The sequence below is a fragment of the Leopardus geoffroyi genome, chromosome B2 (genome assembly GCF_018350155.1).
Source record: "Leopardus geoffroyi isolate Oge1 chromosome B2, O.geoffroyi_Oge1_pat1.0, whole genome shotgun sequence".
Taxonomy (NCBI): domain Eukaryota; kingdom Metazoa; phylum Chordata; class Mammalia; order Carnivora; family Felidae; genus Leopardus; species Leopardus geoffroyi.
In genome coordinates, this window is record NC_059332.1 from 36,805,005 (window position 1) to 37,292,399 (window position 487,395).

Here is a 487,395-nt window from a genome sequence, read left to right on the forward strand (position 1 = left end):
CCATGTAGTACTCCATTGTGTATATAAACCACAATTTCTTTATCCATTCATCAGTTGATGGACATTTAGGCTCTTTCCATAATTTGGCTATTGTTGAGAGTGCTGCTATAAACATTGGGGTACAAGTGTCCCTATGCATCAGTACTCCTGTATCCCTTGGGTAAATTCCTAGCAGTGCTATTGCTGGGTCATAGGGTAGGTCTATTTTTAATTTTCTGAGGAACCTCCACACTGCTTTCCAGAGTGGCTGCACCAATTTGCATTCCCACCAACAGTGCAAGAGGGTTCCCGTTTCTCCACATCCTCGCCAGCATCTATAGTCTCCTGATTTGTTCATTTTGGCCACTCTGACTGGCGTGAGGTGATATCTGAGTGTGGTTTTGATTTGTATTTCCCTGATAAGGAGCGACGTTGAGCATCTTTTCATGTGCCTGTTGGCCATCTGGATGTCTTCTTTAGAGAAGTGTCTATTCATGTTTTCTGCCCATTTCTTCACTGGGTTATTTGTTTTTCGGGTGTGGAGTTTGGTGAGCTCTTTATACATTTTGGATACTAGCCCTTTATCTGATATGTCATTTGCAAATATCTTTTTGCAACCATTCCGTTGGTTGCCTTTTAGTTTTGTTGGTTGTTTCCTTTGCTGTCATCCTGCCCCATTCTAAGAGGGCACAGAGAGTGAGTGTATTTTGTAACCATCAAAACACTAATTCTCAAAGTGGTGTACCCCAGCTAACAACTCTCTCAATTTGCAGATTAAAAAGGTACTGGGGTGGGGACACCGGCCTGGCAGTAGGTGGAGTGTGCGACTCGATCTTGAGGCTGTGAGTTTGAGCCCCATGTTGGATGTAGAGACTACTTAAAAATAAAATCTAAAAAAAAAAAGTACTGGGTGGATTTCTTCAAAAATGTCTTCCCATTTTTTCCCCTTTAAACTTTGGAGCCTGTAGAAGATAAGCAACAGCATGTGACACAGGACATCGGACTCTGCCCCAAACAGCAGTGTGCTTTTCTTCCGTGGGCATCTGTTGGGTTCTAAACAGATCACCCATGAGCACCTCCTCCTCAGGGGTGTGGGCAGGACCAGGGGCAAACCACTGACCTTGAGCAGCTGCGTGGGGAAACCCCAGCAGGTGAGCCAATGGCACCAGGGTTTTAGGCTGTTGGGGTGGCACACCCTAGCTGGGGTGGGCCATTTGATGGAAACAGAAGGAGACATCTTAACAATGCTGCAGATGCCAGCCAGGCCCAGGAGACAGCACTCGCTGGTTAGGTGCCCCAGATCCCGCGGGGCAGGGATGACACAGACTCAGGAGGGACGTGGTGGCCTGGCTACTCCTGACAGCTGGGCTGACTGGAACCAGGCATTGACTTACCTCTGCTGCACCTGATGATGCCTTGAGGCCACAGGAAGAGCACCCAGAAGCCCCCCAGCCTCCCCGGCAGTGGATCACTGGTGTGGAAATGCAGGATGCAAGACCGGTGCTGCTCCCTGTAAACCTGACCAGGTGGAAGGCCTGAACACGGAGGAGCCAGGGCCCCCGGACAAAGGAATTTGTCATCTTGGAGCCTGTTGTGATCAGGAAAGGTCCTGCCTGGCATTAACCAAGGATCAAAGCCAAACGGGTTTAAAAAGCAAGAGGAAAGTGATTTCATGGCCAGAGAATATTACTGGGAAAAGAGTTTACAAAGGATGTGACGTAAAATTGTGTCGGAATCCCACTAAGGAAAAAAAGAGCCAGGGCCTCTGTGGAACCATGCCGTCTCCAAGTCTGGAGCATCGTAGACCAACATGTGTCTCCTGTTCTCACCAGAGGCCCCGCCCAGGTAGGGTCTGTTACCCTATCCCCCCAAAACCCCTATGTTCCCATCAGGTTCTCCTGCTTGGCTTTCCCCTTGTGGCTGTTCAAGGTCAATGTTTGCCCCCAGCCCCGCCCACCAACCCCCAGAGGATCACACCCCTGAGGGAGAGGTGCTCAAGATGCTCTGGGCTCAAGTTTCCAAAGGGCACCGAGAGGCATCTCCAAGGAGAGCATCAGATCGGGGAGCTGAGGCCTGGGGACTATGTGCCTATGAAGTACAGCTCAGAACTATGTCTGGAGCAAGAGAAATGCAGACCGGGCCACCGCATTAGGCCAACAGGTAATCACAACAGCTGGCATCTATGACACACCTACTTGGAGCCAGGTGCTGTCCCAGGAGACTGTCACACACTGATGTCACCCTCCCCAGTTGTATGGAATGTCACTCTCGGCTGGGAGAGGTGAGGTGACGGCGATTGTCTGCCTGAGGTCCCGGCTGCTTCTCTCCAGAACAACAGCAGCTGCTGGACACTGCGTGGGGCCCCAGCAGGAGGACCCAGCATATCCCCTTCTGTCCCCATGCTTTATGCAGAACGTGCCAGCAGAGCCATGACCACTTGAAGACTCTCTGTGTGTGTCATTCTGAATGCCCTCCGTTTGTGGTGTATCTTGTTCTGTGTGTCAAGGTCAAATCAAGCTCATGGTTTTAGGCAATCCCTCTGTTGCTGATCTTTCACCATTTCCTGAGTTTCTCAAATCTCCTCCTGGTTTTCCACTCTGGTTATTTTTATTTTCAAACTCTGTATCTTTTTGGTCATTGCTTGTGATTTAGAGGAAGGGGGAGGCAGTGTGTGCTCATTTTACCTTATTGCACACGCTAAATTTTAGTCAAGACAGCCAGATTGTACTCCAAATAGCAGTCTGCCATCTTGAATTCAAAGTCCAGGATCTTTAAAATTTAAATAGATGAGACCTGTAGAATATACTGGAAGCTTTGCAGTCCCAGACAGGTGAAGGGACAGAAAATGTGTAGCCACTTCAAAAGGGTTCATCCTAACAAGCCCTGGGCAAGTGTGTCCTGGGTGCAGATATTGTAAGATAACCACTGGTCACTGGTGGAAAAATATTGTCAGCGGAAGAAGAACTAAGACTGTCAGAGGCAGGCAAATGCTGTGCTTGAAGTCTGATGCCAGTCCTTAGTGAAATGAAGGAAGAGTGTATTAGGTAAACATTGAGAAAGGAAAGTGGGGACCCCAGGTGCCCACACATGAGTTCATAGCCTGAGGCACTGTCTCAGAAGTGGTCAGTTCCAGAAAAGAAGCCCAGAGAACCAGATAACATCAGAATCAGGCACCCCACCCCCAAATTCCATCAGTCCTCAGCCCTCTTCTTTTCTTGAACCCTCAGGGGATTTGACACACCGATCTGCCCTCACTTGGGCTATCACCACCAGGTGTTCAGACACAGGGTCTCCTGGTCCCTCAGCACCTTTGCTGCTCCTTCTCACCTCCTCAGGCTCTATCCACTGGGAGCTCTAGGGCTCAGCTCAGGACCCGTCTCTTCCCTGCTTGGTGATCTTGTCCCAGTTACCTGAACACTGGTGGTGACACCTTTCTCCCCAGCTGACACCTCAGCCCTTGGCTCGGGGCTCAGGTTCCCAGGGGTTCACACATCTAGTTCAGTGTTCCTCCAAGCCAGGGTGGGTTGTCAGCACTGTAGCAATGGATGCTTGAGAATGCAGATCCTTGGGCCATGACAGCCCTGGAGTCCAGACCTGTAGGTCGCAGGTGTGGTCGTGGACACGTTATCAAGTTCCCGGGAGATTGATCTGTGCTGTGGTCTGAGGACTGCTTCTAGTACTCATCTCAAACTTCTAGAAAAAAACCCGACGCTCTTTCCTGGTACAACCATGACAGACTTTCCACACCACTCTCAGAGAAAACAGAAACCCAACACCCTGAGCTAAACTGAAATTAACAGGGCCATCCTGACATGTTCTGGTTCCCATAACAATACAGTCTTGAATATTTCCTGCAAACCAATACTGAGTTAAAGCAGTAATATCCCTAACTTCTGCTGAGCTGATGTACCAAGGTAAATTGTGACCTTGAGGACTAGGGATAAGTGAGAAGTAGCTCCTTTTCTGTCACAGACAGATGAGTATGAACTTGAGCACCTTGTAAAGTTTGTATGGTTTTCCTTAAACGCGTGTTGGGTTTGTGTTTGTTGAGCAGGTCCTTGAGAAGTTCAGCTTCCTTGCCTTCTTCTGGACAAACCCAGCATGTCCCAAGCAGGCTCCCCCCATCCCTGGTTCTGTGAAGGCCACCCCACTTGGAGTCTACCTTGACTCTGTGGCGTCTCTCACCGCACCCACCTACAAATCCTGTCACCCTGCCTGCCCCAGCCCCTGAAGCTCAGCGGGCCCAGACAGCACCCCCTCTCCCCAGGTTTCTACAACAGCCCTCACCCCTACTGCTCTGTCCCTTCTCCCTACAGGAATTCTCCAGTCAGGAAGCCAGTGAGCCTGTTAAAGTGTGAGTCAGACCAGGGCCCTCCTCTGCTCAGAAACTTCCACCGGCTCCACGACTTAGAGAAGAACCCAATGTTCTCTAAGGATCCCGGGGCCCTCCCCTGCCCACTGGACCTGTCACACTGGGCCTCACGTCCCACCCCTGCCTCTCACTAGTCCCCACCACACCAACCATGCTGCAAGGCAGGGCCCTCCCTTTTGCTCTCTCTTCTCCTGGAAAGACCCCCCCCCCCCCACTTCCCTGGGCCTCAGTCTTTGTCCCTTGTCGCCAGGTCTTTGAAAGCTTCTCTGGTTTCTACCTGGGCAACCACTTCTAGCCCTCTCCTTCACATGAGCACACAGGCGTGAGCCACATTTACACTCGTGTATGTTGTCTCTTGTCTGTCACCTTCCTCTGGAATGTAAGTGCCATGAAGGCAGGCCATTGGCCTGTTTTGTCCTCTTTGATCGTTGCTACATACCCAGCACTTAGAAAACAACCTGAGCTGCCTTTCAGCTGGAACCGCCATCTTCCAGTAATTCACCAAAATGACCAACACAAAGGAAAAGAGGAGAGGTACTCGCTATATATTCTCTAGGCCTTTTAGAAAACATGGAGTTGTTCCTTTAAGAACATACACATGAATCTACAAGAAAGGTGATGTTGTGGACATCAAGGGAATGGGCACTGTTCAAAAAGGAATGCCCCACAAATGTTACCCAGGCAAAACTGGAAGAGTCTGCAATGTTACCCAGCATGCTGTTGGCATTATTGTAAACAAACAAGGGCAAGATTCTTGCCAAGAGAATTCATGTATATGTTGAGCACGTTAAGCAAAGAGATGAGACAGCTTCCTGAAGCATGTGAAGGAAAATGATCAGAAAAAGAAGGAAGCCAAGGAGAAAGGTACTTGGGTTCAACTGAAGCACCAGCCTGCGCCACCCAGAGAAGCACACTTTGTGAGAACCAGTGGAAAGGAGCCTGAGCTGGAAACCCATTCCCTATGAATTCATAGCATGATAAATGTAAAAAAAAAAATAAAAGACTTTTCAAGACTGTAAAAATGTTTCTTTTAATTGAGTACCAGCTTGGTATCTTCTCTCCCGAAGAAGTATTTAAAGCAAACTTTAACTGTGTCCAAATTCATTGGGTGATGGCTTTATTCAAATTTTGTGGGTTTTGAGGCACCCGGATGACTCAGTTAAGCATCTGACTTTGGCTCAGGTCATGATCTTGCAGTCCATGAGTTTGAGCCCCGAGTCAGGCTCTGTGCTGACAGCTCAGAGCCTGGAGCCTGCTTTGGATTCTGTGTCTCCCTCTCTCTCTCCCCTCCTCTGCTCGTGCTCTGTCACTGTCTCAAAAATAAACATTAAAAAAATATGTGGTGGGTTTTTTTTTTTTTTTTGCTGAAAGATGTGGAGTGGTTTATTGTACAATATACTCAATTTATTAGGAACTGCCAGATAGTACTTACAAAATATTTAATCGTAGTTTGAAAATAGTCCCTCTAAATCACTAAGAAAAAAGAATTTTAAAAAACAGATGAAAGGTTATCTGTTGCGATTGCATTTAAGCACAGAAAGTTGAGTACTTGTAATTGTATCAGGTCTTTTTTCTTTTTTTAACATTTATTTATTTTTGAGAGACAGAGACAGAGCATGAGTGGGGAAGGGGCAGAGAGAGAAGGAGACACATTATCAGAAGCAGGCTCCAGGCTCTGAGCTGTCAGCACAGAGCCCGAGGTGGGGCTCGGGGCTCAGGGCTCGAACTCACAAACTGTGAGATCATGACCTGAGCGGAAGTCAGATGCTCCATTGACTGAGCCACCCAGGCAGCCCTGTATCAGGTCTTAAATAGCTATGTTTTAAGGATAAAGAACTTCCTTTTGAAGCGTATTACTTAAAAAGATTGTTTAAGCACTCCGGTTCCTACTAAATTGTTTTCCCTGTCATTTCCTGTTAAGTGTTTTTCTATATGGTGTTAGGAAAAATTTATTTATTGGAAATGCTCTTTGTTGGCCTAGGTCCTTTGCACTTGCCTTTGCGGAGACTACCTACACTTTCTAAAGTTGGTGAATTTCTGATTGTCCTTTGTTCACCTTGCATGTCATATGTGAACCTTCCCTGATGCATTTTTTTTTTTAACGTTTATTCATTTTTGAGACAGAGCATGAATGGGGGAAGGTCAGAGAGAGAGGGAGACACAGAATCTGAAACAGGCTCCAGGCTCTGAGCTGTCAGCACAGAGCACGACGCGGGGCTCGAACTCACGGACCGCGAGATCATGACCCGAGCCGAAGTCCGACGCCCAACCGACTGAGCCCCTCCCTGATGCATTTTAAGGAGAGAAATGAAACTGTTTGGAATCAAAGGAGAAAGTCTGGTTTGGGATGATAGAATTAAATCCCTTATATCTGTTACCACGGGAAAAAACAAAAACGACTTGAGCTTGGTGGTGTTCACAGGCTGAGGGGACTGGGGGAGCAGCTGCTTGGTGAACCCCAATGCTCTCTGGGGGGGTTTGTCTTGTTCAATACATCAAGGGATTGTTGGAAATGCTGTCAGTGCTAGACGATCAAAAACTAGGAGGGTTCACTCACATGATGGTGCCTAAATCAAGTTTAAAAATGGTCTTGACAGTAAGTTCCAGTGCTCAGCTAAAACCACCGGATGGAAGTTGGCAAAGAGAAACGTCAAGTCCGGAGTTTAGGTTCAGAAAAGAAACTACATTAGCAGTAGCACAGCTGCCCGATTCAAGTGAAAAGGGCTCAGTGTGAGCCCAAGGTGAGACGTGGCCAAGTGCAGGCTTGTGTTCTGCACGTGGAGTCAGGACTCCGCCTCCACGCATGGAGTCAGGGCCCACTGCCTCCTGTGGAGTTAGGTCTTCTGGCGCTTGGAGTCACACCCCCGCCCCAGCGTGTGGAGTCTAGGCCCCGCCCCCTGGCACGTGGAGTGAGGGCCCCGCCCTCTGGTGCTTGGCGTCAGGGCTCCCAGGTGCATGGAGTCTTAGCCCTGCCTCCGCACATGGAGTCTCGAGTCTCGCCGGGTCCCCACGCATGGAGTCTAGGCCCCGCCCCCAGGCGCGTGGAGTTAGGCCAGGCAGGCAGCAACGGAGCTGCAGGAACGGCACCCTCACTTGCAGGCGTCATGCGGGGGCCACATGCAAGGACAAGGCGCTGAGTGAGAGCGAGCTGAGGGTCGAGACACCCACAGGGGAGCACCTGTGAGCCGGTCGTACAGGAGAAGAGAGAAAAGGATGGCAGCCGGACTGACCAGGGCCGCAGAAACGACGAGGGAACCAGGCCTGGGCTCAAGGTGATGGAATTTTCTCTCCACCAGAACTGGCATGGAACAGGCACTGCATGGGCTGAGAGGGCTCACAGGGGCCTGGAAAGGGTCGTCCCTGCTCAGAGAAAGCTCCAGGCAGTGTGGTCACAGGGCGAGTCCTGGAACTGCATGTAGGGGCCCCACCCAAGCGGACAGCGCTGACTCGGCTGACTCCGGAGATGTCTGTCCCCTCCCTCCCAGAGGCATGGAAAACAAGGGGGAGGGGGGGCCCTGGGGCTGGCAGAGGCGCTGAGGGGAGAGGGACGAGGGAAGACAGACACAGGCAGCCGTCACTTTATTTTTAAGAGGAAACGCACAGCAGCAGGCTCACAGACAGGACCTTCCGGGTGTTTTGAACTCATACATTTGGTATATTGGCTAACTTAGGTTGCTCTGCAAAATGAGGAAGAGGCTGCATCCTGTTCACAAATTAATGCTTATTCTAAACAGCAACCTGCCCTTTGGGCTTCTTTAGAACTTTGGACGGAGCTCCTGGAGTCCTCCATAGATGGCTGAGAAGGGCTGTTCCCACCCCAGGTCCAGCGTGAGCCCCCCCACATCCCGGAGGCCTGGGAAGGGGGGTGGGGGCAGCGCCCACCAACCTCTGCAGCCCAGAAACCCGAAGGGGGTGGAGGGTCACGGTGTCTGGTAAATTCAGGGTATACACAAGTTTGGCAAGAGTAGCTCAGAGGTCAAGCCGCATGCCAGCCCCAGAACATCACCCTCTCCACAGTCCCCTGGAAGCTGAGCCCCAGGCCCACCGCACCTCTGGCCTTTCCAGGTGCTGGGCTGGGGTGGCCTCAGGACCTTAGTTTCAGGGAGGTTTCTGTTCCTCAGAGTCACTCAGGAAGGGAGCCCCGAGAACTGAGCTGCCCTCCAGGAGAGTGAGTCCAGGAGAGGCGGCGCCCCAGGGCTGTGGTCAGTAGGCTCTGTGCCCTGCTGTCCTTGCCTATAAGCTTCTCAGATCTCACGGTCAGTGCGTGGTGCCGTGGATGGGGTTGTGGGCAGCTGAAAGCGAGACCCGACTGCTTGGGACAGGTCTCAGAGGGAGCACCATCAGGCCCCAGGGGAAGGAGATGTGGATGGGGACTAACCCTGACCCCGGGGCTGGAAGCATCCGTGGGAGGACCAGCCTGCCCCTGCCCCCTGAACAGCAAGCAGAGGCCACTGCCCCCAGCGATGTGTGTGTCCGTCTGGGTCAGGTGCCCTGTCTTGGGCCACAAACCCCGGGGCTCATGTGACAGGATGGGACTATTTGGTGATGGATGGGTGGACAGAAGCGTTGCCAGTGTTCCCAGGGCATCCATGGAAACCCAAGCCCCAGAGCCTAGATCCCCATCCTAAAAGCCTCTCAGACCTGCTGTTCGGGGTAGTGCTGCCCCACCCTCATTCTGTACAGAGCTGGGGCCTCCCTCCCACCTCTAGATGGGATGGAGCCGCTCTCCGCAGGTTCTCAAAGTTGGCATTCTTCAGCTGTCCCAGCCCAGTGACAGTGACAGCTGAGCAGGAGACAAAAGCAGAGACAGGTGTAGGCTGCTGCCTCCTCTGCCTCCCCCTGCTCCCCCCTCTCAGGGCTATAAATACTCAGGATGCAAATGGTAAATGCTCTAGATGTTCATTATAAATTATAGGTGGATGATTGTGAATCTTTAGGCCATGAGGCCCCTTGGGGGAATATTTCAGTTCTTTTAAAAGAAAAAGAAGAAACTAACCTGATGGTCTAGGAGGGCCCCTTCATAGCCTGGCTTCTGTCTGGGAGAGGCCAGGGTATGGGGAAGGATGACTGGGGGTGGGGCAGGGGGCACTACTGCCCCTCAGTGAGTCAATCACAGAGGAAACGAATAACCTGGCTCAGATCAAGGGTGACTCTGAGCCAGACGAGAGGGAGGGCACCTTTGTCCCTACTGTTAGGTTGGAATGTTATTCCATGAGCATTATTACTTTACTGATATATTTTTTGTAATTGGAGCATGCGAGCCGAGAGAGGGGTGGAGGGAGAGAAAATCCCAAGCAGGCTCCATGCTCTGCGCAGAGGCGGATGCTCAACCCACTGAGCCACCCGGGTGCCCCTTTAATGTTTTTTAACCATTTAAGAGACCAGTGATATTCAAAAAGTGTGTGTTGTCGGGGTGGGCCGGGGAGCTCTTCTATACTTGTTCCACACTCCTGCCACGGAGACAGGTTCTGCCCGCATCCTTCCGGCAGGAAGTCCTGCCTAAGGGATGTGGGGGTGTGTGGTGGGGGAGCTCGCAGTCATCTGAACAGACCCTGTCTGCAGAGGCAGGAGGCACAGGGCCCTGCCAGCCAGTCTGATGGAAACCAGCAGAATCACCATGTCCTTTCCCACGACACTGCACAGGGGTCAGGCCGAGGCATATGGGAAGCTGGTCCTATCCTCCAATCCAACCCTTCTCCATGTATGCTCTCCTACCACTGGGGCTTCTAGAATCCTGTTCAGTAATTGGGGGTGACCGGTCACCTTCCAGGAGGAGAAAGAGTCCCAGTTGTCCTGCATGGTGTCTAAACCATTCCCTTCTCCTTTTCCAGAAACTCCTGAGCAAACACCAGGCACTGGGATGACTTCTAATTTAATATTATAATAATAAAACCCACGGTGGTACAGAACCATGAGCTGCATTTTAAATTCCTAGGGCCACTAATGAGCACTGAACTCCTGCTGGAGCTGTTGTCAGGACAAACACACAGAATCGATGGCTGTGGCCGCAAAAATAAATGGAGCATGGCCTACGCCCGCCGCAGCCATCACCAGCGACGGCCACCCTGACCTCGCAGCATCCAGAGGAACCGACCACCTGCACAGAAGGCAGGATTAAAAGGTAACACCGAAATGCAAACGCTAATGAGGAGAAACTCCTGGAAGAAGGAGAAGTTTAATTTTCTTTTCCTCTTTTCACACCGTTCTTCCCTGTCCAAAGGGAGGTTCTTGTTCGAAGCCTGCGGTGGGGCATGTCTGCTCCCTCTATTACCCAGTGGCCCTGGCACACACCATGCTCTCCTTTTTATTGCAGATGATACCTTACTTTGTTTTCTTTTCCAAGTCTCTATCTAGAAAGAATAAGTGATTACAATTTTGTTATCTTCTAAAAAAAAAAAAAAAGGTGAAGTTGATGGTTCAGATCCATCTGCACAGCGATTTGACAATTGCGGTGACAGTATAACTACAGAGCAATTTTTTGCACAATTGAGAACTCTTTTTTTTGGCCAAGGAATCAGTCTAACAAACACATCCCACTCTTGCTGAAAATAATTTCTTTTCCCAACTCTTCTAGGAATAAAACACTTTTAATGTATTTGTCAGGAATCGACACTTCATTTAATAAGATTTAAAAAGTGACAATTTAAAGAGCAATTGAGAAGAGTCCCACATTCATCACGGCTCATGGTTCTAACTAAAATCAGAAGAAGAAAACCAGAAAAAGCACTGAGACCATGAGAAAACAAGCATCTGTGTCTGGGTGGGAGTGCGCACGCGTCCTACTATTACAGCTGGTTCGGGTCCCAAGTGCTCGGCAGCAATCCCACCTTTCAGACCGCCTTGACCAGGCTGCCAGCCCCACTGGGACACGCCCCGCCTGGCCTGCTGTCACCCCGGCTGGCCCTCCCAGGAGCCACCAGAAGGTGAAGGCCATCCCCCCCCCCCCCCAAAGCCCCAGTGCGGTTTTTTACTCTCCTGAAAAACATGATCTAAGATGACGAGCAGGGGGTTCTGGCAGTGTTCTGTTTCCTGACCTGGGCAGTGGTTGCACAGTTTCTAACTGAGAAGCATCCCAGTAAAGGGCCAGGGACCACAAGCACCCCTCTGTCTGTCTCCCCTGGGGGCCAGGCCTCACCTGGCCTCTCCTCAAACCAAACACCACCGGGGCTGCATCCTCACAGGGGTGGGGGAGCCACAGCCCCTCATCGGCCCTGGCCCCCTCATCGCTGGGCCGTTTCCCTCCTCATACTTCACGGCGGAGTTAGCCTCCACTGCCTGTTGGGTTGAGGACTCTCTGGGCATCTGGGAATCCTTCCAGCTGCGTGCCAGGCTGTCTTATCTGCTCTCCCATTCAGCTCCCTTAGTCTGTTTAAGCTTTGGGCCATTTTGGTCTAGTTGGCTGCAGGGAGAAGTCCTCCGTAGGGCCAGCCAGGGCCCTGAATACCAGTCAACTGGGGACCTCTTCTCGGCTGCCCACTCACCCCTCATTCCCCGGAGATCTGTGCTTCACCCGGCATCTGTCTGGTGCCACACACCTCCACCGGGCTCTGCAGGCCCCATCCAGAAGGCCCTGGCCCAGCCAGCAGAAGGAGCCCCTCCCTGCTCCCGGATCAGAAGGCCCATCACGGGAGACGGAGCCCACTGGCCTGGTAACGGGAGGTAGACCAGAGCAGCTTCTGAGCTCTGTGTCTGCCTGGGGTCCCGAGAAGGCTTCCCTGCAGGCAAGGCCTCCAGTCGGCACCAGGAGACGGCGTGGCCAGCTGATGGCTTGCAGAGATGTCTTCAGAACCACCCCACCCCTCCCGCCCACTGTCGTGTGTGATCGGCATGGCTTCATCTTCCCCTTCTTCCCTTACTGGATCAAAGTCCGTTCTCTCAAGACCTCACAGCGACGTGTGGAAGGTGGGAACACCGATGGAAATCTGTGGGAGAGAGGAGGAGACAGCAAGCCGCTGGCTGGGCAAGGCCCAGATGTGGGTCTGGTGCTAAAGCCTCATGGTCTGTGCCTTTTTGGACGGGACGGTGAGCTGCCAGACCAGCTTGGTTACCTGTGCCTGGGATGTCGACATGTACCTCGTGGGGCAGTGGGGCTGCACGGTCTGGACATAGAGGGTTGGAACCTTCCAGGTCCTCGCCAGCCCGCTCCCCTCTTCCCAGGTCAGCAGTGCCAGCCCCCGAGCCCAGGGACTCCTCTCTGGACAGGAGACTTCAAAGTTGACAAGGAACCCTCTGGATACTTTCCAAACATTGGAACTCAGCCCTTGCTGACTTATCGGGCTCCTCTGTTCTCGCTGGGCAGGACTGCACCGCTGACGGAAGTGCCGAGTGGACAGGAATTCTCCAGGCTAATTGGCAACCACGTGCTGAATGCTGACAAAGGCAGCGGCCAAGTCACAGAGGGCAGCCACCCACGGCAAGCGGGAGGCACTGCCATCTGTTACGGGAGCCTCCCTCCCCTTGCGAGCTGCCTGGCACCCCTCAGGGGTGCCGTTCACCCCACACAGTGGGGAAGGGGTCAAATGCGTGGGCTGAGGGCAGAGGGGGACCTGGAGCCCCCTGTGGCACGAGCAGGGACGCTGGCCCTATGGTTTCTCCTTCCCGCCAACGTTCAAACAGAAAGCCCACCTAACTTAACTGTTTAATCATGCAGTTTGATGACCCCATGTTCCCATGTCAATAGATCACTCAAAACGAAGGTATACTGGGGAAAGCATTTAGTCAGGCCAGTGGTTCTGTGTACGCCCACAACAGATACCTTTCAGACACCAGAGAAGAGCCCCCATGAAAGCCCATCTTCCTCCAAGTGGGGTCACAGGGTGTGCAGAGGACCTGGGTGTGCATCTGGGGGACCAGAGGACCACGGTGCCCAGCCTGACCGAGCTTCCCGTGGAGTTGAGTGTGACAGAGCCCTCGGGTGAGCTCCGGAGATGAGTGAAAATCAAAAGGCAGTCTGATCAAGTTCCACGGGGTAGTTAGTGCTAGACTGGAAATTACTGAGTGAGAGACATGACAGAGCCAGATGAAGCGACGGCAGTCAGAGAAGATGGTCTCGAGGAGGATGAGGAGAAAAGCTTCTTAGAACGGCTTTTCCTTCCAATCCCCAGTTGAATCGTGTGGTCTGGAGGTGAAACACAGCAACCCCCGAACTGCAAAGGCCCAGTTTTGTGTTCCAGACACCGACGGGCAGGAGGACTGCCCTCCCCCAGGCTCAGCTAACCTGTGGTGACTGGAGGGAGGGTTCCACCCAACTGGAAGCCGCTACAGACTTATATATATACATTTACATACGTGTGAACATTAAATTAGCGGGTGGCATAAGAACTAGTTCCTTGTCAGCCTCCCAAGCTTAGAGGCGAGGTACGTTTCAGGAATGACAGGTGAGTCACTCAGGAACTCGAGTGACCATTAACTCCAGTGTCCTCGCACTGATTTGGTGTGTGTTTTCTTGAACTTCCTCAAAGGATTTTCCTGGTCAGACCGGGTGCCGTGATGAGCCGAGTCTCAGCCTCGCACAGGCCGTGTGCACAGTATCTCTGCTTCACCCCAGGCTTAACCGTTCAAAACCAAGGAAAGAAAATTACAGCATCAAAAGGGATTAAAACAAGTGATTTGCTGTTTGAGCATTTCAAAAAGAACTGGAACACCTATGATTCAGCAAGTGGATGCTAACTAAGAAATAAAAAATCATTTAGTTGTCAGGGCGATGTGTTCCATGAAAGTAAACACTCTACAGAAACCCATTTCCTACAGGGAGCCTCCAGGTAATAAAGGCCTAACATATTCTCCTCCGCTTGAGTGCTGGCGGGCCATTGCTGTATTCTGACACGGGCCTGTCTACCGCTTCCTCCTGTCCCCTTTGCCCGGGTTAGATTAGAGAGGTAGGGTGTTAATGGTGGGCTTGATGAAGATTGAAGACCCATTTTCTCCCCCTTGAGACCAGCCTGATTTGAACAAATTGAGGAGAACAAAGCAGCCCCTTTCTGTCCTTGGGAGAAAGCCTGTTCTGTGTCCATTTTTGCAGCCAGGTCTGCTCCTCCCCAGAGGGGGAGAGGGGCAGTCCACAGAGATCCCTCCTGGGAGGACACCGGTTCTTGCCGCTGCCCCTGGGGCCCACCCACATCACTCCACATCTGTGCCCCGGTTACTGGTGCTGCCGGTTGGGAGAGCGGGAGACGGAGCCTGGGCTGGAAGGCAGTGAGCTGCCACCGGGGGCCTGCAGGGCGTGGGGGTCGAGCGGCGGCCCCACCAGGCTGGGGTCCCCCGTCCCCGACTCCTCACTGTTGTCCTCCTTCTGGCTGCTCTGCTGCTCTGGACACTCAAAGTGGACACAGTGGAACACCTGCAGAGAGAGAGCAAAGGCCGGTGAGCGACGGCCATTGTCCAGCCTCCGGAGGCTGCCGATGTCCTGCCCGCCGCCCCTGCGCAGACCTGGGACAGCGACTAACAGGTGACACATGGTTCAGTCAGGTGGGGTGAAAGTACATGGGCCGAGGGTCTAAAAGGTACAGCCAGCACGACATGGATTCCTATAGACTGTTCTCACCAGATGACTCCATTTTTGGTTACCTTCATCATATGAGCTCTTCTTTTTAAATTAATTAATCCTTGCATTTGGCAGCAGGGTTAAAAGTCAACAGGGGTTGACTGGTGACAGCGCAAAACTGTAGTAAAACCCCCTGCATTGTACACTATAAATGGGTGAGTTGTATGGCAAGTGAATTATATTTCAATAAAGTTGCCCTTAAAAATAAAAAGCCAGCAGGGTGTCACCCTGGGGGAGGAGCAGCTTATCTCCAAGGGTCCAAGTGAGTCCCTCCCTCTCATGCTCTTCCTGTGCCCTCAGGAAGGGAACAGCTCCTGACGTGTAATTATCTGCTGGGCAGCATTGCTGGGGAAGGGGCTTCACCCTGACGTGGTTTGGGCCAACCTAGAATGAACACCCTCACGTGGATTCTGGACTTCAAGCTGTTATTACAAAGCTGTAATCATCAAGGCAGTATGATACTGGCACAAAAACAGACACACACATCAACAAAACAGAATAGGAACCCAGAAATGAACCCGCAACTAGATGGTCAATTAATCTTTGATGAAGCAGGAAAGATCATCCAATAGAAAAAAGACAATCTCTTCAACAAATGGTGTTAGGAAAACTGGACAGTTGGGGCACCTAGGTGGCTCAGTTGGTTAAGCATCTGACTTCGCTCCAGTCATGATCTTGAGGTTTGTGAGTTTGAGCCCTGCGTCTGGCTCTGTGCTGACAGCTAAGAGCCTGGAGCCTGGTTCAGATTCTGTGTTTCCCTCTCTCTTTGCTCCTTCCCTGTTCACTCTTGGTCTCTCTCTCAAAAATAAACATTAAAATAAAATTAAAAAAAAAAAAAAGGAAACTGGACAGCAACATGCAGAATGAGATTGGACCACTTTCTTACACCATACACACACACAAAATTCAAAATGAATGAAAGACCTAAATGTGAGACCAGAAACCATCAAAATCCTAGAGGAGAACACAGGCAGCAATCTCTTTGACCTTGGCCACAGCAACTTCTTACTAGACACGTTGCCAGAGTCAAGGGAAACAAAAGTAAAAATGAACTATTGGGACTTCATCAAGATAAGAAGCCTCTGCACAGCAAAGGAAACAATCAACAGAACTAAAAGGCAGCCTATGGAATGGGAAAAGATATTTGTAAATGACATATCAGATAAAGGGTTAGTATCAAATATCTATAAGGAACTTACCAAACTCAACACCCAAAAAACAGATAACCCAGTTAAGAAATGGGCAGAAGACATAGATACTTTTCCAAAGAAAACATCCAGATGGCTAACAGACAAATGAAAAGATGCTCAACATCACTCATCATCAGGGAAATACAAACCAAAACCACAATGAAATACCACCTCATATCTGTCAGAATGGCTAGAATCAACAACACAAGAAATAATAGGTGCTTGTGAGGATGAGAAAGGGGAACCCTCTTGCACTGTTGGTGGGAATGCAAACTGGTGTGGCCATTCTGAAGAACAGTATGGAGGTTCCTCAAAAAACTAAAAATAGAACTACACTATGATCCAGCAATTGCAGTATTAGGTATTTACCCAAAGGATACAAAAATACAGATTCGAAGGGACATATGCACCCCAATGTTTATAGCAGTATTATCAACAATAGCCAAACTATGGAGACAGCCCAAATGTCCACTGACTGATGAATGGATAAAGGTGTGGTATATATACAATGGAATATTACTCAGCCATCAAAAAGAATGAAATCTTGCCATTTGCAATGATGTGGATGGAACTAGGTGTATTATGCTAAGGGAAATAAGTCAGAGAAAGATAAATAGCATATGATTTCACTTATATGTGGAATTTAAGAAACAAAACAGATGAACACATGGGAAAGGGGGGGGGGAAAGAGGAGAGAGGGAAACACATCACAAGAGACTCTTAACGATAGAGAACACACTGTGGGTTGATGGAGGGAGGGAGGTAGGGGGTGGGCTAGATGGGTGACGAGTACTAAGGAGGGCACTTGTGATGAGCACTGGGTGTTGTAAGTGATGAATCGCCTGAAACCAATATTTCATTGTATGTGAACTAAGATATAGATTTTAAAAAAAAGGAAAAGAAACCCTCACATGGAAGAGCCGGCCACCCCCAGGAGCCAGGAAAAGCTTGCTACCTGGAAGCATGACCGAGTTCTGTACTCAGTGTTGGGCCAACTATTATGTGAACAGGGCACAGCACAGAGCTCAGCAAATAAGGGGGAGGCATGGCCGACCCTGAGAATACACAGCATGGGGTGTGTGTGTGTGTGTGTGTGTGAGAGAGCCTAACATACCCGCTGTGAAACAGAAGGTGTGTGAGCTGGGGGTATAGTGACAGGGGACAGTCAGGAACTCTGTCAGAGGTGGGCCTTTGGGGAAGCTGACCTACGCCCTCCCCTGCGCACACGGAAGTTCCTTTCTTCACTAACAACCATATCCTTCTGGGGTTCTAGCCCCCTGGGGCCTGCCCTGAACTCTTGAAGGGGAGGAATCACATCCTCTGCAGTGGTGGTCTCTGGTGTGGGGTACACAAATTCACTTTCCAAGGAGCAAGCTGGCAGTTCTGAGGGAATCCGTTTCCAGGTCCTCAATATCTGTATTTTCCAACACTAAGAACATGACTGAATTCACAACACCCTTCCCCACCTCATAGAAGGAAAGCACAGCCCCCTCACCTGCCCTCAGCAAGGGGCCCTGACACCTCCTGGCCCCTCTGAGGGTGAAGACCCACTCAAGTGTATTCGTGCCTCATGTAATTTTTTAAATGTAATTGGGATTTTTCCAGAACTAAAACATTTTCAAGATACACTGGCTAAGGCCCATGAGTAAAAGTTTTGCACAATGACTTTCAGATTTGGTATGCCTTATTTGATGAATTGGTTAAAATCATGTCACCAAATATTTATTCCTAGTAATTGGTCATCTTCCATCTTATAAAATGTTTATTTTTTAACCTCATATTTATAAAAATAATTGTATTTAAACTTAGTATCTCACTTCTCAACCTTAAATGTTCAAAGGATTACTTTTTTCCAAAGTTCTTTTATGGGATAAGTGAACAAAATGTTTGAAGGCCATGACTGCTGTACTTAGGAGACTTGAAGGGGAAGGGGAAAAAAAAAAAGTTAGGGAGGGTGGCAAACCATAAGCGACTCTTAAATACTGAGAATAAACTGAGAGTTGATGGGGGGAGGGAGGGAGGGTAGGGTAGGTGATGGATATTGGAGGGCACCGGTTGGGATGAGCACTGGGTGTTGTATGGAAACCAATTTGACAATAGATTTCATATTAAAAAAAAAAAAAAAAAAAAAAAAAAGCTAATAGGCATGGCCTGGAGGGAAGGAGAGGGCATCTGGGGTTAGAAGTGTTCCAGGCAAGGGGAATAACACAGGGGAGGAAAGGGCCCAGTGATGTCGGAGGAAAAGATCCGAGTCAGCAGGGCTGGCGAGGTCTCTGGGGCAGGAACACCCCACGACATGCTCATCCCATGTCCCACAGAGCTGGGCCTGTACATCAGATCCAACAACAAAGACTGACCTCAAAAGGACCTGTGCTGGTGATGCGCTACTGGGATATTTGAAAAGACTCATCTGGCAATGAGGGCAGGGTGGTCAGCTTGGGGCCCACACGCTGTCCTCAATAAGGGGTGAGAGCTTTGGGCGGGAGGTCAAAGAGGCCAAGGAGAGGAGTTACAGCCCATGAGATGATTAAAGAGAAACACACATTGATCTTGGTTACTTGTTAGAGGTGAAGTTCAGCAAAGTGGGACAAATCCAAGAGGGGTCCCAGACTTCTGAGATGAGCTGGCACAGGAGGCTGGAGCCCAGGCATCTGGTGGAGCCCAGGCAAGAGGGGCCACACAGGCTCACTGGGGAAACTGAGAGGTGAGGAGGGCTCTGGCAGTGGTGGATCCCAGCGAGAGGCAGGGGGGTGACGGGAGGGAGGCAATAGGAGCAGATGAAGCCTCACCTGGAATGGGGTTTAGGGGTGAGTCCCATTTTCTGAGGGGCCTGATGGCACAAGAGAGTCTTAAACAAACTGGTATGCTAGGCTGGGCTGGGACAGGAACTGAGGCTGGGGGACCGATGGGGCAGAAGCCCAGCCGCTAGACCCAAGCATCCTGGACAAACACCTCGTTCTCCCTCTCATCCCCAGGCTTCTGCTTAAAGAAGTAAGTGGTGAAATTTATAAAGTTACCACTGAACTTGGCTGCAGACGCTGAGTGTGTAACTGCTTTGTAGTGATATTCATGCGAAGGGCTGGTGGGAGCCTGGAGCCTGTGCAGACAGCGTGCAAGGCAGGCTGTGTGCCACAGGGGCATAGGGGCATGGCACACTCCCGGCCCTTCCCTGGTCACCCAGTGCTTCCTGGAGAACTGCAACCCCTGCTCCCTTGGATGGGGGTCCACCCCTTCTTTCCAGGGCCTGCTGGCTGGAGAGCAGCCATTCAACTCTGGATCTGCCCATGTTTGGTGAGTCTGCTCCTGGATGAGGGTCCATCTGTAGTGGATATGGCACTGGTATCCTGGGAGTGGGCAGGATGTGGGGCAGGGCTGCTGGTGGGCACCTGTTTCTCTCCCCAAGGGAGGAAGTGCAAGCAGAGGGTGGGGGGCGGGGGGTGGACGAGGAACCATCTCTCCTTGTCCTGGGGGCTCTATGTCCTCCACCGCTCCAGTGTGTGCATGCACATGCATCGTGCACACATACACACATGTGCATGTACACACACACACACACATACACACACGCACCCTTTTTCCTGTAGAATCAAATTCACAGAAGGCAAATGTGATATCAACTGTGAGATTATAAATTCTGTGCTTACCTTCCTGCATCACTATTTTCTCCACATTCCCACTTTAATTCATTTATCTACTGCTGTTTCAAATTTCACATCTCAAACTCTAACGTGAAGACTGAGGCCATATGTCTTCAGGTCTATCCTGTTCATTTTGGCGAAGCCGGTCTCCCTCAGAGCGAGCGGATTCCACTCCCCGAAGCTCAGGTGGCCTGCCCTTCACCATGGTGCTTCCTGGGGGCCTCATGGTGCCAGCTGCCCTCAGTACCCCCCGTGCCGCCTTTCCTCTCTTTCCTTCCTCTGCCTGTTCTAGCACATCTCTCTGCTTGGGCCCATCTGCAGGTGCTTACTGGTCAAAAGTTCAATGGGAGAGCCTTTCATGGGGATTTTAAACTGTCTAGGCCATTGGCTCTGACCTGTACCATGCAGGGCAAATTTGAACAGCTTCCTGGTAGCAGCTATCCATCTATTCCCCTCCATCAATTTATCGTTCTCACAGCCTTTCAAGTGACAAGACCATCTTTTGGTGGGTTAGCGACAGTCCTCTGGCTTTATGAACACTCCTCTTTCCAAGTAAGGAGGGGGTGGGGGGTTGGGAGGGAGGGGATGGTGCTGTTGGGCACACCTCTGCTGCCTGGAGCCCCACCCCCACCCCAGTCCCCTCTCCCAAGCCCCTCCCTGGAGCTTTTCCTAAGCCAGCAAACATCCTGTTCTCTTTCTCAGTCCGATGACCGTTCACACTCTGTCCCCAGAGCCCGCATCTCCACCCTCTGAGAGGGAAATGTTCTGAACATGCTGTACTTACTGCACCTTCCCCTTTCCAACCCTGCGCCCTTTTCCTGTCCCATCGTGCTGTTGTTTCCTGTCCCATCGTGCTGTTATTTGTGTAATCCCATCGCCTGCGTTCTCAGCCCCCATCTCCAGAGGTTATCCCTCAGGCCCCTGAGCTGATGCCAATCCCTGCACTGACTTGAGACTTATCCCCCTCCTTCTCCTCAGTGTCCTTAATTTCCGGGTGAGCTCTTGCCCCACAGGCCCCGCGAGGCTTTAGGCTCCCTACCAAAGCCCGGCCCCCTCCTGCCTCTGTCTACCCACCTTGCAACCTTGCAACTCAAGGACCAAGGTGTGGTTGCCCTTTCTCCCATGCAGCCCTTGCACAATGATAAACACGTCAGTACAAATTCTGGATTGAAAGATAAAATTTAAAAAACTCTCAGTGAGGCTGGGCGCTAACAAGCTGGTCCTTCAGAACATGCCTCTCACTTCGGAAAGGGTCCACATCAGCGATGACGCTACCATCTGCTCTGCATGGTGCTGGTGAAGCCTGGGAAGACTGTATGCAGTGGGTGCCTAATGAATGCTTGCTGGCTTGCTTCTTGTTGCCCTCATTTCCACTGTCATTCCCGCTCCTAGCCTGCATTTCTTTCTTAACTTGGGTGATGCTGACTGCACAACCGTCTTTGGCCCATTTGACCCACCTGTTTTAAAATAATAGTGCAAACGGCTGTTATTCCCAACACACCTCACAATGCTAACAGCGAATCTCCACTGGCTGTTTTGTGTTCTGCTCTGGCTATTCCTCCCTGAGAAATCATAGTCACTGCTCCCCTGCCACCAGTGGTCAGTCCTTCCACCTGAGGTAGGGCAGACCGGACGCCGTGGAAATCCCAGCTGCCTGACTGTGCTCTTGCGGCCCCGGGGTGGGCGCACATGTGACCGGACCGGGGGGATGGGGCCACCTCTGAGCTGAGCTTCAGTTTGGGACTTGGAATCCTGAGTGTCGCTGAAGGACCAATTAACTTTAACATGGGTTCCCTGAGCATCTCCGGGGAGCCGAGCAGGCTCTGCCAGATTCAAAGGCAGCACACAAGAAACAGTTAATTTTATTAAGTCACAAACTGGTGTAGTGAGGATTTTAAGTGGAAAAGGGTGTTTTACAAATGGAAAGATGGGTAAGTCTTACCCAGAGACTGGAGTCACTGAAGAGGTAAAACGTGCAGTGGGAATCAGAACAAGCAGGCAAAGGGCGGGCGGGAGTTGGGAAATGAAGGGTGCCTCTGCGTGCCAGGCGCTGAGGACAGAGCGAGCCCCACATAGGCGGCAGGTGTGGCTAGAGGAACCGGGTGAATGGGGTTTGGAGGTCAGGAGGTTTGAGTGCATTCATTCACTCCACAACACTTATGATGCACCACCTGCATGCCCACCATGCGGGTCCTGGCCCCTCAGAGGGTGCATCATCTGATGAGGACAGCAGACACCTCAGTGGACAGGCAAATGGCTCTGGGCCTACAGGGAGCCATGAGGGTGTGGTGGGGTCCCAACCGGCCCGGGGGAGTTGGAAATGCTTCCTGGGGGAGGAGATGCCAGAGCTGAGTCGGGAAGCTTGAGGCAGCCAAGCAGGAAAGGCCAGAGGAGGGAGCCCTTGGCGCAGCAGGAGAGGGGAGGCTACTGTAGCTCTAGCCTTGGGGGGGAGGATGATGATGGAGAGAGCAGGAGGGTGCAGGCTGGGTGCAGTGGGGTCATGGCCCAGGGCAGTACCATGAGGGACTGGCCAGACCTGGGTGGGGAGCAGGGGACAGGGGCTCTGGACAGAAGAGACTCTTAAAAAGGGATTAAATTTAAAATATTACAAAAGAAATATGTTTATGGTGACAACTAATAAAAGTGGTTAAAGGAGGAGGGTAGATGACAACAAACCCTTAAACACTGAAACCCCCTGATGTAGACTAGCAATTTGGGATAAACAGAAAGAGTCCTTTTTAAAGGAAGAGTAACAGAACTGGGTAACAGATGAGGTGAGACCGACACAGGAAAGAAAAGGCTCCGGGGATTCTCTGGGAGGACAGAGATGGCAGCAGCGGGTCCCAGGGGGCTCCCGGCTCAGCCAACCTCCGAGGGCCCGTCCTCATCTTCAGATCCTTTCCCTGCTTTTGTTTTTCACACTTCAACTGCCCCACTGAGCACAAACACTGACCAGGCGCTAAGCAGGGGTGCCCCTGCCTGTAGGAGTTTACTGTTCTGCAAAGGAGGCAGCAGTGTGCCCAAGGTCACATGCGTGGTGGCATTCTGCCTCAGGGCCAAGCAGCTCTGAGCCGGCTCACCCGTCTGCAGAACAGTGTGCAGGCTGGGCCGTGGTTGAGGATCCACCCACCCGCCAGCTGAACCTAACACAGTACGAAGCCAACACCCGCCACGTCCTGGGCTACGGCACCTCACCACCATTATCTCATGCAAAACTGGGGTTCCCCCCGTTGGGACCTTGGGCACCCAGAGAGGGGGCCTAACTGTTCTCAGGAGCGGGGGTGGAAGGCGAGCCTGTTGTGGGGAAACTGGCTCCTTCCTCAGGGGTCACGTTGGTCGGAAGGGGCCTGAAGCACCTCCCTCCTCCTGCCGCAGGGCCCCTGCTCTCACACGGAAACCAGGGGAGGGAGCGATGGCTCGGGGGCGCGGGGTGCCATCTGAAGTGTGCCGCCTGCCTGCCACACCCTCAGGCTGCTCTGCCCAAGTGCACCTCTGGCCTCCCTCTAGGTGGAACAGCCAGGTTCTGAGTTTCTCTTCGCTCAGAAGCTTGTGCAATTCAATTTCTTTCCTGCGAACCTTCCCAAGACTGCAATACCCCTCGGAAACGATGTGACCAAAAGTGAATGAGGCATACAGGGCAGAGTCGCACTACTGATTTATGCAAAACCATTACGACCGCCGCCGCATCATTTTCCCTTCCCCTTTTCGGCAATCATGTATCCCATTAGCCTGTTTGATTGCCGCCGCTCACAAAGGGGCACCTTCGCTGAACCAGCTTCAATGGCCTCTGGATCTATCCCTGGAGAGGAGCCGGCTAATTGGGAATGTAGTCGTGTGTATGAATCCGACACAGCCTTAGTCGCTATCCGGTGTCCTTTTTTTGGTAGCTGCTGTTTATTATCACTTTGCCTTTCCTCTCTGGGAGCCATAATTTTCGACATGTTTGAGATAGTCTGGGGTGTTCTTTTTCCCTGTGAACCCTGGAAAGGATGAGCACAAACGCTCTGGCCTCTTCTCGGTGACGGGGCTGGCTCCTCGGCTGGCCGCTGTCTGCCGCCTTTTATTACAGGGACTCCCCAAGCATGCTGTGCTCGACACATCTTCAAGGGTTTCAGAAGCAGAGAAGCCTCTACTAATTTTCCCAAGTTGCACTAAGAGTCCGCCGTGAACTGTAGCAGAAATTGGGAAAATTTAATAAATGTTGATCCGTGGCTCTACCTTGCTTTTCTGGTTTCTCCTGAGTAATTTTCACAGACTGCTTTCATGCCAACCAATACAAATAGGATTCCTGACCCAAGCTTTCAGCTTACATTTCCAAGGTGACATAACTTTATAAAATAGATACCACCTCTCAGTGATATCTGCCCATAAGTCAGACACAGAGACATGGCTTCTGAATTACGCCACCCTGAAGACTGCCGATCTTTCTTCACCCCACGCCCACTGTGCGTTCAATGAGCATTGACAGATCCTGATGCTGGTGACAACTGACATCTTTCTTACACTCACCTCAGGGGCAGAGGTCAAGAGTCCCTCTGTAGGCTGCGGGGATGTTTTACTTTTTGTTCCTTTAAAAATGAAGTCCAAGTGTCTCCGACAAAACACCCCTTTTTATAAACAAAAGTTCTGTAATTGTACATCTGAACAGCCCAAACCATTGTTTTCAGTTAAGAAACCCTCTTCAGAGGGAGATATTTCCAGATTCTGAACAATACTTTTTCAGCATTGCTTATGGATGATAGGATGCCAACATCGTTTTGCACAAATATTTAATCCTAATACATATAGGAGTACCTTTCTTGGTGACACTGCTTTTATATGGCAAGTTTTTAAACTTTCCAGTATCACCTTCCCATATTCATGTAGGCCAGAGCACCCACAGATCCCTGGAACTTCACTGCTTGGAAGGTTCCGGAAAAAGAGTCTTTCCAATACCTATCAATACAGGCAGCCCCACAATCCCCAGTTACCGTTTTTGATGTGTGCACACTCCAGAGTTCCAGGGAGAGCGATTTACTGTCTCTTCGTAATTAAGTTGGCCCTGGAGTATTAGTGGCTTCTTTTTATTTTTGAAAAACTAAGAAACAGAAACGGGAAATGTTCTAGCTCCCAGGCAGAGCCTGGCAGGTGTGACCTTACCAAGGCCCCCTTCCCACATCAAGGGAGAGTCTGTCTGTGGCCACTAGCCCCGGAAGGCTGGCACGCGTAGCCCCAGCTTTCCGGGAAAGTTCTTCACTTCCTCCAGGTGATGTGTGTCTGCTCCGCGTCGCAGCCCCAGCTGCTTGGAGATTTTGGGCCGGCTGCTAACTGCTGGCTCGGCACTAGGACGCCATTCGAGATTAGCCTCACAAGCCGGGTTATCTCCCTTCTTCGCTGCTGGGAGGCCCCACGCCTCACCCACTCAGGTTCTTTGGGCGCCGCCTCCCAGGGCAGTGGTTTGGTGCCGAGTTGGTGCGGCTGCAGCACGGCACACACAAGGACCTTGCGGATGGCAGCGTAAGTGCAATGACACACGCTCACTGCTGGGTCGTTTTCCCTCTTCCCAAGCAAGTCTTCCATAATAGGCATTTAAGAATAAAGATGCCTAGAACAGGTCTTCTTTTGTAATTATGCTACAAATTAAGTATCTTCCTGCTTTTTCTGTCTCACTGGGAAGGAGACTGGATTTAAGATCGAATTCACTCTCCTTGTTTCAAAGACAAGTGTCCTGAGAGCCAGGGAGTGAAGTGACTTGTTGGGGGGGTCACAGAGCTAGTCGGGGGGGGGGTGAGGCTGGCACCAGTGCTGGGGTCTCCTGGGCCACACTCCACGAGGCCCTCCCTCCCTTCCTTCCACCCTCTGCTCTCTCCTCCTCCGCTCGTTCCCTACTTTGCTAGCCTGCACATCAGGGTTATTTCTCAGAGCTTACTTCTAGACCCTCTCCAGCCCTTTCTTCTTAGCCCGACTTCTGAGGTACTTGACCTGGATTGCAAGCTACATGTGTACTCCTTAAATTCACATTTTTGTGTGGATGGCACCTGTAACTCCCGCTCACTGTGCCCTACAGTATCTTGTAACTAAATGCTTCCACAGACTTTCCCCCAGCCACCACAGCCCTGCCATTCTCCAAGGTCGTGGGGATGACAGCCTGGTGCAATCTTTAGCTCCCCCTCGTTCCTCAGATGCAAGTTGTCACAGGTGATTCCTGAGAGCTTATTTTCCTCAGAACACTGCACTGTAGCTATGGCCCTCAGTCTGATTTATGGAGGGGCCACTGTGTGTGGGGCACGGGGCTGGGTGCTAGGACACGAAGATACCATGACACTGCTCTCAAGAAGTGCAGTGGAGGGGCACCTGGGTGGCTCATAATTAGTATCCAACTCCGGCTCAGGTCATGATTTCACTGTTCGTGGGTTCGAGCCCCGCATCGGGCTCTCTGCTGTCAGCACAGAGCCTGCCTCAGATCCTCTGTCTCTCTCTCTCTGCTCCTCACCCCTCTCTCAAAAATAAACATTAAAAAAAAAAAAAAAAAGGACAATATAGTGCGGGACCCAGGCAAAGCCTCTATTAATTAAGCAAACTCCTAGGTGCCAGGCTGGCTTACCTGTCCCCATGCCCAGGCCCTGCTGTTCCTGTGCTTCCCTGGTCTCTGGCCCACACCTGCTCCCGCCCTTGCAAATACCACCTCCATCTTGCATATACCCCACAGGGCATCCAGGTGCCACCTGAAACCTGGCTTGTGCTCGTTATTTCTCTTCCTGAGTAGGTTTTCTTTGTGCACATCCCTTCCCCATCACTGCCACATGACGCCCCCAGATGGCCCGGTTCCTTCTCCCTGACAGAAGTGGGAGTTTGAGGGCTGACACTGCGTCTCTGTCTGTAGGTCTTCCGAGGGAGAGGCTCACTGGTCCACTTTCTCTGTATCTCTCTGCGTCTCTGCCGCTGGGATGTCTGCTTCAGTTCTGGTGCTGACCGACCGGAAGTTCTGGCCTTGAGAGCCAGCCTATGACTGCTGTGACGTGCACCTGCCTTTGGAAGCTTAGAGCACAGCCTCCGGAGGATGCTGCCGGGGAAACCCCGGGGGGACCAGAGAGGGAGTGATCAGACCTGGTGGGGGTTTCTGGGAAATAATTATCACCAGGCCAGGAAGGAGCCTTTTTCGTTTTGTTTTGTTTCTAAAGAGCCCATTTCCCTGTTTGTTTTTTTCCCTTCACTAGAGCCACATGTTGCTATGGGAACGAGGATGGCACTGGGACCCACAGCCACTCACCGGCCTGACAGAAGCCTGTAAATAAATTCTGCCTCACTCCGGGCTCCGCGCTGAGTGGTCCTGGAGGGCAGCTCAAGCAGCCACTTGCTGACACTCTGTCCTGCTGGTGCCGGCGTGCGCAGGACTCTCCTGCGGGTTGACTGCTATTCTGCCACGGCGAGCACGGAGCGCGCGGGGGAGTCTGCAATCGCCCACCCTCCGCAACCCTCCACGACACGATCTCATTCGTGTCTATGTGGTCCCCAGGGCCAGGATCATCTGACCCATTTCACGGATGAGGAAACCCCCTCCTCCGGACCCGGCCCCCGCATCCACGCACGCCAGCTGTGCTGCTTGGGCTGGCAGCCCGCACTGCCGTCTCCGCCGCGGGCTGCCCTCCACGGTGCCACGAGTTCAGGCGCCCCTCACGTGGCTGACCTCCACCAGGCGCGAGGCTGAAATCCCTCTAAGGAAGGGCCCTGCCGTGGTTTCTCTCCTAGGCACTGGCTGGCACGGGAAGTGTGCCCACAGAAGCCACTTGCTAGTCTGACTGTGCCACGGCAGAGATGGGCTCACTTCTGTGGCTTTACTATTTATTATGCATTTGTGGGAGACAGAGCAGCCTGGATGTTTTGAGAGACCAATTACCCGGATTCAGGGACACCTTGGGTGGCTCAGTCAATTAAGCGTCCGACTCTTAATCTCGGCTCAGGTCATGATCTCACGGTTTGTGAGTTTGGGCCCCGTGTCAGGCTCTGAGCTGACAGTGTGAGGCCTGCTTGGGATTCTCTCTCTCTCCCTGCCCCTCCCTCTCTGTGCATTCACGCGCTCCCTCTCTCTCTCTCAAAAACAGACTTAAAAAAAAAAAAAAAAAAAAAAAAAGACCAATTACCTGGATTCAAATCCTCACTCTGTCACTCACCAGCAGCATGACCCAGCAAGTCACTTAACATCACTCGGCTTTAGTTTCCTCATCAAATTTTCCTTTTTGCTTGAAACATTTTGGCTGTGAAAACCATGCACCAAAGAGTACATGGAAATGCAAATGCATAGCTTGTTGAATAACTATGTAATGAAAGCCACGCAAACTTTCAAGAACCCACGAACATTGCTGGTGTACCTTGGTCCCTCCACATGGCCGGCCCTTCCTGATCCAAGCCTCCCCACCCTGAGGAAGCCACAATTCTGGTTTTAATAATAATAATTCCTTTGCTTTTTTTTTTTTTTTTAAGTTTTACCACCTGTGTCCACATCTTCAAATGTGATAGGTTACTTTTACCTGTTCTTGAACTTTTAAGAACATAATCCTAATTTACGTATTCTTTTGTATCTGACTTCTTTCCCTTGGCATCCCTGTGATATTCATCATGTAGATCACAGCCCCCTGGATGACGTACTAGGCTTGGCTTATCCATCTCCCTGGACAGATGACTGGGTGGTGTCCCACTTCGGTCTGGTATGAATGAACGGTGCTGCTGTGAACATTTTCATTCTTGCCTAAGAGCTTCTTTAGAAAACACACACGAGTGTGAGATGCTTAGTCTTAGGGCAGGCATGCAGATGTTCAACTTTAGTAGATCTTACCAAACCATCCTCTTCGGCAACTACAGCAGGTCATACTCTCACAGCGCTGGATGTGAGTTGCCCACTGCTCCTCATCTTTGCCAACACTTGGTACTGAGCTAATTCACTTTTAAAAAAATATTTTATTATTATTTTTTAATATGTATTTATTTTTGAGAGAGAGAGCACGAACAGGGAAGGGCCAGAGAGAGAGGGAGACACAGAATCTGAAGCAGGCTCCAGGCTCTGAGCTGTCAGCACAGAACCCAGCGTGGGGCTCGAACCCACGAACCATGAGATCGTGACCTGAGCAGAAGTTGGATGCTTAACTGACAGCCACCCAGGTTCCCCTGAGCTACCTCATTTTTAAAAAGTGAGTGAGAGTAGAATATGACGGTTGGATAGTGTAATAAACCTAAAGGGTTTGGAATAGAGCCTGCCACACAGTAAGTGCTCAGTACACATGAGCTCCTGTTTTATAATTTATAATAAGAATAATCATTATAAGGGTCTTGAACTAGGACATGCTGAGGTATGTGGCTTATTTACCTTTCCACTTACAAAAGTGACTGGTTTAAGAAACTCTTCATTGTGACTACAGAAAGTCTGCCTTAGACCACCACAGTCTCTTGATGGTGAGAACCTGTATTACTGAACCCTTTACGTGGCTGATTGATGCACAAGGGAGACTGAACAATTCCTTCACTCGCTCAGCTCACAGGTACTCTATGCTGATGCGCACCAGGCCCATGCGAGGTGCCTGGGATACAAAGATAAATATGACACAGCCTCTTTCCTCAGCTGCACACACACAATAGGTGAAGTGGGACCCTGAGAGCAGCCTATGGACCATCAGCTCTATCCTCAGCTTCTGTTGACTTGGCAAAGGTTTGCATGTGGCTTCTTGGGAGCGGGACCCCAGTCTTTCTATATTGCAGATAGTTAGTTTTTTCTATAGTCTTTTTGAGCCCCCAGGGGCCATCTGTGCCCCTGAGCTCTCTGCCTACTGAAAAATCGCTCCAGAACATGCTCTCAAACCCGGGTTCCCATCCAGGCCATAAGAAGAAACAGGTACCACTTCTACTTCCTTTAATACACGGACAGATTTGCAGACAGCTCTCGTCTGGACCTCGTCTGGCCTCTGAGGATGGAGGCGTGTCCCTCTGTGGCCCTGCTACGATAATTAATGAAATGGAAACGAAGGGGTCCACGCGAGGTGCTGCTTTAAAAGCAGCAGGGCTCCTCCACGGTCTCCAGAGCTGAAACTGGAGATCTGCCGTGACGTTTGTGGTGTTGTTGACAAGGCCCGGGTTGCAACCGTTTCCAGACAAGAGAGCCTCAGAAAGCTGAGCAGTACCTGCCTCCTGAACACGCAGAGTTGATTAGCAGTTGAGGAAGATGGGCAACCGTGCGGGAACGACCTCACGACTGCCAGACTGGCGGCTGAGACCACCATAACGTGACTGAGGAAACAGCCCAGGAGGACCTTTCGGGCCACTGGCCCTGGGGAGAATCAGACAAATGGAAACAACTGAAGGAGAGCAGGATGAGAGGGCGGGCGTGCTAAAAGACGCGTGTCTGCCATCTAGTGCCAAGCGTGACAAGAAGACAAAGGAAACCCTGCGAGTGGGCAGAGAAGACATGCAAGAAAGGCAACCGAGGGTAAAGGGGAGAAACGCGAGCCGTGTGGGAAACACGCCAAGCACAGGGAGACTGCGGAGCAGGGGATGACAGAGCACACGCTGGTGGGGAGGGAGAGGAAGCGTAAGAAGCGAAGATAAGTGACAAGGATGATGCCAAGTACACAAGGAGCGGGAGGTCACACGAGGCAGCGGTGGAGTCTGTAAGGTAAGCGTTAGGGAAATTTATTGACAGAAGTCGTAAACGTAGCTAAAAGATGAAATGAATTCATTGCTGCGGTGCTCACAAAGGATAGATGAGAGACAGATGCCAGCAGCAGACACACACTTCCCAGAGGAAAGGGATGAAATGCTGCAGGAAATCAGAAGCGTGCCAAAACAGGTGATCAAGAAATCTGAACCTCCACAGTGGCTGAGGCTGCTGTCACCTGAGAGCCCTATCGCAGGGAAGCGGGGAAATTAACATGCAGCGGTCGCAGGCGGACCTCGAGTGCAGGAAGGCCTGGCTGGTTGGGGTGGGACGCACACCCACGCTGGGCAGGAAATCCCAGGCTGTTTCAGCTCAGAGGCCTCTGCTGTTCCAGCAGCAGCCGGGATCCGGGGTCGGGGTAGGTGCCAGCACCACAGCCGCAAGCTGCTAGTAGCCCCAGCCACTGACACACTGCGGGTCACTTTCCACCTGCCGCCAAAACAGACCGCCTGCGCCCCCCAGGAGTGTTCAAGTCAGAGGAACCTCTGAGCTGGGCCTTCCCTGCCATCCCCTGTCAGACCTTCTCCCTGGAGGGGGCAGCACCTGAAGAAAACAGTCTTCCCTGGGAGATGTGGCAGTTACCCACATTTCTCTGTTACCCACACATGCTCAAAACCAATCCCATCTACACTTCTTGAAATTAGCACAAAGCCTGTGGCTTGGTAACATTCAGTATCTAAAGGTCCTGCTTCTGACTAAATGAAGGCCACAGGTGCCATCTGGCAAACAAGTAGTGACAGGCTGAGGAAGTTCTGCCTCTCCCTATACCACCCTCAACTGTGAGACGGAGGGGCCCAGACCCCAATATCCTGATGGCAGATTTCTGGCTTCCATGGGACTAGAGATGGGCTTACCCTGGACCCCATCTCCCCGCCATCCTGGTTTCCTGACTCTGCCCCCAGCCTCCTTTCCCTGGCTGTCTGTGCCATCACGGCTCTCCTCCAGGGCTGCCTTCCCCAGGAGTCCTGCCCCACCAACCTTAGTCACCCCTCTTCCCATACTACAGCCTTGTCTCTCACACCTCCGAACATCACCACCCCAACTTAGACAAATTCCCACTGTTCTCTAAGACAGGTGATACTTTTTCCAAAACTAGTATGCTGTAGGAGAGAATGCTTTGAGAGCTGCCATATTCTTTAAAGAAAAAAATTTCTTTTGGTTAATATTTATTTTTGAGAGAGAGAGACAGAGCGCAAGGGGGTGGGGGCAGAGAATGAGACACAGAATCCGAAGCAAGGCTCCAGGCTCTGAGCTGTCAGCACAGAGCCTGACCTGGGGCTCGAACCCACGAACCATGAGATCATGACCTGAGCCGAGGTTGGACGCTCATCTGACTGAGCCACCCAGGGGCCCTGAGAGAGTGCTAGATTCTTGACACTCAGGGAGATTCAGCACTTTTGCGTCTTCTTGTGTGCTCTGAGAAAGACAGTTTGTGGGTGTTGCCTTACGATCCCATTCATTATTCATGTTATGATTTCAGATGTTTCCCAGTTGGCAACACCACATTGAGGCTTTTTTCCCTGAACAATAACTGACTCAGTCAGGCAGCCTGGCAAGTTGCTGCTCAGCCAGATGCAACAGATCATCGGTTAGTCAACCTGTACAGACGGGCTGGTGAGTGTACTCGGAGTTCCCTGCATAGACAGTTCTGGAAACTCATTGGGGAAGAGAAGGTCTTGCACTCCAACGTTAGGGTTCTGTAATGGGAAATTATTCCTCATTTGGTTACTGAAGTAGGTGACAGGTTGGGGCTGAGTGCCGGGAGACCCTCCGAGATACATCCCAGTGCTCCCTGGCCTTCTCTGACCTAGAATTCCTTCTGCTGGAATACTAGACTGCAGAGTCCCATGTAGGGATTAAAGACAGAACTGGTTTGTTTTTTGGGGATGTATTATATGAGAAGTGACTGCACATGAAAAATATTCAATTTTAGCTTGATATATTATGTGAAGATAAATTTAAATTGTTTTCCAACTTGGTAAATAAAAAACACATAACTTAATGTAAGTATAAGTGGCAAAAAAATTGGGATTTACTGGCAAAATTTAAAAAATATGCTGAGTAATGTATGGGATGGTTGAATCACTATATTGTACACTTAAAACTAATAATAACACTGTATGTTAACTTTACTGAAATTACAATTTTTTAAAAAGATTAGAAAAACAATTTAAAAAAATAGGGTATTTGGTTTGGGCCTCAAATATACATTGATTCAGATTCAAATTTACTTTTGTTACCTCACCAAAAAAAAAGTGCTTTTATGACCTGATATTTAGAGTTCTTTAATTTTGTGCCTTAACAAATATCAATTTGTTTACTTTTATAATTTTCAGGTTTGGTTAGAAATGAAGAGGTAAGAGAGAAAGTTTCAGACTACTGTTTACAAGCTCTGCTCTCTAAGAAGCACACTGTAGGCACACTGTTCTAAATGAATAAAATGCAAATGCAAATGAATAAAAAAGCAAAATGAGTACAAATTATCACAATATTTTCAGTTTTGAGAATGCGAGTTGAAGTACCAGAAACACCCTGGTATGCTCTGGAGAATTCTGATTTGACAACCACAATGCACGAACCCAGGGCCAGCTATGTAATGTGCAGGGCTCAGCACAAAATGAAAATGTAGAGCCTTCTGTTCAAAAAAGCAGGAATAAAGCTTTATGTTTTCTCCCACAGTTCGTCTCTTGACCGGACACAGGGTTTTCTTTTGCTACTTAATGTTGCAATCCCTTGGGCAAGGGGACTCCGAGGCTGGGGCAGACCCACATAGGCGCCCGGGGCCCAATCCTGTGACTCAGGTGAGAGTCACACCAGACCCTGACTCTCCCTGCAAACACGCTGGGCCTCCAGGGGGAGTGGAGCGTGGTGGGAGGCATGGGTCAGGCTAGGAGGGGGAGGCTGGGCAGGTCTAGGTACCAGGGGTCAGTGGGTGGCTGAGAACCTGTCCTGGGAAGGTGAGAGGGGGCAGAGGTGGGCCTGTGTGTAAACTGAGGCTCTCGGCCCCTGGTGAGTGCCCCACTTCCCCATGGGGCTCCCATTATGAAAACAAATTCACAGGTAAAATTGTGAAGAATTCAAGATGGTGCTGGAGAACATAAACCCCAAGCACAGAGTCCCCTTCTGGGTGTGGAGCCTCACGCAACTGCCCTGGTCACATGCCCATGAAGCCAGTCTTGTGCAGAGCTGAGAAATACCACGTTGAGGTGAAAACTACAGAATGGTTACTATTTTGATGCCTTTCATTTCCTCTTGAGTTTCAGCTTTCCTGTTCCTTATGATTCCTGTCTTTTTTTAAGTTTATTTATTTTGAGAAAGAAAGAGAGAGAGACAGAGACAGAGAGAGCATGCACACACACAAATGAGAGTGGGGGTTGGAGCAGAGAATACCTAGCAGGCTCCATGCTGAAGCATGGAGCCCGACATGGGGCTCCAACCCACTGGACTATGAGATCATGACCTGAGCCAAAACCAAGAGTTGGACGCTCAACCAACCGAGCCATTCAGGCACCCCGTGATTCCTGCCTTTAACTAGCCGTCCTTCAGAGGTTCACACTCAACACTCATGACTGTATAAAAAGCAAGGGTGTAATAAGCAGATGAAGTCAACAGAGTGGCCATTAGTGCTCACTCAACACCCAAAGAACAGAAAAGGTAAGTAATGAACTTACGGTTGACTGACACTATTCACATCTTAAATGGTGTGACTGAATCCGCAGGTGCCCCTCTGAGCTCACTGGAAATCCATATTGTTGAGGGGATGACGGTCCAGGTGTGCCTGGCTCATGTCTGGTTTACACTTGCCGTCCTAGTGTGATTATGAATCATGCCCTCCCTCACACTCAAGTGTCCTGGTTTCTCTGTTCACCAAGGGCACTGTCTTGTCTTTCCTGATCCAAGGGATCCAGTGCATTTTTCTGGGGCCATTTACATTCCCGAGAAAACAGCCTGGTGGTTTGAGGCTCAGACCCATCACCTGACTGCTGCCCTGACTGTGGGTACCCAAAATGGGGGGGAAACAACCTGCCCACTCTCCCCCCATTAAATCCAAAAATGAAGGGACGTCTACAAACAACATGATCTGCTGGGACGATCCAGACCTGGACACCAGTGGAGGAACAGGCCCACTCACAAACATTTATGTGCAGTCTGGCCCAGGACAGAATAGACAGGCAAAGAAAACCAGCAACTGTCTTCCATGGTGGTCCCGTGGGGCCGGGGTCCCTTAAACACATGTTCAGAGCACTGAGGGACCTCTGAAATAGCTGTCGTCTGGGAGGGCAGAAGACTTGAGGACAGGGTTGTTTGACCTCTCAAGGTCTCTGTGGTTGCCGATTCCATAGGGAGGCTGGTGGGAGTAAGCAAAGCCATAGGAGTTGGCTCTCATTTCCCAGTGAAGAGACATCTAGAAATGATAATGATATCCCCACTGTGCAGGAGCAGGACTTTCTTCTGTACCGAGCTGTCTGAACAACAGGCCATTAGCAGGGAGAACAAACAGTTCCACTTAACTCGGGATGTAGCATTTACCTGGACATCATGAAACAGCACAGCGTCTTTCATGAAAGGAGACCCTTACCTCATTTGCTGTGTTGTGTGTTCCCACGATTCGGATGAAGGAGGCAGGCTGTCTTTCAAAAGTTACAGATTGCCAGGACCTGTGAGAGGAAGCACAACCATTTGCCTGGTTAGACTGTACGGTTAACCCTGTCGGCAGGCAGGGGGAGCCAGGTGCTGAGGAAGGAGGGTGCCTGTCCTCTATCCTCAGGAGGCCTGTGAGGTGGCAGGGGTGGGGGGTGGGGAAGGGGAATGGGAACAGGGCTCTCCCTCATGTGTGCCTGAGGAAAGCAGTCAGTATGTAGTGTCCCTACCTTCTGTGAAGGCAACCTGGGACTCACATAAAGCTCCCCCATCAACACACACAAAGTACAGACCAAGTTCACGAGGGAACAATTGTGAGGCCGAAAAGTGATCAAGTCAGTGAGAGTTCACAAAACACATTTCCTCATCTGTGAAACGGGCCTGTTGGCTGAATGGGCGTGCGCCTGAGAGGCGTGGTGGGTTCTGGGAGGAGAGTTTTGAACCAGGGCAGGAATGTGGACTGAGCAGGGCAGGGCAAGGGGAGGGGGAGGAGGGGCTCACTCACTGCCATGAGTGCAAGTGGTGGCACCTGGGGAAGAATAGGCAGTTTCTCCACAGGCCTCCACCTCCCCCCCTTTCCTGCTTCCAAAGGCATCCCCCCAAGGGCTTACTCTCAGGACCTGCCAGTCTCTCCGCGGCTCAAAGACAGCTGCTTTAAAGCCCAGCCAGGCAGGCTCTGAAGCAACCCCGAGAGGAGGAGCTCTGCTCTTGGTTTAAGGCTCACAGCTCATCAGAATGCACTGGAGGAGAGCTCGGCACCCACGACTGTAAACTCCAATAATATTTTCTGTAATAAATGTGAGGAGTTCACAGTTGTTGCCATCCCTCCTCCGCTCACACAGTGGAGATGCCAGCTGCTGGGAAGCTGTTTCCTGTAATTGTCTAATTACCAAGCAACGCTACCAAAGAAAATATATGTATTTGTGGTTTGTTTTTTTCCCCCTTTGGTTTCAGGTGTTCCATCTTCTCTCTCACTGTGAGCCTCCCACTGAGATTGATTCACTGCTGCCCGGACACCCAGGCCCCTTCAGGTCATTAAAAAGTCGTTACCATCCTGTGTGCAAAGTCTGTGCCTCTGAAAGCAGTTTTCTGGAAACAGCGTAAGAAAAAATTATTCTCTTTGCAAAAATGCTATCATTCATATGTGAAGGTGATGCCATCTGATCATCCCCAGAGACTGCACTCTTGGCCCATGTCCTCGGTGGGGGGGGGGGGGGGTGTTTTGCTCCCAGACCCACGTGGCTCCCTTGGGGAGTCTGCTGGATGGGATGCAGCCCGTGGGCTGGGGCCAGGGCTACAGAGGGAGGCCCTGTGGGGCTTCAACCCCGGGCCTGGGCTCCCACAGGCAAACCTGTCACTTCTGAGGTGAGCTGTGTGACTGACGGACTGGCATCTTCCTCTGGCAGGTCAGAGGAAGCGAGGGGTCCACGCTGCGTGGGGCAGCAGAGGCCCATCCCTGTTCCTAAGGGAAGCACACACTGAGTCTGGGCCACTGCCTGCTTCTCAGACCAGCCCTCCAGGAAAGGGAGACAGAGCCAGGACAAGTGACAGCAGCCGCTGACAACTATTATCTTCCAATCGGTTTCAGAAAAATGACTGGAGTGGAGAGGGGCTGGGTGTGGAGGAGGTGCAGACTGTGTTCTTAGATTTCTAGCTGCATGCCTATCAAAAAAATCCTTAAGTGCTTCTGGACATAGAGGTAAAACTTGGCTCACGGTCTTCAACAACATGCTTGTGGCCCTGAGAGTGCTGGGGGATCCAAATGATGCCTCCTGAGGTCCCACCTGTCCTCCTCTCACAACAGGGCTGGGAGCCCAAGGCAGTGAAGGGAGGGAGATCTCACGGGAGTCGCCTTGGGCAGAGCCGGGCTCCCTGGGCAGCGGGCTCACGGCTTGGGCGCGTGTGCCCCCTGCCTGTGCCTGGGGAAGCAGGGCTGGCAGGGCAGCAGCCCAAGCGGGAGGGAGCATTTGTGGAGTAATAAGATCAGAAGGCCTCAATTTAATACCAATCCTCCATTACACCGCATTAATATCTAATCACATTAGAGTTCATTTTCACTAACACAGCCTGAGAGTTGCAAGATGATTTCATTTTCAGCAAAACTGGATACCGACCCTAAAACAAAATATTAGGAGGAAGGGATGCTGGTTAGGGTGAGGTAATGAGCATCGCTCCCTACCCAAGTATCAGATCCCATTTCCCCTCAACTTCTCGCAAACAACTTTAAATGCTGCTCGATGGGGACATGATAAGGTGGCCCCGGAAGTCCTTGTCACGTTGGGGCCGTGTATGCAATCACCGCGCAACTGGAGGACGGCTGCCTGAGCCGCGATCTCACAGGGCCAGGAAACTACAGCCATCACTCAGTCCACACGAGGCTCCACTGCCATATTTATTGAGCTTTACTGACAGCTGTATAAAATATCCCTCCTTGCCAAGTACCCTGAGTCCCTTCCTTAGCAGGCAGCATGCCCAGGGAGGCAACGGAGTCTTAGGGGCGCGGCACCCAGTTTGGCTCACGGCCATGACTGGGTGACGGAGGAAGTGTCTGCACAGGAGCAACGGGTGTCAAAGCACATGTGGTCTCTGCTTCGAGCACTTACACTAAAACAGAAAGCCCTACCCTGGACTGAAGTCCCAAGCTGTTACTCGCAGGAGGGGCTCTCAACCACAGAAACCACTCCCCGTCTTGAGCAGCAGGCTCAAGAACAGGCTCCCCCAGTTACAGAAGTAACCTCACCTGGAGTGCGCTCCGGAGGACCGGGGAGTGTAAATATGTATCTACACACAGATGTGTTCAGAGGGAGATCCGAAAGAGTGTTTGTCAAAATGTTGATCAGGATTTTAGCTTTGGATGAAAGAATTCCCAGAGATATTTACTATACTTTTGTACTTTTCTGCACTGTCTGAATTTGGTAGAATGTAGAGGTAAGCATTTTTGAAAAGTACCTGTCCTGCCTACTACTCAAGGTTTTAATACAGATCATGTGACATGAAGCAAGTGAATATGCCAACGCTATACTATTATGCAAGATATTTCTAGTGAGGGAACGGTGCAGGGCAAGGGGGGTGACAGTCAAGACAGGAGGCTTTGATCCTGGCCCTTCAAGAACTAGAGGTGGTACGGCACACTGGTTGACAACATGGGCTCTGGGTCAGAATCTCAGTTTTGCACTTTTACCAGCTCTGTGACCTTAGGCAAGCTGCTTAACCTCTCTGGGCTTCAGGCTCCTCATCTGTAAAATGAAGATAATAAAAATATCTAGCTTTTTTTGGTAAAGATTAAATATATTAACAAGTATAAAACATCTAGAACCATGTACTAAGTACTAAAGCACTAAAAATGGTACTGTTATTACTACTGGAGATGGTATTGTTATTACTGCTAAATTACTATTCAGCCAAAAGAGTCTGGACAGGACACACTGCTTTCCTGGGCCTCATCTGGGAGTCACCAAGTTTGTTACTATGTGATTTACTGACTACTGCAGAGGTTCCCAGGGGTACCCATGGCACCCCATCAGCACCCATTTCTTGGAGGCAGTCAAGGTGGCTGGGCTTTGGAGGAATTATGCAAGCATTTCTTGAATACACTCTTGAGCCTGGCACCTGAGTGTTCCAGGGCATCCACGCAAGACGTAGTGCTGGCCCTTATGGGCTTCCTGATCTCTCTGGGGAGATCAGCTATCCTTCTGTGAACTATGGAGAGAACAATGTCAACAGTGCATTGGTCCCAACTCACAAACTGGTGGTATTCCAACGCTTCCCTTGTAATTGGTTGTTTGAAGCTTGGAAGCAATTTTTCCAGAGAAATAAAGTTATAAATTTTGGTTGGGTTTCCAGACCCACCCATAGCATTCAATTTAACCCATAATGAGGCTGAAATACTATATATATGAAGTTAAAAAAAAAAAAAAAAGGAAGAAAATGATGTTGTTGCCATAGTGGTAATTAAACAAGCCAGAAAAACAAGAGCTCGAGAACAGTCTCTCTAAAGCTGCTGCTTGACGAAGGATTAAGTACTGTCAGGCGCATGCAATCAGGCGCCTGTGGCTGGCATACGGTAGGTGGTCTGTTTAGGAGTGAAAAAGTAGGCCAGGAGCTGTCCTCTGTCTGCAGACCACTGCGTGGTCACAAAGTGCTTCACGATCATGATCTATCACATCTGGTTGCCAGCAATCTGTCAGGTACCGAGGCAGCCAACTGCAATCCCATTTCTGAGGTGAGACACTGAGGCAGAAAGAGAGGCAATCTGTCCACATTCCAGTGCCACCAGGTGTAGAGTCAACAGAAGCCAGATTTAATGGCTGTCTGCACTCCTTCCACCCAAGGGCACAGTGAGGAACTTTCTGACCGAGAGGCTGGGGCACTGACTAATCCCTGTCGCCTGGGTCCTCGAGTTTCAGACCTCATTTATGTGCCGGTACCGTGATGCCAAGCTGGAGATCACGCGCGTGAGCGGACCGCAGGCTGACCTCTGGGTCCCTACGTGCAATGGCGGTGAACTGGTTGGAAGGGTTCAATGGGGCGACGGTGTTTGGCACACGGTGGGCGCACAGTGGCTTCCGGCTGCTGTTCTGTCTTCATACTCACACGTACGGAAGAGCGAAGAAGAGGCTCCCTAGGTGCTCCCTCTCCACACAGATCAGCGTGGAGACGTGGAGAACGCACGGGGTCGTACTGACAGGCAAGCCAGGGGACTGCATCTACAATGTGCCCCCCACCCCTACAGCTGCACACGTTACTCATGGAGACAAGCATGCTTACAAAATATTCTTAAATATTCTGGAAGGAGATAGGCTGAGTTCACGACAGTGGTTGTCTCAGAGAGAGGGTGAGGAATGGGTTTGCTGACGGGAGTACAAAGGAGGCTTCATCATTAACTGGAATGTTTTATTTCTTTGATTAAAATAAAAAAGATGAAGTGTATGTGAGAAATATTAACTACAGTCAATTCTGGGGATGAGTATGTGAGTGAATGTTATAATACTTCTTATTCTTTTCTGCATTTTAAACAGTTCTTGAAATAGAGAAAAAAAGAGGGAGAAGAAAGGCAGTGAAACAGTGCCTGTGTTTCTACGAGAAAGAATTTACCAGGGGTGGAGTTAACCAAAGTGCAAATATAAAACTTAGGGGGCTGGGTGGCGTCAGTCCCTCGGTGGGCATGTGGATTTGCCAGGTAGCGCCGCTGGCTCCGGGGACACGTGCGTCTTTGTGGGAGCAGAGGACAGGAGAGCTGCCGGCTTGGGGAGGGGTACAGCGGCCATCTGTAGGTGCCAGGCTTGTGTGAATGGCTCTGGTGACAAGGGCCACCAGAGAAAGGAAGGCAGCGGGACTCAGCTGAGATTGGCTTTCCATCCTAAGCCTCATCCTACCTTCTCTGGGGGTCCTGTAGATCCTGTACCAAGGGAAGCTGGTCTTTTAGGTTCAGGAAAATTATGTGATTCTGATGCCTATGCTATAAAGAGAATGCCAGGGTCAGAACTTTTTTGGAGCAGACCTGGTGAACACTGGGGAGATGGCCAGGGCCACACTGGCAGTTAAACATGGCAAACTGAACACACGGGTTAATCTTTGCTCCCTCCACTAAAAGGGCAGTAAGGAAATCTAATATATGCATCATATCAAATATTAAATATATGTGTTCTAACACACACGCGCGCGCGCACGCACACACCCCAAGCAGAGAAACAGTGAAGACACATTACCCTCTCTGTGTTTTCGCCTGAGAGACAATGCACAGGAAGCAAGTAGATTCACACTACAGAACCCTAGAAAAGCTCATGTCCCTGCGTCATCAGTTACCTTTGAAGGTGGGGGTTATACAGGGGACTCAACTATGAGAACTGGTTGAAAGTAGATGAAAGGAGCAAATTGACCCCGCATATCCCTTCTCCTTCCTCCTCTACAGCAGGGATGAGCCCTCGCCCACCTTGGCAGGAGACAGAGATTTCACTCTGGAGTCCTTGAACAGAGAGGGTCTACTCCAGGGGATCGAGGCACAGTAGAGGGTGGGAACCTAGGGATCTACGAAGAAGGATTTACATGAAGTGAATGTCTCAAATGGTGAGACTTCCAGTCCCCTACCCTCCTTGTCTTGGCTTTCAGGCCACCGTGATCCAGGCTTAATCCCCATGCAAGACACTGGAGGATCCCTCTGGAGACTCTAACCAGCCCAAGAGGAAAGACTGAGAGCTACTTATCCAGTTTCTTTCTTTCTGTCCCTCCAGTCTGCTTTCCATAGATATTTATTCAGCGCTTACTATGGAGTAGGCCCTATTTTAGACTCTGCCATCAAGAAGCCTACATTCTAGTAGGAGAAAGAGACAAATAAATATAGGGCTAAGTAGAGAAGTAAAGCAGTGTAAGCAGATTCAGAAGTGCACACTGCTTTTAGAGAACATATTTAAGGAGGTTCGCTCTGGTACGTGACAAGTGAGCGAAGACCTACACCAGCGGAGTAAACGGCCACGTGGATCTGGAAGAGTGTTCCGGTGAGAAGAAACAGAAGGCAGCTGCTGTGCTGGACCTGAATGAGATCGGGCAGGGAACCCCCAGTGAAACACCAAATCCCTGTCTGATAACCCAGAAGGAAGCCCGCAAACCCACCCTCACACGAAAATCTTCCAACCAGCTTTCTCATCGCCTAAGGTTTGAAGGAGAACAGCCAGTCGAGGATCACCAAAAATCCAAACATGGAAAAGAGAGACCAAAAGCACAGAGAAAAGAAAAATAATTCAGAAGATACAGTTATAATTCAGTAGACAGAATAAAACTTCAGGAATAAACCCCTATACACTGCCAGATAGATAAAAGAACTATTATACTCTTAAAAAAAATTTTTTTTTTGTAATCTTGATTTATTTTTGAGAGAGAGACAGAGTGAGAGTGGGGGAGGAACACAGAGAGAGAGAGAGAGAGAGAGGGAGACACAGAAACCAAAGCAGGCTCCAGGCTCTGAGCTGTCAGCAGAGTCCAGCGTGGGGCCTGAACTCACGAACGGTGAGATCATGACCCGAGCCGAAATCAGATGCTTAACCAACTGAGCCACTCAGATACCCCATACACTCTTGAAATAAGAATAAGATGATATGAAAGGGGATATTCAGAGAACAAGGAAATGCTCTTATCAATTGAGGCTATGAATTGAAATCAATAATCTAACGAAGCTAGCTTAAGTTGAAATTTTGTGGAACATCCAACAAGACAGCAAAGATAGAAAATAGAAGAAAAAGGATAAGAAAATGAGAGGACCAACTAAGACGTCCACTATCCAACTAGGAGGTGTCCCAGAAAAAAAGAGCAGAGAAGGTATGAGCTATAATACTGTCAAAGTAAAAAGAAATTTTCCCATATATGGAGGACATAACTTACTAAGTTAAAGAGCCCACTGAATGGTCACTCCAAAAGGTAAGAACACAAAACATATTATTGAGAAATTTCAGAAGATCTAAATGTTTCTGGACAGGGCAAAAGCAAATCAACCTAAAGATGAGGGAACCAAAATTACATGAGATTTTTCAAGAGCAACACTGGGAGTCAGGAGAAGATAGAGCTGAGCTGTTCCTTCTAAGTGTTGAGGGAGAAATTAGTCCCAGACAGAGGGCTATTCCTAGCCAAGTCACATATTTGGATAGAATAAAGAAATTTGGATTCAGGCATATAAATCTGAAAACATTTACCTCCAGGGTATTCACTAGAAACTTCTGGAAAATGTACTCCATCAATAACAAAGGATTAAACTAAGGCAAAGAAAGTTACAGGATCCAGAAAAGAGATGACCCAGGAGGATGGGAAGGGAAAGTTGAGGACGAGAGCTGAGCAGAGGCTTAAGGGGACCAACCCTGCAGGAGAGGGAAGGCAGGGCTCCAAGAGGGAAAAACCAAGAGGTGTTAGGCTGCGGGGATTTGTGTGGCTCTGACAAAAATAAGTGATATGTACCTATAAAATTAATGAATGACAGATAATATGGAAAACTAAGTAATTTTTAAAAATGTTTATTTACTTTTGAGAGAGAGAGACAGAGAGAGAGAGAGAGAGAGAGAGAGAGAGAGAGAGAGAGAACGAGCAGGGGAGGAACAGAGAGAGAGGGAGACAGAGGATCCGAAGCGGGTTCTGTGCTCTCAGCACAGAGCCAGATGTGGGGCTGGAACCCTCGAACCGTGAAATCATGACCTGAGCAGAAGTCGGAGGCCCAACCAACTGAGCCACCCAGGCGCCCCCTAAGTAATTTTTAACTCCAGGAATAACAAATTATATTACAAAGAAAGGTAATTTTAGCAAACTATGTGGCTTAGCCCAGAACAATAGTCAGTCATACTAATGCCAACGCTAAATGCTAAAAACTGATTTAACAGGAGTGAGAAGAGGGGAGAGGGAGAGAAATACGATCATGGGAGGGAAGGGTAAGGAAGCTAAATCCTTATCTTCCAAAGTAGGGAGATGATAGATAATTCTGGTAACAGTATTAAAAAGCAGCAGGATAAGCATATAGTTTAGAAACCTGAAGGTACTGACCAAAAAAAAAGGTCTATAAGACATGAACATGTTTGCCTCAAAGTCTAAAAGTCTGATCATGTGTTATGGTGGCCAAGTGGGAGGACACAGGCGCCTTCACACCCCGCTCGCTCAAGGAAGTGCCAACCAGCAACATTTTAAATGCACATACCCCTAGAGCTAGCGATTCCTCTTACATCACTTGAGCTTATGACACGTTTCCAGCCGGGGGACCCAGGAGGAAGGACTGCAGTGTAGCACTGCTTGAACGGCAAGAGAATAGAGACAACCCAAGTGCTCCTCACTGGTCAAGTGGATTATGGTACATCTCTTTCCCTATGATGAAAGACCGTGCAGCTGGAGAGGGCAAGGGAGACGGAGAAGGTGGGGGAGGGAGAGAGGAAGGCAACATTCTAGCGTCCTCCTAGGTACAGAAAAATCTGTATGAAAAAAAACCAGGAAAATACACACATTTGTTTATCTATAAACAATCGAATCTCTGGAGCAAGAGGTGGTGGGTGAGACACATTTTGCTGTCTTTAGTCCTTAATTTTTAACCATATTAAAGGCATTTGTTCTGAATGTATTATCTTTTACAAATATTAAAAGACTGCTGGGGAGGAGGAAGGCAGGCAGCTGCCTCTGGTGAGTGGGACCTGGGCTGGGGGCGGTGAAGCAGCATACCGCTGCTTTTGTTAATAAATCTTGTGCTGCTACCTTTTAGTTATTTATTTAAAAATGTTTTAATGTTTACTTATTTTTGAGAGAAAGAGAGAGAGAGCAGGGGAAGGGCAGAGAGAGGAGGACACACAGAATCTGAAGCAGGGTCCAGGCTCTGAGCTGTCAGCACAGAGCCCGACGTGGGGCTTGAACTCACAAACCGTGAGATCATGGACCTGAGCTGAAGTCAGTGCTTAACCAACTGAGCCACCCAGATGCCCCTCTACCTGACTTCTAAAACAACGTACATGTACAACTTGGATAAAAAATAAGGAAATTCAGAAGTTGAAAAATACAAGCAGAGCCAAGAAGAGGAGACAAACCTACGGTGAGGAGGCATGGAAAGGGTATGTGGGGAATAGATTTATTTACAACCTTTGGGAGCAGGGCCGGAAGGCAAACATGAACCTTCGGAGAAGATTCCTGTAAAGGAAGGGAATATTAAAGGCTGTCCCCTATCAACTGAGCTGCAGTGACATCGGAGCCCTCTCGGAGCTGTGTGGTGCTGAGACGTGACAGGTATTAAAGGCCTTGAGTGAGCCTCCAGACTAGCCTGAAGATCCCTCTGACAGTTCTTTATGAGTGCGCCTCTCATGCTGACCCCACAGCTGCCTGCCGTCCCTTCGCACGCGCTGTTTTTACTGTCTGCCTCACAGCTGCGACAGGCCCAGGATCCCACATTCATCTCTAATCAGATCTAACACCTCACTGGGGCCTGGGCATGTGAGGGACGGTGCATTTTGTACAGCACTGGGGAAGGCGAGAATTCTAGAGTTGTGACAGTCTTTAAACGGGCCCGGCGTGTCTCTCCCCTGCACATCTGGTGAGCACCTGGCACATCCAGGGAGCACCTCCCTTGCCCCAGAAGCAGAGCGACATGGTGTCCTATGCAGCAGAGAGGCAGGGTCGGCCCAGATTCTGATGGAACCCCTTCCCAAGAGCTCCCGGTCCTCAGATCGTGGACGCCAGTCTAAAGGGAAGCCTCTGTGTGGTGCAGGTCTAATCTGGCAACATGGGAGGAAATTCTTTTGTCTTCCACGATGCTTAACTGGAGTTTATGGCTGTCTCACTGCCCTGACTTCCAGGGAATTCTGGGTTCGCTCCATTTACCCTGTCTGTCTCTCCATTCAACAACTATTTACAGAAAGCCTTCTACATGCCAGGCCCAGGAAAAACACTGCTAAGTTAGTCTAACCTGACTGCAGACCTGAGGTGGCAGGAAAACAGACTGTTAGGAGCACCTGGGAGTTGTGACCATTTAGTCACATGCTGATCAGCCACATGCTTACTGAGATCAAAGGTCACACAGGGGAGGCTCCTAAGCATATTTTGCTGGTCTACTGAGTATTTTTAAAAATCCGAGTTATCTCCCACTTAAAATTCGGGAGATTTCACATAAAAATACAAACTTCTAGTTTCCTTTGAAAGCTAGAAGATCTGGCATCCTTGGGTCCTCTTTTCTGCAGAGACAACACTGGCTAGAGCTGAGGTGAACAAGACCGACTGAGGTCAGCGGGCTTCTGGTGGTCTCCATCACTCTCTGGAGCCTGGCCTGGCCTGCTGTGCTTGTTCCCATCACCCATTTGGCCCAAGGAAGTGGCCAGGTTTCCATCCCAGCCTTAGAGAGAGCTCAGACAGTGTTAAAATGGAACAAATTAAATATCAAACTCTTGAACAGGAATCGTACCACCTCCAAATTCTTTGGGAACCTAGCACCAGAATAGATACACAAATTATGTTTCATTAATTAAAAAAAAAAAAATCTGGCTCAGTTGGTGGAGCATAAGACTCTTGATCTCGGGGTTGTGAGTTCAAGCGTCAGCTTGGGTGTAAAGATTACTTAGAAGTAAAATCTTTACAAAAGACTATCTTCTTACACTGTTCTATTCTTGGCCTTGAGAACTGGTACGACTGAGGGCAGAACAGCGGATACTGATAGTCTTTAGTCACTGCTGCTTGTCTTCCCCTGGGCTACAGTCAGTAGTAGAAGCTTTTCTGTGGAGCTTCCAAACATTCCGTGCAACTCCCAGGCCGTGCCCCTGACCGATTACACTCAGAATCCCTGGGGGTGGGCTCTGCATGAGTCAGTCCCATTGAAACTCCTCAGGGCATTTCACTGTCCAGTGGGGGTGGAGCCCTTCCCCCGGCTGGGGATGAGGGTTGGGGGGCAGCCTGCTGGGACAGACACGTGTGTCCCTTCCTATTTACAGTGCAGGTGAGCTGTCCCCTACTTTCCTCCTGCCCTGGGGGTTTCTGGACCTATGTGGGCATTTCATGCTTTCTGGCCTCTTTTCTCTGGTGAATGCACTTGCATTTGCTGTTCTAACATGAACTGGTCTTGGGTTTTACCTTCCCTGCTCATAGCATAATTTTCCCTTTTAGAGGAGTTTCCTCTCAAAGGAAGGGTCAGGACCCTCCTGCCAGCTCCTCGTAAGAGCGGAGCCGGAAACTTCCTACCCTGTGGCAGCCACAGGAAGGTCTGTGTCCTGGGGATATTCGTAGAGTGTTCAAATGAGCAGTGGGGGAGCAAAGGGGAGAGGGGCCGTTTTAATACTCTGCATTGCACTCAGCCCCCCATCCCCAAGCCCCCGCTCCCACTCTGTGCCATCCACTCCCTGCCATGGAGCGCTCCTTGATTCCCCTAAGGGGATGCGGTAATTGATGATTAGCATTCCAAAGCTTGGCTTACATCCTGCTAGCCCGTCATATTTAATTACATTTTAACTATATTCGTCTTCGATAATAGCACGAACATAATTTAGATAATTATCTCTCTCTCTCTTATTCTCTGACTCTGTCTGTCTCACTTAGAGCTCCTTGCAACAAAAATCGCTTTCTCGGCTCAAACACATAAACAGACTCTGGGGCCAAGAGCTTTTCTTTCTCTCTTGCAGCAGCTGTGCTAGAAACGCAATGGTTTTGAGTATCATGCAGAAAAAAAGAAAATCTATGTGTCTTCCTGCCTCTGTATTCATGTTTGTACACAGCCGGTGGTGGGAGTTGGTGCGTGCGCGTGTGTGTGCGTGTGCACGCGCCCACGTTTGCACCTGGGCAAGAGCTTTTGTGCGGTATAGCAACAGGGGAGGCCTGGTCAATCAAATTAGTGTCTATAAAGCACCCTCGTGGTCTGGCATTTCTCTCTTCCAAGGTTTAATGGCTTCCCTCGCAAATTTAAACTCTGTTGAAACAGTTCTAAATGTCTGGGAAGTCTTTTGAAGAGATGTGTTCTTTCTAATAGGGTTTCTGTCACACTTGGATCTTATAATTAATGACCTTTACCCTTGCCTATTATCTGCCTCCTCCAAGAGCCCATCAGGTACCAGAGGAAAACTTGGGGCTCTTCCAAGGGAGAGTGGGTCTCAAGCCAATTGCTACAGTGTTAGGAGTCCCCGCAGACCTTCCCAACCACCACTGGGTCACGTGCTATCCGTGCCATCCGAGTCCCTGGCCTAATAATGCCCCTCCCCTCCCCGCTGAGAGTGAAACGTATTCTTCGGGAGCTTTGTTAGTTTTCCTGGCGAAGCCAGAGAGAGCTGAGCAATTTAGGTAGGAAGATTTTATGTTACAAAGTTCACACCTCTAAGGTTTTCGAACGCACAAGGGAATAAAAAATGGCCTCAGAAATAGCTACTATCCAAGATAATCCTGCTCAAAGTCCAGAGATCCAGAGCCTGCAAGGATGTCGACACACTACTTTACAAGATACAGTGTGGGGATGGGGAGTCCTTACCCCTAAACACTTCAGGTACTGTCCATTTCCTTGGTGTCCTCAAAGCCTCCAATAAATACAAGATTTCGTATAAAAACATTCCCCTTGTCTGATATTGAAGGATTACCCACCAGTCACTATCTTCTCCAGACAAATTCATTATTCATTTGGCTCTAGGTCCATATCAGAGACAAAAATCCTTTTTTTCCCCCATGAAGAATAAATACCACCAAGTAGTCCCCACACTGGTGACAGCCAGGCAGGAAGAGGTTGGAAAGGGGAGTGTCTGTGTAGTTAACAAACATAGGGACTCTTGCTGCCCCTTATTTGGGAGGCCAAAATTCCTACCTCACTCTGGAAATAAAGACACAGACCAGACTTCAGGAAGCCGGGCAGAGCAGTCTAGACCAACATTTTGCCACCAGTGTGTTCAGTCCACCCACTGACTCTTCTGATGTGACTAGGCCCAGTACCGGTTCATGTGCAGAAGGGAAATGAACCCTTTCAGCAACACGATGGTTCTGGCAACTGAGTAGTAACTCTCAGCCCACCAGAGAAATTAGAAACATCAATGTGGTGACCTGGGAAGTTGTGAGGTCCCGTCCTTGGTGATGTCAAAGACCAGGACAGGAGCACCCTCTCTCTATTGCATAGGTTCTGGGCCATTCACCTCGCTCAGTGATGGCAGCTGGGGAGAATGATCTAACTGGGTTTCATGTATTGTGAAGTTCCTGTCCAGGACGCATTTGGCCACTTTAGGCCAGGCCTACGGTGGGCTTGAGGGGACACACTTCTTCTCCCTCATGGCCCTGAACAGGCTCCACATACCTTGATTTGCTCCATATTGTTTAGGAGGGATGTTCCTACTTTTGATCATTTGCTGCCCAGCTCAGGTGCTTAGGAATTCTGCTGAAATCTGCCTGAAATGTAACAACCACCTGGGTCTTGGTCTCCACTGAATGGATGGAAGAGCAGCCATTGGTCATACTTTTCTGCCAGCAGGTAGCTCTAGAGGCTGGTGGGGGTGAGAGAACATTCAGTTTGCTCTTCCCCAGAGGGTCCCCTGTCCCCGGCAAGTACAATGCTCAACAGAATTATTGATTTAATGACGTGAGTGGCTCCTTTCAGCCTGCAAGGAGAGCAGGCTCGCTCTGAAAAGGCTGTTGCCTCTGAGGAGACAGCCTCCTCCTCCTTGGCTCTGTGTGACCATCCAACGCCACCTCCATTTCTCCTCCAGAAGCACGTTCCCTCGGAGATGCACGCTGGAAATGTGAGGACCATGCCTGAGCAGGAGCCAATTTTCAAATGTTAAGAATTTGGCAATTTCGTTTCCTAGTGTTTTAAATACCAAAAGGATTGAGAACACAATGAGGACTAAACAGTCCTGCATTGCAGGTTTTAAAAAAGGGCTGCTTTTATGGAAATTCACGCCAAATGCCTGTGCAGAACAAAACTCGACCCAGACCTCAGAAACCCACCACAGCACATACACCTAAGGTGAGCCAGTGGCCCTCCAGAAGGACTGCCAGGCATTCTCTGAATCAAATCTGACCAATTTCATAACTAAAATTACACTGAGCTCCTGCGGGTATTCCAGATCTGATGACATATGCCAAATTCGTTCAGCACCTAACACTGGGGAGATACTCAGTGAAAACTTAAAAATAGACTCTCCCTCTCCAGCCATTAAGGGCCTGATATTGGCAGCTGAACAGGTAAGAAATTGGGGGCATTGGGGAGAGCTTTAAAAATCTCCAGAGTACAAAAGAATGTTTCTCTATGATGAAACCTATCACTCTCTGCATGGAGCCGTCCAAGATTAGCCTAGAGCCGCTGAACGCACTGGAATCTCTGATATGAGTTCCACAATAAAAAGGTGACAAGTGTTTCTGGCAGGTCCCATAAAGGCCCTTTCTGGAATTTGCATAAATTGCCACATTCAACACAATTAAAGCTGATGTAAGGCAGTATGTAACAATCTTTCTTCTGGGACATTTTCTGTTAATAAAAAAGTGGAACTTAAAAAGATAATTTCTCTCTCTTTTCAAACACTTTCTTGATAAAAAGTCACTACCACCCCCCACCCCAGCTTAGCATCAATGGATTTCTGGGTGCGTGTGCTCTCTTGCAGGCCCCCTTGGCTCTCCTGGTTCTGAGTCACTCTCTGACCTCTTCCCTGGACTCAGGCCTACATGCTGGCAGGGAAGAACTCCGCCCTGTGACCCTACTCTGCTCGTCTTAGTGTCTTCAGCCACACCACCGTAGTGCAGGAGGGAAAGAGGCAGCTCTTGGCTCCCTGTGAGCTTATAAAACATGGTGGTCAATGCAACAGGACAGGAGACAACCAGGGCAGGTATGAAGTACCAAAATGAGGTTAAATAATTTAGGTAATTTATGACACAAAAATCAAATGCCAAGACAGGTAGGGGGATTTAGCTGGGCAAGGAGAGTGGTTGGAGGTATGGGAGGTCAGGGGTCTGTTTGGATCATTTTAATAAGCCATAGGAGCAAAATCAGGATCAAAACCATAGGTGCAAAATGCATGGGAGGCATCTCACTGTTTGTGATGAATCCTGAGTCCCCTCAGGCCAGCAACCTCACAGATTCCCTTCCTGTATTTTGTTAACCTAGACGTCATGTGTACACACAGGTGTGTGTGTTTGTGTGTGTACACATGTGTCCGGGACCAAGATCTGATGCAGTGCATCTCTAACACCTGCTTTGAATTTTGTTCATGCCCCAAGGCTAAGACATCAAACAATGACTTCTTTACTACTTCATAGTAAACAAGCAGCCATGAAACACACACAAAAATATGGTTTCCTTTCAGGTTGTGTTTTAATCTACCCCTAGTTATTTGCTGTGCTAGTCCCCTGCCCTCAGGGCTTTGCAGAGTTGAAGGCAGATGCCAAGAAGTCAAACTGCATTCAACAAGGTTAAAAGTTACCCTTGGCATGTGGAAATCTCCTGCAATAAAATACTCTAAGATGGTTGCTGAAGTTTAATCAGCTTATTTTTCTGTATTATTTCTTGGGGAGGAAGGTTTCTAGGTGAAGGGGATGGGTGAGAAAACTGACCAGTAACTCTTTCTGATTCCATTGTCAGCCTTTAAAATCAGATAGATCAGCTATTAATCTCAGAAAGCCAGCAGTGAATGTGTGCAATAAATTTGTCATCATTTTATGAATAAGCTCTCGGTCATGAGGGCTTACTGTCTGGCAATTCACCTTTTCCATGATATTTTCTATCAATTGCATTTTGGAGCAGCTTAGAAAGAATATTATTTGTGTTCCTGGAGCTCAGGACATAAAAAACCCTCAGAGTGATGGAGATGTACAGGCAGGCTTCCTGTCTGCCCCTGGGCTTGCTAAGCAAACAGTTTACCAATGCTTGAGTGAACACCACCAGGGGACAGGAATCACTCTTCTGGGTCCAGGAGAGCACTCATCTCCTCAACAGTTGCTAATGAAGGCCCTGTTAGCACTAGATGACGTTGCACACGCCCATTGGCTTTCTGTCAACGACTGCCAAATAGAGCTGTTGGTAATCACAGCTGGCAAGTTGTTTAGTCAATATTTTTGAAAAGTTCAACCAAGTGTGTGAAAGCACAGAGTAGATTTTCCTAAAGTGCGAGAGGATTTACTCTTCTCCCTGCTTCGTTGTGGCTCTGCCCCCATCAGGATCACGCTGGTGTCCTGCTGTCTAGTCCTGAAGGGCTGTGGGGTGTGAGGTGTAGAAATGGATGAAATTTCAGCTGTTCTGTCATTCAGCTTGTTTTTTTCCATCAAGTCAGCGGAATTCTAGATCTGAGACTCTGAACTAGAGATGAACACAACAACAACAACAAAACCCTAACCAACAGTGCCGTCACTAAGAACAGTTCCAGCTCTAGCTTAAAAACTGCCCCCGGGAGAAGGCCCCTCAACATCAACTTTAAAGCTTTAGGGAGGATATCAATACTTCTGCCCTTCACTCCTCATGAAGGACCGTTGCTCTATTCTACGACTAAAGATGGCAAATGTCCTTTTTGGAGCCATTTCCCCGGATTTGACAAAACATCATGAAAGAGAACCACACTGAACTTGGAAAGCAGCGGACACTGCTACATTTGTTGACTCAGAGCATATAACTGGGGATGGCTGCACCATCTTTGGTGGTGGATATGGATATCCATCTTTGTTTTCATGATTTTCGTTTTCTTCATTTTTATAATCTTTTCTGGGAATGATCATGACTCCCAACTTTGGGTCAAAATACCCTGTTAGCAGTAGACTTGGGACCAGCAAACTGGTATAGGCTCTGCCGAACTCTTCAGAGGGGTCTTGTCTCAGCCTTCTTTTTATAGTGACTGAGTCGAGTTAGGGACACTAAAATGCATCCCACAGCAATGCAGCATTTGGGAAACACAGGTTTCTGCTGAAGATCCTGGATACTGGGACTCCCAGGTCTGGGTCCCTGCATGTACAGTCGCAGGTTTATTTTCCATCTTCTTAAACTTCTCCCCCCAGTACAGGGGTGCTTAGCAGCTGATGACAGCGTCTGAAGAATTTGCCATGGCACTGAAATTCCCACTGGTTCTCATAACTGAACCAGTAAACCCTGACCTGTGCTGTAGCTGTCACTAACACCCTCATGGTCACTGAAGAATACAGGAACCACCTTCTGGAGGGAACACTGACATGCCCTAGCTCAGGGCTTCCCACAGGGAGGGAGGAGGTGTAGTCCATAAGATTCTGATGCACATTCTGATGTACTGTTCCAGGGGGTCTCAAACTCAGCAGCAGCATTTGGAGGGTATGTTAAACAGAGACTGCCAGCCCCCACCCCCAGAGTTTCTGATTCAGCAGGTCTGGGGTGGAGCCTGAGAATTTGACTTTTTTTTTTTTTTTTTCCAACGTTTATTTATTTTTGGGACAGAGAGAGACAGAGCATGAACGGGGGAGGGGCAGAGAGAGAGGGAGACACAGAATCGGAAACAGGCTCCAGGCTCCGAGCCATCAGCCCAGAGCCCGACGCGGGGCTCGAACTCACGGACCGCGAGATCGTGACCTGGCTGAAGTCGGACGCTTAACCGACTGCGCCACCCAGGCGCCCCGAGAATTTGAGTTTCTAACAGGTTCCCATTTCCCAGGTGATGCTGATGAACGGGGGACCCCACTTTGAGATCCACTGTTCTATTTTGTAACAAAGAGGACAAGCCTATGTTACACTAGGTAGAAGGCAGCAAGCTGGAAAAATCATAGGTAGTTTTAGAATAAGGCGACCAGAAAGACATAAGAAGAAAATTACGTGGTAGTGAGGACGGGGGACTGATATGGAAGTGATACTGTGGGCAGGAAGAGGGTCTGAGAGAGAAGAGAGAGAATCTGAAGCAGGCTCCATGCTGTTAGCGTGGAGCCTGATGTGGGGCTTGATTTCATGAACCGGGATATCATGACCTGAGGCGAAATTAAGGGTTAGGTGCTATGAGCCACCCAGGTGACCCAGCAGGAAGGTTTTAAATCCAGCTTTCCAAAGTACTCCACAGGTATCCTGGTCAGGTGAAGAGGTTTGCTGGCCAAGGATCACTACCCTGGGAAAGGAGCTGTGTTGGAGCAGGGTTCATCAGCCAGTAGTGACAATATCCGGGTTTTGGCCGGTTCTACCACTCACTAGCTTTATGGCCTTGGGCAAATCACTTGATCTCTGGAGTCCTTGCTGTCACACCTGGAAAATACCTATCCTGCAGGGAGTCAAAGGAAGCAGAGGCTGGGAGAGCCCTCTATAAAAGAGTTACTATAAATGTCAGAAATCCCTCTGCTGCCACACTACCTGTGTCCTTGAGGGATTTCCACCTGCTGTGGGACCCACCTGACTCTCCCTTCCCTGCAGTCCCTACCTAGTTCCATCTCCCCCCATCCTAAGTGGGAGGGGGGGGGTCTGCAGGAAGTTACTCAGCACTAAGGTGAGCCCTGCTTTGGACCCTGTTCTCAAGTAGTCGGGTCCTAGGAACTGGCTCTCACCTCATTCCTTGTTATTCAACAAGCACGTTCCAGTAATTATTCTGTACTCAAGTCCACGCCTACCCCCAGGGTCAGCAAACTTTTACTATCAAGGGCCAGAGAGTAAATATTTTAGGCCACATAGCTCCCTGTCACATACTATTCTTTATTTTTTTTTTACAACCCTTTAAAAATGTAAAAACCATTCTTAGTTTAGAGGCCATATAAAAACAGGCTGTGGGCCAAATACAGCCCTAACCCCTGCTCTGCTGAATTCCCTTCATTCCCTAAAGTCCTAAGGTCCTGCTATAACCTTTCCAGTCCAATAGTCTATTTCTGAACTCCAATATCCAAGGTGGGGTCTCTGCACCTTGCTTGGAACACTCCCTAAGTACCAGCTCCTAGGCTGTGCTGTTTCTAGAATGACCTCCTGGACCTACCAGACTTCCTCCTAGGACTGCTTATCTGGACTTTTGCCCCTTCCTATTGCAGAGATATTCTCAAATTTTCTCTTCCATCTCAGCAGGAAGTTGAACCCATGTTCAGGTTCTGACGTTCCTCATCTGGAACACCTACCACCAGTTGCCTGAGTTATAGCCTATAGGCTGAGTGTGTGTAACACGGACAGAAACTCAACATGGAGAGCTATGTGAAGCTATGATGACTGGGCAACATAACAAAGGGAACACTGGTTGTCTTAATTTTCTTTATTCTCAAATCCCAATGATCAGCAGATTGTGTATTTCTCAGGCACAAACATTTAATGACTAGTTACACAGGATATGTCATTTCTATGAAGTTTAATTTCTAGGTGGGTATGACATTTTGTCTGATAGGGGAAAACAATCAATTTGTTGAGTGTGACTTCCTACACAGTTTTTTGTGAGTGCCCCCCACCCCCCGGAGTGTGCACCAGGTTTGTTAACACTGGCAGCTACTGATGACTGACTAGCTCTTTGTGGAGGGTTTAGTGGGTAGAAGCCACACGCTCCAGTGCTGCTCAGTCTGTTCCTTCAGAGGGAGCATGAGGACATTCATTTATCACATTCTCTTCTTTAGACTAAATAGTCTCTCCTTACTGAATTAGCCACCCACGTCCAGCTTCTTAACTTTCCTCTTTCTGATTAATTCTCAGACTTGAAGCAACCTCCAATTTTGTCCTACCATGTAGGACAGTGTCGGCATCTCACATGCGACCTGACTGCAGAACAACACAGCCGCACAGCTTTGTAATTCACCAGAACGAGTGAGGCTGGGTGGTCATGACCGCACAGCTTTGTAATTCACTAGGAACAATGAGGCTGGGTGGTCATGAAGTGGGTGTGTGTTCTTACAGCAAAATGAACTCAGCAGTCACTGAAGATGAAAAAGCAGATCATGTTGGCCATTTTTGCCATACGAGCCGTCTAGAAACATTTGTTACACCTTTCCACAGATACGATGACCTAAAATACACACGCAAATGATTTCAAACCTTGCGGAAGGCATTCAGCGGTCATCTTGCAGATGCCCTCCACAAAGGTGACGATCAGACCTCTTTGGCAAATTTATTTTCAATACGGCAGATTGATGGTATTTAACATGGTAATACGGTCTATCAGATTCACGATTCATGAGCTTGACATGGCCATCTGTGGCTAAAATATCCAAATAAACAACCGTGGAAGTGAATTTGTTAAACATCAAGATAAAGGTAGAGCAGCCACTTCTTAGGCTGCAGTGTCTGCCTGCCTGGACTGCTGAAGGAGGAGGTGGGGGTGAGTGAGCAGGAGCGCAGGGTGTGTCGCGGGTGGTACGTGCGGTGAGGACAGAATGCTAGGGTGAGCACGCCCCGTCAGCACAGGCCCCCTCCACCTCGGCGCTGTGGTTCTGGGTTACTGACCTTTACCAGCCCCACTGAAGAGCAAGCTGTGTTCTCATGGCGCCAAGCTGAGCAGAGAGAACCTTTGAATGGGAGTTTACTCTTGGCTTTCTTTGAATAAGCTTCTTTGGCAGTGAGAAAAGCTTCTTACCTCCCCAAAGTAGCTTGTACTTGAAATACGGCTTCTAAGAAAGGGGTGTCACCCTATCAGCATTTTCACTGGGATTTGAAGCTACCCTTCCTGCATGGTTTGACAATATACACTTGTACTGGCCAACAAGGGATCTTTAACTCAACTCCCATAAAGTTTTACAATGTGTGATTCATTTCAGAAATGAGACCTGATAATGCAGATTTATCACGACGAGAAGCCTGCCTTTAAAATGTGATTTAATGGTGCCTATACTTATTCACTGACATCTTTATAAAACTGTTAGTGTGGAAATATATTTGTCTTTTTGAAAATAAGTCTTCCTTTTACAAGTATTGAGCAATACCAGAGCCATACATTAAAAATGCAGCAGAAAGAGTAGCGGTGGTTTAATTACGCTGAGGCAACACTGGGCTGAGCACTGCCTTCTTCAGATTCTGGCTACACCACCAGGCACGGCAACCATCTCCTCCTTTCCAGCAACCTCCACTCATGCATGTGAGTCCCCAGCTCAGGGCCGCTACTGTAACTAGAGGGTAGAGAGAGGCTCGCCAAGGTCACACAGATACAATAATGCTGTAAATAAACAAGCTACTGATTATGATTTAATGCTGCTTTTCTTCCTACCTTAACTTGGTTTATGAGCAGATCTTGATGATTTAACCTTTCAGCCAATTAGAACAGAAGGTTTGATTGACAGCAAATGAATAAATAACATTTTAGTGCAGGAGATAGAATCATCCTCCCCTATTAATCAGTCCCTCTGCCCGTGTGCAGGTAACACGATATTTATCATGCCACTCTGCTACAGTCCCTTGGGGTGTCATTTCATGGCCTACCAGTAAAAACTTCACATTTACAGCAACTGCCCCTCTATTACTGTCGATAACATCTAATTGATATGTCAAACCTCCAAGGAATGCAGTAAATTGAAACACTGCCTCCCCCAAAGAAAATAAACTGGCAAACAGGTAAGTCAGCACCTGCCTTCTTATAATCACCCAGACACCTCCCGTCCAAAAGCCTCCCACCAGGAGCTCACTGCCACCTTCTTTATTCCAGGCTCAGACACTTAACACCCCACTGTACACACACGAGGCCAAGAGCACCACCGGATTCCTGCCCACAGAACGTCAGGGAACCCTGAGCATGGCCCGAGACAAGCCAGTGCCTTTAAATCATTTTGCCAGTGAAAGCCCAGCTAGACTGTGGGCGCCACAAGCATTATGTGCTGTGCAATTTGGAAGAGAGCAGTAACAGCCCAGTAACAATACTGCAGATTTCCTCTGAAGACCAGGCAGTGCTGTCAGAGATGTGATCTCATTTACCTTCCAAATATCCCTACGCGTAGGGAGGAACTGGCATAATTACTCATTGTTCAGAAGAAATGAAAGCCAGAGAAGCTAAGAGACTGGTCTAAGCACTTATCATGAATTGGATACATCTGACACAGAAATATAAGGTTTGTCTTAAAAAACAGGACTTGTAGCTACTCAAACATAGCACTTAAGGGTAGTAATAAAAATGCTTCAAAATCACACTGATGAAGAGAGAAAGGACTAAATTAGCATTGATAACTCAATCATTTTATTGACTTGACAAAAAAACTCTGATTTTAATAATGGACAAAATGAGATGCAGAATATAATCCCAAGGAGGCACCATGAACTGAAAAGGTTCCAGCTAAAGAATATACAACACTTACCTCTGTCTCTCAAAAATAGGAACACCACATATATCAAAAGTAAATGAGACATCCATATAAAATGTTCACTTATAGCTAGACATGTTACACACACGTAAGCAGGGGGGTGGCCACACATGGTCTTTCTGGCATATTCCATTCTATCTCCTCTCACTGCTTTCTTTACCCATTCTGTACCTTTTTTTTTTTTTTTTTAATAGATCTGATGTGGTGTGAACCAGCAGAAATGAAGTTATAATCCTGAGTTTGGGAGAAGATTTGTAGATTATCACAATAAAGAATTTAAAAGGATTCTTTTTTTCTTAACTTTGTTTAACGTTTATTTTTGAGAGACAGAGAGAGACGGCAAACGAGAGAGGGAGACACAGAATCCGAAGCAGGCTCCAGGCTCTTAGCTGTCAGCACAGGGCCCTATGTGGTGCTCGAACCCACAAATTGTGAGATCATGCCCCGAGCTGAAGTTGGATGCTTAACTGACTAAGCCACCCAGGTGCCCCTAATTTAAAAGGATTCTAACAGCTGAACCCACCGAACTGTAGTGCCAGATAACCACCCTTCTAAACACGGGAAGTTGTCCTTGCATAGGCATTTGGGATTTAGATACTCAATTATCTTTCTTTTTACCCAATTCTTCCCCCATCCATAGGTCTGTCCCCACCCTGTCACACTGCTCCTGCTCAACCTTTCCATTTCAGCCAAATGTTTTCTTTTATTTCATTCTTGTTTTCTTTTTTTTTTTTTTTAAATCACTTAAACCCAGCCCCAACATCTTCCCCTAACTTGCCCAATTTCTCATCTTGCTTTGAAATCCCTGTATTGGTCGGTCTTCTTCCCATAGCCTTTTGGAGTGTCTGGGAGTTCTTTATAATTCTGAAGTATGGATAATTCAGTAGTAAGATTTATTCGAGTCTTTTGGCCTGCACAACCTCTCTTTCTATGTTGTCATTCCTCTTCTTGGATTTATCAGTCTGCCTGGCTCAGCTGGCAAGCCCCTGGCCTTCTGAGCAATATTCCTAATGTTGGATATGGTCACGAGCATACTTCTGGATGAGGGCCATCTCATAATGATGTGAAAGAAAAGGATTGTCAAAATCCAGTGTCACTGCTTGGGGGAAGACGATCCTTGGGGCAAAACCAATGTTGGATGAAAAATACTTAAAAACCTTGCGCAAAGCCTTTTAGAGATTACCAGCCAAAGTACACACAATGTACAAAGAGTAGAAATGGAGAGGCTCTGTCTACTGGAAGGTGTGAACATGGGCAAGGAAGTGCCATGAAAGAAGGGTAAACATGTAAAAAAAAAAATGCTGTGTAAGAGCAAGATCTGCGGAGAGAAAATGATCTATTACTGAGCCGAACAGTAGTATGTAGCTAATCCAGGCAGAGAGCTGACTTTTTTCCCACTTCTAATTTTCATGATTTATATATTTAATCAGAGTTATCCAAGTATCACCCATTACACACTTGTGCAGCTTAACATGGGACTTGTTTCAGAGCGTGCATTGTCAGGTGGTGCTTACATTGCTTACAAGGCTTGGTCATTCAGGATGGGATTGTAATTTCAAGGTAATAATGAAGTGTGATGCTGCAATTCCACAATTTAATTTGGGTAAACCCATAAATGTGGGTCAGAAAGTCACAGCTTAAGGTAAGTAACTTCTGATGGAATTCTTGCTGGCATGTGGTGAAATGTATGTCTTAATGAGCTTCCCTATGAGATGGGCACATATAGTCGCCATGGACAGGAAGATATGAGAGTATGCTTTCTTTGTGGATGCTCCCCAGGGCGGCCTTTGCATTTGTCCCTGCATGCTTGGTCAGAGGTCCACCTACCCAGCTCTGTGCCTCCAGAGCCTTAAAACCACCCATCTCTTCACCTCCCACAACACCAGGGACAAATGGAATGAGACAAATTGGTTAAGGAAGTTGCCATTTCTTACCCAGTGATGTGTCCCTAGAGGCTCTGAGATCCATTTGAATCAAGTCACCAGCAGCCAAATTCAGTGGTCATGGGAAGAGGTGGGATGCTCAGGATACAATGAAGAAACTAGTCCAGAAAAACTGGTGAAGGTCAAGGACCTCCCTAGTTGATACGATCTAGGAGAACAGAGGCACTCTCTGGTTCTATAGTGGCTAATGTCCTCCTGCAAAACCACTCCTTTAGTAACTCAAAAAAATATTAATATGTGCCAGGTATTATACGGGTATTGGTAATGTAGATATGAACAAAGCAGACAAGGTCCTACTTTCATGAAACTTAAAGTCTACAGCAAAGACAGAAATTAGTAAGTAAATTACAAGCAACGTAATATTATAAATTGTGACAGGTGTTATGAAGGAGAAAAACAGGGTTCTATGAGAGAGACTAACAGAGGAGGCCAACTTTACTTTGCCTGGAAATGGTCATTTAACCAGTGTGGCTCAATGGTCATTTGAGCAGCCAGGCAAAGAGCAGAGATTGGGGACTACCTTTGAGAGTCCAAAGAAGTGTCAGAGGCAATCTTGGATCTGAACGAGATTATGACTTAGTTGAAGAGATCTAGTGATGTCTTACTTTTGCACAGAGTTTTACCACTTGGAGATGACCTCCATGTACACGGATTTGAGGCAGGTATGGCACACACATAAAAAGAGACTAACAATACTGTGTTCAATGAGCGAGCACAGTCCCTTGGCTGGGATGGAATATAAGGCTAGAAGCCAGAGGCAGATTGACTTCTCTGCTTTCCAAGCATCCCAAATCCTAGGGCACAGCAGCCTGCCTTGCCCCAGGGTACTTACCTATTCCTGTTTCCTTACAAAAACACCTGCCCTGACTTGCCCTCTGCTCCACCCACAGGAATGTTAGTTAGGCTTATTCAAGTTCCTAGAAATAGGTCACCACTGGTTTTAGAGAGGGGATAGGAGTGTGAAACCCTCTCTTTGGAAAAATGCTAAAACGCCGATCCCTATCTCGGTGGTTGGATTGCACAATTCAAAGTATGGTGACTTAGAGAAGTCATGGTCTCCGGGGGTCATCCCAACAGGGGAAGGCGAGTGTTCGCCTTTTTATAGACACGGGATGCAGAGAGTCAGAACGGAAGTGCCCCTCCAAAAAGATGGAGGCGCCCTAGAGCCCCACTTCACCTGCCCCTCCTGCAACCACGAGAAGTTTGTGAGGAGAAAATGGACTATGCCAGCAACACTAGGATCATCTCTTGAACGGCATGCCTAGAGGAATCCCACAAGCCCATCACATTACCTGTCAGAGGCAGTGGATGTTACAGAGATTAGACAGATGCCTGTCAGGCAGCCAACCAGTAACATGGCAGAGGACCCACTCTCCTGGCAGTCGCACCTGCTGTGGAGCTGCCCAGCAGCCCAGCCCTTTGTGTGTATGGAGTGCGTACGGATGTGGTTGTGAGCGTGCATGGCTGTGGGGGTGTGCTTGTGGGCATGGATTCACCTCGCTTTGAAAGCCTTTAACTTGCTGGCTCCTTTGCCCTGGTGTCCTGTCATCCCGGGCAAGGGCTCTCCAGGACTTCCCAGGCTCCTCATCCACCTCACCAGCACTCCACCCATTTGAACTGGACTGCCTGCCCCCCTTTCCTGCCTTCCGAGGCCTGTGGCCTGAGAATTAAAGCTGCAGTCCCACAGGCCCCTAGGCTGGGCCCTGGCAGAACAGCTCCTTTTCATATTAAGTTGCTTTTGTAGAGGAAGAAGGGGCTGGGTCTGGGATGGCTGTCAGTCATGAGCCCTTAAATAATGCAGTGATGAAAAACAAACAAAACAAAGCAAGACAGGGCTACAGGAAGATACTTGAAAGCTTTTACAGATTTGGGACAGTGGGAGCCCCTGCTGGTGCTGCAACCTTGAGAAAGGAAAGTCAGTAAATGGGGACTGAATGGTGCACAGCAGCCAGCAAGATGGTGGAAGTTCGTAAGGGGTCTGCGAGTGTGGGTTAAGCCATGGTCGAGAAGAGTCTGGCTCAGCAGCTCTAATCGGCCCGAGAACAATACACACAACAAAAGAGTGTGAGAGAAGAAAGGTTAAGAATCTAGGGATGATGCCAAGACTTTTGACTCTGGAAAAACAAGTATTAACACTCGCAAAGCTGAGACCTGGGTCCAAGAACACTTGTCTCATGGTGCTTGCTCAGGTGTGAGTGCACATGTGTACACACACACGCATGCACACAGTCACTGAGTTACCTCCCCCAACGTAAGAGGCGTCTGAAGCCATTTGTGGTACCATGGGGATCCAATTAACCACAGCCTCTCACAAACATTAACACACTAGTTAGACATGAAAAACACTGCTGTGGCCCATCAAAGGCAAGCTATAGCTCACAGAGCAGCCCTGAATAAAACAAAGACCTAAAGACAGCAGGGTTGCTTTGGAAGCAATAGACTTTATGACCACAATTTGACCCAGGATTTTACAGCTGAGACAAGCAGAGGTTTGGGCAGCGCGAGGCTTACAACACTTCACAAGAGTGTCCTGGAGTGGCTTTCTTATCCAACGTGTACCTCCAGCCTCCCCTGTGCAGGCCACTTAACAGGGAGACCAAATGCTGTACCGCAAGGAGACGCAGAACATCATCCAGACAGACGGTCAGGTAGTTCCTTTCTTCAAGTTTTCAAAAATGCTGGGATTCTGATTTCTCTCCAAATGGACCACTGTTGGGGTCTGTGCTTTGAAGTCCTGGCTATAGGCATTAGTGCTGCCACTTGCTGTTGTTTTAAGGGTACATACTTATTCTGCACTTCCCAGCTTATATTCTGCTACCCGCTGGCTTCAAATTCCTCAGATTTCTAATCCAGAGATTCTTGAAGGAATGAACAACAAGCCTCTCAAAAATGGCTGTACAATAAAGAGCCACATGGTGAGGTTGGCTGGATGCTACAGAGCCCTAGACACGCACGGCAGTGACTGTCCTTGTCCCCGCTGCTCTGGTGGGGCAGGACAGAAGGAAAGTGGTTGATGGCACGAGGCGGACGAGACAGCAGGGCTGGCTGGCCACAGTGGCAGCCAGAGTCAGCTGGCTGAGGAAGTGGTTCGAGAGTGCTTCAGAAGTGGCCTCTGCAGAAGTCCACAACTCTGTGTCTGTGAAGAAAACGAGGGGCCACTCTGTCTTGTGCTTGCGGCTTCTCCTGCTGATGGGGCTCTGAGGGAGAGCATGATGGGAGAAGGCCGCAGTCTCTCCATGCTGAGAACTCAGGCACCAGGACACAGACTGGTGGGCAGACTTGAGAACAGTGGGTTCTGCTGCCATCTGGCACTTCTGGAACAACATGTGTGTGGCCCAGAAGAAGCCCTTCTGCCTCTGTTGGGCCCTTGGCTGTCCAGCCTGCTGACTGGTTGCCCCAGTTCTGCCCCACTGCCCTGGGGCACTAGAGCACAGAGAGAATTTTTCTTGCTCTCCCTAAAGGGCTCCCCACTCCACTTCAGCTTCTCACCCGGAATACTGCTCCTATTCTAGTGTAGATGCTCGTTAACCCTCGTCTCTAACTGCTGCTTCCCGTTTTCCTGTCTCCTGGTTCTCTTACCGCCAATTCATTCTAGTTACTGTTGTAAGCACAATCTACCTGAACGAAGCACACCTTTAGCAGTCCTCTCTTCTGCATTAGAGGAGACCAAGGTTAAACTCCCCATCACGGCATCCAGGGACTTCCACAGTCTGGTCCCAGGTTGTCCCTCCAGCCTTCTCTCCAGCTTGTTCCCTGTTGTCACACTATACTTCAGGGGCAGCCCAGGGTACATTGTTGGACAAATCCTCCTCAGCCCCGAACCAAGAAGGGGAAGTCCCTGGACCTCCCACCCCACTCTCTAGTCGTGCCAAACCATGAACACACCAAGCTATTTCACATCCCATGCCCTTGCACACGTCACTCCTGCTGCCTGAGGCACCTCCAAATACCCCTCCCCACCCTACATGGTGCCCAGCCAGCATCTACTCATCTTTCAAGATTCAGTGTAAGTGGTACCTCCACCAAGAGACCTTTCTTAACCCTTCTCAACTGGAATGGTCGCTCCCTCCGCTGTGTCCCCATTGTACTCAATGAATACTTCCATGGTGGCATCTGGAACACTCTACTGCACTTATTTATTTATGTATGTATGCATGTATGTATGTATGTATGTATCTGTCTCTCTGGACTGTAACGGAGCACCATAAGTTCAGGAGCTTAAAAAAAATTGTTAAGTGGGAGAGAGTAGATGCTCATTAAATGTGTGTTGAAGTTATGGATAAAAAATGTTAGTGCCAACTGCTGGGGTTCATAGAATTAGTCTCTTTTCCACAAGATAGCTCTACAGACATTTAAAGATCATTATCAGGGGCACCTGGCTGGCTCATTTGGTAGAGTATGTGACTCTTGATCTGGGGGTTGTATAAATTCAAGCCCCATGTTGGGCATAAAGTTTACTTAAAAAAAAAAAAGAGATCATTATTGTGACCTCACAACCCACTTCCTTGGTCTTATCATACCTGGGTCTTGTTTTATCCTTGGTTCCTTCAGTTGATACCCTGCCCACTCCCTTCCATCATGAATCAGCTTCCTGAACTCTTATCATCTAGTCATCTTCAATGTACCTCTTTAAATATGGATGCATGCGTCCTGACCAACACAGAGCACAAGAGGAAGGTCTCGTGGGTATATGGACACTATGCAGCCAGCGCAGACTAAGACTGCCTCACGTTTGTAGCAGCCTCATCCTAACAGCTCATACTGAGTTTGTGGTCAACTAAAACCACAGCTTTTTTTCACATAAACATTTCTCAAGCTTCACTGCCCCCATACTGTGCTGTACAATTGATTTTCTGAACCTAAATGGAGGGCATCACATTTATTCCCATTAAAACCCATCCTGTTGGTTTGGTGCCACATTAGAGGATGGAGAGATCATTTTAAATCTCATGTCTGCCTTCTGTCTTCTTTCAGGGCATTGATTAGAACAGTGAAATGTTGAAATGTCCAGGACTAAGGACAGAGTCAAAAGGTATATACCAGGAGCTCTTTCTCTCCTCTCTCCCATCCCTACTCTGGCTCCCCGTCCAGTCCATCAGCAGTATGTTTTCCATAGCCAACCACTTCCCATCATCCCCAGTGTCACCACCCTAGTCTGAGACCCTATCATGGCTTTTCAGGGTTATAGCACCAGCCTCCTTACTGGTCTCTCAGTTCCATATTTACCTCCCAATTCATTTCTCACACAGCCACCAGAGTGATCTTTAAAAAGTAGAAATCAGTTCATACCACTCGTTTGCCTAAGACCCTCCAACAACTCCTCATTGCTCTTAATTTTTAATTTGTTTATTATTAATGTTTATTTATTTTTGAGAGAGAGAGAGAGACAGAGCATGAACGGGGGAGAGGCAGAGAGAGAGAGAGACACACACACAGAGAATCTGAAGCAGGCTCCAGGCTCCGAGCTGTCAGCACAGAGTCCGATATGGGGCTCGAACTCACAGACCGTGAGATCACGACCTCAGCCGAAGTCGGATGCTTAACTGACTAAGCCACCCAGGCGCCCCTCCCCATTGCTCTTAGAATGAAACTTGCATTCCTTACACCAAGACCTAAAGGTCATATACGATCTGAGAGGTCCTGGCCTCTCCATCCCATCTCATACCATTCTCCGACTCCTTCCTCAAGCTTTGGCAACCCCAGCTATTTCTCTGTTCTGCACATACACCAAGTTCATTTCTTCTTTGTGACCTTAAATTTTCCCCAAATTCTCTTTCCCCAAGCCTTTGTAAGGCTGGCTTCTATATCACTGAGCTCAAATGTCACTTCGTCAGAGAGGCCTGAGCTCAAGTAGCTGCTTTTTGCCTAGCACAGCCTCATCACTATCTATTATTCTGTTTGATTTTCTTCATAGCATTTATCAGTAGCTGGAAGTTTCTTATTCATGTTATTGCCTGTTTCCCCCTGCTAAGATGTATACTTGATATAAGTAGGTATCTTGTCTACTCTTGTTCAGTGCCTAACACTTAGTGGGTGCTCAATTTATTTGTTAAATGGATGAATTAACAGTGAGAATTATGTAATCAGGAGAAACGAAATAAATTTGCTATGATTTCCCTTGTATTAATAAAAATGGTTCTTGGTTCCTTTCTTACCATTGTTGTTATCAACTTTGGTTTGTTATCAATATTTTATGATGCTATTAAAGAATCAAACAGAATTACCAGCAGTGAGTTAGGTCAGACAATAATTGGTAGTAAAAATGTATTATGTGAGATAACACAGACATGCCACTTAAAAACCATGCACTCTGAGAGACCTCTAGTATGATGTTGGTGCAGAATTAACATGTCACATGTAGCTCTGTGGTTACAGGATTAGATTGTTTTCACATCACAAGGACCATTTATGAAGGCTGTTGCTCAATCAGGTCAAGTTCATGTAAATGTCTCTAACCTGTGCATTTATATATGCTTATTCTAGTGTAACATTAGGGGCAAGAATCATTCTGATTTTAAAATTTGAATTTTATTGACTTAGAGTCCCATTACAATGTCAGACTCTATAGTAGGAACTCATACTGTTGACCTGGTATCCAACATATTAAGTGGGCTAGAAATGGGGCTGCAATGGCTCAGTGGTGGCCCAGCCACATGTGAGGAAAATAGGACCATTCTTTTTACTATGTAAGCAAGGCCCTCTGGTCTGTATTTTGCTCTCTTCTCACCCCAAAGCCCCAGAATGAAATCTCTGAATTTGCATTTGTAAATTAAAAATGCATTAGAGCAGTAATCCCTGGCCCAGCCACACAGGAGTGGGAAACAGCAGAGAAGGGAAAAGTGAATTTCTTAACCCTGCCTCTCTTCTTCCTTCTCGAAGGAATTGCAAGGACAAGGCAGAGAAAATGTAGTGGGGAGAAGTTATGTTTCTCTGCTGCGGTCTCAGTGTAGTCTCTTTCTAGGAGCTAAGAGCCCACCAACAGCAGTGTGGTCCTTCTGTGAGCCAAAGCTGCAGGGGGTCTGGAAGCTGGAATTCACGCTAACAAAACGGGGCAATATGAGGGCTTTCCTACTGTGAGGAGCTGTCCCTAGTCCCTAACATGAGTCCTTCCTGCTTCGTGCAAGGGTACTTTTAGCCCCCACCTGGGAATGCTCCACTGACTCTTTGTTCTGTTTAAAAAATAACAGCTTTAGTGTGATATAATTCACGTACCATAAAATTCACCCTTTCAAAGTGTACAATTCAATGGTTTTTAGTATATTCACGGAGTTGTGCAAACCGTCATCACAATCAATTTTAGAACAGTTTCATCTCCCCCAGAAGAAACGCCTTGCCCTTTAATGGTCATTCCCCATTCTCCCCAACACCCTTAGCCCCTGGGAGCCCATAGTCCACTTTCTGTTTCTATGATGGATTTGCCTATTCTGGACATTGCAGGTACATGGATCATATAATACACAGCTTCTTTCACGTAGCAAAATGTTTTCAAAGTTCATCCGGGTTGCAGCATGTATCAGTACTCCGTTCCTTTATTTATGGCCAAATACTATTCCATGGATGTACCACATTTGTTTATCCATTCATCAGTTAGTAGACTTTTGGAGTGTTTCCAATTTGAGGCCACTATGACTAGTGCTGCTGTGAATGGATACGCATGTCTGAGCTTTTATGTGGACATACGTTTTCACTTCTCTTGAGTGTATGCCTAGAAGGGGAGTCTCTGGGTCCCGCAGTTCCTTTTTGACGACTATGTTATCCACGAGCTCCTCAAGTTCCAGCAGTCACTTTTAAGTTCTAGATCAGGACACACATGGTCTCCTGGATCCTTCATGCACATTAGCATGTACTGAACTTGTACCAAATGGCAGGAACATGGAAGTGAACAAACCAGATTCAGTTCTGCCCTCCTTACCATGCAATTAAAATACTTTCTTCTGAACCCTTTAAATGGCTTCATCATTTAGCCAGGCCTGAAATCCTCCGCTTCCTTGCTAAGTCTGTGAGTCCAGTTTCAGGGCTGATCAAGGAAGAGCGGTTCCCACATTTAGCTGAGTTGGGGATTCTAGCTATTCCACGTTTAGTCTGGAGGGGTCGTGATGCACTTCATAGAGAACAAACACTAGGCTGGGCATAAAGGATGACCACAATTCACCAGAGAAGGGGCAGGGGTTAGGGATGGACAATAAAGACCAGCATTTGAGGTAGGGGCAATAACATATGGATGTTTCACCAAGAAGAGAAAGCACAGATCAGGTCCAGAGAACAAGTAGGGGCCCACGGCACTGAAAGCAGAGGGCGAATACAGAAGCAAGAGGAAAAGAGGTGGATGTGAAGTTTGGGGTCAGACTATAGGGTCTTGCAGAGATCCTACAGACGTCAGGCAGAGACATCTGGATTGTGGGCAAGTGGTGGTATGATAGCTCTGTTTTATAATGGCAGAGAAAGGGAAGAGAGACAGGAGGTGGAGGGAGCAGCTGAGAGTCGGTGAGAAGACAGAAGCAAACACAATCGATCTAGACAATGGAAAGAAATGAGTTGAGTATGATTAGATGTTTCTAGGTTGGGGGAATAAATGGATGTGAATCTAGAAGAAGGCATTAGCTTGTGTGGGACAGCGGGGGAGAAGGAAGTTGAGAAGAGTGGACCCTGAGGAGTCTGTGAGACGGCCCCCTCGGGGTTCTCGTTAGAGGACACTGGGGGCCATCATGTGAAGCTGGTCGTGGAGGTTTCCCCATCCCCTGCTCTCTCTGGACGTCTACAGCCCCACAGGCTGCTGCTGTCCCTTGCTGACAGAGGATGCTTTTACGGGCAGGGGTAAAACGGAGAACCCCGGTGCTAGCTCTCTTGGCTCATATCTACACGAGTGCCTCAAACGTAAAGGAAACCAATGAGATACTTCCTTCATCATCTCTCTACACCAGCCTCTGAGAGACACAAAGACAAATGAGTGGGGCTGGCATAGTCTCTGCTTCCTAACAGATCAGTCATCCGTGCATCTGGCAGGTACACTCCACCTCTCCCACCCCACCCCTTTCTCTTCCCTGAATGAGGTTTTTTTTTAACAATAATTTTTTTATTGAATGTCTGACGTGTAACTTTGTGTAAGTTTAAGGTGTACAGTGTGTTACTTTGATACATTTACATATTATCATATGATTGCCATTGTAGTGATATTTATCAGTTACATAATTATACTATAGCATTGTTGTCTATATTTATTATACTGTGCAATAGATCGCTAGGACTTATTTACTACTTGTTGCAAGTTTGTACCCATAAACACCGTCACTCTTATGCACCACCCCATCCCCTGGTTAACTGCCATTTTACTGTGTGTGTGTGTGTGTGTGTGTGTGTGTGTGTGTGTGTGTGTGCTTTACAGGTTTGGCCTTTTTAGGTGCCACATATAAATGATAAACAGTATTTATCTTTCTCCGTCTGACTTATCTTGCTTAGTATAATGTGCTCAAGGTCCATTGATGTGGTCACAAATGGCAGGATATCCTCTGTTCTCACGACTGAGTAATACACCATTATGTATACACACCACATCTTTTTTTATTCATGGAATGACAGGTTCTTAAGAAACTCAGAGACTTTTTTGTTTGTCAATCGGCTGAAAGTTTTGCCTTCCAAGGGCTTCCTAGGGAGACCTATGATGTAGAAAGTCCACTTTCCAGGGCTCAAGGAGGAGTTCAGTGAATTCTCAACCTGATTCAGGACACAGAACAATGAGTATGAATGTAGTGCTGACTCTCCCTTGTGTGCAGTGCATGCCAAAATATTTGTTGAAAGAAGCCCCTTTTATGCTTTCCAATGATTAGAGATGTAGAAGTAGCTTCAGCTAGAAGTATTTGGGAAAAACTCTTGGAGCCATCAGCACCAGTCCAACACTAGAGGCAAAGGTGGTCTTGTCTGCCCAGGCTGAGGAGAGTGCCAGAGGAGCAAATGGGAGGGGGTATGTGCTACACATGGAACCTCCCGCCTAATCCGAACCATCCCGGCAGGAAAGGAGGGTAGAAACCAGGGAACAGCCCAGAAAAGTTTTTATCATGTTCCCTAAGAAACCTGAGATAAATAAGGATTCTTAAATAGAAAGAGATAAAAGATACAAGAGAGAGGTAGCATAGCATAAAGTTCTTCCCAGAAGGTTCCTGACTGTCATTGGACTTAGAGCTGCAGTTCATTTAATGAGGCCTTTTTAAACGAGTCTCTCTGGATCACGGATTACTATCACATAAAGAGGTCAAGCTTCCTCCTAAAGCCCAGGCTTCCTCCTGCCTGCTCTAGCAAGCTCTTCCCAAGGGATGCTCCACTCATCCTGTTCCTGAATCCACCCAGTGAGGAGCTAGGCCTACAGGGTTTTTAATCCAAAATGTAGGCAGGGTGGTCACACTTCCTTAGATGGGAGACTACTTCTCTACAGACCTGTAGGAGGGCTCGGGTTTTTGATCTCCTGGACAGAGAGCAAGAATTTGGTTTGGATTAGTTTCAATCTCATTTTCCACTCTTCCGTAGTGATAACCTTTATCTAATTAATTCCCTGTAAGTCTGAAAAACCTGTGTTCCCATTCCATTAAGAAAAAATGTCCCCAAAATATAATCCCTCATCATTCATTCATAAGTTCATTCATTCATTTGCTCACGAATCATTTCTAAGCTCCTACCACATGTCAGCCTGTGTGCTGAGTTTTGGTGATTCAGAAACAAGTAAGACATAGTCCCGGACCCTCGAGGAGTATCAGACAAACCTGTAAATATATCTGAGGCCGTCTCTCCAGGACACAGTTAATTGCTGTAACCATAGCCTCAACACCAGCAGTGGGTATTTCCAGAGGAGCACAAAACCCCCTCAATCCCATTGTGTTACAGCCGGCACAGGGCTAGGCAGAGAGCAGGGGCTTGATGAAAAGCGATCCACGGCCATTGAACTATTAACGCGGCTTCACTTTGCCTGCCAAAGCCTTTCAATTCTTCCCTTTTGGCAGATAGAGTTTACCATGAAGCAATAGCCTTGCTACTAAATGACAGAGGAACACGCTCTGAGGGTGGATGACCTTTGTATTCATTTAAACAACTCAACCTTTCTCAACCAGAACAGTCATCCACCTCCACTTGTGAACCTGAATTCGGCTGCCACATTTGCATGCATAATGTACTGAAAAGCCTCCTTTATAATGTTTACTTCTATGTTTCTTCCAAATGAAATCACTGAAGGGCAAATTTGATTTTCAAATCAGTTTTAAAACATCTGCCTTCTAAAAAAGTAAGAGTAAAGAGATAAGGCTTTTAGATTAAAGGCAAGGGCTAATTATTTTAACTGATACCACGGTGTCCATGCTAAAAATACAAATGTTAAAACATTTTTAATGCATACCCACCATCTACTGGATGTTAATATTTCATTAGGAAACGGCTTCCAGTCATGAGGTGTGTACTTAGTGACTGTAGAAGGAAGAGGCGAACTTCCTGACCCTTCTTTCAACACAGAGTCATTTAACCTTGTGCTTTAGCACCTCTATTTGTTGTTCTACATGACCACGTTTCTTTCAAATGTAACTTAACTGTATATATTACAGCTTTTATCTTCAGGAAGCTCAAGGTACTTAATATATTTCATTTTATTTATTTATTTTTCACTCAACAACAAGAATATCAGAGGTTGCAGGCCTCTCTCTAGAGGTGGAGCTCCCCATAGCTGTTTGGGCCCGGTTCATGGCAACAAATGAGAGTTTCCAGGGGCTAGGGAGAGGACAGAGAAGCAGCTGGCTCTACCTCACATGTAGGAGTTTATTAAAGCTCACATATATATTTTATATGCATAGCATACATGCATGTTGGTGTCAGTACATCTGTCCAGCCAACACATATCCTAGTAGGACTTTAGAATTGTGGTATGTAAACTTTAGAAGGAACGTTAGCGATAAATCCATTGTACTTTATGCTTTACATAACTGTTTCACATTTTTGTTGATAACAATGAACTGTACTATTTTAATAAGTACAGTTCCCAGAGCCTGCACATAAGCCTTTGGTGTTTTACAGAGGTGGAGACAGAGGTACAGGGAGAGTAAAGGACTTGCCCAAGGATGCTTGGCCAGTCAGAGGCAGAACTATGGTTGAGAGCCAAGCCTCCTGATTTCTAGTCCAGGGATTTTTATTCTGCATGTGCAATTAATGGTACTGTATTGCACACTTTCCCTTTCTGGTGGAAAGACACTGGTAAGTACTTCAAGAACAAAATCCCTAATATAAAGGCTGAGATTGAAATATTTTACATTAAACCCAAACAATTTCAACACAGATTTTCATTTTTTATCCATGCGCACGTTATTTCATCCACTAGCCTGTACCCTCCTTAGGGGTGGGGCTCTGATGTCTCTACCAGCCGAGGGCCTGGGAAGCAGTAGGTGAACAGTAAACTGCTAACCCACAGGCAGCCTGCACTTCACACTCTTGGTAGTCAACTGGGGCCGCCAAGATGCAAGCACCAGCGCACTCCCATACGTTCTTGACTTTTGTGGTCAGGTGGATGCTTGCCTGGCATAGTTACAACCTCACAGAAGGTACCTCATAAAAATGGGTTGAATGAATCAATCAAGATCTGCACAGGCTTCGTGCCGGGAAAAAGGAAGCCCTGAGAAGGGGGCAGGTGGGCCTGACGGGCTGGAACATCGGCTGACATGAAGCCAAGGGCTGGCTACATTTCCCTAGCCCTAATCTTTTAGAAACAACCTTCAGGGCTGATGTACAAATGCAGCTGTGAAGGGAGAAATGATTCTGAAATCTGAGCCTGGCGAGGAGGACTCGGTTTCAGTGTGAACTTCATTTGGCCCTCAGCAGCACTGGCTGAAGCAGAACAACTGAAGTCACCAATTTCAAGGTTTAAGATAGAGAGGTCAGTAACAAGGATGAGCCTGACATGCTCACCTTAGCGGCGAGTGGCCCCAGACCTAAGGTGCACACCAGATGGAAAGGTCACTGAAGAACAACTAGAAATCAGGTAAAAAAAAAAAAAAAAAAAAGTAAATAACACAATTACAAAGATGTCTGTAACCAACACCTCCTATTTTTATCAAAATGTCTGCTTTATCCAAAGCAGACATATGTGAATATTCCTTTGACCCTTAGATCTTCCCTTTTTTGTGCCGTGGCTCTCTCTGGCAGTCTGGTGAAGGCTATGAATCCCTTTCTCAGAATGTTTTCGAATGCATACAACCAAACATGCAGGGAAACCAATGATAATGAACTACAGTGCTGTCCACAGACCCCATGGGCAAAAGGACACTGAAAGACACCTGGCAGGAGGCAAAAAGAATAAGCCTCATCACCTGACATAACTGTGCTACGTGGCATAAGACTTCAGAACCTGGACTTCAGAACTGGAGACTCTAGACCTCCTTCTACCAGAATCCTCATTTCTCAAGAAAACATGAAGTTAGATGCTCTTATTAACGGAAAGGAACGCCTCATTAAGAACGATGACATCACTCATCATCAGGGAAATACAAATCAAAACCACAATGAGATACCACCTCACAGCTGTCAGGATGGCTAACATTAACAACTCAGACAACGGCAGATGTCAGTGAGGATGTGGAGAAAGAGGATCTCTGTTGCATTGTTGGTGGGAGTGCAAGCTGGTGCAGCCACTCTGGAAAACAGTATGGGGGTTCCTCAAAAAACTAAAAATAGAACTACCCTACAACCCAGCAATTGCACTACTAGGCATTTATCCAAGGGATACAGGTGTGCTGTTTCAAAGGGACACATGTACCCCCATGTTTATAGCAGCACTATCAACAATAGCCCAAGTATGGAAAGAGCCCAAATGTCCATCGACAGATGAAAGATAAAGAAAATGTGGTGTATATATATATATACACACACACACACACACACACACACACACACACACACACACACTACTAGACAATCAAAAAGAATGAAATCTTGCCATTTGCAACTACGTGGATGGAACTGGACGGTATTATGCTAAGTGAGATTAGTCAGAGAAAGACAAAAATCATATTTCACTCAAATGAGACAAAACAGATGAACATAAGGGAAGGGAAACAAAAATACAGAAACAGGGAGGGGGACAAAGCATAAGAGACTCATAAATACGGAGAACAAACTGAGGGTTACGGGAGGGATTGTGGGAGGGGGGATGGGCTAAATGGGTAAGAGGCATGAAGGAATCTACTCCTGAAATCACTGTTGCATTATATGCTGACTAACTTGGATGTAAATTAAAAAATAAATAAATTATTTTTTTAAAAAAAGAAACAATGCTGACAGCGGTTTTTATATTGCTTTCCCCATGCCCTTTCCCCCATATCCTCCCTGGTATTTACTTTTCCTCCTCAGCTTCCCTTTCGAAGCAGAATGGATACCAGGAATTGGCAACACTCGTGCAAATTTTAGGTCTTCTCTTTGAAAATACAATTCTGTTTTTTTCCACAGCAACCTCCCCTTTACTTTACTTTTCACTGTAGTAAAATAACAAATCATCTGACTTATACATTGCTAAAAAACAACACTGGTCTGTAACATCATTTCGAACAACTTAGAAAGCTACCCCAACCTGCAAATCCAAACGTCCCACACCCTACCGAAGGCTGAGCAATAACACCCAAGTCAAAGGTAGGGCAAACCACTTCTGCTTTGAAGGAAAGACCACTGTCATCACACCTGTCTGCCAACACACAATGTTCTGTCTGTAGCGGGGGGTCTCCATGTAAAGTTCCTAAGTAAGAGGATCACAAGAGCTATAAATCCTACCTTAATTAAATCAATCTTAGTACACCCAAAGACAACACGCTAGGCTAGAAATCAAATCCCAGGAAACGACTGGAAAATGTGGGCACCGGGTAATGGTAGGGCTCCAGAGGTTTTGGCAGAAAATGGGTCGTTCTATTGGCACTTGATTAAAAATCTGCTTCCACCTGGGTCGGTACGTTTCACGGGCACGATTCAGCTCTGCATGCAGAGTAGCCGTGTCAATGGAAGGCCCCGCGGGAGGAAAAAAAGAAAAGCAGTAGCTCCCCAAACCCCAGAGCCACTGAAATGGTATATCTGGATTCGATTCTGGGAAACAAAAGAGCTGCGAGAGTATGATGTACCAAATGGATGAGAAGCACTTTTCTTTGAGCAACATTGTCACCGCTGTGGGGTCTGCAGGAAGCCAGGTCTCTGCCCAAGCACACGCTCCTCCCCACATCTCCCTGATCAGCGGTCTAACTTGGTAAAAGCGCGACTTGCTTGCTTTTTAGTTCTAATACATTGTCTTTATAAACCGCACGCTAGTTCTTGTGTAATTTCGATGAATCTTCAAGCAGACATGAAGAGCAAACAATCACTGGGCTTCAGTTTGCTTTTTAGGTGACACTTGGAAAGAATCAGCTGATAAGAGAGTCTTTTTTGATGTGTAATGTTGTTTTTGAACTAGACTACAGGCAAGTGGTCCATCTTCTCTTTTCCTCGTGATCCCACATGGAGCTCTGCACGCAGAGAGGATCAATCTATCACTCTGATGGAAAAAATGCAACCGTTTGTGCCAGAAAGGCACAATCGTCTTTAAATGTGAGGTCAGCTCAGGCAACTTCTGCACCTTAGTTGCAGCCATTCACTGACATCCTGGTGTTAGCAGGTCAGACACACCGAAGTGCCAGGCAAGAAATCCACAGGAAAGCCAGCTCTGTGACAGACAAATGGCAATGCCCAGTGATCATGAAGTACCAGGGCTCCCATCAGCATGATTCATAAGATCTCCCTGATATCACAAACTCAACAGCTGTTGGTCTTGCTTAGGCCATCTGATAGGGATGAGTGGTTACCAAGAGGCCCGCAGAAATGAACGAATGAATAGATAATGCAAGCAGCATCTCAGAAAGGGAGAAGACTGTCTGATGAAAAGGCAATCTTAATTCATTACAGGGAAACACTGAATTTTATGGTCTTCTGAGCATCAAGGGAAAGTCAGGAGATGACTTTAAACAGAGGTGGAGGGATTTCAACGTAAAGCTTGAGTCCATTTCTTTTCTGAAAGTATTTCCCAATGATTAAAAAGAAATCATAGCAAGAACCCCATCCAGTCTTGACAGTGTGTGACTCGGAAGAGAAAAGTACACAGCATAATGGCCCTCTTCCTCTCAGGGAAGAGCACCAAGTCATCTAGGGTGAATTCACTTTATACCTAAGATATAATCTCTTATAGGAAATTTAAAACAATAACTTGAGACTTGGCAGTTTTATCATCCAAGCTATTGGGCTAAGCTTCAAGCTACTAATCCCTTGAGGAAAAGCATAGCCAGGAGACAGCTAAAACGAGCTTAAGAATGTATATAGTCATTTTATTATAAATGGCTACTTTGGAACCATTTTGTTTGACTTTGACTCTTTAAAGGCAAAGATTAGCCAATACACATTTTGGACACACTTGGAAAACAACCTGTCAATCTATCTGTGAAAAGAGAGATGCCTCTGAAAATTCATGCATCATGTTGGTGAGGGTGGGGGGGCGGTTGCTGGAAAAAAAAAAAAAAAAAACAACCCACATTTTGGCTATTGCTAAAAGCCAGGCAGAAACCTCCTGTTATCAAGGATAAGTGGAAAACTACTGCTTATTATATGGTATTACACAGTTTACAGCAACTGCAAGTGCTCATTACAAACTGCACATCACACTTATCTTATCATCAGAGAGGGCAGCGAGAGCATGGGCACAGGCGTGCAACAAAACACGCTCAGTTTGCTAAGCATCCCTACGGCTGAGGTTATTGTTACCAATACAAAGGTGACAAAGAAGTGGACTGGCTGAGTTTACAGGCTGCAATCCTGCCACCTCCGGGAAGATCTGTGCTCAAAGGCACACTTGAACTTCCCTCCAGCAGGCTGAAGGGAGGAGGAGTGATCTTTATTTATCCACCGAGGCCAAGCCCACTCCCTTCTATGTAGCATGTGTGTCCAGATTTAGCATGCTGCTTGCTCCCATAAATGTTATCCCTACTGAGTCATTCAGAGAAGATTTGGTCTAGCTAAGTGTGTCAGAGTCCACAATTGCCTCTATTTACATTTAGATCAAGGCCCTTCAGTTACTGCTGGTCCTGGGCTGATTGGAAAAGCTTAAATATAATGAGCCCATAGAGGAGGAAAGTGCCCACCCAGCACAGTGCCTGACCTAGCGCAGTGGCTCGAAGGCTGTCTGCTGTTAAGTTAATGGATGGATAAACAGCAAGTTTGGGGTTAACATGGGCCCATGCTCCACAGACTGGGGGCTTTAGCAGAGCAGTGATTCAGTATTAGTTGCAAGATAATCTTAGTTAAGGAAGTGGCAAAAGGAGAAAATAGTATCTGAGAGTATCAGGTGTTCCATTTCCAAATATGAATGGTTTAGAAGAATGTGCCCTATGTTCCCTTCTCATCTCCTCAGAAATTTATAAAGTTAATTAATATTAATGTAAGAATATGATATTAATGCACTGTGAAGGTATAAATTTGAAAATCAGACAAGAAATCCAACAATGAATGCATTTGTTGATGACAGTACACACCACGTCTTACGAAACACCTATTGTGGTTCTCTGTCCCCACAGGGCAATAGAACCACTTCTCTATGTATTTGAGGCCTTCAATTAGTCTACCTGGAGGAACTACGAACAGACAGAGGCTGTATATGAGGGGCTCAATGGTGCTGTGAGAACATGGACTTTAGAATCATACCCTCCTGTTAGTTGAAACCTGTGATCCAACATTACGTTAGTGGAGGTTTGGACTTTTATTTTATTTAGGAGAAATGAATTGAGAAGATTCAGAAACGTGAAGCAAGTCCAAAGCTTCCATGAGCCTCTCCTTCCCCCCCCTCCTCTCCCCCCCCCCCCCGCCGCCCCCGGCACACCCTGGAGAAAAGTCTATACATTTCACAGCTCCAGCAGTCAGAATTTCTATTAAGCCTATGTATCTACTGCCAAGTCCTATAGAGAATTCAGTAACTCCCTAGAGAATAAGGAAGGAAAAAAGAACAATATAAGTAAGTTACCTTCATCTAATAGCAGCAGTACCAACAGGAGCTGCCCTCCTTTGCCTGAGCATCACCCCCACCTAAGGAACTTATAGTAGAGGCTCTGAGAACCAGAGATAAGGAAGCAAGGGATATTATCCAGGTTTTTTCACCAGAGAAAAATCAGGAACTCTCTGGTACAAGTTTAATGTGCAAAATGCCTGGAAGGAGAAATACAAACAAGACGACTATTCGTCACCCCCTCCAGGTCCAGACTGTGAAGCCACATTCCTGGGAGTGCAAACATTCTTTTGCTCAGTTTAGGTTTACTATGTGGGCTCTGTACTGTGGTATAAATTTGGATAAAGAGGTGAAAAGTGTATGAGCAGAAAGCACTCAGTAACTCCCTCCAAAGCAGCTGGTAAATGTGTGCAATTCCACATGATCACCAATTTGCAACTACACTTTAAAACTTTGTAAGAAATGTTTATTACTGATACTCAGTACGTAATTTACAACACCGTGGTGAAATTCGTACATTCCATTTCAAGGGCTTGTGAAAAGAAAATGTCAACTATGGGGGAAATATGCTTTATGGATCTTGGCTGAAAACAGACGAAAAACACACATGCAAGTCTCTTTTGGTAGAAGGGAATAAATAATCTAATAAATAGCCTAATGAACAGGGTAATGATTTTTTGTTTTTTGTTTGTTTTTTGGGTTTTTTTTTTTTTTTTGTAGGCAATAGGAAGGAAAAGGGAAAAAAAACAGAGACTAATAGACTCCAAACCTGGATAATTAAGCCCTAGGTGATTTGATATAGAGACTAGGCTTTTAAAACCAATTTGTAAAATCTGAATTATGATACAGCTAACAGGCTGGATACATTAATATTCTGCAGAAGAAGTAGTAATGAGAGCAAGGTAAGAGATCATGTGAAAATATATGTGGATTTCTTTGTAATCTATAGTCTTCATCAGGCCTTCTGGAAGGTGAGTCTGCTTCCGACTTGTACCTTTATGTGATTTTCAGATCTGAAGTTCACAGCTTCCTTTGGTTGGGAGATCACCTGTTTTCCCAGGTACCACGTAGACCCGCAGTAAATGACTAGGTTCAAAATACATCTTCTCAGAAAAAGTCCCTAGCTGCATGGTATATTCTGATCATGTCTATATTCTCATAGCCTTCATATGACTGTCTCTCACCATGGGCTTATTGGCTATGCAGCATTCTGGGAACAAGGGACGCAGAATCAGGAGATCTGGGTTGGAATCTGGATCCATCAGATGAGAACTTGAGGAGGCATTTGTACTCTGTACCTGTCTCAGAGTCCCATCTGTAAAATGAGAGGCTTAGACTATGATTTCCAAGGTATTTTTAGTTAAACTATTTTATGACTACAGGATCCTATTTTGTATTTTATACTTTGTGGGTGTGGGTGTGATGGTTCCTAAATATTCAGAAATTGTGGACGTCCTGTAAGTTCCTGTGGAACAGTGTCTTGTGTCTCCTAGTATTTGTCCTCACAATGTAGCTTTTATCTACCAGGGTCACTTAACAAATATTAGGCTGAATCAAAGCTGGCTGGGCTATGCATTTGATTACAGATGTAGTAACCAGAGACTACTCTGGAAAGATCTGGCCTGTACTTCCAGGGGATAGATCCCAGTGCATCTTGAAAAATGGCTAGCTCTTTTTTTTTTTTTTTAAATATGAAATTTATTGTCAAATTGGTTTCCATACAACACCCAGTGCTCATCCCAACAGGTGCCCTCCTCAATGCCCATCACCCACTTTCCCCTCTCCCTCATCCCCCATCAACCCTCAGTTTATTCTCAGTATTTAAGAGTCTCTTATGGTTTGCCTCCTTCCCTCTCTGTAACTCCCCCACCCCCTTCTCCTCCCCCCTGGTCTTCTGTTGAGTTTTTCAGGATCCACACATGAGTGAAATCATATGGTATCTTGTCTTTCTCTTCCTGACTTATTTCACTTAGCATAACACTCTCCAGTTCCATCCACGTTGCTACAAAAGGCCAGACTTCATTCTTTCTCATTGAAAAATGGCCAGCTTTTTAAAAAGCAAACTTCCTCCCAGCCTAGCCCCTTATTTTCTCCCTCCTCTGAGACAGAACCAAGAAAAAGTGAATGTTGTCCCAGCTACACAGAAACAAAGTACAGTGGGCATTCAGCAAAGGGAGCAGTTGGCTGTATTTAGGAGGAGAAAGATCAAGGAAGAACTCACAGGGCATTTTGGGCTGGGTCTTTAAGGCAACCGGGGTGGGTTAGAGACTCAAAGACCGGCCAGTGGCAATAATCAGCTGATCTAAAGCATGGACTCATTTGACAGCAGCAATTGGGTCAGACTTAAAGGAAAAATGATACCTCCAAGGAGAGAGTTGAAGAAATAAAGGTAAGAAAGTTTGGTGAGAGTCAGATAAGTATGGTCGTTATATATTTGAAATCTGAACATGAAGTCTAACAGTAGGGCAGAATAGTTGAAAACGAGATGTTTGGGAAAACTTGGTCGTGTGGAGACCGAAGGTGATCCAGGCAGAGATCTGAGGCTTTTCTCAGTTGGCCACTGGAGGAGCCTGTTCAGGGGAGGAAAGAAGTCATGGCCAGACCGATCTGGCAACAGTGTTCCAGATACCAAAACAGCAATAGATGCAGATAGAGTACAGATTGGGGGAAATCACTACAATAAGCTAGGTGAGAGGTAGAAGGTCTGAGTTAAGATGGAGGCAATGGGAACAGAAGAAAGAAGAAAGGGTGTAACAGAGAAGACATGGTTCCTGAATGGCTGTGGAGGGACAAGGAGGAGGCCAGAGTCAAAGGGTAAAAGATGCCCAGGAGAAGGGGTTTACCACCAACACAAGCAGGGACATTAAAGGACAAGAGGCTTACAGGGAAAGATGATAAGGAGCTCAGTTTTAGACAAGGTGAGTTTGAAAAGCCATTCTAGACGGGGCCAATGTTTAATGGAAAATATGAATGAAAGAGACAGCTGAAGCCAAGAGAATAAATCAGAGAGTCAAGGAAAAGTGCCCTTTTAGCTCTAAAAATTGGTTCTATGTGCATGCTGGATCCCTGAATTCACAGGAACACTTTTTCCTTTTTCTTTTTTTAAGTGTCTTTTTTTTTTTTTTTGAGACAGAGAGAGAGAGTGCATGCAGGAGTGGGGAAAGGGCAGAGAGAGGAAGAGAGAGAATCCAAAGCAGGCTCCACACTGCTAGCATGGAGCCCAACGTGGGTCAGTGTGGGGCTGGATCTCACAAACTACAAGATCACGACCTGATCTGAAATCAAGAGTCGGAAACTTGACTGAGCCACCCAGGCGTCCCTTTCCTTTTTCTTTTTTTTTTTTAACCTAGAAGAAATATAAGCCCCTTCACACTCTGGGCTAGAGCTGAGTCAGCATTAATCATGGTGAGATTACCAAGACAGCACTCCTCACTTGGACCCAGAGACAAACGAGGCAGGCCACTTTAACCAGATATGATCAAACTATACTGACTTTCCTTCCCACTGCCTTTGTTCACTGACTAACAAATAGGCTCTACTTTCTTTTTGCAGATGTGCATGCTGACTATTCATTTTTATAAATGGATTTCTATGAGGACTGCTATTCTAGTGTCACTGTGTGCTCAACTTGCTTGCCTTCACTGAGGTTATGTGACTCTGACTGGAGGCCCCTTGAGGGGCTATCTGCATTGCTTTTAACGGCAATGCCTCTCTCAGGGAAGGTCATGGTAAGGCTCGGTCATGGTAAGGGGTACCTCCGGAGCACCCGTCTGGACAGTGCTGGGACAGGACTCTCCGCAGCCATCCTGAAACCAAGGGAAGGTTTTCATTTTTCATTTTTTGCCATTCCTCTTACAGGTCCATACTTCCTTATCATTCAGAGCTCCAGGACTCCAGAGTAAGGTCTGGTTCGGTTGGACAAACTCTACCCTGGTGGGACAGGTACATGGACTGCCTTGGCAAATGGTGTGGAGTTCCCTTCTGGAGAATAAGGCCAGGTTTTTGGGATTTTTTGTTTTTTTTTTTAAACCTTTTCCTCTAAAAATCCAGAGAAGCAATTAAAACATATTAAGCTGACAAACTTGGGATTTTAAATCAATTTCCGAGGTGAAAGGGCACAGCTGGCAAACAGTCTGTAAAGCACATGGCCCCTCTGTAAAGAAAAACTTCACTCTAAGAGTGGTTAAAAATAAAGGTAATGGACTTCCAGCCAGTAACCAATCTCGAGTGATAAACTGTTACTGGGGGATCCAAGTCATTAACTTGAGGGGCAAGGATAGATGCAGAGACCAGAGCAAACTGAACCTCTGGCAAGGACTGAATCTGTGAAATAAGGCTGTGAATGAATCAATGATGGCAGATCAATAATGGATTCATACAGAGAAGTTGGGAAGACATATCCTAGTTCTACAAGGACTACATGATCAGGGTCATTGAGCACCTTTTATGCTCTCCCACAAACTCTACTTTGCTCCATGTGACAGCCTCTGAACTGGGATGGACAGACTTCCAGATTGAGCCCTGTGAAGACAACAGCTCCAGATAGTTGCAGGACAAATGAAACCAACATGTATCATGATCAGAGACAGAGTGGTAGTGCTTATCCAACCATTCATTCAGACAACAAGTGCTAGGTCCTTGCTAGGCTACCATGGGTAAGAATGAAATGGACCACATCCCTGCCCTGATGGAGCTTACATTCTAGCAGAGAGGAAAAACAGTGACCTAGTACTACGCTAAGGAATGGGTCCCTGCAAACTGCAGTATCAGCTGTGAAGGAAAATAGCTTGGTTCTACGAGACGGAATAACAAAGCACTCTGATTGAGATGGGTGGTCAGGGCAGATTTTCCTGAGAAAGTGGCCCATGGGTCAAGGACAATGGGGGTTAGCCAGTCAAAGCACAAGGTGTGGATTCCAGACAGAGGTCATGACGTGTGCAAAGGCTCTGTGGGAGGGCAGACAGCATGATGCATGGTGGGGCCTGAGAGGAAGCCAGGCTGATGTGAACACAGAGAACATAGGAAGACTGATGCAGGAAATGCCTGCAGAGGCAGGAGGGGGCCAGATTGTGTAGGTAGTCTATATCATGTGAAGAATTTGGGTCTTTATCCAGAGAGCAATGGGAAGCCAGTTAAGGGTTCATGCAGATAGAATATCAGAATTGTGCTTCAGATGTGCCACTCTGGCTATAGTAAGTAACTTGAGGGATGGTACAGAGAGACCATGGTGGGGGCAATTAGCAGAGTGGAGGACAGGACAGAGATGACTGTAGTTGGGCTAGTGTGCCCTTGATTGATTTTTGTCATTTAGAATGTAATATTAACATGAAAATCATTACCATAATGAAAGAAAAATCTTTCTGACCATGCATATTTTGTGTTCACACAGCTCATTGAGAAAGTTTTACTGAGGTATGCTTTGTTTCGTTTTGTTCTTTTTTTAAATAATAGGCACGGAAAAATTATTGTCTTCACAGAGTAACGTGGCTCCTGGGTTAAGTAAGGGAGGGAAAAGAGCTCTTAGCTTCTTCCTTCCGGTCATTTGCTATCTGAGGGGATTTCATTTCCTTCATGCTCCTTCATCAAATGTTGTGGTGTGGAGAGGCCTTCCCAGTGGTGGTCCACAGAACCTGTTGATAGCTCTAAATTCAGAACTTAGTTCACATACTTTGCATAAAAATCTACTATCCACATGGCTTCCAGCATATGGGTAAAGTTTTGCATAAAAAGTTTATGTAGAACAACAGATAAACACTTTCTCTAGATGAGTAGGTATGAGTAACTGACTCCTTACTGATGTTTTCTACTCCAGAATATTCATCTATTTCTGGTACTTTATAACTGCATAAATAACAGTTTGATTAACAAGTGTCTCCAAGTCTAATAGACAGATGCCTTCTACAAGGCAGGCTCTGACATCTTCTCATTAACACAGGGGTCTGACTAGTACCAGACTTGTCCTCCGTGTGTGTGTGTGTGCTATCTGAATTCTGTTACTTTTTTCATTTTTCATTTTTTTTTTTGCCATTTCTCTTACAAGTCCATATTTCTTTATCGTTCAAGTTCTAAGACTCGTGACAAAATTAACACCAACGCTTTTGCCCTTTAAAAAAAACACAGGAAAGAACATGACTGGCTTTTTTCATTACTGTCAAATGCTGTGTAGAAAAATGGAATTAAGTCTGAAAAGAGAAAAATAAAATCTCCATAGAGCATTTTAACAGTGACAATTACACAAGCAGAGCCCATTAATTGGCTCACTCTTCTTGAAGGAGCAAGCAAGTGTACTCCTCCAACCTCACGGGGATGGGCAGCTGGGCAGGTGAGGGTGACCGTCTGTTAGCACAGCACAGACTTGCAAGAACTAGTAATATTTCAATATAGGACCTCTGCCACAGCCAAGAGCTGCAATCCTGTCCTGGAAACTAAAACTTGACACTTAGTATGAACTTTTTCTGTCAGCGGTCTCAATGGAGGAGACATTTCCTTCTTTAAAACCCACTTTCATTCTATTGCATCACATTAGTGGTGCGAGCTCTCTACACACAACCCCCGGGGTCACATGGTTAGCTGTGACCTCCTGGAATCAGCCCAAGATTTTTGTTTTGTTAAGGGTCAGGCTAAGAAACAAAGCTGGCGGAAAGAAGGCTTTCTCAACTTTAGCACTGACAATGGCAAAGAAGATGCAGAAAATCGCAGGCAAGGTAAATAGCCTAGGTTCAAATGTCTCATTTTTCAATCTTGCTATGCTTTAGAAGAGTTTTCTGAGGCTGTAACTCTGCACCTTTAATTTATCCCATTGTCCTCAACCACTGCAGCACTCAGAAAAAGAAACATGACTCCTCTTTCTCAGGTTCCTGGTGAATAAATAGCATCAACTATGGAAACAGACCCCAGGACAGAAAGAGTTGCCCTTCGCCAGGACTAAATGACAGTATATTCAGCAAGGGGGACACACTGCTTCTCGCATATTAATATCATCATGCTGAAGCCCAGGGAGAAGGTGAGCTGACCCCACAGAGGCCTTGCCAGGTGACTGAGGCTGTCAAAGTGCTCCTCAGGGAAGGCACAGGGGAGAAACGTTTAAAGTTAAGATGCTATAGAAACTGCCTGATCCATGGGACTGCTCCAAGGTCTCAAGCAGGCCAGACCTCTATGAGAGGGGACACCCAGGTAGAAATGGACTTTTGAAGTCCTGGGGAAAGGCAAAAGGAGGAAGCACTCTCCCAGAATGGGGCTTTAAGAGGCTCACGGGAAGAGGCAGCTCAGGTGTCCTTTTCAGGAAAGCACAACTCGTGCTTGGGGTAAGTGGCTGCAAGGTTCTGAAAAGCTACTAGGATATTGCTATGGACAGCACTTACTTAATTTCTTTAATTTATTGCTGGCAGTGAATAAACCATGCACTCTGCTAGCATATGCTACTCAAATAAAGGCAAGGACAAACATCTACAAAACATTTATGGCTGCAGCAAGAAAAAAAATCTTTTCAAATACAGTCTTCTTTTTGATTGTAAAAGAAATATATGTAAATTGGTCAAAAATATAGAAAACTAGAAATACTTTACATAATCCCAGTACATAGAGGCAGCCACTAACAACATTTTGGTGTAGTTCCATCTGGCTTTCTTCTTCCATATTTCTTTTTCGACTTGTGATATAATACTCTTACAGTTCTGTACTCTGCTTTAAAAATATCTTATTATATAAGTATTTTCTTAAGTTATTAAAAACTCTTTCACAACATTTTTAATGAACACTTAGGTTGGAGATAAAAACTTATTTAAAAGGGAATCTGGATAATATATCTGGCAGGCAGACAGAGAGCTTGTGAGCAAATTCAGCTAAAAACTAGAAATCCTAGGTAGTTCTAAATTATGATCATAGAATTCTCAAGTGGAAAAAAATTCAGTATTATCAATGATTAATTCTTTATATCTGATAATTTATTTATATTTGCCAAAACGTTTGCCAAGGGCACAGTCTTGGACAGATAATGGCTGAGGTCATTAGCACTTCTACAGACAAAATTATCAGTCAATGGGCCCATGACAAAGTGAAGAAATGGTTAAAAAATGAACATGAATGAGGTCAATATGTTAAGGAGTACACGCTAGCAGGAAAAAAGACAGCTATATAACATGGGACAAGGGCAGCCAGGCACAAGGAAGGAAAGGCAAAGGATTTAGGGTCACTGGGGAGTATCAACAGCCCATGTAATAGAGCTTTAGGGAATTCAGGTTCAAGATGGATGACACTGTAGGCACACTGACCTTTCTCCCTTCCTGAAAACCAATGAGATGACATCAAAGAAATACAAAGGAAATACACTCATAAAGGTGTTGCAAACTGGAGGGAAGGACATAAGCAAATCAAAATTTTTGTGAATTTCTAGAAAATGGCAGGTGGATGAAATATTATTTATAAATCAGTGGGGATCTGGGCAGATCTCCATAATGAAGCAAACTAAGCAGGATAAATGAAAATGGTCCACATCCAGACATATCATTGTGAAATTTAACACCTCCAATAATGAGAGGATTCTAAGGCTTCTATAGGGAAAAATACATTACTACAAATAAGAAGAATCAGATTCTATCAGATTTCTCATCAGCAACATTAGATGCAAGATAGCAATAAATCCAAGCTTTCAAAATGCTGAAGGAATGGAGTTCTATACCCAAACTGTGATTCAGGCATGCAAGAATTCTAAAAATTTGCCTTCTACACACCCTTTGTTTCTGAAAACAATTCTGAATACATTTACTCTGTGCAATGCCTCTGAGAGATCTTGACTGAGACCCAACCAAGTCCTACTTGGCTTCGGATTCATGCAGGGGAGCGAACAGAAGACCATGCCACTAAAGCAGCAGCAAGCATTTCTCCTTAGTGGGAGTCCTTGTAGTGGTCTATACAACTGTACGGGAGCTATTCCTGCTGGCACACAAGAGGACAGCTCAGGTGAGTGGGCAGGGGTGGAGCCACTCTGGCTTAGAAACCCCACATTCCAAATCCAAACTATTATCTCTTGTAATAGCTCCATAAACAAAGATCCTAGAATTTTCACAAGGGACATGCCCAGTCACAAAAGTTATTGTACTCGGGAAACCCAAAGCTATAGCTTCCAACCAGATATTTACAGTCCTTCCAGGCCAGATGCAATTTATTAGGGGTAATTTTCATCATAAGCAATGTCGTCTAATAGCTGACATTCTACTTCTATCATGTTTTCAGGAGAAAAGATCTAAAAAGGTAACTGGGCCCAAGGTCAGTATCTCACTGCAAAGCAAACAGGGGTTTGTTAACCCTTTACCCACATGCTACAAGAAGAAAAAGAAATCCAAGAAAAAGTGAAACCAGCCTAGAAAGAAAAAGAATTATAAGCTATATATATATATAGGCCTAGGAAGCAGTCTGTTCAAAATTAACCAATGAACAAATAGTGTGCCCCAGAAACTTCTGTAAACAGGAAAAAAGAGGTAATTAGAAACTCCAAGAAAACAAAAAGCTGGCTAATATGAAGCTACTGATTACTTGTAGAATAATTCCGAGCACTTGTAAGAAAACCAAATCTATTTGATCTGAACACAGTACAATACAATTGTTTCAAGAGGGACACAAATTTAGTGATATAGAATAATATTTCCCTCACTATAGATCCACTGAATTATAGATCTGTAGTGAATAATGTTTACATAATCATAATATTATAATGAGGTTTTACTGGCTTTCCCTTTTCAGGACCAATTTATAGTTAACACATGGAAGATTTAACTTAAGTTAAATATAAGTTACCCAACAGAAAATAAGTATCATAAATCTTTAAAATGTCAATGTGGTGGGACAGTTAACAGAAGATGGGAAAGGGAAATGTAGGGTGGTAATTTCTTCATACATAATAGGGAGAGTAAAGAAATACTATCTACAATTGATGGATCAAAAAATAGAGGTTTAAGTATATTGTTTAATTTAATTTTTAATTTTTTAACATTTATTCATTTTTTTGAGAGACAGAGAGAGACAGGGCATGAGTGGGGGGGGGGGGGGCAGAGAGAGAGGGAGACACAGGATCTGAAGCAGGGTCCAGGCTCTGAACTGACAGCACAGAGCCCGATGTGGGGCTTGAACTCACGGATCATGAGATCATGACCTGAGCCAAAGTCAGATGACCTGAGCCAAAGTCAGATGCTTAACTGACTGAGCCCCTCAGGCGCCCCAGTATATTGTTTAATTTTAAAAGGTAAGTAATAGCAGGACTAAAGAGAAAAATATAACAAAAAATGAGAGGTAGTTAAGTTAATAAAGCTGATAAATTAATAAACAGATATAAAAATATTATTTATAGTTGAGATGTTATGAAAACTAAAAAAAAAAGTCAAAAGTACTTCTGAGCACAGATGGGAAGATAAAATTTTACTTTTCACTTCTATCTTCCTGTATTGTTTAAATTAATCTTCCATGCATGTTTTACATTTATAATAAAAAAAACTGATATAAGTGCCTTACTGTATCAAAACAGATGTAGGGCTCAACAATTTAGAAGACGGTAGAGAAAAGGAATCAAAGACTGAAGGTGACGTCTTTGGAATAAAGCTAAAAGGTACAGAATTATATTATGTGAAAAAAGAGGGGTAAAAAGTAATTTCAGAAAATCATTTGCAAAAACATGGATAAACCTTGAGGGTATTATGCTAAATGAAAAAGGTCACACAGAGAAAGACAATACTGTATGATCTTACTTAAACGAGTAATCTTAAAAACAAAAACCGAACTTATGGAAACAAAGAACAGATTGGTGGTTGCCAGAGGGGCGTGTGTGTGTGTGTGGGGGGGGGGGGGATGGGGGGATGGGTGAAGGGGATCAAAAAGCACAAACTTCCAGTTACAAGATAAGTAAGTTCTGGGAATGTAATGTACAGCATGGTGACTACAGCAAACGAAACTATTGCATATTTGAAAGTTGGTAAGAGATCTTAATAGTTCTCATCACAAGAAAAAAAACTTGTAACTATGTGAGATGGTAGTTGTGTCAAGTAAACTTATTGTGGTGATCACTTTGCTATATATCTCATTGCATTGAATACCATACACTTACACAATGTTATATATCAATTATTTCCGAAAAAGCTGGAAAACACCCAAAATCCGTCTATTCAAAAACATGGCTACCTGTGATGGTAAATAAGCCTTTATCCTAAAAGTAAAGCAAGCCAAGCTGCAGCTATAGCTGAAAGGACTCAGGGTAGCAATAAAGGAAAACGTCCTGTTCTAGGAGCATAGGGTCTTAAGGGAAGACATTTGGAGAATCTCATTTCCCAGGTCTGTCCAAAGTCTGTCATTTAATTTCCTGACATGGGTAGAGTACTATCAAGAGGCAGGGCTGTGATCTCTAAAGATCCTATAGAATTTCATTCATAACATGACTCACATACTTTATTTCAATAAAAAGCAGGCTATAATTTTTGAAGCTAGTAGAATCTTCTCAAGGACTGCTCTAGAGTATATTAGTTAAAAAGGGAAGGCTTTCCTCTTTTATCATCTGCATATCTTCTATTATATTTTTTAATACCTAACTAAAAAATGAAAGGCACAACAGATCTGGGTTATACCTATAAACATAAAATCATAACCTTTGGTTCCACTGATTCTTAGGGGGTTAACAGGCACTTGCCTTCTTACTCTTAAAATATATTATTTATTTATTAATCTCTAAAACACCTATTGCTGTAGCATATATGTGCTAACATGGAAGGTTAAAAACATAAATTATTTAAATCCACCAACAAATGGACATAAAATATAAAAAAAAGGGGGGGGGGGAAGATGTCAATGACTTAATACAAAGCTAATGGGAAGGACTTAATGAGTGAATGCCTTTTTGAATCAAACAAAAACCCATTTGAATAAATATAAAACCATTATAATATGTATCTCTGTCAGCAGTTAGTCAACCAGTTCTTGTCAAAAACTCATACTGTATAACACCTTCAGTAGGGGGACATAAAGAGATGAGGAATCTAATTTATAACACATAAAATGACAGACAAGATGGGTGATGGTAACCAGTGAGATGTGTAAAAGATGGGGAAGCAGAGGGTCTGGCCTGTGAGCTGTATACTCAATGAGCAATGGTTCTGAAAAGATAAATGGGCAGTTGTTCATGGGCCTTGAAGGCCTACCTATTGTATGGAAAGGGTTCTGGGAGCTTGGAAATAAGGTAATCACTTCATTTCCCTGTTTCCATCATCTAGCTTGGTTTAACCCTCTTTAGTAATGCTTTGAGGTACAATGGAAAGAGCCCTTCATTTTCTCTTTTAGAAAGACAGGACAATATCCCACAAGGTGTTTTATATTCAGGAAAAAATGAGACAAAATACAGGAAAGTGATGGAATACTAGTTACTGAATAATTGCTAGTTTTCTCATCCAATCGCAGAGAGGGCCACAAGATGTGTGCTCCACTGAGAAGTGGCTGCCCAGCAGAGCCATGCTTCCCAGCCCGACCAGCATCCAATGTGGTAACTGACTACTTCTCCCCAGTGGAATATAAGTGGAAGGGATGGTCACTACACCTAGGCCAAGGCCGTTCAGAAGAGCCAGGTATACCTTCTTTCTGTTCTTTCCCCATTTGCCAACCAGATGCAGATGCTGCTGCTGAGGCCCTAGGAGAGGGCAGAGCCACAAGAAGGAAGATGCCTGGGTTCTTCAGTCATGTGTGGAGAAGAGCCACCTAACAACCAGAAACACCCCTACTGACTGTTGCATGATTGAGAAATAGCTACTGTGTTAAGGCATTGGAATGTTGAAGCCACTTTTTGTCACAGCAGCAAGTGTAACCTTAACCAATGCAAACATTAAACATGCTCTAAGATAAGTACTATAATAATGACGGTAAGTGTGTCAGACATTGCATCAAACAAGCCATTATTAATGCTATTATGAAATCCTGGCCAAGTAAGTACATGAAAAGACGTTCAACATCATTAGCCACGAGGAAAATGCAAATTGAAACCACCACTTCACTCTCACTAGGATACCATGAACGAGAAGATAGACAGTGACAAGTACTGGCAAGAATGTGAAGAAATTGGAACCTTCCTGTATTGCTGGTGGGAATGCAAAATGGTGCAGCTGTTGTGGAAAAGTCTGGCAGTTCCTCAAAAACTTAAACACAGAGTTAGCATAAAACCCAGCAAGTCTACCGCTAGGAACAGATCCAAAAGGACTGAAAACGTATGTTCACACAAAATCTTGCACAGGAATGTCCCAGCAGAAATACTCATTTTAGCCAAAAAGTGCAAATAACTCAAATATTCATCCACTGATGAATGGATAAACAAAATGTGACATATATATTTCCATATGATAGAATATTATTCAGTCAGTAAAAAGGAATGGAATGCTGACACATGCTGCAACACAAAAAATAAGTTTGAAAAAAAATATGTACTAAGTGAAAACAGCTAGAGGAGATCACATACTATTTAATTCCACTTGTATGAAATGTTCAGAACGTGCAAATCCATAGAGACAGAAGGGAGCTTACTAGTGGTGAGGGGCTGTGGGAACTGCAAGGAAATGAAAAGATTGCTAATGGGTAGGAGGTGTCCTTTGGGGGGGGGATGAAAATGTTTGAAACATTAGATAGTAGGGATGACTGTACAACAGTGTGAATACACTAAAAATCACTAAATTGTGCATTTAAAAGGGTGAATTTTATGGTACGTGAATCATATTTCAATAATAAAAAAAAGAGAAATCTCAGCTATTTGCTTTACCTTGCTTCCCAGTGAATCTGGCTCTACACGAAAAGGCACTGAGCTCTTTTTAGGTAATGTTTGGGAAAAGGTATGATTCTAAGATACTGGAAACATGCTAATTTTGATCTGAGTGAGTTATATGGGTATATACACATGTAAATAATCATTCTAGTCATGATCTCAGGCCAGTCAGAACCCACATAATCCTTCCTCCTAGCTTCCCCTACAACAACGTAAGTGCAAACAGAGGCTCAATGCCATATACATTAAATGACTAGAGACCTACATATCAAGCTTTCTTTGGTTTAGGTAACAGTGTAGCTAACACTGAGATGAGATAAATACTTAAAGCTAACCTTGAGAATCATATGTGGCTGGAAAATGGAGTCCCAGAATAACTACTAAAGTGTGTATCACATCAGCAAAATTCTCGAAGGAAGAAACAAGTTCTAAAGAGGTAGTGTGCAGTGATGGGGGCAGGGACACAAGAGAGGATTGCATATGGAAATCCTTCTTTTCCCTGCTCAGGTACATGCCATTTTCTTTTTTTAATTTTTACTTATTTTATTTATTTTTAAATTATTATTATTATTATTTTTAGAGGGAGAGCAAGAGAGTGTGAGATGGGGAGAGGGGGAAAGGAGGAGGGAGGGAGGGAGGGAGAGAGAGAGAGAAAGAGAGAGAGAGAGAGGGAGAGAGAGAGAGAGAGAGATAGAAGAATACGAAGCAGGCTCCACAGGGCTTGACCCCACGACTGACCCTGGGATCGTGACCCAAGCCAAAATCAAGAGTTGGACGCTCAACCAACTGAGCCACCCTAGCACCCCTACATGTCACTTTCAAGAGTCAAGTTCAAACCACAAAATAAGGAAAGTTTGTTTGAGCATATAAATTCTCACCGAAGTACTTAATAGTCAAAATTGAAATGAAGGATCATTAGGATGTTTTCAACCTCCAAATAAGAACGTAACTTGGTCATTCCACAAATCTTCATTAGAAACTTCTGAATCCATCAGATAAGACTCTTTTAACTTGTAATAAATTCTGGGAAATGATGTAACTTACTTGCAAGAGACTTTAGTTCTGTCGGCCACCATGGTCCATTGTTGCTGGTTGGTGGAAACCTCAACGTAGTAGCTATAGCTTCGATCATCACAGTCCCAAAGTAATAACCTGAACAAAGAAAAATACGTTAAGAATGCTGTGAATGTTCTAACTGGCTGTTTCCTGAGGCTGTGGGCATGAGTGAATCCATGTCTGCCGTACCCCTCCTCCCTGCCTCCTTTGCCCCACCACACTTCCAGGACTGGAAAAAGGAAGAGAATCCCAGCAAAAGTATGGTAGGAGGAGGTGGAGTCAGTCTGAAGAAGAAGCAGTGTCTCTTTAGGAATTTATTTCACAAGTCACCCAATCTCAGGCAGCCTCTGTCAAAGCTCTTTGGTTTGGCTTATGGGTGAGAAGATGGCCCCAAATCCTCCTTCCTGATTCATCTCCAGTTGACTGGGCTGACCAAAAGTGATATCCTTGAGACTCCTGTTCATGGGGAAATCCATGCTTTCTAATTGGTAGTAACTAGTAAGTCCAATGACCTTAACTATCATGTTTCAAATTCCTTCTCATTCTTAGCAGACTTTTTGCATAGCTGTAGTATAATGATCGGAGATACAAGCAAACATATTTATTAGTAAAACTTTTTTATTATTTAGAGATTGATTATTTTGGCTCTGTTCTTCTTATCTCCTTTTGAGCCCAGATAAGAACCAAAGCATAGACTATGTAATTTAATTTACATGAAGCTCAAAAGAGACAAAATTCATCCATGGTGACAGGAATCAGAACAGTGATTACCTCTGGGAGAGGTAATGATTGGAAAGGGTATGAAGGAACCTTCCAGGATGCTGGAAATGTGAGGACTCTGACTGAGTGGTAGTTCATGGGTATACACACAGTAAATACTCATTCGCACTATATATAAAAGATTCGTGCACTCTATGTGTGTTATTCCTCAATTTAAAACCCACAATAAGAAAAAAGGATCTAAGAATTGCAATACAGGATTAGACTTCGGTCCAGCATTTTGCTTCTGACAGTGCCACAGTGGTGAGGGACGCGAGACCACTGTTTTCTATGATTTCAGCTTCCAAAGTCCTTCCCATACAGGATATCTTACCATTTTATATTTGGTCATGCATATTTGCTTCCTCCACCAGCTAGAACAGAAAGTGAGCTCCCTAAAGGCAGAGCCTATGTCTTCTTGATCTTTCTATACCCAATACTTGGCACAGTGTCTCAAAGAGCCTATACTCAATGAATGTTTATTTGTTATGACGATTATTATTATCGTAATAGTCAACATACCTTTAATGTTCATACTGTGTACCAGGCCCTGTGTTAAGTGCTCTATATAATTTATCTTATTAAATCCTTCCAAAAATCCCCTTAGCAAGCATTATTCTTCTCATCAAATTATATATATTTAATTATATATATATATCATATATATTTAATTTATATATTCCATCTAAATACAAAATATTTAATTTGAGAGAGAGAGAGAGAGTGAGCGCAAGTGAGCCTGACATGGGGCTCAATCCCATGACCTTGGGATCATGACCTGAGCTGAAATCAAGAATTGGATGCTCAACCAACTGAGCCACCCAGGCACCCCTCTCATCAAATTATAGACGGTGAAAGTAAGGCTTAACACTGTTGGGTAACGTGTCTATACTCAGTTAGTGTTGGCAGATACAGGGGGTTCATCAAACCTGGTATCCTGGCCAAAGCCCATTTCTGTCATCCTTCTGCCAAGTGCTTCTTTACTCCCAGTTTATGGACCTGGGTCCCAATTTACAACCTGCCACCTATGACTCTACAAAAGTAGTTCATATTATTTCTCCTTAATCTTGTGATTATAATCAATAAAAACCCTTGCAAAGCTCAGTTTAGTGTCACCTATAATTCTATTATTGGGGATCAGAAATGCCACTGTGTTCCTCTTTCCCCTTACCCTTTGTTCCCTATTTTCAAGTGTAATTTTGTTTGCTATCAATGACTAAACCCACACTACCTAATATTTTGGAATTCATCATTTAAGCAAAGCAGAAACAGAGTTTGCCTTAATCTACCTGAATATTCCCCTTAATTCACCTGAGTATTTAATCTCTCAAAGTACTCTGAATGAATCAGACAGGATTCTACCCTATTGTTTTTAAGTGTCTAATAATTCTGCTCTTTACCAGTTTGCCTGGTAAGAAAGTGAATCATTTCCCTCATTAGTCATTTCCTTGTATATTATTCTAGTTTCTTAGCACTTTCATGCAGTTAGCTTGTTAATTTACATTTATGTTGAGTAACTTGTAAAAGTGTAATTTTTGTTTCTATGTTTGTCTAGCTCTTGTAAAGATTATAGAAAGACTGTTGATCTTTCTCTTTTTAAAAAATTCTACTCTGAACATATGGGTTCTGTTCTTAGTGTATGTTTCATACATGTTCCGGGCTGAAATAACTTATAACTTTGCCAGAGTGGATTAAAAACAAGAAAAAAAAAAACTTTCAAATTAATTAATCATTCTCTTCACTTAACAGCCTTGGTAACAGGCTTTTTGGGAGACAATGTTGAGGTTATTTTCTCAAGGGGATTTTGGATCATTGATGCAGAGCCAGTTTTATGATAACCCCTATCCTTCTGGATAATCATGAGTTAGTGTTTCTACCAGTGTATCCAAATGAAAATAATCAAGCCTTTTGGGATAGAATGTAACTAGATTCCAAAATATTTCATGGAAAAATACTGGGATGTGGGAGATAGGATATGAAGAAGATAAAAAGGAAGACCAGTTATAAGTAAGCATCATAAATGCTCTGGTAGAAATTCTTGGGAGTAATAGGATATTAAAAGAATTTTTAAGGTTGCACATATTTTGTCCCATAGTAGCTTTTCCTATAAGCCCTCCGACTTGTTTTGAGACAAATGTTTGTTTTAAAAGGAACATCACCTGTGATTCCAGGTGTAAACTCATAGACATGGTGCAATTTTTCTTGTAACTTGTTTTCTTTCGCTTAACGACGTATTATGAATCCCTTTCTTTTGTATCTATCAAATACTCTTCCTCATCACACGTCCTGGCTTCACGGAATTTCACTGTATGGATGCCCCATAAATTATTTAATCGGTTTCTTATTAGTGGTCATTTAGGTAGGTGACAGTATTACACTGCTAGTAAAACTCTGTGATGAACGTCCTTACACTAAATCTATGACTGTTGCCTGTGATAGCTTCTGTGGGTGAAGCTGGAGCAGAGCACGTGAGGCCTGGACGCGTATTACCAAACAGCTGCACGCTTCTCCCTTTCCCCTAAACAAAAGTCTGAACCAATTTATACTCATACTACCAGCAGTGCATAAGAGACGCCTGTTTCTGTGTGTCACTGCTGATAATCATGTATTATCTTTAAAAACACTGCCGATTCGATAGACGAAATCTCTGTCATTAATTTGCAGCCTTTCACTTATCATTGAACTTGAACATTTTACCCATTTTCTACTTATATTTATCCTTTTGTTAATGACTTACACGATGCCCTCTATATTTGATGGATATTAATCTGCTGCCTATCATAGTTGGCATGCTGAAGATATTAATTTTTATTAGCTCACTCTATCGATCTTTACTTCAATAATTTCTCCTGGCCTAAATTCTTTTTTCTGAACAGCAGCCAAATGCACACACTGGTTGAGACATCTCCTTTCTATTCCTCTATTAAGAGTCCCTGAGGGCTGGAAATGGGGGGTCATGGTGACTCCTGAGTAGAGAAGGGACACTGATGGATCTCAGGTTATCAAGCCACTTACACTTTGGAATTTTTAAGATAGATTCTAATTCATGTGCCAGGATGCATATTTGCTTGGAATTTCGGCTTAGCCAGGCATGAAAATACCTTTGTTGATTCAACTGAAAAAAGCAAGCACAGTCTAAGGACACTACAGGAAAAATTGGCTCAATCTCTCTTTTTCCACAGAGAGGAATTTTGTTCTAATAAGGCACAATTGAAAAACCCACCAACTCCCTCACTTCTTTCCTTGCCAGCAAAGTCTGTTCCCACGTCTGTGCACCTGCAACAACACAGAGATACTTCTGATTTGTAATCTGCCAAGGAATGTTTGCCCGATGAGCTTGCCCAGGACAGACACACCCCCTCTGACCTTAACTGAGAAGAGTTTCTTAAACATATCCCCCTACATCTACACACCTCCACCCAGACATCAGAAGCTATTTTCAAAAGGGGCTGAATAAAGGAAGCTGCTGGCCAAGATCTATTGATGCAGATCAGGTCTGTACTCAGCTGTTGCCATGAACCCCTCTACCTAATGAGCACTGCATGAGATGCCTGGTGATATTAAACACTGTCTCCTCCATCTTCCCTCAGACTCATTGTGGAGTTTCCCTTAAAAGCAGTGAAGTGCTGGGCTTTTTGTAATTGATTAGCAGATGTGATTTTGCTTACATCTTCCATAAATGCCCTGGCTGGCTGCATACCATTGATTACCGGGGTTCGGTTTACAGCAACTAATTGCTCTCCTTGCTGGTGTTTTGATACAAAATTCAATAGTGAATATGTTTTCAAAACTCCTGTCTTTGCGGCTTGAGTCAGAAGTGACTTGAGGCAAACCCAGTGGACTGAGTTTTCCCTTCTTTAAAATAATTGCTCTCTCATCAGTCTGTGAAGAAAGTTTTCAAATTGTAGCATTCTAATTGGAGAGTCTGCATTATGCATGCGATGACAAACTATGTTGTGCTGAATGGCATTTTTTTCATCCATTTCTTAAGGGATTAATTCTGTGCCAGATTGTGAACAGTGCTGAGGTTTAAACAGTGGAGATCAACAGCCTCTCCGCTGAACTGGTATCTTTTAGGTCAGAAGCAAGTGTCTGTTTTGCCTGTTTCTAACTGTCCACTGTTCGTGGGAGACTCCACTGGAAGGCCTGGGGTCACCTCTCCTGCTGCGGCCATGTTTCCTTGCTTGGACAAAAGCAGGCAACTTGAGAGAAGAGAACTGCCAAGATATTAGTAACATAATTTATTATCAAACCCATTTCTAATCTCTTGGTCAAAATCAAGGAGAGTCTGACCTCACAGGTTTGGAGACCATTCTTTGTTAAAGATCTTGAGAAATTAAGTTCTTTAGAAATAATTTTCTTCTGTTCAACAAATATTTACTGAGTATTGACTAAGTGACATTAGGCAAGTCACTTAACTTACTTGTACTGCAGTTTCATCCCATGTGAAATTAAAGATCTAGATTCAACGGTTTCTAAGGGCTCTTCCAGTTCTAACATTTTATAATTTGCTGTGACAGAGGTAGAGGTGATGGGTTGTTTGTTTTTTAGTTTTAGTTTTTTCTTTGCATGTCTGTCCATTATACAGTAACCTCCCTCTTTGGGAACTGTTTCTAGCCTAGCCCTAAGGTGGACACAGGGGGTTCCTGAGCTTGGCTTGTGGACCTGAGTGCATGCTGGGAAGACACATGGCCCATGCTGCACCAACTGAATTTCGTTTCTCAAAAATTGAGAATTACATAAGATTCGAGCTTAATTGGTTCTGTTCACTTAAAATAAGATGATGAAAATGCAGGCCTTCTGGGGTGACTTTCTTTCATCAGAGACACAAAGAAGCAAAGAAAGTTACCTGCAATGAGAAACAAAGAAGACAGATGATGTGGCCCAGGGAGGGTTATCTGGGCTCCCAGCAGGATTCTAGTATCTGACTATAGTCCCTATGAGGGTCACCAGAGTTTCTGCCCTGGTGTTCTATGAGAAATCTCCTCATCATGTTAATAAACTTGCCATATATGGCTTAAGCCATATTTATGTGGTTTCTTTAGCTTGGAACCAAAGAGCCTAAGATAAGCTCCTAGCAGAGAGTGCATGAGCCAGAAAAGCTACTCAACTTACAGCAGAGGTTCTCATGATGAGGATGATGTGATGGCTCTAGGACCAGAGAGATAGGAGGTGAAGGACAGGGATGGTGAGGAAGCTCACTTTGAATGGAGATCTTCATTCAAGTATGAAAGAAGATTCTCGATGGAAGCTGAGAGCGGCAGGGCTGCATTGGGGTTGGAAAGGCAACCTAAGCTTTGGAGCAAGTTCTGTGGGGTCTGCAGAGCTGAGGGGGGGGGGACTTGCAGAGACAGGACACTCAGTGTAGCTGATAACTCAGGACCACCAGTGACAAGGGGGATTCAGGGCAGGGTCAGGGAAGACAAGGGTCAGTTGGAGCAGTGGCCAGTTTGAAGCTGCTGAGGAGTTAACTGGGGCCAAAGGGGGCTGACTGACTTTCAGAATAGAGAGGGACTACAGGTCGTGAAGCAAAAGAACAGATGCAGCAGACACAGAGGCGAGGGAGAAGGGTACGGAACTGTGGCCACAGAGGGAAACTTCAGTAAGCAATGGGAGCCCAGTTTTCACTCTCCTGAGTGAGGAGCCGGAAGACAAACATCATGACAGAGGCTCCACTCTAATCGCTGCTGCTGAGAGGCAGGGGGGAGCCGCAATAGCTGCCAGAAGGAATTATACTGCTTCGGAGGAAGAGTATTTTCCTGGGGGAGAAACTGGAATTTTCCCACAGATGAGAGAGACCCTCACTGTGGGCTGTCACAGGGCTCAGTCACGCAGCTTCTTCTGCAGGTGAAGAGCAAGGTCGAGCTGAGACGAGCTGCTGGAGGACCACGAGCCCAAAATGAGATTCTCAGCAGGAGACTGGAGCCAAGTAACAACGTATGATGGAAAGTGCGGGAGGCAGAGCAGGTGGTTGCCCTGCAGTTTCCAGACATGAGAACCCCCGAGGAGCGGCCACCACAGGGGCCCTACAGCCTTTCAGGGCGAAGGGGACACCCGCCTTCTTCTGACAGCAGGAGGAGGGAGACAGGCTGCTCGCCAGACGGAAGGGGATCTTGGGAGATGTGTTAGTCACAGGGCATCAGAGAGCCTACGCACTGTCTGCAACCGCGGAATTGCCCATGTCTTGGACACAGAGGGTGGTTTCTCCAACAGAGGAAGAAATAATGGCACTGGCTAACAAGATTCTCTTGCAGCTGGTGAGGGAAAAGACAGGTGCAAGCGCTCGGTCGTCTGGCATATGCAGTTTCTGCATTTAGTCACTGAAGCCCCAAGATGAAAAAAAAAGTGAGGAGATGGGGCAAAGCATACACTCGGGCTTCACCGTGCAGGCTGGTTTACTGAGAAGGGAGGGAATAAAAGAAGGGGCTTTCTCTCCTACAAATCCTACATTCCAGGTAAATTCTATGGCAGTAGAGAAATGCTGACAGAGAATATGCCCGCAGGATAGGGCTATATGGATAGCGGGACGGGACAAAACTTTCCAGGAGTTTGAGACAGTACAAAACTCCTGACTTTTAACAGCTAATTGAGACTATCATTTCACTCCCTGGCGGGATTAAGTTTTTAATTTGAAGTTTTAGGTGATAACATACAAGGCAGCATGGCTGCCTCTGCAACGTTCAACAAACACCAAGGCTGGAACGAACAGTGATAGACTAATCATAATCCCACCTCACATTCACACAGACCTCACTGGCTTCAAAATGTTTTTGCATGCATTATCACATTTGGAAAAAACCCACAACTTACAATCAGCACATTTCCTGCTTTCAATGCAAATCTATTCTTCTAAGTTACTTGGTTAATTTTCTTACAGGGGCCAAACACTGCCCAAGCAATCTTTCACAGATTTGATCAATCACTTGGCAAACCCTTTATTAATAAATAAGGTTTGGCCTAGACTTATGATCTAGATTCCATACCACACAGTCCAATTTGACAGAAATTCTTTCATTTTATGCTCTCAGTGTGGACATGTGAGAAAATCTTGTCCAGGCCAAACAGCCCTTAAGAAGAAAAGCAGTTTTCGTCTACTTTTCAAGGTGCCTCTTTCCAATACAGTCCCTTCCTGAAGCAGGACGTTGGCATCAAAACCATCGGGAGCCATTTCACATGGTCTTGTTATATTTTACAAGGTGAAGTCTCATTATGTTGTAGACCTTTTCGGCAGTGACACATTGAGCAGGGGTGCAGCTTTCACAGATCTTTCCCTGTGTTTAAATTTGGCATCATCAATGTCCCTCTCGGCAGCAAGGCCGTTTTCCTTGATCCCAGCAGCTTCCTCATCATGACACACACATAACATCAGTGACATGGGTGCAATTTGGCCCACCAACAGGGTTGGAAAAGGATTGTGCGAGAGGTAGAAACAGAGAGGCCCCACCCAGACCACAGGGCTTGGCTCCCTACATATCAAGTCCAGCTCACTTTTAGGGGCATTTGCTAGGAAAGGCTGTTGTGATTTAAAAAGGCAAAAATTGGTTTCTTCCGTTAATGGCTGAGGACAATATCCATTTGTGAGAGCATTTCTGTTCCCTGCACCCAATTCTATGAAATTATTCGAAGGGCGAGAAGGTGCTGGCATGTTTAAGAGCTCAGAGCTCACTGATCTACCAGCTGTGTGTTAGGGATCTGACTCACTGGATTTTAACTCACTTTTATGACCCCTGTAAAATAAGATGGCCCCGGTGTGAGTCTTCATCCAACAGGTAGGGGAGTAAAGTGTCACCTGGCTCCAGGTTCCCTGTATGACACCATCCAAAGGCCCCTCCTTTAACTTTCAGACCAAGTCCGGCCAAGAGGAACCATCCTGACCATGCTTTGAGAGTGCAGGGATCATGCATGGCTAATGTCTTGGTATTCCCCATGGTCCCGGGCATGTCATAAGCTCTACTGAGTTGAAGTAAAGGAGCTATGGGGAACAGGACAGGAGAGGATGATGGAGAGAAGACAGGGAACTACAGATAAATCCCCTTTCTCACAAAACCCAGGTAGCTCCATCTTTTAATGCTCCACTAAATTACTTTTCAAGCTGAAACACCGCCCTAGTCAGTCCTCCACTCCCACTCCATTTTGCAGGGTCTCACTTAAGAGATAATTTATGAAGGGGCACCTGGGTGGCTCAGTCGGTTAAGCGTCCGACTTCGGCTCAGGTCATGATCTCACAGCTCGTGAGTTCGAGCCCCGCGTCAGGCTCTGTGCTGACAGCTCAGAGCCTGGAGCCTGCTTCAGATTGTGTTTCCCTCTCTCTCTCTACCCCTACTCCACTCATGCTCTGTCTCTCTCTGCCTCAAAAATAAATAAACATTAAAAAAAAATTTTTTTTAAAAGAGAAAATTTATGAAGTACATTAATGCTCACTGCTATTTCTTCTCTTGAGCTTTTTCTCCTGCCCCTCTTCTGACCACATGCTAGTATGTGTCCACATGCACACAGCCTACAAAGCTCCAAGAAGCAGAGCCAAAGAGAAATTTAATAAGCTCCACGGCTCCTTTCTATTCCCTTAGGTCAAGTTTTCACAGGAATCTGTGTCTGTGGGAGAACTCACAATTTAGCTACAGGTAGATCTTTGTATTACCTCAACCTGGTGATAAAGGGAGAGAATGGAGAGGCAAAACAAAGGTGGGGAAGGCTTGACTCTGAATATTACAGCCGACAGAACGTTCCAGCAGGGCTGAGCAATAAGGCAAAAATCTTCCTATTCAGGCAGGTAATCTCTTTATTTTTGTTCTCAGCAAATCTTTCCCCTGGTCTCTCTTAACACAGCCAGTACTATTTTCCTATGTCTCTCTTTTTTCTACCAGCCTGACCTTTTCACCCAAATCAGATCTGGGCTTCAACCTTTGCTCCAGCTTTGAATCGGCTTCTTTTCCCCACAGGGCCCAATCTAGAAAGTCCTGGGCTCTTGACGAAAATGATTTGAAAGCACTTGCCCATCCAATACAGGCCCTCATCTGCCGTCAACTGTACCAGCTGTGTTAGCCACTGCTTGCTGCTAAGTCACTGCCCCCTCCGTCGTATTCCCAACTCTAGTATTTATCCTCCTCGGCCCTGCGCGATCAGATGCTTGTCTGCACTCTTTTCTCATACTCACCTGGTCTAAATTTCCTCCCTTTCAGTCCCTTCTCTAATGAACTTCCTTCACGAAATTCTTCTGTGAAGGCTTTCACATGAAAAAAAAACAACAAAACAAAACTAGACTCTAAAGCAGAAAAAATAAAACTGTATAAGTTGCAAGTGCTATAAAATTAAAACACTTAAGCAGATTATTCTATTTGAAGTCTGAGGTGTCTGACAAATCATAATCCTCCGTGCAGTACATGACTTACCATTAAAATAAAGACCACATTAGTGAGAATAATACTAGTGGCATCTCTACCACTACATAAAAGTGAGAATCCTAACTATGACAAGTTCTTATAAACAAAAGATAATTAATTAATTTAATATGTAACTATGTGATAAAGCTTTTGAAGAACGGCAAGAATTAAGAAAAAAAAAGCAAGATTTTATAGAATTTTTTGTAATGGCTAGAGGAAAAAATGGCTAATCATGTTTTTCAGTAGAATTCTTTTGATCACTGGCCACTCAGTACAGGTTTCTTGATCCAGGTCTTCAAAGCTGGGATGATAAGTTTTAATTCAAACGTTTTCAGCTGAACATTAATAACTCTAACTTTTCTAACTGCTAAACAGCTGTAATCAAATCAAACTCGTGTGGGTTACAGGACCAAAGGCTAAACAGGCATTTGCCATTTTTTTTTTTTTTTTTTTCTGGAATTGCCTATACTGTTTTCCCCAGGGTGGGAGGCCCGGGCAAAGGCTCCGAATTCAGAGGGGCCAAGGTGCCCCCTACTGCTGCAGGAGATGGAAGAATGCAGTTTTCTGTCTCATAAATACTCACCAGCATTGCAGAACAGCTTCCCCTCCCTCCCACATTTGTTTGGTTGAAGGACCATCAGATGGGAAAAAGACTGCCTCTTTAGAATGCATTCTGTAGGAACTACCCTTTTAGAAATAACCCTCCCGGGTGCCAACATGAATATTCACCAGAGTGTACCGAGCACAGGGGCCAGTCTCCATGCCATGGACACTAATCCTTCAAAATGTATTCCAGGCAAGCTACCAGGGTAAACTCCTGTATAGAAACTGGGCTGATGATGGATATTGGATGGCTGAAAGGAGAAAATCTGAGTGAAGGAGGCAGGGATGAATAAATCACTCATAATCTGTCGAAGGCCCTGCTGTAGCCATACCTTGCCATTGTGACTCAAACACAGCATGAGGATGCATTAGAACATTGCACTCTGTGAATTAAATGGTTTCTTTTGTTGATCTGGCTTGTGCTTCCTCACCAAGAACAACAAACATTTATCTCCCTTCTGCCCCATAACCCTCGAACCCCCTTTTTACTTTCTTTTTATTTTGGCTGATAGGATATACACACACGGACATCCTGAGAGCATAGTCCTCATACCACGCAGGCACCCAATGTATGTATGTTCATGTACATGCACGTGAACACACACACACACACACACACACACACACACACACACCTCACCTGCTATATCACTGCCCTGACTCACCTTCAGAAATGTACAGGCAGAAAAGATGAACTCTTACAAGCCAGGGAAGAAATCATACCCAAGGTAGCGAGATCTCAGATTTCTAAGTATCCTCCCACTCTGGCACCAAATCCCAATAGTCAACATTGATAATCAAGTTGAGAGGCAGGAGGAGACTGGCTAAGACAGCCTGTCTGAGTCACACGTGATACTGTTGTAACTATTGCTCTTCAGATAACCAACAATTACCTAGCCGACGATGTTTAGGTGCCAGAGGCTGAGAGACAGATCTGGGATAACTTCCAAACAGGTTGGTGCTGGCATTAGTCCAGCTCTTGGCACAGTTTGTACCCTGGAAATTGGGGCATTCAGGTGCTTGGGGGCTCCTGGTAGCTCAAAGGAAGAAGGAATGTGAGCAAGGAAGAGGAAAACAGTGTGGCCTCAAGTGGCATTCTGGGTCAAATGATCTTCTCAGTCTATTTGGAGCAGGAAAAGCTCCAGTGACTCTCCCACTGCCTCTGATGGACACAAGGACATTCCGAAGCAATACAGTATAACCAGAAGCAGTGGTGGCAGATGGGAGACAGGGGTCTCAACTCTGCCTCGGTCTTGGAACCCTATACTCGCAGATTTATAATCTGTTTAATGGGGCATGGGGTAGGAGAAGACAGGGAGATGAATTTTAATTTAGATGATTTGTGGTTCCTTTTATTTTAATCTGTTTTTTTTTCTATAATCACAAAGTAGTACACAATAAATCCTTTGGTACTTCTTAGAAAGTATCTATTAGTATTAGATATCTTTTAGTAGATACAATTAGCATCCTTTACTAATTGTAAAAAAAAAAAAAAAGGTAAACCAATATTTTAAAAAATGTTCTTTGGTAGCAGAACCCCTTCGCAGACAACATCTTAGAAGAACCTCAATCTCCATGACAGATGAAAGTAAAACTTCTCTGCCAGGGTCAGAGTTGGGGATGAAGTCTCATCGCCAGGCTTTCTCATCAGCCTCTCCTTGGGTCAGCCCCCAAGGCTCACCTCCTACACACATGGTAGGAAAAACCACTGAGTCGTGGTGTGCATGTTGACTCCCAACTAAACAGTGATATTAATATTCATGTCTCTTGATAACAGGCTTATAAGTATTATTACTCACATTGTTTGAAACTATAAAAGGCAAAGGGGCTTCCCTAATTCTTCGCTCCCACCTGTATGGACCAGAGCTGTTAGTGAGGAAAGGAACTGGATAGATTAAGCACAGGTAAACTGTGGCCCGTGGCTGCCTATTTTTGTAAATAAAGTTTTATTGGAACACAGCCATGCCCAGTCAGCAGCTGAGCAGTTGTGACAGAGACTATGGCTTACAAAGTCTAAAATAACCACTACCTGGCCCTTTCCAGAAAAAGTTTGCTGGCGCCAGGAACAGGCAGAAAACTAGAGCTGTTCTTATTGAGCAGTAAAGAGTTATGGCACCAAGGCAAGAAATAAAGGTATAGTTTAAATTTTTTTTTTTTTTCAACGTTTATTTATTTTTGGGACAGAGAGAGACAGAGCATGAACGGGGGAGGGGCAGAGAGAGAGGGAGACACAGAATCGGAAACAGGCTCCAGGCTCTGAGCCATCAGCCCAGAGCCCGACGCGGGACTCGAACTCACGGACCGCGAGATCGTGACCTGGCTGAAGTCAGACGCTTAACCGACTGCGCCACCCAGGCGCCCCAATAAAGGTATAGTTTAAACCAAGGCAGAGTTTAGCCTAGAAATGTCTAAAATCTCTTTCTTCTGTTGAAAGTGTTTCAACAGATTTTCATATAGCAAATTCCACGTGGAGTTTTTCGATTCTGCTATAGTCCTGTCTTTGTTCTGTGACAACTGTACTGACAATTCTTGGCTTGCCTTTCACCCCAAATTTCTGGTATTTCTCCTAAGGGTAAAAGAACAAGAAAGGAAACGAGACCCCCCCCCTCAAAAAAAAGCTCCCATTAAAAATAAAAGTCTGAAAACCATTCCCAAACCCTCTCTACTCCCTGAACTGATGAAGTGTCCAGGAGCCACATCCTCAAACTGAAGACATGTGCAAACACGACGGTCAGTACTGACCACCACTCTCCAGGTGGCATGGAAATAGGATAAGGCAAGGAAGTTGCAGGGGTGTTTAAAGTCAATAAGCAATATGTGCACACGGAAGTTATACAGTCGCTGATAGGGTGGTTAATGTGACAGCAGTAAAATAATGTATCAGCTATAGGGGAAGATGACACCACAGACGAAACCACACTAATTAGGCAGACAGCGTTGTTGTTTATTGGTCACCAGGAGAAAATAGATATGTATGGATCCATCCCCTTGCTATCTCTCCAGCTCTGTCTACTGTGAGTATAAAAAGCATCTTACAAGATAGCTGACCGGGGCAGTCTATGACCACAGAACAATAAAAACCGTGAAGTGTTTGGTGTGTTAACAGAGCTTTTCATTTGGAATCTTTTAATGAAACCAATTTTGAAGGGATGACTCTGTTTAACATGTTCTTCCCAAATAGTTCCAACCAATCTCCATGAATTCTCTACTTTTTCTGTGAGTCTAACATACACAGCTAAAATCTCACTATAGTGAACACAATCATGACATTTACCTGTTCAATCAAGAAGGCTGTTATCAAAAGGATATTATTTATCTGATTTACCGCCAACTCTCAGGCAATTCTCTATAGACTGTACTTATCTGTTTCTAACAGTGCTACTATAAACTTCCTAATAAAGATACTATTTGATTATAGATGCTTTATTATTTTTTTAACCTCCAGGAAGAAATGAATATAGAAGATTAGATATCAAGAAAAGATTTGAGAAAGGTTTGCATTAGGCATCAGAGGACATTAAATGGTAGATGCCTAAGGGACTTAGGAATAAAATCTTATTAGCCTAGACCACAACTACCCTTCCCCACAAGGTTCTCGTATACGCCAAAGAGAGTCCCAGCAAGTGAGAAGCAAGTGAGAAGGGATACGTGATCACTAGTGGAACTTTTGGCCCAAAACTCTTATGCAAAAGGCGTAAGACGTGGAGTACTCCCTATTCCTGAGTTGGTTATGCCTCAACAATTTCAACCAAAGCGAGCTAGGCGGCCTGCCTTGTCTCTTCTTCAACACCCAAAACTTATTCTTGGTTCTTACCACTACAATTTTAGAAAGGATCAACCCAACAATACCACCGAAACAGAGTGAGCAGGTAAGAGATCATTGGCTTCTGCTGTCAGGCACTGAACTGTCCCTGAGCTGAGGCTTACCTTACCTTACCCCAGCTGCCCTAAAAGATAAAAGAGGAAGTAAGAGTGCCCAAGGACAAAAGGATGGGTATGCTTACCATTTTGTTGTGAGGGCAGAAGAGAGAAAAGGAGTGAGGAGAAGCCTGGGAGAGGTTGGGACAAGGAGGGAAGGCAGGACATCATTCTAACAGAATTAGTCCTGGCCCATACCACTTAGGGCCCAGTGGGAGACCAGAGACACAAGAAATGATTCCATTGAACTGTGGCCCACTCTCAGTCCTATAAACTCACCAATATGATCACCATCTTTCCTGGAAAAAAACTAAATGCTTTGACCATGACCAGCATTTTGGGGAGGAGTGAAGAAATAGTGGCAGGAAAAGCAGAGGGTATTTGAGTTTCTTTTCTCAAGATCTAAAATCATAGTATTACTATCATCACCCTCTGACTGATTGTACTTCTTATTTCAAGTGTTCCAAAGCCATATGGTATTTGTCTTTCTCTGACTGACTTATTTTGGTTAGCATAACACTCTCTAGCCTGATCCACGTCATTGCAAATGGCAAGATTTCATTCTTTTTATGGCTGAGTAATATTCCATTGTGTGTGTATGTATATACAGGTATGTGTGCATGTGTGTATATACACCACATATTCGTTATCACATTCATCAGCGCGCGTGCGCACACACACACAACATATTCTTTATCCATTCATCAGCCCAAAGCCAGAAACACTCACTATAATCCTACGAAACAAAATACCACGTTCCAAGAACTCAGAGGAGGGAAAAACTGGAGGTGCTAGGGCGGCTACTGCCCAACATCCCCTTTGAAAGTCAGAGATCTTTTAATGTATCATTTTATTTAGGACAGATGGATAGGAGTCCAGATCTTTTAAAAACTTAAAAAATTATTTCGGGGCGCCTGGGTGGCACAGTCGGTTAAGCGTCCGACTTCAGCCAGGTCACGATCTCGCGGTCCGTGAGTTCGAGCCCCGCGTCGGGCTCTGGGCTGATGGCTCAGAGCCTGGAGCCTGTTTCCGATTCTGTGTCTCCCTCTCTCTCTGCCCCTCCCCCGTTCGTGCTCTGTCTCTCTCTGTCCCAAAAATAAATAAACGTTGAAAAATTATTTCTAGCAGGACTTTGACACTGCATTCGTCTGCCACTACAAAATAACACGGATATGCAGTGAAGTTCTGATGTGAGAATGTGATAGGTACAGAAGAAAAGTCAATTCTCTATAACTTGGTTAGGTAAGGAGGTGCTTTGGTTAGTTAAGTAAGTATGTCTGGTTAACAGACTCTGTATGGACTGCCGATTTTAACCAGAATTCAGATATGATAAAATATCCGAACTAGATAACTAGAGTAAAACCACACCAAATAAAATTTATTCACCTTTTGATGTATTAGAAGGTACCTGGGATCTTGCCATGCCTCTCCAATTTCATTTGGTGCATCCACTGTCATTATGGTGGTAAAACATGAAGACCAGTTACAGAAAATCAGCAACAGTTTGTAACAAAAAGTGAAATGTTTTTCAAGAGATAAACTTCATGACTAAGAAGTCAAACATATATAATGAGTAATTCTGCTTGTTTTGGATCAGAATTATCCAGTAGGCAGATAATAGGCTTTTTATTTACAGAACATTTTTGAAGCTGAGAATAATATAAAATACAATTATTATATATACTCTTTTGGATAAACCCAGAAACTACAAGCTCAAAGGGTGTCTTTAAAAAATAAATAGAAAAAAAAAAACCCTATTGAGTTGTATACTTTAAATGGGTAAATGGTATATGAATTATATCTCAATAAGGCTGTTTAAAAAAAAAAAGACCACATGAAATATGGGGATTTATAAAAATTCCAAGGTAGATGTGAAATGTCAAGTAGGAGGTAGGGTTCTGTGGCAGAACTGCTGACTGGATGAGCCAACCCCTTACCATGACCCTCAACTTCCTCTCCAACCTTGCCAGTTGACCGTGTAACATAGTTCAACCCAATAACTAAGTGGAAGTCAGCTGGGTGGAGCTTCAAATAAAGCTTTGGCTTTTCCTAATAAAAAGGTGCAGACTTGGCTGGCAGGGCTCTTTACCCTTTGCCCTTCTCCTTCCTTCTGCCTAAATGAAGATGAGGTAGTTAAAGCCTTAGCAGCCAACATCTTCCTGCGGCCAAAATGCATGTGAAAAAGACCAAGAAAATTGAAGAGCTCACGGAACTGCAGAACTAATACCAGCAACCATCCACCTGTGGACATTTTGTATGTGAGACCAAAACAAATAAGCCAAGGCAAAATAAACAAACACACACCTTTAAAAAGTCTTAATCAGATTCTCTGTTATTTGTAGCTAAATGCAGCCCAAATGCAAGCTCCTTTGGGGAAAACGAAGGCTAGCAATAAAAACAAACATAGTCAAGGCTTAGCCACAACATTTAATGAAAGTTACTGTAACTTACACCCTTAGGAAAGAAGATGGATTGAACAGAAAGTATGATGCCTTCTCTCATTTTCTTTTTAAGGCCATAGGAAGCTCTGTAGGCTTGTGCAATACACTGGAATCTTCCCAGCTAGGGTTTTAGCACTGGCTGCATTGTCACGTTCATGGTGGAGAGAAAGAGAAGGAACTCAAATTATACTTTGGTTTCTTCACCTCTTACATGGAGACAATGAAGCAACTAAAGCTTCAGAGCTACTGTAAGACATGGCAAGTAAAAGGACCATTAGCCATTTCTAAACATTAAACTGTATGGAACATCTCAACAGTCTAGACTGGTATTCAGTTACAGTAAAAGAATAATGTGGCAGGGCGGCTTATGTCATAATCATTGCAGGACATGGTTTCAGATAGCATAAGGCAAAAGGAAGAAAGAGGATCCTACTGTGAGGTCTTAAGGGGGGAAAGAAAGAAAATCCAGGGAGAAGTAAAAGCATACTCTGCCTTTATCTAGGTAACCAATACCCCCTATACTGAATCTAATACATTGTTGAAAGATGCAACACAGCAGAAAGACAAAAAAGATTCCTCAGCTGGATCTCAGCCCTTGAGTATCCAGGAAAGTTGTTGAAAATAGTCCCTGAGGGGCACCAACCAGCCTGTCATCATAATCGTTTTTCCTTGGAGAAGGATGGAGGTGGGCAGAGGGGAGAGGCAAGAAGGGGTGTTGGAAGCATTTTTTCTTGATCTCAGTCCTTCTGCTGGTTCAGAATGTTTCAATCAAATGCTTCTGTGGTTACCAGTTTACAAAGGGCTAAGCTTAAAAAGAGAGAGATACATAGTATCAGGTGCTACCAAGCAAGATGCATCAAAAGCAACTTAACAAGGTGACAAAATTGGGCTCCTAGGGGAAAAACAATCTCTGATTTAAGGGCATCCAAGGAAGTGAGGTTTTTTCAAAGGTAGATTGCTGCATTGGATTAATTCAAGGATTAACCTTAAATGTCTGTGACCCTTCATCAGCGTTAAGAATAGCTTTATTCACGTAATACTTAAAAGGTATACTTAAGCAATTTGATGTATTAAATTTGTAGTAATTTTGGGCAATTTGCTGAAAGCTCTATGCTTCTGTAAGTTCTCATGAGAAAAGCTGTATTTCTGTGCCCCTGTATGGCCTATGGGGCCAGGTCGGGGAAGCAGTGTGTAAATTATCTGCCAAAGTGAAACCACATAAAGAGTAGGTTGATGCTTTCCTTTCATCTGCTCTTCCAAGGTGAATGATTCTGGTGTTTAAAATGACTGTTTAACAAACTACTGGTGAAGTAGTATTCATTTTAGAGGGTCTTATTTTTTTTTAAGTTTTTAAATCCAGTTAATATACAGTGTTATATTAGTTTAGGGTGTACGATACAGCGATTCAACAGTTCCATACATCACTGCCTTCATCACAATAAATGGCCTCCTTAATCCCCATCACCTGTTTCACCCCCCCCCCCCCCCCGCCCATGGTAAACCAATCTTAACTCTCTAGAGTTAAGAATCTGTTTCTTGGTTTCTCTCTTTTTCCCATTGCTTATTTGTTTTGTTTCTTAAATACCACATATGAGTGAAATCATAGGGTATTTGTCTTTCTCTGACTTCTTTCACTTAGCATTATACTCTCTAGCTTCATCCATGTCATTGCAAATGGTGAGATTTCATTCTTTCTTAGAGGTGAGTAATATTCCGTTGTGTATATACACCACATCTTCTTTATCCATTCATCAATCAATGGACACTTGGCTGTTTCCATATCTTGGCTATTATAAATAATGCTGCTGTAAACATCAGTGTGCATGTATCCCTTTGAATTAGTGTAACTTGGTGTTCTTGTGTTCTTTGAGTAAACACCCAGTAGTGCGACTGCTAGATCTTATTTTTAACTTTTTAAGGAACCTCTATACTGTTTTCCACAGTGGCTGCACCAGTTTGCATTCCCACCAACAGTGCACCAGTGTTCCTTTTTCTCCACATCCTCACCAACACCTGTTGTTTTTTGCGTTATTGATTTTAGTCATTCTGATAGGTGGGAGGTAATATCTCATTGTGGTTTTGATTTGGATTTCCCTGATGGTAAGTGATGATGAACATTTTTTCATGTGCCTGTTGGCTATCGGTATGTCTTCTTTGGAGAAATGTCTGTTCATGTCTTCTGCCCATTTTTTTAATAGGGCTATTTGTTTTTTGGGTGTTGAGTTTTATAAATTCTTTATATATGTAATATGGATACCAACCTTTTATTAAATATGTCATTTGCAAATATCTTCTCCCATCCCATAGGCTGCCTTTAGTTTTGTTGATTGTTCCCTTCACTATACATAAACTATTTTGATGTAGTCCCAATACTGTATTTTTGCTTTTGTTCACCTTGCTTCAGGAGACATATCTAGAAAGAAGTTGCTACAGCCAGTGTCAGAGAGGTTACTGCCTGTGTTCTCTTGGAGGATTTTTATGGTTTTAGGCCTCACATTTAAGTCTTTAATCTATTTGGAATTTATTTTTGTATATGGTGTAAGAAAGTGGTCCAGGTTCTTTTTTTTGCATGTTGCTGTCCACTTTTCCCAACACCATTTGTTGAGGAGACTGTCCTTTCCCCAATGGATATTCTTTCCGGCTTTGTTGAAGATTAGTTAACCATATAGTTGTGGGTTCATTTTTGGTTTTTCTATTTGTTCCATTGACCTATGTGTCTATTTTTTGCCGGTATCATACTGTTTTGATTACTACAGCTTTGTAACATAACTTGAAGTCCAGAATTGTAATGCCTCCAGCTTTGCTTTTCTTTTTCAAAATTGCTTTGGCTATTCAGGGTCTTCTGTGGTCCCATAGAAATTCTAGGATTGTTTGTTCTAGCTCTATGAAAAATACTGTTGGTACTTTGATAGGGATTACGTTAAATGTATAGATTGCTGTGGGCAGTATAGACATTTTAAGAATATTTGTTCTTCTGATTCATGAGCATGAATGTCTTTCCATTTCTTTGTGTCATCTTCAATTTTTGTGTTTTACAGTTTTCAGAGTATAGGTCTTTCATCTCTTTGGTTGGGTTCATTTCTAGGTATCTTATTACTTTTGGTGCAATTGTAAATGGGATAAATTCCCTAATTTCTTTTTCTGTTGCTCCATGATTGGTGTATAGAAATGCAACAGATTGGGGCGCCTGGGTGGCGCAGTGGGTTAAGCGTCCAACTTCAGCCAGGTCACGATCTTGCGGTCCGTGAGTTCGAGCCCCGCGTCGGGCTCTGGGCTGATGGCTCAGAGCCTGGAGCCTGTTTCCGATTCTGTGTCTCCCTCTCTCTCTGCCCCTCCCCCGTTCATGCTCTGTCTCTCTGTCCCAAAATAAATAAACGTTGAAAAAAAAAAAAGTTTAAAAAAAAAAAAAAGAAATGCAACAGATTCTGTACAAAAATTTTGTATTCTGACACTTTACTGAAAGTTTATCATTTATCAGTTCTAGCAGATTTTTGGTGTGTTTTGAGTTTTCTATACACAGTATCATGTCATCTGCAAATAATGGAAGTTTTACTTCTTTACCAGTTTGGATGCCTTTTATTTCTTTTTGTTGTCTGATTGCCATGGCTAGGACTGCCAGTACTATGTTGAATAAAAGTGGTAAGAATGGACATCCTTGACTTTTTCCTGACCTTAGGGGAAAGGCTCTCAGTTTTTCCCCATTGAGGATGGTGTGAGCTGTGGGTTTTTCATAGATGGCTTTTATTATGCTGAGATATGTTCCCTCTAAACCTACTTTGTTGAAGGACTTTATCATGAATGAATGTCGTACATTGTCAAATGTTTTTTCTGCATCTATTAAAATGATCATATGGTTCATATCTTTTCTCTTATGGTTGTGATGTATCACATTGATTGATCTGTGAATACTGAACCACACTTGCAACCCAGGAATAAATCCCACTTATTGGGATGATTTCTTTTAATGTACCGTTGGGTTCAGTTTGCTAGTATTTTATTGAGGATTTTTGCATCTATGTTTATCAGAGATACTGGCCTGTAGTTCTCTTTTTTTGTGGTGTCCTTATCCAGTTTGGTATCAAGATAATGCTGGCCTCATGGATTTAATTTGGAAGTTTTCCTTCTTTTTCTTTTTTTTTGGAATAGTTTGAGAAGAATAGGTATTAACTCTTCTTAAATGTTTGGTAGAATTTGCCTGTCAAGTCATCTGGTCCCGAACTTTTGTTTGTTGGGACTTTCTCAATTACTGATTTAGCTTCTTTGCTGGTTATTTCCTATTTCTTCCTGTTTCAGTTTTGCCAGTTTATGTTTCTAGGAATTTATCTATTTCTTCTGGGTTGTCCAATTTGTTGGCATATAATGTTTCATAACATTATCTTCTAATTATTTGTATTTTTGTGGTATTGGTTATTTCTCCTCTCTCATTTATGATTTTATTTGAGTCCTTTCTCTTTTTTCTTGATAAATCTGGCTAGAAATTTTTCAATTTTATTGATATTTTCAAAGAACCAGCTCCTGGTTTCATTGATTTGTTCTATTGTTCTTTTTTTTTTTTTTTTTTTTTTTTTTTAGTTTCTTTCTTTTCCTTTTTTTTTTTAATTTTTAGAGAGAGCGTGAATGGGAGAGGGGTAGAGAGAATCTCAAGCAGGCTCCACGCTCAGCACACAGCCTGATGTAGGGCTCAATCCCACAACCCTGAGGTCATGACCTGAGCTGAAATCAAGAGTTGGACACTCAACTGACTAAGCCACTTAGGTGTCCCTTTTTTTTTTTTAAGTTTGTATATCATTTATTTCTTTTCCAGTCTTTATTATTTCCTTCCTTCTGCTGGTGTTAGGTTTTGTTTGTTGTTCTTTTTCTAGCCCTTTGAGGTGTAAAGTTAGGCTGTTTGAGATTTTTCTTGCTCCTTGAGGGTAGGCCTGTATTGCTATAAGCTTCCCTCTAAGATCCCCTTTTGCTGCATCCCAAAGGCTTTAGATGGTTGTGTCTTCTCAATGAATTACTTTTCTTAATTTTTTTTTAAAGTAGGCTCCACAACCAACATCAGGCTTGAACTCATGACCCAGAGATTAAGAGTTGCATGCTCTCTTGACTGAGTCAGCCAGGCACCCCTGGACAATTGTGTTTTCATTTTCATTTATTTCCATGTTTTTAAAATTTCTCCCTTTATTTCCTGATTGACCCATTCATTGTTTAGTAGCATGTTATTTAACCTCCATGTATCTGTGATCTATCCAGACTTTTTCTTATGGTTCTGGTTTCATAGTGTTGTAGTCAGCAAAGATGCATGGTATGACTTTGATCTTAAATTTACTGAGGCTTATTTTATGGCCTAATATATTATCTTTCCTGGAGAATTTTCTATGTGTACTTGTAAAGAATGTGTACTCTGGTACTTTAGGATGAAATGTTCTGAATATATCTGTTAAGTCCATCTGGTCCAGTGTGTCATTCAAAGCCATTGTTTCTCTGTTGATTTTCTGTTTAGATGATCTGTTCATTGATGTAAAGGGGTGTTAAAGCCCCCTACTATTATTGTACTATTATTAATTCTTTCATGTTTGTTAACTGTTTTATGTATTTGAGAGCCTCTATGTTGGGTGCATAAATACTTACAATTGTTAGATCTTGTTGGATTGTCCCCTTTATTATTATATAATGTCCTTTTTGTCTATTATTAGAGTCTTTGTTTTAAAGTCTATTTTGTCCAATGTAAGTATTGCTACTCTGGCTTTCTTTTGATATCCATTTGCATGACAGATGTTTCTCCATTTCCTTACATCTATTAAAAAAACTTTTTTTAATGTTTATTGTTTTTGAGAGTGGGAGAGAGAGAGAGCATGAGCCAGGGAGGGGCAGAGAGAGAGGGAGACACAGAATCTGAAGCATGTTCCAGGCTCTGAGCTGTCAGCACAGAACATGATGTGAGGCTCGCACCCATGAACTGTGAACTCGTGACCAGAGCCGAAGTCAGATGCTTAACCAACTGAGCCACCCAGGCACCCCTCTATTGCCTTACTTTTAATCTGTAGGTGTCATCCTAAGTCTTTTGATTGGAGCATTTAGTCCATTTACATTCAAAGTAATTACAAATATATATTTATTGCCATTTTATTACTTGTTTTGTGGTTGTTTCTGAAGATTTTCTTAGGAGTGTCTTAAAAAAATTTTTTTAATGTTTATTTATTTTTGAAGGAGAGACAGAGTGTGAGTGGGGGAGGGACAGAGAGAGTGGGAGACACAGAATCTGAAGCAGGCTCCAGGCTCCAAGCTGTCAGCACAATGCCTGATGCGGGGCTCGAACTCACAAACGGCGAGATCATGACCTGAGCTGAAGTTGGACACTCAACCAACTGAGCCACCCAGGCGCCCCTTAGAAGTGTCTTAAATAAAAATTCTGAATAATTACTAAGCATGTTTGTACATGAAATACTGGGTCAAATGGGCTGATATCGCCTATAAAAATGTCTTCTTGATGGGTTAATCTTTGAAAAGTACAAAAATTTTTCTTTTCATGTATCCAGCTATATTTTATGATGACTAGTTGTCAAGTTCTCTAATCACTCAAGAGAAATAAATGGCTGACATGTGAGGTAAATCAAACACATACACACACAGTCTCTCTCTCTCTCTCTCTCTCTCTCTCTCTCTCCTTTTTTGGGGGCATTTAACCTTTCCTGCTTTTCTGAAGAACATCCGAATTCTAGTGCCCCTCCTGTATTTTTAATATTCAACTTAGTTGCCATAGCAATACTTTCTGGTCTTGAAATACCTCTAGGATGAAACTGGCTGAGACATATTTACCTTGCCCCCAAATTCTGTTATCTGTTTCTAGGCTCGAGGATTTCTAGTCCCCTAAGCATTCACCCAGCTCAGACTCCAGTGTCTACTGGGAACCACACATACAATTTTTTATTCAACAGTTTTTCTGGGAACCAGTGTTCTGAGGTCTGAGGGTGATAAGAGAAGACTTTAGTGCAAGGCAGATAGGCTGAGAGAGAAACAATGCTTGGTAAATAAATCATGGATCAGTGAGACAAGGAAGAATTCTTTGGTTCAGGGCTGTGACAGAGATGCTCAGCATGACTGATATGAAGCAAATTTCGTAAAATATCTTTCCAATTTTGACTAGAATTATAGGCAATCTTAATCCAAGCCAGAGGAGTCATATATTTAGATGTTTGTTGTATTCCTTAAACTATAAAAAGGAAATTTCTAGCTCTCTAGGTTGCAAAGAAGGCTCTCCTGATGTAAATAGATGTACTGCTTGCCTGTGCGGCACTCAGACAGAATGAAATGGAAGCGGCATGAAACGTGTGAGGCGAGTGCCCTTACCTGTGCTAATGTGAGCACCTGACTCCGGAGCTTAATTTCAGTCATTTGCTGGAGATGCCAAATCTTTAGCAGTTTCCTCACATACACTTAGATCAGACACACTGAGCAAATATGATGTCCAATTTAGTTGATAGATAGAACTCCCTTTCGCTGCACTAACATACTATGCTGTCAGTTCAGTCAATGAGTGTTTATTGAGTACTCACAGCACAGAGTACTTGTACTAGGCACCTGGAAACCACCGCCAGGAACCCACGTCCATCTCAGTACTATAAAATCACTATCTTCAACCGGATATTAACCGTGCTCCTATGAGAGACCGAGGGCAGCACAGATGTCGAAAATACTCAAACAATTACAAAACATCTTTTGCGTCATTAGCTTCAATTCCTCTCCCCACCTTATCGACCAAGGCTTCATTTGGAACTATTAAATAGGAAAGGAAATTGAATGGTTTGTGATTCCTCTCCTTTTTCTTTTCTGTGCCTATCCTTTGGGAGGGAAGTGGATGAGCAATAGCTTGGCAGGGTGGTAAGCAGTGGGAAGAAGGGAAAATAGCAGTCGAAAAGGAGTCTCCATAATTTACAAACGGAAGAGATAATCTACAGTTGGTTGTAGCTGCACAATAATGAAAGGGCGGCTGAACTGGGCCTGGGCTTGACAGCTCCCAGAGAAAGAAAAATACACTGGGATGAATAAGGACCATAGAGGCATACCTAATTTTTTTTTTTTTTTTTTTTTTTTTTGAGATCAACTTGCTATTGCTTCATTTTCTCTATGTTTAATAACTGCAAGAGAGAAACTGATTCATGCTTTGGACATTCTGCACCACATTAACTTCTATAAGCGGTAGAACTTTTTTCCCTATTGTAAAATAAAAAGAGGCTCATCCCTACAGACTGAAGAGATCATGAATACCCACCAAGACCATACTTTGGGCTGGACCCATCTTGTCCTTACATATTATATTCATACAACATTTTCCAACTGAGGAACCTTAACTATTTTTGTGTCATTAACTCCTTAATCCTCACAGCACTCAGATTATGGGCAGTGGCATCTACATGCACGGCGTCATCTCTGGATAGCCTACCCACAATGAGGTTTGTTAGTTAAAGCATTCGGGGCGTTTTACTTACGGCATTGCACATATCAATTACAAAACAATCATTTTCGGGCAAATGTAAAAATTGTTAATTCAATTGACTATCTTATAATTAGGGTTTCCACAAAGTGCTGTCACTGATTAGCTGAAAAAGACTGAGTGACAGGCATACGTAATACACAGCATATGTGATTCTCATACCAGCCAGAAAACAATGATAAAGATATCATGAGTAGCAAGTAGAAAGATAGTAAGTCTTAAACTAAGGTGACAGAGGGACTATAAACTAAGACATTAGGTAGATTTGGTTAGTTATTATGACTTTACCCTGGTCTTTTTATGTGATCAGGCCTCTGAAGGTTTCCTGTTATTTAAATTTTAATGTTTAAAAGGGGCACGAAAATGATATAATTACTACTCAGTTACCCACACGTAAGGTACATTGCAGGCAGTTTCTCTCTTTTTCTCTCATACACAATGAATAACTCTGGCTGTGCCTGTACACCTAGCAACAACAAAGCCAAGCTTCTTTATTTCCCAGTTACACTGCCTGCTCTGGCTCTTAGGAGAGAGAAAAAGAAGAGGGAGCTGGGGAGCAAGTTTCCTGTTGAGCTGTAAGGACTGGACGCCTCTGTGGTTTCTCTTCCAGGAGTTGGCTGGATAAAGGCAGGTCAGGAGCAAGGAAGGCGCTTCTGAAGGCGTGATGGCCTCCCCACCAGACCCCTCTTCTCCTCAGCCCATAAAACTCTCCTCTCATGGTGCTAATGAAATGCAGGGATGGCTGTGTGGTGGTGGGTGGGATGGTTTTGGGAGTTGGTGACTGAATACAGAAACCAAATGGCAACAAATCTCAGGGCTGTCGCCTCTCCAAGTCACCTCCCTCGCCTTGCCTCTTGCTCTCAGCCTCCCTCACCCTGCTCTAGTCACACAGGCCTCCTCACTGCTCCTGCCACCTGGCAGACATGCTCCCTCTTGGGGCCTTGGCACTCTGTGATGCTCATCCCCCAGGTCCCCAGATGGCTTGCTCTTCCCTTTCTTCGGGCTCTGCACAGGCCTTCCCTGACCACTGCATCTAACACTGCACTGTTTCTACCTGCTAGTCCTCCCTCCTGATTGCTCCGTGGCACTTCGAAAAATCTGACATATTACAGTGTTGTTTACTGTTTATCTCCCCCTGACAAGAATGTCAGTTCTATGACAGCATCGATGTTTGTTTTCTTTATTCGATGCTCTATCCCCATGGCTGAGAACAGTGCCTGGAACACAGTAGAAGGCTCAATAAATGTTTGCTAAATGAATGAAAGAAAATGGGGGGGGGAGGAGGGATGGCCAGGGGTCATGTTTCACGATCAGCCTCTCCAGGATACCACAAGGTACTGGTACCAGACACACTAGCAGAATTAGGTTTCCGAGGACTGTGGTTAGGGGCAAGCATCGCCAGGCAAAGAAGGCGGCTCTGCCTGCCTACCTGTCTACAGCTAAATGCTCAGGAAAGGAAGAAATGATTTCTGAGGATGAAAACAGACAAACAAAAGACATCTCTATCCATAAAACACTTACATCCTCCCTTAGGAAAAAAGATCACAGTGATTAAGACAATTCATGTTTGAGTCCTTTGCCTTCCTAGTCACCGTCCACAAAGAAACCTGAATTTTTAAAGCCAATGTACCATGTGACTGGGCTTCCTTTCCTAGAGGAAGAGTTTCCAGGATTGCCAGATCTCCTATCTCCTAGACGGGGAAAGTGTTAGTTACTCAGTTCTGTAACACTCTCCCTCTGGGTGTCGATTCAGAATCATTGAGCTTTTTCAGATACAGTGACTAGGAAAGCAAGTCAGTCATCACAAGCAATAGAAGCTGTGGGTCAAATGTCACTGACTAATCATCCTGTCACTGGTCAATTACCTACCCCCACGAAGAGGTGCCACTGATCTAGTTTCCTATCAATAAATGTCTGTCTGGGCACAGCAGCAGCTGCTAACCATGGCCCGCCAAGATATCCAGCATCGTCCACAGGCATCGGTGGTTAAGAAATCCCTCTCCCTTTCTTCTTAATAATGTCACAGAAGAGGCAAATGCAGATCCTGACAACATAATGTTAGTTTCACAGAAACGTGTCTCTTTGAGTGCTCAGCCAGTTACATGGGGCTTCAATTGCATGGATTTTCTCACTGCAAAAACAATAGCTGGGCTTAAGGAAGTTTGGAGGCTGAGATACACAATTCTACCTTTGGTTGTGTTCATGCTCATTATCGCCACTCTGAGTCATGGAAAGAAAAATTAGTTCAGGGGAACCATTTTCATTCCATGTTTAAAGAAAACCAAATGGGCACTGTTTTCTCTTGCTTTAAGCCCAGTGACACCTTTTTCTGGAGTCAGATTGAATATCTCTGATTCTCTGGGTAGAGCCAGAGGTCAAGGAGGCTTTGTCACACAAAGAGCCTGTTTGTCTCACTCTGAGTTGTCACTTGGGCAGTGACCTCATGTGTTCCTGCTGGATCTAAAATTCTAGATCTCCTACTGCACCTGCTATAATTTCCCCTTCTACACATTTTCTCTGACAGGGATGCTTATTGTGAGTTGCCACAGGCTTTATATATCAGGTGAGGCTGTGAGGAGGCAGCAAGTAAATGATTATAATACAAATATAATTCCTATTGGAATGAATATATAGAGAATGAATGGGATCACTGAAGAAGGAGGTCTAGATCAGCCCAGGAGATGATGGGCAGTTAGGGTAGCATTCCCAGAGGAACAGAGTCTTGAAGGGGGAGTAAGAGCTGGGTAGAAAGGGGTGAGGAGAAGACACTAGCAATGGAACAGCACGTTCAAAGAGTTGAAGGCATAGAGGTGAGAGAGGGGTGGCATGTGCAAAACTTCAGGAAGCTGGACAGGCTAAGACGGGCTTGTGTAGGGGTGGGTGGAGAAGCACAGGACAAGGCTGTGTAGACAGAAGCACGTCAGATTGTTCTTAAATGCCTTCGTCTGAACTTTCTCCCGAAGGGGCGTGACCGCGTCAGATCTGGGGTGGGGAGTTGGCTGCAGGTGGGGAAGGAAGGGCCAGATGGAAGTCTGGAAGACCAGGCAGAGAGGAGAAACTACAAAGGTACAACTGCAGTGGGCGTGGGGAAGGGTGGAAGGCTTTGTGAGATATGTAGGAGCCAGTCCTGACAGAACTGGTTGAAGAGGAGAGGCGAGGGAGAGGAGTAAATTCAGGAAGATTGCCGTACTTTTAGCGCAGTCTACGGATAGATGGGTGGTACCACTGAATGAGCTGAGGGAAATCTCAAGGTGACTTGAGCAGGGGAAGGGAGGATAACGGAATTCCATTTCCGGCGTGTCGGTGTGAGATGCATGTGTAACATTGTTGGGGGCGGAGGTGGAGTACCAGGTAAGCGGGTAGAACACAGGGAACATGACAAGAGAGTGGGAAGAGCCACTAAGCTGCCAGGTTGCTTCCATCTTCATTGGCGAGAAGACTGGTCTTCAAATTAGAAATGGCAGAACAACCGTAAAAAAAGGGAAAATTGAAGCCCCAAATAGATGAAGTGAAAGAAAGAGAGTATCTAGTCAATTTAAATGATTCCAAGTCTCCTAGCTCCGGTGAGTTACACCCCACGCCTGCTGAAAGAAATTGCAGATGTAATCTCAGAGCCACGATTGGTAATCTTCAAGAGACTGTGAAGACTATAAGGAGTGCCAGTGACCGGAGAAGGACAACTGTTCCCCAGATTTTTAAAGTGAAGAGGAATAGATTGTAATGGGAAACATTTGGGTAAGTTTCACACCATCTATGACAAAAATTCTAGAATGGCTTATTAAATAGATGGCCTATGACTGCTTTACTTCACACCCACAGCTGAGAAAAAAGGAAGGACAGGGATGTTGTTTGCTATCTGACAGAAGTTTATTTGCACTGGTAGCTTGTCCAGACTGACTGTGGCTTCTCTTCCCCCTTCCTAAGCACAAAGTGGGTTTGTCTGGTCTGCAGTGCTTCTCTATCTGTGTGACTTGTTGCCTATGTTACGCAACCTGTATGTAGCCCTTTATGAAAAGAGGTTAACAATTTAAATGAAGAAATCCACAGTCAGAATTCTCCCAGAAATCCAGCATCACTTGTCAGCTTGCCTGGGGACTGGCAAGCTGCAGTAACCTCTGTGGTTATTAGCCTTAACATCAATAAACCTCTGCCTGTTAGAATCCTACTACCTTATTTTTTTGGTGCTACTTCTCTCTTTATATACGCTGACTTTACAATGAGAACAGAAAACAACAAGGCAAATGTGGTAGACAGTGATGGGGCAGGGGGGGAGGCAGTCCTGTCCCACCCACATCTCCATGTGGGTTATCATGTAAAATACCTTAACTACTGCTAAACATAAATATAAATATGTAACATAAATATGTATATATTAGTCTTTCAGAGGCCTTGTTAGAACCTTCATAAAAAAAGCAAAAAAGGGCAGCCTATTCAACACCCAGATGGCTCTCTTGAACTAAAGTATATTCTCTAGGGGATATCATTAGTCTCGCGTTTTAAAATTATATGAGCCTATATGTCAAACAATGTTGGGTTAAAGTTCCTTTCTTAAAAAACAAAGCAAAACAAAACAAAACAAAATGAAAACAACCACCCCAAGCCCAGATTTTTCATTAAGAAGATTTTTTTTTTTTTTAGTACCAGGTCTCATACTCGCATTTGTTTGGTTCATATGTAAAGCCATTTATTGAAGTTGAAAATTAGTTTTGATTCTACATAACCTCTCTTGAATTATCCTCTAAGCCCCTAACCAACTCAAACAGACTTAAGAAGGAAGTGAGCCAGAGGCCTGGGTGGCTCAGTCAGTTAAGCTTCCGACTCTTGATTTTGGCTCAGGTCACGATCTCAATGTTCATAGGATTGAGCCTTGCATCTGGCTCTGAGCTGACAGTGCAGAACCTGCTTGGGATTCTCTCTCTCTCTCTTTCTCTCTCTCGCTGCTCCTCCCCTTCTCATGCTCTCTCTCAAAATAAATAAATAAACATTTTTTAAAAAAGGAGGTGAGCCGTACCTAGGGAGAGCCTCTAATCTAGTCTCTCTGCAAGTCTAATCTTGGTGTATCCTCCCACCAGAAGATCCAAACAAGCACCCTGTATCTCTCTCTGTCCCCCCTTCAATATTTAGAGCACAGAACAGAAATGTATCTTCACTGAAGTTAATGGTATCATCATTGTTCTAAAACAGAATTTGCACATGTGTCTTCCATTTTAAAAGTAATGAATGAAAAGGAATCTCCTTACCGTATTGACCCGATCATGTACGGCTGTGCCAGTTGAACCACAATTGCACCACTTCCTAGCTGATGACACGTATAGCCAGAGTCCCAATCATAATTCTTGGTGTCCCCATTCAGCAAGGCATTTCGGCTCCGGCTGACTCCTTCAATCACACTGGCACAATCAGCAATTGTTGCAACATTCTCCATGGGAACTGTGAGTGCAACACAAGATTCAGCATCAAGATAAGAGAAGCCAAATATATCCTGATAGTGTGCAATGAACAAAATTAATTACAATCTCAAATCAATGATAAAAGGGAAATTAGAACATCTTGATTATCTCAAGACATGAACACACTTTCCATGCCAAATAGCTTCAAGACAAAAAGTTGAACCTAAGATTGGAACAAACCAAACAGCATGTAATAATTAACCCTGAAGTATTTTACTATAAAGAAATATGATACTGCATAAAACACAGAATGGATAAATACATTTGAAAATATTACTATAATAGGAAACTACACAGTAATTGACCTCAGTGAACTATAGCTATATACAAATAGATGAATCAAAAACCATAATGTTGCTTCATAAAAAAATGTGACTTCTAAAAAACTAAAAACTCAAAAAACAAAACACATAATGTCGAGTGAAAAAAGCGAGGCACAAGAAAAACACAGAATATGAGTTCATTTATACAGAGTTTTCTAAAAAGGCAAAACTAGAAATACACTTTGTTTAGGATGGATGTGTATATATATATATATATATATATACACACACACACACACACACACACACACACACATACATAAAACTAAAAAGGAAATCCAGGGAATTATTATATCAAACTCAGTATAATGTGTCTGGGAACGGGGAATGAAATCTTGCAGGGCGTCCTACCAGTGGGTCCAAACATTAATTGATTTCATTCCCAAGATGAAATCTTGGAGGGGCTTCAAAAGTACTGGTCTTGTTGTGTTCTTAAGCTAGGTGGTGGTGAATACACAGGCACTTGTTTTATTAGTATACTCTAAACTGTATATATTTATTGCACTTGGTAAATATAATAAATTTGTTTGGAGAAACATGATATAATAGATTGTTTTAAAATTCATAAAGCAGGAAGATGATCTAGGAAATGGTACCGATCCCTTTTCAGAATACACAGCTGCCCTCAGCCAGGATTCGTTTCCCTTTTTTGTTTGTTTACTATTATGAACATTTCAACACATAATGCTCTTCTCTTTGTTCATGAACTGCTATATTTTGAACCAGCTCTGTTTTGATTTTGAGTCTCTCTCTACTTCAAATCCATACCAATCTGCTCACTTATAAAAGTAAAGGGCTTCCACAAAATGACAGCTGTCTAAAAATGAAATATGGGGAACCTGGCTGGCTCAATTGGTGGAGCATGTGACTCTTGATCTCAGGGTTATGAGAGCCCCATGTTGGGTGTAGAGATTACTTAAAAAACTCACAAAATCTAAAATAAGAAAGGAAGGAAGGAAGGAAGGAAGGAAGGGAGAAAAGAAGGAAAGAAAGAAAGAAAGAGAAAGAGAAAGAAAAAAGAGAAAGAAAGAAAAGAAAGAAAGAAAGAGAAAGAAAAAGAAACAAAGAAAGAAAGAGAAAAAAAGAAAGAAAGAAAGAAAGAAAGAAAGAAAGAAAGAAAGAAAGAAAGAAAGAAAGAAAAGAAAGAAAGAAAGATGGATATAGATTCTCTGAGACGAGTACGATAAAAGGTCAGGGCCTTTTAAGTCCCCCTGGGACCTTTTCTGTGCATTTACTAGTGTTGGGGTTTTAATGTAATTTATTATTTAAACCAAATCTACAATTAAACCCAGCTACTTACATTCAAGGTCTGTAACTTAATTTATTTACATAATTTAAAAATAGGTTAGCAAAAAGACAATTTTTCATTAGATATATAATATACTTTTCAGTATATTACATACTCTCTGAAGAGAGAGGGTAAGCAGTAGACTACCACCATACCAAAACTTTCTACCTTTATAATGATGTAGAGTAAATAATCTTAAACATACATTCTGCACGATGCATTGCATTTATTTTCCAAAGTTGGGCATGCCTGACTTGAGTCCTCATCTTACACAGCTTCACTAATTGCTTTGTTCTCTGCAGAGGAAGCCATCCACAGATTAAAAAAGGGAGAAGGGAAAGGAGGAAGGGAGAGAGGATGGATTTTTGGTGATAAATCCCTTGACTATCAAGCTTAACTCCAAAGCAACAAGCAAAAACACTCTAAGCAACAAGAAATAACCTCTGAGTACAGTTTCCTGGCAGAGAAGGAGGGGGCTCAGAAAGAAGTTCCCTGTGACTTTGGAAAGACAAGAAAGGACTGTATTTGGAGGCTAAGTCATGGTACCTCTATCTCATGGAAAAGGGGAAGTATTGCGTGATCTGGAAGGCAGAACTTAAGGAAGTGGCAGAAGATGCACAGTAATTGAGTTGAGACATAAAATAATACTGTAGTCTGAGGCACCTGGGTGGCTCAGTCTGTTAAGCATCTGACTTTGGCTCAGGTCATGATCTCACGGTTTGTGAGTTCGAGCCCCATGTCAGGCTCTGTGCTAACAGCTCAGAGCCTGGAGCCTGCTTCGGATTCTGTGTCTCCCTCTTTCTCTGCTCCTCCCATGCTCATGCTCTGTCTCTCTCTGTCTCTCAATAATAAATAAATGTTAAAAAAATTAAAATAATACTGCAGTCATAGCTTAGGCTGCAGTAACAGCCCCCATTCTCCCTTTCCACAGCACATGTTTATTTTTTGTGTTCCCTGTGAATACACAGTATTCATACATTGTATCACACAAGGATCCAAGTGACAGAGGCTTTGTATTGCTATGGGTTTTCTCAATTACAGCAGCAATGAGAAGTGACCTGTGTCCTGGTTCTTAAGACTCTTCCTTCAAAGTAACACACGTCACCTTTGTCACATTTGGTTGACCAAGGCAAGTCACAGGACTTTACCTAACTTCAAAGGGGGTGGGAAAAGTACAACCCTGCTGTGTGCCCAGGAGAAGAAAGGGGAATGCTTGGGGAATAGTATTAACTTTTAGCACAAACACTAAACCAGGATGAAGGAACTTTCAACGGAAAGATAAATCTAGTCAATTTATGTAAAGTATATGGCATATTTCAATGCATAAACATACCAAAATGTATTTATCTAGTCTCCGCAAAGGGACATTTAGATTGTTACCACCATTTTCTTGGCGATCACAAATGTGTCTTCTTGTGTACATGGCTAAGAGTTTCTTAAAGGAATACATAAGATATTGTGCAGCTCATGGCTATGAGTTACCTTCAATTTTCCTGGATATTGCCCAAATGAGTCACCAAAGTGGTTGTAAAAATGTACACTCTCAACTCATTGCACCACATCCTTATCAGCTCTTGGTGATGTCAGTCAGATGAGTGTGACATATCTCAATGTGGTTTTAGTTTTTCATTTTTTTTGTTTGATGAAGTTGAACTTTTTTTTTTCTTTTTTCCTTTCTGTAAACTACCTATCTTATCTTTTGTCTATTTTTCTGTTGTCTTTCTAATTGATTGCAGGGTGCCAGTCTTCTGTTGGTTAATGTTTTGAGATGAAATATTCATCTTTTCCTTTAAGATTGGTACCTTTCTTGTTTATATATTCTTTCCTACCCTCATTTTATAAAGATATTTTCCTGTATTTTATTCTACAAGTTCTCAAATTTTGCTTTTCACATACTTATTTTTGGTTACCATAACACAGAAAATCTACTTTCATTTTTTACTCATAAGTTTAGCTAATTTCCCTACCACCATTTAATGAACTCTTCCTCCCACTGATTTATGAGACTTCAGTCACATACAAAGTTTTCATATATACTCATGTCTCTTCTTAAGATCTGTGCTATGTTTCACTGATTTGACTAGCCTTGTGTCTTTACCATGCTGTTTTAACTACTGGGATTTTACAGTGATCTTCAAATCTGATACAGTGAACACCCCTGTTCTCTCTCCTTCCCCCTTTTCTTTTCCTTTTTCCTCCAAATTGTCTTAGATGTTCTTGGCCCTTTTAGAAAAAATTTTCATTTTACCCACTCTTTCAAATATAGTGGCATAAAATTTTTCAGCATGCTTCCTTTTTCATTCCAAATATCTGTATTTGTACCTCTTCTTTCAGTCCTATACAGGCTTGTCTACTTATTAGCGTTTTCAAAGGACCAACTTTTGGTTTTGTTGATTCTTTATTTCCTATTTCACTAAATTCTGCTCTTCTTTTTATTATTTCTTCTTCAACTCCTTTTAAATTACTGTTTTGTTTTCCAACTACTTGAAGAGAATACTCAACTCATTAACCTTTCCTCTTTTCATACAGTCAAAACTTATTTACCCACACTTACCAATGTATTCACCATTACTGTTTTTTACATCCTCCTTTCTTCTTGGCCCACCTTCCTTCTTTCTAAGACATGTCCACTAGCATTCAGCAAAGTCTCTGTTTGAAAGTGCATTTTGCCACCACTCTTGGAAAATAGGTTAATTAATATGGAACTCTAGTTAAAAGCTGTTTTTCCCCAGCACTTTGATGATATTATTCCATAGTCTCGTGACTTTTACTGTTATGTCTGCTAAAGTCTGCTATCCCCCTAACTGTTGTAATTGTTTTTGTCTACAGTTAATTTTAAGATTTTCTTTTTGGTTTTGGTGTTTGGCAATTTAACTGAGTTGTACCTAGACGTAGGTTACATTTATCCTTCTCAGGACTGAATAAGAGCATTTATGGCTTTTATTAAGTCTGGAAAATTTTGGCCATTATTTCCCTGAATATCAATTCTCTCTCCTTTTCTGTGTTGTTGTTGCTGTTGTGCTTCTCAAATTCCTACTGGACCTCTGTTGGAAATTTTCATTCTTTCCTCCATGTTTCTCAACCTTTCTTTTATTTTTTTCCCCCTTTGTACCCCTTTCTGAAGCATTCTGGGCAATTTCTTAAAATTACTATTTGTGTTCACTAATTCTTTCGGTGTGTCTAATCTGCTGTTTAACCTGTTCACCAAGTTACTGAAATTTCACTATTAAACAAAAACTACAGTTTTAAAAATAAATGAACTAGAGCTATGTGTAACAACAAGGGTCAATCTCACAAAGAAAGTTGGTTAAGGAAAGAGCCAAATCAAAAAACAAAACAAAATACTGAGTATGATTCTACTTCTGTTGTTTAATGATACACACTTAGGTGGTGAGATCAGAAAGCAAATCTAGGGAACAGTAAACACTGAAATCAAGAAGAGAGTGGAGAAGCACGAGTGGGGGGTGGGGAGGGACACACACAGGGCTTTAGAGGTTTGGCAGTATTCTATTCAGCATAGTGGTCAGCATGTGAGTATTCCTACCCCCCAGACTTCACATATATGTTCTTTATATTCTTTTGCACATATGGAATATTGTTTGTTTTCCAAGTTTCACACATTTAAACACGGTTTTTTAAACACACAGACACATCTCAACATACACACACAGAGATAAACTGTATTAGTGAAATCTACCCCAAGTCCCAAATTTCCTTTTAAGAAACAGCTTTTGCTAGAACTCTACTGGCAACTTGATAAGCAACTGTATCTACCGGTAAGGTACAAAATCAAAAGATTACTACTTTTCTTAATTCTCACTCCTATTTTTTGATAACGAGTCAAATTAACAACATAATGACCAAATTATACTAAATGATCAAAAGAAGAGAAGAACGGGGACCTAGGCACAAACCCAGAGGATAATGACATTTTATAGGCAACCAAGATGAGACCATCATTCCAGCACTGTGCCGATTCTTAACATTCTGACCAGTATGCTGATCCCATCTAAGGGGACAACTGGAGAATTAAAATGTGAGTTTCATAAGGCAGGGGCTTTTCTTGTTCTCATTGCTCAAGTCCCAACTGCTAAGAAGCAGGGCTGGCTGAGCATACATAGTAGGTGTTAGATAAATATTTGCTGAATGAATGAATCAGAGACAGAAAAAAAAAAAAAAAGGATGCTTATGTAAGTTGTGGCGCTTAACCTTGCTTAACATAGTTCCTCACCAAAAGCTAGAAAATCTCAAAGTTACTGAATAAAGCAGGGAAAAAAAATGCTTTCTCGGTGAAAGTTTTCTTAGAAAAGTAAAGTATGATCAATTTTTGGGTCCTGACCCAAACATTAAAAAGAAAGTAAATATGGTCAGTGTGGAAGAGCTGCTGTGTAAGCATTCCACACACCTTCAACCCTCCTGACTTCTCCTTCCCTAAAAGTTTACCCCACATACAGAAAGCATGGTCGCTCATGGTAGACAAAAATATCTTCTGGCGGAGAAACCATTCTGTGGAGAGGAGGAACGTATGTGACAGTGTGGCTTTTACAAAATAGAAAAGCTCTTTTATGCCTGCAGAGAGTGCTATCTGCTTTAGTTACACTACAGGAATCCTTCCAGAAGAGGTTTGTCCTGAAAGTCACTTCTGGGCCTACTAACACAGAGACCATGTTTTCCATGTCAGCAGAAAGTAATTCTGTTATTAAGCTCCTCTTCCTAGAAACACAAACTTCGGCCTGCCTAGTTGAACGGTCTCAATAATTACTCAACGGTTTGAATAAATTTTGTGGTCTTTTTTTACTGGGAAAAATTAGAGAGTGATTCTGCCTGCAAAGCACAGAAGGTGCCATTACTGTTTTTCTTCTTCGTAGGGGCCAAGCCACCCCCCGTTTGAATGTTCATTACAATCTTTCATAATGCGTCTGATAAATTTATTAAAAACACCATCTGGATGGGACTTGGCTTTGTGCTGTATTTCCAGTCTTCCAGTTTCCTCTCTCGTCCCCCTGGAATTTCTGCCCCAATTTGTGTCACTTTGTTTACAAAACCATACTGCCAAAATCCAGCATCTTGTGTCTGTCTCTTTCTGTTTTTCCTTCACCATCCTTCGGCAGCAGGGGTGGCCAACAGCTTGCCAGTAAATTTAATTCAGGAGTAATAAATTTTTTAAAAGGCAGTATTACTTCCCTGGGACATGACCTGAGGGCCACCTGTACCAGCTCCATTTAAAGATAAGACTGACATGTTAGTTAACTGTCTCCAGAGATCACCTTTGAGAGGTGAGGGAAAAAACCCACTTGAGGCAGATTTTTAAAAATGAAAGAACATGTGGCACTTACAGAGGACCGTCATCCTCGCAAACCATACCTGTGTTAGGCTTTATTCAATGTCTCCCTGGCTGTTTTTATTACAAACTGTTTTCTTTTTTTTTTTTTTTTTTTTTTTTTAAATTTTTTTTTCAACATTTATTTATTTTTGGGACAGAGAGAGACAGAGTATGAACGGGGGAGGGGCAGAGAGAGAGGGAGACACAGAATCGGAAACAGGCTCCAGGCTCTGAGCCATCAGCCCAGAGCCCGACGCGGGGCTCGAACTCACGGACCGCGAGATCGTGACCTGGCTGAAGTCTGACGCTTAACCGACTGCGCCACCCAGGCGCCCCACAAACTGTTTTCTAATGGCACAGTGACTCATGATTCTTCTTCACTGCTAAGATTTTCACAAAGAATTTCTTTCAAAAAGACTACTAAGGTTATTAGCTTAAGATCACACCTAGATATTCCCCTACAGACCAAAACTTTTTATTTTTACTTCTTTAAGTTTATTTATTTAAACTTAAAGAGACAGTGTGCTTGTGAGTGGGGGGAGGGGCAGAGAGAGGGAGAGAGGGAATCCCAAGCAGGCTCCGTGCTACCAGAACAGAATCAGATGTGGGGCTCAATCCCACGACCGCAAGATCATGACCTGAGCCCATATCAAGAGTCGGAGGCTTAACCAGCTAAGCCACCTGGGCGCCTCCCAAAACTTTTTTATAAAAAAAAGGGGCTCACCCGAGGCTCCTACCCGCAGGCCTATACTGCAACTTTGCAGAGCATGCAAACTCCCAACCGGATTGCAATCCAACCTTTGGTCCAGTTTTTCAAAGGAGAAAATACCCGCAGCTGTTACATCTTAACAGCTGTAAAAGAACAATAGCTAATTAGAGCACAAGCCCATCATTCTTGGAAACTATCAAAAAGCTACAAAAATCTATTCTACACACTGGCACTAAGTTACATTAATTCCCGGTTTTTATCTATCAGGTTAAAAAAATCACTTTTCAATCATATGTTACATCAATCGTATCACTGAAGAAGAACCATTGATCATTCAGGGCATGCAACGTTTAGACTTTTTTCCCCAAATTTCCCCCAGTTCCCAATTCCGCGAAAAGACTGCTTCCTAACACAATTGCAAAGGATTTGGACAGGATCACCTCCCCGCACTCACAGGGGAAGCCCAGGAGAAGAAAATAGACCACGCCTTTTGAATGCTGGACCACCCCCGCCCCCCCTCACCTTCCTCTGTGTCTCTTTCCTTTTCTCTTTGCTTTTCACTCTCCTCTGTTTGAGTTAGTATGAATCTGCATGCTCCCATCATTCCCGTCTAGCTCCACTTCCGGATGTTATCAAAGTTGCCCAAATCACGCCATCTCCTGAGACTGTTAAGGGTTTTGACAGTCATGCTGGGCTCTACTTGGCCAGTGAAAGGAGGAGGTAATACCTTTCCAAAGTTCAAATGTGCCCCCCTTCCCCCTTCCCCAAACATATGCAAACTACGTAAGGCCATAGCTCCAAACACTTCAGAGGGAAGGTGAGAAATCAGAGGTGGTTATCCCCAGGGCCAAGGTGAGGTGGGTGGGGCCAGTGGATCTCAAAGGTACAAATTCACTAGGATCAGTGAATTCTCTCTCATACTGGGGCCTTTGAAGGAAAGCATGGTCCAGAACTAACTGTTTAAGAGGTTTACTCTCTTAGGTGTAGCTTGAATGCTGGAGGTTTTAGCTGTGAAAATCTTCAATGCAAAAAGACCTTAAAGAATCAAGCATCAGATGTTACACAGCAGTAACCACTGCAGTGTATCAAAGAGGGATTCACTCTGTAGGCGAGGCCTTGAAATTTAGGACAAAGGCATTTCCAGGTGTAAGAAAAAAGATATCCCAAACATCCAACTATGTGTTTGAACTAATAGGCAATATCTCATTGGGGTGACTTTTTCTTTTCTCTGGACATAATCTGTTAGAGAAAGAGCCTCTACATCTGCCCCTACATCAGGACAAGTGATTCAAGCTCATACAGGGGGAAATACCTAACATAACAAAGAGTCGCTGAAACTGGTTTTAAAATTTTTGGAAACTCTCAAAAAAATCACAAAATTATAATGTAAAAGGCATTTTTTTCTATGAGTGGTATCGTAAGTTTTACATGGATTTAGTTTTCCTTATGTCCTAAAAGATGGTGAAATCAACAGAATTATTTTTGTTCCCCACCACTGGTTAAAAGGTCTTATCAAGCCACAACAATTTTATGACTCAAGATCAGAGCTGTTACTATAGCTAGGGGGAGTATTTCTCATTCATGCTGGGCATAGAACAAAGGATGTGCAAAAGGTTTTTAAAAGCCCCACGAAAGAAGTAATGGTTTGCTCAATACTTACTTTTTAAAATTTTTTAATGTTTCTTTATTTTTGAGAGAGAGAGAGAAAAAGAGAGAGAGAGAGAGAGAGAGAGAGAGAGAGAGAGAGTGTGTGTGTGTGTGTGTGTGTGTGTGAGTGAGAGCAGGGGAGGGAGAGAGGGAGACAGAATCCGAAGCAGGTTCCAGGCTCTGAGCTGTCAGCACAGAGCCCAACACGGGGCTCAAACTCACAAATCATGAGATCATGACTTGAGCCGAAGTAGGAGGCTCAACCGACTGAGTCACCCAGGCGCCCTGCTCAATACTTTTTTGTAAGGAGATTTTTTTTTTTTTAAAGTTCCTTTAATCAAGCAGTGGCTTTCTTTTTATATAAGCTGAAGGATCTGGTTCACACTTTAACAATTTTCAATCAGAATGATTCTAGGATCATGGATGACTCTTGAGTTTTAAGATCCTGAATATTTCCTTAAAATGCATCAATAACTATAAAATTTGAGTTTTTACTCAAAGTAGTGTCAGTAGTGAGGCATCCCAAACATTAAGTGGAGCCCTGTACATTGTACAGAAAATGTCCTGATCGGATCTGTGACAAGTATGTTCCTACAACTCTGCTTTGGCAGAATCTTCCTGCCACACCTTTTGGAGGCAGACAGAAAAAGGTTGGAGATAATGCCAAATTCTCACATGTTTTAGCTCCCACAAACCATCCTGGACTGAGTTATGTGAGAAGGAAAAGACTCTCTGAGAATCTCAAGGGAGCAAGACTGGAATTTAGAAGAAACAGATAGGTAAAGGTGAGTCTCAACTTCTGAATACTGGGCTCTCAGAATTAAGACTCTGTAGTCAGACCACACAGGATGCCTGAGGGAAAAATCCTGCCTCCTGGGCACTCTCCCAGTTTTAGTCTGAGGGACCACCCAGGGCTGTGAGGGAATGGAGCAGTCCCCCTGGGTGAGGCACAAGTGATGCCTCTTCACTGATGAACTTGGGGTCCCTGGGAGAATCTGGCTACCTGGCTGCAAAGACTGACAATCAGAATCTTCCAAGTGACCAGGAACAACTCTATTCATACCTCTAAGTAGTTCTCAGGAAAGAAAAAAAAAAAAAGCCTCAGCAAAACCTACAATGTATACTACCTTCTGGAGGCCAAAGTTAATCCAGATTGAGGAAACACAATCATGCTCTATTTTCCAGCAGACTTACAGTGTGTGATGAAAAAGTCTTGTCTAAAATACAATAAAAAAGTAATTTAAAGAGAGCCTTTTGCTACTATTTTCGATTATTGTTTCAATGGTTTACACTTAGTGCTTTGGGAAATGAAACATGGGTGCAAGTATTTTTAAATGAACTTTATTATGAATATTGTCAAACCCGCCTAATAAGAAGCATCTCATTTTTGGGTTCTAGCTTTCTTCATATCATATCTACACACTTTAATTCTGAGAGGGGAAATGCTACTCTCCCCTTCCCGCCTTCAGCTCTGACATCCAATGGGCCAGGCCATGGACTGAATGCAGGCACCCAAAGAACTACCCTGAGTTCCGGGGATGGTTTCTTAGGCTATCTTGAGGAGGCCATTTAACTGCTCTGGGACTGAGTTTCTTTCCTTAGTGAATAATCCCTTCTTCTCTCTACCTTCTTATGAATATTGAGGGGCGCCTGGGTGGCGCAGTCGGTTAAGCGTCCGACTTCAGCCGGGTCATGATCTCGCGGTCCGTGAGTTCGAGCCCCGCGTCGGGCTCTGGGCTGATGGCTCAGAGCCTGGAGCCTGTTTCCGATTCTGTGTCTCCCTCTCTCTCTGCCCCTCCCCCGTTCATGCTCTGTCTCTCTCTGTCCCAAAAATAAATAAACGTTGAATATTGACAGAAAAAATTAGATGTTTACAAAAGCACCTTGAGACCAAAAAAGCACAAGACCCAGGACTGGTACTTTCTTAGCCATGAAAGAGTCAGGGTTTTGGCCATGTGGTATGGGTAGGTGGGACCAGCATTTCAGAAATCTCGGTATCATACAAGAGGGGAGACTCTTTTTCCCACAAGGTACCCTATAATTGCAAAAGGACAGGGTGCAAGGGAAGGAAGAACCAATAACAATTCTACTGACCTGCAAAAACTATTAGCACCTGCTAGTGTAATATGCAGCTGGCAGTTTCAGAATAACCAAGAAAGCAGTTCCTTCTGGTCGATATTTGCTGGGGACAGCAATTTCTGACCTACTGAATCAGATCAAGATCATCTGAGTCATTAGACCAAAGAAGCCTCTTTGTGCTAACGGTACAGTGGCTGGGGGTCTCTTTTCATTAAACTAAGGGGTCTGCCTGCAGCCTGTCTTCTAGAAGAGTCACTGCTTTGAGGTTTCATGAACTATCACAACTGAGTGAGCAAAATCAAAACACATTAAAAATATTTGCAGACACAAATGGGCATATCATTTATCAGTGAGGCAGGCAGTGGTAAATGCCGTGTGGCTGCCCCACTCTTCTTGGGGGAAGGCAGGAGGGGGCACAAGGAGAGAGGGGAGGAAGAGGGAGAGTAAAGGTTCCCTACAGTATTTAGATGGTCTTCAAATGTTCATAATTTCCTTAGGGTGTGCTCGTTGCCAGGTTGACAGATGTTGCTGGAAAAACCTGTACTATTCTGAAGAAAGGCTAACCTTTCAAGAGTGGGAGCGGGGGAGGGAGAGAGCCCACGTATTCCAGTGAAGAGATGACATTAAACCGGACAGCAAACCACCCTGAGCCTGCTGGATCTTTGAAAGGCTGTGTGATAACACTGCCAAAGAGAACTGTCCTGGGAGAAATCTCATTTCACCATGGCCTTCCCTGCCATGAGTTTAAATTAGTTTTTAAAACTAAATATTAGAATGCCCTAGACAAGTAACTGATTATTAATTATTGCTTTTTTAAACTGCCCTGACTCTGAGCGGTAACATTCCCCTAAGAGAAGTCATGGATAAGCCATTTTATACTCTCTCCTAAGCGTTTGTCCACTTTCTTTTTTCATTCTTTCTTCCTTGCTTTCCTTTATGCATAAAGAGAAATGGGTTCCTCAAAGCAAACTGCCAATGATGTTAAACAGACTTCCCAACTGGGTGCAAGCTTACATGCTTCCTCTGCTGGCTTGGCTCTTGACATTTCCTAAAGAAAGCCTCCCAACTGAAGATCAAGTATGTTGAGGGCTAATTTATGGGACAAACAGCCCCAGTCCTTTACCACAAGGTAAGAGGAAGAAAGCACGTTAGGGCTTGCCTGTTTAAGATCCTCAGTTCATCAGTCAGTGTAGTGGAATCAGCATTTGAACTGGAAAGAGCTGGGGCTGAGAAGGAGAGGGGAAAGCCCAATGTGCTGAGGCCTCACTTTTCAACATACACTACCTGTGTCCTCTTCCTGAGGGCTGTGGCTTCTTCTCCAACATCGTTTTCTGGCATTCCCAACTCTGAACCTCCTGCTCAAAAATCCACATGTTCTTTCTCGTTAATGTGACCATGAGTCATTTCTTCCTGTGCCCTGGCTACACCCAATGTTTTTTTTTTTTATCAGCTCTGATTAAGGAGTAAGTCACCTAATGTCTTCTCATGGAAGGCAGATTAACCAACCTATCCATTTAAAGATTAACAGTAATGTGCCATAAGGAAAATTATACCTCCAGCATGAAAATCTGCAGTTGGGGAACCATTTTACAGGATCACACTCATTTATATCAATTATCTTGTTTATCAAAGACAATGAAAACCAAACTGGTAGTAAAAAGGTACAGAGTGCACTGTGAGAAATAATTAGGTCTTACCCTCCCAGAGGCCGATAGCCATTTACCACTTCGCTTTGGGAGGTGATGTTTACAGTGTCTGTTTTATAACTCTCTTCACATTAACTTTCAAATGTCAAAAGCAGGCAGTTAATTGTTTATTATACAAAATGTCACAAATGTAAAATACTGAGGCATAAAATTATTATAACCGATCTACCACAAGAAATCCTGCCTTTTAGATTTTATAGCTTGTTTGTCAGTCTCTGGATCTCAGCTAAACTGCCACTATATGGACTGTGTGTGCCGGGTAGTCGCTGTCTGACGAGTAATGTTCTCTGCATGCACTGTGTCCTCAGCCAAATGAGAAATAAAAATAACATGATATAAAAATTACTATTATGGTTTAAAGTGGTACGTACTAAGAAGAATGGGAGATGTCGGAATAGTGATGTCACATGTCCCAGCTGAGACTGAGATTCAGAGAATCGTGACGCAGTTGTCCAAGTGGCTTAAGCTCACAAGAGTGAGTGTGTAACTGCTCGAGTTCTCCAAAGCCACTGGGTATGGATACCAACACCCTGTGTCTGCCCCCAGAAGCTCTTCACCATGGAATATGCACCTGCATGAGAATTTCTTCTATATCACCTGCTAAATTTGCAGAGATTGAATCTCCTCCCTCCATTACCCACAATTCCAATTTTGCAAAACCCACCCCTTCTGGCAATGTCTCTGTCTTTAGGCTCAAAGAACCCAATTTTTCTCTAGAGCCATAAAAATCAGAAAGATGGGAAGGAGAAGAGGAAAGAAGGGAGGAGGAAGGAATAAAATAAAGCAGTGTATTTCTATGGGCAAGGAAATGAGAGTCCAGGAAGTCAGTTGGGGTGAGAGTAAGGCCAAGAAAACTCCTTTATAATGTATTAGATAGAATTTATACGAAATTTTTGTGGTTACAATTTAGTAACACCGATGCATGGATGAAAATAGTTACGAGTTGGTCATGGAGCTCCTGTTTACAGCCATCCGTACACACGATGGAAAACACACCATTTTTGCATGCACGGTCGGTTAACCCTCTCTCGTATCACTGAGGTGATGAATACCTGTGAATTTGCTTGGCTAATCCACAAGACCAGTGAAACACTGGTAAGAAACCCATAGCTACCACAGCTCATCAAGTCGTCGAAGTTATAGTTAGAAAAGAACCTTGAGAACCTTTTAGTTCAAGGAATAAATAATTTATATCTTATTACAAATTGATCCAGAAAACAGAAAAGGAGGGAAAGCTGCTCAAGTCATTTTAATATAACTTTGGTTGTGAACTGACCTAGAGATGGGTCAAAAAAAGAAATTTACAGGCCCATTTTATTTAAGAAAATAGACGTAGGGGCTCCTGGCTGGCTCAGTTGAAAGAGCATGAGACTCTTGATCTTGGGGTTGTGAATTTGAGCCCAATGTTGGGCACAGAAATTACTTAAACTAACTAACTAACTAACTAACTAACTAACTAACTAACTGACTAGAAAGAAAGAAAGAAAGAAAGAAAGAAAGAAAGAAAGAAAAAAAAGAAAGAAAATAGGTATAAATATTCTAAAATAAATATTAACCAACAACAAATCCAATTACTTAGAAAATACACCATGTTCAAGTAGCAATTATCTTAGGAATGCAAGTAGGGGTCATCATCAGAGCATCTATCATTTCAATGGATTAAAGAAAAAAAAAAAGCCTCTGAGTGATTCTGAGCAAAAGGGTGTTCCAATGGGCTCACCCTGGCTGGAGTGTGAGAACAGTGGGAAGGACTAGAGAGGATGCAGGCAGAGCCAGGGGCAGAAACATTATGCAGTAATTGGAGGGATGGTGGTGGCTTGCACTGGGGGGTAGCAGCAGCAGTGGCAAGAAACTCACTAGGAATGAAAGAAGTGCAAATTGAACAACACTATGACCTGAGGGCCATCAGGTCACTGTAAGGGCAAAGAGTAGAACACCCACCTTGTATGTGGGTTAAGGGGATGGGGAGGAAAAGCGCTCTCATGCACTCCTGGTGCTGGGAATGCGAACCAGCAGCAGCCATACAGGAAGGCAATCTGGCAGCAAGGGGCAGAATGAAAGCCGTGTGCTTTAGTGCTCAAGGATCATACTTTGAATACAGGTCCCAGAGAAATCCCCATGCAGGTACAAAGGAGATAGATACAAGGACATTTGTCACAGGGCTGTTTTTGAGAGCAGGAATCTGGAGGCAACCTAGGTATCCATCACAATGGGGAATGAATGAGTAAAACAGGTAAGAGAATAACTGAACTGCCTACCTTACAAGACTGTTGAGAGGGTTAAATGATTTTATATAAGAGCTTAGATAGCGTCTGGCAAAAAGTAGGACTATGTAAGTTTGTTAATATATTTATAATTATTATGATGGAATGCTAAGTCACATTAAGAAGCAATGATACATAGGTCTTAAAAACATACTATTCCTTGAGAAAAGTATGAAAATGAATAAGATTTATAACATATGAACATTTTTGAAGATGAAAACACATACAAGACATGCCAATGCTATAGATTTTACAAATATAAGTGCATATTAAGGATATAGCCAAACATGCTCAAGATGATGTCACAGAGAAGGAGAACAGAAGCAGGGTTCAAAGCAAAGAAGAAACACAAATTTAAAAAAAGGCCTTGCTTGGAACACCGAGGATGATGTATTAATGCCCTGAGGTATATGATTAACACAATTATCTACACCCAAAGGAGGGTTATTTAAAAACAAAACAAAAAAGAAACAGATCATTCGGTTAGTTTTTTCATTTTATAGCTGAGAATTCTGAGTCTCAGAGAGATGCTGTCTTATATTACATGGCAAATCGGCAGCAGAGTGGGAACCAGAATCTGGGCTAATCTTCTGGTCCTCAGAATGCAGCACACCATTCTGTCCATCCATCCATTCAATAAACATTTATTGAGTATTGGGATTCCACGTGCTGGGAATATAGCAGTGAACAAAACAGACACGGTCCCTTCTATTATCAAACCATGTGAATAAAATGTATCATTGCAAATGAAACTAAGAGCTTCTGAAGGGAAAAAAATCCGTATCTATTAGCATCATACAAAGGTAGAGGGTCAGGTAAAACTTTTCTTAAGAAGTAACATTTAAACTGAAATTTAAAGGATCAATAGGAGGTTACCTAGATAAAGGGGGTGAGGTGTAATGGGGGGAGGGTAAGGGACATTCCGGAGAGAATGCCAAGTGCAAGGCCCCGTGGTCAGAGAATGCCCTGTCCGTTCTGGGAATGAAGAGAAGGCTTGCGGCTTGAACAGCAGAAGGCTAGATGGGAACTGGTATAAGCTGAAGCAAGTATGCGGGCTCCAGATTACACACGGGTTCACAAGCCACGGTGAAGACTGCATTTCTCTTAAGAGGAACGGGAAGGCTCTGAGTGACTCTGGGCAAAGGAGTGCTCCATGGGGGTGTGGAGAACAACGGGAAGGACTGGAGAGGATGAGGGACCCTGCTGAGTAGCCAGGCATGACAGCAGTGCTAGAGCCAGTGGTGGCTCGCGCTCGGATGGTAGTGGCCGTGGGGGCAAGAAGGGAATACATTTGACATTTGGAATGCAGCATCGATATAAGTTATTTCTATAATATAAAAATATCTCTGATGATACACGTTTTAGTGTGCTTCCACAGTTCGCTGAGGTTTTACTGAGGTGTGCTTCCAGTTTTTTATAACCAGCAACCACTGAACATTCATCAAAGGATCACTGGGAAAAAGTCTGATAATGCTCCTGGGGCAACTGGCTCCTTGGTTTTGAGCAAGAAGGAAGGAAATGGGGCTCTAAGCTCTTCCCTAAACTATCGTTTGCCACCAAAGACCATTGCTCTGTCAGCCGGCTTCGCTGGCCATTAGCAAAGCAGTAGCTGCCCAGTTAGGACGGGGGTGCAGCGTCTGCCTCCGGCAGGCACAAGGGCCGCCTGTGGTGCCTACAGTCCTGAAGTTAGAACTCAATCAATTCATCTTTAATATTTTACAGAATCATTTCCTGAAGATTCTAATTTGAACATCTAACACCTTCTGCACTTTTACATCTCACTTGAGCCCCTCATTTTTACACTCCACTTTATTGCCATTTTAGTTGATTTCAACACAGCTTCATGGAAAACAACTTCACCAACGACCATTGCCTGTCATTATGAGGGCAGGATTGAAGTAATCCCCTGCTTCAGTACTGGGTGCTTTTTATGATAATTTTACCACAGGTAATGTTGTGATTTTAAGTACATTTCTCTCTTGTAGCACTGTACCAGTTCCTGTCTTTAAAAAGCTAAGTATCGAATGCAGCTATAAAAGAAACATACCCATCTTCACAATATTAACGAGCCAATAAATTCAAAAAGATTGCTGCGTCCCGGACTGGCTCACCTACCAGGCACCCAGTATCATGCAATCACTTAATTTTACTCAAATCAGTGACACACCCAAGCCCTGTTACACTGAATTATGAGGCAGGAAAAGGCCATCAGGTTTAGAGGTCCCCTCCCAAAACATTTTATACAGCAGCCTGCTCCAACAGCTTCCAAATCCCAAGGATTTCATTTGATTCACAGAAGCACGGCCCTCGCGTTGCTATTTTAATAAATAAGGAATACTGTAAGGCCCCAAAGGCTATTGGAATTTTTCCTTCCAATTCCCTCTTCTCATTTTTAAACATCTTTCTTGAGGTATAATTGACACACAGACCATTTCACATATTTGAAATGTAGAATTTGATGAGTTAGACATATGTGCACACCCATGAAACCATTAGCATAATCAAGATAACAAACCTTTCCATCATCCTCGAAAGCTTCCTCATGCCCCTCTGTAATCCCTCCCCCAGCCCCAGAGGACTGTGAATCTGCTTTCTGTTACTATATGTGAATTTGTATGATCTAGAATTGCTTGTAAGTGGAATTATACAGTATATCTTCTTTTTTTCGTTTGTTTGGCATCTTTCATCTAGATTCTCAGGGACTCCTGGTTTACTCGACAGAATCATCATCAGGTGAATCACTATACTTCACAAAGAAATTCCCCTACCTAACCCAGAAACAGGACTTAATTTAGTGGGCTATATTTGGGAGCACGTGGGGTGCTGTGGTGCCTGGAGGGCACCGGTGCTGGCCCTATCCACCCTACCTTGTCTCTCTCTTAGGATAGGCAGTGTGGAAATAGCTTTATTTGAAAAAGAAACATTAATATTTTTTTTTTCTGATCATAAAAGTAGCACATATTCACTGAAGAAAATATGTAAATGCAGAGAATATAATTAAAAAATTAAAATTGCCTACAATCTCATCATCCAGATAACCTCGATTAACATTTTGATGTTCTTCTTATTGTCCTGTTATAACAAGGGCTGTTTTCATGAACTGTTATAGACTGAATTGTGTCCCGTACCCTGCAAATTCATAATGTGAAGGGGTAACCCCCACTAACCTAGAACGTGACTGTATTTGGAGATAGGACCTTTAAAGAGATAATCAAGATTAAATAAGGGTGGAAACCTGCTCCAACAGGACCGATGTTCTCATCAGAAGAGGAGGAGACATCAGGGATGGGAGTGCATGCTGAAAAACCCACTCGAAGACGCAGTGAGAAGACAGGTATCAGCAGGCCAAGGAGAGAGGCCTCAGGACCAACCTAACCTGCCGACACCTTGATCTTGGACTTCCAACCTCTACAATTGGGAGAAAGTAAACATCTGTTGTTTAAGCCTCCCAGGCTCTGGTATTTTTTTATGGCAGCCCTAGCAAATTAATATACGCACATGTAAAAATACATATACTATCTTTAAAATACTGGCATCAGTTTGGCTATAAAGATGGCATCCTGCTTCTACTTTATATTACGAGCATTTCCCTATGTTATGAATGATTATATAGAAATTTTGATGTGTGAACGTGCCAGAATTTATTTCATTATGCCCCTATTGTTAGACATTGCAGTCTTTCCACTTTTTTGGTTATCATAAATATGACACTGCATTATACATTCATGTGAAAGAAATGTTCTTCCTGAATATTTCCTTAGGATAAATTACTAAAGTAGTAGATTGAGGGGGTATTTTTAAGACACTTCATCTATTGCTAAACTGCCTTCAAGAAAACTTACACGTTTCTCCACAGTATGACACTGCCCATATCGTGACAGCCTCACTCATACGAAGTATTTTCATTTAAAATATTTTTGCCAACAGGATTTTGAAATGAAACTTGACAAGCTGATTTTCAAGTTCATTGGAAAAGAAAATCCGAAAGAATAGCCCAGAAAATTTAGAAAAAGAATAGCTATAAATGTGGATTTGCAATACTAGGCAGCAAAATAGATTATAAAGCTGCAGTTATTTAAATGATGTGTCACAGAATCTAGGATGGAGAGATCCAGGATACTTGCTATTTTAAATCAATGTGGGAAAGGATGAAATAATCAATAAAGGATTTCAGAACAAGTGGTCACGTATTTTATTTTTATTTATTTTTTTAAGTAGGCTGTATGCCCAACATGGGGCTTGAACTCACAACCGTGAGATCAAGAGTAACATGCTCTACTGACTGAGCCACCCAGGCGCCCCCAACTTGTCACATATTTTAGAAATAAAAGGGGAACCCCTTCCTCAGACCAAACACAGAATAAAACTTAAATGGATCGAAGAGCTAAATGCTACACACACACGTAGCAGTAAGACAGCAAGAACGAGCCACTGACAACAGTGAAAGAGGAGCACATTTTTATATTTTGGGCTGAGGATGCAGTTTTGAAGCAAGCCACAAAATCCAGAAGCAAGAAAAGAAATGACTGACAGGTATGACTAAGTCAAAATAAAAAACTTCTGCACAACAAGGACATCACAAAGTTAAAATAACAGTGTGGGAGAAGATATTTGCAACATGTATAAAAGACAAAGAATGATTATCCATAAGCTACAAATTAATAATAAAAAACACAAGCAATCAAAAAAGAAGTTGAGAAAGAACATGAAGATATAATTCATAAAAAAAGTAGAAATGGCCAATAAACATAAAGATACTCAAGTTTAGCAATAACTAGGCTAATACGTGTTAAAATGGAAATATCTTATTTCACTGTATATATTTTTGTGTTTGTGTTTTGGTGAGAAATGATTGTATTACTCATGTAAATGAAAAATTTTAAATTAAAAATACTTGCCGATAAAAGAGGACAAAAACGGTATCTTAGTTTGTATTTCTTTGATTATTAGTGAGGCCACACTCTTGTCAAGTTTATTGACAATTATGCTTTTTCTTTCCTTTTTAATAAATTGCTGTTTGTGCACATTACCTGTTGGGAATTCATTTTTTTAAAAATGAATTTATTTTATTCATTTATTTTGAGAGAGAGAGAGAGAAAAGGGACAGTGAGTGGGGAAGGGGCAGAGAGAGATTCCCAAGTAGGCTCCACGCACTGTCAGCACAGAGCCCAATGCAGGGCTCAGAGCTCACGAACCGTGAGTTCATGCTCTGGGCCGAAGTCGGACGGTTAACTGACTGAGTCACACAGGTACCCTGGGAATCCACAACTTTTTTACTCGTTTGAAAGTACTTTCTTTATGTTAAAGGTAATTACTCATTTTCATGTATGCTGCAATTATTTTTTCCCAGTTTGTCAAACACCTTTGAGCTCTATTTGTGCTTTCTGCCTTTGCTTTTGTGCCGAGGAAGTACCTCCTCAACCTTGAGCTCAGATAAATACTTATTAACAGCTCTCTGTGGTTCTTCTGGAGTAATGTTATCTAACTCTTAACAGGAAACTATTTTGGTATACAGTATGTGGGGAAAATCTCAGGTGTTTTTAGTTACCAACTGCTGCAGCATTTACTATATTACCTTTCCTTTCTCAACTCATGGGAAATGTCATTTTTATCCTGCACTATATTCTTACATATGCTAAGATCTAATTCCGAGTTGGCTTAATTTATCTACCAGTTTATTCTTGCATTTAATGCCATACTACTGCAGTATGTAGTACTAATTTTAATACCTTGTTAATACTAGAACTCTCATTTCATTTTTTTTTTTTTTTTCTGTTTTTGGGAAGGGATTTCCATGTATTTATTCTCTTGGAAAAATTCTTTTTAACTCAAAGTTTTTTGTTTTGTTTTGTTTTTTAGGCACAGTTGGGATTCTGAGTAGTTCTGCATGAAACTGGTAGATTAAGATGGGAAGAACCAACATTTTTACTGCATTAAAGTTTTCCATCCAGAAATACGTCTTTCCATTATTCAGTGTTTCTTAAAGACTTATAGTTTTAATTAGAACATGTGGATTTATTAATTTTATTCCTTGGTAGGTATTTGTTGTTTGTGAGGGGAAGAAAAGTTTAAAAATTCTGGCAGATCTTCCTGGCATGCTCCCCTCATAATCTACAGTTACGGCTCCCACCTTTGCTTTCCTGACCCTGCTCCCATCTCTAAAGGCATAAGAGGGGTTTGGAGATGGCTGATCCTTGGTCACAGGGCTAGGGATGGACTGATGTATGGCTCATGGGCTGTTACTGGGTGTTTGGCAGTTTTCAATGCTATTATGAATGGAATTTCGGAATTTCCCTCATTATATTTTCCCTGGGTTGTTTTTGTTTTTGTTTTGAGAACACTTTATTTGTATTTATTATTGTGACTGGCTACATTCCTCAGAGTTCTTGTTAGTTCTAGTAATTTTTCAGTTCATTTCCTTGGATGTCTTACTGTATCTCATCTGCAGATAATGGTATTTGGTCCCTTTTCCTCAATATTTATCACACCTATTTGTGTTCTTCCCCGGGTCCCCTCACCAGAACTTCCAGACGTACCAATGTTAAATAACAGCGGTAATCAGGGCCCCTTCATGGGCATGCAACCAGTGCTCTCAGACAGGCCCTGCACTCAGAAGCGACCCGCCATGAGTGTAACGCTCTATTGTATTGGTCTTAAAATTCTTAATAATCTTATCTCTGAATTTATGTTTTTTAAGTAAAGTTTGATGGAACTATGGAGCAAGCCTATGAATACAGGAGACACGCAACATGTGTGTCCACAGTTACCTGCTGCCCCCTGAGTACAGAATTCCAGTGAACCCACACACCATATAGGTGCTGAATGAGACTCAAAGCAAGGACGACGTAAACACACTGTGTGACTGAGTGAGTGAGGCTGCTGACAGCCTAGAGAAGCCACACTTCCCCAAGGTAGAACTTGCCTCCAAGGGAGAAAGAAGGCAACAGCGTTCCAAGAAGCACTAATGACCAAGGAACTGCATTCTGTCTTTTTTCACTCCTGTTTCCCTATTATAGCCAAATATTTATGCTGGTAGTAATAAGATAAAAAAGGAAGGGAAAGATCAGGCAACCCATAGTTCCTTTCCCCCTCAGTCCTTCCTTATTAAGGAGGCTTACCGATTAAGCCAAGGGTGGAGAGTTTTTATGGAATGTCTGTGAATTAAGAAGTGAAATAAAAAAATTCAGTTTTGTGCAGAATTTCCACTGTTCTGGTAAGAACTAAACACATACACATGAGCTACCAAATGTGAACTGTAAAATTTTGGTTCCACAATAAGATAAATGCTCTTTTATCTGCATTTAAAACCACCAATACATGGGGCGCCTGAGTGGCTCAGTTGGTTGAGCGTCCATCTTTGGCTCAGGTCATGATCTCTCGGCCAGTGAGTTCGAGCCCCAGGTCAGGCTCTGTGCTGACAGCTCAGAACCTGGAGCCTGTTTCAGATTCTGTGTCTCCCTCTCTCTCTGACCCTCCCCCATTCATACTCTGTCTCTCTCTCTGTCTGTCTCAAAAATAAATAAACGTTAAAAAAATTTTTTTTAAATAAAATAAATAAAACCACCAATACATAATATAAAGATGAATGATAAAATTTGTGCTAATAATTTAAAAGTTTATTTTTTCAGGGCATCTGGGTGGCTCAGCTGGTTAGGCGTCCGACTCCTGATTTAGGCTCAGGTCATGATGTCACAGTCATTAGCTTGAGCCCTGCACTGGGCTTCACACTGAGCATGGGGTCTGCTTAAGATTTGCGCTCTCTCTCTCTGTGTCTCTCTCCCTCCCTCCCTCCCTCTGCCCCTCTCCCCTGCTCATGCTCTCTCTCTCTCAGAAAAAGTTTAAATTTTCTTTACTTCGAATGACATTAAATGGTAAACAGAAACATCATGCCACCCCAGATGTGCCATGGCTTAGGTAGCAAAGGTGGCTCCCTCTGGGAATGAGTGTCACCAGCCCCTCCCCGTGGAGACTGCTGCGGTAGGCCATCCTCTGTTCCCCTGTAACCCTGTGCCATCGAAGGCTGTGATCCAAAATGCCAATATGTCGGAGGCGATGCAACAGGGCTTGGTGTTGAAATGGAACGTGGAGAAAGCCATTGTAGCTCATATTAAGAAGGAGTTTGACAAGAAGTAGCTCCTCTCCCCCACCTGGTAGTGCATCCTAGGGAGGAACCTGGCTAGTTATGTGACACGTGAAACCAAACACTTTAAGCCACTTCTGTCTGGGTCAGGTGGCCATTATGCTGCCCAATATGTGGGCTATGTCACACACCCAGTGACCCATCTAAAAACAAGGACCACAGCCTATTCCAAATACCAGAGACTGAAATCTTCAGCCTCGCCTTAGGGATCACCTCAATCTTTGCCCCTTTATTGTGTTCTTTTGTACAGGGCATTCTCCACATGAATCTGTTGTGGTCATAAAACAATTAGCAAAATGGCTCACATTCTATTTATTTTCTATTCCATACCTCTGCCCATGTTTTTTTCTCCTCAAAATCCATTCCTTTCAAAAAAATAAATCTGTTGTTGAAACACACACACACACACACACACACACACACACACAACACCACGCCAAGCAGAAAGATTGCAAAAGAAAGGAAAAACATTTTTTTCAAAGTGCCTTTAAAGAAGACATACAAATGGCCAATGAACATAGGAAAAGATGCTCAATATCACTAATTATCAGGGAGATGCAAATGAAAACCATAGTGTGATACCACCTTACACCTGTCAGAATGGCTAGAATAAAAAAGATAAGAAATAACAAGTGTTGGGGGCACTTGGGTGACTCAGTTAAGTGACCAACATTTGATTTCAGCTCAGGTCATCACCCCACGTTTCATGAGATCGAGCCCTATGTCGGGGCTCTGCACTGTTAAGTGAAATAAGGCAGAGAAAGACAAATACCATATTATTTCACTCATATGTGGAATTTAAGAAATAAATGAACACATGAAGAAAAAAAGGGAACAAAAACATAGACTTATGCAGAGAATGAACTCCCCTTGCCAGAGGGGAGGTGGATGGAGGGATGGGTGAAATAAGTAAGGGGATTAAGTGTAAAATTAATGTGATGAACATAGAGTAATGTGCAGAAAGAGAAAAGGGAAAAAAGTACCTTTAATAGCATTTTGCCTGTTCTTTGAACAGGGGTTCCATGTTTTCATTTTGCCTTCTGCCTTGCAAATTATATAGCTGGTCCTGGGAATTATAATGGGTATTTTTGTTTGTTTGTTTGTTTGTTTTAGGCTTTATTAGAATCACCTCTGATTAAGCCTCACTATTTATAAAGTGGGTCATTACTGAATTGTTATTGATAGTAAAATACTGGAAACACCTACATGCCTATCAAAGGGGACTGTTTAAATAAATTACAGGACCTCTATTTAATGGAATACTGCACAAATGTAAGAATCAAAAGCATGAGAAAGCTCTATGTATACTGGTAAGGGAAGATCGCCAAGAAACACGAATTGAAAAACATGTATGAGAATATGTGCTATGATTTTTAATAAAAAGGGGGAAATAAGTATATATATTTGTATTATCTATTTAAATATTAAATTAGGGGCGCCTGGGTGGCTCAGTCAGTTGAGCATCCAACTTGGGCTCAGGTCATGATCTCACGGTTTGTGAGTTCAAGCCCTGCGTTGGGCTCTGTGCTGACAGCTCAGAGCCTGGAGCCTGCTTTGGATTCTGTGTCTCCCTCTCTCTCTGCCCCTCCCCCACTTGTGCTCTGTCTCTGTCTCTCTCTCTCAAAAATAAATCAAATGTAAAAAAAAATTTTTTTTTTAATATTAAATTAAAAAACTACCTACTAGGTTTGGGGTAGAGGCCTGCACTAGGGACTAGACCAACAAAATTAGATTTTACACCCCCTTGACCACTGGAACATCCTTCATAGTAGGTGCCAGAGAAACACCCTGCCTATTTACAACGTGGCTATTCTTAATGCTAGTTTGAGGGAGAACCATGGTTTGTGAGAAAGTGATACTATTGCATAATGTTGGATTTATGCTCCATGATGTCCTATTTAAGACAACTTGTGCATGTTTATATTAACCTGGATGAACGGACACACACACACACACACACACCCCACTATACCACTCTTACAAACAAGGGGATATATTAAGTAGGATCCAAAAAAAATCAATCCTGTAAATTACAGAAGCAAATTCTGTAAAATTAGAGCAAAAAAATCTTTTTCAGGTTGTCTTTATTCTCAAACAAAACACCACCACCACCAGAAACAAAATATAGGTATAAAGGAAAATGAAACTTCCATGTGCACCAAGGACCACACACTAGACTGAGAATCCTAAATGAGTAAGTTGCTTTCTAACCATTCCTTCGCCCTCTGCCCAACGTAAGAACTGGAGCCCATTCCACTGGCGAACACAGGCTCACTAGGGAAGGAGGCAAACTGTGTTACATTCTGTGGGCATTACTGTGGGGCATTTACTTTATCTGAGTTTGTTTTTAAACTCTAAGATCCTGTAAGAAGACAGTGCTTAACCTTCTCCTCAGGAAGGTTGAGAGACCACAACTAACTTAACTCTTACTCCAACCCTTTGACCAGATGCAAGGTGGTCCACTGGAATGGGCACTGGCTTTGAAGAAGGTCAGAGATAGACAGGCCTTTGCACACACTGATCATTTTCCGTGATTTTCCCCTGACCCTCCACTTTCTGACTTTGTTCAGGGACTGACCCATTCATCACCTCCACTGGGGGCTCTTCCCTGACACCATCCCCAACTCAGGTTGGGTGCCCCCATTCCAGTGTTCCTATAGCATCTGCTGAAATCTCCCAATAGATGAACTATTTTACTGTGTTGTCACCTTCTATTTAAGTGTCTTTCTCCTCCATTAGCTCACACGATCCTCCAAGGCAGAAACTACACCTCTGTATTTTTCAATCCCCAGTGCCTAAGATATACTTGGCAGCCTCTTAATAAATGTCTGCTTAATGCCAAGTAATTTACAGTAGATAAAGAAGTTAAGCTTCACTGACAATTAGAACCAGCTTTAATATCTGGTTAGAGAAATAGGCTGGGAAAAGCATAGCCTCTTGGTCTAGACTAGTCCACACTCAGTAGTGTCATTTTAGGAAACCATATGCATTAAGGTCTTTAGGGCCCCTCTGCCACCTCCTGCAAGCTTGCTTCGATGCCACATTCTAACACGTTCACCCCCTAGTGAACTCTCCCACCCCCAAATCCCTGTTTTTGCTCCAGAGCACACTTATTATTTAAACACAGTTGCAAAGCACAGAAGTCATATTCTTAGTTCAGTGGATGCCAAAAGCCCTTCACAGCACAGATTTGTAACTGTTTATTTCCCCAGGAACTTAACAGAATTCTAAACACACTGTTACAATTTCAAAATACTTTCAGATGACAGTAGCAACTATAGACAACCTATTTCTATTTCCTGCTTCCAGCTCTTCTGAGCGCACTGAGCATCAGCCATTTTTGCTGCTATGTGAATTAGCACTTTTGTAGTGCTCTATGCTATTTATTGAATTCTTCAGGGCCCAGCTCAAAATACCATTAAAAATTTTTAATATTTATTCATTTTTTTGAGAGAGAGAGAGAGAGAGTAAATGGAGGAGGGGCAGAGAGAGAGAGGGAGACACAGAATCCGAAGCAGGTTCCAGGCTCCAAGCTGTCAGCACAGAGCCCGACGTAGGGCTCGAATCCACACACCATGAGACCCTGACCTGAGCTGAAGTCAGACGCTCAACCGACTGAGCCACCCAGGCACCCCTCAGAATACTACTACTCTTCAAGAAGCCTTCTCTTACCAGGCAAGAAAATATCTCTACTCCTTCAGAGCCCAACTAAATACTCTCAGAGTATCTCGGAGGCTAACGTTCCCCAAACCACATCTCCCAAGCTTGCCAGCTTGGTTTTTGGTGAAGTTCTGCCAGTAGAAGAAACTAGTGAGAGACCGGAAGTGGGAAGAAGAAAGGAAATGTTTCTTTCTATCTGCTTCTGGTGGCAGATGAGCACGGGCTCCCATGTTCCTGTGCAGACAACACGATTCCATGGTGGCAGTGGCGGTGGCAGTGAGTGCTCCCAGAGCTTCAGAAACAGAATTCCTGTATTTGGGTTGCCCTACATCAATTACTAACAAGAAACTAGAGCAAAAGAGCCACTGGTCCTCACGGATACGAACCGGCAGACACAGAGGTAACCCTTAAAGGCCTAAAGCTGGTAATGGAAGCTTCTTGTTCTTTGGAAGGGTTAAAGGACCTTGAATTTTGAGCCTAGGGCTCCACGCTCTAGCCTACTATCTCTTTCTTAAGCTGCGGTAGAGCCAAACATAAGGATGGAGAGGGACTTATGACAGCTTATGTTTCCCAGAAGAAGTAGGAGACCTTAAGAAGGGAAACTAGACTCATGTAATGCTAAATACCACAGTCTAATATCAGTGTAAAGTGTTTACTGCTCCCCCAAGTCTTACTAAAAGCATATTCTCTATTCATCTACAAGACTCATAAGAAGAGAAGAGCTATTTAAAAAAGAAAAAATGCAAATGGCCCTTAGACATACGAAAAGATGCTCAATTTCTCTCAAAAGAGAAACGTAGTTAAAAGCGCACGAAGACACCATTTCTCACCTAGCAAACTGGCAACAAGCCAGAAGCGTGATACTACCCTCCGCTGGCAAAGCTGTGGGGAAACAGTCATTCTCCTATACTGCCAATGAGAACGTCAAAATAGTATAATCCCTGTGGAGGTGATTTTGGCAACACCTTGCAAAATTAAACATGCATTTACCCTCTGACCACGTAATCCCCTTTCTAGGAATCTAGCCCAAGGACAGAGTCGGAAAACCAGGAAAAGACTTCTACCCAAGGCAATAGCACAATTTGTAGGGGAAGACAGAAAGCAACCCAAATGGTTCATCAACAGAGATCTAGTTGAACAAATAAACTACAGTACATCTATTCTAATGACTACCATGCAGCTAGAAAAAGGAATGCATCGTATCCTTCTATATAGCTAGTTCTGGGAGGAGTGTTAAGTACAAAAAGGCAAGCCACAGAAAGAAAGTATGAATAGCACACAGTGTGCTACCAATTATCAAAGAATATTGACGAGGATACAAAATATAAATTAAATGTAATATAACATAATAAAATATATTGGTTTATGTTTCATCATTTAAAATTGAAGGATAACCCAAAAAACTCAAGGGTTTTGAAAAGAGATCACCTATAGGAGTAGAAGGGACAGGAACAGAAGCTAGATTTCTTTAAATACAGCTTCTTTGCAGACTTCACTTTGGAACTGCGTATATAGTTTACACGGTTATAAAACAAAACAAAAAATCTTTAAAGGCAATTGCCAAACACTGAAAGCAAAATGGAGTAAATGAATCCAACTGTATACTGAAACAGTGGCATGACCACACAGAGAATTATTTTAGATGACTTTATAACACAGTAATTTTAATATATACCTCTAGTGGGATATACCCTAAGGGCCCCAAAAATAATTGCAAAAATCTTAAACTATTTTCAGTAACCATATGGTAGCAATGATACTGTAATTCTGAGGCTGTTTTGTATGTGCTGGGGACAAAGCGAATGAATTATTGTGCTGTATCACTGGTAACCAAGATTTTTAGTATGGGAAAAAGGAGCTGCAAGACGAAAGGCTAACAAAAACTTTGCGTACTGAATTTTAACTGGATGTGTCAGCATGCACTCATGATATATTTAACCTGTCAAATATATGATAAACAAATAAAGAAATGTGCACGCATTTCCTAGTTCCATCCACTGGAAAGACCCAGAAATAGTGACCATCCCAGCAGCAAGGGCTTAGACTGAGGTTTCCAAATGTCGTTTCCCACTGAAAGGAAGCAGGGCTTCTTGGAGAAATGGCTGATTCCAGATCGGGGCAGGAAATGTACAAAACGAACCCAGGATGTCATGTCCTGCCAGAAATCAAGGAATTATTAAGGACTATGGAGGTCATGTCAGAAGGACTCAGGAGCCAGTATGAAAAGGCTAAAGAAGGGGACAACTTGAATGTCAATAATAGTAACTGCAAGTGATCAAAAGGTGTTCAATTTGTTTAATCCCATAAATTGAAAATGATGTGTATTCCTCTCCCTTCCCCTGCCAACAGTCCCCACCAACAATTCTCAGTGGTCCCATGTGTAAGATGGTAGGTAACTACCTACCTGAAAATGGCAAATACACAGAAAGGGTGTGACATTTACCCTTCTTTTCCCTGGCAAATTGCATCTCAGAATTATCAAATAAGCGTCGAGGAAATTTTTCTCTTCCTAGCCACTAAATAAAGAAGGAAGGATACGATAAGAAAATAATCATTTTGCAATTGCAAATTATGAAATAATGAATCCAGGAAACAATCATGAATGAAGGGGAACAGCCAAAAGAGAGAGACAATCAAAGATTTTCTGTGTTTCTTAATAAACATATATATACTACCACCTACACAGCATTTTTACAAAAAACAAAACAAAACCAACCCCCCAGAACCTGAATCAGATTAAGTCTCTATCTAACTACTAAGTTACAAAAAATACCACAAAAAAAAAAAAAAAAATGACAATGTTACCATGGGGATTTAATCACCCAAATCTAGCTGTTAGAAACTCTACAGGACAAAAACCTATTTCTTCAACAAATAAACTAATACAGAGAAAAACAAGAGAGAAAGAGATGGACAGAAATGTGGAAGGAAACCTACAGATTTAAAGAGACTTAAGAGTCATACTGTTTATTGATAGTATGGACCTTATCTGAATTCTGATTTAAATAACCTGTAAAAGCACATAAACTCACTCTAGACTTTGATCCAATTAGGGACATCTGAACACTGACTGGATATATTTTTTTTTAATGTTTTTTTGAGAGAGAGAGAGAGAGACAGACAGACAGACAGACAGACAGAAAGAGGCAAAGAGAGAGAATCCCAAGTAGGCTCCTCACTGTCAGCGCAGAACCTGACACAGGGCTCAAACTCATGAACCGTGAGGTCATGACCTGAGCCGAAATCAAGAGGCACTCTTGAACTGTAACTTTTTATGAGTATTAAATATCCTGGAGCACCTGGGTGGCTCAGTCGGGTGAGTGTCTGACTTTTGATTTTGGTTCAGATCATGATCTCAAGATTTGTTGGTTTGAGCCCCCTGTTGGGCTCTGCACTGACAGCGTGGGGCCTGCTTGGGATTCTCTCTCTCTCTCTCTCTCTCTCTCTCTCTCTCTTTCTGCCCTCCCTCGCATGCTTGTGTGTGCACGATCTCTCTCAAAATAAATAAATAAATAGGGGCGCCTGGGTGGCTCAGTCGGTTGAGCGTCCGACTTCAGCTCAGGTCATGATCTCACAGTCTGTGAGTTTGAGCCCCGCGTCCCCCTGGAGCCTGCTTCGGATTCTGTCTCTCTCTCTCTCTCTCTCTCCGCCCCTCCTCCACTCATGCTTGCACGCTCTCTCTCTCTCTCTCAAAAAGTAAATAAAAATTAAAAATAAATAAATAAATAAATAAATAAACTTAAAAAACAATACAATAAAAAGTTACAGTTCAATTTGGGGATATTATAATGACATCGTCATTATGGGTACAAAAAAAGGGGGTCTTACTTTTTAGAGACAACATACTGAAATATTTATGGATAAGATGATAAAATGTCTGGGACTGGTGTCAAAATAATATGACAGACAGGAAGTGGGCAGCATACAGACAAAAGTAGGTTGTCTGTAAGTGAATTTAAATGCAAGATTAAATGAAAGGAAGCTTTGGCAATTATTATGAAAAAGTACAAGGACTTGGCAAATGCCATTGTGTATCACAAGGTGGAGTGCTAAGGCAAAGCAAATACCTTCTTTGGGAGGTTGAATGCTTGTAAAATAGCGGTCATATCTATTCTAATTATTCCTTCCATGCCTCACGGGTCAGAAGGTTAGAGTTCTATCAACACCTCCTAACAAAGAGGAGATGGTCATCACAGGCTGACTCTCGCAGGTGAGGATACATCCCAGCGCCATCCAGAAGCAGCCACCAAATGAGAAGGGGCTGTGGGGGCAGCAGCCGATGAGCTGGGAGAGGCTGACACCAGATCTGGTCAGTGTGGTCGAGGTCGGGCCTGTTCCCAGGGATTCCCCCACAAATCTGCACAAGTGAAGATGTGTGAGGGATGGACATGCGAGAAACTCTCCGCTGGGAAACAGGACTAAAACCACACAAAGCTTACTTTTTCCTGGCATCATGGTATGTTGTAAGAAATGATCCTAAAATCTGATTAAAAGAAAAAACCAACACAAATATGTTTAAAGTAATCTTGAGGCCTACAAGGAGAGTACTGCCCCAATGGGAGTAGCAGGAACTATGAAACAAAGATCAGGAGCTGTGAAAGAGAGAGGTTCTGAATCTTAAACCGTAAAAGGAGGGTCTGCTACCCTACTAGTCATTCATGACGATATTATGTTACTTTTTACTTTTTTCCTCCCTGAAAGCCGGGAGTGCATAGCAGTGGTTCTCAAGGAAGAAGTGTGTACTTCACAGGGCACAGGAAGGAGTAAATGGCAGGCAGCTCCATCTAAAAGTGACTCCAGATGATTCTGAAGTACACTGTGCCCCCATTGGAGAACCACTCCCTTCTTGGAGGCCCCTGGCGGGCGGCTGGCTGAGGCCTGCGTGCAGCCAAAATGCACCTGAGATCATCAATGTGGAAAGTTGGCCATTGCTATTTCAAACGCCCCTTTAAACTAAGCAGCGCTGCCATGTCAGACAAGGATAATGCAATCCCCCTGCACTCCCCTACGACTCACACCGCCTCCCTGTCTGCCCAGCATGGGGACAGCTTGAGCTGTGAGGATGGCAGGAGGAGGGCCAGGCAGGATCCCACTGCAGGCCATCCACCACCAAGTGCACGTACATACCTGCCAACCTGCCCCACTGCTCCCATTCAGTTGAGGGACGGTGACAGGCAGATGATTGCAGTGCTCTCTGCAGTCAAACTCATGAGCATCAGAGAAAAGGGCTCGAAGAAAAGTGTTTGACCAGAAACCAAACACACTTCCTGCATCTCTGCAATCTTCTTTCATCCCCTGACATGTCTGAGACCATTATGGCTTCTGATAATGCTGACTAGTTCGCTTTGGACAAAAAATGCAGACCAACGACAACATCCCTCACCACCACTGATCCTGAGTTTCATCCTGTAATGGATTCTCATGCCACACAGACCTGCTTCTTGGATAATTACCGTGTCCACAAACCTGTTTTCCTCCAATAAGAAGGGGAGACTGATTGAAGTAGAGGGTGCCTGATATGCAGCATGTTCAAGAACGCAGCGCACGGGGTCGAGATGGGTAGCCAAGTGGTGTGCACGCCAGGACTAGGAAGGTGGTTGGGTTTCTAAGATCCTTCTCAGTAAGGACACCCCTAACTACACAATCACATGCACAGTGGGGCCCACATATGACAGAACATGGGTAGCAGGTGAAAACATGTGCCCTCCTTGCAACCGTTCATCACCACAATTCCATACAGCCCACAGAATTAAAAGCCTTAACAACACCAGGAAATGTTTCAGCATTGTTGACTTTCAAATTACTTACAAGTCGCCACAATGATTAACATTTGTATTTAATATTAAAAGTTACATGCACAACAAAGGTAATACCAAATTATTTATCTTAGTTGAGCCCTAAATGTTCTCTACACATTGGAATAATTTCTACTCCTGCTACACTATTAATATTAGTCTTCCAAACATCCCTAAGTAAAGGATTACATTTAGGACACAGCAGGTATTAAGGAAATTTAGACTTAGGACCTTCCCAAGAGTTCGGAAACATTTACAAGTTACACTCATCTTTCCTGTTCTGGTCATCACCATGTTTTCAGGACGTGTGTCCGTATGTTACGTCCCAGATGGAGGGGACCTCAGAAGGAGAGAAGACGTGGATCCCTTTATAAAGGCACAGAATTCTATTTTAGAAATAGCAAGGCAAGGGCACCTGAACGTACAGAGTCCCTTTCCAAAGAAGCTGCAGTAAAGACACAGATCTGAGGCACTAGTCAGTCAAACTAGGATCTCTGCAGCACGTGTATAAAAAGCCGGGGGCATGGCTCGCGCTATCTAGGGTGCCAAGACCTGGGATGGGCTGTAAACAATGCCACGCTAAGTATTATCTAAAACAAAAACAAAACACAACAGAACACAACCAAATAGCAACTAAAAATACTCTTCTGAAAGATCAGTCAGACAGTATTTCCCACAAGATAACCTGACTTTCACAATGACAATTCAGTTACTCCGGTCTTATTTAAATTACAGGCAGGCATTTTCTGGAGGTGAGCTTGGCTAAACAGTACAAACATGGACTGATGTGTCCATGAAAAGAAGATACTCTCACAGTGAGCACAGCATTCATATCCAATTAAAGGCCAAAATACTACCATAGCCTTGGAAAGCATGAGCGTTGGATCAATATTCTACAGACTTCCTCCGTGATCCTACCTACCATTAAAAATAGAAAAGCCTTTGGTGTAAAAGGCTTTGCCTGACTGTCATAAGCATTCCTCACATAGCAAGTCTGAATGCATCACTAGAACATTATCAATTCTTAACTCCTAGTGCAATATTTATATTTTTTAAGGTTATTATTATTTTGACTACTTCTAAAAATATAAGACTTCTTCTATGTTACTCAGCCATAAGGCATTCAAATCAACCAATTTTTAGTCAAAAGCTGATTAAGAGGTGGGTTAAGATGAGTTAATGAGATAGCAAAATATTTGAAGATAAAATATCTAAGCATATATACAAAAATGTAATTGTGATACTTACCTATCAGCCCCTTCTCAAGAGTGAAGGTTTTGTTTGTAAACATACATTCAAAAGCCACAATGTGAAAAATCTTGTTCACTGTGTTGTGAGTCCCAACTATTCGAATATACCTGGGGGTAAAAAGAAAATCTGTTGAAGAAAACAAGCTTCTATCACAACCAATCCAGAGACAACAGAATAAAGTACATTTTGTACACATACAGTGTGCTAGGACTGAAGCAGACTTTGAACTTGACTTCAGACCCTCTACCTGCTCCTTAGGGCTAGCTCCAACTGAGCCTAGAAGAATTACGGCAAAACTAGGGACATACCACTTTCCAGAGAACTAAGCAGAACTTAGATTTGATTTACCTAGAAATTCAGACCAGGTGCTGTTCAAGCTCAACCCCTGAATGTCAGTATAACTGCATGTCCATGAGGCATTTACACTGGAGAATAACAAACCGCTTCTACCTTCGTCTTGTGGTTAGGAATGTGCCTGTGCACAGGTGCACAAACACTCGCAAAATCAAATGTTTTCCAACTCAAGGAAAGATTTCAGCCATTGGAGGCAAATGCATGAAATCAATATTGCCTTCTTGTGTAAAAGACAGATCCACCGAAACTGTTCACAGTTTCTTATATTTCAACACTGCTCCTAGATCCTTGCAGAAAGTTAACCCTATATACTTACGCCAGCCCCCACCCCACCCCACTTGACTGCTGGGAAGCCTTCTCCTGACCAGAGGAAGTGATCCGCAGAGGTGACCCAGCCTGCTCGGCAATCTCCCTCCTGGCCACATGGATCTGGCATCCGGACACAGTGCAGAGTTTCATGGGGCAGTCCTTGAGCATCCCGGCCTGCTCACCCTCTGCGTCTCCCTGGAGGCTTCACCTCCGACAAACAAGCATTAACCTTGGAGTGACTTGTTCCTTTCACTCTCCAAAGGGACCTGCCAGTTCACAGGTTAATGAACAGACAAACTCATTCTTCTGAGTGTCACACAAATCCCTGGGGAATGTGCCACACACTGTCTTACCGGGATTCAAAGGAAGAACCAGGAAAAATAACTAGATTAAGTGATAGCACTCTCCCAAATTATGAGCTATGCACTCTGAAGGATGGGGCATATTAAATGAACACATTTCAATTAGGCGATGACAGACCGGGCAAGGTTTTAGTAATATCCTTCCTCTGCTGTGTAAAACAACCTTCGACTTAGATGATATAATTTTACTTCTGAGTTAATCGCTGTTCACTAATTTGGTAATTCCCTTACATTTCTCATCACTCCAAGTTAACTGTATAATGTAAATGCCAATTTAAAATATTCACATTAAGGAGACTGTATTTGGGGTTTTTATCTCATAAGCTATCTTCCCTCCTGTTCCTTCAAGCATGAATCTCACAGCATTCCCAGTACACCTCATTTAGCCATCTGCTCCTTGACACGAGCTGGCCACTCATCTTCATAACCCATATGAATGCTATCTCCCGGGCATGCCCACTGCAGGGAGACACCATCCCTCCTGTGTGGAGAGTCACCACAACTGCTGCACTCATCAGAGCCCTCTGGCTAAGCAGGAGGCTGGCCCCGATCTGTTCCCTCGAGCCCTCAAGACAGATAGAGGTACTGATGTTACTGGGTTTGGGTGGGTAGGTGGGATTCGTGTAACAAAAGTTCTAAGTGGTCTGTGTAGAACAGGAATTGTGCTGTTCTCTACTGCTGGTGGTGACAGGTCTCTACGGACTTTCTGGAAGGGAAGGGGTGTGTTAAGCCTGGAACAGTGGCCTGGATCTAATTTTGTCCATTTCCTTAAACCTGCAAGAACTCAAACAGCATAGCACTTTCAGGTGCTCATGGTCATGACAGCCTGAGTGCTGCTGTCTTCAACCTTGGAGGGAATGGAGGGAATGTGGTTTGGGGAATTTGATCAGATCACTTTCCTGTTCCCTAGGTTGAGTCTCCACCAAAGGAGAGGCAGCTCTCCTAACACTGTACAAGGTAGAGGAGCCAGGAAATGACAGATAGATCAGAGCCTTCCTTGTCGGCAGTTCTTAAGGTTAAGACTCCATGCTGACCTAAGGGAATGCAGTAATGTCCCCCCCCTTCTTTTTAAAACATTACATGGTACCATGTTCTCCAACTTTAGATAAACTTAACCCTAGTGCAAATACCAAAAATAAGAGAAAATATACAACCTCTCCCTCCCTCCCTCATCTTCCAATTGTAAGACACTGCAAACAAAAGACTGTCCTGGAATACATTTTACAGCTTTAATGATGGTGCTTATGATAACAAACAAGATAATGTATATGGTTCGAAGAGCACTGAGAGATGCCTCCAGATAGAAAGTTCTATATAAATGAAGATAATGTTATCTCTGCCGCATAATCCTCAGGTCAAATTAGCAATTCGCCACTGTACATCACACTTCTTGATTAGCCTGTTACACGTAATGCTCATAACAAGTTTAATTATTCTGGTTCTACAATACTTTCAAAGTCTCCACAAAATTATAGCATAATTCACAAAAATGGCATGAAGTCCTTATTCAAATACATTTAAAAAAAAAAAAAACGGAAACCAAGTCACAAGAAAAACACCACACTCCTCTTTCTCAGCAGGATGTGGTTTAGCACAGGACTCTGTTCTTCACTAAAGGTCTGTGCTAGAAGGTGGGAAACAGGTTTCCACTAATCCCCCAACTTCAGTGACTGGCAGGGGTACCTGGAGCTCTACACTGAGAACTCAGAGGCCTGGACCCATGAGCAGTGCTTAGAGGGAGAGGGACCAGCACAGGTACCATCTCTGATGACAAGCATGTTTCTTTCATGGTGCTCACAATGGAGCATCCCTGAGGCAGAAGAGAAGTTATTACCTGCACTATTGAAAGTCCAAGGGATGGGGATAGGAGAGGGTCCAGTCTCTCTTTTTTTTTTTTTTTTTGAAAAACAAAGCCAGACTTGCTTCTGGGTCATAACACCTAAACAGGAGTGGATATCACATTTTCTCTGCCACAAAAGATTTTGAATAAGGGGCAGAGCTTAAGATTAATTCTTTCTCCTTTCGGCATCTCTCCAAAGCACAGTCAGACTCTGATTTAACCTGATAATAAGGGCAGTGGCAGCTAGTGACTTCATCAGTGTGCAGAGAGGAGCACTGCTGAAAAATCTCGCAGCCAGCCTTTGTTCTCTCAGAGATCCTCAACAGCAGCTCAGACAGTTGGAAGATAATTAAAACTTAAACAGCGCTGAGAAAGGCACATATGCAACAGATTGGCCATTTCTGAGGGGGATGAATGCTGTCCACGTGAGCCCTCATGTAACCGTCTGTTTCTAATGTGCTCCTCCCTTCCCCAGGTTAGTTGTCTCCTTGTCCCTGACGGGGGAAGGATCCCGGAACACAGTTCACAACAGGATGTTTCGAGGCAGAAGTTTTCAGGAGCTGTAATATTGTGGGTGAAAAGAGATTCTTTCTTCTTTAATGAAATGAAACCTAAAGCCTCCAAGGAGAGCACTCTAAAATTGAAAGGCACTATGGAGTTTTGAAGAGTGTGCTTTCGAGTCTAACAGGACCACAGTTGTCGCCCAGCCGCGTCACTTAATTAGTTCTGTCACTTTGGGCAAAAAACCAAAAACCAAAAACCAAAAAACAAAACGCCTTAAACCTTTTGAACTTCAGTTTTCTTCTCTATAAAATGTGGTCTGTAACACACACCTTATAAGATATTTAAATGAGGTAAGAATTTAAAGTGTTTAATGCAGCGCTCGGCATGAATCAGAAATTCGAAGAGTAGAGATCACTGGATACAAAATATCTTGGTTTGGACCCCGAGAACGCTGATTGTCTGGAAGAGTGTCCCTAGCTGTGGCTGTTAAGAAGGTTCGTCTAGGAGGAGGCAGGCCCACCCAGGGGCAGACTTCAAGAACACAGGCTGGCACTCGCTCTTCCTCTTAGGGCACCACAGCAGAGGCACTGTGGCCACAGCAGTACACATTCCAGCTGCAAATGACCTGGCCCTACGGCATTTCATTCTTCAGGCGTCTAGTCCCCAGAAAAGTCTATTTAAAATGTTCTTGACCTGAGTCAGCTTTACATGAAGAAGCAAGCCAAAAATCTTTTGCCCATATTGAGTCTAGTTACCCAAGCCCACAGAAGAGTTTCGTTTCTGTGCAAACTCTAGAAGTTTGGAGTTTTAATTCATTAAGGAAAACACATTAGCATTTCCTAACAGAGAGACATCATAATACTGTGTCCTAGTGGAATTTTGCTTTGGAGATTCACTGCATTCCCTACCAGCTCTGGGAATGTACAGATTCCTATTCCTAACCTATTGTTCTATCATTTCTTGTCAGGGTGCTACCAGATTGGATTTCTAAGTCACATACATCTTTAACATACTAAGGGAAGTACAGAAAAGTAGAAAGTATAGAAAAATAGCAACTTGTACATTCCCACTCTAAATCCTTTGGTATTCTCTAGTCTTCAGTTCTGGTGGACCACAAGCCCACCTGAGGTTACAGTTAACCTTTAACCTTTGCCTCTAGTTACAGGATCACCCACGTCTGTACTGAGTGGGTTCTGCTACCAGATAAAATTGAATTCAGTAAGAAATAGTTAAATGAGCTCTCAAGGGAACACCTGAAGCCAAAATCCATCAGAATTCTATTCTTTGGTAAACAAAGTTTTATTCTTGAGGTGAACTTCATACCCTTGGGTTAAACACAGACTCTTGAGGAAACTAGATTCAGCCTGAGACTGTAATGCAAGAAGGGCTCCTTAACATTTTGGCTCTTCCTCTGAGCTAGCCAGAGAACTCTGCTGCGGCCAGATGCAGCCATCTAGCGAGAACCTTAGCTCCACATTTGCTAGGGACTTGCAACTGTGTGGGGTTTGGATTCATCACTTCTAAGACTTCCTGTCTGACTTTTCCTTTCAAGGAGGTGCTAAGAATGTACATAAATAATTCTCTGACCCAAGAAGCAGGTAATGTCTGCAGGTCTCTCCAGTATGGTATTTTCTTCCAGTTCTGTGTACGGTGTTAGTGTTCTTATAATCAAACCGCAGACTGGAGGGGGAAGTGACTTCAGGTCTTGTTGCTAAGGCAGCAAGTGGAAAACAGTTTACTGCCGGAATGACAAAAAGCTTCTAGAAAAAGCAGGTTGCAACAGAAAAGATTTGTTACTCTTAGAAAACCTTCCCTCTGGCTGATCTGTGGAGCTATAGATTCTCCTCTACTGACTTCAGCAAAGGGCCCCAGCAGCATTTGCTTATTTGGGAGAGGAAGAATTATTGAAAGGTTAAAGAGTCTGGGTCCAGAGTTAGCCTAATCAGAGGCTACCCTCTCAGAGAGCAGCCCCCGTGCTGTCTGACCATAAGGCCTGCAGAGGGAGCGATCATGTCCCAGCACCTCCACTATCCAACTTGAAGGGCAAATGAAAGAAGTCATCTTGGCTTCCTGAGAAAATTGATGCTGTATCAAATCAAGTGTGCAGAAGGGATAAGATGGGTAAATATTACTAACACATCGTAGCCCGGTGCTACCAAAATACACAGTCATTTCAACATTAGAGATAAATATTTAAGTGTTGTTTTTTTATTTGGAAAAAAAGTGGATTTTCAACAGTAGGCCTTCTCCCCACCCCCAAATATGTAGAACTTATCCTGTCATAATAATACACGTTCAACTTATGTAATTATATTTGGAATTAATATCACAAAAAGAACTTAATTATAATATTTACATAAATCCTGTGAAAATGATATAATACATAACATTTAACTTCCTGATTGCACATTAACCAGTCAACAGTCCTTGTAGGGATACGGGATAAATCTGCTATTAATAAAGATTTAAGAAACACCTACTAGGTGCAAGAAATTGTGCTAAGCACTGTAAGGAATGGACCCAAACGACAGAACACACACCTTCATCTGAAGAAGGTTACAGTGCAGTTCAGAAGGCAAGACTAAAACACATTAGTAGTAGGGGTCAAGAGAAAAACATAAGAGCTTCTTATCTATTCATACATGGTGAAGAGGTTAGCCAACTCTTATAACACTGAATTTAGCACTATGAACTTTAAAAGTCCTCTCTGTGAACTATTTTTGCTTCAAAGACCAAAACAAAACAAACGTGGCAAAAAGAAAAATAATCCTCAGACTCTCTCTCACATACACATACACACAAATGATCACTGACTCACCTGACGAGTATTAATTCAGTATTTACTATGTGCTAGGTACTGTTGCTGCATGTTGGGATATGGGATTGAACAATACAGATAAAATCTCTTCCCCGTGGAATATTTATTTCAGGGTCAGGGGACAGACAAGAAATAAAAAAAAAAAAAAATCAAATAATTACCTACTGGTTGATATGTGATCTATTTAACATTGAACTTTATAGACAAACTTGCTAAACTGGAAGAATAAACAGTTATATAACCTCTCCCTGCAGGAATAAAAGGGTCAAATGGGAAGGCGCGACACTGAGCCTGAGAACACAGATACAGTGTAAATGAGTCTGATGTACAGACACAGTTCACCTATTACAGATATTTAGCAGGATACAGGCAAAAATCTAATTAAGTAGGCTTCTTAGGATCTGGAAAGAGGAACTGATTTGAATTTCATGCGAAGAAATGTCTTATTTATTTCATGGTTTAGTTTTCTTTTTATCTTTGCTTTTTTTCTTAGATTGTAATTTTCAGGGGATTATAAAGAGACAAAATGGGAAGTGGAAGATATAAAATGAAAAATGAATAAGGGAGACAGGGAGGGAGAGAAGGAGGGAGAAGAGAGAAGGGGGGTAAAGGGAGGGGTGGGGAGTGGAGAGGAGTGAGGGACGGAGGGGAAGAGAGAGAGAGAGGGAGAGCATGAATAGGAATAAACCAATCCCTTCTTCTGTCTCTGTTATGTGCTGATGTGAACAAATCCCCATGTGGGAATACTGTTAACCAATTTTATTACTCAATAAAACACTGAAACCAACAAAAAGTATATTTTAAGAAATACAACTAAATTACCAAAAGTTCAACATTTGCATTTTTTCATTAACTTTTCTCCTCGCCCAAGATGCTGAGGGCCGGGGAGAGGATTTCACTACTTTTATCTTTTAAATGGCTGCATTATCTTTTTCAGTTTATCCAATAGGCTGTGCATCCCCACGAATGTAGACAAATGAGTCTAATGGAATTGTGCACTAGAGAAAAAGCAGAAGAAAATTAAATTTGTTAGTTTCCCTATGAATCTGTAAGAACTCATTTGGTGACCATGACCTGTAGCAAGCCTGCTTTAGGATCATGGTGGGTAAGGAAAGGTTCTCTTTTTTTAAATCTAAGACTATGGTAGGTATATGCAATTTATTATAACTTAAAATTTTAAGGGTCGGAGGAACCCCCCCCACCCTGCCCCCGCCGCCTTTGTCCTTATAGAGTAAAAGATAAGGAGAGAAGGAAGAGAGGTAAAGAGAAGGAGAAAGAATTTGCTGCTCCCCAAAGAAAAATCCAAGAATACTTCTAAGAATGTAAATATTTGACATACTGAGAAGATAAAAATTGCTCAAGACATTCAGAATAACAGAAGTGAAAACAAAGTCAAAGTCAAGAGAATAATAAAGAGATCATGGGGGTAAGGAAATTGCAGATCTTCACTCCAGACCCTTGAGAAACCAGCAGTGCAATTAAAATAAAAGCCACCAACTTCTGAACACCTCCTATGTGCTACGCTTTGCAATGCATTATTTCCTTTAACGGAAAACCCATACCCCACACACACATACCATCAGGCTGGAGATATCAAAGACCAACAGAACCTATGCCCCCCAAAGCCTCTGAATTGTTTACATGCTATGCAAAGAAACCTGTGTTTCAGGCAGTAATAGTTCCTCAGAGAACTAAGTGAAACCCAGAAAAGTCCGACACTTGCCATATACTATCCCCAACTGCTTCGATGCTCACAGGAAATTTGAGGGGTGCTCCTTTGCCCATTGAGAAGTTCTAGACCTTTACCTAGAAAATGGATGTGGGGGAAAAGAAAAAAGTCCCAGAGGTTTACCTAGCACATTAGCTTGAGCATCAATATAACTACGTACAAACCTACCAACAAGAGGCAGAGAAATCAAAGTAAATAAAAATAAAACTACAGAAAACTTGGGAAGAATGCTCACCGCCAACACCACAAAATATGCAACTGATAGCAGAAGAGAGAAACAGAAGTCTTTTTGTCCTTGGTGCAAAAGTCAGTATGGATATGTACAATGTCCTATATCTCAGGGGTCATTAAAGCTGGAAGTGAAGGGCTGATTCCAATGGATTCAAGCTTCTGAACAGCATGAAGGATTACAAATTTCAGCACTAGACTGCTGTAAGGGATTTTGCTGCTAAAATCTGTCAGGGTGGTAGAACTCTCACACGAGCAACAGAGAAGAAACAGCAAGATGCCCCAGCTGGCACTATTGGGTGGTCTACAGAATCTGCAGCTAGAGCACGAGGTGAGCAGGCATGGGCCGGGTCCAAATCTAACAATCTGCCCAATCATTTGAAGACACTTCCCCGTACACCTTTTGTGTTAAGAGTCCTGTGTACTACTGAGGTTCAGTTTTGAAGCCTGTTCCCAGTCCATATTTCTGCTGGATTAGCAAGCAGGTTGGGAGGTGTAGTAGTCTGGCAAGGCTTTTGTTCCCCCTCCCCAAAGCTTCTTGAGTTCAACCATTCATGACTTAGACTTTACTGGTACAGTATTAGTGCTAAGCCAGTGGTCAGAAAGAAAATGTCAATCCTTACACTTGTTTCAGAAATTCAAGGAGAGGAAAACTTAGGAGAGGAACACACATCAAGTAAAATGCATACTTGGTAAGAGGGAATTTTCTAATAAACAAGAGAATTTTATAATATGACCAATGGTCATGGCTACTGTTGTGGTGTTTGGCCTCATTAAAATAAAACTGGCTTAACTATTTCTTTTTCCTCTTTTATATTTTTAAGATAAAGTTTTATACATATATAGTTTGAAAGGTCAAATCGCCTGTTTTATTATAAAAAAAAAAATACTCCTCCGTGCTCCATTTCCTCCCTTCCCTGCAGACAACTGTTTTTACCTGCTTACGTGGATTATTTTAGGATTTACTTCACATCTATAATTATCACACTTTTAATGCTACTTCTTGATTTTCTGATTTTAGGCTTTACCAACAATCTACTATCGTGGAGGGTAAGTATGTAGCTCTCCCCTCTCCACATGCACCCTTTCCCATCCCCCAATTTAGATTACATTGTAACTTCAGCTGAATCAATAGTCAGTGTTTACATTATGATTATGTAAACATTATTCATAACAAATATATGGAAGTACTTTCTTTTCCTGCACATTTTTTTCACTTACAGAGTTAAAAATAGTCTTGATTTTTGCTTTCCTTAGTTTTGTATGTGCTCAATACTAACTCACCCCCTCTCTCCCAGTTGTCCCTTATTTGAACTAAAGCTTCCCTCAAAACATTCTGACACATCAGGTATTTCTAGTTATTTCCTCTTCCTGAAGAAGTCTTCCCAGGCCTCTGGCTAGTTTCAGTCAAGTGTGGGTACCCTCTGATGTGATGCAGGTGTTATCCTGGGATAGGCCTTCCCCATCTCCTTTCATCTATCTCCTGTGCTGGACTGTCTCTGTTGTATCTCATGCTGTCTTCTTTCCTGATCTACTCGCTCATTTCAGTGGAGAGCATCTCCCAGTAGCTTGCTCAGAAATGTTATCTGGAGGGTAAAGATTTTAAGGCTTTGCTTGTCTGAACATACCTACGGCCTACCTTCATATTTGATTTTGACTGGTAATTTGCCTGGGTATAGAATTTTAAGTTGTTAGTAGTATTCCTTCAGAACTTTGAAGGTGTTATTCTACTGCCTGTCAAGCTTCTAGTTTTGCCATTGAGAAGTCATGCTGATACCTTATCTGGTTTCTCTTTTTCTTCTTTTTTAAGAAAAATTATGTCCTGCTCTGGAAGCATGTAGATTTTCTCTACATCCTTAGTATTCTGAAATTTCATGAAGATGTGCCTTAGTGTGGGTCTATTTTCTTCCCTTAGTTTCGGCACTCAGAAGGCCCTGCAATCTGGAAACCCATATACTTCAGTTTTGGTAAATTTTCTTGAATTATAGGTACTGACTGCTTCCTTAGAATTTTGTTTTAATCTCGCTCTCTTTTTTAATGTTTATTTTTGAGAGCGAGAGAGATGGAGCGTGAGCAGGGGAGGGGCAGAGAGAGAGGGAGACACATAATCCGAAGCAGGCTCCAGGCTCTGAGCTGTCAGCACAGAGCCGATGGGGGTCTCGAACTCAAGAACCCATGAGATTATGACCCGAGTCAAAGTCGGACACTTAACTGACTAAGCCACCCAGGAGCCCCGAAATCTCTCTTTACGAAGCTCTTTGTTTTGGATATTAGCAGTCTTATCTTCACCCACACTTCTATAGTTTCTCTATTTGCTACCATTTTGTCATTTTTTTCTACTTTCTGAGAGAGTTCTTCAACTTTATCATCTGTGCTAACTACCAAGTTTTTCATATCTGCTTTAATATTTTAAATTTCCAAGTATACTTATTATTCTCCAAATGTTCCTTTTTTATGGTATTTTCTTGGTCTAAGATTGCCATATTTACTCAATCTCTCTGAAGAAAACAATGATTTTTTTTTTTAATTTTTCATCTCCATGTATAGTTTTGTTTTTGTTTTTGTTTGTTTCCTGTTTCGGTCTTTATGTTTCATATTAGTTTCCTCAGATGTCTCGCTGTCAAGAAGGTTATTAGGAAGGAACCTCTGGACATACTATAGGAAATTCTGAGAATACAGTTGCCTAAATGGGTCAACTGCTAGGAAAACCTCACTTTCAGATTCTTTAGCTCTTCCCACTTGGGATAGTCAAATTACGTAGGAAGAAGTTTTTAATCGTCTGCATGGATGGTATGGGTCTGCCTGCCAGAGTTCCAGAGGCTAAGTGGTGAAAGAAGGCAAAGGGTATTTGTCTGTGTGAGTGTTGGGGCGGGGGGGGGGGTGTGCATAATTACTGTGAGGGGGGATTCTCAGCATATGCCACTTACATCTTTCTATATAGCATGGCCTTCCTCAACTGTGCATGGTATCTTTCCTGGTTCAGAGACACTGTTTTGCCCCTCATCAAAGAATAAACTTCCAAAGTCAGACAGAGAAAGACAAATACTACATGATCTCACCTACATGTGGAATGTATAAAAGCCTAACTCCTAGAACACAGTAGAATGGTGGTTGTGGGGGTTGGGGGGAGAGGGGAGGAGAGAAATGTAGAGACGTTAGTCCAGGAGTACAAACTTCCAGTATAAGATGAATAAACTCTGGAGATCTAATGTATAGCATGGTGACTGACTACAATTAACAAAATTGTATTATATACTTGAAATCTTCAAAGAGAGAGATTTTAAGTGTTCTCCCCACAAAAGAAAAGGACTTCTATGGAGTGATGGAGGTGCTAACTAACTCTACTGTGGTAATCATTTCACAATGTGTAAGTGTATCACATCATGTTACACAAAGTCAGATATCAATCACACCTCAATAAAGCTGGAGAAAGAAAAGAATACATTTCTACTTTTCCATCAGAGTGAGGGAGAAGCAAAGTTCTGTGGAGCAGGGAAGGGAATCTAGAGCTCTTAATTGCTGCATAAACACATAGTAAACCAATCTTCATTTTAGCCCTTTCCTATCTGCCTTATTCACTGTGGCTTCAAAGGTGCCTGGTTCCTCTAATTCCTAAGCCTTTGAGAATTCGGTGGCTTAGGAATGAGTTTTCTTGAGCCTATTAAATCTTTTACCACTCGTTTATCTGCTTTACAGCTCCTTCTTTTGTGTTTTTACTTCCTCTTCCCCTTTTCCTTATCCTCGTAGGTTAATAACCTAAAAAAAAAAATCCCTTTACTGTCACTTTAGTGGAGTATTGTCCTAAAAGTCATGACAATCAATATGTGTTCAATCTGCCACCATTACTGGAAACCTTAACCATCTGTCACAAGAGTATGTCCATGGCTGCGGTTATCCCTGTAAGATACCGTTTTAATCCAAGATCTCCGCCAGACTTGGGTCTGAGACCTTGGGTCTTCCAAGCTGCTATGGCCACAAGGGTACAACCTTTAAAACTGTCTGGTAGTTAGGACGATAATACGAGAGACAATAACCATTCTTCCTCATTTCCTTCCCTGTCTTTAGTCTGAGGGCTACAGCTCTGTATCCCTTCTTGTCTTGACATCACGTTGTCACCTTGTTGCCGTCCCTCCATCCCATTTCCTTGCCCCATTCCTTCTACCAGCTCTTCAAATGGCTGTCTCTGATGATTTAGCTATTTTATTTATTGGACTGGTTTTTCACTAATTAAATGTCCAAACAGGGATATGTCCAGACAGTCCCACAAATCATCAGCATTCTACAGAAAGATTCAAATCACCGAGTGATTTGGTTAGCCACAGCCTCCCTCTCTCCAGAAGAAAACGAGTGCGGGGAGAGTGTTAATTCCCACCGAATAAAAATAAAATAATTCGGCTCATCCTCACCCTGAAACAGCTGCACAGACAGCACTGGCTGCTCTGTTTATCTTGATAACTGTGGAAAAACACCGTCTCCTCCCCTTCCCACTCTCTCCAGAACAATCACCATGCTCCACATGCAGATGGGGTGATTTAGACTCTCTGGAGCACAGACAGGCCTGTCTGGTGTTCTTCCTGCACATTCGCACTGCACCCTTCCTTTGCTGCTGTCGGCACGACCCAGTTGGTTCAGATAACAGCTGCTGCAGGGGACTTGAGAGATTCAGCTGTGGGTCGCCTGGAGGCTTCCTAATGCCCCAGCTCAGCCAGCTGCATCTAAGCAGAGCCACGGGAAGCCAGTGCCAAAGTAGGAGAAAGTACATACTGTACATCCTCCTTAATCCTTGCAGTTACTGCGACCGCGGCAAGAGGAGAAGGGGAGGAAGAACAAAGAAATACCTCACAGGCGTGGGGAGCAGGGCGGCCAGGGGTTCTAAATTAGGCAAGGGGAGAGCTAGATGCAAGTGGAGGAGGAAGACATCTTTCAACAAGGGTCCATTCAATTTTACTGCTTACTCCAGGGCATCCAAGGAAATTCTCAAGTTTTTCGTTTGTTCTCATTCAACGAATCCAGACAGGATTTGAAGACAATAGGAAATGATTTCCAACTGACTGGGAGCTTTTCTTTAGGCTGAGGAAAGGAGTTAAAGCACACAAGATGACCAACCACCCAGGTTTTCCCGGGACTGCGATGGTCTTAGTACTGAAAGTCCCACGGCCCAGGGAACCACTCAGTCTCAGGCAAACCAGGATAAATGTTCACCTCATGCCACCAACAGCTACTTCCCCTTCCGGGGCTTACGTGAAGCTGCCTGCATTCATATTCCACTCAGCACCTTCCTTATCTTCCAGGGCCACTCCTGCCACACAAACACTTTTCAGCCTACATCATGCACCGTCTAACAGACAAGGGCATTAAAAGGCCATTCTGTGCTTGCCTCTCAGTGGAAAAGGGAGCTGTGCCACCCAGAGTTCTCCCTGCTTCCTTTCTGGAGTCCCTATCAGACACACAGGCCTTCTAGCCCACACAGCTGAATCAAAACGACGGTGGCACAGACTGAAACCATGGCTCGTCTCAGGGCCTGCAGAGACAGTGCACCCCTCAACAACTCTAAAATGCTGAACTCTGAAAAGAAGGAAGCCAAAAAAACTCAATTACACAGAGGCTGATAATTCAGAGTGCACATTACTCTGGCTTTCTTCTCTGCTCTCCCCTCCCTCTGGCCCCACTCATTAGGCCATTTCACTGCTCATTAGCAGGGAGGAGGAGGGGGCAAGTCGATCTAGCCGATTTTTCTTTTTATGAGCAGGTTTCTAGGGAGGGCGTTCAAACTATTGGCTCCAGAGGCTTTTCCGTGGAGACAGAGAATTGAGAATTGGGGATTGGGCACTATGTTGATTTTAATCACTTAGATTCTCTTAATTCCCCAATAGGATGAATTGTTGGTCCTCAGTTTTCATTGAAGGGCTAGCAAAAGTATAAATGTTAGACAAAAAGACAAAAAAATTACTAGTTAACCACACAGGGTCCCATCTTTTTAAAAAGATTATTTGACAAACTGGTAATGCTGCCAATTTACAAATTCATATAATTAGATGATTATATGTTGTGTTTTAAAAACTTACAGACTAGGGACACCTGGGTGGCTCAGTCGGTTGAGTATCTGACTCTTGATTTTGGCTCAGTTCATGATCTCCTGATTCATGAGGTCGGGCCCTGCGTCAGGCTCTGTGCTGATGGCATGGAGCCTGCCTGGGATCGTCTCTCTCCTTCTCTCTCTCCCCCCTACTCCTCACTCACATTCTCTCTCTCTAAATAAACAAACTTAAAAAAAAAAAAAACACCTAACAATTTACAGCCTAAATAAGAGAAGTTCCAGCTGGTTCAGATTAAATGTAAAATAGTAATTTGAGAAAGCTACCACAAGGGCAATTCAGTTCTGGTTTAATCACTTCTTAAAGCCTCAGTTTCCTCATCTGTAAAGGGAAAAATAACAGCACCTAACTTAGGGGTGAAATAATACTGGTATTAAGATTAAAAATACATGTGCCCAGCAGCCAGTACTTGACCAGGCACATAATAAGTTCAGTAATTGGTAGTTAACATGTAGTCGGTACTCAAAAATGTTAAATGAGAGGCACCTGGCTGATTCAGTTGGTAGGGCATGTGACACTTGATCTTGAATTCTTGAGTTCAAGCCTCAAGTTGGATGTAGAGCTTACTTAAAAATAAATAAATAAAAATAAAAGAGGGGAATTTTAAAAAATGTTAAATGAACACATTTAGTGTAATTTAGCATTTTTTTTTTTTTATTGAGGAACTACTATATATACTCAGCACTGTTAGGCACTAGATATAAAAACAAATATGAGTAAGTCAATTCCTCAAAAGTCTACCATTTCAGTGCAGATAGGTAATTAAAATAGATAACTAATAAATGTTATTATGCAAATTCTATATAAAATAGCATGGTGGCACCCAGGATCATCACCTAATCCAAACTGGGAAGATTAGAGGTGGCTTCCCAGATGTGATTGCTGCGTACTGAAAGATGAGTAGGTAATTCCAGGGAAAAGACGTATGGGGAAGAAAAATCCAGGGGGAAGAGCAGCACATGCAAAGTCTAAGAATGTGATACCCTGGAAGGTCAGCAAGACTGGGCAGCACAATGGGACTAGAGTCTAGCCTGTACTGGGTCAGAGCAGAAAGAGAACTGGAAGCACAGGGCCTGGCTATACAGAGAACAGCAGGATGATGGCTAGAGGGAGACTGGAGAGTCAGGAGAGGGGTCCGTTTTAATTATAAGTGGAAGTGATACAGGAAGCTTTATTTTATTTTAGTTTATTTTTTTTTGATACAGGAAGCTTTAAATGCTACAGGGGAAAAAGCTGTGAGTAGAGAGGCAGAGGTTGCTGCTTCCTAGCAGTCAAGAGGGGAGTGGGTTCTGACTTAAGGGTACCCCTTTCCACCTCTAATGAGTCAGGGTCTCACTGGGTGCCTCCACTAACCTGTTCAAGAGTTGAGGAGGTCTGGATCAGTGGTTCTCCACCCTGGCTGCCCATCAGGATCACTGGGGAGATTTAAAAATATATGGATGCCACCCTTAGAGATTCTAATTTAATAGAGACTGTACTATATAGTCAGGGGTGGGAGCCATTAGTCTAAATCATAATAAACACCTATAGTCATACATCAATAAAGACGCCCATTTCAAAAGCAAAGACTGATTAGTTTGGGATTAATCCTCCCCTGGATCACTGGACCGCTGCTCTACTTTTTCAGTGTACCTCCACTTATTTTTCTGGCTCCATTATTAGCTACCTCTATCATATGCCCTATGTTTGAATCATGGGTCATTCCTCAATGTGCTTCAGGTGTCTATGCCTTCCTCATGGAGTTTCTGCTCCCGGGCATACCCTTCTTTCCATACTTCCTTAGTGAAACCTTAACATCTCCTGTAAATCCAGTCTCACACTGTATGTAATATCCCATGATACTGATTTATCCCAAGAAGCATTAACTTCTCCCTGATTAGTGCTCACATAACTTCTATTATAGCATATCTCACATTGTATGACAGTTCAGTGTCCACTTTCGGGCCTCCCCCCATTGGATTTTGATCGTTCTGAAAACAGAGACCTCATTTTCCTTTTCAAAGCACCCAGTACGGTATCCAGTGGAGCGCAATGAATGCCCTCAAATGTTTGCTAAATGAATGAATGAATGTGGATAAACAAAAAGTGATCATTGTAAGAACTGCATTAAGGATTTAAGAATTTTTTAAGAAGGATATAGTAATTTTAAAAGATAGTTAAAATTCATCAAAGCAAATGATATTTATGTGAAATTACTTCTTAGAGGAATATAAACTATGCCCAAAGGGCAAAGGACAAAGAATTTTCCAGCAGTGTTATACCAAGTATGGAAGTAGATGCTTAGGCTTTAGTATATTGGAAGTCTCGATTAGACAGTATTTCTTTTTTCAAAGCCTTTTTTTTTTTTTTTTTTTTTTTTTATAAGGTAGCTGTATCCTGGTGGGACAGTGCACAATTGCAGGAATGAGGTGGCAGGATTTGATGAGGATAGCAGAAGAAAGGAAAAACACCAGTAAGGATTCTAAATGACAACCGTCAGCAGGTTAGAGAATTGCTTATAAATACAATAGAATTAAATAACCGTGGTATGATAGCAGAGTTGCTCAAATATCATCACAGAGGAGAGATAAAAATTCCTCTCTAGAAAGAGGATGATATTGAAATCCGGCTTTCACTCATGGGAGTGTCAGTAATAGGAAAGAGTAGCCCGGAAATGATAGAACTGAATGATTTAGGAGAAGATGAAGGTAAAAGTAAGAAAAAAAAAAAAAACCCTCAAAACTATCCTGATTATTGCTATGAGAAGGTGCATATTGCCTACTTCTATGGGATTCATCAGCATGTGCTTTTTAAAAGTTACTCTCACTCTGAGAAGTCTGCAGGTAACACCCTCCAGTTTTAGAGGCAGGATTACGCTTGCCATGAATGCTCTGGGCAAACGTACCTGGGAGAAACAGAAAGGGAGGAGATAAAATTATTTATGTCATCAGAGAAGTACAAAGAGAATATAAAATGGCTTGAGAGGTATATTACTAGGAGTAATGGAAAGAAATTAAGAAAATGGTGAAATTAGGTTGCATATCAGACATTCTCTCAGCATGATTTTTACTGCAGTGTGAAAGCATCTTTTGGAATAATAATGCTAATTTTAAATGCCCTCTTAATAAAATGCTCAGGTTGCTATAGCCTATTAGGCAGCAATTAAAACCTTGTGAGCTCTGCCACCCCTTTCTTGGGTCTGCTGCAGCCTGGCTGTCACAGGAAAGGCCTTGTGAATCTTGGGCACCATGGGGTTACGCTGGCCAGGTAAAAGATGGAAGTCCCATCACTCAAGTCATTTAAAATTGGACACAACATGAGAGAAAATGCAATGGAGCTGAGTGGGATGAACTAGAGAAGCTAATGTAGCATTAAAAAAAAAAAAATCACATTCATTGGTGCCAAGGGACATTTGGAGGACACTGTGTTTAAATTTTGGACTCATTTTGCAGGAAGAAGTGTCAACGGTCCTTGGTCTTGCAGCTGACTCTACACACAGGCCCTTCCTCCTAAAAATATTAAGCAAAGCACTGACAACCTGATCGAGAACAGTTTAAATCTTTAAATCTTCAGCTCATGAAATAATTTCCTTTTCTTCCTTCTTTGGTTCAGTGATGATGATGTCATCATGCATCTGTGGTTTGTTATTTTTATATGGACACAAAAGCAGACAGAAAATACATTAAAGTGATGTGTAATTTTCCATGCAAATGCTTTCAGACTAACAAGAGTTGTGCTTTATGATTAAGTGGAAATTGGTTATTTGCTTTAAATATTTATGATAAAATGTTTAGAATTAACATTTAAGTGGTTCAATCCACGAGATACGAAACTCTGCAATATTCCTTGGCTGACCTTGGCAACTCATGTGATACGGTACGTACGTCAACTTAGCTGTGGAAGGGTTTCATGTTAATAAGCCACCTCCACAAGTAGCAGTCAAAGTGGTTTTGTGCCTAGTTCTGCTACCAAACCCAGGCAATCTAGAGCAAATCCTTTCACCTTACTCTTTCAGCTCTCCAAACAGGGTAAGATGAAAATACTGACATATGAGTGACTGCAGAAAAACCTAGCCAAACAGGCTGATGCATGAGACAAGGTCGTGTGGCACCTGAGAGGTGATGCATTCTCCCTGCTCTAAGACTTGTCCCAGAGATTCCTCAAAACCACTGAATAAAGCCCTAGGAACACTGAATCCTATGACAACAGAAATTCCCAAGTACTTGAGGGAGACTGAACAATCCAGGCCCTGGAAGGTGTTTTCAGGACAGTGTTAAACTATAACACTTACGACATCAAGGCTAATGTCAAACGGTTTATAATGCTAACATTATAAGAAATATGGCAAGGAAAAAACAATTCAGCATGGAGTCTATGCCAGGCACTATACTGAGCACTTTACACATTTTATCTCATCAAATCTTCATAATTCATGAGGTAGACATTACTACTATCCCCATTTTCAAGATAGTAAAGTGAGGCACAATCCCATGTTTAACCAACTTGCTCAAGCTCACAAGCTGGGAAGTAAAGAGCGACGCTTTGAGCCAGGCTACACATCAAAGCTTCATTTTAAACGTTCACTAAAACTGCTTGGCCAGCACACAGCAGCTATGGTAAGTCATAGGTTCCTTTTTTATTTATTTTTTTTTATTTTAAAAAAATTTTTAAGTATTTTTTTAAACTTATTTTTTGAGAGAGACAGAGTGCGAGTTGGGGAGGAGCAGAGAGAAAGGGAGACACAGAATCTGAAGCAGGCTCCAGCCTCTGAGCTGTCAGCACAGAGCCTGACACGGGGCTTGAACTCGCAAACCATGAGATCATGACCTGAACCAAAGTCACATGCTTAACCGACTGGGCCACCTGGGCACACCACAGGTTCCTTTCTAAAAAAAAACAAAAAAAACAAAAAAAACAAAAAAAACAAAAAAACTTAAACTTGCATCTGTCCATAAGTCCCAGGCCATGGTCTTGGGGTCTAATCTCCATAGCTAAAATAGGAAGTAAAAATCTGACCCACTTACAATCATGGTATGCATACTAGTAACCGTAACAAGCTACCACAACTGGAACATAATACAATCCCTCAAGACCAAGTCAATCCGTAAGTAACACTTTTGTGTCTCCTTAATAATTTGTAGATGAATGATTAAAAAATAAATTCTGCTTTTAAAAAATGGAAGGAAAGACTGCTCACAAATTAGACAATGCTGGTTTCCAGAAGCAAGGTTCAGAAGAAACAGCAGAAAACACAGACTTTTGTTTCCAACATTAACTGGATACCTCTCACTCAAAAGGAAGAGAGAACATTGAAGACGGTTGCTTCTGTAAGGTATCTGGTTCTGTAGTGCTCGAGAGTGAGAAAAATGCCAGCTTTACTTGTTCAGAATTAAAAAAGGAGAATATGATCTGCTTCATAAGTGGATAGGCTTGATCTATCAAAAGGTAAAGAGCTTGCAAGTTAAACATTTATTAAAACCCACCGAATCTGATTTTCACTTGTCAAGAAAAGAGGTGCACAATTTTAATTTGCAAAATACGCACCCCCTTCCTCGCCTCCACCACGGCAATTAAATGCCTCCTTAAAATGAAGTGCAGGCATATTGCTCGGCAGTTTCCTCCAGCTTCTTTTCAGGGAAAATCTTTTCCTGTCTACAGATTAATTCTGACAGCTATCTGGAGTCACCAAGGAACCACTCCATTTCCCCAGCACTGGGAGTGCCAGTCAGCTGACACAAAAAGCAGGGTCTGAAAAGGAAAGCTGTCCCCAAAGCATGTCATAAAAAGCATGTATATACTGTAGACTTCATTACAGGGCACAACCAAAGAGTATGTGTAAAACAGAGGCCCGGCCTTCCCTTAACAAAACAGTATTCTTGGTTTGAGAATTAAAAACAAAAGAGGCATTTAAAATCATAATTTTGGGAGTTGCTACACATCAAAATGCTCCTAAGTAGTTTCAAGCACACAACTGTGATTGATCCCATGAAAGAAAGTGGGAAAGAATGATAAATGTAATGGTGATCTGTCTTTAGGGGCCTTTTGGAAGAATGAAAAAAAAAAAAAGGCTTTCAGTTTTATGACCATTCACTAGCAATGGGAAGAAGAATGATCTTTCTGTCTAATGATACAAGTTCAGTCTCTTCTTCTAGCATTCCCAATTTGTTGCTATTGCAGTTTTGCTGCATTTTGGTGCTTGGGTAGGAAAGGTAAGCACATAGCATGCTCTGAGCGTTCTGACTGTGGAGGCCGGAGAATAGCACCATTTTCAGTAATAAGGCTTCAAGATGAGTACAGGTTCAAAGGGCCGAGTTGTTTTCCTGAAGTGCAGTTACCCTATGAAAACCCTCACACACATATGTTTAAAAATCTGAACACTTTAGGACAAGAGTTAATGCAGATAAATGATTTCTGGCTTAATGAACCACAGTGGCCAGAAACCTGCTGATCTTGCTTTCCCCTTCCAAAACTTGCTGCTCTCAGCTCTGGCCCCAAGGGTGACCAATAATTTACATTAAAATAAAAGAATGGAAAGATGAGTGAAATTTGGTTAATTTGACCATATTTTTTCATAAGCAACTAATAAAAGAATTAAGATAAGAAACATACATAATACATTACACGGTGAAGTGACAGCCCCTTGATACTTTGTAGTGACTTAGGTTTTCTGGGACACAGAGCGTGATCTCTGACAATGACACGGCAGCAATGGCTTGCCTCTGAAATGAACTGCTGCTTTTACTTCTGAGGGAAAGAGAAGGTCCTCAAAGAGCATACCAGGTCCTCTTTGAATTCTGTAAAGCTCCTCAACATTTAGATCTAGTGTCATGGGCAGTGAGGCCTCAATAGACACTCATCGGAGGAACTTATTAGCCACAGAAGAGAAGGTAGAGAAAAGGCCCAAGGGAGTACAATTCTTGGAAGCTTCTAGCAAGTGCAGACCACAAACGGTGCTTTCTTTCTCACTTAGCAGACAGGGTTAGTAGACATCTCTATTAATGGGGAAGACTGGTTTTAAAATGTGCTCCCAACTCTAGATGTTCATAACCTTAATTATGTGCATCATCTTGAAAGAGGTTTGTACCAGAAATGGAACGAACACACACACACACACACACACACACACACACACACACACATTTCTGGAAAATGCAGTGTTTTCCCTTTATTCCTGGTCCTCTTAGTAACTGCAGCTTACTGTACTAGAACTTTTCAGAAGGTGTATACTGGGTATGTGTGTGGTGGTAGTGACAGTGATGGGTTGTAACAGATGGGGGGAAAAGGTGGGCTGACAGCAATAAACACTACAGATTCTTTTTGTTCTCGGCTTTCAGACACGGATGGTAAGGGACGCCCACTGCTTCTCTTACTCCACATCGATGTCTTGCACCCTTCCCTCATTGTCACTCTGCTAAGGAGCCTTTTAAGACATTTTCTTTCTAATCGCTCCAATGAAATTTTAACACCACAGGTACATTGCATATATGTAAATCTACACTTTATACAGTAAAAAGAACATGGGTTTTTTGTTTGTTGGTTTGTTTGTTCTTTGCCCCCTTTCAGAATGCATGCTTTACACCAAAGCTCCATAACAATTTTTTGATTCATGGACCTTTCTGAGAATCTGATGGAAGCTATAGACCCTTTCCTCCCCGCCCTCTCCCCGCCCCTAACACATCTGTACAAAATTTTATATACAATCAGAACATTTATTAGAACCTCTGGGGCCTGTCCGTGGGCCCTAGGCTAAGCATCTCTGCTCTGCATGCTCTCTTGGGGTTATCGTATTCTCATCCCTCTAACTACCATTTGAGTACTCTGGAATCCCACTTCATCTCCAAGTTTCAGACTCAGATGCTGAGGCCGAGAGAAATATCTATTTCAATGTCCCACAGATACTTTGAACTCAATTCTCCAAACCAAGCTCACGGTCTTCCACTCAAACCTACTTCTGGATTCCAACTCAGTTCCTATCACCCTGTCTCCCAGTTTCCCAGGCAGAAAAAAATTTGCATTAACTTTGATTCCTTTCTCCTCACTTCACAGTCGTCCCATCAACAAGTCTTGCTCATTGTTCTTCCTTAATGTTTCTCAAATGGGTCCCTCCCTTCTACTGCTCTGCTAGTTCAGGCCCCATCCCCACCCAGGACTCTCAAATGATGTCTCTGCCTCTACTCTGCCTCTTCTTGAGCCAATCCATTCTTCAAACTTCTGCCTAAGTAAGCTTCCAAGGATACAAAATCTGTCAGTTCTACTTAAAACCCTTTAATGACCAACTCTCTGGGGAAAAAAGATACCCAGACAAACCCATACACACATGAAGTCCCAGATTCCTAGCAGAGCCTCCAAATCACTTGCTCCTGTCTCATTTTCATGCCATTCACGCTGCACACTTGGGGCTCGGCTGTTACCAACTGCGTGCAAATTCACTCGGCACATCATGCCGCTTCACATTCCTGCCATTTCTTCTGCCTGAAACGTCCTCGGTATCTTTTTTCCCTTCTGCACCTTGTGAAGTAATTGCTCTAAAAACGTCTGTAATGCTCACGGAAGAAAGACAGGTAGGTAAGGGAGGAGGAATGACAAGAAGCATCTTAGGCAAAACTGGAGCTTTGGCCCTAGTGCCCTTCTGGTGCTGGACTGCCCTGTCCTCCTGGACATAGCTCTTTGGCTACTTGACCACGATGGGCCAATCAGTTTCTATCTCAAGGAATGTGGAATTAGGAATCAGGATCCTAGCTGGTTGGCAGGTATTTCTTGAACTGGGAAGTAATATAAATCTGAAATGAAGGCAACCATGGTTGGTCACATATTCACAGTGAAGAAGAAAGTCTGCCTGTGCATAGAAGCAGTGATGAGAGACAAAAGACTGGAGGGACAACAAAAGTAACACGAGCTCACAATCACTTTCTAGTCCCTATTCTGGTCTCAAATGAGGCCTGACCACATTTCCTTCCTGGTTCTAACGGCTATCCCGGTCTCCTGGTTGTAAATTCCCAGTTTGTTTCAGCTAGCCTGAGTATCTACTCCTTGCAACAGTTCTGTTCCTTGCAACAGAAGGGACTTGATGATGTCAGCATCGGTACAGCACTGATCCAACATGGGATCCACATCACCTTCTTTTGTTTCAGAGCCAGTGGTACTCACTCGTCCTGCCTCTTTGAAAATAATATATTACTTTCTGTGTAAATGGGAGGGCAATCATAGCAAAAGTCATAAATGTACCTCATTTAAATAAACTATCCAAGCTTTGATGCTCCAAAAAACATAAAACAGAATTGAAAACAAATGAATCTTTGCTTTGGGCTTTAAGGCTTATGAATTAAATCAGCTATTAATCAGACTTGGAAAAACACTGGCTTCTTTCCCGTAGTCGTTACTATAGAATTATTTTAAAGAATCAATAGAACTCACTAACCTATATGACTTTCTGATACTTTCACTCTCCAGTTTACTCCAGAACTTATGGCTAATTACTGTAGGTCTAAGAGAATACACACACAAGTGACAAAAGATATAAATTATTTACAGGGCTATTCATCTGCAATGGACATCCCATCAGATTCAACCTTGTAAGTGTCATAGGACCAGTTATTTTTAAATCAGATTGTATTTTATAGGAAATAATAAAGATGCTACAGCAGCACAATAAATTCACACCAACAGCGGATCTGCATTTCATGGCAACAAATGTCTCTACTCTATTAAGCAAGTACTGAAATTTGCCCTTAAGATGCCAGAGAGTCAAGGGTTCCCCTCGAGAGCTTCTGCAGACTTGCAGGTGACTGAGGCTAAGGGCCTGGTGTGGGACATTTTTTAAATCCCCCCCCCCCCCAACACCCCTGCCCAGTTTCCATGTGGGAAACGAGACTCTCTTGGATCTGAAGGGACTTGCTCTAATCTAAAAGGACCTTGTTCCTGGCATTTATTTTTCTCATCTGAAACATTTTTTCTTCTCTGCCGTGATCCATTTTGTCTCTGCAACAGAACCATGTTTATCATCCAGGACTTATCGCATTGCTCTTGCTGACTGACTGAGTGGTCAGCAAAAAAACAAGTTGATGAGTCTAGGATGTGAGCACTTGGCAGCCCCCCACTGCTTTAATGGATCTCAGCAGTATCAGTTTACTGAAAGGCGATCCAGTGCGTCTGGGACAATTTACCATTCCGTGTATTGTGCACAGATGAGACCTTCTATTTTGCTAGAGTTTAACTTTGGCTTTCTCTCCAAAAGACGGAGAAATTTACACTCTGAAAATGTTCCAATAATCAAGCAGCAATGAATAAAATCAGCCCTGAGTGATGGTGATGGATGCGAAGGCCACTCAGGATTACCAGATCATCCCTGGCCAGGGGGACTGGGGAAGACTGTAGGCCCTCCTTCTCAGGATCTCATCCCGCACATGACAGACAGGCCTGTTCTGCCCAGGGGTGTTTGTGAGACACAGACCTGTGCAGAAGCATGGGGTGAATGAGATGGATGGCTTCTCAAGGTCACTGCCATGGCCATGATTCATTAATGTCGAACAGGCTGCTGCTCTGAGCTGTGTTTTCCTAAAGCAATAGACTCTACTGTCCACCTTCTGTAAATAATAAATCTCTCAGCTTTCCAATCTTTCTGTAATCTGCACACCAGCACATTGAATATAATGTAAACAAGGTTAGCTCACAAAATAAGGCATGTACCCACAGTGAATCGAGTAAGCATGACGTGGTTGATGATCTTTCATTTCTCTGAACTGCTAGAGCAGTATCTAACCTGTGCTTGCGACTGCGAAAATAAACAAAATTTTTAAGTTATGGTGCCTTTTATGGCCTCAATGCCTGTATCTCCTTTTTATAAAATCGAAGGAAAGATTATTAGTATGTAGTTTTGGACCACGCAAATAAAACAAGAGAATTTATCCATAGGCTAACACCTCAACGTAACAACAAATCACAGCGCCTCAACGTAAAACAAGCATGTTCAGTTAGGTGTCCCACCCCTGAGAATCCCATGGGAAAAGGCAGTACATACGTTTTGCCATCGCCTAGGCCATCAGTCACATGTGTCAATAAGGAGACAAGTGTCCCTGGGCCATGAGCAACAGGATCTTACCCTTATCTTTGGCTCATTCATAACCCCAAATCTAAAATGATTAAAATTTAAATATCACCAAAATCCCTGGGAAATTGTATCTTTGTAAAAACTGCCAGTTTATTCTCTTCTCACATGGAGTCACACTCATTATTAAAAGATGCTAAGCCTAATCACAGTATGATGAGGTACACTAATTTGTCACTTCCTCAGGCTATTTCTGCAGCGGAGAGCTGGGGTTTTAGTGGGTTGGTATGGACTGACATAACCCATTTTCTAAAAATCAAACATAGCACTACAGCAGCTCGAAGAAAATCCTGCTCCATCAATCTACAGATCTTTCAAGGAAAAAAAAAAAAAAAAAGAACACTTTAAAGTATGAAGAAGCAGAACAGGATAAAACCCCTTTCATCCATATTTTCAGGAAAAACAAATTTATCATTTTCTGTGTTATATTCCCTTTTTAGGGAATACACGTTGGGCACTGTCAGCATTGAGAGCATGGCCCACCCATCTGGTGCTAGAAAGTCCTAGAAGGGCTGTTCAGACTCCCCGGCTTCGCCCTCTATACCCTCCACTCAGACCACATGAGCCTCTTTTCAGTCTTCCTTCCAACAATTTCCCCAACCTGACATGATTTCTACCCTTTTCCACCTGTGATATATCCAAATGCCTTCCCTTCCAGCCAAAAGCATCTCACACTTGCCATAAAACAAGTAGAGCAAAGGTCTATCATTCTGTGAAAACTCTAGGCTGGACTTCCTTCTCCATTTGCTTCTTTTTCCATGCCTTTCTCTACCATCCCCCCCCCTTTTTTAATATTTATTTTATTTTTGAGAGAAAGAGAGAGTGTGAGCGGGAGAGGGGGAGAGAGAGGGAGACACAGAATCCGAAGCAGCACAGAACCTGGCACAGGGCTCAAACTCATGGACTGCGAAATCATGACCTGAGTCGAAGTCGGTTGCTTAACCAACTGAGCCACCCAGGAGCCCCATCCTCTCCAGGTTTTGTATGCCTTGCATGTGTATGTGTGCACCTTTCTCTATCTTTCAGAGAATTAAGTTCTCCTATTAGCTTTTTTTTTTTTTTTCTTTTTGCAGCTTAAGGTCTGCTGGCTAACTGTGTGATGACCAGAACCAAGAACTTAGAAAAAGGGATCAAGAATAAAATGTGTCATTTGATGCTTCCCAGAATTTTCTGGACAATACTGAAAATAACCTTAAAGTCAGAAAAATTCCTGATTAAGCTTTGGATCTCATTTAGTAGGTTTTAAGTTCACTGAATATAGGAACTGTGATTAAGTCATCTTTGTATATCCCACATTATTAGTACATTATTTAAATACCCTATTTGTGTTAAAGGAAACTTATTGTGATAGTTTCCTTTTTAATGAGACCATAAAATATGCACTTTAGAAAAACATTCTGCTATATTTAGTATTGGGAGGTACACACAAACTTGTTAATATTGGTTTAATACTCAGGTTTAAAAGTTAATATCAAAATTATCAAGGTCAACATTTAACTCTGCTTCAATGCCTAGCATTTCTCTGAAATAGAAGCTTTTTATTTTTTACTTTATTTTTATTTATTTAATTTATCTTTGTATTTTTATTCATAGAGAGAGGCAGAAAGAGCACAAGCAGGGAAGAGGGGCAGAGAGAGAGAGGGGGAGGGAGAGGGAGAGGGAGAGGGAGAGGGAGAGAGAGAGAGAGAGAGAGAGAGAGAGAGAGAGAGAGAGAATCTCAAGCAGGCTCTACAATCAGTGTGGAGCCTGATGCAGGGCTCGATCTCACGACCTTGGGATCATGACCTGACTGAAATCAAGAATTGGACGCTCAACCAACTGAGCCACCCAGGCACCCCTAGAAGCTTTTTAAATATCAACACTCTAGCTACATAATAGCAAGAAGAGACAGCATAGAGATTATAGTCTGTGAACTTCAAAGCCAAGTTTATTGAAATGTCTGTATTATTACAAATACCATTATTTGAAAATTTTATAAATTATTTCAACTTACTGTTTCCTAATAAAAGAACTAGAACTGTCTCCCCAAGACTTCTCACTTTTAGCATAATCACCAGAATGAACAAACTAATTAATGAAATGTTTCAATTTAAAACAAATTATTCGAAAAAAATTTATGCATGCATGCAGATACCACCCCCCAATACACACACACACACACACACACACACACACACACACACACACGACCTACAGAGAGAACTAGCCCTGCATAGAAATCAGCATGAAATCAATACCTTTTATGTGGCCTTGAAAACACTGATAGACCTATGGATACACTTACTGTGTCTTAGAAAAGTATCACTGGCTTTCTTCCCTGACTACAGTAACAAGGAAAGTGATTCAGAGTCAGCAGCAACATTTTAGTGATCTTTGGAACACAATGTCCAAAAAACACAAGGCAGTGTCCAGCAGCAGCTGAGATGTGATAGTCATCACTCTGGAGATTTGAGGAGGGAAAAAGAGGCTTACAGTTGTCTTTCATACGTTCTTGTCTTTAAGGCAGGACTACCGAATCACTTCTCAATATTCCTTCCATCTAAGGAATTCTAAGTCCCCTGATAAAACCAGCATTGAAGGAGAAGTCAGCAGGCAAGATGTGCCAGGACTACGTAAGTACAAGGAAAGTCAGTAGAAGAAATGCTGCTGAGTTGTCCACATGAGCTCTTGCTCAGAATGCAAAGTGACTGACAGTCAGTATAATAATGAGATATAAATTTGGTTAAAATCACGTTCAACAGGAACTGTGGAAAGGCTTATTTGGACAACTGAATTGCTTGTATCCTGCTTTTCATTAGCATCAAATATTTACTGAGCAATCATAAGATGCATACTACTGTGCTAGAAGTTGGCATTAAGAAGTTTTAATGTAAGTTAGAAAGTCTGTGCTCTGAAAGTGCTTATAATCTTCAAGACGAGTTCAAGCAGTACCAGATGCTAATCACTGCATCCACTAACTGCTGAGGATGGGAAGTTGGCAAGCATCTAAAGTCAGAGAGCTGAGGCTGGGAACAACGTCTTCCAGATAACAATCCAGCACTGCTAACCATAGCATGAAGGGTTACCAGATACTTGAACTCTGGCAACAATATCAGACCTTTTCTTGCTCAGAGGAATTTAACCATTTGAATTATTGAACAGACTTCTTCAAGGGAGACAAGGTCTGTGGGAAAGGGCAAGCTGGAAGATTCAGCTATGCTTGAGTCACTAGGGGTGGACGCACACATACACATACACTGCACACTGAACAATTCTAGTTCTTTTAAGATACTGGCAGTATGTTTTGGACATCAGTTTATTACTAAAAAGTAAATTTGGACTTAGCAAAAACTTATCTAAAGTAATTAGCCTTGAGCCAACCAAAAAAAAAAAAAACAAAAAAAAAACAAAAAAAAAAAAAACAAAAAACCATGCAGAGGTAACTATAATAGGAAAATAAAGCCATGTCTGCAATCTCATGTCTCATTCAATATAACCAGAAAGCATAATACCCATATTTGGGGGCCAAAAGCTAACACCAAATTATCCCTTGCTGCTTAATGAGCATGAGAAATCACAAAGGAAAAGTTCCTTAAAAAAAAAAAGATGTTATACATAGTGAAGAGAAATTAGGGAAAGCAATGCATGTGGAAAAAAGGGGACAATTCAAGCAGAAAGACTGTAAGAGTTAAGCACATACCATTTAGCTAAGGGCTGACTAAACAGGGTCATACTCTCTACAAATAACATCTAAGAGTATTCCAAGGATGAAGAATTTTTTGGGTAATATTGGTTAGTGTGTTAGGGAAACAAGGAATTGAGGAGAAAAAGGAATTAAATTAAAGGAAAGAAAATTTATCCTCGATGTCAGAACTTTTCCACATCTATATAATATAAATACCATGTATGGAGGTTAATGTATAAAAAATACACATCTCAAATCATGCAGGTATGTGTGCAGATAGACATTTAAGTTAAACAGAATGAAGGCTGTAACAAAATTATTCTAAACCTAGAAACAAGAGCTGTGTTAACTCTCTGATAAAAGGGAAATCATTATGTAAATCATTAACCACTAAGAAACCTCCTAACACCCTGCAATGTACATCAAATTTTATTGCAATTGTGTACAAAGAAAATTGGAGACAAGCTGATGTATTCTAATATCATTCATTTTACCTAGCCTACGCACTCTGGGTACTCAATAGCTCTGTATGCTTATTACCTTATATTTGTCCTTCTTGGAGCGGTTATAATCATAAAAAGCTATCCAGTACCTTGAATGGACTGGATAATTAGAATTACAATGACTGCCATCGGAATATACTGTGTGTCATAATTTCCTTTAAGTGCATTATCCTACTGGTGACACCTACCCTCCCAGCATGCCTTGTATTAAAGGCTGCTTTCCAAGGCACAGAGTTAAGTTTTTTGAGCAAAGTTAGGCTTATCTCAACCAATTTCTTGAGTTGATGGATGAGGTCTCGAATATTTCATCAGGTTCACTTACTTGAACCTACTATATTTCTTTTATAACTGTCTTGTTTGGTTCAGAAAGTACATAAATTTTTGGTTGAACTTGTTATAAGTGTATTTTGATATGTATATAAATGAAAAGTAAACACTTTACATAATGATTTCTTACTTCTTTGTAGAAGATGCATTTGAGAATGTAACTATATACTGCTGCCTAATATATTCTTCTCAGAAGAAACCATGTCAGGCACAGCAAGGAAGCTACTCTGGGGCTAAGACTAGTATTTCCATCAGAAACAATTACTCAGAGCAGAATGAAATCATCTTCTCTATTTAGGGATGAAGGAACAGACATTATTTATCATGGCACCTTTTAAGAATATCAGAAACCAGTGAGGGTGTACAACTGTTAACAGCTGAGGCCAAAGCAATCCTACCGTCTAGAGGTTAAATCTTATTCCTCATCTTTAGACAGTAGGATTGCTTTGGCAAGATGAGGAATAAGATTTAACCTCTACTTTGAGTTTCTGTTTCTCAGTTTACTGTGTATTTCATTCTTGGATTCGTAAAAATCAAGAACACACATATGTGTACAGACACACACACACACACACACACACACATTTTCTTTTAGATTTATCCAGAACTATTTCTCATTTTAACAATTCTGGACTTTCCTAGGAACTTCCACTTACAATATTTGAGAATGTGGAGGTTCCTCTTTATTTTTTTATAATCATGTTTACCTAACACATTAATTTTCCACATAGTACTTTTTCCATTTTCATAGAATTACTATTTTTTCTAATCTATGAAATGTTGTATAATCAATAGGGAGGTATAAGGAAGAAACATAGTAAGTTCTTTTTTAAGAAAGAAATCTTTAGATTCCTTCTTGAAAAATTCTTTTAGGGGCACCTGGGTGGCTCAGATAGTCAAGCATCTGACTCTTGATTTTAGCTCAGGGCATGATCTCATGGTTCATGGGTTTGAGCCTTGTGTTGGCCTCTGTGCTCGCAGTGCAGAGCCTGCTTAGGATTCCTTCCCCCTTCCCCCTCTCTGCCCCTGCCCCACTCATGCACCCCTCCCCCCAGAATAAACAAACATTAAAAAAAATCTTTTAAAAGATATAGGCAGGGTTTCCATTTCCAGCAACTAGCTGACTATATATGCAGAGAAACCCCTCCCCAAGAAGAATATCTAAAAATAATGGATAAAACATATTTTTAAAAATCTTTTAAACGTATGGTTAAGTTGGCAGTAAAGCACAGGAAATAACTGGAGGCAAGAATCTTTGAAAAAGAACCTTTCACAGGAATGAGCAAGTCTTACAGCTGGTGTTTGCCCTCTGGTTAGGTGGCCAAACGAGGACATTTTTGAGTACGGGTAATTAAGCTGTAACAAACTCAAACTTTTCCAGGCACACCAGGATATATGTCACCATACCTTGAAGTCTTTTGCTGATCCTTGGTAGCAGTTTGGATTTTAACAGGCCACATGTGTACATGGGAGAAGGTGACAAAGCCTAGGGGCTGCATAGAGTGAGATGTTGACCCAGAGACCCCCCCCCCCACCCAAACAAAGCCCTGACTCACAAAGGGTGATACCAGAATAGTGGTTATGTTAAAAAAAGAAAAGAAAATTAAAAAATGAAAGAAATTTGTCTTACAGAAGAAGACAGCCATATTTAACTGGAACTTGACTCTCTCATATATGTGAAAAGAAAAAAAAGGGGGCAAAAAGAATTCCTTTGAAAATTCCAAAGCACAAATTCACTCTCATTCAGGTTTCAGGACAGAATCCATACTTAACAGAGTAGCATTAAGAAACCCTGAAATTAGGGGCACCTGGGTGGCGCAGTTGGTTAAGCGTCCGACTTCAGCCAGGTCACGATCTCGCGGTCCGGGAGTTCGAGCCCCGCGTCGGGCTCTGGGCTGATGGCTCAGAGCCTGGAGCCTGTTTCCGATTCTTTGTCTCCCTCTCTCTCTGCCCCTCCCCCGTTCATGCTCTGTCTCTCTCTGTCCCAAAAATAAAAAATAAACGTTGAAAAAAAAATTAAAAAAGAAACCCTGAAATTAAAAATTAAGTTTCAAATAATTCTTGTTGGTAGTCTGCCCTTAGGTACTATAGAGAAGCTAACCAAGTCATCCATGGAGGAACACACAGGCAGGTCTCAAATAATAATTCCCATAAAAAAAATTCCAAGGAATATGAACAAACAATAAAAACAATCACTAAAACAAGTGGAAAGAAGCCTCATGAATGAGAGTCAACAGAAACAACAAACACCATAATCAGAATGGTATAAACTGTACAGACTAGAATCATCAGATTTAGAATATAGAACGTGCTTAATATATTTAAAGGGGAGACAAAGTATGATAATGCAACATAAGACTATCAAAGTTGAAAAGGCATATTTAAAGAACACCACACAGTACTTAGATTTAAAGATATATAATTTAATTTTTTTTAACATTTATTCATTTTTGAAAGACAGAGAGAGACAGAGTGCGAATGGGGAAGGGGCAGAGAGAGAGGGAGACGCAGAATTTGAAGCAGGCTCCGGGCTCCGAGCAGTCAGCAAGGAGCCCGACACGGGGCTCGAACTCATAGACCGCAAGATCATGACTTGAGCCGAAGTCGGCCGCCCAACCGACTGAGCCACCCAGGTGCCCCAAAGATATATAATTTAACGGGGTGCCTGGGTGGCTCAGTCAGTTAAACGACCAACTTCAGCTCAGGTCATGATCTCACAGTCTGTGAGTTCGAGCCCTGCATCGGGCTCTGTGCTGACAGCTCAGAGCCTGGAGCCTGCTTCAGATTCTGTGTCTCCCTCTCTCTCTGCCCCTCCCCTGCTCATGGTCTGTCTCTCTTTGTCTCAAAAATAAATAAAAACATTAAAAATTTTTTAAAATATATAATTTAAATTACTATCTAATGAATAAGTCAACCAGAAAAATGAAAGACAGTTGGAGAAAATAATAAGTTAGAGCTAAACAAGTTACACAGAATGCTGTGTAGAGACACAAAGAAATGGAAAATATGAAAGACTAAGAAATATGAAGAATAGAGTGAGGAAGCCTAAAATACATCTAGTCTAATCAAGATTCTAGGAAGAATATAAAGAATGAGAGAGAGGCAATATTCAATGAGATATCAGAACAGCATTTTGTACTGAAAAATACTAATACTCAGAAAAAGAAATCCCAAAGAACCCCAATCTGGATAAAGAGAAATCCATACCTAAACACTAGAGAAACTGAAGAACATTAAAACCAAAACGTAGATCTGAAAAGCAGCCAGGAAAAAGGAGAGATTATGTGCACAGGCTGATTAGACCCTGAGACTGACATCTGACTTCTGGATAGCAACAATGGAAGACAGTGTAATAATATCAAAGAGTTATAGAGAAAGCTAGCATTGACCAAAAGTTCAATCCTGAAATCCCTTAAAACTCCAATAAAAAGATTTTTTAAAAAGTCAAAGCCAAAGGACAGGAAGAAAAGGAGAAAAGATAATAACAAAATTTCGAAGGCTGGGAACTGGCATAGCAGGCCAGTTCTCCACAGATTCCTAGTTAGTAGTGGGGGAAGATAACAATCAGTCTTTATTATGCTACAGAATCCTGAAAAGTCTCAGAAACCAGCAGTCCTTGATACTTCGGGAACTAGGGGTAAAGGAGAGGTGAGACAGAGTGAAAGCTATTAACTGTTAAGCACTTAACTGCCTAGATCCCTCGCCACTCCATGCCACTGGGTAAGACTTTGTCCTCGCAAAAAACTTGATGGTAAACGCTTCAGAGAGGATAAAACAGGCTTTGGACTAGAAGTTGGCCTAGGCAGTTGAAGACATGGGCATCTTACTGAAATCAAGTGATTAAGTGACCATACTTACTGAGTTATGCTGAGATACCCAACCCTCTTTCCCTATTCAGCAACTGGAACAATGTCAGCTGGACCTTTCCTCTCTAGGCAGATGTTTCTCCTCTGAGGAATCTGACTAGCTTATGGGAGAAAATCCTAAAATATTGGCACCTGGAATTACACAACAAATGGCTTACCAATGGCTCTCAATATTGGCTGCTTATTAGCATCATTTTGGAAGCTCTGAAAAAATAGTGGTGCCTCGGTTCCACTCCCAAGAGTGTCTTGGGGGAGGGAAGGTGTGGGGAGATGGCCAACAGTTGAGATTTTAAAAAAATCTCTCTAGGTGATTCTAAGGTTCAGCCATGGTTAAGAACCACTACCTTACAGTGAAACTCAAAAACATATTCAAAGCTTCCAATCAGTTTTTTGTCTTCTGTTAGTAATAAGAGGGAAATCAAGGGTTACTTAAGAGGACATATGAGAAAGTCTTCTAAAACAGGAGAAAGAGGAAAATAAAAACAGGGAAAAAAACCACCACAACTTGGAGGAAACAGAAACTCTAAAAACAACAACAACCTTAAGGAGCAAAATTGAGCTCTTGAAAATTAAAAGCAGAATAGCAGAAATTTTAAAAATCAAAATAAAAGTCAGAAATTAACATGTGGAAATATCACAGAATATATAGCTGAAAAACAAAAACAAACTTTAGAAAAAGGTAAGTAAGAGAGAAAAGATAAGAAAATTGGAAGACCAATCCAGGAAGGCCAACATTCAAATAATGGAAACTTCAGAAAGAGACATCCAAAAAAAATTGATAGGAGAAAATTCAAGGATGTAGACTTTCATACTGAAAGGGCTAAGAACAATGATTAAAATGAACTAGCGCAAGCATATCCCTGAAACTTTGTAACATCAGACATAGAGAAAGGCTTAGAAAATTCCAGAGAGAGAAAAACAAAGAAACAGAAAACCAGGGATCAGATTTCTCAAGAACACTGAAGCCAGAAAGCAACAGGAAATGCCTTTAAACTTCTGAAGGAAAATAATTTATCCCAAATCATGGAATATAGGAAACAAGATCTATCAAAGAAGAGAATCAAGGGGTATCTCCAGGATGATGGTGAAGGGAGATGACCACTATGACCATCGCAGAGGGTAAGCAATCTGAATGACGGGAGCAGTGTAACTCAAAAGGCAGGAATACTGAAGCTCTCATCACCACACCTGTGGCCACTGGACACTTTGCAGTCTGATGCAACTTCTGGAGTATGTGCTCTACTAAAGCAAGGGAGTGAAATAAAAAATGGAAGGTAGGAAATCAAAGAAACAGAGAATACAACTCAGGAGAAAGGCAGAGAATTCTGTGGATAGCTGCACAGAAGAGCCCCGGAATAACAGGTGCTTATAAGGCTGAGATAGCAACCAGAGGAGAATAGAGGTCTCCAGGAAGGATATCTATCAGGAACAAAAATGGAATTGATAGGGAGTGCTCAAAGAAAATTTTATTTAGAGGCTATTAGAACATGTGAAAAAAATCATGAGTAGCTACTAAAACCTAACTTTAGGGGGCACCTGAGTGGCGCAATCTGTTAAACTTCCAACTCTTGATCTTGGCTCAGGTCATGATCTCACAGTTCAGTTCGTTAGTTCAAGCCCCGCATCAGGCTGTGTGTTGACAGTACAGAGCCTGCTTGGGATTCTGTCTCTCATTCTCTCTTCCCCTCCCCCACTTGTGTTCTCTCTCTCTCTCCCTCTCAAAATAAATATATAAATAAAAAAAATTTTTTAACTAATTTTAGGGGAAAAAAATCAGAAGGGAAACAATTATATATGCTTGGGTGCGAATAATATTTGCATGACAACAAAATAAACAAAGTAAAGTAAAAAAACGCTTTAACTGCAAATTGTAATAAAGCTACACTGGGAGACCGGGGGGGGGGGGGGGGGGGGGGGGGGGGGCAATAGCACAGGAGACATGGCAGTGTAAGGGAGCCAAATCTTTATCAATAACCATCATAATAACTCCTTATTGAGTGAATAGAAAATGGCTACAATTGATTAATCAAAAGAATTAATGCATCACTAGAAAATTATAGGTATGTGTAAATGCCTGGGGAAAAAGCTGGAGTCATCACTTTTAGAGATGGAGTCTGTACTGAATAAGGATGGGTGAGTGTGGCAACAGCTATATTTGTATATATGCTTTTAACTGCTATTCAACTTTTTAATCCATATGCATATATTACTTTGATAAAAAGAAAAAGAACACAATCACAAACATATACCAAAATTAAAATATTTTCTTTTTTTTTTTTTTCAACGTTTTTTTATTTATTTTTGGGACAGAGAGAGACAGAGCATGAATGGGGAAGAGGCAGAGAGAGAGGGAGACGTAGAATCGGAAACAGGCTCCAGGCTCTGAGCCATCAGCCCAGAGCCCGACGCGGGGCTCGAACTCACGGACCGCGAGATCGTGACCTGGCTGAAGTCGGATGCCTAACCGACTGCGCCACCCAGGCGCCCCAAAATATTTTCAAAAATAAAGGTGAAATAAAGACAGAATTTTCAGAATTTCAAAATGAAGAATCTTCAAAGGACAAGCATTAATTACCAATAGGTTCTTTTTTTTTTTTTGTAATATGAAATTTATTGTCAAATTGGTTTCCATACAACACCCAGTGCTCATCCAAACAGGTGCCCTTCTCAATGCCCCATCACCCACTTTCCCCTCCTTCCTTCCTCCCATCAACCCTCAGTTTATTCTCAGTTTTTAAGAGTCTCTTACGGTTTGCCTCCCTCCCTCTCTTTTTTTTTCCTTCCCCTCCCCATGGTCTTCTGTTAAGTTTCTCAGGATCCACATAAGAGTGAAAACATACGGTATCTGTCTTTCTCTGTATGACTTATTTCACTTAGCATAACACTCTCCAGTTCCATCCACGTTGCTACAAAAGGCCATATTTCGTTCTTTCTCATTGCCAAGTAGTATGCCACTGCTTGTGTGTGTGTATACACACACACACACACACACACACACACATATACACACACACGTATATATACACACATATATATGTACACACATATATATGTGTGTGCATATATATATGTGTATATGTATATATATATACACACACACACACCACAACTTCTTTATCTATTCATCAGTTGATGGACATTTAGGCACTTTCCATAATTTGGCTATTGTTGAAAGTGCTGCTATAAACTTTGGGTACAAGTGCCCCTATGCATCAGCACTACTGTATCCCTTGGGTGAATTCCTAGCAGTGCTATTGCTGGGTCATAGGGTAGATCTATTTTTAATTTTCTGAGGAAACTCCACACTGTTTTCCAGAGTGGCTGCACTAGTTTGCATTCCTACCAACAGTGCAAGAGGGTTCCCGTTTCTCCACATCCCTGCCAGCATCTATAGTCTCCTGATTTGTTCATTTTAGCCACTCTGACTGGTGTGAATTACCAATAGGTTCTTACTTAAATTTTTAGTGACATATTTCAGAAAGAAGGAAGATGATCCTGCAGGGAAGATCTGAGATGCAAGAAAGAATAGTGTGTCAAGAATATGAAATATTTGTGGATAATGCTAAACACATATAGACCAGGTAAAACAATAATAATATGTCACATTGGTGGGGTTAAAAATATCAAGGTATACACAAAATTCTGGGTGGGGGTCGGGGGAACAGCATTTGGTCAGATAAGGGATAATGGGAGATAAATGCCTTCTTTTTGTTTTTAAATTTTTAAATGCTTTATTTATTTTTGAAAGAGCATAAGCAGGGGAGGGGCAGAGAGAGAGGGAGACAGAGGATTCAAAGCAGGCTCCGTGAGGAAAGCAGCCCAATGTGGGGCTTAAACTCACAAACTGTGAGATTATGACCTGAGCCAAAGTTGGACGCTCAACCAACTGAGCCACCCAGGTGCCCCAGAAGATAAATGTCTTCTAAGATCCGGATGAAATCTAAATAGAGGGTAAAAACATAGATTTATTTCCCAAAATCTAGTATAGCCACTAAAGTGGAAACAGAATATGTAACTTCCAAACTAGAAGGGGGAGAAAACAGAATGAAGAAAAAATAACAAAAAAATCAACATAAAAGAATACAAGTAAGGATAAAAGAAGAAATTTATTTTTTTGTAAAATAAGAAATTTAAAGGAAAAAAACTGGACAAATAGAAAGCAAAATATTATATCATAGAAACATACTGAAAATACAGATGACCCTTGAATAATGTGGAGATTAGGGGCACTGACCCCTTTCCTCCCGTCCATGCATTTGAAAATCCACATATAACTTTTGATTCCCTAAAAATTTAACTACTAAGATCCTACTGTTTACCAGAAGCCTTACTGATAACATAATCAGTTACAGACTTTGCATGTTCTGTGTATTATCTACTATATTCTTACAATAAAGTAAGCTACAGAAAATGTTATTAGGAAAATCATAAGGAAAAAAGAATACATTGAGAGAACCATACTGTGTGTGTGTGTGTGTGTGTGTGTCTGTGTGCGTGTGTGTATAAAACAATCCATGTGTAAGTTCCAAAAAAATCCACATGTACTTCAAACCCATGTTGTTCAAGGGCCCAATTTATTAGGAATCACAATCAATATACATAGACTAATTCTGTAGTTTGAAAGACAAGAAAGCCAAACTCAAGAAAAAACAATATGAAAATAACACTAAAACTCATGGGGGGCTGTCACTGAAAATGGTGGTATATAAGAAGCTCCAGGACTCCAGTTCTTTACAAAATCAACTCATGAGCTGGCAGAAACTGTCAGAATCAACTTTTGCAGGATTCTGGAGTCTAGTCAAAAACTGAGAACCATCAGAAGAAGGCTAGGTGAAGAAAAGCAGCTGCTTGCAGGAAAAGAGTACTTGTGAACCTTAAAGTGCCGACTTACCATCCTTCGTCCCTCGCCCCTCGCACCTCACACCTCAGGGCAGTGGCTGTGAAGAGAGCAGCTGCATTCCTGGTGCAGGTCTCCAGTGCCAGAGGGAACAATATGGACCTTATTTCCAAAGAATTGTGCTTGTGGGTTTCGATCTATCTGGTGGTGCCCTTAAGGACTGGTGTGAGGAGTTACCTTTCTTTTGCTCAACGTGTAACATTCCCAGGGCTCAGCTGGCTTTCTGAGTGGCTATATACCAAAAGCACTTAAGTACAATTACTGGCTGAGCAGCCTGGCCAAGGGACAACAATGGGCACAAATGATAGACTGAGAAGCCTGAGAAAGAAGACGACAGAAAAGGAGACACGTGGGGGATTGAAAAGCTCCTGCACAAGGGGGGACAGAGAAATCCACAGGCATTCCAAGGGCCGGGTACATGCTCAAAAAGGCCTGAGAAACCCTTAAGCTTTTCACTCCTGGCTGGCCTGCAAGCTGTGTGCAAGCAGGAAGTAAAGGCTAAATAAAGCAGAGTTGTAGACAGGTTGGTTAAGCACCGAAGCAGTTCCTCAACACAGAACCAATCTGGGAGAGGTTTTTCTTTTTCTTTCCTTGGCTCCAAGTGTTTAAGGAAATTGTCAAAACACTAGGTCAAAACACTGTGCAACAGAACACAGACCTCAAAAGCTGCACATACCAAAAAATACTTTTTTTTTAAAGTAATTTAAAAAAGTCATTAGCTGTTAAATAATAGCAACCCATAACTAGCAGCAACAACAAACCCTGGGAAGGGGGGGGATTTTCAGAGTTGTCACATTATTATCATATTCAGAATGTTCAAGTTTCAGGAAAAAATTACAAGACATGCCAAGAAAAAGGAAAGTATGGTCCATAAATGGGGGTGGGGGGAGAAATTAATACAAACTATCCAAGAGGAAGCCAAGAAGATACTAGATTTACTAGACAAAGACTTTAAAACTTGTAGGCCATAGATTATGTGCACCATGGTGGGAAATCTATAGTTTAAAATGCTTACATTAGAAAATAAGACTGAAAATTACTGAATTACATATTGAATCAACTTGTTATTAATTGTTAAAGTTATTAGAAAAACAACAGCAATAGAAAATGGAAGAGATAATAAAGATAAGAACAGAAAACACTGAAACAGGAAACAATGATATAATGTAGAGAATCAGAAAAACCAAAATCTGTTCTTGGAAAAGGTTAACTGTAATAAGATGGACCAGAAATAACAGTAAAAAGGGATAAATAAACAATAGCAGGCATAAGAAAGAGAACATAATTACAGATGCTACAGAGATTAAAAATTTAAGAAATTATGAATAACTTTAAGTCAATAAATTTGAAAACCTAGTTGAAATGGACAAATTTCTAGAAAAATATGAATTACTAAAACTGATCAATAAAAAATAGAAGAGTAGTTCCATAAATAATAAGATATTTAATTAACAGCTAATAATCTTCCCACAAGACCCTGAAGGTTTAACAGGTAAGTTCTGCCAGACAGTCAAGAAACAGACAAATTTAGTATTAAAAAAAAAATATTTTAGGGGGGGAAAAAAGCAAAACCCCACAACACATTCTATGAGACTGATAAGACCTGAAAACAAAATCAGACAAGGAAGTACAAGAAAATTCTAATTGACCTGACTTACGAATGCAAATGCAAAACTAAATATTTGGTAAAACGAATCCAACAATATACAAAAAGTTATCATGACCAAATTAGATTTCTTCCAGGGATTCCAGGTATGTCTAACATTAGAAAATATTATAATCTACTTCATTAACTTTAAACAAGAAAAAACATATGATCATCTCAACATTTTCAGAAAAAGCATTTGATAAAATTCAGCCACTATTCAAAAATTTTAAAAACTCTTAGCCAACCAGAAATATAAGGCAATTTCCCTAGCCTGATAAAGGGTAGGTATCAAAATCCTGTTAGCAAATGTGTTTTTAATGGTAAAATACAAGCATTACTTTTAAAATTTAAAAACAAAGAAATATGAGAAAGATGACCACCAGTGCTCTTTCTGTTTAATATCATTCTGATTTCCTACAATCAGAGTAAAAGAAAGGGAAAACAAAACCAAATGAAATTATTATCCATATAAAATATTGCAAAGAAACTACAAACAATTATGGTAAATAAGGGTTTAGCAAGGTTGCCAGATGCAAGATCAAAATCCAAAAGTCAGTTACTTGTCTATACATTTTGTAATATGCAGATTATATTAAAGATACTATATTTATATGCAGTAAATATATATATTTATGCATATATATATATTTTTGCTATATATATATTTGCTATATATATCTCAAAAATGTTACAAAATTTGTAACAAAAAGATGGAAGATGTAGAGAAAATTATAAAATATTATTGAATGACAGTAAAGAAAACCAAAATAAATGGAGAGACACATCACATTCATGGATAAGAAGACCCAACATTGTAAAGATGCCAAAAGTACTGGTAATGTTTGATCTCTTTTAAACTTAGTGATGAGTAATGGGTCTTCATTTGATTAAAACTATTTAAACTGTACCCAAACATTATATGCCTTCTTTTGCATGTATGGTCTATTTCAGACAAAAATTTTTATGGTCCAACTAATAAGGTTTTAAGAAAATTTTAAAGGGACAGTCTTAGTTTAAAGAAGTTTAAAAAATGCCTTTCAAAAATCATTAAGTATCTCAAATGTTCAGCCAAAAAATTAATAATAGCTCACATACACACGCATATATATGCACACACAACACTCAATGATAAGGAGGACTGGAATAAAATCAGAAGGTAGGTTCTGTGGAGACAACGACAAAGATGTTGGTGAGACAGAGGGCATGGACTTTGCGTGGGATTTTGCCCTAATCCCAGGATGACTGAACGTACTGTAGCAGAGACAGTGCCTTTTATATTAGACAACTGGCGAGCCACATGAGAACAATATTCCCCTCTGGCAGGCTGACATTATAGGGCTCAGTGGGAAAACCATAAGCCTAATTTTCACGGCAGCACATAAGGAACAGTGACTGACTCAGTTGTACTATAAGTACAAAATAAGAGTATTTTCTATCCTTAAATCTCACCTAAAAAGTTTTCTTTTTCTTTTAAGCTTGCAATTGATTCTCTCTGTAAAGTGTCTTGTGATACTGTGAATTAGGCTATATAAAAATAAAGCACACTGCATTATATAAAGTTTTACTGCCTCTCTGCTATAACATCAAATGTGCTTGATTCTCCAGGCCTAATTTGTATATCTTTAGATTCACTGAGTAGTTTTCACCTTATGAAGAATTCAATAAAATGGTATTAAAAGAGACAAAGATTGCTGTCAGATATAAATTCTTTTTTATCTTTCCTCTGAGCCTCGGCCTTTGGCAAATGGTTCTTTTGGATTTGCAAAATGCATCCCAGCAGTAAAGGTCTGCTTAGTTCATACAGAAGTTAGATCAGTTAGCATTTATAAACTAGAATAACCCATTTCTAAAAGATACATATTAGAAAGTCTTCACAACTAGTGTTTCCTTAGTCACATAATTGATAAAGAAAATCATGGTGTTTTCAGGCCCCAGTAGACTGGAAAACAGTTTGGCTGGGGTATATTTGATAACTCCTGAATGACTTCAAATGTCACAAGAAGACAATGCTTGAATATGGTGGCCAATTCAATAGGGGGAAAAAAAAGGATAAAAGACATCTAGGCTTCACGGGGAATCTTCTCTCATCTTGCCTGGAATATACGGACAAAAATACACTTGGTTCATATCAAATCTAAATGTGCAGGATTCTTTTAGCTTTGACCTCAGTTCTCTACTATTGGCTTCAACCTTAGTCTTTGGAAGGGGGTTAAAAGCCTACGATCTGCTTCAGTGTCATTTTGGGCAACTGAATGTATGTATTGATGATAATGATCATGTGATATGCAGGCTCCTGTAAAACTCAACTAACATAACAACCAAAGTACTATGAACAAGGTATGCCATTTGGACTTATCCTTAGTATCTACTTATTCACTTTCAAATATAGTCAAGCATGCTAGATACAACTTGGTGTGAAAAGCTCTTTCTGTAATTTGGATACTGAAATCTTAATCAGCTGAAGTTTGAATCTGTGTTCATTACTGTGAGACTAAAATGCTATAATGATAATTATTACTGTGTGAAAATCATTACAAAAGTATTAACTTTATAAAATTATTAAAAATCAGAATGGTCATATAAAAAGGGGTAAAGATTAATACTGCAAATATTAAGAAACAGATTCACGAGTTATCTTTAGGAAGACCATTATATGCTTTTTGAATCAAAATATCTCTACAAAATTTTTAAAAATACCAGACCAACTATTAGAGATTAAATAGTATCCCAATTCTAATCTTCTTAATATTATTTGGTGAACTGTTATTCATAACCATAAGCAAAAAACCTCCATTTAAATTTATTTTCTTTCACATAGGATACAAGTTTCAAGAAACAATTCCTTTTTTAAAAAGTTTTTTTTTTTTTTAATTATTGAGAGCAAGTGAGAGCATGCATGCAAGCATGGGAGGGGCAGAAGCAGAGAATCTTAAGCAGGCTCCACGCTCAGTGCAAAGCCCAACGTGGGGCTCCCATGACCACGAGATCATGACCTGAGATGAAATCAAGAGTCTGATGCTTAACTGGCTGGACCACACAGGCGCCCCTCAAGAAACAATTCTATTTGAGAAATCTTCATGTCATGTAAGGATAAATTTAAGATTGATGTCAACTTCGCTACCTCAAACTTTCATAGGAGAGAAGACTCTAACATAAATAACATCTATGATACTTATCTTCAATTTAAATAGAATAAATATGGGGCGCCTGGGTGGCACAGTCAGTTAAGCGTCCGACTTCAGCCAGGTCACGATCTCGCGGTCCGTGAGTTCGAGCCCCGCGTCAGGCTCTGGGCTGAGGGCTCAGAGCCTGGAGCCTGTTTCCGATTCTGTGTCTCCCTCTCTCTCTGCCCCTCCCCCGTTCATGCTCTGTCTCTCTCTGTCCCAAAAATAAATAAATGTTGAAAAAAAAAAATTTTAAAAAAAATAAAAAAAAAATAGAATAAATATGAAAAGAAGAATACAGAATTACAGAAAAATGAGCTGCCGCTAGGAATCATCAGACTTTAGTTCAAAGTGTCTATTATCATGCAATATAGTGGTCATAGGATCAATTTAACAGGTGGTAGTGCTGAGGGTGCTGGTTCCTATCATATTGTGTCAAATTTTAAAATTCTGATTCCTAAAATTGTAGAAATTGTAATGATATTTATATTTGGGATACATTTTCAAATTCTTTGTCAAAAGTCCTCTCTCTATTTCTGGTCTCAATTTTACATTTTGCCACACTATGTATCCGGTGTACCTCTAAAGTGACATTCTATATTATGTTGCAAGAAGAGATAACGTACAGTATAACGAATGAACAATGAAACACTTATGAATTTCCTTGCGGACATTCACCTTATTAGGAACTTCAAGGTAAATAATCATTTCTATTTCAACTACTTCTATGTTCTGAGTGAAGATCTACACATACTTGTTTATTTTGGGGAGACATTATATTAAGTCTAGATTATAAGACAAAAACCGTAGGAAGGGATCCTGTGTCTAATGTGCATCATTCAGCAGTTGCTATCCGGTCAGTGCAGCAGGGATTATGGGTGACGGCCACATGACTGGCTGTATGGATTTGGGACAGACCTTCTAAATGAGGAACATTCAGCTTGTTCCATCTGTGCCCAGAGGAGAAATCAGCCAAATAGATAAGCTATTCCACTAAATTTTGGGGAAAGAACTTGCCCAGATGCCAAATACATTTATGCAGAATCATAAAGGAGAAGAGCGGATGCACAGGGTGTCAGACATTTGTGGGTCGAGCAGGCCTGAAATCCAAAAGAGGAAAATAATGGCCCGTTTCATTAGCATTCCCTGTTCTCAGAACTAGGTAACATCACTTTGATTTAAAATGCATGTGCTCAACTCACCCTGATAGGATGTGCCGATGCTACTCACAGTCCATAGGGCTATCGTCTAAAGTGAAATGTAATCTCCAAGTGAAAAATATAAAATGATGGAAAAAGTATTTTCCTCACTCAAGTGAAATCTGGTTTTATGATGCTCTTGCTCAAGAGACATCTGTTAGCATATTTGGATTTAAATGTTCCGATGTGTACTTTGTGCCAAGAAAATGCTTCTAGTATGACTGCCCGACAAAAAGTCTGCTTTAGTAAAACAGCTTCGAGGTTCACAGTTTAATTGGCTGGAGCCAGACCGCGTGGCTGTAATCAGGGCCCCTCTCCTACTTGGCTTGTACAACGACAGCCGCTTTAGCTCTCCAACATTAGGGGCTGTTTTGTTTTGCTTTTTAAGGAATGAAGAAAAGGAAGATGGTAACACTTAGCACCTATATTAGCTGTTAGGATTATAGTCCACTTAGACTTTTATAATGATTTGTCTTACAGCTTTCTGTTTTTCACCAAGGAAAAGGGAACAAAGATGCTTTGGAACAGGGAGCTATTTGTGGATTTCTGCACACAGTGTATTAGCTTTTTCTTATCTCTTCTGTATTACCAGAGTTCTTACTGACCGAAAGTGAATATACCAGCTGAATTTAGTGTGTTGAAAGATTTGATATGGTCCTTTTCAAATGAAGTGTGTTGAAAACAGCAGTCCCCATCAATTCTTTAGCCAGTACCTTCTTTCTGATGGTACATATTTTGTATATATATACAAACACCTATGCTGTTTCTAAACTTTAACCTTGAAATGACTTTGTTCCTAATAAATACTAATATCCAAAACCCGACAATCGTATAAACTGGAACTTAAAGTTAAACCTTCATGACTTCTGAAATATTAAAATGTCACCATAAAAAGTACATTTAAAGGGGTTACATAAATTGTATTTTATGATGCATTGTCTTATCCTTTCTCAAGAATGAAATTTGAGCTGTGTTAGACCACAGGTACAAGCAAAAACAATTTTTAAACAAAAGGGGGCAAATGACAATAGTACAATAATTTATTTTTAGGACTATGTAATGTACCAAACTCTCCACTTGACCTTTTAACTGTCTTTAACTGGCAGGAAATCTGTGATAATTTATAGTTTACTTGATAGAGGTGAGGATTTAATAAAGAATCTTTTTAACTTATTTTTACCAGATTTTAAAGACATATATTATATCTAGAGCCAAATTTCTTTCTGCTTAATCTTGCTGGGAAAGTTTCATTTCCTTTAACTCAATACATAAAATCTGCACCTTTGTCTGCCAGAGAAATATGCTCAATACGTGGTCTGTTTCATGGCTTGATACACCACAATAAATTTTTAATGATACATTACTGCACCAAAAAACAAGCAAATGCAATACCATGTTCTTTGTACATTTCAAACAGAGCCTGGGAATTTGAAAATATTCCCCTTTTAACCCTTCAACATCAATATCACTGCCAATAAATATGTATTAAACACGTGTGCACTACGCTTATAAACCCATGCTAAATGCTGCTGGGTATTCACATTCGTTCACAACTGAGTATGCTTTAGAGTGACTACAGTATACAACAATGTAATGAAAAGTATGTAATTATTCACCATCTTTTTCATGAACCACTCAAGCAGAGAAATATCCAAACTGATTACTGCTGGCTGATATGATAAAGAAATTACACAAGGGATCAAGAAGACTAACTCACCTGAAAAAAAGAAAATACTGAATAAAAAAATTGGATGCCTTAACTTAGTATATGATAGCCTTAAAATCCTGGATGCTATGAATATTAAAATACACCAGAATGGTACATTTTATAGGTTATATTTTCTCTTTGGCTTCTGGGCCTCAAGCTTCATGTTGGTGATTCATGATTTATATTGTCAGTCAAAGCTCTTAATAAAAATACAGCTTTATGTCATTCAGTTGGGAATAGGATTTCTTCCTTCTCTCTCTGTAGAGTCCCACATACATATTGAATATATTCTACTAGTAATTATGAAATATAAGGTTATAAGGGCCTTCAGTGATTGTTAGCATATGCCACTCAAACTTCTCTCTGATGGTACAATGAAATGATTGGAAATGCTGGTGCCATCACCTATCTGTGTATGTAGGGCTATAAGAGGGGAGAAGGCTCCTCGGACTTGCAACACCTAGCCTTCCTGTGCAGGCTTGTCTCACATACATTGACCTCTATCATGTGGTCACAAAGAGTGCTTTCCAAAGTGAGGTGCATGCACTCCAGGGGCTTGTAAAATTATTATTATTTTTTTTAATCTTTTTCTTTCTTTCTTTTTTTTTTTTTTTAACATTTATTTACTGTTGAGAGACACAGTGCATACAGGGGGAGGGGCAGAAAGAGAGGGAGACACAGAATGTGAAGCAGGCTCCAGGCTCCGAGCTGTCAGCACAGAGCCCGACGTGGGGCTTGAATTCATGAACTGTAAAATCATGACTGGAGCTGAAGTCAGACGCTTAACCAACTGAGCCACCCAGGCGCCCCAAGGGGCTTGTAAAATTTTGATTCATTAGTTCCAGAAGAAAATACTAGATTTTATATTACCATTACCTTTATTGTAGGCTTTTAAAATGCTTATGTTTTTGTGTTTTATAATATACATACTGGTATGGGAATATATGCATATAATTTATAAACAAATAAATATACTGGGGTGCCCACTTGAAAATATTTTTTGTAAAAGCTTTAGTAAGATAAAATTCACATACCTTATAATTCACCTATTTAAAGTACACAGTTCAGTGGTTTAACAGTTTATCCACAGAGGTGTACAACCATCGCCACAATCAATTTTTAGCACATTTCGTCACCTCAGAAAACAACCCTGTATCTTTTAAGTCATCAACCCCCCTATTTTCCTCCCATTTTTCTAGCCTTAAGCAACCACTAATCTACTTTCTGTCTTAATAGATTTGCCTAGGGGCGCCTGGGTGGCGCAGTCGGTTAAGCGTCCGTCTTCAGCCAGGTCACAATCTCGCGGTCCGTGAGTTCGAGCCCCGCGTCAGGCTCTGGGCTGATGGCTCAGAGCCTGGAGCCTGTTTCCGATTCTGTGTCTCCCTCTCTCTCTGCCCCTCCCCCGTTCATGCTCTGTCGCTCTCTGTCCCAAAAATAAATAAACGTTGAAAAAAAAAATTTAAAATAGATTCGCCTATTCTGGACATGTCATATAGTAGAAGTCACAAAATGTGTGATCTTTTATGACTGGCTTCTTTTACTTAGCATAGCATTTTCAAGGTTCTTCTGTGTTGTAGCATGTATAGGTATTTCATTCCTTTTAATGGCTGAATAATAATCCCCTGCACAGCTATAACGCATTTTCTATATCCATTCATCAGCTAAGGACATGTGGGTCTCTTCCACCATGTGGCTATTGTGCATACTGTTGCCATAAACGTTCATGTTCAAGTTTTCATGTGGATACATATTTTCATTTCTCTTGGGTATATACCTAAAAGTGGAATTGCTAGGTTAAATGGTAACTCTATATTTAACTTTAGGGGCAACTGTCAGACTGTTTTCCAAAATGACTGAACCATTTTTACATTGCCAGCAGCAGTTTATGAGGGTTCTGTGTTTCTACATCCTTGCCAACACTTACTGTTATCAGGGACTTTTTTTTTAATACCACATTTTTTCCTTTGAGTATAGTTGACACACAATGTTACATTAGTTTCAGGTGTATGACTTAGTGATTTGACAAGTTTGTACATTATGCTATGTTCACCAAAGTGTAGCTAACATCTGTCCTGTTACACTGGCATTATAGTATCATTGACTATATTCCTTTTGCTATGGCTTTTATTCTGGTGACTTATTTGTTCCATAACTGGAAGCCTGTATCTCTCACTCCCCTTCACCCGTTTTGCCTAACTCTTCACCCCTCTCCCCTGTGGCAACCATCAGTTTGATTCAGGCTATCCCACTGGGCATGACGTGGTGTTTCACTATAGCTCTGGTTTGCACTTTCTTGATGACTAATAATGTTGATGATCTTATTCACATGCAATTCTTTAAACTAATGGTGTGCATGACCAAAAAAATTCTGAGACCACTGGTATAAAGTTCTCTGGCAATTTCAGGGCAGTTATCCAATGAAAACTCCAGAGAACATTCTGAAGCAAACACCGCAAGGCATTTAGCTCTTCATAGACAAGAAAAAAGACACTTCCACAGATGACATACAAATTAAACCAAAAAGTATGGGAAACCCGTGGGAGAATCAAAGATCCACCAGATATAGACATCGAGATACTGCCTCCAATTCAGGGATATTACACCACTCTGAGGGACTTGTCGGGAATCACCTTCACTGTCACCATCGCGTAAGCTAATGCCTGTCTCTACCCTCATTGCAAAGAGGCGGTGGCAGTGATCTTAGTTACATCCTGGGCACATCATCAGCAGTCCATGAAAGGCAATCTAGTGACAACTCTGAGGAGGCACTCCACCAGGACCAAGATATTAGAGGCTGTCGCCTGTATCTGTGCAAACAGCTCTTCTTACAGAGAGAACTACAGAGGATTTTAAAAACATAGCAAAATATATAAACAAGTGCTCTTTTGGAGCCAAAATTATATACATTCTATATTTTGGTATTACGGGACAACAGTCAACATTTCTGCTTAGCAAAATTACTTTTGGAAATTACACAGGCTGGTGAAATCCCAGTCTGAGAAGTATATGCCTTCTACTCTAGATAGGACCTATGGTCTCTCTAACTTACTCTAGTCATTCCTGCCTTTGTTTTTTTTTTTTTTTTTTTTTTTTTTTTTTTGAGAGAGAGAGAGAGAGAGAGAGAGAGAGAGAGAGAGAGGGTGTGTGTGCATGATCTTCAGCTGGCTCCGTGCCCAGTATGGAGCCTGACACAGGACTCTGTCTCACGACCCTGAGATCACGACCTGAGCCGAGATCAAGAGTCAGATGCTCAATCGAGTGAGCCACCAGGCACCCCTCATTCCTGCTTTTATATGCTTGTTTCTGCTCTTTCCCTAACTCTGGAATGCCAAGTTTTCAAATTCTACCCAATTTGTCAGTTTACTCAAATATTTACTGAGCATCTAAATGGAAGGCACCATGCTTGGCTGGAAGAATTAGGAAGAGGACTGTGTGCGCCAAGATGATTAGCTCATGAACCCTACTCTCAAGGGTTTTATGTACTATGCTCTCCATCAAGTCTTCCGTGATAGACTGATTAACAATTTCTGAATCACATCAACTGTTAATAGCACTATGAGGGGCAAGACTATTTAAAGTTGGAGCTGCTATGGAAAATCTAGCACATATGGGTCATGGTACCTACTACCTGATGCAGTCCTTTAGAGAAGGCTTTTTGGATGAGTCAAAGCTCTAAATAGGAAATAATAAAGGCTTGTACCTTAAGTCAGATCAGCAAAGCAGCACTTCCTATCTCCCTAAATCTAAGAACTAATGTCAACAAATCTTCTGATTATTTTACCAAGAAAGAAAATGCTCTAATGATTAATTCTTTTTTAACTAATCCTTTTTATACCTCTAACACCAGAGTGGCTGTTTCTGAATAAAAAGTCTCTTGTTTCTCTTTTTTCACTGCCTTTCTCTCTCTAATCCTCACCCTGCTGAATTTAATTGCCTTGGCAATGCCAAAACAATGTCTGATCCTAATAGGTCAGCATTGATCGCTCTAAACCAATTGGTTCCTTCATTAGCAAGAAAATGAAGTAAAGAAAAAAGGCAGGTGGCTCTCTGAACAGGCAGCTGGGCTTCTGCTCCTCTCACAGTGCCTCTCTCTCATTAAACAGTAGCTGATCGATTGGCAACTTGCTCAAAACTCACAAAAACTATTCATCACTTTTGACACAGACCTGTTTTAACAGGCCACTCAACTCAAGATCTGGATACCCACATGGTTTATTGGTAGGTCCCATCACAGTCTTCCCAGACAGATCTCTCTGAAGATCATACGGAGAAAAAGGAGGACACATCACCAAACAACCACTCTCTGGCAGGATGCCAAGTAAAGCCCAGCGAGGAGCGTTGGGAGCAAAAGCTTCCCAGGAAGACAGTCTGGAGTCTGTGGCCTGGCAAAAGCAGGCAGGGTGAAGAACGAGTCTTGGTGATATCAGAAAATGGAAGTAAGCAGGGATCTAAAAATATCGGTCATCATCAAAGGGAAGGAGAAAAAAACAAGGTCAAAGAAGGAAAGGGAATGCAAAACAGGAAAGAAAAGAAAACACATACAGGAAAAGCACAATACTCTCTACACTACTTTGGTTGGTTGAGAAATAAACTAAGGAAGAGAGCAGAGTAGGAGTTTCATCAGATAGTCTAGAGAACCACCTCTCTCTGCCAGAAGAGATGTGTGTCACTTACTGCTGGGGCAATGCTGATGAGGGAGTGTGAGGCAAGCTGAGGGCAAAGTACAGGCTAACAGCACCCCCTCCCTGCCCCCCAGGTGGGCTATGGGTGATATTCCTCAGATACTCTTGGCTGCTCGAGAACAGGGGAAAAGAAAGAAAACAAACGGTTGACTGACAGAAATCACAGGCATGCAGGACACGAGTCTTTCAGTTTACGGATAACTTCGTAAACTGCAAGAAAAAGGCAATCTCATCCATAGCCTAATCTCCAGGAACCTATAGACTCCATTTCCTGGAGCCCTAATATCACTCTCATCAAGATGTAACAGGGTTTAAGTGCTTGCCGTGGTGATGTGGAAAACAAAGGCAAATGAGAAATGAAATTCCCTTACTGCCTACAGCCCACTGACAAGTCCTTGAATCAGGCCGAGTGACCTTCCTCTAGGAGCTCAGTTGCCTCGGTGATGACACTTCCCTAGGGGCAAAAGGGAATCTTGGCTTATTATTATCCTGATCCCCACCCATAGGTTCGCCAGGATCCTATGGGTCTCCTTAAACACACAAAAATTCCTTTATCTTTAACCCCCAAGTATATGTTGGCAATCATCTTCCAAACATATAGCCCACTGATACCCATCTGAAGGGTCTCAGGACTAAAGTTTTACTAAATAGTAATAAATGATGTTTTCCTAGCAACAGCTAGCCTCTCAAAGTCCTGGAAACCTTGCTTCCAAAATTCCTTAGAGACTTAACACTGTCCCTAACCCCCTCCCAACATGAAGCTTTATAATTAGTCACTCTTCACACCCCCAGAGCAGCTCTTTCTGCCCAGGGGTCCTGTCCCTGTGCTTTAATAAAATCACCTTTTTTGCACTGAAGACCTTTTCAAGAATTCTTTCTTGGCCATCGGCTACAAACCCCCACCATCACCCCAAAACCCCATCAATGTGACTCAGATCGTCATGACACGCTGCTAAGCACCGCTTCAAGCCGGGCAAACCTGTGTAAGGAAGGGGTATTCCCCAGTCTTGACGACGAAGCATCTACTTACGATACACCAAACACCACACTAGGCTTTTACATAAAATACCTTACTGAGCCCGATGACAATCTCACGGAGGGGTCATTTCAATCTTCATCTTACACATTAAAAAGGTAAGATTCAGAGATATAAAGTAACTTGTCCAATGACTCAAAGCCAGTAAGAAGCGGCAGTCAGAATTTGAATGTAGTTCTGTTCAATTCCAAAGCCCACAACCTTTTAATGAACCGCTAGTAGGGAATGTGAAAATGAAAATGCAAACAAAAACAAATATGGACTTAATTCATAAGGTATAAAACTAAATAAAAATATGAAATAAGACCATAATTTTTAAAGGAAATGAAAAGAGTAAAAGGACCACATCACCACATTTTATTTACCAGGTTATTGCTTTCATCCTACTGGATTCTTCATAATTGGCCCTTGGTTCTGTACCCTCTGGGCGGCAGGACCAGCATTACTGATAATTAGCCTCCCTTTCACTTGCTACCTTTATGTTGCTAGCAGGGTAGCTGAAGAGGACTGGCCTTAAAAACAATCCAATGCCACAGTAGTAGGTCAATTTTCTCCTAAACTTCAAATCCAAAAACAGAAACAATTTACTTCAACTTACATGTCAGTAATTCCTTGTGTTAACAGAATCAAGACCTAGGAAAAACTATTCACTTCTCACACAACTTGAAGCTTTACCAGTTACTCATTAAAAAGCACTTATTGATATGTTGAATTTATTTACCATTCACAAAACACCTTTCATGTTCAAGGCATCCACTTAAGCTTGAATAAACACTGCTACAGTTATTAAACACAAATATAAATGATCTGAAAACTTATTACAATGTTCACTTGCAGGGGAATATCAGCAATAATTGAAATTAGAAATAACCAACAGGTGAATTTTTGTAAATAATCAGATTTACCCCTAATGACAGATCCATAGAGATGTTGAGTCTCTAGAAATCTTTATTCCACTAAGAAGAATAGGGGGAAAGAGTAGAAAAGAGAAAGGGATATTTATTAGGGGCCTGTCATCTGCTGGGCTCTATGTTCTATCCTGGAACACAGAAATGAAAAGACCAGTGCACTGTTCTCTAGGACTTCAGATTCTAGTAGAAAAGATAAGATGTCTGGTAAATCATTCATCCATATATTCACACATCCTTTCCTTCATCTTTCCAACCAACCTGCAACGTTTGCCAAGTGTTGTGCTGGGCACTGGGGACACAACAATGAACCAGAAAGACCTGGTCCTGTGAACTCAGAGCCTAAATGGGGGAAATAGGCCAGGAAACAGGTAAATGTTACAAAATGTGATAAGTGCTATGACAGGAGAAAGACAGGGTACTCTGATAGCATGGAATAAGGACACCATTGGTGAAGGATAAACAGGAGTTAGAAAGGCAAACAAGGAAAAGAAAAATAAGAGAGAATTCTTTTCGTGGTAAGCACGAACAATATGTACGAATGCTCAGAGATAAATCAGATCATGTTAAAAGGACTTAAAGAAATTCTGTAGATGCACCATTCAGTAGTAGCCAGTCTCCCATATGGCCCTTGCTGGCTGCCTTCTGTTATTCATACCCCTACAAAGAGCTGACCTTTGCAAGCAATAGGATATTATGGAAATGACGATGTGTGACTTTCAAGGCTAGGTAAAAACAAAACACAACAAAGCACTGTGGCCTCTGCTTTATTCTCTTAGATCCTTCTCTGGGAGAAAGCAGCCACCATGCTGTGAGGACTCTCCAGCAGCCCTCTAGGGGAGAGGAACTAAGGCCTGCAGAGAACTGGCTACCTTTAAAAGTGAATCGCTCAAACCTAGTCAAACCTTTAGATGACCATAGCCCTGGCTGACATCTTGGCCACAAGCCCATAAAAGACCCTGAGCTAAAACCACCCAGCTAATCTAGTCTCAAAATCCAAACCCATAGAAACCATAAGATAATAAATGCTTATTGTTTAAAATCATTATGCTTGGGATAATTTGTTACCCAGGGATAGGTAAATAATACATATAGCAATCAAGATAGGGGTGGAGGTGGTTGAGACCAGAAGCTAGAAAGGTAGACAGGGCCAGATCAAGTAAAACTCTGAATAAAACATGTGTTGGACTTTATCCTGAAAGCAATGAGGAGTCATGGGAGGTTTTGAAATAGGGAAATGATGGAGTCAGGTTTGCATTTAGCAAGAGCACCTGACTACAGTGTGGGGAATGTACTGGAGAGACACAAACCAGAGACACAAAGCTCATTCACTGTACTGGATGCAAACTTGACGTAGACTCTGTGATTCTCTCGACCTCCTCCAACATTCTCTTTAAGCCATGCTGAGGCACCCTTCCACAGGTGCACTCGGATAAAATGTCACACTACTTTCTAAACAGTTGTCAAGGGGCAGAGGAAATACAAAGAAATTAGCTTTCCAAGTGGTGAGCCCTAACTGATGGTGACAGAAGATGGGAGAGAAATATGTCCACTGAACAACCTGCTATGTGTCTTTGCACTGGTTGTGAGGTAGTGACCAGCATGGTAATTACTGCCTCACATTTTTCCTTATCTGACCTTTACCCTCACCACTCTGGGATGGAACGTACTAGAGGCAATGTCAGCACTTTAATCCTTGCTTCAGGCTCCGTATTTTATAGCTATGATGTTGCATCCAGCAGCCACTAACTACAGTTGCCTATTTAGAGGTAGAAATGTGGCTAATCCAAATTGAGATGTGCTGGAAGTTTAAATTACACACTGATTTTTGAAGACTTAGTATTAAAAGAGAATTTAAAACACCTCATTAATAATTTTTTTTGTATTGGAAAATGTGGCATATGTAAACAATGGAGTATTATTCAGCCTTTAAAAAGGAGGAAAACCTACCACATGTGATAACATGGATGAACTTTGGGACATAAGAACATTATGAAATAAGCCAGACTCAGAGGGACAAATACTACATAGTATCAGTCATATGAGGAATCTAAAATAGTCAAATTCATACAAGCAGAGAGTAGAATGGTAGTTGCAGGGGCTGGGGGTGGGGCAGGCATCAGTCAAAGTCAAAGTTTCAATTACACAAGACGAATAAGATCTAGGGATCTATTGCACAGCATATGCCTATAGTTAACAATAATGTATTGTTATACTTAAATATTTGCTAAGGGGGGTAGGATGTATGTTAAGTTGTCCTCGTCATCTTCTTCTTGATGAAGATCATCAATATCCTCAAGATCATCTATAAAGAGGGCAGTAGGAAAGTTTAGGAGGTGATGGTTATGTTGTTAATGGCCTAGATAGTGGTTTAATGGATATATACTTACCTTCAAACTCACCAAGTTGTATATATTAAATGTGTGTAGCTTTCTGTTATATCATACCTAAAAGTGGTTTAAAATGTATAATAATAATTTTAAATATGGATTACATGCTGAACTGATTATATTTTGCATATAATGGTTTAAATGATTACTGAAGCAACGTGGATGGAACTGGAGAGTGTTATGCCAAGTGAAATAAGTCATACAGAGAAAGACAGATACCATATGTTTTCACTCTTACGGGATCCTGAGAAACTCAACAGAAGACCATGGGGAGGGGAAGGAAAAAAAAAAAGAGAGGGAGGGAGGCAAACCATAAGAGACTCTTAAAAACTGAGAATAAACTGAGGGTTGATGGGGGGTGGAAGGGAGGGGAAAGTGGGTGATGGGCACTGAGGAGGGCACCTATTGGGATGAGCACTGGGTGTTGTATGGAAACTAATTTGACAATAAATTTCATATTAAAAAAAAAAGAAATGATTTTCCAACAACAAAAAAATGATTACTGAAGTTAATTTCACTTATTTCTTCTTACCTTTTTTTTTTTTTTTTTTTAATTTTTTTTTTTTTTCAACGTTTATTTATTTTTGGGACAGAGAGAGACAGAGCATGAACGGGGGAGGGGCAGAGAGAGAGGGAGACACAGAATCGGAAACAGGCTCCAGGCTCTGAGCCATCAGCCCAGAACCTGACGCGGGGCTCGAACTCACGGACCGTGAGATCGTGACCTGGCTGAAGTCGGACGCTTAACCGACTGCGCCACCCAGGCGCCCCTCTTCTTACCTTTTTGAATGTAAAAGTTTAAAATAACACACATTTAGACAAGAAAAGGGCAGTTAGTTGTCACAGTGGAGATGTAGAAAAGAGGATGGATGGGAAGGAATCTGAGGAGAAAGGACCTGCCAAGACTGACAGGACCGGCTGCAGAAGGAGAAAGAAGGGAGAAACGAAAGGTGATGCCGAGGTTTCTGGTTGGCACAAGTGGGTGTCTTTCACTGAGATGAGAACATAGGAAGAGGAACGTGTTAGAGTGTAGAATTAGTTAGCTTGAAGCATTCTGTTGTTCACTCTAAGGAAACTACACAGTGGCCATTTCAGTGTGTTAGCTACAAGCACAGGGAGATATTCAGGCAGGAATTGAAGATCTTGCTGGACTGGTGTCACATGAGCCCATGAGATTACCTGGGGAGGGTGTGCAAAGTAAGAAGAGCAGGGAACACAAATAAACAAATACATTAAGGATATTCTGGATTGTGATGGGTGTTATACCAGAAACAGAGCAGGATCAAAGGACAGTGAGAAATGGGATAGGGCTGGGTCGCTATTTAAGTCTGGGAATAACTGAGATGGGAACAAGGAACAATGTTGGATGGAGAGAGAAGGAGCCTTCTACATAGAAGAAACACCAAGAGCAAATGCAGGCAGTTGTGAAAGAGCCTTGCAAATTCAGGAAACAGCAGGAGTCTGGTCCTACTGGAATCTAACAAATGAGGAATGGGACAGGAGAAACCACAAGAGCACAAAGGGAGCAGATGGTGAAGGGCTTTGTATTTCAAGCTAAGGACCCTGGATCTCATTCTGTAGGCCAAGCAGGGTGGGGGAGGGAGGGGTCCTGGGAGTTTTAAGTAGAGGAGTGGCATGACCTCATTTGATCTTCACAGCATTCTTTAAGGTACATGTTCCTAACAAAAAAGAGTCCCCATCCACTTGGCCCTGACATATCATTGAGTTCCATGGTGCACAATTTGAAAACCACTGGGCTAGATGATTTCTCCACACCTTAAAATCTAAACAGCCTATGGTTCAAGGTTTGGTGAGGAAAGTATAAAATGGTACTCGTGCCAGTTTCACAAGTCTCTCCCTCTCCCCTTCTCCATCCTCCTTCCTTCACTCACTCTCAGGTGATAATATGTGGTGTAAGCCTGAACGTTAGGAGTACATAGGCATACGAAGGAACCAATGTTCACTTTAAAGTAGCATAGCACATATTTAGGCAAAATACTCAGGAAGAAGGAAGTTAATACCTTCTTGAGGGTTGTCATTGAACAGCTCAAACTAAAAAGAAACAATGAAAGTTACAGGCTGAGTATCCAGCAGAGACCTCGTCCAGGCCTGCTCACCATCCCCCATCCATGTGCTCTTCAGCTCTTCATTGCACACTTATCCTCCCCTCATAGGCAAACAAGTCAGGAAAACAAGAAAATCCCCAAACAAATTAATTATGATAGTGAAGGGGAAGTAAGCTAGTGGCTGAAAGACAGTTTAACATTGTCTGTTTATTGCAAATGTGTAAGTTTAAGCACTTCATTTTTTTCCCCTCTAATTTCTCATACCCATTAAAAATTTTTTTTAATGTTTATTTATTATTTTGAGAGAGAGACAGCGTGTGAGCAGGGGAGGGGCAGAGAGAGAGGGAGACACAGAATCTGAAACTGGCTCCAAGCTCTGAGCTGTCAGCACAGAGCCCGACACGGGGCTGGAACTCACAGACCTCAAGATCATGACCTGAGCCAAAGTCGGACACTTAACCGACTGAGCCACCCAGGCGCCCCAATCTCATACCCATTTTTAAAAAGTAATTACTTTATTTTATGGCTAGGAGATGTGACTTGCCCAGAATCACATACTCTTTGCTCCTCAGTTCAAAGCCTTTGCAATCACACAGCTTTTCATTCCATTGCAGGTTTTCTAAGATGAAATGCATTTCACAACACTAAGATGGAGAAACATTTGTTTTCACTAAGAAAAGGTTTGTTTTTAAAATAAATGGTATTCAGGAATAGCCTTCACCAATGTTACTTATGATATAATAGTAAGTCCTATGGTGGGAAGAATTTGCAAACAGTTTGCAAAACACTGAGAAATGACTGTGTCTCAAAAGCCAAACGAGTTTCTGAACAAAAACTAAATTAAACCCATTATAAAAAGCTTTTCAATGGACCACATCTAAATCCCACTGACTTCTTAATCTCTCTAGACTTTAATATAATGCATATAATACTACCTAGATTCAAAATATTTAGATATCTGGAAGTAAAGCTCTAAATCTTAAAATTGTCAATTAGTTGAACTACCAATACTACATGCATATAATCACATGGAAAGCACTGGTGCAAGAGAAAGAATGCTAGATTTGGGAGTATGAAGACTTTAGTTTCTGCTATGCTATCTACTCATCATGTGAAATGTGGCCACTTAACTTTCCTTACTGTCAGTAAAATGAGGTAACTGATGAGCTAGTAAATAATTTTAACTCTACACATGCTTACCAACTAGGCTGGATGGGTCTGGTTATCTATGAATTACCTACCCCAAAATCTATTCTCCTCGTCTTTAAACAAGCTTGATTTTTTTTTTTTTTTTTTTTTTTTTTTTTAAGCTCAGCACATAGCTGCCTGAAATAAAACCTACATTTCCCAAATTTCCCTTCAGCTAGCTAGGAATAGCCATTAGACTATGTTCTAACCAAAGAGATGTAAGAAAGAAAAGTTGTACAAAACAGCCAGGAATGCTCCTCAAAAGTTGCTAATTCAACGGGGATATGCAATCTTCTGCACTTCTCTTCTTCCCACTGTCTGGAATTTTGTCTTGATAGCTGGAGTTCCGGCAGCCATTTTGGACAAGGAGGCAATCTTGAGAAAAGAAGCTAGTACTCATGATGGCAGAACAGAAAGATAAAAGCAATCTGGTTCTTCAGGTTTTCGTGGAGTCACCATGTCAGTCATAGAATGCCTACATTCAACTTTATTTTACATGAAGGTATATTCTTGTGTGCTTAAGCCATTGTTATCTTGGGTTTTCTGTTACATGCAATGGAACCTAATACTAGTTGATATGGTACTTTTCCTATGTGGTCTCATAAAACCATACATTTCCCTAATTTTACTACTTAACACACTTGTACTGAATTGCTTGTTTACCTGCCTGCTTCCCCAACTAGGGCTTTGATTTCAGTGAGGGCAGAACTGTGTCTGTTTCATTTGCTTTTGAATCCACACTGCCTGGCACATAGTAGATAATAAATACCTGTACAATGACTGACAACGTTCTCTGTAAGGAAAAGGAGAAAGAAGGAAAGACAAAAATGAAGGTGTGACAATCAATGCATCTAGGCATCTGCTTTATAGGGTTACCAGAGATCACAAAAAAACAGTATATGTAAAGGCACTGTGTAAATTATAAAGTATATTATACAAATTAATTAACACCATGTAAATGAGAAAAAACACATTATCATACCTCCTAGCTATACCATATTTTGCAAAGCCACTAGAATTCACAATTACTTTTTTCTGTAGACCTCTCTTCCTTATGGAGATTGTAAACCTTCACCTCTCTCCTGGAGCACTCTACTCAATCCCTGCCCCCTACTTCTTAGAGAAAATGGAGGCCATTGACATGGTGTCTTCCAACTCTCCTTCTTTTCACTATTTTCCTCCTTCCCTGTCAATCTTCCTTTCTTCTTCTTTTTTTTTTTTTTTTTTTAATTTTTTTTTCAACATTTATTTATTTTTGGGACAGAGAGAGACAGAGCATGAACGGGGGAGGGGCAGAGAGAGAGGGAGACACAGAATCGGAAACAGGCTCCAGGCTCTGAGCCATCAGCCCAGAGCCCGACGCGGGGCCCAAACTCACGGACCGCGAGATCGCGACCTGGCTGAAGCCGGACGCCCAACCGACTGCGCCACCCAGGCGGCCCTCAATCTTCCTTTCTAATACACACCTCTCCACTCTGTTCTGGCCCCCGCTCCATCCTGCCTCCTTCACCAATTCCTTCCTCCCTAGTATCTTTAGCTGCTCTCTCTCCACCAGCCACTTCCTCTCAGACCAGATCCTTAAACAACACACCTGTTCTCACCCTACTTGCTCTGTATGAAATTATCCCCTTTCTTATCACACTTCTTGAACTCATAGTTCATACATGCTTCTTTCATTTCTGCATCTCCAGCTTAACTTCTCAGTCTACCCTCTTCGTTCCTTGCTCTACTGAAACTGATCTTAAAGACTGACCAGTGACAACATAAGGGCCATGACTTCTCACAGTCTTTGTCCTACTTGACATCTAGCATAATTACTCACCCTCTCTTCTCAAAAGTCTTCCCCACCCACCCACCTTCTGTAACACTCTCCCCATCTCCTCCTGCCTGTCTCATCTTTCCTTCTCAGGTTCTTTTGCACCTGCATCCTCTTGGATTTACCCCAATGGTCATTCCCTAAGAATCCCAGATCTTCTTGTTTCAGCAAATTCACTCTCCAAGGCTAATTCAGTTTCTTCCAGAGCTTCAATGACTTTTAAACAATAAAGTTTACCTGGCTTTCTGACTATAAAAGTATTCATGCTAATTATAAGCACCTGTAAAAAAGGTTTTTTGTTTGTTTGTTTGTTTGTTTGTTTTAAAGCATATACTTTGTGACAGGCCTAGGCTAGGAATTCTTTTTCATTCCCATATATAACTGGCTTCTTGATTCTACTTTCAAAATGTCTCTCAAAGCCATAACCTTATCTCATGTTCCCTACTGCTCCTTAATCACTCCTGCCTGTTGAGAACCTCCTGCTCCCAGGCTCTACAATGGCTCACGTGTTCTTGCTAAAGTATCTCTCTGAAATTAAAATTTACCCAAAGAGGGAGAGAATCACCTCGGTACAAAAGAAAAATGATCAACTCTGATAAGGAACAAAAATTAGAGACCAGAAAAATATTTCCATGTTACTTAATCTATTGCCTGGCTTTCAGGGTAGAACTACTGTGCATTTTTCCAGTAAGACAGTATGGTCGAATGGTTAAGAAGCTAGGCTTTGGGGTAAGAGATCTGGGTTCAAGTCTCAGCTCTGCCACTTATATTTATTAACAGTAGGGATATGGGCAAGAGTTTGTCACCGTAAAATGGAGATAGAGGTAAACATTAAATGAAAATAATTCAGTGTAACATACTTAGTGTATGACATGTAAGTGCTCAATAAATGTTATCTATACATATTCTCATCTTTAAAGAATTTCAAGGAAGATAAAACTGGCTTTATCAACTGGTTCCAATATATTTGAAATTATAACAGCATGTACTCTTAAAAGTATTGAATAAAATCAGAATATAAAAATTAGTTGCATTTCTATACATGAGAAATGAAAAAAAAAAGAAAGTGAAATGAAAAACATAATACCATTTATAATAGCATCAAAAGAATAAAATGGTTAGGTATAAATTTAATAACAGTGAAAGATGTGTATACTAAAAACTACAAAATATTGTTTAAAGAAATTAAAGAAGCCCTAAATAAATGAAAGACATTTTGTGTTCATGGGTTGAAAAATTTAGTATTGTTAAGATGGCAATACTCCCCATTCCTCCCACCCCCACCACCGCTAAAGCAATCAACAGATTACATGTACTCCTTTTCAAAATCCCAGCTGGCTTTTTTGTAGAAATTGACAACCCAATCCTAAAATTCTTATGGAAAGAACCCAAAATAGCCAGAACAATCTTGTAGGAAAAAAAAGTTGGAAGACTCACATTTCCTGTTTTCAAAACTTATTACAAAACCACAGCAATCAAGATAGCACGGTACTGGCATTAGGACAGACATATATAATAAAGGAGTAGAACTGACAGTCTAGAAATAAGCCCATTCACCTATGGTCAATTTTTGACAAGGGTGCCAAGACAATTCAATGGGGAAAGAAGATTCTTCCGATAAATGGTGCTGGGACAACTGGATATCTACACGCAAAAGAATGAATTTATAGTCTTGCCATACACCATATGTAAAAGTTAACTCAAAATGCATCCAAGACCTGGGGCACCTAGGTGGCCCAGTCGGTTAAGCCTCTGACTTCAGCTCAGGTCATGATCTCACAGTTTGTGAGTTCGAGCCCTGCATCAGGCTCTCTGATGCCAGCAGGGAACCTGCTTCTGATCCTCTGTCCCCCTCTCTCTCCGCACCTCCCCAACTTGTGCTCTCTCTCTCTCTTTCAAAAATAAATAAAAAAACCTTTAAAAAATGCATCCAAGACATAAATGTAAGAGCTATGATTACCAAATGCTTAGAAAAAAACACAGGTATATATTTTCATGGCCTTGGTTTAGGCAACCATAGTTTCTTAGATAGGAACCTAAAGCACAAGCAAAGAAAAAATTAATTGGACTTCATCAAAATTAAAATTTTTGTGCTTCAAAGGACACTATCAAGAAAGAAAAAGGCAACCTATAGAATAGGAGAAAAATATTCCCAAAACGTGTATCAGATAAGGGTCTATAATACAGAATAAAGAACTCTTAAAACTCAGTAATAAAAAGACAACCTGATTAAATAATGGACAAAAAAAAAAAAAAAAAAAAAAAGAAAAAGAATAACTAAATGAAAAAGCAGGCAAAGGATCTGAATATTTCTCCAAAGAAGATATACAAATACTCAATAAGCACAAGAAAAAGATGCTCAACATCATTACTGATCAGGTAAATTCAAACAAACCACAATATGCTATCATTTTATAGCCACTAGGATGTCTATCGACAAAAATTCTGGTAATACAAGCGTCAGTCAGGATGCTGAAAAGTAAGAGCCATCACACACTAATGGTGGGGATGAATGTATAATGGTGCAGCTGTCAAAAACAGTCTGGAGGCTCTGGAGGGGCTCAGTCAGTTCAGTATCGACTCTTGATTTCGGCTCAGGTCATGATCTCAAGGTCCTGAGACTAAGCCTGCTCTCCCTCCCTCTCCCTCTGCCCCTTCTCTGCTATCTCTCTTTCTCCAAACACACACACACACACACACACACACACACACACACACACACAAACAAACATGGTCTGAAAGTTCCTTAAAAAGTTACACATAGAGTTGGCATATGACCTAGTAGTTCCACTGCTAGGTCTATGCTCAAGAGAAGTGAAAACATATGTCCACACAAAAAGTTGTACATGAGTGCTTATAGCAGCATTATGTATAACAGCTAAAAGGTGAAAACAAGCCAAACATCAAAAACTAACGCGTGGGTAAATAAAATAGTATATACCCATACAATGGAACATTATTCTGCCATAAAGAAGAACGAGGTACTGAAACATGCCACAACACAGATGAACCCGATAAACATTACGGCAGGTGGTAAGTAAAAGGAGGCAGACACAAAAGGCCACATATTGTACAAAATACGTGAACTATCCAGACTAGACAAGTTCATAGGGACAGAAAGTAGATCACTGGTTGCCAGTGGGGGGAAAGGCTAATGGGGAGTGGCTGCTTATGGGTGTGGGGTTTGTTCTGGGGGTGATGAAAATGTTACATCAGATAGTGGTGATGGTTGCACAACCTTCTGAATGTTGTCGCACTAGAACCCACTTAATTGTACACTGTAAAATGGTGACTTTTATATGTGAATTGTATCTCAATAAAAAATAAATTTAAAAAAAAAATTTTTTTTCAACATTTATTTATTTTTGGGACAGAGAGAGACAGAGCATGAACGGGGGAGGGGCAGAGAGAGAGGGAGACACAGAATCGGAAACAGGCTCCAGGCTCTGAGCCATCAGCCCAGAGCCCGATGCGGGGCTCGAACTAACGGACTGCGAGATCGTGACCTGGCTGAAGTCGGACGCCCAACCGACTGCGCCACCCAGGCGCCCCTAAAAAATAAATTTAAAAAAGGTAAGCTAATCTAGATCTATTCCTTTACAGCACTAGACTGCTGGGCAGACTTACAGAATAACCCTCTTCTTTTAACATAGAACAGTTCTGTGAGTCTTGAATATTTTTTAAAAAATTTAAGTATTTTTTAATAATTTTTTAACGGTTACTTATTTTTGAGAGAGAGACAGAGTGTGAGCTGGGGCGGGGCAGAGAAAGAGAGTGAGACACAGAATCTTAAGCAGGCTCCAGGCTCTGAGCTGTCGGCACAGAGCCCGATGCGGCGTTCGAACCCATGAATGTGAGATCATGACCTGAGCCGAAGTCAGCCACTTAACTGACTGAGCCCCCCATTTTTTAAGTATTAAATTCTATCCCCAATGTGGGGCTCAAACTCACGACCTTAAGATCAAGAGCCACATACTCTACTGACCAAGCCAGCCAGGTGCCCCAAGCCTTGAGAATTTTAAAACAGCATCAGGCCCGGTTGGGGAAACTCACTAGATAAAGGAACAGGAGAGACAAATCTGCATCTCATCCAGCACAATTCCAAAATAGAGGACGCATTTATTACTGACAGCATAGCTAGGACAACGAGAGAAGAGGCAGACGTTTAAAAACTGAAAGCTTCAGCCCAAAGCAAGTCAATAAAAGAAGAGAAAGCAAAGCCCCACACTACTAAACACACATGCCTTGGTCTGCCTGGCACGCAAGGGATATCATCCTGCCAAAAACCAAATTCAAAACAAATACCAAGATTCTGGGGAGGGCAAAGCTCAAACAAGCAAAAAGCATTTCTAGTTGTTACCAGCAGATAAGGGAAAATAAACAGATGTGGTTCATTCTGGGCTTGTTATTATCAAATTTGCCCCGGCCAGCAAAGCAGGGGATAAAAGTGGGGCTGTTCAATACAGGTGAAAACGTAGGGCTCAGCTCCGGGTGGCCCTCACCTGAAGCACTTTCTACGTCAATTAATTCTCTCAGGAAAGAGACAAATTCAGAATTCTCTTCAGATTAGAGCCCTGGCCCTTTCTTTTCAGTGTTTTAAAATTCATACTGGGAAGTGGCTGAGGCAGGAAATATTAGTATAATCACTGAGGCTTTTAGTGCTTATTGTCAATCGTTACAAAGCGATCCTTGTCAGATTCATACCTCTAAACAACCAGAAGAAATCAAAGTCGCAGTGTGAGAGTTTCAGGAACAAATACAAAACTGCCTGATGGTTGTGGCTTTGGCTTGGCACAATTCTAGGAATGAATGGTGATCTCTGGCTTCTGTCCAGAGCATTAAATAGAAAGTCTTTGTCTGAGGGAGGGCCCATCCCCTCACAACTGACCTGGGCAAAGCTGTCACTACATGTGTATCACTCGCTTTGAACCTTTTTAAGAAAACAGATGCCCTATAACTGAAGATAATTTTAAAATTGGCACAACACTTAAAAAAAATAAATCCAATTGGACAGTTGTTGTAGGGCTCCTGCCAACTTCTGGTTTCTTGCCATGGAGAGTAATGATTCCTGTCAGTCACTTAGAAAAAGGATAGCTTCTAGAAAAGCCAAATCGCTATGACCTAAAAAACAGCAACCCTGCATCAGCACATAAAAACTTATAGGAAGTTGGAAGTCTGAAAAATCGGATTCAAATTCAGAAACTTAATCTCTGTTCCAGTACTGAAGCTGTAATAAGAAGTAAGCTCTGGCAAAAACACATACTAGCCATTTTATTGGTGCTATTGTTAAAAAAAAAAAAAAAAAGAAGAAGAAGAAAGAAAAAGGAAGGAAGTAAGGAAGGAAGGGAACACACAGCTAGTGTTGCATTCCCAGTGCAAATGATACATTGTTTTCTGACTGCACCTTCAAATTATTTTAACCAGATTTGTTCTTTGATTTCTAAAAGCCAAATGTCCTCAAATAAGTAGAAAGGAGTGCAATCAGGAAAAATAGCCATAAAGCCTACTCGAATTTCTTCGTTAATCATAAATATTCTAATATTAAAACAATAAACAATTCAGCACTTAGACTAATTCTACAAGTCATGTGTGTGCAACACTTACAAACTGAATTGCTAAAGAGCCTCTGGAGGATTAGTTGGTGAAGCGTGGAGATGTTGGGGGGGGGGGTGAAATATGGGAGCTTCAGAGCTCAGTAATAGTGGTAAGAATGTCAACAGGCATTGGCACCAGCAAAGAGATGTGTAAGTAAGCTACCCTTCAAATGGGCTAAATTTTAGGCCTCTCAACCCAGAATCTGAGCTTCTATCCAACAGGCCGTCATAGGTCCTTAGGTGAAGGATAGGAGAAGATAAGGAAACAAATTCTTTGCAGTTCAGAAGGAGGGGGACCTAGCACCTTTTTACAAATCTTTGGCTCCAACAGAGCTCTAACATTTTAGAGTCCCCAAAAGAGAAACTATGTGGAGTATCAGCACAGGCCAAAGGCGAAATTCTTTGCCAAGTTGTAAGTACTGTTGACATTTTGATCTATAGTCTGAGAACTGATAAAAAAAAAAAAATCTCCAAATTCTACTATCAGCAACTTTATCAGCAAGTCCCACGTCATACTGTATAGGAATATACATACATTACCATTCCATTAAATTTCTTGTCAGAATTGGCACTTGGAAAGGAATCTTAGATTAGGGAATTAAATTTTCTTACAGTAAGGACTTGGCATTCCCAATTCCACAGAGTTTGGTGGGTGTACAAAAGACTGGGAAAGTAGTTTTCTGATACCCTTACCCTCAAAAACAGTGTCAGAAGATTAAAGGACCGATCCTGGGTGTGTGATCTCATTATGACACTGGGATAGATTAAAGTTTCTAAATGCATCATATCGTCTGAAATCAATAATCGCCCTGGTGAGGGAGGAAAGACAGGTACTTTTATCACCTTGCTCAAGGAAACTCAGTGACCGGTCTGAGAAGGATTCACACAGCTAATAAAGGACAGAACCAGGTCCTGAAATGAAGTCTTCAGAGTCCAAATTCCTTGTTCTGGTCCCGCTACCTGACTGACTTCTGTAAACAAAGACACAAATATAACCAGTGGTGTAGAGATGGGAATGAACAAGAAAAGATGGGAATGAACAAGAAAAACACACAAATATAACCAGTGGTGTAGAGATGGGAATGAACAAGAATAAAAATCTGTGTTGCATCTGAGGGTAATTCTCAGATTTTGATTTTATTTTCCTACAAGTCTGGAAGATTATTTGATGACCACACTCTAACTGTTTAAACTTTTATTTTCATTTTGAATCCGACTTGCAACACATCTGTTGATCACATAATGAAACAAAATTGCCAGAGATTAAGCAATGAGTTGTTTTCAGTAAATTTCAACATTTTGTTCCCAGTCCAATTCAAATGGTAGCTTTCAGAATGAGCCCAAATTGAAAGATCACTTCTGAGCAATAAGAGAGGAAGCTCTTTTGGTGGGGCATCAGTTTTGAATTCCGGTTTTTTGAAATTTTATGTTCAATTCTTTATCAGGTATGTTTACCCTTTCTCATGTCTGTGCACAAGCCTGGCTGTGTGCGAATCCGGCTAAGGAGTTCAATCCGTTACTGTTGTTCCTGTGTGCAATCTGTAGTATCCGCTTGAGTAGTGTGGTGGGGTTTTGAAGAATTCTGGTTATGCATTTAAAGTCATTCTGTCAATGTGCTAGACTTCAGTTCTAATTTAGAAAAGGGAGATAGCTTGGGTGGTTAAATGTGGGTAAGAATGCAGGATAAAATCCGTTCAGGGATTGTTTTCAACAAAAAGCAAAATACTATCTCATTCTGCCAAGGTGTTTTCACAATGTTTTCCTATGTTAATGGCTACAAGGATGATCAATAGGAAACCTTGAAAAAACTATGCAAATGATCATCAGACCTGGATTTAATTAGAAAATGAACAAAATCCATGATGCCTGTCTACCCATCCAGATCGATTCAAGAATCCTTGCATTCAAGAACCTGCATGGGCCTCTCTGATGGATGATCAGATGTATGATCAAAAGAAAGCTGCTTTACGCTTTCTTCTTGGAGATAATGGATTTTTTTCCTCCAGAAAAGGAGTACCAATGAAACAGTTAATATATAACCTGAAAGTAAGCTTTTTTATTTATTCACACTTGAAGGCCGTGACTTCAAATCATAGCATCTAAGTAGTGAGTGAACATGATTCCCTGAGGTGGCCCTACAGACAGCAGTAGCCAACTTGTGTCACTGCCACCTGTGACTCACTCTCTCCAAAGGCCATCCCTGCCATGTACTTTCCGTTGTCATAATGCAGTATGAGTGACAATGCAACATCTTATCCATTTTCCAACTTAAAAAAAAAAAATGTTCTCACATCTCTTATTCCTTCTGCCCACTTATTCTAATGCCCGAAGGTTAAATGCATTGGAAACTTGGAAGAATCCAAAGCTTTGTAATGCAGATAGGGCAAGAGGTCCACCAAGGTTTGTTTTTCTTCTGCCTGGGTTGAAACAATTCTAAGACATTCATACCTTAGCCCCCTGTCAAGAGACACAGTCTGAGGGTCATTATGGCTGCATATTGGCCTAATAAGAAAAATTCCTGAAAAATCATTTAACATACAAGCTAGAAATACTCCAAAGAAAATAGCTTTTGACTAGAATCCACAAAGGAAAAAAAGAGAGATCTATACAAAAAAGAGGCAACAGTTTTTGTTATTTCCTAAGTCTTGGCTGCCAACAAACAGGACTTCCAAATTACTTTTGTCTATATCCCTCTTTCTCTGCCACTAAGGCTAAAGATAGGCATTTCTTCCATTCCGCCCTCAGTCCATTCTGCGCACACACATAGCCTAAAGCAAGGACCAGGAGAGAAAGTGGTATGAAATTCAACTGCTTTAGGTACTATTGCAGGCACTAGTGCTAGAGAAAAACAGATACCCAGACAACTCTCCAAAGAGAAATATCTGGTGGCCTAGACTGTGAAGTTAATTACCTTAATTCCTTAAGCAAGTTTAATTTGCAACACCATGGCATTACTTTCAGAGTCTATACAGGTCCAAGAGGTATTAATTCGTTTTGAAATGAAGGATAATGCATAAGGTAGAGACTAGCCAGCAGTTGCCTTAATTTTAATTTTTAATCTGTAAAAATATTTCTAAAATACAGAAAAACAGATACTTGTGACTCTACCTTACTTTTCTGCTTACAAATTTCTTTAAAAGGCTATCTCTAGAATATGTGTGTTTGTGTGTGTGTGTGTGTGTGTGTGCGCGCGCGCGCGCGCGTGTGTGTGTGTGATTTCCGGAGTATAAAACCAAAAGCAAGGCATAACTCAAACTAATTCACCTAGTCATCTCCTTATAGTGAACCCAATTCCATAATTACTAAGTTCTGAAGCTAAACTAGTACATTTTCTGGGCTATAACGCATCACTGAGTTTTTATTTTAAAACACTGCCATTTTCTTTACATTTTCTAAGAAATTGATGACTTAAAAAATACTGATGGTTTTATTTGAATATTTCTGTATACCTGATAAAGTCGAAAACATCTATCTTTCTGTCTTAGAATTAGAAAGAAATTTAGCCAACGGAACAGTCTCAAAAACTTAAGTTTTTCTAGTTCCACAAAACTGAAAAATTGTGCTGCACAGGATTTAAAAACAGTTCTAAACATTTCTATCACTGATAAGGCATAAAAATGTTACTTGGTCCTGTATCTAGTATGAATTAAATGTCTTAAAAGAGGTAGTTCATTAGAAAATGTTATTAAATAACTAACTCAAAGATGCAACAGTGAAAATGCCATTTCATGAAATCATCTATGATGAATGAAAGTGGTTCCGAGCATATATTTCCAGCCCAACCTCTTTCTCTTGAGACTGCCTGCCTGCACTGAACTCTTCAAAGCTCTTCAAATTTAACCTGGCCCAAACTGATGGGCAACATGTATAAGAAAGAACATGGCATAAAAGTAGATTTGAACAAATGGTAAGACATTCTATGTTCCTGGGGAGGAAGACTCAAAATCATAGGATATCCCTATTCCCTAATTCCTAACTTGTAACATCCCAACAAAAATACCATCAGTCCCCTCCCCCCTGAAATGACAAGTTAATTAAAAGGCTAATTTGGAAGGAAGATCAAGCAAGAGAGGCCAGGAAAAACCTTGAAAAAGAAGAGCAGATATTACAACACGTTATAAAACCTCTATAAATAAAGTAATGTGGTCTTGGCACATGAATAAACAGCTCAGTCGAATGGAGGAGAAATCCAAGACACAGGATCAAATTGTACATGAAAATATATACATACTTTATAAAGGAGTTAACATCTCAGATCAGGGCTTGGAAAAGACTGACATTTTTGGTAAGTAGTTTCGGGTTAGCATTCTTCACATCATACATGAGGATAAGTTCCTAATAAATCAGAGATTTAAATATAAAAAAATGAAAAAGTATTAAGTATTAAAGAAAATGGGTAAATCGCTCCACATCCTTGGAGTGGAGAAATGTTTCCTAAGGGACTCAAAATCCAAAAGTAGAAAGAAAGAAGGCTAGTACATTTGACTACATAAAAACAAACAAAATTGTACACAGTGAAAAGACAAAAAACTTCCCAAAAACCTCCATATACAAAACAAAAAGCACAAATAACAAAATGAGAAAAAATATCTGTGTAACTCCTATCACATACACAGGTTAATATTCCTAATACATAAAGAACTCCTAAAATTAAAGAACTAAAACTTGTGCAGAAAACTGGGAGAGAGAACTGAGCAGAGTTCACAGAATCGTCAAGCATCCCTGAAACGTGAAATTATGCTCAACTTCCCTCCCCTTAAGAGAAGTAAAGATCTCTCGTCAGCTAGATTTCCAAAAGCTTGAAAAACATACTCTGTTGGCAATGTTGTGGGGGAAACCAGCCTCTCATATATCGCAGGTGGGATCTGCATTTGAGGGAAGGGATGAGGTCCTACCACTGTGTGACAGGGTAGTATGGAATCGGCATGCCATTTGCACTATGTAAAAAAGTCCACAGTTGGAAATTTTGTACACTGCCTTAGAGATTCTCAATCCAGCCTGCTGCATATATATAGCTGTACATGATGGGTGTGTATAACACCACAGGGGGACTTTCACATGGCTATTCAAAGTGGTGCCCATTGGAGCTATTCAATATATAGCCCTGCTACCAAGTACCTAACCCTTAGGAAATCATTTCTTCCTACCAAACTCTTATTTTGATTGAAATTAAGTTTTTTCCTTTCTTCCTAAACCTCACCTCCCTCTCCTTCCTTTTTTCTTTTCATTTTCTTAACGACTCCCTCAAGGAGGACAATAACATCCCTCTTCTCAAAAGCATTCTGTCTCAAAGTTAGACCCCTCTCTAACCATATGGCCTGAACCAGGAATGGCAAACTGTAATGTCCATGAGGGTGTCATGGGCAGAGGGCAAGGAAGGGCATACTGGAGAACATACACTTCTCTTCAGTGTAGCCAAGGGGGATTGACAAAGTTTCCTATTTTTCAAGAGCAGCTAGGGATTTGGATTTTTTATGGGAAATTCCCCAATTTTTAAGTTAACATCCAATTCAGACTTCTTTACATTGTACGGGTCAAGCAAAAATGCCACTGTTTAGACCTCCAGTTTGTAAGCTCTATTTTAAATGTTTTTGAACGGGGCTTATTTTTTAACTGATTCATCATCTGGTTGCTCTTCTCTAAAGCAGCCGGTTAGACATCATTTGTCCAAATACAGATCAGAAGGGGACATAATTTTCTACGAATGTGACAGGACTGGTGCATTGTGTGACATCTTAGTTTTACATGTCATATTCCTATAGAAGCATTCTAGAATCTCAGTCTTTAAAAAAATAAAAACGAAGTAGTGCATCATCCTGTGTTGGGACTTTCCCACAGTCACAAAACTAATTTTTTTCCTGTAAGAGTTCGGATTAGAAGCCAGCTGCTTTGATGCCTGATTCAGGCCCTCTGTCTCACTGACTTACTGGTGATTTTTGAGAAGTTCCCTATGCATAAAACGGGAATAATAATATAGTATCTACTTAATGGGGCTGTTGTGAAAACTGAATGACTTGATACATATCAAGTGTTCTGCACAATGTCTGGCACATAAATTATCAAAGCGACTAATGCTGTCAATGTACCTATGTCAACTTTATGCACATTTAACAATTATACAATACAGAATATCCCCAAAAGGTTCACCAAAGTTCAGATGTTACATTTATTATCTCTTCTGGTTTGTGGCCTATCACTGAAGGAGACTTAACAACTGACAAAATTTGCTATTTGCAAAAATAGTCATTGCTATTCAGTGCCTAGTATTTGTCAAGGTGCTTATTTTAAGTGGATTGTTTGATGATATGTTGTAGTATCTTCCTTGCTATCTGGAATAGGAAGACATCTGTAATTACCAGGGTCATCCAGAAGCAATTCTCCAGTTTTTTACAACTGTCTTTTGTGCTCCCTGGCATCTCAAAAATAATAGCTAATACTGGCTCTACCAATACATTTCACTAATTCTTTGAATCATACAGGATGCAAGTCACAGGGCCCTGCTGTTATGAAGTCATCATTTTTTCCCAACCATTTATTATTTAAAAAAAAAAAAAAAACTTTTCTCAGACCTATATCCTCCCTCTAGCTATTGCCCTTTCTCTTTTCCGTCCTTCATATCAATCCATACTTTCCTTTTTCCCATTCATTCCTCAGTGTGCTGCCATTGCTCTTCTGCCCCCACCACTTCACAGGACTTGTTCAGGTATTTTTCAGTCTGCTGACTGCTGGGCATTCTTTTGTGACACCATTCTTTCCTTTTATTCTTCTCCTCTTCTTTCTATGTTCCTCATCAGTACCCTCCTCTTTTATGCATGGCTCTTTTCCTTTAGTTTGTCCCTTAAACACAGGTGTTATCCAAGATATCACCTGGCCTTCTCTTGTTTTTACTCTGTAGACCTATCCTAGGCAATCTCACCCAAAATCATGACTTCGGCTACTATTCTTAAACTAAGAACACCCAAATTAATCATTTCTAAGCTCCAAACCCACACTTCCAACTGCCTACTGGACATTTCCGCTGTAAGGTTCCATGGGGGACTTTAACCCACAAACATCTAAGATAGTAATCATCAACTCAATACTCCCACCACAGAAACTTTTTCCTTTTCCAACACAGCAATGGTACCACTATCTACATAGGCATTTATGGTAGGCACAACGGGTAGGTAGCTCTGTTCTCAAAGATGTCCATGTCCTAATCCCCAAAACCTGTGAACAGTCCAGGTTACTGGCAAAGAGGAATTAATGTTGCTAATCAACTAACCTTGAGATAGGGAAATTACACTGCATTATCTGGGTGGGAAAATAAAGTCTAAAAGGTCTTTAAAGAAGGTAGAGATCCAAAGTCAGAGGGATGTGATAGGAGAAAGAATCAACCAGCCATTTCTGGCTTTGAAGATGGAAGGAGACCATGAGTCAAGGAATTCAGGAATGTGGGCAATCTTAAGAATCTGGAAAAAGACTGAAATAATAATAATAGCAAAAATAATAAATTAATAAAAAGGCTTCTCCCATAGAGGCTCCAGAAGGAAATGAAGCACTGGTGACACCATGATTTTAGTCTGGTGAGACCCATTTCAGACTTCTGACTTCCAGAACTGTAGGGCAATAAATTTGTGCTGTTTTTGAGCCACTAAGTTTGCGGTAGTTTGTTATAGCAGCAATAGGAAACTAATCCAGCACCCAAGGCAGAAGGTAGAGAGTTACTCTCTAAGTATTATTGATGTATCATCTAATAACTTTCAAAGCTAATTCCTCTTCTTCATCCCCATTACCACCATATCATCTTATTTTGTCAGACGATGATCATAGTTTCCCACTGTTTTTTTCTGTTTTTGGTTTGGTAGTCTCATCCAATTTCATTCCTATCCACTGATACTTGTTGCCTGCTAGAGGAGTTCTAAAACAAACAAACAAACAAACAAACAAACAAACAAAACAAAAAAAAAGCATCCCTTCCTTCATCACATTTCTTCAAATACTTTAACAATGACTTCAGGACCAAGTTCAAATATCCTAGCAGAGCCTATGAAGCCCTATCAGAACATTGGCTATACGGGACATTAAAATATTGCTGGGGGCTAAACATTGCTAGAAACATAAAGAGATGGAGGAAAACTACACTTTAGAGAATTCCAAAGTACCAAGCACTGTATGAGGTTAGAAGCAAACACTGGGATATGGGAAGGCTGGGGAGGGGTGAAAGTCCCTAGCGGTAGTCCTGAGTGGCACAAACAGATGTTGAACCGCCATCTAAGAAAGGCCTATCCCTTTAACTTCAGAACATGACCAGAAAGGCTCTGCAATTTGGGACCCAGTCACCAGAGCACTTGCTCAGACCCTTTCTTCTATAGCCCTCAGTATCTCTAAAGTACTATTAAACAATACTTCTAAAAAGGGAACCAAGTAATTTGTCTGCTCAAATCTGGGGAGCTATGTTCTCTCTCATCACCTGTGGCTCTATCTGCAACACCCAGGTTCTGCTCAAGCACCTTATGTGTCTGTAAGGGCAGCTCCTAAGAGGCAGAGCTTGAGTTAGCCCCACCTCCCTGAGTTATGTGCCCCCTGTCAACTCTTACACTGCCTGGGACATTCTCTACTGTTGCATGCATCTCATTGAGATATAAGGGTTAACTGCTTTTTCATCCATTTCCTCGGCCTAGAATGTAACCTCTCTGAAGGTGAGCCTTTGTCATATTTACCTCTGTGTCCCAGTACCCAATAAAGTATTGACAAATAACTGGTAGTCAAACATTTGTTGATAAATCAGTATACGAATATTAGTTTTAGTTGACTTTTTCATTTTCCCACTGTATGAGTAACATTTGTTTTCAGTAACTGATTATCACAACTTACATTTTCCCAAAGGGGAAGATGGGAAAAAAAAAAAAAAGGAAAACCTTTTAAAAGTCATTTATCAGCTTTCTACCATGGGAAAAGAAAGCAGCTGAACAATGTACCCTCGAACTCTTGCCTGCTATAACTGAAGAATGTTTTTTTCTATTATCATTTATGTCTTTGCTTATGGCCCATAAAGAGTCAGATTTAACTGCATTGAAATTTTAAGGGAAAAATATAAAGGATCTTGATGAAACAAAAGTGTTGGTATGAGATGAGCCTTCCAAGGGAAATAAATTACACAAAATCACTCTTTCTGACTCTAATATACGGAGAAATACGTTTAGGGTTGCACAACTATCATGTAAATGTGTTATGGTCCAGATGCAGAAATTGGCCTAATTGTATATAAGACTGTCCATCTACAGAATGGTCTGGACTTCTCTACCCAACTGAATTCTGGTCCTTTTTCTCTCTTGAGCTCTACCACTCCCAACACCTCCTACCCTACCCCTAAAAAGAGGAGAGGAAAAGGAGGTAGGAGGAAGAGAGAGTGAATGTGTGTATGAGTGCAGTGGGCGAACTAAAGTTTCCTGGCTGCTATATGAAATCCTCAGGAAAATCCCCAAATGAAGCCAAAACTGTTCCAGGTTCCTCTAGAATAATGATTTTCCTCCTTATGGCAGTATTTCTCATCATACTTTTCATTACCATCCCTCCTAAGGAGCTGTTGTAGACTTTTTTTACTAATTATCCTCACCCTCAGTGAAATTTTAGTAGCACAACGATCTATTTATTTATGTACTGCATATACATCTGTGTTTTATACATAAGAGTAAGATTTTTTTTGACCCTGAGAGACAATCTTCACCCCTGTGTATAATATCCTCCCTTGATGAGAATGCATGAGGGTGTGAACATGGTAACCCCTGTTCTTAAGCAAGGTGGGCCAAAGATCACTAAACCCATTCTTATAAAATAGCCATGTGTTTGCATTTGAGGAAAATTAGTGTGATGAATTTCAGGTATGGAACATGCCTTTATATAGGAATACTACTGGTATGCATTTCGTAATCTTCTTATGTGGCAATCCTATCTCTTTACTTAATACGTGGGATAGAGCCCTATGTTCTCTGCTCTCCCTCCCACCATCCTGATGCCCCAAGGGGGATTCTGTTTATGGGACATTAGGAATAGATTTAATTTTTGTCTGCAATTTCTGTTCCCAAAAAGTTCTACAGAAAAGGGTCAAGACATCCTTTCCACTTGCTGATTATTTGTTTTTGGGAGGTTGGCTATGGGCAAAACATTCCATATCCATTCCTATTACCCAGTAAACCCCATTAGTTCTAGGGTACTGGGATTTCAAGTTCTTGAAGAATCCTACTTTTCCATGATGAATGTATAAGCAAAATGGGGCATATCTATATGATGGAATATTATTTGGCCATAAAGAGGAATGAAGTACTTATCAGTGCATGTATCATGCTACATCATGGATGAACCATGAAAACAGGCTGAGTGAAAGAAGTCACTCACAAAACACCACATATTTTATGATTCCTTTTACACGAAATATTCAGAGCAGGCATATCTAGAGATAGAAAGATTAGTGATTGCCTGAAGCTGGGGTTGGGGGTGGAGATGTGGAAATGGGGAGGGTGATAGCTAAAGGGCATGGAGTTCCTTTTGAGGGCAATGAAAATGTCATAAAAATAATTGTGGTGATAGTTGCACAACTCTTGTGAATATACTTAAAGCACTCAATTGTATACTTTAAGCGGTGAATTGTTTGGTATGTGAATTATATCTCAATAACAAAAAAAGAGGTAGTGCTTGTAATTTAGAAATGTTTGGAAATCACATTTATGAGACCCTCTGATCAGTCCCTTTCTTCTTTGTCTAAAATTTCAAATTCATGGTTATTAAAAGAATCAGAGTATGATGTACTCCAGAAAAAAGAGAAAATGTTCATTTTAGAAGATTCTAAAATAAGGGCTCAGAAGAATTAAGAGGGGCACCTGGGTGGCTCAAGTTAGTTAGGTATGTGATTCTTGATTTCAGATCATGTCATGATTTCCCAGTCATGAGATTGAGTTCTGTGTCATACTCCATGCTGGGCTCTGGGCCTGGAGTCAGCTTAAGATTCTCATTCTCATTCATACTCTCTCTCTCTCTATCTCTCTCTCTCTCCCCGCCCCCCCCCACTGCCCCTCCCCCACTCATTCTCTATCTTTAAAAAAAAATTTTTTTTTAAATAAAAAGAAGTATTAAGAGAAAACATTTTAACACTTTTTATGGTGGTCAAAACAATATTCCTTCTCTACCAACTACATGTCCGATAATAGAATATAAATTGCACTAGACCTGAAACAGTCAAAACTGATTTATCCCAAGGTACTCATAAATCTACAAATTTTGCAAAACTACTGAAAACATCTCACTTCCCTGACAAAGAAGTAAAAATAAATAAATAAATAATTAAATAACCCTGTCAAGCTTTTAATTACTCTATAAGTAGATGACTAGAACTTTTTATAAGACTAATAGATTCTGTCATTAAATAAACACTATCCTGCATCGTTACTATGGTGACAATATCTAAGAACTTATATGAGTCTGTGAGGGTATTTTTCTTTAATCACTTTATAAGAGTTACTGTGCACATAAAGACCAGTGGAAAACAACATGAATAGACACTTTTCCAAAGAAGAATTCCAGATGGCCAACAGACACATGAAAAGATGCTCAACATCACTCATCATCAGAGAAATACAAATCAAAACCACACTGAGATACCACCTCACACCGGTCAGAGTGGCTAAAATTAACAACTCAGGAAACAACAGATGTTGGCAAGAATGTAGAGAAACAGGATTCTTCTTGCACTGTTGGTGGGAATGCAAACTGGTGCAGCAGCTCTGAAAAACAGTGTGGAGGTTCCTCAAAAAATTAAAAACAGAAGTACCCTATGACCCAGCAATAGCACTGCTAGGAATTTATCTAAAGGATACAGTAGTGCTGATTCATAGGGGCACATGTACCCCAATGTTTACAGCAGCACTTTCAACAATAACCAAATTATGGAAAGAGCCTAAATGTCTATCAACTGATGAACGGATAAAGAAAATGTGGTATATCTCTACAATGGAATACTACTTGGCAATGAGAAAGAATGAAACCCTGCCATTTGCAGCAACATGGATGGAACTGGAGGGTATTACGCTAAGTGAAATAAATCAGTCAGAGAAAGACAGATATCATATGTTTCCACTTATATATGGAACTTGAGAAACTTAACAGAAGACCATGGGGGAAGGGAAGGGGAAAAAATAGTTACAAGCAGAGAGGGAGGCAAACCATAAGAGACTCTTAAATACAGAGAACAAACTGAGGGTTGATGGGGGCAGGGCAAAGGAGAGGGGAAAATGGGTGATGGGCATTGAGAGGGCACTTGTTGGGATGAACACTGGGTGTTGTATGTAAGCAATGAATCACGGGAGCACACTGTATACACTGTATGTTAGCCAGCTTGACAATAAATTATATTTAAAAAAAAGGAAGTCATACAATAAATTCAATGTAGACACATACACACACACACACACATACACACACACACACACAGAAAACAGCATGAAGGTACTAAGGTGGTATGTTTGGCAGGGGACTCTGCTCACTCACTATGTAAGAAACTCATTTGGCACCTCTGGGGCAATGCCAACAGTGACCCAAACTTGTGCTTCAGTAAAATCCCTGGATCGTAGACCTTTGCGATTGCTTCTGAGTTGTCAAATTCAAGATCACCAAGATGTCAACGGTAGGTTTTATCAAAATGGTAAAATACTATGCAGCCGTTAAAACTGGCACCTGTGTTGACTACATATAAAACGCTTGAAAGACAATGCTACATAAGAAAAGCACAAAAATTTTAATTTAAAAAGACCTTAGAACTATTGAATATGGTAAAAAAGAACAACTAAAATGTTACACTGATATGACTAGATGAAACTTTTCGGATTTTTATTTCCTTTTATGATGCCTTAAAGCATATTTAACAACAAAAGTGTTTCAGAAAACATTTAGTTTTAGAAGGCAAAATTATTTAGATGGCAAGATTATTTTGTTCTAATGGTTTTAAAATTTATTCTTATCTTTTAACACTTTCCTTTGTATATATACAGATTCTACGCTGCCTTCTAGATGGGACAGCTCATCTCAAAGATGCCTGCTTCTGTATGCCAGCCTCAGGATAAGGCACATGGAGCAAAGGACTTAAGGGGTTCATGGTAACGTGGCCAGCTTTAACAGTGCTGCGTGTTTAACATTTGCATCCATGACCAGACAACTGCATGAGAAGGAGACGCCACTGAATTCTGAGGTGGTACCAAATAGCAAGCCATTAGCTAGACACTAGAAGTTCTCACTAAAGCTAAAGTGTCAATGGAATAAATAATTAAGTTCATTATGACAAGTATACGGTACATCAATAAAGCAAAAGACAATGAAGAAAGGACTGGAAATAGGGAGTACAACTACTAAAATACAGACAGCTTGGCCAAAAACATGCATGTTTGCCTCTGGAAATACTGATCACTTGCTCTTAGTTTCCACAGACGATCAGAATGAGCACGAGGTAAGACTGAGAATAACAAATTAAGAAACAGGTCTTCAACCGGTTGAATAAAAAAACAGTGCCATCAAATACAACTGTAAAGCCTCCCTATCAAGTTAATTCTCTAAATCGGAGGTTTTCCGTGGAGGGAGGGTAGGGTATCACTCTAGGAGGCGTCCTGGAAAAGGAGCACCTTATCTTCTAGTCTAATCCTTTCCTTTTATTTCTTCCTTATGCCACAGCAAGAACATAATATTGATTTATTCAAACCCCCTTTTCATTGTGATATAACCAACACGTAGAAAAATGGATAAAGTACAAAGGGACAATGTAGCGAATAGCTGTAAAATAAACCCATGCCCAGCACCCCAGAAGCCCAGCACATGCCCCTTCCTGGTAAGTCCTGGCAAATAGTCAAGCCAGTCTTCCCACCCCGCTCTTCTCCTTCATAGGTGATTTATTTTTGTTCCTTTATATTTCTTTATAAATTTTAGAATCAGCCTATTAAATTCCACTAAAAAAACAGTTGGGGTTATACTGATTTTTTTTTTAATTTATTTTTGTGGGTAGGTTATGTTTTCTAAAATTTTATTTCAGGATGTTAAGGGCCATTGCATAATATTTCTTATAAAAAAGGGAATGTTGGGCCTCATAGATATAACAACCAATGTCCTAAACGATTTAAGGATGTGGCACTCTCCTCTATTTAATATTCTAAGACTAGATCTTCCGTGAAAAACAAAATTTACTGAAGATGATAATTGAGAACATACCCATTTAAAAACCCCATTTCTCAGATGTCATGACTTGCCCATTTAATTATTTCACCCAGGGTTTTCCAGGCATAGGTATGCTTTGATACCCTTTAGGAGTTTAAGTGATTTCACCAAAATCCATTAGCTCCTTTATAAATTATCATAAGAGGACCAAAGCACACATACACTAATGCCAAACAGGTCATTATAAATAAACTCCTCATTTTTAATTTGGGCAATAAAAGTCAAAACGGTTAACAAAAGTGGAAATCCATCAGGTTAAAGGATAAAAGTTACTACTGGGATTCTGTAGTTAAATCATACAATCCAAAAAATGATAAATCAAATAATGAAATGGGTTAAAAGAATGTTTCTGGAATCTCAAAAAGTTAAACCAGACCTGTTGGCCTATTCCCCCAAGATGAATAAATGGGTGTATTTTTAACTGGCTCATGACATGAGCCAGTGCCATGTTCGGCACTTTCACTTACTGGTTGCATGACCTTGGACAAGTTAATTGACCTTTCAGAAGTTTGGCTTCCTTATCTGTAAAATGGAAATAACACTGACATTCAACTTTTTGTATGGATTACTGGAGATGAGTACACAAAGCACCTAGGAGCTAGGTATCTAAGAGGAACTAAGGAAGTGATGGCCATCAGTGTTATTTTTATACTTACTGAATGATTTGTGAATGAGTGAATGAGTTTCAATGGATTATGTCTCCAGGCATTTGCATCTTAAGGCTTTTGCTTCTAATTGTGGAATGAAAATCTTTTTCTCCTTTAAAGGAACTTCAGGCATCAGCAAGCAGATGGCAGAGTACATTCAAAATTCATCCCACAAGGTCATACCGTCCATGCAGTTTATAAGGAAGAAATTCTGAAGCAGTTGAGAAATTCTCTGTGATACAGAAAAAGTAATCTTGCCCAACAATTGGCTCGATGACAATGCTCGAGTTCATTGTAAGTTTTCTGTCAATTATAGACCGCAAATATTAGGTAAATTTTCCATCCTACTAGGCTTGAATCTGAATGAGTTACAAAGTTTCTAAAAGTTAATCTATCTTCAAAATACAGAGGTATTTTCTACTGGAAATATTCAGAAGAATATACTAGAAGATAGTATGATGTATAGAAAAGACAGTGAACTTGTGGCCAAGAGAACTGGGTTTTCATTTTATTTCTAACACAACATTAGTGTGACATTAGGCAATAAATTTAATTTCTATAGGTTTCAATGTCTCATGTAATTTCTATAGGTTTCAATGTCTCATGATAAGTCATTCTTCAAACTCTGAGATTCTAACTACAAGTTACACCCAAGGCAGAGAATGGGAGAGGGATTGCCCCTCACAACCACATCGTATTTAATGGCAAGCCCAACCCAGAAACTAAATCTGATATAATTCTGGCGTCTTGATGAAAAGGAGGATCAGGATGGACCTCCAAGAAGAGAGGAGGGGCTATCTAGAGCTGCTACAAGCCTATTCCTAGGGGTTGCAAGAAATAATGAAGAATGTCTGATGTGGTACAATGTGTGGACTAGGAAACAGAAATCACCCAGCCTTCAATACTCCCTTAAATGCCTGAAATGAAGCTTTGATTCCTGGTCTCCCCAGGTTCCTAAGTGCAGTCTCTCTAGGCTCTGCATCTTACATTCCAGGCTGGCATGACCTCTCTGCCCTCTACAGCAGCACCATAAGGCTCACACTGACCCTCCTGGGACACATCAAGAAGCCAATATACCTCCATCCCTTTAGATGCAGTGAATGCTCAGCCCTAGGTGCATATTAAAATTACCTGAGGAGCCTTAAAAAAATTCTGATGGTAGCAGACCTACCCCAAACCTACCCTCAAAGTCTCAGTGAGGGGGGTATGTAGGCATCATGGTTTTATAAAAACTCCCCAAATGATCCCCAATATACAGCTGAAGTCAATACCAGCGGAGCAAGAGCAGCCTTCTACTGCACGAGTTAACCAAGCACAGAAAAGACACCTCCCTTAGAAGGGAGAACAGGGAATCCCAGTAACTAGAAGGACTAGAGTTTTATTTTTCTAACCTGTGTGTCAAAGTATTTGTGTGTGTGCTTATGAGCTCACAAAATGATTAGGTTATATTGGTCTCAAGAAAAACTGTTGAGAGTAAAGATAATTATAGGTAACAGAGAATTAACAAAAAGAAAACAGCACAAAAGATCTACTTTCATATATAAAAGAAATGCTAATTGTATTCTCTTAGGTCAACCACTCTCTATTTGACTAATTACAATGCAGCACAATAACGATAAGGTACGTTATTACGTGTTTTGCGTTAACTAGAGTAAGTTTTATTTGATTACAAGATTAAACTGTTCCTGTACACTTAACCTTCATAGTTTGTTACTCCAGAACAGTGTAATGTTTGAGGGAACATTGCTCCTGGGCACTAGGAAGTGTTAATGTTCAACATTTGCATAAGTGAAGGTACTTTTCCATATTTGCATAAAAGGAGGTAACTAGGTCCTTTCAAAGGTATGGGGGACAAAGAACAGCTACTCCCAAGGTTACCGGTTCTCAGAGGGGTGCTTTGTCAACGGTGGTGGGAATGAGGGTGGGGAAGACAAGATGGGGCTGCAAAGGTTAATAAGTGAGATACTTCCATGTGCCATTTAAACATCAAGAGGTGCTACACAGAGGACTTTTTAAAAAGGGGCCAAGGAGCCTGAAGTGATGACTTTTCGACAGGTGTTGGGCACTAGGAAGAAAAAACAGCACAGCATGGAACAGCACCCCAGATGAACTGACCACTCCCTTCCTGATGCCCTAAAGACCTTTGTACACTCCTCTATATTGAAAACTGCTCTATTAATGCATTCTTTTAGCATACTATATGGTCCTTGAGGGCACGGACCATGACTCATTGCTCTTTGTTTTCCCATGTATTCCCAACACCAAGAAGAGTATTTGATACCAAACTCTCAATAAATACCAATAAATGAACTAATGAACGGTTCCTGAATGACTGTTAAATAACACAGCTTATCCAGTCATTGAGATGATTTATTCATTTGGCTATGTCATCTACTGCATTAGTTCTCTCCATGTGCTTATTATATTTTCATCTAGAATGCTGAAGACCATTGGTTAAGACACAGCCAAGAACAGAATTCTGTGACACTCCACTATGGGGGTGGCTGATTTAAGAACCAACATTCAATATAATTTCACCACCTTATCAAGTGCCTTGCACACACACATACTTAAATGTTAGCTCATCCTTACTTTTGAAAATGTCATGAGAAACAGCATCAAACACTTTGCTAAAATCAAGACATACTATGGCTACAGCACTGCCCTGATTTTCCAATAAAACTCTAAAAGAAAATCCATTTATTTGGGAATGACTTATTTTTAGACAACTCAAATTGGTTACTAGAACTATGCATTTTTCCTTAAACGCTTATAAATCATCAGGTTAATTAATCAATCACTAGTTCTCGAATTTTACCACGCACAAAAAAATCAGGCGTATTGTTATTTGTAAAGAGAATCTCTTTTTCTTTTGGGGGGGGATCACCTGTATTATTAGTCTTCTGTCTAGAAATCGTAGTAAATGAAAAATCCCAAATCAGATCTGAAAGTTCCCTGACCCCTGGGGTGTAATTTAGCACAGCCTACAGATTAGAAACTAATCTAAAGCTACAGATACTTCTTTACTCTTCCTTTGACTCTCTTACACCCTGGGCTTCAATTTCTTCTCAACCATGTTTGTTTTACTCTTTCCTTTTTGAAGGCCAAACTCCTTACTGAAGAAAATAGAAGTCAGGAGTTTAATAATTCTGTTTTATCAGAGGTAATACATGATACCAGATCATCTTTGCAACATGAGGACTATCCCTTCCTTATTATTTCCTTATTGTATAGAATGTAGCTTTGCATTTTTTTAAACCAATTTTTGTTACCTTATAATATTTGTCCAGATCCTGAGCTCACTGTGAATAGTTCCAAGTCTTCCTCCTTTTTTTTTTTTTAAACTATTTCACCTTGTACTTCATTTTGAAAGGTATGCCATGAAACAAAAATTACCCCCGTTCCATCCTCAAACCCACTATGGCTCCTTTTGAATCCACTATGGCTTCCATCCTCAAATCCACTATGGCTGTGTCCATATTCTGCCTCACCTCCACATACATGGAAGAAGTATCTCTGTTCCCCTTCAATGTCTCTCTTGGATCATATCCTTTTCTTGACTACTCAAGGACATTTTCTTAATAATTGTTCCCTTTCCTTCTTTTATCATAAAATTTTCCTTCTCTGCGGAATCATTCCAGGTAACATACAAACGCAAGACATCTTCCAAGCCCCTCCCCTTTCTAGTTACTGCCCCATTTCTGACCTCCCCATTCTCCCCAGCCTCTCCAATAAGGACTTCACTCCCACCATGCCACTGATATGGCTCTTTGTTAAGGTTGCCATCGATTTACCCTTTGACAAACCCAATTATCAGGTCTGTCCTCCTTTTTACTCTTAGTTTACTTTCAGCATCATTTGATACAATTTTTGTCTTGTAACACTTTCTATACTTTGCTTCCATGGTGCCATCCATACATACCCTTTGGGTTTCTCTCACATCTCCTTACAGCATCTTCTCAGTTCTTTGCTGACTCTGCCTTTTCTCCTGACCTCTACATGGTGGTGAGGCCCCATGCTTCAGTCCTTGCCCCTCTTCCCTTCCCTTCCCTCTCCCCTCCCCTCAATGGGCAATCTCATCTAGTCCCATGGTTTTAAATATCCACCTATAATACTGATAATTATCAAAGTTCATCTCTAGTCCTTACTTCTGAGCTCAACTTATACATCCTATTGCCTACTCAACATCACCCCTGAATACATAACACTTCAATCATAACAATATTAATAACAGTAGCAGCAATAGTTAACATTTATTGAGAACTTAATAGGTGTCCAACCCTGTGTGAAGTGCTCCAGAGGTATTAATTCCCTTAATTTTCATACCAACCATATACCACAGGTGCTGTTACAACCCTTCTTTTTAATGATGAGAACACTGGAACAATTTGCTCAATATTCCACAGCCAGTAACTGTTAGAAATATGTATGTGAACTGTAACATGACCAAAACAAAACCCTTGATTCCCATCCCTGAAATGGGCTCCTCCCATGGTCCTCCTCACCATCTTGCATCTACTTGCTTAACCCAAAAACTTCTCTCCTCCCCAAACTGTATCTACTTCTCTGGCAAATTGCAGATACATCCTGAATCTGATCACAGCTCTCTTTTTCCACTAGTAGCACACAAGGTCCAGCTCTGATCACTTCTCCTCTAGGCCATTTTAACTCCTTACTGGTCTCTCTGCTTCTTTTCTCCTCAGCCTATATCGCCACTGCAACAAGAGTAAGGCTTCTTTCAAGTTTCTTAAAAGTTGCTTAAAATGGCATCCCATCTCACTGGAATAAAACTCAAACTCCCTGACAGAGCCTGCAGGGCCCTAGTTCATTAGGATTCTAGCCACGTCTGTGGCTTCACACATTCCACCATCCCTCTGGCCACACGGGCCTTCCTTCTGGTCCTTCTACATAACAGAGCTCATTCTAGCCTTGTGGCTTTTCCAGAGCATTCCTTCTGCCAGGAATGTGTCCGTCCCCCTGAGGTCTTTACTTACCTGATTCCTTCCCGCCATTTAAGCCTCAGCTCCAATTTTATCTTCTCTGACCATGGAATTTGAAGTTTTCCATTCCTAAGCCATGTTTTATTTTCTTCTAGCATTCATCATATCTGCAACTGTCACATTTATTTCAATGTTTATTTACTATCTTTCTTTCTTCTACCATAATATATAAGCTCCACAACCACAGGGACCTTGTCTATTGGGTTCCCTGCTGTATCCTCAGTGATTGCAACAGTGAGTGCGTGGCACTCGATCAATATTTGTTGAACGAGTTCATCCGAATTCAAAGAGCTTTCTCTTTCATTCTCTCTCTGGTACTAGTCCACATTCAAAGTCTATGATTATACATTAAATTTAATGTTAATTGTTTCATGTATGTACATGTATATATAAATACATACAGTAGCTATCTATACGTAGATATAGATAACATGTATATTTACATATACAGATAGATATATATACTACACAGATATAGATACAGATAAGGATATAGAAGAGATTATCTGTGTCTATCCATGTAAACACTTTTAGAAAGGGGAAATACGCTGTTATTTCTTTAGTATCCCCCCAAATTTAAGAACATATACAATGCTTAATACAGGTTTGACTTGTTTTACCACAGCTAAGGAGCTATGTCCTTTGGTTCACTGTTAGCCCAGGGAAACACGTCGGGTTTTCCTCTTAACCTTTCACAAGCATGGGTCACAGAAAACTATTAAATATGACCCTAGAGAAAAAATAATTAAACATTTGCTCTCAAAAACAAAAATCTAGAACATACAAAAACCAAAAACAACCAACCTTTAGAACAGAAGTACTCCATAAGATCTCTATCTTTCTAATAATCCACTGAGGCATAAGTGGTATATGCCACAGGTATAACCACAGGTCTGGTATAACCACAGGTCTAAGGGAATGTTCAATATTAACACTCTGAATATAAAGTTAACAACATGGAGCAAAATCACTAAATGTCATAAATCTCTTAAGTATCTTGAACCTGATATTATACAAAATCTCTGCCTTGTACTAATAAGCAGATAAATAGGAAGTACCATTCTATTAAAGGTAAAAAATGAGGCTAACAGTTACAGATTCCTGCCCACAGCTAATAGAAGCATTAGAGTGAGGAACATCCAAAAAACACATTCCAATTTCTCATCTTAAATCCCAATCTCCCACTCACTCCCACCCCCATATTTTATTGTCTAACACTGCAAGAAAAGGCTACAGAATATTTTATAAATGAAACTAATGAAGCAACAGCCACTCAAATTCTAATCTGGATGGATATATGTTAACATCAACATTCTCATTCATGAAGGCTTTCGTTTAAAAAAAGGGAGCAGGACAGGGGTGCTTGGGTAGCTCAGTTGGTTAAGTATCCGACTTCGGCTCAGGTTATGATCTCCCAGTCCGTGAGTTCAAGCCCTGCCTTGGGCTCTGTGCTGACAGCTCAGAGCCTGGAGCCTTCTGTGGATTCTGTGTTTCCCCCTCTCTCTTCCCTCCTCCCGCTCATGCTCTGTCTGTCAAAAATGAATAAACGTTAAAACAAAATTCTTTTTTAAATTAAAAAAGGGAGCAGGACAGGTTTGGATGCCTCAGTCCCTAGCTCTGTGCTTTCCCCTCAGCAAGAACCAGAATCTCTATCTGAGTCAGCTGTTGGCATTATTCAGGTCACACAGTGAACCCCTCACAGTATCTGTAAACAGGAAGTGCAATAAATTACAAGCCTATGATGATGATAGTTGTAGTCACAGGAATATGTATGTGTGCCCCACTCTTCGAGCAACCAGCTTTTCCTCTGCTTCCTGTGATACCTGAAGCAAACTAGTTTCTTCTAACCTCTGAAAGATGCAGAATCAAACATGGTATCACAAAAAGCTGGGCTGAGGAAAATGTATACTACACTAATATACTAATTAATACAAATTACAGTAAATCTAAGGCTTAAGGAGTATGAATACGTAAATGTAGAATCGAGGATGATGTGTATGTTTTAAGACTGAAAGGTCAAAGTGACACAGAGATAGAGGGAGAACAGGGACATTAATGGCAAGAAACCCTGGATGTGCCCTACTTCCCTACTGTAGACATGGAAGGGTGACAACAACTAGTAACTCCTCACAAGAGGGAAGAAGGTCCTGCTCAGTATCTTGCCCTTGGCTCCAAGGCTCTGAGGTTTACCAACTCAGCTCACAACAGCTTGAGGAAGAAGAAATAGAGGAAGATGCAAATACCTCATTTAGATTCATGTTCTTTTCCCATTATTATTCATTTTTACTTCTATTCACTGAAAAAAAAAAGAAGTGTGAAAATAATATATGTCCTTTTCTGGGTTTCTTGTTATTTCTTTGAAAAAGAATGGCATCTTGAGAAGGACTGTGAAAGCGGTAATACCCTTTCCACATGTTTTCTAATGCAGTCATCTTTAATCTTACATCCAAGACATATCTGTCTCACTTTGCAACGCCTGTAGAGCACAGATTCGAGGCTTTCTCAGTACACAGTCACGTAGAGGAGGTGGTTTCATTAATAACAATTAACGGGGAAAGATCACACTGAAATGTGCAAGATTAATCTAAAATACAGTTTTAAAGCACAGGACAATGTCCAAATGGAGACCTCTGTATTTAAGGTTTGAAAACCCAGCAGTCAAGTCTCTTTTCTGGGTACAGGATGGGAAGAGACAAGGGACAAAGGAGCAGAAAAGGAAAAGGGAAGCAACTTGTGCTGAAGGGTGACATTTCAGACCCACTCTCAGATTTTAAGAAACCTTTTCAAGGTTACACACCTGGATGAGTGTCAGAGCTGAATTCTAATCTAAACAAAACCCACCAGCTCCAAAGTCCAGTGATCTCTGGGGACAGAGAAGGAAGACACTTTCACCTACATCGACAGCATTGACTTTGAAGTTCTGAAACATCTGTAGAAGAGATATGACTTTGAGAATGCTACTGTCTCGCTGCTCTATGGCAATGTGGTACATAAAAAATTGCTTTCACATACTCTGGACTTTTAATGTAAGTGTGGGTAGCAGACAAACGGTAGAAGTGGGTAGATGATGATTCCTATGCAAGGTGCAGACTAGGAGCTAACAGCCTTTCAGAACTAGGATGGCATGTAGATGACTCCAATTCTTCTGGCAGGGCTATGGGAGTGATGGACAGGGCACAAGCTCAGAGGGAAGACACAAAGAGATCTACTCAAATATCTCCCAAGTACTACCAATAAGGCAATGTTTTCAAATGTAAACAATAGGCAAGGAACTTTTGGTCATTCAGGCCTCAGTTAAGTGAACAGATTCCTCTGAAAGCTACCAAGGAAGAGCAAGAGTTCATTCTTTCAACCTTTCAAGTATGTTTATTGAGCATCTACTGTGTTTCATGTACAGCTCGAGATCCTGGAGGATCTAGGAGGGATTTTAGTGGGGAAGAGACAGATAGTAAAAAAGTTAAATAAGACAAAATAAATTACTAGAATACATATGATGGGTGGTGATCAATGCTATGAAGAAAAAACAGTGAAGGATGATACATACGCATTTGGCAATTTTCAAAATAGGGTAGTCTGTAAAGGTCTTACTGAGAAAATGACATTTCAGTGAAGACCTGAAGGGAGGTTAGGCAATGAGTCATGCCGATATCTGGAGGAAAAAGCTTCCAAAAGAGGGGACAGCAAATTCAAAGATCCTGAGGCTAGAGTATGCCCTGTGTGTGCAAGGAGCAGCAAGGAGGTCAGTGTGGCTGGAGTGGGAAAAATAAAGAAAAGAGAGGTAGAAAGGAAAGTCTATGAGGTAAAGTGGCACTAGATAATGTGGGGCTCTGTAGGCTACTGTAAGCAGTATGACCTTGAATTAGGGTGGAATGGGAAGTACAGAGGAAGCTAGGAGTGTTGCCAGCAGTAAAATAATCTGACACTTTAAAAGGATCTGTTTGGAGGCACCTGGGTGGCTCAGTCGGTTAAGCATCCAACACTTGATTTCGGCTTAGGTCATATCTCCTAGTTTGTGGGATTGAGCCCACTTCGGGCTCTGTGCTGATGGGTGTGGAGGCTGCCTGGGATTCTCTCTTTCTCTCTCTCTGCCCATCCCCTGTTTTCTGTCTCTCAAAATAAATAAATAAACATTTAATAAAATAATAAAAGGATCAGTTTGGCTGTTAGGTTGAGAGAAGACTCGGGGGGGGGGCAAGGGTTGGAGCTCAGTTACTGGGCTTTTGTAATAATCCAACAGAAGGGGGGGGGCAGGTGTTGAATAGGGGTGGGGGCAGTTGAGACACTGAAAAAAGATCATGTTCCAGAAATATTCTGAAGGTAGAACTAACAGGACTTGCTGACAGACTAGAAGATGGCAAGGTTTTTGGCCTGAGCCAAATGATGGAGTTGCTATTTGCCAAAGTATGGAAGACCACAGGAGGATGGGGGTTTCAAGGGCTAGCTCAGGAGTGTGACTCTGTTTACGTTACATTCCAGATGTCTCTTAGACATTCAAATAAAGGTATCAAGTAAGCAGATGAATTTATGAGTCTGGAACTCAAGGGAGAAGTCTGGGCTGGAGATATAAATATGGGCATCTTCAGCCTAGAAATGGTTTAAAGCCCTGGAGCCCAGATGAGATCACCAACAGTGTGAGCCTGAGTATACACAGAGAAGAAAAGAGGGTCATGGACAGAGTCCAGGGAACTTCAATTTTAGAGGGCAGGGAGACAGGGAGGAGCCAGTGAGGTAGGAGGAGAGTCAGGGAGAGTGCTGTCCTGGAGTCAAGTAGATGAAGTGTTTCAAGGAGCAGAGTGTGACCCACTGCATCAAACGCTGCTAGTCGGTGAAAGAGGACCAGGTCCTGACAGACCGCCGGGCTCAGCACAGTGGAAGTAACTGGTGGCCGTGATGAGGGCAGGTGGATGGTGAGTACAGCATCTCCAGACCTCTTTTACCACTTGTAAAATGAATGTCAGACCAGATCATTTCTAAGTCCTCTGCCACCTTAAAATCATACAATGTTTAGCAATTCATTTTAAGTGAAAGATGTTTCACTTGATCTGTCTTTACTTTTCTAATCGAGCACTGGCCAAAACCAGAATGTTTTTTGATACTGAGGTCTAAGTTAGCGAAGTAATTTACACTTGTATTTTTTCTATAGAAAACTATAACTCATTTTATTGTAGGACTCCCAGAAACACCCTGTGGAGAGGTAGAGAAGCAGTATGACCACCTATGAAACTGCAATAAAGGGAATTATAAGCCTGGGGTAAAACAAACAAACAAACAAACAACCACTATTCTACAGAACTGAGAGCTAACATACTAAGGTAAAAGAGAAAGTCCCTGAGGAGCACAGAATGCTAGGTGACCCAAACCAAGACCAAAGCTTGTGACACTGCTCACAGCTCAAAAGGGTTCAGTTTTGACGCTGGTTTTCACTTCTCCTGGGTGCTAGTGGTTCCTCTGGATATAGTGAGCCTCTCTCCATTTATCTCATTCCTACAACTTTTTAGAGAGAAAAGAGGTTGCAGGAGGTTTCTGAATACAGAATCCTATATCAGATGCTACAGTGTCACAGAAAGGAAAACCTATCACTTCCAACCTGGGGGACAGAGGGAAGGCAATCGCAGGTAACATTTATTGAGCATCTACTATGTGCCAGATCCTATTCTAAGTGCTTTACGTACAGTACCTCATTATTCCTGACAACAACCTATGAAGTACAGTAGATGTTACCAGCAGTCTCATTTTACATATGGTACAAATACAGTCACGCAGTCACACTGCTCAGTGACACCACTAGGAAACACAGAGCCAGCTCTGCTGTGAGCACTGAGCCCCACTTCAGAGCCTCTGTCTCCCTCTCTCTCTCTGCCCCTCCCCTGCTAGCACTCTCTCAAAAATAAACACACATTTAGAAGGCACAGAGCCAGGACATAACCTAGGCATTCTGGTTCCAGGGTCACTCCCTTAAACATGAAGCTTCCTCCCCAGAATTCCACAGAAGAGCAAAAGTTCCTATTCGAAGGGCCCAAGCAAAACCATGGCAAGACAGATTGGCTCCCCTGTACCAAAATGTATAGAAACACTAAAAACAAAATCACAGGACCTTCGTAATGCTAGTGTTGGGGAGCAGGTTTTTGTTAGATTCAACTATTATTTTGTGGGGACAAGATTTAGTCTGTAATAAACTTGAATTCATATAATAACAGAATCTTGCTGGAGGTATGTATAAAATAAAAACAAAAGTACTGAGTTCTAGACAGTAAGAAGATACCCACGCTAATAATGATGCCACCAGAAAGCTCACCTTATCTGCTCTGGTCAGTGACAGCTGCCCCTTTCCTATGAAGAAGGAAAGTTGGAAAGAGTAATGTAGAATGGTGTCACTTGCGATAATGAATACAGAAGTAGCAAAGCTTTAAAAAAAAAAAAAACATTGTAACAAGCTCAAACTGCACAAAATCATCTTCATTTCTGCTTTTGTATGTGCAAAAAATATTTACTTAGCAGGCGAATGGACTGTGGTGATATGACCTTGTGACACAAAAAGCCACATGGAACAATTTCCCACACAAGAATGGATAATACTTCTATACTGACTTAATCAAAGAAAACAGACTCAGGCCTTTGTGAGAGATTCTAACAAAGACTGAAACCTGAGTGGCGCCTGGGTGGCTCAGTTAAGCGTCCGACTTCAGCTCAGGTCATGATCTCACGGTTCGTGGGTTCGAGCCCTGAGTTGGGCTCTGTGCTGACAGCTCAGAGCCTGGAGCCTGTTTCAGATTCTGTGTCTCTCTCTCTCTCTGCCCCTCCCCCATTCGCACACTCTCTCAGAAATAAATAAACATTAAAAAAAAAAAGATTGAAACATGATATTACAGACAAAAGTCCTCTATGAACAGAAAATACATTTAGATTAGTTTAGATTGGTCCTGAGTCCATGTGAAGATGTGCAAATGTGTCTTTCCCTGGCTGAATCTTTCCATGCCTCAATACCTAGAGATGTGTCACAGCCTAGCTGCTCACTTTAATTTTTGGCATGTTTTTGTAGTCATTTCACGATGCATACCTGTCCCTGTCTCACTCTCCCCTTATCTTGGCATTTCCACTCCTGTTTCCCACTACAAGGGTCCATAATGCTACGTCCTTATGTCTTCCCCTCCAAAGGCTTCTCCACTATTCTCTCTGTTGATGGTAGGGAACAGCAAGCACTCAGCATTCAAGCCAGGAATCAAGAAACTGGCCTTAACCTCTCTCTCTCTCTCTCTGTCTCTCTCTCTCTCTCTCTCACCCCTCCCTTCCTCTCTTTTTTCTCTCCTTCTCACTCCTTTCCAGTCTCTCTCATTCTCTTTCCACCCACCTTTCTTCTCCCTCCCTCTCACACCACTTCTAGCTCCCATACACACATCCAGGTAATCAGCCCAGCCGAAGACACAGCACATTCAGTCAATGTAAACCACCAAAAGGGACTGACCACAGAAAAGCAGCCTCTTTAAATGGACCCTGTATTTTGCCCATGTTGCATAGGTAATCAAAATCAAACAACTATAGGCACACCTCAGAGATACTATGGTTCTTCCAGTTCCAGACCACTGCAATAAAGCAAATATCTCAATAAAACAAATCATTTCTTTGGTTTTCTCGTGCATATGAAAGTTATCTTTACACTATATAGCAATAATAGCACTGTGTCTAAAAAACAATGTATATACCTTAATTAAAAACATTATTGTTGGGGCACCTGGGTGGCTCCGTAGGTTAAGTGTCTGACTCTTGATTTCGGCTCAGGTCATGATCTCACAGTTTGTGTCAGGCTCTGCGCTGAGCACGAGCTTGCTTGGGATTCCTCCCCTCTCCCGGCTCCTCCCCTGCTAGTGTGTGCACATGCACTCTTTCTCAAAAACAACATAAATAAGTATTTAAAAAAAACTACATTAATGTTAAAATATGCTAACCATCATCTAGGCTTTCAGCAAGTTGTAATCTTTTTGCTGGGGGAGGATCCTGCCTTCATGTTGATGTCTGCTGACTAATCAGGGCAGAGTGGTGGTTGCTGAAGGCTGGGGTGGCTACGGCAATTTCTTAAAGTAAAACAACAATGAAATCTGCCACATTGATCAACTCTTCCTTTCATGAACTATTTTTCTGTAGCATGTGATGCAATTTGACAGCGTTTACCCCACAGAACTTCTTTCAAAATTGGAGTCCATCCTCTCAAACCTGTTCCTGTTTTATCAGTTTTGTTTATGGAATATTCTAAATCCTTTGCTGTCATTTCAAAAATCTTCACAGCGTCTTCACCAGGAGTAGATTCTATCACTGTCTTTGCTCGTCCACAGGAAACAACCCCTCATCCATTAACAGTTCATCATGGGATTGCAGGGGCGCCTGGGTGGCTCAGTCGGTTAAGCGTCTGACTTCAGCTCAGGTCATGATCTCGCAGTCCGTGAGTTCGAGCCCCACGTTGGGCTCTGTGCTCAGAGCCTGGAGCCTGTTTCAGATTCTGTGTCCCCATCTCTCTGCCCTCCCCCATTCATGCTCTGTCTCTCTCTGTCTCAAAAATAAACATTAAAAAAAAACCAAAAACTAGGGGCGCCTGGGTGGCTCAGTCGGTTAAGCATCCGACTTCAGCTCAGGTCACGATCTCACGGTCCGCGAGTTCGAGCCCCGCGTCGGGCTCTGGGCTGATGGCTCAGAGCCTGGAGCCTGTTTCCGATTCTGTGTCTCCCTCTCTCTCTGCCCCTCCCCCGTTCATGCTCTGTCTCTCTCTGTCTCAAAAATAAATAAACATTAAAAAAAATTTAGAAAAAAAAAAACAAAACAAAAAAAAAAAAAAAACCAAAAACTAAAATCATGAGATTGCAGCAATTCAGTCACATCTTTGCTGTTAACACCCCATCTGCAGATACTTCCTTCACTGAAGTCTGAAACCCCTCAAAGTCCTCCATGAGGGTTGGAATCAACTTCTCCCAAAATCCAGTGGATGTTGATATTTTGACCTCTTTCCATGAATCACCAATGTTCTTAATAGCATCTAGAATGGTGAATCCTTTTCAGAAGGTTTTCAATTTACTTTGCCCAGATCCATCAGAGGAATTGCTACCTATGGCAGCTGTAGCCTTATGAAATGTATTTCTTAAATACATTTTGAAAGTTGAAATGACTCCTTGACCCATGAAATGGATGCAGAATGGATGTTGTGTGAGCAGGCATGAAAACAATATTAGCCTCGTTGCCCATCTCCATCAGAGCTCTTGGGTGACCAGGTGCACTATTAATGAGTAGTAATATTTTGAAAGGACTCTTTTTTTTTTTTTTTTTTTCTGAGCAGATCTCAACAGTGGATTTAAAATATTCAGTGAACCAGGGGCACCTGGTTGGCTTAGTCAGGAAAGCATGTGACTCTAGATCTTGGGGTCATGAGTTCCCCATACCGGGGGTAGAGTTTACTTAAAAAATAAATAAATAAAATATTCAGTAAACCATGTTGTAAATAGATGTGCTGTCACCCAGACTTTGTTGTTCCATTTATAGAGCACCAGCAGAATAAATGTGGCATAATTCTTAAGGGCCTTAGAATTTTCAGAAAGGTAATTAAACATTGGCTTCCCCTTGGAGTCACCAGCTACATTAGGCCCTAACAAGAGAATCAGACTATACTTTGAAACTGTGAAGCCAGGCACTGACTTCTCTCTAACAATGAAAGTCCTAGAGGGCATCTTCTCCCAATAGAAGGCTGTTTTCTGCTTTGTCTACATTGAAAATCTGTTACTCAGTGTAGCCATCTTCTTCATCAATATCTCAGCTAGATCTTCTGGATAATTTGCTGCAGTTTCTACATCAGCACTTGCTGCTTCCTCTTGCCCTTCTGTGTTACACAGATGGCTTCTTTCCTTAAAGCCTCTACTAGCTTCAGACTTTTCTTCTGCAGCTTCCTCACCTGTCTCAGCCTTCACAGAACTGAAAAAAGTTAGGGCCTTGCTCTGGATCAGGCTTTGACTTAAGAGAATGGTATGGCTGGCTTGATCATCTAACAAGACCACGAAAACCTTCTCCATATCAGCAATAAAGCTGTTTCACTTTCTTGTCATTCATGTGTTCATTGGAGCAGAGCTTTTAATTTCCTTCAAAAAGCTTTTCCTTTGCATTCATAACTTGGCTAAACGTTTGGCACAAGAGGCCTATCTTTTGGCCTGTCTTGGCTTCTGGCATGCCTTCCTCAGTAAGCTTAATCATTTCTAGCTTTTGATTTAGAGTGAGAGACATGCGACTCTTCCTATCACTTGAACACCTGGAGGCCACTGTAGGGTTATTCATTGGCCTAATTTCATTATTGTTGTGTCTCAGGGAACAGGGAGGCCCAAGAAGAGGGAGAGAAAGAGAATAGCTGGTTGGTGGAGCACTCAGAACACATACAACATTTATTGCTGTCCTATGTGGGCGTGGTTCGTGGCTCCCCCAAAACAATTGCAATAGTAACATCAAAGATCACCAACTACAGATCACCATAACAAATATAACAGAAACGAAAAAAAAAACTGAAATATTATGGGAATTACCAAAATGTGACAGAGAGACATGAAATAAGCAAATGCTGTTGGAAAAATGGCACTGACAGACTTGTTCAACACGGGGTTACCACAAACCTTCAGTTTGTAAAAAACGCATTATTTCTGAAATGCAATAAAGCAAAGCACAATAAAACAAGATACGCCTGTACTCTCATAAGGATTTGTTTAGCAGCTTTCTCCATCAGTAGACAATGAGGTGGACTCTGTTCATGGAACACTCTTGTTCACCCTGATACCTGCCATTTATTGAGTGCTAACCCTATGCCAGGCACTGAGTGCATCTCTACATTTATGATTTCATTTAACCTTGGACCATATGAGGTAGGATCTATTATTAGCCATATTTAATAGAAAAAGAAATTGAGGCTTAGACAAGTAGCTTACCCAAGTCATACAGGTGAACTTGAACCCAGGTCTGTTCGATGTCAAAGCAAATGCCTAGTACACTAGACGAAGTGGTTAGGCAGAGTGGAATCAATCTCTTAGCACATACTGCAAAGTCCTAAGTCAAATCATGCACACAAATCTAGACAAGTCAGAGCAGGCAAAATTCCTGTGCACCTGGCTAATCAGAAAACCAAAAATTATCTTAAAAACTCCTTTTGTTTTTTTTTTTTAATTAATTAATTTTTTTTTCAACGTTTATTTATTTTTGGGACAGAGAGAGACAGAGCATGAACGGGGGAGGGGCAGAGAGAGAGGGAGACACAGAATCGGAAACAGGCTCCAGGCTCTGAGCCATCAGCCCAGAGCCCGACGCGGGGCTCGAACTCACGGACCGCGAGATCGTGACCTGACTGAAGTCGGACGCTTAACCGACTGCACCACCCAGGCGCCCCTCCTTGTTTTTTTTTTTAATGAACAATAACTTTTCCCCATGTAATTAATATTTTTCTTCTATATTAATGGCAATTTTACAACTCATCAAAAGAACTGTCATTACTCACATTTTTGTTAAGGGTACTTAAATGCAGGGGTTTTTGTTTTATTTATTCATTCATTCATTCATTCGTTTATTTATTTATTTATTTATTTCCAGTAAGGAAAAATATATCAAGCTCTATAAAAGCTGATTGGTCTTGAGACAAAACACTGTAGTAGAGGGGAGACTCAAAAAAATCTTGCTGCTTTGTTAACACTCATGGAAGTACAAACGACCCATCAATTAGAGACAGAGAATTTGGGTCAGTGTATACAGCAATTTGTTACAATTCAGCTGTCAATTTTGGGATCAGAAAGGTAGGAAGAAACTCAAGGGACTTTTCAATCACCTGGTATGACAAGCAACAGACAGAAGATGCTGCAAATAATTCAGCAAAGTCAAAAAGAACCTAAAACGTTGGTAATATTTGGAAACCGTGATTGAGTTCATGTAAAGCCCACTGGCATCCTTATTCTGGAAGAAAAGTATCAGCAGGAGAAGAAATAAAAGGTCTAACAGTCATCAACCAATGTAACATGTTGCTAAAGGGCAAGAGAGCAGAAAAATTCAAGGAGGCTGGAGTACAGGCTCTGTCCAGTTACACTGAACTTTGACATAAAAGAGCTAATTGACAGACATCTTTTCTTAATAATTAAGATTACAAAACAGGAAAAATTATTATCGGGTTTCCTCAGGTAAAGGAAAAAACACTGTATCTCCCTTTTTGCCCCCCGCCCCAACCAGCCTCTTTGTTGGAAGGCTATACAATATAGTTTACCACACTGTAAAAATACCCCATCTTCAAACAATTGACATTTAAGCTTTTGAGGGAAAATTCAAAGTAGTTGCTAGCATGCAAAAACTGAGTTAAAACTGCAGCCATTGGACAATGAAGTCTGCAGAAGGTACAAGAACATTCTTTGGTCCTGGTTCAACAGCTTTAAAACAGACCTAGAACCGAACATTTACATAACCCTCCAAAAGGCAATTTATGACTTAAATTCAGCTTGCTCAGATGCAGCTCTGGTTAGCTTAACCCCGAGCCCCAGCCTAAGAACTTCCTACAGCAGTCAGGGTGTGCCAAGCACCACACAGGAGGGAGAATGGGGTGGAAATGGCGGACTGCTCTGTCCCCAAACTGAAACCCCTCTTGCATCACCTAGATTCTCCATTTTGCCCTACTGGAAAGTACCTGGAATGAGATGAAAGGTCAGCTAATCTCTCTAGAAACAGACACATGCAAAATTCTTCACACATAAAGAAAGGAAAAAAGACAGGGAAGGGGAGAGAAAAAAGAAAGCATTAAGAAGTACCACGTAATTTCACTCATATGTGGAATTTAAGAAACAAAAAGAACAAAGAAAAAAGAGAGACAAACCAAAACACAAAACAAAGCCAAAAAAAACCCAGACCCATAACAATAGAGAACAAACTGATGGTTACCAGAGGGGAAGGGGGGTGGGGGTGGGGGGATGGATGAAATAGGTGAAGGGGATTAAGAGTACTCTTATCATGATGAATACTGAGTAATGCATAGAATCGCTGAATCACTATATTGTACACATGAAACGAATATAACACTGTATGTTAACTATGCAGAAATTAAAATTTAAAAAAATTTTAAATTAAAAAATTTAAAAAGAAAGTGTTATGGTAGAAGGAGGTTAAGAGATGCATATTTTTATAAGACTTAAAAGACTGAAATTAAGCAGAGGAGGAAAAAAAGGGACAAGAACAGTATTCTTTCTCATTCTATTTCATTCCAAAATTTAGTAGCTGACAACTACCGAGCACACAAGCCAGTTCAAGTCTCTTTTTCTCAGTGGCATAAAATCTCTTAATAAAGGTTATTGCAATCAACCCTTTGTCCCCATGTTTCCATTACAATATTTATGAGGACCATATGAGGAAATAATTGATAAAACCACATGGCCCATCTGGGTACTATTCACTCACAACTCAGAGACCATGCAGTAATAATGTTTAGTTCTGGGTGCTACACTTTACAAAGGTCACAGAAAAACTGGAATGCATTCAGAGGCAAGCATCCAGGACAGGGAAAGGACTCAAGACCAAACCAATGAGGACCTGAATGTGTTCAGCCTACAGAAGAGAGGCCTTCTAATACTTGAAGGGCTCTCACATGGGAAAATGCCTATTATTGTTTCCTATGGCCTCAAGGTGGGAGAGTGAACATCAACAGATAGAATAGACAGAAATTTCAGCTCAACAAAAGGAAAAGCTTGCTTAGCAGGGCTATTCAAAGAGAGAATACGCTGTCTCAGAAGACAGGGTCCCAGTTCATGCAAAGGGTAGATAACCACTTAGATGCTAAGAAAGGGTTTTGAGCACTGATTGAAAGTTTGGGACCAGGTCAGTATTTCTTTAAGTGTAAAATGAGGAGAAGCTGAATTAGAACCACTTGATGTGCTTGATGAACAGAAAATAATAGGGATTCAGGAAATAATGCAAGCTCCTAGACTAGACTACTCTCTAGGTTTCATGACTCAGAATGGGGGAGTGCCTGGGAATCTGCACTTTAACAAGCCCTCAAGATGATCCTAATGTACACTCAAGATTGGGGACTAGACCAGGTGACTTCTGAATCTTCATCTATCATTTATCTTCAATATCACTCGGGCTGTCCAACCAGTTTCCCTGCTCTGATCATTTATTTGTGTTGATGCCTCTGTCAGGAAACATCCTCACTCCAGTCTCACTAACTCCTTTTCTTTGGCCATTGAAAGCCCATCCACTCCCTCAGGAAACAGCTTCAACAAATGATTTCTTTGCTGATTTTCCAAGCACGTGTGACACCTACTTACTCTAAACTGTATCACTATTTTTAACTACACCAATGGAACTTGTTACTACACAGTGGAGTTAACAACACATACCTGGAGGGAAAGGTCTGCGTCTCAGACCCATTTCACCCTCATTATTTGCACAGAAGTTGGCAAGTTATAACGCTGTGTTATAAACATAAATTTAACACATATCCACTGAATGAATGTATGTCTTATATTGTATTTTGTGCTCACTTAAGTGTAAGCTCCGTGAAGGCAGGTGCTCATCTTTAGTCACTGTGGTCCTAGTGCAGTGCTTAAGTAGACCAGAAGGTATGGTAAACTTTGAATCAAACTCACTGATGAGTGACAGCCATTTCTTTCCTGGGTTTTAAATAAGACATTTTTACAAAACACAGTTGTGTCTCATCTAGTACCTGCCACTACTTACTTCTCATAACTCCCACTAGCCTTAAATGTGTACTTCAAACATCTACAAACGATCAAGAGTTGCAGAAGAGAGACATAAAGAGTAGCAGTCTCCACTCTGTCTGTGGTACAAGCATGGTGACCACACAGGAAGACAAGAGTAGTGCCCAAGAGCAGCCCAAGTGTCATGTGAAATACAGTAATCATCAGTCCTTCCAACCCATGGAGGTCCTTACTTCCACACTTACCCTCAATGGTGGTTCCCTTCTGTCTTCTAAATATTTTATGTCACCAGCCTGTGGTAGAAAAGCCTCCCCTTCTCCCTGCCAGGGATACCACAGCTAGTGCCCTATTTGTTCCTTCTTTTCTCACTAAACCTACCGGATAAAAGGTTTACCGCTATCTCTGCTTTTCTACAATTTACTCCTGGCATTTTTTTCTGAAGTTCTTTTGATTTACCTTTGATAATTTCTCTTATGCCCATCTCTTTTTCAATCCTGTCTGGCACCTACTGTCCTATATGAGACTAGTTCCTAATCAAAACTGATGACCTTTGATCTTTGGCTTTGCAAAGAAGTCTTAATGTATCTGAAAAATTACACACTGTAGTCTATTTAAGGAGAGGGAACCTAGACATATAAAAAATGCAAATGCTATAAGAGAAATAAATGTTTTAAAATCTTCATTCTCTTGGCACAAAAACAGACATCCAGATCAATGGAACAAAATAGAGAACCCAGAAATGGACCCACAAATGTATGGCCAACGAATCTTTGACAAAGCAGGAAAGAATATCCAATGGAATAAAGATGGTCTCTTCAGCAAGTGGGGCTGGGAAAACTGGACAGAGACATGCATAAAAATGAACCTGGACCACTTTCTTACACCAGACACAAAAATAAACTCAGAATGGATGAAAGACCTAAATGTAAGACAGGAAGCCATCAAAATCCTCGAGGAGAAAGCAGGCAAAAACCTCTGTGATCTTGGCTGCAGCAACTTCTTATTCAACACATCTCTGGAGGCAAGGGAAACAAAAGCAAACATGAACTATTGGGACCTCATCAAAATAAAAAGCTTCTGCACAGTGAAGGAAACAATCAGCAAAACTGAAATGCAACCGACAGAATGGGAAAAGATATTTGCAAATGACATATTAGATAAAGGGTTAGTATCCGAAATCTATAAAGAACTTACCAAACTCAACAGCCAAAACACAAATAATCCAGTGAAGAAATGAGCAAAAGACATGAATAGACACTTCTCCAAAGAAGACATCCAGATGGTCAACCAACACATGAAAAAATGCTCGTCATTCATCATCAGGGAAATACAAATCAAAACTGCAATGAGATACTACCTCACCCCTGTCAGAATGGCTAACATTAACAACTTAGTCAACAACAGATGTTGGCGAGGATGCGGAGAAGGAGGATCTCTCTTGCACTGCTGGTGGGAACGCAAACTGGGGCAGCCACTCTGGAAAACAGTATGGAGATTCCTCAAAAAATTAAAAACAGAACTGCCCTACGACCCAGCAATTACACTACTAGGTATTTATCCAAGGGATACAGGTGTGCTGTTTCAAAGGGGCACATGCACTCCAGTGTCTATAGCAGCACTATCAACAATAGCCAAAGTATGGAAAGAGTCCAAATGTCCATTGATGGATGAATGGATAAAGAAGATGTGGTATATCTATACAATGGAGTATCACTCAGCAATCAAAAAGAATGAAATCTTGCCATTCACAACTACGTGGGTGAACTAGAGGGTATTATGCTAAGTGAAATTAGTCAGAGAAAGACAAAAATCATATGAATTCACTCATATGAGGACTTTAAGAGACAAAACAGATGAATGTAAGGTAAGGGACGTAAAAATAATATAGAAACAGGGAGGGGGACAAAACATAAGAGACTCTTAAACATGGAGAACAAACAGAGGGTTACTGGAGGGGTTGTAGGAGGGGGGATGGGCTAAATGGGCAAGGGGCATTAAGGAATCTACTCCTGAAATCATTGTTGCACTGGATGCTAACTAATTTGGATGTAAATTTAAAAAATAAATTAAATTTTAAAAAAAGAAAAAAAACAAAATTGTCATTCTTTCAGAAGCACCTACCAATGTAGAAGGGCTCTTTTCCCTTATGTTTTCTAATCTCTGCTTCCATCTTCCATTTTGTCCTAATAGTAACAGCAATAATACTTCTACTCAGCATAACCATCATTAGTTGAGCCCACTAAGCGAGGTACTTTACATATTGTGTTTACTCCCCTATAATAACCATGGTATTATTCTATTTTCAGTTGAAGAACTTGAGGCCCCAAAAGGTCAAGTAACTCAATGCCTGAGGTCATGCCACTACTAAGGGATTAATCTGAGATCCCAGCCCATGTCTATTTGGCTCCAAAGCCAATATACCACAATACCACGCCATCTCTTCATAACACTAATAGCTTCAATTACTTCTGCAATCACTTCCAAACTTTCAAATGGGTGAGTGTAAGAAAAGCCATGTTTTTAGTGAGATAAATCTAGTGGTAATATGCAGGATGGGTTGGAAGGGAATTAACTTGAGGTTGGGAAACCAATTAAAGATGTAATAATTTAGGCATGAGTCCATAATGGCCTGCAGTAGGATGCTGGCAATGCAAATGGAAAAAAGAGACGGATATGAGAGAAATTATGAAAGATGAATCAAAAGGACTTGGCGACTACTTAAACCTATGAAGAGAGAAAGAATCAAAATGGACTTAATTTAAAAGTCTGTGTGACCAAGAAACTATATGACTGAAACAGGAATGACAAGGGCAAGATCAGAGTTTGCAGGAGAGGAAATGACAAAATTTTTTTTAAGTTTACTTATTTTCAGAGAGAGAGAGAGAGAGAGAGAGAGAGAGAGAGACAGCACACATGTACGCATGAGCAGGGGAGGGGCAGAGAGAGGAAGAGAGAATCCCAAGCAGGCTCTGCACTGTCAGCATCAAGCCCAACTTGGGGCTTGATCCCACAAACCGTGAAATCATGACCTGAACCAAGACCAAGGGCCAGGTGCTTAACCAACTGAGCCACCCAGGAACCCCATAAATTTCTTGTTATAATTATGAAAAGTAAAACAATGATGTGACCAAGATGCAGGAAGGTGACTTTAGAATATACCTATCTTTAGAGTAAAAATGCCTTTCTGCTTTTCCTTGACGTGACCCTAAAATTATTGAAAGGGACTTCAATTCATGTATTCACATGAGAACACTGATCTCTGATTGGAGTAAATACCCTTGTGTCCCTTGTATGCAATCCCTTTCTTTCTCCAACTTGTAAAAAAGTGCAATGCCTGCAAATTCCACCGTTATTCATTCAAAGGAGATGGTTAATAGGTCTCATCTGTTTAGCTGGAAAGCATATAACAGGTCCTTCATAAGAAGACCACAGACAATCGTTTGAGTGAAAATTTATGCAAAGTAACAGATTAGTAATAGTTTTACACCAGCAGGGCTTCATGTCTCATTATTTTATACTGACTACTAACAGAGTTTAGTATTAGAATTTGAAAAGGAACAGAAAATGGAACGCTCTCCCAGCAGAATTTATTGTACTCTTTCAGCTATTATGGGTTTCATTACAGATTTCTACTCCAAGGCGTTATTCTTTGTTTTATTTTCAAAATGTGGCTCATACTTTAAAAATGGCTTTCTGGGAAACCTCTACATTTGCATGAATTCAAATGAAACTCTGTTCTCTGTCTGCTGTCATCATTCTGTTCAGCAGCTTGTTACATATTTTATAGGGTTAGGACGTGATTAACAATGGACTCCTCTACAGCCTCCCATAAAACAACAAAATCAACAGCGAGCCTCAGCAAAGTAAACACCCAGAGTGCTTTTAAATATTTGGCTTTATAGTTTTTAAATGACAAGTTTTAAAAGAAATGCTATGATGTAGATGAGGATGTAGCTCCGGAACCACCCTGTGATTGAGGACAGCCTGGTAACTGGATAGATTCCGTATGAAGAATGCTTCCTACTTAGCTCTTCAACATTCTCTTATGATATCCACTGGAACATCAAATGTCCGCCTGCATATTGCATATCATCCCAAATGGAGAGAGAAGATGATAGAGGGAATTAAAATGTTAAAGCTGCTGTGACTGTCACGTAAATAAATCAAGCTGCTTTTTGGAAAGAGGAGACGTCAGAACGTGGGATAAGTTTCAAACGGGGCAGGCATGTTGGGAACGCATTCTACATCCATGTATTCCACAGACTCAGGAAACAGAACCATACACACCAGGTCGTGCATCAGCTGCTCAAAAAGTGGTTTCCTTTTGTTGAGGGAGATAATAGAAAAATAAATGCTGGGAAGTTTTTCAGAGGAGATCAAAAGGTGTAGTGAATAATGACTCTGATGTACTTCAAAATGGAAATTCTTCAGGCAAGTAGGTCTGGGTTTCAAGTAATTAACCTAACATTTGCACAATGGATTGCGACAAAATATAATGAAGTTAGCGTACAAAACACTGTCTGACAAGTGTTAGCTCAATGTTCATATCCTCTGGTGGAGCCAGCTGTTTTAGTAGAGATGAGCACAAAGTATTAAAAATTATGTACCGTCTTAGTCTAATTATTTTTGAGGTGAAAGTTCACATATGGAATGCTGGGTCATTAAGCACTGAAAATCATCCCACTCTTAGGAAAATGCAAGTTTAAAAAAATATCTTTCCACAAATAGTTTTAAAAAGCAACATTAATGTAAAATTAAATACTGGAAATAATAACGTAAGTTCATGATAAGAAATTTAAACCTCATTCATTTAACAAAAGCTAATAAAAAATGAGAAGAATCAATACAGCATTATCAGCTTGAAGAATGTCATTGTCGTGTGGGCTGCCTGAGAGAAACCAACACTTCTGTAACTAGATACCTCTTTACTGGAAAGAAGATAAAAACTGAATTTTGTTAGCCCGGTGGTACAACAACCAGCACAATGAAACAAAAAACCAAAATCAAGGTTTACAGAGCAATGCCCATGATTACTCTGTTTTTAAGTTTATTTTTAAATTAATAGTTAAAATTACTCTTTTTTGGTGTATTGGTCTTTGAATTTTATTTTATTTTTAAAGGAAAACCTTACTTTTTAAAAATTATTTATTTTGAGAGAGAGAGACAGAAAAAGAGCACGCAACTGGGCACAAGTGGGGGAGGGGCAGAGAGGAGGAGAGACAGGATCCCAAGCAGGCTCCACACCATCAGTGCAGAGCCCAATGTGGGGCTGGAACTCATGAATCATGAGATCGTGACCTGAACAGAGATCAAGTCAGATGCTTAACGGATGGCACCACCCTGGCACCCCGTTCTTTGAATTTTAAAAATTGCCATGGCGACAATCACAGAGCAGTTTCATCAATCCAAAACTTCCCCCGTGCTATTTTCAGTGAGACCTCCCCCAACCTCTAACCGTGGCAACCACTGATCTGTTTTTAATTGCTATAGTTTTGCTTTCCAAGGAATGACACGCGATGGAAGCATACAGTATATAGTCTCGGGTTCTTTCACTTGGTGTAATACATATAAGATTCATCCATGCTGCTGTGGCTGTCAGTAACCTGTTCATTTTTTGACTGCTGAGTAGTAGTCCATAATATGGATATGCCAAGATTTGTTTACTCATTCACCAGCTGAAGAGATATTTGTGTTACATTCAGTTTTTATACGATTATTAATGATGTCACTATAAATATTCAAGTTTTTGTGTGGAATGGCTGTGTCAGATGTAGGTGTATGTTTAACTTTCTAAGGAACTGGTGATCTGCTTTCCAAAACGTCTATGCCATTTTGCATTCCTACCAGCAATGAATGAGAATTTCAGATACCCTCCATCCTTGTGAGGACTTGGCATAATCAGTTTTTTTGTTATTTTAACAAAAGTAATCCTAACAGGCATTTGGTGGTATCCTATTGTGGTTTTTGCTATCTCATTGTGGTTTTAATTTCCATTTAAAAAAAAAATGTTTATTGGGGCACCTGGGTGGCTCAGTGGGTTAAGTGGCTGACTTCAGCCCAGGTCATGATCTCGCAGTTTGTGGGTTCAAGCCCCGTGTCGGGCTCTGTGCTGACAGCTCAGAGCCTGGAGCCTGTTTCAGATTCTGTGTCTCCCTCTCCCTCTGCCCCTCTCCTGACTGCGCTCCATCTCTGTCTCTCAAAAGTAAATGTTAAAAAAATAAAAAACCATTTACTTATTTATTTTGAGAGGAAGTGTGTGGGGGAGGAGCAGAGAGAGAAGGAGAGGACCCCAAGCAGGTTCCACGTGCAGCGTGGAGCCCAACATGGGGCTCAATCTCCCAAACCATGAAATCATGACCTGAGCCGAAATCAAGAGTCTGATGCTCAACAGACTGAGCCACCCAGGCACTGCTATAATAAACACTCTGAATGAAATGAAGTGATATGATAAAGAAGGGCTATCAGAAAAGATTTTCTGAGAAGGTGATATTTGAGTGGAGATCCAAATACAAGAAACCACAGAGAACAGACAGGCAGAGAGAAGGGCAAGGCTAAGCCCCTTTGGTGGGAAAGAGCTTGGCCAAGTTCAAGGAAAGGAAGATAGCCCATCATAGCTGGAGCTCAACAAGCAAAGCAGAATGAGGCATGAGACGAAGATGAAGAAGCAGAGGCAGGGAAAATCTTATAGGTTTTGGAGGAATTTGAAGGCAAGACACCACTGAAGGGTTGTAAGCAAAAAAATAATTCGATCTTCCTTAACTTTAGAGACTTGTCTGGCTACACTGAGAGTTACTGGAGAGGTAAGCAAGGAAACCAGTCGGGAAGCCACTACGGCCCAGGCAAGAAATGATGCTGGCATCAAATGAAGTCCTGGCAGTGCAAAATGACTGCAGTGTATGGATTTAAGACTTCGTTTAGAGCCCAAACCAACAGGATTCTCCTGTGGGCTAGAATGCGAAGAACAAGAAAAGCGGAAGCATCAAAGATGACTCCCAGGCTTGGGGGCCAAGGAAATGGGGTGGATAATAATGGCATTTACTGGGATAGAGAAGGAGTGACTGGAGAAGTGAAGATCAAAGACATGTTTGGGACGTGTGAAGTCTGAGATGTCTAAGAGACATCCAAGTAGAGATTTCAAGTCAAGAGCTGGGACACAATAATAGAGAAACTTGGACTAGAGAAAGAAATCTGAGAGCCAAGAGTACATACGTGTGTTAAGAAAGGAGAGCACAGGAGAGAAAAGTGGAGTTCAGGACAAAGCCCTCAGCATTCAACCTGATACTAAAATACGTTTACCCGTCTCTCTCCCCTCACTGGCTTGTTAGTTCAAGTACACAGATCATGTCTTTTTCATATCTATATTTAACAAATCTTGGTGCCTGATACTTAACAAGTGCTTAAAAGTGGCTGTGGAACTCTCACAGGCATAATACGTGAGGGAAGAGAACATCAGGATGTCTAAAGTGGACTGGAGTGGCAATAATGAGCAGCTCTAAGGAGACGGTAGTCCCAACAGTAGAAACTTCAAGTGCTAGATTTTGCAGTGTCCGTGATGGGCAATTAGTGTCTCAAGCAAAAGGGGCTCTTCAAAACAGCAGTCAATATATTTGCTAACAAATTAAGGAAGCTGGCTTTCAAGGGGAACATTTGTTGAGGACTCTCTTTCTACTACTTTTACTTTCCTACCAGCAAAGTAATGATGAATTCTTTCCCTTTGTTAAAATTTACATGTTAATAGGTCAGATGACGGGTTAAACTGAGACTGAATATATGTGGATTTAAGGGTCTGAATGTAAATAATTTCCCTGGTGTTCTTAAGAATGCAAAGGAAGTCTAGAAGTCCCTGCCATTGCTATCCTAGTGTCCTGCCTCATTTGATTTGTCACCCCAAAAGACTTAGGAAATAGCCAAAATAAAACCTCAAGATAATTCTATCATGATAGAAGAGTCTTCTCAATGGTTTCATTTTATTGGTGGGAAAATCAGTAAAAACTGGGATTGAAAGATTCCTAACAGGAGAAACTCCCAACCAAATATACTAAAAATCACTCTGGCCATTTTTAAAATCTATTTTGAGTTTTCATTATAGCCACATATTTCTATACAGACACACACACACATAAAAATCTCACTTTGGGTCAAAGGTCATTTTGATTATTTGGAAAATGGAAACTGGCAATTTATTATTTATATGAATAATAGCAAATTGAAGAATATATAGATTCTCTTCTCCCCTTCCTCTCCTTATTAACAAATGAGAATACACAAAAAATTTAAGTGTGACATAAAAAGGCCATCTTATAAAGCATCTTTAGCAGTTGTATACTTTAATTATTTAACATGAAACTTTCTATTAAGGTATTATTTCAAAGATGCCAAGCAAAGTAGAGTTCATGTTATGTAATAATCTGACCATACTTCTTCAGCAGAAACATTTACTTATCACTAAATATGCATGGGCTCCCCCACAATTCTCCAGCTACTTTAGGTGGAGCCATATTACTGGTTCTGGCCAATGCACTGTGAGTGAAAGAACATGTTACTTTCATGCTGAAAAAGGCTAGCGTGTGCCTCTCCAACTCTCCCTTCCCCTGCTGCAGTGACCAAGGAGGCCACATGTTCCAGATGGTACAACTATAAGATAGTGGAGCGTCCAGCCTTAAGAGACTCTGTGGAACAGAATCTCTTACCCAGGGTAGATATGTAATGTCAACAAGAAATAGACTTTCATTATGCTACATTACTGAGATTTTGATTTTGTTGCTGTTGTTACAACATAGCTTAGTCTATGCTTATTAATACACCTTCACAGATGAAAATCATATTTATAACTATGGATAATCGGGAGATCAGTTCAGAGACTAATTTTGGTCAAAGAACCCATTTCACACTGCACAAACTTATATTTTATTTGCAAGTATAATTATTTGCAAAGACTAATTCTTTTAAAGTAGAAGTTCGAATGCTGTCTTTGATGTTTAAAAAGCCATTCTGTTTCCTATTGTTGCCTCCTGAATTGATTTGTATGTTGTGGTTGGCAACATTCCATGCACAAAGCCATAGGTTTCTGTTTGTTTCATCATCTGTAGGGGATCATATTGGGCTAACTTATGATAGAGATATCAACTAAAAATCCTACACAAATAGCCTATTTAATAGTGTGGGGAGTCTGTAATGACTTCAGAAATAATGTTTGCTTACACTTTAACCCGTAGTTAACAGACTAATTGTTACAACACTAAACTTCCAAGGGTCTACAATCTAAATTTTATTCAGTAAAAAAATGCAAATGATCTTCTTTCTACATGAGTTTCTCTATGTATTTAAGTTTTCTGGAGTTTTTTTCCTTTCTAACTTAGTAATATCACAGCAATCATCAAACAGTTGGATCTGAGAAATGATAAAACCAGTCTGCCCCTTATGTCATTTCTACCCAGGATGCTGACAACACATTGCTATTTGTTTTTTGGTTGGTAACAACATTAGTCTGAACATCATTATGCACGCTGCAGTTGTGTATTTATTTCTCCTTCCAAGAGAAAAGAAAAAAAAAAAGAATTTACTAGTGTAATATAAGAACAATAGGATACTTTAAACTAATAGCTAGTGAATTTATAATAAACAAAAAGAAATGTTTCTTCATATACCATATAGACACTCAGCAACCCTTGGAATTTGTGACTAATTATTTCACAATCAAGTCTTCTTTTTTTTTTTTTTTTTTTTAAAGCTGGATAACTTAATAATTGATGAAATCTTTAATTTTTGTTACCTAACTATAAAAGTAATTAAATTTTGTGCTTTAGGAAATCACCCCCCTAATTCTGACTAGGACTTTCATTCTCTGTCCTCTGAGGTGAAGGGAATGGCATAGTAAATTTTACAGCCACATACCTCCATGCATCCATTATGAATACCTCAGGCAAGCTGGACCCACGTTCAAGTCCTAAAAATCTCTTCCAGGTTGATAAATACTCCGAGCTTTAGAATTCCATTCCCCTCTTCAAAGGAAAGTAATTTTGTCTGCTTTTAACAGATTTATTGGTATTTAACTGAAACAAACAACATGTAGTTGTTTGTTATTGTAGTTGTTGTTGTTGTTGTATTGTAGTTGTTATTGTAATTGTACATATAGTTGTACTGTAGTTGTACTGTAGTTGTATTGTTGTAGCTGTATGTAGTTGCATTGTTGTTGTTATTGTATTATAGTTGTTGTTGTAGTTGTACATGTAGTTGTTGTAGTTCAGTTATTCAACTGAAACAAACAACATGTAGTTGAAGTGTGCAATTTGATCATTTTTATAAGTTTATTTTGAGGAAAGAGAGAGAGAGAGAATGCGCGCGCATGCCCACACATGTGCTTGAGCAGGGGAGGGGCAGAGAGATCCCAAGCAGGCTCCATGGTCAGTAAGAAGCCTGATGCGGGGCTCAAATTCAGGAACTGTGAAATCATGACCTGAACCAAAATCAAGACTTGGATGCTTAACCGACTGAGCCACCCAGGTGCCCCTATAATTTGATCATTTTGACATATAAAACTATCACTATAATCAAGGTAATGGACATACACATCACTCCCACTCGTTTCCTTGGGTCCCTCTGATATCCTACGCTCCTATATCTCCCCATTCTCCACCCCTGTTCCCGATCTGTACTGCTTTTTGACACTATAGATAACTGAATTTTCTAAAATTTTGTATAGATGGGGATCATACGGTATGACTTTTTTTTCGTTTGGCTTATTTTGCTTCTTAAAGTAATCAAACAAGGAAGTCATTAGACTGAGGTGGCTCCAATGCCTTGGTAGCCTATGTAAGCAAAATGAAAGCTAAGCCAGAATTAATTCCTATAAATGCCTCAAGGACAAAAAGAACCAATTACAAACAGCCAACCAGGCCTTCCCAAATAATGCAACCACTTAAGCTACAGCCAGTCAAATAATCTCCTTGCTTTGCTTCCATTTCTCCTCTACAAAATTACAACCCTCAACATGACTATTTTCAGCCTCCTCCATATTGTTGCATATATCAATACTTTCCTTTTTTTTTTTTTAATCACTGAGAACTATTCTATTGCGTGGATGCATCATAATTTATCTCTCCGTTTATCTAACGGACATTAAGGCTGTTTCTAGCTTTTGATATTACAACTGAAGCTGCTGTGAATACATGTGTCTAAGTCTTTGTATGGATATATGCTTTCATTTTTCTGGGGTAAAAATCTAGTTGTGGAATAGCTGAATCATAAGGCAGATGCATGCCGAACATTTTAGGAAATTATCCATTCAAGTATTGCCAAACTATTTTCCAATGTGGTTATACCATTTTACATTCTCACCAGCAGAGTAGCAGTGTAAGAGTTACAGTGCCTTCGCATCTTCACCAACGCTTGGTATGGTTGGTCTTTTTCATTTGAGCCAACCCCATAGTGGCATCTCATTTTGGTTTTAATTTGCATTTCTCTAATAACTAAGGATAGTGAGCGTTTTTTTCAAGTGCTTATTTATTATTCATCTATCCTCTTTGGTGAACTATTTCTTGAAATCTTTTGCCCTTTTATTCTTGTTTTTTTTTTTTTTTAATTATTGAGTTATAAGCACTCTCTGAGTCCTGACTCCAAATTCTTTATCAGATATATGACTTGCAAACATTTCCCCCTAATTTGTGGCTCATCTTTTCATCGTCTTAACAGTGTCTTTAGAGGAGCCAAAGTTTTTACATTTGATAAAGTCGAATTCAATGATTTTATGTTTTTTAATGATTATGTTTTTGATGCTGTACCTTAAAAACTTTTGCTTATGCCAAGGTCACAAAGGTTTTCTCTTATGTTTTCTTCTAGAATTTTTCTAATTTTAGGTTTTATATTTAGGTCAGTGATCCTTTGAGTTAATTTTTCCCATTGTACAAGGTATGAACTGAAGTGTGTTGTGTTGTGTTTTTGGCTTATGGACATCCATTTGTTCCAGCATCGCTTGTTGAAGACTTTCCCTTCTCTACTGGGTTGCCTTTGTACCTCTGTTGAAAACAAGTTATCCATAACTATGTGGATCTACTTCCACAAGATCTTCTCTTCAGTTCCATTCGATCTATCAGCTTTACATCAATCCCATACTGTCTAGATATATAAATGTTAAGATCGGGTCATGTTAAGTCTCCAATTTTGTTCTTCTCTTTTGAAGTTGTTTTCATTAATCTACCTTCTTTACATTTCTTTCTTTCTTTTTTTTTAATTTGAGAGAGAGACACAGAGAGAGAGAGAGAGAGAGAGAGAGAGAGGCAGAGAGAGAGAGAGAGAGAGAGAGAGAGAGAGAGAGAGAGCGCATGTGAGCAGGGAGAGGAGCAGAGGGAGAGAAAGAAAGAATCTTAATTAAGTAGGTTCCATGTCCAGTGTGGAGCCTGACGCGGGGCTCAATCTCATGACCGTGAGATGATGATCTGAGCCAAAATCAAAAGTTGGACGCTTAACCATCTTAGCCACCCAGGCACTGTGACATTTCCACATGAATTTTAGAATTTCTTCAAAAGTGCCTGCTGGGATCTTAATTGGGATTGTACTGAGTCTACTGATCAGTTTGAGATCTGATATCCTAACAATATTAAATCTTCTGATGCATACACACAGTATACCTCTCCCTTTACTTAGGTCTTTAATTTCTCTCAGCATTGTTTTGTAGTTTTCAGTGTCTTGCCTATCTTTTGTCAGATTTTTGATGCTATGGTAAGTGGCACTGTTTCAAAAAAATTTTTTTTATTGCCAATTGTTTGTAGATATGATACAGAAATGAAGTTCAGTTTTGTACAATGATCTTGTATCCTGCACCATTGCTAAAATCATTTATTAGCTCTAGTGGCTTTTTTTTTTTTTTTATAGATTCCATTGAATTTTCTACATGGATGATGATGCTGTCAGAGAATAAAAACAATTTTACTTCTTCCTTTCCAACGTGAATTCCTTCTATTTCTCTTCCTTGCCTTACTACACTAGCTAGAACTTCCAGTACAGTGCTACATGGGAGTCATGAGAGTAGACATCCTCTCTGACTTGTTCCTGATGTTGAGATAAGACATTCAGGTTTTCACCTTTAGGTTTTATGTGAGTTACAGGCTTTTCATAGAAGGGTTATCAGTTTGAGAAAGTTCCTTTCTATTCCTAGTTTGATGAAGGTTAAGAATGGATATTGGATTTTGTGAAATTTTTTCTGCCTCTGCTGAAACGATCACATGATTTTTCCATTTTAGTTTATTAATATGGTGAATTAATTTAGTGAGTTTTTGAATGTTAAGCTAGCCTTGCATTCCTGGAACAAACCTTACCTGATTATGATATACTGTCCATTATGATATACTGTCCATTTTTTTTTTTTTTTTTTAGTATATTTCTCTTAGAGAAAGAGAGTGCAAGCAGGGAAGATGGGCAGAAGGAGAGAGAGAATCTTAAGCAGAGTCCACACTCAGCAGGAAGCCTAACATGATGCTTGATCCCATGACCCTGGGATCATGACCTGAGCCCAAATCAAGAGTCAGATGCTCAACCGACCGAGTCACTCAGGCACCCTGATATATTGTCCTTTTTATGGATTGTTAGATTTAATTTGCTAAAATTGAATTTTAGAAATTCCTTAAGAATTCTTTACCTGTGTTCCATGAAGAAAACTAGATATTGGTTTGTAGTTTTCCTCTTAATGTTTATGTAATATCTTTGCCCAATTTGGTATTAGGGCCTCATTCTCACAAATGAATTGGAAAATAGTCCCTTCTGTTCCAATTTTTCTAGAAGAGTTTGTGTGGAATCCATGTTATTTCTTCCTTAAATGTGTCATGGAATTCACCAGTAAAGTCATTTGGCCCTGGCATTTCTCTGTGGAAATGTTTTTAGCTGTAAATTTATATTCCTTTAATAGATATCTGGCTATACTGGTTATTTATTTCTTCCTGAGTGACTTAGGTAGATTTTGTCTTTCAACAAATTTGTCCATCTCAACTATATTGTCTAATTTATTAGTACAAAATTGTTCATAATATTCTCTTATTATTTTAATATCTGTAGAATCTGTAATGATTCTGTAACCTCTTCCACGTTGATTGAAACTCTGAATTCCACATTTCCATTTTCTTCTTGAAAAAGGCAAAGTGGGTTTTTTGTTTTATTTTTGTTGGTTGGTTTGTGCTTTGAACTAAAACTTCAAAATATTTCTCTATGGATACAATCCAGTTATGAAAATGGGTCAAATATTTTAACTGGGGTATGCATTTTATCTAGAAATCATTCAGTATTTTAAAACCACAAACATAAAGGTAGAAAAGCCAAAGATATAGGTGTGTGGTAGGGTAGTGCTAACACCCAAAAGAAAGGTTACACTGAGTGAACAGAGCCAGAAATAAATTTCTGACATCATTTAAAAATCTGGCATTGTCAGGGGTACCTGGGTGGCTCAGCTGGGGTTAAGGGTCTGATTTCGGCTCGGGTCCTGATCTCAGGGTTCATGGGTTAAAGCCCCACATGGGGGCTTTCTCCTGTCAACACAGAGCCTGCTTCAGATCTGCTATCCCCGCCCCCCTGCCTCTTTCTCACTTGCAGATCTCTCTCTCTCTCTCTCTCTCTCTCTCTCTCTCAAAATAAATAAATACACTTAAAAAAAAACTGGCACTGTTCAATCATATTTTAAATAAGCTAGAATATCCTTGAAATCTGGACTACTCTTCACACCCAGATGAGCTATATTATCGATAAATAACACCACCAAAGTTCAAGAACAACAGCTAACAAATGTATGCATAACCAAACACACATAAGGCATCCAGTAAACTTCAGTCAATAAATCAGGGAACTCTTACATTAAAATGTGCTAATGAGAGAGCTGATTAAACTAAAATGCAAATGACAACTTTTCCTATTTGTGGTCTTGAATTTAGGGAAAGAGGAAAAAAAGATTACAGAAGTAGAAAAAGTTAATAAGACTGTTTCCCAAACCCACAGAGACAGAAGGCTATGGAAAAGGATCTCTTCCTTTTATTTTCTTTTCAGCTTTGATTTCCGGAAGCTGTCAGGTCTTTCTTTGTCCTCAAGGTTTCTCCCCCTAGACCTAGGGAAGAGATGCCTGTCATTTTCACAAGAACAAACATAAACCTATCTACCTGGTTCTGAATTTACGCAACTCTAATTAGCATCACTATGTACAAATACCTCAGTTATAATCCAAGGTAGAAATCACAGAAATTATCTCCATCCTCCCAACAGAAGAGCAGACCATAGTGCCAACTTAGATATTAATCACGAGTATGAGGAATAGTTTTACTTGGGTATCACAAAGTTAGAGTTAGGAGAACTTTAGATAGACAGTTTCTTCCATCCACATCCATAGCGTCAGCTTGTGCAGTCAACTGAAAACCTAATCTACCCTATGGAACATCACTCCACATTTCCACCTGCCTGCTCGACAAAGCCACTTTGATATCTTGGTGGCACTTCACTTTCATCACGTCTAGAAGATTCATCAACTCATCAAAATCTTATCTCCTCCCTCCCCTTAACCTCTCTGTTCAGGCTGCACAATTTTCCTAGATTACCCAAGCTTACAGTTTGATCATAGTGGACTCCTCTATCTTCACTCCCTATGTTTTACATTTAAAGAGTTACAGCAGAACGGGGAGTGTGGTTTGGGGGGAGGGTGTGAGAACATATTTAGGAAAGGGCAACTGCACTTCAGGGATAATCAGGGAAGGCTTCCTAAAGAAATATTTATATTAGGCCTTGAAAGATGCCCGCAATTTTTTAGACATTAGGGCCTCCCCAAGATATCGCTGCATAGTCTGGTTTCCTTCTGCTAGACTCCTAGAGCATTTTGTATTTCTTTGTCTCACTTAACACATACTGCTTTCATTAGAGTTCTTTTGCAACTATCAAATTGTAAGCCGCTTGCAGGCAGGAATCATGTTTTATTTTCCTCTATACTCTCTAGGTTTCCTAAAATAGTATTTTAAGATTCAAATCAAAGCAGATAATGGGACTCAGAAGATTATCAAAACACTAAAAATAAAACATTTTTAAATGATAATATAAAGAAAAGAAAGTAGCTCTATTCCTTAATAAGGAAATAAAATGTCCGTTTTTTCATGCCTACTATTCTTGTTTATATGTTTGTAGAAATCTAAAGTTGCATCCAAAAGACAAACCAAAAAGCCTATTCAGATATGCTGGACAAACGGCCAACTAGTAAATATCCTGACTGAGGCAAAAGCAGTGGATGGCCTAGCCCAATGTACTCCACGGTGACTTCAACAGTACTTCCAGATCCCTCATCTCCAAACAAAGTCTCTGAGACCTGTCTGGCCATTTCTCCTAAAGGGTAAGGACAAGGGGGACCAGGAGTTATCCCAAAGCCTACTCTTAAAATACCCTGCCTGATTTGTGGCATGGTAACCTCCTCATCTTTTAAGGCAGGCTTTGATAAAAGACCATTACACAGGCAACAGAATTATTTCATCTGATTTTAATCTGGATTCTACAAGCGATCACTCCATGTTCACCTTGAAATATATGACCTGTATTCTGTAGCCACATCTTTGCCCTTTCAATAAACTCTCATATCCACCTGCATTCCTTACATGTGATATGCTCTTTCAGTTTTCAGACATTTGGAAGTCATACAGAATAATTTAATGTTTAATTCAAAACTGCCCATGTATGCCAGAATTTAGAATTATCTCAAAATTTTATTATTGGCAGAAAAAACTATAAAATATTTCCTCAGAAATCAAAAGACATTAATGTAATATCCTGTAGACCAAACTGTTTCACCCAACACCAAGGATTTCCAGAGAGAAAGAACAGAGGGAAAATTTATCTAGCGAGTGGTAAATTTCAAATCCTTATTAAAGACATAAATATATTTTGTTGCCAGTAATCTTTAAGGCCTCTGCAGACTGTGTGCTTTGCAGTTGTTAAATGGGCTTTGTTTTCCTTTTTATAAGAACAGAAGAAATAACCAGGGGAGGAAAGAAAATGACAAAGTGAAGAACCCAGCCACGAAATGCAGTCCAATTTTCACATTTATCATCCTGCCTAGCACAGGCCTGAGCGTGGATGGGAGGCCAAGTTGAGAAGGGAGGGCAGCCATGGTCCTCCCCAAAGAATCTCCATGTAGCCAAAGTCTGTCTTGGTCTTGAAAATGAAAGCATAGGTTGAAGATGGGATGGATTACGGCTCAGGAAGTTGCAGGAAATGCCTTGTCTGTGGATGTAAATGTTGGTTTAGGGAGTGCTCGTTTTATTGTCAACTGAGGAAGCGGGCCTTTTTTGGAAAACCTTTGGTACTTAGATCCTATCCCATTTTTTCTTAATAATCTAGTGGTCAGCTTTTGGAGAAAGCTTTATCATTTTAATGTGAACATTTGTAAGTTTCTAAGTTAAACATGACCAACAAGAGAAGAGTTGGTGGAGTCCATGCCTAAGAAGAGTGATGACAGCGTGATGATGTGAGCTATCTAAAGGCATGCTGAGTCAACACGCTGCTAATAAAGCACCTTTTACTCTTGGTCTGAATTCAGAAGGGATGAGCTTTGGATGACCTCCTGCTTCAGTCCAACAGGCCAAGCAAAATGCCAATAAGTACCGTTTGGAAAGTGCCACCTCAAAGGATTTAAAAAAGTCACATTTAATTATGTGATTCACCACTTCTTCTTTAACATGCATTGAATGAAGTAGTAAAATAAAAAGACAGTCATTCTCCAAGATTCATTTGCTACATTAAAACTCTTTGAGAGTTGTTTGTAAAATACCTTCATCACAGATGACGGCTCCTGGCACTCTGGGGAGCCATGTAAACACAGGATGATAAACTTCTTACCACAGCATCCTTACTTTAGGGGAAGAACCAATGGCCTTGCTTTCCAGCCAATGTATATTAAATAAGTTCTAAGATTTTCCATTTAAGAACCTGGCTATCAAATCTCAACATACCTTTAAAAGGTGATAAAAGCTCAGCTCTGGTGATTTAATTGGCCACTTAAATCAGTCTGTTTTTGAGACACAACATCTTTCTGACTAGTCAACATGCACCAGTTTTGCATTCACTAGGCGATGCCCAGAAGCTATGCTGTTATCAGAACGAGGAGGATGGGGTCAGCACATGGGCTGCCTCAGCCAGGGAATCAGGTCCATCAGGTTGGCAGGAATGAAACAAGCTTGTGTAACTAGGATTTAATCATAATGAATCTGCTTTCTTTCCCTCGTTTTTGCTAGTGAAGGATAGGACAAGAGCTGAACACTTTCAGTTAACCAGTCTAAATAACTCGTAGTCACTGAAGGTTACTCAAAATGATCCCAAGAAACTCTTCCAAAGTCTTAAACCTTTCATTCTCTAAATCATCTCTTCCGGCTCAAGGACACTTAAGAGGAAGAAAACAAAATCCCATTCCTTGAAATTATGTTTCTTCACGATCAGAAAGAAGATAGGGCTTACATTATTTCTGGTCCATTTAATAAATATTTTTAAAAAAATAAAAACATGGTCATTATGGCAATAATGATTGCCTCTTTTAAGCTGAATATATTTGCAGTTTCAATCCTCGATAAACCACTTAGAAAGATGGATAATACGGGAAATAACAGAGCTTCCTACAACATTCTGCAAGATTCCACTTTGTCTTTGTAGAGAATGTAGATATTGTATGTAGATTTTCTGCAAAGCACACTGAAAATTCCATAAATCCCATCCTGCAGGGATTTCACTTTTCTGTAGACTTTCCACCATACTTGAGTTCCTATCCCCACTAAATATATGCCGCAATACCAACATTTCCATAGACAAAGCACTGCACACTAATAAAACACAACACTGTTTACATACAGTGCAAATATATAACATATTTTTAGCGTAGGTTATGAGCAATATTTTTAGATGGATGGAGCCTGCAGTGATATTAGTAACAAACTTCTACTGTAAATTAGTGGCCTAAATAGAAATTTATGTTCCATAAAACCCAGCATGAAACAATAAGTTAGAAATATTTAAATAACATTTTACAGAGCGTTAAGCAGCAAGTACAACTGTGTCAGGCTGAGTCGGTTACTGAAAAAGAGAGCTGGGCACTGTCACAGAAAGGTGCCCAAGCAGCAAAAGACAACGCCTTAGACTCTTAAGTAACTTAAAAAAAAAAATCACGTTGTGACCTACAGATTGTGCCTGACTACTATCCCAAAGGTAGTCTCAATCCTGAAAACAAGTGAAAAACCACCAACCAGTCCAGGGATAAATTCGATGACTTCTAGAGATCCAAGGCCAAAGGCACCCATGTGAGATGGGCTTTTTGGTTTATATTTTTATTCATTTTCTAAAAATATGCTAGGTCTATAATGTGAACAGATGAGCTCATATCTAGGTTTGGCTTTCTAAGATCCATAATCCCGCTCAAGTCATAATCAAGTCCATTCATGCATTACTCACATTTCAGAGAGCAAAGAATATTTCTATTACTTCTTGGAGAAAATCAGCTTCCAATTTAAATTTATGTTTGCAATTCTGCAAAATATCAAGAATTTAAACACTACATTCAAAATTTAACATTATAAGCCTGATACTATGATTAGATCCCAGCAAGTATATGAAAACACTATGGAAGTTCCCCCAAATTTGTAATTGAGATATTTTTCCAAAGTAATTGAAGTAGGAGTCGATGGCAGTGGCTGGGATAGGGAAGGAGGAGGAAAGTTCCAACTTATTTTTCTTCTCAACACAGAACAGGGAGGTGTCAAGGCTTCTGTAATTCAGATGGCAGAATGCCATGTCTTCAAGGGAGACTAAAATGATGGCTTTATTCTATTTCCTCACCTGCCATTTAGAAGGATAAATGTAATATTCTTAAAAAAAAAAAAAAAAAAAAAAAGCAAACTGCAGGGCCTCAATTGGAAAATCAAAAATCAATCAATCAATCAATCAATCAATAAAGTTCTCTGGTTCATGAGTAACATCTCCAAATAAGAAATGAACAGTAATCTTGGGTTAAGGTTTTGTTTCATTAAGGCAAGAGATTGGTATTGAAATGCTGGATTTTTCCAATGGATTATTCCACTTATCCCCCATTCATCCTTAAATTCAATGTGCCAAAAATTGGGTTCATCATTTCTCTCCTAATTTAACTAAGCCTAACCATTTCTGTGAATGACATTTGCATCCTACCAACAATCTAAATTCAAGTCCTCATTCGCCGTTTCTGATTCTTCCTCTTCTCTTCCTCTCAGAGACAATATGGAAGCTCATTAAGATTATAAACTCTAAGAAGACTGGGCCTATGACTATTCTATTCACCTTTCATTTATTCTTTCACCTCCACCATATGACAAGGACAGTTACAGACACTGGGCCAAAGTGAGCAAGACAATCATGGTCCCTGCCCTCACTGGGCTTAGGGTCTAGCAGAGGACTCACATTAAATACACAAAAGCATCATTACAAATTGTGATAAGTGCTTTAAGACTGAGTTCTATGAGAGGGCTTAATTAAGATAAGGGGCAGAGGTAGTCAAAAAGATTTTCTGAGCTGGTGAAAACTGAGCTGAGACTCAAAGGTAAGCAATGAGGTAGTTAGGTGAAGATTGGGGAAGAGATTCTAGGAAGAGAGGCAATATGTGGGAAGACCCTGGGGTAAGAAAGAGCCCAACACATTTTAGAAAATGAAAAAAGGCCAGAAGGCTGGAGGTAATAAAGTAGGCAGTACAGTGGCCACAATTATGGCACAGGGTTTTATCCTGGGAATGATGGGAAGTCTAAAGGGTTATGGGCATGACTTGATTTCTGTTTTAAAAAGAACACTTGTAGCTTCTAGGTCAAAAATGGAGTGAAGCCAAGAGTGTAAGACAGGGAAGCTAGTTAAGAAATGACTGCAGAAGTCCTAGAAAGAACAGACAGGGACTTGAACGAATCCAAGCCATCCTCATTCCCAGGGTCTGGCACAGTTTCTGGTTCACACAAATGAATGAATCAATAAATAGGTATCAGCATCAGTTATTACAGTCTTCTTTTATGATACTCTTGCTTGTCCCAGGGTAGAGGCATCCTCCAATCTCTTTCTGAGATACAATTACAGTTACTTTCTAGAGTCAAATTAGTAATCAATATCATGATTTAAAAAATTTAGATTGTATCTCAAGTCTACAATATAAAGTTCGAGCTCCTCAAATGCCGCATTAAATTCTACTTAAAGGTAGAAGTACAATTTTTTTTGAAATCTCAAATAATCACAAAATTTATATACAAGAACAAGAAAAAATGTACTTATAAGAATATTCATCATGGCATTATTTACAATATCAAAGCAAATAACCTATATGTGCTTCAATAAAGGAACAATCAAATTATGGCACCTCTACCTAATGAAATAATATACAGTCCTGAAAAATGTTTTCAAGGAATATTTAGTAATGAGGAGAAAAGTAATACAATGTTAAGTAAATAAAAAGCCAAAACCAAAAAAACAAAAAACCAACATAAAACATATATGATCTGAAGTTCATTTGTAAAATGCCCATACATACACATGGCCAAAAAGAAAATCAAAGATTAAAGTAGTGATCTATGGGAGTGCCTGGGTGGCTCAGTCAGTTAAACATCCAACTCTTGATGTCAGCTCAGGTCATGATCTCACACTCTGTGAATTTGAGCCTCACATTGGGCTTTGCACTGACAGCATGCAGAGCCTGCTTGGAATTCTGTCTCTTCTCTCTCAAAATAAATAAACTTAAAAACATTTAAGGTAGTAATCTATGGATTAGGAAGTTATGAGTGATTTTTACTTTCTTACCATGTTTTTCTGGTGTTTTCCAGAAAATCTCTACGTAATGTTTCCATTTCAAAGGCAAAGACTCCAGCCTAACTCCCAGGCTGCCCTCCCAGTCTTTGCTCAGAAGTCTGTGGTTCTGTTTCCCAGGGACCTGCTTCTACCCTTGCCTGCACAAGGCCTGCTCCTGCTCCACAGCTCTGAGTCCATGAGGGCTACCTATAGACTTCTTCCATTCAAGTTTTACATACTGAGATTGTGATATTCATTCATTAGCCATTCTGCTAATGTTTGAGCATCTTCTCTGGGGCTGCAATGCTATACTGCTCATGGCAGCACTGTAGAAGTTCGCTGTAGAGTACCTCAATCCCTGCTCCCAACCTCTACTACACAAAGCAGTCATCTGACACCACACATGCTGCCTTGACTCATCAATGTCTTTTCTGTGCGTTGAGCTCTCGCTTCTCTGTCAAATTGACTATGTTTTTGTTTTTTTCATCCTGTCCCACAGCACCAAACACAGCCCCTTCTATACAGCCATTTAATATTTGGTGCTTGTTCGGAATGAAGTTATTCCACCCTGGGGGCACTGTTTGGCTCTTGGAAGTCTACCAGAGCCATCATCTCCTGTTGCTTCATGGCCAAAGGCTGCTGCCATACTTGCCACTTTAAATCACTGATTGATTGTTGGGGCAGAGAAGAGACCTGAGATAGGGTCTAGCTGAATCACTGAAATCAGTAAAAGAGAAAAGTGAGACTCCATTCAGGTCCTTGGGAGAGAGAGTGGCAGAGCCAGGCCTAGAAACACAATGGCTCCAATTCAGTGGTCTTTTCCTTGGCCCATCCTGTGGCTGGAATTCCAGCAGCTCCTCCAACTCTTCCAAGAATGTAAAATGGCAAGCAAGTTTGGAAACATCCATTCCGTATCTTGGATGTCCATTTGACAAGCTGGAAAAAATGAATTTGGGATTGCCATTGTGTTTTTCACTCCGTTTAATCTAACTGTTGAATATCAAAGGTTCATTGAAAGCAAATGAAACTAGTGTGTTTAAGGTTAACCACTAGGCATTTCAGAAATTGTTTTCAAGGCAGCACAATACAAAGGCTAGAATAACCTGATCACAAATTCCTCCCAGGGATACAGAATTAAGAGCATAATTCAGTGTACCCGCAAGGCTATACCTTCCCTCTTTCCACCCCTACAGTACATGAACACAGGCCCGAAGAAAGCCAGGGTGTGTGATATGTGCTTATGAACGAGCAGGGAAAGGACGCTTTTAGCCACTCCAGGAAGATGGATTAAAGTCATTGATGAATAATTATTCTGATAAAGCACCAACATCCTATGAGGTTAGGCTATGATTTCAGTTGACAGCTTTGTCTATAAACATTGGTTCTAAAAATAACCAATTAACGATTCATTTGAATCCTGCTCTGATACTGTCCAAATTCTGGCATTTCATGTCATGCCGTCGTCTTTTACCGCATAAACTTCAGTTTTATCAAGGCAAGGAGAGTAAAATATACTTTCAAGTGAAAATAATACAAATAACAAAGGATCTATTTTACTGTTGCGAACTCTGACAATTTCCTCTTTGCATTAAAAAAGATAATAAGTGTCAAACCAGTTATTACAACACATGACAACTTCAGAATAGAGACAGCATATCCAACTCTAGATTATTCAGTATGGACACATGGGAAAAGAGCAAACAGTTTTTCTAACAGATTTCTCTGCCTCAATGCCAATATGGCAAATAATCATATGAAAATGTTATTACTCTACCTAATTTTCCCTTGGAGCTTTTAAATAGAAACTTTTGCTAACTGATTTTTAAATACACTCAGGGAGGGGATGGCAATACTCCGAAGGGTCTTGCCAATGCCGTTCAGGTGTACACGAGATGACACCTGGGATGGGTGGGATTTGAGGATGATTAATAAGGGCTGAGGACCAGGGATATGCAACAGAGACAGACGTCTTTCCTGAAATGGAAATGAGGCACAAGTTGGGGAAAAGAAAAGAGAAGCCTTAATCTGTGCTTCCTTTCTCGAATCGCTGGGGATGGCAGTCAAAACTAGAGGAGAGTAGAGCCATTCAGAGGTGAAAGGAACAGAAGCAAAATGAAGTAGTGGAAAGATGGCAACATTTTATTAGAGACCGAGTTTCTGTTTCATTTCAACGAGCCTGTCTTAGCTCCACTGCTCTAACAAAACACCATCGACCGGGGGGCTTAAATAAAAGACATTCATTTCTCACAGTCCCGGAGGCTGGAAAGCCCAGTATCAAGGTGCTAGTTGATTTGGTTCCTGGTGAGAGCTCTCTTCCTGGCTTGCCCATGGCCACCTTCTCACTGTGTCCTCAAGTGGTGAGGGGGAGGGGAAGAGGGAGAGGGAGAGAGTGAGAGATCTGGTCTCTTCCCTTTTTTATAAGGACACTAATCACAACCTCATCTAAATCTAATTACTTCCAAAGATCCCACCCAAATACCATCACATGGCGGGGAGAGGGAGGTTATGACCTCAATGTATGAATTTTAGGATGACGAACATTCAGTCCATAACATAACCTTTATTTAGTACCTACTATATGCTAAATGTAGTCTGAATACAACTGAATAGACATGGCTTCTTTCATAAGTGCTAACTCTCATCTATAGGACATGCCAGGGGCAGAATCATGCTTATCATAAGATGCTCAGCAGCAAGACTGTATTTTCCTTTATACTTGAAAAAAACCTTGTTTAGCAAACAAAGTTATCTTTATATGAAATGCTTTTAAACCTGTACTTTGTATTTACCTTCATACTTTTTAGATAAGACCTACTTTAACTGTTGCCAATTCTCACATTCTGATCTCCTAAGTGGTATCTATATTTGCCAATTTTATTTTCGGTCACCCTAATGGTATCATAACTTAATGCTATCAGGGAATAAGAAAGAATCAATGCTGATTATAGTTAAGAAAGTAAGATGAAAGCAATACTTACTGGGAAGATTTGTTTTTCATAAAGCCTCAACAGGAGGTCCTCTTATCCTGGAGCCATTTAAGAATCACTAACTTGGCTTAAACTGAAGAGCAACGATGCTACAAATACATCAGGAGAAGACGTCAGTAGCTTTCTAGCGAGGCAGCATGGTTTCACAGAAAAAGAATCCACGCAAGGTCACTGAGTCAGGCAGACCTAGTTTTGAAATCTGGTCCCACCATTTTTTTTTTTTTTTTTTTTTTTTGCTTTTATAAAAAATGGTGTGACTTCTCTGAGTTCCTCTGAGTTCTCTTCCTCTGTAAAACGAGAATAGCCGTGCTGCACCAAGGTGCTGTGCAGGATGAGGTGAGATGAAAGTACGTGCAAGTGCCCAAGAGGAAAGAGCCTGTGGTCAATCAATATGCTGCTTCCTGTCTGTCCCCTTCCACTAGGAAGGGAGCTGAGGTCCAAGATGTTTACCGTCAGTCTCTGCTTGGGTGCATAGGTATTTGAGAGAAGGGGCTGTGTGCAAAGGAAGGTTATATATTTGTGACTATTCTGCTTTCATGAGCCTTACCATCTTTAACATATTTTGTTGCTACTTTACTCATTTGAATATCACATTAATTTACCTATATATATCATTTGACATCTCCACTTACTGGCCTGTTAGGCATCTCCGGGCATGTGTATATAGGTAAATGGTCTCTTAGTATGATCTGACTATCTCTATCCTGTCTCCTGTTTTGGGGGTGGGGCAGGGTGGGAATTACATGCATGGCAGTGATAAGGATGGTGCCGGATCTCATCATTCTTGAACAACCACTCTCTTTCCATTCTGCATCACTGAATTTGACTCTGTCTTCACTGAGAGGAAATGTGGACAGACAGACAATGCAGAAGACTAAGAAAGGGAAGAAATGGGGGTTCTTGGCTCCTGGATGGGCTCTCACCTACTTCACTCACCTTCAAACTTTGTGTGAATCCATTTCAGCAATGGCAGTGAAGGGCCGAGGAATCCTTTTTTTCTTTGAAGAAGGGAATGAATGATCACCAGACTAAAAATCTGAGGAGACTTTGGAAATTACAAGAGAGGCTGCTACTGTATAATGACTAAGTTGCCTTAGTATGTCTTGTGGGCTAAAACTTCCATTTCGTTTTCATCATACACAGGACCAGCATTATAGCTCCAGGAAGAGCTACAAGTTGCATTCCCTTTGGCCCATCTAAACATCCCAAATAGTATCACATTCTACCTGAAGATGTGCCCCTGAAATAGACTGACAAAGCTTCAATTATCTTGGTTGCGAGCAAAGACAAAATAAGAGTCTCAGGAGTTCTCAAAAAGCTTGAAAAGTTCTCTCTACACTATGTTGTTACAGATGGAAACCACAAGCACACGACCTAAACTGCAAGAGTAGAGATTTCCCTGACTTTGTTATGCCTGTAAGATAGTTTCTAACTATGCCATGAAGGGTGAGTAGAAGCTAACAGGGGTCCAACATGAAACCCATCAAAGTGATCAGAGTTCAGACACACAACTCATTCGGTCCCTACCCCTGTCCCACCCAGATTCCCACTCTCAGTGTCACTTAAACCCTGGTTAACCCAGTACTGACCGTCCAAATTATTTATATGATAATTCACAGTGTACCTGCTGAAAGACAGAAAGGACAAACATAAAAAGAATACTGTCCTTCATGTTAGTAAAACCATAAATTGGCTACAAGACAAATGTGAGGCAGTGATTACGTTAACAACACAATGGCAAAGTTATTCAAATCTTTGGAAGAAAACAATCCCATTTCTTCAAAACTTTCCAACATTTAAAATCCAGGTCCAAGCTTGAATCACTGCCATACAAGCAACACTCCCTTTCTGGACCACATCTGTGTGACCAGGCCACTGATGTTGCCATTACTGCTCAATCAACACACCCTGGGTCAAGAATTTTTATTTCCAAATCCAAGCTTGTTCAAAATCCTCCTGGGGAAGCTAACACCTGGGCACCTGCAGCAAAGTAAAAATTCTCTTCTTTTATGGCAGTAGGCTTACGTTTAGAAAATGCCTTTCCACTTGTATCAACTTCTCTAAGGCAAAAGGAAATGAAAGACAGAAACCATGGGCCCCTTGAGTAAAATCCCATTGAGTAGGGAGAGAGAAATAGGAAGATTTAGCTCTAATTTGAGGGGACCCCGCGATGATGTGAAAGGGAAAGAAAAGAGGAATGGCGTGTAATCTAGAAGATTCAAGTACATTCACAGATAGATACTTTCCCAAGGTGTACAAAAATCTAGCTTTCTTTAAGGAGACAACCACGGCATCATGTAACTCAAATTAATTCCTTTCTGAATGAGAGCTGAGTAACGAAGACAGAACTGGCAAGATGGCACAGCACAGTGAGGGAAGAATTGTATTCCCAGCTGATAACTGGTGAGATGTTATGTTGTCAGTTTAACGTAAAATAAAATGAGGCCACACGTCGGAAAAGTGTTTTGAAAAGTAAAAGTCCAGGGGAAAGATGAAGACGGCATTTTCATAAGTCTGGAGAAAATGAGCTTTTGTGGGGTGGGCAGCTCTGACTGTGACCTTTCTTCAGCTGGTACCCCGCGGGCCGCTGGGAAGAGGAGAGACATGATGGAGAGGCCAGTGCCTGCCTCTTTCAGCAACAAGGGGGATGGCAGCACCATTTGCTAGCATCTGGCAGCCAAAAAGAAAAAGAAAGCCTGGTGTGGAGACCTCCCATCCATTAAAGGCAAGAGAGTGAAAAGTGGGAGAGGAAGCTCCCAATATCAACAGCAGTGACCCAGGGTCACACAAGAAGGAGTTATAAAGGAGTAAAAGCTTCTTTATTCAGATGGTTCCTTTCAGGGCAACTCATTTCATGATACTTAATGCAGCCGGCTTAAAGAACAGTTGGGTTAGATATAACTTACAGTACGTCACACAAATCTGGAGTGCCCATGGAACATTAATTTCAGGGCCGCGTTGGATTATGCTCTTACAACCAGTCTCTTTGCCAGGGGCAGCTTGTAACTCAGAAAGTCATGTTTCATTGAGGATGTGCTGTATAATGTTGAAGGGGAAAGTTAACTATTTTGTTTTGCTGTGGTTTTTTTCCCAGTCCAAGTAGAAAGCATTTGGGAACAAGCTTTGCACGCTAAACTGAACCTTTCTTTTTTTTATTTTCATGTTTGTTTATTTTTGAGAGAGAGAGTGGGGGGAGGGGCAGAGAGACAGGGGACAGAGGCTCCAAAGCAGGCTCTGCACTGACAGAAGATAGCCTGATGCAGAGTTTGAACCCACACACCACAAGATCATAACCTGAGGCGAAGTCAGACGATTAACCAACTGAGCACCCTAAACTGAAATTTTCTATAAAGTTGTTCTCACTCATTTTGGCACAAATCTGCATGGGCCATTTCTCTTTAGCATTTAATCTTGTTCTTAGCACACAACCTCCCTGCTAATCTGAGATCCCCTCAAACAAGCTGACCATACTGGGATTTGCTTTTCCCCATATACAGTTAAGTGTCACTTTCTTCTGAATCTATGTTTTCCCCATGTGTTTTCCACCATAGCATGCCAGACACTAACTCGTCCCTACCCAAAGGGGCTGCTAAAATTCCACCTCCTTCCAGGCGATGGTGAGGTGGTTCCTTTTTTAGCCTTAACTACTCCCCAGTTCTGGTAACTAGTAACAATTTATTCAATTTTAAAAAGATTAATTCTCCTAAGTAATATAAGCACTGAATTTTATTCATGCTCCTGAATTACTTTCTTTCTACTGCATGTTTGTGTAGCTGTTACATGAGTCCTTTGTACTGATGTAGCTGTCATTCCTTCAACTCAGTTCTTGCCAAACAGTGAGCAGTGTCTGGAGATACAAAGATAACCACTCTTGTTGAAGAGATGCCAGTTTAGTGGGAAAAACAGACATGTAAACAGATCTGTATGTAAGATACATGGCCTGCAGAAGGAGAAAAAAATATATTGCACAAATAAATCAGCACAACAGCACACACAAAAAAATCTAGAGGGCCATAACATACCAGAAAGATGCAGCAAAACACAAGGATTGTGAACATGAAGGGAAATTCTTCCATTTTTGTTTCTTTCAATCTACCCGTATATATTCAGTATATATCCCTTCTACATGCACCCTGCCTCGCCTTCTTTTATAAGGGAAGATGGAACCTCATCCATATCTAAAGCCAAACTTCCACTTGAGTTCGAGGTCCCAGTCCTTCTTTCACTTGGCCCCTCCCTACAAAGATCCACTCTCTTGCATGGTCAAATCCTCCCTACCTGCAGAATCATTCAATTCACATACAATAATGTCATCCTCCCTTGACCTTTAGTGCCCTTCCAGCCTCTTGGCCACTCCTCTGCTTCTCTTCCCAGTGATATGCCTCTCCTCTTGTGTTGCCTGCTATCCCTATTACCTCCCCCTCCATTCTCTCCTCCCATGACTCCACTGAATTGGTTCTTAGCAAGGTCACCAATAAGCTCCATCTTGCTAGATCCATTAGTCAATTTCCTGTTCCTACCCGCCTTGGGTAGCATCCCTACCCACTTCCCTTTCCCCTCTGCCCTTACTGAAAGACTGTCTTCTTTAGGCTTCCATGAAGATTCTCTTTTTTCCCCTCTTGCCTCCCTGGCAGCTCCTTCCCGGTTTTCAGTATTTGCTTTTCCTTGCCTGCCTAACTTCCTGTCCCCTTTATAGTCAGTTTTTATAGTGGCTACAGTGATCTTTCAAAAATACATACCAAGTTATTTCATTCGCTGACTGAAACTCTCCAATGGCTTCTTAGAATAAATTCCATACTACCAAGGCCTGTGTTTCCTGGCTGCTGCCTCCTCTCTGCCCTCATTTATAGCCACACCTTCTCCCAACATCCTGCGGACTATCACCAGATTTTAGACATATACAACTTTCTTTCTGTTCCTCAAACACCCTGGGCTAGTTCCCACTTCACGACCTGTACCATGGCCATTCACTAGCCTGGGACACTCTTCTCTAAACTCTCTGCATGCCCAACTTCTGATCATCCAAGTCTCAACTCAACTGACTTCATTAGAGAGGCCATCCCTAATCATCCCATTCTAATGTCCCTTTTCTGAACTCAGTCACCTGCTAGCTCATTGCCCTGTTCCAATTTCTTCAAAACAGAGCAGTACCATATTTCTTTCTTTTTTTCTTTTCAAAATTTATTTAGAGAGAAAGCACATGAGCATGAGTGGGGGAGGGGCACAGAGCGAGAGAGCGAGACCGCGAGAGAGAGAGAAAGAATCCCGAGCAGGCTCTGCACTGTCAGCACGGAGCCTGATGCGGGGCTTGAACTCACAGACCCGTGAGATCATCACCTAAGCCAAAACCAAGAGTCGGACGCTTAACCGACTGAGCCACCCAAGTGCCCCTATTTCTTGACACCTCATTTGTCTACCTCTCCTGCTTGAGTGTAAAGAGCATAAGGGCAGAGACTTGGTCTCATTCATTTGTTTATGTCCGGCTTCAGGCACAGTGGTCAGTACACTGCAAGTGCTCTGCAAATATTTACGGAATAGATAAATGAAACGATGATGAAATCCTTGTTGAGGACACCGTGCCCAGCTCTTTGCTGTTCAACTGCAGAAGAGCACAGGAAGGGTAAAGATGAAAAATAAAAATAATCAGGGCATAGGGAAATCAGACTTATGGCAAAAGGTTAACAGAATTAAAATTAATGAGGATGTATTTTATTTTCATTCTTCAGGAGATCATTACTGGTATGTATGTATGTATGTATGTATGTATTTGTATGTCTAACAAGGATAAATAGAAAGAGATGGACTGCAGGCTAAGTAGACTAAAACTAGGAGTCCTAGAGTAGATGAGATATGAGTTAGAGTCATAGAAGCACTTCCTGGGATTGACTAGTATTTGAGATTATAATTAATTCCTGAGGAAGAACACTAAACATCCTTTTAAAACAAAAAGGGATTGTTAATATGCAAAATATATAAAGAAGTTATGCAACTCAACCCCCCCAAAAACGAATAATCCAATTAAAAATTGGCAGAAGATATGAACAGACATTTCTCCAAAGAAGATATACAGATGGCCAACGGACACATGAAAAGATGCTCAACATTCCTCATCACCAGGGAAATGCATATCAAAACTACAATGACATTTCACCTCACACCTGCCAGCATGGCTAAAATCAAAAACACAAGAAACAACAAGTGTTGGCCAGAAAGTGGAGAAAAAAGAACCCTCATGCGCTGTTGGTGGAAATGCAAACTGGTGCAGCCACTATGGAAAACAGTGTGTGTGTGTGGGCGGGAGGGTTCCCTCAAAAAATTAAAAATAGAGTTACCATGCAATATACTGGGTATTTACCCAAAGAATACAAAAGAACTATTTTGAAAAGATATTATGTACCTCTATGTTTATTGTAACATTATCTACAATAGCCAATTTATGGAAGCAGCCCAAATGTCCATCAACTGATGAATGGGTAAAGAAGATGTGGTAGGTACACAGAGTGGACTATTAGCCATAAAAAAGAAGGAAATCTTGCCATTTGCAACAATATGGATAGATCTAGAGAGTATAATGCTAAGTGAAATAAGCCAGTCAAAGAAAGGCAAATACCATATGGTTTCATTCTTATGTATAATTTAAGAAACCAAACAAGGCTGGGGCGCCTGGGTGGCACAGTCGGTTAAGCATCCGACTTCAGCCAGGTCACGATCTCGCGGTCTGTGAGTTCGAGCCCCGGGTCAGGCTCTGGGCTGATGGCTCAGAGCCTGGAGCCTGTTTCCGATTCTGTGTCTCCCTCTCTCTCTGCCCCTCCCCCGTTCATGCTCTGTCTCTCTGTCCCAAAAATAAATAAAGGTTGAAAAAAAAATTAAAAAAAAAAAAAAAAAAAAGAAACCAAACAAGGAAAAAAGAGACAAACGAAAAAACAGACTCTTGACTATAGAGAACAAACTGGTGACTGTCAGAGGGGAGGCTGGTGGGGGATGGGTGAAATAGATGAAGGGGATTAAGAGCACACTTACCACGATGAGCACTGAGTAATGTGTAGAGTTGTTGAATCACTACATCGTACGCTTGAAACTAATATAACACTCTATGTTAATCATACTGGAACTTAAAAAACAATACAAAATTTTAAAAACAAAGGGATAATAATAATCCTCTACCAACTGAGTAGCCCCCAGGAGTGCCAAGAGCCATACCAAGGCTGTGTTATAAGCCTGATTTCCTTCGACACTTAACAGCAACTCTATGAGGTTATTGTCCTCATTTTAGAGACGAGGCAGCTGAGGCTCAGGACGGCTAACTAAATTGAAAGCCCACAGTGGATAAATGATCAAGTTGGGACAAAACCCATGTCCGTTTGATTATAAAATCTGCACTCTTAACTAAGTACTATGTTTAGAAAGGAGAGTTTAAAGCACTGGATGTAGCCCTCCTGAAAGTGTGAGAGTCAATTTCTTGAGTCTTCACCCAAATCTAGGATTCCAAGGTATTTCCAGGGATAGTACAAAGAAAATCATATAAAAAACAACTTAAAACAGTCCTATAATGCAGATTTCATCTCTGAGCTTCTGGTTCAATAGACATTTGATGAACCAGACAAAATAATGTGCTTTCGGTTACCCATTATATAAATTCTCTTCTGTCATCCTGAAAGATTACTTTATTTATAGTCTGACGACCTGGCTTAGAAATATGGGGAAAGAAGAACAAGTCTGCAAGCAGCACCAGCTATGAGAAAATAATTTCTTGTTTCTCTACGGTTATGAACACAGGTCAGCAAATCATGGCTTACTTGTGGCCTCCTAGCTAAGAATGGATTTTACATCTTTTACTTATTTTTTTTAAAGTTTATTTACTTATTTTGAGAGAGACAGAGACAGCACGAGTGGGGCAGGGGCAGAGAAAGAGGGGGAGAGAGAATCCCAAGCAGGCTCCGTGTTGCCTGCGCAGAGCCCAATGCAGGGCTCGAACTCACAAATCCGCGAGATCATGACCTGAGCTGAAACCAAGAGTTAGGCGCTTAAACAACGGAGCCACCCGGATGCCCCAAGAATGGATTTTACATCTTTTAAAAGGGTTGTTTCAAAGAAAAAAGGACAAACATGTCACAGAGACTTTTGTGTGGCCCACAAAGTGTAAAATATTTACTATAGGCCCTTTACCAAAAAAGCTTGCTGACCCCTGGTCTAGAACTTAAAAATGGATGCAAAAATATAAAATAGTTGTAACAGAGAATAAAATACCTGCTTAGAAAAGGCAACTCTAGGAAGGTTTTAGAAAGTATCTATGAAAGGGTTCTTTCTGTTTTTTATTTTTATTTTTATTTTTTTTAATTTTTTTTTTTTTTTTTTGAACGTTTATTTGTTTTTGGGACAGAGAGAGACAGAGCATGAACGGGGGAGGGGCAGAGAGAGAGGGAGACACAGAATCGGAAACAGGCTCCAGGCTCTGAGCCATCAGCCCAGAGCCCGACGCGGGGCTCGAACTCACGGACCGCGAGATCGTGACCTGGCTGAAGTCGGACGCTTAACCGACTGCGCCACCCAGGCGCCCCTTCTTTCTGTTTTTTTAAAATACCACGGACAACAAAACTTCCCAGAGTCAAGATTTTAAGGTGAATCTGGCCTCTCAGACTAGGATCAATGAGATGATATAAGGGGACATAAAAAGGAAACAAGATTCCTGAAGAGCTTGGGGAAAATCAGAATGATCCAATTTTGGAGCTGCAAGGGGCGTTATAGAAACTGGGAACCAACTCCTTCACTCTGTAAATGAAGAAACCATTGGTGGAGGAGCAATGAGCTTCAGGCCAGAACGTATTTACACAGCTCAGTGGTTCATGCTGGCTCCTAGGCTGGGTCTATTCCCACTGTGCCGAGTGGCCTTCACCTCACTACAGAGACACAATCTGCACACTGAAGAGTGGGAGACAGCTTTTAAAATAGGGCAGATGAGAACAAGCAGATCTGCACAGAACGTGTGATCTAAAGGTCAGTTCTCAATCACTCTTTTAAAACTTTTTTTGAAGTTTATTTATTTTTGAGAGAGAGGGAGACAGAGCATGAGTAGGGGAGGGGCAGAGAGAGAGGGAGACAGAATCCGAAGCTGTCAGCACAGAGCCCGACGCGGGGCTTGAACTCACGAACCATGAGATCGTGACCTGAGCTGAAGTCAGACACTCAACTGACTGAGCCACTCAGGCAGCTCTTTAATTATTTTTAATGTTTATTTTTGATGGAGAAAAAGAGAGCATGGGGGGGGGGGGCAGAGAGAGAGGGAGACACAGAATCCGAAGCTGTCAGCACAAAGCCCGACACAGGGCTGAAACTCAGGGACCACAAGATCATGACCTGAGCCGAAGTTGGACACTTAACTGACTGAGCCACCCAGGCGCCCCAAGTTCTCAATCCCTCTTATAAAAAATGTTTCTTTAACTTTAAAAGTAGTACACATTCATTACAGAAAATTTAGCAAATGTAAAAAAATTTCAAGAGAAGAGTAATCATTCATAATCCCTCTGTTCGATGATAAACACTTAACATTTGGTGTATTTCCTTACAGCTTTTAAAAAAGTGCATATACACATATGTCATTTAAAAAATTAGAATATCACTTATTTTAGTATCTTTTCTTTCCACTTGTTATAAGTCAACTCGTGAACATTTCTGTGTCATACAAAATTCTCCTAAAACTGTTTTAATGGTGGGACAATTCCATTATATTTATGTATTATAATTCCTATAACTAATCCTCTCAGGACAGGCATGTATGACAGAACGTTTTACCCCACCCTTATTAGCATGACTATGAGCATAATTCAGAGTATTTTCCCATCTGATAAGCACAAAATGGTTTCTCTTCGTTTCACAAGGAGGGTGGTCTTTTCTTCACATAAACATTTATTTTCACACATTCTTTCCTGAACTCTCTATTGCCACGGTCACATATCCTATTCCCATTTTGCTTCTAGGTTATTCATCTTATTCTTTTTAAAAGCCAAACAGTAAAGACTTTAACTTTTTTTTTTTTTTTTGGTCATAAATTTTGTATTTTTCCCACTTTGCCATTTACCTTTTAATTTTGTCTTTTTAAATGTGTTGCTTTTTTAACCTCAGCAATGTAGCATTTCCATCTGGTCAAATCCCCTGCCTCTGTTCTTTGTGATTTTGACAGAGATCAGTATAGCCCAGTGTTGATGTGGGGCCATATCTCCTGGTGCTGGCCAACGACCTACATTAGTCTCCAAAAAGCAGCCAGTGTAACTCTTCCAAATCTGCCCGGCCTGCACAGGTTCTGCTCGGCGGTGGCCAGATTGCAGGAATGTGTAGAGGAAACCCTACTGGATGGCTTAAGAGCCAGGGGGATAAGATGCTAGTCCTGGGTTTGCTGCCCACTTGCTGAATGTCCTTAGGCAAATCCCACGGTCTCTCTGGGCACCATATGCCTCCCCTATAAAATGAGAGGCATGGACACTGCAATCTCAAAAGGCATGTCCAATTCAAAGGCTCGTTCTTATTTGACACTTGAAGGCAGGGAACTCAGTACTAGATGTTGCAGTCTAGTTGGAATCCACACCCCAGAGAGACCTGTCAATGAGAAGAGTGGAGAAGGTGAGAGATGGCAAAAGAGAGTCTGACAGGAGAGAACTTAAAGTCCTTTTGACACGAAGGTTATATAAATTCATTTCAAGCTGGCCAGCATGATCTGCAGGGTCAAAGGCAGACAGAATCCAAGCTGGAAAAGGGCTCAACATTAATGTGCAGATTTTTCCAGACAAGGCACCAGGTAACCTCACTGTGGCTTCCTCTGAGTCAGTTGGGGGTCTATACGTGTTAGATAATGGCATAAAAGCCAGAATAACAAAGCCCCCAAAGACACTTGGATGAGAAAAAGCAGTGAAAGTTTTGAGGTGAAAGGGAAAAGATATCACTAGGTGTGAGGGTTGGGTTGAGAGGAAGCTTTTCAAGGGAAGGCATGAGGGAGACATGACAAGGGACAAAAGACCATGAAACTCAAGCACAGAGAAGAGACGTCTCAAGAATAGGTTGGCAGTGGTGACAGAGATGAAAGCGATGTCCCCATCCCTGTGAAGTACCTGCAAGACACAATACTGTGATGCGACAGTACGCACTCTCAACTATTAAGACGCTGGCAAGAGAGATAAGGTGTTGGTTAAAGAAGAGTGACACTGTGTTATGGGCACTACCAGCAAAGTCCCCAGTCCAGGCTACACACCATCACAAGAAATCACCTAAATGAGCTACAGCCCTTCTTACCTTTATTTGGTAACTGACTAGTATTTATTTACATGTACTTAACAAGGAATTATTTTTTCTTGCATAATATTAAGTGGTAACACTGGTTCGTTTTCTTCACTTTATTGCTACTTGAGCAGTTATTTATCTTTTTCATCTTAGCACTGATTAAAACATAAAATGTCTTCAGGAAATGTTATGTCTTAATTTATGGTTTAATTTAATCTTTGCAGTCAAACACTGATAACATTGCATCTATTAAAGAAATCAGCCTATCTATTAACACACACCAATAAGTACATTTTAAAAAAAAAGGGGGCGCCTGGGTAGCTCAGTCAGTTAAGCGACCAACTTCAGCTCAGGTCATGATCTCACAGTCTGTGAGTTCGAGCCCTGCATCGGGCTCTGTGCTGACAGCTCAGAGCCTGGAGCCTGCTTCAGATTCTGTGTCTCCCTCTCTCTCTGCCCCTCCCCTGCTCATGCTCTGTCTCTCTCTGTCTCTAAAATAAATAAAAACATTAAAAAAAATTAAAAAAAAAAAAAAAAGGACCTCATTCTCAAGTGAGAAGAAACTACAAACCTAGGAAGCAATGAAGGAAGAAAAACAAATCCTGAGTCCTCCACCTGGCGCAAGAAGGCTTATTAGGAATAATTAGAGTTGCTTCCCTGTGTTTCAGTGATGCCTCATCCATCTGTTTACTTCCAGCACTTTCCTTTTCAAGCCTGCTTACTGTTTTTCATAAAGAAGAAGAAAAGAGCCATTTGCCCCTTCCAAAAACATAGGAGGTAAAATAAGACAAAAACAAAAACAAACAAAACAATAACAACAAACAACAACCACAATGTTAGTAGATTTTTTTACCCCCCGGCTCAAAATTTTTAATAAATTACAACTTCGTTATTATTTATGATGTCTTGGATAAAACTGGACAAAGATTAACTATATCTCATTTTAGAGATGAGAAAACTGACACAAAAACAGCCTAAGCAAGTCTAGAACACACAGGGAAACAAAGGCCAGCTTTCCCCTGCAGGAGGGCACTCCTGGGATTCACAGCCACCCCTCAGGGTCCACAGCAGCCTTCAAAGAAGAGAGGATGGAGGGAAAGAGCAGGAAACCGAGCTCAGTCTCAGCCTCAGCCTCACACCACGCTAATACTGGGATCTCGGGAAAGTAATTTTAATGTTCTGATAGCTCCATGTCCTTCACTATAAAATGGGGATATAATATTTATGAAGACTCCCTGACATAGTGTTTATAAAGATCAAATGGAAGGCAGGCCTCTTTATAAAGTGCTGGGCATCCTTGTCATTTATGGACTTGAGAGAGAAGAACAATATAACTAAAACAATGATTTTTAAACTTGTATCATCCTGTCATTCATTAATTTCATGAACTCATCTCCTAAAAGAGCCATATGGCATACATTTAAGAATAAACATAGTATTTTGTGTCAACGATTTTGTTTTACCCAACTGAGACAACTATTATGTGAGTTGTTAAGAAAGAGACAACAAGCTCCAGAGTCACATCTGATAGGCTCACGTCACCAAACCGAAACTTAACACCTAACCTACTGTAGTTTCAACCTTCCCCAGGAATGGAATAAGTCAGTCTGGAATTCCTTGGTCATCAGTAGTGAGGTGATCCACTTCATAGAACCCTTCCATCTTCCAAAGAATATGTCCTGCTCCCATCTGCTAACAAAAGCCTTCCATTTTGTACAGGTCCTCTGAGCTCCTTTCTAGCTGCTAGATTGATCAATTGTTGAATAAAGCCTATTAGATCTTCAAACTGACTCAGCTGAATTTTGTTTTTTAACAGATTTGGTGGCCGTAGCGGGATCTTAAGCAAATCCTGATGATATCTGGGGACAACAAAAAATACAGGCATGGTACCCTGTGAACTGTCTTTCTCACCATTTTTGAAGGCCATGAGGAAGTTTCTCCAGGGCGTGAGCTCCGCTCTTTTTGTGTTGTGCTCCTGATCTAATTGGCTTTCCAGCCTGCAATTCCCTTGTTGTTTGGAACCCCAGTCCAGTCTCCACTTCTCATTTTTGGGGTCCACTAGGTTCAGTCCTTTCCCCAGTCCCAGTTCCAGATTGGGAATTACTGGTGGTGCATACAGGCCCTTCTCTTGGCCAGTGTCTAGTAACGGCTCTTGGTTACCGCTATGCTAACGTACGTGTATATGTTTGTCTTATTTTGCGAAGACCAAGGCTATTGCTAATAGGGATTTCTGAAACCAAAAAGCTGCAAAAATTGGTGTGCACAAGCCAAGCATTTAAAAGCATTAGAATGTTCACCACCTACTCAAAGACTCCCATATTAGGATAAGTTGGTCAGGGAATGGGTTAGAGTGATACTACATCACCCACCGACCGCAAGTACATTTCTGGGCAAGGTACACTGTAAAACACCACACAATCTCCAACCCTGCAGTACCTCCCTCTTAGGTATTAATTTGGCTCTGAGACCCCAAAGCTTAGATAAAAGGATAAATACATAAATAAAAAAGAAAGTTAGGATCCTTTAATTTCAAAGAATTGAACATACCACCTACTTATTTTATGTCTAATAACTATGGTCTCAGAAGCTGTAAGCATACACAAAAATGCAAAATCTTACTGTGTCCTGAGAACTTGGTGTGGTAACCATTTGTTGAGGGCCCCCAAAATATGGGTTACACCCCATCTACAGCTAGATATGGCTAGACATAAAAGGTGGATTAAACTCCATCTGTGGCTAGGGTCCTACCAAACTGCTGCCAGCTCTCTGGGGGAATTACAGGCAAGAATTACAATGGCCATTATGAGAAATGCTCCAACTGGGAAGATCACTGAAGAAGTGCATGGAAAAGCAAGGGCTCCCAAATTAAACAAGCAGAATGGGATGCCTATTTTAACTGGCATGAGAAGCTTCCAAAAGCCTTTAAAATTCCAAAATACCTTCACTGAAAAATTTGCTGCAAGAGACTAGAAAAATATATATATAAACATATAAGAGGTACCTAAAACAAAAGATGGCAAGACTGACTTAACTCCTACTGCCTTTCTCTGTCCTCCTTTATTTGACACTCGTTCTAGTGATCCTCTGTCTCAACTGCCTTTCCTCTCTGAAGAGACTATTAAACAGTTACCTTTTAAAATGAGACCACTCGAGGTTGTAAGGTTCCTCTTCAGGTATCTCATTCCCAGGTCAAAAGCTGATCTAAAGCCATAGTCAAAGAATTTCCCAAACCCAGGGAGGATCCTCAAAAGTTTTTTTAAATGGGTTACCTCCTGAGATTAGTGGATTGATAAAAAGGCAGAAAACAGAATGGGAGGCCACTGTTCTGACTGAACTCATAGCCATAGCCGAGCACTTTGAAAGGACTTTGAAACAAAACTGTAAACAAAGTCGTCAAGTTAGTGGCTTTATAGATGCTCTCATATCTGCTCCCAAAGAAGGGCCCCTGTATGGGTCCCTCCTGGGGGTTGACGGGATTCCAAGGGTTTTTTCTAGTAAACTGCTATTATTCCCTTACATAGGAAAGGGAAACTAAAATTAAAATTAATGAAAAACCTTGTCCAATTCTGGGAGATATCGGAGCTACCCTCTCTAAACCCCACTCTGAGCCTGCCGAGTAGATCCTGGGGAAACTGGCAGAAGTCAGCAAGAGTGAGAATTTTTATCAGGGTCAGCTCTCCCAGATTTCTGCCTGTAGTCCCCAGTAGACAGAGGAAAACAAAATATCTTTTGTATCCTCTTTGGGGACCTCTCTTACATCCGAGAGGGTTATTTAATACTCTCAGAAATGCTGCTGTTTGTCCTGACTGAAAACTGGTAACATAATTAAAACGATTTGTAAATATCTCTCTGGTTAAAAGTTCAGAATCTGGTAGGCTTTGTCCCTAAAGCTAAAGTACCCAGAGGCAAAGAAAAACCTTCCAAAGCCCTTGTGAAAGGATTTGTGGGTGGACCAGCCTATGGTATTATTTAAGTTAGAACCCCATTGTTTAAAGAATTAAAACCAACTGTCCTTATCTCACAAATCTTTACAAAAGCAGAAAAACAACTTAGATCCAACTTCTTTTATCATTAGTGAGTTCTGTACCTGATTCACAGCAGTAATTTTAAAACAGAAACTATAAGGTCTCTGTTGAGGGTGTCTATACATAGATGTGCTGTGGATTTATGGTATTTTTCTACCTCTGGATAGTTGTCATTAAAATTAATTTGTAAAAGAGCTCTATTTAATTGGTATTAAGAAAATGAAGTATTTACAGAAATGAAATTCTAAGAACAGAAACCAACCCAAATGAATTTCAGGTTCACAGAAACTGAGAAAAAATATTTGGTATTAAAATAAATTTAGGCTTAGGGGTGCCTGGGTGGCTAAGTCAGTTAAGCATCTGACTCTTGATTTTGGCTCAGATTATGATCTCACAGTTTTTGAGTTTGAGCCCCTCAGCACAGAGCCTACTTGGGATTCTCTCTCTGCCCCTTCCCTGCTCATGCTTGCTCTCTCTCTCAAAATAAATAAATAAACATTAAAAATAACTAATTTAGGAGCGTCTGGGTGGCTCAGTCAGTTAAGCATCCGACTTTGGCTCAGTCATGATCATGGGTTCGAGCCCCTCATTGGACTTTGTGCTGGCAGCTCAGAGCCTGAAGCCTACTTCGGATTCTCTCTCTCTCTCTCTCTCTCTCTCTCTCTCTCTCCCCGCTCTTCCCCCGCTTGCACTCTCTCTCTCAAAAATAAATAAACAACAACAAAAAAATTTTAATGACTAAAGTTTGTTGGTTTAATTAACATAGATATGTCTTCAGTTATCCAAATTAAAAATAATGCAGACATACAGCTTTTATTCTCCCTGGACTTACTAAAGGTCAAATGAGTTCATGTTATCTCTTACAAAATTTGTCAGCAGGAAAAATAGCTTGGGATGATGGCTGACTTTGTCTAATGTCTCATGAAGCTTTTGTAGGTAATCTACACATAACTGTTAAGAACAAGAAAATTAGGGGCGCCTGGGTGGCGCAGTCGGGCTCTGTGCTGACAGCTTCGGATTCTGTCTCCCTCTCTCTCTGCCCCTCCCCTACTCATGCTCTGTCTCCCTCTCTCTCAAAAATAAATAAACTTCAAAAAAAGTTTTAAAAGAGTGATTGAGAACTGACCTTTAGATCACACGTTCTGTGCAGATCTGCTTGTTCTCATCTGCCCTATTTTAAAAGCTGTCTCCCACTCTTCAGTGTGCAGATTGTGTCTCTGTAGTGAGGTGAAGGCCACTCGGCACAGTGGGAATAGACCCAGCCTAGGAGCCAGCATGAACCACTGAGCTGTGTAAATACGTTCTGGCCTGAAGCTCATTGCTCCTCCACCAATGGTTTCTTCATTTACAGAGTGAAGGAGTTGGTTCCCAGTTTCTATAACGCCCCTTGCAGCTCCAAAATTGGATCATTCTGATTTTCCCCAAGCTCTTCAGGAATCTTGTTTCCTTTTTATGTCCCCTTATATCATCTCATTGATCCTAGTCTGAGAGGCCAGATTCACCTTAAAATCTTGACTCTGGGAAGTTTTGTTGTCCGTGGTATTTTAAAAAAACAGAAAGAAGGGGCGCCTGGGTGGCGCAGTCGGTTAAGCGTCCGACTTCAGCCAGGTCACGATCTCGCGGTCCGTGAGTTCGAGCCCCGCGTCGGGCTCTGGGCTGATGGCTCAGAGCCTGGAGCCTGTTTCCGATTCTGTGTCTCCCTCTCTCTCTGCCCCTCCCCCGTTCATGCTCTGTCTCTCTCTGTCCCAAAAATAAATAAACGTTGAAAAAAAAAAAAAAAAAAAAAAGAACAAGTAAATTAGATAGGTATGAGTAAGATAAAAAATTTAAAGTTTCCCCAAATCTTTCAACACCTGAAACCTTTAAAGTTTTGCTAAGTTAAAGGTTGAATCAAGTTAAATTCATTGAATATAGATTATTTCTAAATAAGATAAAATACTAAAACATTAATTACCAAACATAGGTTTTTCCACTTTTTGCTTCCTTTTGCAGAGGAATTCAAGATATGTGGGCCTATTAGTAAACATATTTTGTGCCATGCTGAGAAATTTACTATGAGAAAGCATATGTTCTAAAAATTATAAAAGATATTTATAAATTTGCCAAGCTATACAATGTTCACAATTGCTTACTTCTTTATTTTCATTAGAAATTTGGTTTTTAAGGGTTAAGAATTCTCACATATGTAACTAAAACTGCTAGAAATATCAAGAGAGACAACTCTGTATACAAGGAAAGTAGGATGTGTGTGTTCAGTAAAAGAAGATATGGGGAATGGAAATGCTTTTTTTTGTTGAGGGAAAAGAATGTAATTTTGTCCTAAAGCAAGGCTGCTTATTTCAAAGTGGAAAAGAGGAAAAACAGGACAAGCTGTAGGAAGTCTGTGGGAAAAAAAATGTCGAGTAAGGAATTCTGTGTGCGGTCAAGCTGTACAAGACCAAATTTGTTACAAGGGTTTTGAAAAAAGTATCAATAGTATGCTTATGTACAACTAAGTCTTAATTTTCTTTCACCTACTAAAAAGACAAGTGTTTTTAGTTTATTGGTCTACTCTTAGTAAGAAGTTATGCAACTATTTAATTTTGCATATTTGTCTGCAAACTCTTTAATTGTCACCATGATTAAACAGATAACTAAGTATTGTTTCACACTGACCTATGATCCTTTTCAACCAAGTGTTTCAAAACCTTTTGATATTTTTTTTTTAATTTTTTTTTTTTTCCAACGTTTATTTATTTTTGGGACAGAGAGAGACAGAGCATGAACAGGGGAGGGGCAGAGAGAGAGGGAGACACAGAATCGGAAACAGGCTCCAGGCTCTGAGCCATCAGCCCAGAGCCCGACGCAGGGCTCAAACTCACAGACCGCGAGATCGTGACCTGGCTGAAGTCGGATGCTTAACCGACTGCGCCACCCAGGCGCCCCAAAACCTTTTGATATTTTTGACAAGCTTTCCAAAATCAAATTCTAAATGAAGTCTTTTTGATCTTGAACTAATTTAGAAACTTTCAAGAGAGTCTCTGGAACCTCTTAAGACTCATTCTCTCTCCTTACAAAAAGGAAGATGTTAAGCTAATTAAGTGTATTTGACGTAGTAATTCACATGAGAAGCATTTTCAAATAAGTGATGTTAAACCGTCTTTATGGATATCCTTGTATACATATATGTTATTAATATGTGTTCCAGAAATTATATAAAATCTCTAAAAATCTGATATGTACTATTTATCAGTTATATTTCCAGTTATTCTCTTAAAATATTGTGTGTCACAGAAATAACAAATTTCTGTCACAGAAATGACAAATTTCTTTGTCAATTCCATTATAATCAGCTCTCTTCAGATCTTTAACAGTGGCTTTTTTTTTTTTTTTCTAAGTAAGCTCTATGCCCAAGGTGGGGCTTGAACTCCCCACCCCGAGATCAAGAGTTTCACGTTCTACCAACTGAGCCAGCTGGGTACCCCTAACAATGGGAATTTTTAAGTCTTTTGTCATCCACAGGAGCTATTGTTTTACTCTGATGCTTTCTTTGCAAAAGTATTCTTACAAGAGTACTTCATCTTCAAGGAAATTCAAGAAAAGGACCTTTGACAAGTACAGGTTTCTGACAACTTTAAGATCATAAAACTGAACTGGGTAAGAATTTAAGAAGTTTGGCAGCCAAACTTCAGGGACTTGAACTCTGAATACACATCTTACAGGTAAAAAAGGCTCCACCTGACATGTGGTCTTATGCCAACGTTGGAGACCTCCAAAGCAAACTGACTAGGAAAAGAAGTAGCTGACATTGAGGTAGACTGCTTCATCCCAAGATGAAAATATTTTAACTAAACATGAAGCCCTCTCTTCTCTCTTTCCTTCACTCTGGCATTGGCCTGGAAAGATAATACTATCATCCATAGCTCCCAAACCATTGGTAAGGGGGTGGGAGGGGGGTCACCTTTCAGACTGCTGTATTTGTCATCAAAAGTCCAACCTGTCTGTGATGCTAGCTAGCAACACTGTGGTCAACGTCTCTGTCTCTGGTTAACAACCCCAAACACTGAAACGTGTGACTGGGCTCTGTTCAAAGAGAGGGACATGGGGGATAACCAGAATAAAATCACCTTGTGGTCTATAGACCCTAAAATTTTTACTGGCCTCTATGCCTGTCAGCTTTCCTGTCTTGAGCCACAGATTCAAATGGGAATTATCAGGAAACATTCATGATTCAGAATTTGCTTCCTTTGGCAGGGTGCTACCTCCTTGGTTAGAAGTGAATACACATGAGGTTATGATCAGGAACCTTTCCTTAACTCTCAAAGTACTACGGAATCTGCTGCTAACCCAATAGTTGCCCAGTGAAAATCCTCAGACTCTCTGGCCAAAGTTGTCCTTGATAATAGGATAGCCCTTGATTAACTTTTAGCTGAGCAAGGAGGTGTCTGTGCTATGGCCAACACCACCTGCTGCATCTGGATTAACACTTCTGGGGAGGCTGAAACTCAATTACATAAGATCACTGCAGAAGCCACTTGGTTTTAAAAAGGTGACTCCATCAGTGGGCTCCTTCTTTGACCTATTTGATTTTGACTAGTTTGAATCTTGGGGAACACAGTTCCAGAGTGCACTCCAGACATTGGGAATTACCCTTATAATAACCACGGTAATCTCCCTGGTGTGCTCTATTCTCTTAAAAGCCTTAAATGCATGTTCACACCCATTAACTACCAAGCAAAGGATCTCCCTAAGACAAGAAACGTTAGAAAAGGAAAGAGAAGAATGACTGACTTAAAAATTGTGAACCTGAGAGGCACATAAGTGGCTCAGTCAGTTAAGCGACTAACTCTTGATTTTGCCTCAGGTCTTGATCTTACAGTTTGTGAGTCTGAGCCCTGCACTGACAGTGCAGAGCCTGCTTGGGATTCTCTCTCTCTGCCCCTCCCTCGCTCTCTCACTCTCTCTCAAAGTAAATAAACATAAAATCAAAATCAAAATCAAAATCATGAGCCTTAAGTTATGACCTGTGAATACCACAGAGATCAAGCAGAAAATGTCATGATCTGTGAATACCACACAAGGGACCAACAAAAACTGAGAGAACTTCAGAGTGGCAGCTGGAGGTGGCACTGAAATTTTGGGCATGTTTCTTAGTTAAGCTGAGAGTCTGATCAAAAAAAAGAAGACACAACTGGCCCAAAACGGAGTCACTTACGTTAAGCCCACGTCCCCAAACCGAAACTTAACACCGAACCTAACTGCAATTTGAAGCTTTCCCAGGAATTTAATCTTAATGGGTCAGTCTAGAAGTCCCTGGTCAGCAGTAGAGGTGATCTGCCTGATACAACCCTTCCATCTCCCAAAGAAAGATGAGGCAGTCCGCCTTTTCCTTGTCCTGCCTCCTGCCAACAAAAGCCTTCCATTTTGTACAGCTCCTCCAAGATCTTTTCTATTTGCTAGATGGGATGACACTTGATTCATGAATCACTGAATAAAGTCTATTAGCTACTCAAATTGACTCAGCTGAATTTTGTTTTTTAACAGTATACACAATGTTTAAGAAATACATATTTTAATATATGTATATTTATAAAACATACACATATAATGTTTAAAATTATGATAAAGGAAAATTATGTTGTGGTGCAAATGTCATATAAGTCTTTAAAAAAATTGTTGATAAACAAATAAACCAGAGCCAATGTGTACTTTGCTCATTAAATTAAATGAGACCACCTTTTGCTCATGAAGTTAAATTTAAATTTTCTATTTAAGATTTTATTCACAAAACAAAATAGTGCCACTACATATACAGGATCACATGAGGACATAAAATACTGTGAGGAGTTGACAATTTTTTTTTTTTTGGCGTTTTTTTAAACTAAGACAATTCTAATCTAGATTTTAATCTAAAAATAATGAGCTGCTTCTGCATTTTTAAGCCTTAAAAAATTGTCCAGTTTGTAGGCAAAACTTCCAGAGTTTAAAATAACAAAGCATACTGTGACCTAACAATTAGATGAATAAAAGATATTTATCAACAATTCCAAAAAGCAAAAATATTCCTTTCTCTGGCACCCTGGAGGAGCCATGTTTAAGGAGAAAGAATCATGCATGCCTACAAACAGAGAACTGTAATGGGCAGTTCTAATATAACACATCACAGTAATATAAGCAAGCTGCCAGAAAGGTGTTACCTGGTTTTGACTTATTCTCCTCTGATCTCCAAGACCATACCAAAGCTTTGAAAACAGCAGGGGCTTTTGGTTTTTGTTTGTCATTACTACTAAGAGTCAATGGCAACCAGAGCTGTGTTCCTGGGGTCTTCAGGCAGGAATGCTGAGGCTCCACCTTTTCCTGCTGAAAATGAGTTCTCACCGACTGCCATGACTAGTGATGTCAACAAGTACTTCCATCTCTTCTCCCTCCTTTTAAGGTGGGAGTAATTTGGTGATTTCAATCATTACTACATTTATTTTGGAATAACAAAATAATGTTAGGAAGCTCCTGTCATAATGCATTGCAAAGACAAGTTTTCAGAGGGGAAACGATCTACAGTTAATCAGTTTTGCTACAAACTGTAGCTGTCAGTATACTGAAATCAAATTAACTACAGAAATAGCAGGGAGAGGGTGGAGTGTGTGTGGGGCAGAGAGCAGGGCTGAGGGGAGGTAAGCACTGAACCAAGATCAGCCCGGGCCAGGGGGGGATACCTCTTTGCAGTCTGATCATGCAACAAAACGAGGAAATTGGTTTTAGTGTTTTTAACTTCAATTAGTCGAATTAATTAATGCTAAAAACAATGTTAACAGTATATTATTTTCATCTAGTTAAATAAAGGATTATACACATTTGAGTAAATTACACAGCATTAAACATTTAAATAACTTGAAATGAAGCCATTACTGTCATTCAAACAAGTTTCTACAGCTAAGGGCTGAATGTTAAGTATGAACTGATTTGGCATTACAAGAATATAAATCCTTTATCTTTTTAGTGAGAAGAACAAATGAAGAGATTTGATGACTTATGACTTGAATAGGTAGTTTGCAGTAGCACAGCGCCCTCCAGTGGTCAAAAGCTCAAAATGCAACTTCCAAAGGCAGAGGTTCAATAGCAAAATTTTTCCATGGTGAATGGTAGTAACAAAACGTTAGCTCCTGTTATTTATTTATTTTTATTAGAATGGCTTATCTCAGCACATATCAGTACATTTCAACATCTGGCCATTTTTCTATTGCCAATTTTCCTCACCGAATTTAAAGTCTTTTACTCAAATCTAAGTTGCTCCTAAAAAATGTCCTGGAGAATAAAAAAAAGAAATCAAAGTGAAACCAAAAACCTTACACAGAGTCATGACAATGAGTGAATTATTTTCTGTAAGCCCAGAAAAACGGCTGGGATGCCAGCACTAGAGTGGTATTAACTAATTGTTATGTGTTCGAATCTAAACTCTAGAGCGAGATTATAAAAATCACAGGACTGTTCTACAATGAGTACGAAGAGCAACTTAAAAATTATAGAAATGTCTTTTACTCGTTTTTTCTATATGTGAACATTTGTTTTTACATAACAGTATCAAAGATTCACTGTATGTACATTATATTCTCATCATTACAACTTCTATCAAAACGGATCCAAAGTTGAAAATCTCCAAATATTATTGTAAAGAAGCAGAGAAAGATAGTTACCCTCACAGGTTATCAAAAAGGCTCCCCTAGGCCAACCTATAATACTTTAATTCTTGAAAATACATTGATTTCCCATATGAAAGGGGATCATCATTCTAATTACAATAACAAGTGAAAACAGAGCCCAGTGATTATAACGTTCTTGGTTTTCTAGTCTATAAACTGCAAGGTATGGAAAACATTGCCCCAGACCCTACAGCAAATCGTTACCAGGCAGAGTAAAGTCATTATTTTCCAAAGAATAATAAGGATTACCTAATTAATTTTTTTTCTTCTTCTGCCTACCCAAAACCCAGAAAAGTTTAAACATGTTTTTGAAATGATCATTCCTTTCATTGGAACCAACAGAGCAACTAACTCTACAGTGTAAAGAGAAATGGCTTTGAGCTTGGATTCTGACTCCACCGCTGCAGAGCAACTTAACCACATAACATCCCTGTGCCTCATCTCATGAAGCTCATTCTTCATCTATGAAAAGGAAATAATTATTCTCATCTCATGGGAACACTGTGAGGATTCTATGTAATGATGCTAGTAAAATACTCGGCCCAGTGCCTGCACTCACATGGAGATCCTCAAAGAATGCTGGTTTTCTTACACCCACTCTCGCCGCTAAAAGAATGCAAAAGGGGCACCTGAGTGGCCCAGTCACTTGAGCATCTGACTCTTGATTTCGGCTTGGGTCGTGATCTCAGGGTTCGTGGGACTGAGCCCCACGCTGGGCTCTGTGCTGACGGTGCAGAGGCTGCGTGGGCTCCTCTCACTCCCCCTCTGCCCCTCCCCTGCTCGCTCTCTCTCTCGCTCTCTCAAAATAAATAAGTAAATAAACATTAAAAAAATGCAAAAGTCCTATCCTCCTTGTAAGGAGGACTGGAACCAAAGTGAGAAGAGATGAAGGCACATGGATACATCGGTAAAACCCACTTAGGATTTCATCCATGAAAACTCTGTCCTCTCTTACTATTCATACGTGAGAAGACCCAGAGATGATTCTGGAAGCAAAAACAGTGAATTCTGGGGAGGGAAGGAAAGGAAACAGAACTCACATCTGTCCTGGGCATCTTACGCTATTGTTGTACCAAGTCTTTCTTCTTATTTAAGGCACCACAAGTCTCCGTCCCGCAGCATTATGACTGTGATGGGAATCGGTGATGCCGGATTGCTCCCATCCAAATAAGGCTGCAGTGGGGGGCCCAACTGCTGGGCAGGTGGGTCTGAGGGTGGTCAGGACAGCAAAGAGGAGGAGCAACAAGAGAGACCCATGGGGACTGTGGCCAGGAGATGCGGATGTGCTCACGAATAAGAATGTCTTACTTATCCCCTCTTAATTACTTTCATCTGTTTTTCTCTTTAGAGTTAAGTATTTAAAGCAGTGAGGTGGTGGGAAATGGCATGGGAGTCATATCAACATCTTTTCTGGGGAAGATGGGCACATGTGTAGTCTGAACATGCACTCTCAGAATTACAATAACATAGACTATATTTGCAAAGCAGGCTCTCCGCCCTTGGTGACCGTGAAAACAAAGCAGTTGAACAGGTTGGTGTGAAAGTTACCTATGCTGTGCTCTGTCACTAGCAACAACAGGAAAAATGCTTGTGGCAAGCGAGCGGACCCCACTTTCACACTGATCTCACGTGACTGAAGTAAAAAAAAAAAAAAGGCATTGCTCTCAGACTGTCATTGCCTTGATTCTTTGTTACAATTCTTGCTTTTTAGTGGATATCTTAAATAACATTAAAGGAGGCGTAAGATTTCTATATTTATTAAAAAGAGTATGAGCTTAGAATGTTGAGAAACATTTCTTTTAGAAGATGCAAATCAGAATCAGGAAAATGAGAGGGTAAAAGGGAGAGAGGGCTCAAGGGACAACTTCTAAAATTCGGGCTTTAGGCTAATGGTCACGCCAATTAAAATGAAAATAGTAAGGTTTCTAGCTTTTGCCGGCTTGCCAAGTACCCTGATGACTTACTAGCAGCAATGGCCATTATGCCTCCTCTCGCTGTGTCAGTGTCCTACACAACACCCTAAAAGCATGAGACAGCTGACGCCAGATCCCCAAGGGGGCCTAGTGACACAGACAGAGACACACACCAAGATCCACCTTGAGGGCGGAAACTCTCAACCAGGGCAGCAAAGGTACCACATGTTCCCCCCACCCCCATCCACACGGGAAATACCTTCTTCTCAAAAGGGAGAGCTCACAATACAGACCTAGGACCATCTAGGGAGCAAATGACAGATGGTTCTAGATGCATAAGGTAAGAGACGGAATTGGTTTTGGTGACTCTCTGAATATTCATAGAATCTATAAAAGTCCAATCCTTTTAAGATGCAGTCTGTTAGAAATGAATATGCAACTGTACCAAATAAAAACACTGTGCTTCTCAAAATGTACACATGGAGAGAACTTCTCCCAACCTCTCATTGCTGTCACATATAATTTCTGGATGAAGAAGTATTATCTGAACTTTATATTGATCTGTGATTTATATTCTCTAATGTAGGTCCAAGAATATGCTTTCCTTTTTTTTCCCCCCTTCAAATTACATTCCCTCTTTTATCATTTCACTCATCACAAAAGATGCCATATTCAGTAAAATACTTCCTAAGTATAGCGTTAGAAGCTGGCTGGCTAGCTCTTCCAAACAATCAGGATTCCTGGACCCCACACATAGAGCAGAGTGGGGTCCCGTTCTTCAAGGTTCAGAATTCATTATAAAGAGAACGCTGCGGGGAGGAGAGAGAGTAAGGGAGAGGGAAAAAATGAAGTATCCAGTAAGAACTTTCCTCAATACAGATGACTGCCCCTTACAGCCAGACCTATTACAATGAAAACCATCATGTACCAGAGGATTTCCCAACCTCGTTGCTACAGAACTCCCACCAACTAGCTGAGCAGCCATTACAGCAAATAAAGGCTTCAGAGCGCCTATTCTCTCAAGTCCAGGCAAGGCTAAAAGTATTTTTTCCAAGTCTTAGTTAAACCAGCTTGGCTAGAACCAAACTGCAAGCAAACCACCAAGGTGGCAACAGCCAGGGTTATAGAAAGAGGCATTCGAGGAGAATAATGTGTTAGGTCCGCTGAAAACAAATGGATTGAAGGCTGAGGTGCCCCTTGGTCTTAACACTGCTATGTTTGAACTCTGTTAGCTTTACAAAAGCACCTGACTTTCCTATTAATACAAATCTTTAGGAAGATCAACATTTGAGTGGTTCCCGGCAAAGCATCAGAGACAGAAATCTGATCACTTATAAAAGTGGTTTACTGTACGAATTTGGCTGGCTAAGGCACTTGTCTATAATATCTAAAACCAAATTCAACCTATCCCAGTATTTTCCTCAGTGAGGTTTTTCCAGGACTCCTATGAGGTATCAAGGACCACTCACAATACCAGAACTAGTCTGTCATCCACATTCCATATTCATGGAGAAGAAAATGCTATTATGCATACTTCTAAATAGCAGATTGTGCTAAATAGGTATGTGTTAACAAAGGCTGAATTTTTGTCATTATTTAGAGGCACATATATATTTCAAAATGTGTATGGTTCTATTTTGTTCTGTTATCTAGTACTGAAAAAATGCAGAGTGGAAAGTAACCCTGAAAGGGTTGGAAGGGGCACACTGGCCTTTAAATGCTTTGGCCACACATCCCTGCTGCCCAGAGCCCACTGGCCTGAGCGAGTCACATAGCCCAAACCTGACAGCAACAGAGGCTGGGTCACGTAAGGGACATAGGAAATAGTTGATGGGCCCTACTACTTCTGTACATCATCCCATTTAATTCTTTGATTCTAAAAATCAAGAAGCCCCACACCGCTCACTCTCCACAATAAGGATACATGTGCATCATTGTCTGTGGAAATTTCCCCCTATTACTGATACTGGGCCAGTTCTCGGTTCCATGTTGATTTTCTCACAAAATTATATCCAAAACGCATGGGGCCCTAAGGATATAAATTCCACAGAACAAAAACCTGTACCATCAAGTTAAATTCCCACACGTTTTTCTCCATCCAATTATGTACCATATTTAAAAAAACAAAACACATTAATGAATGATCTAGCGTATCTGGAATCTTAAACAATGCCTGTCAGCAACGGCTAGAGGTTCATCTTTGATACTTGGCCTTCTGCCGAGCCTATTTTCTGTCAAGCTTTCTTATTTTCTTTTTAATTTTGCTAAGTGAACACTATTTTGACAAGGGGTTAAGCAATACACAAAAAGCAGAGAAAAAATATTAACAAATGAAGCACTTTTGTCTCATCCTCCTCAGAACACTGTGCCAAGCCCTGCACATTCCACACTGCAGGCTCAGAAAACACTGCGCGCAGGGACCGCCTGCTCGGCATTCAGCACACAAATCACTTCGACTGTGATCACACCCATTTATCTTTATTTTTAAAATCTCCTCATTGTTGCCCATGGCACTTGAACATTATTATTACTAATCCAGCTACTCCTAATAATAGTGTTTAAGTAACTTGTCATCTTGGGAACTTTATAGACAATAGCTAATTAATTGTCAAGCATTTAATGTAACAGGATTCTAATCTCCAACCTCTGAAGCAGGGTATTTATTTGTTATAATGGTAAAACTTTGGTTTGAATTGCTTATTTATGCAATATATATTCTCCATCACCTCAATTCTAATTTTTATATCTACTTTGTAAGTAAAATAAAGAATCACATGCTGAAAGACCTAGACAGCATACTTCACAAACAGTAATGAATCTCTTGTGACTTCTTTTATTCACACTACAATAGATTCTATATTACCATGCAGAGAAAAACAAAACAAAACACCATAGATTATTTCCCTTGTTTGCAAGATACGTTCACAGTATTCTGATAGGAACAAGAACTTGAAGGTGCGGCATGCTATGTCTTAGGAGTTAGGAGCAAATACAATATTCTGTTGACATCTTGTTCCTGCTTTCAAACAACCAGGTATGTTACATATGAACTGTCACAACAGCTAAATAAGTTTCCTGTCTAAATGTGCCCACATTCTTTTCAGAGGCCTCATCTTAAGCTGAGCTCCCTATCTCAGCTGAACACTGTGGTAACAATTTCTTAACTTGCAATAGTCATTTTGAATCAGTATTTTAAAAGTATAAACACCACCACTTTTATCTAGTAACCTTCCCCTTACACACACCATACATACTTTCCATGTGACAATGTAAATGGGCTGAATCCTGCAGAAAACAGAAAGGTGTCAAAGAAAGAGAGATAGAATCCCTTTCTCGGGCCCTTAATGAGGTCTCCAGAGCCAAAGGCAAACCAATAACAAATTGTACTTTCCACATATTGGGGGGAAAAAAAAAAAGGGAAAAGGCAAGGGGGGGGGGTGAGCTTGTCATCTGAAATTAATTGAACTTAGCCATGCCAAGAAAACACTGGTAATAAACCCTCCCCATCTAAATTAAGGGTTTTATACCATGAAAAAAAAAATAAAAATTTATGGCAGTAATTTCATCTGGGTTTTTCAAGAAGTGCTTGCTGATTTTCTTGTACTCAGTAGAAAAATCCCCAAGGAGCAATGCAGACTGCAATAAGGCAGACTTCTAAAAAGATACCATTTAATTTCTCACTCCTCCCCTTGCACTATTACCACACTTCCACTTTTCTGTAACTCAGTATTAACTCTCTCGATACGATTCTCTTCCACAAGCTCTCGGCAATATTTCACAGAGCAGGGGAGATGTGCTCAATCTGCATGTACCCATCCACTGGTCTTGGCAAGAGCAGCGCAAGTGAAGAGAACCAGAAGCCCCAGAAGCACACGCATTTATTTGTCTTTGGCTTTCCTTTATGACACCCCGCCATCTTAATTGAAGGCACCAAAAGTCATAATGGCCTCAAAACAACTCCAGAACAACTCTATCACTCAACACCTTTAGCTGGTGACAAGAACTGATGAATGACTTCCGAGGGGGGAAAAACCCACAGAACCATGGTTCCCAGCCTTCGGGCGATAGGTGGCAGGGGCAGCTACGCAGGCCAGGTACAGTTACTTGCGAGGGTTTTGCAAATCCCCACGGACACCAAGCACTGCCTGTAAACCAGCTGTGTAATGTATAAAAACACAGTCACAGGATTCATTTTCTAATGTCCACAGACACTGCTGTGACAATTACAATAGAAATTTATTAAAAACTGTAACCAAATTATCCATAGCTTTTTGTCATTTGCTCAATTAATAGGTTATATAGGTAAAATAGCTAATTTACAATCCTAACATATTTTTCCTATTGACAAAGGCAAGGAACAATTGATGTGTTAATATTTTCAATGCTTTACATCCAGGCACATGGTAGGCACGCAGTATTTGTTGCCCACAGATATGAGTATGTTTTCCTTCTCTCTTGTTGTATCTATTTTTGCTCTGGTTCCAGTACCTGACAACCTACTTCATCAATCACCCCATCTTCTGGTGTACACACGAGAGCAGCAGCTCTCAAGTTATGGTTTGGCAACTCCAAGAGATCTCTGAGAACCTTTCAGGAGGTCTAGGAGGTCAAATCTTCTTAATTCTAAGAAATTATTTGCCTCCTGTGTACATACACTTGAGTTTTCCACAGGCTACACAATCTGTGAAATCACAACAGACTGAATAAGAAAGAGATATGAGAATCCAGAGGTCTTCTACTTATAAAAGATATTAAGGAGATTTGCAAGGTCATTAAGTTTATTTTGTTTTGGAAAATATACAGTTATTTTCCATTAAAAATACTATTTATGTCAACCTGGAAGAGGCTTATAGTACTGCATTTTAATTTTTTTTTTCAAAGTTTATTTTATTTTTGGGACACAGGGAGACAGAGCATGAACGGGGGAGGGGCAGAGAGAGAGGGAGACACAGAATCGGAAACAGGCTCCAGGCTCTGAGCCATCAGCCCAGAGCCTGACGCGGGGCTCGAACTCACGGACTGCGAGATTGTGACCTGGCTGAATCGGACGCTTAACCGACTGCGCCACCCAGGCACCCCTAGTATTGCATTTTAAAATGAATAAATAAATAGATAATTGATAGATACACCCTACATAAACAAAAGCTCTTTGAGATCCTTAGTAATTTTTGAGTATAAAGGGCTCCTGGGAATATGAGTTTGAGATTACTGTTATATAGACAGCAACGTTCTGGTATCAGCACAGAGTTTGGTTCTGTTCCCAGGAAAACTGCTGATCCTTAGAGGTATACAAGCAGATGCTGGGTACTCCCCTGGTGGGCATGTTGAAGAGGGGATTCAAATGTTGCACTGGACGGCTGGACCAGCTGCTCTCCGTGGTCCCTTCTCACATGAGATTCTGCAGTTCCATCTTAGAGGGAACCTAAGGAAGCTTCCTTCCAAAGTTGTGGCTACTGACATGGAATGTGAATAATACTTGATGTCCCTTCATTTTCCTACCCACAAAACAATATGAGCGTGTTAATGGGCAAATTAATACTTTTCCATGGTTGTGTGGTCTTCATGGCAGTACATTATTTCCAACATTTTGGAAGCAAGGTGACTTTTTTATTTTGCTTATTGGGTTCTTTTTGTAAGAAAAGCTCTCTATTCCATGTTCAGCCCCCCACAGCTTTCAAATCACACAGCACAGTACCATTCACTCAGAAGAATATGGACATCCACTTACATTCTCCAAAAATGTCCTTATGGTCAAATAGTAAGGTCAACAGTAAGGCAAACAAAGATTCCGTTGACAGAAATTCTGCAGGCAAATAAATTCATGCCAAAGCTGTAGACGAATGGGATACTTTAATCTTCGACACAGGTCTTTCTCCTGCATAGCATGGAAATAGGATGGCTTGGCCTTAATGATCATACTGTGCCCACAGACACCAGTACATTGTGTAGAATATATGGTGTCAGATCAATGAAAAAAAAGAACTATTAGAAAATAAAATGACTATGGTTGTGTAATTCAATTCAATTCAATTCAGTAAACACTATGTGAGTGCCTGCTATGTTCCAGTCATTATTCTAGGTGATCATGGAGAGAAGATAAATGAGACATAAGCCCTACTATCAAGGAACTCACACTCTAAAAGGGAAAACAGGTAAATCACTGTAACACAATGTGATGAGTGATATAAAAGTAGGTGTTTAACACTATGGAAACACAGATGAGAAAGCAATTCATTCAGTCTGATGGGAATAGAGTAAAATAGACATTACATATGTAAAGGGAAGGGTGAGAGGGAGAAGTTTATGCCTAACTCATCATCTCCAACCTCAGCTGAGCATGCTCACCATCTCCTGACGATCCTTCCATGTCTCACTTCCATTTGTCTGTTCTCCACAGGTGCTATTTCAAACCTCCTCCATGCCTTTCAATCTCCTATGCAATCCCCTACAGTCCTACCCTTAGCAGCTGCTCCTGCCACCTCCCGCAGAGAAGAGAGAGAGGCACCGGCCTCTGGCTACCCAACCCACAGCCGGGCCTGCTGCCCCTCTATGAGGAGGCCAAGGCTAATCTCTCCACTAAGACTACAGCCCACCTATTCTCCCTTCTCAGGAACCTCTGCTCTCCAACCTGTTCCTCCACAGCCTCCCCTCGCTCCCGATTCCTTATCACTGCCCCATAAACATGCTTCCCCTGCACCCCTCACAAGAGGCTCTGTTTCTTTCAATGCCCCATGAATCCCAGCGCCAGGAGGTAGAAGAGGCAACTCTCCTTGTTCCCCACCACTACCCCCAACCCTTCTCTTCCCCTTCTGCCTGCAAATCTCCCTGCTCTCTCAAAGCTTAAGCCCCACCCCAGGCTGCCACAGTTCTCCACCAACTTCATACTCATGCCACCAACTGGAAACCTCTACTCTGGCTCACGGCCCTCCACTCCCATTCCTGCTACCATGTGTCAACAGGATGGACACTGCACAAACAATATCTCAGCCTGCCTTGTCCTCAAGATCTTCTTTTGGGGATCCCTCTTCCACTATATGTCAGCAACCCAAATCCACGGGCAACTCCCTGACTTTATCAACAGAAATCATACCTCAGCCAAAATTCTAAATTCGCACACCCCACATTCCAACACCCCTTCCCATCCTTTCTGTTCATGTGCCTTAAGCATCCTCATGGCTAAAAATTCTCTTCCTGTCACCATGTTACAACCCCTTTTTGTCCCCTTTTGTTCCCTCCTTTGTTGAGCTTAGACTGCATGGTCTATGTGTAAGCATTTCCTTGCAGTATACCCTGACTTCCCTTGTCCATCATACTTGCCTGGCAAACTCCAGCACTAGATGACCCCAAGTACCCGCTTCTCTGAGCACAAACCTAAGTAACAGTATATATTTAGAGAAAAACCACACAGTCAGACTTCATTTTAAAGGCAACATGGCAGGGCACCTGGGTGGCTTAGGGAGTTAAGCATCTGACTTTGGCAGCTGGCTTTGTTGCTTAGTTGGCTAAAGCACCTGTCTCGTAAGCATCTGACTTCGGCTCAGGTCATGATCTCTCAGTTAGTAGTTCGACCCCGCGTCGGACTCTCTGATGTCATCGCAGAGCCTGCTTCAGATTCTCTCTCTCTCTCTCTCTCTCTCTGCCCCTCCTCCACTTGCTCTCTCTCTCTCAAAAAAAACAAAAAAAAAAACAAAAAAAAAATACATTTCTTAAAAAATCTTTAAAAAAATAAACGTAGCATGACCCAGCAATCTTACTAGACTCTGTTTTCAACTTTCTAGTAACAACTTCATATTTTGAGCCTTCCAGGTTCCTCCTTTTTCACTGATGTCCATATCTTATTTCACGGAGAGTATAAAATGTCCTCATGTTACTACTACCCAAACTGCAAAACTATGGACATCTCAGACCTTCTTTCTCCCCCACTAGAATGGTGAAGGTGTCCCTTTCCCTACAAAAGCCCAGTCCCTTCACAGGTGCTTCAGAACCCATCTCCTCTTATCTATTCAAGAACTTTGCACCTTCAGGTAGACCTCCTTTCCCAAATCATCAATTGCTCACACACTGCTAGTGAAATGTGAATTCTCACAGCTTTTCAGGAAAGTAATTAACAATACCAGCTAAAATGACATAAAATACATATATCCTTGAACCCAGTAATCCTGCCTTTAGAATCTTTCCTTGCAAATAAATTCACCAGTGTGTAAGGATAAACACACACCACACACACACCCAAACATGTGGAGCAAGGTGGGCGGAGGGAAGAATGTCTATGATAGCCTTATTTTCAACCGTGAAAATGAAAACAAAGCAAATGCTCACGGAACATAAGACTGAATGAGCTACGGCAGAACCACACCATGGACCATCATGCAGCCCTTAATGATTCAACAGATTCTAGTAGATCTAGTGCAATTAATAGAACTCTACTTCACTTGCTGTCTTTGACTCATCTTTTGTCCCCACTATAACACCAAAGTGCTTTTGCAGTGATCACTATTACTCCACACGAGGCCTAATGCATGGTCACTTTTCAGATCGTATGAGAACCATTCTAGAATTGCTCACTCCCTTCATTCCTGAAACACCCCTCTCTCAGCTTCCAGTGTAGCATGAGTTTTCTCCTATGTCGTTAGCTGCTTTCTCAGTTTTCTTTGCAAGCTTTGTCTCTTCTGACTTCTATATGCTAGTATTTTCCTCAGGGTTTGGTCCTGCATCCTCTTCTCAGGTGATCCTGCCCATTCTCATGGCTTGAAATGCAGCTATATGCCAACAAACTTTAACTCTCTAGCCGCAGACCAAACTTCTCCTCTAACCTCCACATAGCTACATCCGAGTGCTGAGCCCAAACCCTTATGCAGATGAATTTTAGCATGCATAATATAGGAACTCTTAATTCCTCATGTCCTCCCAGGCCCAACCCACACTGAGAATCTGGGCCCCTCTCAGTTTCTTCCCCCTCAGTAAATGGTGCCATCATTTACACAGACATGAACCAGACACTGAAGTGTCCTTCTTCCCCATCCCTCAATCATCAGCTAAATCATGCTGATTCTTATCTTCATAATACATTTCACTAGCGATCTTCTTCTCTCTACCTCCACCCTAATCCAACTAACCACTAACTGATCTCCTTGCTTCCACTCTTGCCCCACCTCCATTTGTAACCCATTCTCCACAAAACAGCCACTGGACTTTTTCAGAACTTAAATCAGATTGCATCATTTTAGCTCTTCCAATGGCTTCCCACTGCTCTTGAATAAAACATAAACTACATGACCTAGCTCACACTATTCTCCCCAGCTCACCTCACTGTGGCCACGAAAATCTTCTGTTCCTGCTGGTTTCTAGACTACACCAAGCTCCTTCCTATCCCAGGACCTATACACTTAATACTCCCCTGAATGAAATATTCTTGCCTAGGTTCTTTACATCCTGTCTCCTCTGCATCCTTTAGATGTCAGTTTAAAAGTACACCTCCTCTAACAGACCTTTCCTGACCACACTATCTAATAAAGAAGGTCCCTCTTATTCTCAGCCCTAGCATCCTGCTTATTTCCTTCATAGTACTTCTCATTATTTTTGTTTGTTATTCAATTACTAAGAAGCCATTCTACTACAATTAAGATCCATGAGAACAAGGATTTCTTCTCAGCATAGAACAGACTCTGACTCACAGAGAACCTTCAAAGAACCATCACTCCGGGCAGGGGTCGGGGGAAGGATCAACAGAATGATCACATTTCTCCTATTTCAGCAATTCTCCTTCAACCCTTCTGCCTCTAGTTACTACCATCCATCCTATCTCTGTGGCCCCAAACCTCCTGAAACAATTGTCTACTCATGATTAGCTTTCCAGTTTTATTGAGATATAATTTACACACAGCACTGTATTAGTTTAAGGTGTTTACAATATGATGGTTTGATACCACTCGTGATTATTTCACCTTAGACCCTTCAACCCACTTCTCTCTACGCCATGCAGCTGCTCTTCCTTCTGATAGTTGTCAAAGCAAACGAGAATTTTTTTTTTACTAACCTCTTTATGACATTTAACCATGTTGGTCATGCCTTCATTCTTAAAAAGTTTTCTTGCCTTATATGACAATTTACCCCCTTTATGTTCCTCCTACCTTTACCACTCCTTCTCAATATCCCTCTAAGGCTTCCTCTTTTCTCCTCCTTTCCTAAAATGTTGGTGCTCCTAAGGGTTCTAACCCATCAGAACCCTCTCTCCATACACAATGAATCAATCATCTCATGCACCCATAAAGTTTCAGTTACAATAAATATGTAAATGTCCTCTAAATCTTTATCTGTAGCTCAGATCCTATTCCCATGCTTCAGACCATTTGCCTAAAAGTCCAGTCTTAGATGTCTAACTGACATCTCAAACTCAGCATGTTTAAACTGTACTCATCACCTCTCTTCGCCAAATCTGCTCTTTCTCCTGTGTTCTCATCTTAGTGAATGGTATTTCTCCCCATCCCATGAGCCCAAGCCAAGAATCCAGTCTTTGATACACTGATGTCTCTCACCCCTAGCCCTAGTAACACATCTAATATTAACCAAGGTCAGTATACTCAATCAACGAAATACTTATTCTTGTAGGTGATTTATTTTTAACTAATGTTTCTTTAAATTGTCCACAACTCTGTATTTCCACTATTTTGATTCAAGCCACTGATATTTCTTGCCCAGATATCTGCAAAAGTGTTCATATTTTGTTCTAATTGCCCTCCCTTATTCAATGGTCTTCAGGACATTATTCCAATTTGTTAACCTGGCTGACAAAGCCCTGAATGACCTGGACTCTTGTTTGCCTCTCCAGTCTCATCTCTCATTACTCCTTGCCTCCTGTTCTCTGCTCTGACCACAATAAACTACCAATTTCCCATGCTCTCTCTTCTTGCAGTCCACACGTTACTCCTAAAAGCCTGAAAAAGGCTTCTGCCTTCTACTCTGCACCCCTCCACCAACCCTGATCTTCCAAGACTAGGCTAGGTGATCCTCCTTTGAACTCATGAACTATCCTGCAGCCTTACTTCAGAGAACTGTGATTACCTATTAACTCATCAGTGATCCTACCTATGCACCTCAGAACCACTGAATCAGAATCTCCAGGACAGGGACCCCGGCACCTGTACTTTTTAAAGGCTTACATGTATAGCAAATGCACAGCAAGGATTGAGAATAACTTGTACCCTCCCAGAGGACAAGAAACATGGAGTTTATGGTTGAAAACCAATACCAGCAGACTGCTGGCGCATTCAAGTTACTCAATAAATATGTGGCAAAGGAAAGAAGGGAACAGGCAGTGGGTGGATGAAAGGAAAGGGAAGGGAAGGGCGGGGAAGGATAGGGAAAGGAAGGAAAAGGAAGGGAAGGGATGAATTTAAAATAATCCTCAAGAACAGGTTTGGATGTTCTTTCACACATGCATAATAGGATATATCATCAGGAGTCCAATCTTTAAGAACACAATTTCTATTCTGCTTTCAGTGTTATTCAGTTTTTCTTTGCTACAGTTAAACTGTATTCTCTTTGCATCGACTATAAGCAAAGAATGGCAGCTAAGATATGTTAGGCTTAAAAGGTTCAGTACAAATCAGCTTTCACATCTCTAATACTGCAGGCTCCACCTACTTGACCTTATAAACGCAGGCGAGCAAGGCACAATACGCAGAAAAATGCCGGCCATTTGAGCGCCTGTACTCTGCTCAAAACGCAGACTGAGAACGCCTGAAATAAAGCAGTGGAGTGGGTTAAATGGTTTTGAACCTTTCAGAGAGAGCAGTAATATACAGTGCTTTGGTAGCAAGCATGCATAAAACATAATAAAATGGCACAGAATTAACACTTTTCAAAAGAAAAATCTAATAAAACCCTGTATTTGGGGAAGAGGCATTGCATACACAGGGCAGGAACATCTTTATATCTCCCTTGTTGCTTTGAGCGTAGCAGCCTCGGTGTATATTTGTTGAATGAATGCCTGATGAATGATGAATGAATGTGGTTCTTACAGGATTACTCACATTTTCCTTCCCTGATCAAAGAACCAGCTACTCTTAGCCTCATGTTTCATTAAAAAAAAAAAAAAAAAAAAAATTATCAAGTGCCTAAACCAGCTGGTAATGCGCCAGTATGCAGCATTCTCAAAGAGCTGCCTAGGCTTGGCTTTTGCGTTTCAGAGCTTATCACACAAATCTTGCTGGTGCCATTCTCTCATGATGCCCTAACTTTTCACATACACTATTCCCTCTGCCCAAAATAAACTTCCTACCTGGGAAACTCCAACTCATCCTTGACAATCTATATGAACATGATTTTCTTTATAAAACATTTTCTTAACTCCCCAGAAATAATCATTTCCTCCACTGTGCTCCTCTCCCAGAGTAGTTTGGAAATACCTTCAGTATATTTGAATCCCTATATATTAGAATTATGGTGATTACCTACACATTCATTATGCACAATTCACAGTATGAAGGGAGACTGTCAACTTTTTTCACATACATCTGAAAAATTTTTACATGGAAGAGTAAAGATCTGCCTGCATATAGATGACAGGAAGGACACAAGGTACAATTCTGGGGAAGACTTAACCTCACATATGTGCAAGCAGATGAGAGATAAATGAAATGGTGTGCGGCTCTCCAAAGCTCAGAGTGGGCATACTGAGCTCGATCCACAGAGCAATGAAAAGCTACCACCAAGTTTAACAAAGGAAAGGGATGGTATGGTTCACCTCACCCGCGTAATCACACTGGGCCTATGGAATGTGTGCACCCCAAACACCATATGGTGCCTATCAATTAGGTGCGATCAACTGAGATGACCCACATAAAATTCACTCTTCCAGTAAACTGTGAGCTGTTTAAGAATAGGGATGTGGGCGCACCGTCTCTGTCTCTCCAGTGCCAAGCAAAAGGTGGGAGTTCGCTTACTGAACTGAAATGAATTCTTCTTTAGCAACTTTACATACCTTGCTCTTGCAAAAGCTTTACCAGCTTCTATAACAGAGCAGACGTGTCGCTGGGAGGTAAACTACTTAGTCTGACCCTTTCACAAAACAAAACAAATAATCCTTTTAGAGGCAGTAATCAACGGTTTAATAGATTTCAGAAAATACTTTCATTATCCTTAAGAAGTAAGCGTTTAACTATGAAAGGGTAGGTTTTAAAAATGAATCCATATCATTATAATTTTTTCTTTAAATAAATATATTTAACTAACCACTATAGTGATATACTATGCTATACTATACTGGTTGAGACTTAAGTATTTCCATGTACCCTAATGCTGAAGTTTGTGATACATGTAATGTAAAAATAACAAGGTTCCAAAATACACAGAATCTAAAAACACCAGAATTGATGAAGATATCCCAAGGATCCGGTCAAAAAGCACTGGTTTTTGCCTGGGTTAGTCCACACATCCCAAGTATAAATTCTGAGGAATTCATGGTGCCCTACCCTTAACCCAATGCCTAACTATGAACCTCATTAAAGCCCAGGGAACTCAGGGGTTTATCTGGCTTATAGAATTTTTCTTAGAAGGTTGATTTAATAAAAGCATGTTTTAAGAAGTGCTCCCATTGTGCTTTAAAAGTCCCATGATGCTTTCAACTACCCTGATGTAAATGAAAGAGAAAAAAATGCTCCGTGGGCTGATAATAAAATCAAATTAAGAGTACTGCTCATGAAAATGAACCAAAGAAATGGTCCTGCTTGGGAGAAAGAGATTCATATGAAGACATACACACATACATGTCTATTTATGGCCATTCTTACAGACTACTATTGATTGTAAAACTATCGGGAGAGGTGGGGTAAATAAGCAGAAGTACCAATGTCACTGACATTGTGTCACTGACACATTCAGGTGTGACTTTTGTTTTGTAGGGAAGAGGCAGGGGAGGGGTGTCTATAGCACACCAGCACCGGGGCAGCGCTCATTCAGATGATATTTTTATTTTTGAAGGCTTAGTAACATATCCCAGGTTCTGAAATGCAGTATATGAGCCCTGACTGTAGAAACAAATTGCCAGCTGTCTCATAAAGGACAACCTCATTTAGAAGAAGGCAAATGCTAGCACAGAACAAAAGTAAATAAAGATGGCTACATATGCTCTAGTTTCCAAACTGGAAAGTGACAGTGATGAGAGAAGCAGAAGAGGGAAAAGACTAAACACGAAGAAGAACAGCTGCACCAGTAACAGACTGACTATTTGAGCAGTTTAATAATAACACGCGGCAATCATACCAATTAAAATCACAGGTGACTGGGTGCCTGGGTGGTTCAGTCAGTTAAACGTTCGTCTCTTGGATTTTGGCTCAGGTCATGTTCCCAGGGTCATGGGATCGAGCCCTGCATTGGGCTCCATGCTAAGTAGGGAGTCTGCCTAAGATTCTCTCTCTCTTTCTCTCTCTCTCTGCCCCTCTAACCTGCTCACGCTCTCTCATGCTCTCTCAAAATTAAAAAAATAAAATCCCAGGTGTGAATATTTAGATCCAGAGATTGTAAGGCTAAAGAAACCATGAGATCCTGCCAATTCACACCCTTCTCCTGCTATCAGGGAAGACCACACAAAACCCAGAGAGTGCTTTGTAAACTGCGATGCTTTACAGAGACACAAGGGACTGCTGTTGCTCCTAATGCAGCTCTATTTGTCTTTTAGTTGTCAATTTATCAAGAGTCCCAATTCCTTCCGCATTTTTCCTTTTCTGATACACAGAGTTGTAGTTGTCATTATGATTATTCTACTTTTTCTTTCCTCAAGAACCTTCGAATGGCATGTGCCACCCAGGTGGACTATCCTTTAGGTGTCAGGCATGAATGGAATACATAGTTGACATGGGCATGAAGCATGAACATGATCAGGGACACCTCATTCCCATCCACAGAATGTCACCTATAACTATCAAAAGTCTCACATGTGCCGGGAGCCCCCATAGCCTCACAGAACCAACCGCTCATTAAAGGTTAGGGCGGAAAGGGGAAAGGGAATGGTTGGCCTTTCCTGACAAAGAAGGAGGGCTCGGTGATGTGCTTTCAGTGAGTGGAATAAAAGAAAAGGGTTTAAAAGGGTCAATGGGCGAGCATGAAGAGAAGCTTAAATGTCTGATTTCACCACCCACCTTAAAAGGACTACTTCATCCAACTGAACTAAAATAGACCACTACTAGCTATTAGAGAACCACCTAACAAAGAAAGACTTTCTACAAGTGACCTCTGGTTACCCTTCAACACTGCAGCCCTTCCAAACAAACCAGCAGCAGAGTAAATGTAGCCAAGGAGAACCTAACAGTTATATTTTATGATTTTATTTCAATTTTTCGTATAATTTTTAGTAGATCTACTTATGTGGATATAATTTAATTCTAAAGTATTTGGGAAATACATTTAGTCCAGTTGTGCCTGAAAAAAAGGAAAGAAAAAGTAATTTTCCAGTTTTACAGATGCTTCCAGAATTCTGTCTGAAGATGGATTAATCTACAGTTACTCAGCTGCAGAATATTACTTCTATTCCACAGACTTTGTATATGAACTATTAAATCCATTAGATCGATAGCAATTCCTCCCACCTACTCTTAAAGAGCTGATTTAATGAGAACATCATTTTCTTATTCAAGGCTTTCTTTCTTAAGGGAACACAGTCCTATGTGAACACAGTCAACATTTCCTCTTACATCATGACAACTTCATATAAACAGAGCCTGCGGCAGGGCAGTGAGGCAAAATGTTGTGGTAAATAAGCGAATTTGTTTACAAGACACCATTATGGAATCTGAGCTTAAAACTGGACTTAACTTACAAAGGTTAAGATACAAGAAAATCAACATTAACTATTTTCTTTCTCAAAAACCTTCCAAATGACACAGGCACTAGTGGCATCACAAAACAGAAAAAGGAAGTATGGTTTTCATACTACTAAGTATAGAACTGTTCACCATTTAATATTTCACTATCTTCTCACTTCACTCCCCTTCTACAACTAAAAAATAATAGAAAGAAGTTTACCCTTTGTTCTCTCTGGACCTGAATATTAACAGAGATGACACAGATATTATGTCAGTTGTTCTTGGTGTAGACAATATGAGCAATGGGGACCTCAAGACATCAGCCACCAAGCTCTCCTTTGAGCCTTTATACACAAAAAGCACAGAATAAATCATAAAATACTACTTAGCACACCAAAAATTAAAAATGGAGACAGAGGGTGGGTCAATGTGCATTGTCTCACAAATATAGTTTCAAAGATAATTGGTAATGTTCTCGTTTTCCAAAGAAGTGAGGGTTAAATATAGTCACTCTGTACAGAGACTGATGATCTTCAGGATGTGTAAATTATACATTACAGTTACATAACAGACTAAATCACAGTCATCAACAAAAGAACATTTGGCACGATTCTTGAATTTTTATGACTCTAGCTCATAAGTAGAGCCTCAAAACGGAGAAAATATCTCACCTTAAATCAGCCCTACAAGTAGCCTCACACTTCACGGTTGGTAACAAGTGTCCAAGGTGAACAGAAGACAAAGGCAAATGAACATCTTCACTGGACCAGAAAATGGAGGCAGGGACTTTTTATTTTCAAGATTTCCTTAAATCAAGTAAGTAACAGTCATTCCATAAATTGCTTAAAACAGGAAGAGGGTCAAATAACCAGATAATACAGGTAGAAACTATGCTATAACACTAATATACCTAATGTGACTTTATATCCCTAGGTAAAGTCTAGACATAAAGCCTGGTGAAAAGACCCACAAATCCTTTCAGAACACCTTCAAAAATCTGGATAGCACAAACCAAAGGCTGGCAAGGGATTCTCCCACTTTCAATGCAGCTCCCAGGGCTACATGGCCTCCCAGTATCCATGCCAGTGCCGCTCCCTGTAGGCAATGCAGAATGGGTCGGGAACACTCAGCTAGAGACATGCTAAGGATGTCCAACTGCTCTGCCTCAGTTCCTATGACGACACAGAAGCAGGAAGTCTCCTCAGGCTTATTAGATGCAGCCAATTAACATTCATCTCTGATAAGCTCATCTTTTAATCGCCCACACAAAAACAGCTACCATCACTCTGTAATACCTATTAAGCAGACACAGTGATCTGACTAAAGTACACTAATGGAAAAAAACAAAGAGATCTTCACCCAAGAAAATGGAAGAAACAAATGAAGAATGCAAAAACCAAACCAAGTCAGAAAGGACATTCCTCCCTTTATTCTATCAGATTGTGCCTCTTCTGTCACCAATTCAATACAATTGTCTCTCTTCACGCTGAATAAAAAGCAAAAATTGCTCTCTGAAAAGAAGGTGGCCTTGTAAGAACTTTCAGAATTCAAAGCCAATATTTAGAGGATTTCCAAGTGTCTGGGGCTCCAAAGAGCCCATCAATCCTGATAAACTTGGAAAGACTAGACAATCTCACAGTGCCCAGAGCCACTCCATTCAGTCTCAGTCATATTTCAGGAAGACTATGGAGAAGTCAATGTTGACCTAGATCCACAACAACCAATATGATTTGTGAGCTCTGGAACATTGCCAACGCCTCTTAAAGAGATTCCCAGACCAGAGAAAAGCAAAACATTTCATAAGGTGATTATCTTAACCTTCATAGCCTTGGGTAGCAAAAACAGTCTCTGACTTACTTTCTGACTCTTATGTTTCCAAGTAATTAAAAACCAAAGTACAGTAGTCCCCCACTTATCTGTGGGAGGATACATTCCAAGACCCCGGTGGATGCCACAAACCACAGATAGTACCAAACCCTGATTCTACTATGTTTTTTCTATACATGCATACCTATGATAAAGTTTATTTTCTAAATTAGACACAGTAAGAGGTTAATAAGAATATTAAAATAGAATAATTCTAACAATGTACTATTGAAGAAGCTATGTGAATGTGCTCTCTCTCTCTCAAAATATCTTATTGTACAGTATTCATACCCTCTTCTTGTGATGAGGTGAGATGATAAAATGCCCACATGATGAGATGAAGTGAGGGGAATGACATAGGCATAATGATGTAACTTTAGGCTACTACTGGCCTTCTGATGATGATATGTCAGAAGGACTATCTGCTTCCAGACTGCTGTTGACCACAGGTAACTGAAATCGTGCAAAGTGAAACCATGGATAAAGGGAGACTACTATAAAGCTATATAGCAAGTAAGTTCAATTTCAATCCTCTTAGGAATATTGGGACACAAACCTGCGTACCTTCTCCAATACCTACAACCACCTCCCTCTCCCTCCTGCCACCTCCTCACTCGGCTGGTGCCTCATCCAAGTCACTTTTGGACTTGGATGAACTACCCCACTGCAGGGCATCTGTCATCCCAAGTGGCCATAAAGGGCCTGGGTGATTCAGCTTGGGAGTACAGGGAAGTCAGCTCCCCAGGGCACAAACCTTCAACAACTAGGAAGAGGAGACAGGAGAAAACCAGGTAGATAAATTCCCCTTTCCTTATCTTTTCCGAGGACTACTCCATGTATGGTTCCTCCTTGCTACCCTTTCAGAGAAATCCTGTTGGCAAGTAAACATGCCCACTGAGTGACCTGCTGTGTCTCTTCAAGCCTGTAGTGAAGCAACAGCTACTCAACAACACATCACATCCATTTCTTTGCATCTTTCCTTGCTTCACCTCCTTTTGCCCTTCCCCTTGCAGACCTGGATCTGTACCTCTCAAAGGAAGCATCAACACTTTAATCCTTGCCTCAGGCTCTGTTTTCCAGAAACCCAGGCTTAGACATTAGGCTTACAGGAACTAATTCCAGGTGAAATTAAGAAGAAACAATTAAAATGCACATTTTAAAAATATACTAAGAATCAAACACTTCACCAGTGGCTGATGTGGGGTTGATGATTTCAACTAGTTCTTGCCAATGACATATGGAGGTCTGATAGGAGGCTCCTGGAAAAGGTTTCTCAGCTCTTTTGAGAGACAGAAAAAAAGGAATACTATTGCACCTGGAAGTGATGCCTGGACTTGTAACAGCCATCTTATGACCATGAAAGGATGCAGTCTGAGGACAAAGCTGACACAGCAATGACCTAAAGCAGTGAGAGCCTAAAGACAGAAAACCTTAGGTCTCTGACAATGCCGTAAAGCCACAAATTAACAGCATTTAATTTGAAGCTGGTCAATCTCTGTACTTTTACATAAGGAAGTATACTTCCTTATTATTTAATCCTCTTTGAATCACAGTTTCCTATTACATGCAGTTAAAAGCATCTTCACTGATGCATAAAGGATCTGGCTGGTTGGAGAAGAATCTGAGTACCTACCATCACATGCCATTATAAAAGGGATAAAGTTAGATTTGAAAAATAACTGGTCTTTGCCCTCAAGAGTTTACTATCTATTGTTTAAGGCATATAAGATACATGATATATAAATTAAAGAAAAAAATGATGAAGCACAGTTACACAGAATTAAGAAACCACTACTCTGGGACATCAGATGTGGCTTTCTAAAATAAATGAAAACCAATATACGTGTTTTTACATAGCATAAAGTCATGCTGTCTAAATTCAATTAGTGTAATTCAACTTCTAGAAAGCTCTCCTGCAGATATCTACAGTTCTATCTGTCCGGAATCCTCTTATGGTGGGAAATGCTGCCTCCTTCACTCTAACTATGTGAGCTCAGGAATGGGCGCCAGACTCAAAGTAGGTGAGTCACAGCAATTTCCTGGGATTTTTTTTTTTTTTTATCTTAAGATCATAAAAAGTGGGCATCTTAAGGGTTTGAGTTACACAGGTGTACAGATTTGTCAAAAGTCAGCAAATTTAACTTAAAATTTGTGCATTTCTTTGCATGCAAATTTTACGTCAAAAAAAAAAAAAGTAAACAAATACTGAACTCTAAGTTAATGATATGATGCTAAAGGACTTAGAAGGAAGTGTACCGATGTCTATAATTGACTCTGAAATGTATTTTCAAAAGATGCACTATAGATAACAGGATAGATATGTGAGAAAGGAAATATAAGTAACATGCTTAAAGAGTAGATCTTTTTGTTTGAAGAATTTTATAATAAAATCGTTTTTGGGAAAAGCAAGCTGTGGTCCCACCCTGCTGCTAGTGCTGTGAGCTATGGCCCAGGAGTGATCTGTGGTCCCGTTTCCTAAGGTATGGAGGGGAAACTGCTTCTGAAAGCAATTACACACAGAGAACTAGGAATGAGGAGGGAGTGTTTTGAGGAGTCTGAGCTGTCCCTGGCCTCAGCTACCCCTGGGGCCCAGTTGCAGCCCTGACAGTTTAGCAGTTATATATCCCAGCCAAAACATTGTTTCCACCTAAGCTAGTTCAAGGTGGGCTCCCATCACTTACACACCAAGCCATCCTGACTAATATACAGCCTAAGGTAATAATAAGAGCTGTAAACAAAGAAAGCTGCTCACTGTAACGTTATTTACAAGAACAAAATACAGAAATGACCCAGTGGTTCAACAAAAGAAAAATGGTGAGATTTTGATGGTATATCTGATGACATGAAATAATAGTCTCAATAACATTTTAAGTGAAAATCCCACAAAGTATATATACTTGTGCACATACACCCATTCATATAATTTTGTAAAAAGAAAAAATAAACTTAGAAAAAAGATTCACAAAAATAAAAGAAATTGTCAACGTTTATTTGTGGGTTTAGAATGACTTTGTTTAAAATGTATCCTTTACTGGGGAGCCTGGGTGGCTCAGTCGGTTAAGTGTACAGCTCTTGATTTTGGCTCAGGTCATGATCTCATGGTTGTAGGATCGAGCCCCAAGTTGGGCTTCACCCTGAGCATGGAGACTGCTCAGGATTCTCTCTCTCTGCCCCCCCTCCCCAACTCATGCTCTCCCTCTCTCTCAAAATAAATATATAAAGATTTTTTTGAGAGAAAGGCAGTGTGAATGCACATGAGTGGGGGAGGGGCAGAGAAAGAGGGAGAGAAAATCCCCAGCAGGCTCCCGCTGTCAGTGCAGAGCCCAAAGTGGGACTCAATCCCACGAACCATGAGATCATGACCTGAGCTAAAATCAAGAGCTGGATGCTCAACCAACTAAGCCACCCAGGTGCCCCAAATAAATATTAAAAAAAAAATTTTTTTTAATGTATGCTTTATTTTCTAAATTTTCTTCAATGAGCATATATTACCTTCACAAAAAAAAAAAAAAAAAAAAAGTCATTTTTAAGAAATTCACTGCTATTAGCACTCTCAACAAAAGCCAAATTATGGAAAGAGCCTAAATGTCCATCAACTGATGAATGGATAAAAAAATTGTGGTTTATATACACAATGGAGTACTACATGGCAATGAGAAAGAATGAAATATGGCCCTTTGTAGCAACATGGATGGAACTGGAGAGTGTTATGCTAAGTGAAATAAGCCATACAGAGAAAGACAGATACCATATGGTTTCACTCTTATGTGGATCCTGAGAAACTTAACAGAAACCCATGGGGGAGGGGAAGGAAAAAAAAAAAAAGAGGTTAGAGTGGAAGAGAGCCAAAGCGTAAGAGACTCTTAAAAACTGAGAACAGGGGCGCCTGGGTGGCTCAATCGGTTAAGCGGCCGACTTCGGCTTGGGTCATGATCTCGTGGTCCGTGAGTTCGAGCCCCACGTCGGGCTCTGTGCTGACAGCTCAGAGCCTGGAGCCTGTTTCAGATTCTGTGTCTCCCTCTCTCTGACCCTCCCCCGTTCATGCTCTGTCTCTCTCTGTCTCAAAAATAAATAAACGTTAAAAAAAATTAAAAAAAAAAACTGAGAACAAACTGAGGGTTGATGGGGGGTGGGAGGGAGGGGAGGGTGGGTGATGGGTATTGAAGAGGGCACCTTTTGGGATGAGCACTGGGTGCTGTATGGAAACCAATTTGACAATAAACTTCATATATTGGAAAAAAAAGAAATTCACTGCTATTAAAGATTTAAAAAAAACATACCTTACAGTTCGCTTCCTAGGCACCATTACCACCATAAATGTCCTAAATGTTCATGAATATTCCTTATTAGTTACCCTACAGGTTTGAGAAATAAATGAGATAATACATGTAAAACACTGAGAATGGTGCTCAACATATAGTAGATGTTAACCATCACTCTTAGCATCCTCACGAACATCTTGTCTGACGACTGTTTCCTACCTTAACGACTGAACCTAACACAACAGACATCATTACCTCACTCGTTCTCACCTCTTATTTCTGAATATCTGTTTCTATAACTAGTATTCTTCCTTTTATATAGTGTTTCCAAATACCTGCTGGGTGTGCAGCCCTGTCTGAGATGAAACACCCCAGGCCACTGCCTGAGAGTGTGTGCCTCCTCCCTTCTGAGGCTAAGCCCACGGGCTCCACTCTGCAGCTCCTTTCCAGTTTACTACATTCCCCCAAAACTTTAATCTCTCCTTTCCACTGGCTTCTCTCTCTCTCTGAAAATATGCACATCTATCATTTTTGGGGAAAAAATGTTAACTTGGACCTACCAGAGCCATCCAATATTTCTTCTTCCTTTCACATCCTTACTTCTCAGACAAAAGTCCCCAAATCCGGTTTCTTGTACTCTATCAAAGCTTTACCTCCCAAGATTATGAATGGCCTCCTTATCACTAGATTCAATAACAACTTTAGGTCTCATTCTGTTTGTTCTGCAGCTTGACACTGCTCATTATGCACTCTGCAAACTCTTCTTTAATGTGAATTGTTAACACAGTCTTGGTTTCCCCCCAATTCTTCGGCTGCTTTGTCATATTCCCTTAAACCAGATGTTCTTCAAGGAGTTGGCCTAACTTTTCCCATTTTCTCTCTCAAAGATCTTGACTCTTCCCACGCTTCAAATATTAGTTCTAAGGAGATGACTGCCATATTTCTACCTCCAGCCTCAACTTCTCTCCTTTCAGTCCTTCATTTCCAACTCCCCGTCAGACATTTCCAATTCTCAATCTAAGCATGTCCAAAAAATCTGATACTCTATCCACGGACTGCTTCTTATTCTGATTTTCCCTCTGTAGTTAAAAATACCAAGTGAAGGGAGAGCACATACTAGGCAGGAGAAAAGTGCTCAAAAGATAGGCAGGCAGAGCCTTTCAATTTTCCATGACAATGCCTCTTGCAGAGACATCTCTTCTCTGTTTTTACTGTACCCATCCCACTTCAAGTCTGTGCGATGGCTATAATGTCACTGGCCATCACTAACCACTTGTCTCCACCAATCAATCCAGCAAACTACTTCGTATCAAAATTAAAACATGCTCATACTCTACCTGCTACAAAGGTTAAATCCAAACTCCTGACAATACACTGAAAGTCTGAGAGTTGGGCATAAGTCTGCCTTTCTGCCAGCATTCAAATCCTCATGTTTCAGACAACTCCATCCCAACCAAACCAGTCTAGTGAGTGCCCTCTACCCATCATGCAGGCTCCCTGCCTTGTCTGGACAGGTCTCTCCCCTCCTCTAAGATCATCCAAATTCTGTCTGTCCTTCAGCTTAATCCACTCCAAAATCTTCCAACAGTGTTATGGTCTAGAATGTTTTTTATTCCTGATATTATTACTATAGCATGCTTATAGCATAGTATATACCAGGCACTGTCTTAAACATTTTATATATATATTAACTAATTTAATTTAAATTTCACAATGCTACAAGGTGAGTACGATTACTATCTCTATTTAAAGGTTAGGGAAACTGAGGCACAGGAAAGCTAAGCAACTATCCAGACATATAGCTGTGAGCGGCGGGCCCACAGTTCACACCTGGGTAATGTGGCTCTAAAGTTTATGTTTTTTAAACTGTTGTGTTCTCCTGCTAATCTGGAATCCTTTAAGATTTCTTGCCTATATCATACTGTCCATTTGTCAAGAAGCTGCTTTGAGACATCTCTTCAATTATTAGAAGGAGACAAGAGAGATTTAATGTTTTTCTCCTTAGCCAACAACACTACTTGGAAAACAAGAGGTTAGATTTCTCCAGTTACTAATCACTATTAATAAATCTTAATTAATAGATTTATTAAGTAAAAAATACCAGAAAGTGTCAGAAATAAGAGTTGCTAGCCAAAATTTAAAAATTGGGGGATGGGGGGTGACTTCAAACCATTTCCAAGTATAGAAGGTTATATCAAAAGCATATTGAAAAAAAGCTGCTTAGTGGCTGGGTTTTCATTTCCAGATGATAGAACAATCCATATGCAGAATATTGGGGGAAAAAAACTCTTTAGTGGTCATATATTACAAAATGTTCTAAGACAGGCTAAGGGATTTTTCTTCTCCTTAGGATTCTCAAGAATGAAAATTGCTGGAGCAGCTGGGTGGCTCGGTCGGTTAAGTGGCCAACTTCAGATCAGGTCACGATCTCGTGGTACATGAGTTCAAGCCCCACACTGGGCTCTGTGCTGACAGCTCAGAGCCTGGAGCCTGCTTCAGATTCTATGTTTCCGTCTCCCTCTGCCCCACCCCGCTTGTGCTCTGTCTCTCTCTCTCTCAGGAATAAATAAGCAAGCAAGCAAGAAAGAAAACTGCTTAAGAAAAACTGAGTAGAGTGATGGATTATTTTTAGAACAGTGAACAAGGCTTAAATCAATGTTTATTTAATAAATGGATGAGCTACCTTGACCACAAAATTATCTAAGTTGTTTCCTGTAGAACACAACTTTTACACAGAACTGCATTCCAGTAAGTCCAACATTGTGAGTCTTCTGAAAAATGTACACACTGACTACAATATGGAGTTATGTAGTTCTAACCATTCAGAAACGAGTTTTAGTTTTGGCACAGTGATAGTTGTTTTGGTAGCATTGAGGCAGACTTCAATTCTTCTTCAAGCCACTTTTACTTGCTAAACATTATATAATAAAACCACAAGGAGGTAGTCTCTGTCCACTAGCTACATTTTTCATGGCTCATGATGAAGACATGAGGTAACAAAGATCAGAATCAGTCATTCACTCCCTGGGGAGGGTGGCACCAAACAAGGGAAGGCCAGCTAAATCTGGCTATCTTGTCAGTGTCTGGGTGATCAAGCCCTTAGAAATGGGCTCACTGTTAGTAAAATTCACTTAAGGCTGGAGTAGGCACCAGAGTGGTTTATTAGTTTACAACAAAAAATACTTTGTCACATGGGTGAAAGCATACTGACATGAATAGCACATTCCATTCCTGTAGTCAAGCCACTTCAATATTAGTCAAAATGATAACCAGAGACTAATTTCTGAGAGAAGGAAGAAATATATCACTATGATTTCCAGCCACTTATTTTTAATCATGAGAAATCAGTGTCCTAGAAATCAGAAATATTTATAGCGTGAGACGCTTGGGTGGCTCAGTTGGGTAAGCATCCAACTCTTGGTTTTGGCTCAGGTCATGATCACATGGTTCCTGGGATTGAGCCCCACATCAGAGCTTGGGATTCTCTCTCTCCCTCTTTCTCTCTGCCCCTCCCCTGCTTGTGCACGTGCATGCTCGCTCTCTCTCTCTCTCTCTCAAAATAAATAATTAAATTTAAAAACAAAAAAGAAATATTTAGAGGTTGCATGATTGATGCATTTTTTCTGTGTATAGAGAATGGCATGGGATTCAGGAAGGTGCTTGATGAGTCTGTACTACTCCCCAAAAGAAAGTTAGGATTCAAATGAACAAAGGCATCAATCTACAGCCTTACTTTTGGGACTTGAAACAACTACTCTCTTATAAAATGCTTGGATAAACTCTCTCAGAATCTATCTCAGTGAATTTCCCTTTACTATCCTTTCACAAGTGGCCAATAGTCCTTCGGACTGACTTTTTTTTTTTTTTTTTTTTTGATATGTAAATACACACAGATAATCAAAGACTCCTGCAGGGCAAAGAGCAATTCTATCCATTTCTGCTGATTTTGCAGATCTACTGTATCAAGTTAATCTTCCATTTTAACACAAGGGTGAGTGTGTCTCTTACATTTTTATTTCTCTTAGAGATGTGGAGATGAAGGAGAGTTAGGGAAAGTGCTTCACTTTAACTACCACGTACTGACAATATGACATTGAATCTTATGTTACAGACAAAGAAAATATTAGATATAAGATGGAGTGGCATGCCTTTAAAACTTGTTCTCCCTCTTTGGCAAATTTTAGCTGGCACATGGCTACCCAACTGAGATTTCATTTCCCAGCTTCCATTGCCAATAGGTGTGGCCAGTAACTAAGTTCTCACTAACAGAATGCGAGTGGAAGTGATGGCTAATTATTTCCAAGTCTTGATCTAATACACTGGGCATGCACTCCTCTGCTACCGTGAAACCACCAGAGGAACCATGGAAGTCCCATCTAAAGATGGCAGAGTCACCCTGGCAGCCTGAGTCCCATGAGGTTAGGAGGGGGAGCCTGCCTATCAGCCCTTGATTTCTATTAAGTGAGAAAAAAATAACTGTGTTTCTATTTCTATCAAAGTCACTGGGTCTCTTTGACAGAATAGCTTAATCTGTTCCCTTACTGATACAGATACTGGTAAAATTAAACATCAGAACTGCATATTAGAACCCGCAACCACTCTTTGCAAATTCATAGTAATGAGGTACCAATTTGGGAGGAAAAGTCACCTAGTGTAAATCTATTCCTACACACTCGATACCTAGGAATTCATTAGTTTCTTAAGATGAAAGAGTAATGGTTGACTCCACAGTATTAAACCCAAAAGATGAGAAAAATCACAAATTACTTTGGGGAAATTAAGGGGTTCCTTAGGAGCATAAGCATTGTCTATACTAACAATAAAAAAGCAAATAGGAGTGGGAGGAATGGTAAGGGTATTCATTCTGATTTTAATGCTGAAATCCAGATACATTTTAGGAGTGACAGGTATTATCTACATAACATTTTTTATATATAAGCAGGAGTAATTTCAATACCTCCCAAATTATCATCTACATCAGTTTTTTAATCAAAATTTACTAAGTCCACAGCCCTTTGTTTACCAAATTTTTAATTGCTTGCACCACATTTAACTAATAGCAACAGTGTCAACAACTAATGTAATATTAAGTTTTTGTAATTTGGTTCAAACAGGTATTACCAACATCAGCCTTATTTAGATGTATTTACTCCTCTAATCAAATAAACTCAGGTTTAACACTAATTTCCAAGATGGGCAGAAATTAAGTGAAGAATCTGAGACTCTGGTGTCCCAATTCCTTTAGGACAGATGGCTGGTCTTGAGAGTATTTACAACCAGATGACCACTGCTCTGCTCAAGAGTCATACTGTGCCACAGCCAACTTTTGATTATTTATGTTAACTGAAGGCAGAAGCACAGACGATCAAAACCAATCTGCAAATCACTTCTAATTGGCTTTGAAATGTCTATTAATTTTTTAAAGAGATTTATTTGATTATCTTTTTCTCGGGATAATATGAAAAATGATTTGTGTTTCTTGGGTCCAAGCCAAATGATGGGAGCATAACTGGAAGCTGGACCAATTCAACATGGGCATAAAAATACACCACAAATAAAACAGAAGGCAGAGTAAATTATAAGAGATAAATGGGATTTGACTAGAGGTATTAAAAATAAAATATTTTAAAGCACGATTCTGTATTAAGCTGTATGTGGAATTAGACTCATAGAGATGTGACTAAGGAAAAATTCTGTGCTATGTTAGAGTGCACAAGTGAAGGGAAATAAATAGATCTAGAAACCCCTTGGCGGTTGCATTGCCAGTGTTAAAGGTTTCTCACAGAATGAAAGGCAGGAATGTTGATGTTATTAGTGTTTTCCTCTTAAAAGTTAAGGTTAAGATTCTTTATTAATACCTACAATGCATAGGGCATGTGAATCATGAGCAAATTGTATATGGGACCGAAATCATTTAGGAATCAACAGTATGGTAGGGTCACGGGAATCAGAACAGGTGGACCACAGAAAAGCAGGGCTGTCCTTCCTCTGCCTGGCTCCGATGTCAGTGTGCCAACATTTTGGCCTGAGTCAAGTTCTGTCATCTGATTTTGTACAGCGCCTAAGAAACTTGGCATTTAATAAGGGCTAAGTAATAATACTACACGTAGTGGAGGTATAATAAATTAATATGAAATGCTCCACAGTGGGACCCATTTTATGGATGAGGCTAGTAATCCATGACCATAGTTGTGATAAATTGGTTTGTATTACAATAAACCTTATTGTATTACAACAGACTCACTGACTTACAGCATGTTACACACTTGGAAACCCCAAGCCCATAAGGCATTTATTTTTTATTTAAGATTTATAAAATCATGTCCATCTTAAGATGCCTCCGGCGCTCACAAGGTATAAAAGCAGATACAAAATCCTAACGAAAAGAAAAGCTAGGCTCTGTTCAGATTCACTTTTTGTTCTTTTTTTAAAGCACTAAACAAAAGCAGTATGTCTTATACCTGAAGGTCAACCAAAAGGGCCAACTTTATAAAGATTTATAAAATAAAAAGTCTAACCCAAGAAAACATTGTTATCTCTGGACACCAAAGCTTGAACCAACTAGCAGGAGAGCTTCAGGGGTGCTTCACTGGGAGTGAGTGTTGAGATATCTAAAGGTTTAAACATAAATTTTTTAAAAATAAAATTACCACTCTGAATTTAACTCCAAAGCAAAGCAGAGCTGTGATATATATCTCCTGCTGTGTTCTAAGATACCAGATGCTAGAGTGGCAATACTCTGCACACAGCATCACCCCCGCATGGTCTGCACTGAGCAGGGTCCTCCTCTTTTACATCCATTCATAGGTTGATCAGAAGGACAGCAAGCCAAGAAAACACAAAAGCTGTCTTAATGTTGCACATAGGTGAAACAGAAACTTAATGACTATGTTTCTGGTAGTCTCAGGTGAAAGATCCCCAAAGTGAGATGTATATTATTCGTATTCATTCTGATTTTTTACTTTTAGGCCTCCCACACTACCCCCTCCCATATAAAAAAGCATGAAAAAATTTTACAAAATGAATTTCAGGGTAGCAGAATGTTTAAAGAAATATATATCATTACTGATAATAGATAGTAAGTTTCATGGGTCTTATTGGTTTTGTTTTGACTATTACCTTACCTATGCTTATATAATGATTTGCATATAGTAGGTGCTCAAGTATTTGAGGAAGGCAGGAGGAAGAGGGGAAGGAGGGAAGAATTCAAATGGGATGGACTTTAGTCGAGCATGAACATAGAGGGTGACTATAAAATTTTCATTCTGGGATTGGCCTGAAATCCCTACTGAGAATTAGTCAAAACACTGCTTTTTCTCTCTGCTTCTAGCAAGTTTAAGATAAGACTAGCCATTTCCTCTAGTTGTATATGAGTAACTCCTTATGAGTTTGAGTTTCTAAGGTTCCTAGGATCACTGTTACACTTACCAAAAAGATAAGAGGAATATTTATTTTCTCAAGCAGGAAGCATAAACTTAATTACGTGTTTAACCCATACGTTTACACATAGAAAGAGGAAGAGCAGAGATGCTTATCAAAGGAATAGTTATGCCTCTCAGGCTAGACACACACCCTCTTCTGTACTCTCTCTCAACCTTTCACCCTAGCTGAGTGCATCTGCTCCTATAGCTTCAACTCAACTATATGCCAGTTAACTCCCAATATACATTTTCAATCAAGACCTGTTTTCCATGTGCCAGTCCTTTTCATGCAACTTTCTCTGGAAATCCCCATTTGGATGACTCACAGGCATCTCAAATCCAAAATCTCTCAATACCAAACGTTTGGTGTTCCTGCCTTTCCCTAGATTTCCCTATCTCAGTAAATGGACCACTATGCACCCAATTGTACATGCCAGAAATTCAGTGTCAATGGTGAGGCTTCTGTCTCCGCCACCTCTCCTGTACCTTCTATAGCCACTCTATCACCATGTTTGTCATCACAAACCCATCTGTTTTTCCATATCTCCACTGCCATCACCCTAATCCAGAGATTTCAAAGTGTCATCTTTGGAAACCTATTCTACCTGCAAGGCTGTTCTGTTTGGCCCATAATATTTTCATAAATTACTTACATTAGTTACTAATACTTACAAATTGAAAAGTTTAACAAAAACCATTTGGATTCCTGGCTTCTCTTCGAAAATTAAAAGACCTGGCAACATAGCCATATAATTCCACTTGGATTAAACTTGGTAGGGCTCAGAGGAGGCTGTGTCTGTCGACATAGGGCTGATACTTTCTTGGTCTGTTTGCCAGCCATCTCTCCACTGTCTCCCAACAATTAGGTCAAAAGTTGCCATTTATCAATGACGTTTCGATATCATTTTATGTAAGCATGCCACATACTTTTCAAAAAAAATGTTTACTATTTTTATTTATTTTGAGAGGTGGGGGGGAGGGGTAGAGAGAAGGGCTCTGTCTGCACAGAGCCTGACACAGGGCTCGATCTCAACGAAGATCATGACCTTAGTCAAAATCAAGAGCTGGACACTCAACTGACTGAGCCACCCAGGCGTCCCAGCCTGCCACATACTTTTACACTACATGACCAGTGAAAGCAAATGAGTATGTGAATCCATAAATGCAAGTTCACATTTAAAATATGAATCAGATCATATCACTTCCTTAGCTGAGCTTTCTAATGACTCCACAATGATTTAAAGTAAAAACATAAATTCTTTGGGGCAAAGAATAAAATACCTAGAATTATGTTTAACCCTGGAGGTGAAAGACCTGTACTCTGAAAACTATAAAATACTGATTTAAAAAACTGAAGATGAGGGCGCCTGGGTGGCTCAGTCGGTTGAGCGTCCAACTTCGGCTCAAGTCATGATCTCATAGCTTGTGAGTTTGAGTCCTGTGTTGGGCTCTGTGCTGACAGCTCTGAGCCTGTACCCTGCTTCAGATTCTGTGCCTCCCTCTCTCTCTGCCCCAACCCACTCGCATTCTGTCTCTGTCTCTCTCAAAAATAAATAAACATTAAAAAAATTTTTTTTAATAAAAATAAATAAATAAATAAATAAATAAATAAACTGAAGATGACACAAACAAATGGAAAGATATCCCATATTCATGGACTGGAGTAATTAATATTGCTAAAATGCCCATACTACCCAAAGTAATCTAAAGATCCAATGCAATTCCTATCAAAATACTAACAGCTTTTTTCACAGAAATAGAACAAATGACACTAAAATTCATACGGAACCAAAAAGACCCCAAATAGCCAAAGCAATCTTGAGCAAGAAAAACAAATCTGGAGATATCACAATTCCTGATTTCAGGATATATTACAAAACTGTAGTAATCAAAACAGTATGGTACTGGCAAATAATAGACACACAGATCAATGGAACAGAGTAAAGAGCCCAGAAATAAATCCATGATTATATGGCTAATCTATGACAAAGAAGGCAAAAATACACAATGGGGAAAAGACAATCTTTTTAACAAATGGTGCTGGGAAAACTGGACAGCTACATGCACAAGAATGAAACTGAACCACTCTCTAATAGCATACACAAAAATAAACTCAAACTGAATCAAAGAACTAAATGTGAGACCTGAAACCATAAAGGCCATAGAAGAGAACACAGCCAGTAATTTCTCTGACATCGGCTCCAACAACATTTTTCTAGATATGTCTCCTAAGGCAAGGTGAACAAAAGCAAAAATAAACTACTAGGACTATGTCAAAATAAAAAGCTTTTGCACAGCAGAGGAAACCAACAAAACAAACAGGCAACCTACTGAATGGGAGAAGATATTTGCAAATGATATATCTGATAAGGGGTTAATATCCAGAATAAAGAACTTATGTAAGTCAATACCAAAAAAAAAAAAAAAAAAAGCCAACAATCTGATTAAAAAATGGGCAGAGGACCTGAACAGACATTTTTCCAAAGAAGACATACAGATGGCCAAAGGATACATGAAAAGATGCCCAACATCACTAATCATCATGGAAATGCAAATCAAAACCACAATGAGAGATCATCTCACACCTGTCAGAACGGCTAGAGTCAAAAAGAACAAGTGCTGGAGAGGATATGGAGAAAAAGAAACACTGATGTACTACTGATGGAAATGTAAACTGGTATAGCTACTGTGAAAAACAGTATGGAGGTTCTTTAACCAATTAAAAATAGAAACACTATACAACCCAATAACTCTACTACTGGGTATTTACCCAACAAAAACACTAATTCAAAAAGATACATGCATTCCTATGTTTATTATTTACACAGCCAAGATATGGAAGCAACCTAAATGTCCACTGACAGATGAATGGACAAAGAAGATGTGGTGCACATATACACACCTGCACACGCAGAAATATTACACAGCCATAAAAAAGGATGGTATCTTGCCATTTGCAACATGGATGGACCTAGCAGGTATTATGCTAGGAGAAATAAGTCAGACTGAGAAACACAAATACAATACGATTTCACTTGCATGTGGAATCTGAAAAACAAAAGAAATGAATAAGCAAAAAAGCAGAATCAGACCTATAAATACAGAAAAGTGATGACTGCCAAAGAAGAAGGGGATGAGAGATGGGCAAAATCAGTGAAGGGCAGTGGAGGATACAGGCTTGCAATTGGACTGAATATGTCACAGAAATAAAAGGAACAGCACAGGGAATGTAGTCAATGATACTGCAATAGCGTTGTATGGTAACAGATGGTAGCTACACTTCTGGTGAGCATAGCATAAGGTAGAGAGAAGTTGAATCACTATGTTGTACGCTTGAAACCAATGTAACATTGCGTGTCGACTGTACTCAAAAATTTTAACATGAAAAAAATATGTTCCCACACGTGGAAAATCTTGTGCATGTTTACGGCAGTATTATTCATAATAGCCAGAAAGTAGAGACTACCTAAATGCCCATTAACAAAAACAAAAAGAATATATACAATATATACACGTATATATATATATATATATATATATATATATATATATTATATATATATTCACACAGATATACCAACTTCTAGAACATACACTCCACTACAGCAGGAACCACAAATGGTTCTTATTCGCCTTTCTAGTTCTACTGTTTAGCACTTAGTAATAAGTACTTGTCAAATACATAATGTACTACCATAATAGCTCTTGCAACTTTCAATGGGCTTGGTCAGCACTCATTCCCAACCCCTTTTCTCATTTCCACTAATCTAGAAGCTAGCCTCTGTTGCCAGTTGTGGTGCCATATAACACATTCTAGTCACTCAACAAATACATATTACAATTGTTCAAGACGCTGGGCAAAAAACCTTACCCCCGGGTGTTTATCATTTAGTAGGGAGGGACAGATAATAAAATAAGTTAGTAGTTTATACAGTATACTAGAAGGTGATGAAGATGAAGGAACAAATACAGTGTGAAAGGGATAGAGGGAGAATGGTAATGTGTGTCAGTGAGTGTGAGTGTGCATGCGTGTGTGTACAGAGGGGGCTGCAATTTTAAATAGGGGGTCAGGAGAGGGCTTACAGAAAGGGTGACATCAGGAAAAACTGGAAGGAGGTAAGGGAGGAGGCATTCTGGGTAGAGGGACCAGCAAGTGCATGGGCCCCAGAGAAAGGGTGCATCTGGCATGGAACAGCAAGAAGCCATTGGGGCTGAAGCAGTGATGAGGGGAGAGTTGGAGGAGACGAGGTCTGAGAGGAGAGGGGAGCCAGATCATGCAGGCCTTGCAGACTGCTCAAGAACTATGCTTTTATCCTGAATGACATGAGTTCCTGGAAGGCTTTAAGAGGATTTTGACTTATGTTTAAAAAAGAAAACCCTCTGGGCTTATATAGTGGTAATGATTGCACAACCCCGTGGAAAAGACTAAAAATCACTGAATTGTACACCTTCTAAAAGGTTGAATTTTACGGCATGTGAATTATGTCTTAATAAAAAAAAAAAAAAAAAAAAAAACCACTCCAGAGGTTGAGAATGGGCTATAGGAGTGCAAGAGTGGAAGCAGGGAGATGAGGTATTAGGCCACTATAATAACCTAGGAGATGGTGGTGGCTTGGATCAGTGCAGTTGCAGCAGATATGGTGAAAAATGGTTCCAATTCTGGGTGTATTTTGAAGGTAGGGCTAACAGGACTTGTTGCTGGAGTAGATATGGTATATGAGAAAAAGAAATTCAGGGTGACACAAAGGTTCTAGCCAATCAGCTTTTTCTTTCTGGATACAGGTGCTGCTCCTTCCTCATAGTCCTCCTTTTTCCTGCCTGGAATACCGATAAGGGCCTGGAGGAGAACAGACATTTGGTGACCTACAGAGACAAGCATGAGGACAATAACATACTAAGGATATCAGAACGGAAAGGCAGAAATAGCCTGGCTCCTGAAGGCATTGTTGAACTATATACCAGATTACCAACCTCCAGTTTTCTTATATAAGAAAAATAAGCACCCTAATTATTTAAACCATTAATAGGGTTTCTTGTGATTTGTACTAAAATGCATCCTTAACTAATATGCATGGTAATATTTTTAAAAATATGTTATGTGGGGTGCCTGGATGGTTCAGTCAGGTGAGCATCTGACTCTTGATTTCAGCTCAGATCATGAGCCCAGGGTCATAGGATTGAGCCCTGCATCAGGCTCCATGCTGAGCGTGGAGCCTGCTTAAGATTCTCTCTCTCTCCCTCTGCCCCTCTCCTCCACTCACACTACCTAAAATAAATAAAAAATTTAAAAATAATAAAAAATAAAAATATGCTATGCTTTGGTTTGATCATCCAAATGATTTTTAAGTATACAGTTCAGTGGCATTAAGCACATTCACCATGTTGTACAATCATCAGCACTATCCATTTCTGGACCTTTTTTACTCTACACCCATTAAACTCTACACCCATTAAATAGTGACTCCCCATGCACCACCACCTTCAAGCCCTGATAACCTCTATGCTACTCTCTGTCTCCATTAATTTGCCTAGTCTACATATCTCATCTAAGGAAACGAGTGTATTATCCTTTTGTGTCTTGTTCATTTCACCTAAGGTGTTTTCAAAAGATTATCAATATTGTACCATGTATCAGAATTTCATTCCTTTTTAAGGCTTAAGTAATATTCCATTGTATGGACAGACCACATTTTGTTTACCCATTCACCTGCTGATGAACACTTAGGCTGCCTCCACCTCGTCACTACTGTGAATAATGCTGTGAACATCAGTATTCAAGTGTCTGCTTTCAATGCTTTTGAGTATATACCTAGGAGTAGAACTGCTGGATCATATGGTTTAATTTTTTATTTATATGTTAAACTCTCTATGCATATTTTTAAACAACAGCTTTTAAATAAATTTTTTATGCCTCACTTTTTGAAGACTTTTTTCCACAGCAGCTGCATCTTTTACATTCCCACCACCAATGCACGAGGGTTCCAATTTCTCCGCATCCTTGTCAACACTTGCTGTTTTCCATCTTTGTTTTTGATAACAGCCGTCCTATTGGTTGTGAAGTGTTATCTCATTGTGGTGTTGACTGGCATTTCTCTAATGACTGATGATGCTGAGCATCTTCATCTTCACCTGTGTTTACTGGCCATTCGCGTATCTTCTTTGGAAAGATGTCTACTCAGGTCCTTTGGCCATGGTGAGCTTTTAAAAATGCAAACCTGCTAAAAATACTTTACTAGCTTCTCCAGGAGTGCTCTCAGAATAAAGTTTGAAATCCACAACATGACCTATGAGGCACTATAGGACCTGTCCTGAGCTCACTACTCCAGCTCCATTTTGTACCTCTCCACTCTCGCTCTGTCCTTTTGTACCTCTCCTTTTGTACCTTTGTCGCTTTTGTACCTCTCCACTCTTGCTCTATCCATGCTGCCTGACTCACTGCTTCTCTCAGTGCTTTGAACTCCTTGCCCCTCCTGTCATTACCTCCTTGCCATTCCTCAGGTCTCAGCTTCAACATCATTTTCTCAGGGAGGACCTCTTTTCCTTTACAGCCTTTATGGTATGATAAGTGAAATAATATAATTATGTATATGACTGTTTATTATCTATTTCCTCCTCTGGAATATAAAGTCCTTAATGGCAGGAGCTAGCCAAATTTTTTTTTTTTGTTTTATTGATAATATAATCTAGCACATTGTAGGCCTTCAAAACCTATTTGTTAAATGAAGACATGCATGGGGGCGCCTCGGCAGCTCAATTGGTTAAGCATCTGACTCTTGATTTCAGTTCAGGTCATGATCTCATAGTTTGTGGGATCAAGCCCCAGATCCGGCTCTGCGCTGACAGCATGGAGCCTGCTTGGGATTCCTTTTCCCTCTCTCTTCCCCTCCCTCCCTCTCTCTTTCTCAAAATAAATAAACATTTTAAAAAAATGAATACACATATGAAGCTTCTTTCCCATTGTGAAAAATTTGCTAAGTTCTAAAGAGGTGTTAAAAAAATCATTCCTCGTCACCAATATTTCAAATTTTCAAATTTTGCAGTGTAAATTATGTAACACACTATTATACCCTTATTTTTGATACTTGTTTAGTTACCTCTGATTCAGTATTATGTGTACTATAGCAAATCTACAAGTACGCTATTCTCTAGGAACACATCAAAAACATTTATATGTTTTATTTTCAGTAAGGAATGATAGAATTATTTCAATTTCATTCATTTTCATTCCACCAAAATGGTACAGATTTGCCAGACTGAAACAATTCATTTCCCTTCATTTACACACTTATCTGTAAAGGCAGCATGAAGTATGCCATAGGAATCATTTCTCTTCGAAGCCTATTACATATGCTTTGTAATTTACTGGAAATTGAAATCATCAGTAATCATTTCTTCCTGTTCCCTTGTCAGGCTAGAGTCCTTTTTTTTTTTTTTTTTTTTTTTTTAGAGCTTTCTTTTCAGGTTTTGCCAACACATTTTTAAAAGTCATTTTCCCTCTTCTTTTAAAATGAAAATGTGCCTGCAAAGTTCAAAATTTTAAAATAGACTATTCCTAGATTGAACCTCAAAAAAAAAAAAAAAAAAAAGAATGGAGCAATTTCCAAGCAAAATTTCTTTTCTGTCCCATTCAGGCATTATCTTTCCCTAGAGAAATGTAAATGAGTAAAGAAGCAAGGTCCACACATAAAAAGAAAACAGTATACTAAGATGTTTACCAGAAAACCACCCTATAATTCAAATATTAAGGGTCATTGTCAACATGTTTAGGCCAGGAGCACAATCTACCTTTAAATTGTTGTAACCTGATGGAAGGGATAAAAGTTTGACATAGTATTCCTCTAAAGAGAGCAGGGTAAAAAGATGAGCAATAAATCCATATGGAAGTGGATACGGGCCAGGCAGACATTATAGAAAAGAAACTAGGAAAAATCAATAACTGCAGAAAGGGACAACACAGCCCAGGAGTAAAAGGAATCTGTAAATTCTAAGGATTTAAGACCTTTTGGAAGATTTTCATTGAATTGGGGTGTTTCTCCCAAAACTCCAGCCTCTCATTTAAAAATTAAAGAAAATTAAGATTATCTCCTTAACCAGAAGTTCATAATATTTTTAAAAAGCAAACCACGATATAACTCCTTTTAATGCTTCTGTGCCCAGTTCCATAAATGTGCCTGGCACTTCAAAGTCATTCATAAAACATCCCTGGGCATCCAATGAGCTATCATTTGTAAGATAAAACACAATGCTAAGAGGGTTGTCACAAAACCCAGTTATTTACCTGTAAGCTTCTCTTTATGAAGCTCTAGCACCCCAAGTAGCTATTATGGTTAAATGGATAATGATGTAAAACACCTAGGCTGTGCTGGCACAGAGGAAGCGCTCAATAAATATTAGTTCTCTTCCTCTGCGTGCATGGCATTGTCCCAAGTCTTAGGAAATGCTGCGTTTCCAAACTGACACTCCTGTTCAACTGATTTGGAGGACAGTATCTCTGTTCCCAAGCAGGGGCTAGCTTGGTATTTTTGCATCCTATTTGAGGATCAGAAAGAGAGATTTCAGTAGGTCCTAACTTAGGCACTGTCAAAGTAAAGGAGGGAAGCAACCCGAAATGACAGCTGTCAGGAGAGGGGAAAAAATCTTAATGGTAATAACTAGGTTTCTGCAAAAATAACTTTTCCAAGACAATTGATAGCAGAAGTGACTATGTAGCTAAGCCTCCAGAAAGTAGGGAGCCACTGCCCTACTTCTTTCCTTTCTTTCATAGTTAAGTGTCTCAAAAATGCTACCTATCCACGCTGTTCCCATTCCCCTCTTCTCTTCTCTTTTGAACCTACTCCAATCAGGCTTCCATCCCACCATTCACCTAAAACTACTGCACAAGGGCACAGGGCCAATTTATTGCCAAAGCCCATTGCCGACTGTCAGTCTCCATCTTACGTGACCTCTCAGCAGCACGACACAGTTGGTCACTCCGTCCCTCGGCTTCCAAAACTCCATCCTCGCCTAACTGTGCTCTAGTGTGCTGGATCCTTCTGTCCTCAACCTCTTAACACTGCTCGGATCCAGTCCTGCAGCTGTAGGACACATCTTATGCTGATAATTCCTCAATTTATAGATCTAGCCCAGACTCCCTTGGACTGTAGATACACATGCAAGTGCCTCTTCAATGCCTCCACCTGGGCATCTAAGACACATCTTAAATCGAACATGCTCAAACTGAGTCACCCTAAAACCAACCCTTCACAGTCCCCTTTATCGAAGTTTACCACAATTCCATCGTTTCAGTTGCTCAGGCCAAAAGCCTTGGTGTCATCACCGATTCTTTTTTCTTTCTTTCTTTCTTGTCTCCAAATCTACTGGCCAATGTCATTAGCTCTAACTTCAAAACATATTTTTATCAAAAGCATTTTTCCCTACCTCCACTGCTTCTATGCCCATCCAAATCATCACCATCTTTTGCCTAAATTATCCTTATGACCTTTGCCCCTCTCTAGCCTAACCTCACCATGAGCGTGAGATGATAAGATCCCATGATTTGTCTGCTCAACACCCTCCACTGGCTCTCCATCTCACTCAACCAAGCCCCACAAACCTGCCCCTTTCCGTTCTGACCCCATCTTGTACTATTTTCCCTTCTGCTCCAGTTCTAGTGGGCTCCTAACCATACGTACAGCACAGCAGAATATTCCCAAGTCGGGGCCAGGTGCTATTCCTTTAGCCCGGAACACTCTTTGCCCACACTGGCAGGTTCCCTAATCTTCTTCAGGTCGTTACTCAGATGTCATCTTTAAAATGAGGCCTTGCCTATTTGAAATTGCTAATCCTACCCCATAAACATCTTAGTCTCTCTTCCCTGCTTAAACTTATTTATTTTGTTTATCGTCTGTCTCTCCCCATTAGAACATAATCTCCACAGAGACAGGCATTTTTGTGCGATTTGTATTTTGCTGAAACCTCAATGCCTACAGTACTCAGGTTGTTCAGATTAGTCCAGGATATTTTCACAGGGAAGGTGATGCTCAGTCATCAGGTGGGGTAAGTTCATTCTGGGCAAAAGGCAAATCATGGTTAAAGATACAGAATAATGAACTAGTATAGTATACATCTGGAATCCATAAGCAGTTTGGTTTTGGTTGGCTTAAGGTTTCAGCAGGAAGTGAGGCTAGAAAATAGAGGTCTAATACTTAACTAAGCATTTACTACGTGCCAGGCATTGCTTTAATTCCTTTACACTGTTTTTAAGCAATTCAACCATCACAGCAATCCTTCTTGTACATAGAGGCCACTACTGTTATCTCCATTTTCAGGTGTACAAATGGAAGACAAAGACATTAACTGACTAGCCAAAGCCACTCAGCTAATAAATGAAAGGCAAACTTAAAGCCAAGCAGACAGACTCTAGAAAAGTACTCCTAACCATTAGACCGTATTACCTCTGTGCCAAGAATATCAGATTTCATGGTATAGACAAGGTTTTTTACACTGGGGAATAACAGATTAGTCTGTACCATAGGAAGATGACTGACTACGGTGCGGAGAACGGACTAGAGAAGGTCAAAGAGAATAGCGAGGTACAACCTAAAGATTCTGAAGGCGGAACTTAGGGCAGGAAGGAGAGAGAAGGGCGGGCAGGTCTTAGACCCAGAATATAGAAATTAGTAGGAGTTTTGACAGTGTTATGGCTGAAGACATTGGAATTCCTCCTCTGCCATTTACCATTCTCTCTGTATATATTTACATTAAAACAAATCAAAAGCTGAAAGAAAATCAAAGTACCACTCTATCACCAGTTAGTTTAACATCCAAATACTACAAAGCAGGAATCTAGTGATGCTGGATTAGAGCATTTGGCTTAGGATCAAGATGCAACTAAGGGCCTCTACAGTTCCTTAAGTTCAGCCAACCACGAGTACAGGGACCTGAAGCAGCGTCAATCACACTCAGGCTTCGTGCAGAGAGAACGAGAATGAGATGCTCATGAAATGAAAGCTTGATTACATGAAGTGATCTGGTTCAATTTACTACACTGCCCATAGGAAAGGAGAAAGTATGAAAGTAGTCCTGAAGGAGAACCTGATGGCAGAAGCACCTCACTGAGGCAGGAAACCCTCAGGAGGGAGAACAAGATGGCAAGGCCACCCCAATCCCAGAGATAAAGGAAATGAAAGGCAGAAGACTCGATAGTTGTGTGATTACTCAAAATCCACCAATCTTACTCACTGGTCAGTACAGTCAGTGTCCTGGACTCTGACTGCTTCAATCAGCATATTGTTAATATATCATCACAAGGGGGAAAGAGCCACCAGACACTAAATGTGATTAAAATGAAGGGGGCAAAAGACAAACAGGATCAGCACACCACGGTCTGTCAATCTGAAAGTAAAATTAACTCCAATACAGTGGTGAGGGGACTATAATTTTCACCCAATACTGAACAGAATTAGAGGGAACAGGCTGGTCACTGAAACAGATCCAAGAAAAAAGCTGCTGCCTCTGGCAGTGTTACCTCAGTTCTAGCAGCTTTAAGGCTAACATTTTGAGTGTTGGAAAAGAAAAAACCGGATAGACCTTACACCTCAGTTCCTACTAACAGAGGGGTGGGACATATGGCCTCTCCAGAAGATCAAGAACAAAATGTCCTGGGGCACTTGGGTGGCTCAGTTGGTTAAGTGTCCAACTCGTGGGTCATGATGTCACAGTTTGTGAGTTCGAGCCCCACATTGGACTCCATGCTGGCAGTGTGGATCCTGCTTGGGATTCTCTCTCTCCCTCTCTCTCTCTGCTCCTTCCCCACTCACTCTGTCTCTCTCAAAATGAATAAATAGACTTTAAAAAAGTAATAAAGAACAAAAAGTCTTTTGAAAAGATTCTAGGGGTGCCTGGGTGGTTCAGTCTGCTCAGAGCGCAACTTTGGCTCAGGTCATGATCTTGCAGTTCATCAGTTCAAGTCCCATGTCAGGCTCTGCTGACGGCTCAGAGCCTGGAGCCTGCTTCAGATTCTGTGTCTCCCTCCCTCTCTGCCCCTCCCCCGTTCATGTTCATTCTCCCTCTCTCTCTCTCTCAAAAATAAATGAAGACATTTAAAAAAATGCTAAAAGATTCTAGATAATGTAGGATGCTGTCTGGCATAAGAGCCCACAGTTGATAACTCTTCCATCCCTGAAAAAAACAAAGATGATGGCAAGACCTCCCATTAGTAATCTAGCTGAATGAGCCAAACTAAAGGATCTAAAACTGATCACTAAGCTATAGGGAAGACAAGTTCTGCATCCAGTGGTTTTCTAGACTGTTCTCAATACTGGCTACATGGAAGACATCCAACAAAATATCCTGTTTACTGGTTTAGTCTTCCAAGTGTCAATTTTTCTGCTACAGAGGCTGACCCCCTCCCCCCTCATCCCCCATGATCCCGTTGGGAAAGCTCATTAGGCTTATCAAGAAAGTATGCTTTTGGGCTAAAGAAAGTTAATAATTTTAATACAGTCTACCTGCCTTTGAAAACATATAATGCCACACAAAATGAGAATTTACTAACACGCATACTCACAGAAAACAGGAATATAAAAAACTCTTCCAATTATTTAAAAATTACCCACATACCTGATGTTGTTTCCTTTAGGATCCAATTGGGCAAAAATGATGGCACAATAACAGGCAAGGCCACTTTTAGATAATTATATTTAAACATAAATAAATTTTAAAAGACTTACATAGCATTTAATTTGGTGATTTGATAGTCTAGAAAATCAAAACATATACAACTTTCAAATTTTTCCATTTATTTTAGGTTGAAAGCCACAGTTTTTTGGTTGTGCTTCACTGATGCATCCCTGACACTTTATAAAAGTGACTGTTTCATAGGTCATAAAAGAATCTTTTGGCTTCTCATAAGCCCAACCGTCTTGCAAGGAGGTTTAACTGAGTGCTCCCTGTGCTCCCTGGACTTTACACTGGAGGGTTATATTGCTGGCTCCTAGGAGGCAAACTGCAGAAAACAAGTGCACAATGAATATTGGTCAAATGAGTGAATGAAAAAAAAATGAATGAATGATGCTGCCAGTGTGCGGTTTAGAATAGCTCCCTTGATCTGGGGGTGAAATCTTGGCAGGAATATGGAGTGTTTTATAGAAATTAATTAATTTCTGGATAGGACCTGAAGATAGCAGCACTGCTCTAACAGAGGGAGAAGACCTTGGAAGTTCTGAGGGAAAATCCTGGAGAAGACAGCCAACAAAACTGGGTACTGAGAGACAGAAGTGCCCCAGAGGAAAATACAGACAGCAGTGTGGGGTAAAGAGACTCTAGAAACTGGCCTTTCTTTGCCTCTCATTCCTCCATGCCCATGCCCTCCCTCCATGGCCAAGTAATTCCTTTAATCTTCATTTGCCCCACCTCCATTAAACATCCTCAAGTACTGCCTACATACTTCTTTTTCACCGCACTTATCAGTTAGAATTTTATATTAATCTGTGTGCCTGCCTGATGACCTAACTTCACTGCTGGTCTATAAGCTCCATGAAAATGGGGACCTGTCTACTTTTTGCTCATCCCTGCTTACCATGTGCCCAGCACAGTGCCTGACTCATTAACTATTCTTCAATGAGTAAATGAAAAATAATGTCTAAAACAGATTTTTAAACGCATTCATGATGGGATGAATGATGTTAAACCTTTCCTTCTCTCTCCCAGTGAAAGCCTCAGAAAAGTGTACGTTGGTTGCTAATGCTTCTGTTGGAAAAGGGCTCTCCTGGAGGAACTCGAAACTGCATGGAATTTCACATCTGGGCAACCTGATGCAGCACAAATTTAGCACATAAGGACAAAGGAGACCAAAGGCAGCAACACTGTAGAGAACTAAGTCCTGGGATTTTTCACATATCTTAGGAGAAATTTTGGACTTTCTAAGACCACAGAATTGGGGGTTTCAGGCCTCTTACCCAGACTGCATGGAGTGAAAGACTCCAAGTGACCCCTGGGTTATATATTTATTAACCTGGACCCTTAAAAGCTCATTTAGAAACATAAAGATCTAGGCAGAAAGAATATTACCTATGAGCTTCAATGGAAAAAATGACAACAAAAAAACCCCACAAAATTCAACAGAGGTTTAGATAGTAAATGTAAGAAAAAAATTATGTTTTGAGACTATTTCAAACTCTTATAAATACTGCAAACTTATTACAAAGAAAATGTTTTTAGCAAATTCTGTTCCTGCAAGATCATTAAAACACACTATTATAGGGGCACCTGGGTGGCTCAGTCGGTTAAACGTCTGACTTTGGCTCAGGTCATCATCTCACAGCTCGTGAGTTTGAGCCCCGCGTCGGACTCTGCTGACACCTCGGAGCCTGGGGCCTGCTTCGGATTCTGTGTCTCCCTTTCTCTCTACCCCTCCTCCGCTCATGCTCTGTCTCTCTCTTTCTCAAAAATAAACATACATTAAAAAATAATAATAATTTAAAAAAATTTTAAAAACCACATTATTTATAATAAAGGTTATAGGACTGGTCTTATACCTCATTTAGGCATCAGAGTAAATTATCCTGAGAATCAATTAATTAACTCATTCATTCATTAGCTAAGTCAAGATGCAGACCTTGAATGCCAAATATGGGCCAAGCACCAGACCAGGAACAAGAAACCAAATATTCAGGCAGCCAAATGTAATTCCAACCAGATAATATATTTCTGTAGTTTTATAATATAACAGAAAACACCACGGTTACAAATCGCTTCATCACATTTCCTAAAATTTTACTACGTATGTAACATAATGCGAGGTGTGTGTGTGACAAAACAGCTAAAACCTGCCCTGAAGGAGCTCTTGCTTCAAAATATACCTTTTTAAATTTTCTAAAATATTTTCTAAATAATCCAATCTAAGAGATTTATACTGATCAGCTAATTGGATGGAGGTTAAAAGGAAAAAAGTGAAGTAGACATACCAATGTATTTACCTGTTTTCTTCTTATAACAAACAGATGGTATACTTTGATGAAAATACATTCTTAATCATACTAATAAAAAGAAACCATATGGTATTGAACCTTTTCAGCTCTAAGAAGGTGAATCTCAGAGTAAAATCCTTGGACAAATATAAATTAAGATTTAAAGATTTATGGTTAGCATGATATATGAGCTACGTGATTTGCCATAAAATGGGGGAGAAGGAGCCAGTCACACATGTCATACTTTTCAGAGAAAAGCAATCTCACAACTTTCAAGAGATTCATGACATGTCCCTCACGCAGGTACTATAGACAACTCCACAAATCCTGCAAATGTTTTGTCCCCAGATCAAGGGACTTACCTAAACCACACAATGACTAATTCAACCCCTCTCAAAGGGATGAACTTTTCCAATAAAGAAAAATAAATTGAAATGCCAGCTACTTTAAATCAAGTACTTAACTAACATGTTGCTACTTACATTGCACAGATAAATATTCTGGCCTAAGTTCAAGGGAAGCATGAATGTAAATGGGGGTCATTATGAATGAGCTCTATTTGGAAAATGGTTTTAAGGCATACATTACTTTGCAGGTCTCCAAAAAAAAGAACCAATCTTCTGATTTTGCTCAGAACAGGGCTTGCAGGTTGTTGGAAGTTACCAGAAAATCAACTGTGCATTATACTTTCAACTAATATATGTCCTCTACACTAATTTCAAAACTCAGAAAATACTGAATTCACTGCCACTGCCACCCCCTTGGGGTTTTCCATGGGCTCCAAGACTTTAAAAAAAAAAATCCGAAAAGGAACACCATCTCCAGAAATAACGGGCATCCAGAACCTTGGCTGTAGTGAAAGCAGCCGGGAGGGTTCATTCGGCTCCACTCTTGCTGTTTCAGCTGAGCCTGCCACGTCTATTGGTGGGCCAAATTAAGGCTGGTGAAGTGACAAACACGTTTTTCTTTTCAAATGGATTAGGAAGTTCCAAAATATCTGAGTCTGCGTAACATTAAAGCTATGGGCAATGTTACTGAATAGAAACAAAGACTTCAAAAACATAAATACTAAGGCATTCATTTCCCTCAACCGCTCCCAAACTAGAAATCTTTATTTAGGGAATGCCTTTTGATTTAATGAGTGACCTGAAGCCCTTCCTCCAACACAGAAGTGTAATCTGTTGGTTAGTCATTCTTCTGGAAGAGATTGTTGCTCATCAAGTTTCTGTCTCTTTGCCTCACTGGTTAAAAGACATTTTTACTTGGGATGAGTCACCCCTATCTCTAACTCACCACAGCGGTGTTTGTTGCTGCTGATTGTTACCAGCATAACTGGAGAGGAACAACATACAGAAACATAAAGACAGGTATATAACCCAGTACAGGAGGGTCTCATTATTTGAGGACAACAGTTATATGAACAAGGACATTTAAAGTCAATTCACTTAAAACAGGGACCAAAATTTCACGGTGAACGTGAGCGTTTCATTAAGTTAAGGAAGTGCGAGGTTGAATACAAGTGTATTTTATCTTCTATTTCAGAAATAATAAATGCAACTCTGTGCTGACCAAAATACTAGTAGTAACAATTGTTCAATCAATACCATTTAGGTATAGTTTTTCTAACATTTCCCAACTAACTTTCCCAGCACAATTATAGTGACAGACATTCTTCCAAAAATACAGCTATCACCAAATTTCCTTTAATTTTTTATAGTCAGATCCTTCTCTAAAATGCCTAACACGTCATTATTCTGGTGGATTTTCTTTTCTGCAGTCGTTCACTGGTCTAACACTGCCAGATTTAATTTGCCAATGACTTTGCGTGCAAGTCTGGCAGTTCTTCAACATTACTTTTCTTGATTTCATTAAATCTTTATTTCCTGTATTTTTGCAAAATCTGCATTTGACTCTGCAATCGAGTACAATGATTTTACATCTTCCCAACAATCACTGAGACACTATAACTAACAGGATGGACAAGGAGAGTATTCATCAGGAATGAACGTCTGAGTGGGAACTAATTTTACACGTGGACAGTTCATGAGTGAACATTTTTATGTTATAATGACTTCTGTTTCCCCATGAAACCTTTGCAACTATAAGGCATGAGATAATGTAGATTCAGATAACAAGGAGAGCCATATATGAAAGGCCACAGCCATCATAGATACGCTGGTCTTTGGGAACTAGAAATCTTCCTCAGAGGACGACAAGTATATTCCAGAAACACATCCTAACAGTTTATATTTTAACATTGCCTGTCTTCATGACCTATCATCAGAGGATAGACTGAATAAAATGATACCTAGTATGCATCCTACTCTTTGATAATGGAAATGATTTAATTCTGGCATCATTTGCTAAACCACAGCAGCAAAATTAAAATCTTGACTTATTAATTTAAGCATCCAAATGTATATCTGGCAGCTGTAAGAATCTGGATCTACTGAGGGTACTAAGTGCTTTTAAAAGATTAAAAAATATGTAGCATACGGTAATTATCCTTGTTCTAGAAAGTGAGTGTGTGTGCGTTGATTACCCTGCAGGAAAAGCTATTACTTCAGAATCCTAAAGTCCAAAATAAAACAAAATTTTTTTTATCTATGAAGCCTCACAAGAAAACAAAGATAATGCCACAAGATGATAAACAGAGATGGAAAAGACAGCATTGTGTGTTTAAAAAGACCTTTAGAGTCAGACAGATCTGGTCCTCAATCTCAGATGCTGTGTTCCACCTGTGTGACTGTAAGTTCATTGTGCTCTCCAAGTCCCACTTTCCCCATGTGTGAAATACAATGGTTGCTTAGCTCCCAGTTAAGGAGAAATACTTAATGAAATACTACAAAGTGTCTGGAAAATTGTGGGTAGTACCTGAGCTATAAACCATATCTTAGCTGAATAAATACCTCATTCTTTCAGGCATTATGACCGTAGTTTTTATGACCGTATATAAAAACTTCCAGAAGTCTCTAATGAGGCTCTACTTATCTATGAAAACAAGGTGCTATGATATCATTATGTGGAATTTGTCAGCATTCCTTGATAAAGCCAGTATTATAAACAAAGCTCCTCCCCCACTAAATAAGGTCCCAGACCCAAGCACATACCTAATGAGCCTTGCAAATAAAAGTGAGTTATGTAAGTGAATGGATTCTTTGAAGCCAGATACACCTGGGTTAGAATCTTAGCCCTTTCTGATTTTGAGATCTTGGGCAAAGTACTTAACCTTTCAGAGGGTCTGTAAAATGAGAATAATCAAACCCATCTTTAAAAAATTATTTTAAGGGGCGCCTGAGTGGCTCAGTGGGTTAAGCATCCGACTTCGGCTCAGGTCATGATCTCGCGGTGAGTTCAAGCCCCGCGTCAGGCTCTGGGCTGACAGCTCAGAGCCTGGAGCCTGATTCAGATTCTGTGTCTCCCTCTCTCTCTGCCCCTCCCCTGCTCACGCTCTCTCTCTGTCTTTCAATAATAAATAAATGTTAAAAAAAATTTTTTTAATTATTTTAAGAACTGAAAAAAGTAACTTATGTAAAAGCACCTAGTATTCAGAAGACTTCCATCTTTATTACCAACACTCTACAGATAATGTCATTTTTAAAATAAGGTATCAACAATTTGTATTTTAAAAGAACAAACTCCAAACCTCCAGAGATCAGTATGTGAGTCAGAGTCCTTCAGACCCACATTCCATAAGGTATATTTTAAAACACCTTATGACAGCAATAAAACACATTCCTGAGGTCTGTTCCAAAGATGTCATATCTATTGGTCATGTCTTCTCGAAGATGAAAACATAAATAAGAAACTGATAAAACCAATGGGATAATGGTCAAATAATGAGTACTGTTCAATGACAATGTTCAAAATAATCTTTCAATTTACCAAGCAATTGAAAAGTTTGCAAACACTGCACTGCCCTTCTAGGTACAACACAGGAAATGGCAAAAAGCACTGTGTGTATGTGCAGGCGAGGAGCAGAAAGAGAGGGAGAGAGAGAATCCCAAGCAGCCTCAGTGCTGTCTGTGCACAGCCCGATGCGGAGTTCAATCCCACGAAACGGGAGATCATGACCTGAGCAAGAATCAAGAGCCAGACACCTAACCGACTGAGCCACCCTGGTGCCCCTCTAGACTTTTCTGAGTCTCTGCAAATACTCTCTCCTTTCTTGCCCCACCACCATCTATTGCACTGGACTAGTTAAACTCTTACCCATGCCTCAACCACCCATTTTTTCTGAACATTAACCTGAGAAACTGATTTCACCAAAGACAACCATACAAGGCAGATGGAATCTACCACTGGCAGATCATGCTTACCAGGCTCAAATAAACAGTCAAATAGACTCAAACAGACCCTCCCACTGTCTGCAACAACTACAAATTTCTGATCTTTCTCTACTCAAACCCGCAATTTCCCTTTCACCCACAGCTGATGTTTATTCCATATGCCCCATATGAAACAGAAGCCATCACATTGACACAGGCTGGAACTGGGTTTGTTCTTTCTCTTCCCTTCCTCCTGTTATACAAAATGAAGGTGCTTCTCATTCCTTTGACTATCTTTCTCTCTTCCTCTTCAATCTCTCTCTCTTTGATCCTTTTAATCAGCATTTAAACATGCTTTTGTACCTCTATCCTTACGGCATATCCACTTCTACCTTCCAACCTGTATCTTTATTCACCTTCAGAGCAAAGTTTCCCAAAAGAGTTATCCATTCTTTCTTTCTCCGTTTGCTTACCTCCCAGAGCTTTTTCCTTTTTTAAAGTTCAACTGTAACTAAAAAAAAAAAAAAAAGTTATATCAAGTATAACAAAAAATAAATAAAAATCAAATATTATCTTTTTACTTTCCCTACCCCATCTTCATTTTCCTTAAGTAATCAATATTGAAGTTTGATGTGTATCTGTCCATCCATACCATTCTCTATGCTCATATAAATCCACACAGACATTTATATACATATGTAAGGTAGTTTGCTTGTTGATAAAAGAAGTATAATTAACACACTATCTGCATCATGTTGTTTTTCATCTAACAATTTTTATGGAAATCCTTCTAGGTCAACTCATATAGATACAATTAACTGTTTTTAATTGAAATGAATTTCCTTCTTGACAGGCATTTTGGTAGTTTCCAGGATGCAATAAGCATCCTTACACACACACAAGTTTCTTTGAATGAATTTTACTAGGAGGAGAACTGCTGCCCCAAGGAGTATGTGCACTGTAAATTTCATGACACATTATAAATTTATTTCTTTAACCATTCTACCCTGGCTTCCACCCCTACCATGCCAGCTGCTGCTAAGTGGGGCAGTGCACGCCATGTTGCCAGGGCCAAGGGATACTTCTCATTCCTCATCTACTTGATCTCGCAATGACATCTGACATCTTGGCCTGCCCCTCCTTCCTGAAGCCACACTTGCCTGCTTGTCCTTCTGTTGGCTGCTCCTTCCTCGTTTCCTTGGTTGGCTTCTCCTCTTCCTACTTGATCAAGTTCTGGAGCACTCAGACTCAGTTCTAGGTCCTCTTCTCTCCCTCTAGGCTCTATTGCATTCTCTTCTGAATGTTATCAACTCTCGTGGCTTCAGATATCATGCTCTAAGACAACAGCTCTTAAATTTCTTATTTCCAACTCCTTTTTCAGCTCCTAGCCTGTACATGGAACAACACTTCTTGGAATTCTCACAAGCTGAAGAACACATCTCAAATCCTTCCATTTCTCCCTAACTTCCCTGCCACCATTCTTATATAAGCAACTGCCCTACTTCTCCTACTAAACTGTAGCAGAGGCCTCCCAACTGGTCTCCCACCCACCTGAACCTACTCCCCAAGAAGGACATAGGTCTTCAAAAAACTTAAGTCAGATCATGTCACACCTTTGCTTTATACCTTCCCCCAGGACTGTATATTTGCTAGCCCTCAGGCTCTTTAATGTGGCGCTGCCAGTCCTGAACAACCTGGCCACTACCTACCTCTGCCTCTCTACCATGTCACCACTCTCCAGCCACAATGACTTATTTTCATGTCCTTAGAAACAGGTCAACTTCTCTTCTCCCTCAAAGCTTTCCTGTCTCTGCTCCAAACGCTTTTCCCTTTTGCTTTGCCTGCTTAACTGCTAATCATCACGTAGGTCTCTACTTAAATAGCACTTCTCTAAAAGACCTCCCCTGACTCATCCGGCTGAAACTGTGTTCTTCTGTTATACTCCCAGTGCTCACTTGCGTCTTCCTTCTTTGCCTTTATCATACTTCCTTTACTTGTAATTATCTTGTTCTAATATCTGACTCTCCTGCTAAGCTGTAAACTCTACAAGGGCAGGAGATGTATGTTTAAGGCTCTCCACTGGAGCTCTACTACCTAGCACGGTACCTGTCATGTAGCAGGCACTTGGTAAGCATTTACTGAATAAACGAGGAAAGCATACTTAATTTCATTTGGGGAGATTAAGGAAGATTTCTTGGAGGAAATGGCATTTCAACCCCCTACATGAACGGACCAGATTTCAGTAGTTAGAGATGAAAGAACATTTCAGAAAGAGGAAACTGTTTGAGATCAAATATTTGGTACTAGAGATTTTGTAATTCAAAATCCAACATAATCCTGCCACCACGTGTAAAATAAAAATCTTGCTATACCAAAGCAAAGCAGATGAACTCGCACAGTGTCACCATTTGTTTCCTAAGTACTAATTCTGCAACTAGCTCAAGCTGGCTTCCCCACAACTTCTGTACACCAATGTCATCCCACCTCCTGGCCACCTAGGTTCCAAGCTTTGAAGCTCTCTTTGGCTCAACTTTTTATTATTCTTATCCCATATTCAACCAGTCTTTGAGTTTGAATGGTTTTTCGTTTTTCGTTCACACCTGTTCTCTTTCTCTGTGTTAACCAAAGACATCCTAATTCAAGCCCCCTTCACATATGGAATTACTGCAAACTTCTAAATGAGGGTTTCGCAACCTCGGCACTGCTGACATTTTGGGTGGAATAATTCTTTGTCACAGGCGGCTGTCCTATATACTGTACAGGCCCACGAGATGCCAGTAGCACCCTGCCCCTCATGTGTGGCTGCCAAAAATGTCTCTGGACATTGCCAAATGTCCCCTGGGGGGTGCAAAATCACCCCCAGTGGAGAACCACTTTCCTAGATGACCTCAAGAAAAAGCCCTCTAAAATTACCTAGTCAAAACTCAACTCATTTTTCCAGGCCAACTTAAATTTCGTCTTTTCGATGAAAATATGGATGCTTATCAACAAACAGATGCACAACTGTTTAACTTTACAAATAATCAAAAATCTGCACACTAAAACAAATGAGAGCCCGCAGTTTGCTTATCGGTTTGACAAAAGATTAAAAACAATGATAATGCCCATTGTTGATAAGGCTGTGGAGAAACTGGTACTGTCATATGCTCCTGGTAGGAACAAACTGGTATAATGTTTTTGGGTGGCATTTACCAATAGGTCTTGCATTTTAAGATGATCATATCCTTTGACTCTGCCAATGTGAAGAGATAATCAGATAAGTATACAGACTAGAGTGTTCTATAACAGTAAAACTGAAAGCATTCTAAGTCCCTCAGTAGGAGACTGTTAGGTAAACAACAGTACATTCAGAATACTGTGCTTTCACACTCAACAATAGCCAAATTATGGAAAGAGCCTAAATGTCCATCAACTGACGAATGGATAAAGAAATTGTGGTTTATATACACAATGGAGTACTACATGGCAATGAGAAAGAATGCACTATGGCCCTTTGTAGCAACGTGGATGGAACTGGAGAGTGTTATGCTAAGTGAAATAAGCCATACAGAGAAAGACAGATACCATATGGTTTCACTCTTATGTGGATCCTGAGAAGCTTAACAGAAACCCATGGGGGAGGGGAAGGGAAAAAAAAAAAAAAAAAAAAGGAGGTTAGAGTGGGAGAGAGCCAAAGCATAAGAGACTCTTAAAAACTGAGAACAAACTGAGGGTTGATGGGGGGTGGGAGGGAGGGGTGGGTGAGTGATGGGTATTGAGGAGGGCACCTTTTGGGATGAGCACTGGGTGTTGTGTGGAAACCAATTTGACAATAAACTTCATATATTGAAAAAATAAATAAATAAATAAATAAATAAATAAATACTGTGCTTTCAAAAAGAATAAAGCAAAAAAAAATAATGAATATAAATATATACGTGCAAGGTTTCAAAATAGTATATGCGCCATAATACCATTTTTATAAATTACACGTTTACGTACCGTGATACACAGAAGAAAGACTCAATGAGTATTTGTCAAAATGTTAACAAAATTTCTATCCTCAAATTACATTTTGAATGTATGAGAGGAACTGTTAAATCTTCTTTAAAAATCTCTTGGAAAAGTCCAGCTTAACGAACTGTACTTTAAAATTTTCAGTTTACTTAAAGCAGGCTTATACATTTATTTGCCACCTTTATTTCAGGCAAGTATCCTGAGTTGGAATATTCTGTTCTGAGCCATATTTTTGCCCTAGAGAAATCAACAGTAAAAAGGAAGTTTACAGAGAGAAATATATTTTTGTGCATGACAGCTTACCGGTGTGATGCATCCATGAATCATATTGAAAATATGTCCCTTGAAATCAAAGAAAACAATATGTTTATACAAAGAATGTGCCCCAAAGTTCCCCAATAAAGGAAAGTGTTTAATCAAAATATTTGTTGACAGCTGGTTAGTGCCGATTCTAAAGTAGAAAAGAAAATCAGTGTCATTGTAGTCTTTTGTTTTGTGTACAAGAGCCGAATATGCAAATTAGCCCAAAATGGAGACTCATTATCTGTTTTACACTTCAAGTGTGATTTTAAGCACTGTAGGTATATATACACACACACACATCCAGAATACACATATATCTCAACAAACCATGCACATCATCTGTTCAGAACTGAGAAACGCATGCATGCTTCTCCAACATTAAATGGAAGGCAGATGGTAGGCACTGATCAACAGAAATAAAATAAAATCCTTCTAAATCCCACTCCCTCTAACATTCCTTCTAATTTTTTTCTTTACAAAAATATCAAGCAGTTCTTCATTACTGTTGATTTGCAACTTCAAAATTACAATAGGCAATGCAAAAGAGGATTTCAGAGAGGGAAAAATGTCTTTTGGCACAGCCTCTCTTTCATAGACTTAGGCAAGAGATAACACTAACTTTGAAACTCATAGCATACTGTAGTTTTATCAGTATCTAATGTGTAAATTAGCTCTTTCTATAACTGGAGGTTTAGCTTTCAAAATACATAATTACTGATCATTTTAGTCTGCATCACATTTCTTTTGCAGGGTGAAAAGAACTAAAACAGCTGTTACATCCTAATAGCTTCCTAATGTGCACAGAATTTCTATGACTATTAGAAATTAAACCTACAGCTTCCTATCAGGCAGAACATATTCATGTGTATATATGACCCACATTATTTGGAAGAACAATTATTAACTTATGAAATTATAATTTGAAACATAATGAAGTAAGACTGTTCAGGAAAATATTACAGCTCTTAAATGGGGTCAAAGCCGCCAGTCCACACCAATCAGTTCCCCCACCTTTCCTCACATCATCGATAATGTGCTTTGGGCTGAAGGGAGTCCAAGGGTACATGCGACCACCATTCTTTGCAGGGTTCGAGCCCTCTATTTTCATATTGGGAGATGAATTTTTAGAAGATGAACCAAGTTTGGCACTCTGCCCAGAATTTCTGGCAGCAGACAAGCAATCTGGTTTCACTTCTGGTCCACTCTCCCCTGAGCCAACCTTGTATCCACAGAAAGCACCCTGGTCTAGGGAACTTGTGCCATTTATAAAGATCACTGAGAAAGCTCTGATGGTTTTATTAACCATGGGGCTTGTACATAGAGTCCTCTTTGAGCATATTTTCTGTGGAAAGAAATATTACAAAAACTAGTTTCCTAGTATCTCTAACATTGAGGAAAAAACAGCAATGTTAAAAGGATTTTTCCAGAAAAACAGATTATTATTCAGGCAACTTCCTTCAGGACTGTTAGAAGGCTAAAGAGATTCAACAAGATATCTGATGAGCAACTACTACCAAAGGAATATACAGTGAGGTCCAGGAACTACAATACAAAATAATTAGAGAGGCACACAACATATATTATGTAATTAATGGCTGAATTGGGTGATTTAAGCTATACATGTTAAAAGGTCAGAGCAACCACTGCCAGGCCGTGTGGGGTGATGTGTTGATATGCACAGGTCTAACTCCCCACTGAGACTATTATTAACTACTTGACCAATATCTTCTTTATGTTACCATTTCCAAAGTAAACAAGAGTAAAAATGGTTATATAATCACAAATAAATCTGTGTTTAAGTTTTTTTTCTGATCTCCAAGATCTGAGATCTAGATGTCCTTCCCTCTTCTTGATCTTTCAAAAAGCAAAGTCAGTGAAGCTTTACTCCATTGATACCATGCTCTTATTCATTCTGGAAGCTGTGCTGGAGGTCCTGGAAACTCTTTCCCACCATTTCCATTAATTCCTGGTTTCCTATTCCCGTCCCACAGCTCACCTATGCTGGAGGCTCCTCGCTCATATTAAGAAGCCCAGAGTCCCAGATGGCTTTGTATTCTATTCCCTCCTTGCGTTCTACTTGATAGACCCATAATCCCATGCCAAGTCGCACAGTACCTGGCCTCCCAGTTCAGGATTTCCTAAGTTCCATAAATAAGTGTTGGGAACACTGCAGTACCAAAACAGATTCCAAAAGAAGATCTCAAACAGGAAAGCTGATTTCCTAATGTCCATTTCCTTACATGCAGCACATACTCAACAACGAAATACTTACGAAAATGTATTCTCTTTCTAAGCAAAAGACACACTGACTCAAATCCTGGATCCAAAACAGGAACTTTTTCTCTGCTTCTTGGGAATTTTTACTCTTTTCTGAATAGTATTTGTGAAAATTAACCTAATTTACAGTTCTCCCCAGGGAGTCTTCTAATCTCATTGAAAGACAAAGACATTTAAAAAAAGAAAGAAAGAAAGAAAGAAACTTTAAATAAAACCAAGTCCCAGATACCTGAAACAGTTATGCAAGGTCACATAAAGAGAGAAGGATTGTCATTCAAGTACATGTCTCTGAGCTTAGGGAGGTATGGGAAGATAGAGGGTAAACAGATGATTTTGACTGATGAGACAAAATAAGGCATTTTTAATAAGAACCAAGGATGAAGCTAAAGAAGCAGAAGGACCAAATGATGAAGAGTCTTGAGAAGAGGGTTCAGGTTTGGCCAAGTCCAATGCAGACTCTGCCTTCGGCAAGTGTCCTGCATACACAGAACATCCTTTCTCCATTTGTCTGCTGGCTCAATCCCTTGGTCCTTTATGACTCAGTTCAAATCCTGTCTTCAGTAGGAACCCCTATAATGATGCTCTTGCATACCCTATATATTCCTTTATCATTGCACCTATCGTATTTTACTTTGTCAGTCCTTGAAGGAGAGCAAAAACTGTGTCTAGTTCATCCATTTATGCCTGACACCTAGACTAAGTGCCTGCAATACAGCAGGTATTCAGTAAATGTTTGTTAGATGAATGTCTACACGAATAAATCCTGTAAGTAACAGAGCAGTGCTGAGGAGAGTGAAAGCATGAGGAAAAAGATTTTTGATGCTCAACCAGAGAGGTACTATCTGAACTTAATCCTGGACCTAACTGCTTGGGGAGCAACTATTAGTGCCACCAAATATAGTTCCTGCCCTTCCAGAATGAAAAACAGACAACGGCTGTTTGTGACAATAACAACAGGTCATTAGTATTATTAACATCATCTTATGCAATAGGCTTATTAAAAGGCAGTAATTTATATTCTAAAATTATAAAATAAAATGCAAAAGAAAAGGACAACCCTGTTCTGTTTTCTCATATTCCAATTCCTCTACTGAACACACAACAGTTCAACGTGTTATTACTCTTTAAACAAAACAAGCAAAAAAAGCCTGGATGTGATTTAATAACTTAAGCACAAACAGTCATGTCTCCAAGGTCTTACTGACAAAACACAGTGGTTTTTTTTTTTTCTTTTGGCCTAATAAGAGGACTGTAAGTGAAAATAATAAATAGAAAATTTCTAAACTTAAAAAAAAAAAGTAATTCAAGAGAGAATCCATAATATATAAAGTATGTTTCTAAATACACTGGACGCAAAGCAAATCAGGAGTTAAGAACATCAGGCTCCCTACTGTAATAATAAAGGCTACAATGATTTTATTGGGAACTAAGGGGCCAGGGAATTCAAAGCTCTATTGACAAACTGACAATAAAGGATTGCTACACTCCCTTTGGCACATTTTAAAAGAGAAAACTTCCCCAACTGTTCGTCATCATCCTCATCCTCATCCACATCGTCAGTGGCCTTGTAGTCTGGGTGGCTATGACCCCCATGAGCAGAACAGAATGCGGCCACACCGGGCCCTGTCTTTCAGCATTCCTGGAAACTGCTGCTGGCCCAGAGGCAGCAAGAGCTTCTTCGGGGCTTCATGTCTCCTCCTGCGCTAGACCAGAGCTATTTCTTTACCTCATATCCTACAAAGGCAATGTAGGGCCCTGATGTTAACTACAGTCAGATGGGACCTGCAAATTTAGCTTCCCTAAGGCTCAGTTTCCTCGTTTGTAAAATTAGGTAGTTAGCGGTATTTTCTCTCGTAGAGCTACCGTGAGGATACACAAGGTAATGACGTGGCTGGCCCACAGAACATGCTCCTTCACTGTTAGACTGTCCCTTCCTGTCTCTCCCGAGGTCCTGTAATCCTGTCTCTCTTTTCTTCATCCTCCTTTCTTTTGCTCCCCGATTCCTTATAACTATCTATCCTAACTTAATGGATCTATCTCCTTTGAGTTACTCTTTTATTTCTTTCAAAATTCCAAAGGAAGATTAAAAAAAAAACCCACTTTATTTGTATGAAACTGATAAATGTACTACAGAAGCCCACATAGCTGCTATACTTTGCAGATGATGGGTCAAGAGCTGGCTGCTATCTACAGACTTCACAAATAATGTTTCATGTGAGTTGAAAGACTTAAATAGTACAAATAGTTTCACATGTTATTTCACAAATATTTCACATATTTATTTCATAAGTCACAGACTTCAGAACAATCTATCTATAAATATGGTTTTATTTAAAAAACAAAAAACAAAAAAGCAATTTCAACCTCTTTGGCCTCAAGTAAAATTGTTATGATTTAGTGACACCATGTGGCTGCACTTTGCTTTGCATTCTCAGAAGAAAATGTTCCTGCGTGCAGGTTTGCTCTATACTAGTTCAATTATGACGTCAAAGTTGTAGGTACAATTCACACTAAGTATGCACTAAAATGTTTCCTTTTTTAAAAGTGAAACTATTCCTTTCTTCCCTACATCTGGATAAGGCATTGCTTGAATTCTGAAGATGCCAATCACATAAAGAAATAAAGCCTCAGCATAATTCTAGCTACAATTCTAAAGCATCCCGGTGAACCAATGAGTAAGTGCCTTCCTCGAAAAGTAAAGGAATGTATCAGTGCCCAGTTACAGAAGCAGGGGAAAACAAGAGAGAAAAGAAAGAAGACATGCAGCTTTTGTATAATGTTAACATGGTTGGGAAAGAATGCTTCCATAAATAGCAATGTTTATTTTCTCATTTGTTTTATGTCCTATAGATCTATAGCACTCTGTGGGTACCATAATCTAATGAAGATGGGTAAAAAAAAAAAAAAAAAAAAATACTGCACCTAATGATGGCAGAGATGAGGAGGAACCTGGAATGTATGGTAGCAATAAAAGAGATTAAAGTGTCCTATGTGAAAAAACAGTGCAGTTTTAGTATCCCTCTAATGAGGCCTCCTACAGTAGAGCAGTTACTCCTGAATAACAGTCAATGTACACCAAAGAAAGGCTAACTATCTAAAACAATGACCAGAAAATATGACTCCTTTCATCTCAAAGAATACCCACCTCCCTGCTCAGGCCTTCTCTGACCACCTTTTTAAAATACCCTCCCCAACACCTCCCCATCTTCACAACACTTAAAATGACTTGATGCATTATCACTTGTTGATGTTGGTTTCTCCCAAATTCCATGACAGCAGAAACCATGGCAGTCTTCTGCAGGTGTTATGGCCTCAGTATCAAGTACAGTGCAGAGCACAAAGTAGAGCTTACTGCAGAATGAGTAAGTGATGAATGAGTGAATGAATGAACGAACTGATGAATAAATGAAGAAAAATCTATTTTCTCAGCTGGTGAAGCATGCCTAAATTTCTTGTTGTAAGTGAAAGTAGAACAATTCTAGTGAGATATTTATCATCATTTATGGCCTTTAATGTGACCACTGAGACCAGAAGACAGGCCGGCAGATGCTCTATAACATCCTTTCTTTTTTCCAGGACACATTTGGCACTTTATAATATCAAAAGGAGGGAAGGGAAACTACAATAATTACAACACTTTCAGCAATAGACAAAGAAATCAGTGAAACAGAGTGGAGAATATGCTAGAATTTAGCATATGATAAATATGACTGTTCACATTCATGTGGTAAGGAACAATTATTAAATGGTCTTAGTCAACTGACTATTCCTACTGAAAATACACACAAAAAATATTCTGGCTGACTTAAATATCTAAAGACAAAAATAACAAATAGTAGAAAAAGTTTATAAAAATATAATATTCTTTAATGCTAGAATGAGAAACACCTTTTCTAAACATGATAGCAGACCATGAGGGATCATAAAAAAGATTAACAGATTAGACTACTTAATGTATATACATATGTATGTATGCAGGTATGTATGTATTTTTTGGACTTCATTTTTTAAAAAGTGAAACTCTATATGGCAAAAAGTACCAGTAAAACACTAAAAACTAAAAACAAATTGTACATGACAGGCAAAAGGATGGCATATGTGTGTGTGTGTGTGTGTGTGTGTGTGTGTGTGTGTATACATAGATATCTCAATGTGTATATGTCAATATATCAGAGTAAGTTCTCCCAAGACAGAAAAAGATAATTGTGTCAGAAGAAAAATATGCAGAAGACAAAAACGCTTTTCATAAATGAGAAAGAACAATGGCCATTATTAAAAACTATTCTACCTCATTGATGATAAAAGAAATCTAAATTAAAATAAGTTGTTGCTTTTTTTTTTTTTTTTTTAATAAATCAAGGCTCACAATGGCAAAATGTTGACAAGCTTACATTGGTAAGGACTCAAAGAAACAGCACTTTCATGTGTTATTGGTAGAAATTGGGTACAACTTTACCAGAGGGCAAGCTTTATCAGTATTTAAAATATGTCCTACATTATAATTTCATAATAAAAATGTCATGAACAAGATATTCCCATTTCTTGTACTTAAAAACAAAAGGGGCCATTTGGAACTATGTGGATGGAACTGGAGGGTATTATGCTAAGTGAAATCAGTCAGTCAGATAAAGACAAAAATCATATGACTTCACTCATATGAGGACTTTATGAGACAAAATAGATGAACATAAGGGAAGGGAAACAAAAATAATATAAAAACAGGGAGGGGGACAAAACATAAGAGACTCATAAATATGGAGAACAAACTGAGAGTTACTGGAGGGGTTGTGGGAGAGGGGATGGGCTAAATGGGTAAGGGGCACTAAGGAATCTACTCCTGAAATCATTGTTGCACTATATGCTAACTAATTTGGATGTAAATTAAAAAAAATTTTTTTTAAACGTTTATTTATTTTTGAGACAGAGCATGAATGGGGGAGGGTCAGAGAAAGAGGGAGACACAGAATCTGAAGCAGGCTCCAGGCTCTGAGCTGTCAGCACAGAGCCCGACAAGGGGCTCGAACCCACAGACCGTGAGATCATGACCTGAGCCGAAGTCGGATGCTTAACCAACTGAGCCACCCAGGCGCCCCATTTGGATGTAAATTTTAAAAAATAAAAAATTAAATTAAAAAAATAAAAAATAAAATAAAATTAAAAAAAAAAAAAGGGGGGATGCCTGGGTGGCTCATTCAGCTGAGCACCTGACTCCTGATTTCATCTCAGGTCATGATCTCACAGTCACAGGATTGAGCCCCGAGTTGAGCTCTGCACTGAGCATGGAGCCTGCTTGGAATTCTCTCTCCTCCTCTCTCTCTGACTTTCCCTTGCTCACAGGCATGTGCGCATGCTCTCTCTCTCTCTCAAAATAAATAAATAAACTCTAAAGAAGAAGAAGAAGAAGAAGAAGAAGAAGAAGACGACGACGACGACGACGACGACAGAAGCCCCGTTTTGTGTTAACTGAGGTCATCCCTCTGGTGCCACATTCCTGTCAAGCCACACCCTTCTCAATACTCTTTCTGGCCTCATCTTCAGTCACTGCTCCTCCTGACTCCTCCCGTGTCTCTGACCAGCCCGTACAGAAAACACACCTGCCTTCTAGTCTTTTCTTCTCTCTCTTCACAGGCATACCTGGGGGACGGTGCTTGCAGGCCTGATATTCTTTCCCTCAACTCCCAGGTATGGCCCCAGGATCACCTTGGTAATTCCAGCTACTAGCTGCCAGCAGGCTCTAAAATCCACCTCTACCCATTCACACCCACATTCTCAAGTCCTCTCCTATTTTAGCACTGTTGTATGGCTGCCAAATTATTAGCACCATGTTGAGAAACAGCCAGAAAGTTTTTTAAAGCACTCCATATTTGCCACTCCTTATTAGTGTTTTTTGTTCAGTCCTTGGCTCCAGCATCTAGGAAAGATGTGGAAGGGCTTGAAGAGAGCTTACTAGATAGCCAAGACAATGTAAAGTTTGGAGAATTTATGGGTAGAGCAGAAATTGCCTTTTCCTGAGAAAGAGGAAGCTGGTAAGACATAACGTGGTTCTGAGTGCATCTGAAAGATTATACTAACGTGGACAAGTCAATTTTCTTCATCCCTAGGTGGGGGCTGAGCAGGGGGAGTTATTAGTCTAGACTTTGGCTCTATAGAACAGTCCCCACTTAATCTACAGCACATTCCTAAAAAAGGGCCCAGAAGACAGAGCAGATCATTCCCTCCACTCACTATTATGGTTGGAATAATCACTCTGACTTTGAAGCCTGACATTATCCTTATTGCCACTAGATAAACTCTACTACCTTGACGAAGTGAAGTGCTGCTAACTGAACTACATTCCACATGATATATATAAATGGCAAATTTTATGCCATATATATTCTGTTACAATAAAACATGTTTTACCAAAATGAAAATACATTAAATCCGTTAGAAACACACCAATACACAGGTTATGAGATAAAGAAAACCATTTAAGGCATGTTTTGGACTGCTATGTATGGACTGGCAATATGGAAAAGTGTTAAGAAGACTAGGCTCCTGAGGTCAGGAACAGTTTCCTCATAGTGAGAGCCCCCATGGCCAAAGAGGATGGCAAGAACGAATCTCTTTCTCTGAAGGTCAAACACCAGTTGAGAGCCTCAAAAATTAGATAAATAAATAAATAAATAAATAAATAAATGCAATTTAAAAATAATAAAAATAATAAAAATAAAAACAATAAAAATAAAAACCACTACTGACCGAGCCTCTCCTTTGGGCCAAGCACTGTACTCAATGTTTGTACATATGCCGTGTCATCTAACTCCCCACAGCAGACCTCATAAATGGTGTTGTGATATTCCTGTTTTTTTACTGGTGTAGAAAACTAGGGCTTGGAGAAGCACGGCTTAACGAAGATCACCATGCCAGTATTCAGTGAAACCAGAATGTGAGAAGAGCTCTATCTAGCTCCACAGCCCATGGTTTCTATGACACAGCACTGATTTCCGTGCAATCCAGCCAAGACTCAGAGAGATTCAGTTAGTCTCACACTCCCCAACTCACAGTCTCCTCTTCTGGGCATATAGTTGATGTAATCTTTCATCAACACCTGGTACCCATATCCTTCAGGATTAACCACAAAATTCAGTTTCCTGATGAAAAACAGGAAGTTACCTCTGCAAACAGTACAGAACCATGTACCACTCCGAGACCTTTCAAGCACTAATATATATTTTAACAAATACGTGGATAAAAAGTGCCAATGAATGTATATACATATTAATGCTGAATCAATTCTCTTCATTACGCAGTCAGGGCCTTGACCCCACGAAACCTGTGCTAACATTTACAGAGTACCTACTGCATACGAGGTCACAGTCTGAGTACCATGCAAGAATACTGAAAGATTAGAATCCATACTCCTTGCTTCCAAGACTTTGTAATTTTAGTATCGGAGGCAAGACAAATACTCAAAGGACACCGAAAAACAAAGGTGACGTACAAATGTGCAAATTAACTAAATAACGCCAAGTAATTTATATGTACCCAGTAATGTTCCTGGAAGATGTGTATTTAGAACATTGTTTAGACAGTCAATAAATGAGTGTGAAGATAAGAAACACCAAGTATAAGACATCCTTGGATAATCAACTGAGACTTAGTCTTAGGTTCATTTTTAAAGGCTACCAAAATTCCAGTCTATTACAAAAGGCAGTTTATAAAGGAATGTAGTAATTAATATGTAAAAGTGGTTATAAATCTTTTAAAATTTATTTCTTAACTACTATGGATATCAAGATTCTTTCCTTGTCTTGTTATCACCATCTCTAACACCATCTTTGCTCAGTTTTTCTTGACCAGGGCTGGGAACTGGCTATACCAAGACAAAAACCAGCATCATGAATACAGCCAAGCTCTACAACACATAAAAGCTACATCAATAAAAAGCAAGGCCACACAGAAGAGACTAAATAAGGAAAGGGGAGTATAAGTAATACCCATTAGTAAATAAGGTGAAGCATATTTTCTAAAAGCCAGAGATGGCAAATGAAGGCATAAATCTCCCTCCACACGGTGGGAATTTCCGAGTGGGTAAAGCATACAGCCTCTGTCATGGCTACTATTATATTCATGATGATTTGTTCTGGGAGTCCAGTTCCTCTTGTTTCAAATTAAATGCAACCCATACAGTCCTTCAGTCCACATCAGATGCTTTGGTTGCTATGTTGCTTACTATTTAATCCAATACAACCATAATAACCTGAGTCAATGCAGACTCAATCTTCTCCTCCAAGTTGGGGCCCCTCTGTCACTCTCAAAGTATCCCTAGGCAGCTCTGAGACACAAAATCTTCACTCAATTTCTTGTCCTTCTTTTTTTAATCCATTCAAAACTCCTGATAAAAGAGCAACTGCCAGACCTGCAACACTTTAGTCTCTCTTTGGGGAAATGAAATTGATTTCCTTCATTTTTACACAAGAGGATCCCTGGGTAACAATATTGTGTCCGGTCATACCCATAAAAAAAAAAAAAAAAAAAAAAAAAAAAAGGCAACATTCTTTACTGTACCAGAAGGCGGAGAGCTTCCTTCGGTGGAGGTTAAGAATTCAGCCTGATGCTGTTAGGTCCTAAGTTTATTAAGTATAAGGGTATCTTCTGACCTGGAGAGTAAGTGCTATTGGACACCCCCATCTGCTCCAAATCAGTCAGCTGGGGTCATGGATGAGGGTGGGGATGGGAGTGGGTAAGAGGCCAGAACCACATTGCTCCTGGTTTACACCCCCAAATACCTTTCCTTCTCTTCTTGCCACACCTGACTAAATGAACCAATCATTTTCTGCTTTTTATCTTTTGACTCTAAGATAAGGAATACCTGAGGGCAATTTCCAAAGGGAAAATTACAACAGAAAAGAAAAAAAACAGCAGAACTTTGGGCACCACCTTTTCCAACACCCAAATTCATTAGTTGTATAGGTTTTACAGAATTCAGAAGGTTTAAAAGATGGCCTTAACCTAAAGGAAGAATATGAAATATTAGAACAGTAGCTCATCAACATTTTTTAAAAGCAACCTTCTATGGGATTACAATATGTAACAACAATAAGAACAAAGGTGCTCTAGTTGAAGGGAGGGTGTGAGCCTGGAGCCCCACCAGTTCAGCCTCCCCTGCTCCCAGCCCAAACCACTAGAAACACTTGGTTCTGTCAAACTCCACAGATAAGCACCAACCTAGAGAAAGAACACAGCTACTCAGAACATGCACACTAACATATAAAAATCTCCTCCTGGCTCTGAGGACTACCAAGGAAGCCTCCAGAAATATCTCCCATGGCTTTTGCAGGAAGAACACAACCCCTACCAATCACTCTGCTTTCAGTATATAGCATGGAGCTTAAAAAGCATCTCTACTTCTCAGTGTTCGCTCTCCCTTCTTGTTCTTATGGGTCTTCTGCCGAAGTTTGGCACAAAATACCGTGGATAAACAGTTCCGCAGTATACTCTAGAATTAAGATGCTTAATTTTCCATATTTTCTCTAAGTTTTTTACTTGGGATGCATTTAGTAGCTGATATCCTGAAAAAGTCTTCTTCCATGAGACAGAAAAAAATGTAGTCCATTTCTCAAAGTCCAAATCTCCTTAATTAAACATCAAAATCATTAATTAGCCATGAGAACTAACCTGCAGACACGGGCTGGAAAATATAATTTCTGCCAAGAACGACACAGATACTGCGAATGATCAATCACTCTGATCCAATCAAGTTCATCCATTGACACTTCAATGAAGTATGAGTAAGACCTATGAATCAAAAGGAAAAGGGCAGAAAAAACCATATTAAAATAACAAAACCACATTATACTTTAATAAAACGTTAAAGGGTACAAAAACTACAGTATTCACTAATTACATTTTCTGCCTAATGGTCATATTATTCTCCATAACAATCAAATTCAGAAAATAATAACATCTGCATAGATCCCTGTATTGTAGTGTTCACCACAATGTATCGAGATTATCCCTCGGGCACGTCTGTATGCTTTAGTAGGCCACAAGCTGCTTAAGAACAAGGATCACACCATATTCATCTTCACATATTCGGGGTTTAGCACGCTGTTTGGCACATATCTGGCACACAAGACATTTGCTCCTTTTCAAACAGAGCCAGCTACCTTGCTCCTACTACCTCAGCAGATTAATAAAGCCATGACAAGAGACAGGACAGAAAACAGACAAGAGGTATGACTTCTCCTTCTGCCTTCCCTAGTCTGGGTGCTCAGCCCTATTCTCTCAGGAAAGCCAACTCAGAATGGTTCCCAGGAAAGGCCAGCTTATCTCCTGCTCCCTCCCAGTCTCCCACAATCCCACATACACATCCAGCCTGAAGAAAAATAAATGACATGGGTGAAGAGATAATGTGTGTTTCTTTGGGATACAACAAAGAATTTGGCAGCTAATAATCCAGCAGTAATGAAAATAGCCTATCACCCTCCCCTAGTCGGCTACCCTGGACCATTAGATGCTGGTCCCATGCTGAACCAATCTATATTCCCCTGTCATAAGCCAAATTTAAATTTGAGATGCAGTTATTACTTGTACTGTAATATCAACAGGAACAATCTCGGAAGATTTAGGTGACCATAAATGCCAGCCTGCAACCAACAGTTGTGACCAGAAAAGGTCAGCTTATTTTGTGTCATCCTCTCATTTTCTGCTGCCCCCTCATTCCAATTCATTTTATTGCTCGGTCTCAAACTGGTTATAACCTTTTATTGAACCTCTCTGGGTTATCAGGAATGCAGGATATAATTTTACAACACATGTCAGAATCTTTTGGGCTTAAGATTCTGCATTTTTCACCTTTGCTTAGAATGATAACCACTTCTGTGAGAAAAGAACTGCTATGTGGGAAAGTTAAGTCCCCTGTGAATGTAAAGCACATACTAAAACAAAGTGGCCCATAAATATTTAACATCATGGAAACGATAATAACTACTTTCAGTTTCAAACATACTAACCTTTTCTTTTATTATCTTTATACTAATTTCATTATTAATTAAATGAGTGAATATACGCAAAGCTTTGAGAATAGTACTGATCACATAAAAGTAATGAAAGTGCTATATAAGTATTATTATTGTTATACTGTTATTATTAATCCAGAGACTCTTGGAAATGATATGTGAATTAGCTCCATTTTGCCAACTAAACATATTACATCCAACAAGATACATATCAGAAAATACATTCTTTTTTTTTTTGAGAGAGAAAGAGAGAGTGCGAGTGGAGCGGGGGGGCGGGGGGGGGGTGGCAGGGAGGGGGGACGGAGGATCCAAAGCAGGCTGCACACTGACAGCAGAGACCCCAATGAGGGGACTGAACTCACGAACCATGAGATCATGACCTGAGCTGGAGTCGGAGGCCTAACCGACTGAGCCACCCAGATTCCCCAGGAAATAACATTCTTAATAAAAAAGAAACAGATGAAGATAACCTGGGGACCTTGAACACCTATGCCTATGGGAAACACTGACTCCTACCTCATAAAACTTCCTCATCTTTGGTTCAAATGGCTTAAAAGAGTGATGGCCAGTGGTGCTAAGAGAAATGAATTAACGTGCAAGATTTACAAGGTATCATCACCATTACTATCAAGTCTTCCATACCCAGGCTCAGTGGCATGAGTAGGGCCTAGGAGACTCTGTATCAATTTCTGGGTATGTAGGGTTTAGGTTAATGATGGGCAGTGATGAGAAAGACAGTTCTTGGTCACCTATACTGCTCTAGTACTTCTGAGCATCATGGCTGAACCCTAGAAACCACAGTGGGTGAAAGTGTCAGAGGTGCTAGAAGGAAGGCAGAATCTTGAAGCCACTACAAAACTGGGGGGTTCCTAGGCTGGAGCCCATCAAATTTTTTTCACAAACTTCCTTTGTTTTGAGGATGATTATTTATACATATACTAAAAGAGAACTTATTTTCTTCATTCACAGGGTAAAATGCATTTAAAAGGTTATAATGTCCAAAAGTGAAGAATCAAGTAAATAAGTAATGGTAACCCAGGTGGTGAAATACCAACCACTGAAAGTAATATTTTAGACAAGTATTTCTTTTTAAAAAAAATTTTTTTTAATGTTTTTATTTATTTTTGAGACAGAGAGAGACAGAGCATGAATGGGGGAGGGGCAGAGAGAGAGGGAGACACAGAATCGGAAGCAGGCTCAGGCTCTGAGCCATCAGCCCAGAGCCCGACGCAGGGCTCGAACTCACGGACCGCAAGATTGTGACCTGAGCTGAAGTCGGACGCCTAACCGACTGAGCCACCCAGGCGCCCCTTTAGACAAGTATTTCTAAAGAGTAGAATTTTCACAACTACAAAGTGAAGTCAGCCTTTAGACATCGAATCTTCATTTTATAAAACTATATGGTTTTACAGGTTTCTGTTTTGTGTATGTACGTGTGCGTATAACTAGTTAAATATATACAAAGTTGGATAATTACATCTATACTAGATATATGCAAAGATTATTAATGGCTGGCAAGATTACTAACAATTTCTATTTTCTTCTTTGTGCTTTTCTATATTTTCTATGTTTTCCATGATAAACACATATTCATTTCTTTTATAAGCAGAAAAAAAGCAAAAAATGTTTTTTTTAAAAGGAATATAGCCTTTCACTCTTCTCCCAGAACTAAACTTCAGGAGAAATGGCAAAACAATCCCAAGGAAATAAAGCATCAAACTGTAAAACCAAAGGAGATGACCACAAAATGAGGCCAATTCAATCAAATATAATGTCATTTTCTGTCCAAGTCATGCTAATCACTCACCGGCTATCTCGGTCCCACAGGAGTATCCGTATGTGATTGATAATAGATGGCTGACCTAGCTTAATCTCAATGCCAGAACGGCAGTCATCATCAATTGGGTGCCTAGAAAATCCATGATCCAAATCATAATTTTGAGTATCACCATCTAATAAGGCAGACTTCAGCTCCCCTTTTACAACCTGGGCTCCATACTTCATAGTTGCAATATTTTCTTCTGGTACTACAATTAAAAATAGGAAAGCAAAGTTAATGGTTACTTAGTAAATTATTCTATATTGTAGGGAAAAAGACAAATTCTAACATTCTAGTTGATTCTATTATGTGCATTTAATTAAAAGTGGCAGAAACAAGTCTATAGAGATAGAAGACATGGAATGTCTACGAGGGTTAAGATACCACCTACCATTTAAATTTAATGACGCCAGTATAGCCACAAAGTGCCTAAGACTAGTGCTATAAGGAAGAAGCTGATAATAGTAGGAAAAAAAACAGGTACTAGGGCAAACAAACCAGCTCTGCAGAGTTCACTCTATTAGGAGCTTTAATTTACTATCTACAGGACAAAAATGCCATATAAGATGACCCGTACCCGCCATCTGGACATATAAAAGCAAAGCAGAGAGTTCAGATATCTGATAAGACAACAGAAGAAGACACGTTCCAATACAGCAGAGATACTGGACATGGACCATACACACAGACATGCTGAAGCAGTTAATCTAGCTAATAAACAACAGTATGTTTAAAAGAAGATCTATTTTTACTTTAATTGAGATTTTTAAAAACGGAAATTCAGGGGCGCCTGGGTGGCGCAGTCGGTTAAGCGTCCGACTTCGGCCAGGTCACGATCTCGCGGTCCGTGAGTTCGAGCCCCGCGTCAGGCTCTGGGCTGATGGCTCAGAGCCTGGAGCCTGTTTCTGATTCTGTGTCTCCCTCTCTCTCTGCCCCTCCCCCATTCATGCTCTGTCTCTCTCTGTCCCAAAAATAAATAAACGTTGAAAAAAAAAATTAAAAAAAAAAAAAAAAACGGAAATTCAGTCTGTCATCAAAATCATTATTATGGTTATAATTAAGCCCCCTCCCCTCTCCAACACTAGATTTATTAAGTGTCATTTGTTCCTGGAACTCTGAAGTCCTCTATGCAAAGGCTGCTTCACAGAGCTAGAGCGTGTTTTCTAGGTGCCGACATTCTGACTGACACTCTCCGCGGAAAGACAGGAGGCAGCATAAAGCAGATGTTGAGAGCCTGAGCTTCAAGGTCAGAGTTCAAATAGGGGCTACACCTTTAACGAGGCAAATGACTCTGGGGAAGTTACTTTCTCAGAACTTCAGTTTCTCAAGAAGGCAATATCTAGACCCAGATGTTTTTATTTGTTGCAAGGATTAAATGAGATAATGTTTGTGAAGCACACAGTAAGCTCTCTAAGAAAAAACATGATCATTATTATTATGAAACATATACTAAAAAACAGACAATAATAAGAGAACTAAGTAAGTTCACAGACTGTAAACAAATACTGAATTCTCACAGTACAAGTACGTCTCAGCTATGTGATTTGAATAGGGGAAAGTGTGAGCTTAATTACACTCTTAGCGAAAGGGGTAATTCATCACTGCATATTTCTTCCAAAATGTGAGTTTTAAAAACATTTTTTGGGGCAGCTAGGGGGCTCAGTCAGTTGGGCATCTGACTTCAGCTCAGGTCATGATCTTGCGGTTCATGAGTTCGAGCCCTGCATGGGACTCTGCACTGACAGCTTGGAGCCTGGAGCCTGATTCAGATTCTGTGCCTCCCTCTCTCTCTCAGTTCCTCCTCCACTTGCACTATCTCTCTCAAAAATAAATAAAGACAAAAAAAATTTTTTTTAACATTTTTCAAATGAAGCCAGGTGAAGGGAGTGGCTCCAGAAGATAACAATAAATGCTGCTGACAATGGGGACTGGGTAGGTTTAGTTAACTTGCAAAAGGCTAAGGCAACTCAGAAAAAACAAAACAAAACAAAACAAAACTTAGTCAGCCTCAACCTTTTTCGTGATGAAGTGATACAGGTTTAGAATTTCCTGAGTTTTCTTAGTTCATGGTAATCATATATATGCATTCTTGTAGTCTGCTTCCAGGAGCCCTGCCTGCCACCTGCCTTGTAAGGGTTTCTGATGGGAAGACACACTTATCCCTCTCTCCAAACCCTTCCCTATAGGGTCGCCTGAGACTCAGAGGGAAGAAAACAGAGCCTGGTACGGTTTTTTAAAAAAAAGAAAGTTGGATTTAAAGTGAGAAAACCTAAGTCTAAGACTCAGGCTCTACTCCCCACTCCCCCTGAGTGAGGCCTGTCAGTCTCTATGGATCGGTTTTCTCATCTACAAATAATGCTGTGCCCAACCCACTCACTGGATTACTGTAAAGATCATACTACAAATAAGATACGCTACAGGATCATGGGAAGTGTAAAGCATTCAAACAGTCAAAAAACCCTTACCGAGGACTCAATCTGTACCAGGTACCACTGGAATGCCTCAGAAAGGAAGACAGAGATGGGCCCTGCCCTCCTGATGCCTCCAACCAAGAAACAAAGCTTTTCATAAAGCAAGCAAACAAAAACTTCCAATCTCCACTTTTCAGTGCTAATAATGCATAACACTGGGTAAAAAGAGGTATTTTCTCCCTTACTGCTGAGTGTAAAATGGGGGGGTCTGAAGTCCGTTGCCGCAGACCACTGGAACCATCTCCGCCAGTTCTGCCACCACCAGTCAAGACCAAGCCAAGAAGGCGGGAACTCAAGCTTTCAGACTTAGAAATGGCTGCTGCCCTTTGATTTTCTCTAAACACAAGCATCTTCTTCTCTAAAATTTATCAAGCTCGCAACAACACACTAGGCATAAGGGTTTCAAGTGACTGTAACTAAAAGTCTAAAATGGAAATGAAAGTGCTACTGCAAGTCTAAAGTCTTCTTCTGAAGTTTATTTCAAGGGCGCTTGAGAACTTTTCTAACTGTTCTTGACCCAGATTCCCTGAAAGTATCTTTCACTTTAAAATGGAGAACACTTACACAAGTGGCAAGCCTCTCATGGTGACCATAATCGGAGTATCTCACGGGATAAGAACACAACCCCCAAGTATTTGTGTGTGTCTATGTGCACGTGCGCACACCTGCACACACGCACAAGACCCACAGTTAAAGGTAAGAAGAAAAGTGACCATAAATGTATTCTTACTGCCTAATATCTATCAGTCGAGAAAAGAGCTCTCAAAAAATATAGGGTGTTAGAGATTAAACACATAGCAGGTAACAACAGTTTTCTTAACATTTGTGATTTTTGATACACTGTACAAACATGAAGAAAAAAAATAAGCTTTGAAGTTCCACAGGTAGGCAGAAACAAGCCAAGTATTAGAAAGAAAAGCTAAGGAGAAATGGAGTAGGACCTGCTGCTAGCGACACAGTGCCAAAATCTGAGTGGTTCTAGGTTAATTATCTTGTGTTTTTCTTTAGTTGTGTTATGTTCTTACTCCTCCTTTATTGAACTTTCTATTACATCTAGGCTGAGATAGCTGTCCACCCGTGATGGGTCATTTGGAGCCATACTTGGTTCTCTGCCCACTGCAATCTCTTTACCTAATTCTGTGCCCCAATCATCTTCTACTCCCCAACCTGACATCCCTGAAAAAATGTGTGGCTCCTCCCTTCCAACACGTGTGGCACTACATGTGGCCTTCTTGACAACTCTTGTCTTCCCTTGACTCGCCCCATTATCTCCACTCTCTGCAGGCCTCCTTTCCACATTTAACAGTACTGGTGCTCAAACACACCAAACACAAAACAGAGATAGAAAATAACCCCGGCAGGAGACTTTACCAAAGAGCACCGGCCTCCTGAGTCAGAGCAGCACTGGTTCCGGCTCACGCATTGATTTCACTCAGTAACTTTAGGCAAGTTACTTATAAAGATCACAGAATGAAAACTTCTAAGAGCCGAATGGGACCTTCATCCTATTTATTTAAAGAAAAAAAATTTCTAAGCTGCCTTCTGTGTGCTGGACTGTGCTGGACTCAGAAGCTCACCATCTAATACAGACAAGTGCATATCAGACATGAAATGCCTCCACAGAAGAACACTCAGGAGAGATTCTTTGTGAACCCCCCTAGTTTACAGATGAAGATACTACGAGCTATAGAAGATAAATAAAAGAGGAGTCAAAGGGTTGTGAAAGTATTAAAGGTTCACTGCCGTTATTATAGCCTGTATGTGACAGGTGAGACATTTTGAAATCTAGTCTAGAAGCAAAGGATGGATCCATTCAGTCACTCATTTACTGTGAAAAGTCTAGATTTGGGCACTGTACTAGGTGCTGGAAAAACAGGGGTGAAAGGCATAATTACAGTCCTCAGGAAGCTCAGTCTTGTGGGATCTAGGCAAGAAAAGCAAGAGGGGCAAGCTTTCTCCATCTGAGTTACTGCAAACCATAAGAAGGGCTACATGGTACCATGTACCTACAGCACAGATTTAAACACACACATATATTTACATATCAACCAATAATTTAACTTAGCAGTCATATGAACAGACTGACTTTTACTCAATAAAGAAATTTTGAGAATGGAAGTTGTGATAAGCTCCCTGCTATAAACATGAAGAAGCAATATATTACTGTACTCTTTCTCAAAGTCTAAAACCTAAGACATGCAATTCAAAGTACAACTCAGCCCAAACAGAAAAAGCACTAACTTTCAAGGTAGAAAGGGCTCCATAAGACAAAACTAAGCATTAAAGGAATGGTCTGAGTGCTAGTAGTTCAAATACCCTAAGGGGGGAAAAATAATTTCATTAAAAATTAATTCCTTTTCCCCAGGTGTATGTATAAAACTAGTCAAAACCACCTTCTCAGGAAGACTAACCATCATCAATGGTAAATTAAAAACATCCTTTGGGTACCCTCCATTTTTTTAAGGAGGAAAAAATTGCTGCAATTTGGTTAAAATCCCCAGGATATACAGCTTTAAGTGTACAACTTTCCAGAAACTAATATTAATAAACTCAAAGTAAGACCATTAGTATCTGTGCTGCCCCTAGTCCAGAACAGAACCTCTCCACAGTTCATGAAAAGTCCCCAAAGACACAGAAACTATACCCTGGGAAAACAATGACACAAACAAATTTGGTCAATAGTTTCAAAATAAGCAGAACTATTGTTCCAGAACAGCCCAGGAACAGTTCTCAAATTTTAGACCCTTTTCTCCTAACAGTGAAGAAATGTGATAAAACAATATGTCTGGATAACATTTACCTAGAAAATAACCTATATTTTTAGTATCTGATAGGAAAGTGACATGCATCCTTAGTATTGATAGTATTGATTTTGCTATCCATATAGTTAAAAAGTCTGAAAAACAGCCTGCTATTTATTCATTTCTCAAGTTCACAAATTACATAAAAGATTCCCAAACATTTGTATAATCTCTTCCTTGAGACCCCACTGAATTATTCCAGAATGAAGAATTTAATACTTATGAGTAGTTAAGTACAGTAAGTATATCATTCCAGAACTGAGTAGTCCCTTTCATGGTGATTTCATGGGTTTATTATAACCCATGTCTAATACCTATACTTATCAGTTGGTCAATTCTAAGCTACCATTAACTATGTGAAATGTCCAAAGCATCTCCCTCCCACAAAAATGTACCAAACCTATCCTAACAGCAAATCCAGTTATAGGGTCTTCCCAACACCTCAAACCAAAGCCAGGGCAAGAAGGGGAAAAAAGAAACTTATACAAGAGGATCTGACAATGAGAACTTAGAAAGTCTAAAATTGTATTACTTATCTTGTTACCTCTCCCCCGTCCACCCTCCCACACTTTAATCCAAGGCTGACCCTCAACTAGGACCACTCTCTAGCACCTCCAATCTCCACCCGGACCTCCCTCGACCTATTCCCTCTGGCTACCAAACTATTTCTCGACTGCCTTTCACTCCAATTTACACACTGGACGGTCAACACATGGTACTTACTATCTTTTCAAACCTATGGCCTAATTCCCCCCGTTTAGTCAAGCTTCTGCCCAGACTACTCAGCAACCCACCACAATTTATACCCCAAGGTTTTCTCTCAATTCTCGTTCTTCTTATATCTCAGCATCACTGGACACCTGTGACCACCCTCTCCATATAAAAGTTCTCTCCTCTGTCGGCTTCTGTAACCCTACCCCGTTTTCTTCCTATTTAATTCTTCCTTCTCTACCTTTAGCCCCTTGGCTAAAGCTCTTCTCCAAGTCTCAGACTTTGATCTTCACTTCTTTCTCTACACTCTAGCCCAGGTTTCAACTCTTTCTTCACCAGTTCTGATTGCTTCCTAAACTCCAGTAACATGCTTGCACTGCTATTAGACATTTCTCCTTGAGTTCATGCATCAAATGTCTCCTATATGCTATAGAGTATGTTAAAGGGTACAAAGATTAACAGGCCTTACAAAGATCATCTCTGCCTTCGAGGACCAAAGACAAACAAAAAATTTTAAAACAATGTGACCAGTGTGATAATTCCTACAGAGACACATAAAGATGAGGAAGAATACAAATAATGATAATATAAACAATCATTTCCTTGACTGAGCTTACAGATGTTATTTGCACGCATTGTTTCTTTTTTTTTTTAAATGTGTATTTATTGATTGATTGAGAGGGACAGACAGTATGCAAGCAGGGGAGGGGCAGAGAGAGAGGGAGAGAGAGAATCCCAAGCAGGCTGCGCACCAAGAGTGGAGCCTAACATGGGGCTCCATCTCACAACTGCAAGATTCATGACCTGAGCCAAAATCAAGTGTCCAATCGCTTAACCGAATGAGCCACCCAGGCACCCCTGGACACGTTATTTCAATTAATTCTCATAACAATATAAGGAAATGTTAAAACTGAAGGTAAAATTCCTTACGTAACTTAATACCAGGTCACACAACTAGTAAGTGACTCATTCCGGATTTGAGCTCAAACTTGTCTGGCTCCAAAGCCAGTGCTTTTTCTTCTGTGCCCAATGAAAAGGAATCTAAATCTGATGGGTCAGGAGAGAAGTCCAGACTAAGGACACCTATTTAAGATCAGTCAGTTTTCAAGAGAATGTCTGAGCCATGGTCAAGGAAAAGATCATTCAGGGAAATGACTAACATGAGACAGAACTCAGAGTACTAAGATGTTCCAGAAACCCTCAAACTCAGTAAGTCTAAAAACAAGCTCAGCATCTTTGGAGAACTACCACATTTCATCAATTCTAAGACAGAGTTTTTCAAATTTTAACATTTCTGAAGTTGAGACACAGACGTGATGGTATGTCATGGTTTAATTGGCAATACTGTTTCCTTTCTTAGTGGTACATAACACAATGGGACCTCAAAACTTCTGGTTTCTTAGATTTGATAAAATATGGTTAACTTCCTCCTAAACTTAATCCTCAGATTTAAATCCCTTAAATCACCAAGATCTGATTTTTTAGAATACAAAATTTCCATCCTCCCTACTACCACTCTAGTTTATCAACCTTACACAAGTCAGACACCTACCCAGCTGGTCTCCCTGAATCATTTTTCACTATTTCAAATCAACAAGTATTACATCATGGATCAATCTTTCAAGACCACCACCATACTCATGTCTCTCTTCCTTTTGAAAATTACCTTCTGGTTGTGTATAAGCCAGATCCCAAGCTACTTTGAAAGACTTCTATGATTTTGCCTGAGCTGACCATTACAGCCTGTGTTGTTTATCAATGCAAGCCTTCCACCTCTAGCTGAGCTCTCCTGATGACAGTCCTTGAAATGTCCCACCTCGGCTCTCAGTCATAACCAGTCCTCCCGTCTGAATACACTGTGCCCCAATACCCCTCGCATCAAATGTTAGGATTCATCTCAGGCTTCATAATCTCCATGAAATCTCCCTCAACCCTTCTGAACTAGATTCCCTTTAGAAGTTCACAGCATGTGCTCGTCTTAAACACTGTTGTACTGAACTTTTCATGGGAGTAGATCTTATTTCCACAAGGAAATTAAAAAGGCTCAAATGCAGAGACTATTTTGCATTTACACACACAGCGTAGTGGTTAATTACACAGCCTACCTAGTAGGTTTAACTCTCAGCTCTGTATCTTTCTGTGTGACCTTCAGCAAATTATTTAACCTCTCTGTGCTTCAGTTTCCTCATTTGTGAAATGGAGCCAATAATGGTAGCTACTTCAAAGGGTTGTTTTGAGAATTAAATGATCATGTAGAGGGGCGCCTGGGTGGCTCAGTAGGGTGAGTGTCTGACTTCAGCTCAGATCGTATCTCGCGATTCATGAGTTTGAGTCCCATCTCAAGTTCTGTGCTAACAGCTCCGAGCCTGGAGCCTGCTTTGGATTCTGTGTCTCCCTCTCTCTCTGCCCCGCCTCCACTTGCACTTGTCTCTCTCTCTCTCCCTCTCTCAAAAATAAACATTTAAAAAAATGATCATGTAGAACTATTACTGATTATATAAGCACCTTGTGTTAACCACTATTATATTTATTAATAACAAAAATCACATAAGTGTTGGAAATGTAACACAAGTGTTAGCTACTATTATTATTTAGAATATCCATGTTCACAGGACCTAAAATAGTAAGCGTGTAGCACATACTCAGTGCTGATGTGATGAAGGAAGACACGAAAGGTCTTAGCATGAGAAGCTGTTTGGGAAAGTGTCTATTTCTGACATTTTAGGGAACAGCTAAAGAAATCCATCCAGAAATGGCAAGAAATCGCTATTTTGGGGTCTGCAAAGGCTCACCAGTCTCTGGAGGAATTAAGAGGAGAACAACAGGAAGCAGAGCTGTATGTTCTTAGACCCACACACCACATATACCTGCAACTAGAGTTTTGTGGCTCATTTTGTAGCTGAAACTATCAGACAAAGGAGAAAACTTCCTAAGGAACGCAGGATAAGCAGGTACTCACTGAGCATGCCTCTGTAATTGAGGTCCATATCCCGGCTCTCAGATCGAACTTTAATAGCATCCAGAATGGCATCAGGAGACAACAGTCCTGAAGGCCTCACAACATTCAGAAGTTCAGTGAGGCTCATCAGAGGCAAACGCACAGCCTGCATGATTTCAGCATGATTCTCCTTTGAATTGTGCTTACACCAATTTAACAAGGCTAGGAAGATATCTTTTTCGGGAGCTGCAAATGAATCTCTTAATACGATGTTTAAAAGTGCTGTCTGAAAAGGACAAAACAAAAAATTCCAGTTATCAAGGAGCTCAACCATGTGTATGATCAATCAGCAAAATGTTACAGAACTGCAGGTATCACTTATATCTCAGCAACTCTTTTTGACCATCTTCTTTCTTTAACCTTCGTGCCATATACTCTCTTGCCCATAAGGGCTCCATGAATAGCCATGGGCATCTTTAAGCACTACACCAAATGTCTAGTTTTTCCAACACATCCTCTGTGCACCTATCTTCAATAAAACAAGAAGAAAAATGGCAGCATGGGGAGCTGTCATTCCATGCAGGTTCTTCAGGAGAGTTTACATTTAGAAGTCAGTCAGCGGTGCCTGGGTGGCTCAGTCGGTTGAGAGTCTGACTTCGGCTCAGGTCATGATCTTGCATTCGTGGGTTTGAGCTCCACATTGGGCTCTGTGCTGACAGCTCAGAGCCTGGAGCCTACTTTGGATTCTGTGTCTCCCTCTTTCTCTCTGCCCGTCCCCTGTTCACATGCTATCTTTCTCTGTCTCTCAAAAAAAAAAAAAAAAAAGTTAAAAATTTTTTTAAGTCAGTAAGATACAGCTGGAATTTAAAATTCGAAACCTTTTGCTCCATAGCATTACTGCACTCCCATATTTTTGGTTCTCAGATTTCTAGACTGACCTCCAGTAACCTTGGTGTGACCCTTGAAGACCCTTGCCTCTAAAAAGTAAGTAGGATAATAAAAATCATAGTTTACACTCAAGCCAAAATACATAGCTTTTCAAATAGGTTTTTTCATGTGAAATATTCAGGTTCTAGGATGAACACAAAAAAGGAAAGGAGAGACAACCACCAGGGTTCAGAGAATGATTTTGAGCAAAATAGTGTGACTATTTTTTTCAGCCAGCAAAACAAAACAAAACAAAACAAAACAAAACAAAACAGCAGTGACTTAAAGACACCCAATGACACATCCGATCTCTTTTATGAATTTTCCCTCCCATAATATGGAATTATTAGTTGCACTCTCTGTTGGAAAAATACAAAACCAAAACATAGTATGCAACACCACAAAGGAACTTATTTGACTATCATCACACTGATGATACCGCTCTGTAGCAGTCTCTTTTACACTTAGAACCTACCAGAAGAATCTTAAAAAAGAAACCAAAAGCAATTTGCCTCTCTTTTATATGATCTACACAGAGTCTCAGCAGCCAGAGGCAGGTGGCTAGACAGATGACCTCTTCTAGACCGATGATTTTTACTTTTTTTAATCTCAGTCTATTGCTCTACTCTTACAGCACAGATCTAAATTGTACAGGGCATGCCTGTGAAGTTCTTGCAGATGATGACACACCTTAGAAAGGGAGAGGAAGCCTTCACTTGAGAGCACCTCCTGAGCATTTCTGTCCATAAACAAGCAGCACATGCAAGTTAACTTGGGAAGTGAGTAGAGGCTGGCAACATCAAAAGTCATGCAGACATTCTGAATGTTAAGTATGGTGCAGAGATACTCAGAGGTAGAGTCCTCCAGCTCTGGAAATCCATATTTATGAGCTAGGCTCAGAAAGTCCAGCAACACCTCCTCCTTCTCATCTGTCAGCGTTGCCCGCCCAGTGTAGATGTATTTTAGCAGCATTGTGAATGCTTCTGCAGTGGTGTCTTGAAGAGGGATTTCTGCTTCGGGCTGAGATTCTCGCATCCCACCATACAGTAACGCTCTGCACATGAGAGAAGAAATGCGTAAGGAAAACCTCCAATAAGATTTGCCACAATATCATGAAACGATGGTTAGCAGCATTATGCAAACGTAAATTTGTTTAGTGACACAAAGATTCAGGTGAAGAAATGCATAGTAATCACTTTATTTCTCTAAAGGAAGAGAAATTATTTATATAAACTATTTTGGGTTAATTCCATAAACAATTGGACTAATGAAATTATCTTGAGACCTCAAATATGTAATAAACATTCATTAAACAGAAAGATGAAAGTACTCTTTTGAAAGGAACAGCAAAATCTGTATAAACATATTAAAGGCAGATAAGGATGTTTAAAAAATAAAAATCTGTAGGAAAAGATATAATCAGATAAAAACAATTACAGACACTCAGATGCCATTCTCCCCTGTCAGACTGGCAGAAATTAAAAATCCTGTTAACTATTCAGTGCTGCAAAAGCAATAGAAAAACAAGTTCTCTCATGCACTGCTTTGAGCCTATAAATAGGCACCCTTTTGGAGAAAGTAATTTAAGTAATCTGTTAGGACTCAATTCTAGAGAAATAATACAGCAAAGCAAAGATACATCTTAAGAATGTATACTGAAACAATGAAAATGTTGAAAAAAATTTTAAATGTCCATCAACAGAAATGCACTTAAAAAAATGGATATATGCATTCTATACAGCTATTGCAGAGATAAAGAAGATCAATATATACAGTCTTGGAAGATGTCCAGGATACGGTAGATAAGTCAAGTTGTAGACCCACATGGGTTGCATGGAAAAAAGCATATACCACATAATTATACGTGTATGCACATAGGTAATGTGGATATATCTATTTATATTGAGAAAAATCAGGGGAAATTCATCTTACACTATTAACAGAGGTTGTCTCTGGGGAATGGGCTTAGATGGCTGGTAGGGAAGGACTTCCATTTGTTACTTTATAAATTAAAAATGAAACTGGTGATGGGATTATGGGTGATTTAACTTTTTTTTTTTCTCCTGTCTTTTCAGTATTTTTCAGATTAAAAAAAATCCCCATATTATTGCTTATCTGCTCATCTAAAAAATGAAAACCAGACAATCCAAATGAATTTGAATTTCTACTTCTATTACTACAGGAGGAATAATATGAGCCAGTTAAACCTCTAATCCATCAGGAAAGAAAGGGCAGCCAGAGGAGGACCAGGGAGGAGTGTAGAAAAGGACAGTACAAGTGAGAAAGGAAATGTGTAAAAGTGAAAACAAGACAATAAGGGGGGGAAAAGAGACTCCCCCTGCTCCTAAGATTCTCAGAGCAGGACTAGCATTTCAAGGGTTCCCTCCAATACCTGCTGGAACTTCTCCCACCCTCCCCTTGGCATTCTGGCTTGCCTCAGGGCAACAGCTGAAACCATCCAGGCAAAGATTCACAAATATTCTGAGCATACTTCTTCACCCGGTTACATACTCTGCCTAAAAACACTCTTAAAGGTTTTCATTAATCCAGAGAGCACCCCACCACGACCTTAAAATTACTAGATTAAAGAATACTTTCCTAGGGAGGGCTCGCCAAGACTTACTCCCCCTGCAGAGTGATCCATGGTATTTACCTAAATTCTCAATACTTTAAAAGTGGTTTTCATGGGGCTCCCTTAGAACACTAAATATGAACCCCCAACTTGTGAAAAATCCCCTCTTGTTCAGTTAGTTTGTCCTTATGTGGGAATTGATAGGCTTTATGACAACACTAGGGCCTCTCCTAAATTTCCTTTGCATATGAACAGTGTCCGCAATGAGAATCTAAGACAGCTTTGGTAATGACTCTGAGTTGAGCCTAGTGAGCCATCATAGATTATAAATGTTTAATATCCACAAAGAGACACCAAGAACAAGTTCAGTAAGCGAGAGGAGTACATTCCATTCATTAAAAATGATCTTCAAATTTCTAAAAGTATGTGAGTTTCTTTTAAGAATATCCTGAACATTTAAAGGTACCCACACACAGTTGTCTCAAATCATTTTTGAAAGAAGAGAGGCATATAATATTAACAAATATAAAACATAAGGCTGAAAAGTTCTGACCTAATAAGGAATGGTCTCTCAAACACTTTAATAGTAATGAGTGGACCAAAAGTAAGAAAAGGGACAGAAACACAAAGGAAAAGTGTGCAGAAGACAGAGGCTGGTAGCGAATAATGACTAGACCAAGGCCAGCAGTCAGGGTTGAGCTGACCACCAGCAGGGGGAGTAGGACAGTGTGCGCTCTCTTTTCGAAGCTCCTGGCTTTATCGACAGTGGCATTTTATATGTACAAAATGGAATGCTCTAAAAATGTTTAAAATGTACTAAACGCATTCTAGATAAATGGTAAATATTTCCAAGAGACTCACTTCACAACAGTGTGTGTGTGTGACTCTAGATACTGTTTTGTGGACTTATTACTTAACTCTAATTGTAAAAATCAGACTACAGTTTTCACTAGAAGGTAACTGAAATTTTCTCTAAGCCTTTGGCATCTTAATTTTTAGATATCAAGTTTCCCAGGTAAATCCATGATTTTATGGATATGGACTCCATGGACTCCAAGGATTTATCAAGGATAAATTATCACTCAGTCTATAATTCAGTGGTGATTCCCATTTAACAATTATTAGGTAAAATGTAGAGTCATTAGAACTTAGCTTAACAATCTTAAGCCTGGAAGCTAAAGGTCTGAGCAACAGACAACAGTTATGTATAAGGAGGATTTAAAAAAAAATTTTTTTAATGTTTATTTATTTTTGAGAGAGAGAGAGAGAGAGAGAAGGAGAGAGAGAGAACTTGTGCGAACGGGGGAGGGGCAGAGAGAGGGAGACACAGAATCTGAAGCAGCCTCCAGATCTGAACTGTCAGCACAGAGCCCAATGTGGGGCTCAAATTCACAAACGATGAGATCATGACCTAAACTAAAGTTGGACACCTAACCGAATGAGACACCCAGGCACCCCAAGGAGGATTTTTTTACATTAGTCCATAAATACTTTGCTTAGTTTTAATTCTAATGTAACTATGAAACTTCCTTTCAATAAATGAATTCCCTTTAATCTAACGGGATTGCCAAATGCATATCTTAGAGATAGATCTGTTGGGTTACCTGAGTCTCAGTGGTCTGAAACTAAGAGGTATACATATTTACTAGCAAGTCCAGAGGTCAGTCTACCCACACAAGAAGCCTATCTGCCAATAAATCAATAAATCAGCTGAAGTTCAACTGTGAGAAGCAGGTGAAGGCAACAAAGATTCAGCCTGAGAAATATTCTCAAGACCTTGAAAAATCGTTGGTGTGAGACTGTCTAGCCTGGAAAGCCTTCTATCCCACTAATTCTCAGATGGTTTCTGAAGGAAAAGGTGATTAAAAAGTAACAAAAAGTCTACAAAGATGGAATTCTTATAGACGCTGAATTGAAAGACTGCTAGAATTTATTGTTATGCTTTGTTACATATTTTTCATAGAGTAGAAAATACCAGTGTTTTCCACAAGTAACTTGAATCTTCAAAAAGTAATATACACTTACCGAAAATATTGGCACCTCGCTGCTAAAATTACCCTGTGGGCAGGAAAGCGTTTCTTTTCCACAACAAATGTGACGTCGCCATATTCTTCCCCTATCAGCAAGGCACCAATATGTTCAGACAAAATGTGCACATGATCAATTTCGCCCACAGCAGTAAAGGGGCGAAGAGGGTGACTGTTACTCATCTTGTAGAACAGGTGATATTCGCTGATCTGTTATATAAAGGAGGGATAAGAATTAGTGGGGGAGAGGGAAGTATACTTAGAAAATCACATACCACAAACATAGCTAAGCAAGAATTTAAAGTACTTTAAAAAAATTCACATGAGAGAGATTTTATCATTACTGGTATCTTTATCAACCAATTTATTCTGGGAAGTAATTGAGCCTGACTCCATTAATTCCATTCCCTTCAATGTCTTATCACACTAGGAAAACAAAAATGCCAGGTCTTCCAATACAAAAGAACTTGGAGCCATCATATTCTAGAAAACTATGCCCAAATACAGGCCCCTTATTTATCAGAACCTCAGGAAAGGAAAATCAACAACCAGAAGAACTCCTCTTTATAGCATAGATCTATTCAATGAGGTGGGGTATCACTAACTATACCCAGTTGAAAAGTCATCCAGGCATATATCTAGACCTAAATCACAAACAGAATAAACTAAGTCATCAGATTTCAAATAATTTCAGGGATTTTGGTCTGAAAATATCTTAAATATTTTATAAAAAATAACCTGACATGAATGAAATCTTAACCCTCCCTCAAAAAAAAATAACCCCAATATTTTTCTCAAGACTGTAATTTCTAGTATAAACTTGCAGCTCTGATGATAAGATTGCTTACCAAAACATCATTACATTTAATCTCATTTATAGGCACTTCCTTGCTTTTGCATGCAATGCTTTTCTACAGATGTAACTGAAAATCAAAGGGCTGAAACATCATTAACAGATTTACCTGTTTGAAAGGGGAGTTATGTTCTTTGAAAGCTAAAAGTGTTTATATTCTCCAATCTCTCCAATATTTGCAGGTACAATGTTTTTAAGGGTAAGTTACCCAGCAAGTGAGTAAGAGCATTCACTGGCATTCAGGTGCCCAAGGTGGAGATGTAGCTGACAGCTCAGCCTCTATTGCTACCCTTCTAATGCACCAGAGACTAGGGGAATGTGCCTTCTTCACTACACGTCCATGCCATCTTGAACTCTCCACTTGGACCAGGATTAAAGCTTAAGCCACTCCAATCTTTAAACTTCCGTATCTAGATCCATTATTAGCAAGGTGTACAAAAAATGGCCTTAATCCCCAGATACTGCAGTGAAAGATCCTCACAGACCAGGTTCCCCAGTTACTTGCTACTCCATGTTCACCCCCAGCAGACAGAGCACCAGCAAGGACAGCGACACAGAAGGACATGGAGGATGAGTGAGGCAAGGAGACACCTGCCCCAGGTAAGTGGACAAGTTCCTGGCCCCTTATCGTAGCAGCATCAGAGGGCTAACAGCATAGTTCCCTAGTTGCCAAGGCAAATTCCTCTTCTTCAACTGCAATCTCCATTTGAAAGCCTTAAAAACTGAATCATCTCCATCACCTATGTATGAAAGACCAAATTCAGCTTGAGCGTCAGCAAATAATGCATGATTCGATTGTTTAATGCAAGATACAACAGTCTAATAGAGGAGTTGGCAAACTTTCTGCAAAGGGTCAGATAGTAAATATTTTAGGCTTTGCAAGCTATACGGTGTCTGAACAGATCACTGAAGCCAAAAACAGCCATAGACAGTAAGTAATGAATGTGCATGGCTATGTTCCAATAAAATTATTTACAGAAAAGGGACAGATAGAACTCTCAAGACTATAGTTTGCCAAACCGTGCTCTAACATATGATCAAAGATTGTACTCTAGACAAAGGATCAGACTGTTTTCTAGTTTTTGATTTCTGGCTGGGTTACCAATCAATGTTCAAAATAACACAGTTATTTTCTGTGTTAGCCATGAAATTGTGGAATCTACTGGGAGCTGACTTCAAAATCTCACTCCTCTTCAACATGAATTCTCACATCACTATCCCCTATTTCAGGGATGGTGCGTGGCTCTAAACAAAACAGACTCTTTCTCTGCCTGAACAAATGCTATGTATATACCAGTGACTATATTCTCTGGTATAATATTCTCTTAAAATTTTATCTAGGTCATAAGTGAGACTAAGTGACTATTAATGAGAAATGACTGATTTTTGGTTAACTAGCACAAAGATAAATTTTTAATTCTTCAACTGATACATAATAAACATTAACATTACATTTATAAATATCTTAATAGGTTCTCCAGATCTGTACTTCTAATACATACAATTTCATTTTGCTAAATTTATGGTTTAATTATGCTTTTCTGACTATCCACTTACTACGGAATAAATACAATTTTTATTAGCCATGTAGAAATAATTTAATTAGACCAGAGATTGTCAACAAGCTTACACATACTGGAATCACATGAGGAGTTTTAAAAAAGGGAGGCGGGGGCGGGTGGGGGGAGGGTGGTGGTGGTGCGGAGAGATGCTTGAACCCTACCCATCAGAAATTCTGATTCAATTGGTCTGGAATGTGGAATCACTTTCCAGAAGTTGATTTTAATGAGCAGGCCGAAAAGGAGCCACTGATTTAGACTCTGTTGTCGTATGGTCACATACCTTACTCTGATGCACAAATATACAAACAACATTTCTGCTGAGAAAGTTCATTGAGGGTTTGATTCTGTTTTGAATCTTACTGCAAAGAGGCAAATGATTCTAACAAAATTACCAATGCCACAGCTTATAAACAAAAAATATTTGAAAATATTTTTGCCCAATGTCCTAGATTATTTACAAAGTAATAGTTTGGGCCCACCCACCTGTATTTTAAAAGGCCTGTTTTAGAAACATACACCAATAAAGTTAATTTTTTAAACTGCTGATTTTAATTTGATAAATAAAATGGGGAAAATGTTAAAGTTAATGGAGCAAAACTGTTTCTTGACTTGTTTCTTAAGCTTTAAACCTTATTCTGCCTGCCACTATCGACATATGTGATCTTTGACAAATTTTCTAACTTCAATTAGACTGTTTCCACACCTGTAATGACATGGTTATAGACTTTTTTTAAAGTTATATTTTATAACTCTGCTACCGCCTTTTAATATCAGTGTCTTGGCCTGACATATGAAATCAACTCTGTGACTCAGCATTTGATTGTAACTCATGACTGTGATTTATTACAGCCAAAGAATACAAAGCAAAATTAGCAAAGGTTTTGAAAAAGCATATGGGACAAAGTTTGAGAACAAGACATAATCTGCCAAGGGTCCTCTCCCAGTGGAATTACATGGGACATGCTTAATGCCCCCAGCAACAAGTTGTGACAGCACATTAAATGCTGCCAACCAGGAAGCTTGTTAGAGGCTTAATGCCCTGGGGATTTATAATGGGGGCTGTTCTAATAGCAAGCCCCTGCCTGGCATGTATCCAAATTCCAGACTCCCAGAAGGACTAGAGTTCAGTACAGACCATACTGTTTGTACAAACTGCTTAGAGTGAGCCACTCTTATCAACTGGTGGCAGGAACACTTTTAAAATCTAAGTTTCCATCTAGATGCCAGACAAGGGCCAACCTTGCAGTTCAGTCCTTCTATGTTAGCCATTTTCTGTATAGTTCCAGAAACAATGAGAGGATCTAATGATGTTAGCAAAAGCAATGAAAACAAGGAATTTAAAAGCCTATCTGAGGTACTTCTTGAATCTTAGATTTGGCCTGGAGAGAGGAATACCAAGAAAATAGCCTACCTTACCTGCCCAAATGTATTCCTGACCCTGGACCTCCCATTATGCCAGATCCAAATAGTTTTAGGGGCAGCTTTCTTCAAAATTTCAAGCATCAGATAATTCCAGTGTTATTTAAACAATTACTACACATGGGAAGAAGTAGTTTTCTGCTGCTTCTTACGAAGCCAATTTAACCCTGACAGGAAGATGCGACCATATCTACAAACTCAAAAACCATCATAAATAACAAAAATCCTATGTAAAACATTAGAAAACAGAATTAAGCAGAACAATTCATGACAGAGTAAGTCAATTCCAAGAATGACAGACGAATATTAAGAAAAATAAATCCTCAAATTAAAAGGCCAAAGTGGAAAAAAATCATCATATAATTAGCTCAATAAAAGTTAAAATATTTTTAAACAATCACTACTAAATTTATTTTTAAAAGTTCTAATTGAATAGGAATAAAAGTATATTTCCTTTTATTAGGATACTAATACTTCCTTAACTTGATACATACACATAGTTTAACCGTAACGGATATAAGCATCTAATTAATAATAAAACACTAGAACCATTCCTGGAAAGATCAGAAATAAGACAAGGATGTCTACTCTTATCACTATTAACATTTTTCAGAAACAAAAGACAATGCATTAATTAATCGAACCAAGTGAAAGTTAAATGGATTAGAAAACAAAGGGGCAAAATAATCACTATTTGAAGATAATCTGATTCCCCATATGAAAAATCCATGAGATGGAACTGGAGAGTGTTATGCTAAGTGAAATAAGCCATACAGAGAAAGACAGATACCATATGGTTTCACTCTTATGTGGATCCTGAGAAACTTAACAGAAACCCATGGGGGAGGGGAAGGAAAAAAAAAAAAAAAAAGAGGTTAGAGTGGAAGAGAGCCAAAGCATAAGAGACTCTTAAAAACTGAGAACAAACTGAGGGTTGATGGGGGTGGGAGGGAAGGGAGGATGGGTGATGGGTATTGAGGAGGGCACCTTTTGGGATGAGCACTGGGTGTTGTATGGAAACCAATTTGACAATAAACTTCATATATTGAAAAAAAAAAAAAAGAAAGAAGGAAGAAACAATCTTCGAATTGTAACATAATTTTAAGAAGTCTGTCCTAACATGTTCTTATTATAGACATAGTTCTAAGGATTCTCTCTCCTCTGTGCACTTTGTGCTTCTATGTTAAAGAACCAGGGGCGCCTGGGTGGCGCAGTCGGTTAAGCGTCCGACTTCAGCCAGGTCACGATCTCACGGTCCGTGAGTTCGAGCCCCGCGTCGGGCTCTGGGTTGATGGCTCAGAGCCTGGAGCCTGTTTCCGATTCTGTGTCTCCCTCTCTCTCTGCCCCTCCCCCGTTCATGCTCTGTCTCTCTCTGTCCCAAAAATAAAGCAACGTTGAAAAAAAAAAAAAAAAAAGAACCAGAGAGTGCATCAACATAGTTTTTTTTAAATATTTTTTCTGAAATCATCTCTCCTTTTGAAATAAATAATCAAATTTAAAAAAAAAGAAAAATCCATGAGAATCAACTGAAAAAAAATAAAGGAGGAATCAACTGAAAAAAATAAAATCAACTGAAAGAAAATAAAGGAGGTTCACTAAAGTAATCTCAAAAAATTATTATATGAAAATATATAGCATCCTTCCACACCAAAACCACCAGCTATAAAACATAAAGAAAAAGACTTGCAATTTATAATTGCAAACCCATCCAATACTTGGGAATAAATTCATAGAATAAGTAAATTATCAAACTCTATAAAAGAATTTAGGAGAAATAAATGAAGAGACATACATTGTTTGGACATAGAAAGATTCAATGTTTAAAGAGATCTATCACCCCTAAATCACCATATGAAAAATTCTATTGTACTTTAAATTGTGAACACAAAATGTTTTGAAACCTCAAAATTCAAGAAAACATTCTTGGTAGGGATAACACAGTTAAATAACAACAATTTGGTAAATGGGCACAGACAAAAAAGTTGACACTGAGAAGTAAGAATTTTATATTTATCAAGAGGTGTTTCAGGTTGAGAAACACAGTTCTAATTAATACAGGAATTAAAAGTAATCCTGACCACAATCACAACAGAGTTTTTAAATTAAGTTGGGATAAAGGAGTTCATCTGGAAGAATAAATATGAAATTTGGTGTGTGTGTGTGTGTGTGTGTGTATGTGTGTGTGTGTATATATATATATATATATATATATTCTGGAAAAAAAAACAGTGGGGGCCCAGCTTAGTGGATGAGAAAGCAAATCATAAATTAGAGCAATTAGAACAATGTCATATTAGAGACAGATCACTGGAACATATTAGGCCAGAAATAAACTATACACAGGAATTCACTACAAATATATGTATACACACACACACACACACACACACACACACACACAGCATTTCTATTCAGTAGTGGGAAATATGGATTTTTTTCAATAAAAGATGTTGGCTAGCCATTTGTAAAAAGTAACCTGGATATTCACACAAGAACACAAAATTAAATGCATAAGGATGTCAACCTCAGCACTTTCTGTAACAGTAAAAAATTGGAATAAACGTAAATGCTCATTTAAAGGTAATTAGATAAACAAATAATGGTAAATCTATACAGTAGAATAGTATATAATGATTTAAAAAGAATAAATTTAGATACCATTGACATTGAAAAAAATCTGAAATATATGTATTTATGTGGAAAAAGGCAAGCTGCAAAACAGTACTAGAGTAAAATGTTATTCTGTTAAATAAAGTCTTAAAAAGCAAACGTCAAATTGTTAACAAGAGTTATTAATAACCCAATGGATCAGGGTTAATTAATGTGAAAATTTTAAATAGCGCACTACATAGCTTTGTAATGTTTAAAATTTTATAAGATTTTTCATTTATGATAAAACTTTATACAAATATTTCAGTAACTTTGGCCACTAAAATTACAAAATAAATTAGTTCAGGTATGAGACAGCAAGTGTTTTAATTTGCCACAACGAGTAGTACCTGATTTAGCGACTAAAAACAGTAAGCAGAGGGACTATATATTATCTCTACAGATGAAAATTAATTAACAACTTGGAGACAAGGACAAAAAGTTCATTACACTAAGACAGACATTACGCCAAGGCAGGAATGATTATCAGATACCTGGGTAGCATGGACTACTAGGGCACTGTATCTGATATATCCCAACTAAAGGTCTTCACCTTAGAGGTTTTCAGTTCGACTTTTTCTAGACTGAAGGCACATTGTTTCAGATGCAAACAGTGCTCTGAGATTTGCTCCTGTTGACAGCCCCAGTCTAAATTTGCTGACGTTCACAGGATAAGGCAAGGGTAATCTATTCACTCAAGCTGTTCCTTCAAGGTGGGAGGAAAGAGAACAGAAAGGCAGAGGGAATACAGACAGACCTACTAGAAGAGAGGGCAAGAATACCACCACCAGAAAATGGCACCATTCGTGAGAGCATATAGTTACTATGATTAATTGAGGGTTCCAGGACTTCATATGGATTTATTTACATGGGATTGTGGTATAGAAACAACACTCTTTTTCATGTTTGGGTAATGTTCATGGGTTCAAGTGCATAAAAAAAAAAAAAAGACGACAAATGCAGCAGTACTAATATTCTAAGGGTTATTGACTGTTTACTATGCAATAAGAAACCCACACCCATTTGTTCAAACCAAAATAATAAACAATGTCCATCAATAAAATGAGATCACCATGTGTCGTTTTTAACACTGTAATGTTATAATTACTTCTTAAGGAGTCTGAAAACAAACAAACAAACAAACAAGCTTACCTAAATATCAGTTTCTTTACTTAAAGCTCACTTCTGAAAGAACTGCTTACAAACTTTTAAGAAGGCCTTTCCACCACATTTTTTAGAATTAAAGTTTATTTTCCAGTGTTTAATCAGGACATAGACAAAGAGCAAAGTTCCACCAGGTGGAGATGCCAAGGAGTCCTTGAATGCTGTATAAATCCCCCTGGGAAGCCCTGTTGGCCCCGCCTATTTCCTGACTGGAAGGCCTTTATGGCTAAAAAGACCTTCTGCTCTTTAATTACAAAATATAAATGATCTTTCTCTTGAGGAAAGCAATGGCATTTACAAGCATATGGTTTAGCAATTTCTTTCTGCTCTTGGTACCCATGTGGTGTGTAACTTGAAGTAGTATTCCTTAAACTTTAAATTAATATCGCCTGGGGAGATAAAAGATATCCTGTCTGCATCTTAAGCACTGTCAAAAAAATCACATTCTACTTTCTCATGGGAAGGATACCTCACTTCTTTTGATATATACTCTACCCTTGTCATCCAAAAGTCTGAATAAACAGGTGTAGACTGCCCATATTGGTAGGTGTAACCTTGATTCTGATATTCTGCAAATCTAATCCTAAACCTTGCAGAGTCCTGTCACTGGAGCAGTAAGGGCCGTGTGAGAAGCACAACTGTGTCTCACAGGCATTTTCTGGCTTCGGGATGCCCGAAACGTCTTTCCCTGGGAAAGATGAAATGATTTCTAACATCCAGTCCCACTCCAAATTCCTGTCACTCTATGATTTTATATGTTTGTAAATAAATGTTTATGGATATACACAGTTTGGAATACTAAAGAACTATATTATAACAAGACCATTTAACAAGATTATTTTATCGAAGTGTATATAACTCCATTTACCAATTACCACATTGATTCTCCACTTTGTCAAGGGACAAACTAGTTTCTGAATCTGTATATGATTCATCTGATAAAAGATTTACTGAAGAAAAAAATAGGTTTATTGAGCTCTCTTCTATGATACAGGCCCAGTGCTAGGTGACAGGAACACAAAGATTAATAAAAGATAAAGTTGCTACCTTTGAAGAACTCACTGTCTGCTGAGGAAGCTAGGACTTCGGAAGACAAATAATACTAATTCTAGAACTAGCAAGCCATGATTTTATGATGTTCAGAAAGTAAAATACAGCCATCTTCTGTAAGTACCACACTAAAGCAACCACAACTATGCTAAACAGGTTATTAAATGAACAGGAACTCAGAAAATTATGTTATATCCCTGTATCAGAGTAAAAGTTAATATTCAAACAACTGGCTACTTTTCTCCAAAAAGGGATGTTCACATCCCAGAGCATGTACAATACAAGCCATAGGAATTTGGTGAGAAAGCCTTAACGCTTCTACTGACATTCATTTTTAACCTAGAAAAATGAGAGGGAAAATTAAGCTTTAGTAATCTTTAATATGTAGATGAACATTGCCTTCTCTCATGATCTGCATGTCAAAAACACTCACTTGTCTAGGATAAATAAGCATCTAGGGAATTCAACAAAGACATACGGCTCAGGAAGTATACTCATTTGCTCAAGTAAGTATCAGGTTTACTTGTGACTGCTTATGTGAATTTTCCAAATGTTATCTGGTTTTTAATTAAATTATTGCTCACAAAACGACAAATAGACTAAAAAAGGTTCCTGCAAGGAAACCGCTGATTGAAGATAATGGAACAATGCCAAAACAAGTAAATGCCCATTATGATAATTCTACTCCTAGTAATCAGATTTTATAATACGTCCTAGAGATCTAATGCATATTACAGTGAATATAGACAACAAATTGTATTATAACCATCAAACTTGCTAAGACATTAGAATTTAATTATTGCAACTACTAAAAAGAAATGCTAATCATGTAACATGATAAAGGTGGTAATTATGGCTACAATGGCAATCATATTACAACATGCAAACATATCAGATTAACATGTTACACACCTTAAGTCTATATGATGCTATATTTCAAATATGTTTCAGTAAAAAAGTGACCTCCAAATTTGAAATAATCAAGATCATTTGAAACATACACTATTATTAACAATGAACTTCCAGGGGCGCCTGGGTGGCTCACTCAGTTGGTTGAGCATTCGACTCTATTTCGGCTCAGGTCATGATCTCAGGGTTTGTGGGATTGAACCCCGTTTTGGGCTCTGAGCTGACAGTGCAGAGCCTGCTTGGGATTCTCTCTCTCCCCCTCTCTCTCTGCCCCCTCCCTGATCACACTGTCTCTCTCTCTCAAAATAAATAAACTTAAAAAAAAAAAAAACAACAACGAACCCTCATACAAAAGGCATTAAAACATATGTTGAACAAACATTGGTTGAATGCTTTAACCCAAAAAGAAGTTTAAAACAAAATTACAATCTAGTAGCAAATTAACTATTTTGCAGTAGGACACAGAAAGTACCTTTTACCTAATAATAATGGTTACGATTTACAGTGGACTTACTATAAGCCAGGCAGACTCTTAAGTATTTTATACATGTCATCTTATCTAATATTCAAAGAACTAGCTTAGGAAAGTACTGTTTTTAATTCTATTTTACAGATAGGAAATTGAGACACAGACAAGATTAGGCACTAGTCCAAGGGCACAGACAATAAACAGCACATCCAAACCAACGTCTGTCAAAGGCCTGAACTAACAAGAGCTATGCCACAGTGACATGGAAGAAATCAGAAATGACTCTATGATTCCTGCCAACTAGCTTCCCTGACCAGCAGTCCTCAAATTCTTTTCAAGACACCCTGTTTAGATTAGGTAAAATATGCCTTGGCTGATAGAATGAAGTGTCATTTTTCAAGCCAGCTTTTGGAGATTACGTACACATCTGCTTTACTAATATAGGGAGAATAATTCAGATTTTAACTGAATGTAGTTAAATTCTAATTACTGAAAAATTACAGACCAAGAATATTGTTAATACAAATATGCATCCATGTACAGTACAGGGTTAAGAGAAAATCTATAACAAACTAAGCTGACAATGATACAACTGAACAGCAATTTATAATAAAAAAACAAGAATAGAAACAACGGTGAAAAGTACAACCAACCCAACATACACTGATAATATGGATCTCTCTGAAAATGTAAAATAATTCTAACTTAAGCATGTTCATACATGGAACAGGAGCTTTGCAATGTTGCTACAGACTACACAGTAGCCAGAATTATTAGCAGAATATAAAATTGTATACCTGAAACTAAAATAACACTGTATGTTAACTGTACTTGAATTAAAAAATATTTTTTTAAAAAGGTACTGAGAGCACCATGTCATTTATCCAGATATATATTAAAATACTGCTAATATTAAAAAAATTAAAATCCTTTCTAGACTCTAGTATTATGCTAATGTGGGTTTATGAATGCCATTTTGCATACCCTTAACACTTCACTTGATTGGTTTTTAATAAGTTGCCAAAGGATATATATAAATGAAAGACTATGAGATCGACTGACACTTGCCAATATTTTTTGATCAGGGCTCACCAGTAGCCTTGGCCATTTTTGAGAGGCATTCTCCTAGATAAGGCAATGCTTCTGGCTCAGTTTGGCAATGATATCTAATTTTGTGGTGGTTGGGGGAACCTATTCTATTACTCCATCTCAAAATATCTAAGATTCCCAAGGCAAAAACAGCCTAGTATATAATTTACAGTATTAATTTTATTTTCTGTCTTCAATTTCTCTGGCTCCAATCTCTAAAACAATCTTTCCCAAATACCTGCAAACAAACAAAAGCGTTTAAATCAGCTATCCTAGAACAAAAATATCAAATGACCCAAGGGAGCTTCCTTCTGTTGTTTTAAAGTTTCCCTAAATACTGAAACTTCTTCTTTCTTCCCTACGAAGTACTTTCTTAAGCTTATGCTCCAGAAAAGCATAAGGTGAAACTTACTATCAGATTTTATTAACCTAAGTTCTGAATGTTTACCCAAAGACATACATTATCCAGCTACCAACTTCCCTCAGTCTCTCAGGTCGTGTTTGTTCTACTGTTTAAGTCCCTGTAAGGCAACCATCTACAAGATGGGATGACTTTTGGGAATGACAAGTCACAGGCTACAACTCTAAGAGGTGACTATCACTTATACTTCTCAGAGTTTATATAAACATCCTTTTTCAGGTGCTCAGTCTTATTGGTCCCAAGTCCATTGAAGACTGCATGAACTGTATGCTGGGAGCAAAAAAAATATATATGCACCTAGAGCCAAAAAGCAATGAATAAGTCATGATGAGTGCAGAGGTTATTAGTTGTAATAATATTTGAAAATACAGGACAAGCCATTTCTGTTTAATTTCTTCAGTGGCAACTTATGGGTCTATAATATTTTGCCCAGATTTAAATTATATGATATTTTCATAATTAATAAACATTATAGCATGAACTCCCATTAAAGCAGTAGAATAATCAATTGCAACAATTTAATTTCTTTGTAGCAAAGCTACTGTGAACATTTGCATTACTGTCTGTGTAAAGGAAATTGGCTTTTCATTTGTAGATGTTATAAAAATGTTCTACTGTGCATACTTTGATGCAGTTTGTTAAACCCCATATCCAGGCTATTTTCTGTGAGCTGTGAATTTAAAAAAAGATCAAGTCTTAGAAGTCAGTCCACCTAAAAATCTTGACTTACAAGTTTATTTGTTGCCATTCTAGAACATAATCTAAAGGAAATGTTCACAATTGATACTAGTCTTCCTTTTGGTTTTTTCCCCCTTCTCTTTAGTTTTATGAGCATTGTCTTTATTCCTTCAACATAGCATTCTCTACAGCAATGAAAAAAAAAAAGAATAAAAATCAGAGTAATTATCATCCTGCAGACTAGGAGTTCCTGTCTGAAATGACAGCCACTGCTCCAAATGTATAGCCAAACTAAGTCTATAGCCAAATCCAAAGCTATAGTGCATATGTAAGAATAAGGGAACGAACAGCACATGTCAAGCAAACAACCTTCATTTAGCAACAGAAAAACTTAGCCAAAAGTTCAAGTTCATGTCTCTTGAGCTTAGGAAAATTGACCTTTCCTGTAAAACTGTCATCCTGTCATGTTCCAAACAATCTTCCCCTAAATCTTCCACAAACCCCCGTGAATAAGCAAATATGTGCCCTGTCTTTCACCCTCTTCTGGTGCATGTATAAACTTCACTTACGCTGTGGGAGCATAAAACCCATAAAAAAAAAAAAAAAAAAAAAAAAAAAAGAGAGAGAGAGAGAATACTGTATTTTTTTTTCATTCTGTTTTAGAACAAAGACTCTAAAGGATAGTATATGGGTCTTCTATATCCTATACACTAATACCCCCAAGATGCTACTGAATAATTGATGAGCTTATGATTAGACTGCCATCCTCCGTTTTGAACAACATTCATGGACCAAATTTAATTCATATCTAATATTGAATTCTATCTCTTTTATCATGATCAAAATATGCATCAAGGCTGATCTCTGTTCCTTAGAATTTCATCAGCTGTTTCTTTACCTAAAGTCATAATCTTGATATGTGACCAGCTCAGCTACAGCACCAACTTGGGATATCACTGACACAAATTCTCATAGCCCATCAAGAAAAGATAGTAAGACCATGCCTTTATAAGAGAAACAAGGCTACAATGCAGGCACCTAAGGAATAAATATAGTCACACAAGGGGAGAATCTATTCATACTTTAGAAGCACGATATTTCTGAAGGTCATTTCTAAGAGAAAAAAATATACTGTGATTAATAAAGTTTTTAATGTTATTAAGTTAGATTTCATTTCATTGAAGCGGTATTATATTATTTGACAAACACAAAATGATCAAATGTAGCAGAAATGCTCTAAGTTTATAAAGAAAGAAGCAGCTTATGTTTTACTTGGCCACCCAGGTAGGGTTTAGCTGCTGCTGAGGAAACAAGATTCTTAAAACACTGTGCAGAACCATGAGTATATCTAAAGTAACCCATACACCCTGTAGATAAGGTGAGTTTTAAATAATGGAAGAAGGTCACTTTTTAAGGATATTAAGTAAAAGATGTTCCATGCAGATAAGATGGCAAAGGCAGGAGTCTTGGGGTAATATCTGCAAATATGAGACTGAAAAGTAAGTTTGTTTTGATTAACAACAGAGAAGAGATAGAAACAGATACACAGTCTGGTAGAACCTCACAATATAAAATGTGTCTAAAACTAAGATGCCTCCAAGGGAACACAGATCTGAGACTGGGAAGTACTCATAAATTCTGCTGGGTTAGATCTAGGCAAACCATTTCCAGTCCCTGAGACTCAGTTTCTACCTTAGAAAAAGGAGTGGGAGGGGGTAGGCTACATTCTGTGATAACTTCAAGTTCTAAAATTCTATAGCTAAATCATATGTGTAGAAGCCATGCTCTTATATACTGTTAGAAGTATAACAAACTGGTTCAGGTTTGTGGAGGTTAGTTTGGCAGAATCTGCGAAATTCTTAAATATATACTTCCTATAACTCCACAATTGTACTTCCAGGGATATATAAAAAGTTATTAATTTACCATTGTTTGTAACAGCAAAAAGCTGGGGGACTAAACGTCCATGACTGCAGCAAATGGGAAATAACAGCAATAACCTCTGGGGAGGGGAGGGGGGTGGGGGCCCTCAAGGGAAAGAGTAGGAAGTTTTACATTTAAACTCATTGTACTTCTAAAGTGTTTCCTTCTATTAAAACAATAACTGATTTATCTTTTACATAAACGGTATTTCATTAAACTTTAAAAAGTAGAAACTTAAAAAAGGTGGTAAGATATTTTTATCAAAAGGCTTTTAAGAAAAGGATGAAAACACAAGATCTGACTTGGACTTTACTGAGAAGCAACGTGAGTAGAAATGAGCAAATTCTGATGCAGAGAAATTTAGTAAATAACAGATTTTTAGGAGTTACCTGAAAATGAGTTACAACACAAAATCCTAGAGAACAGTAACTAGGTATCGCTCCCTGGTGTTCCACAAGGACAACATTCAATCAATAAATATTACATTGAAATGATCCAAGCATAGGCTGTAGGCTATAGACCCAAATGTACAACTATGTCATTCTTGGGGACCAAGGATAAAAATATATGTGCTCATTTTAAAAACATCTCTCAGGGCGCCTGGGTGGCTCAGTCTGTTAAGCGGCTGACTTCAGCTCAGCTCATGATCTCACATTTCGTGAGTTCGAGCCGCACGTCGGGCTCTGTGCTGACAGCTCAGAGCCTGGAGCCTGTTTCAGATACTGTGTCTCCCTCTCTCTCTGCCCCTCCCCCAGTCATGCTGTCTCTCTCTGTCTCTCAAAAATAAAGATTTAAAAAAAAATTAAAAAACAAAAAAAACCATCTCTTGGGGCTCCTGCGTGGCTCAGTCAGTTAAGCATCCGACTCTTGACTTCAGCTCAGGTGATGATCTCACAGTTCGTGGGATTAAGCCCTGCATTGGGCTATGCACTGAGCATGGAGCCTGCTTGAGATTCTCCCTACCTCTTTCTCTCTCTCCCTCTGCTCCTCCCCTACCCTCACGGGGGAGCATGCTCTCTCAAAATAAATTAACGGCTTTAAAAAAAATCTCTCAACTACTTACAATCAAATGTTTTCATCAACAAGTTTTCCCTCCCCCTAATATTCAGCAGGTATTTGATTTCCTAATTTCCACTTTACTGTCTACGGTTACACTCCTGTATCATACTTTGCATACTGTTTCTCATATTTCTCAAATTCTTTCAAATATTTTTAAACTTACAAAACCACTTTATTATACAACACCTTTCTTGGTGTCCTCTAAGTCTCTAGTGATGCATAGCTTTTTCAATAGTAAATGCCATACGTACTTTTATAGAATATAAACAAACATGAACAACAGTATAAACCTGAGAGCCAACATTCCCTTAAAATCTTTAATATATCATTATTCTATTTTTCCATTCACAAAAATATAAAAATCCTGTTGATGTGCTTATAGCCAAAAGACAGGTTTGCATTTTCCGAACAAAGGAAGTCCATTCTTTCTATACTTCTACATTATTTAGCTTGTTAGGATGAGCCTGTGTTGCTTAATTATAAGGGGTAGGACCAAACCAGAAGCAAGTGTATGAAAGAAATGATTCAAATAGTTCTATAGACACTTGCTTCTCAGCCAATCTTCAACAACTGGTGAAGGCTTACTAGGAACCTAGGTACAGTGGGAAGAAAGTAACAGGTGATGAACATTACCCGTAAATAGGAACTAAAAAAGTTCATTATTCTTCTTTCTGTGCTTTAACAGATCATTGATCTGTGACTTAAAGATCATAAAGCAAATGATAATATAATTTCCTCTCCAATCTTCCCCACAATGTATGAAAGACGACATTCCAAAAACAAGTTTTTAGAAACCTCAGGAGGCTTAAGTCTTTTCCATAGAAACAATGTTGCAATATCTGATGGGCCAGTCACAAATGCTTGTTTAGTCCCAAAGCATCTTAAGGAATGGACCACTATGAAAATAAGCCGAAGAGTAACAATATGGGAAAATGCTGAGTCTCAATTTGGAAAGAAAAAAGATACCTTACTGGCTGGCTTCAGGGAAAAAAATAGAGGAAACTCTTCTCTACCTGTTCCTGTTCACGGGTCAGACCCAGGAATTACTACTCTGCTTTCTTCCCTTTCAGTTGCCTCATCTGCTGATTTCCAGCACGTTTTTTTCTCTCTCTAGTTGACTAAAGCAATAGAAAGTGCTCGGAACTTTCATCCACCTCTGGAGCTGCATTAGCCAAAATGGTAGCCACTCATCACATGTGGCTATTGAGCACCTGAAATGTGCGAGTCCAAACTGAGGTGTACTGTACGTATAAAATACACACTGTATTTCAAAGACACAGTAAAACATCTCATTTACTTTTCTATCTTGAGTAGATGTTGAAATGATAATACGGGAGATATACTGGGCTTAATAAAGTATTTTTAGGATCGCCTGGGTGGTTCAGTGGTTAAGCATCTGACTTCGCTTTAGGTCATCATCTCACAGTCGGTGAATTAGAGTCCCGCATTAGGCTCGCTGCTGTCAGTGCACAGCCTGCTTCAGATCCTCTGTTCCCTTCTCTCCCTGCCCCTCCCCCACTCATATTTTCCCTCCCCCCTCTCTCTGAAAAATACACATTATAAATTTTTAATTTTTAAATTAATTTTACCTATTTTTTATTCTTCAACATGGTTACTAGAAAATTTTGGATTACAAGCATGGCTTGCATTTGTAGCTCACCTTATATTTCTATTAGATAGTTTTCTGATAGAAATATAGACTTTCTATAAGATAGTTTATCTTAGGAAAGGCAGTAAAGAGTATCTCAAGTCACTCTGCCTGAGTTCAAATCTTGGCACCACCATATACTACTGTGTAAGCTTTGACACATTACTTAACCTCTTTCTAAGCCTCTGTTTTCTCTTCTGTAAACATGGCAATAAGAAAATGCTACCTTGGAGGCTGTTGGTAGAATTAAATGAGGTAAAGAAAAGCAAATACTATGGTAACTGGCACATAATAAATGCTCAGTAAATATCTACCACTATCATTACTACTACAACTACTACTATTATTACAATTCACTACCAGTGCGTGATGAAGAAAAGGACAAAGACACAAATGGGTAGAGAGATGGAGAGAAGTTACAAATATGGACTGTCCGGAGAGATTTCTCTGTTTAAATTTAAAGAGGCAGCCCAGAAAGGACCAAGTCCACTTTGCCATACAGGTAAAGAACTAAACCTAGGCTAGCATCAGCTCCCAAAGACACAGCCCATGTGGAGACCCGCTTTACTCAACGGCAGGCAGTATCTAGGTATTTCCAGGACATTCTCTTTCCATCGAACAATGTCAGAGAAAGTGTGGGAACAAGTAGTTAAAGGCACTGCCACTCTTGTAGCAGTGTGAGGACCCTTAGCCTTGACTCTGGGAGACACGGACTTGCTGACAAGGTATCAGCCAATCATTTCTCCTCTGGCTACTGGCTACTTTGTGAGAAGAAAGGGCTACAAATTCTCTGAAGTCCCTGCCAGCTATGAATATTCTTCTCCCCTCTTTCCAAAAGGGCTGCAGAGCAAGAGTAGCTTCATAAGAGTCCCATCACCACCCCCATAAAAACATCCAACTCCGGCATAGACGTTGCCTTCCCACTTGTCGAGCCTCTAGTGAAAGCCAGGGATTTAGACTTGATGGCTTTTCGGAGACGCCACTGTCCTCTCTCAGACAACCAGGACTTTTACTGCCGGCACTTTTTATATTCCCCTCGTCTGGCTAATTCTGTCTCTTCTTTCAAGGCTCAGAACAGGTTTCATGCCTTTCAGCAAGAGCCTTCACTGATGTTGCCAATCTGGGTCAGGCGCCCTTTTTACATGCTATTTCCCTCTATCACTGCCCCCATTACAACACACTAGGATTTTATTATACACCTGCCTTGTTGGTCAGTAAACTCACAGAGGGCAACAACCATGGCATGGTGCCTAGAGGTACTCAACAAATACCGAGTGAACATAACATCTCCTTCCTCTTTATATTCCCAGAATCTAATACAGTGTCAGACATACTGAAGTCCTCAAAATTAACAAAAAAGTTCATATAGATACTAACAGACCCCTTCTCCGAATTCCAGACTCCTATATACTGCCTACTTTACATCTTCACTTGGGTTACCTCAGAAGTACTTCAAAACTCACTTCATACTCTCTATGTCCTCTCTCCCATGAAAAAACTGTCCCCACGCAGAGCTGCCAGCTCAATGAACCCAATTCGAGAAACCAGAACGACACCTCCCTTAAGCTCACTTTCCCTCCCTAACCCAGCAGGAAGTCTTTCGGTTTTACCTCCTAAATGAACTCTGAAATCGACTCACTTCATGGCAAGTTCTATGCTACCATTCGAGTCCACGCCATGCTGGTCTCTCACTAGGACCATCACTTAGCTCCTAACTGATCTCCCTGCTTCCACTCCAAACCATCCTCCACACAGCAGCCAGACTGGAATCTCTCAAATTTTAAAACTGATTATGAACCGTTTCCTTCAACCCCTCCCTTTAGGACACCCACTCTCGCTTAAAACCCTTTAAGTGGCTTCCCAACGCTCTTAACATGAAAGAACAACAGAAAAAAAGAAAAAAAAACACAATTAACGAGGCCTTCAAGACTTGTGGCTACGCAGTTATTTCCCCTAATGTTCCCTCACTTGACAAGCTCCCTTACATCATGGAGCCTTGGCATAAGTTGTTCCCCTTCTGGGACTACCTTTCGTCTTTCACCTTCCATCTCCCAGGTGCCACTTCCTCAAGGCAGCCTTCCTTGACTTCAGTCTAGTCTGGGTTCCTTGTCCTCTACACTCATACACCGCAATCATTTCCTTCACAGAATTCATCTCCTTGTGTTTATACATCAGCCCTCCCCCTGACAGGCCATTTCTCAACACAAACCTTATGAAAATGTGTATCAGACTGGTCGCCCTATCGCTTACAACTCTTCAACGCCTTCCGATCTCACGTTAAATAAAAATCATACCCTTTAACATGGCTCTGCATGCACTGTGACCAAGCACCTCCCCAAACTTATTTCCTACCCTCCTCCTCATACATTCTAGTCCAGCCACTCTGGTCTTGCCTTCCTTAAACACAGACAAGCTGGTCTCTGAACTCAGGGCCCTTATAATTATGTCCGCACTACCAGAATATTTTGTCCTCAGAGACCACTACTGACTACTCATCATTCAGGTATCTGCTCCCTGATCACCTCACCTAAAGGAACATCCACCCTCCACCCCACTTCTAACCCTCTATTCTGTTTTATTTTCTTCACTGCACCTATCACTAGAAGATAATCTCCCTGGGAGCAGACTACCCTGTTCATCTCAGTGCCTAGAAAAATACCTGTTGCACAGTAGACAACACCTATACAAATCCTTAAAATAGCTAGCAGGTCCTGTTTCAAATAAGTGAGGTCCATTGACATAGATAAGAGACAGAGGTATGAAGATTTGATACCAGTGGCCATGCAGTAGGCGAAATTGTAAGACAGCCCCCGTGATTTCCACCCCTTGGTGTATGCATCCTGTATAATCAATCCCCCCTTGATTGTGTGTGTGTGTGTGTGTGAGCAGACTGGAAGAATTCCCCTGCTGACTCTGAAGAAGTTGCCAGACTACAAGTAGGCCATGTGATTAGGGCCCAAGAGTGACCCCCCTTCCCCGCCAGCCCAGCTTACAGCCAGAAAGAAATGAGGGCCTCAGTCACGTGAGTGCAAGGAATTGAGTTCTGCCTATCACCAAGGAGCTTGGGTAGAGGACTCCGAGCTTCAGATGAGATCATAGCTTCTGCAGACACCTTGATTTCAGCCTGGGGACACCCCAAGCAAAAATACAGCTATACTGTGCCTGGACTTCTGACCTACAGAAATTGTGAGATAAAAATGGCTGCTGCTTTAAGCTGGAAGTTTGTAGTTCATTGTTATGTACCAATAGAAAACTAATATAATGGCGATCAACCCCATCAGACCCAAACTTATTTTTTATAACAAATATCTTGCTAACTACCCCCTGCCCCAACACACACTGTTCTGAAATACAATTCAGAGATTTAGAACCTACTCAACAACTTAAAATAAGACACTGGCTAAAATGTAAGGGAAAAAACAAAAGAAAATAATTTATAATAAAATAATATGTATCTCAACCACATTAGAAAACAAAAATGCCCCTGTAAGTTTTCAAAATGCCCTCTGAGAGATTCCACATCCATTGAAAACATCTGCTTGCCAGGCACAGTGTATCTAGAACACATTGACTTCAAATTGGGAGAATATTTAACTCTTAAAATGCCTAGTACTGGTTAATTTTGCTTCTTTTACATTACTGTTGTAGAGTATGTCTTTGAAAGTCACATGAGCATTATATTTTTCTCCTTTTTCCAAAATGGACTTAAGAAGGTTTGAAAGCCTCACAATTCCCTTTTTTCCCTCCTCCTCCTCAATTATTAAATACTCACTGAGCACATGATACTGTTCCTTGAAATTAATTTTCACAATTAAATAGCCCTTTAAAGCCTCTAATTCATTTCCCAACTCTCATCTTTCAGATGTGAACAGAGAATCACCATCATCTAGTGGCTCATTATACATGCTATAAAATATTTCACCCCAGCTGTGAAGCTGGCCATAGTAAATATGTTTTGTTGCCTTAATCAAGATTTATGATAATATAATAATGCAATTTTAAAGGCCACATGCCAAAGTACTTCCTAAATTAATAAAAATACTTAGCACTTAACCTATAACACACTTTAAAATCATCACACAATCTTGCAGGTAGCGATTTGCCCATGTGCCCAGGGCTAGTAACAACTGATGGAGAGCCTGTCACCAAGCCTATTTACTTGATTTATTTTACAGTAGCTTTCTAAGGCCACATACATAATGGGTACTCACTTTGTGATGGGAAAATAAATTATTTAGTCTGAACAACCTGACGGTGTTACTATTAAGTTATTAATTCACTGAGAGGGGGGAAATTCCCTGAATGGCCTTTTTTTTTCATGCCCAAATAGCAACACTAATAAATATTCACAGATGCCTAGAACCCTAGAGCTGGAAAGGACTTAAGGATCAAAACCACAGCTTTTTATAAAGGAGGAAACTGAGAAACCTATCCAAGGTCACAGTCATCAGTGGCAGAAGCTGGGGTAAGATAAGGAGACATAGGACTATAGGATCTCAATTCCTCATTGAGAAAATGGGGATAACCCCACCCCCAAAATGGTGGCTATGAGGATGCAATAAAGTATAGAATAAGACATGCGAAGGACATAGTACAATGGCTGATACCTTTTCCTTCCCAGGGTTTCGTTTATTAATTTCTCCCGTCACTTTTTTTTTTTTTTTTTTTGGCCAAAATATCATTTAGGATGGTGCACTTTGGTGATGATTTTCTGACACATACACTGCATTGACAACAAATTAGACCAAATTACAGTCCATTCAGGTACAGAAGGGCTACTGGGAGGGGGAGGCTACAGGAAACAGCTGACCCTAGCTCTCAGGATTTGAGTCTACACTCTCAAAAGGTTTCAAAAACATTCAACTTGTTGAACTGAGCCCAAACCAGCTTCCCTAAGGTTGAGAGCATGAGGAGTTTAGAGGTAGCTGTTCACCCTTACACCTCACACATATTTTCTAATCCTTTTTCCAGTTTTTACTCAAACTTTTCATAAGATTATCCACACCCCTGGCCTCCTCTTTCTAAACTCCAATTCACTCCTAAATCCACTGAAGTCTCACACGGCCCATCACCCGACTGAAACCGCTCTAACCAAGGTCATCAATGACTTCTTAATTGGAATACCCAAGATTCACTTTCCATTCTTATCTTTCTGGATCTCGCTGTAGCATGTGACACTCTTGAACATACCCTTCTTGAAACTCTACTCCCTTAGCGTCTGTGACACTCTCCTCTCCTGGTTCTCATTTTACCTCTGAGTCTCTTCTTTCACTACTTGGTCTTTAAGACGTATACTCCCCAGGGCCACGCCTTCTTGTGAGTTTATCATTCCTCCTGGTTTCAACTGCTGGTTGCCAACTTCCAAATTTCTATCTCTAAGCCAGACCTCTCTCTCTTCTGTATTTCAGATTTGTGTGCCTGCAATATGATTCCACCACATGTCCCCACTGGCACTTCAAATCAGCATACTCAATACCAAACTAATCTTCTCTTAATGCAGGCCCTCCTCCAGTGTCCTTTACCTTAAAAGGTAGTATCACCACACAAGTAACTCATGCTAAAAACCTGTATATTTCCCTTGACTTTTTCCTTTCCCTGACCCCACCCTGTGTAATCAATTAATTAGATCTTATTTTACCTCCTAAATATTATTCCTCTAATTCATCCTTCATATGCCTGTCTAATAACTTCTACTCTAGTTCAGGCTTCAACCATCTCTCACCTGCACTACTTCAACAGCTTCCAAACTATCTCCCCACCTCCCATTTTATCCCCCTCAGTTCCATATCCACTCGGCTTGCACAAAAACCAACCAATCACCAACCAATCATATTTTCACTTGTGAATGTCCAAGAGGATTAAATAACTACAGAACACTTAATATAGTCCCTCGCATATACTAAGTGCTTAACAGGTGGTTTATTAGTAACTTTATAATTAATGATCATATTATGGTCATTGAAATGGTATACAAGTTCACAGACAGGACATCCATAGGCCTCTCTGAACTGACCCTTGCCTACCACTCTCGCCTCCTCTCTGAGGATGCTCTACCTCTCACTTTATGCTTCAGCAACACCACTGACCCTGACACACTTTGCCATCTCCCTGTCAAAAATACATATTCCCTTGACCCCCTGCAGAGGTAAAGCCTTACTCTTTAGGGGTAATAAGGTATCAGATTCACCAGGAAGCCTTCTGTGAACATCAGTGCTTATTAAGAATCTCCACAGAAGTACTGATAGACTAAGTATTCATGGCATATAAATTCTAAGCTAACAGTCTTGATATATTATTCTCACAGCACTTACCACTTTATATTACAACCATCTACCTTTAAATCTACCTCCCCTATTAGATTACAAATCCTTTGTGGACAGGAAACAAATTATTCTCCTTTGTATTTGCAGCACTTGATATAATTTAGCAGGAGATCAACAGATGTTTGCATGGATGAAACGGAAGCTGCCTGGGAATCTCATCTCCAATTCCATCTGAATTAGGCCAATTCTTACTACAAAGGAGTCACATCATACTGAAATTTAACTTACGTGAATTCAATTACTTATACAGAAAGAGGAGTCAGAAATAGCTGGAGCTACCCATCACTCCAGACTCAATGATTCCATTCAGTGTTCCTTGCTGTAGTCAAGCCTGAAACAAGATATGAGTGATTTGGGAATTTTCTCAATCACTGATAACCGGAGGTGGCAAAAAAATTAATTGAAGGCCTAAGAGAAACACTGACAACAGAAAGGAAGAGAAGTGGTGGAACAGAGTTATCCTGCCTTAGGAAAATTAACCCTTTCTTTAAAAACTCTGGAGAGGGTGGGTGCCTGGGTGGCTCAGTCGGTTGAGTGACTTTAGCTCCAGGTCATGATCTCCCCGTTAGTGAGTTCAAGACCCACATCGGGCTTGCTGCTGTCAGACTGTCAGCGCAGAGCCTGTTTCGGATCCTCTGTCCTTCCCCCCATCCTTCCCCCCCAACTTGAACTCTCTCAAAAATAGACATTAAAAAAAAAAACTTCTGAAAGAGTGTTTGTTTCACATCAAAAGAATTTAATACCATTGAAATAAATTGTACATAATTCCTCAGTAGTTAACAAAGTGTAACATTACGTTAATATTTGGGTAATTAAACCTTACTGGAGGGGTGACAGAACAGTAGAGCAAAGAAATCAATGCAAACAGTATAACTGCACACAAGATGATTACTGACAGAATAGGGAACTAGGTATCTGAGAGAACTTTATCAAACACCAGTTACATAACTGCCAAGACAGTTTCATAGTGGTGCTGTAGAGGCAAGCCAGGAATTGCTAGTAATGGTGAGGTGTTAATAAGCCAAATTAAGGATGTCAAACAAAACTTCTAATAAAATTAAACTCCATAATCCAAATTACCTTATTTGGGGACATTTCCTGTATTAAGAGAACCATGACATGGGATTCTGTAGGCATTAAAGGGTCTTCTAAAGAACATTTTCACAGTACTTGATTTTTACATTGTGTCCTGACTTTAGAATATAACCACTAACCCACTTCCACCCCAACTATGTAACTCCACTATATTCTCCTGCTAATGCCACCATCTGTAAGAACAGACAAACCACTGTGCTGGCAACTGGAGCCACGGGATTCCACTGGAGTCCCCAAGACTTGACTAGTTGCACAATAAGCATAAAAACAAGTACACTGGCACCAAGGATCGAAAAGAGGGCGATGTTTAGTTCTGCCTCAGTAAGCCCAGACCAGGGGTGTGTGAAAAAAACAAATCCTGTGAGGAAAGCAAGTCCATGCTGTTCTTTCTGCCCTTAGGGGAACCTCATTTTAGCTATCTCCTAGATTATCCAGTATCCATGCTACACTTCATCTGACACCATTCCTCCTCCTCCTCCACTAGACTATAAACTCCTTGAGGGCAGGGACTAGGTCACAATGCTTGATGGAAGATCTACCAAAACCGTCTCATCCATTAATCTCTTTGCTGAAGCATCACAAAGTACTGCTTTATGATAGCACAGATTTTCTGTGCCCAAAACTGTCTAAAACTCGTATGAACTGCTTTCTGAAGAAATAAAGTGGCCATCGAGAGGGAACTTATTATAATGTATCTGTTAAAAGGTATCATGACACATACAAATATAAACCATATCAAATGGTTTATATTTTAATTTAATGATTTTATTTAAATCATTAATTAATGAAGCATTCATTAAGATATTATAATCAGTTAAATGGAGAAGTCAAAGAACACACACACACACAAGACACACGCACCCTATGTGGAATACTAACACTGCTTTGCAAATAGATGCAAAACTAGTCTATATCCTCAGGACAATATTTGATTGCATTCCACCAGACAAAACCCACTTGGTCTCTATGGATAAGAATCATCTGCATTACTATCAGTTTTCTACAATTTATAGTTATAAAACAGCTCAAAGAAAATGAAAGGTACAGACAGCCTGGAAGAGTGCACTAGATAGGGCAGTCAGGGATATTTTATGCCCATTTCAGTCCTCCGCAGTTTTTTCCTGACAACAACCATACAATGGAACGCTGTAAGGGCTGCTAAAGAGAATGAGGCAGGCTCTTCATACACTAATATGGAACAGCCCTCAAGATACAATGCAAAAAAAGCAAGGGCAGTAATGTGGTATGTGACATTTATGTTTAAGAACAAATACAAAATATGCCATATACACACGGAATATTTCTGCAAAGGTATACAGGCATCTTTACTACTTTTAATCACCTCTAATAGAATGGAAGAATCCATGAGTGAGAGCAGATCTTTGCCTATTTTATTCACTCCTCTGTCTCCAAACACTGTAACGGTGCCCGGTGCTTCAGTGGCACTCAATAAAAATCTGCTGAACAAATTAATAGATCAGCGGTAATAGTGGCTGCTCCCAGAAGGAAGAACTGGAGGTCTGTTAGGTACGAATGAAAGGAAGACTTACTTTCCACTGTGTACCCCTTTGTATTTTTGAATTTTGTACCATGTCCATAAATTACCTCAAAAAATGATTTTTTTTTAAAGTTCATTTATTTTTGAGAGACAGAGCACAAGTAGGGGAGGGCAGAGAGAGAGGGAGACACAGAATCCGAAACAGGCTCCAGGCTCTGAACTGTCAGCACAGAGCCCGACATGGGGCTCAAACCCACAAACCACGAGATTGTGACCCAAGCCGAAGTCGGATGCTTAACTGACTGAACCACCCGGGTGCCCAACAAATGATTTTTTTTAAAAAGGTAATGAGTTGATGTTGGCTGAGGTGTTGGTTACAAAGGGTGTTTCTTCATTAAGCTGCCTTCTCCGTTTCTAGGATTTCAGCTAGGTACTGAAAACTATGGTATGAGTATTAGCTGGCTTGATGTAAGTGATAATATAAAGACTCAAAAATAAATAGAAACATTTAAGTAGGTTAGCCACTTTAGAAAAGTTTGCTGTTATCTACTGATATTAAAGACCTGTATAATATATGACTCAGTAATCCTACACTATTATACCCTAAGGTAAAATATGTTCATGAGCATGTATAAGAATATCCTAGCTAAAAAACAAAAGGCCCTAGAAACAACCCAAAAGACCACCAAAAGCAGAAAGGATAAATTGTATAGTCCTGAAATGGAATACTATGCAGCAGTGAAAATCAAAAAATTAGCTGTATGCAACAAGATGAATAATCTCAAAAATGTAATATTAAACAAGCCAAACACAAAAAATACACATTTATGACTTCATTTACAAAAAGTTCAAAAATAGGCCAAGTAGCTTATAAGTATTTGAAGTGTATACTTAAGGGATAAAACTTAAAATAAGAGGAAGTAATATTATAAAAGTCAGGACAGTGTTTACTTTTGGGAGAGATGCTGAGATTGGGAAGGGCCAGGAAAGGGCACCTGATGAGTGCCTAGGGACCAGCAGTGTTTTATTTTTTATATACTTTTTAATTTTAAATATTTATTTTTGAGAAAGCACAAGCGTGGGGGGTGGGGCAGAGAGAGGGGAATAGAGGATCCGAAGCGGGCTCTGAGTTGACAGGCTGACAGCAGAGAGCCAGATGTAGGGCTCAAACTCACAAACTGCGAGACCATGACCTGAGCTGAAGTCAGATGTTCAACTGACTGAGCCACACAGGCGCCCCCAACAGTGTTTTATTCTTAAGCTGAGGGACAAAAAATTGGATGTTACTTTAAACTAATTCATTAAGTGCGTATTTGTGTTCCACATACTTTTCTGTTTGTGTGCTATGCTGGACAACAGAAACAGGAAGTTTTAAGATATAGACATTTTTTTCTTTTTTTTTTTTTAATATAATTTATTGTCAAATTGGCTTACATACAACACCCAGTGTTCATCCCAACAAGTGCCCTCCTCAATGCCCATCACCCACTTTCCTCTCTCCCCCAACCCCCATCAACCCTGTTTTTCTCTGTATTTAAGAGTCTCTTATGGTTTGCCTTCCTCCCTCTCTGTTTGTAACTATTTTTTCCCCTTCCACTCCCCCATGGTTTTCTGTTAAGTTCCTCAAGATCCACATAAGAGTGAAAACATATATCTGTCTTTCCCTGACTAACTTATTTCACTTAGCATAATACCCTCCAGGTCCATCCACATTGCTGCAAATAGCAGGATTTCATTCTTTCTCATTGCCAGGTAGCATTCCATTGTATATATAAACCACATCTTCTTTATCCATTCATCACTTGATGGACATTTGGGCTCCTTCCATAATTTGGTTATTGTTGAAAGTGCTGCCATAAACATTGGGGTACATGTGCCCCTATGCATCAGCACTCCTGTATCCTTTGGGTAAATTCCTAGCAGTGCTATTGCTGGGTCATAGGGTAGTTCTATTTTTAATTTTTTGAGGAACCTCCACACTGTTTTCCAGAGTGACTGCACCAGTTTGCATTCCCACCAACCGTGCAAGAGGGTTCCCGTTTCTCCACATCCTCGCCAGCATCTGTTGTTTCCTGAGTTGTTAATTTTAGCCACTCTGACCAGTGTGAGGTGGTATCTCAGCATGGCTTTGATTTGTATTTCCCTGATGATGATTGACCTTGAGCATAGTTTCACGTGTCTGTTGGCCATCCGGAAGTCTTCTTTGGAAAAGTGTCTATTCATGTCTTCTGCCCATTTCTTCCCTGGATTATTCATTTTTCAGGTGTGGAGTTTGGTGAGTTCTTTATAGATTTTGGATACTAGCCCTTTATCCGATATGTCATTTGCAAATATCTTTTCCCATTCTGTTGGTTGCCTTTCAGTTTTGTTGATTTGGTTTCCTTTGCAGTGCAGAAGCTTTTTATCTTGATGAGGTCCCAATAGTCCATTTTTTGCTTTTAATTCCCTTGTCTTTGGAGATGTGTCTAGTAAGAAATTGCTGCAGCTGAGGTCAAAGAGGTTGTTGCCTGCTTTCTCCTCTAGGGTTTTGATGGTTTCCTGTCTCACATTTAGGTCTTTCATCCATTTTGAGTTTATTTTTGTGTATGGTGTAAGAAAGTGGTCTAGTTTCATTCTTCTACATATTGCTGTCCAGTTCTCCCAGCACCATTTTCTAAAGAGACTGTCTTTTTCCCTTTGGAAATGTTTTTCTGCTTTGTCAAAGATGAGCTGGCCATACATTTTTGGGTCCAGTTCTGGGTTCTCTATTCTATTCCATTGGTCTATGTCTCTGTTTCTGTGCCAATACCATGTTGTCTTGATGATGACAGCTTTGTAGTAGAGGCTAAAGTCTAGGATTGTGATACCTCCACTTTGGTTTTCTTCTTCAGTATTACTTTGGCTATTCAGGGTCTTTTGTGGTTCCACACAAATTTTAGGATTGTTTGTTCTAGCTTTGAGAAGAATGCTGGTGCAATTTTGATTGGGATTGCACTGAATGTGTAGATTGCTTTGGGTAGTATTGACATTGTAACAATATTTATTCTTCCAACCCATCAGCACGGAATGTTTTTCCATTTCTTTGTGTCTTCTTCAATTTCCTTCATAAGCTTTCTATAGTTTTCAGCATACAGATCTTTTACATCTTTGGTTAGGTTTATTCCTAGGTATTTTATGGTTCTTGGTACAACTGTAAACAGGATCAGTTTCTTTATTTCTCTTTCTGTTGCTTCATTATTGGTGTATAAAATGCACCCAATTTCTGTACATTGATTTTGTACCCTGCAACTTTGCTGAATTCATGTATCACTTCCAGGAGTCTTTTGGTGGAGTCTTTTGGGTTTTCCATGTAGAGTATCATGTTGTCTGCAAAAAGTGAAAGTGTGACTTCTTCTTTGCCAATTTTGAATGCCTTTTATTTCATTTTGTTGTCTGATTACTGATGCTAGGACTTCCAAAACTATGTTAAACAACAGTGGTGAGAGTGGACATCCCTGTCGTATTCCTGATCTCAGGGGGAAAGCTCTCAGTTTTTCCCCATTGAGGATGATATTAGCTGTGGGCTTTTCATATATGGCTTTTATGGTGTTTAAGTATGTTCCTTCCATCCTGACTTTCTTGAGAGTTTTTAAGAAAAGATGCTGCATTTTGTCAAATGCTTTTTATGCATATATTGACAGGATCATATGGTTCTCATCCTTTCTTTTATTAATGTGATGTATCACATTGACTGATTTGCAAATATTGAACCAACACTGCAGCCCAGGAATGAATCCCACTGGGTCATGGTGAATAATTCTTTTTATATGTTGTTGAATTCAATTTGCTAGTATCTTGTTGAGAATTTTTGCATCCATATTTATCAGGGATATTGGCCTGTAGTTCTCTTTTTTTGTGGGGTCTCAGTCTGGTTTGGGAATCAAAGTAATGCTGGCTTCATAGAATGAGTCTGGAAGTTTTCCTTCCATTTCTATTTTTTGGAGCAGCCTGAGAAGGATAGGTATTAACTCTGCTTTAAATGTCTGGTAGAATTCCTGAGGGAAGACATCAAAAGATACAGACATTTTCTATGTGAGCTGGGGTCCCAGCAAGAAAGCGTCAGTGTGAGTTTAGGATCCTGGGCCAAAGAATACGTACCCTACAGGACAAATAAACCAGCCACAAGGGAAACAAATGAGTCTTCCTTCCCCCTTGTGGGAGGTATCTTACACCCTAGTCAGCTTGGTTCATGTGTTCCTGCTTCTCACAGATTGTTCACTTCTTTCTCCACTTTTGGCATCTACTAATTTCTTTAAAAACTCCTACAATTTTACAAACACCCTGTCCATGGTTCCCAAACTTTAGTTGCAACAGAACCACCTAGACAGAGCCATAAAACAGATCGCCAGGCACCATCCCCAGAGTTTCTGAATCAGAAGCTCTAGAGTGAGGTCCACAAGTTTCCACTTGAAACAAGTTACCAGGAGACTTTAATGCTGTCCCTAGAACCACTGCTGTATAGTTAAAGACTCTAATGCAATAATCCAGGCAAGAAATTGAGGATTTCAACGAAGGTAAAAGCAGTAAGAATGCAAAGGAGAAAATGGATATGAGGGATTATGTACAAGATAGAATATGAGGGTACAAGACAGAAAGTGGACACTCAGGTTTTCAGCTTATATTTTTTCATGGTCCCTTGCATACACAGGTTGAATGAATTTAACTTCAAGTTCTTGATGTCTACTCGTATCAATATATTCTTAAAATTATAAAATGCAGATATCAGATCTTCCTGACATGTGTGCACACTCATTTACACAGTATCATACCCCCTAACTAAAGCCAGTGTTAGATGCCCAGAGAATTATTTCCCTATGCCCAGCACTTTACAGTTTCTGGCACATAGTAAGTAAAATACTTAAATATTAACAGAAAAAATAAATGAGAGATAACAAGAACCAAAGAAGCATGGTGAGTAGCTAACTAGTCCATCATGAAACTACAACTTAACTCCTGAAATCTCTTTATAGTACTTATATCTTTGCACAACTAGTGTTTGATTTCCTTATACAGTGTAAATCTTTTAACTTCCTATCAGAGATTAGAACTAATATTTGCTCTATATGCTAAAGTCCTCAGACACATAAGATACAAAGTATACTGGCAAACAAGGAAAAAGCCTTTATATTGAGGTTCCTCTCAATCCACATTTTTGTGATCTTATCTCCTCCTGTTCCCTTCCTTCACCCATCCTACTGCAAACTTCCAAGGTACAGGGAATATACTATTTGCTTACCTTGTAAACCTGCAAAGTGCCTAATTCAAGACACAGACTATCCTCCTGACAATTGTTACTGACAATTATTTTGGACTCTCTGACATTATAAATAAAAGGGGGGAGGGTAAGATATCTAATTCAAAGTCACAGCAGCTAGCTAATGCATCAGCTATTTGAAAGAAATTTTCTGTAGTTAGTGTGTGTGTGTGTGTGTGTGTGTGTGTGTGTAACATTAGAAACAGTACCCTATGACTCAGCAGAGATATAAAAGAATGAATGAAATATGTACATGAAGTACGTGCAATCATGCACAAGGACAGTAGTAAGGGGCTTCAAGGTTCAAACAAGCATTGCTATGTGCCAAGTATTATGCCAAATTCTGGAGAAGACAGTAATAAGAACAAGATGAAGTCTACAGAACTGGAAAGCACACTGGTGGATCTACAGTCTGCAGGCTGCTACCTCCCTATCCTTCTCTACACTCTCTCTCCTGGTTCTCTGTCCACCAGTTTTTGTTAGTCTCTATGCCGGTTTCTCTTCTTTCATCCACTCTTTAAGTCAGTAGTCCTCAAAGTGAGGTCTTGGGAACACCAGCATCAGCATCTCCTGAGAACTTGTTCAAAATGCAAATTCTCAATCCCCACTCAGACCTACTGAATCAGAAACTGTGGGGGTGGGGCCCAGAAATCTGTGTTTTATCAAGGCCTCAGGTATTTCTTTTTTTGTTTGTTTGTTTATATCCAAGTTAGTTAGCATATAGTGCAACAATGATTTCAGGAGTAAATACCTTAAATGTCCCTTGCCCATTTAGCCCACCCCCCTCCCACAAGCCTTCCAGTAACCCTCTGTTTGTTCTCCATATTTAAGAGTCTCTTACGTTTTGTCCCACACCCTGTTTTTATATTATTTTTACTTCCCTTTCCTTATGTTCATCTGCTTTGTATCTTAAATTTATCATGAGTTAAGTCCTATATTTGTCTTTCTCTGACTAATTTCACTTAGCATAATACCCTCTAGTTCCATCCACATAGTTGCAAATGCAAGATTTCATTCTTTTTGATTGCTGAGTAATAATCCATTGTGTGTGTATATATATATATATATATATATATATATATATATATGTGTGTGTGTATATATATGTATATGTATATATATATATGTGTGTGTGTATATATATATATATATATATATATACCATATCTTCTTTATCCATTCATCCATGGATGGACATTTGGGTTCTTTCCATACTTTGGCTATTGTTGATGGCGCTGCTATAAATATTGGGGTGCCTGTATCCCTTCGAAACATCACACCTGTATCCCTTGGATAAATATCTAGTAGTTCAATTGCTGGGTCATAGGGTAATTCTATTTTTAACTTTTTGAGGAAGCTCCACACTGTTTTCCAGAGTGACTGCACCAGTTTGCATTCCCACCAGCACTGCAAAAGAGATCGTTGGGCCTCAGGTATTCCTAATGCATGCTCAAGTTTGAGAACCAATCTAAATTTAATCTAAGTGTTGATGTCCACAAGTTCCATTCCTTGTTCTTTCCAGTTCTCATTCTCCACTCTTCTGGGTAGTTGTATCTTCTTCTACTACCTCTAAAACTGTCACTATTACTACCACTATTAATAGCAACAGCTATCATTTATTAAGCATTTATAAGCTAGGCATTATGCTAATCATTGTGCACATTCTATTTACTTAATCTCCACAACTATTCTTTGAAGTATTATTAACCGCACTTTTCAGAAGAAATTAAGGCTTAGAGATGTTAAACAACTTGTCCAAGGTCACCTGACCCAACCAGTAAGTGAAATAGACAAGACTTCAGGTTTTCCTGATTCCAAAGTCCACAGTGTTAACTACTACACTACTCCTAGAATAGTACTATTTTCTTGGCCCTATAGACTGTTACAATTATTCCTAAACTGTCTCATCCACTCTGGAGTAGAATTTCCAATCACCCAGTGGACCTCTCCAAACTCTACACAGGGACCTGATAATTAACATGCCATCATTTCTTCCCTCCACTGCAATTGTGTTGCTTCCCCTGTATTTTCTAATTTAATGTCATCATAATCACCAGTTACTAAAGGTAGACACATCTTTAACTTCTCACTCTCTCTCACCTCTAACTGGTCATAACATTTAGAGATTTTAACAACTCTCTATTAGAGAGATTTTAAAATATCTCTACAATCCATCCATTCCTGCTGTCCCTCTTCGGGCTCCCAACATCTCTTACGTATACCCTAACTGGTCTGCTAGCCTCTCCATGCCAATGCAGCTCTGCACAGGAACTGCCAGTTAACTTTTTTATGAGTCCACTTTCCAAGGCCCTCCATCACCAACACGGGGGTTGGAATGGGAGGGAAAATCTAGGCTTTTTAGAATGGAATGAAAACCCCTCGAAGTTTGGCTGCAACCATATCTTTCCTGTCTCATCAAGAAACAATTCAAGGTTTTCCAAAAACCCTATTGATATTAATCTCTAGCAACTGTGCTTATGCTCTCCCCTCTTCCTGGACTGTGTGTTTTCCCTTTTACATGTGGCAAAATTCTACTTAACCTGCAGGGCTAAGTTCTATCCTCTTCTTTTTAAAGCTTTCCCTGATTCTATCAATTTTTTTTCCTTCAAAGTGATCAATGCCCTCAGCATTTTACTTATTCCAAGGTGATTAACTCTTATCATAACATCCCAAGTTTACGGGTTTGTCTCGTCTAATGAACACGTAGTAACTCACAGGGTTTGGGCTTACCGTGTCATGTTCTTTGTCTTCCCAGCACCCACCACAGTATCTAGCCATAGCCAGCACCCGATAAATATTTGCTGAGTTGTTAAATAATGCAACATTTGGTGTTGCAACTTTACACATGGTAGGTTAGCAATTCAGCTTCAGGTTTAATGGGCCTGAAGAATTTCCACATAACAACAAAACATAACAACAAAACATAAAACAAAAGATATTATGAAGAACAAAGATACTCAGCAGCAACATCTTTAATTTTCTCAAATCTTTTTGTCAATGCTTTTTAGCATCTTTCTTCAAACAGACTCCTTTCCCAGCAAATGTTACTTGTATATTTTACAGAATCAGAGGTTAAGTACAAACCTCACAGGGCACTCTAAGAGATAATCCCAAGCAAAACTGTGTCACTGAGAATAGCTGGATAATTGCTTTGGGTACATCATTTCAGATTTCCAGTGGAAAGGCCCAAGCACACTAGATAGATTTTAGAAATGGGGACACGCACTGCTGACAAGTATATAAGATACACGCACATTAATGAGGCATTTATTCAAATTAGTAATTGACATCAGAAGTATACAACAACCCAATCCTGATTCAACCATAATATCCCTTAATTTTAAGTAAGGATAACACTTATTCTTGTCTAAGACTATTCTAACACAATTCCCATTCCACCTAGCAAGCACCCCCTATCTTGTTATCAGTGAGTGCCTTAGTCTTAACACTTTTCCTTCCCAATCTGCTAAACCTTCTCTCTCCAACATCTCCCTATCAGAGACCTTAAACTCCACTCACCAGACATGTAGGTCTCCTCAATATCTCCCTCATCAAGCACATTCACACAATTTTCTCAACATGATTCCTTACCTCTTCTCTAATTCAAATTTTATAGCTCTTTCAAAGACCTGATCAAATCTTACCTCTTCCAAAGAGTTCATTAACTCAGCCCACCACAGGTCTTATCTTTTCTAAATTTCTACTGCACTTAAAGTATAGCATCTCACATAGCACCTGTTTACATACTGCCTCATTTGGTTTCATAATGATTTGACATATTTTTGCTCATACATTTGACATACACATAACAAACTATTTGCTTTTTTTTTTTTTTCTAAGTAGGCTTCACACTCAGTGAGGAGCCCAATGCGGAGTTTGAACTCACTCAAAGCGGAGTTTGAACTCACCACCCTTTTTTAGAAATGTATTTATTTATTTTTATTTTAGAGAGAGAGCATGAGCAGGGGAGAAGGGTGGAAGAGAGAGAGAATCTTAAGCAAGATCCATGCTCAGTGTGGAGCCCGATTCAGGGCTTGGTCTCATGAAAGTGAGATCATGACCTAAGCAGAAATCAAGAGTCTGATGCTGCACTGACTGAACCACCCAGGCACCCCCAGTCTATTTGCTCTTTATCAAAAAAATCCAGGTTTTCTATGTCATTTGTACCCATATAACTCTTTTCCCTTTTCCCACATATAACATGATGGGGGGGGGGGGGGAGAACGTATATTAACTCCTTGATGGACTAAGCTAGATTCATTGATAAACACTCATACACAGTGTAATATATGACAAATACCTTATTGTATGCCTACTCTGTGGCAAAACTTGTGTAGATGCTGAAGATAAAGCCATGAATAAAAAAGACACGACACCTGTCCTAAAAGCTACCTAGTCCAGTGAGCAAGAGACACTGAATTTCCAGTATTCTAGGTGCTACAGAGCAAGATTACTGGTTCCAAGACGTAAGCACCTCAGGCAGCATACTTCACAGATCCTCAGTTATGAAACTGAACCACAAAATTTTAGAGCTGAATGAAAACTTACAAGTTATGTTTCTTCAATTTTCTTGCACAGATCCTGATTAAATTTCAGTATCATCTACCTCTGTTCTAGGCATTGCCTTAATCAAAAGTCAGAAAATACCGACTTTTTCCCTATCTTCAATACTCTTTTCTCCCAAGAATGGCAACTACAATCACCACACATTGACTCACGAGGGGAGCCAGCGCATTGAGAGCACTGGGCTGATGATTTGCTACACCTTCACACTCAGGCTTGTCTGTCCACCAACATTTTCCAGCCCACACGTTGAGCAGAATCTGTATTTTGTGCCTAAGAAATAGGACGTCTGTACTTCTATTAAGGAAAATAAAAAACAGTGCCTCCATACTTTTTTTGGCCCTAGTAATGACAGAAACACAACAGGTTCTGAGAAATAAAACAGCTGATTTGAGTCCAGAGGGAAGTGAGAATTTAGGATGGATATCTGCCCCCTGGCCTTAAAATCTGTAGCAACGTGACAGAATGCCTAGGGCAAAGTTGTATGCGTGCATTACGCACGTGCACACACATGTGAAGTTGGAAACTCCAGGCAACAGGTTAGCTGCCCCCTATCAGTACTGACAATCGCCTTCCCCAGGTCGTGGGTGTGTCTGACGCCGCACGCAGGCACTGATTCACAACTCTCTCCATAACAACCGGCTCCTCCTCGGAGCCCAGCCAGGGCAGGGGCGAGGAAGGCCCCAGCAGTGCCAAACTTTCCGAATCCCAGCCCTACTACGTCCCCGGTTCCACCTCCTCTCCATCCCGGTCAACCTCGTCTCAGGCAGGCTGCGAGGCTGTTCTGGGAACCCGGGCTTCTCCTGATTCCGACTCCTCTGTCGGGGAGCCTGGCAAAGCCACCTCGACGCCCCCAGACACCTACTTCCCACTACACCTTCCGGGAACACACAGTCTCCGTCGGCACCTCGCTGCCGCTTCCCGGAGCGCCAGCGCCTAGGAACTGACCCTCGCCAGCCCCCGTCCCCTCTCCTTCCCCGCCCCCGGAAAAAGCGGCAGAGGGGCGTGGAGCGGCGCGCGCGGGTACTGTGGGGGTGCGCGTCTCCGCGCCCCGGGCCCGCGCAGCAGGTGCGGCCAGGCCCCACCTCCCCTGCGAGGTCCCGGCTACTCACCCCAACGATGTTTCTCTGCGACCTAGCCGCCCGCACGGACGCCTCTTCCGCCTGCTCCGCACCCCCCTTATAGCCACCGCCCCCTCGGCCGCTGCCGTCGCCGCCGTCCTCGCCGCCGCCGCCGCCGCGGCGCGCGTCCGCCTTCACGCACACCGCCGTGGCCGCGCACGCGCCTCTGCGCGCTGGCGTCACTTAGCAACCGGTCGGCGGCTGGCGGGATCCGAGGGTTTAGGGCTCGGATGTGGCCTTTGGCGGGTTTTGCGTCGTTTCCCCACCCGCCCGACCCGTCGCCCTCCTGAGTTGGGGGGCCCCAGGGTGTGGCTGCCCTGCCGGCACCTGGCTCCGGGTAAGCACGTCACCATACGTCACTGTGTGGTGTCACCGATCGCGTCACGGCAGATGGGAAGGTCCCCGACGCGAGGTTCCAGGGCGCCTGTGGCGGAAAGAGCAGCTGCCTTGTCCAGACTGGCGCGGATCCTATGGGCTACTTCTGCAAAGTGCAGGAAGGTTATACAAAAGTGGGACCAAAGGGGGCTGAGGGTGCGGTTAACGCGGAAGGCTGCTGAGTGACACTCGTTAACCCAGCAACAGGATGTGATGGATCGAGCCTTGAATTCCCGTTTCCTCATTTTATAAGTGGGGTAACGGTACCCATCCTGCCTACACTGAGGAATTGTGAAGCTAAGATAAAATACTGTATGCGGAGGTTCTTTGTAAAGTATAAAGCCCATTAGACTTTAAAATATTTTTGTTAGAAGGCAGTCGAGCAGGAGCAGATGAGAGCATGGACTTTGGAGTCAGAAACGTAACTTTAAGTCTGATCCTGGCTGATGTTGGATAGTCAGTTTTGCTTGACGTTTGGGCAAACTGGGGTGCCAGGGTTTGGAGACTAACCAAAAAGGACATAATTTCAGGCAAAAGGTGTTTTATGAGCAAAGGTATGGAAGTGAAAAATGGACAGGAAAGAGGTTAAGTCTTGAGGCAGAGAGGCCAGTATTGAGGCCATTGCTGTATTCCAGTTAAGCGATAAGAGTCTGAACAAAGGTATTGGCAGTAGGAATGTAGGGAAAGGAATAGATGTGAGTGCTATTAAGGTGGTAGAATTGACAGTACTGAGTGGGAGGTTGGGGGATACGTGAGTAGACCAAGTTTCTAGTATGGGTTCCATAGTAGATGGTGGAACCGTTTCACAAGATGGGAAGAGAAATGAGTACAAAGTCTCTGTACTAAGTTAATAGATAGTGGTGTTGACAGCCTTGGAGGATGATCAGATTTGTGGGATGAGATGACGATGAGTTCAAATATAGATATATTTGTTGGGGAAACACTCTCCACTCATGATGTCTCTTTCCATCTGGAGTGAATCCATTAAAATAACACTCCTGGCCTCTCACTGCACCTGTCCCAGCTCACTCCTCCCTGGAGCAGTAACTTTCTGATGATTTTAAAAGGAAAAACTAGGGGCACCTGGGTGGCTCAGTAAATTAAGTGGTTAAGCTAAGTGGTTAAGCACCTGACTGTTGGTTTCAGCTCAGGTCATGACCTCACAGTTTGTAGGTTCAAGCCCCATATCGGGCAGGGTGCAATGCCCTGGTGTTCTCCTGTTCTGGAAGACCAGGACCTGGGGTGGGGTTGAGGGTGCCCGGTCCAGGACTACAAAGTTAGTAAACCTATTTAATTTCAGAGTTTGGCATTATGAAGCTTGCTATCCACAGGCAATATTCAATACCAACTTTGCCAGTTGTATCATACAGAGTAATGGCCCCCCAAAGATGTTCATGCCCTAATCTCCAGAATCTGAATATGCTCCCTCCCTTCCATGGCAAAAGGGACTTTGCAAGGAGTGATTAAGTTAAGAATCTTGAGATGGAGAGATTATCTTCGATTATCTGGCTGGGCTTTGAGGCAGGAAGGTCAGAATCAGGGATAGAGATATGATGAAGGAAACCAAGGTCAGAGAGAAAGCGAGATTTGAAGACTCTGCACTGCTCGCACTGAAGATGGAGCCAAGGAATGCAGACAGCTCTGCAAGCCGGAAAAGGCAAAGGAATGGATTCTTCCTTAGAACGCAGAAAGAACGCAGCTCTGCTGATACCTCGATTTTAGAGGAGTTCTGATCTCCAGAACTCTAAGGTAGTAAATTTGTGTTCTTTACTAAGTTTGTGGTATTTGTTACAACAGGAATAGGAAACTAATAGTCAGTAGTAAAGATGATGGTTGGTCTTCTGCCACATTCTCCTTTATCTGAAAAAGAAGGGTGCAAGTTTCTCAGGTTCCTTCAAAGACTGCTGCGTTGTAACTGTGACTTGATGGAGGGAACCTCCATATCCGGAGGAAAACATCCAATAAGCAGTTGAATTACACAGATCTATGAATGAGGAGAGAAGTTGAGTCAAAATAAAATAGATTTAGAGGACGTTAACTTGTAATTGGTAATTTAAGTCCTAGGCATGGATGAGATCAATCAGGAGAAAATCTAGAAGAAACAATAAAAAGGACCAAGGAATACAGTCCCAGGAAGCACTGACTTTAAAGGGGAGTGACAATGGGGGGTGGGGGAGAGGGGAAAGTGGGTGATGGGCATTGAGGAGGGCACTTGTTGGGATGAGCACTGGGTGTTGTATGGAAACCAATTTGACAATAAATTATATTTAATATAAATAAATAAATAAATAAATAAATAAATAAATAAAGGGGAGTGACAGATGAACAGAAGCCCACAAAGAAGTCTGAGGAACAATGGCCAGAGAGATAAAAGAGCTAGGTGAGCATAATGCCTCAAAAGCCAAGGTTGGAAGGAATTGCCAGATGGAGATGGGGTCATCAGAGTCAGAGATTACAAACAGGTTAAGTATATCAATGGCTGAAAAGCACTGACTAGATTTAGCAACACAAAAGGGATTGGTGACCAATAATAATGGCTTTAGTAAAGTAGTGGATATAGACATCAAATGACTGGGGTCTGAAAGGCAGGTCAATATAGTGGATTGGCCTTCGGACTGGTTGATGGGAGTTTGAGACTCTAGTCTTGCTTGGTTCTGGCAGTTAACTAGCTGGATAACCTTGGGCAAATCACTTAACTCTTCCAGGCTTTGGTTTTCTCCTGTACCGAAGGAGAGATCAGGCTGAGCCTATGATTTTCACATAAATTCCTAGATAATCCCCCCCAACTTTATATTAGACTCATTTGCTTGTAACAGCACACTTCAAATCCTACTTAGATTATTTCACCAAACATTGAGTGTCAGTATATTTATATACTAGCTTCTCTCCAGGTGGACATGACCCAATTATCTGAGAAGCTCACAATTTTGGAAGGGAGATAAACACATAACGATATAACTAATTGCTGTAGTTCTTTTTAAAACAAAACAAGGTACAAATTGAATGAACTCTTAACTGTAACACAGTACACTATGTGCTGTAGTAGAAATCTGTATGAAGTGACATGGAGTATGTATAAAGTGATACAGATAAGGGAGTAACTGATTTTGTCTAATTGAAATCAAGGTATTTACCTACTCTCTCAGATAGGCACAGCATACCTCAAAGGTGGATGTAACTGTACCAAGACATTTCCCACGGTGATTAAAAAAAATGAGAGCTCTGCTAAGCCAATGCTGACCATTTAACATTCCATTTAGGTAGTTTTGTTGTGATCTGAAAGATTATTCATGTACAGCTACTTCCCAGCTAAGAACACTGTTTAACTGGAAAAAATGGACATACATAATAGTTGAATGCAAGAAGAATTTTTTTACTTTTCTACCAAATCCCAGAAGAAACAGCTATTTGTTATATTTCCATGCTCTATTACATTTGCTCATCTAATTCTCGTGTATTATCTCATTTAATTTTGCAAACATCAGCTTTATTGTATCAACAACTGACATTATATCTCTGTTGTAGCAGGATACAAAGTTTAAGTAATCTGATCAAGGTCATACTAACAACAGTTAAGTAGTACACTAAGATTTGGACCCAGCACAGGCATCCTCCTTCCAGGAAACCTTCCCTCAGGCTCTTGGTTTAAGTGCCCTTCCTCTGTACTATTACATCATGTGCACACCTTTATTTTAGCGTTTACTGTAATTACGATTATGCTTGCTCTGTGCCAGGTCCTGTTTTAAGTACATAATAGGCATTAGCCCACTTGAGCCTCACAACAGCTCTTTGATATTTGTGATATTAATCACAATACTATAAATCAGGAAATATTTTTCCTGATTTTCACACAATTAATAACTGATGGGGCCAGGATTCAGCCCTAGGCAGTGAGGGTCTAGAGTCCATGCTTTTAACCTCCAGGCTGCTACCTTTATACCAAGCATCCCCTGCTAACATGGAGGAATTCTAGACGATATAGTTTCCAGAACTCATCAATGCAGTTACTGTAGGAATGTTGTTTGTGTGTGATATTGCTTTGTATTCCTTATTAAATGAACACAAGAGAATTTTTTCTCAGGCCAGATGTCATGAAACACTTGGCTATACTTGAGTAACTGATATGTTTTCTCTGTATAGGCAATGTGAATTATATAACTGGCTGTTGTCTCCTTTCACTTTGACTGCCTAGAAGTTCCAAGTAAATTTGTGCCTCAGCTTTAGTAACTGCGTTGGCCTGCATATCTGTATTCTGTTGGTTTGAAATTTTTCAAACTAAAAAGTTGGGGGAAAAATAATCTAAACTCTTCTTTATTTTACAAATTTTTGACAGTGTACATTTATAATTACAAATTTAAAAAAGCAAATAAAAGCATGCTTTCATCAAATGATTTCTCAGACTTTACTCTGTGGACAAGAACTAGTTTCAGGTTAAATTCCGTGAGTTCAATACAGAATCCTAGTTCCTAGGAAACCAGGATTTCTGCATTTCTTGTAAGTCCAGATGAATAGAATTTGTGTTCAGATATATCAGAAGATATTTCAAGTAGAAGCAAGTTGTGGCCCTCCTTGTTTTTAACCTGTAGCTAAGTAATTTGAAACCACTTTCAATCTACCATGGATTCTTTTGACATATGCTACCTTGCTTTAGAGGTAGGAAGTTGATTATCTTTCTTAATGCTGATATTTTATTGTAATGATCTTTAATATACAGTTGATTTTGTGGTTTACCATTGGCTGAAAGAATGGATAAAGATCACCTGTCCTAAAATTAAAAGTATTATTTTGGTACACGTTCTCAAGTTTAATTGGCTTCGATCCAGTAACTTAACACCAGATTCATTTCTTTATTTAAGGGTATATTTTACAAGTAATTCCTGCAGATAGATTTACTGGATAATCACTTCGCTAAAGGTCATTCATTTCAGGGGAGCATTCAGATTTTTCTATAGCCAACGTGAACAACTGATAATTTCTTCTTTGAAGATTTTTCAATCCAAATCTTCATTTTCCAACAGGGCGTTCAAATGCCTCAGGGATGAGTGAGCGCTGTACTCTTCACACAACAGATTGTTGCCAAGTCGTGATAGGAGCATCCAGGGTTGCCAGACTTGAAATCTATTGATCTCTAAGTATTGGTAACTAACATGAATTTTGTCGAAACAAAATAAACAAAAACAGTATGTGGGTTTGCAGACCCTCTGCTCAATTGGGTAGAACTTTATGGACTTAAATACTTACTAATTTTTCTTATTTTTGAAGAGTTGTTTTTAAAGGAAAATCCTGGGTTCCCTCCAGTTTGTCACTCTGTTCACCACTTTGTAGAGAGAAGTGTTTCTATGTAGGTGAGAATCTCACTGGGACTTATTCTTCACAAAAGGCTGTCAACGATCTGCTATTTGCATTACTGAATTCTAAATATGAATTAGCCTTCAGTCAACTACAGAATATTAGCTGGTTCATTAGAAAATTACATACCTGATTGTATTATCCTGAGTTCATACACACATAAACCTTCCTTGCCCCCTACCAGGAGCCTTTTAATGACTGTTTTTGAATATTGTGTCTTCAGCATACATTAAGGGATTCTAGAAGAGACAGCTCCACAGAGCCCACTAGTGCGTTTACTGTAGAGTTTTTGTGCATTCAGTCATTTTACGTTTCTCATGGAAAATCCCATGAGAGAATTTTTTTTCAGAGCCAAGTGTCATGAAATGCTTGGCTATCCTTAAATAACTGAATATGTCTTCCTTACAGACAAGTAGATTATATAATTGGATGTGTTTCCCTTTTCACTTTGGCCATGATGAAGCTCTGAGTCAAGTTTCAGTTCAGCTTTAGTGCCTGAATAGGAACCTGTGGACTGCCTATCTGCATTCTAATTTGTTTCCTGGTCCTAACCTACTTAAATTTGGGTTTTCTATTGCTCAGACTTATTTATAATTTTCCACATGCTATGTGTAATTGCACTAGCCACCTCAATTGATTGTGGGAAAATATAGAGAAATGAATGATAAACATTTAATGATGACTACCTTAAAGGTAGCCACTTACCCTTCAAGCAGGAGTTGAAACTTACGTTTCTTCCATGCTAATAACAATGTCTTGTTTATAAGGTCTCTAGGGTTTCACTTCAGCTAAATAAAGCTAGGAATACGAATTATTTTCAAAGAAGTTTTAATGTCATTGCAAATCTTTACCATGTCATTCTTTTAATTTTGCTTTTTCCTTCTGATAGAGGTAGATAAAGTAATGATTGGCAAACATAAGTAGGAAACTTCAAATCCCTAATTCTCCAACCAAATAATTTCTCAGAACCTCTCAGTATATTCTTTTAGTAAGCCAGAATTTTTGTAATCTAATCTAAATCATATTCTTGGTTTAAATTCCTTTCTACCATGTATTAGTGATCTGATTTGTATTCACTGATGTATGTATTTGCACATATATGCTTTAACTGAAGGTACATGGAAAATCTTAAAGCAGAATTCATCATTGTCTTAATACATCTTTTATGTTGGTTAACTTAAAGGTAGAAAGGCAATTGAATACCCCATAACAATTAGGCATTGTTATCAGACAATAATGTGTCTATGATGTAATATTTTAATCATGTAATTATCCTGAGAATAGGACAATAAGGCTTCTTTGAAAGTGTAAGTTAAGAAATAACAAGTGTTGGTGAGGATGTGGAGAAAAGGGAACACTTATGCACTGTTGGCAGGAATGTAAGTCAGGGCAGCCACTGTGGAAAACAGTATGGAGCTTCCTCAAAAGATTAAAAATGGAACTACCATATGATCCAGCACTTCCACTTCTGGGTATATATCTGAAGAAAACAAAAACACTAATATAAAAACATATATGTGCTCCCATGCTCATTGAACTATTCTTTAAAACAACCCAGATACGGAAATAAAGTGTCCAACAGATGAATGGATAAGGATAATGTGGTATATATGAACAATAGATATTATTCGACCATAAAAAAGAATGAAATCTTGCCATTTGCAATAACTTGGATGAGCCTTGAGGGCATTATACTAAATAAGTCAGACAGAAAAACAAATGCCATATGATCTAACTTAAATGTGGAATCTAAAACAATAACAACAACAAAACCAAGCTCAAACGTACAGAGAACAGATTTGTAGTTACCAGAGGCAGAGGATGGAGAGTGGATGAAATGGATGAAGGGAGTCAGAAGGTACAAACTTCTTATAAAATAAGCCATGGAGATGGAATATACAGCATGGTGGCTGTAGTTAGTAATATGGTATTGCATATGTGAAAATTGCTTAGAGAGGAGATCTTAAAATTCCTCATCAGAAGAAAAACAAAGAGTGTAAGGTAAACAGTTACAGTACACCACAGATTTTGTAATCCTGTTTTGTCATTTCTTAATATACCAGGAACCTCAAAAAATTGAAATAGCGCAGACCTGTTTCCTGTTTCAGTTTTTATTCACAGGTTACCATGTACCAGGCACAGAGGGTGCCTAAAGGACTAATAGCCTAAAACTGCGCTGTCCAATATGGTAGCCTCTAGCCACATGTAACCTTTTACATTTAATTAAATTAGAAATTTGGTTCCTCAGTAATACTAGTCACATTGCAAGGGCTCAATAACCACATGTGGCTATAGGCTGGACAGTGCATGTGTAGAACACTTCTATCATTGTACAAAATTCTACTGGAGAGTGCCAGTCTAAAAGTCTCATAGGAATTTCAGTCTCATAGGAATTAAGAAAGATCATGTGTTAAGTGTGTGTAAGAATGACCTGGGGCAGGGCATCTGGGTGGCTTAGTCAGTTAAGCATCCAACTTCAGCTCAGGTCATGATCTCGTGGTTCACGAGTTCGAGCCCCAGGCTCTGTGCTGACAGCTCAAAGCCTGGAACCTGCCTCACATTCTAGGTCTATCTCTCACTCTGCCCCTCCCTTGCTCTCTCCTCTCTCTTGCTCGCTCTCCCTCTCAAAAATAAACAAAAAAAGAGTGATCTGGGGCATGTCGCGTCCCACTGCCAAAGATTTTTAAAAAAATTTTTTTTAAGTTTATTTATTTTGAGAGAGACAAAGAGAGGGAGCAGGGGGGGGGCAGAAAGAGAGGGAGAGAAAGAATCCCAAGCAGACTCCGTGCTGTCAGCGTGGAGCCCAATGTGAGGCTGAAACTCACGAACTGTTAGATCATGACCTGGGCCGAAACCAAGAGTCGGATGCATAACCGACTGAGCCACCCAGACACTCCTAAGAGATTCTGATTAATGGATATTGTGAGAGTCTTTCTTAACAATACCTCCAGATGATTTGATACAGAAGGTATGCATATTTCATTGAGAAAAATCAATTTAGGGTCAATGGGAATAGCCCAATGGAGGGATTCTGTATTTCCTACCTAAATGACATCTGGGTGCTTAAGCCAATTTAAATTTGATTAGGAGCGGGGCACATGGGTGGCTCAGTCAGTTGAGTGTCTGACTTCAATCTAGATCATGATCTCATGGTTTGTGGGTTCAAGCCCAGCATTGGGCTCTGTGCTGACAGCTCAGAGCCTGGAGTCTGCCTCGGGTTCTGTGTGTCTCTCTCTCTGCCCCTCCCCTCCTCATGCTTTGTCTCTCTCTCTGTCTCTCAAAAATAAATAGACAAAAAAAATTTTTTTTTAATTTGGTTAGGAGAGATAAGAGTGGTGGAACTATATTCATACCTTGAGAGTTAGTGGAGCATTGTATACCCATTATGTGTCTAGAGACATATCAAAGATTATTATAAATATCTTTAATTTTCATGTTCTCTTCAGAGTCATTGGAGGCGTGTCTGTCCCTTGTCTTTTCCAGCTTCTGGTGGCAGCCATCATTCCTTGGCTTGTCGCCACATCACTTCAATCTCTACTGTCACTGTCAGATTGTCTTGTTCTCTTCTGTGTCAAATATCCCTCTGACTCTTTCTTACAAGGACCCTTATGATTGCATTTAGGGCCCACCCAGATAATCCAGGATAACCTCCTCATCTCAAGATCCCCAATTTAGCCACATATACAATGACCATTTTTCCATATAACGTACCACTCATGGGCCCCAGAGATTAGGACCTGGTTATTTCAGGGAGCCATTATTCAGCCAACTGCAACACATTTATACTTACTTTTATGGACTTAGAGAATGGTGTTGAAGGACAGGTATACACCAACTTTTTAATGTAAATTTCTTCAAGATAACTGTTATTGGAGGAGGAGAGGGCAACTATTCACTTTTTTTCTATATACTTTGTTTGGCTAGCTAAAGATAATAAAGTAGACAAACTTTAAAAGGGAGAAAAGAGCAAAACTTTCAGCTAAATGCAAACAAAAAGAAAGCAGAGGTGGCAATATTAAGTTCACATATAATGCAATTCAAAATCAACAGCATTACACAGAGAAAGAAAGGATATTTTGTATGATAAAAGCCCAAGAAGTGAAGATCTGTTATAAATCTTTATGTATCAAACACTATAGTAGCAAACTATATAAGGCAAAAACTTTTCAAAAATTTACTTAGGGGACTTTAATATGTGTTTCTCAGAATTCAATGCACCAAGTAGACAAATAAGAGGAAGAGGAGGGGGAAGAAGAAAAAGAGGAAGGAGGAGGGGGAGGAGATAGCAGTGGCTGTGGAGGTTACTTAAATTCTCAGTGACTTTGATCTAGCAGTTGTAAATAGAACTTAGTAGCCCATAACAGAAGATACATACTGTTCGCGAGTGTCAAGCATATGTTTGTTCACAAAGAAAATTATAGTAAATTTCAAAAGGAAGAAGTGATACAGTTCTCATTCACTAGCCACAATGCAGTAAATGACATCTAACATCAAAAGCTGTACTATGTGACCAAAACAGTTCTGAGGAAAAGGAAAAACTAGTATTTTAATTTTTTTAATTTTCATTTTAACAATTACCTCTTAATTTTTTTTTTTTTTTAATTCCACTTCAGTTACCACACAGTGTTAAGTTACTTTCAGGTGTACAATATAGTGATTGGACAACTATACATTACTCAGTGCTCATCGTTAAGTGCACTCTTAATCCCCCTTCACCTATTTCATCCATCCCCCACCCATCTCCTCTCTGCTGACCAGTTTGTTCTCTGTAGTTTAGAGTCTGTTTTCTGGTTTTTCTCTTTTTTTCTTTGTTCATTTGTTTTTTAAATCCCACATGAATGGACTCACATGGTATTTGTCTTTCCCTGTTTTATGTCACTTAGCATCATACTATCCACATTGTTGCATATGGCAAGATTTCATTCTTTCTATAGCTGAGTAATCTTTCACTATATGTGTGTGTGTGTGTGTGTGTGTGTGTACACATATATAGAGATATATACAGATATATATACACACACATATATATCACATCTTCTTTATCCATTCATCTATCAATGGACACAGGCTGCTTCTATAATTCGGCTAGTGTAAATAATGCTGCAGTAGACATAGGGGTGCATATATCTTTTCAAATTTGTGTTTCCATATTCTTTGGGCAAATACCCAGTAGTGGAATAACTGGATCATAGGGTAATTCTATATTTAATTTTTTGAGGAAACCCCATACAGTTTTCCACAGTGGCTGCACCAGTTTGCATTCCCACCAACCGTGCAAGAGGGTTCCCCTTTCTCCACATCCTCGCCAAAACCTGTTTTCTTGTGTTTTTTATTTTAGCCGTTCTGACAGGTGTGAGATGACATCTTATTGTGGTTTTGATTTGCATTTCCCTCATTAGTGTTGTTGAACATGTTTTCATGTGTCTGTTGGCCATCTGTATGTCTTTGGAAAAATGTCCATGTCTTCTGCTCATTTTTTAATTGGATTATTTGGTTTTTTGGGTGTTGAGTTGTATAAGTATATATTTTGGCTACTAACCCTTTGCCAGATAGGTCGTTTGCAAAGTATCTTCTATTCAGTAGGTTATCTTTTACTTTGTTGACTGTTTCCTTTGCAGAAGCTTTTTATTTTGATGTAGTCCCAACAGTTTATTTTTGCTTTTGTTTCCCTTGCTTCAGGAGACATATCTAGAAAAATGTTGCTATACTCCATGTCAGAGAAACTACTGCCTGTGCTGGATTTTTATGGTTTCAAGTCTCACATTTAGGTCCTTGATTCATTTTGAGCTTATTTTTGTGTATGGTGTAAGAAAGTGGTCCAGTTTCATTCTTTTGCTTGTAGCTCTCCATTTTCCCCAACACCATTTGTTGAATATTCTTTTTCCCATTGCATATTCTTGCCTCGTTTGTCATAGATTAATTGACCATATAATCATGGGTTTATTTCTGGGCTCTCTGTTCTGTTGATCTATGTGTTATTTTTGTGCTAGTACCATACTGTTTTTATTACTACAGCTTTGTGGTATATCTTGATCTGGGATTCTAATGCCTCCAGTTTTGTTCTTTTTTAAGCCTGCTTTGACTATTTGGGGTCTCTTGTTCCATACAAATTTTAGGATTATTTGTTCTCGTTCTGTGTAAAATGCTGTTGATATTTTGATAGGGATTCCATTAAATCTCTGGATTGCTTTGGGTAGCATTGGCATTTTAACAGTGTTTGTTTTTCCAATCCATGAACATGGAACATCTTTCCATTTGCTTGTATCATCAGGAAAAACTAATCTTTTTAAATGCACTTTTCAGATTTTAAAGTAGTATTGATAATAATCATTCCACTTAAGAAATTAGAAAATAAAACAAGATAAACTAAGAAATTTGGGGGATAATGATAAAGGAGTGTGCCAGTTATTGTCAGAAAAATTCTGTGTAACAAGCAGTCACAAAAATCTCAGTAGCATACAATAAGCACTTATTTCTTGCTTGTGCAGATCAGCTAAGGTCACTCTGTTTCAGGCTCTAGGACACCTGGGATGGCTCTGCTCCATGCATCCCATGCTGGGCTCTAGGCTAGAAGGGCAGTGGCTGCCTGGAGCATATTTTTCTCATGGTGATGGCAGCCAAAGGGTCCATTTTACAGCAAAAGAGGTGTAGCAGTGGACACATGGCCACAGAACTTACTAGATCTATCACGTACTGCACCAACAGAGTGGTTCTGAACTTCCTACTTAAATGGCATGTGGATGCCTGAGCCAGTTCAAATTTGATATGGAGAGATAAGAAGCTGCTGGTATGAGAGTGTGATGAGAAGCTCTTCTGAAGGTGTAGCTGAGGGGCGCCTGGGTGGCGCAGTTAGTTAAGCGTCCGACTTCAGCCAGGTCACGATCTCGCGGTCCGGGAGTTCGAGCCCCGCGTCAGGCTCTGGGCTGATGGCTCAGAGCCTGGAGCCTGTTTCCGCTTCTGTGTCTCCCTCTCTCTCTGCCCCTCCCCCGTTCATGCTCTGTCTCTCTCTGTCCCAAAAATAAATAAACGTTGAAAAAAAAAATTTTTTTTTTAAATAAAAAAATAAAAAAAAAAAGGTGTAGCTGAGGTGTCCACTTGGAGATATAAGCCTGCAATGATGAGACGCCATCTGCCAGGGCACATTATATACCCTAAAGCAACTATCATTATTAGTATTGTACACCCAATAGGCATTATATGGGTTCAGGAACCAGTGGATAGAACTGTAAGCAGCCCCTGCCTGCCACCATTGCTTGGTTATTCACTTGGGGCATTTGTGCTCCCTATCCCTACAGATCTTGGCCCTGCTTGTTTGGAGGTTCTTGCTCCCAAATCCGGGGAACACTGAGTTAAGGGTGGATTCTTCTAACAAGTCCTTCAGGTGTTATAACTTGCCACTAATAGCCCCAAGTAGGATAGCTATTATTGCTTTTAAACCTACTTTACTCCTGATAGTTTGCTTTGCTCTTGTGCTGTAGTTGTTTTGTGCAGTTTGCCTCCACAAATTATAACATTCACAGAACAGGATCCCTGTCTTATACTTCCAGCCTTCTGGTTCTATGAAAACACTTAATATTATTGATTGTGTGCTCCCAGTCATGCTGAGCACACTACAATAATAAAATAATAATTGGCTATAAATCCGTTAAGGATTTATATGAGATTTGTAAATCCTACAAGGATTTATATCCTATTATTCATGTGACATGATGTTTTAAAACGTTAACTTTTCTCCCAACGTTTCTGTGACCCATGGCCCTTCTTCACTCAGGCGGCTAGAACACAGGCCTTAGGAATGTTACAAAAGGAAAAAAAACCTTTGACTTTCAAAAATATAAGCCTTTATGCTGTGAGTTGTGAGGAGACAGGTCAAGAGGGAGAACTCCGAGACCTGGTGAATCCCCAAGAAGAGGCCGTACCTTCCTCTGCGCCTGTGGGTTAAGGTAAAGGGAAATCAGAGTCCTGAGACAGAGTATCTTCAGATCTGAATGGAAAAGGGCCCTTTTTTTGGCTTCCAAGGTAGAAACCTGGATGTCAGCAAGATCCCTGAAGAAATGGTGTGAGAGGTATCTAATAGGTAGGACCATATATAAACCTCATGAGTTAGGTTCCCCACGGAAACATCCCCTTGTGATGTAGGAGCTGCAGAACCATCCAGTGCTCCCTCGGTAAATGTTGTAGAGGAGAACCCTTAGCCCCAAAGATTTCCCTGACAGCATGGAAATAGCGGAATGGAAATAGCTGACATAACATGGAAATAGCAGAATAAAATCACAAGGGAGGGAACAGACCTGAAAGAGCCTCGGCAATAAGAATGAATGATGGACTAACAGCAAACCACATTAGATCTATAACAAAGGACCAAACAGGACACTTGACATTTTAGCAAATGCCAATAGAATGGTTCTCCTGTGGAAGATCAGATGCTCACATTCCCCCAACCTTCCAGACATTACAGGAACTTAAGATTTTACCTCAGAGAACAGCAGCAGGAGAGATCCTGAATTTATTGAGATTCATTTTCTACCTAACCCCCTCAGAAAATGGGGCCTTTAAACTATGTGCAATAGGAATAAAAATTCATATTCTTACACCTCCGAGTTTGTAGATTAGATATGAATCCCTTATATTCATTGCTACAAATAATGAGTGTTTTACTATATTTATAACAATGGGAGAAAAAATTCATATTTTTGGAAATATACTTCTCTGAGATCAGTGGCTTTAAAAAGGAGTCTGTACAAGAGTGCTTCTCAAACTATTGTGCACACTAATTGCCTGGAGATCCTTTGAAAATAAAGCTTCTCATGCAGTAGGTCTCAAGTGAAGCCTGAAGATCTTAATTTTTAACTAGCCCTCCAGTGATGCTGATGCTGCTGATACAGGGACCACCCTTGGGAGTAGTGAGGCTGTTCAATATACTGGTAAGATGATTACAATATGTTGGTCCTCCAAATATACTGACTAGCACTTTCTCAAATAAACACAGGTGACATTCATGCTCGAAGTGTGCCATTGACTTGAGGTCCAATTTTGGAGTACAGTTTTTTGTTTTGTTTTTTAAATTTTTTTATGTTTATTTTTTATTTATTTTGAGAGAGAGAAGAGAGAGAATGGGGGGTGGGAGGGGCAGAGAGAGAGGGAGAGAAAGAATCCCAAGCAGGATTTATGCTCAGCATGCAGAGCCTACCACAGGGCTCAATCCCAGTCATGAGATCATGACCTGAGCCGAAATCAAGAGTCACACACTTAACTGACTGAGCCACCCAGGTGCCCCTGGACTACAGTATAAAATAAAATAAAAAATGAATATAAGAAACAAAGAAAGTTCTTACAGAACCAGTCAGCTAAGAGCAGACAATATAGATAAAAATACAATGCTTACTAACTTCCTTCATGGATTATCACTTGTTTCAACTTTTTTTAATGTTTGTTTATTTTTGAGAGAGAGAGAGACAGAATGCGAGCAAGGAAGAAACAGAGAGAGAGAGAGGGAGACATAGAATCTGAAGCAGGCTCCAAGCTCTGAGCTGTCAGCACAGAGCCCAATGAGGGGCTCAAACTCATTAACCATGAGATCATGATCTGAGCCAAAGTCAGATGCCCAACTGACTGAGCCACCCAGACGCCCCACTTGTTTCAACTTTTAAAAAATTAAACATTCTCTCTAAATGTTAAAAGAAATTTTGAATGTCACTGAATTGAACTTTCTCATCTAGAATGTTGTCTTTTTAACTTAATATAACTTACTATAAAAGCATGTCATAATTTTTAATATGTCACCATCCTGAACAGAAGTTTAAGTAGCAGACAAAAACATGTTAAAATACCTCATTGTATTCAAAAGGTGAAAAAAATCAAATGTTAGCAAATCAAACAATATTTCTCATTCTTTTCTAGATTATAAAAATGATGCTTATTTTAAAAATATTTTTTTTGGGGGGCGCCTGGGTGGCGCAGTCGGTTAAGCGTCCGACTTCAGCCAGGTCACGATCTCGCGGTCCGTGAGTTCGAGCCCCGCGTCAGGCTCTGGGCTGATGGCTCAGAGCCTGGAGCCTGTTTCCGATTCTGTGTCTCCCTCTCTCTCTGCCCCTCCCCCGTTCATGCTCTGTCTCTCTCTGTCCCAAAAATAAATAAACGTTGAAAAAAAAATATTTTTTTTATTTTACATTTATTTATTTTTGAGAAAGAGTGAGACAAAGCGTGAGAGGGGGAGGGGCAGAGAGAGAAGGAGACACAGAATCTGAAGCAGGCTCCAGGCTCTGAGCTGTCAGCACAGAGCCTGACGTGGGTCTCAAACCCACAAACTGTGAGATCGTGACCTGAGCCGAAGTCGGACGCTCAACCGACTGAGCCACCCAGGTGCTCCAATACTTGCTTATTTTAGAGAATTTAGAAAATACAGAAAAATATAAGGACAGAAATAAAATCACTGATAATCTCAGCAGCCAGGGATAATCACAATTTGATACATTTCCTTCTGGTCATTTCTTTGTGTACTTGTTTTCTTTTAAAACCAAATCAAGAAAGTAATGTACACAAGTTCACATATTGCTTTTTCATTTAGTGTATCTCATGAGTATCTTTCTATATCTTTAAATGTCTGTTTAAAACACAATGTGTTGAAATAGATAATATTATCTCACATGAGGATGCTATGATAGTTAACTATTTCCCCACTTTTGGACAGTTGTTTCTAAGTTTTTGCTATTATGAATAATGATGGAAGCAATAAATAGGATATAATTTTAAAACTAAACTGATTATTTTCTAGGAAATAGAACTCCCAGAATATCACAATAACACTGGATAAAAGGATCCAAACATTTAGAAAGAAAATTTAATGTTTATTTTTGAGAGAGAGAGAGAAAGAGACAGAGAGACAGAACATAAGCAGGGGAGGGGAGAGAGAAGGAGACACAGAATCTGAAGCAGGCTCTAGGCTGTGAGCTGTCAGCACAGAGCTGGATGCAGGGCTTGAATTCACAAACCACGAGAACATGACCTGAGCCGAAGTCGGACGCTTAACCGACTGAGCCACCCAGGATCTGAACATTTTAAAGTCTTTAATGACTCTTGAAACCTAATGCAAAATTAATGTGTCAATAGTTTGGATTAAGTCTATGAAAGTGCCTGTTTTGTTACAAGTACAGCAGTCCTAGGTATTGCCATTTAAAAAAAATCTGTAATCTTTGCTAATATTGATAGGACTCAAATCGATGCATTTACAGTAAAAATTCTCTTAACCAGTTTCCACTTCACTGATTATTGCTTTGATTTGACTTACCATTTCCTCAGTAAAGAACTGATGCCCTGGCGGGCTGAATAACTATAACCAGTTGGTCACTCTCTTGGACACCTGCACACTTCCACTTACCTGATGAGTTGTGTGCTTATCAAGTCAGTCGTGTCCACTGACAGATCACATGTTCAAGACAGTTATTCTTGTAGTTATAAGTATATAATTTAATGAAATATATAAAACAATAAAATGAGTTTATGTACAAGGAAAGCTGAACATCCTGAAGAACTCTCAAAGACAGCTAAAATAACTTGCTCCTGAATTAGAGGCAAAAAAACATGTGAATAAGGAAAAAAGCATGAAACTATGGATTCTGAACTCAGATTCCTTTGTAAATGCTTTAAGTTCACACTCCACTTTAAAGAAACTAGATTTTAGATCTTAGGCCAGTGGTTCTCCACAGGGCATTACTGACCCCTAGGGGTAGTTTTGGAAACTCGTGGGGCATTTTCGGTTGGGTTTCACAACTGGTTCTTACTGGACAAGGGATAGGGCTGTGAGACATCCTGTAAAGGCCTGCACAACTTTGAAAAATCTCACCGAGTATTCATACAGGTAAAAAGCTTGCTTTTCCCTTCAAGGAAGTGGGCTTCACATATTGATTTCCTTCCATGGAGCACAGAGTGGAAAGAGGGTGGGTGGAAATTGACTTCACAGTGAAGAAACAACAAAAGCTACCTCAGCCAAGTGATCAGATTAATAGCAACATTGATACATCGTGTTGATAATGTGCACCCTTGATCAGATGTGCTGAGGACACTTTATAGGCTTTCTCCTAAAAACCCATAATCCCAGCTTCATTATGAGAAAAAATTCATATTAAATAAAATTCCAACTAAGAAACACTCTGACTAGTTAGCACTCCTCAAAACTATCAAAATTCTCAAAAACAAGGAAAGTGTGAAAAGCTATCACATCCTACTGGAGTCTAAGGAGACACGACAACTATATGTAAAATGGTATCCTGGATAGGATCCTGTAACAAAGAAAAGTAGCTGAAAACTAAGGAAATGTGAATAAAGTGTAGACTTTGGTTCATTAGTGATGACAAAGGTACCATACTAATGTAAGATTTTAAAAATAAAGGAAACTGGGTATGGGGTATATAGGAACTGTGCTATCTTTGCAACATTTCTATAAATCTAAAACTATTCTAAAATTTCTAAAAATGTAAAGTACAAATTTGCAACCAGTAGGTAAGTCCTGCACAGGATAGTGCTGATAGGCAACTATTATATTATAACTTTCAAAGTGGCTAAGAGACTAGATCTTAATGGTTCCCACCACAAAAAAAGAAATATTTATGTGGCATGATAGAGGAGTTAGCTAGCTCTAGCAATCATACTACAACATATAAATGTATCAAATATGCACCTTAAACTTACACACTATATCAATATTACTTCAATAAAAAAATTATAAACCCACCTTTTTATTATCTGAGCCTAGAACTCCTATTTTATTTGTTACTTATATAATTTTAATATTCGCTAGGGACAAACTTTCCTACCTACAGAAGGAATACTATTCTTTTATTCAAAACTTCAGCAAGAATTTGATCACCATTTTGGAAAATGACAGTTTTAACAGTAACATTATTCATGTTCTTTGGCCAATAACACATACTTGTTATCCTCATTACATACATATGTAAACTTATAGCTCTTTATAAATCATGAATTCGGTCTTTATTTTAAAATATCCAGGGGCACCTGGGTGGCTCAGTCGGTTGAGCGTCCAACTTCGGCTCAGGTCATGATCTCGCAGTCTGTGGGTTCGAGCCCCGCATCGGGCTCTGTGCGGACAGCTCAGAGCCTGGAGCCTGCTTCTGATTCTGTGTCTCCCTCTCTCTCTGCCCCTCCCCTGCTCATGCTCTGTCTCTCTCTCTGTCAAAAATAAACATTAAAAAAAAAAAATTTATAAAATATCTAATAGTGTTGGGCACCTGGGTGGCTCATTTGGTTAAGCAGCTGCTTAAGTTCGGGTCATAATCTCACGGTTCGTGGGTTTGAGCCCCACATTGGGCTCTGCACACACAGTGGAGCCTGCTTTGGATTCTCTCTCTCCTCTCTCTGTCCCTCCCCAACTCATGCTTTCTCTCTCAAAAATAAACTGAAAAAAGATAATAAAATAAAATATCTAATAGGGTTAACAGTACTTGAGTGAGCAGTTTTACTTTTTCACACCTAAGAGGAAGCACCTGACTACTTCATTGTTTTCTAGTGTAGTAGAATCTGGGCATTTGTATGTTAAAATTCATGTTGTATTACAAACTGGTTTCACTTTTCCTTTATATTACAATAGAGTCACTGGACTGACCATTTCTGGAATTGTGTATATAGGTACATTATATGTGAATTTCATTTTAGGATAGTGGGTGTGATCGATGTTATAAATGTTCCCACGTAATAATAAAGAGTCTGCTAAGTCTGGTATGGTTGAGAACTACAATCTCAGACCAGGCTTTTCAAGGGCAGGAAATGTCTGATTTCTTACAGGTCCTCAACATTTAGTTTCACCCTGTTGCAGTTTCTGTTTATGCTACTCAGAAGCCCTTATTTGCTCCTCCACATTGTGGAAGTCTCAGTTTTGACCCAGTGCCCATCCTCAGGTGGGCAAGTAAATATGATCCATCTAAGCCAGAGAGGCCATTCCCTTTGTCAGTGATTAAAAACAGGCAAGTGATCCAGATGTAGTCAAGACATGAGGGGAATGCTGAGGCGCTTTGGGAAAGGCTTTAAAGTCATTAAAGACACAGGAGGAATGAAAGTAATTTTCTTTTACTGGACACTGTTGGATTATACTGGACACCTGGAATCGTGGTAGGCATGTACCTTTGATCATGAGTATTAGTAGCCCAGAAAGAAAATGTTGAGAATGTCAGTTTGGGAAGGGTGGAAGGAAACCAGCGATCTTGGTATTTCTGAACCCTCTATCAACCCATTTTTAGAACCTCTGAAGTGCTTGACATCTGATAGTGTTGGGTCTTTTCTTATTGCCAGCAGCAAGCATCCTTACTAATATAACCCTCTTCACAAGCAGTTGTGTTGCTAAGGAGTATTTATACACACTGTAAGCATCCTGCTCAGAATGCTATGTAGGGAAGCTACAGTAATTCTCTCTCAGGCATCAGCACCTACTTCAAACCACTGTATTATAACTGAGTCCCAGGCTTAGCTGTGAAGGACTCACATGAGACTGATTTTACATTGACAGCTACACAGTCTTGTGGTCCCGTTGTGGAAAACAAGAAAACTTGTGCTCTACATCACTATTTCATATCACCACTTTTAGGTAAGTTAATTGGGAAATCGCTGAATTGTCCCAATCCCTCACCTGGTGATCCAATATACATCTTCTCAATGCATACAGAGATGAATTAAGGAATACACAAGGGCTGTCTTTTGGCAAGTTTTACTTAGCAAGTAGAGCAAGCTTCTTTCCATAGAAACAAGGTTTAAATGACTTATTTGTAAATCTAGTCACCCTCCCATTTGATAATTCTAGTACCTAACATGTGACATTGGTCTTCGTTGGTTCCCACAAGTCACCTTTTGATAATTGGTCCCTCTTCTTTTGTACTTTTCCTCCCACATTGCTTTATCCCTATTTGCTCTTTCCACCTTTCCCACACTCCCTTATATACACTATCTGCTTTTGTAGGATATGCAGATTTACAGCTATTCCAAGTTCAAAGCGAGCCTGTAAGCCCTTTCAAATTTCTGCAGGCTTTCTTAAAAAGAACAAACTGGACAGTTTACAAATTAAACACAGTCTTATTTAAAAGTGTACTTTATTTCAGTCTGTAAGTCCTGCTATTTGTTTGACTTGCTCACATAATCCATTCCATCCAAAAAAGAAATGTCAGGTGCTTGTAGCCATGTTAGCACAGTTGGCATAGCCTACCCAAAGGTCTTCCACTGGAGCCTATGGAAAATCTAAAATGTCAGGTAAACCACAAACTGGACGTTCTTATTGTCTGGGCCACGAGATTGTCAAAATCAGTTTGGTTTCTTAAAATCCACCAAATATCAATGGCAAGGAAGACCATAGAGCTGCTCTCTGATAACTAAGTAATGTTGTCACTGAACATAATTTACCCTAAATGATTACTTGGCATCAGGAAGACCTTGGGGTAGGGGCTTTTCACGAGTAATACAAGCGCTGCTTGCCCAGGAATAAGCAGGTGTCCCCAGAGCAGTTGTGTGCTACAGACTTCCTCCGCCCTTTCTTCCCTCTCTGTGGTTCTCAGGGCCCAGAGCTGAGAGGACAACGTTCAAGCTCACTGGAGGTTTGCACAGCAGAGATGAGTGGAGAAGGTATTGTGAGGCACTAATTTTTGAGGTACAATCTAAACACTAAAAGTGATCATCAGAGCTCAAGCACTGTAGCCTATTTATATTGCCTTCAATTCCATTAAAGTTATTTATGTGTCTACCCTGCTTGCTTTCTCTCAGGATGAAGGATAGCTGGGAAGTTTAAATGAGATACAGTATGCGACAGTCTAGCCCAGTGTCTGCATACCCAGTAAATATTACTCCCATCTACCTCCCCATCCCCAAATAAAGAGGTTAGTCCTTGAACTTTGAAAGTACTTCGTGAATAAGGAGAAATTAGTTTTCCTATCAACATCCTTGTCAGTCTGATTCTGAATTGCTCCCAAGACTACCTTCTCTTTTGTAAAATAAACACCTAATACTGTTTGAAATATACATGAGGTTTCATTTTTGTTCACTGTTCTTTACTTTCCATTGTGAAGTTATTTCTGAGGAACTGAAACCCCAGAAGGTAACCACAACAAAAACTTGTCAATTTTTTTTTTTTTTTTTTTTTTTGAGAATGAGGATTCAAAGGCAGACTTGTAGAGAAGTCATATTCATATTTAGGAAACAGAATCCAAATGCAGCCTCTGAAGGGAACTGTTCTAATTATTATCTAAAAAAGTAAAGTTATATAACTACAGTCAAGGACACAAGACAAAGCACTACTTTAAAACCAGAATGACTGAACAGTTAGGTGAAACATAGCTGAAATAGAAAAGGGGAATGGACTTCAGCAATTTGAATTGGGACAATGATCCTTCAGTCCTAGATGTTTCTGTTATCTGAATATCTTGATTAACACTATTTCCTTTTTACCTCCCTCAAGGTCTTCACTGAAATCGCAAAGCAGTATTCTCACAGAACTAAATAATGGTTGTCATTTTGTTAGGATTCAAAATTTCAATCCAGTAGCCATCAGGATCTTGAATAAATGCCAGGCCTTTCATTTTACCTGTAAGATAAAATGATTTTCATTATAGAGAGACTTTAAAATTTTTTTTAATATTTTTTATTTTATTGTTCATTTAGAATATTTAAAAAAAAAATTTTTTTTTTTAACGTTTATTTATTTTTGAGACTGAGAGAGACAGAGCATGAACGCGGGAGGGGCAGAGAGAGAGGGAGACACAGAACCAGAAGCAGGCTCCAGGCTCTGAGCCATCAGCCCAGAGCCCGACGCGGGGCTCAAACTCACGGACCACGAGATCGTGACCTGAGCTGAAGTCGGACGCTTAACCGACTGAGCCACCCAGGCGCCCCTAGAATATTTTTTATTCAAATTTTATTTTATTTTATTTTTATTTTTTTTAATTTACATCCAAATTAGCATATAGTGCAACAATGATTTCACGAGTAGATTCCTTAGTGCCCCTTACCCATTTAGCCCATCCCCCCTCCCACAACCCCTCCAGTAACCCTCTGTTTGTTCTCCATATTTATGAGTCTCTTATGCTTTGTCCCCCTCCCTGTTTTTATATTATTTTTCTTTCCCTTCCCTTGTGTTCATCTGTTTTGTCTCTTTTTTTTTTTTTTTAAACGTTTATTTATTTTTGAGACAGAGAGAGACAGAGCATGAACGGGGGAGGGTCAGAGAGAGAGAGAGGGAGACACAGAATCCGAAACAGGCTCCAGGCTCTGAGCTATCAGCACAGAGCCCGACGCGGGGCTCGAACTCACAAACTGTGAGATCATGACCTGAGCCGAAGTTGGACGCTCAACCGACTGAGCCACCCAGGCACCCCTGTTTTGTCTCTTAAAGTCCTCATATGATATTTGTCTTTCTCTGACTAATTTCACTTAGCATTAATACCCTCCAGTTCCATCCACATAGTTGCAAATGGCAAGATTTCATTCTTCATTGCCGAGTAATACCCCATTGTATATATATACCACATCTTCTTTATCCATTCGTCCATTGATGGACATTTGGGCTCTTTCCATACTTTGGCTATTATTGATAGTGCTGCTATAAACATTGGGGTGCATGTGTCCCTTCGAAACAGCACACCTGTATCCCTTGGATAAATGCCTAGTAATGCAATTGCTGGGTTGTAGGGTAGTTCTATTTTTAGTTTTTAGTTTTTTGAGGAACCTCCATACGGTTTTCCAGAGTGTCCAGAGTGTCTGCACCATTTATTCAAATTTTAATCTGCATTTTAACAAAATACGTTGTTTTGTTTATAGTTTTAACCTTAAAAAATTCTGTCAGTTTTGCCCAAATACATGTTTCTGAGAATAACTCACATAGTATCTTCTACACATAGCTGGAAGCCAACTCTCCTGAAATAAACTGTGGGACCAGCTGCAATTCTAGGCATCAGATTTTTACTTCATCTTCATGATATATTTCATGCTACCCGTTGAGTAGTCAAAGAGACTGTCTTATTTAAAAAAATTTGTATTTATTTATTTTGAGAGATGGAAAAAGTACGAGCAGGGGAGGGGCAGAGAGAGGAGCAGGGAGAGAATCCCAAGCAGGCTCCACATGGCCAGCACAGAGACCGATGTGGGGCTCGAACCCATGAACTGTGAGATCATGACCTGAGCTGAAACCAAGAGCCAACACATAACCCACTGAGCCACCCAGGTGCCCCAAGACTATCTCATTTTAAAGAGGAAAATAAACTAAGAAGGTGTTGGAGCAGGCAGCATGGCATACCCACACAGCCAAAAGAGTCATTGGCTTGGGGCATAACAAACTCTTTAAACACTATTCTAAGTCACTCGAGCTCTGCCAGTCAGTCTTTCTCCTAGGAATTCATAACTGGGATTGAGAAGCTAGAAGGTCTAGTAGTAGAGTTGTTTGCTTAAGTGCAGAAATGTGACCTCAGCAATCTATTTTGGGACCAAGATGCTAAATTAGTTTGACTCCTATCTCTCTCTGGCTCTTTTCCCCAAGATCAGCCCCAGAGGAACATATATGGAAAATAAAAGAAAAAAAAAAGTGAGACACCCTTGGGGTGATGACTGAGGACTGGAAAAGGTGGGGGTGGGGTGACTGTTTTAACCTGGTCCATGTGGGAATAGATAGTTTGGGCCTGGACCAGAAGGCAGTCCATCACAGCTGTGGGAGAATAAACAGAAGGGGTTTTGTTAATTTGGCTCTTGCTCCTCCCTGTGCCTTGGGCATCAGCTCCTATCCCCACGCTGGGGGAGGTTCAAACTACTGGTTCAGATGTCCTCAGGAGTAATTAAGGGCAGCACCAAGTCTTATGCCTGTGAGGAACGGACAAAAACAGGTGAGAAACAAGCTGATCTCCCCAGCCTTCACTTTCCACACAAGGTTAGGGAATAGCCATCTCGGAAGGAAGTGCCTCCTACTAATACTCCTTTTCTCTGAGGGACAAGGGGGAAGATGTGACCTGAAGAGCTGCTCTGCAAAACATGAGGTGTTTAACTCTCGTTTTCAGGTGGCTAGGGATCTCTGCCTGGCCCATCTTCCTGAGATCATGTGAGCTGTTAAAGAGTGGGGTCTAGCCTCCCCCGATTCACATTCCCTGATGCACTGCAACAGTAACAGTTGCAATGAAAAAAGACTCCTCAGAGACCAAAGTAACAAGAATTTGAGGAACATAACCATAAAACAAACAGTGGATTATAGATTCGAACAGAACAAATATCAAACCAATGGGCCAAGAGCTATTAAAATATATAAAAGTGGGGGGTGCCTGGCTGGCTCAGTCAGAAGAGCATATGACTCATGATGTCACGGTCGTGAGTTCAAAGGAAAGTAAACTTAAGGTTTTACATTCAACAAAACTGCCATTCATAGAGAAAGGTATGGGTCTGAGGCATACAAAGTTAAAACTTTTGCCTCACAAACCCTTTAAAAACTATTTTGATTGAGATTCTTAGTAAAGGGACAGAAAAACCCACAAGATGCTGTAAGAGATACACAGAGAAAAGGTGGTCAAATACTTTGATATATGTATTATTTTCAAAAAGCCAAGGCCAAGTGGCACCTGGCTAGGTCAGTTGGTAGAGCACGTGACTCTTGATCTCAGGGTTGTAAGTCTTAACCCCACATTGGGTACAGAGGCCACTGAAAAATAAAACCAAAAAACAAAAAACAAAAAAAACACAAGGCCAAAGAAAGGAAAAATATATCAGTAATATCCCACTCTGGGAGGATATCTGGATATCAAATCTTTTAATTGAAAACAAAAGGATTAAAATGAAATGTGAACTCTTTCAAACAAAAATTGAAATAATAAATTATGATGGCAGAAACAGATCTAAGTAAAATAATCATAATATGTGTAAATCCAAAAAAATGTAGATATATACACTATTTCTAGAGATGGACTTAAAACCTAAGGATATGCAAGGGTTGCAGAAGAATGAAAATGAAATACCAGCCATTATTAACCAAGAAGATGTGGTGTAGTACATGAAAATCAGATAAAATAGGCCTTATGGAACTTATTTTTGGATGGCTAGATACATGCTGAAATAGTAAAAACTGGTGGCCAGTGACAGAATGTGGTAAAGTCAAAAGTGGGGGAGAGAGCCTAGGATTTTTTTGTTTTTTAAGTAGTCTCCATGCCCAGCGCGGAGCCCAACATGGGCCTGAACTCACAACCCTGAGATTAAGACCTGAGCTGAGACCAAGAGTCAAATGCTTAACCAACTGAGCCACCCAGGTGCCTGAGAACATAGGTTTTTGATGGCTCTTCCAGACTCTGAGTCTAGTCCCTTGTGAAGCCACCCTAGTTGCTGTCTTAGTTCCCTAAGATACCCAGGTATTTTTCCAATAATTCCTCTGTTTTCCTTACACTGGTTGAAACAGACTTCTTCAAAGTTCCTTGCACCCAGAGGGACTGACTATATCAGTACCCTCTGTGGGTGCTTAGTAAATGTTATGTAACTCAAAGGAGAGGCCTGCGGAAAACCAGTCGCAGACTCACCATCATCAGGTTTCTTCACAAATTTGACTCCCAGTTCTTCAAATCTTTTACAAGCACCATGTACATCAGGAACAGCAATTCCAATGTGACCTGAGGTGGTCATCCCCAAAACAAGGCAGGCAGAAGGAAGAAATAATTACTTCAGGGTATCCAAGTATCACAAGTAGCTTCCAAAAGTAGTTTATTTCAAAATATAAGACACCTGAAAACAGACTGAGTCAAAGAAGTTCAAAACATATAGTAAAGAACAAGAATCTAAGTCTTGGTTGGGTATAATAAACTAATCAGTAGCTCTGAATAATAAATTATGTAAAAGAGGCCTGATAGTGGGGCTCATGCATAGTTCAATCTGTTAAGAATTAATATATCATGAAAGAGTAATCCTTTATTCATACCGAATAGGTTTGTTGTGGACACTGCATACATAGCAGCCAATATAAACCTACAATCCTGTCATCCTGACTGAGAGATTATAGACGGGGGCAGAAGTGTATGCTAGCAGAAATGGGGATTCTTATCAACCACAGGTTTTGTTTTTTAAATTAAAAAGTCCACTGGAAGTATAATACTGAGACTGAAAAGTAAAATCATTGTGAGAGAGTAAATGTAGAGTTTAGGTAGAGACTACGAAATTAAACAATTCCTAAATCAAATTTTTCCTGGAAAATGAAAATAACCGTACTCCTAAGAAGTTGATCATTCTTAATATGTACACAATGCACAAATCACACAAATCCATGTATATTACATACGCATAGGCAAACGTACCAAATCCTCGAGGGTCTGAGTTGCCACTGTGGTAACTCTGGGTCTCATCATCTTCGGTGCCCCAGTTGCTACAAAAGGAGGGAAAACATAATTACAAGTGACTGGTAGAACAGATATTCTGAAAAGAAAATTGCAACAATCTCTTTGAAATCATACCATTTAAATATACTTGGTTTATTCCTTACTACTGTAAATATTAAGTTTTCAACCACAGAAAAGGCAAATGGGCAAAATATGATTTTAATTAGGCTAAGGAGACAATAAAACCAGGCATCTGGATAAGACCAATAATGATACCAACAGCAACTGTCATTTATTGTACTTTATTGAGGATACTTTCTTTGAGGACTTCATTAAATCTTTAACAACAGCTCTGTGGGCTAGATTTGAGTCCCCATTTCATAAATGAGACTGCCATGGAGGGAGGTGACAGAACTTGTTCAGGGTGGCAGAGCCAGACTCATGTCTAGTCTGTCTGATTCCAGAGCTGTTTTGAATCAGGGACACACTAAATCACACACTCTGAAATAAATGCTCTTTTGTTAGTTGTTCAAGAGGACACAGAAACAACGTAAAAAGTTAAAAAACATTTCTAAAATCCTGAAGTTATGAAGACATTAGTTACAGTGCTTCAACATTCATTAGCTGTAGTTTGGCAAGTATCTTGTCAATTCAGTCCTACATTCTCTATCTAAAAGACAAACTAGCCCTACCCCCTTGCCGTACCCACCTAAACAGTACAAAGACCAAAGATCCATGATAAAAGATTCAAACTGTTGTAAGGAAAAAAAGGTTAAAGAAAATGTAGAATATATATAAAAAGATAAAAACTCATACTCACTGTGTCAGTTCAAGTGTAGCTTTCCTGGAGAACACCCATGCTATTTTTTCATTTTTATCTTTTGGGATGTCATTTTTTTCCTCATAAGCCAAGAAATAGATTGAAAATTTCATAGTGGGAAAATCTGATTTTTGGAGTAGCCTACAATTAAATAACAAGTTAATCAATTAACAATAGGAAAATTTGACTCATATTAAAATCAGTATGACAATATTCAAGTTCTACTAAGAATAAAAGCCCTATGTAGTTAGGCTATTTAATAGGAAAAACAGGGAAATCAATGAAAATATCTTACTAAAAAAAAACCTATTTATCTGTAAATATCAGTGAAATTAAAAAATTTTAAAAAGCAAACTTTCATAATTCAATTTTTCAAATATAATAAAACTTATTTGGGATTATGGTACTTGCTTATAAATGGCAAAATATCTTCAAAAGAAAATTTTGGTGAAAAATACAATGTATTACCTTATTGTTCTTTCAGATATATGGCATTCAGTTAAATAAAATACATTTACTGAGTTCTTACTATGCCAAAATTAGGAAAAGAAACTAAGGATAAATGGTTAAAAGAGAAGGAAGGACAGATGAGTATCACAGAAAATGTGAATGTCAATGAGAAAGTGGTTAACCATATGAGATCCTGCAGAAAGGTCAAACAGCATTAAGACTGGTTAACCATATGAGATCCTGCAGAAAGGTCAAACAGAATTAACACTGGATATGGAAAGGTCCTGCGAGGCCACTCTCAGCAGCATGGGGCAGGAGAGAAGGGAAGGTACCCAGGTAAAACAGCAAGCATGGTTGACCTATATAGGTGATTGGTGATGATGGGAAAGAGGGCAAGGGAGCAGAAGGCAAGAATCATGCTAGAATGGAGAAGACTTAAGATTGTTTGTAGGTTGAGGGAAAAGAGCCATGTAAAGGCCACTTTTATGCAAACAGGCTTGAGCCATGGAATGTAGAAAGGGCCTATAAGGACCACCTGGCTGAACACAGGCCCATCAGGCGCCCCACCTCACAGGCCCTAATTAACCAATGGGCTACTTACAACCAGGAAGAGCTACCAAAAAAGGAAGAATTCCATACATTGCCATACGTCCTCATCTTCCCCTTTAAAAACAGCCCCCACCCACTGCTTCCTTGCAGACACCTCTCCTTTGCTGTCTTGCCCCCCACTCCCCTGCAGTATATTCAATAAACTTCTATACCCTTTGTTCTGCCTCAGGTGAATTCTCCCACCTCCCGTGCCACAGCTTCCTCCCAACTGATTGTTGCCCCACATTTGGGGCACAGCCTCTAATGGAGAGACATCCCATTTAGACACCACGAGCCAGCAGAAAGGGAATAACTGATGGGAGACAAAGAGTGAATGAATTACTAATCCTAAAGTTTTAAAAAACGTAATTGAAGTCATGCCCTATAAAGTGAGTTTAAAGAGTATAAGATTACTTTGCAAGGAGTAGGGTAAAATGAGGATGTATGCAATTTTATTTAGATTATTGAGGATTAAGTGCTCAAAGATGGCCCTATTTGTAATCAATAAGAGGGAATGATTGAAGCCTACCTAGCAAATGGAAATTTCTAAGTTCTATTTCAAGTCTTTCAATTATCACTGCTATGTAATACGCCTTGGTCCACTGAGACCCAGACATTGACTTATCACAAATAAGATTTACTCTAACATGTTTATAATAAGGCATCAAACACCTCAAATACCGTCATGAAAAACAATCTCTGCACTTACTAAAACAGACTGCACAAGCCTTACAGACCAATCAGGTGGGAACTAGAGCAAATAAACCTGTTGTATAACCTGCTTTTCTCAGCAGAGTATATCTTTCAGTATAATGTCAAGTTGCACCCTGTTTGGAGGCTCTTGAAAAACAAGGTCAACACTGGAGTCAATCAGACCTGGATTCAAATTCCTGCTCTGTCATGTACCCATTGTGGCATCTGGGGCCAGTAACTTAATGTCTTTAAACTCTGGTTTCTTCCTTCATTTGTAAAATGGGATATAAACTATTTCATAAGCTACTACAGAAACTGTATGAAGAGACATATACAGTGCGTGGCAAATACCAAGTCTTCAATGTATTTGTTTTCACTCTTTTAAATGTACTGTAAACATACAAAACTACTTTTTCTGGAAAGAATAACAAGAAACTGTTAAGAGCAATAATCTTTGGGGAGAAGGACTGGGAAAGGGAGGTGACCATTTTTCATTTTGTATTTTTCTGAACTGGCCAGATTTTCTAAGCAAACATATACTGTATTACTTGAATTTTTCTCTCAATGGAAATTATCTAGGCAGTAAAATAAAAATCATTTACTTTTATTCTTTATGTATCTATATTGTCAGAAACAAACAAACTCTCATGTTATCTAGGGAAACAAATCAAGAAAAATAAAAAGCTTTATGGATTACAAGATCAGTAGACACTACCTATTCAGCAAAAGAGAACACATGCTGTAAAAATGGGACGGATGGCCAGTTTTCAGTAAACTCATTTATTTGCTAAATAATGCATGTTTATAACTACATCTTTTCTGAAGTAAACAAGAGGCCATACCATTGAAAGGATTTGAACACATTAAGGGTTAAACTTGCAGCTCCCAGAGAGAACAGAGGTAGAGAACACACAAGTACTCATCCCTTGCTGTCCAGAGAGCCTGGTTGGCACAAAGAAGAACTTGACAGAAGCCCTGGCAGGTCAAACCTAGTCCCAGACTCCTGACCAAAAGGACTTCTGTGATTTTTTTTTTTTTTTTTTTTTTACTTTATTTAGTTTTGAGAGAGAGAGAGAGAGAGAGCAAGTGCACTCGCACAAGTTGGGGAGGGGCAGAGATAGAGGGAAACCCAGAATCCAAAGCAGGCTCCAGGCTCTGAGATGTGCAGGGCTTGAACTCATGAACTGTGAGATCATGACCTGAGCTGAAGTCAGACGACGCTTAACCAACTGAGCCACTCAGGCGCCCCAGGACTTCTGTAACTTTTGAAGAAAAGTTTAATCTGTTTTTTTTTTTTATTTTTAATGAAAACATTCCCTATATTTACAAAACTATGGGCACAGGGAGGGGCCAAGATGGCAGAGCAGCATGGAAGTTTTTTTTTTTGCCTCTCTTGCCCTTGAAATGCAGCTAGATCAACACCAAACCATCTTGCACATCTTGAAACCTGATATGAGGATTAACACAACAATCTGCACAACTTGAACCAGAGAACTCAGCAGGTATATGGTGCGGAGAGGTGAACTGGGGAAGAGAGAAACCTTGTAGGGCAGGGAGCTGGTTTTGCTCATGGAAAGGATAGAGACAACAGGGAGAGTACAGGAAAAGCACCCTGCCCCCTGAAAGCAGCTGAAGAGAAAGAGTGGAAACACCTGCAAGGGACTGAATGAGAAAAGGAGAAAGGAGAAAGGAAAGGGTTTAAATACCATTAATGACTCTATCTACAGGGGAGTAGAGTCTGAAACTCCGCAGCTTAATACCTGGCAGAGCTCTGATGGGAAGGGCGAATCCCCAGGAGCGGACGGTGAGGTCTGAGGGGTCCTCATGCCACACAGGGAGAGGCAATTCCCCTGCTGGGAGGACATATAGGAGAGGCTGTGCAGCCTCCCCACAGGCAAAAGTCCTAGTGGACCTGGGAAAACAGTCATATTCGCTAGTGGTAGAACAAGGACATTAAAGGTTCACTGAAGCCTGGCATCAGATGTGTGTTGTGATTTACCATTATCCCTGAAAAGCTGCAGCTACACAATCACGCAAACTTTTTCTGGGGTGGGCTGGCACCTGGCTGCAGTCTCACAAACTTTCCTGGGGGTGTACCAGCACCTGGCCATTGCTCAGCATCTGAGGTGGTCAAAGCCGTAGGGCCCTCAGAAGTGAGGGGTTTGGAAACACAACCCCAGTTGAGCTAAAACTCAGGAGGGAGGTGCCACCTGCCAAGTTGATGGCTTCATCACTGACAGTATAGAAGAGGGAAGTAGACAGAAGCCAGAAACAAAGGAGGGGTGCTTGATTGCCAGTGGGTGAGAGCACAGAGTTCTGATACTAGAGACTGGGTAGCTGGGTGACACCATTTTCACCCCTCCAACACATGCGCATACACGCCTACACACGCCACAATGATCCACCCCAGTAAACTAAGCAGCGCATCGAGTGGAGAACAAAGCTGTTACACCAAGCCCCAGCCAAATGGCTCAATGGTGCTCCAGAAGAACACCACAAGTCTCTCTGCCTGCTTAGTTTACGGACTATAAAGTGCTTCATAGTTTGACTTCTAAGGGAAACTGCATGTAATTTCAATCACATTTCTTTCTGTTCACTGGTCCATCTATTCAATGTTTTTTCTTTTTCTTTTCTTATTCTTGAATACAGAAAGAGAAAAAAATTTATTTTTATTTCCTTTTTTATAAAAAAGATTTTAATTTTTTCTACAATAGTTTTTACTTTTTTGTAAATTTTTAAAATTCTATTTTACTTTCATCACTTCATTTTATTCTATTTTACTGTATTCATTTTTTTCATTTTCAAACATTTTCCTTTTTTTTATCTTTCTTATTATTTTTTTCTCTATTGTATCAAGCTTCTTTCAACAACCAGACCAAAACACACCTAGAATCTAGCATCCTTTATTTGATTTCCTTGTGTTGTTTTTAATTTTTTCATTTTTATTTATTTATTTTATTAATTCTTTTACTTCCTTCAAAATGATGAAATGAAGGAATTCACCCCAAAAGAAAGAACAGGAGGAAATGACAGCCAGGGACTTAATACAGACACAAGCAAGATATCTGAACCAGAATTTAGAATCACAATAATAACAATACTAGCTGGGGTTGAAAAAAGCATAGAATCCCTTTCTGCGGAGATAAAAGAAGTAAAATCTAGTCAGGACAAAGTTAAAAATGCTCTGAGATGCAATCTCGAATGGATGCCATGGTGACAAGGATGGATGAAGCAGAAGGGCGAATCAGCAATATAAAGGACAAACTTACAGAGAATAATGAAGCAGAAGAGGGAAACTAAGGCAAAAGAGCACGATATAAGAATTAGAGAACTCAGTGACTCATTAGAAAGGAATAACATCCGAATCATACGGGTCTCAGTAGATGAAGAGAGAGAAAAAGGGGTAGAAGGCTTATGTAAGCAAATCATAGCAGAAAACTTTCCTAACCTGGGGAAAGACACAAACATCAAAATCCAGGAAGCAGAGAGAACTCCCATTAGATTCAACAAAAACCGACCATCAACAAGGCATATCATAGTCAAATTCACAAAATACTCAGGCAAGGAAAGAATCATGAAAGCAGCAAAGGAAAACAAGTCCTTAAACTACAAGGGAAGAGAGATCAGGTTCACAGCAGACCCATTCACAGAAACTTGTCAGGCCAGAAAGGAGTGGCAAGATATATTCAATGTACTGAATTGGAAAAATATGCAACCAAAAATTCTTTATCCAGCAAGGTTGTCATTCAAAATAGAAGGAGATATAAAAAGATTCCCAAACAAAAACTAAAGGAGTTTGTGACCATTAAACCAGCCCCGCAAGAAATTTTAAGGGGACTCTCTGAGGGGAAGAAAAGATGGAAAAAAAAAAAGACCAAAAACAACAAAGACTAGAAAGGACCAGAGAACACCACCAGAAATTCCAACTTTACAGGCAACATAATGGAAATAAATTCATATCTTTCGGTACTCACTTTACATGTCAATGGACTAAACACTCCAATCAAAAGACACAGGGTAACAGAATGGATGAGTAAACAAAAATCCATCTATATGCTGTTTACGAGAGACCCATTTTAATGACCTGAAGACACCTTCAGATTGAAATTAAGGGATGGAGAACCATCTATCATGCTAATGGTCAACAAAAGAAAGCCAGAGTAGTCACACTTATGTCAGAGAATCTAGATTTTAAAATAAAGAATGTAGCAAGAGATGAAGAAGGGCATTATATCATAATTAAGGGGTCTATCCACCAAGAATATCCAACAATTGTAACATTTATGCTCCAAACTTGAGAGGACCCAAATATATAAATCAATTAATCACAAACATACAGAAACTCATTGATAATAATAGGGGACTTCAACACCCCACTTACAACAATGGACAGATCATCTAAACAGAAAATCAACAAGGAAACGATATCGTTGAATGACACACTGGACTGCACGGACTTAACATATATTCAGAACATTTCATCCCAAAGCAGCAGAATACACATTCTTCTCAAGTGCACATGGAACATTCCCCAGAATAGATCACATACTGGGACACAAATCAGCCCTTAACAACTACAAAAAGATCGAGATCATACCATGCATATTTTCAGACCACAACACTATGAAACTCGAAATCAACCACAAGAAAAAATCTGGAAAGACAACAAATATTTGGAGATTACAGAACATCCCACTAAAGAATGAATGGGCTAACCAATACGTGAAAGAGAAAATTTAAAAGTACATGGAAGCCAATGAAAATGATAACACCACAGCCCAAAACCTCTGGGACGCAGCAAAGGCAGTCATAAGAGGGAAGTATATAGCAATCCAGGCCTTCCTAAAAAAGGTCAGAAGGTTTCAGATATGCGACCTAACCTTACACTTTAAAGAGCTGGAAAAAGAACAGCAAATAAAACCCCAAACCACCAAAAGACAGGGAATAATAAAGATTAGAGCAAAAATCAGTGCTATTGAAACCAAAAAAAAAAAAAAATTAGAACAACAGATCAATGAAACCGGGAGCTGGTTCTTTGAAATAATTTAAAAAATTGATAAAACCCTAGCCAGTCTGATCAAAAAGAAAAAGGAAAGGACCCAAATAAATAAAATCAAGAATGAAAGAGGAGAGATCACAACCAACACAGCAGAAATACAAACAATAATAAGAGAATATTATGAGCAATTATATGCCAATAAATTGAGCAATCTGGAAGAAATGGACAAATTCCTAGAAACATATAATAAAACTACCAAAACTGAAACAAGAAGAAATAGAAAATTTGAACAGACCCATAACCAGTAGAGAAATCGAATTAATAATCAAAAGTCTCCCAAAAAACAAGATTCCAGGGCCAAAAGGCTTTCCAGGGGAATTCTACCAAACATTTAAAGAAGAATTAACACCTATTCTTTTGAAGCTGTTCCAAAAAATAGAAGTGGAAGGAAAACTTCCAGACTCATTCTGTGAAGGCAGCATTACCTTGATTCCAAAACCAAAGACCCCACTAAAAAGGAGAACTACAGACCAATTTCCCTGATGAACCTGGATGGAAAAATCTTCAACAAGATATTAGCAACTGGATCCAACAATACATTAAAGGAATTATTCACCATGACCAAGTGGGATTTATACCTGGGATGCAGGGCTGGTTCTATATCCACAAAACAATCAATGTGATTCACCACATCAATAAAAGAAAGGACAAGAACCACATGATCCTCAATAGATGCAGAGAAAACATTTGACAAAATACAGCATGCTTTCTTGACAAAACCCCTCAAGAATGTAAGGATAGAAGGATCATACCTCAAGATCATAAAACCAAATATGAAAGACCCACCGCTAATATCATCTTCAATGGGGAAAAACTGAGCACTTTCCCCCTAAGGTCAGGAACACGACAGGGATGTCCACTCTCACCACTGTTATTCAACATGGTATTGGAAGTCCTAGCCTCAGCAATCAGACAACACAAAGAAATAAAAGGCATCCAAATTGGCAAGGAGGAAGTCAAACTTTCACTCTTCACAGAAATGATACTCTATATGGAAAATCCAAAAGATTCCACCAAAAACTGCTAGAACTGATCCATGAATTCAGCAAAGTGGCATGATATAAAATCAATGCACAGAAATCGGTTGCATTCTTATACACCAACAATGAAGCAACAGAAAGAGAAATCAAGGAATCGACCCCATTTACAATTTGCACCAAAAACCATAAAATATCTAGGAATAAACCTAACCAAAGAGGTGAAAAATCTATACACTGAAAACTATAGAAAGCTTATGAAAGAAACTGAAGACACAAAAAAATGGAAAAATATTCCATGCTCATGGATTGGAAGAACAAATATTGTTAAAATGTCAGAACTACCGAAAGCAATCTACATATTCAATGCAATCCTAATCAAAATTGCACTGGCATGCTTCTCAGAACTAGAACAAACTATCCTAAAATTTGTATGGCACCAGAAAAAGACCCCAAATAGCCAAAGCAATCCTGAAAAAGAAAACCAAAGCTGAAGGCTTCAAGATGTATTACAAAGCTGTAATCATCAAGACAGTATGGTACTGGCACAAAAACAGACACTCAGATCAATGGAACAGAATACAGAACCCAGAAATGGACCCGCAAACGTATGGCTAACTAATCTTTGACAAAGCATCCAATAGAAAAAAGAAAGTCTCTTCAGCAAATGGTGCTGGGAAAACTGGACAGCAACATGCAGAAAAATGAACCTGGACCACTTTCTTACACCATACACAAAAGTAAACTCAAAATGGATGAAAGACCTAAATGTAAGACAGGAAGCCATCAAAATCCTTGAGGAGAAAGCAGGCAAAAACCTCTTTGAGGTTGGCTGCAGCAACTTCTTACTAAACACATCTCCAGAGGCAAGGGAAACAAAAGCAAAAATGAACTATTGGGACCTCATCAAGACAAAAAGCTTCTGCATGGCAAAGGAAACAATCAGCAAAACTAAAAGACAACTGACAGAATGGGAGAAGATATATGCAAATAACGTATCAGACAAAGGGCTAGTACCCAAAATGTATAAAGAACTTATCAAACTCAACGCCCAAAAAAATAATCCTGTGAAATGGGCAAAAGACATGAATAGATATTTCTCTAAAAAAGACATCCAGATGGCGAACAGACCATGAAAAAATGCTCAACATCACTCATCATCAGGGAAATACAAATTAAAACCACAATAAGATACCACCTCAGACCAATCAGAATGGCTAAAATTAATAACTCGGGCAACAACAGATGTTGGTGAGGATGCGGAAAAAGAGGATCTCTTTTGCATTGTTGGTGGGAATGCAAACTGGTGCAGCCACTCAGGAAAACAGTGCGGAGCTTCCTCAAAAAACTAAAAGTAGAACTACCCTATGACCCAGCAATTGCACTAATAGGTATTTATGCAAGGGATACAGGTGTGCTGTTTCAAAGGGGCACATGCACCCCAATGTTTATAGCTGCAGCACTATCAACAATACCCAAAGTATGGAAAGGGCCCAAATGTCCATTGACGGATGAATGGATAAAGAAGATGTGGTGTGTATACACACACACACACACACACACACACACACACACACACACACACAATGGAGTATTACTCGGAAACCAAAAAGAATGAAATCTTGCCATTTGCAACTATGTGGATGGAACTAGAGGGTATTATACTAAGCGAAATTAGTCAGAGAAAGACAAATATCATTACGACTTCACTCATATGAGGAATTTAAGATATAAAACAGATGAACATAAAGGAAGGGAAGCAAAATAATATAAACACAAGGAGGGGGACAAAACACAAGGGACTCTTTAATACAGAGGACAAACTGAGGGATGCTAGATGGGTCAGAGGTAAGGGGAGGGGCTAAATGGGTAAGGGGCATTAAGGAGGACACCTGTTGGGATGAGCACTGGGTGTTATACACAGTAGATGAATCACTGGAATCTACTCTTGAAATCATTATTGCACTATATGCTAACTAATTTGGATATAAATTTTAAAAATTAATTAATTAAATTATTAAACAAATTATGAGCACAAATAGTTTACTTACGTCATTCCAAGAATTCTAGTATAAAAATCCAGTGACTTTTTAGGATCTTTAACTCGTAGCATGGTCTGCTGCAACAGAAAATCCTAAGGAGAAACAGTGTATATTAAACACATTTGACTCCTGACACTTGTTACCAACATTAATTGTGCTTTCTGTAGCAAGATACAGTCCACCTCTGCAACATAATGTTTAAGAAGAAAGCATTCTGGGGGCATCTGGGTGGCTCAGTCAGTTAAACATCCAAGTGTCTGATTCTTGACTTCAGTTCAGGTCATGATCTCACAGTTCATGAGTTCAAGCCCTGCATCTCGCTCTGCACTGACAGCATGGATCCTGCTTGGGATTCTCTGTCTCCCTCTCTCTCTGCCCTTCTACCCTTCGCACATGCTCATTTATTCTTTCAAAATAAATAAACGTGAAAAAATAAATTAAAGTCTAAAAACTACTTTATCTTAATAAGTAGATCTTAATGAATGTAATTTAATTCTTCATTCACACCTTATAATCACATATAAGGCAGCTGGCTCTGAAATTACATGCTTCTAGAATATTTGGATTGTTTTTCTAGGCAGGTGCTGCACTCCTAAAGGTCTTGGTTTCAGCAAGCAGCTGGAAAAGAGCAAAGCTGCCTCTGACTTCTAGGTGCTGGCCTGGCACTCACAACCAGGCCTTGGGTTTCCTCTGGTGAACAGAATCTGAGAAACTCTTACAAAGTCACTCTGTGACTGCAATGAAGTGAGATCAAAACAAATGCAGCAAAACCAATTCCACTTCATACTCTTATTCAGCACAGATTGAAAGAAGGCACTGTTTCAACTTTGGTGAGGTAGGTAGGATCTATACACAGGTTTTCAAATGATCAAAACTATCTGAAAAAATATTAATTACTACTGTATTCTACTACTACTTAGGTTACGTGCTTTAAAAATGTGCAGAATTTACTTAATTTTAATGATTCAAAAACATTTCTGTGAACAGCAATTACTGTCTTACAATATAATAGAGCAGCTCCTGGTACATTTACTACTACTTGTCCCTGTATTGAGATGGTCCCTGGAACTCCTATTTTTACTTTACTTTTTTTTTTTTTAATGTTTATTTATATTTTTGAAAAAGAGAGACAAAGCATGAGCGGGGGAGGGGCAGACAACAAGGGAGATGCAGAATCCCAAGCAGGCTCCAGGCTCTAAGCTGTCAGTAGAGCTGGACGCAGGACTCGAACTCACGAACCATGAGATCATAACTTGAGCCGAAGCCTGACGCTTAACCGACTGAGCCACCCAGGCGCCCTTTATTCTTTTAATGAGCTTTCAGTCCCCTCACTTACCATTAAGCTATGAGCTGTCAATTCTATCAGCAAAACTCTCATTTCTTGGATACAAGAGAGCTAATTTCCCTGAACTTCTCACCAGCCTAGCACCTTGACCACCTACCCCTCCTGCCACACACACTGGTTGTTACTTTTCTCTCTTACTATGTCCTCTATGGTCTATTCTTGGGGAGAGATCCGTGAAATAGTTAATTCAGATCACTCTTCTACTCAAAAACCGTGGGAAGTCTCCCCCATTTCATGAAAGCCAAAGCCCCTCCAGTGGCCCTCTCTGGCTCTGGCAGGCTCTCTCACCTCTGCTCCTGCCCACTCACTCAGCCTGCTGTGTCTTCAGCAGCTCACTCAGGGCCTCTGCTGGAAGGCTTTCTCCAGAGCCACTTCTAACCTTTTAAACTCTGCTCAAATGTCATCTTCCAAATGAGGCCTCAGCTGACTACTATAACTCTCCACTTAGCCCATTTTTTCATTTTCTTTTTCCATAGTACTCGTTGCCTTTCAATATGCTATTTACAGTATTTTATATTTATCTTTTGTTCTTCTTTCCCCCATAAAATATAAACCCCATAAGGGCAGGGATGCTTGTTTTGTTTGCTTGATGCAACCTCAGGGCAGAATCTGGCAGAGTAGGTACCCAATAAATATTTGTTGAGAATGAGTAAATGAACTTTCAGTAGATGAGGTTTCTTTCCAATCAAGCTGCATCCAACATTACTAGCCTTTTCTTCAATGAAAAAAAAAAATTGAAATCTAAAATCCTTTTAAAATCTGTTCTGTAATGGCCCAGTTTACCATTGCACCAATGACATTGGTTATATTCATATTTCATCTTTTCAAACTCTTTCTACCAACATTGGTATCCTTAGACTATGAATGACTTTATTATTACTTCTGTTGCGTCCATAAACTCTGAGAGAGTTCATGCTCTTTGACCAAGATGTTTCCCTTTTAAAAATCTAAGGAAAACATTACAAATTCTGACAAAGACTTATGTACAAGGACATTCATCATAACACTTACATAACAACTACATGCCAGACACTGTTCTAAGAGATTCACAAAACTTATATAATCTTCCCAACAACCCTATGAAATATGTATTATTACCATCCCCATTTTGCTGCTGAGACAGTGTCACAGAAAAAATTCCATCCCAAGCAGTTTGGTTCCAAAGTACTTGCTTTCAACCACCTTGGCTAAACTGTCTCTAACAACAAAGAAACCAATAAATGACGATAAAAGTATAATTGAATATTATGAATACATTTAAAATGCTGCTTTAGAGGTATATTAAATGGCAAGGGGACATGCACATGACATAATAAGTTTAAAAGAATACATATATGTATAATTTATTTAATATGCTATTAAGATTAATTACATATTTTTTTCTTAACGTTTATTTATTTTTGAGAGAGAGAGAACACGTGCAAGTAGGGAAGGGACAGAGAGAGAGGGGTACAGAGGATCTGAAGCAGGCTCCATGCTCATAGCAGAGAGCTTGAGGTGGGGCTCAAACCCCAGAATGTGACATCATGACCTGAGTGGAAGTCAGATGCTTAATTGGCTGAGCCACCCAGACTTCCCAAGATTAATTACATCTTAAAAGTAATGTTAAAAACCTTTAGTTTTATTATTAACATGGCTATGTACTAAAACTATCTAAATACGTACATATAAAAGAATATTAAAATGAACTTTTACAAGTCTATACATAGATAACAATACTGTATTGTATGTTTATTTGAGAGTTGTAAGATAGATCTTTTTTTTTTCTTCTCAGAGAGCATGTCTTAAAAGCTGTCCGCACATACATATGAAGAAGGTAACTATCTGAAGTGATCAGCACATTAACTAACCTTATTGTGGTAGTCATTTGGCAATATATATGTATATCAAATCGCTACATTGTACACCCGAAAATTACACATTGTTATATGTGGATTATTTCAATAAAGCTGGAAAAAAATAGTTTAAAAAAGAGGAAAATGGAAAGATATAGCATTTTTCTGAGAAGACTCAATATGATAAACAGATTATTTTCAAAGATGAAATGTAAACTCTAATGCCATTTTTAACATTAAAATAAGCCTATACATACATGGCTGAAAAATTAAAGGTATATTCAATATCAGTGGATTTATTCATAAAAAAAAAGAGGCTTATAAATCCTTTGCTATAAAAATGTTATTTGGATGATATAAAAAACAAGCAGGGATTGCTTTTTATAAAATGAGAAAGTTATTCTATGCTAACAGTTTTCTATTTATCACCAACATATTCTGTCAACTCTCTATACTACTGGTAAACCCTTGAATGATCTTGAGAAAAAGTTCCTTTCCCAAAAAGATCCTAAAAATGACTGTTTATTGCTATGGTTCTAAAATATTGTTTAAAATAAATATATCTTGGGGCGCCTGGGTGGCGCAGTCGGTTAAGCGTCCGACTTCAGCCAGGTCACGATCTCACGGTCCAGGAGTTCGAGCCCCGCGTCAGGCTCTGGGCTGATGGCTCAGAGCCTGGAGCCTGTTTCCGATTCTGTGTCTCCCTCTCTCTCTCTGTCCCTCCCCCGTTCATGCTCTGTCTCTCTCTGTCCCAAAAATAAATAAACGTTGAAAAAAAAAAATTAAAAAAAAAAAAAATAATAAAATAAAATAAAATAAAATAAAATAAAATAAAATAAATATATCTTGTGTTTAAAAAAGTAGTTCTTACATGCATGTCTTGTCTCATCAGACAATTTTTTGTCTTTCCTTTATCATGTTCTAAATTTTGAACAATGAAAGATGTCTCTTATGCCTAAACTATCTTTGGGTTTTCTGGGATGGCTACTAGGTAACAAAGGTTTGCTTCTTTGCCTTATAAAAAGAAAAAGGATATAGGAGCACCTGAGTGGCTCAGTCAGTTGAGCATCCAACTCTTGATTTCAGCTCAGGTCATGATTCCAGGGTAGTGGGATCAAGCCCTGTGTCAGGTTCTGTGTTGAGCATGGAGCCTGGTTAAGATCCACACCCCCCCCCCCCCATCTGCTTGTGCTCACTCTCTCTAAAATAAAAATTAAAAAATAAGAATATAAATAATCATCAGGCTTTGGATGGGGGGGGGGGCACACTGTCCAAATTTCATTAGCTCAAAACTACTTTGAAAAAAACTTTAATGGTGCAGTCAAGGATGTTTCTAGTGCACAATCCTGACAAAATTATAAAGGTGAGACATGGATGTGAACCAAAGGGTCAAGGTCCCTTAGAGCACCTCTGAATGGATCTTTTAGTGTTAAGATGTGAGACTTAGGTAAATCTTCATTTTTTAACTTATGGGTGTTTAGCTGCTCCAGCACAATTTGTTGAAAGCCTATCCTTTCTCCATTGGGCTGCATTCTCATCTTTGCCAAACATCTATAGAGTATGTTAGTGTGGGTCTACTTCTGTGTTCTCTATTCTGTCCCACTATTCTGTATCTTCTCTGCTAATACCACAGAGTAGTGAGTACTGTAGCTATAGAATAAGTCCTAAAATCAGACTTCCACTTCATCCTTTTTAAAATTTGGTTATTCTAGCTTATGTGCCTTCCATATAAATTTTAGAATAATCTTACCTGTATCTAAAAAAAAAAAAGGTTTGTGTTAAACATGTATATCAATTTGTGGAGAAGTGACATCTTTACAATGCTGAGTCTTCCAATGATGAACACAGTATGTTTCTCTCCATTTATTTACATCTTTATCAGTACTGTTTAATTTTCAACATATAAGGCCTGTATATGTTTGATTTATACCTAAGAAATTTTGTTGAGCAATTATATTTTTATTCTTGGTGTTCATGTATTCTCTGCTAGTATACAGAAATAGAATTGATTTTTGTATGTTTATCTTTTATCCTGCAACCTCAATAAACTCATTAGTCCTAGAAGAGTTTTTTGTAGATTCCTTCGGATTTCCTATGCACAATCATGTCATCTGCAAATAGGGACAGTTTTATTTCTTCATTCCAATCTATATGACTGTTACTTCCTTTTCCTCCCTTACTGCACTAGCCAGAACTTGTAGCACTATGTTGAGTAAGAGTGGTGAGAACAGACATCCTTGTCTTGTTCCCCCAAATTAGGGAAAAAACATCACCACTAAGCATAATGTAAAGTTTTTATATATGGTCTTTATCAAGTTGAAAACTTCCACTTCATTCCTACTTTTTTATAGAAAAAAAATTAAACATACATGGTGTTGAATTTTTGTCAAAAGCTTTTTCTGCATCATTTAACATGATCATGTGATTTTTCTTTAGCCTCCTAAGATAGTGGATTACTTTCATTGATTTTTGAATACTAAACCAGGCTTGCATACCTAGAATAAACCCCACTTGGTCATGGGGTTTTTTTTTTTATTGCTAGATTGTATTTGTTAATATTTTGTCAAGGACTTTTACATCTATATTCATGAGGGATATTAGTCTGTAAATTTCATTTTTTGTACTGCCTTCATCTGATTTTGCTATCAGAGTTATACTAGCTTTAAATGTTTGTTGTTTTTTTTTTTAATTTTTTTAAGTAGGCTCCATGCCTAACGTGGGACTTGAACTCACAACCTTGAGATCAAGACTCACATGCTCTACTGAGCTGGCCAGCTGCCCAGAGTAATACTAGCTTTATAAAATGAATCAGGAAGTACTCCCTCCTCTTCAATTTTTTTAAAGGGATAATGTAGAATTGATGTTAATTTTTCTTTAATATTTGGAAGAATTCTCCAGTGAAATCATCTGGGCCTTGAAATATGTTTTAAAAAGTTATTATTAATTCAATTTCCTTGTGTTATAGAGCTATTCCAATTATTTCATATTGGGCAAGTTATGATAGTTTATATTTTCCAGGAACTGGTCCACTTCATGTAAATTCCCAAATTTACATATACAGAGTTGTTTTTAATACTCCCTTATTATTTTTCTGATGTCTGCAGTCTGTAGTGGTATTTCCTATTTAATTTCTTATATTGGTAATTTGTGTCTTCTATTTTGTCAGTCTTGCTACAAGTTTACCAATTCTATTGTGTTTCTTTTTTTCAAAGAATTAGTTTTAATTGTTTCTCTCTAGTCTATTTCTAATTTCAATGATTTCTGCTTTTTATTATTTCCCTCTTTCTGCGCCCTTTGGGTTATTTTGCTCTTTTTCTAGGTTCTTTAGGAAGTAACTTAAGTTATTGATTTGAGACTTTTCTTCTTTTCTAATGTATTCATTTAGTAATATAAATTTCCCTCTTAGGACTGTTTTACCTGAGATTCCTTTCTTAATTTCAACCTATTTAAAAAAAATTTTTCCCTTGAGATCTCCTCTTGATGCATGAATTATTTAGAAATGTGTTTAGTTTCCAAGTGTTTGGAGATTTCCTGTTGTGTATCTGCTACTGATTTCTAGTTTGATTCAATTGTGGTTGAAAAATGCACTGTGTTGTTTCAATAGTAAATTTGTTAAAGTTGGATTTGGAGCCCATAACATGGTCTGTCTTGGCATATGTTCTGTGGGCATCTGAAAATAAAAGTGTATTCTGCTGTAATTGGGTGGACTGTTCTTTAAATGTTGATCAGATCTTCTTTGCTGATGGTGTTAACAGAGTTTGTCTATATCCTTGTTAATTTTCTGTCTAGTTCTATCAATTATTGAGAGGAGATTTGAAGTCTCCAACTATAAATGTGGATTTTTCAATTTCTCTCTTCCATCAAAGTTTTTGCTTCAGATATTTTTGCAGTTGTTCTTTAGTGCACACACATTTAGGACTGCTAGATCTTCTTGGTCAATTGACCCATTTTCATTACATAAATGTACTTCTCGACCTATGGTAATTTTCTTTGCTCTGGAGTTTACTTTATTTGGTATGAGTATAGCCATTCCTGCTTTCTTTTGATTAATGGTTCCATAATAATCTTATACTATGCTTTTACTTTTAACTTGCCTCTACTACTATATTTGAAGTGAGTTTCATGCAGACAGCATATATTTGGGGCATGTTTTCGTTTTCTTTTATTTCAGTTATACTGAGATATAATTAACATAACATGTTTCTGCCTTTATACAGCACTGTATAAGCTTAAGGCATACACCCTGACTCATGTATGTTGTGAAATGATTACCACAGTAAGTTTAATTAATATCCACCACCTCATCGATAGATAAGTTGGGGCATGTTTTTAAATCCACTGTGCTAATCTCTAATTGGTGTATTTATACCTAATGTAATTATTGAAATACTAGGGCTTAAGTTGGTTATTTTATTTATTTTTGGTTTGTTTTCTGTTAATTTTTTTCCTTACCTTCCTGTGGGTTACTGGAACATCTTTTTATAACTCCATTTTCATTTATCTATAGCATTTTTTCATGTACTCTTTGTATAGCTTTTTTAGTGGTTGCTCTAGGTGTTCAATTATATATGTTATCACAGTCACTTGGTGTCATCATTTTATCAGTTTGGGTGAAGGCAGAAACCTCATCCCTCTCTACATCCCTTTACTCTCTCCCATTTGTAAAGGCCTTAAAATATTTCCACTGCTGGCGTGGGGTAGAATTTCAGGTTCCCCATGTTTCTGCATTAACACAGCAAGTGGGGAAAGCTTGTTATTGTCTGGTGAGATGAAAGTCCTGGCGTCCAACTCAGCCTTCTCGGATACCAGCCTGGCAGGGGGAGGGTGGACACTGCAACCTGTTCAGTGGAAGAACAGACTTCCTACCCAGCCTTTGCGGGCATAGATAAGGATGCAGCCACTGATTTTTCTGTGGTCTAGTTGTAGCAAAGCTGGTATTGTCTAAAAGTTTTCTGCCTTATCAGGAAATACTGCCTATATCCTGGTCCTGTGAATAGAGAGCAGGGGTTTTTGTTTTGTTTTGTTTTGTTTTTGTCTGTACCCATTGACACTTCTGTAGCTCCAAGTTTGGGCTAAATAAGGCAAAAAGAAAACTCAGGAATCTCACCACCATGTTGCTCCTAGGGTCTCAAGGTCCCTAGCTAGTCTGTCTTCTTCTCTCCACCTTTCAGTGTCTTCCTATGTTTATTTCATATAAAATGTCAGAGGCTTTAGCTGAACATAGCAGGAGGAATAGGGAAAAGTATATGCACTCCATGTTCCCAGAAAAAGTCTCCAAACTGATTTTATACAAGTGCCCCCCAACAAGTAGGTATGTCTGGTCACCAAATGTCTCTTTCTAATGATGAAGACACATTTCTCTAGAAATGTTGCTAAGGAGCTTTGTATGATATTCCATCAAAATCAAGATCTCCATTGCCTCTATCACCTTCAGTTTTCAGAAAGGAGGAGTTTCAAACTTACGTTAGCTAAATTTTCAGAAATTTTAAGATTTTTTTGGCCTAAAGTGTGTGTTTTGGCCTTAATAACAGTTGAGGCCAACTCCCTTGGGTGCCCATCAACTCTTTCCCAATGAGTTTTCAAAAGTGTTGAGCTTCCGGGTTGGTGAACACATGGAGATTGGGGGAGACAGGTCCCCTGAAGAGGATGTGAGTTCCATGTAGTTCACCCCATGCATCTCTTCCATCTGGCTGTTCCTGAGCTGTATACTTTCAGGATAAGCTGGTGATCCAGTGCAAACTCTTTCCTAGAATTCTGTTTAAATCTATCCAGTGAGGGAGCAGAGAAGATGTTGGCATAGGAGGACGCTGGGCTCACCTCGTCCTGCAGATCACTTAGATTAGACCCACATCTGCCTAAATAACCCAGAAAATCGCCAGAAAACTAGCAGAACGGACCCTCTGGAGCCAAACATAGATGATAGGCCCACGGAAGAGGGTAGGAAGGGTGGAGAGGTGGTGCATGCTACACGGACTGGCAGGAGGGAGTGGGGCGGTGGAGGGACAGCCCACTGGCAAGGCAGAGCCCCTGAGTCTGGCTTGCAAAAGCAGAGGGGCCGGACGGAGTGTGTTCTGACAGCCAGCGGGACTTAACATCTGGAATGTTGTAAGTCAACAGCTCTGCTCTCAGAGAGCAGGGAGGGCGAGAGGGCAGCGGGAGGGAGAGTTGTTGAGTCCCAGAAGACAGAGCTCATCTGGAGGGTGAGGGGGGGAACAAAGGCGCTGGCAGCACCATCTCCCTCTCCCACCCCCCAGCCAAAATTCCAAAGGGAACCAGTTCCCATCACCAAACTTGCCTGCCCCACACAAATGCCCAACACTGTGCTTCTGTGGATCCATCCCTCTGTTGGGTCTGCCTCCCTCCCAGTGTTGCAGAGCCCCTCCCACAGGGGACCACCAAAGGCAAAGCGAGCTAGGCCTGCCCCTCCCGCCTCTGTGCACCTTGCAGATCCACCCCGGCTAATATGCCAGATCCCATCGAAGCAGCACCACAAGCCTGGCAGTGTGCAAGTAGCCCAGACAGGGGCCGCATCACTCCACAGTGAGTCCTGCCCCTGGGAGAGGGGAAGATAAGGTACACACCAGTCTGACTGTGGCCCCAGTGGTGGGCTGGGGGCAGACATCGGGTCTGACTGCAGCCCCACCCACCAACACAAGTTTCTCCGGACAGCACAGAAGAAGTACCCTGCAGGTTGGAGCTACTGCAGGGACTACCCAAAATGATGAAACAGAAGAATTCTCCTCAAAAGAAACTCCAGGAAGTAGCGACAGCTAATGAATTGATCAAAACCAACTTAAGCAATATAACAGAACAAGAATTTAGAATAATAGTCATAAAATTAATCACTGGGCTTGAAAAAAGCATACAGAACAGCAGAGAATCTATTGCTACAGAGATCAAGGGACTAAGAAATAGTCCTGAGGAGCTAAAAATGCTATAAATGAGGTGCAAAATAAAATGGAGGCGGCCATAACATGGATTGAAGAGGCAGAGGAGAGAATAGGTGAATTAAAAGATAAAATTATGGAAAAAGAGGAAGCTGAGAAAAAGAGAGATAAAAAAATCCAGGAGTATGAGGGGAGAATTAGAAAACTAAGTGATGCAATCAAACGGAACAATATCCATATCATAGGAATTCCAGAAGACAAAGAAAGGGGCTCAAGGTGTACTTGAACAAATCATAGCTGAGAACTTCCCTGATCTGGGGAAGGAAAAAGGCATTGAAATCCAAGAGGCACAGAGAACTCCCTTCAGATGTAACTTGAATCGATCTTCTGCACGACGTATCATAGTAAAACTGGCAAAATACAAGGATAAAGACAAAATTCTGAAAGCAGCTAGGGATAAACAGGCTCTAACTTACAAAGGTAGACCCATAAAAGTAGTGGCAGACCTATCTACTGAAACTTGGTGGGCCAGAAAGGAATGGCAGGAAACCTTCAATGTGATGAACAGAAAAAAATATGCAGCTGAGAATCCTTTATCCAGCAAGTCTGTCACTCACAATAGAAGGAGATAAAGGTCTTCCCAAACAAACAAAAACTGAAGGAATTCATCACTACTAAACCAGCCCTGCAAGAGATCCTAAGGGAGATTCTGTGAGTGAAATGTTGCAAGGACCACAAAGTACCAGAGACATCACTACAAGCATGAAACCCACAGACATCACAATAACTCTAAACTCATATATTTCAATAACACTGTAAATGGACTAAATGCTCCAACCAGAAGACAAAGTGTATCAGAATGGATAAAAAAAATAAGACCCGTCTATTTGCTGTCTACAAGAGACTCATTTTAGACATGAGGACACCTTCAGATTGAAAGTGAGGGGATGGAGAACTATCATGCTACTGGAAGTCCAAAGAAAGCTTGAGTAGCCCTACTTATACCAGACAAACTAGACTTTAAATTAAAGGCTGTAATAAGAGATGAAGAAGGGCATTATATAATAACTATAGGGTCTATCCATCAGGAAGAGCTAACAATTAAAAATGTCTATGCGCTGAATGCAGGAGCCCCCAAATATATAAAACAATTAATCACAAACATAAGCAATCTTATTGCTAAGAATGTGGTAATTGCAGGGGACTTTAATAGGCCACTTACAACAATGGATAGATCATCTAGACACAGGATCAATAAAGAAACAAGGGCCCTGAATGATACATTGGATCAGATGGACTTGACAGATATTTTTAGAACTCTGCATCCCAAAGCAACAGAATATACTTTCTTCTTGATTGCACATGGAACATTCTCCAAGACAGATCACATACTATGTCACAAAACAGCCCTTAATAACTATAAAAGAATTAAGATCATACCATGCACACTTTCAGACCACAATGCTATGAAACTTGAAATCAACCACAGGAAAAAGTCTGGAAAATCTCCAAAAACATGGAGATTCAAGAACACCCTACTAAAGAATGAATAGGTCAACCAGGCAATTAGAGAAGAAATTAAAAAATATATGGAAACAAATGAAAGTGAAAATACAACAATCCAAATGCTTTGGGATGCAGTGAAAGCAGTCCTGAGAGGAAAATACACTGCAATCCAGGCCTATCTCAAGAAACAAGAAAAATCCGAAATACAAAATCTGACAGCACACCTAAAGGAAATAGAAGCAGAACAGCAAAGACACCCCAAACCCAGCAGAAGAAGAGAAATAATAAAGATCAGAGCAGAAATAAACAATATAGAATCTAAAAAAAACGTTAGTGCAGATCAATGAAACCAAGAGTTGGTTTTTTGAAAAAATAAACAAAATTGATAAACCTCTAGCCAGGCTTCTCAAAAAGAAAAGGGAGATGACCCAAATAGATAAAATCATGAATGAAAATGGAATTATTACAACCAATCCGTCAGGAAATACAAGCAATTATCAGGGAATACTACAAAAAATTATGTGCCAACAAACTGGACAACCTGGAAGAAATGGACAAATTCCTAAGCACCACACACTTCCAAAACTCAAACAGGAAGAAATAGAAAACTTGAACAGACCCAAAACCAGCGAAGAAATTGAATCAGTTATCAAAAATCTCCCAACAAATAAGAGTCCAGGACCAGATGGCTTCCCTGGGGAATTCTACCAGACATTTAAAGCAGAGATAATACCTATCCTTCTCAAGCTGTTCCAAAAAATAGAAAGGGAAGGAAAACTTCCAGACTCATTCTATGAAGCCAGCATTACTTTGATTCCTAAACCAGACAGAGAACCAGCAAAAAAAGAGAACTACAGGCCAATATCCCTGATGAATATGGATGCAAAATTCTCAATAAGATACTAGCAAATCAAATTCAACAGCGTATAAAAAGAATTATTCACCATGATCAAGTGGAATTCATTTCTGGGCTAGAGGGCTGGTTCAACATTTGCAAATCAAACAATGTGATACATCATATTAATAAAAGAAAAGAACCATAGGACTCTGTCAATCGATGCAGAAAAAGCGTTGGACAAAATTCAGCATTCTTTCTTAACAAAAACCCTTGAGAAAGTCGAGATAGAAGGAACATACTTAAACATCATAAAAGCCATATGTGAAAAGCCCACAGCTAATATCATCCTCAATGAGGAAAAACTGAGAACTTTCCCCCTGAGATCAGGAACACGACAGGGATGTCCACTCTCACCGCTGTTGTTTAACACAGTGTTGGACGTTCTAGCATCATCAATCAGACAACACAGGGAAATCAAAGGCATCAAAATTGCAAAGATGAAGTCAAGCTTTCACTTTTTGCAGATGACATGGTATTATACATGGAAAACCCGATAAACTCCACCAAAAGTCTGCTAAAACTGATACATGAAGTCACAGGATACAAAATTAATGTACAGAAATCAGTTGCATTCATATACACTAATAATGAAGCAACAGAAAGACAAATAAAGAAACTGATCCCATTCACAATTGCACCAAGAATCATAAAATACCTAGGAATAAACCTAACCAAAGATGTAAAAGATCTATATGCTGAAAACTATAGAAAGCTTATGAAGGAAATTGAAGAAGATATAAAGAAATGGAAAAACATTCCATGCTCATGGATTCGAAGAATAAATAGTTAACATGTCAATACTACCAAAGCTATCTACACATTCAATGCAATCTCAATCAAAATTGTACCAGTGTTCTTCTCGAAGCTAGAACAAGCAATCCTAAAATTTGTATGGAGCCACAAAAGACCCCAAATAGCCAAAGTAATATTGAAGAAGAAGACCAAAGCGGGAGGTATCACAATCCCAGACTTTAGCCTCTACTACAAAGCTGTGATCATCAAGATAGCATGGTATTGGCACAACATGCAGAAGAATGAAACTAGACCACTTTCATACACCATTTACAAAAAGAAACTCAATATGGATAAAGGACCTGCATGTGAGACAGGAAACCATCAAAACCCTAGAGAAGAAAGCAGGAAAAAACCTCTCTGACTTCAGCCGCAGCAATTTCTTACTTGGCACATCTCCAAAAGCAAGGGAATTAGAAGCAAAAATGAACTATTGGGACCTCATCAAGATAAAAAGCTTCTGCACTGCAAAGCAAACAATCAACAAAACTAAAAGGCAACCAACGGAATGGGAAAAGATATTTGCAAATGACATATCGGACAAAGGGCTAGTATCCAAAATCTATAAAGAACTCACCCAACTCCACACCCAAAAAACAAATAATCCAGTGAAGAAATGGGCAGAAAACATGAATAGACACTGCTCTAAAGACGACATCCAGATGGCCAATAGGCACATGAAAAGATGCTCAACGTCACTCCTCATCAGGGAAATACAAATCAAAACCACACTGAGATATCATGAACAAATCAGGAGACTATAGATGCTGGAGAGGATGTGGAGAAACGGGAACCCTCTTGCACTGTTGGTGGGAATGCAAACTGGTGCAGCCACTCTGGAAAACAGTGTGGAGGTTCCTCAAAAAATGAAAAATAGAACTACCCTATGACCCAGCAAGAGCACTGCTAGGAATTTACCCAAGGGATACAGGAGTGCTGATGCATAGGGGCACTTGTACCCCAATGTTTACAGCAGCACTTTCAACAATAGCCAAATTATGGAAAGAGCCTAAATGTCCATCAACTGATGAATGGATAAAGAAATTATGGTTTATATACACAACGGAATACTACTTAGCAATGAGAAAGAATGCAATATGGCCTTTTGTAGCAACGTGGATGGAACTGGAGAGTGTTATGCTAAGTGAAATAAGTCATACAGAGAAAGATACCATATGTTTTCTTTGTTATATGGATCCTGAGAAACTTAACAGAAGTCCATGGGGGAGGGGAAGGGAAAAAAAAAAAGTTAGAGAGGGAGGGAGGCAAACCATAAGAGACCCTTAAAAACTGAGAATAAACTGAGGGTTGATGGGGGGTGGGAGGGAGGGGAAAGTGGGCAATGGGCATTGAGGAGGGCATCTGTTGGGATGAGCACAGGATGTTGTATGGAAACCAATTTGACAATAAATTTCATATTAAAAAAATAATAAATTGGGGCGCCTGGGTGGCGCAGTCGGTTAAGCGTCCGACTTCAGCCAGGTCACGATCTCGCGGTCCGTGAGTTCGAGCCCCGCATCGGGCTCTGGGCTGATGGCTCAGAGCCTGGAGCCTGTTTCCGATTCTGTGTCTCCCTCTCTCTCTGCCCCTCCCCCGTTCATGCTCTGTCTCTCTCTGTCCCAAAAATAAATAAACGTTGAAAAAAAAAAAAAAAAATTTAAAAAAATAATAAATCTATCCAGTGATGTCCTAAAAAACAAACAAACAATCAAAGTGCTGCATCACCCCCAGCAAGGAGTCTTCTTAAGGCTCAAATAAACAGACTCCACAGGGCTTGGACAGACTCCACAGCCCTCAGGACAACCACAGGCTGAAAGGGTTTGTCAGAAAAACACAACTTGCCAACAGAGCAGTGTTAGGTGTTCCTCTTCAGCAGGAGTACCTCAAGATGTCCAACAGCTCAGGCACAGGGAGAAGATCTGCACTGGTAGGAGCCAGAATCACCCTGGTGTAGAAGCCCTGTGTGTACCACAAGCACCAGTGTCTCCAGTAGCAATCCCATGGGCACAGCTTCCAGAATTTCCCCAAGGGACAGTTATAAGAGACCAAAGCCATGACTTCCTATTAGATATTGATAATTCTCCCTCTCCAAATGCAATTTACCAATCAGCTTATCTTTTATCATAAGCAATATCGCTAAGTAACAAACATATTTTTAATGGTTTCTTGGGAGACAGCTAGAGTTAACCAAATTCACATTCTCATCAAAGGATTAAGGGCTGATATGCTTCTAGGTATCATATCTCCTATAAAACAAAAATGGATCAAGTTTTGGCCTTTCCTGACTTCTTAAAACTACAGTTGCCTTGAGTGAAAGACCCTTTTGGAAATACAAGCATATCTGAGGGGAACAAAATTGTCTTCTATTAACAGCTGGAGAACATGGTTGATGCACAGGATGGTTTGATATGGTTTTTTTCTTCACTATCTTCCTCCTTCTAGAGTTATTTGCCTGACTCAACCTATGTCAGAATGTGATAAATTGTTCCTGAAAATAATTGAGCAACTCCCTTTACATTTATTCTGTCTTATCTAAATTGGTTTCATGTGGTTCTTTCCTTCCCACTCTGTAAGTCAACAGCCAAAGACATACTTCAAGTGTACTCACCCTACAGATAAGAGAGACAGAAATAGATAGGAGACACAAAGGAATTTTTTTTTTTTAATTTAAAATTTACCTGTGAAATTTGTAAACACCCCTGCCAGACTACTCTTACAACAGATAAAAGAAACAGGAAAATCCCAGAAGCCCTCAGGACCACCAGGACTTTAAAATCTCATGCAAAGGGACAGAAAAAACACACAAGTGTCAGAGAAATAATTCTTCACAAGCAATATGGCTCGAATGCTGGCTCCACCCCCATTACTTTGAGTAAATCGTTACTTTTCTTGAACCTCAGTTTTCACATCTTTAGAATGGGGATAATTATAGTTCTCTGCTTGTAGGGCTGAGTTGGAAAGTATATGGGATAATGCACGTTCGTGTTTAGCATAGGGCCTCTAGAATCCCTTGTCAGCCCAAGCCAGAGACCTGAAGTCTTCCTAGATTTCTCCCTCTCCACTTCTCTGTAATCCATTCCAAGTGTCCTATCAACCTGACTGATTAAATCCCTCTGAAATCTTTCTCCTTGTCTTTATTATTTTTTTAATGTTTATTCATCTTTTGAGACAGAGAGAGACAGAGCATGAACGGGAGACGGTCAGAGAGAGAGGGAGACACAGAATCTGAAACAGGCTCCAGGCTCTGAGCTGTCAACACAGAGCCCGACACGGGGCTTGAACTCACGGACCGTGAGATCATGACCTGGGCCGAAGTCGGACACTCAACCGACTGAGCCACCCAGGTGCCCCTCTCCTTGTCTTTATAAATGAACACCACCTTCCTCATGTCCTCACTACTTCCTCCCTGAATGTCTGTCATAGCCTCCCTGGTCTCTGCTTCTTGCAGTATTCCCCAGATGCAATCCACTGATTTTCCCATAAAGCACCAGAGTGATCTTTCTATAGTGAAAACCCAATTGTGTCACTTCTGGGTTTAAAAATAATTCCTTCAGTGGTGCTTCACAGCTTTTAGGAGAAAGTCCCCAAAGCAAGCACATATTGGTTATTGCATACTTCTCTAACTTCATCATTTGTCAGCATTCCCCTAAACTGGTCATTTCAAACATTTCTGGTAAACCCTTATCAGTTAAAAAAGAGAGCATCAGCCCCAATAAATATGTATTTATTTTAATTATATACATTTACAAATATACTAATAAAACATATATATTATGGGGGCGTCTGGATGGCTCAGTATGCTAGGCATCCGACTTTGGCTCAGGTCATGATCTTGCAGTTCATGGGTTTGAGCCCCGCATAGCGCTCTGTGCCTGGAGTCTGCTTTAAATTCTGTGTCTCCCTCTCTCTCTGCCCCTCCCCAGCTCATGCTCTGTCTCTGTCTCCCAAAAATGAACAGATGTTTAAAAAAAAAAATACACACACACACACACACACACATATATGTATTATAAAATATATTTACCAAATAGAAATCCTTACATGGTGAGAAATCTTTACAGGGGCAGTGAGTGCTCATATTTTCTTCGGACATCCTGATGATTGTCCTGTGTACCTTCCCCTCAACTCCCATTGCCTATAACTTAGTCTCATATTACCTGTAGATTCCTGAATCAGTTCTCAGAAGTTATTGTGCTTTTTATATTTGTATGATTCTCTCTGCCTAGATTCTGCCTATAATGTATGATTCTCTCTGCCTAGAACAGTCTTTCATCCATCTGGCCACTTTCCTTCCTTCCTCCTCTCCATTCTCTCTTCCACCTACCCCTGCACCCAATTCTATCAGCTTAAGTGTCGCCAAGACTCAGAGTTTTCCCTGACCCGATCACCCCCCACTCAGATGGGACAGGACTCCAAATTATTATATTAAAGGACACTGAGAGAGTAAAAAGAATTGGTTTCAGAGATTATCACTTAGGGGAAAAAAAGGTATTTGGCCTTATGAAGACAGTTGGCCAATAAGACTACCCAGGATGTGGGACAGCTATACATTCCTTGACCTGCCTTTATGACAAAGGTGCAAATGATCAACAGGGAAGTTGACTTTCTACCACCGCTACCCTATACTTTCCAAACCAGGCCCTCATCATTTATTTCACCTTCCGGAAGAAACTTTTAGGTGTCCTCGTCCCCTTCAGGCCTGGATCCCTCCAATCTATTCTACAAAAATGCTTTGAAACCCTGAATGGTTCCCTACTACCTATATAAAATCCAACTTCCTTAGATGTGACATTCAAAAGCTCTCTCCATGATCTGGCTCCAACCTACCATTCTAGCCTTCTCCACCACTGCTCCACTGCTTAGATAACCTGAACTTCAACCAAAAACATGTAACTCACCTCTCCAGAACATGACTTCACTGCCTCATTTTGCCATCTCACCACATTTTTGCTCATATATTTCCTTCACCTAGATAGAATGCCTCCTCCCATATAACTCTGTCTCCCAGGTGATTCTGGACCCCCATCCACCTTTCAAGACATAGACTCACCCCCACCTTCCACTTGATGCACTCCCTGATCCCCACAGTTGAAACACAACCTTGAATTATATCACTTTTCATAGAAAACATTAATACATTTTATCTTCCTAGCAGCTCTCTTTATGTTGCTTTTACAAACTCAGCTCAAGTGCCCTGCTAAGATCACTGCAGCCAATGACAGAACTGGGGGTTCAAATGTAGGTCTTTGGACTTCAAATACCCCATATATATACCATACTACAGATGCTACCTTCAAAAATTTCTACCTCTTGTGCGCCAAGGGTGGTTTATAATTTCAATAGCACATTTATCTCAGCTCCATCTTATATTGAAGTTGGTGTCTGTTTGATTGAGACCTCATCTGGTTCAGCCCAGTATCCATCCCCCATACATACTATGTTTTTATATATAGCAGTGTGTGTGTGTGTGTGTGTTTATATATATAAATAAAATCAGCAATCAGACTGAATCTAATTTAGGTCTTTTACTTTCCTTCATGTCAACTTCCAAAATTACTGCTGAAGTCAGTACTCCAGAAGCAGAACAGGGTGGAGGCTGGGAGCATGAGCTCCTCTCTGGGCAAGTTACTCAAGTTACTCAATACCTCTATCCCGGAGTCTTCTTATTTACAAAATGGAGATAATAATTATGCCTTCTTCGTAGAGTTGTTATGAGGATTAAATTAAGTAATGTACTTCAAACAACAACCCAGGGCCTGGCACACTCAAGCTGTTATTACCTATCCATTTTATGTCCCCTACATGGTACCTCAAGGGCCAAAAATTACTGATTTCAAGAAGTAATTACTCCAAACAACCAAGAGAATTTTCAATTATATGTAGTGTAAATTAAGAATGCAATGGGCACCTGGGTGGCTCAGTCGGTTAGGCATTGGACTCCTGATTTTGGTTCAGGTTATGATCTCACAGTTCGTGAGTTTGGCCCCACTTCAGGCTCTCTCTTCCCTCTTGGAATTCTCTCTCTCTCTCTCTCTCTCCCTGTCTCTCTCTCAAAAATAAACTGTAAATAAAAACGCAAGAAAATGTTATTTAATACATTTTATAAAAGTCTCTGAAATATTTTTTTAAATAGCCCAGCACATAAAATCTCCAGTTATCTAGCAAATTAATTTATACTGAATGACTCAGTTTATATTTTGTGAAATAACTAGGTATTACTATTAGAGGATATACAAGTGAAATGAGTGTGAAAGGAAATTTCTTTCTTTTCCTCCCTCCCTCTCTCTTCTGTCCCAATATTTCTCAGTGACTACCATTTTGCCTAAGCTAAGGACCAGGTGCCAAAGGCTTTAGCAATGAGAGGTGCCTGACTCTTCACCCTGAAGGTAAAGAGCAAGCAGGGAGCAAACTCAGTTCCTCTTTGAGGTCTGCATAAAGCACATATTCAGTCTTCAAGGAATTTAGAAATTCCCCAATCTAATTTAAAAAAATACAAAGTCGTTTACTGACACTGACAAGTACACCGGCATAACCCCCACTCCCAGCCGCAAGCGGCGGTTGTGTCAAATCCTGGCAGCGTGGAGGCACCACACCTGAGTGAGTTACACTGACTGGGTAGAGACATGTTAAGCAAGCTGGAGGGAGGCAACAAGTCATTCCTCTTACTGGGTCTCGGCTGCGATGAGAGGATCGGTGAAAGAATTTCTAAGATTCCCTTTGGATCTAAGCTCCACGATTCTGTCACCTTTCTTGGGGGCCACCATGCACAGGGAGGGCAGAAGTGTGACCGTGAGCAACCATAAAACCAAGCAAAAGCGAAATTCTGGGCGCGGTTAAACTCGGAGATCAGATTAGTTTGGAGGAGTTAAGCCAGCAGCCAGAGCAGGCTAGGAGGGGCCGGCGTGGATAAGGACCTTCGAAACTGGACTGGGAGTTCTGAAGCTCCTCTTATCCGCCATAGCTACTGGCCCGGGGAACACGCACACGCACGGATAAGGGATCTGACCCCGGCTTGGCCGTGGCTTCCAGTTACCGTCCCCAAATAAACAAGTTAATACAAGAAGGGTCGCAGTCTCTGAGGAAATGGATCCTCTCACGCATCCCCTATTGGACACCACTAGCCATTTACCCAGCCCACTCTGGTCCCCCCTAGGCAGCCAGAGCTGCGGTGGCGACGGTCGGATGGGGTTCGAATCCAGCCGGAGCCCGGCCTGGCTGTGCCGGGGACGTGCGCCCTCCCGGGGCCCGAGCTACGGCCTGCGGGGCCGCGACTCGGGAGAAGTAGGTTCTGCGCCCACCTTGGTGCTGGGGTCCGGGTCGGAGCAGCAACCGAGGGCAGCCTCGTCGGTGAGGCCGCTGGACACGGGCTGCGGTTCTGCCATGGCCGCACTGCTGTATTACTGACGACCGTCTGAGAATGCAGCAGCCAGCCACAATCCTCCCGGCCTCTCCTAGGGATGGCGCCGCGGGGAGGGCGGCCGCTGATTTCCAGCCAATCGCTGCGCGTACAGCAAGTTGACTCTCTGCTGATTGGGTCGCAGTAAGTCAGCGCCTCCAGCCACACGACTCTGTGCCTCAAGACTACAACTCCCAAGGTGCCTTGCACTTGAAGAGGGTGGCTGGCTGAGGAAACACAAAAATCCCTGCGGGCCGGAAAGAGTGGTTTTCTGGGTATTGCTTCTCGACCTGATTTTTTTTTTTTTTTTTTCCTGCTTAATTGTTAAAGTTCAGGAAGCACCCAGACCTCAGGGATGCAACTTGGTAGAAAATTGAAACCTGATGAAAAGAGAATTGGGAGCTATCCTTTTTAAATTATAAGGATCCAAAAGTATTTTCTCAGTTTAAGCAGTACAGAATAATTGAAACAACCCTGACTTAGTAAAAAAAAAATCTAGATTCAAGTTTTGGTTCCACTATTTATTCGCTATAGAAGCTTGAATAATTACTGGCCCCTCTCTGAGCTTCCTTGCAGGATTTTGGTGAGGTTCAAATGAGATTTAAGTCACAGTTTCACTACTTATGATTTAAATGTCCACAACTTGCAGTGTGTGTTTACATTAATTTTGCTAAGGCACATATTTTAATTGTGTTCACTGGAAGACTTAGTTATCACTGTTCTTTGATAACTGGCACATAGTATATGCTTAGTACATATTTCCTGTGGTTAAAAGACTAAATGATCATAATTGGTGTAAACATAATTTAGAAAAGGGTCTGGTGCAGGGAGCCTGGGTGGCTCAGTAGGTTAAGCGTCCAACTTCAGCTCAGATCATGATCTCACGGTCCATGAGTTCAAGACCTGGGTCGGTCTCTGTACTGACAGCTCAGAGACTGGACCCTGCTTTGGTTCTGTGTCTCCCTCTCTCTCTGCTCCTCACTCACACTCTGCCTCTCTCTCAAAAATAAATAAACATAAAAATTAAAAAAAAAAAGGGCCTTATGTTAGTAAATTAATGAGGAATGAGATTTGACAAAGGGTTTTTAAATGAATAGGAGGGTCTATTGTAAATTAGCAAGAAGATAGATACATGTTAGGGATTTTGGTGGCAAGAGGTTGGGGAAAATGGGAGTTTATTGGCTCACCTAATCAGACTGAAGCAGGGCAGGGATGCATCTGGCACCAAACATGTAGCACCAGGCACTTGGCCACCACCAAGGTGTCTCCATCTCTCATCTCAGTTTCTTTCCTCATCTCCACTTCATTTTGTCAGACATACTTACTTTTCCAGTCCAGCAGCTTAGAGTTCTCAGCCTCTCAGCCTCTTACCTGAGAGGGAGCAACCACTTCCCTAAATTCCAACTTGATAAAATAGAAGGAGCTATGACTGGCCTAGACTAGGACCTATGCTAACTCTTGTGGTCAGGGCACCGTGATTGGCAACCAGGATTAGAACCACATGTTTGAAGTGGGAGAAGCAGCAGCTCCCCCAAAGAAGAGGGAGGCTGTTCTTATAAAATAAGAGGACTCAGTATACTGGAACCACAGAACTTCAGCATGGAAATAGACCTTAAAGCTGCTAATCCAGGAACTGAGGCAACATAAACCCTCCATACACGGTGCATCACTGAACTATTCCATAGAAGCCCAGACAAAAGAAATTTGTCTGAGATGTTTTATTGAAAAGACATTCCAAACTGTTCTTTTCCTCTGACCCTCTGGTGAACTTTCAGGATATAAGAGAAATAAACCATATAAATGGATAGGAAGCCTCAATATCATAAAATTTTGATTCATTTTAATGAAATTAACATTTAATGAAATTCACATAATAATGTTATATAATAATAACATTATTATTATTAATGTAATTTTTTTAGGTTTATTTATTTTGAGAGAGAGAGAGCACAAGCAGGGGAGGGGCAGAGAGAGAGGGAGAGAGAGAGAATCCC

The 487,395-nt window shown here is 41.0% G+C and overlaps 2 protein-coding genes and 1 long non-coding RNA gene across 6 annotated transcripts; 1 reads left to right on the forward strand and 2 right to left on the reverse strand.

Moving 5' to 3' along the window:
• Nucleotides 1-13,050: 13,050 nt before the first annotated feature.
• BTBD9 (BTB domain containing 9) lies at nt 13,051-427,852 on the reverse strand. Of its 4 annotated transcripts, none has more exons than XM_045498063.1 (12): nt 427,061-427,155; nt 391,753-391,897; nt 390,303-390,514; nt 386,396-386,759; nt 384,800-385,064; nt 375,846-376,065; nt 372,696-372,815; nt 157,684-157,793; nt 123,292-123,481; nt 92,460-92,567; nt 34,983-35,061; nt 13,051-14,690 (listed from the first exon to the last, which is right to left on the reverse strand). In XM_045498063.1, the coding sequence occupies exons 3-12, from the start codon at nt 390,485-390,487 to the stop codon at nt 14,493-14,495; spliced, it is 1,839 nt and encodes a 612-aa protein (XP_045354019.1). In that variant the 5' UTR covers nt 390,488-390,514; nt 391,753-391,897; nt 427,061-427,155; the 3' UTR covers nt 13,051-14,492. The 4 variants fall into 4 exon arrangements, with proteins under 4 accessions (XP_045354019.1, XP_045354020.1, XP_045354017.1 ...); XM_045498064.1 differs by lacking the exon at nt 427,061-427,155 and adding an exon at nt 426,814-426,831; XM_045498061.1 differs by lacking the exon at nt 391,753-391,897 and having other exon boundaries at nt 427,061-427,852.
• Nucleotides 29,817-38,688, forward strand: LOC123608319. Its single transcript, XR_006717190.1, has 3 exons — nt 29,817-30,361; nt 31,884-32,017; nt 35,999-38,688. It is a non-coding gene; the product is annotated as an uncharacterized LOC123608319 (long non-coding RNA).
• Nucleotides 427,853-447,869: 20,017 nt separating the features above from the next.
• Nucleotides 447,870-485,509, reverse strand: GLO1 (glyoxalase I). Its single transcript, XM_045498066.1, has 6 exons — nt 485,304-485,509; nt 464,752-464,834; nt 454,934-455,074; nt 454,093-454,160; nt 453,325-453,414; nt 447,870-449,369 (listed from the first exon to the last, which is right to left on the reverse strand). The coding sequence occupies exons 1-6, from the start codon at nt 485,385-485,387 to the stop codon at nt 449,281-449,283; spliced, it is 555 nt and encodes a 184-aa protein (XP_045354022.1). The 5' UTR covers nt 485,388-485,509; the 3' UTR covers nt 447,870-449,280.
• Nucleotides 485,510-487,395: the final 1,886 nt, after the last annotated feature.

What these genes read in the sequence shown, in the direction of transcription:
- BTBD9 (XM_045498061.1), bottom strand. Translation starts at nt 390,487, where the DNA reads ATGAGTAACAGTCACCCTCTTCGCCCCTTTACTGCTGTGGGCGAAATT. An exon ending in CTGTGGGACCGAGATAGCCG is followed by an intron (nt 372,816 to 375,845) that starts GTGAGTGATTAG and finishes TTTGATTCATAG; the next exon opens with GTCTTACTCATACTTCATTG. An exon ending in TTTCCAGCCCGTGTCTGCAG is followed by an intron (nt 157,794 to 372,695) that starts GTTAGTTCTCAT and finishes TTTTACCCCCAG; the next exon opens with GTATATTCGAATAGTTGGGA.
- GLO1 (XM_045498066.1), bottom strand. Translation starts at nt 485,387, where the DNA reads ATGGCAGAACCGCAGCCCGTGTCCAGCGGCCTCACCGACGAGGCTGCC. An exon ending in GCTACACTTGAACTGACACA is followed by an intron (nt 454,161 to 454,933) that starts GTGAGTATGAGT and finishes CTCCTTTTGTAG; the next exon opens with CAACTGGGGCACCGAAGATG. An exon ending in CTCAGACCCTCGAGGATTTG is followed by an intron (nt 453,415 to 454,092) that starts GTACGTTTGCCT and finishes TGACCACCTCAG; the next exon opens with GTCACATTGGAATTGCTGTT.